The sequence below is a fragment of the Canis aureus genome, chromosome 30 (genome assembly GCF_053574225.1).
Source record: "Canis aureus isolate CA01 chromosome 30, VMU_Caureus_v.1.0, whole genome shotgun sequence".
NCBI lineage: Eukaryota > Metazoa > Chordata > Mammalia > Carnivora > Canidae > Canis > Canis aureus.
Genome location: NC_135640.1, coordinates 33,998,362 through 34,575,077, shown reverse-complemented (window position 1 = coordinate 34,575,077; position 576,716 = coordinate 33,998,362). Strand labels below are relative to the sequence as shown.

The 576,716-nt window shown below is 43.1% G+C and overlaps 1 protein-coding gene, 6 long non-coding RNA genes and 1 other non-coding gene across 17 annotated transcripts; 4 read left to right on the top strand and 4 right to left on the bottom strand.

Moving 5' to 3' along the window:
* The first annotated feature begins 18,413 nt into the window (after positions 1-18,413).
* On the top strand, positions 18,414-20,595 carry LOC144301901 (uncharacterized). Its single transcript, XR_013368804.1, has 3 exons — positions 18,414-18,492; positions 18,809-18,986; positions 20,394-20,595. It is a non-coding gene; the product is annotated as an uncharacterized LOC144301901 (long non-coding RNA).
* Positions 20,596-198,366: 177,771 nt separating this feature from the next.
* Positions 198,367-205,224, top strand: LOC144301900 (uncharacterized). The gene is made up of 2 exons (XR_013368803.1): positions 198,367-198,635; positions 199,682-205,224. It is a non-coding gene; the product is annotated as an uncharacterized LOC144301900 (long non-coding RNA).
* On the top strand, positions 202,509-202,611 carry LOC144302118 (U6 spliceosomal RNA). Its single transcript, XR_013368995.1, has one exon. It is a non-coding gene; the product is annotated as a U6 spliceosomal RNA (small nuclear RNA).
* A 58,015-nt stretch (positions 205,225-263,239) lies between the features above and the next one.
* Positions 263,240-517,438, top strand: RUNX1 (RUNX family transcription factor 1). 6 transcript variants are annotated; one of them, XM_077879125.1, is made up of 9 exons: positions 263,241-263,460; positions 263,581-263,697; positions 417,389-417,427; positions 423,389-423,642; positions 429,884-430,040; positions 450,443-450,547; positions 473,604-473,795; positions 505,679-505,840; positions 512,335-517,438. In XM_077879125.1, the coding sequence occupies exons 2-9, from the start codon at positions 263,640-263,642 to the stop codon at positions 512,805-512,807; spliced, it is 1,440 nt and encodes a 479-aa protein (XP_077735251.1). In that variant the 5' UTR covers positions 263,241-263,460; positions 263,581-263,639; the 3' UTR covers positions 512,808-517,438. The 6 variants fall into 6 exon arrangements, with proteins under 6 accessions (XP_077735253.1, XP_077735254.1, XP_077735251.1 ...); XM_077879123.1 differs by having other exon boundaries at positions 263,243-263,460; positions 512,332-517,438; XM_077879124.1 differs by having other exon boundaries at positions 263,247-263,376; positions 512,332-517,438.
* On the bottom strand, positions 305,217-325,861 carry LOC144301897 (uncharacterized). Of its 3 annotated transcripts, none has more exons than XR_013368796.1 (7): positions 325,454-325,861; positions 324,090-324,189; positions 311,731-311,798; positions 311,436-311,631; positions 307,275-307,419; positions 306,625-306,815; positions 305,217-306,163 (listed from the first exon to the last, which is right to left on the bottom strand). It is a non-coding gene; the product is annotated as an uncharacterized LOC144301897 (long non-coding RNA). The 3 variants fall into 3 exon arrangements; XR_013368798.1 differs by having other exon boundaries at positions 325,515-325,861; XR_013368797.1 differs by lacking the exon at positions 306,625-306,815.
* Positions 456,709-458,783, bottom strand: LOC144301896 (uncharacterized). Its single transcript, XR_013368795.1, has 2 exons — positions 458,553-458,783; positions 456,709-457,348 (listed from the first exon to the last, which is right to left on the bottom strand). It is a non-coding gene; the product is annotated as an uncharacterized LOC144301896 (long non-coding RNA).
* On the bottom strand, positions 484,617-489,794 carry LOC144301899 (uncharacterized). Of its 2 annotated transcripts, none has more exons than XR_013368801.1 (3): positions 487,648-489,794; positions 487,256-487,312; positions 484,617-486,999 (listed from the first exon to the last, which is right to left on the bottom strand). It is a non-coding gene; the product is annotated as an uncharacterized LOC144301899 (long non-coding RNA). The 2 variants fall into 2 exon arrangements; XR_013368802.1 differs by having other exon boundaries at positions 484,617-486,995.
* On the bottom strand, positions 501,755-512,182 carry LOC144301898 (uncharacterized). 2 transcript variants are annotated; one of them, XR_013368799.1, is made up of 3 exons: positions 511,898-512,182; positions 511,585-511,730; positions 501,755-505,487 (listed from the first exon to the last, which is right to left on the bottom strand). It is a non-coding gene; the product is annotated as an uncharacterized LOC144301898 (long non-coding RNA). The 2 variants fall into 2 exon arrangements; XR_013368800.1 differs by having other exon boundaries at positions 512,026-512,182.
* Positions 517,439-576,716: the final 59,278 nt, after the last annotated feature.

Sequence of the window (576,716 nt, the reverse complement as noted above, 5' to 3'; positions counted from 1 at the left end):
TTATGTTTTATGTATTTTCCCAAAATGAATACTTTGAGGATGGGATGATATCAGGACAGGGGTACAAGCATGAGCCAGGGTTTCTTCTTTGGTGTATGCATTTCCTGGGGTTGTTGTAACAGATCCCAATAGATAAACTTGGTGACTTAAAATAACAGATTTATTTGCTCATGGTTCTGGAAGCTGGAAGTCTGAAGTCAAGGTGCCAGCAAGATTGGTTCTCCACAGAGGCCCTGAAGGAGAGTCATTTCCTTTCCTCTTTCTGGCTGCTGATGGCTGCAGGCCATCCTTGTTGCTCTTTGGCTTGTAGGGGCACCAATTCGGCCTCTGCCTACCTCTTCACGTGTCCCTGTGTCTCTGGGTCCCAAATCTCCCTCTGCCTTTGTCTTATAAGGATACCTGTCATTAGATTTGTTTTATCCTAAATACAAGATGATCTTATCTTGGGATCCTTAACTTAATTAAATCTTCAAAGTTCCCGTTTTCTAAGGTCACATTCACAGATTCAATGAGGACGTATCTTTTTTTGGTGGTTTGGTGGTGGATGGTGAGGGGTACAGTTTGACTCAGTGCATTTGGAAGAGCTGGCTTTACTCAGAATTATGAAGCAAAGCAAACTTGTCATCAATGAGCTGAGCCCACCCTTCCAATAGGCTATGGAAACTTGCCTCCTGCCTCTCCCCTGAACCTCCTCTACTACTCTCCTTTATGGACGTACCTCACCTGACCTGATAGATGCCTGAGCTCAGAATCAGCACAGATGAATTTTAAATTCATCCGTTGGGTTCCTTGTTTCCATTTTACGTGAGAGAGCAAGCAGGCTGATGTCATAGGAGTGGGGGAAGGTTCTGTTTTATCTCCTGCAGTCATAGATTTTCATGCAATGGGGACTTCTTTAAGTAATACGTTGACCTTAGGGGCACTTATATGGTGGAGCTAGTATGTAAAAGTCCAGCTGAGCCTTTACACTGTCCTCAAAGTCATGCTGTATCAACACCCACCCCTCTGCCAAGCCTGCGTGTCTGCCTGCTACTCCCAGTCTATGCCTTTTCCTTGGCCAAACAAACTTCTTCCAGGACCCTTTGATCATTTTCTCTTTCCATGCCAAATATAAACCTTGTTATCCACTGTGTCTGGAACATCCTCCCACTTTCTAAACCATATTGTTTTTCATTTTTGCATTGATTTCAAAGTCTTCCCCCTTCAGGTGGGTTTAAGTGATGTCAAAACATCACAGTCGTTATTCCTCATTAAGATGGTGGTTTTTAAAAACAAATATTTCATTTTGAAAATATTTAAGAGCCAAGTGGTTGCCTATTTTACTGTAACCTGTGGAGTGGACCGGGGGATGGGGGGGGGGCATGTGGGTACATGAGACTACATTACAAAGCCCAATTCTGGGTAAATAAAAGATATATCTTGAAATTCCTGGGTCTTTCTTGTCAAATGGCTTTGAATAAGCCAACATATCTGGGTGAGGACAATTTACAGTGAAAGTATTTGAGAGACCTGTGCAAGATCTATCCCTGATGAACAAAGCAAGAAAAAATATCATAGGTCGATGGCCCCAGCATACATAAAGGTATGAAGTCCATTAACATTATTTTTTCTTTCTGCTTTGAGACTCTCATATTTCATTTGAATGATTTAAAAAAATGCTCAGTTCACTGGACAGTTTGATTACGTAAGTATTCTCTACTTAAATGGTAAAAATAAATATCAGGAGAATAATCGCACATGCCAAGTGTGTTCAGTGAAGCAATATGTGTAGGCAGCATTGAAAACAGTGACACAGTGATTATCTGTGCATAACTTGGTCATAATATCATCACTGTCTAGACTAGTAGACAATTAGCATCCAGACATACTATAGCTCAGATTGAAGAAGGTCATTAAAACATGAAAGAGAGAATATTTGGGAAAGAAAGACTCAGTCCATTCTTTTCTAGAAAGGTATACATTGGAATTTAACTTTGGATTGAGATATGCCTTCAGGGTTGGCTTTCTTTTTGAGTCTCTGCTTGGTCCTTAATTTCTATACATGTAGATAATGAAAGCTACTTCTTTCAATCATATAGTTTAATCATTTTATATATATATTGAGGGCAAGGTACATTTCTTTGATGTGACGTTTACTCTGGTTTCTACCACTTTGCACTTCTTATATTGCTTTAAGGGACAGACTTCAGCATTTAGGGAAATAGCATGTTATATGGAAGCCCCTATGCAGAAGATACTATGACCCCCCAAAAATCTTCAGTGATATGCTTCTTTTACAAAAGCTACACCACATTTCCCAGACTCCTTTGCAGTTGGGTGGGCTTATGTGACTGGGTTCTGGCCAATGAAATGTGGACAGAAGTAATGTCTCACATCTCTAAGTCTGGCCCCTAATCTCCCACTTAATTCTGTATGCTTTCTCTCTTCTCTTGTCCACTAGCTGATGTGGATAAGAGCTGCAAAGCCCTAGATGATGGTAGATTCAGGGAAAAGAGAAGCCCGGAGTGGCAAGTCACCACTGAAGGAAGCACAGCCCCACCCAGAAGTCCTAAGTTTACCTCTGGCATGAGTAATAAATATAATTTGGTTTCACTAAGTCACTGAAATTTTTGGATTGTTTGTTAGAAAAGATAGCCCACGCTGAACGACATACATGGCTGGCACTATAGTTATTTATTCATTGTGCTAAAATAAGGGAAACTTTCAGATGCACAAAGGTAGCTGAAATCTATTTTTCATATGAGTCTAAGGAGCTACATCCAGTATAGTTTACCAGGAGTCAGTCACTCTTTGCATGGTTATGTCCCATGCAAGGAACGCATTCCCTATCGAACATCTATTGGTTCTCAATATGCAAACTTCATAGAACATATGTATCTTTCAGTGCAGCATTTATACTTACATCCCTAAAGGTGAACCCAACACCCAGTCTAGTAATGAGAAAAAAGATGAGACAAAGTCAAATTGAGGAATATCCTATAAAATACCTGACCACTGCTTCCCAAAAAAGTCAAGGTCATTGAAAATGAGAAGAGTCTGAGAAACTGTCATGACCAAGAGGAAGCTAAGAAGACATGACGGCCACATGTGTTGTGGTATCCTGGATGAGATCCTGAAACATAAAAAGGACATTAGGAAAACACTGGAGAAGTCTGAATAAAGTAAGGACTTCAAATGATAATAAGGTGCCAGGGTTGGATCATTGGTTTGACAAGTACATAATAATGTAAGATGTTAACAATGAGGAAACTGGGTATGGGGTATACAGAAACTCTCCTTTCATTCCTTTTTTTTGTATATCTAAAACTATCTCAAAACAAAACAAAACAAAATACTGATTTTTTTAGAGTGTAAATACAACATTTTGACAGAATGACTTATAGGAAAAAATCTTGGATTACATTCCAAGTACAATTGGGTGACCACGAGTGGTGAAAAGCACACTTCAGGGCAAGGAGTGGTGTGTGTACCTTGGACATGGTCGACACCATGAGAAGCCAGGCTCTGAACACACAGTAGCTGTTGTTAACAACTGTAGCCATTTTTTCAGTGATCAGAAAGCAAAGATGCAAGCATTTATGATGTTGACCTGACATTGATGAACGAGAGTCAACAGAAGGTTGGAAGGGTCTGATGTTTGGATTGAGGACATGTGGGATTGCCTTGCATCATGAACAACCTCTTGAAATCTATTCAATTATAACTTCTTTGGATTGTGCGTTCACTTTTCATCTGTTCTGTCTAATTTCAGCATTGGAAATAAAAACCCCTTAAAGGATTGGCTGAGTTATATTTCTCTTGCCCCCTCCCCATCTCCTGTAGCACACATGCACGTGTCCACATGTGTATGTACTCCCACATAGATGCACAGCCCCTAGCTCACAGGAGACCCTCAAAAACTCTGGGAGCATGGGGAAGAAACACCACTGCAGGGTAGATGGAGTAAGGCAGGCATTACAGGCAAAGGGCCTTGAATCCTCTGCAAAGGACAGATTTCTTCTTTTGATAGGCATTTGGGCAGGACGTTTTATAGAAATGCTGATACGGAACCAAGAGAGCTAGGGATGATGCATTTTCACTTGACTTAATTCTTTTCTTAAACATAGGTCAGCTCTCAAACTGTTGAAAGAGTTAATGTTTTATTTTTGTCCACTCTGCGCTGCCCTCACCACCCCCCCCCCCCAGCACGCTGGCAATGGAAACACAACACCAGAGATACAGAAAGCCAGCTTTCAAAGACAGATGCTGAAATAACAAACTTGCTTTTTAAATGAGTACTTAAGAAAATGGCCATTTTCCGTGGCATGGCACCAACATGGTCACACCAGTATTTACTTTTCAGCAGAACGTGTGTGTATGTTGTGGGTTGCAAGTAGAACTTTGGCCAACCCCGGCCAGGCATAAAGGAATCATTTATGGCCCTTCAAAATCATTAGGGCTATTAGTCCTGACTTGAAATGAGTGAAGTGCACAAACTCCTGCCAAAGGGGGAACGGGTTCTGCTGCTTTCAAAGTCTTCAAAGGGAGCTTCTTGAGGATGAACTGGTTCCAAGCAGAACAGCTTCCCATGCAACTGTCATTGACATGAAACACGCATGCCAGGCTGGGGCTTTTGGTGGCTTCACAGCCCTCCACAGGAGCGCACGAGGAAGCTGTCATTGGCCACCCTCCTGGTGTCTAGCAAGTGTCCTGCACGAGGCAGCATGGACACCTTGCTTTATCTAGGGGTGGAGGATGTGCCCATGCTAACCGACTTCCCTCCTAAAGAAGTCAGTGTGGGATCTCAAGTAGCTCCCCCTTATGAGAGGTCATGGCCTCCACTCTCCACCTCCCTGAAGTTCCTCCCATCATAGCACAAGGAAGACTTTGTTTATTTTACTGATCGTTAAATTGAAGTGTCACCTGACACCTGCACTGCTGAAAACCTTTCAAAATATGCTGATATGCATGTGGTTTGGAAGAGAACATTTGGGTAGATGAAATAAGCTGAGTGTTTTTCTTTTCAATAAGTGTACAAACGTACACACCCACATCATTCCAATCACATATATTATAAATTTGGAAAAGCCCCTTCACCTCACAAGAGCCTAGAGATTTTACTTTTTAAATGGAGGGACCGGTCTTGACCAGCAACTTTCAAACTGTGGGTTGCAAAATCAATTTAATGGGTTGCAAGCAGCATTGAAATATAAAGAATAGAACAAAACAGAATATAATAAAATGAGGTTTTGCTTGTTTTTTCAGGTGGTAAGTGTAAGTACTCGTTTTAAGAAATCTGTACTATTAAAAGAATATGTATCTAGGCATATGGCCACTATGTTATGAAGTAAAATGTTTTCTGAATTCTGAAATCCCCTGGTAGAGTTGATATTCTAATCTCTTTACTAGGGATCAAGGCTTTTTTCCGTGTGCTGGTTACTTTCCTTTGCCTCTTGATCCTTGATCCTTCACAATGTCCCATGCTCTTGGAGAATGAATTCTGACAGTTGCCTCAGTAGACCTTTCTGCTCTCTGATTCCAATGGGGTTCAGCTAACAGGGAGCCCCGCAGGGCAGGAGGGAGAGTGGAGTGGTGATATCAGGCTCTCTGCTCCCATTCTGTGGGATCTCATTGGTGAAACACACCCTGCCCATCCTACTATATCCTCAGCTCATCTTTTTTTTTTTTTTTTTAGAAAGAGAGAGAGTGTGCATGTACATATGTGTGAGCTCATGCATGCAAATGGGGGGTGGGGGGCAAGGGGAGAGGAGGCTGAGGGAAAGAAAGAGAGAATCTTATGCAGGCTTCATACCCACTGTAGAGCCTGACTCATGGTTCCATGTCATGACCCTGAGATCATGACCTAAGCTGACATCAAGAGTCAGATGCTTTACTGACTGAGCCACCCAGGTGCCTCCTTATCCTCAGCTCATCTTAATTTTAGTGCGCTTTCTATTTCTTCTGGAATTGAGACAAATACAATGGGGTAGCCTTAAATCACAGTAGTGTATGTAGGCTTTTTCCAAAATAGTTTTATATATCAAGTTTAAAGGGAAGAGGTAGGGGATCATTGTGTTCTATAAAATGAGTGTTCACTTGGTGGTGGGGAGGCTACTCTATTAAAAAAAATATAGAAGATAGCAAGTGAGTTTCTTGGATATAATCAGTACAAATATATTTTATAGATATATTAGAATCTCGTTTTGTTGAGTGCATTCCCAGATAAATCACCAGACAGATCAGAAAAAGGATCATAGAAAACACTAAATGAACATATTACAGGTTAGCACATTTGATTATGATTTATTGTTCAATTTGATTTTCAACTCACGTGAGAGATTAAATTTCTTTTGAATGCTCTTATTTGCTGGACACTATTCTAGAGTTGGGGATACATCACGAAACGCAGCAAAGACTCCTGCCCTCATGGAGCTTACATTTTAGCAGAAGGAAATAGGAATTAAACAACATTTATTAAATACATGCTTTATATTAAAGGTGCTAAATGCTATGGAAAAAAAACAGGTCAAGGTAAGGAGGGTGAGGATAGGTGGAAGGTTGGAGACAAGTAGCATGGTTGCATAGAAAGACCAGGTTAAGCCTCACTGAGGAAATCTGAAGGGGAAGAGCTAATTGGCTAAGATGATGTCTGAGAGAGCACTCTGGTAGAGGAAACACCCTTACCTCGGGGAGGTTGACTGGAGGGCACAGGGTTAACACAGGACTAATTGTGGCTGGTGCTGATGGGTGAAGGGGGAGAGCAGCAGATGGGTGAAGATAGGAAATTGTGGAGGCGGTGAGGGACCCTTTATGCACTTCAGCTCAACCTCTTTTATGAAATGAGGAACCATCGAAGAGTCTAGGCAGAAGAAGGACATGAACTGCCTGGGGTAATAAGTGCTCTAGCTGACGTGTTGGGAATAGGCCATGGGGAGCAAAGTTGGAAGGTGGGAGGTCTGTAGGAGGGCTTAAAGGGTCATGAGGGAGAGACACTGTTGGCTCAGAATACGGAAATACTAGAAGGTGGTGAGAGGTGGTTGGATTCTGGATATCTCCGACAGGGAGAGCCAAGAAGACTGCAGTGAGCTGAAGAAAATAGTCTAAGATAACTCCCAAGATTTTTGGCCTGATTAAACTGAAAAAATAAATGCCAGTCATTAAGCTCAGATCACAGAAAACTGTGGCTCTGTGAATCATTACGCTCTTCTCAAATGACAGGGTGCATCTCTTTGCAAATACTTGTTTACCAAGGAATTCACAATTAACTGATCCATTGGACCCCTCAAACAGAATACAGTTTATAACCCTGACTTTTGGTCTTCTCGTGTTATTCCGTGAACTTTTTGGGGAGGTTTTCGTTTACATGGGTCAAATTGCGCAAGGTGATTGTGGAAGATTTCTGAATGAGCCAGATTGCAAGTTTGGTGCCAGATTTCAAATCAAGTGTGTTTGGGTGAATAGCATCCTATTAAAATAACATTTTGTAGCTTGCTTCCATGCGCACATAGCTGTTGCTCCACATGCAGGCAATTAACCACTGACGTATAGACATTTGTTCCAACTGGTGCTAAAAAAAGACACATTCAGTGAATTATTTTTTAAGATTTGAATGCTTTATAGTGCTGATTGGGCAGTAACTGTATAAAAGGGAAGGGATATGAAAAGGCTGCCATGTATTGTTATTAATCCCAGAGAGAAGTGCTTTAATATGGTCCAGATAACCAACCGAAAGTCTTCATAAGACACAGACACAGAATTTGTAGCCAGAGGGATTATGTAAATCACCGAACTCAACCACCAGCATGACACGTTGAGGAAAATCAGGCACATCATGTTAAGTGGCTGAGCCAAGAGCACGTAGCTGGTTAGCAGCAGAGACACCCAGACAGGAACCTGGATGAATGGGCTGCTGGCTGGTGTTCTTTCTCCATCCGATCTATTTTCCTTCTCTCTATCCTATTACAATTGAGATAAAGTGGGCTTATCTTCTAGGGAGCAACAGCATGCCTAGGAAGCATGAAGACAGTTTTACTGGGGCAATGAGATCTCTCCAAAAAGCCCTGGTCAATTTTGTAAAGACTCTTCTCATCATCTCTCAATTTCTTCTTTATTTCTCTCCTAAAGCTACAGATGACCCACCTCTAAGTTCTACTGGCCCTGTTTTTTGAAGAATCCCAGCAAGGCAGTGTCCCCAGCCCCAACCTGCTCATGGGTTCTCTCATGGGTTCCACACTCTCCTGTCTCTCTCCTTCATATTGTGGCCATATAAGCAAAGAGTTTGAGATCAATCCTAAAGAACCTGTCATTCTTTTTGGTGAAAGAAGCACTGGACCACGAGTTAGGAGAACACAGCTCCTGGGAAGAGGAAAAATATGCCTTGCCCTGTGGGCTTGACTTACAGAGTTGCTATTAGCAGCAAACAAATAATTAATGTGAGTGTAGGCTCTTTGTAAACAGTGAGACACTAAGCAGCTATGGGATGAGATTATGAAAAAGCTATACTGCCTTTCACTGATGGATAATTCCTTTGAAGTGCCAGATTTTTTTTTCATTGGTTTTCTCATTCATTCAACATTCAATAAATATTTTTCAGATACTTGTGGTGGGTGGAATCTAAGATGACCCCAGAGATCCTGCTGCTGTATAGTCAAGCACTAATGTAGGTGAGCTATGAAGGGATTTAGCAGATGCAATTAAGGTCCAAAAATCAGTTGGCTTTAAGAAGGGGAAATTTTTCTTGGTGGGCCTGACCTAGTCAGGTGAGCCTTGAAGCAAGACTAGTCTCTTCCTCGTGACAGAGATCCAAGAGGGAGAAACATTCCATGTGAGGGAGATTTCTCACCACTGTCTTTGAAAATGGAAGGGCTCACATATTGGGAATGGGAGTGGCCTTTAGATGTTATTAACTGTCGCCCCCAGCTAATGGCCAGAAAGGAAGTGGGGATCTTGGTCTTACAACTTCAAAGGAATGAACTCTGTCACAAAAAAAAACTGAGTAAGTGTGGAATCAGAAATTTCCTCTAGAGTCTCCAGATGAGAACATAGCCAGCCAACACCTTAATTTCCATCTGAAGACCCAGAGCAGAGAACCCAGGCATAGACCACCCTATAGAACTGTAAGCTAATAATTGGGTATGGTTCAAGGCTGCTAAGTGTGTGGAAAGTTGTTATGTAACAATAGAAAACTAGTATGAAGGTCCTAAAGGCAAGATTATGATATCTATAGTCATACCTTTCCAGAGTCAATACAATGGCTTCTAGGTACTCAAATAATAAACGTGTCTTGAATGAGGTGGGTGAAGGCATGGTTCTTCTAAAGCAGGATGGATATAGATTTCTCTGCTATATCACCAGCCCTCAATCAGGACTAATAGGAGACTGGTAAAGGGCCAGTGTTTTCAAGCAGCACCTTTGGTCATAGGCTGCAAAACCAGTTGGAGGACTTGGTGGACCAGGCCGTTGACCTTGGATTCTTTGTGAACTGCACTGGTCAGCTGGTGTCAGTGAAGACGGTCAATCAGATTTCTAATCTGATGAGCTTTCTGCCAGTCTATGTTTTCTTGCTAATGACTTTTCAGTTCCATGCAGTTCAGCAATTAGAAGAGTGAGTGTGTTTGTATGTGTGTGTGTTTTCTTTAAACAAACACATTTTTTTCTCTTTTGGGGCTATTGGATTGTGTTTTTCAAAGTTTAAACAGAAAAAGAAACTATAGCTTGGCCTGGTATTATACTGCTGTTCTATTTTTATACAACTTTATATATATATTTTTTTTTTCTCTTTTTATGAGTATAGTACACGAAAGTACCAGAATGGACATTCTCTAATTTCCTCCGATCATTACAATCCTCTTGAGTTTTGTTTCTTGCTGTTCCTCACCTGCTCTATTTGCCTTATTGATTTCTTGAAATGTTCCTTGAATGGTTTTCAACTTGAGAGGAAAAGAAACCAGTTAAGGAATGGCAGAGCCATCTAATTCTTCTAAAAAATGAAGCAAATGAGGGCACTTGATTTAGAAGCTTTTCAGCCTATCATATTGGAATTGCCCAAGCATGGGGAGAAGGAAGGAAGGAAGGAAGGAAGGAAGGAAGGAAGGAAGGAAGGAAGGAAGGAAGGAAGGAAGGAAAGAAAGAAAAAGAAGGAAGGAAGGAAGGAAGGAAGGAAGGAAGGAAGGAAGGAAGGAAGGAAGAAAGAAAGAAAGAAAGAAAGAAAGAAAGAAAGAAAGAAAGAGAAGGAAGGAAGGAAGGAAGGAAGGAAGGAAGGAAGGAAGGAAGGAAAGAAAGAAAAAGAAAGAAAGAAAGAAAGAAAGAAAGAGAAAGAAAAAGAAGGAAGGAAGGAAAGAAGGAAAGAAAGAAAGAAAGAAAGAAAGAAAGAAAGAAAGAAAGAAAGAAAGGAAGGAAGGAAGGAAGGAAGGAAGGAAGGAAGAAAGAAGAAAGAAAGAAAGAAGAAAGAAAGAAAGAAAGAAAGAAAGAAAGAAAGAAAGAAAGAAATTGCCCAAGTGATACCTACACCACTTGCTGTACCCTTCAGTCAAAATGAATCCCTACCTTTTTCTCAGACATGCCTGTTAGAACATCATCTCCCTGTTCCTCAATTTACCCACCTATAAAGAGGCAACAATGATGTAGATCGTGTCTACATAATAGTGGTATCAAGATCACACAAATTTATTGTGAAGGATCACACAAATTTATTGGCATTCAGGATATGCCAACCAAATTTTTGCCACTTTGGCATAAGGATTATTTGGAGCCAAAGGCAATTGAGAACCAACTGATGTAGAAAGAGTTCTCTGCCCTGCCTTCATCTGTCTAAAATCAGGGTATAAATTTCTCTTTGAGAAAGGTGCCCCCTGTCACCTCTTGTAGGAAGAAAAAGCAACTCTTATCACTGAACACAAGGAGTCGACACTAAGATGAGTTTGCATAAACAGACCTTATGAAAATAACCCTTATCTTCAATTGGTTCCCCCATATATTTCCTAGCCACTTCCCCACAATTTATCAACCCTTCCAACCCAAGCCCTCTTTCTTTTGTTGAAAGAGTGTGTAAACCCCCAAGTCTAACCACTTACTTGACTTTTACTCCTTTTTTTTTTTTTTTTTTTTTTTTTGGTGAGATCCCACACACATGAGTATTAGTAAAAATTGCGTGCCCTTTCTCTTGTTCATCCATCTTTTATTAGCTTAATTCACACACCCCTAGATGCTGAACCTAAGAGGATAGACAAAAAGATTTTTCTCCCCAACAATTAATTTTAAAAAATTAGCCCTGTGTCTGGCATTGAATTACATAATGTTAGCTATCACCATTATCATTTTTCTATCTCTATTCCTTCCAAATTTTCAAACACCTGTCATTCACATTTCATCTTCTCCACACAGCCTCCTCTGCCTTGCATGTTCTATCCCTCATGGTCAGGTTCTCCCGCCTCTAATTCTGGAGGCATTGATTTGCCTCTCCTAACATTGATTACACAATGATTTTCGTTCAATACTGTTTATTCATTACTCTTACTGAGGACCAGAAGCCTATTTAAATTGTGTGTGTGTATCTTCTCTTAGATTTAACTCAGAAACTGACACAAAAATATGGCAGCAGGTGAGTTCTGTTACCTTTCACTGTTCTTGTACCTTCTCTTCTTTGGAAATGTAACCAGATTTCTCATCCGAAAGGAATCATTGAATTGCCAATATCACTGCTCATTTTTCAGAATGGAGAATAACGCTAACTCTTGTTCTTGTTTGTAATGGTATGTTTCAGTGTGGGGACCAAACCTTTTCCCTAGTAGTAAAGGTCTTTCAGAATTTGGGCCCACATTCCACCTATCAAATAGTTATTTTTTCTCTCTCTTTATATAGACATATATTTTTTCAACTCCTTCTTTTCAAGTTAGAACTATCTGCTGGACATCCTTCTAAATCATGACAGCCCTGCCTTTGTTTATGCTATTCTGATAAATCCAAATCTCTATTAATATTTAATGCCTATGTTGAATCACATTTCCCAAGGAGCTCATCCTAATTACTTAAGTCCATCCCCTCCTCCTTGAATTTTTCCAAATTTCATTATTTTCTGTAATACCTACACTGTATATACTTTTTATACCATCTAATCTTATATTTAATAAAATAAAAATATAGTATCCTCCTATTTTAACCTATACCTTAAGTCTTAAATATTGAACAAAGTTTCTAACACTCTGAAGGACAAAAGACGGGTTTTGTGTTGGTATTTATTTTCTTTTGTCTCTCTCTCTCTCTTTTTTTTTTTGCTCCTTGGCAAAAATACTCACAAGGTCATATATGAAGTCATAATTCATGAACATTCCGCTTATTTGAATATAGTTGAAATAAGTTGCCCTTGTTGACATGATCAGACACTGACTCTAAGAAAAAGTGGAAAAGACATGAAGAAAGAAAACACCTTTTAATATTTGGGAGGATGGTGGATGAAACAATGCCATTCCCCATCCTGATATCAAGCCCTACTTCCTGGACAGGGTAAATGTTACCTTACAAGGAAAGGGGGACTTTATAGATGCAGGTAATGATTTCAAACAAGAGAGATTATCCTGGTTTATCTGGATGGGCCCTAAATCCAATCACAGGAGTCCTAATGAGAGAGAGGTTGAAGGAGATCAGATAGAAAAGATGTTGGGACACTGTGGCAGAAGTTGGAGTCGTGGCCACCGCCAAAGAAGCCAGAAGCCATTGGAAGCCAGAAGAGGCGAGGAAAAATTTTTTCTGGAGCCTCTGGAGGGAGCTCAGCTCTACCCACATCTTGATTTTAGCCCTTGATTTAGCCACCGTGTTGGACTTCTGGCCTCCAGAACTGTAAGAGAATAAATTTCTGTTGTTTTAAGCCACTCTGTGTGCAGTAATTTGTTACAGCAGCCATAGCAAAATATAATGTATAAACTTGAATGTATTCCCATCGTCTGTTTATATTTTTAATAAAAATGGTATTATACTATTACACCATGCAGATTATTTTTGTAACATGCATTTAAATATCCTAAATAACTTCTTGTAGAGAATTTTAATGGTTACAGGGAATTTATTGTTCATTATAATTTATTGATGATTCAATTTATTTTCCTATGTTCACTGTTGCAGATTTTTAAAATTGTTGCCAATTCTTTGTCACTATAAGTTATATTAAATAACAATCATTTTAATGAAATCTTTGTACACATTCATGTATTGTTTTAGGATAAAATCCAAAAAAATTGAACTAGTTTAAAGACATTTATGGTTTAGAATGCTTTTAATAGTCATGTGGTTTGTTCAGGCATCCTCTTTATTTTAATATTTAAATGTCAGCAACTAAAAAATTAAAAATTAAAAAAAAATAAATGTCAGTAACTCCAGGTTCCTGCCTATATGGTAGTTGTCAAATTCACGCTATTCCCAATACACATGCAGTATTTTCTGTCCTCCTCACATGAACCATCTTCCCTGCTCTTCTCTCCATCTGGCTACCAAGTGGCTGCAAGTACTCCCATGACACCACTTTGAGAGGGTCAGTCTGCCTCCATTACATGCATGTATTATAAGTTGGAGATCCTTATTTCTGAAGTACTGCTTCCAGAAGCTTCCAAAGCGACAATGCTCAGGACACTTAATCCATGCTGGTTTCCATGCTGGAGTCCATTCTGGTTAGGGAAAATGGTCTCCTTCCCAAGAACATTCCACATGTGGACATGGAGGCCATCCCAAGTCTTACCCTCACACAGAGACTATCTCTCTAAGACATGGGTCCCAAAGCCAAATGTGAACCATACTCAGGCCTGGAGGTGGCAGGGAGGTGAGATGGAGGGCAGCTGAAGAGGTCATCTTTTCTCCTTCACACTTGTGATTATTGACTGATCGGAATGAGGGTCTGGTGTTGCCAGACCTTCAGATTTGTCAAAAGGAGCCTAAAGTCTCTAGCTTTATGGGAAATATCTTATGTGTTGAAAAATTATTTAGTATATTTTAATACTGGACAGCAAAACAAAACACCCCAGCAGCTGAATCTAGCTCAGGGGTCCAGGGTAGGAGTGCTGCACCAGCTAAGGACTCAGGTCCTGCTTTCCATGTATTTCTCCTCCTGCATCCCCAAGTTATCTCCATAAAGACCTATTTTTTCAGTTCTTTGAAACTAAATCTTCAAATACCTGTATATTATTAGGGCTTTTTCTTTACCTTTGCATAACCTAAAACCACTTTTTATTAGTTTCAAGGGCTTTTCCCCCAAATCAGCAACCACCTGCCTTGAAACCCAAATTCAAGGCATTACATGTTAAATACAGAAATGTTTAAAACTTTGAAAACACTGAGATTTGTTCTAACTTTTATGCCCTAAGACTCTGGAAACATTGGCAGCAACTTTTATGCAGAAGGCAAGTTCTATGGGTTCTATGCTGATTTTTCTTCTAAACTCTTCTTAGGAAGGAAGCAGACATGTCCCCGTTTCCCTCACTGTCATCTCCGCATTTCACACATTACAGTGTGTGCACAGTAAAATGAGGCTCCTTGTCCAGTCATTTCACTAGCGCATAGTATTCCTGCTCATCCTGCTTTCTGTCATCCCTTCTCTGTGAATTATCCACATCTGCATTGTGGAGCATTGTGCCTTTTGTGGTTTTGCTCAGTTTGGGCTTCCAGGAGGCACGGTTGTAATGTTGGTGAAGCCTCTCAGCTGCCTGAAGTCTTCACATGTCTTATGTAGATTCTTTTTTCAACTTCTGCCTTAGAAAAAAACACTGAGATTTTTTTACATAATTTCTTTTAAAAGTTTGCTTCTTGAGGGAATGGATATGATAGAACAGAAAACTTCCAGAATGTACTCCTTCTTAGCTACCTCGTATCCTAACTTATTTGATTGTTGGAGCCTGTAAATTCCTGAATTGCTTAATCCCCTTCATTGCCTGGGATATAAGTTGTGTTCCTTAAACACACCCAAAATGTAGAAAGAAAACCTCTCAAAAGCATCAAAGGAATTTGACTCTGTTCCAACTCAAATGATCTTGAAAATCCAATTTAGTGAGGTGTCCTTAACTTCTCCCCTTTTGTTCTCTACATCCAATTGGACTTCATGTCTTCAGTGCTAACTTTTTATTTTCCTTTAAATTTTGTCTCTTCTTTTGGTTCCTGTGCCGCTGCCTTGTTCTGTCCTCAGTCAGTTCTCTAAGTTCCCCTCAACTGCCTCTCACTCCCTGACAGACAGGTCTTATCAACTTCAATCCCATCTTTGTGTGGCCACATAAACTTGGTTGTGTCACCCTTGAGGAGCCCTTGAGGAGCATTTTTCTCTGGGTCTCCATGGCCACCCATGTAAGGAGCAGCCTATAGAAGGGTGTGTCACAAGCACTCTGTGAGTGGGCTGTTGGTTATGCTTTACCCTCACTTCTTTTCTCCTCCCAAGAGAATTAGGTATCTTTGAGGAATTAGAAGCAAGGTCACTCTCTGGAAGTTAAGCTGTAAAACAAAACACAAGGATGAATCAGGAATCTTCCAAGTCACCCTAAGACAATGGACTGGGTCACCAGCTAGTGAGTTTTACCTGTGAAATGACTGAATGTAGCAACACACTAAGAACCAATATGGCCATTTTTAATTAAAACATACAGATAAAAAGCTTATAGAGGTAAACTAGCTCATAGCCAATGGACTTCCAAATGTTCTAGTCTTGCCTTCAAGGAGAGTATTTCTACTAACATCATGAATGAATCAGGCCATCCTAACTTAGAGATAAGAACTCTGAAGCTCATCTGTCAGTGCTCTCAGCCAGGGGCAATTCAGCTCCCTCTAGGGAACATTTGGGAATATGTTGGGTGAGTTTTGGTTTGTCACAATGATGGGGAAGAGGGAATGGCATTTACTGATGTTTTAGCAGCAGGACCAGGGGTGCTAATGGCCCTCATCATAAGGAATTGGAGATCTAAAGGGCTAATAGTACTCTCACTGAGCACATACAGTTTTGGTTCTGATCTCAGCTTCCCATTATTTATCTACCTGCAGGAAGAATATGGTGGTGAGATCGAGATTCAGACATCAAGTCTAATTCAGAGGTTGGAAAAGAACTCCACCTCTTTAATTAAAAAGCTTTAAGGATGGGCAGTCCAGGTGGCTCAGCAGTTTAGTGCCGCCTTCAGTCCAAGACGTGATCCTGGAGACCTGGGATTGAGTCCCTTGTGGGGCTTGCTGCATAGAGCCTGCTTCTCTCTCTGCCTGTGTCTCTGCCTGTCTCTCTCTCTCTCTCTGTCTTTCATGAGTAAATACATAAAATCTTTTAAAAAAAAAAAAAGAAAGAAAGAAAGAAAGAAGCTAAAAGTAAGGATTAAAAAAAAAAAAAAAAAAACCTCCAAGGAAGAACTCCAATTGGGCCAATTATCCCTGCTCCTTCCCTTTTGCCAAAGAGTAAGGCTGCAGGGATGGACACTTGGACACTATGATCAGCTCAGTTTGAGTTTGCCCACCTCTGAGACTGTGATCATGGCCTCCCATGGGTTGAGGGGCGGGTATAAAGCAGATGGGTATCAAGTAGACACAAACAGTAGCCACCACAATATTTTTGGCTCCTGGTAAAGTCTATGTAAAACCTATGTTCTGACCTGAACACTGGGGCATGTCTTCCTTTGTTCCAAGGAACTCAATGACTCAACAATTAATCTTCATCCAATGTCACAGATTGACACTAAGTATGTGAGATTCCTAGGGCTTCCTTAATAAACACTACAAGCTTATTGGCTGGAAACAACAGAATTGTATAATCTCATGGTTTTGGAAGTCAGAAGTCAAGATGTTAGCAAGTTAGCCCCTTCTGGAGGCTCTGAGGGGGAATCTGTTCCATACCTCTCTCTTGCTTTTTCTTGGTGGCTGGCACTCTTGGCATTCCTTGGCTTGAGACTGAAAGTCTCAACCTCTGTCTCTGTTTTCACATGACCTTTCCCTCTGTGTCCTTGTCTCTTAAACAGCCCTCTTCTCTGTCTCAGAAAGACACTTGTTATTGGGTTTAGGGCTCATCTTAATCCAGAATGATCTGTTCTTGAGATCCTTAGTGACATCTGCAAAGACCATATTTCCAAATAAGGTCACATTCACGGGTAGAGTTAGAATATGTACACATCTTCTTGGGGATAGAATTCAACTCACTCCCCTGAATGATATGGTTATATTCGCAGAAAGCCAAGGTAGCTTTTTCTTCTCTGAGTGACTTGGTTCCCCAAATTCATAATCTATACCCATGGAGCATGAATCATTCATAACAAACACACTTTCTAAAAGTAAAGCTTTTGAACAAATGTGTGGATGGAGAAAATGAGCCCCAATTAAGCTTCCCTTTGTGACAAACCTCTCAGAAAAGCATTAACTCTAATCTTCAGTGAAAAGCATTGTAAAATCAAGGTCGAATGGGAAGATGGTGTTTGAAATGGCCTGGGTTTCCTTTAATGGAATGAAGAGAGGTAGATTTTACTGTGATTATGATATGCTTTTAGCCACACAGAAGTCAGGGTCAGAGAATTAAGTAAAACCAACAAAACTGTGGCCAACTGTGGTTTTGTCTTTGGGAGACTTTGAATTATCAACAGGCGAGATGGAAATGCTCTCTCCATTCATGATACCATCAGGGATTGTGTGAACTGGGCTTTCTCTGGTCTTCAGAATAGTTTTTGCTTTTCCTTCCGCATTTTCAATTTTATTATTTTGTTGTTAGAGGATTGCAAAATGGGTGAGAAGTTGTGCTTTGGTACTGGTGACAAGAACTCGCTTTGGTTAAGCTAAGACATTAGCACATAATTTTATTAAGAAAGCAATAATGTTCCCCAGGTCTTCATGGCTTCTGCTACCTTCAAGTCAAGGCTTGGCTCAAAGGTGACTTCCTCACAGAGCCCTTTCCTCTAACTGGAGCATCCTCCCCACCACGCTCCACCCATGCCTTCCCATCTCCTAGTATCTATATCACTCTCAGTTTCCTGCTCAACTTTTCTTCAAGGCACTAATGATATATTATTGAAAACATACTGATTTGGCTGAGGTATGTTTCCTTTCTAGACTATAAACTCCAGGAAGAAAGGTACTCTTATCATCTTGTACACTGAAGACCTAGAACATTGTCTGACACATAAGAAGACTTCAGTCAATATTGCTTGAATGGATGAATGAGTACATGTGTGGATTCCTTGGCTGTGTGCTGTGTGTACTGATTGGTTTCCTCCTCAGAGCAATATTGTGATTCAAATGGCTGAAGTGAGTCAGACTAGTTCTCTGGTGAGAAGCCTAGTGGTCTGGAAATTAGAGAGGCAGTATAAGGCATGTGTGAGAACACCAACACTTGCTCTACCTGGGTATTCCTGGGCACTGGGCCTTTGTTTTCTTATTTGTAGAATGGTGTGACAGTGGTACCTGCCTTGTGGGGTTGCTATTATGACAATTAGATGACATTGCATTTGGTTGGAACAGAACTTAGAACATTGTAGGCGCTCAATAGATATAAGCTACTTTGATGCCCTTTTCCAGATGAATGAGGTAATGTGAGCAAGAATACAGGTGGCAGAGGCAGACTCAGAACCCAGATCTAACTTCTTCTAGAGGCTGAGTTAGGTCTTGGCCACAATGTTAATTTTCTTGATATATTTGAGGTAGGCTTCAAAGAAATTAGGCAGATAACATGGGAGCACTCTAGCAGTGGAAGGATGGAGTGTTCAATACTACAGATGGCGTGGCTACCAGTGGGTCACCACAAGGACACTGGTCAATATAGAGAAACAATATTAACCAACACAGGAAACTACTTCATGGCTGTATGAATCAGAATCTCATGGCTTTCATTTTGATTTCTCAGAGATGGAGATACAAAAGGAGCAGGCCAACCTATGCCAATTTACCAACAAGCAAGTTTCATGAGAACCACTTCACCAGATGAGAGAATAGTTTAGTTCATACTGCGGTATTGTATGACAAAAGGCAGAGGTCAAGTGGATGACTCATAGCATGGCCAACATCACTCAGCTACAGCTGCGGTAACCCCAAATTCCTACCTTGCCTTTACCAGTGTATCTGCTAAAGCCCTTTGTGTAATTACTTCTTGATTTTCTGCTTTTCAGTCCATTGATCAGCTGATTCCATGGTTAATTCCAAATATAGGCACACTGTTCTGTCTTTTCAACCTTACCTTAACTTCCTGGCTATGTTTTGTTTCACCAGCAATTATTTTATTTTATTTTTAATTGGAACACAAACCAGTCACAGAGTTTTGAGATCTCACTAGGTATATGTTGGATAAAAGAGATGAGGTTTTGAATTTTTTCCACGGACAATGCGCAATGCAATTGTGATTCAGAACTAAGAGTTCTGAGCCTCATAGTGGTACTGCACTATTAATAGTCCTGGTCATCAGGCTTAAGGATGCTTGGAATAGTGCCACCACGGTCTTGAAATCCAAGCCAAGAGACTGGGTCCTTTTCATCTGTTGACCTTCTTTTCTTATATGTGGCTTTTAGAAATAAAATCTATTGAAGATAATTGACCAGCTACTTAGCTCTACCAGGAAGAGATAAAAATAATTTTCTTACATATTTATTTGTTTAACTGATCACCAACAGCCCTGAAAATACTAAACTGAAAAATATACTACTTTCCTCTCACTGGTGACACAATTAAATAACTATTTTACTACAAAGTAGTAATAATAATTGAATGTGTTTCCTGATATTCTGCACAAATATTAATGAATTTCCTAGCTGGTTTAGCTGGTTTATTTTTATTTGATTTCTGTCTATCTTTGAAGTGTCCAAAGAGCACTCACATAGGTTTTGTTTTGTTTTGTTTATGAAGTTTGTTCAGTATTAGAAGAATCACTCATTCCTTTTTATGCTGGTTGTTGGGGATTAGTATCACACTCTAAAACACAGTGAAATTCAATGTTAATAAAACGTCATTTTTCATTTTCTCCTAGCTTATACTTCTTTTCCACACATATTGCATGTACTAATAGGTTATGAAAGTTTTAAGTTACTACAGCTTACACTGTATTTAGAAAAACTTGTTTCAGAACAATCCAGTAAATTATCTATTACCCTGTACTGTGTTAGAATGTGCTGTGCCCTAAGAATATAGCAGACAGAAGTTCTCACACAAATTCTTACACCTTCGAGAGATACAGAGCTCTCTTCCAGAAAGCACATAATCAGGGCCTCCTACACTAAGTGTTAAGTGCTTAACATCTTTACAGAGACCTCCTGGGCTTCTGACCAAACCAATGGTGAACACTGAGCTAGGAGAAACTTCTCTGTAAGAAAGCCTTGTGGTTGCCAGGAATGAGAAAATCTATTGACTATTGCATTCTGCTCTTTTGATATGTTTTGTTATTGTTGAAAGCAAAGTGCAGGAAGCTGCCATTTATTAATTTCCTTCAATCTCCTTCCCAGGATCTGTAGCATGTTCTCACTGGCCAAGAGACTGCTGATTCAGGCAAATCTTCTGTGGGCTGGATTATGTGAGAAAGAAAGTGTCCATTTTTGGGTCTCTGGAAGGAAAAGGAGACTCAGTTTTTAAGGGAATTAAGAGGAAACAAGGCAAAAAATAATTTCTCTCACAAAAAATAAATAAATAAAAGGGTGTGCTATATTACACTTTACTTCAGAATTTTAAGATAAATTTTGAGATTGTTTATTAAGAATTAACTCTTGGGGTGCCTGGGTGGCTCAGTTGGGTAAGCATACAACTCTGATTTTAGCTCTGATTGTGATCTCAGGGTCATGAGATCAAGCCCCAAGTGGGGCTCAGCACTCAGTGCAGAGTCTGCTAGAGATTCTTTTTCTCCTTCTGCCCCTTCCCCTTGTGCTCTCTCTCTCTCTCTCTCTCAATAAATACATAAATAAAATCTTAAAAAAAATTAACTCTCTCCAACCCATATAAAATTGCTGCTTTATAGAACTAAGGCATTTCTTATCTAAGATGTTTACCTTTTAATAGCTGAATCAGGGTGATGTCAAGACTTTCAAGAGATGATGTCTCTCGAGTACAGTGTTTCTCAGTGTTGATATAATTGGCATTTGGGGCTGTCCTGTGCATTGTAGGATGTTTGGGAGCCTGTCTTGTGCATTGTAGGATATTTAACGGCATCCCTGGTTTCTACCATTAGATGCCAATAGCGTTCCTCCCTCCCTGTTTGTGATGACAAAATGCCACTAAGTATTTCCAAATGTCTCCTGGGTGGGGGTGGGGTAGGCATAATCGTCCCAATTGAGAACCATTGCTCTAAGTGCAAGAAAGCAAGACTTCTAATCTACAACTTGCAATTAATTCTCATTGGCTGGCTATGGCTATCTGGAAGACTAAGTTGAGGAAGATTTGGAGGGTCTATCTGTAGAGAATGTCTTATTTTGGTCACTTAGAAAGGTCTTTCATGGGTTTGGGAGTAGTAGAGAGAGGTGCTACATTAGGGTTCTCTGAAGAAATAGAACCAGTAGCATGTGTGTACGTATCTATAATAATATCTACTTCTATCTTTATCTATCATGTAGATAAATAGAGAAAGAGAGAGAGAGGGATAAATTTTAAGGAATTGACTCACATGATTATGAGAGCTAGCAAGTCCAAAATCTGCAGGGTGGGCCAGGAGGCTGGGGATCCAGGGAAGAGTTGGAGTTCAAGTCCAGATGCCATTTGTTGTTGGGAGGATTTGTCTTGCTCAGGGAAGTGTATTTTTGTTCCATTAAGGCCTTCAACTGATTGGATGAATAATGTTTAACCAAATATTTGGGTACTATGGCCTAGCCCAGTTAATGAATAAAATTTACCATCACAGATGCTCACTACTCTTTCTAATGAAAGCACTTTAGATTACACATTTTATTGTATCATACTTGACCTGCCTGCATGGTCAACACCAGCTATATCCACTGGGTGGGTCCAGGAGAGGAGATATCAGCCTGCACATCCCAGGGGTAGCCTGCAGTGCCTTTGCTGCTGTAGTCAGATCAGCATGTCTGACCTGACAAAGGGAAGAAGTCAGAAGATGACAATGAACTATAACATGCACATTAGAAGAGAAGAAAATATTCCTACCAACTATAAAGATGGAAATAAATGTATCCCAGGCTGGGCATTAGGGATAGATTTTTTCAATGGAAAGATTTGGGGCATCCAACTCTTGATTTTGGCTCAGGTCATGATCTCAGGGTCATGAATTGATCCCCACATTGGGCTCTGAATTCAGTGGGGAGTCCGCTTGAGAGTCTCAATTTCTCTCTCTCTCTCCCCCTACTCACACACACTCTCTCTCTAAAGTAAATAAATCTTTAAAAAACAAATAAAATAAATAAAATGGAAAGAATAAATATGCTGCAACAGATAAATCTCATTGACAGGAGCACAAGTGAAAGAAGCTGGAAACAAAAACCATGTACTAGAAGATTCCATTTCTATCAAATAAAAAAAAAATAGGTAGAATTTATCTATGATGTTAGAATTCATGATGGTGACTTCCCAGATGGATTTTTGGGGTGTCAGTGCACTCTTCTTTGGAGCTCAGTGCTGGATACAAAAGTGGGTTAAGTTTGGAAAATTCATCAAGGTATATTTATTTTGTATATACTTATCTGTAGGTATATTATGAATAAAAATGTAAATTTAAAAGGCACAAGTGGCAAGGAAATGCGAGTGGAAATGGGAAGGGGAGAGATGAGGGAGGTGGAAACAATGATGTTGTCAAATCCCAGGCACCACCCGCTGCTTTATCTGCTCTGCAATATTTTAATACTGGTTATGCTAATGTTACAGACTTACTATTTTTTTTAGACTTACTATTTTTAATTAAGGAAATGAAGAGACCTTTAAAAAGACTGACAATGTCCATTTTTGACAAGTGATTAGGTAACAGGATCACAGGAACCAGGAGGTCCTGAACTCCAAAAGCTGAGTCTTTTGAAGCCATTAGCACCCCACAGGCCTATTCTATGACAGATAAATAAGTGTCCCACAGAATTCCAGAAGAACTCAGCTAAGCTAGATAGATTTTCTTTTAGGTAGAAAAGTGGAATACGTCAACACAAGCAGACTCACTATGCTAGCAAAGAGTGCTGGGCTCTTCAACAACACTCTACAGAATGACCATGTTGGCTCACCCCTGGGGTTGACCAGATGACCTCAAAGCCTTTTCGGCTATCCATGTTCTTTATTTTCTGTATTTGTCACACTGTGTGAAATATCCACTCAAATCGTTACTATAATACACTGTTATGATTTAGTATTTTTCTTCCATTCTTAGCTTCTCCTTTAACAAGGAAAACAGAGACCTCAATGCTCATAAGCAAATCACTGTTTTGTTTGGTCTGAAGTCAGATGGGAGGCCTCCAAGGACTACTCCCTTTTAGCATTTTCCAATTAGAAAGTGCTGCACACTGCACTAAGAAACCATGTTCTTTCCCACTTTCCATTTACTTTTATTGCCATTATTTATCTGAGAGGATCATATTTCAAGAAAGACTTTTTCCCTAACCAGAGGGAAAAAATACATTTCTTTATAAAGAAAAAAAAAAAAAGTACAGCAAATGCAGATCCTGTAGAATGTCTATCATTTTCAAGGCATGACATTTTTAAAGGAGTTTTGAATAAGAGGATATTAAGAACAGTGGTAGCTTATGAAAGCTTGCTGGATAAGGACCTATTTGGAAAGGCTTTTAAAAAGTGCATCATTTACCCAGTGGAGCTGTCAGGTTACTGTGTTTACTCAAGGGAAGACAGATTTTCTTTTTTTTAATCTGGCCTATGCTTTTCTTAAAACAGGCTATTGACTGAAATCAATGCAGAGTGGCCTGAAAGACACAGAATGGCTGGGCCTCTCTGGTACCTAAATAAATTGTCAGCCCAAGGTTATCCCTTCCATCGGTATTAGAAGCTATTTTTGAGTGGCTTATATGGAATGTGAATTACTAGAGGCCCAAAATATAGATAAGAAACATTTTGGGATGAGAAGCCACTCCAAAAAGCCCCCTGAATTCATCAGGTTTGCCTCCAACGCTTAAAGAAACAAAAGCACATTTTGCATGTGACAATGTCCATTTTTGACAAGTGATTAGGTAACAGGATCACAGGAACCAGGAACCATTTTGCATGTCCAGTGTGATACACTTTTATTAGTAAAACTATTTGTAATTGTGATTTTGTTTCTTTGACTGATCACATAATTTAACCAAAATTAAATGTGAAATATCATTGATTTGTCTTCTTTCTTAGTTGGGCAGACTCATGCTATAATCTGTGATTTGCTCCTTTGTCAGAAGTGTCCATAAAAGGTTCCAGAGGACTCAGAAACAAATTCAGACCCTATTCCTCAGGGGATGCACCACTGAGTTACCCGTACATGATAAACAACAAGCTTGGTTAGGCTGCTATAACTAATATGCCCCCAATCTCAGTGGCTCCACAGAGATTTATCCACCACATACCAACCTGGCAGTCCAGACTCTTTCCATCTTTGACCGTGTCAACTCAAGGCTTTTTTTCACAGCAACCACAGCAAGGCCTGCAGAGAGAACTAGTACTCTGCTGGTAACACATTGAGCAGAACTAGCCACATGAGTCCAACCTAATGGAAGCATAAGGAAAGTAGAATTGCCATATGCCTGGAAAGACAGGGTGGCTGGATACAAAGAAGCCCCAGAAATTCTACCACAGTGGGAAAAAGGAAGCAATCTAATGGTTCATCTTTTGGATAAGAAATTGCATATGCATGTGTTTGCATATGTTTGTGTGTGTGAAAGAGAGAGAGAAAGACAGAAAAAAAGAGAGAGGGCAGAGAGAGAGAGAGAGAGAGACAGAGAGAGAGACAGAGAGAGAGAGAGCTGTGTGACAGTGGTAGTTATTCTTCTGACCTGAAAATGAATTTTTAATTAAAAATTTTCAATTGGTCTTTTGCCTAGATAATGTGTATGCGGTTGACCATGAGGAAGTGTGGGTTGTGCTACTAGAACATAGAAAGTAGCCACTTTAGATGATTATATTCTTATTATTTGAGATGATTGATTGAATAGGAGCTTTGCAAACTTAAAAACTTTTTAAATGAAAAAAAATTATATAGGTAGAGAAAAACAACATCTGAGAAGGCTCTTCTCTATCATTCTACAACTGGTTCTCAACCAAGGACAACTTGCTCCCCAGAAAACTTTTGTCAATGTCTGAAGGCAATTTTTGCTTTCACAGCTGATAGGGGGAGGTGTCATTGGCATCTAGCGGATGCAGGCCAAGGATTTTACTAACCACCCTACAATTCACAGGAGAACCCCTACAACAGAGAATAATCTGACCCAATACATCAATCGTGTTAAGATTGAGGACACTCAACCTTGAGTTCCAGATTGTGAACTTAGTGGTCTCCTTCTAAGCAGGTTCTACCTGATTTAAGTTTTTCATTTAAAGCAGGTAACTTGGGATCCCTGGGTGGCTTAGGGGTTCAGTGCCTGCCTTTGGCCCAGGGCGTGATCCTGGAGTCCTGGGATTGAGTCCCACATTGGGCTCCCTACATGGGGCCTGCTTCTCCCCCTGCCTATGTCTTTGCCTCTCTCTCTCTCTCTCTCTCTCTCTCTCTCTCTCTCTCTCCCTGTCTTTCATGAATAAATAAATAAAATCTTAAAAAAAATAAAGCAGGTAACTTTTTTCATCTCTTGTATATTTAAAGATTGGTAAATAAGAAATTATAGACATTGGAGTGCTTGGGTGGCTCTGCTTCACCTTCTCTCTCTGCCCCTCTCCCCTACTCATGCTCTCTTTCCCCTTTCCCTCTCTTGAATAAATATATAAAATCTCTACAAAAAAAGAAATTACAGACCTTGAATGACGATGGATCCCACAGAAGCAGAATTCTTCACCTAAAACATCGTCAACATGGAGAGATACCTGGTGATGTCACTTATTCATTCAACAGACTTGTAGACATTCCCTGAGCACCTGTCATGCTCCAGGCACCATGTTAAGCACCAGTTGGGTGGAGATGAGCAAGGCACAGAAACCATACCCAGAGACCAAGTCTGAAGCAAATGCATAAACAGAGTCCAGTCATGTTTGGCGGATGTTGCTGGGTAGGTTTATACCACAAGCCATGATCACTTCACTTAGGCATATGAACACACACACACACATACATGAAAGGATGTGGGAACAGATAGATCTCAGTCTGATGAGGTAGGGAGCAGCTTTTCAGGCACAGAGATGTGCACAGGCAGGGAAGAGAGGCAGATCATAAGGAATGACTACACTTGCAGGTGGAGTGGGCTCTGACTGTTGCCTCATGTAAGAGGGGGCAAAGTAAGGAAGAAGGGAATGACTTTCAAAAGTCCAAGGTTCAAAGAGGTTGGAAGAGGACAGAGAAAGCCAAGAGGATCTCACAGGCTCTGACAAACGGGGTGACCTGCCTGGAGTCAGATCATAGGTCCCAGGAGCTTAAGTAAATTGTGACTGGCTTCAGATTGGGGGCTCTGATGTCCGCCTACCCTCCCCAACTCCACTAAGTGAAGAGCAGGAATTTGAACCTAGCTTTGTAACACCCAAGGATGTGACTCGTGCTCAGGAAAAGGTATTCATTTAAATCTACTTTAATTCAAGAGGTAAATCTATCATTAAAATATTAGGAAGCAGGCAGCCTGGGTGGCTCAGTGGTTTAGCCCTGCCTTCAGCCCAGGATCTGATCCTGGACACCCGGGATTGCCACGTCAGGCTCCCTGCATGGAGCCTGCTTCTCCCTCTGCCTGTGTCTCTGCCTCTCTCTCTGTGTCTCTCATGAATAAATAAATAAAATCTTTAAAAATAAATAAAATATTAGGAAGTTTTTTGTGAAGCTTACTAGATACAGTATTTTGCTGTGACAGCCCGCCAAACTGGCAAAGCAAAACCATCGCATTTTGTTTTGATTTACTGAGATATAATTCACATAGCATAAGTTCACTCAATTAAAGTATCCAGTTCAGTGGCTTTTAGGATATATTCAAAGTTGTGCAACCATCACAACTGTAATTCCAAAATATTTTTATTGCCGAAAGAAACCCTATACCTGTTAGTAGTCATGCCCCATTTCTCCGCTCTCCTCGGCCCCTGAAAACTGTTTAAAATCTATTTTCTGTCTCTATAGATTGGACATTTTCATGTAAATGGACTCTTACAATGTGTGGTCCTTTGTGACTGGCCTCTTTTACTTGGCATAATGTTTTCAAGTTCATCCAAGTCGTAGCGTATGTCAATGTTCCATTTCCTTTTATTGTCAAAAATATTCCTGTGCATAGGAATATTACTGTTATGACTGATTATTTTCCCCAAATTCATATGCTGAAGTTCTAACTTCCCAGTACCTTAGAAAATAATTGTATTTGGAGATAAGATCTTTAGGGAGATAATTGAGTTAAAAGGAGGTCTTTATGTTAAGTCTTAATCCAATATGAATGGTGTCCTGGTAAGAAGAGGAAATTTGGACACAGACATATGCACGCACAGTAGAGAGACCACATGGGGACACAGGGAGAAGGTGGCCATCTACAAGCCAAGGAGAAAGGCCTCAGAAAAAAATCAAATCTGCCAACTCCTTGGTCTTGGATTCCTGGCCTCCAGAACTGTGAGAAAATAAATTTCTGCTGTAAGCCATTGAGCTTGTGGAATTTTGTTATGACAGCTCTAGCAAACTTGGATGGTCACATTTTGTTAATCCATTCATCAACTGATGGACATTTAGGGATCAAATGCTTTTTATAGGCACATTCCATCTGGCTCTGAAATGCCAGATCCATTTCTGTGTGTCTTCAGGGCTCCAGAAGCTCCCTCCATTGAGCCAGTCCGTGGGAGCTTGTAGGTTGTAAGTCAGCATAGTGGACTGGTTTCCAATCTTGCTTTCTCCAGGATAGAGATTCACGGGCATACATATTGTATGCCGTGAGGATGGATACTGTGATTTCAGGGCCCTGGAAATGCCCATTTGCACAAAAGTATTTCTCTCACTGCTTTGGCAAGGTGCTACCTACATTCTGGTCTAGTTGTATTGATTCCAAAGAAAGGTTCTGGTAGAGAGTAACACCTGAGGGGTGCATGGGTTTATAGAAAGCCTCCATGAAAATATATGTTCTCACCTGGTCTCTCCCCAGCCAGACAGATGACAGTCAAGTCCAGTACCATGTGGGAAAATTTGCCAATCTGAGCCAAGTGGGATAAGACAGAGGATTCATCGATCTTGGGGGAGGTTATGATTCACAGAGGCATTGACTTAGACTCCCAGCAATTGAAAGGTCACAGAAGGCCCTGTGTAGATTAAGGCAGCCAGGTCAGCCCAGCCCAGCCAGGAATGCAGAGCAAGAAATTGCAAACACTGTATAATTACCTATAGCTTTACAGCCTGCTTTTGTGCGTTTGCTCACTGCACCTCTTATGCATGCAAGAATATAGTTATATATGAACATAAATAGTGAAGTGCATTATGCTCAATTTAGAGAGATTGAGGATGAAAAGGCATCATTCCAGACTGTAAAGGAATGTTCTCCTGTTCCGTTGGCCTGAGGCAAAAACCAAGTTCCTGTGGCTTCACCATGGATGGTGACGGCTGCGTACTTTTCTTATGTTGTTCAGTTCCTCCTATTAGGAAGCTCCCCAGGGCAACTGAGTGATGGAAAAAGGGGAAAGGTTTCTATCTGGAGGTGAAGCTTTTTGCTTATTGACACACTAGTCTAGGCTTAGTGCCATAAGGACAGTGAAAGGTGGGGAGCAACAGGTAAAGTGACCTATCACATCATTGACGCTTTCTGTGTGAGGGTGGAAATCATGCATGTATAACAGATATTGTGCTTCTACCCCAGCCATCCTTTTATGGGATCTTGGATACTCAGGGCTGTTTGTGTAATTGCTTCTTGTAAATGAGCTCCTACTCTGCAACACTTTACAGTAAACCACTTTCCTTTGCCATCTGGTATCCAGTTGTTTTAACCGGGTTTCCAGGATTTGCATCAGTCATTTCCAAGAACCTTTTTAACCTTCACGAAATGAAATAATTGAAGTCTATCCTTTCAACTTCACATTTGCTTGAGAAAGGCTTTGAAATCAAGGAATGGAGAGGCTGAAGGACGGGATGAGATATGAAAACAAAAGGGCTCAGCTCTTCTGCCTTAGAGATGGTCAGAAATGCTGCCTTTGGGATGAGGGGGTCCCAAGACTTGAACAGGTTAGCACCTCTGCTGTGGGCTCATCTGGACAAAAAAGCTCTCTTACGATGGTGAAACAGAGTGGTTGGTGAGCTGGGAAAAGGAGTGCCCTTCCCTTGACCCGATCTAGAAATCCTCTCTTGATCTAAATCGGTGTCTCTCTGCCCCTGCTTCTCCATTATTCATCCTCCTTCCCCTCCTGCTTAAACTGAATTACCTGCTTGGCTCAGAGGGAGAGGGAAACGAAGAGAAATCTGAATGTGTGCGTTATGTTACTTCTCTTGAGCAATTCCTGTTCCACTGAATGTGCAGGTGGAAGGGGCCTGGAGCACTGGGTGAGATGGGTGAATGTTACTTAAGTTCTCCAAGCAGTTAGAATATAAAACACTTCAGTTGCAGGTAAGTGGATAGTTCAAAGCGTTTCTCTCTTCCACTACCTGGCCACCTCCTGTCTTCCCTATTTCTAGTCCTAATCACAGTAGATGCAGAGAAGCCTCCAGAGGCCTAAGTAAAGGGAAGATTTAATTAAAAATAAACTTTCCACCTTTCCCGAGAAAGACTTTTCCAACATGCCTGTTACTTACATCTTTTTTTTTTTTTTTTTTTTATAACTTTTAGGATATGCTCTCTTAGCAACTTTTTTTTTTAATTTTTATTTATTTATGATAGTCACAGAGAGAGAGAGAGAGAGGCAGAGACACAGAGGGAGAAGCAGGCTCCATGCACCAGGAGCCTGACGTGGGATTCGATCCCAGGTCTCCAGGATCGCGCCCTGGGTCAAAGGCAGGCGCCAAACCGCTGTGCCACCCAGGGATCCCTGTTACTTACATCTTAATCGCATAATGACCTGCTAGCCCTTTGAACAGCAGCAAAAATTCATTTCTGACTCAAATAAGCCACAATTTGCTTTGGTTATTCTGATTATTTTCTGATGAATAATTCTAATAGCCCCCAGATCTTCTTCATCTGAGAGCTACTTTTTTTTTTTTTTTTTAAAGTATCAAAAGGTCTTGAAGTTTTGAATGCTTTCTAAGGAAAAGTTCCCATTCTCATTTATCTTCCTGTCTTTCACATTCTGGCTTCTGATTGTTGAGAACTCAGAGAGTTAGGAGGAAAGCATGGAAAGTGTTCATGAGAAAGAGCTCAATCTATGGAATTGGAATAAAATGGGATCCTTAAAGCCCATCTCAAGCAGGATACGCATCCAAAAGAAACAAATATCCAACCGCAGGAGAAGTGACCAGTAATGCAGTTACTCGCTGTGTCTTGGTTTGGGGAAATAGGGTATCATCGTATTGTCCAGGAAATCTTCCTGAACATGCGCACACCCTTCTCTCTAAATCCTCACTCTCTGTAACATTGGCTTCCCTTACTACCCACTCCCCATACACGTCCACTGACCACTACCCTCTCTACCTCCTTAGTGTTTCTCCCTCCTCCTCATCCCCCATCCTAGACAACTTGGTGAGCTCTGTAGCGGCTCCTCCCCACTTCCCAAAACAGAGGTCTGGTGGCTGGTCCAGGAGATCCAGGATCCTATCCCCTTAGAAGGCTAAGGTAGGGTTAGGGATGTGGATACTTGTACTTGAATATCCTCCAATTCAGTGGAGGCAAGAAGCACCACTCAGCGGGGGATGCAGTCCAGTGAGCTGCTTTCAGGGCAGTTTACAGGTTCGTTATAGTCATGTCCTTACATTCAAGACTTCAGTTCAGAGCTGCCTTGTATGTAGGTTGTTCAGTGCCTTGATGGGCCCCTGGTTACTTGCATTGTATTAGGTGAGAGAGGAGGACAGGCATCCTAGAAAACCTGCATTTTCCATTTCCTTCTTTATTGTATTCATTTTCCTGGTTTCTTTAAAATGCAGGAAATAAAAATAAAAATTAGAAATTAAAAATAAAAAAATAAAACCCAGGAAAAAATATATTCTTGCACCCAAAGAGAAATCTCAGAATGCAAAATGTTGATAGGTTTGAGTAAGAGTTTTTACTGTGTTGTTTTCTGTTACTGTGATCAAGCAAGGCTTCACTTGCAGTGTGTCTTAGTGTCTCCTAAACCCATAAAGAGAGACTGCTTCTTCAGTTTGAACCCATGGCCATCCAAGGGTGGGGCCCTCCTGAGAGCTAAACCCTACAGGATTTTATCCTAAGGAAACCATGGGGTTCATGGAGGAAGTGGGTCCTATCACCAAAGCTAACATGGTGAAGATCCACCCGGGAGAACCAGGTCCCCTTAGGGAGTCTGCGGTTCAAGCCAACATTCTCTGCTATGAGTGTTGAATTTCACCCAGATGAGCTTCTGAATGCTCAGACTTGTCTGTGATGTTGGCAGTGGAGTTCTGGAGGAAGGGGATGCGGCCGTCATCTGCGCACCAAAGAGGCCTATAAGGACTACTGCACCCAAGAGCTTCATTCATTCTCAGTTTGATGTACATCCTCTGAAGGTGGCATCCGAGACAACCAGTATCAGAAGCGCTGATGGCCAAGGCTGGTTTAGAACAACTGTTCTGTTTAAGGAGTCTCGAAGACTCAATAGCAGATTCATCTGGTGCTTTTAAGTGGGTGTGATGTGTTTCTTTAGTCAGGCACCAAGCGTGCCCTTGCCACTGGCTTATTGGAGGAAACTAACTACCTTCTGTGGGGGAGCTTGGCGGCTCGCCTGCTGGGCACCTTCCTGTGTTTGCCTGGGTGTGATTCCCCTTTAAGGAGGGAATAGATCCATCATGAATCGGAGCCTGTGCTGAAGCCGATGTCCAGTGTAAGCAGAGCAGGCCTGGATTTTTACTGCGTGGTGTTCCAAGTCAACGTTTTGCTGAGAAATATTAAGTGTAACCAAATATTACAGGGAACACACTGTTCCTGCTGTATTTCCAGGGCATCTGATCAATGGGAAAAATGAGAAGTAGAAATAAACAGAAAGGACAGGGAACGGAGCAGGCGACTGGGCTCAAAGGAAAACTGAGTAAAGCAGAGGAAATGATTTTCAGAGTAAATACAGATAACTAGGGGGCCGGGGGGGTGGATGCTATACAGAGAAGAAATGTCTGACTGTCTTGCTCTGGGTCCAGGTTAAGCCAGGGAGTGTGGTGGGGCCATGCGGAGCATTTTCCTCAATAAGTCCAGCTGTCAGAGGTAATGCCAGCAGCCGGCAAGATGCAATGCAGTTGGGCAAGGAGGTCGAACGTCCAGGAGAAAACAACCCAGCAAAATGGGAGCGGAGGAACTGCTGCCAGCAGGCCAGGCAGCCACAAGGCCCTGCAGGAAACTCTGCAAGAAAACAGGGGGCTCCTGGGGGAAGTGGATCCTACCATTGAGGCAAATGTGGAGAAGATCCACTGAAGAGAATTGGGAGCCCCTGGGGACTCTGACCTTGAAGGCAATGGTGTCCACCTCGAGATTTTCCCCTACATCAGCTCCTGGCACATCAGAATAGTATGTGATGTAGGCTGCTGGTGCCTGCTCTGGAGAACTTTTTCATTCTCCTTTGTTGTGAGGCCATCTTTGCATTGTGGGGTGTTGAGCAGCACCCCGGCCTCTAATCAGGAGATGCCAGGAGTGCCTCCCTGCAAACTGTGACAACCCAAACATATCTTCAGATGTTGCCAGATACCTTCTGAGGGACACAATCCTTCCATGATTGAGCACCATGCAGCTGTCAGAGTTGAAGAATAAGGACCCCAAAGTCTTTGTAGCATGTCTGGGATTACACAAGAAAATTGATGCAACCTGTAAACTCAGACCTTTATAGGTATCCCAGGCTTTTCCATGAGTGCAACCCCAACCCAAGCAGAACAGCGCACAGAACTCAGTCCTGGGTTCAAGGTTGGGATCTGCACTTGATTTATTGTCTATATGAGTATGGCTACCCTCCCCTATTTTGTTGTCTCAGCATATTTATCTGTAGAACAGCTTTTCCACCTTACAGGGTGTCGATGAGTCCAACAAGATCATCCAAGCCAAGTGTGTAGCACAGGCTTGCTGCATAGCAGGTTCTCACAACAGATGGTCTGCACCTTCTCACCGTCCACAGTTCTATTAAACTGCTTTGAGTTTCCTTTGCTCCGGTGGTCCCCTCTCCTTGGAATCCCCTTCTACCAACTTCTTCACGTGACCAACTCCTTCCTTTCCATTGAGACACAGATTAAATTACATCCTTGCAAAGCAGGTTATTGGTCCCCATGCTATGTCCCCAGAGCTGCCCCCAATGCCCTGCGTTTACTGTATTAAATGTGTTGAAATGTCTGTGTTTGTGTCTGTCCTTCTAACCAGACCTTCTATGAACAAGTAGGTCAGGGAGCCTGTGTAATTAATGTGTACACCCCGTGGCACTCAAGGTAAGGATAGCATTTTACTAGGTAGGAATGGGAATGGCAGGGAGCCTGCTGGCTGCAGACAGGCTTATGAGAAGAAATGATTGAGATGTCAGAGAGCAAGGAGGATGCTGAGAGTAGAAGTCAGCTGGAAGGCCTTAGTGCCATGCTGCGCCCCCTACAGAGGCCTCCCATGAAGCTTTTGTACTCAGTTTACCAGTCAACTGGGAAGCTCTCCTATGCCTTTGGGAGTATGCGGTTGAGGTGGCTTGATCAAAACAATGCCACGAGCAGATTAAACTGGCAGTGGTGTGCAGTATAAATTGGACTAGACAAGGTCTGGAGGCAAGGAAAGATTAGTTAACAACTTAAGTAACTGCAGGAGAGAGGTATTAAACACAGCTGTAAAGTATCTTCAAGTTAGTAAGTGTTACTTTCAAGAGAAGGCTAACAAATGATGGACCATTGATTGTTTCCGGAGATGAAAGAGAGGAAGAGCCCTCAGAAGCTGTGTATTTTGGGTGTGTGGGAAGGTTGTTCTGACAGTGAGGATTATTGCACGGAGGGGGTGGGTAATGTCCAAGAATGTTCTAGAGTCTTCTCTGGAGATCTTTAAATGATAGATATGGCCCTTCCCAGTGAGGGGTGGTTAAGTGCCCCGACTGCAGTCAGGGAATGAAGGCAGTGGGGAGGGGGGACGGGAAGGCTGGTAGGGATTGAGTGGAAGGTCCTGTGTATTCTGGGCATTGGAATCATTTCTCACAATTTTAATGAGAAATCTCAAATAATGTCTTTGACCAGTTAGATCTTTTTTTTGCGGGGTGGGTGAGGAGAAATATTGAACATAGCAACCTTATAAGGGGGGAATATTTGAGGACTAGGTGGAGAACAAACAATACCAGAGGTAAAGCATATTGACGATTTTAGAGAGAAGAAGGTATTAACACCTGCCTGTGTAGGTCCCTGCAGCTCTGAGACTTATACCCAACCTGGAGGTAAAGGCCCATTTCGCCTCCTTCTGGACCTCATGTAGAAAGTCTATCCAGCTCAGGCTGTAAGTAGGGTCTCTTCAGCCCCAGCCACATTTTCATCTTTGAGTCTCATATGAATATTTGTAAAATCAAATAATGAATTCAAAGTCCCCTTACCTGGTCTGGTGTAGGAAGCTTGGGTCCGAACCTGGGATCAGAGACTTCTGCGGGTAGCTCACTGCTGCTCAGAAGGGACAGAGAGGCCTCCACCCTAGCCATGGCCTCTGATATTCTCATAGAACAAGGAGAGCTGGTAAGTAGTTAAGAGAGAACACAAAAGCAGATCTCAACTCCAAAGTCAACGCTTACCGTGCTTTCCTCTCCAAGTGCAGCTGTGGTCTGGCCAGTTAGGAGCCTTGTGTGATCTCCACAGAGTCTGGCAGGAGAAAGCAAATGAGCTGCTGGCCTGGGCTAGGCCCTTTGCCCTCACCTGGGCTTTCAGAAAGGGAGCCAGTGTCCTGAATTATTCATGCCCGCCTAAGTAAAGGGCTGCAGAAAATAGGAGGAACCCCCTCCCCTTCCATCAGCATAAGGAACAGAGGAGGAGGGAAGTATTTCTTCCAGGGATAGTAACAAATTTAAACAGAATACTCCTAGAAGAGTTGGGTCAAGGGCAGCCCTCACGTGGAGCCTCCTTTCCAGCTTCCCTGCATAGAGATCTCTCATTTTCTTTCTGAAATTAAGACTATGATAATGAACTGGAAGATGCCACAAATTAAGACACTCTGAGCTAACACAAAAAGAGACATCATGCTAATGTTTGCACTGAAGTACACACACACAAAAAGCCCTTTAAGACAGGAAAGAGAGAAGGAAAGGAACGACCAATGTTTTCCTTACCTGGCCTGATTAAATGAGCCAAGGAAAGAGGCTCTTTGCCAGAATCCCTGCCAGATAGAATGAAGGGTGTAGGACATGGGAAGGGTGAACGAAATGGTAGAGAAAATGATATAACTCCCAGTGATGGCAGGCAACAGGTCAGATGGGAAATAGTTGATCGTACTTGCCCTTGCATTTTTATCTAATGACTGCCAGGTGGCCATTGGGCCAGCGTAGGCAGGGAAAATGTAGTGGGCCTGCCTCTCAGTGGGCTCCCTAACTACAGAGTGAGCTGCCACCAAGGGGCTTCTCCTTCCACGTGGGCTCCTCAGGAGGCTCCATGCTCATATGGGCCATTGTGCATTGGACCAATGTGTCCAGAGAGCCTACTGGGCACCAGGCTCATGTTGTCCTGCCTGTGCTAGACGAATAAACCGTGTTTAAGGAGTTCACAGTTGAGTCATAGGAGCAATTGAGAATATACGACTGTTGGCTTAAGCACCTCCATTTACTTTGAGTAACGGGAGTTAATTGAACACATTTCGTGCTTCCCCACAGCCCTTACCAAGCCTTTGGAGATTTCAGACCATTGTTGCTGCCAAATGCAGCCCACCAGGGACAGATACTATGTGTAAAAGAATAGTTTTGCATCCTCTCCATTGAGCTGCTTCGGAAATGACATTGAAAGGAGCTTATGAAATAAAAATAAGATGTTAAATGCAGAGAAAGATCTACATCAGCAAGGACACAATCATTTATTCCTTCAACAAATACTACTGCACACTCACGTCTAAGATACTGGACAGAGGTGCTAACTCTGAAATAAGGTACAGGAAGACATTGAAGAGGCACCCAGCTCATCCAGTACTTTCTCACACAGAATGGAAAAGCTAAAAAATAATCAGGATATGATGTAGTGTGCTGAACACTGCATATATGAGTGATAATTTGCGCTGGAAACTTTTCAAGCAATAAAGGGTAAAATTCACAGAGGAGGAAGATAAATCTGAGGTCTTGAAAGGTCGTTGAAATCTCCAATGGAAGGGAAGTACATCCCGGGCTGAGGAGTGAAGGTGAGGGTAGGGGTGGGAAGTAGAGCAGGGAGGAGTCTGAGCAGCCTTGGGAGTATTTAGTCCCATCTGGCTGTCACCCAGCAGGTGTGTTCTCATCTCTCTGTGCCCCAGCTCCCAGGATCGTCCAACCACCACCTGCATATCCTCTTGCTAGATGCCACTGAAGGTTCTTTACTGAACTCCTGCTTCTACTCTTGATGCCCACATTCCACCTGAACCCAGTCTCCATAGACTGGCCAGAGTGGTCTTATTTAGACATGACTTAGATCATGTCATGCACCCTTAAAAAAGAGGCCTATGTACAACTCAAAATCCTAACCTCCTCCTCTCTCCTGCCTGCTGATTCTGGCCTTGTCTCAATGGGTTTCTTTCTGCTCTTTGCACGACCATGCTCGTGCCCCCATTACAGGTTGCAGATTCAATTTGTCAAGAATGGCCTACCCCGACCCTGTGAATACTGAGTCTCTTCTCATTTATCCATCCATCAGCGACTTATTGAGTGCTCTTCTGTACCACCACTGTAGCAGATTCTGGGGATACAGATTCAGGGAGTTTCTGGAGTGCCACCTCCCCAGAGGAAGATTCAGCTACTGGCCATGGAGTGTGCTTCCTTGCCCTTCCCACCATGACTGTTTCATCCGTGATATTTCTCACTAGCTGTAATGATTGGGTATGTTTATTTGCTTGTTTGTTGTCTTCTCTGGTAGAAAGTGGGCTCTGTAAAGACAGACATTGTCTTATTTTTTGTCCTTAGTATCTAAAATAACACTGGGCACATCGAAGGCCTTTAATAAAAATATGTTTAATGAATGGATGAGTAATGAGACATGAAGCCTGAAGAGGTTGATGAAGACCATGTTTTAGAGGGCAATACCTTAGGGAAAATCTTATCTATAGTCATGTATGCTCTCAACTCTCTCTACATGGAGAGATGGACACAGATAGGAGTAAGACAGAGAAGACACCTGGTATCCTGGGGCTTACATTTTAGACCATTGTTATCAAGTAGAACTTTCTGTGATGACAGAAATACTCTATCTGCTCTGTCCAATATAGTAGCCATTAGCTACATATGGCCATTAAACACTTGAACTGTGTGTGACAGGTGAGACTAAGGACCTGAATCTTTGGTTCCATTTCATTTAATTTAAATTTATTTATTTATTTTTTTTGTTTTGTTTTTTTATTTTTATTTTTTATTTATTTTTTATTTTTTTTTCATTTAATTTAAATTTAAATTGCCATCTGCAGCTAGCTAGTGGTTGCCCTATCACACAGTAGAATTCAAAGTGACCGCACAGCTGCTTGATTAGATGTACTTCTGTGTCTTTCATTTAAAAAACTTAATTTAAACTTGAAAAAATAGCATAAGTCTTAGTTTTACCAAGTCTTACTCTGTCTTATTACTAACTCTTAATTAGTCTTATTAATAGTGTAAGTGATAGGACCATGTAAGTAATTAATTCCAAGTCTTTTGGACAAATGGTAACTCTTCCGAGGCTTTGCTTCTGACACTTGCCCTCTCCCTCAACCCCTTAGCCAGCCAAATCCTGCTCTCTCAGGTGGCATCTGGGCACAGAAGGCAGCCTCTGTGTACTCATGGCAGCAGTGAGGGGAGGGCCTCACACCTACATATGGATTATTTTTTTTTTCTCTGGTTTCTTCTGACTTTTCAGACATGTCCTTATCCTACCTGGTCACAAGATGTCCCACTGACACTGATCACTGAGGTCTACAGCTGACAAAGTCCAAACATAGACAAGACACATGACCTTTCTTGGAATGTCCTAGAAGTCACTGGTACTGCTTCAGTACCTGCTGCTCTTCAGCCCCACCACCCTGCCATGCCTTGGGCTGTCCACCTTGCAGACTCACCCACAGGGTGTCATTGCCTTAACATGGTAGTCTCTCCTGAAACTCTCCCGGGAACATAAGGTACATAATGCAAGAGCCAAGGAACATGGGTGCTCTGTCTACCCCAGGCCTTAAACTTAAATGTCCATGCCTCTTCTGCCTACTATCCTACATTTAATCTTGCACAGGGTGATGGCACAGGCCTCTAGCTGAAACAGGTTGGTTTAGGCCCTGAGAAAGTGCTCACATACAGTACGGTGAGTTTGAAGCGCCATATATTCCTGCAAAAGTCTGAACACTTGGGCTACTGTCTCAGAGCATCATCTCTTTCCTTATCTCTTTTCAGGAAGCTCATGAGTGAACTGCTTGGCCAAAGGTAGGATATCTGCAGGGACCAATTTACACAGGGCTCAGCAACTCTCATGTCATAGGTAGGCCTCATTTCTGCTGGAAGACACAGAGAGGCCATATAGTCCATTCCCAGTGGATGGGTCTGTGCTGGTGTGCTGGTGTAGCCTTCCTGTTCTGTGCTGCCCCATGACTGCTCTGCAGGCACTGACTGGCCTCCCTGTGGGTTTTGGTTGTGTAGGGCAACTAACACTCTAAAAACACAATTTTCTAATAAGATTTGTTAATTGGTTTGCTTATGACCATCCATAAATTACCATTGCAGGCTCTTGACCCTGCTAGAATTTGCTTCCTAAAGCTCATGAACTCCAAGGAAAGCAGAAATGGGGGCAGCCCAGGTGGCTCAGCGGTTTAGCGCCACCTTCGGCCCAGGGCTTGATCCTGCAGACCCATGTCGGGCTCCCTGCTTGGAGCCTGCTTCTCCTTCTGCCTGTGTCTCTGCCTCTCTCTCTCTGTTTCTCATGAATAAATAAAAGTAAATAAAATCTTAAAAAAAAAAAAAAAAGCAGGAATGGGTTTTCTGTAAGACGTTTCAGAAACTCCGGTAAATGAAGGAAGAACGGATCAAGAGTGGTCCACACAGCCAAAGACACACAGGGCTATCTTCTCCAGGGTCTCAAGTCACTAAATGACCAGAGGCCAAGAGCACTGCACAGGTGGGGCTCACAGTGACAATCCCAGGAGGACGGGGAATTAGGTGCATTTGGGGGTGGGGTCTCCATAATAAAGCAGAGCAGGGGGCCACATCAACACATGGCCTGTCATCATAGAATCATAGTCTCAGACTGGGAAGCGTCCCAGACCCTGCCTGTCACCCCTCTTAGACACTTGCTTCTCTGAGACATCTGAGTAGATAAGATAACAAAATACCTTCTGAAGGAGTCAGCAGCAGACGCTGCCAGTATTTTTGCTTCTGCTGAATTTCAAAATGGTGTGTGTGTGTTGGGGGGTGGGGGGAGAACACAGGAGAATCAGCGCTGCAAAGGCACTCCAATGGCACTCCAGTGCTCTTCCTGATGTCTTTGCCTCTTCAGGTCCGTAACTCCTTCACACTGGGCAGTGAGTGTTTGCCCCTAACTGTATCCCAGGCATAGGGCCATTGGCAGGGCCTTCAGTCTGAAACCGAAGACCCCGGTCACGCTTTGTGTTGCCAAATCTGCACCCTCCCTGGACCGCTCTTACCGCTGCGATGCAGCCAGACCTCTAGGCTCCAAGAGAGAGTGTAGAAGTGAGCTGCACCAGCTCTGATTTTCTTCTTACATTCCTGCTTACTGATGCACTGCCACTACGCCTTACCAGGCCTCCATCCATGCTTCTCTGAAAAGCTGGAAGCAGAAGAACTGGGGCTCTGCTTGGCCCAGAAATAACGCCTCTGACCCAACTTTTAGCAGTGCGAGCTAATGCAAAGGCCACGAACAAATGAACTGCTATGCATTCTTGTACCATGCTATAACCTTTTGTGTAATAAGAGTGGAGACTAAGTTCCTTAATTCTCTGGAACACATTGGAATGAGGAGATTTCTGTACTCCTAGTCAGGTTCTCACATCACAGAAATCAGGGAACCATAGCCAGCTTTCTCCACTCCCACAGAGTCTAGCCTCAAGTCTCTCACCTGTAGAGGAGCAACGATACTATCTCCATCCTGGGGCTCTGGTGAGGACATGCACCCCTTGGTAGAGTGCTAACAGGTGGGCCTTGTGACTAGTTTTCCTGGTAAGCTTGCCTCTCTTGCCACCCTGGCCCTCTCTGAAGAAAGTCATGACCCAAGAATCCCCTTCTTTAGCATGCTTTATCACGAGGTTTTCAGAAAAGAAGCTGAAAACAGTAAACACACAACGGACAACCCATAAAGGGAGATCTGGTCACTGCCATTTCCTAAACAACTAGACTCCCACTCCTGTGGCTGTATTCCATTCCTGGTTGCTGCTGTGATGGAGCCATCTGGGTGCAGCCTTCTTACTGGTTTCCATGACATGTGACTCATGTCCATGGCTCTGACTTTCCCCCAACCTCAGTCATGGTCAATACCTTTAGTCCTTATGAAAGCCCTACTCCTTCTGATCATGTCCTAATTTCCTGATTTTATTTACATCTGCCTCTTGTACTCCCAGTCTCAGTCTGAGAAAAGGCAGAAACCCTCAATCACGTTTGGGAGAGGAGATGCTATTCTCCTGTGTTCTTTCACTCAGCCTCCTTCCTCCTTGTCTCTTTCTACATTTCAGAGAAGTGGTTCTGGAGAAATGCCCTCAGAATCACTCTCCCTCATCAGTTTCCACTCTTCCCTTTCTCTGGTTTCCTTCTATCATCCCTGTTTGTGATAAGCTAAGGATACCCTTTTGGATTTTATATCTCATGGTAGCCATCTTATCCTCGTTATCATCCTCAGTCACCAGGCCCCAGAAATTCAAGGGAAATTACTTAATGAAAATGATTGTTAGATTATGTCCCTGAAAAGGGAGTGCTGAGTGTGTTGGGAATCAACAGTTCATACCCTTCTGAGAGATAAACAGCTTTTGCTGATTGGCCCCGGATGTGGCAAAGCAATTCAGCTGGAGAGCTGGAGAGGATTCCAACTGAGAGCTACGGTATAAAAGAATTCAAACAGGGAGTTCCAGAGTAAACCCAGGGGATGTCCAAGTGCTGAGGCTTAAACCATGGCATAGTGGAGTATAAAGACCAAGCCAGGGCATTGCAAACACTCTGCATGACTCCTGTTACCTAGAAGGAATGACATGAGTGTCTAACAAATTGTTCTTGCCTGAGTATCAAGATCAGCAAAAGATTGCCAACTGCCAACCAGTCTGCCTTGTGCCTGAGTAAGCTCAACAGCACAAAACTAAAATTTAATGAGATGATATAGTGATAAATTTTGCTTCATCGACTTAGAATTATTATGTCTTAATAATGAAGGCCAAATTCCAAGGGACAAAAATTTCAAGCATAGTCTTAATTATTATAGATAACTAAGAAGAAGACTCTTTTGTTAAACATACATTTTTTTTTTTTTTAATGGAGGGGCAAGTGGTAAAAAGTGGACTTATCACAAAATAAAGTGAGAAGCATCGGTCTTACCAACATGCATCCCAGTGAGTGATGTAAGAGTTCTATCCAACCCCACTACTGTTCTTAGGGGCACCATTAGGTATCCCCTCCCTTCTATGAGAATTGACCAGTGCTATGCAAAGCACCCTTCTCCTTAGCCACAGCTGATTGGACAAGGGAGTAAATTAGTTTCAACCTGGGCCAATCAACCTGCCTGAGAGGGTCTCTAGGGCTGCTCCAGGCGGCTGGCTCTGGACCAGGAGGAGAAGAGACAGCCAGTCTGTAGACAAAAAGAAATGAAGAGTATACAGAAATGTGATTCTACACACTGCCAGAGAGATGGAAGGAATAACTTGTATTGATAGCTTTACGGTTCATGGTTTCTGTCTTTTACAAAACCTGACTCTATCTCCTTCCTGGGATTTTTGAGATACTTCCACGTGCTTCCAATTCTATTGCCTGAATCTTTGGTAATTCAGGTGAGTTTTTGTTCCTTCAGAGTAAAATTGAGCAGGAAATGTTCCTTTAAGATTCCCCACTAATGTCTCTATTAGTTAGGGTATCACTTGCCATGCTAAGAAACAATCCTCAACATCTCAGGGATTTCACATAATAAAAATATATTCCTTGCGCATAACAACAGATGTGGATGCTCAGTGAGTGCCTTCCACCTGGTCACACAGGGACTCAGACCCTCAGATGGTTCGCCATCTTTTAGGGTCTCCTGATCTTCTCTAGGATGTTTGCTTCCAGCTGACAGACTAAGAAGGAGAGTTGTAGAGTATTGTGGAGAAGTTGTTATGATCAGGCCTACAAATAGCTTGTATCATTTTTGCCTGGAAGCCAGTCACATGGTCACATCAAGCCACATAGGGTGAAGAAAAAGGAATATTTTAGATATAATTAAAAGAATAATAACTCAACAATAACAGTAATAATAATAGTTATAATAGCTATTGGTTTTTGAGAATTTCCATTTGCTGGGCACTGTGTTTAGTAATTTCTATCCTACTTTTATCATTGTAATAAAGGTTCAGAGAAGTTAAGCTACTGGCCCAAAGCATACACTTTTATATGACTAGTAGTTGGAATCCAGAGCCTAAGGTCATCGCTGCTGAATAGGACCAAACTCAAGAGTTAACTGTATATGAGAGGCAAGAAGGCCAGGCTAGCTTCCTCGAGCGTAAGAGACCACCTGGAGAAGGAGACCTTGCTGACGGCCAAAGCCAACCATCAGGCATGTGGATGAGGTAATATTGGGCTACCAGTGACTGTTGCCACTGGCTGAGCCCAAGGAAGACAGGCAGAAGAACTTCCCAGCTGAGTCCTGCTCAGATCGCCAACATACAGAGTTGCTAGCCAGTGAATGATTGCTTTTTTTCAGTCTTTAAAAAATGTATATAGGCCTGCCTGGGTAGCTCATCTGCCTTTGGCTCAGGGCGTGGTCCCAGGTCCGGAGATCGGGCTCCCTGCAGGGAGCCTGCTTCTCCCTCTGTCTATGTCTCTGCCTCTCTCTCTGTGTCTTTCATGAATAAATAACTAAAATCTTAAAAAATAAAAAATGTATATATAAGTCATATAGATGTGTTCATTATTTATTATGATAGTTATTTTACTTTATAATATATATGTTTTTACATATATTTATAATATATAACTTATTACATGTTTATAATATATAATCTATTACATATATGAATTATATATAATTATAACATTAACTATAGTAATTATATTTATAATATATAACTTATTGCATATTATATAACTTATTACATAATAAATATTATATATTTATACTATATAACTTATTACATATTACATAATGTATGACTCATTACATAATAATTTATCACATATTACATATAGTATATATACTATACTTAGTAATATAAGTAATATATAAATATATAATAAATTGGGGCACCTGGGTGGCTCAGTCGGTTAAGCGTTCACCTTCAGCTCAGGTCATGATCTCAGGTCCTGGGATCGAGCCCCCACATCAGGCTCCCCAATGAGTGGGGTACCTGCTTCTCTCTCTGCCTGCTGCTCCTCCTGCTGTACTCTCTCTCTCTGTCAAATAAGTAAATAAAATCTTTAATATATATATAAAATAAATTATTATATATATTATGCATCATATATCTCATACTTCCTACATTTTACAAACATTTATTGATTCTTCACCTTCTTAAAGCATTTAGTCTAAATGTTTTGACTGGGCATATAAAATCCTTTTCACTCAAGCCCCAAGGTGTATTTCTCTCTGGGGGCAGCTGTCCAGATTGAGACCTCTTCTTCAGTCAGACAACAGGGTATCTAACCCCATCCACAAATAAATGCAGATGCTTTGGCTAGAATTTTGTCACTAAAAGATCCAAAGCCTCAAAAATGAGTCATTTGGCCAGCTCCTAAATTTTAACAACTCTGTACTCTGTAGTGGAGCTAAAGCCTCTTCAAAATAAATAAATAAATAAATAAATAAATAAATAAATAAATAAATAAATGCAATTCAAATAAATCTGTTGTGGATCTCTAACTTAAAAACTGCGAATGTAGGTGATGTTTTGAGACATATGTGCATCTGTTTATTTCAAGTGAAAGGTAATAATTTTCTTTAATGTTTAAAAACAGATGAAAGGATGGGACGCCTGGGTGGCTCAGTGATTGAGCATTTGCCTTTGACTCAGGTCATGATCCCAGGGTCCTGGGGTCGAGTCCCACATCAGGCTCCCTGCAGGGAGTCTGCTTCTCCCTCTGCCTGTGTCTCTCCATGTCTCTCATGAATAAATAAATAAACTCTTTAAAACAAAAAAATATATAGAGAGTTCAGTTCATGGTAATATACCAATGTTGGGTTCTTAATTGTACCTAATATATGATAGTTTGTAAGATGTTCGCTGTAGGGGAAACTTGGGTGAAGGGTATATGCAATTGTCTGTGCTATCTTTGCAACTTTTCTGTAAATCTAAAGCTATTCTAAAATAAAAAAGTTTATTTTTTAAAAAGCTGGCTCTCATGGTCATTAACAAGCAGAGTGGGCCATTTGAATGCTGTGGGATAATCTAAATTGACATAGTTTAATGGTTTTCTTCTGTCTGATTCTGTTACTCTCTGCCTGTCATTGCGTATGGTGAATGGTGAATTATTCTCTGTTATTGGGCCATTTGTGCAATTGCATAACTTGAAATTATTTGCAATATCACTTTGAAAGCACTTATATTTGAGTGATCTGTGCTTGAAATTAATATTTATAGCTTCTGCAAATCTTCATGTTGCATATAAAAGGATTCTGCTGGAATTTTTTTTAGATGATTCGAAAGCAACAAATATTTCCAGCTTTCACCTAGAATGACCTAAGAATTTGTACAGAAAAAAACAATGTAATTTAGAAGATAAATGAAACCTAATTTTATGCTCACTGATTATTTATTAATTTTTTAACATTATAAATTTTTAACATTTAACATTAAAATGTTAAGAAAGTATATGGTATGTGATCTATATGTTTTTTGATATTGATAAATACTTAGTTGTAATGATTTATAAAGCCATTTATTGATAATCCATAATCACATGATCATGAAAACAGCAAGTTGAACCTCTCTTTTCTGGTTACCCATATTTTAAAAAACTTGATCCCATATATTGAAAGCTTATTGATCTTCAGCTTTACAAATAATTTTATTTTTTTAAAAGATTATTTATTTATTTATTCATGAGAGACACAGAGAGAGGCAGAGACACAGGAAGAGGGAGAAGGAGGCTCCATGTAGGGAGCCCGATGTGGGACTTGGTCCCGGACTCCAGGATCATGCCCTGGGCCAAAGGCAGGCGCTAAACCACTGAGCCACCCAGAGACCTCCTACAGATAATTTTAATATACTTATTAAGCAATTGCATTTAAGTGATGACAATGGTTTTTTTATCTTTAAACAGGGCTTTGAAACAAAACATAAAGCTTCTATAAGGTTTTTTCATGAATCTTGGGATTCTTCAGGGTATGACTGGATTGATAAGGTGAAGTCATAATCAGTACTATCTGACTACAATCATCTCCCAGATTTTCAGATCTAGAGAAAGCTTTACCAATTTACCAGGATAGAATGTCAAACTAAGCTTATTTGTGCTCTACACTCAGTGTATTAGTCAGGATTCTCAAGAGAAACAGAACTAATGGCTGTTTATATAAAGGGATTTATTGTAAGGAATTGGCCCATGTGATTATGAATGCTGGAGAGTCCAAAATCAGGATAGGCTAGCAGGCTAGAGACCCAGGAGACCCAATGTTCCAGATTGAATCCAAAGGCAGTTTGCTGTACAAACAGGAATAAACATCATTGCAGATCAGCTCTGAAGGCCATATGCTGGAGAATTCACTCTTGTTTAGGGGAATCTGGTCTCGGCCTTCTCAGGCCTTCACCTGATTTGTTGAAGCCCACCCACATTAAGGAGGACAATCTGCTTACTCAAAATCTATCAATTTAAATGTTAAAGTCTCCAAAATGCCCTCAAAAAAACCCCCCAAAATAATGTTTGATCAAATATCTGGCCATTCTGTGGCCCATACAAATAGACACAAAAAATGAACCATCTCACTCAGGATCCCTTTATAAATTTGGAGTAATAAAACAAAGGACTACTATATATCTAGACCTGTCCTAGATCAGCTCTGTTCCATGAAATCTTCACTTCAATATCCCAAGATAGGTTTATTATCTTATTTCATAGATGAGTAAACAGAAGCTCAGAGTTACTAGCCCATAACAACACACCTTAGAATTGGTTGAGCTCTGATGTGGACCCAGATTTATCTGTTTCCAAAGTCCACTCTATTTCTTGTTGGGTGAATTGCTCTCACTGTGCTTCTCAGTGAGTGGCCCATGTGTCTTAGATCCCAACACTTGCCGAGAGTCTCAACCGGGATCCTTGGTTTCTTTTATCTCCTATGAGTTGCCCAACTTGGGAGTGAATGGGAAGGTGGGACAGGATGCCAGAGAAATCTTGACCCTTGCCCAGCCTAGAAGAGAACAATAGTCTTAGGTCAAGATCATTCTCTTCACATAAATAATTACTTTAAAATCATCTCAGTATCTCAGTTGTCAAGGCTTTTCATTGTTGCTATTTATTTTTATTTATGTTTCATTCAGTTCTATTGAACATTTATTGTTATAGGCTCTCTATTAAATGTTGGGGATCCAAATTATCTTCAAATAATTTCTTTTCTGCAAATACACATGAGTTTTATTTGTTAGAATGGAAAATCCAGCCTTCATAACTAAAAAAAAAAAAAAAAAAAAGAAAGAAAGAACAAATTTATACCCACTCCCATGTCAGTTAGGATGATCACTGCTAGTATCCACACAGAAAACCCCCCAAATCCTACTGGCTTAATGAAAAAAGTTCATGTCCTGTCATTCAAAGTTCAACATGGATCATTGATAGCTTCTGTCCATCTGGTGACTTAGGGATCCAGGGTCCCTTCAGCTTATATACTGGCATCTCCCCACTGTGGCTTCATGGTGGCAGAAAAAGTTCCCAAAAGATATCTGCACCCTAATCTCAGAACCTGTACATGTTCTTATATACCTTATACAGCAAAATGGACTTCGTAGATGTGATTGAAGTTGCAGGTACTGAGATGGGACTACCCTGGATTATCTGATTATGTGGGTGGACCCAATCTAATCCCATAAATCCTTAAGAGGATTCATCTCCCAAATGAATCAGGAGAAATGTGACTACAGAAGAGTCAGAGACAGGTGTGAAAATCACTTGACCTGCCATGGCTAGCTTTAAAGATGGAAGAGGGGGCCACAAACCAAAGAATGCAGAGTCCTCTGGAGGCTGAAAAACTCAAGGAAACCAATTCTCCTCTGGAACTTCCCAAAGGAACTCAGCCCTATCAGCATCTTGATTTTAGCTCAGTGAAGTCTACATTGCACTTCTGAGCTCCGAACTGAAAAACAATAAGTTTATATTAAGACATCAAATTTGTGATCATTTATTAGAGCAGGAGTAGAAAAGTAATACAGCTTCTGAGCCTCTTTGGCAGGGAAATTAGGAATGGAGGTGGCACATAGAATTTTCCATTCCTCAGAACACAAGGGGGAGTTGCCAAACCTTGAAGAACTCAGCCACTTCAAGGGAAGGTAGCCTCCTGGGAAATCTGAAGGAACCGTGTATATGTGGGGAGCACCAATATGGAGGAACTTTGGATATTTGGTCTTTGTCAAAAGACCCTGACACTGTTTTTGGCACATGACAGAAATACATAACACTAAGTAGAAAGTCAACAGCTATACAAGAACTGATCTCAATTGCCTAAATGTGCTCAGAGGAGCTTATCTGGTTTAGAAATAGCTTCCACATAGCAGGTGGATGACCCCTTTATGGGTTTGCAATTCTTTCTTCCATTCCAGGTCTGAAGTAACTATGGAAGATATACATAATTCAGTTTACAACCACTTTCATATTTCTCAAACATACTCTTTTCTGGCCCCAAATAATTCCCATCCTCTTTAGCCAAATGTAAACTATCTACTATTCAAACACTATAATTTAGATAAATGATGATTCCAGAGTGTGATTATTTGAAGCCTCTATGTATCTGTGCTGCTAGTTTAGACCTGGTCCTACAGAGAGCTGATAATTGGTTATACAATTGAATTTCCTTGAAATTGACTTTGCATTCAGTAAAATGGGAAAATGAAAATGTAATTGCTTTAATGGATTGGATTAAAGAAGTCCATTTGAAAGTTTTAGGGGAAGGTATAAGAATCCACTTTGAAAAAAATATCTTCCGGCATCTAGGAGGTACTTGGTTAATACACAGAACTCCTGTAGTCTTTCATCTGCTGTAACTAAAGGTTCTAGATCATATAGTTATGCCAGCATCTAAGGTTGCTATTTGCTGTTATTCATTTCTTCCTTTTTAAAAAAGTTTTAGTTAAATTTTTATTATTTATTTATTCATGTATGTACTTATTATTTTCAGACATAGAAATTAGTGATTCATCAGTTAATAACACTCAGTGCTCATTACATCAAGTGCCCTCCTCAATGCCCATCACCCAGTTACCCTATCCCTCCACCCACCTTCCCTCCAGCCACCCTCAGTTTGTTTCCTAGAGTTCAGCATCTCTTAAGGTTTGCTGTTTTTCATTTCAAAAAACATTGAGTAACAAAAGAGCACTTAAGTTGAAATTAGTTTTTCTCTTATGTTTTAAATTGGTAAGCTTCACATTCTTCAGCTTTCTATCTCAAAAGCTTTATTAGATCATTTAATATTTCCCTTCCCTTAACTCTCTCAACTTTTTGTGTCTCTGTTGGAAGTTGGCCAAGGCAATATCTGATTTGTGTTCATTTCATAGAATCTGTTCCTGTTATACTTTGAAATATTGATTTGCTCATCATTCCAAATTTAAAATCTGTAATGTACCAGTTTGTCTCTGGTGCTTAAACATGTCCCGGGACATTTGCTAAAGATAAAAATAAGATCCTGTCATTAAGTGAAATTTAGTAACAGATCAGGTTTTTTGGAACTCGAAGCTTAAATTGCTAAAGGGCATCATTATTATTTCATAGTCTGGGCAGGAGAAGCGTCTTGCCAACAACAGAATGAGCCTAAGAATGGAGGATTCCATCCTTTGAGCCACATTTAAAACTCTGTGTTCAAGTTCATTTATTCTTGGCAAGAGCCAACTTCCTGTTTTTAACAAAAATGGAATTGAGAGACTCAGAACTCTGATGAATATCAACCACCTTGCTCACAAAACAATTTTTGTGAAGTGAAGAAGAGTAATAAATTTATGGATTTTTGTTAAGGATGAATGAAAATAAGAATCTAAGGGAAGAAAAGATTTGTGAAAAGCTTTAGAGATTTAATCAAATACTTGGAGGTTTGTTTGATGGGGACAACTATTCACCCATCCTTTAATTTTATTCTGATTTTACTTGTAATCAGATTTGGGTTGGCTTGGTTCAAGTTAATGACATCCTCCAGCTTCAAAGTGATAAAAACCATACTACAGGGTAGATGCTTAAACAAAACCAGGCTCCATTACAAGTTACCACTGTTCACATGTGCACCATAAACTCCATGTGTATAGTATGAAAAGTTTTGGTTACAGTTAAATATATTCCCATTGCTGCATTTTTCCACCCAGAAGGGGAATTGCATTAAGTATACAGGGCTTAACATTTGTATTGGCATGATTAAATCTATTTAACTATTTAAAAATACTGTTAAAAATAAAATAAAATGCTGTTAATAACAGACATGCTGCCATACTAAAAACATTATTGCTACTTCCTTCCTTCATTAATTCATCTGTTCAATCAATCCACAAAAACATATGAACCATTTGCTGTATCCTCAACCCTGGTCCTGAAACATGCTCACATGGTTCTAAAGAGAGAGTTTTTCCCATGTCTTCCTTATGGGGAAGACGTTCTCTAACCCATTTCCTTCTTATGTTCCCAAGCCTCAAGTCTAGGTGGTCTCCTGTGACTTGCTTGGCCAAGAGAGGATGGGAAGGTGTCATGGTGCACTTCTCATGAAAGATCACAAAAGCCTTGTAGCTGCTCCCTTTGTCTTTCAAAAACCCTCCTCCCTCAGAATCCTAAGTCAACATATAAAAAGTCCCAGTATACACAGATTGAGGCTATCACGTGTGCTATGAGGAAGCCAAGCCACAAAGAGAGGCTCTGGAAATGTCACATTTTAAGAAATCAAGGAGTACCAAGGAACCAGATGTGTAAGTAAAGATGCCATCCTGGGCGTGGTTCTTTCTGCTACAGTCAACCTATAGTTGATGCCATGTAGAGCAGAGATGGATCACCCAATCTAGACCTTCCAGAATTCTTGACTCCCAAAATTTTGAAGAAAATAAAATGAAAAAAAAAAAAAAAAGAAAAGAAAATGGTTGTTTTAAGCTGCCAAATTATGGGATAATTTGTCGTACAGCAATAGATAAGGGAAACAAGCCTTTGCAAGTAGATCACTAAAGTATTAAGGACTCACAAGCAAGAAGAAAATAATTTTCCTTGGAAATTTTTTAAAAATTCAGAAAAAGCTATAGTACTTTTATTTTCTGAATGCAGGCAGTTGAAAAGTTTATACCATGACACCACCCTTAAAAACTCTGGATCTTATATAAAGTCAGTTTTTCATTATTATAAGGATCTTATATAAAGTCAGTTTTTCATTATTATAAGGATCTTATATAAAGTCAGTTTTTCATTATTATTGACAAATCTACAATCAGTCCCTTGTTTTTCTTCTTTCTTTCTTTCTTTTTGTTTTTTTTTTTTGTTTGTTTGTTGTTGTTGTTGTTGTTATTGTTTTTTCTAAACACTTGATCCATACTTATTAGATTCCAGGTACTATGTCAGTGCCTGGGGACTCAACAGTGAAAAAAACAAATCCCAGTTCCTGCCTTGAAGGAATATAATGAGCAGTTGAAGAAAGAAGACAAATAACCAAAAAGGGAGTTGTGGCTCAACATAGTGAGAGCAAGCGTGATGGTGTACAGAGGATGCCAGGGGCCCCAGACGTGAGAACCAGAGGATGTGTAGATGGAGATGCAGACAAAGGTGCAGTTGTAAATGTGGATACAGATATATCCAGTGCTCTTTTAAAATAAAACAATATATGTACATATTGTATGTTATTTATGCTATTTATGTTATTTATGTTATATACACTCAATTATGTGAGTGTATATATGGATGTTTTGGCAGTTATTCCCTGGAAACCATTTCTTTGACATTATATGTTATCATATAAATATATCAGCCATCTAATGCTAAGTTCTTTGTTATTCTTTTATGTTTTTAGAATGTAATACAATAGTTAATGCTGAATAATGAGGATGCCAAATATGTGCTTTTAAAAAAAATATCTCAACTCAATACCTACATTTTCTGATAAAATTATGCACAGTTTTTTTTTTCTGTAAGAAACTCTACCATATACCTTATTCCCAACCCATTGCATTTGTTCATAGTTCTTCTTTTTAGATTTAGAAAGGAATGGTGAATTTGTCAAGAAGGGAGAAATAATCACCTCCCACACTTGAGAACAAACCTGTATTCTTCCGCATCTTAGCCTTCAACTTGGAAAAGTTGAAAAGCATGACCCAGGAAAGCTACACATAGCTGCAGAATATTCATAGAAACATAATAAAGACTAACTCCTCTGCCCTGCCCGCCTCAACTCTAGTATTTCCATATGTCAATTGTTCAATGGGTTGACCTCATTTCAGACTTTATTGCAGATTGATTTAAGAAATATGTCTGATGAAATTGCCCTTTCTAACAGTATGTAGGAAGATTTCTAAATGATGCGAATGTTAAATTTCATTTGTAAATAGTGTGTATTTTATTATGCCAAAGACTGGAGATGTGTTAAAACTGGGATTCTTAAGTGCTTTTCCAGCTGGCAAAATTGTAAGTTTCCAGAATCTTCTTCTAGTTCTTTCCCCACAACATTGTTCTTATGAATAGCCACACACACACATACACACACACACACATATATGCACACACACACGCTAATGTACAATTTTTCATATGTGTAGGGTAATTAAATCAAGCAAGAGCAAAGTGTTCAGAAATAGACAACAGGCAACCCAGAAAGAATTTGAGTTTTGGGTGAGGAAAGGAATTAAGGAAGAGAAGTAGCAGGGCTTGTCCCATTATCTGACCAAGTGCCTGAGCTTATTCTAGGGACTGACTCACAATGGGTCACATGGAAGGGATGGACTAAAAACTGGAGGAGACTATGTTGTGTTCATCTTCATAGGGAATTTTTATGGTTCTTTAGGAATTCCTTCTGTGGCTACACTGGTAGATCTTCTGGACTCATTCCTAAGTAATGGCAGTTAGCCATTCATTCTACAAGCATATTTTGAGGACCACGTACTCAATGGGCAAAGTGGTGGAAGGTGAAAACCCCATCTCTCTCCACACTCTGATGAGATACCAGCTAGGAACAGTGACTAGCCATGGCCACATTCTCAAAGTCTGGGCTTTTGAAAACAGGCAATCAGTGGACAAGTCAATTTGTCCCCGGTCCCCTTCTGAGGCTATTTCACTGCCCCAGATGGTATTGAAAAGAGGGCATATTGTATGGGTCAAGAAGATGAGTAGGTTATCAGGGACAGATATGAAAAATAAATCTCTAATAAAAAATAAGGCACATTTTGGCTGATGGGTTAATATTTACAAGTGATTATTATCACTAACTTGTCCACAGGGCTGCTTCCTTTCCCTCTTCTTAACCACGTGGTTGTTGACATTCCTATTCTTTCTTCCACTGAACTTGGCCCCCACTTGGTTGAGAGTCTTGGCTTTTCAGTCTAGTTTTGTTTTCCAAGGTCAGCCAGGAGGTAGAGACATTATTTACTCTTTCTTTTTCTCTCTTTGGTGAAGGCAAAAAGGCAACTCTTCTTTTCTTTTTGCCTGTCAATTAAATGTAATGATATGGTGGGAATAGTTATGGGAAATATTTTCCTGCAGATATTTTTTTCTTCTATCCCAATCCTGTTCTCTGGGGGTTAAGAAGACAAACACCACAAGTTCTGAGAAAACTGGGGGAGGATGTGCTCTCAGAACCTGCCTAAATGACTGTTACCAGAAGATCATGGCAAAAGGACACTTGTTCTAAGAGTCCAACGTGACAGTAACAACTAAATCAGCAAGATTTTGTTTTTTGTATAATATCATCTGGACACTTTAAAAGTTAACTGGAACACTTGGACTACAGATCTGCTTTCTACTTATTTAGATTACCTGATGAGTAAGTAGTTAGCAATTTTGCCTCTTCTGACAACACATAGATATGGTTCCTGCATGATTTAAATATGACAATGAATTGAACTAAATGTGTTTTTTTTTTTTACTGTTTTTAATTCAATCAAATTAAACTCATTGGAATTTGTTATAACATGACCATCTTTTTCAAAATTGCTTATAATTCTTTTTAAGAGTAAAATATTTGACAATTAGGACAATAGCTCTTTCACAACCACACTGTTTCTTTTTTCCCTTCCAGTTGCGGACATTGGAAGATGTGAGTTTAAAAATATCAGTGGGCTTTGGCATGTATGCTTTGGTTGGCAAAGCAATTCCCCAGCTGCTACTTTCCAGTAGTTTGCTGTCATTTTCCATGCATCTCTTGATACTGGGCTTAAAAGTTTGGTCATTCAGCACCACAAGCCTTCTTAACATATATCCATAACCTAAGGATGTGGCCTCCTACGCACCTGTAGATGCCACCATGGTGGGCAATACACATGCAACACCGCTGTGGTGGAAAGGGCAGTTTTGGAGAGAACTTTCAAGGGGACATGGATTCTAAGAGGGGTGAGTTGAAGACCAGTGTGGGATATTTATTGGGGAGAAGAAAACATCATCCCCCTATTAGCACAGCATCTGGAGCATCTGGCTAGTCCTCATAGACATAGAAGTAAGGGGAAACTCAGAAGAGAATAACAAACTTTTATTTGAAAGTGTATATGTGTGTGTGTGTGTGTGTGTGTGTAACAAAGAGGAGTATACTTGTTGGTCATGGCCACCTGGAAGGGTAAATACATACCAAATTACTCTTAAACTGTGTCTTAAAACAATAATGTTTATTATCTCAGAGTTTCTTTAACTTAGCCACTTGGGAGTGGCTCAGTGGGATGCCTTTGGCTCAAGGTGTCCTACAAGGCTATGATCAAGGCATCAACTGGGTCTGTGGTCACCTGAAAGCTCAGTTAGGGGAGGATGTATTTGCAAGTTCAGTCACATGGTTGATGGCAGGCCACCTTTAGTTCCTTCTCCATCTGGCAGCTCACAGATGGCAGCTGGCTTCCATCAGAATGAGCTAGAGAGGAAGCACAGGATGCAAGCCACAGTCTTTTTGTAACCTAATCTCAGAGTGAACCTCTATCACTTTGGCCAGATTCATTCAGTAGAAGAAAGTCCCTAGATCCAGCCCCGATTCAAGCAGAGAGAATTACAGATTGTGAAAGCCAGAAGGCAGAGCCTTTGGGGAGCCAAATTAGAAGCTGTCTTCCACATGATTCAATTTTCAAAAATTCATATATCATTACCTCCAAGATTGGTACCATGTTTTCTCTTGCATTTATGGCCATTTATCAAAAGGTTATGAGAGATATAAAAGAAGAAAAAGAAACATGTTGGAAACTTACATTGTGATAAATCCCTGCAATAGATACTTATATGATATCAAATCTCCACAAGAGGATTGAGAGGTGGGTCCTTATTACCATCATTTTCAAATAAGGAAACTGAGGCTCAAAAAACAAGGCTTTAGACATAGGGTTTTGTGGCACAATCTTACATTTCCACAAATATACATTAGAAACAAAATTATTATTTTCCCATTATATTTTCCTTTCTATAAGTTTGTATTCAACTTAATACTAGAATTAAGCATTTAAAAACTTATTTCATTTATTTTTTCAATTACTAAAATAATGCATGTTTATTTTATAAAGTTAAGAAACCGTAAAGAGTTAGATATATGAGGAAGAGCACACCATGTCGTGTCAAGTATATGTGAGTGAATACTGTAGTGTTGTTAGAGCAAGTTTTAGCCAGTAGCAGCAAGGCAAAAGCTGATCTCCATGGTTACAGAATCCAAAGAAACAGGAATGCAGCGAATCTTGCAAAGCTCAAGGGACCAGCCAGGTCTTGCTGATTGAGAAAGATTCCATTTAATAAATTTCTAGGTAGCATGGATCAGTAGTGCTAGTGAAGAGGATGTCAAAGTGATGCCAATGACTAAGGGTTAATGGCTTATTTTTTATAATTAATCTGTTCCTACAACTTTTTATGGAAAGTTTTATATTAAAGATTTGTGGCCTTAAACTGACAAGTTCATAATTGTATCAGTTGTATAGGTATAAGTCTTATGGTAGATATGTTCTAGAAATGATTGCCATACCCAGATTGATGAATCAGAGACCTAAAATGGGGCACCTGAAGAGTAGGAACCATAGTAGTTTATGTCTGATAATGGTTGACATTTGTTAGGAAAACCAACATCTATTAAGCATCTTATGTGCCAGATGCAATGCAAAGAACCTGACATATATCTGTGCATCAAATCATCAATAAAGGAGCCTCGGTGTCTATCAGAAGATGAATGGAATGGATAAAGATGTGGTCTATGTATACAATGGGATATTACTCAACCATTAGAAACGACAAATATCCACCATTTTCTTCAATGTGGATGGAACTGGAGGATATTATGCTGAGTGAAGTAAGTCAATCGGAGAAGGATAAACATTATGTGGTCTCATTCAGTCGGGGAATATAGAAAATAGTGAAAGGGAATAAAGGGGAAAGAAGAGAAAATGAGTGGGAAATATCAGTGAGGATGACAGAACATGAGAGACTCTTAACTCTGGGAAACAAACAAGGGGTAGTGGAAGGGGAGGGGTGACAGGGTGATGGGCACTGAGGGGGACACTTGAAGGGATGAGCACTGGGTGTTATGCTATATGTTGGCAAATCGAACTCCAATAAAAAATATACAAAAATTAAAAAAAAATAAAATAAAATTACAAATGTAAAAAGAATCCTCAATAAACTCAAGAGGGAATTTATTATTAGTATCAGTATTCCCATTTTACAGAGATGGGGATCTGGGGGTAGAGAGATCAGAAACCTGGTTAAGGGTTTCCCGTCATGCATAACTTAGGGCTGCTGCTCTGGGACACAAGCTGGGTATCATGGTACCATGAAGTACCACCAACTGGATGACTGAAAACACCAGGAATTTACTGGAGTTCAGATGTCTGAAACCAAGGTATCAACAGGGCCATGCTTTCTCTAAGATTCTTAGTAGATCACTTCTTTGCCTCCTCCAAGCTTCTGGGAGTGGTCATCAGTTCATGAAGTTCCTTGATTTGCTGCTCCATACTCCATGTCTGCCTTGGTGGTCACATAGACCTCTCTGCATGTCTTGGTGTTCATATGGCATTCTCCTGTGTGTGTGTGTGTGTGTGTGTGTGTGTGTGTCCCCAGATTTCTCTCTTCTTATGAGGACATCCATTATATTGGATTAGGGGCCATTCTAATGATTTCATCTTAAGTTGATCGCATCTACAAAGGTTCCATCTTCAAATAAGGACAAATTCACACACATTGGGGGTTGGGACTTTGACATATCTGGGATGGTTAATTTTATGTGTCAAGTTGAGTGGACCACAGGGTACCTAGATCAAATGTTTCCCGTTGTGTCTGTGAGGGTTTTTATGGAAGAGATTAGCATCTGAATTGATGGACTCCAAAAAGTAGACCGCCCTCCTCAATGTGAGTGGGCATGATCCAATCTATTGAGGGTCTGAATAAATAATAAGGTGGAGGAAGGAGGGATTTGCCCCTTTTTTTCTCCTGCCTCTTTATTTGAGCTGGACACCTCATCTCATCTTCACCTGCCCACAGATTGGGATTTACAACATCAGCTTCTCTAGTTCGCAAGCCTTCAGATTCATACTAAATTACACTACTGTATTTCCTGTGTCTTTAGCTTGTGGATGGGATATTGTGGGACTACTTAGCTCCCATAATTTGTTAGCCAAGTCTTAAAATAAATCTCCATGGGGAATCTATCTATCTATCTATCTATCTATCTATCTATCTATCTATCTATCATCTATCTAATATCTATCATCTATCTCTGTTTCTTTGGAAAACCCTGATTGATATAATATCTTTAGAAGGGACATAATCCAAGTCATAACAGTAATAAGTGACCAAGCCAGGATGAACATTTACCATTGCTTGTGTTGACAGCCCAACCCATGTTCTAATGAGCATGTTCTATCTTCTTAAGTAGTCCTAGATGGCACTTGCCAGGATGATTCACAATTCTGACACATCCTCTTCAGTATCGATGGTCTCAGCTGAAATTGAAAGGAAACTCACTTGCATTAACTATCAGATGATGAGGGACACCAGGGTGGCTCAGTGGTTGAATGTCTGCCTTTGGCTCAGGGCATGATCCCCGGGATCCTGGATGGAGTCCCACATCAGGCTCCCTACAGGGAGCCTGCTTCTCTCTCTGCCTGTCTCTCTGCCTCTCTCTGTGTGTCTCTCATGAACAAATAAATAATATCTTAAAATAAAAAGCTATCAGATGATCAAAAGTGACTAAAAGTATTATCAAAGAATTTATAATATTTTGTAAATTACTGTCAAACCAATAGTCTTCTAATTTATTTAGGACTAATACTAGAGCTGAGAATACAGATTGGCCTGCAGTTTAGGTCAGGCTGTGAGACTATCCAAGATTTTTTGATATGGTAAAGAACTACTTCTTATTTCTAAAATACTTGACAAATTTGAATTCATAATTAATGAGAATTATCAAGATTGAGGGAGAATCATTTGATACTGCAGTACTAAAGTAAATAAGTATATAAATAAAACTGTCTAATCTGAAAGCTACCATGAATAGCAGTGGAGATCCCAGATAAAAGACAAAGGAACAAAGGGAGAGCTAATCTGTCTTTTCCTGGATCAATGGGAACAGGGATTTAAGGTTGTGGAGGTTGGAGAAGAAAGGACAAGGAAAGAGGAAGAACATAGTGAAGAACATCCCCAAATACCTGAAGGACTTTTATGAATGAGAACCTAATATCTAATTTAAGTGTTTAGAGTTTGACATCTTTGACATCTCCTAAAGCAATATCTGTTGTATACAAGGATGTTATATAAAGGTTTTGCATGTGTGAGTGTTTGAGAAGTGGGTATGTGCTTGTGAAGGAAAGAGCCTGAATCTGTGTCTGAAAGAAGTGTGACCATGTGTGTCTGTATGTGTGTGTGTGTGAGAGAGAGAGAGGGGGGGGAGAGGGAGAGAGAGAGAGAGAGAGAAAGAATGAATATTTGTTAGAAAGGGAAATGTAGGGGCACCTGGGTTGCTCAGTGGTTGAGCGTCTGCCTTTGGCTCTGGTCATGATCCCAGGGTTCTGGGATCCCTCACCACAGGGAGCCTGCTTCTCCCTCTGCCTGTGTCCCTGCCTGTCACTGTGTGTCTCTCATGAATAAATAAATACAATCTTTAAAAAAAGGGAAAGGTGGTGAGCATGTGTGTCCACCTATGTGTGTGTATGAATGCATGTGAGAAAGAGAATATGTGTCAGAGGTGTGCATGTGTGTGTGAGAGAGAGACAGATGGAGAGAGAGAGACAGAGAGAAAAGGGTCTAAGGGATAATAACCGCTAAGTTCTCTGTCTGGGTTCAGGGGTCATAGAAGGAACAACATGCATGGAATGGCAGGCAGACACATAACCCCTAACTATTTCAGCTGAAACAGGAGATGAGAAGGAGCCAGAGCAGATCTCGTGCCCTCATCACCTGTTCATGGGTCCACATTCTCACCTCAACCCTTCTTCTCTCAAACACCAGAGTTTGAAGAACCTGGGTATGGGTCTCTTCTCCTTTCCACAAATAGAAGAAAAGGCAGTTGAGCTAAACTCTGGATCTTCAATAATTTGGGTACTCCAGCTGTTGCCAGAGTTGATCATAAAAATGAATCTAGACACTTAGCTTTTAGCAAAACAAAATGATCATCTATACCTGGAGAAGATCCTATATGATAAGCACAGGCAGTGTTTGAATGTGATAACAGCACCCTCACATGTTCATATGGTTTGGGGCTTGTCAACAGTGATGGCCAAGCAATCCTAAACACTAGATCCCAGAGATTAACTAAAAAACCAGGTCAACTAGTGACCATGTCTAGCACCTGCAAGATAATACTATAGTAAATTTCTTTCATTGCTTGAAACACCTTCTAAAAATGATAGGGACCCGAAAACTCAGATTGTTCTTGCTCAACCAGACAAGTAAAGTAATCAAGTCCTGACAGGATAGACTTGTGAGAGTACCTGGACTATAATTGACCGCATTCTGTTCTGAAGTGCTTTTGTTTCCGTCAGGGCCACAGGTTCCCCTTAAGCAGCCCAGAGGAGGTGAGAGCTTCCCATTTTAGCAGAGTGGTTGAGAGGTTGAGCTTTGCTATAAAGCAGGCCTATCTGCTGACACTCCTAAGCTTTGGAACATTGTGCTGTTAATCTCACCAAGTTCTAGATCTTCTTCTCTAAAATGATTAAACAGTATTGCCTTGTTAAGGTTGTAGAGAAGAACTCATGAAATATTGTATGTAACATGGTTAAGACAATATATGGCGTACAGAAAGTATTTTTTCAAATATGGGTTAAAATTGTTAGCATCAATGACAAAAGCATTTGAGGGATATTGTAATTATTTCATAGCAGACACCTGTTCTCCAGGCAAGAAATAATACTCAGTAGCCAGAACTTTCTGCCATTCACTTGTGAGTTGTTTGTTTTTCCCTGATAAGCCTTGGTTGAGCTAATGGAGAAAGGCCAGTGGGGGCTTTTCAGATGTGTCACTCAAAGGTAAAAGTCACATCACTAGCCTCATTTTCTTGTTTTGATAATCACCTTTACTTCATCCAACCCAATTGGTGATAAAAAGCAATTTGAGCTTGGTTGGTGAAATGGAAACTTTGGGGGTTGCAGTTCACTTTTTTACTATAGCTGATTTGCCCTTGCTTTTTAGCATTGATAAGGAGATACAAATATAACCAGACCCTAGGTTGAGAGAGAGTGAGAGACAATGTAATCCAAATTCAAAACAAAACTAGATGCCCCATGCTGATATGAGGGCTCAGGGCCTGTGTCTGGCAGCATGACAGGAAAGGCTTAAAAAAAAAAAAAAAAAAAAAAAAGGAAAGAAAGAAAGAAAGGGGAACAGAGCCTGAGCCCTTCACCACGTAGTAATTGGACACAAGGAAACTTAGCACTGGCACCTGGCCTTTGAGGTAATTATCCTTCTTCTAGGAGCATAATAGCCTCATTGTTTGACTAGCAAGTAGCCCAGGAGTCCTATCAGAATGGGAGACAAGTCAGAGGAAGAGCTTGAAAAGAGGGAAGGTGTGGCCTTTGATGTGTTTCCAGGCCAGGGTTGGGGACCTGCACTGTGAGAAATAAGCATGTCAGTGATCTTTGTCTTCTCACCTGGGAAGACACTTCTAACATTGCAAATCCCCGCCTTTATCTGCACAGAGCCCATTAAATCAACTTGGCCCAGCTGTCATCAGCTGGGGCTTGAAACCAAAGCACACACTTGGATTTGACTTTATTGACACGCCTCACTAGCAAAAGCAAGATCGGATAACTTTAGGCTGAGATAATTCAGGTAGATCTAGCGGGAGTGTGATGTTTCTTAGCATGGCTTATCAGATATTTCCCAGACAAGTTCTTTTGGTACAAGTGAAACAATACTGAAGTTCAAGAACTTCACTACACTTTTCGGTGTAGAGGATGCCAAGGGTGCTTCACTCAAAGGCCCGTGTTCTACTAAGCAGTTGCATTCACTCACTCATTGGTCCCTGGAGTATTCGGGGAAGCCTCTCAGGCACAGCGGTGCTAAGATACTTCCAAGTGGACTTGAATGTCAAGGAATGTCTAGTCCAGAGGTGGAATCACATACATACAACTATATGACTGTGATAGAAATAGTACCTGCTATAAAATAAATAATAGCTAAGTGTGAGAAAACTCTAAAGAAGATTTTATTTTATTTTTTCTTGCATGGAGATGGGAAAAGATCTGACAAGCCATAATGAAGGAAATATCATTAGAAAGGGACTTTGAAGGATTCCCCGGGTGGCTCAGTAGTTGAGTGTCTGCCTTTGGCTCAGGGTGTGATCCTGGAGTCCTGGGATCGAGTCCTACTTTGGGCTCCTTGCAGGGACCCTGTTTCTCCCTCTGCCTGTGTCTCTGCATCTCTCTCTGTGTCTCTCATGAGTAAATAAATAAAATCTTAAAAAAGAAAAAGAAAAAAGAAAGGAAACTTGAACAATGGGATGGGGTTTGAAATTCTAAGAGGTAAATATCTCTAATGATAAACATATACAACTTGTATTTGTTTTCCCTTACATTACAATTCAAGATTTTATTTGTGTTATAATTCCAATGTGTACATTCCAAGTTTTGAGTGTAGAACAGAGAGTATGGAAATATTTAGAGAACAGGGAAAAATTCCTTTTCATTTACCCACTTGGCATTAGGGCTCCTAGTCACAGGAAACAACATTTAAAATTACTTTTAAATTTTAAAATGATTCCATATTTATTATGCTGTCAATTGCTCAGGTACCAAGCACTGCATCAGCTATTGTGAGAGAGAATAATATGCAAATATGACAGAAAGCATTAGGGGATCAGCAGGTATCTAAAAAAAAAATAGGCATTAATTTTGGTGCTCTTCAAAATTAGGTGAAAGGAAGAAAATAAATTTGCAGTCATAATTTTCAAGGCCATAAGTGTTCTTCTTTTCCAAGTTGCTTTTGGGTTTTTTGTTGTATCCTCCATTCTCTGTTTGACACATTATTCTCAATTCATTTTCTCCCTGAAAAGAGTCTACTTCTCAGGCAGGTTTACTTGTACACCAATTAAATGTAAAAATTAGAGTATCCTGTCCAGGCTACAGAAATCCACTTTTTTTTTTTTTTTTTGTCTTCATTGTTTTGTATTCACATACAATTAAGTTCAATAGACATCAGTGCACCTATTAAAGCTCTCTTTAAAGTCATTATAATATAGCTTTACAATTGATTCTGTAATTTGAATGCAAGCTTTTATGCTCAATCATGTATTAAATACACCCCTCTGGTTTCTTTGCTTTCAACTACTTTGGCTGAACAGGTGGCGAGGAGCACAGCCCGAATGCTGCCATTTTGGTGACCAATTGGTTACACAAAGAAATGAACTGAGTACTCTCTTGGTGAATATGATGCTACAATACATTTGGAAGTTGAATGAGTCTGTTTAACAGATCCTTTTCTAAAATAAATTAAATTTGAAATAATTTTAATTTTGCAAAATTTTCAAAGCCACTTTAGAGAATTCACAAGAATATCTTTCACCTAGTTTCTGCAATTGTTAACATCTTATGCTACTATGGTATATTCATCACAACAAAGAAGTCAACATTGGTTTATTATTGTCAACTAAACTCCAGATCTCATCAGTTTTATTTTTTTTTATTTTTGTCTTTTTTTCTGTTCCAAGATCCAATCCAGGGCACCACAGGCATGTAGTTGTGTCTCTCCAATCTCGTCTGGCCTGTGACACTTTCTTAGTCATTCCTTGTTTATCATGACCTTGAAAATCTCAAACAGTATGCAGGTATACTAGAGAAGGACCCCTGATCTTGGTTTGTCTCTCATTTTCTTAATGTGATTATGTGACTTTGGAAAGAATGGCTGAAGTGCTCTGCTCATCACATTCTCTTAGGAGGTACATGGTACCCACATGATATTATAGGCTTCCTAACCTTCATCACTTGGTTAAAGCAGTGTTTCTTATGTTTCTTCGTTGTAAAGGCAATATTTTCCTTATCTGTCTACCTTACCCTCAAGGTTGAAGGGAGAGGAGGGCAACTGAGCCTCACCTTGTGGAAGAGGAGGTATCCACATATATTACTTAATTTTTCCTGAAAATATTTGGTCCTTCTTATTTATTTATTCATTCATTTCTTCAATCACTTATTTATATCAGTATGGACTAATGGATAACTTTGGGTTATAATTCAATGATATTTATTTTGTTGCTCAACCTACATTAGATATAGTTAGTAAGAGCTCTTTTAGGTTTGCTCTAGTCCCTTTGATGTGCCCCTATCCTATATGTATGTATGTAACTATGTATGTACGTAGTGTGTGTGTGTTTTACCTTTCAGTACCCCTAGGTACTCCAGGCATACTTTGCACATTCCCTTCTTCAGCCCCCAAATTGACAATTTCCCTGAGGAGCTCTGACTAACAGATTCCTTTAATGTACTAATGAAAAAAAAATTATCTTTTCAAAATGTGGTATCACCATTTGATCAGCATATTATTTTTAGAATTTCTGGAAGTTAACGGACTTTCAGACATTTGTAAAGGTTGGGCACCTGGGTAGCTCAGTTGGTTAAACATCTGCCTTTTGCTCAGGTCATGATCCCAGGGTCCTGGGATCAAGTCTCAGGGAGCCTGCTTCTCCCTCTCCCTCTGCCTGCAGATCCCCCTGCTTGTACTCTCTCTCTCTCTGTCAACAAATAAATAAGATCTTAAAAAAAAATTTATAAAGGTTAATTTTCATTTGCTGAGATACTATCAAATTTTATTAATTTCTATTTTTCTTAGCCCATAATGTTTCAAAAAATAAAATATTTCTTAACCTTTAAATAATTTTTAGCAATAAATACTTCTAAAGAAGTTCTAAAGGAGTGCAAATGAAATATTTGATCACATTTCAGTTTTTAAACTATTTCCCTTTAAAACATTTACCTCAAAATTTAATCCATCAGTCAGAAGGTTCCAGGTTACACCACAGTGACAGGAAACACCAAATTCTAGTGGTTTAAGACAGCAGTAGTTTATTCACATTCAGGCTCCATTTCCACCTTGGGTGGGTAAGAGGCTCTGCTTCATGGTGTCCCCCTAAGACTCCAGGCTGAACAAATTTCTACTGTCTTAATTGAAATTTGTCATGTCAAGAGGAGGAGAAGACCATGCTTATGACCATGAGTGAAACAAGTTACCTCTCAAGTATCATTAGCCAAAGCAAGGCACCTGGCCATGCCCATCCTGCCATGTATCCTGAAGGAAAAGAACTAGAAATATGAACAGACAGCTCTAATGATTACTTCACCTGAGCACATATCTACTGCCAGGTGACCTAGCACTCCCTAAATTTTCCATACAAATAAGATTCATAAGACCCGCCCTTCTAGAAGATGGAAGGAGGTCCTATAGCTTTCCCTAGTATTTGTGAAGCCCTCCTAAGGGGACTATATTTTCTTGGTTGTCGCTTGTGACCTCTCATTATAAGCTGGTTCTTCAACTCCAAAACCACTCTGTGCTTTTGAAATTATCCTACCACCAGCACAATGGTCTTTGAGAAGAGTACAGCTCAGAGAAGACTGCATTTCCCTCATTAATTTATCCCAGGTACAGACACTATCCACTATCCTAATTATGAACAATAAATCTAGAACTGGATGAAGGTGACTATTAAGTTTTACTGAAACACTGTGGCACAAACTTGACAAAAGGTAAAATTAGATATCCTTCATCTGTAATTACCTATGATCTTTCCAAAGACAAACATAATTACCATGCTACTGCATTTTTTTGCTCTATTACCTTATTTCTTCCATAGGTACCTATATTAATAATATAGTTTTGGATTCTACTTTATCCCCTAACACTACTGTGTTTTATGTCATTATACAATTTTTTTAAATCTTGCTTTAACAATTCCATAATACTTTATCATAAGGAGATTCCACAATTTAAGTAATTTCTATGGTGGACATATCCTTATACTGTGAACCTCAATTGTTACACTGAAATAAACTACTATATATATATATATATATATATATATATATATATATATATTCTATATTTTGTAAATATATATTTATGATTATCTCTGGTTAATATCATACCATACATCCCTCAAAAAAGAGCTACTGAGTCATAGGATTAACCATTTTATGCTCTTACTACTGACTGTTAAATTGTTGATCAAAGGGATTGATTTCAGTTTATGTTCTCACTAGCAGAGTGTGTGACTAGATCCTCATCAACATTGAATCACCTTGGGAGGATAATTTTTAGTTCTCATTTGAATAAACAAACCCTACCAGGAGAAATGAAAAAAATACAGAAATGTCATAGATAGATTTTGAGGTAACAGAGTATCATCTTATATTTTAATTGAAGAGCAGTAGGACATCTATTTGGCTGATAAATAGCTATGATAAACATTAAACAATACTTTGGTTATAATAGACCTAATGTGAAAATAGCAACCTTTCTAAAACCTTGTGATCATTAAAACCTGTCTCATTACTGACATGCCAGTTTTAATAACCTGCTTTCTCAAACATGAAAAGGTCTTATTTGTATGGTTTTATTTTTTTTAGAGGAAATTATACTTTTGTATAATTAAAAACTGGGAAACATACCACAAAAGAACATATGAACACCATAAGTCAGTAATTTAAAATCTGATAAAAAGTCTTGGAAAAATAATAAAATTCAAGATAATGGAACTGTATTTGTCAGTTCCCTCAAAAAAAAAATTAGTCCATGTGAATGAACTAAAAACATTAGAATTAACATAGAAGAGTTAAATTTTACACTTTGTGTAAAGGAGGAGATTTCTATTTTACAAAAACCACCATGGAAATCATCTCTGAAAATTAATAATGGTGATTTACTCTCTGTTTATAAGACTTGGAAACAATTTCAAGTTCCTGCTAAGGGTTATGATTCATAGGACAAGATTGAAACCAGAAGTAGGAGTGACTTATATGATTCCCACATACAGGCTAGTTTCGTAGACTTCTGTGGCTTAGTTACAATGCCCTATAACTTGTATGAAAATCACCTACAAATATGCAAAAACATATACATACACACATAGCTGTTAAAACAAAACTAGACAACATAATTTAACCACAAAATCCACAGTTCCTAAAAACCAAGACAGCTCCAATTATTTAACCACAGAAATACAGAATAATTTAACCACAGCATATAGTGCATATAACCAGAAATATTAATTTAATATTCATATCCAAGATAGTTCATATCATAAAAAGATGAAGTTTCTTTTTAAAAAAATATTTGTTTGTTTATTTGTTTGAGAGAGAGAGCGGGGGAGGGGTAGAGGGAGATGGAAAGGAAGAGAAAAACTTCAGTAGACCCCCCGCTGAGTAAAGAGCCCTAGTGGGGCTTAATCCCATGACCCTGAGATCATGACTTGAGCTGAAAACACGAGCTGGAAGCTTAACTAACTGAGCCACCCAGGTGCGTCAGATGATAATATTTCTTAGCTCCCCAGCCAAGCTATCTGAAAGATTGCCTACTACATTGACCCTAGATTTGACAAACAACATTATTTACTGTAGTGGTACATGTTTAGCCAGCTTGGTTTATCCCTGTGCCTGTAGTTCAGTAATTTGATGTATTTCAAGCTTCTTTCAAAAACTTTGAGAAGTCAACACTTCAATTAAAATATGATAATTCAGTTAAATGCAATACCAAAGCCAATTAAGTGTGTCTTACCATGAACAGTTTATCTTGCCTAAAGGGAAATAACTATTAATGGAGAAAACATTAAGTAAGATAAATGGAGCTGGTGCAGTGTTTTCTCAAATTATCTCTGTGTCATTGTTTTGGTGAATATAGAATGGGAGTTGACTTTCAAGCTATAGTGTTGAATGATAACTACATAATGTCCTATATCTAGTGCCTTATTTAGCAGTATGCTTTTTAAAAGTGCTAGTTAAGTGGATGGCAAAGTGCATTGTACCACAAACTCAATGGCTTTAAAACAACACACATTTATTGTCACAGTTTCTGTGGGTTAGGAAGAGTCTGGGCATAATTTTCCTAGTTCTCTGCTTCAGGGTCTTACAAGGTTTCCTTGGAGGTGTTGGTTGGGGCTGTGGTCTCATCTGAAGCTTGACTGGGGGAGGATCCACTTCCCAGCTCACATTGTTTTTTACAGAATTCGGTACCTTGGGGTTGTGGGACTCAGGAGCTTATTTCACTGAGGGTGTCTGCTGGAGGTCCTTGAAGGCTGGAGACTGCTTTCAGCTTCTAGAGACTGCCCCTAGTTCTTTGCCATGTGGTGTTCCCCAACTTGGTTATTTGCTTCTTCATTTTTTAATTAAGGATTTATCTATTTATTTGAGAGAGAGAGCGAGAGAGAGAGAGAGAGAATCTTCAAGGAGACTCCCTGTGAGCAAAAAGACTGAAACAGAGCTCAATCCCAGGACGCTGAGATCATGACATGAGCCGAAATCAAGTTGGCCACTTAACCAGCTGAGCTACCCAGACACCCCAGTTATTTGCTTCTTCAAGGAGAGCAAGGGAGAGAGAAACTCCAGCAAGATGGATGACATAGTTTCATGTAATGAAATCATATAATCACATACATGCAATTCCATCCCATATGTCCTATCATCCTTATTGTATTTTGTTGGTATTAGCAGCAAGTCACAGATCCGGCCCACATTCAAAAGGATGGGAATCAAACCAGGAAGTAAAAACCATAAGGGAGGAATCATGGGGTCACTTGAAGAGTCTTTCCATTATAGGTGGGTATTCAAGTATTAAATGATGACTTTCAACATGAATGACTGTATATTTTTTTGAAAGGAAATTAGAATACACACACACACACACATATACCTTTTTAATGGTGCACTTGTATTTGCTGTGTAAAGTGGCTGAAAGTGTCCTTTCATTATGAATTTTTTATTTTATAATCCACATATTCCACACAACATTGGCCATGTAGAAATTAGAGACTGATGTTCCCAGACTGTGGTTGCATCTTTAGAAAATATTTGATGGTATAATGTGGTGTCAATTATGTGCTATAATATCAATAGTAGGAGTAGTAGTAATAATGGTAACACATAATAGTAGTTTATTTGTTGAGCGTCAACTCTACGTCAGCCCATGTGTGTGTGGTTCCTTGTGCGACTGAGCTTCTATATAAGAACGAAGCTCAGTCGCACAAGGAACCACACACACATGGGCTTAGGTTGACCATATGACTCTAACCCTCAGCCACACTTAATTGGCTCAGGGGGTCAATGTTTGTCTTCTCACAATACTCTGGGGCTATCTGGAAGGAGTGGGTTGCCTCCTCACATTCTCCCTGGACTTTTCAGCACCACAAAGAGAATATGGCACTTAATGATGCTTAAAAGCTACTGTGAGAGAAATGACAAGTCAGGAAGCAGAACTTACAACTCAGGAAGAAACAGAAACTGAAGGAACAGAATGTAATACTTGTATGTTCAATAAATATTAACCAAGTACTTAAAAATATGCCAGGCACAGCACTGGATGTTAGGAGTTTAAAAGTAGACAAGATCGACAGGTCCTAGCCCTCACAGAGCTTAATTCTACTGGGGAAGACAAAAATCAAGATCAAAAATTAAAACAGAACTCTTGATATAAGCTGTGAAGGCAAAATATACACCTGCCCTATGATCCAGCAATTCCATATCTAGCTGTATATCCAACAGCAAAAATGAGTTCTTATGACCATCAAAAGATGTGTGCAGTTTTAATTGTAATAGCCATAAACTGGAAATAGCACAAATGGCCACCAAGGATAGAATGAATAAATAAGCTTTTTTATGGGACCCCTGGGTGGTTCAGCAGTTGAGTGTCTGCCTTTGGCTTCCAGGGTGATCCTGGAGTCCTGGGATTGAGTCCCACATTGGGCTTCTTGCATGGAGCCTGCTCTGCCTATGTCTCTGCCTCTCTCTGTGTGTCTCTCATGAATAAATACAGAAAATCTTTAAAAAAAATAAGCTTTTTAAAAATTATCACACAATGGAATATATATATATATATTCATAATAAAAAAGAACAAATTATTTTCTATACAACTACATGATGAATCTTAATGTATTCTATTGAGTGAAAGAAGCCACACACAACAGAGTCCATGCTATGTGATTATATTTCTATGCAGCTCAAGAACAGGGAAAACTAACCAATGATTGAGAGAAGGTTGAATCGTGGTTGCTTCTGGAAATGGGAAGAAGGCCTGTGAGGATTGACTTGGAAAGGATATAGGGAAATCTGGAACTGTAGTAATGTTCTATTTCGTGATCTGTGTTGTAACGACATAAGTAGGCTATACTTATCCATCAAGCTACACACTTAAAATCAGTGCACTTTACTATATGTTATAATGCAATAAAAATGAAGCAGATAAAAAAATAATCACAAACTGCTTTCTGAAGGAAAAAATAGCAGGGCTGAAATGGGGGAACACTGTAGAGTACGGCTTGCTTTTGTAGAGTGGTCTGCATGGGTCTCTGTGGAGGTAGCCATTTGAAGGAGCTTACCATGCAGAGATCAGATGGGAGAGTCAGGGCACTGCAAATGCAAAGACCCTGAGGTGAGAATGAGCTAAGTATGAAGGATAGAACTCAAAATTAATGTGTAAGAAATGACCTGATATGAGGTGGAGAAGTAGACAGGGACAAAATCTCTCAGGGCCATGGAGGCTGCCCTGAGAATGTAATTTTACTCTCAGTGCACTGAGAAACCCTTGTAGGATTTTTAGCAGGAAAGTGAAATGAGCTCATTTACAGTTCAAGAAGCAGTCAGCTGAAAAACTAAAGAGATCGGTGGTAAAAGGGTGAAAAGATAAAGAGATCAGCGGTTAAAAAAAAGGGACCAAGAGTCTTGGGTAGTGGCAGGGAAATGAGGATGGGACCCTGACACGGCATCAACAGAACTTGCCAGAGAATTGACTATAAGATGGCAGTTCTGGCTGGATTGGTTCTATGACCATGATACCATTTTCTGAAAGGTGGAACCAAGGAAGGGTGGGGGTGGGGTAGGCAGGAAGCTATAAAGCCACTTGGAACATTTTCATTTTGAGACATCTGTGCTCCAAGTGGGGGAGGAGTTGGTTGCATTAGCTGGGACTCAGCAGAGAGCCATCACCATTAAGGTGGTCCACTCATCCTTGGGGATAGAGGGGTTCACTCAGGGGCATGTATGGAGGGAGAAAGAGAGAAAAGGAGAACCACAGCAGGGGAGGATGAGCGTGATCATGAAAGTGTGGACTTATGTCATCTAAAAGAGGCCCCGGGGCCAACCTCACTGTGCCTAATCTGGGAAGGTCCTGGGATCTGCCTCTCAATCTGAGATGTCCCCTCATCGCTCTGGGTGTAGCCCCACCACCCTCATCCCTCTGAAAGTGCTGGTGTGAATGCATCTCCTGTTCTTATAATACAAGAGAATAACTTTTTAAAAATGCCTCATTCAAAGCTTGCACAGCTCTGAGATATTAACATGCCCATTTGACAGGTGAGAGAACTTAGTTTAGAAGCTAAGAAATGTATCCTGTGTCAGAGAGCTATTAAATATCATGGCCAGCACTCGACATTAGGTTATTTCCAAATGGGTGTGTGCTGAGCCACAGAATGAAGGGAGCATCTGGTTACAGTTTATGCTTGAAGTAAAGAAAGACTATCTCCCCAAAATGAGAAGACAAAAATCACCCTTGCACGGGCACAGCTGGCAAAGCAGAAAACCAACTTCTCAGGCTGGGGCAGGCCAAATTTGTTCCAGTTAGAAGGATCCAAAGCACAAGAAAGTCCTTGCGTTTGGGTGGAAACAAAGGCAAGACCTGGTAGAGGTTCCTGAGAAATGCAGAGCGACTGCCTGGCCTAAGGATGACAAGAAACGAACGGCAGAGTCCCCAGACCAGCTCTCCACCAAGGTGTCCTGAGGGTCACCCCTGAAAGGCGCCTCCCACTCCTTCCTGGGGACATAACAGTGACTCATCTCAGAATCGGCCCCATGCCCTATAGAGACGGCTTTATGTAAATCTGTAGGGTGAATAATACACACTTCCTCCTGTGTATCCGGTAACAATTATCCAAGTCTTCTGTGATCGTCATAAATTTCTGAGTTGAAGAGCTCTGAGGGCTGTTTTATCAATCCCTGAACTGAAAATGGTATCGTCGATGTGTGAAGCCAGACTGAGAGGAAAAAGCCAGTAAGATATTTCCTAAAACATGTTCTTTCTTGATGAGGCTTAATGCTGTTGAGTGTACTGCACCACACACACACACACACACACACGCACACACACGTGCATTATGTGACATGCTTTTTACACCTTATGATAAATGATGGGTTCTATTTTGTGAGCTATATTATCTGTTTTGGCTAAATGTACATCTGTACAACAGGATTCGGGGGGTGGTTTCCCCGGATTACGTCTGTGATGCCCAGTTCACATAAACTGTTTTTCTCCGTATTTTGAATTCTAAGAAAATCAAAACAAGAAAGTAGATGCATCTAACTTCCCCATTTTCCAGAATATGTCTCCTCTTTCCCATGTCATAATTATTTCTCTTCCCCTTTGCTACAGTGCAAGACCATCCTTTTCTCTCCATAGAGCCCTGCCTTTGCTGCCTGCAGCCTTCAGCCTGAGCCCCCAGGCATTGCTTTTCTGAAGCCATCATAACAAGACATCATAAACAACAGAGATTTATTCTCTCATAGTTCTAGACACCAGAAGTCCAAAATTAAGGTGACAGCAGGGCCATGCTTCCTGTGAGGCTCTGAGTTGAATCTCGAATCCCTTCTTGCCTCCTCCAGCTTCTGTCCTTTGATGGTGATGCCTAGCATGATTTGTCCTACAGCGACTTACTCTCATTTCTGCCCATGTGGTCACACAGAGTCCTCCTTGTGTGTCTGTATCCAGATCTTCCTCTTCTCATGAGACACAAGTCATACTTGGATTAGGGCCCACTTTAATGATGTCGTCTTAATTTGATTACATCTATGAAGACCCTATTTCCAAATAAGGTCACATTCAAAAGTACCAGGAGTTGAGACTTCAGCATATCTTTTGGGGGACACAATTCAACCCCTGACACCCTGTGCCATTTATGTTTACTTGTGGTATGAGTTCAAGTCCCAAATGAGTTCAAGTCCCAAAGGAAATGTGGCTTAAAATTTCCTTAGTAAGCCACATATTGAAGGCCTTATAAACAGAGTTCTCCCAAGGACAAGTCATCACAAAAATTACCTTTTTAAAATAAAATATCAGTATTTTGAAGACACCTTAGCATTACCATGCATGCTTACAGGTGCACATACACACAGTCTCTCTCTCTCTCTCTCTCTCTCTCTCTACCTCCCTCTCTTTCTCTCCTCCTCCCCCACCTTATTTATTTCTTTTTCAGGGGTTTAATAGTAAATTGTAATACACAGCTTGAATTATTATCCATCCAAGAATAAATTTTATTCTGGTTTTGCTCCTTTCCATTTAAAATAAAACAAGAAAGAAACTAAAATGTCAGGCCGATGAGCTCAGCCACCTGATGTGACCCCTCCTTATTTTCCATTCTGGCCTTTCTTTTAGCCCTCACAGTCTTAAAACCAGAAACCAGGTAGGATTCAGTATTTTGCTAGCAGAATGGTGTATTGATTAAGAGCATGAGCTTTGAAGATATTCAAGTTGGGTTCTCACTGACTCATGGTATGGCTTGGGTTCTGTGACTCAGCTGCCCTCAAGCGATGGTTGTAGAGATGACATGAGGTGATACATGGAAAGTGCTTAGCACTTAGTAGATGATCAGTTAACACTAGCTGGTTATCAGGCAACGTATATGTAATGCACCAATCAACCACTGGCTGTAACTTTAAAAATATTATCTATAAGTGTTATAGAAGGAATTCTGTAATTACGTTTAAAATCTTTTTAAAAAAAATATGCTTTAAATCTTTGAGTAAGAAAAGGGTTAGGAACTTGTATTTAGAATTTCTGGAAATGAGAACATTTTATTTTATTTTGTTTGATAAGTCCTCGAAAGCCATAGACCTTGATTTGTGTGAGATGTCTAGTATAGGACTCTTCCTAGTTAGAGTTTATGAAAAGCAGCCAGCTTTGATATTAATATTACTAGCATGAGATGGTCCTTGGCTCAGAACAAGTACAGGATTTGGAGGCAAACAGATGTGAATTTGCACATGACATTGGGCAATCACTGAACATTTCTAAGCCTCAGTTTCCTCATCTTGAAACTAGAATTGTTAAAAGCCAAGAAGACTGGAGCTTAAATGGTATGACTCATATTTTCAGAAAAATTGAATGTTCCTTATTTTCCATAACTGATCTCATTGTCTTTTGGAGCTTCCCTATTCCCCCCATGAAAGGGGAAGAAGAAAACTTAAACTGGTCAATATGAATTATCTAAGTCTCTTCTGGTTTAAAACATTCTCTTTCAGATGAACTCAGTTACTTCTAAATAAATTCAGTCAACTTGAGATTTCTTCCCAGGCCCATCAAAACCCTCGCTGGACTTATACATCATCCAGGTATCAAGGTGTAAGAGGTGGGTACTGGAACCAAATAAGAGTCCCTGGGGCTGACTCATGGGTCTTTTCTGGCTCACAGAAGTTTAGCACAAAAAGTCACACACTGTATGATTCCACTTATATGAAATTTCCAAAATAGATAAATCCATAGAAAAAAAGTAAATTAGTTATTGATAGGGGTTAGGAGAAAGAATATGTGGAGAGACTGCTGATGGACATGGGATCTCTTTGGGAGGTGATGGACAGGACATGTTTTGGAAATCGATAGTGATGATGTTTGCACAACTTCATGAGTGTCCTAACTAGCACTGAATTGCATACTTTTATAAAGTATGCAAATTTTTTGATATGTGGATTATAACTCAATTTTTAAAAATCACATGTGATCAGAGTTACAATTTCTGTCTTTTATTATTATTTCTTATATGCATAATTTATTACATTTGGAATTAACCTTCTATAGAAAAAAATCAGTTGGTCATATTGATGTGGGTTTATTTCTGGATTTTCTATCCTGTCACATTGATCTATATGTCTGTCTCTCACTGTCTTGATACCATACTGTCTTGATTATTGCAGCTATATAGTAAGCCTTACCATCAGGGACTGATTCTTCCCACTTTATCTTTTTCTGTCAAAATTATTTTAGCTATTATAGGGCTTGTGCCTTCCCATGTAAAATTTAGGATGAGCTTGTCCATATCTACAAAAACCTTGCTGAATTTTGATAGAATTACATTAAATCTCTAAATCAATTTGAGGAGAACTGACATCTTTACTTATGTTGCATTTTTTTAATCCATGGCCACCGTATGTCTCTCCATTAATTTGGGTATTATTTAATTTCTTTTATCAGCATTTTGCAACTTTCAGCTCAGATCCTATACATGTCTTGTCAGATTTATAGCTAAGTATTTCATTTTCTTTGACACAATTGTAAATGGCACTGTTTTTTACTTTTGATTTTCACCTGTTAATTTTTAATATATAAAATATGCAGTTGATTTTTGTATATTGATTCTGTATCCAGCAACCTTACTTAATCCATTTCTTAGTTCTGAGAGTTTTTCTTTTTTCTTTTCTTTCTTCCTTGAGATCTCTGTAGACATTCACATTATTTGCAAATGGGGACAGCTCTATTTTTCCCTTCCAATTTGTAAGCCTTTTCTTTATTTTCTTTGCCTTATTGCAATAGCAAGAACTTCCAGTACTATGTTGAATAAGAGTGATGAGAACAGACATCCTTGCCTTATTTCCAATATTGAGAAAAAAGCATTCAGTCTTTCACCATTAAGTATGATGTTATGCATGAGCCATTTTTAATCATGTCTTGGGCAGCACTTCTCTGCTCCTACACCATGCTGAGTATCAGGCTTTTCTTAGGAAGTTGATGTTTTTCTGGAATATGCCGTTGAACTAGAAAGAAGTCCCTTTTCCTTGGGGGAAATTCCCTCAAATCTTTCTGATTGTTTCCTACCTTATGTCTGAAAAGCAGGAGGACATGGTCCCACCTACCAGTAATTTTCTCTCTCCAATTTGTTCCACAAAGAAGAGACAAGAAGATCTTCCCTCCTTCCTGAAAACTACAGGGAATGGGGGCTTCTCTTCCATCATATTTCTGATTACTCTAGGGCAGCAGTCTTCGAAGTGTGATATGTAGACCCCTCAGGACTCTGAGACCCTTTCAGGGGGTGCATGAAGCATTAAACTATTTTAATATACTGAGATATTGTTTTTCTTTTTAAAGATATATTGATATTTTCACTAATGTTGCAAAAACAGTTGTGGATAAAATTGCTAACATTTCAACAAAAATTGAGTCAGTGGCACCAAACAGGGCTAGTATTCATTGTGTCCTTCACCACTATCCACTCCCAGTAAAAAAAGTAAAAATAGGGATCCCTGGGTGGCGCAGCGGTTTGGCGCCTGCCTTTGGCCCAGGGCGCCATCCTGGAGATCCGGGATCAAATCCTACGTCAGGCTCCCGGTACATGGAGCCTGCTTCTCCCTCTGCCTGTGTCTCTGCCTCTCTCTCTCTCTCTCTCTGTGACTATCATAAATAAATAAAAATGTAAAAGAAAAAAAAATTTTAAAAAAGTAAAAATAAAAAAGTCAACTTAGTTAAGCAATGTCTTTGATGATACAATAAAGATTATTAATGCTATTAAGTGTTAACCCTCAAGTACACATTTTTAATATTTCATGTAACAAGACTGAAAGTATATATAAAACAGTTCTACTTACAAAACTATGGTGGTTGAGGCTAATGTTCTAAGAGAGGACAGACAGAAACTACATACATAAACACATTAAAAAAACCACATTGGTGGTAAGAGTTCTGAAGAGAAACAGAGCAGGGGAAGGGAATAAAGAGAGTATGTAGGTGAGCTTTTAAAGATAGGACCATTCCGAAGTCCTCTCTGACAAAGTGGCCTGAAGACACTGAGAAAGCTGAAGGAAGCGAGGAAGAGCTCCATGCCAAGGAGGGCCGTGCAAGGCAGAAGAAGAGAAAGTTCTGAGCTCTGAGGTGGGGGATTGCTTGGTACAGTCCAGAAGTGAGAAGGAAGAATGGCTGGAACAGTGGCTGAGAGCAAAGCAGAGGAGCAAGGCCAAGAGGGTCCTTGGGTAAGGACATTGCGTTTCATTTCAAATGAAGCTCTAGGGCACTAGGAGTTTTAGGCAAAGCAGTGACACTTTCTTTTTCTTTTTTTAAATTTTGTTTAAATTCAATTTGACAGCATGAAGTATAATAGCCAGTGCTCATCTCATCACGTGCCTTCCTTACTGCCTGTTTGATAAACGTTTTGAAAGGTCACTTGCAGGGTGACGCCTGGGTGGCTCAGGGGTTGAGTGTCTGCCTTCAGCTCAGTGCGTGATCCTGGGATCCTGAGACTGAGTCCCACATGGGGTTCCCTCCAGGGAGCTTCCTTCTCCCTCTGCCTATGTCTCTGCCTCTCTCTGTGTGTGTCTCTCATGACCTCTCTCTCTCTGTGTCTCTTGTGAATAAATAAATTAAATCTTAAAAAGGGGTGGGGCAGGGGACGTTGTCAGAAGCAGCAGGTGATGGTGGAAGCAAGATGAGTTAGGAGGATATTGCAGCATTCCAGGTGAGATATGATGGAAATGTGAGCGAACGTGGGAGAGCTGGATGTAGTGGGAAGTGTGCAGTCCAAGATGCAAGCAGAGGGGAGCCAGCAGCATCAGATTTGGGAGTGAGGGATGGTGGAAAGTCGGGGATGACCAAAGGCTTTCTGCCAGAGCACACATCTGGTCCTTGCAACAATTCTGTAAGGTTGTTGGAAAAGCGCGTTCTGCAATTTATGAATGAGACACGGAGGCCAAAAGGAGGGTAAGTGAATAATACAAGAGTGATAGAACTGATAGTGCATAAGTACAACCACTCACCACCTGCCAGCTCTTCAGGCTGCAGGTCCAGTTACTCCTACTTTGTCCATCTGTGAGGCTGCAGTGATACATAAGAGCAAATCTCACTTGCCTGATGTTTATAATCTAATTGTGGAGTCAGGACCTAGAGATAAATACTGTATTAACTGACTTGATGCTAACTACCATCTCAAGATCTGAGATGATCCCAGGTGAGTGAGTTGGGATATCTGGGGGTAGAAGAATCTAGTAAAAGGAAGTTTCAATGAAAGGGTTTCAATGAAAACCATCATTACTCAAGGAGTAAAGGCAAGGAGCCTAATCCATGTACACATCACATCCAGACTTCAAAGTATAAAGCTATTTGATTGGACCAGAGGGTTTTGGATGTGTGTCAGGAGAGAAGAGGGTAGAAGAATCAAGGAGCTAAACATGAGGTTAAAAAGATAATTTGGGACCAGATTATAGGAAGCATTAAATGCCCACCTGATAGTGAGTGAGCCCATAGCCTCTTAATAGAGATAACAGAGATTAGAAAAATATGAATGTGATTTCAAGGTGATAATTAAGCTTATTAGGAAAGTAATAATAAAATCTTCAGGAAAACAGGTCCAGAATATAGTTCTAATTTAATAACAAGCTGGATTAATCAACTAGTCCTTAGAAGAAGTTTCATAATCCGGAGAGCCTTTGAACTTGATGGGTAATTATTGTCAATAAGAACAGACATCCTTTTGAAATTATAAGACATTAAAATAAGGTGTAAAAGCAGTTGAGTGGCTTTCATTTGTACAAAACAGCAAAACAGCTTTAGGCCAAATGTGTGTCTGACTGGGGAGAGGCTGGAAGCAGAGCTGTATTTGCCCACCCGGCTCTAGAACATTTTCATTTGTTTTGTGGGTGTAGCCAAGACGGAACAACTGGGAAAATATTTGAATGGCAAAACTCTTTCATTAAAGCCTGACTGGTTTGGGGAGTTTGGAGGGTGTGTTCTCAATATAAATCGGGGGTATTTAGTTAGGTCTTCAATCCATCATAACATTACATAAGGTATTGAGCAAAGAAAAATGAGCCAGGAAAATGATCTAGACATTTCAGGGTATTTTTGTCCTAAGAAAGAAAATTGGGACAAAAATTATTACCTAAGAAAACTATGTCTTAAATTGTGTTTTTAAAATCAAAATTGTGTACTACTTCGGAAAACTGTGGCCACACTGAATATGTTCAAAAGAGAAAAAAACATGAAACTGAGTTTCTTTAGCCTTTTAAAATATGAATCTACTGGATACCTTTTCTTCTGCTTTAGAGGAACAGTCAACACGAGTAATATGGTTTAGAATTGGAAGTATCTTTAGCAGTTTAGACATGTTCAGAAACAAAGAAGATGAGTTCAATGGGGTAAAGAAGTCAGTGTACAGTGAAAAAAGAACCGGTCCAGCAATTTTGACACCTCCTTTTCCCAAAACACTTGGGTAATACTATTGCATGTTAAATGTGTGTAAATCTTCAGCTATCCAAGGAGAAACTTAAATGTAAAAAAAAATAATAATCCTGAAATCATATAAGTAAGGTGTAGAAAAATCAGAAAAACCAAACAAAAACAGGAGAAAAAGAAAAACATTATCACTGAACTAAATAAACATAAGATGGTGCAGAAATATTTAGATGTTGGGTTATGAGATGAGGTGAGGGATTGGTTTCCAATTGCCAAAGTGGATTGGTTACATACTTCTGGTGAATCCAAACTCTAGATAAAAGGAAGATGGAGGAGTACTTTGGGCCCAAGTATGATGTGTGGGATGGGAATGGATTACTTTGCTCTTTGCTTCAGTATACGTGGCACAGCCCTTCCAGATGAGTTTGAGGGAGAGTGACCAATCCAACGATGTGTTTCTCCTCTACAAACACCTTCCATCTGGGGTGGTCAGAAGAAAACAGACTAAATTGCAGCTTTGGTGGAGCAGGAAGTGTAAGCAGGAAGAGGAGGGAGGTGCGGACCCATCCCTCTCATCTTGCGGCTGCTGTGGAATCTGGAAAGATTTTTAGATGTGGAAGAGGATCTTCAAATCCAACTCAGCCACTTACTTGTGATGTGACTGTGGATAAATAACTAAATTCCCCTCTCCCTTTAGCCACATTTCTAAATGGGAGTGATTAATGCCTCACATTTGTGTGTTTCGCTTTGTTTTATTTTATAGGCATAGAAGTGTGTGAGAGCTTTATGTAAGGGAGTGTGCATAAATGCTATTGGAAATCAAAGCACCACACATGTGGGAGGTACTGTGATTATTTTTACTGGTGGTGGTTCGGGAGGGTGGAAGTAAGGATTGACCATGGGATCCCTGGGACTGGTTTGCCTTTCCTCATGCCTGTACCCTGGCAGTGGTCGTGAGGAGGAAAATGATTTTTGTCCTCTGATTTTCATTGTGAAGTTTGGGTGAAGGATGCCAGGGAAATGGAAAGACGTGCAGAATATTTTTAGGTAAGCTGCACATCATCTGGCTTTGTGATCTGCTTTCCAGGACTTAAAAATTGTTTTTGTTTTTGTTTTTGTTTTTTTGTTTATGTTCAATGGAGAAAATGGTCTACTTCTAAGTCTCAACCACAAATTGCTGTTATATTTAATATTCTTAAAACTCATAGTGTTATAATAATATAAGAGAATTCATGTTGTTTCTTTGCAACAGAACAAAATGACGATTTTTCTTAAATCCCATGTAAGGGATTTTGCCTTAACACAAGGAATAATTTCTTGGTGCTTTGATTGAAGACTCTATGGTGGGTTCGTAACAAAGGTGGCTTATCTGTCCAGAAAATATTGAAAAATAGGGCAAATTTCTGCCTAACGTTATGAAGGCAGATTCTATTTCATTTACGCTAGTTTATTATGGTTGGTTTGTTAATCAGTATAATCAACACTTCTTTTCTTACAGAATGGTACATCATTAAATTGCATCCTCACTAGAAAATCACCAGGTGGTGATTTATGGTACGAGGGAATATACAGGCCTCACAAAATGGTTTTGAGTTCACGAGATCTCCATGTGCTACAGCCGAAGGATGAAATCCAGCCTGCTTCTCACTAGCCAACATTTGCCAAAAGAAAAATGCCGCAAACTCATCAAGTAGGCTAAGAGCTTCCCTAGAAGCTTCCTCAGATCATCACAAATATCTCAAATCTTGTATCAAAATTTCTATTCCTAATCATAACCCATTGTAGTTAAACATACAATAATCTTGGGCACAATATATACTTCTGTCTATAAAAGGGCATTACTTAATTTATATACTGAGGAAACATTTGGTCATGAAGTCAACAATTTTTTTAAGAAAATTGAAATTATCTTCTTGGCCTCATTTATCTCCAAGCATTTTATGATAGACACTGCGGTGGTTAACTTTATATGTTAATTTGAAGTGCGTTTTTGGGTGAGATTAGCATTTAAATTGGTGAACTTTGAGTAAAGCAGATTATTTTCCATGTGGGTGGGCCTCATCCAATCAGTGGAGGGCTTGAGTAGAACAAAACGTTCAGCCTACCTGAGCAGGAGGAAATTCTTCTGCCCAGTGCTTTCAGACTTCATCTGTATTATTGACTCTTCTAGATCTCCAGTCTGCTAGCCTTCAGACTAGTACATGGGGCACTGAGCACTTGCAGGAAATAGGAAAATCTCATTTTGGTCACAATGAGGACATCTGGACTTCCAATGTTTTGGCAACTCTGATACCCACAGTGTGTCCTGAGGTGCCTGTTCACCTTTCTTGGGGTTATCACCCATGAAATGGGGTGAATAGTATTACCTGTCATCTCAGTGATGAGTTGTAAGCATTTACCAGGCAAAGCTTGTAAAGTACTTTGAAGATGAGAGGTGTTGCACCCATCCTGTTTTATTGTTACGTCTTACATTTGATTATATTCCTCCTCAAAGATCTCCACAGATTGATCTCCAAAGATTGATGCACTCTTTGTGTTTTAGTGGCTGATTTCTGTGGTAGATTTTATATCTCAGTAAAAAGACTATATAATGTTTTAAATTGTTTGAGATGTTTTTCCTAGGCATCAAAGCCATGATTTCTAAAACCTCTAAACCAGCTTCTTTTGCTTTCTCGGCATGTTAATGTGGGTAGGCAGGGTCAAAGACAAAAGGAAGGGGCAATAGCAGGCCATTTATAATATCATTTACAGGAGCCAAGATACCATCCCTAGTTCACAGAAGCTATACAGTAACACACAGAACCTCCTGGACCAACTGAAGGTAAAGGATATCTGTCTCTTCACTCTGTTTCAGGAGATCATAATTGAAGGCAATAGGTCTTTTTCAGCTATCCTTGGCTCTTCAGTTTTTTCTAAATCATGAAGAATATTGTTCTTTTTAGAGCCTGAGGTATAGTTGAGAAGTATAAAAGGGCATAGATCCAAGACCTTTAAATATATATGCCAAAATTATTCATTCTTCCAAATATAGTCTAACAATCTGAATATGTATTTGGCAACCTTTGTTTCCTAGGTACATATGAATTCTTGTATTTTCTTTCAAAGGGTGCCAGTAAAAAGAAGAGGAGCTAAATAGGTGTTCCTCTTTTATGGTGATGAACATGGGAGGGGTATGAAAACATTTGCCAAATATTTCCCAGATTTCCCACATCCCCAGGGGGCAAGAATTAATGAAATTCTGAATCAGACAGTCCCATAGAGACTGCCTAATCTTGAGCATTAGCCAGAGCTCAGCTTGTACCTCAAAGTGCTCATGGTCTGTCTATTGTTCTTTATCTGACGCTGTAAATTCAAATTCTTTGTCTTCCCGACACTGAAAAATCTGTCAAAAGAAAGACTTACTGGGGTCAAGATGTTTCAATAAAAATATTGATCGTAAAATCATGCCTCTGGACATTGATTTGACTTCGGGTGAAGACAGAATATCATCTGAGAGGATTTGTTTCTAGGCTGAATTATATCAAAATGATGTTAATTGCACAGCATCTTATTTGACATCGAAGACTGATTCCATTTAAATAAAACATGTAGAAAGCATAATGTCATATTTTAAAATGACATAGATTCAAAAAGGAAAGTTACTCTGGTTAATGACAGAATCTGGATTTTGGAGTATCTCCATTGGCCATGATGTGGGCTAAAACCAACGAGAAGAAATCTACTGAGAACAACTAGGAAAGTCTGCACAAAGGTTACATTGCAAGGTTTATAGTTTTAGTATCAGTAGATGTAATGATATAATTCATTTACCTGTTTTTCCATTTAGTAATCAGTAGTGCATAGAGAGTGGAGGAAATTGGGGAATCAGTAATGCCCAGTCTTTATGTAGCTTAAGTGAATGGTGTTATCGTAGGAATTCAGGATCTCTGTTCCAATTTTTTACTCATTTTCTAGAGAACCTGGAAATTTGGGATTTCATTGAAAAATAATTTAATTGCACCAACACCTCGAACTTTTAAAAACAGGCTGTAGCTAACCAACAGGACTCCCATTTTTACTTCTGTGTTAGACATATTGTCTGAATCTTAGGAAAGAGATGTGGAGTGGAGACAGAGGTTAAGATTTTGTCATTTTATAGGTCATCTTACAGGTGCAGGTGAATCAATGAAAGTGAGTCACTGGGGTGTGTATATAGAAGAGGAAGTTAAAGTCTTATGTGTGCTTTATTTTGGGGTAACTATATATTTTTTAGAATTGATTTTAATTTATCTGCTGACTTTTTAGCTGCACTTCTTTGCATTACTTTTATAATTGTTGCTCTAAGTACTACTAGTCACATTCTTAAATTTCCAGTACGCTTAAAGTTCTTATCATACTACTTCATATAAATATACAAACTTTCCTCTATATAGGCTCATTCATCTATTTTCCCATCCTTTATGCTATAGTTGTTATGTATTTCATTACCTCCTTGTTTTACAAATCTCATAATACAAGGGTATAATTTTTTTGTTTTAAATAATATTCACCCACATCTTTATACTATTTGGAATGTTCTTCATTCCCTTATAAAGATTCAGTTTGCAGCTAGTATCAATTCCCATCAGTCTAAGAACTTCTCAAAGCACATTTTATAGTATAGATCTGCTGACAATAAATTATCTTAGTTTTCATCTATCTTAAAATGTATTTTGCCTTCATTCTTGAAGATTGTTTTCATTATATATAGAATGCTAACTTGAGAGTTTTTTCTTTTATCACTTCAATAGGTATTGATCCATTGTCACCTGGCTTTTATGGTTTTTGATGAGAAGATAGCAGTTACTTACATTGTTGTTCCCCTGTATATAGTGTGTTACTTCTCTCTGGCTATTTTAAGTATTTTTTGTTGTTATCTTTTGGTTTTTTATTTTTGTTTTTTGTTTTTTTAGATGAACTATAATGGGCCTCATTAAAGTTTTCTGTGGATCATGATTGTGTTTATGGAGTTTCTTGAATCTGTGAATGCCTTTTACCAAATTTAGGAAAATTTCAGGTATTACTAATTTGAATATTTTTTATGCCCTATTTTCCCTCCCTTCTCTTTGTAGAACTCAAATTATTTATATGTTAGGATTTTTCCTATTGCTCCACAGGCCAATCTGTTTCCTACCTGTTCTTCAGACTTTATAACTATATTCATTTACCTTCAATTTCACTGGCTTTTTCTTATGTTGTCTCCTAGTTGTGAAGCCCATCCAGTTAACTTTTCATTTCAGATTTTGTACTTTTCAGTTCTATGTACTCTATTTTGTTATTGTTTATAAATTTAGAACTTGTTCATTTATTACACGTATTTTCTTTGTATTTTGGATCATTTATTTTATAATCTGATAATTCCAATGTCTAGGTCATTTAGGGGTCAGATTTCATTAAGTCCTTTTTCTTGGGTTTGTGTTGTATTTTCATATTTCTTTGTACGCTTAGAAATTTTGTCTTGTATGTCTAATGATCCTGGACATCATGGATACTAATGTTCTAGAAGCACTGGATTCTGCTATTTCCTTTAAAGAGTATTGAGACTTTGGATTTAAGCAGGCAAAACATTTGATTAAAATTCTAGTTTTGTCATTCTTGTGGTGGGCAGCAACTGAAATTGATGTTCACTTCCCTTAAACTCAGCCTTATGGCTTGGACTCTGCCTTGTGCATAGGTATTTCAAGAGTTATTCAGAAATTTGGGAAGATGGGGATCCCTGGGTGGCTCAGCGGTTTGGCACCTGCCTTTGGCCCAGGGTGCGATCCTGGAGTCCCGGGATTGAGTCCTGTGTCGGGCTCCCTGCGTGGAGCCTGCTTCTCCCTCTGCTTGTGTCTCTGCCTCTCTCTCTCTCTTTCTCTCTGTCTATGTCTATCATGAATAAATAAATAAAATCTTTAAAAAAAAAGAAATTTGGGCAGAGTTTATATATAAAATTTTGTGTATTCTTCTCTGACTATAGTCTATTTTTTTCAGTCTCTCTAAGATGTGCCTTCTGGTTCTTCATGTATGTAAGACTGCTACTTCTTATTCAAATTTAGTTACCCAGTACAGCCAAACTAGTACCTGTTGTCTGGGAAAAAGAAAAAGAAAAAAACAAAAACAAAAAACTATGAAAAGCAGAAAACTTATCAGTGCTCTTTCCTCCTTCTACGTATACTTTGCCTCCCCATCTCTGCCTGCCTTTAGTATCTCTCCAGTGCTTTCAGTAATGGATTTTTGTATTTTGTGCAGAGTTTATAGTTGTTATCTGTGATACAGTTTGTCTGATAGGAGCTACTCTGCTGTTACCAGAAGCAGAAATTCCAGACTATTCAAGAAGAATGTGAAGTTTAGAGCAATTCCTCAATTCAGGACCAATAGGCAAGTTGACCGCAACTGGACTAACTACTCACAATGGTCTAGGATTCCTTCTCTCTGGAGCTCAGACTACCCTAGAAACACTGTGACCTGCATATAATCTTCTCAACTAAACTGGCAGCACATAAGCAATCAGCTTTCTAATTGAGCCCCTCTGTATCCTGAGTTTTTCACCCCAAATCCACTTCCTATACTGAAAAATTTTTATAAATGCAGAAATTGTGTAGAAGGGGCACCTGGGTGGCTCAACGGTTGAACATCTGCCTTTGACTCAGGTCGTGATCCTGGGGTCAGTGATCGAGTCCTGCATCAGGCTCCTCACAGGAAGTCTGCTTCTCCCTCTGCCTATGTCTCTGCTTCTCTCTCTGTATCTCTCATGAATAAATAAATAAAATCTAAAAAAAAAAAGAAATTGTGTTGAAAAACTGTAAGTCTATAGTTAAATTATTATCATCATCAAAGAAGGTAAGAACTAACCTATTTGTTGTCTCTTCTGAAATCTCCTTTAAACAAACAAAAATAGTGAGATGGGGGAAAACTTTCCAAATGAAAAAACTATATTTACCCTAGTCATCTATTTTTTTTAACTCTTGCTAAGTCCCCAAAACCTATATTGCTGTTTGTTTACTGCCCATAAGATGGTAGATAATCCCAAGAGAACAAGTACATGGTCACCTCCTCCATGACCCTGGTAATACAAGAGTTTTTTTTTTTTTAAATGTATACATGTGTTTATGCACACAACAATGTACATATAAATCATGGACTTCCCCTGAAATGAAACTGAAGTCATGTGAGCATATTTCAGCCTTTAACTTAGACACTTAGGCTACATGCCCAGCTATGACACATAGCCCATGTTTATAAAGTCAATTTAATTTCAGTTGTTAGTATCAGTTACCATCATTCCAGATTTAAAACCACCAGCCCAGAGCCTTTCTCTGAGTTCTTGCAGCCCCTAGTAGCTGTACCAGGCATTTGGCACTCATATGCACCCTCCTTCATATTGTTCCTGGATGATCTATTTAAACAGGCTTTTTCTCTTCATTTTATTACAAATTCTTGAATCCAAGGATCGTGTCTGATATTTCTCAGAATCCTCGTTAATGTCTAGTCCAGAAGCCTGTTCTAGCAAATGCTCCAAAAAAATTGTTGATCGATTCAAAATGGATTTTCAGTTTTATAAAAAATATTTTTAGAGTAAAGGAAATATTCAGTTTTGTGCTCGGAAAACAGGATGGATATGTTTAAAAACAAGTGGAGATGAGGTGACATCTTAGGAGCCACACATTTCCACATCAGCACATAATCTCAATATAAAATCCCAACCCAACTTCATGAGAAAAATAATAAAAGACAAAATAAAGAGAATATGACAAACCATGTTTAGTATTTCTTCTTCAAAATTTGTTTCCACCATAATCGATGGAAAAAAACAGAGTTGTCAGTCTTCTGTGAGAGGAGGCATATGTGTTTTCTCTCTTTCCCTCTTCTTCCCTTTCCCTCCCCCGTGTCCCCTTCTGAAACTGAGTCAGACCAGGCCATATTTCCAGTTAGAAGTAGACACTGGAGCCAAGCAGCTGTTCAGAAATGTCCAAGTGGACAGCAAATGGTGCTGATGGAGTTAACGGTGGTGACTCACTTAGGACATTCACAGCAGGTCAGCTGAAACCACCCCTTGCTGTAAAGAGAATTTAGTCCCTGTCGGGCAAGCACCCAAGAATACGAGCTGGGGTTGATAACAGGATAGTGCCTCTTAGTTGCCACTGGTTGCTCTGCTGCTCTCAGTTTTCACAATTTTTTTTAAAGGTGGATTTTTTTCTAACGCAATCATGAACAGTGATGGGAAGAACAGGCTGAGCAGCTGTTGACTGTTTGAAATAACAGAGGGAGGTTTGGTATCTGGAAATGCTCAACACAAGTTGTCTTGCAAGCTTTGATGATGACTTTCACATATAAAATTATGGGTCAGAAGCAGGAAGCTGAGTATGCTTCATGCCAGTAAGTCTAGCCTGGCAAATGTAAGATTTGGGAGATTTCAGAAAGATTTCATTCATCTAGGAATACTTTTCTACAAAATATTGTGATGGTTTAAAATTTACTCAACCTAACAACAATAAAAACAAAACAAAGCCACCTCAATAAAAAACATGGGAAGTAGAGTGTAGTCATGTTTTGTGAGCTTATACAACTTTCTCCTTAACACAGAAGGGGATGTATAAAAATATGATGAAAAACTGTTGTGTGATTTTGTATTATAAAATATGATATGAAAGACTAATAAAGATGTTTTTGGAGAAAAACTGTAACTGCTGGAAATAATGCAATCTTGACACAACACCTATTTTTATTTTTGTCTTTTCTTCAAATTATTTTTCTTAAACCCTTTTATGGCAAATATCTTAGATTTATTCTCTATTGGTTGACATTTTAACAAATAAGGAATAATAATTACTGATATTAATGGTCATTTGACTTAAACTCCATTTCCCTAAAATCCTGGCATGAGCTCATGATTTCCACATTTAGACAAGATCTTATTTCCTTTTGCACTTATTTGGTTGAAAAATCTGATTTGGTGATCTGTGTTCACTAAAATCAAGTTCCTTTTTGTGACTGGATCGTAAGCTCATTCTGATAGTTTCAGACCAGGCCAAAGACAGAATGAAAAAAAATTAACTTCCTTTCCCAAGAACAAGTCTTTGCCTTACATGAGCTTGGTAAAATAAATGACTGTTTATCAATCAGTATAGTTTGCTAGGCACTTTAATGCCTTCAACAATTTTAAGGTACATAGTTTTAAATGCATTCAACAGTTTTTTCAGCTCTGCTCCCTTGAGAATATCTATTTTAAGCTCAAGGGAAAATAGTTGTGTGTCTATGGTTTTATAGACACTGGTGGAGGGGAAGTTTATAAGGGCAGGGATTGTGTTGGTGTTGCTTGCCTACCATTTACCTCATAGTAGAGGCTTAATACATATTGATTGAATTAATTAATTTTGGCCACAGGAACTGGGGGATGACAAGGAGTGTCTTCTTGGCAAAAGAACAGATTAGTCATTAGGATCAAGTCGAGGAGAAGATGGGATTTAGCATGATTTATTTTTGTGTACAGTGTAAGACAATGGGCTAGTTTCATTCTTCTGTATGTGGCTGTCCAGTGTTCCCAGTACTACTTATTGAAGAGACTCTTTTTTCCATTGGATATTCTTTCTTGCTTTGATGAAGATTAGTTGACCATAGAGTTGAGGGTCCATTTCTGGGTTCACTATTCTGTTCCGTTGATCTATGTGTCTATTTTTGTGCCAGTACCATGCTGTTTGATGATCATAGCTTTGTAATACAGCTTGAAGTCAGGCATTGTGATGCCCCCAGCTTTGATTTTCTTTTTCAACATTCTTCTGGCTATTCAGGGTCTTTTCTGGTTAGAATACTGTAGCAATTTGTAGTTGAGGCTGGGAGGCACACTGGGGAAGGGAAAGATGAATAAATCTGTAGTAGCTTGGGCCGAATTCATTTCTTCATGCGGCACCAAAGGCCAACCAAAAATTCCACACTTAGAAAAATGAAAATGAAACAGGTCATCAAGGTATCAATGGGGGCAAAGAGAGAGGAATGAGAAGACCATAGTGACACAAATACATGGGCTTTGAAAATTTATTGCTTTGTTTCTGTTGCTTCCGCTCTGTTCTTTTTCACCATCCTTGATGTCCTCTCTTATATGTTCTTGATTTCCATCTAAAATTGGACTCCCAGGGTGGCTCAGTAGTTTAGCACCTGCCTTCGGCCTAGGGCATGATCTTGGAGACCCGGGATCAAGTCCTGTGTCGGGCTCCCTGCATGGAGCCTGCTTCTCCCTATGCCTGTGTCTCTGCCTCTCTCTCTCTCTTTCTCTCTCTCATCAATCAATAAATAAAATCTTTAAAATAAAAAAGTAATAAAATTGGACTGCCAAAGAAAAATGACTGGTTAGATGTTAGAAACTTTGGCAACTCTTCTACATTCTTGTGAGTATACATGTTTTCTCTCCTTGATTCTGTTTGTCTTTCAGACACATTATTTCTGACAGTGAACCTAATCATCCTATGATTATGGTAGTGAAATGCAAAAGGGCATTGCTATTTTCAGGTGAGAAAGAACTGCTCCATATGTATGGAGATATATTTCCTATTTTTAAAAAAATCAGTTCTATTTCTCTATTGACGGAAATAGAATGGACTTTTTATAAAGATAAGAAAGTAAATTACTGAAGTTTTTACCTTCTTACTATTCTGTGTATAATTTCATTTTTTCTTCCAGCATATTTTAAATTGCTACCATTTGATATGTGCCTTTTAAGATATTCTAATTTGGGGTTAATAATTTAATATTAAATGATAGCTGTTTTAATTATACTAAGGACAAATCACACTATCCTAGTCATCATCGTGGAGTAGGCACTGACTGTCTTTTTGGTGATAGCAGATTGTTGAGAAATCCAAGTTCTACACAGATGTGTAGAAAGGCATCATCCGATAGGTGACAGGTAAATAGATACACATACACCTGCACAGGCACACACACAAATACCAAAGCATAAAAAAAATGACCCCACAGTAGGGGATATTTATTATAGCATACCAGTACATTTACATTGTTTAAAAAGCTGAAATGAGTCCTTCCACTCCCTTTGTTTTATTTCATTACTTTAGTTTCACGTAAAATGAGACTGAATCTCCTACATGAATATCAGGGTGCTATTTGTCAGGTCTGTATCAAGTGTCTGAGCTCATTTTTATTCGCAACCCATTTCCCCATCTACTTCCTGTGTTTGGTAATGCAAACAAGCAGGACATTGTGTCATTGTGCTGGTGACACTCCCTCTGAAAGCCCTCCCGGAGTAAAAAAAAAAAGCTGGAACTGGAGTTAATGGGACTTATTATTACAAGGAAAAGAAACTGTTTTGGTACCACTCTCTGATGCAGAAGACCTGCTAATCTTGAGATACGAGCGAGGTACCTCATGCTCCATGGCACACAGCTTCCTCTAGAGAATGTCCTGCACTTAGTGTCACATTTTGTCTAATTTGCAGGAAGAGTATTAAGCGATTTGTGAACTGATTCAGGAGATGTTTGCAATACGCTGGAAGAGTTCTCCTTTCAATGCGAGAAGCTAATGAAATTAGGCAATCTGTAAACTGAAAAGGGAGGGTAATCTATCTGGTTTCAAGTCATTATTTCTGAAAAATGTCCTTATTCCCAAAGTGTAGCCTGGCAGTTTGTAAGGTATATTTCGAAGACCTCAAAATGAGTTTGGAGGAAAGATCAAAGAGGTTAATCCAAGGTTTAAGGCAACTACAGAGCTTCATTTATGGGTCTATGCAGTACGTTTTCCATTTTTTTTGTCTGGACAAAGTCTTTCTGGCTATAGTGCTGAGCTTCAGAATCTAGGGTTGTCACTTTTCACCAAGTACTAGCTTTATCTTTCAACACTGTGCCTCAATGGTACCAGAAGATCATTTAAAATGAAGTTCTGGTTGCTTTTGTGAAATGTTCCTCCATTGTCCTGTAAGGAAAATTTTTTATAAAGATTATCTGATTTGTTCAATTTTGTTATTATTTTTAGCCAGCTGTATTTGGCATTAGAGTCTGCCTAAATGCCTGTCCTTAACACTAGTAAAAATGATCTAAGGTGAGATGGCTGAAATCTGAAAATGTTCAGGGTTTAGACCCCTACACTGAGAATGCCATGGTGTAGGACAAACCAATGGGGACCATTGGGTCCCAAAGTTTACTCCATCAATGAGAGTCATAAAATTAAGTCTCAATGGAGGTTAGGGCTTAAATAACTTAGTGATACTGTTCACATCAACACTGTTTAAATGAAAGAAGGTAAATCAGTCATTGCTGTGCTGGCTTGAGTATTAGCCTGTCTCTTGCCAGATGGGATTGGAGGCAATGCCATCTATATTTAAATCCTGGCTCTGGTTTCTAACTGGATGCTCTAGCGCTGTGTTTCTCAAACTAGATGGCTAGGTGCATCAAAATCATCTGAGGGTTTTATTAAAAATGATTATTGAATCCCATCCCCAGCATTTCTGATTCAGCAGGTCTAGAGTAGGGCCTTATGGTATGCATTTCTGGTAAGTTCCCAGGTAATGCTGATGCTGCCAGTCTAGTGACCACACTGAGATCACCAACCTAGGGCAATTAACTTAATCTTTTTGTTTTTGAGTTTTCTCCTCTGTAGCATAATAACACTTACCACAGAGCAGTTTTAAGGTTAAATAAAGTGCTATAGGGAAAGTCTTAGAATCCTATGCAGCAAATTCAAATTGTGTTAATTAAGCATTAGCCATTACCACTAGTGATAACAATGATAGAGCATTCTGTCCCTCAGATTGATTTTTGTTTAGACATAGGCTGGCTTTACATTGGGAAAACCCATATGAAACATATAAGCATTTATTTTAAAGATTTATTTATTTGTAGAGAGAAGAGAGAGAGACAGAGACAGAGAGAATGGGGGGAGGGGCAGAGGGGGAGAATCCCCAAGAAGATTCCCAGATGAATGAGGACCCTGACTTGAGGCTTGATCTCACAACCCCTGAGATCATGACCTGAGCCAAAACCAAGAGTGCTGGATGCTTAACTGGCTGAGCCACCCAGGTACCCCAAACATAAAAACATTTTAAATAAAACTTTTCAACAGCACTGAATATGTAAGCTTAGGAAAAACCATTGTGCCTTTGGGGTTTTTAATAAAAGCATTTTGCCATTGTAAAACCTCTTTGGGAATCAGAAACTGTTTGAAAGGTTGGAAATATACTTGCGCTTGCCATAGACCCCCTCCCCACAAAGTTGCTCACACACATGTACCTGAACATGTGTTTATGCAATGGTTGCTTTGGATCCCCAGGTGAAAGATACTGATGACAGAGTTGCCTTGGTCAGAGGGGCAGTGGGTCCAGCAAGATTGTGCTTTCTCTTCATTATCTCTTATCATTTAAATTATGCAAAATGATTCCATTCTCTCTGAAGACTTACCTGCGGGTAGGGAAACAAAAGGGTTACAGCAGATAAGGTCTAATCCATTTCCCGAATGGATGATGGCAATTATCTTAGAAGATAAACATGTTGAGTGGTCTTAACAACATGGTTTTCTTTCTCACCCACTTTCTGTAATAAGTTTCTTACATCACTGCTCAGTTATATGACTTTTCCTATTATTAAACTTGTAGGAATTCGAATTCTATAAACTCAGTGTCCTATAGATCCTCTAAAACATTAATTTTGATGCTCTGCCTTTTTTACCTGAGCCAGTTGGGGCCATCTTATATTTATTCTCACTTAGATCATGAGCATACTGTATTTTATCCTCAGGGCTTGCCACCTGGTATTTCCCCTGTGTGGATCCTTCTTTCCTTCCTACTTTACTGCCTTTTTAGCAGCTCTCTCCCTTCCTCAGTACTCATCTCTTGCCATCCCACTCTGGCTTCACAGTATCCTTCAGGTGGTAGCTTAGATTCATTTCCTCTGAGAAGCAAGGATTGGGCTTGTGCTCCCCACCCCATGCAAACCCACAGCACTCAACCCTTTTATTGCATTTCTATTGATGTTCTGACTTTGGAATCTGATACTCATGCACTCGCCCCTTTAGTTCTGTTAGTTATTGACAGTATGGCCTTGAGCAAGGTTCTTCACTGAATTCCAAATTCTTAATCTTCTTAATAGAAGATAGTAAATAGCTACCTCATTCAGCGGCTATGAGGATTAAATAAGAAAATGTGCAATGCCTGGTTCAGTGGGGGCTTCTTTCATGACCAATTCATCATCATTATAGTCTTTCTTAAATGTGCAATATCTAAAGTAAGCTTTTAGAAGGTCGTGGATCACAGTCAAATTATGGTTGAAGTCTCGGACATCATACTGATCAAAAAAGGGGCTCCATTTGCTTTATGTCAATAGTTTTCAACCCTCTCAGGCTTCACAATGACCTTGGCAGTTAAATCTTGCCCTGTCCCCCCAAATCCTGAGAGCCAGTCATCTGGCTTGGGGGAAGACACAGCCTTTGAGATCTGCACAAACTACCAGATTATTCCAATGAGCAGCAAGTTTGGGAGCCACTGTTTAAGGTGAGCCAGAAGCAGGAAGAGCAGAGGTTGACCTCTGATGGAAGTCTATTTGCATCTTCAAAAGTGTACCTTATACCTTTATTCAGAAGTGACCATGGCAGTACTTTAATAAGAGATATTGGGACATGGGAGCAAGAACAGAACAAAATCTTTACATATACTCTTATACATACACACAACTGGGAGCTCCACCTCATACAATGGGAAGATTAAACTGCTCCAAAATCCCATTCTAACATAAAATTTTAGTCCCCAGAGTTTCCCAGCGGTGATCTCAGCCATCAAAGTGTGGCCAATAGGAGTGCTTGAGTGGCTCAGTGGGTTAAGCATCTGCCTTCAGCTCAGGTCATAATCTCAGAGTCCTGGAATCTAGTTCTGCATCAGGCTCTCTGCTCAGCAGGGAGTCTATTTCTTCCTCTACACTTCCCCTCTGCTCATGTTCTCTCTCTCAAATAAATAAATAAAATCTTAAAAAAAAAGACACAGGTTTTAGAGCAACATCAGAAGCCTAGGATGGTTATCACATTTATATAAAATAACCATAGTGTGTCCAGAGCTAATAGAAAGTGATGAATGCTTGTAAAAAGTCAAACATCATTCTCTACTTTAGTTCATGGACTAACAGAAGTTATCACTCTCAACAGACAGTGGAATAAAATTCTCATTCTTTTTTTTTTAAAATATTTTATTTATTTATTCATGAGAGACACAGAGAGATAGAGATGCAGAGACACCGGCAGTGGGAGAAGCAGGCTCCACGCAGGGAGCCCGATGTGGGACTCAATCCTGGGATCCCGGGATCACGCCTCGAGGGAAGGCAGACACGCAACTGCCAAGCCACCCAGGTGTCCCTAAAATTCTCATTCTAACATAAAATTTTAGTCTCCTAAACTCACTATTCAAGTTGTGTATAACATCACAAACTAGGATTGTGTATGTGAAGACCAGCACTAGGAAAGGAATATAAGCAAAAATATAACTCTTAAGAAGACAAATATCAAATACTTCATAAAATATGTATTTTAATTGTGGCAAATAAGGAAGGCTTATTTTCACCTGCACAGTAATTCTGATCCCTTGATAATAATAAGTAGAATTTTACCTATTCTTCTCAAGGGTTGTCATATAGAATTATAGGTTGTCATAAAGTAGATTATGACAATAAGTGAATTTCAACCAGGCATTTGACTTTTTCTGTGCAGCTGCTCCTAGAGAATTGAAACACAGGGAAGCACCATTGCTCACCTGTTTCCTGTGATAGGATCATTATCAATCCAGCATCACCTCTGCACCCCCCCTCCCCTCTCCCACATACCCTGCCTTGCATTTCCTTTGTGTCATAGATTGGTAGGCTGAGTAATGCCCCCTGTAAAAAAAATAACAATGATAAAATAAAAATATCAGTGACCTAATCCCTGGAATCTCTAAATATGTTAGCTTCTATTGCAAAGACCTTGCAGATGTGATTAAATTACAATTTCTGAGATGGAGAGATTATCCTGGATTGTTTAGGCGGGCCCTTAACGTTATCACAAATATCCTTATGAGGGAAAAGCAGAGATTTCATGCAGACAGAAGATAAGGCAATATGACCCTGGAGGCAGAGATTGGAGGGATACAGCCAGAAGCCAAGGAATGCCAGCAGCTAGCAGAAGCTGAAAGAATTGTGTCCCAGAGACTCCAGAGGGAGCACAACCCTGTTGACACTTGGATTTGGGCCCAGTGATATGGATTTTGGACTCTGGCCTCCAGAATGGCATTAAAACACATTTCTGTTGTTTTCTGCCATTGGATTTGAGGTGATTTTTTGTTATAGCAGTCAGGGGTAACTAATAGAGACAGTAATTGTAACCTCCTATCACACTATAAAGATTGCTTCTTCATTATATTTATGGTTCATATTGTTGGTTTTCCATTACTAAAATGAAAGCTCCAGGATTTTTGTCTGTTTTTTTCCTCATGTATCTCAAGTGCCTAGAATAGTACCTGTACGTAATGTGCACTATTTACTGAGTAAATAGTGAATGAGTTGTTTCCACTTGCCCATATCCTCCCATCTTCCCAATCACTCCCCAACCTGTTTTCTCTTAGATTACTGACTTTGTGAATATTATCCTTTTCTCTTCATGTTCCTCAATTTTCTCTCTTCCTTGCCCCCTGCATCCAGCCAGTGACCACAGCCTATCTGCTCTACCTCTTAACTCTCTCTCAATTCTTTTCTCCTCTAGTCAAAATCCCCAGCCATGTCCCTGGTTCAGTCATTTATCATTTCTTCCTGGATTGCAATAGACTCTTGAGCCTTCATGGTTAATTATACTCTCTTTTCCTGCTACTAGGTGCCTCATTCTGACCTGCTTACCTCGCCAGCCTTTGCCCTTCCACAGCATGGAGCTATATTCTTGCTAAACTAGGCACCAGAGAATCCTTGAAACCCTGCCTTTATTACCCTGTGAGCTTTGGGTGCACAAACTGATTCCCCCCTTGTCCACCTGCAGGCTCTAGAGTCAGGTATCCCCTGGTACCAAAGCTGTGAGCACAGTTTACTCAGCTATCAAATGAGTGTAATGATATTACCTATATCAGAAGTTTGCTATAAGGCTTAAATGAATCAATGTGTGCTGTGTTTGATAACAAAAATGTTTCAAATTTTCCACCCTTCCTGTGTCCATATCCCTTTGCATTGTGCCTTGCAATTTCTCCTGTCAAAAGGTGGAGTCTATATTCCCTTGAATCTTTTTCTCTTGGTTCCCCTGAATTTTGTGTCCTACTACTCAGTTGAAAAGAGCAGTAATGCTATGCTATTTTCCTGCATCTCAAGGGACTGTGGCTTCTTTCTATGAACAAGCCTAGGACTAGCATACTGGAGGATACAGTCCATGTGAGGGAGACTGAGGCAGCCTAGTCTCTAGCCATCTGGCCTCCAATCTGCGAGAGAGCCCAGCCTGGATCATTGGAGCTGCCCACTTGAATCGCAGATAACCACAGATATATGAATGAGTCCAGCACATTCCAGGAAAACCATCTGGATGATTGACAGACTAGTGAGCATAAACATGTACTTATTATTTTAAGTCATTAAGTTTCAGAGTGTTATGTAGTAGCTGACTGATACATAGACAAAGAGCAGCTAGCTATCATTATTAATTCATATTAACATAGAATGTTACTATTCCAGAAAACATTTTTTGTATCTTTCTAAAAAGACTATCACTTTGACAGTCCATAGCACTTGGTGTATAACATGTTTTTTCTTACTATTTTACTTATCACATTGGCATTTATACTATTTGTATATTATTTGTATATGAAGCAGTGTGTTGTAATACTCAGTGTCCCAGGCTTTGGAGCCAGGCCGTGTGGGAATATATCCTGACTCCACCATTTATTAGCATATGACCTTGGCAGACTCTTCCTTATCTGTGTTTCAGTTTTCTCATCAGTAAGATGGGGATAATGATAATATCACTCCTTCTAGAATTGGTGAGAAATAAATCCAATTAATGCTATAAACTTCCAGGTGTGTACACTTTGTTCTGTGAATGGTGAAAGAAGATGAGGATGAGGATGAGGAATATTTTTCTTCCATATGGACAATTGACTTCTCAGGAGAAGGTTTTCTTTTCTCTTCATCACTGTGTCACTGTATGACACAGTATCTAGTACTCTGTATGTTCTGAAACACAGCAGACATCTTTCTAGAATGAATGACTATGGACAATGAAGACAGATCCAGCTTGACAAGAAGGACATGAGATGTTATATGTTTTACACCTGTGAAACCCGCTGAAGAATGGCTGATACTGCTAAAAATTCTATAGATCTTGTTATAGGTAAAGTACTAGTTTTCTGTTGCTGCTTAACGAGTTGCCATAGATTTAATGGCTTAAGCCAACTCAAGTTCATCTTATAGTTCAAGAGGTCTGACTCTAATCCTGGGTCTCCTGGGCTAAATTAAGGCATGGACAGGGCTGCATTCCTTCAAGGAGGTTCTGGGAGAGAATCTCCTTCTTAGCTTTTTCCAGTCTCTAGAGGCTGCCCATGTTCTTTAGCTCACAGCCCCTTCCTCTGTCTTCAAAACCAACATGTTGCCTCTCTCTGGCCATTCTTCAGTTCCAGTTATCAGGAAAAGTAATGTACTCTTAATGACTTACATGATTGGTATGCACACACCTGGATAATCCAGGATTATTTCCCCATCTCTTGGTCCAACATAACCATATCTATAAAGTCCTTTTTGCTATGTTTAATGTAACATGTTCACACATATTCATAGGTTCTAAAGATTAGGATGTGGGGTGAGGGTGACTGGCACTGAGGGGGGCACTTGATGGGATTAGCACTGGGTGTTATTCTATATGTTGGCAAATTGAACACCAATAAAAAATAAATTTATAAAAAAAAAATAAAGATTAGGATGTGGAAATCCTTGAGGGGTCATTATTCTGTCTAACACAAGGGATAATAACAGTGGCCAAATCTGTAAGGATGACCATGGAATCACCAGAGAAGCAGTGAATCACCAATGAAGACCATTTCATTCACCATCTTGGGGTACTTTGTGCAAGTATACAACATGAATGGAGCTCTTTGGAGGAATGTGAAGTTAACAGGACTACCAGAAATAGGGTGAGAACTCAGAGAGGGCTTGCCAGTCATCCATGTCATGATCTTTTTTTTTTTTAATTTTTTAAAATTTATTTATGATAGTCACACAGAGAGAGAGAGAGAGGCAGAGACATAGGCAGAGGGAGAAGCAGGCTCCATGCACCGGGAGCCCGACATGGGATTCGATCCCGGGTCTCCAGGATCGCGCCCTGGGCCAAAGGCAGGTGCCAAACTGCTGCACCACCCAGGGATCCCCCATGTCATGATCTTAAGTTTCAACTGTGAACCTGTAGTTTTTCTGTGTATATCTCTAATTAGAATTTTTAAAAATTCCATTCAAGAAATCCTAAGTCCTACCTTGCCAACAGGAAGGCTCAGTTTATCTACAGTCTAGGCTAGGTACAGTCCAGAGCACTGGTTCTCACACTGTGTTCCAAAAACTACTTCAGAGTTTTCATGTTTCATTTAATTTTCATGTTAAAAAATATTTCAAACATAAAACTGTATAATAAACCTGAGCACCCATATTAATCTACTGAATTTTGATGCACTTATTATTACTTTATTCTTTGACATTCACTGGTTTGGAGCTGACCTCAACTAAAGTGTCTCCAACCATCTTAGTTTAGTGGAAAAGGGTCCTGATGTCACCAAGCAGATGATTTTAAATAAATAAGTAATAAATAAATAAATAAATAAATAAATAAGGGAAAATGATCTTTCATGGCTGTTTCTGTGCATGAGTTAAAAGTTTTTTTCCCATATTGTGTCACAAAACATCAACCAGCAGGGCAAAGAAATAATAAACTCAAAAGAAATAAACTAAACTCATGAGGCGTTTATTGCATACCTAGCACTGTTGTAAACATTTTACACACACACAAATATCAATTTGTGTAAACTTTGCGATAATCTTATGAGGAAGGAACCATTTTTCAGATGAGGAAATCGCGATATGGGGAGATTAAGTGGTTTTCCTGAGGTCAAACAGCTGATAAATGGCAGATACCATGAGGCTCCATTCTGTGCTTTAAACCACAACATGGCCAATATTTAGTTATAATTCTGATTTATCAGGACCGCCTGTGTTCTTACAAATTGACCTGTGGTAAGTGAATATAATTGTTTAAGATTGGAAGAGAGTGAGAAAGTATTCTTGTTCTCCCTGCCTAATTAGGTGAGCGATAAGAACAGGCATCAGACCCATGGAGATAAAAGCACAGCATAGGTCATTACCTATGAACAAAAGCTAGATTGAAGGAGGACGTTGAAGTTTGTTGCTGTAATAAACAACTTAGTACCGCAGAATGGGATTTGCCCACCCACCAGACCAGGCATGGGGCAGGCAGTGTGGGGCAGGCTTTCCCTGCTGGAGTGCATTGATGACAAGGCAGAGAGCAGGTGTATCCCAGAGAGTGGAGGGAGAACAAGGCCCAGTCATGCCTGCTTGGCTTCATTTCTAACTTCCAGCCTCACCCCCTAAATCCGTGAGAGGCTGGAAGAGATACTTAGTGCGGAGGCTTAGGGACCTGAGTCCACATCAAGATAAGTGAGAGGAGACGATGAGTCCTCCAAGCAATTACAAACTAGAAAACTTATTAAATATGGTTTTAATTTAAAAAAAAACCACTTAGGTATAGTATGTATCAGAGTTCTAGAGACATTTTTGTTTGAAAGAAAAATAAGTTTCCATTGCTAAATGATTTTGTAAGCCATATGCAAATTCGTTATGTCCTATTTCAAAAGGCTCAATCTTACCTTTTTCAAAGGATCATTTAGAAATATTTTTTCAAGCTTTTATTTAAGTTCCAGTTAGGGATCAATCAGAAATTTTAAGAGAATTTTGTTCTTTCCAGAAAACATAACTGCGCTAATTCAAGGCACCATCCCTGAAGTCTGACTTTCCACTCGATACTGACTTTCCAGCCCATGATACTGTCTCCATTCTCAGGGCCAAGGAGTAATTGATACATATTTATGTTCTCCATAAATATTGGAATTACAAATGACTGATGAAGAAGGCTTGCCCAGTGCCAGAAAATTACATAAGTCTAAGACAAGATCTTCCCATTCCTTGAGATCAAGCTACTCAGTCAGTGGTTATGAAACACGGTTGCTTCTGAGAATCACTCTGGCTGCTTTTTAATTAGTAAGGAAGTCTGGGGCCCGGCCCAGACTCACCTAATCATCAGACTCTCTGGAGGTAGAGTCCGCGAATCTGTCCTTTTAAATGCTCCTAGAAACCAAACGAAGTAAAGTAAATTGGGATAAAAGATATTAAGACAAAATGAAATGCTTTTTGAAAAACGTTTCTAGATTTAAAAAAGAAAATCACTGAGATTAAAATAGCCTAGTTTATCAAAACCACTGTGCTCTGGAGGCAACAAACACTACAAAGGCAAACAGCCTTTAATCCCCAGGGGCTGTGCCAAAGAAAATCCCCTTTGGAGATCCAGATGCATGAATTTCTGCCGAGGTCCATCGGAGCTTGGGGTTCCTTGGCTGGGGGTAAGACCCTTTGTCACAGGCAAGTCAGAAAAGGGCTTCTGCAGCTGATTCTCCTGCCAGGCCATTCACTGTCAAAATCCTGGGCCAGAAAAAAAAAAAAAAAAAAAAAAAATCCTGGGCCAGGAAACTGTCTGTGTTCCTCTCTAGCCCTCTGGTCACCTGCAGGCATCCATTATCTGCTTTTGGATGCCCAGCCTTGGGCTGGAAACAGTGTGGATGTGTAGAATTTCGATTATTCCTTGTCATATCCTGAATAGAAGGTTCCAGGGTGCAGGGCATGAGCTAAGCATCAGGGACTCCAAGGTACAGTCCTAGTCTTTCTACAACTCAGGATATCGTGAATGCTTTTTATCTATCTGAAGAGGAAAAAGATAGGTATTTGAAAGGAAAATACTTACAAAGCCAACTTTAAACAAATCTATGACAACGTATGGTGAATTACTTGATATCAAGAGAGAAGGAGACGTATCGTATCATTCACCAAGGCTTCTATAACTACCACGTATGAGTTACCTATTAGCAGAGAATTAGAATACAATGCAATTATTTGATGACTGTAATTTAGTCTTTTGATGAATCACGAGGTACGCATGCTTCTAAGCCATCAGTAAGACAGTCATTAGTGTTACAGCAACGGAGCGCTCACAAGCTTATTATTCAGCAAATCAATCTAATTAATCTATTAATCTAATTAATAGACTGACAAAATATGCTTTATCAGCATGTGATGATCTATAGTTTGCATAGTCTCACCATGTGCTGTTGGGTATATGGTATAAAATATTTTAGACCAATGTATTTAATAATAAATTGAATCATACCTCCAATAAGGTATAATGGGGTAAGGAGTGAACTTCAAATGAACTCAGCAAATACTGAGAGGAGAAAGAGAAAGAAGGATATTTAGAGAATCACAGGGGAACAGTCCCCTTGATACTGATTTTATTTTCTCTCTCAAATGCCAGTCTTCCAATGTGAATGACTCACTTGTACTCTGAGCAAACCAGGAATTTGGGTTGGATGATTGGTAGATTGGACACACCAGGTGAGTGCTCTGACAACATGCAGAAAGAAAGTGTCCTCAGATTTTTAGTAAGTTATTCATAGTGCACATAAATCTAGAGTTTTGGCACATCTTCCTCAATCCATCTCAAAGTAAGACAGTCAAAATCTTGTGTGTCAATAGAGTGGAAATACACCCTGAGTCAGCTAATTATCACATGTTGCTGTAGCAAGTAGCACACCCAGACTAAATTTAAGGTAGGAGCTACCCACATGCTTTTGCCCAAACTGGGAACTAGAATCTATTTTTCTCAAAAAGAAAATATCTTCACTGTTTTTTTAGATTGCAAAAATAATAGTATGACTTACAAAATCCCAAATGATACATAGACTGGCTATATGGGAAGAAAAATCTCCAGAAACATCACAAGAGACAAGAGCCATTAAAAATTTGATAAATATCTGTCTAGACACATCTCTGTGTATATATAATTTTATATAAAGGGAATCAGATAGTTCATTAACTTGGTTTGTTACTTAATAATCTGCGGTCATCTTTCTATGTTAATATGTACACACTTAGACCATGGCTTTTGATAATTTCCCAGAATTTCATTTTATGGCTGTATTAAAATGTTATTAATTATTCCCCAACTAATGAATTTTAAAGTTGATGAGATGTAGGATTTAAGAAACAAAACAGATGAACATAGGGGAAGAGAAGGAAAAATAAAATAAGATAAAAACAGAGAAGGAGGCAAACCATAAGAGACTCTTAACTATAGGAAATGAACTGAGGGTTGTTGGAGGGGACATGGTCGGGGGATGGAGTAACTGAGTGATGGGCATTAAGGAGGGCACTTGATATAATAAGCCCTGAGTGTTATATGCAATTAATGAATCACTAAATGCTATCTCTGAAACTAATAATATAGTATATGTTAACTAAATTGAATTTAAATACAAAATTGTAAAAAATAAATAAAAGTTGATAAGCACTGTGTGTTATACGTAAGTGACGAATCACTAAATTCTACTCCAGAAACTAATATTACACTATATGTTAACTACTAGATTTTAAATAAAAATGGAAACAAACAGAAAGTTGTCTTCAATGTTATTAACAATGTTTTAATAACCATCCATATGTATATACATTTTTGTGAATATATCTGCTTTTATTCTTAGGATCAATTCTTAAAAGTGGATTTGCCAGGTCAAAGTGAATATACATTTTTAAGGCTTTGGTTTCTTTTTATTTTATTTTATTTTATTTTATTTATTTTATTTTTTTAAGGCTTTGGTTTCTGTTGTCCTATTGCCCACCTGCAGAAAAGTCATCTCAATTTACTCCTCCACTCACAGTGTTTGAAAAACCTGGTAACATTATTTCTAATAATCAGACATAGTCCACTCAACTTGAGTGTTACCATAACAAGTGGAGAATTGTTGGGTGCCGACCTTCATGAAACCAGTTAAATGTTCTGTTACAGATGACTGGATTTGAACTCTGGAATGAGATCTATGTGCCCTCCATCACCTATAAGGAGCACAGAGGACTGGGAATGGGTACCCAATTCATCCTCACGAAGAAAGTGACCCTCTCCTTACCTAGTATGGCCATGGAAAGAGGAGAAAACTCCCTCCTCTGGTCCTACCTGGGTCGTGCCTGCTTCACCCTGACATTCCTATTTCTTGATCCAGGCTCCTACTCTAGTCCCATGCAATTCCCCATCTTTGCATGTCAGCTGCAGGAAGCCCTTTCCTGGCCATGATCCCCCCACTAATCTGACCTTACTGCCTTTGTGGCCAGAACAATATGAGAATTTCTAAGACTACATAGCATGAAAATGATTTCTTCTTGTTTGAAGTTCCATACAGACAGAGATGTGCTGTGTGCATAGAACCATGGTTCACTTTCTGTAGTCCTTTATCATGTGTGTAAGATTGGGACTCTATCGGACACCTCTTACAACCAGATTTTACGCTAGCTATTTACTGCAGCAGACATCTGCATGTAGCTATGACCTGATAGGATCTTGCATTGGCTATCGTGATATCTCTCTTGTTTTCTGGGTTTAGCTCAATTACATGCCTTTGGTAGCAAATGTTTCCCTTTTAACCAACCCGTGATATAAGAGATGTCAAACATCTTCTTAAAGAAAAAAAAAATGATATTGACTTGCCGTAAAATTCTGTTCTAGAATTAAGAGCCCAAATTGGGGAATTGAATGGGAAAACTTAGGGCGACAAACCATGAGAGACTCTTCACTCTGGGAAACAAACAAAGGGTTGCGGAGGTGGGTGGGGGATGGGATAACTGAGTGACAGGCATTAAGGAGGGCACTTGGTGGGATGAGCACTGGGTGTTACACTGTATGTTGGCAAATTGAATTAAAAAAAATAATTAAAAAAAAGAAAGAAAGAAAAAAAAAACCCAATGGTGACATTAGAGGAACAGTAATAATTCAATTTTGAGAAAACAGGGGTGGAATGATGGGTCCAAAAATTATTTCAGTGACTCACACTAAACAAATTTGTGTCCTAGAATATATAATGGAGAGTTACATTATCTATACATATATAACTAATTTTCAATGAGCTGCCTTGGCTAAGTAAATCTGAATCTTTTATGCTTTTTAAGAAAATAAAATTTTATTATAAGTTTTCTGTTTATATTCTTTATAAGACACTTTCCAAGAAACAAATTTTTTTTTCTTTTTTACAAAGATATACAGTCTTGAATTAAAAGGCCCCAAAAAGGGTGGCACAGTTGGTTGAGCAACTGACTTTTGGTTCCAGCTCAGGTCCTGATCTCAGGGTCCTGGGATCCAGCTCCGCCTCAGGCTTCCTACTGGGTGGGAGTCTGCTTCTTTGTCTCCCTCTTCCTGCCCGCCCCCCACCTGTGCATGAGCTCACTCACTCTCTCTCAAATAAATAAAATCTTTAAAAATATAAGATAAATGTCAGTCTTTTAATACTCACCAACTCTAATTCATATTATTAGATACATAGAAATCTGTTAATCAAAAGCCTTTCTAGAACTGTCCAGAACAGGAAAATCCATAGGATCAGAAAGTAGATTAGTGGCTGACAGAGATTGAAGGCAGGGAGGAACTGGGAGTGACTGCTAATATGAAATGGGTTTCTTTCTGGGGTGATAAAAATGTTCTAGAATGGGCAGTGGTGATGGCTAAGTACCTGTGTGAATACGTTAAAATCACTCAATTGTATACTTTAAAAGGGTGAATTTCTTGTATGTGAATTATATCTCAAAAAAACCAACAACAACAAAAAAAACAAAACAGAAAAAAAACACCCAGAACCTAAAAACAAAACCCTTTCAAAAATAAAAAGCAAAAATAAAACCCTTTCTAGAAGTAGTTGATAGTTTTCCCTGGGAAATATTTTTGAGCACTTATGCTCACTCTTTTTCTTTTGCTCTTTTTGCTGAAAAAAAAAAGAAAAGAAAAGAAAAGAAAAGAAAAGAAAAGAAAAGAAAAAAGAAAAGAAAAGAAAAGAAAAGAAAAGAAGAAAAGAAAAGAAAAGAAAAGAAAAGAAAAGAAAAGAAAAGAAAAGAAAAGAAAAGAAAAGAAAAGAAAGGAAAAGAAAAGAAAAAAAGAAAAGAACAGCAGGAAGCTCCCACCTGACTTCTACCACAGTCATGGTCAATTCTGGCCATTTGCTGTGTTATAGGAGATCAAAGTGTCCTTTGCCCCCACCCCTGGAGTTTAGCCCCCATAATCTCCCCCAGTTGGATGCCTCTGCCTCTATCAACAGGACACTGTGATTTTATGTCTATGAGGAAGCTTGCCTACATTCTTCCCTAGATCAGGTCTGTTGACTTGGTGCTGTCATACATGGCAGGGCTGCAAAGAGGACAGTAGTCACAATCCTTGGGACCTAATCCCCATCACCACCATGAGCTGCCCTGTGCCAGAGCAAGTTAATAGTCAGCAGAGGAGATGTGAAGTCTTGGCTTTTTATTCACAAGAAAAAAAAAAAAAAACATTCCCTATTGGCAGCTGAGGAGACAGTCCCTCTAGGGACCAATTATTCTATTTTGTGCTGTACATACTAGAGCGGGCTGCTGCCAGCCCCCCTGGGAGCCGCTCTGCTGGGCTTCTCTAACGGAGGCCAGGCTGGTGCTCCAGACACAAGTTGCTCTTCATGTCAAAACTGCTGCTAATGACACAATTAAGTAACAGGGGACTACAGAGAAGCTCTTAATTAGGTAAACACGGCTCTCCGAGAAATGATTGCCCAGTTTTAGGCTAGCCATTACTGTCAGATTGCTAGAAGATGTACATTCTTGGATACACGAAGAAGCGTTTTAAGGACCCAATTGCGCACTGATTATTTCTTCTTATTTAATAGAAGATTCTTACTATTTTATGAGAAATAGTGAGGCTTCCTCCATTTTAAGAATTTATATCCCACGGACTTGCAACACAAAAGGAATCGTGTGGAGAGGAAAGAATTGCTGAACATTTTCCCAGGTGCCAAACAATTTGTGCCCAATCATCTTTTGGGATCTCCAAGCAACCGGTGTGCTCTTAACATTGGCCAAACTAGATTCACACACATTTAGGCTGATTTCCTGTTCAGAACTTCCCCACCCCCACTATGAATCATACACTTCCATAATTTTTTCCTAATCATCTTTATTTAGATTGTTTTTAATATCAGATTATATTTAAGGACTGTTGAAGATATGCAACATTTTTTCCATCATCCACCAACTCTATTTTCATGGGCTCCACTCAGCCCAGAAGCTGGAAGAGCTACATCCCACTGGCAGGTCCGAAGACGAAGACCACATACGATTTTGCAAAGCAGTACTCACATACACACTCTCTTTCTCTCACATTGTTCAGATTTTGGTGTTGCTTTATGTACATTTTGTAAATTTATATATTAAAAAAAACAACTGAGCCAATGCTTCTAATGGACTCCACTGGTTGTCAATGATATTTTGTTTTTTTGACCAACAAACCTAGAAGTTCAGTTAACTTATCTTTTCACATTACAAAATGGCAAACCAAGTCAGTGTTTTCTTCAAATTATTTATTGACCCAATTATTTAGCACTCCCGAGTATTTATTGTCATGTAATAATGTTTATAGGAACAATATGCACGTATGTCAATTTTTATCATTTTTTCCCGTCTTGGTTCGTTCTTCTATTGGGTTAGCTTAACCTATCCTAAAATCGATGGTCAGACATATCAAACATGTGGAAGAGTCAGCATAATTAGGATAGCTTGTGGATTGGAAGATTTGTTGTGAAGGACCATATTAAGTGGTATAGAGTCCGAGTGGCCATTTCACCATGGTTCTCGTTGTATCTTTCTTAACTGGATGCAATTGCTTATCCTTAGAACTAGTTCTTTGTGCTTTTATCAACCCAGTTTTGTGTCTATAAAATTCAGATCATTGGTGGATGAGAGAAAGAGCACTCTCCCTTCTCTTTGCGTCCCACTGCTCCGTGACCCTCACTCCACTTTTCGTCTAGGGCTTCTGCCATCTTCCTCATCATCACTGTCCTCAATGGCAACCTTAGTGGCTGAAGCTCAAGGTTCTTTGCTATAACCCAGCTGACTCAACTGATAGCACTCTTCATTCATAGTCGCCCAGAAGTTCAGCCGCCACTCCTGCTGTATCCACTCTTTGTCCCCAGTGGATCCTCCAACCTCTCCCCCTCCCTGCTTCACTTCATTTTTCCCACCGACCCTCTCAAGCTCTGTTCAGCTGACCTGCTGTAGTCAGATGCTTCAGTGTTGCTCTTGAGTTCAGCTGGGAGTCTCAGGGCCCCTTTGACTGGCTCATGGGCCTGCTGAGCCAAGTACAATTCCTGATCACTCCCACAATTAGCTCTTCAGTTCTTGATTTTACACTTCAGAGTCACTTAAGAAACTTGCAGACACTTGCACACCTGACCCTGGTGTGATGTGATCCTGGTTCAGTTCCATAACCTCTCATTCCTCTGGGCTGTAGGCTTAGGTATACTCCCCACAAGGAAGCTGAATAATGCCTTTCCTTGTTTAAAACCTGATCTTAATGTTACCTCCTGCCTTTTCCTTATTTAGCAAGCATGTTTTGACCATCTCCTACGTGCTGTGAATGAGTGTGTAGGTGCTGAAGATGCTAGGGTAAAGAAAGCAGGTACTACACGCCCCTTCAAAGAGTTTATGTTGTGGTGGTGGTGGGAGGGTTGTGGGGAGGACAGGTAAGCACTTAGGCCACTGTGAGACACCATGTGAGAGGGCTCAGAGACAGGGAAACAGTGTGAGCCTCTGGGCCAGAAAAGGGTCAGGTGGGGCATTTTGGCTTCTTTATTCACTGAAATCAACACCATCCGGCATGAGCTACTTTAGCATATCCTCCAAACATCAAAGAACTTCACCCTCTCTGGTTCCATCTTTAATTCCATTCTGACTTCAGAGGAAATGCTGTCCATTCTTATTACTAATCACCTCCTCCATCTGCTGTCTTAATGCTCTCTTCTCCTACTTATTCAGGGGTCCCACCATGTAAACCATCACTCTTCATGGAATATAACCAATACTTCATGGAAGTATCGCTCTCTTCCTACAGGCTGGCTTCTTTCCCTTTAAAATGGCACAGGTCACCTCAGTAATGAGCAAATTCTGCTGCTCACCTTTGCAACAGTCTGCTTTCTCTACCAAGTATCTAGAGAGAATCGGTCTCTAGTACTTCCTTCCCAAGTACTTACCCCTTTTGTCTAGATGTTTAAATATATAGTAAGTATTTTATAGGCACAAAAAGGAATAAAGGCTTGTATAATAAAATATACTTGATTAATCAATTAATAAAATTAATTAATTGATCAATCAATCAAAATGGTATAGTGATGACTCTTGTGTTTACTGCTCAATAAAATATTAGTATAAAATATTTCTCAGTCAATTATGTCCTCTGGTATTATTGACCTCCTAGTCTCATGGAAAATACCAGTCTCTGGAGTTGGTGTTTCTCATCCCCGAGCATTTCTTTATAACTTTACTACATGCTTATTATGAAACACACCAGAGGGTCACCTGAGTAGTTCAGTCAGTTAAGTATCTGACTCTTGATTTTAACTTAGGTCGTGCATGATCTCAGGGTTGTGAGATTGAGCCCAGCATCCAGCAGCGTGCTCAGCGGGGAGTCTGCTTGAGATTTGCTGTCTCCCTCTGCCCCTCTCCCCTCTCATGATCTCTCTCTTTCTCTCTCTCTTTCTTTTTTTCTCTCTCTCTAATAAATAAATCTTTTAAAAATAAAATAAAATGGGATGCCAGGGTGGCTCAATGGTTAAGCATCTGCCTTCAGCCCAGGTCATGTTCCCAGAGTCCCAGGACTGAGTCCCACATCGGGCTCCCTGCATAGAGCCTGCTTCTCTCTCTCTGCCTGTGTCTCTGCCAATCTCTCTGTTTCTCATGAATAAATGAATAAGATCTTAAAAAAATAAAAATAAATTAAAATTAAAATTAAATTAAATACAGCAGAGTATGAATTTCCATATAAAGTGCAAATAAATGGTACCGTACCAATATGTCCTACTTAAAATTGTTATTTTCATTCAATACTTTACATCTTGAGATATGTATATGTCAATACATACATTTCACTCCTGTATCCCATCAATTTTGTGTGCATATGTCCTCACACACACAAATATATGGACATGCGTGCATCCCACTTAGAATCTATTCTCCTGGTGTTAGAAATTTACATTTAAAAAATATGTACCATTTTTGGGGGTTGAATATTCTTATCTGTGTGTTTCTGTGCACATGTGCCAGAGTTACTCCAGAGTAGATACTTGGGAGTGGAATTTCTGGGCTGTTTGAATGAATGGACAGAAATAATGGTGTCCTTGCCGCCTTGATCACATATCTCCCTGGACGCAAGGAACCCCACTTTGTGGCTATAATAAAAATGAGGCAAAAGGAGATAATGTGGCATGATGGCATAATGATGGTGGGACACAAAACACAAAGTTAGATTCCAAACCTACATGCAATAGTCATTGAGCCTATAGGTAGGTTGAAAGACATGGAAACCCAAGAACTAGACTTCAAATTTTGGGCATCCAGTTAAGTTATTTTCCATTAGAAAGCATGACTCATGCATTAGATTTTTAAATGCCTTTTCTCATCTCTTTGTCTCTTTTTATTTTAAAATCCAGAGCAGTCTTTGCTTGTTGAGCTAACCAGGACTAGCTTGGCCAAATAATTCCAGAAGGCATGTGTGACTCTCCTGATTGGAGTCCAAGTTAGTCTAAATTAACCTGCTGTGGCAGTTTGCAAATTCCTTTCCCTACCCTGAGCAGTTTTTTCCTCTGCTCAAGTATGGTAACTAACAACTGTGCGATCGGTCTGAAACCAAAACCATAATTGCAGTGCTTAAATTTAGGCCTTTGCCTTATGTTGCCAATTTAGAGAAGATGTGGTTAAATCAACAGTCACTTCGACTGCTGACATTTCTGATGTTTTGAATTAAAAATAAAAGTCATTTTTTCTTCTATAACAAAATTAATTTGCCATTGACATGGGAGTTAGACGACACATTCATCAAGATATTTCTCACCCATATAATAAATTGAACATCTCAACCCGAAAGCCTCATGGGATAGTAATTTGCCAATATTTAATACTTACTCTATTTCAGTGCTTCCAGTAAATTAAAAAAAAAAAAAACTTTTCTTTTTTTTTAAATTTTCTGCTTGTGACATGATTTGTGTAACTGGCATTAAAATATTACAGTTTCTACCTGTACTGATGACATGCTTATCGAGGAGGAAAAATCAAAATACACTGAGATGATTGGGCAACGGGAAGATTCCCCATGGAATATGAACCCACTGATTTACATTCTCCTTCCTGACAACATACATTAATGGACACAGGAAGACATCAGTGGGAAGGCTAGCTCATCCGTAAGTGAAGATATTGTGCCTTTTCTATCTGAAGCACACTTGACAGCCATGTTGTCATTTCCACCAGGGGACATAGAAATGTAGGAAACAATACTTTTTCCTCAAAGTCATTTTTGATGAGATTTTCAGAAGACCCCAGTCTGTCTCTGGAGATATTCATCTCTTGCACAACCTCAGCCTAGTACGGCTATAATGTATTCTGGATTTGGGATTATAAAGGGACAATATACATATTAGATAGTTGGAGATGGAAAATAATGCAAATTGATTTGTGAAAAACAAGGGAGCTATTTTTAGAAGAAATCTTTGCTCTGCAATAAGGAATACAGCTGAAAAAATATTTTAATAAAGATCTGTAGAGTCACTTTACATGTAAGTGGACTCTGATTCTGGTTTGGTTATTAGGGCTAGAGTCATAATCCTTCTATCACTGGGAGCACTTGTGAAACCAAACCAAAGTTTGGTGCATCAACATCAGGTTCTGGTCCCAAGCTCCATTTCTTCTAATTGACACCTGAAAGTCAGCTATGGATTTCAAGTCCTCACTATTCCGCCTTTATTCTTTCCATGGTGGTAGATGGTACAATTATCTATTGCTCTTGAATAATTAGGAGAAGGTATAACAAAACCTATTGAAGATCTTCTCTCTCTCCCACATTATCAATAAAAAATGGTTAAATTGAACCTGTAAGTGCTAGCATAAATCCTCATATTACTTTGGCTTTCTGTTTGCTCATTTTTTTAAATAGTTGGGTGCCATAGAAGACAAATATTTATAAATACTCTCCACAGCAAATTTTCCTTAGAAGCTTTAGGCGATAGGAGTGTATTTTTAAAAGGCCTGGAATTAAATGACTGAAAATAAAAGAGATGAATTGAACAAAAACAAATGTGGGTAAATAAGGTTTCAGTTTGAGTAGAATACAGAAGCAATAAAGGATTAAATTAAAAGAATATAAACTAATTTGGAAAGGTTTTGCTTTTGGATTAAATTATTGAAAGAGACCTAGTTTCCTTTAATGAAAATCATCATCATTTTTTAAGAGCTGACAGATTACAGAAAGATTAACAAACTTTAAAAGAAAAGTATAAGCGTACATAAATGAGTATCTCTCTAACCATCACTGAGCCACTTTGGGCACCAAGATTTTATAAACCCATATTGAAAATAATTGTCTCAGTAAGAAGAGAAGTTGAGTAGGATGGGGTGCCTGGGTGGCTCAGTGGATTAATCATGGCTCAGGTCATGATCTCAGGGGTCCTGGGATCCAGCTCTGTGCCCTGCTCCCTGCTCAGTAGGGAGTCTGCTTCTCTCTCTCCTTCTGCACCTTGTTCCCCTTGTGCTTGCTCTCTCTCTCTCCAATAAATAAATAATTTTTTTTTTTTTTTAAAGAAGAGAAGTTGAGTAGGAGAATAATCAATGACTGGGTGTTAATGATTCAGTAGATGCCAATCCCTATGTCATTGCTGGCCACGATTCTTGGCTAAGTTTTAGGAAGCTTGGCCCTTTGAAGTGGTCTTTTTTTTCCCCTCCAGACTTAAAACCATTGCTTTGACCTGGCTGAGTCATTTGAGAAAATGCCCTGAAAACCTTAGATGTACAGGAGCCCTGACACCGATGTCTTGACCACTTCCTAACTCAGAAAATTACATTCTGATTATCAGCGTTCTCTTCTTGTGGCTCTATTTTTAAAAGATTAATGACTCTGGTTGGAATCTAATTTCCTCTTAGAATTAATGCTGCAAAATGAATGGGCCAGCTGGTCACATTTCGAAGGGCAAACAAATGGCTCTCCTTGCTATGGTCAGGGTCGCAGTTAGGGTTCCTCAGGTCAGGGGTGTACACGGATGATTGGACTCGGGGGCTGAGAAGTCACCAGCAATCAAGAGGGCACCCCACGAGAGGAGCTGGACAACATGCTCATCATCTTTCTCCTGACTTATTCAATACTCTGGTCTTTCCAGGAATTGATGATTGCTATGGGAAGGGAGCACAGCCAGGTCCACAGACTCCTTCACTTTCTGAGGACGTGTATGTGCACACGTGCATCCATAACCCACTATAAGTCCAATCAGGGCAGGAGATGTATCTCCCAAATCTGGCACAATGCCTAGCCCTCGTATGTGTTCAATACATGTCTATGGAAGAAAGAAAGGGAGCAAGGAGGGAAGGAGAGAAGGAGGGAAGGACAGAAGGGATGACAGAGGGAAAGAAGGAAGGAAGGAAAGAAGGAAGAAAGAAATTGAAAATAAATGGAGCTGGGTGATGGGCATTAAGGAGGGCACTTGAAGTAATGAGCACGGAGTTTGTATGCAATTGTGAATCCCTGAATTCGACCACTGAAAATAATAATATAGTATATGTTAATTAAATTTAATTTAAATTTAAAAAATTTTTAAAGTAAATACAACAGCATAAATTGGAAAACCTTCCTTTCCTTCTTTCATCTCGCTTTCCACCAGTGTGATCCTGAACACTGTCTTGAGTCTCATGTGCATCCTTGCAGTTGAATAACCCATCACCACGTTCTGCACATATTTGTTTGGGAGAGCAGTGAGGCTGCTCTTTGCACATGCTCGTGCTTGCTGGCGCACAGCTGAACATACACTCACTCCCATCCTCAGAGGCATGCTGATGGCTATTGGGAACATTTTCTCCAAACAGGACTAACACGGATTTTCTCCATTTGGAAGGATTGCCCCCATCTGAAAACTCCATGACATTCAATCATGACTCTCGGCCATTCCTCATTTTTTAGTCTTATTTTTTTAAAGATTTTATTTATTTATTCATGAGAGAGAGAGAGAGGCAGAGACACAGGCAGAGGGAGAAGCAGGCTCCACGCAAGGAGCCCGATGTGGGACTCGATCCAGGGATCCCAGGATCACGCCTTGGGCCAAAGGCAGGCGCTAAACGGCTGAGCCACCCAGGCATCCCCATCGTTTTTAGTTTTAAACCAAATAACATTTATAAGTAAATTAACTTCAATTTTAACGCTCGTATTTAAATTCTACAAAATAGCTCATGGAGGAACCAAAATTTGCACTTACCAAGCAAAATGACTGCATCTTGTTGTTTACACTCTGTTTCATTATTGTAAGTTTTAAACATGAACAGAAACACCTAAGTGGGCATCTAAAACATAAGAATTGGAGCTACTCAAGCTCTTTTTCTACTACTTTATAAGCAGAGTGCTCTCATCATGATTTGGAACCTACTCTTAAAAGGCAAGAACACTATAAAGGCTGGAAAGAAACAGAGCCCAACCTGTGACAAACTTGTTCTCAAAACAAATGTATGTAGCAGAGTCCTCAAACATTATATACCTAGGAGTTGTAGAATTCACTTCCCTTATAGAATACAATGTTTACAAAAGAAAAAGTGATAAAAATTTGCTGATTAAAGTTGATATATATATATATATATATGTATATATATATATATATATATATAAAATCAAAACTCATTATTAACAGAGGCAATTGTTTAAAACTGAGACCAGCGGTTGGCAATCTTTTCCTGTAGAGGCCAGATAGTAAATATTTTATCCATTGCATAAAGAAAGACCATCTGGTCTCTGTCGCAACTACTTAACTCTGCCGTTGTAGCACGGAAGGAACGCAGCCTTGGGTAATACATATATTAATGAACATGGTTGTGCTCTAATAAAACTTTATTTACAAAAACAGACGGTTGGCTGGATTTAGTCTATTCATGACCAAGCCCTGATTTATTTTTTTATTTTATTTATTTTTTAATTAATAATAAATTTATTTTTTATTGGTGTTCAATTTGCCAACATACAGAATAACACCCAGTGCTCACCCCGTCAAGTGTCTCCCTCAGTGCCCGCCACCCAGTCACCCCTACCCCCCGCCCTCCTCCCCTTCCACCACCCCTAGTTCGTTTCCCAGAGTTAGGAGTCTTCATGTTCTGTCTCCCTTTCTGATATTTCCCACCCATTTCTTCTCCCTTCCCTTCTATTCCCTTTCACTATTATTTATATTCCCCAAATGAATGAGACCATATAATGTTTGTCTTTCTCCAGTTGGACTTATTTCACTCAGCATAATTTAAATCAACAAAAAGACTTTCTTGTATTTTATCACTGACTTTATTTAGAATGACTGACTTTTAATCAGTTGTATTATCATTTTTAAAATTCCCTAAGAAAATGCATCCTTTATTGCCAAAGCTGGCTCGTACCCCACTGCCTTGTCTACTTCTAACTATGGTTTGGGCTCCTGAAGGCAGATTACATGTCCAGTTCTTCTTGGCAGCCCTGGGATCTACCCCAGGACCTTGTTCTTTGAGTGGGCTTAATAGTTGTTTTTGAAATATACTGATCCAGATATTACTTAGATTTAAATCAAGCCTCACCTACCATCTAATCTCATATAGTTAATTCACGGTACTCATCACAGACTTTTAAAAAAATTAATAATTTATGTATATTTATAGTTTATTTATATTTATAAATGTATTTATTTATATTTATAATTTTCTTTCCACACTAAGCAAGCTTCTCTTGCTATTCCTGAAAATCAGGTCTGTTTCTCTTACAAATAATATTTATATATATACTTATGAGGAGCTTTGGGGTTCAGCAGATGGATTTTACATTTCCACCCTCTTCCTTCTGTGGCATCCACTTCACCTCTTACCAGACCCACAGCCTCCTGATCCGTTGCCTTTTGGTTTCATTTACAAACCTCACAGCATCAGCTTCTCTGTTGCTGCCACATTGTTTCCTGCCCAGTCAGAATCCTTTGTTCTTTCTTATTTGTCTGCCCTTATTTATCGTCCTCTGAGGCCAGAACTGGCCCATCTTCCTGTCCTGTCCTCTTGGACAAATGCCTCGGAGCCTGTAGTCGTGGCCGATTAAGAGGACAGATGCTGCTGTGTCACTGCCTCCTCTCCCGCCGCGGCCTCTGCACAAGCAGGTGCTGCTTCTCCTAAAACAGACACCTGTTGGCTTTTGCCATCAGCTTGTTTTGAAAAATGCCGCAGGTGGCATCTCCCCGAATCTTCTATCTCTCATTTTCTGAAGATGCCTTTCTTTTCCTTGCAGATTTTCTTCTCTTCCACCAGTTTCTTTAGCAGTGTGTATGTGGATGGCCCTTTGCACTTGTTTTCCTGGGACTTAGAAGAGTGTCTGCTAGAAGCAGGCCCCCGAGGGCCAGCACAGTGGGACTGGATGCCAACCTCTCCTTGAAAGGACGGCCTTATGAAAACATCCTTTTTAAGCCTCAGTTTACCCAATCTTTAAAATGAGAAGAATGATATGGTATGGATATGAAAATTCAATGAGATAACGTACATAGCGTACCTAATCTGGTACCCCCGGCCCCAGCAGGAGCTCAGCGTGTGGAACTGTAATGTTATTTTTAGGGCTGCCATGTCTGGTTGTGCAGTTCGTGCACTGCACAGAGATGCCTAATCAGCATCGAGGGGAGTGATTCTCCTTGTTTGAATCTGTCTTCCTACATGTCTGTCTTCTGTTTTGTGAGTCTGCGGGGAGGGGTGTCCTTAGCCTGCCACTGATTGGAGGTCTTTCTGCTCTGACATCATTCACAAGCTGCTCCTTTCCATTCTCCTTAGGATGGCTTCTGAGGGCTTTCTCCTCTGCAGCAGGACAGAAATCCTATTCTAACCCCTGGCACGGTGGCTGACACTCATCCTTGGTTGGGCAGAGAGGAGCTCTCTGTGAAGCTGTGCACTGTGCCAGCCCTGAGCTGCGGAGGAGACACTGAGGCCTCTCCATGGCTTAGGGTTTCATGGAGGAATGAGCTGTGAAAAGAACCCACATCCCTGACATGGGGAGTGCTGTGGGGGAGGGACGTTACCCACAGGGTTCTCAGAGCAGCTGACGGGGCCCCCGCCTAACCTACCCATGGCTAAACCTCCCTGGAGGAGGCCATATCCCTGTTGAATCTTAAAAGACCAACAGTAATCACCCAGGTGTAGATAGGAGACAAAAGCTTTCAGGTGGAAAAAATTGTGGATAAAAATTAACCTTCATGTTGGACTGCTGTGCACCTTGCCAAGGGACAGCCCCAGAAGCGCTGTCACCAGGACTTTTGGATCCCGGCATGCTCAGTCTCTCAAGCTCCCTTGGTTTTCTGGGAAGTAGCAGGATGGTGTTGTCAGAGCCCCCTGAGGAGGTGAGGAAAGGGCCTGCCGAGGCTTGTCCCACTTGGCTGAGGCCCTTGGGGTGAATTAGTTCCCGGGCAGTTCTCAGGCCTTGCTTGACCCCAGGCCTGGCCTTTGCTCCAGCTCCGCAAGCCTGTAACCGGACCTCCGTGGCCACTTGCAGAGGAGCCAAAACCCTGTTCCCAGAGGAAGAGATGCCAGCACCCATCGGACAGCCTCCTGCCACCAGCACCTTTGACCCAGTTCACCCAAGAAAACAGTGCTCTGACATCGAGCTGCTCCCGGGCTTTCTCCAGGAGCTGGGTGGGAGCTGTTGTGTTTTAGCTGGAGAGCTGTTTTGTCCACAGAGAGCAAGCCCAGAGAAGGCCAGGGCGCATTTCCCACTCCCACAGCTCTCCCACAGCTGATCGCAGGCCCCTGCAGGGGATCAGATCCAGGGAAGCAGCTGGAGACAAAAACACAGCAAGGGGGATACTGTGTCGCTCTGAAGAAGCTCCAGCCCTCTCTAGCTGGGACAAATCAGATCTGCTGGTGCCCCATTCAGGTCCTTTAATGCCTCCCTCTCTGCCTCCCTGCCCCTGTAGACCTGCAGACAGACCCCCCTCCCCCGCCCCCAAGAGTGGGAGTCCCAGAGAGGGGTAGGCTCATGGATCTCCTGGGCTGGAGCCCACAGTCAGGCCCGCTGGGTTCTGCACTCACCAGCGATGTAACCTTGGGCAAGTAATTTCGTCTCCCTGCTTCTCACTTCTCTCATTTGTAAGATGATATGATGCCATTACCTACCCCATAGAGACCTTGTGAGTAGCCCGCGAGATTATGCACGGAAGATGTTCCGCATCCTGCCAGGTATAGAACAAGCTCCCCAGACATCCTGGCTATTCCTGCCTTGAGTCTCTATTGACATGTGCGCTTCTGATAGTAGTACTTAGGCAATGCAAAAACCTTCAAGATACTGGACCCTGTACAGAAGAGAAGGAAAGAGAAAGAAAGGACCCAGAGGAAACAGGAAAGGAGAAAAAAAGAAAGCAATCTCCTCATTCCCTCTCCCAAAAGTTGAAAACCATTGAAACTTGGGGTATCCCTTTCCAGTCTGCTATTCATGCACATACAATATTTCAACTGTGTATTATGCATTATGCCTTTTTCTTTTCCTTATTTACAAGAAATAGAAACCCAGTAGACAAACTACCCTGGAATTTGCCCTTCCTGCTTTATGTGGGTTGGAGATCACTTCACAGGAGCATCTGAAGACCTCTCTCTCTTTATTGACCGAGCAGGATCCCACTGCCTAACTAGACCACCAGTTATCCAACCCATAGCCCACGGACTGACATTTGTTGTTACTAGGTGTTTCATTTTATGAACAACGCCAAGCAAAGCATCACTGAGTGGATCTCCATGTGCTCCTCTGGCAGTAACTCTTTACGATGAAATCCTAGGGGAGGAATTGGTGGATCAAGAAATAAGCGTATGTAAGTTTTTAGAGAAATTGCTGAATTATGCTCTCCAAAATACTGAGTTGTTTTCACAAGGAACAGCAGTGTGTAAGAGGACATGTTCACCATACTTGCATGATACAGGGTGTCAACATTTTATATTTCTTTAGAAACATCACATAGATGGACCACATTTAAAGAGTCCTTACTGGCTCTAACCAAATAATTTTCAGTGTGCCGACGTCCACAGCCATAGCCCATCCTGGTGTGCATACCTTGTTTGCTCTCCCAGAGGACAAAGAGCTACTCCACTCAGTCAAACACTCATTTCTGTGGAGGGGAATAAACAAAGTGATTCCTTGGGCTTATAAATTAGGTGTGTGTGTGTGTGTGTGTGTGTGTGTGTTTGTGTAAGAAGGTCACATCCCACCCCTAGTGCCAAACATGCTCTTATAAATTAAGCATCGAGCTCCACAAAGGCCCAACCTGCGTCCCATTGGCGAGAAGGAGCAACAGGATCTAGGGTTCCTGGGTCTCAATTTTGCATGCACTTATTGGGTAGACTATTTCCCTACCTAAATCTGGACAATGTACCTACCTCTCCAGAACCTGATTTGCCTAACTGGTGGAGTGAGTCCATGGAAAACAGGGACTTGAACTGACTCCCCAAGAGACTATGACAAAACCAATTCCTTTGTACAACAGATCCTCATAGTCCAAAAATATTCGGGAGACATGTTTTCTTTACATGACAATCCAGAATTTATCATATTTTCCAGTTTCAGGAATGTTGACCCATCCAACGAACGACCAGTTTTATTGAGAAAGGGAAGGAGCACTTGGGGGAATGATGTCAGTTGGAAAAATACCTGTACCCTTGTAGCAGTACCATGGTCGAGTGGGTGGGACAGCAGGTGGGACAGAGGTGTACCAGGACCAAATTGCTAGTGTGAAAAGAAGCTCTGAATTCGAGTCCCGATTCCTCCACACAATAGCTGTGTGACCTAGAACTAATAACTTAGCCTCTCTGAACTTCAGCTTCCCCATATACAAGGTGGGCATGACTCCTTGCATAATTCATACAGTGGTGGCGAGGAGAAACGCAATAATGAGTGTAAAAAACATGCTGTCCAGTGGGAAACACTGACACATGAAAGGTATGGTTAATATTTGGTTTTAAAATCTAGCCTTGATTTTATGGTGTCTGATTTTCTTGGCATTCACAACATTTAGAAACCAACAATAAAGCCATGCTGTCAGGAGTACAATTAAGGGCAAGTTGGAAAACTGCCCAGTCCCCGTGCATTTGATCTCAGTGAAGCATAGCACCATCGAAGGGCTTTTGATGCAGGAGCCAGATTTCTGGGGAAGTCCCTCCGTGTGGTCCTGTCCTTCCCACCCATGCCACCTCCTTCCACCTCCGCACTCCTCAGCAGTTTGCCCTGCTCGATCCCCTCCAACCCTATGAGTCTATGATCCCATAGTCAAGGTTTGTCCCAGAGACTCTTGGGCCCAGGCCACCCCACCTTTCATTCCCTCCTTTCTCACCCACCTAACTTACTTGTGCTAATAAATGCTCAGAAAAACCTGGAAGGAGGTTTGAAGAGGATACAAGGATCTCTGGTTTCAGCAGGTGTGGAGAAGGAGGAGGGCTATTTATGAGAATGTCCGACTCTCTGGGCCATGAAGGGGGGTCTCCCTTGCCCTACTTACCATCTTTCCAGAAGCTGGTAGAGAAAGATCTCCTGGACATACCGCTCATCAACTACCTTGCTGCTGGACTTCCTGTGCAGGTTGTGTGGTCTTTTATGCTCTGATCAAATCTCAAGCAGCTCAGGAAACAAACCGGGTAGAGATGTAGTGTCACAGATAATTCAGTAGCTGAGTCCAGTTCTACCTACAGGGCCAACCCAAGCTCCAAAAGCCATGTACCCATCTCCACATCCTGTGTCACTCCCCCGGGGAAGGGGACTTGAGAAGGGGGCACCTGACAAGCTCTGTGAGTGAGAAGGCTGTCTCGTTTTGCTGAGGCCAGGTCACAGGCTTGGTATCCCCGAAAGTGGTGACAGCACGACTTCCTGTAGGGCTCTGAGGGCAGGAGTCTCAGATCCCACTCCCCACTTCCTACGTTCACACCATACCAGCTGCAGCAGGTGGTTCTGGTTGGTTCTGAGCAAAGGAACTTGGGTCAGAGTTCTTACCAGAAAAGGTGAACGTAGCCAGGGGAGCACAGAGCTGGACGGTGAGGCAGTTTTGGTGAACAGAAGGACCTTTTCAGAAATGCTCTCTGATGCTACCCAGCACTCTCTACCTTCCTTCCTAGAAGTCGGTGACAGCCATGCACGGGGGATCCCCAAACTGCCCAGCACAGCACCAGTGCCCTGCCATGCATTAATGTTGCTTCCCATTGGCGGCTATCTCTGCTCTCTGTGGCTATTTCAACTTCAGTGTCTTATTTTTTATGAACTCATACTCTTATGACCTGGTAACATGTGCAGAATAATCTAAAATATTTCATGTGATACTGACTTTAGAATTCTCAGACGATGGCATGAAAACATTGTGAAACGTTTGCTTGTAAGTGATGTATGTGTGGTAAATGTGGCTTGTGTATATGGCTTGTGTATGTGTGTGTGTGGTGTATGGGGTGTGTGTGTGGTGTACGGTCTTGCGTGTGTGTGCATGTCTATGTATGTGGTGTGTATGGTGTGTGTATACGTGGTGTGGCATGTATAGTGTGTGTGTGTGATGTGTACATGTGGTATGGTGTGTGTGTGGTATGATGGGTATGGTGTGGGGAGGGCATGTGGTGTGTGGTATGTATGTGTGATATATATGTGTGGTGTGCTATGTATGGCATATGTAGCATGGTGCGTGTGTGTATGTGTGTATGTGGTGTGTGTGGTATGTGTGTAAGGTATAGGTGCTGTGTATGGTGTGTGTGTGTATGTGTGTATATGGTGTGTGGTGCGGTGTGTATGGCATATGTAGCAAGGTATGTATGTGTCTATATGGTGTGTGGTGTGGTATGTGTGGTATGGAGAAGGCATGTGGTGTGTGGTATGTGTGGTATGGTGTGTGATATGTGCGTGCACGTGCATAGGTGCACACAGGTTCATGGGCATGCACACGCACATGGCCAGTGTCTGCTACACTGAGCAACAGCGCACAGAGCAAAGAAAATGTACACAACAACAGATGCATTTATAGATTAATTGATTAATCAGAAAACCATTTACAAAAGGTTCAAATACTCAAAATACATGTTGGCCTGGTGCATACATAGGAGGAAACCTATAAGGACAGCCTGTATTGCCCGGTCTGTGATCCACCTTTTTACCTCATGGACATGTTTTCAACCTCTGTTTAGTGTTTTCCCTCAGCTCAGCCCAACCCGCTGCTAGTCCCTGCCCTGAACTTCACATTTTATTTATTATAGATTTATTTCTGAAGCTATGCTTATTACTTTTTCAAATCAGAGTCATCAGTTTTATGTTCTTTTTCTCTTTTCATGTTTTCAAGACACTCCTTCCTTTTTAAAACACGTAAAATATATTTATTTTATATTTGTTTTCAATAGTTTCCAAATCTGATAGTCTCTGTCTTCATTCTGCGGTGTATTGCGTCTGCAGACTCTCACTCATGGTACCCTGTTTACTTATGTGTTCTATCATTTTTTTTAACTCATGAATTTTGGAAGTCTCTTTGAAGTCTGAGTTGAAGGCATTTTACCCTTTAAAGGCTTTCATCTACTCCTGCCAAGTGCCTGGGGCCACCACCGGTCTGGCACCGGGATGTCCCATTCTTAGCCTCATGTTTTGCAGACCATGTGTGTATGTGGAGATGGACCTCAAACCTTCATGAAAGATGGTCAGATATTCTCAAAGAACACGTCTCTCTGCCTTCCCAGAATCAAGGCTGTTACCAGATAAGTTCCCTGGCCATTTACACTCCTGGAAGAATGAATTTTGGTTCATCTTTTCACTGAAGGCACAGGTTTCCAAAGACCCTGGTTTTACATGGAGTCACCTAACCCAAGTTTACCATTAAGTTAAACCCACAGCCGAGTTACCCAAATAGCCAAGCAATCTAGGGCTCCGGACAGCGTTGGCACTCCCTTCTCTGGATTTGTACTCTTACTTAGTTTTTGGCCTCTGGTCTTTTCCCCAAGCCATGCACTTAAAAAACATATCAATGTTAAAAGAACAAAAACAGAAACAAAAAAACATTTAAGAGGCATCAGTTAGGCATTAAATCTTGATTTCAGTTCAGGCCATGATCTCAGGGTTGTTGATTTGATTTGAGCCCCCCATAGGCTCTGCATTGAGCATGGAGCCTGCTTAAGATTCTCTCTCCCTCTCCTTCTGCCCCTCCCCCTTTACCATTTCCCCAAGCACACGTTCTCTCTCTTTCTAAAAAAAAAAAAAAAAAAAAAAAAACACATCTAATATTTTCTCCAGTATTGTTACATGTTTGAAGAGGGAGAGGGAGGGTTTTAGGGTGCTACAGGTGCCTCATTTCCTGAGCAGAGAAGTTTAACTGCTCTGTCACAGACCTTCACAGCTGGGAGCCAGATCTTCAGCGTAAGAAAGCTCATTTTATCTAAACCTAGGGGAATGAAGTCTAGCAAAAGGGAAAAGATTTTAGGGGAAGAAGCTGACATTTACAGAATGTCTACCATGGGCAGTTGTTAGAGAATGTAATCCTCACCCAACCCTTTGGGGTAGGTCCTTTTGTCCTTAGAAATGGAGCCCCTGGGGTCACCTGGGTGGCTCAGTCTGTTAAGCATCTGCCTTCAGCTCAGGTGATGATGCCAGGGTCCTGAGTTCGAGCCCCGAGTCAGGCTCCCTGCTCAGCAGGGAGTCTGCTTCTCCCTCTCCTCCCTACTTGTGCTCTCTGTCATTATCTCTGTCTCTCTCTTTCAAATAAATAAAATCTTAAACAAAAAAAAAAAAAAAAAGAAACAAAGCTTCTGATAGTTCAGAACCCATTCACAGTTACACAGGGGTGGAGTTAGGAGTCAGCCTGATTTCGCAACTTTGTAGATTCAATTCTTTGTGGCCTTTCCTCATCTATGGAAGTTTTTCTCTGACACTTAGCGATATCTAGCGTCTCCTTAAATAGCAAAGGACTAAGACTTAGCTTTTATCAGCTGATGCCAGACAACCTCAAACAAATTCTAGAATTCTCGCCAATTCTTTGAAAACTTAATTACCAACATCTTTATAACCTAGGAAAGAGAATATACAAAAATAGGCATATACGTGTGTGTGCATGTATGTATGTACATATATATACATACGAGAGTGTATATGTGTGTGTGTGTATTTTTTTCTTTGAAAATAGTGAATAAGAAACTTCGGGACAGAGACAGACCTTGCACACCTTCATAGCCTTCACAAGTCCCAACGCATGCCCTCAAATGATAGACATTCAATAAATGCCTCTTAAGTGAACAATTGCTGTTACTCGTTGCAGAATCAGAATGTATACACAAGCATCAATGCTATGGGCAATTCGAAATGTGTCCAGGCGAAGCCTTGCAGCCCTACAAAGGCATATGTCTCCAAGATTAGGGTTTGGACATTCCAACCCACCCATGCCTTTCTCGACCACATTTCTTTTCCCTGAGTCAGTAAGCATCAGCTCCTCGTACTGTGTCATTGACTTTGGCCCCTTGCACCCTTCTCTAGGGTGCAAGAGAGTTTGAATCACAGATTTCAGTGACTCTCAAATCAGTCCACTCAGTTCTCGTTCTCAGCTGCCATCCCTGGTCTAGGTGCGTGCACCTGCCCCTGAGGGCATTGATCACTTGGACCCCTCCCGTGCTGGGCTAACCCGGGTGAATCACTGCCATCTTGCAGATCTGCTATGCTTCCTGCTGCATTATCATATTTCCTGTGAAGGGACACTTTGGGTTCTTTCCTAGCCCCCATTAATGTCTCACTTATGAAGGGCAACATCTCGCTTCTCTTGTTGGTGGAGTCGCCCAGTCTCATTCTGAGGATTACCTTCCATTAGTGGCTTTGAGAGAGCCAGTCTCTTTCCCTGGCTATTTCATCTTTGGAAAGAGGTTACTCTTGAAAAAAGTGGATCTGCAGAGGCTCCAGCCTTGCTTCTCCGCCCTGAAGGGACAAGAAAAGCAAATAACTCTTTCAATCTCACTTAAATATGAAGTGTACGACTTAGAACTGGAAAATGTTTATTCATGAATGCACAGCTCCTGGCAGGTTTGCATCAAAAGGCTCTATGTAGGGGGAAAGGAGGTGGAGGTAAGTTGATTGCCTTGAGAGAAACAACTTATAACATTAGCCTCTTTCCTCTATCAGCAAGTAGGAGGGGAAAGAAAGCTCAGCTTGTAACAGTGAGTCCTTGCCTGGATGCTTGAGAGCTCTCATTCCAAAGCACACCCATGTTCCAGGGAGACAATCTCTAAGTGTTTTGAATATCAAGAAACAGATTTTCATAGAGCCTGCCCTAGCTTATTGAAGGATTTTGTAAAATAAAAAAAAAAAGGCACTTTTATTTGGCCTCCTTCTCTAGAAGTTTGATATTAACCAGTGCCAAGAACCAACAAATATAGTTTTTCAGAACACTAAGCATTCTTCAAAACGTAGTTAGTTTCAGAAAACTGATTTTTTTAAAAAAGATATATTTATTTATTTGAGGAGGGGAGAGTAGAGGGAGAAAGATTCTTAAGCAGACTCTGTGCTGAGTATGAAGTCCAGTGTGGGGCTTGGTCTGACAACCCTGAGATCAGACTGGAGCTGAAGCCAACACACCAGTGCTCAACTGACTGTGCCACCCAGGCACCATTAAAGTGATTCTTAATTACAAGAAAAGTTAAGCTTGCATCAGCTGAACAACAGGCAATTTAAGTAAACTCACATTAGAAAAGGAAACTTTATTTTTCAAATTGGTAGCAGAGACCATTGAAAAATATCAGACTACATTAAAAATAGTGACTGCATACTATGTATCTTCAGTGAATGAGCCCTAAATAAATGTGGCTGTATTGTGATGAATAGAAATCTGCTTTTTATTTTGGGAGGAAGAAGACTTCAACTTTTTGAAATTGCTAAGCATGATTTTAGAAGGCTAGCTAAAAAATGCGATACATCAGGATAAAACAAGGGCCTCATTTATTTTCGTAGGATTTTTTTCTTGACAAAAAGGCACCCTATTTGCTCCCCATTCAGTAACCTTACCCTTTTCACTGTCATCCTGCTTGAAATTTTATTCTTGAAGTTCTTATAGGTGAGCACAAGTTCCATTCCCAGACATTCCTTCCCATCTGTCCCAGTCCTGGCTGGCTGACTTGTTTGTTTGTTTGTTTGTTTGTTTGTTTGTTTGTTTGACAGAGAGAGAGAGAGAGAGAGATCACAAGCAGGGGGACCGGCAAGGGGATAGGGAGAAGCAGACTCCTCACTGTGCAGGGAGTCCAATGGGACTCGATCCCAGGACCCTGAGATCATGACTTGAGCCAAAGGCAGATGCTTAAGTGACTGAGACCCTAGGCACCCCTCCCAGCCCCCGGCTGACTTCTCTTTGGCCTCTGAAGGCATGTGCTGCTCTTGTCACTCATGAAGCTCTAGTTCCTTCAACAAATCATTGTCCGACCCCCATGTTGTTCCCAGCTCTGTTCTGGGTCCTGGGGACACCATGGTGAGCATGACCCAGTCCTCGCTACCCAAGAGGAAGAGGTCAGTAAAATTCAGGGTGAGTATCACCAGAGGGGCAAGCGCAGAGGGTACTGGCAGCCCGAGGGCTGAGCATTCCAGACACAGTGAAGAATGCACCCAGAGGTGCAACTATAGGACCGCTCTGCTTAGCTGCTCTGGGCCCCTTTTCTTCATCTTAAAGAACAAGTGCGCCAAGAGTCTTATAGAGATTAAAGGGAGTAACCCGCCTCAGTGGCCAGCGCTTCTGCACACTCAGCACATCCCATCTGTGGGGGGCTCCCTTCTAAAGAGCTTCTGCCTCCAGAAAACAGAAGGAAAGTCAACTTTCAGCTCAAACCAGCAAGTTTCTCAAACCAAAAGTTTTATAATAACAACACAGTGTTGTTCATATTAAGGAACTTCTGTTCCAAATTATATTAAAAAGTCAGCATAACACCAAAAAAAAAAAAAAAAAAAAACCCACCCTAAATAGGTCTGTTCGTGAAATGAAGGTTGTCATTTCTATTTCCACCAATTCAAGAGCTAACATCTGCTGCATCTTCCCAGAGGTGCACATATTGCTTAAATTCTATCCATTCAGCTCATTTCTTAAAAATGTTTGAGACTGAACTGAAACATAAATAGATTCCTCTGTATACATCCCACCATTCCAGTGGGGGAAGTTATTTTTATAGAGAAATTTTTGGTTAAGTGCTAATGTGGCACCTGGCAGTGAACTCAACAGATATTTCTGTTAAACTGGGTATAAAATAGTGATTATTTGAGGACATTTATTTGCTACTTGGAAGCCATCAGCTTATGATTTGGGAACACTTAGTAGTTTTTACTTGATCCAAGTTTGTTGAGGGTGCCTTTCAAATTCAGTGGTGACAAACATCTAAGGGGCCAAAGCTAATCCTCTCTAGCCCCTGTAGTGCTGAGCAGTGGAGTTGCATTTGGTGGATGAAGGGCTGGTAGACAAATATTACTAATTGTCTGGGGCCTGACTGAATTGGAGTTTTGCCTCCTGGCACTGGTGCCATGGCTTACCCTCTTCTCCATACCTCTCTGTCCCTGGGGTCCTCCTGTGCTCACTCTATCTGTCTGGCCCAATGAATAGAGGGGCCAGGAAACTCAAGGTGTAGATATAAAAGAAACATAACTTAAAAATTGGCTTGGAGCAATTTTGAAAGATTTTATATATTCAATTGCGTGTGGGAACATTCTGATTATAATTATTTTTTAACAAAAACTGGTACTACACTTGATTTATCATTCATTTTTTTCACCAGCCCATTAGCCATTTACAGAGTTCCAATCTACCTTCTAAGGACACTGGATGATAGATATATTTTTAAAATCGTGGCCATCTCCAGAGCTAATCTAAGTATAAGCTTATTCTCATGCAAAGCAAAAAAAAGGACAAAAATGGGGGGAAAAAATCCATTGAAACCTAAAGCAATTTAAATTTGACTCACATTTGGATGTTTCCCTTCTCATAAAGTCAGGAAACCTTTTGCTAGCTAATTCCCTTATGGAGTGGCTGGAGGAACAGATCCATTGAATGAAGAGAACCAAACAAATACAGAAACATAAGCAATGCTTCAAAATGAGTGAAGCATTGAAATTCTAACTCATTCTCTGTATGGAGAGTGTCCCAAGGGAGTATCAGACAGTGCTCCCTGACAAAATAATCAATTTCAAAACTCTTGTGCTACTCTACACTCAACTTAAAGGGCCTCCCTGGACTTTGCACACACTGCTTCTTTGCCTGAAAAATTCTTCCATCCCTTGTCTGTCTGGATGTCTTATTCAAACAAGAGTTCATTCTTCAAAACCTAGAACTGTCACTCACTCTTTTGTAGAAACTTTCCTAGTCCCCTAAGAAGAATTGATCACTTCCTCTTTGCACTGCTGTGGAATCTCATGACAGCCTGTCTTGTGGCATGTGTCCCTCATGTGTTTTTTTTAAATTAATTCTTTTCATATACATACATATATATATAGCAGACTGAGGCCTCTTTATTTTTACAACATTGCACACAGTAACCAGGGTGGGGTAGGTGCCTTGCAGACGTTTCTTAAACTGAATTGTACTGACCTTGAACTTATATTACTATATAGTTCATTTTCCTTCCATCAACTCTTCCTTACATTGATCCCAGTTCTACCTCCCTATCACTCCTTATCACTCCCATTCGTTGACCCTATTTCACTTCTTTGAAGCAACACGAAATAAATCTACTTCTTATTACAAAATGGAAGGCACCATTCATGGCACCCATAATGAAACACCCTTCAATCTTTCCCCTCATGACACTTCTGAGACCGTATGATGCTACACTACTGACTCAATAAAGTTCACTTTACTTTAAATTTACTCTAAGTCAAAGATTATCTGGCATTTATGTTACTATAATTTCTCATATGCAGATGTTAACAATTGGAGTGGTGGCTGTTGTCTTAAAGGATTCTCCAGATATGGACAAAGACCATCTCGCAACTGGCAAACAGGGATGTCCCTCTGACCTTGAGAAATATCCAATTGTAGGTCATCATGTAAACAAGGTCGATAAATACCACAAGGATGGACAAACAAGATGATTATTAAGGTTGAGGCTGAGGATTCTCCAGTTCTTCCACATTCCACAAATATGGAAATACATCTCATACCAATTGGCAAATTGTTGTTTCTCTGAGCCCCTAGAGTCTTTGACAAAAAAGCCTCTAGGAGCCAGCTCAAGCTCTGTGGACAGCATCCATTCTGAATGGGTAATGCTGCAGCCTTAACAGTTGTTAAGTTTTACCAGTTGTTAAATATTTTGATCACTCATCCCCCCTCCCCCTCACTGAGCTGAAAGGGGATTTCACTAATGGCCTCCAAGTACACAAATGATTATTTCAGTGAATCATAGCCAGTTAGTCTGAATCCACCAGGAAGAAAGCAAAAGGAAATGAGTAGAACTCTAGCAAAAACTTAGTGTGGACTCCAGGGTGTGGGGGAGTGACACTGTATGTTCCCATTCTCCCATTTGGTCAGACTTTGTAAAGCAGATGGAGCCCCAAGGGTCTTGAGGATAAAAGCCCAGGCCTGCCAGAGAATGGCTCTGCATGGTTTTCTCAGGGTCTAGGATCCTCTAGGCTAAAAGCCAGAAGAAAAGGAGCATGTGTGGGAGGAACTATTATCTAATATTAGTCTCTTGATGCTTATAAGAACTGAAACAAATGATCGTTTACTGGTATCTTACACCAAACCCGCCTGGAGAAGAGAAACTATCAGATGTTTCAACTCAACAGCTGCACATCAAAAATAGTAGTCTTTTAGACACCAGGAGCTTTGTGACATGAATGCTAGAAACAGGTCCAGTATGTTGGAGGCTCTGATGTGTTTTCTTTCTGGAATGAAATGAGACAATACTGCTGCCACAGGTCCAATTCAGTGCATTCGTGGTTGGGATCACACTACCTTTGTACACGTGAATGCACATAAGCACTCACTCAAACATAGGCAAACAATGATTAAGGAGAGCGTATGCTGAATGGCTGGTTAAGGATCTATCCTTAGATACTTATCTAACCTTCCAAGGATCTATCCAAAAGTATCTATGGATATCTCTTTCTTCTGAACAAACCCATTAGGAAAGTCACAAAGAAAGAAGAGCAACCTCCATGGACGTGGGCATTTTGCACATGTTATAAGCATTTCTCCTGCGTGTTATAGCATGGATTAGTCAGAATGGGGTCATGGTTACTGCACAAAGGCTGCTATTGGTATCATCAGACTGATACCACGCCAGCACTCACCAGGATGGGTATACTAGCTGTTCCATAGCCAGCATCTGTTCGGATTGGTCAGGATCCAAACTGTACAGATTGATAAATATTTTGAATATTGTTCCCAGTCATCATTGGCTTGTGATTGAGAAATAGCACCACAAACATAAGAAGAAAGGCTGTTGTGTTCTATGCTTTGGAAAACACAGCTGCTTTGTGGAGTGACTGGCTGCTCAGTTGACATTATATTCTTTTGTTCCCAGTGGCATTTGTGAAATGTTCTGCTATGTGTTTTGAATCCAGAAATCCACGGATTTGGGGCTGATATCTATAATTTGCTTGGTTATTTTTTTTTAAAAAAAATTAAAAATAAATAAATAAATAAATAAATAAACCTCTTACATTAATACTTACAATAACTTAATCAAATTAACATCAATACCCCCCAAATTAACGCCAATAAAAGCATTATACTTTTAAGAGTCCATTATGAAAATTCTTCAATAAAAATAGCTTGGAATCCTTTTAAATCCTCTTTTTTTTTCCAACTGAAACAATTGCTTTTGTATGTGTTTCTTAATAGATGAGGTTTCCTTTAATCCAAACAGTTTGTACCAGAGCATAAAAGTAATAATTGCTTTAAGCAAATAAAACAATCAGAAGGTAAGAGGTCCAGGCTGGTATAGGGGTTACATTCTTGAAAATACTCAGAGACCCAGGCTCCTTCCAGCTGTGTACTTTACCAGCACTAAAGTAGAGCCTTGCTCCTCAGAGTCCAGAATGTCAGTCAGAGCTCCAGCCATCACATCTTATTTCCAGGCATCAGAATGGAGAAAGAGGAAAAAAAGAACACAACAAAGAATGCATCCCAACTGTCATTCAAGTAGGATTCCAGAATCTGCTACACAAAACGCAGTTAATGGGTGGCAGTGTCTGGTGGGCCTTGACTACATACTTTTAGCTTGGATTTTGCAGAGAATGAAGTGAAGATTAGCAACACTTGGCCTACATCTAACTGTAAAGGATATTGGTGAGTGTAGGGTTGTTAGTTAGTTTGTTTTTTTTTAATCAAGGGCCCCACTAAAAATCAAGACTCCTGTTGCTCTGGGAGAAGAGGGGAGTGCACATTAGGGGACAGTTAGTCTGTTTTTTTTTCAGCAAAAACCATTCCTTTAGAGAAGAACAGATTGTATCCTATTCATTTCTTCACTGAATAATCGACATCCTATTATTATCTCATTTAGAGATCTATTCACTTCTGAATTGAGCCACCCTGAATGAGCGGATTAAGAATTTTGAGTCCCTAGGTGCACCTGAGTGATTCAATCAGTTGAGCATCTGGCTTTTGGTTTTGGCTCATGTCATGATCTCATGGGTCATGGGACTGACTCCCCCCCCCCCCCAATTGGGCTCTGTGCTCAGCAGGGAGTCTCCCTCAAGACTGTCTCCTTCTATCCCTCTCTACCCCTCTCTCTAAAATAAGTAAATAAATCTTTAAAAACAAACACACAGACAAAAAATAATAATAATTTTGAGTCCCCTAAGCAGTTTCATAACTTTATTCGTTCCTTCAATAAATATCGATAGCACTCCTATTTGGGGATAGGAACTCTGCTAGAGCTTAGGGATAGCAAGATGAGCAAAACATAGCTGCTGATTTCATAGACCTTCTGGTCATATGGAGAAGATCTGTGCAGAATGAGGAACTATTATGGAGTGTCTGCTCTAGGAAACATAGGGCAGGGAGACCAAACTTAGAGCTGAAGTGAGAAAGGCATTTAAACTGATATGTGGGTGAGGAGGGGATGCTGATAAAGTGTTCCAAGGAAAGGAAACACAAATTCCAAGTCCTGGGAGTTAGAGAGAATGCAGGATTTTTTGAGGAACTGAATGATTTTCAACATTTCTAGAATATTGAATTCAGAAGGTAGAGTATTGAAAGATAAGGCTGTTGAGACACTGGACCCCAAATATGGAGGGTGTCCCAGCCATGTGAGACTTCATACATTTCCTATAAGCAATGGGAAGCTATTGAAAAGAAAGCCCATCGAGATTGCTATATAATAGCCATCGTCAGCATCTCCTGAGTTTTGAATATGTGCTTGACATTGTGATAAGTGTATTCCATGCATCATCTTATTGCAAGTTCACAACAAACTCTAATGGGCAGATAACATGCCATTGTCCTTGTTCCATAAATGAGAAAAAATGAAGCGTTTAAGAAACTCTCTCAAGGTCATTCAGTTGACAAGAGGTTGAGTCAAGATCAACCAAAACCGTCTGATGCCGTACTCATTCCATAGTCTGGACTCCGCTGAGATTGGATTAGATGGAGTCAGGGCTAAAGGTAAACAATCAGAAGTGACTAGGTGCCAACACATTTTCAGAACCATAACCTTCATTGCTACTGTGAATCAGTTAGAAAGTCCTGGCTCTGAACCCGCTCTTTAGTGCTGGTGCTGTGACAGTTTAACCTCTCCTCTAGACCCCTCTAGACTTCTTCACCTTAAAGTGGAGATTGCTTCCTAGATTCTAACAGTCAAACAGCCCTCCTATCATGCTCTGCCCACCTGAGTTGTCTGACTGGGGGTCACAGGCACCTCTGACTGATGCTAGGACCACGTGAACACTCTCAGCACCGACTCCACCTCTGTTACACTGAGCATGTATGATCCCCAGTAATTTACAAAAGAAAGGGGAACGGGGTATGCAAAGAGGCAGAAGACCCAACATTGGTACTTTTGCAAAATCTCTCTTGCTCTTGTTTTAGAACTTTTTTAGAGTCCATTTGCTTCCTTTGGCACAATTAATGTTACTAACTGCCATGGGTCAAACATGAGTGGCCTCTGAGTCAGGTGGATCCTCGGACCTATGTGCACTAGTTTTCTTTGCTGCACTGAAACTGCACAGCCTTGGGTCTTGGTGCACAGTTTGAGTCAAACCTCCAGGGGCTCCCACCCCTCTCTGTGCATGCAGGCAGCCTCATCTCTGTTGGCTACTGTGCAGATAGCTTAGCCAGCACCAGGCAGCATTGAGTCCAGATGCCAGATACTGTTGTTACTATTTTTGACAGCAGCGGTAACTTACCACCAAACCTTGGAACTGGAGGGCCAGGAAGGCCCATGTTCTCATCCACATCTGGTGCTGCTGCTAAAACCAGTCTGTTTTGTCTGCATTGACAGCATACTGAAAATATCCAAGCCTCCGCAAAACAGAAAATCTGACAAGTAAAAATACCTCAGTAATGTACAGGGAGTTGAGGTAATGGGTTTATTCATTGTAAAAGCAGCTGGTCTTCCTTGTTAATGTTTGTTTGGTTTAAAACAAGGGAAGATCCCAGTTGCAGAGGGAATGGATGGGATGCACTCTGATTTCTTCTCTTCTGGCTCTTGCACTTCTAATGGAGGCAAATTGCCCATGACTCTGCCAAAAGCCCTAATCTCCTTTGTCTGGATAGTTTATTAGGTGAAATTTAAAATTCGAGGCTATAACCTTTTCTTTATCACATGCTTCTCTTTGTGGGTGAATCATCATTCCACCTTCACAACATAAATTCTATGATGGAAAAGAAAAAAGAAGTTGAATTTATTCTGATGAAATAGTGTATCATGCTCAATGCTGTCTTCTTTCCAGACGGAATCAGAATATATTTTAAATTTGTTTGACATTCACCAAACCATAAAATATTCTCAGTGAGAGTGTTGTGTTGACACTTACCTACACTGTAGCATGAAACGAGAATTAGTCATGTGGTGGAGGGGAGAAAAGAGAGTATTAATTTGGTCTGTACCACAAAACTAGTGGGAAATGAGACGTTCGGTGACTTCTGTCTTTTATTTTGCAAGTGTTTGTGCATGCCACAAAACACAAATCTGTTACTGTGAAAATGTAGGTTGTGATTTGAGCTCTAAAGAAGGAATCAGATTTACTGGGCCTTCCAGTTGAGGTTGGTTGGAATATCATTGTTGGTGTTTGTGATTGACAATGGGTATTCTGAGAAAGAAGGTAAAGGTAGAGAGAGTGAGCACAGGAAGAGAAAACCCCAAGGGCCCTCAAAAGCAGCAGAGGTGGGTCCCGTGGGACTAAACTTCACCATCTGGGACAGCCTGTCCAAATACAGCACAATTTCATTTTTGATCTACATTTTCCATATTTCCCAGAACTGTGGGCTGTTTACAGAGTCAGGAGAATTTTTGCTTTGACATGAAGTAATCCTGTCCTTTGGGAGCCCCCAAAAGTTAGCCAAGGTTTAAGAGAGTTCCAGAAACCACATTTTCAGTCCACTGTGGGTTTGTTTGCTTTACTGTTGTGGGTGCTTATGTTGGAGGAACTAAACAACACCGCTAGCACTTTTAAAGCTCTACAATATGGGAATATTTTTTTTTTCTCCCTTTCTAAAACCGGTTGTGTCGTGAAAATTATGAAACTACTTCAAAACGTTCTTCACTGTCATCAAAATCAGCTTGACTCAAAATATTATGACACTTAAAATTAATTGTACATCAGCAATTTATTTCAAGATTATCTGGGGCTGAAGAAAACAAATAAAAAACAAAAAAAAATTGAAACGATTCTGCAAAGCAGATTGCTTTCATTAAATATATCCATTTGTATTCAATTCATTTGAGCCTACGTAGGGCAACAATTTCTAACGAGCACCCTTACAGTGAAGACTGCATGGATGGAGGACATTTATTACTGAGTTCTGTGCCAGGAGCTTAACACCCTGTACAAGGGACCAGAGTCTTCCAGAAGGTTCTAGCTCTCCAGGTGGAAACACTGCGTGTTCTGACACTTCATGTTGGTCGTGAATGTAGGTTGGCCCCATCAGGGTCTGATGGACTTCTCACCTTTTTTCTGGGATGGAAACTAGTGATGGATCTTCTCACATGTTAATAATACCAGGTCAGTTAACCAAATGAAAGCATTTGGAAGAGGGAACCTCAGGCTACCTCACAGATACCCTTACAGTTCCTGGAGACACTTGCTGACTACACATGCCAGTCAGGAAACCTCAGTTTCTTTCAGGAACACTTTGAATGGTGAAGCAGGTGGGAGGCTGCATATGTCCCTTTGGGGGTCAGCTCTGGGCTTCCAGGTGGTCTACGTGGTGAACCGAGGACAGGGGTGAGAAGGGCCTGGGCTGTGAGAGCCCACAGCAGAGTGTCCTTGCAGACCTCGCTGGGGGCCTGCAAGGCCACGTGCTAGCTGCAGTGCTCTGTGCTGGACATAAGGCAAACAGCAGGCATGTCCCCCAACCCCAGAGGCTCAGTCGGGCAGGAAGACAGACACACAGACAATGAATCACAAAATAGAGCCCAGGGTGGGGACCCAGGGTCCTGTCCTCTCAGGCTTTTAAATCCCAGTTGAGCACTGGGTGTTATACTATATGTTGGCAAATCGAATTTATTTTTTTTATTATTTTTTAAGATTTTATTTATTTATTCATGAGAGACATAGGCAGAGGGAGAAGCAGGCTCCCTGCAGGAAGCCTGATATGGGACTCGATCCTGGGTCTCCAGGATCACAACCTGAGCCGAAGGCAGACGCTCAACCACAGAGCCACCCAGGTGACCCGGCAAATTGAATTTAAATTAAAAAAAAAAAAAAAGTCCCAGTTTACACATTTGACTCTATATTGCAGAAGATGTTCTTTTCCTCTGGGTGCTTTGTTCACTTTTCTTGTTTTCAGTCACAGAACCACACCATGGCACGAATTATTTCACTCACAGAAGGAAGAGAAAGTATTTTTACAATTTGAAGTGCACCATGGTGTGAGTACCAACACCCATGACACAGGGACATCGGGGTCCCTCCGGAACACTTGGGTGTCCTGTAAGGTTTCCGAGGGCCAGGATGTGCTTACTTTTCTTTGCCTTTGCATCCTTGGGGTGGGAAGGACAAAATGAGGGAGGAAGAGAGAGAGAGAGAGAGAGGAGACAGAGAGAGACGTGACATGCACTACGAACAATGAATAGAGTCACTCTTGTCTGTCCGGTGGCTGGTCGGTCTGGACATTTACCCACCGCCTCCTGATTACCCACGCTCCCCTTTCCTTCCTGCACCAGGATCCCTTAGCCCAGGCAGATACTGTGGGAACATCACTCACGTTTCCCCAACACCCTGGAGTTAGATGTTAGATGTGGGAGATTTCCGCACCCTTCTCTCTTCTGACAAGTGCCAGGGTGGCTGGTCCTCAGCTGGCAGCAGAGGCCCCCCTCCATCCTCGGGGCCCCACCTCTTCTCTGTCCCCAAGGCAAATGGAAAGCCAGGTGTGTGTACGAATTCCAGCGAGGCAAGGAAAACAGAAAGCGAGCAACTGAGATGTTGAGATTAAAAATAGGATAAACAGGAACTGAAAAGTCTGGGTTTCTATTTCTTTTCTGGTTGACTTTGTTTTCACGTTCCCCCCAGTGAGCCACTGTACTTAAGAGTTTCTCCCCATTAAGCAGTCGTTTGTAGTCTGGGATGAGAAAGTGAGGCTTCTCGGACCCCTCGGTGTAGACTTCCCCACCCCTCAACCCCAGAACGTGTTAATTGCCAGCACATATGAGAACAATCGTCTAGAGGGGAGGGAAAAAAAAGAAAAATCCACTGCAGGCTTTGCCCAGAAATGCTAACACAGTTCCCTCCGTGGCCCTCAATGGCCTCAAATTGAAAATGTCATAAATGTAAGAATATCTACGCCACATAAACAGCCAGGCCAGGCACACGCTTCGAGTTTGCATTACTGGGGTTCAGCCCTGAGGCTTGCTGGCACCACTGCCTGGGATCAGGTTTAAATATCCAGGCACCCACATCCTCCATTCGGCTCGCCTGGAATCTTCCTTAAGACCAACCCAAGGGAAAAGGTTTGTAGGCCTCGTGTGTGTAGAGATCCATTAGTTGGACAGCCAGAGCTTCATTTATCATGGCTTTGCTTCCTAAAACTTTAACTACAGGCATGTAAAGCTCTTTATAAATCAAAAGGCCCCAGAGCCTCCGCTAGCCTGGGCCGGTAGAGACAGTGGGAGCCGCCTGTGTTGTCTGAGTGAGCCGCCCACTCGGCCAGCTGCGGGCTATCTAAAGCAAATATCCCCACGGTGGCCACTTGCCCAGAAACAGCAGCAGCGCCTGCCTCCCCAGGCAGGAAGGAAAGACAGCCCAGCCTAGAACAGAAAGCTGCCCGTGCGAGGGTGGCGGCGATGGGGAGCTTGCTCTTGGCCCCACTGCCCTGAATCACAGTAGAGTCTGGAAAATGATACCAAATATGGACCATCTAACTGCTACCCATGTTCATTAGATTCTTAGGGGCAGGGACTCTTCTCGACTTCCTGTGATCAAAAGTGCTTGTTAATCATTCTTATTAAAAACCAGAATCTCACAATATACAACTTTGTTGCACAGGGACCAAGTTAAGAGCAGGGGATTGATTGCGTCTCCAGAACACAACTGATGCCAAAACAAAATGTACACTAAAATGCTGGACCTTTTTTTTCTTCTTCTGCTTCTTCTTTTCTTTATTTCTTCCTGTATTTTCCCCTACAGGAGGCAGTGAAACATCGGAAAGAAAAATGAGTAAACTAGAACCTGAACCTCAGGATTACTGGCAGGGAGTTTGGATGGTGTCTGCGTAGAAGTGTCGGGTCACAACAAGATTCATTAAGTCGTCCCGTTATTTTTACTTTTCCCCTGCTGCTTTGCCTGGAGTTTGCTCTACGGTATGTGTCAATGGCTGGGAAAAGCCCCTCCAGAGTAGCTATTTTCTTGCTTTTATTAAATATTTTTATATGCTTCCTCTAGAGTCTTCAGTCCTTGCAAGAAAATATTCTGAATGTGTTTGTAATAAAATAGCAGCGAAGTAAAGGCCTCGCATCTCATAGCGTTGCCAGATGAAATCTAGGTTACTCGGTTAAGTTTAATTTTCAGATCAACAACGAATTTTTTTTTTTTTAAGGTTCAGGTGAACGACAAACAATGAAGTGTTGCTTGGGTCCAACGTCCACTGAAACGATACTCGTGTTTATCGGAAATTCAAGTTTGTGTGCCATGTATTTTTATTTGTTAAGTTTGGCATTCTAGAACAAGCTGGCAACGTCAGACTGAAAAGCACACTTGGACTTCCCGGTCACGTTTTCTCTTTAAGTTTTTCACGTGTTTCGTTCAAGCCCAAAAACAGCCACTTGCTGATAGTAACCTGTTCTCTGGATCTAAGAATTCTGCTATGATTTAGTTAATTCCTTCTTGGTTCCAGGGTAGCAACTGTTTGCTGTAACAAGTCTTTCTTTTCTATGCTGCGGCTTATACCAGGTACCCAAAAGCAGTTGAGTCAACTAATCTAATATTGCCAATTTGTTATCAGGTCATATGAGACCATCACTGGTAAGCCACAGCGAGAATCTGGAAAATATTCCAACCACAGTTTCTAACAAGCTTAAGCCCTTTCTACATGATTGGAAAAAAAAAAAAAAAAAGATTGAATTTTAGCATGAGTGGAACAGGTTCTCTAGTACTGAATAATTAGAAAGCCTGGGGATGGAGAAGGGTGGCCACATTTCTATGCGTGAGGCTGAGTGCCAAGGCCAGGGGTGCCTGTTATTTGCAGAAGAGTTTCAATAGAAGATTTTTCCCCCCAATCAGTTCCAAATACCCCATTTTCTGGAGTGTAAGGGACTGAAGAGTATGTATGACTATGATTTAGGACCTTTCTTTCAAAACTCAAGTGCCAAAGTCAGCGGATTTGACTCTGCATTTGCTCTGCATTTGAAAACATTCCCAGGTCCAGCACACAAGATCTAAAATTAAACTTAATTATCATCACTTCATGATGCTCTATTAGAGGAAAGTCTGTGAGTCAACACGAGGCGTCCCACTAAACCTCTGATCATCACCTGCAAAGTGGCCCAGCCAAGAACTGCTCGTGACGTCATCACCCACATGTGGTCTAGGACGTTGTATACATGATCGGATATTCTCGCTTTAGACATACATTTTCTTAAACAGCAAAAGCAGTAGAATGATTTTCTTGACATACTATTGGATGCACCTTTTTGCATTTAAAATATGTCCTTACCACACTAGCAGAGATCCTGCTGCTTGTTCACTCAAAACACCTCCTGGGAAACTCTGAGAAATGCTTTATTTAGAAGCAAATCAGCCTGTGAGTCATGCAACTTTTTGCTTGTGTTTTTCTTCTTCAGTTCTCCTGCTACCATAAACATTTATATGAAGACAGGATATTTTACTGCGTTTCAAAAGTCCATCTGCCACAGCTGCTTGTTCCCCACCTGAAGTCATCAACTTTCATGAAAAGAAAATATCTGGTTTTCTTTCAACTGCTGATAAAGCCAAAAGGAAAAAAAAAAGAAGAAGAAGAAGAACTTTGAGCAGAATTCCCTCTTTTCTTCACTGAGCATTTCTCACACTTCCCCGCAAAGCATTGGAACTTTTGGACATTGGAATTAGTCTTGTGGTCAGAGGTATAGTTTCATAGGAGGAACAGTATTCAAAGGCAAAGAACTCAACAAACACTTTGTCCCTTTTATGAGGCAGTGAAAATATTATTATTCCTTTTCTTTTGGTGGGGAGGAGGACCGGAAGGGGAGTGGGAGTGGTAGGCGGTGTAGAAGGCACACATTGACTTCCTGATCACATTTTCTTCCTAAGTTTCTCACATGTTTCATTCAGGCTCAAAAGCAGCCACTTATCTGACAGTGATGCATTCCCCAGATCTCAGAATTCTGATATGATTGAGTTTATTCCTTCTTAGTTCTGGGGTATAGGTTTATGGATTTTTAGACATTTGATTAAAAGGCAAATTTCATTTACAATCCAGAATATTTCTCCCTGGTGCCAATATCAATCCTCTTTCAGTTACAATTTCCCAATACTTCTTGGATTTATAAAAAACAACAGAAAAGAATTCTTTGTTTTTGTTTTCCCGCCAACATACAGCTACCCACTTTCTTTTTGGATATCCTTTCCTGTTCTGATTGTCCCTTGTCCCCAGTGCACTAATGATGCTGTCAAATGTCCCCAAGATGTTGCTTAGTCAGTGACAGAACTAGGTTTAAGAGGTTGCTTTCTCTCCCGTGTCGATACAAAGTAGATGTTAAGGAAGCAGAAAAAAGACAATGCACGTCATTGCACATCATCCACTGGACCTACAACCTGAATCAAGAGCCCCAAGGGAAGCAATGTGATGCAGTGATGGAGAACAGGGACTTCAGAGGCAGTCCACCTAGATTCAAATCTCAATTCCATCATTTGCTAGCTCCATGAGCTTTGAAAATAACCTAACTGCTGGGAATCTCATTTTTACCATCTGTAAAATGGGGATAAGAGTGGTATCTACTGCATTGGATTGTTTGTGAGTACTAAAGAAGTTGGTATTGATATTTAGCCTACTTGTCTAGGAAAGTAGGGGAGACACTCAGGGGGATGGTCATGGAAATTCTGCATATGATGAATGATACAAAAATAAATTGATATTAATATGCATTTGTTCAATAACTATTTATTGAGCACTTACGCTGTGCCAGCTACTGTGCTAGGTGCAAGGAGACAGAGATCCAAAGATACAAGGTGCGTCCTAAGGTAGCTTAATTTTGGGAGGAAGCTGTGGGTTCGGTTGTAGTGAAAAGTAACAGAATACAATGCATGCACAAATTGGACTCAATCAGGTTATACATTATGTATGTGCTTGTTTATGTCTGTCTCTGTGTATTTAGAGAGAAAAATCATGACACAAGATAATGCTCACTTTGGTAGGTTTGTTCCAGGTGAAGTTGAAGGACAGAGGAAGAGTCCTAAGCCTGCCTCGAGGGTCCCAGGAAGGAATGGGGTGGCCACAGTAGAGACCACAAGGACAACCCAGTGAGCCCTGCAGGAGAGCAGATGTCCTGGGCAAAGTCAATAGTATATGAAAAGGCACAGAGGCTGGAAGGATGGCGGATTTGGGAATGACCAAGGATGGGCACAGAAAAGTGTAGCAAATGGCCCTGCACCCAGAGAGCAAGTGGCTCACACCTTTGCCAAGATATCACCATCTCATGAGGCTTTCCTTTATCACCCTATTTAAACAGTCCCCTCCACCAGCAACCCCAGGACCCTGCCCTACTTTGTTTTTCTCCAAATCAACTTCTACAACTTTTCACCAAGTCACTTTTTAAAAAAATTTTTTTAATTAGTCAACATATAGTACATCATTAGCTTCAGATTAGTTTTCAATAATTCATCAGTCACATATACCAGCAAGTGCTCATTCCATCACGTGTCTTCTTTAATGCCCATTCCAGTTACCCCCTCGCCCACCCACCTTCCCTTCAGTTTATTTCCTATGATGAAGAGTCTCTTATGGTTTGTCTGCTTCTCTGATTTCCCATTCAGTTTCTAAATATAAATATACATGTGCATATGTGTGTGTGGCATATGAGAACATGAACTTTGATGGCTGCTGTACCCCCAGCACCTAGATCAACACCCCTGGTGCAAAGTACGTGCTCAATAAATACAGGTTGACTCAAATTAATATCTAACCTCCTCTGACAGGCAAAAAAGGTGATCAAGGACATTGTAGCAACTCAGTGGTTGACGAGTGATTAAAAATAGGAAAAAATGGGCTGGTTGGATTCTATTAATTATTAAACCTATAGCTTTTCTGAATTCCGTGTGGTCTGAGAAAGGTGATAAGACTTGAGAAAATGTCTTATTTAATAGGAATGGGAAGAATCCAGCAAAAATATATCTGTGAAGACCAAATGTCTTATTGACAGTATTTCACTTTATATTACCATTATTTGCTTTCAGAGTATTCTTTCTGCCCAGTTATGAGCACTGTAGGTCATCTCTATTGATCGACATCCACAAGACAGGCTGAAGAACCAGTGAAATACAGAAATAAAATGCAAGATTCTTCTCAAATGCCTTCAGGGGCAGATGTAGCATCCAGGAGTCACCAAACCTGCATGATGACCCACCTAACTTACATTTACAGAACATACATGTATCATATGAAGTTCCGGGCCAGGTTGTTGAGCTACTCCCACTTCCAAAGAGGGATAGAATCCCAGGAGGTCATGCATTTGGTGTGTCTGGGTGAAGTCCTTCAATAGCCTTCCAAACACTGGGACCCAGTGATTCTAGGCAATGGCAAGCCCAGCAGGGACCCTCTGTTGGCTGGCCTGGCAGACACCAATGGGATGGTCCAGGGTGTAGCATTGCCTACCACTGGCTAGGCCATCTTAGAGACCAACCTTTATTTACCTCATCCAGTAAATTAGGATAATCCTGCACTGTTTTGGGGGTATTAAATGGAAAAAGGCCATTGAGTGTCCAGCACAATGCTTCAATAGGAAGGTGCATGATCAATGGCTGTTAGCTGTGCGGTCCTGTTAGTGCTCAGCCCTATCTCTACCTTGGTGGTAACCTTGACCAAGTGCTAAAGGAAGATATGTAGATACAAGTTCTGAAATGAAGAAAATAGCAAAAATAAATCATTGCAATACTAAGCAAAAAGAAAATTTGAGTTTCATGAAACAATTTGATAATTTTTTCCAAATTGACACCTTTAGCTGAAATGGATTTACGGTTAAGCTAATTCAGCATCTTTATGACTTAATATGGACTATTATTGTTAATATTTTTAAAAGGGTATTCTGTGAGAAGAGTGTCTTTTTTTTCCTTCTCTAACATTGTGCTTCTGTGTGTTTTACTGTGTTCTTCCTCTGTTTTTGACTGAAATAGAAAAAAAAATTGTTCTCTAAAAATATACATCTCTGATTTTACGTTGGGAATCAATGAAAAACCTGGTTATATTTTTTCGAAATTCACTTTGTGGCAAAATTTGAGAAGCTCTAAATTTAGTGGGAAGTTTCATAAAATAAAATATATCAATATCTAGTGTTACTTCAATTTTTAGCTCAAGTCAGCTCTGCCAAGATTCAATATTTTGAAACAACTCATACATATGCATTCCCATTTATCATCTTAAAAGTCTTATGTTTAGCTTGCTAATTTACCACTTCTAAGGCCTATCTTTCCTCCCGTCATTTTCTCAAGGTTGTTTTCTTTTATATCACTTCTCTTTTCCTTTATATTGTAATTTGCCTTTTATAATAATTTAGTTCAAAATCAGGTATCAAATACTGGCTATGTACTGTGTATTGTCATATCAAGTAAATCTAGAATCTGCTGTGCCCAGAACAACATTTGATTACTCTCTTTTCCTCCTTTCTCCAATTCCCAAAATAATTTAGAAGAATCATGCTTGCCAGAAGTTTTTGATTGGAGATCAAGCTTTTGGAAAACACTCTTCTCCTCTTATTTCATTCCATTTGAATCTATGACTGTTGAAGTTTGCCACGTTCTTTTACTGACTCAACAAATGTCCCTTGGGGTAATTCCATCCTCTAACCATTAGTTCACTTTCTTTGCTTATTCATTTCCAGTTGCTTCACGGACTGAGCCAGGGTATCAGTGATTAATGATGCAGGGCTATTTCAGGAATCCCTAGCATTTTCCATATGCTGACTCACCTAATAGTTTTCTGTGTTCACCTGTTGGGAGCATGGCTGTGGTATAGCACATGTGGCTTTGAGTGACCAGAAAGCTCCTGAAACTTATAAGTAATTGTAAAGCTGTGATCTGAACAAAGTCCATTTGCCTGTTTTTTCCTTTGGCATTTTTCTTTTCTTGAGAACAAGGGATTTGTTGTAGTCATCTTTGAATCACCAGTGACTACCATAACACCACTATAAAACATTCATGCTCAGTAAATATTTACTGAATGATGGAATAATGTAAGGTATGTTAAAGAACTTGAGAAATGTTAAAGATTGTTCATTTGTTTTGTGAATTGTTGTCATTGGAAAAATGGAAAAACCATTTTAGGAAGAAAAAGGTCAGTATCTGGAGAGGTATTTAAGTGACTAAATGCCTGGAGTTACCTATAAGGAACGTGTATGACTAGAAAGTGACAAAAATAGTTAAAAGAGTTAAAGCAGTCGAATGAAAACCTGCCTGAGTTTTTATCACCACACAGCCTTTTGAGTAATCATTTTCTTAAGCCCATCTTTCCAGTACTCATCCCTCCTCTATTCCTGCTCTTAGCATTCAATCCAACTCTCTGGTTCATTCTAACCTCTTTCTTCAAATATGTGACATAAACTCATGAAATAAGTATACATGTTATATCAGGGGTCCCCAAAACCATCTCCAGATGTGATGATTCACCAGAAAATTCATTGGACTCAGCATGTAGTCATACTCAAGGCTACAATTTATTATAGTGAAAGCATATCAAGAAAAATCAGCAAAGGGAAGAGGCACATGAAGTGAAGTTCAGAAGAAACGAAGCATGAACTTCTAAGAGTCCTCTTCCAGAGAACAGGACATGCATAACTCCTCCAGCATCAAATTGTGACAAAACATGTAAACTGTTGTCTTCCAAGGAAGCTCATTAAAGATTCGGCACCCAAGGTTTTTATTCGGAGTTGGTCACGTAGGCACTCTCTCCCCAGAACACACCAATATTTCAGACTCCCAAAAGGAAAGGAGATATTCAGCATAAATCCCATCATGTGTACAAACAGTTTAGGTACAATAAGCTACCCTTATCAGTTGCAGAATGGTGACAATGCTACTGAAATTCAAGTTTCCAGATGTCAGCCAAGGACCAGCCTTGCAAGAGGGCCTTTATAAGGACAACAGTCTCAGGTCTGTTTGTATTTCTTCTTTTCTGGACACATTTGTGTACCAACCTCATCTTCTTTCCCTATTTTGGAACATTCCACCCTCCCAACACCAGTTCTCTGCATGGCTGATTTTATTAATCAAACCTTAACCAAAATGATATCTCCTGAGAGAATATTTCCCTGGCTGCTTTCATAGAAGTAGTTTCCCTCCAAGCTACCCTTTGCCATATTTTTTTAATCATGTCTGAATTAAGGCTTGCAAATTCCATGTTTCCAGGGATCTTTTATGGGTTTTTTTTTTTCACTACTCTATGTCCAGGACCTAGAAAAGTGGCTTGCCTGAATCTTAAGCAGGAGCTGAACAAATGTTTGTACAATTATGTGACTGATAGCACTCTATGAAATTTTCTTGTTCATTAATGTATTGACTTTTATATTATCAGAATACTCTGCACCCTCTGGAATGTAAGTTCCCTTAGATCAGACTTCTCCGGTCTCTAGCAGCTAGAACAGCACCAGGCATATGGCAAGTTCTCCGTAAATATTTCCTGAGTTAAAATGAGTGCACACACACATACACACACATATACACATCAGACTATGCTTTTTCCAAAATATAATTACTATTCTATATATTCTGGTCTGCTTAACTCTGAAAGAGATGGGACTATGTTTTTTCCTGAATGATTTCCTGAAGGACATATGGATGGAATACAGAATCTTCATTTAGTCCAGGTACCATGGTACTCACTGGAAGTTCATTACTGGATTTAAGTTGTTCACAGTGAATAGGGCTAGGCAAACTCACAAACAAATCATTGCAAGTGTAATAATATATAAAGTATATAGGTTTGTGTGTGAGAGTATGTATACATATATATCACACAAAAATATATACTATAAGGCAAATGAAATAATAAATGTGAGCTTAAGGTTTTGTTCACACAGAAAGGAGAAGAATTGACTTGGCCTAGAGTGTTATAAGAGGCATCCAGGAGGAGGTAATTTCTGAGCTTAAAGACCCTTCAAGGAGAATCTAGGTAAAGAGGGGTTGTTGAGAAGCATGGCATACTCAGAAACTTCTTATTGATGGAGCACAGGGGTCAGGAAAGGTGAGAGAATTTTCTAGGGAAGTAGGCAAAAGTCTTGCTAAGGAACTTTGGCTTGATTTCGTAGGTGGTGGCATCCACTAAAGGGTTCAGTCAAGGAACATGTCATGTTTGAGTTTGATTCAGGGCTAGGCAAATCTGGTAACTCCAGAGAATGGCTTTCAAAGGAATAATGTTAGTAACAAGAAGAGTGGTTTAGAGGCTCTTGCACTAATTCAGATAGAGTAGTAATGCATGGTGGCAGAGGAAAAAATAGTTGAGAAATGACCAGAAATTAAATAAAAAGAACTTGGAGTCTTACTTATTGAGGGTGAAGAAGGTGGCAGGCAAAATGATGTCTGCACGCTTTATTTCTTTAGGTTATATGAGTCAATTGATGAGAATGCATAAAAATAAAGAAGCTTAAAGGAAAGATCATGAGTTCAGTATCAGTCAAATAAAGTTGGAAGGACCTATGGATTACCTGGTGTACAATAAATAGCTGGATATGTAAATCTGAAGTCCACTGTAATGGACACCAGTGCTAACGGTGTGCACAGAGGAATCAACAACCTACCCCAGGCACTGGAACACATGCCAGCAGACGAGATCACATAGAGACAACTTCTGGGCAACAGTATTTCATTAGTGAGCAGAAGAAAATGTGGCTAAGAAAGAGATAGAAAGGGTGAAAAGAGAACCAGAAGCATGACAACTCATAGAACTAAAAAGTTTTAAAAGAGTGAAATTGCAGGACCTCTTCATAACTTCTTCATAACTTCCATGCTCCTCAGTTGAGCACATAAAACCTTCCATTGGCTTTGGGTGTATCTTTCCAGTATCTTCTTCTACTGCTCCGTGAACAGCAATGTTGAGAGCTTCAGAAGTCCTGGAAATTAAAGACTGAAAATTTTATTAGAATTTTCAATAAATTTTCAGTAAAAAGATAATTAGTTACTCACTAAGAGAACTATCACAGTAGAGCATGATGATAGATGCCAGATTGCAAAGGACCAAGAAGGAAGGAGAAAGGAGGAAAGTACATCTAGAAAATATATGTGGCTGTTGTGAAGAGGTGTGGACAAGATGGGACAACATAGAATAAGGTGATGGCTAAAAGGAAGCCCAATCCAGGGAGAAATGTTTAAATTGGAAAAATCTTGAACCTATTAATAGTTGAAGTTGTATTAGGAATAACTCGGTTCTCCTTCATTGTGTCTTCTTCATTCTCGTACTATTACCACACTCACAACACTTCAGACACCAGAAGTGTGGGGTTTTTCCCACACTGAGCAATTCTTTGCTTCCAGTTTGGAGCTGTACAATTTAATTCAACTCTGGTGCTATCTACCTGGACATAGCATCAGATCCCAGAGAATAAGGGCTCAATCCCATGAGACTGTCCCCCACTTCAGATGCTAGTCACAAGTAATAGGTTCCCAAGTTACCCACAACTTTTGTCTGACTTGGCTACAAATCAGAGACTCCCATGAACTCCTCCACCTTGGATTTGATTATTTGCTAGAACAACTCACAGAGCTCAGGGAAACACTTATTTACATTTATCAATTTATTAAAGGATATGGTAAAGAATATAGATAAATAGTCAGGTAAATTCATAAAGAGAGATCTGGGAAGATCCCAAGTACAGAAGCTTCTGTCCCTGTGGAGTTGGGATACATCACCCTCTTAGTACATGGATGTGTTCACCAAGTGGAAGCTTTCCAAACTCCAGACTTTGGGGATTTTTATATGGAGGCTTCATCACGTAGGCATGATCAAGCACTAACTATTTTCAGCCTTTCTCCAGAGAGGGAGATGGAGCTAAAAATTCCAAGCTTCTAATCTTAGCTTGTTCTTTCTGGTGACCAACCCCCACCCAGGAACCCATCAAGATTGCCTCGCTAGAGCAAAAGACACTGCTATCACCCAGGAAATTCCAAGAGATTTAGGAACTCTGTATCAGGAGCTGGGGTCAAAGACCCAATATTAGAGCAAAAGATGCTCCTAGTGCTTTTATCACCCAGGAAATGACAAGAATTTTTGGAGTTCTGTGGCAGGAACTGGGGTCAGACATATTATCTTTTATTATCTTATTATCTCACAGAAGTACATAATTCAACTAGGAAGAGGTTGAAAATATGAGAGAGAACAAGGATGATGAATAAAAAGAACCTGAAAGCAGAAAAAGATGCCATCAAAGAAACAGTTTGTGGATTCCAATAGGAGAGAGATACCTTGTGGTCTAAAATGGAAAGCATAGCATATGGGGTTGGTACACATAGATTTCCAACAAAACTATGGAATAAACTGTCTATTTGCCTTGATTTTTACATTAAAGTGGCAAGTTTGTCTACCATTGCTGAGAAGTTTGTACAAGGTAGGGTTCTTAAAAAGAGTGATAGAGGTTCTTAACAGACATTGAAGGGTATTTGAAAATTAGTCACCCAACAGTAAGTGAAAGAATTTGATAGGTGAGGGGCACCTGCGTGGTACAGTCTGTTAAGCATCTGACCCTTGGTTTTGGCTCAGATCATGATCTCAGTTGGGACTCTGCACTCAGAATGGAGTCTGCTGAGGACTGTCTCTTCCTCGCCTTCTGCCCCTCCCCACCCAAAGCTATCTCTCTCTCTCTCTTTCTCAAATAAATAAATATATAAATCTTTTTTTTAAATAAAAGAGTCTGACAGGTGATGTTAAGAATCTAGTTGAAACACGAAATTAATTTTCTCCAACAGTTCTCAACCACCTTGGTACAGGAGCCAACAAGGGGGTTTGAAGCATTGATAAGATATTATAGTTTTGTGGAGTGTTTTGGAAGGATAGAGGGTAAGGGAGCCAAGGGTCCTAGTGATATTTGTTATAGGGTCAGAGGAAAGAAAAACAAAACAAAACAAAACAAAACACCAGAAAAAGGCTAATTCTGAGAGAACAGGAGGTATCAAAACATGTGGTAAGTTTAAAGACCACTTAAAGATAGAATAGGAGTAGTTACAAAACCAAATGAATTGAAATTTTTGATCAAAGAGTAGAATATTTGCGTTTCAGAACGTAAGGATGAAGAAATCCCTGGATTTAACCTGGCGACAGCGCCTGAAGGAGAAGAGAGATGAAGGTAGTTGGAGATGAGGAGGATAAGAAGCAGAGGGGAAGGAAGTCAGGAGGGTCATCTATCTAAACTGCAAGGTCACTGAAGATAATGGTGGGTCAGTGGAATTTGGGTAAAGAGGCAAACCTTTTTTTTTTTTTTAATGGATATGTAGAATTGGCTTAGAAGATAGCAGGCAACTAAGATAAAAAGTGGAAAAGGATAATGTGAGAAGAAATTAACCTCAGTGGAGCAATGATATTTAAAGGGCCATTGGGGTAATGATTTGGAAGCCTCAATGGGAAATAAGGAGAGTATTTAATCCCACCCCTGACACATTTTCTCTAGGGGCTGCAGGGAAGGAGTATAATGTTCAAAGAGAAAATAAACCAAACTGAAGTTATACTCAACCCTTAAAGTCTTTATCATTGTCTTCATTATAATATGAGTTAACTATCTGGGGATATCTTGCCTTCTCTATAGTAGATTTAGTAATGACATCAGAAACTTTCAACAATGATCCGTGCCTATTTGTATTAAGCCAAATCAACATAGACAAGCCCACGTTCATGAAATCCATTCATTTCTAAAGAATGAAATATAAGAGTCCTTTTCCTAACTGACAATTAATTTCAAATAAATATTCAGGACTGGATTTTAGCGGAAATATGTATATCATAGGGTTTTTGCCAAGGTTGTGTCCAGTGGTCATGGTTTTAAGACAAGCAGTTTGGTGTGTAGGTAACTTTATTCTGGAAAAAAATGCAGATACTATAAATAGCATAAAGTGTGTTGTCAACAATGGGACACTAATAAATATTAAAATCTGGTTGTCACATAAGATTAATGAGTGATTACTTAAGATTGAACACATGTTAAAACAATTTGGCCACAGAGTAGCCCATTAAAATAGTGATGATATGAAACCAGATATAATCCAGAAGCAGTTAAAACATGGTAATATTTAATCTGTCCATCATTTTAAAAATTACTATTCGATATTCATAATTCAAAATTCTCATGTTTTATGCAGAAATCAGCAATTCGGCAGATCCTATGTGAGAGAGCTAAGCAGTTTCATATGCTGTCCAGGTGTCTTTCTCAAAATTATTCTCCGAAACATTTTTAAATATATTATTCTAGAAAAGCAATGATTGGTGTAAGAAATGTAGTAACTGACAGGTATTTTCCTCCTGCTAGCAATATTATTTCTATTGAACATATGGAGCTATTTAGGAGCTATTTCAGTTCCTCCAGAAGCATAGTGTCATAGAGTTGTAAGAGACAATCAAAATAATCATAGTAGCTAGAATTCTTTGCTTTTATTATGTCCTTGGCATGTTAAATAGCCTTATTTGCATTATTTTATTTAGTCATCACCGCCTCCCCAGCCAAAAAAAGGACCCAGAAGACAAATACTATTATTCTTTACATTTTCAAAATGAGGAAACTAAAAAGTGCAACCCATTTCACAAAGCTATTGCAGGTCAGGCTGGGATTTGAACCAAAGTCCGCCTCTCATGCTGTGCCTGTCCATTTACATGATCTCAGAAGTCTAACTTCCATGGACAGACCCTCAGCAAGGAATGCTGACAGATCTGCTGACCCTTCCTGTCTTTCAAATACATTAACTCAAGCTGTAGACCAACCTTCCTTAAAAGGCAGAGAACATGAGGAAATTTCTAATTCACTAATGGATTACTTTTGGCATTTCCTTAATGATTTGCCCATGTTTCTAAACATGAGACAATGTAAAAAGTAGAGGGAAACTTATAGTTCTGGAGCCCAGCCTCCCACTCTGGGCAGAAATCCCTTTCCTCTTCTTGGCCCTTCTTAAACTTTGAAAGCCTGGCTTTGGATTAAATATTACCTACTATTAAACTAGAGTATGCTGGTTCCTTTCTTCTCTATTCCACCTAGTGTTCTCATTACAATACTGACTCCTGACTTTGCCCCTCTTTGAATCTTTTGTACCTCGTAGCCAGATCCTAATACTCTTAGTTGGTAAGAGCCGGTGTGTTCAGTGAGCATTAAGACCGTTGTTGCTATGGATCTGCAGGCACAATGAGAATGTGAAAGGAATCAAATATTTCATTCAATCCTTTCTGTTTCAGTTAAGATAGCTTCAGGTACAAGCTAAATTCACATTATGAGACGTTCAGAGGTAGGCATGACCAGTCTCAGTTTGGTGGCACACTGATATCATCGAAAACCCGAGACTCTTTCTTTCTTTCTGTGTGCTGTCTTCGGGTCACAAAATGGATGCAGCTGTTCCAAAGATCACTTACAGACACAGCAACATCTGGGCAGAAAAAGACTGGCATGCCCTCCTTGGCATTGTTTTCTAACCAGGGAGTACAACTTTCTTAATAAGTCTCCCATATGAGTTTTCCCCCAGTCCTAGTCTATAGTCAATGCCCATGACCTAGCTATAAGGGGGGTTGATGAATCCAATACCTGGTATTTCTGGACACGCTATTTGAAAATAGCAAGGAGGGGGGTGGAGGGAAGAAAGAGCTGAGTGTAGACAACCAACTTACCCTCCTATTCTACTAGCTATGTCATGCTTACATAGCCTGGCTAACTGCAACGAGAACTTCATACGTACTTATATTTCATGAGCCACAATTTCTTAGGCAAATAGAGCAACCATTGGGCTCTAGTTTAAATGCATTAGACAGAGATGAACATATATATTTATCTGTCTCTAAATTAAAAGTCTCAAAGAATTTTAACCTAAGAGGTCGATTAAACTAAAAAGTATCCATAGTCAGAGCAAAGCCAAATACTTCTCATATTTGGCTAAACCAACTGGCATTGAGACTACCAATAAGGTTAATTTTCATTACTGTCTCTCTGGTGGTACTGTGTTCAGACTCCAGGAGTTACAACCTTACTTACCTTCCCAGAGGCCAGCAGTCCCATGGTTGTCTGGTAAAAGTTTACGCTAACGTAGTTGAATATGTCAGGAATGTTATTAGGCTCCCCAAAATCAGATGAAATAAAAGAGCCCCTGGTGATGCTGAAAACCCCGCACAGAACATCTTCATGTGAACTAGAACTTCATTTGACCTTGACCAGGTTGAGATAAGCAGCAGCAGCCAGGAGACAATGACTCATTTCTGAATAAGCAAGGATAATTTTCACACCTGTCTTTGAAAAACGTTGCTCCAGGAGTCTAGAGTTCCAGCAAGAAATCTATCTAATTCTGAAAGTCCTTCAAAGGACAGGGTCATACTTGCAGGCTGAGGGGTGTTAGTTCCATTGAAAAAAAAAAAAGGCGGGGGGCGGGGAGTTACAGCATTGTGCCAGAACTCCACAGTTACCAGTGCTGGCAAAAACGTTCGTCTGAACCCCAAAACCTCCTCCTGGTAGTCGATGAAGCTATCATGAAATGATCTTAAAAAATGAAATGTGACCTGAAATAAAAATTGAAACACTGACTCTCTCTCTCCCTCTCTCTCTCATCTATCTAACCATCCATCCAACTATATATTCTATCTATCTATCTGTAGATACTTATATACGTACGTCATAAGAGCTACTTAGGAAGGATATTGTATTTATAAAATATTTAATATCCAGAAGTTTAGGGCATGCGTAAATGTACAGACAAGGTTTTCAAATTACATGTGTAATGCCAATTTGTCTTAGAGAGTGCAAATAATGATTCCTTTTAAAGTTGTTTTGGTGTTTGGAGATAAACGACTTAGCTATCTTTGGTTAGCTGTTAGGCATCTGTCAAACTCAAGGATGAAACAGAATTTTGTTATGTGTTTATGAGCAATTTTCCTGAAGCCACCTGTTTTCTTTCTTTCCTTCTTTCTTTCTTTCTTTCTTTCTTTCTTTTTCTTTCTTTCTTTCTTTCTTTCTCTTTCTTTCTTTCTTTCTTTCTTTCTTTTTCTCTCTCTCTTTCTTTCTTTCTTTCTTTCTTTCTTTCTTTCTTTCTTTCTTTCTTTCTTTCTTTCTCTTCTCCTTCCTTCCTCCCTTCTTTTTCCTTCCTTTCTTTTTCTTTTCTTTTCTTTCTTTTCTTTTCTTTTCTTTCTTTTCTTTTCTTTTCTTTTCTTTTCTTTTCTTTTCTTTTCTTTTCCTTTTCTCTATTAGTAAACATTTAAATGTATTCTAACCTATGGAGCTTTCAACTGTGAAATTCACCTATCCCCAGCCTCATTTGAGTAAGACCAGGTGCTTCATACTTTCCCCCTCCTACCCACAGCAAGAATCCCTTAGGAAAAAAGGGAGGAAGTGGGACATTTGACATTGGTGCAGTTAAAAAGTGTCAATTGACAATCTGAAAATGACCAGAGGCATTCTATCAAAACCTAGTGAAAATGATCTAATAAGCCCCAACTTTTAAAATGTAATACAAGATTCATCTCCTTTTCTTGCTTAAAACAAAAAGCGCTCCTCCTTTCTCATATTTAAACAACAGCTATCAAAGATTTAACGATTGCACCATTGGACACAGTTCAAACAATACAGGCAGGAAAGAATGTACAGCTGTCAAGGAACCGGCCCAGTCAGAAGTGCCCCAGACAAATCGCTGTACATCATCGGCTGGTTTTAATTAACAGCAGACTCCAAGCTGCTTTTTCTTCCCCCTCTTTCTTTGGTAACTTTAAACAAAGTGATTTGTAGGGTTCTGTCTTATATAGTATCTACTCCAGTGGAAACGGAGGACGTCCATGGAAATCTCTTGAACCAAAGTTCAAAGCAGATTACAGCATCTGAAGGATACCTTACGATTTTTATCTTGGCCCTCGAAGAAGATTGAACGAAGTTCATTCATTTTCCCTCCTGAAGGGCTGAGTCTCTTGTGAAGGGAGTTTATGCAGTTATTATTATACTAGATTTCTATGAATGCTGATCTGATTTCAAGGACATTTTTATCCTGTAGTTAATGAAAACATATCTTATACTGCAAGCAGCCACAGTCAAGAGAGATGTTTAGAGCTTTGTTTAATGGAGGACTTTCATAGTAAATAAAGATGTTCTTCAGCAAAGAATGGCTCCCCTCCATGTGCAAATACTACTTGCTATTGCCATTAAGTAGTAACAATACGACTGATGGAAGATGTCCTAGAGGCCATACAGTCTGATCCTTTTATTGTACAGATGAGATGGCATGGTACTCTATATAAATATCTACAGAATAAATGAATGATATTGATCCCCAGAGACAGAACTTTCCCTGAGGTCACAGGGCCTGGTGCAGGCAATGCCTCAGGCTGCATGCCTCTGACCCCCCCCCCCCCCCACCATGAAGGAAGGGGGCTTAAGAATGATTAGGAACCATTTAACATATTGACATAAAAGATGATGTTAAAAGTAACAACAATCCTTTCTTATGATAACATTGTGAGCACAGAGGCTCAGTGCCATAGAGACTAATCAGATGATTAGGAAAAAATTGAATTAGAACCCAGCACCTCCCAATTGCCTTGAATAACTCAAACAACTTAATATAGTCCACTCCATCCCTGAATTGAACACTGTTCCTTACACAGCAGGTATTGCCCCCATAGGCCTAACCATTTTTCTGAGTCAATTCAAATGGATTATCTGGTTTTCTGTGCTTCTCCCATCTGAGAAGGGAGGAAGTGGAGCTTTGCAGAGATTGCCCTGAGGATTAAATAAGTTATAAGTAAGAGTTAGAATTGTGCTAGGCACACTGTAAGTTCTATAGAAATGCTGGCTATTGGGACACCTGAGTGGCTCAGTCTGTTAAGCATCTGACTCTTGGTTTCTGCTTAGGTCATGACTTCAGGGTCCTGGAATTGAGCCCCACATCAGGCTCCATGCTCAGCGAGAATCTTCTTCAGCCTCACCCCCTGCCATTTGTGCTCTCTCTCTCTCTCTTAAGTAAATAAAATCTTTTTTTTTAATACCCTGGTATTATACGTTATATTGAACTTCATCCTTCCTGATTTGATTTCCAACAGTATGACACCAAAGATCCAAGGCATTCTCCTTGGCCGTGTTATTGCTCTGTAAATTATGTGGCTCCAATACTTTCTGTTGTGATTTCTGATGTCTTTTGGGAAAAAAGAAGGTTTTGAATTTGTTTTCCAATTTCAATAAAAGTCACTGGTATTTTTAAATAAAACTGTCAGGAACAAGGACATCCATATCTATGAAATATCACCTGGTGCCATTTTCAGGAGCAGAATGAGGGCTGAGTAAGGCATAACCCCATTCCAGGGCAGCATGTGGAACCTCCTATAAGCCTGACCCCTACACAGAAGTTACTCAAGAAAATGAGTTCACGGAGTATAGATAGTATACACTCAAAACCACCTTCCAGTTTTAGTAGATTCCTAATTCTCAAAAAGAGATGTAAATGAAATATTCTTATTAATCCTGTAATTTGACAGAGAGATTACACAGATATCATACCCAGTATATCAAGCTTTGATGAATTACCAGGGGTTTGGAAACCACAGCCCATGGGCCAAAACAAACAAATCATGCCTTGTTTTGAGCTAATAATGTTTCTGCATTTTAAAGGATTGTAAATACAACAAACTATAACAAATATGCAATAGGGTCTGTTGGTATCCAAGAGTCAACATTTACTATTTGACTCTGTCTAGATAAAGTATTGGTTGTGGAATTAAGATGTAACAATATACATGTAACATAAAGGTCTCACAGAGCATGATTTAATTTTTTTCATGATTCAGAAATCACTTCTGACTCTTGTAATATCCTAGGCTCAAGAGTAAGAACATTAGTTATGAGTGAACTACATAATGGTTAAACGTGTAAATTCCAATATCAGATTTCCTTGGATCGTATCTAGGCTCGACCACTTAAGTGTGTGATCTTTTTCAAGTTACTTAATCTTTCTAAGCCTTGGTTTCCTCATCTGCAAAAAATGATCATTAGAGCAACCGCCTCATCCGGCTGATGTGAGGATCAAAGGCGATAATGCATGCAAAGCACTTTCACATGGCAGACGTTCATTAAACGTTAGTTGTTGCTGTTAAAACTCCCAGCTGAAAGAGTCTGGTTCTCTGAGCTTCCTAGTTATTTACATGTAACATGTCATGTGACTAGAGGCCGACAACACCGTCATCCTGCCAGAATGGTCTACCAAGTTTCCTGACTCTACTTGCTGGTACATCCATTATCATACATTGGAATTAGATGTGCCATGTGTGGCTGTCACATGTAACTGGAGTATGAGGAGAACACTCCCTGCCAAAGTTCCATACTCACACTTACACCCTCCTGTCATATCTACTCTAGCACTGGGAGTGATGCATGCCCTTGAAGGCTTCAAAACCACTGTCTTGTTCCTAAAAAAAAAAAACTAGCTTGATAATGGTGATTATTTCACAAGGCATAAATACATTAAAACATCAACTTCTACTCTTTAAACATAATTTTGTCAATTTACCTCAATAAAGCTGAAAAAAAAATACATGCCATGAAAAGGATACTTACACTTACAAAGAGGTTTTGAAATGATGCTTAAAAAAATAAATGAAATGATGCTTAAATAATAAATGTAATGTGGAACTAAACCAAGAAAATAAAATGAGAGTCCCAAGAAGGAGAAAGAGAATGTGTGTGAAAATAATTAGTTTATAGTCACAAAGGTAGGATGAGTCCAAATTTGCATTCGCTGCAATTCTTGGCTAAGGCCATCCGTGAAAGCCTGCTTCTTTAATTCAGATGCTGGAAAGGAAGAAGTACCTGACATATAACATGAGTGAAAAATGAACTTTCATTTTTAGAAGCCTCTCAGATTTGGGAGGTCATGTATTATTACAACATAACCTCGCAAAATCAGATTCATGCAATGACCTAACAGGAAAAATGTATTTCTGTAAGGTTTTCTGTAAGTCTAGATTCTTCAAATGAAGATCATCATTTGCCCCATTTCTAAATACAAAAAAAAAAAAAAAAAGAGGGAGAGAATAAAAGAAAAAAAAGTAAGCAATGTAAAGAAAGAAAATCCTTCAGATTTGTGATTGGAAAGGCACAAGATCAAAACGTAAGAAAACATTTACATAGGAAAACATAAAATCACAAGTTCTAAATTCTACTGGAAAGTGTTTCTTTATCCACATTTGAATACCCTTACATGCTCACTTCTCTGTTTCTTTAGCATCCAAAAAGCCTGAATTTTCCTTTAGGCTTACATGACAAGTATTTCCTTTTAACACTTCAATAAAAAATATATAGAAATTTTCCATAGATCTAAAAGGCTGACAAGCAAGACAAAATTTCCACCGAATATTGGAAGTCGGCCTCCCAGATGGAACACAGAGTGGAGCTAGGAAAGCAGTTTTCTTTTACAAGGTTTGGAAGCCCCATAAAATTTCTCCAACTCTCAAAACAGTCTTTGACCAAGGGTAAAAACAGCCCTGCTCTATAGAAAAAAAAAAAATGCCCGTGACTTAGAGGAATATTGAAATAAACAATTTGAGCCTCGTGCACCCTCAAATACAACATCAAAGGGCTTTTATATTTGGGGGAAGATAAAGCAACATTCCCTTCTACTTGGTTTATCAAAGATAGCATAAGTATGTTCTAGAATATTTCATACAACTTTAGGTAAGATGTAAAACCTTAGTGGGAAATTGCTTTTAAAGATTTTCTCATTAACCAAAAAACCTGTCATTTTAATAATTGATTTGAATCACTCAGATTATCACCTTTGATAGCTGAGAGCCTAGGATTGAATAATGAACGTAGGCTTTCTCAAGAGTTTGCTCTTCTGTTTCTTTCTTAGCAGGATTCCCCAGGAGCAGTGTTTTTCTTCATAAAGTCCTAGGAAGATGATAGAGGGGGATTTGGTTATACACTGCATGCTGTTTAGTACATGCCACAACTGCAATGAAATGCTTATTTTCCACTTCTTAAAGAAGTCACTTCAGCTTGCAACATTGCCTCATTACGGCCATTAAAAGACTTCATCTTTGTGTGTGGAATGAATTAGTAGAATGGGTCCAAATTTGTTCTGTTACTAGAAGCAACTCCCCATACTTAAAGTAGAAAGCATCGTTCTTGGAGACTCTATGCAATTTCCACTGGAATTCCAGCCTACTTGATGATCTCCTTAGACTTCATCAAATGCATGTATTGGCTCTGTTGTTGTTTTTCTGGAAATGTTCTTCTTGGCCCCAGCAGATACATGCGATCGTAACCCTCATGTCTGTTATTTTATTCTGCAGTCAAAATTATAAGTATGAGAAGCAACTCATGATGGAGATGATAACACTTCTTTAATAATCAGGGCTGGTGTCGTACAAATAATGGCTTCATTAGAAAGAGAATTTCTTCATGGAGGCTCCGAGGTCCCTGAGATTCCATCTGTCTCAAGGTGATTACTACTAACTCCCATTTTTGTTCCTTTCCATGCTTCCCAGGACCGAAGTATAGCCTCTTTGAATATCTCTCCCCAGCAAGGTTATTCCCAAAAAACTTCTAAACACAATGGCCAGTTCTCTCATCATCCCACTTCAAGGGCATCCTCCATGGCCTTCTGAAAGCTCAATAATGGTGACTTCCCATCCCAACAGGAATTGTGACATTCTTTTTCCTTTTCAGTTGTAAGTCCACCCAACAGGCTAGGCCAGCAGGTGAAGACTTTCTTATTTATTGTCTTTTGTTTCCTTTCGGTCTCATAAAACCTCCTGCCAGAAACTTCCATCTTTTTAAATATATGTAATCCTCACAATGATTTTAAGTGTTATTACTTTTATTGCTTGAACAGATAAGGAAACTAAGACTCAGAGAGTTTGAGCATTTGTCCAAATGTTGCAACCAGCAGGCAGAGAAGTTCCAAATCATTACCATGCATTGCTTCTCTTTCAGACCCTTTCTGGATTAATTCTTTTACCCATGTCAATGTCTACCTTTATGTTATTTATATCCCTATTGGATCTTCTGTTTCACCGAATCACATCTCTTCCCTCCCTTCAAAGGATCTCTGATAAATCTGAATCTCATTCCTGCCTCCATGCTTTTTCCTAACTGATGTTTATTAAACATCTACTTTGCCCAAGCTACTCTCAACAGTATCATCCTTTATTACCAAAGCCAGATATTGACAACAGACTCATCCTGTTGACAGCCATTCCAAGAATAGTTGGGATACCAAACTGGCAGAGTCAAACTGCAGATTTTATACAGACAGTAGAGCTGAAGGGTTCAAATTTGTAACCAGGTTCTTACGGAGCTGAAAGCATGAATCTGTCTTTTTCTCCTCACTTATCTTGTGGGCTTCCCAGCAACTGCCCATAGCCTGGGAATAGGTGATGCCACCAGACCATCTGTGACCCCTGTGAAGCTAGTGGTCTGGAGATGGGGCGGGGGAGTTTGGGTCTCCCTTGGAACTAGTCTTTATGACAAGATTTAGTTGGGGGGAATTTTACTTTGGATTACCTGTATTGTATTCTGTGGAGCATACTGGAATTCCAAATTATTTTGATAATTTGACAACCTAATGTCACCTGGGTTGAAATATCCTCAACTTTATGAGGAACCTTGGGATTTCTCCTTTCAGTTTCTTTTAATTTTTTCCCCAACATTTTTAAAAGAGATTTTTAAAAATTTATTCATTCACGAGAGACACAGAGAGAGAGGCAGAGAGACACAAGCAGAGGGAGAAGCAGGCTCCATGCAGGGAGCCCGACATGGGACTCAATCCCGGGTCTCCAGGATCAGGCCCTGGGCTGAAGGCGGCGCTAAACTGCTGAGCCACCCGGGCTGCCCCCAACATTTTTTAAATGAAATTTGCAATCATACAAAAAATTGGAAGGGTTGTAGAGAAAATGTCCACATCCACTACCTAGATTCTACAGCCAATGGTTTGCCATGTTTGCTCTGTTACATATCTATTCATCTCTCTATCAATCCATATTATTTCTGATGCATTTTGAAGCAAGTTTCAGACATCAGTACTCTTTATCTGTAAACATTACCACATGCATACCATTAACTAGAGTTCAATGTTGGTTAATATATTTTTTAAGGAAAAAAATGCCCACAGTGAGATGCATAAATCTTATTGTAGCTTTCTAAAAGTTTGAGTAATGTATACAGATATATAATGTAACCCTTATCAAGATATAGAAAAAGACCAGTGCCCACATAATTCTCTCACTCGCCTTTCTGACTCAATCCCAGTCAGTCTCAGAGGAAACCACTTGTTTCTTTTACTTTTCATTATATATGAAATAATATTTTTCCAAAAGGAAAGTAATTCAGAGTTTACATCCATACCACTGATGGAATTTGGAGACAAGTCATCTATTACTATCTCTAGTATAGAATTCTCCTAAATAGGAATCTCACACTTGCCTCATATCGCAACTAAGTCCATTTGTCTTTTCTCTAGCCAAGTGTTTTCTTCTACCATTGACCAATGGTTCATCCATCTTTCTGTGATTCCCAAAGCTGCTTGAACAATTTCAAGGAAGTGAAGACTGGCACTCTGTATTTTCCTTGTTTGGCTTTTACAGCTTCCGTTTTGCAATTGAAGCTTCCTGTTTGACTTTGGACATGGTCTTTTTATTGGGCACTGATTATGCACCATGCACAGAGATCACTTGTAGCAGGCTGACACTGAAGATTTCTCTGGACTCATTCATGAGGTTCCTTGGCACAACTGGGCATTGCTCATTTGACACAGGGTACTGTAGAGTGATAGGGGCACCTGCTAGGCTATACTGCACAATGTTCAATTCAGATCGTCATTAGTCATGTGGCACATGTTTCTGACTAAGCTGATTTTGTGCATGTGTCACAGGATGCCAGGCAGCAGAGTGACCTTTTACAGCATGAGCTGGTACATTCCATTGTAATCAGTGAGTTTTTGTTGGATTTTCTGCTCTAAGAATCTGCCAAAGAAAATTTGTAGGAGAAAGAAAAGTAAATCCATGCTATAGTGCTCCCAGTTCAGTGAAGGAGAGAGCTGGTAAGAAGCCACAAGCATGGGTACAAGTTGTACAGTTGCCACTGAGATGTCCTTGGGCAAAACTTTAAGAAAGGAGAGGGGTACTAATAACATCTCCGTGGCTTGTGTCAAAAGAAGGTGGAAATATTCCTTCAGCAGATATAGAAGAATTCTTTTAAAAATAAAAAGGCAATAAAATAAAATAAATAAAATAAAATAAAATAAAATAAAATAAAATAAAATAAAATAAAATAAAATAAAATAAAATAAAAAAGGCATAACACAAAGCAAAGTGCTCTCAGAATTCTCAGGCTCCTTTGGAGGTATGATTTCCATGTGGTGGTCAACAGACTAAACAGGTTAATCCTGTAGTTCTTTCCCAGGTAAAGACAGGCTCTAGATTCTCACTAGAGATACCAGAGCATAAGCCAAGGGTAGCATAATAGTAATAAAAGTAATTGGTAATATTTCTTGATCTTACTATAACCGTTAGATTCCTAGCGGGAAGCAGCTGGCCCACCACCAAAATGTGGAAGTTGGGGAGAATTTAATGAAACTATTAACAGATGTGTACAGTGGGGAAACTAGCAGGGAATGGTGAAGTGCCCAGGGACTAGCGATTTCTAGGTCTCTAAGAGCAAGAGGAACAGTGATGTCCTCCAGCTGGTTGAGAGCTGGAGCTACAGAAGAGGGACCATCCAATAGGAGCCGTGTCTGGAATTGGCACTGCCCCATAGAGGGTGACTCTGGGAGACACCACCTTTCCATGCTTGTCCTGATAGGAGCCCCACTGAGAACAGAGATTCTAGTGTCAGCCTCTTGGGGGTCCTGACAACTGGAGGAGCCTCAGGGCAGAAAGGCAGCTGAAGCTAGGGTGAGTGGGGTGAGGACCCTCTCTGCCTACATCTGCCCACACAGGCTCAGAATGAATTCCCATATGCCCAAGGCTACAGCATCCCATCATTTTGGTTGAGGGGGAGGCAAGTCCTCCCATGTGGGCTCAAGCTGCTGACTCTGGCCTAAGGCACTAGGGGCTTTCACACCTCTTTCTTCTAGTGCCCAGATACCTTCCACATGTTGTATACACGGGGGTGCTAAATCATTTCCTTCTTTTTTACTCTGCTGATTGGTTGCATATGCCCATTCTGTGGGGGTCTATCCTATCTGAGGCATCCGACACACCCGGAGACCATCTGAGCAAGCTTGGAAAGCTTGAGACCTGGAAGTCAGACATGGGCAGAAGCACATGCATTCAGGGAAACAGGAATGCCTCGCTGCTCCCTGGGCAGGAAACACTCTCAGTTGGTACCCCATTTTCATGGAGGGATGAGTAGTAAAATGAGTAGGAGTCTGAAAGATGTGCTTTTCAATCTTGATGTTACTTGATTCAGGGCAAGTTGCTTGTGGCCCCCCTCAAGCCTCACCTTCCTCCTCTGTAAAATGGAACCAGCTTTACCACAAAGGAGTTTGTGAAAGCCAAATGAGATGAAGAATATAACATGCTTTGTGTATTGTACTTCAATACTACTCAGTGATCAATTGTTCCATAACTAACGATAGGCTTATCATTTTGCTCTACACACCTGCCTGGTGATATGAGCACACCCAGCAAAACACTTTACTGAGCATCTGGGGAAGAAGAGAAGCAGGGAAAGAGGGGGACTCATGAGCCAGTTGTCCACCTTGCCCGAGGCCCATCTGCACAATCCCTATCTGATATACTACCTGTCAGAGTACTCCACATGCTGGAGTGGAGAGAAGGCGACGTCTGATCTTTAGGGCATGTCAAGTTCCTCCACCACCCAGGCAGCCCCATTCTGTGTTAACTTCAGGAATATCTTTACTGTGGCCTCCAGGATCTCTAAACACTTTATGGAGCAGATTTATCACTCCATTGCTTACAAGCCTCTTTTAACTCCAAGCCCAAGTTTTATTTCTTCCCCTGGACTTGCCAGCTGAGCTATGTGATGGGGAAGGAAGCACCTACTGAAGTGAGCCACAAATGATGTAAAAGGAGTATCTGCTGATTTACTTATTGATACATTTGGCCCCAAAGTCAGTGTTATGAGAACACAGAGCACAGCATTCATGTCATAGGTAATTATACTATTGCATCATTGTTGCCTATATTTTGTTATTAGACATTTCTAATTCATAAGAAAGCTTACACACTGAAAAAAAGGTAGACATTCTTATTTGTTTTTGATGGGTCAGGAAACTGATGCTTATGCAGTTTTACAGACATTGAATCAAGAAAAGGAGACCTTGAACAGAGCATTCACCTACCTACTCACTATACGATTTTAACAAGTTCATTATTTCATCAGAACTTCTATCTGTTGACCTGGTAATGACAATATATATTTTTTAAGGTCATTGCAAAGAAAAAATTAGGTCACATACACAAACCATAGTGCTTGGTACACAGCAGATGATCTTACATAAAACAGTGAGAAATGACATTCTGTAATAGGCATTCAGTAAAGCTTCCTGCCCTTCATAATCACAGGACTTGGACAGGAATAGACAATTTTTTTTTCTGAAAGCCAGATAGTAGGAATTTTCAACTTTTAGCCATATAGACTCAATTGCAACTATTCAACTCTGCTGTTATATCTCATAAGCAGCCATAGTTATTGTTAAATGAATGATTGTGATTGTGTTTCAATAAAACTTTATTTTAAAAAAAAGCAGAACTGATTTGGTCTATAGCCCAGAATCCAATGACCCCTGCCTTGGATAAAAAGTTGTGTATGATATTATAAATGATAACATCTAGAAGACAAAACCTCTTTTCATCCTTTAGCATTCTAGTTTCAACCCCCTCTCTTCTGTAGAAACCGTTCTTCCCCAGCAATGCTGGGCAGACTTAAGGATCCTATGACCTCTGTCTTTTGGACACATTACACAGCAGCCCACCTTTCCACTGTGAGGAAAATGCAAGCATGATTTCCCAAAGGTCCGTGAGGTCCTGGAAATTAGTGGCTATCTCTTCATCTTTCTCAAATAGTTAAAAAGTGAACAACAGTGCTTATTATCTTCCCAGAATTAAAAAAAAAAAAAAAAAAAAGACTGAGAGGGTTTAAAGCTGATGTTGGGAAACTTTAGACTAATCAGTTCTCAACTGTGGGTGATTTTTTTCCTTGGGGGACATTTGACCATGATTGGAGACATTTTGGGATGTTATGACTAGAGGAGGGTGCTATTGGCAACCACTGCGAAGAGATCAATGTTGCTGCTAAATATTCTCCGATGAACAAGAGGATGTACAAGAAAGAATGACCTGGTGCACATGTTAGCAGTGGTGATGTGGAGACACCTCAAACTAGTAAAAGTGAAGCATTTTGTAAGCTATTGGTGTAAATCATGCATACAGCACTTTACAGTTTATACAATGCTACCTACCCTGTTCCCCCAAACCTGAGAATCAAATGAGATTATGTATGTAAAGGAAGTCTGCATAAATCATTAAGTTTCTGCAAAAGCAAAGTCTTTTCTGTCAGTGCAAAGTCAGGTAGGTTAATTCTAGAACATTCTTCAGCTTATCCCGCCCAAATCTCTCCCTTCAGTTTAAGCCCTTTTTCCCATCACTCTCTTCTCAGCAGGAATGAGTGCCTCTGGCCACCTTTCAAATGCGGGGGACTGGGAAGCCACACCTCAGTCTGCTTTTCTGTAGGCCAAATTATCAAATTCCTTTTAGCTTTTTCTCTGGGTCCTATTTTTGAAGCCTTTAATTATTTTAGCTTTTACAAAGATCCCACTGTGGATTTTCTCCTAGTTTGCCACATACCTCCCACAGTAGTCAGTCTTAACCTAAAAGGGCTTCCAATTAATCTTCCCCTTGGACAGAATTACCCCACAGTTTTTGCAAGCCACACTGGCTTTCATCTTACACTCACATATGCATATAACTTTAGTGATAGTTTGTCTTCCTGCTTGAAAGAGTTTGGCACACTTTTCTCTTTAATGTGAGCGACTGAAGTGGGAAGTTGCAGCAGCTATTGTTTAGGGGAGCTGATCTAAAACATCTAGGTAGACAAGGGGCACATTTCCTTGTTAGGTGTTGCCCACTTGGGGATGCCAAGTGGGACATGGGGGTGGTTTCCTTCATTTGCTCATGTTATGGGTTGAATTATGTTCCCTTAAAAAAGATATGTGGAAGTCCTGGCTCCCACTCCCTCAAAATGTAACCTTATTTGGAGATAAATAAAGTCTTTACAGAGGTAATCAAATTAAAATGAGGCTGTTAGGGTGGGCCTGATACAAAGGGACCAGTGTCCTTATAAAAAGGGGAAAATTGGACACAGACAAACCTGGAGGAAAGATGATATGAAGATGCAGAGGGAGAAAATAAGCCAAGGAACAAATTGAGAGACCTAGAACAGATCCTTCTCTAGAGCATTCTGAGGGAGTGTGGCTATACCGTTCCCTAGATTTTGTACTTTCAGCCTCCAGAACTCTGAAAAAAATATATTACTTCCTTTCGGTACCTTGTTACAATAGCCCTAAGAAACTAGCTGCCATAGTTTCTGCCACTGGTGCCCTAGCTGAAGCTCATGAGCATCTTGGAGCACTTCTGCCAAGGACTGCTCACCACGACTCCTCTTTGTATCAGATGTTATCAGTGCTCTACCCATTTCTCCTCAGCGTGTCCCTGGGAGGCTTGCAGCCACGATGAGGGCATCCTGCTTCTCCTGGTGAATAACATTCTCTGACGATAGACACATGTACCCACATACAGAACAGGCTAGAAGGACTAACAAGGTTCTGGAGTGACTCTCAATGAAGGACAGGCAGCAGTTGTGAATAAATAGCTACGGTAGGGCTGACTGTTCTTCACCCCTGGTAGGATCACTTGGAGTCAGATTCAACACATTTCAGAAGCTCCCCAGCAGACAGACCCCAGTTTCTAAGTAACAGAACCTACAGATTCAGGCACCTCTTTATAGTTTTCCATCTTTTACTTTATTTCCCCACTTGCCCCAGTGCAAATAAAATACCTGGCCTAAATCATTGTCTGGGAACTGCATTAGAAGAACTGTACCTAAGTCACCCCACAACAAGCATATGGATGAAAAGCTGGGACCTGAGAGCCAAAACCATCTTTTTGGCTAAAATCCAAAGGAAAGGGAGCAGAATTCAGTACTTGTCGTCCCAGAAAAGACCATCACATATCAAGCGGGGGCAAAGTCAGAAGTCAAAGCCAAAACCTGAACAGACACTTGATAAGACTCAGAGGCCCCACGCGGAGTCACATCTGAGAATAAATGGTTCACGATTGTTGCCATCCAGCCACGTGGCCATTCTTAATGTTCACTTATGTACCATCCATATCCCAGACAGTGGGATATGAGTTAGAGGTACAGGAAGAGATAAAACTCATCCCCTGAACTCAAGGAGCTCACCTTCTTACGGGAAGAGACCAAGGTGCAAAAAAAGTATGATTAAAGAGCCATGCGACAAATGCTGATTGGAACCCTGGGAACCCCAGGGTGGAAGCTAGAGGGTCACATTCTGAAGGGCCTTGTACACTATGCTAAAAATTTGTAAGTAATAACCAGGGCTGGGTTCATGAACCTGTGACCTGGGCAGTCAAACAAGACCCTGTGCTTAGAAGAGCTCCACATTTGGGTTACTGTTCTTCCATCACTATCCTCAGAGTATTAATAATTTTTTTAAAAAAGGGCATTGATTTTGCACTGGGCCCCCAAAATTTATGTCTCCAGGCCTGACAATAAGGAACCAGGAAACGAATATCTTGAAGAGTGTTTTTAAGCCAGGCCTAAGGTATACTGAGTTAGAGATTACTATGGAAAGCAGAGTGCTAATGGGGCAGAGTTGGAAACCAATGGTGGTTGCTACATTTGGGGGATTTTGAGGAGCTAACTGGCCAATCAGAACCTCTGCTTCAAATTATATCGGATATAGAGGCACTCAGGCTTTTAATGCTTGCTCATTCATTCATTCATTCATTCACGCAATATTCATGACTTGTTCCAAACGCTTCAACATAGTAAAACATACTACACAACAATATTTATTATAAAGTGGGGTCCACATGTGAGTCATGTCCATCTGGCCTGACAGTCAAGGAAATTTAACCAATGTACTCCGTATCTACCATAAATTAGAAAGCATTTTTTTACCCTGGAGTATAATTCTTTCAAAGTCTTTCAACAGAAGATAAATCTGAAGCTCAAGGAGGCTTCAGTTTTCCCAGGATAAGTCCAGATTTGCTGAGGGTCACTTCCACAGTAGGACTGGTGAGCCGAGAGGAGTGTGCAGGGCCCCATTCTCCTGTCTATCACTGCCCCCCTAAGTCACCAGCTACTGTAAGGGCTCCCGTAAAGTTGTCTCCAGATGTGAGAGCTTCTTAAGGTGGTCCTTGTTTCTTATGGATTTATAAGACAATATTTTATAAGCAGTTTTTTCCCTCTCTTTCTCGATTATCCTTCAGATTTGTAAAGTATTTCTGAATCTCTGTGGGAAAGCATTTCCCACGGCACGTGTGTAGGTGCAGGTATGAGCTCATCCATATTGACTATGATGCCCGGTCTCAAAACAGGGACCACTGCTGAGGGCTGTCCAAGCCGTGACCTTGTGCCCCCGGTTCTCCTCCAACACTCACACAGGCATGGGCGCAAGGCCGTGATCGTAGTGGAGCCTGACCCACACCCAGCTCCCAGGAGCCTGATTGGCCCAAGGATATCCCCTCCTGCCATGATTGGTTTAAGAATGAGTATGTGAAAAAAAAACAAAAAAACAAACAAAAAAAAAGAATGAGTATGTGACCGAATACTGGCCAATGAGACACGAGGGGGAAATTAAGGGCATGGAATCCCTTCAAAGAAAAATTCTTTCCTCTCCTAAGAAAAAGTCACTAGAAATTTCAGACTTCCCCTGATGTCTGTGCATAGACTTTACCTACACTGCTTCAACCACCCCAGTAACCCTGGGGGAATCACTAAAATGTGTGTGTATTTTCATAGATTTTCATAATTGTCCCATGTTTGTTTGCTTGAACTGAGGTGGAATTCACAACATAAAACTTACCACTTTAGAAGTGAACATTTCAGTGGCATTTAGCACATGCGCCGTGTGTGCATCTACCACTTCTAACTTCAAAACGTTTTCATCACAACCCATCCCCTGCTCCCGAGCAAAATAAGCATTTCCCTCCATTTCTTCTCCTCGCAACCTCTGGCAACCACTAACCTGCTTTCTGTTTCCATGGAGTGAGCTATTCTGGATATTTATATAAATGGGATCATACAATATATGACCTTTTGTGTTTGGCTTCTTTCACTTAACATAATGTTTTTGCGGTACATCCATGTTGTTGCATGTATCAGTACTTTATCCTCCCCCCCTTTTTTTGGCTAGGTAATATTCCATTGTCTGCACCACAATCTGTTTATCCATCCAATAGTTGCTGAGTATTTGAGCTCTTTCCACCTTTTGGCTATTGTGAATGATGCAGCAATGAACATGCATTTACATGTATTTGTTTGAGTACCTGTTTTTAATTCTTTTGATATATACGTAGGAGTGGAACTGCTAAATCACGTGGTAATTTTAACTTTTTGAGGAACTGCCAAATTATTTTCCACCCTGGCTATACCATTTTACATTCCCACAAGTATAGCACATACACTATCTTATTTTGCCCATGATACTGACCTGCTAAGGTTAGGTTATTTTATAAAGGAGGATCCTGAGATTCAGATCTAAAATCATTTGCCCATCTAGTTTGTCAAGTGTCAGAATTTGATTCCGCGTCTTTGACTGAAAGTCCCATTCCTTCTTATTGCATAAACATCTCAGCTGTTTAGCTTCCTCCTTTGGAGGGAAAAACCCACAGATCTAGGATAACTATGCTTGTCCAGATATTAATTAAGAACTATGGATAAATCCCAGCTCAGAGGCCCAGGTGCTTAATACTATATTAACACAATTATGAATGTTTACTTTGCAAACCCAGCATCTAGAATAATATCCAGTCCATCATTGGATAATATTTGTTGAGTGAATGAGTCTTAGGCATTCAGCTATGGGGTGTCTGTCATCTAGGGAGGTAGCTAGAGATCTAGATCCTGCCGTTTCTTTCACACCCTTCTTTGCTAGTGAAGTACTGCTCGTAGAATAAAGAACTGGATCTACCTAATGTGATATACATCCAACAATGATAGAATGTCTCTCTAATCCTCTAAATTGAAAATACGCCATTTTCAGGTATGTCAGTATTTTTTAAATTGGGCAGCACTGCCTTTCTCAATCTGACTTTGTATTATTTAATCTATAAACAGATATATCACTGACGTATTTTAACCAGCATGTTCACTGTTTATTTATAAATCAGTTTTCATCCCTCAGTACTTTGATGTTTTCTTGCCAAGAAGTAACTAGTACCAACTCCAAATAACAAATACATTTTGTAGTTAATAAAAATCTTTTCAGATCAATAACGTTAATAAGTGATACTGTCACTTGGGTATGTTGATAAAGTTAAAAAAAATAAAAAAACAAAAGCAAGCCAACTGAAAAGCTGGAACTGAAAATAGATTATAGCATTTTGCCCCAAGGCTTTGGCAATGATTGAAACAAAGTGTTTTGAAACAGAGCAAATTGGCATTTCTCTGACTTCTAATGTTCGGTCTGTCCAAGCTCAACACCTGGTTCAACTACACAAAACAGCCATTCAGAATTATAGTCTGGGCTTTTGTTATGCAAAGGTAAATGAGGGCAGCATGAACTCTTCCAGGAAAAGCTGTTTTTACTTTTTCCCTAGGGAGAGCTCTCATGAAAAAAAGAAAGAAAGAGAAGAAAGAAAGAAAAGAAAAGAAAGAAAGAAAGAAAGAAAGAAAGAAAGAAAGAAAGAAAGAGAAAAGAAAGAAAAGAAGAAAGAAAGAAGAAAGAAAAAGAGAAAGAAAGAAGAAAGAAAGAAAAAGAAAGAAAGAAAGAAAGAAAGAAAGAAAAGAAGAAGAAGAAAAAGAAAGAAAGAAAGAAAGAAAGAGAGAGAGAGAGAGAAAGAAAGAAAGAAAGAAAGAAAGAAAGAAAGAAAGAAAGAAAGAAAGAGAAAAGGAAAGAAAAAGTAAATCGGTGTTGACAGGAAATTAAGAATCTTGAAGATAAGTGGGTTCTGAACCTATTTAATAGAAGAAAAGTTCATACAATGTTCTAAAATGTGTCTACTATAAATGGATTATTTATTTTAAGATTGTATTTATTTATTCGTGAGAGACACAGAGAGAGAGGCAGAGACACAGGCAGAGGGAGAAGCAGGTTCCCTGCAGGCAAACCTGATACAGGACTCGATCCCAGGACCCTGGGATCACGACCTGAGCCAAAGGTAGACACTCAAACACTGAACCACCCAGGTGCCCCCTCTACTATAAATGAATTAAAGTGAACCCTAACTCTCTCTGCTTGGGAACATTAAGCTACGGTAAAACATTTTGAACCGTTTCCCACTGGTCCTCCTTTGCCTAGCTCTCAATCTGCAGAGACTTTGTTTTCAGTTGCATTTATGTTCTAATCAAAATAATTTGACCAAAACAGTGATTGGCCCATTGTAAGAGGACCCACATCTCTATAGGATGATAAGCTTATGAACATCTGCACATACTCATAGGCATGGATGTGGTTTATGTAATACCTTGTGAACGATGTCAAAAACCACACTTGGATTGAGTGTTTGAGGTTGCCGGCCATGTGGCACAGCCTAATATTATAAAAGCTTAAAGTCCAGAATGAAAGTTGAGTGAAGAAAAAGCCATTTCACCAAAGCAGGTGCATCTAAAATGCCTGCCATTTGCCTCCATGACTTGTAATTCTCTGGATCCAGTGCCCCCCACCCCCACCCCCTTGGTGAGTCCCTCATTATGTTGAGTGAGTGTTAGATATACATGGAGCCAGACAACTTCAAAATCTAATTGAAGAGTTTTTACTAGATGAGTACTGAGAGAGTGAGGGGAATCACACACCACTGTTCCTCAGGAACCTTCTCTACCTCTCAGGGCAGGTTTCATTCCCTCCTCAGTTCATTTGGCAATTGGCTGTTGAGGTTCAACTGTGTGTTGGGCCTTTGAAGATGGGATCTACAGCAGTGAACAGGACCAAGCGTGTGCTATCATGGAGGTCACCTCATAGCAAGGAAGACAGATGAAAAGAGGCCATTAAGCATTATAATTGCATATGATCAGAAATGCTATGAAGAAAGGGGAGGGAGTGGTGGGAGAGAGGAGCTAGTTGGTAGGATCAGAGAAAACCTTAGGAAGGAGCACGCTGTACAAACATTTAGGAGAAACACCAGAAGGAGCAGTGAATGCATGTCCTTAGGAAACAGTGATGTGTCTGGGAAATCTAGACTAACCCAGGAGGAATACCAGAGACAGTGGGTAGGGTAGGCAGGGCCAGAGCTTGAGTACCCTATAGGGCAGGATCTTTGACCCATAGCACTAGTGACATTTAGGACTAGATGTCCTAAATGCATTGCAGAGGGAGATGGTCAGAGTCCTATGCAGAGTAGGACATATAATAGCATCTCAGGCCTTTATCCACCAGATGCCATTAGCACTTGCATAAGTTGTGACAACCCCAAAAGTTTCCAGACATCACCAAATGTCCCTTGATGGCAGAGGGAGGGGAGTAAAATTACTCCCATAGATCATGGCAAAAATATGTGGTGGCAATGACCCTGGGTTTTATTCTAAGTGTGATGGAGATCTGCTGGAAGGTTTTAGCAGAGGAGTGCCACGGTAGAATTTATATTTCAGAAAGAATACTCTGGCTGGTGGGCAACAAGGGTGACAGCAGGCACAGAAGCTTGGGCTTCTACAGAAGATCTAGCTTAGGCGGAGAGCCTCATCTTCATGTGTGTCCCTGTGTAACCATGGCAATAAAATGACTCTTCTCTGCTCTCCAGCACCAGCTCTAACATTGCTGAGGCCAAATGTAACCTCTGATGGGAAAGGCATCCAGAAACCAACTTTTCAGTGGCTGAAGTTTCAGTGGTCTGCAGCTAAGGCTGTGCATTGACCAAGTAGACCCAATCACACACTGTACCTTGGGCACATGTTCCCCCTCTGGCCCTGACTATCCCATAGCCTCGAGGGGCGCCACTGTCAGTACCCCTAGAAAACAGTAGCTAGCAAACCTTCATACTGGAAGGTCATTTTCTTCACATTGCCAATCCATTGTGGGGAAAATGCAGATATCATCTTACCCTGGTCTGCAAGCCTCCGAAAGTCAGTGATGGGTCTTCTTATCCATGTACTCCTCTCAAGGGGTGCATCGTTCCTTTTAGATATCTCCTTAGAGAAACAAACTCCCTCCCTACCTCTGAAGTACTGGGTCTTTGGAACTCCATTCCATGTCACTGTTTCCCATCACAGCTCCTGTCACTGACTGAATTGTGCTCCCCGCCCCGCTCCATTCCTATGTCGAAGCTCTAATCCCCAGTGTGACTGTGCTAAATGGTAAGGCCTTCAAGGAGGTAATTAAGGTAAAGTGAGGTCATAAGAATGGGGGCCTATTTCAATAGGGCTGATGCTTTTATAAGAGCATAAGGCGACCCCAAGAGTGTGCATGCACAGAGAAAGGCCCTGTGCTTATTAACACAGTGAGAAGGTGGTCATCCATAACCCATGAAGAGGCCTCGGGAACAAAAAGATCTAATGGCACCTTGATCTCAGACTTCCAGCCTCCAGAACAGTGAGGAAAGAAATTTCTGTTGTTGAAGCTCCCCTCTAACTCCAAGTCTTTGGTATTCTGCTATGAGCCCAGCAGACTAGTGCAGTCCCCTAAGTGTTATCCTCATATGGACAATTTCATTTCACCTTCAGGATATCATCTCAGACCTCAGGTTCTGTAGCTACTTTTGAAATTCTCATTGAAATTCTCACCACCCACCCCCTGCCCCAAGTTTTCCTCCCATGGTGCTTCTGGATTCTCCAAAGGATAGTCTGACTTGTCTCCTTAAGTTTCCCTCACTGACTCATCTTTCCTGGCTCCACCCTTACACGTTAGTGTTCCCTGGGGTTGTGTCCTCAAAGCTCCTCACATCTCAAGTCTAGACACTCTCCTAGAAAAACGCGTTTATTCCCATAGCTTTAACTATCACTTCCATGTGGATGACTCATGCATTCATTTTCCCAGACTCAGTATCTCTCATCTCTTTACTTTCTGCCTTTAAATTGACCTTCCCCAATTAAGGATGTCACCACCAAACCTCTCACCTAAGCAAGAAAGTTGAAAGGCACCTTTGATTCTTTCTTTTCTCTTTTTCTCCAAATTCAGATAGGTCACAGGAGCTTTTTGATTCCCTGTCTCCCTTCAATGTGTCATCTCCTGAATCATCTTTGTAATGCTTGTGTCTGATCATGCTGTTCCCCTGCTTAAAAGTTATTAGTGGCTTTCCATTACCTATTGAGAAATACCAAGTCCAGGCTCCATGGAATGCCACCTTTTTGGCATCACCTTCTCCCATTTTCCCACTCAGATAACTCTTGTTTCAGTTCCACAGACACCAGTTCTGGTCCCCAAAACATAGGTTCCTTTGCCTGTTTTGCTTCCTCTGATTGTAATAGCTTCATTATCGACCCCATTCCTTTGTAACCAATCCTTCTCCTGAGTCCCTTTTCTACTTTGACAGCCGTACTTATACTCATTCTTAAAGACCACATTTAAAGGTACCTTCACCCACAAAGCCATGTTCTCATTTGCCAGAGTCCCCTGCTCCATGTTCTGTGTCCTCAGAGCCTTTTGTGTGTCTATCTCTTCCGATTGATTAAGCTCTTTTAGTATTGTAATCATGTTGTATCCATCCTTGAAACCCTAAGTAATCTGGTACATTCCTGACATTCAATATGGTCTCTGAAAAACATTAATTGAATGAAGGAACAATGAATAAATAACTTCTGTGATTATCTCTGATGGAAAGCTCTTCCTTAGTCTGCCATTCCTAAAACTTTGAGATGATTATAAGGCTTGTAATTGGAATACAACAATAAAGGGTATAATTCTTTCACTAGAACTAAATTCAGAAGAATATTTGGGAGAATAAAAATAAAAAGGCATACATTTTTCATAGATATCTTATGCCTCAGGTCCAAAATAATTTGTGAAATAGCTGAGTGAGAGGAACAATAAAAATAAAATAGTATTCCCCAAATGAATGAGACCATATAATGTTTGTCCTTCTCCGACTGACTTACTTCACTCAGCATAATACCCTCCAGTTCCATCCACGTTGAAGCAAATGGTGGGTATTTGTCATTTCTAATAGCTGAGTAATATTCCATTGTATACATAAACCACATCTCATTCATTTGGGGAATATAAATAATAGTGAAAGGGAATATAAGGGAAGGGAGAAGAAATGTGTGGGAAATATCAGAAAGGGAGACAGAACATAAAGACTGCTAACTCTGGGAAACGAACTAGGGGTGGTAGAAGGGGAGGAGGGCGGGGGGTGGGAGTGAATGGGTGACGGGCACTGGGGGTTATTCTGTATGTTAGTAAATTGAACACCAATAAAAAATAAATTAAAAATAAATAAAAATAAATAAAATAAAATAGTATTATCAGTGTCATGAAGGTTTTTAGAGGTTGCCTAGCCAGGTAGAAAATACAGAAGATATTGCCCCATACCAAAATAAGCTGTGACAGTGATCAGAGATACAAAACATGCAGTTTTGTACCAGTATTGCTTTACTCTGTTAAATGCAATTATATTGAAATATAGTTATCAAAATAGTTTTTTAAATAGTGGTAACTAGTAACAATTATACTTCTTTATTAGTTCATTAAATAGTAGGACTTGTTGCAAAATGAATGGCAATAATTTTAGGATAATAATAAATATACATAACATTTTGATACATGTGCAACAACTATAATGTGGTTTGGAAATACCTGTGATTTCTATTGATAAGAAAGCTGTAAGTACTTATAATACTACTTACATGGGTTATCTATATTTATGATTGAAGAAAATACTATATTTGAATTAGTGGTTAGTAAAAATAAAGATGTATTTTGTCTTTACCCAGTTTATAAAATTCCTAACTGTGGAAGAACTCCTGCGATGCAGAAAAACTAGTTTACCTCTACTTCCTCCTGGATGAACTACCGTCTGAAAAACTTGTCGTTAGAAGAACACCAAGAAGTATCCAGTAGGCTCTTTGATTTTTCAGGGTAACCAATGCAGGATTTCTGGAAGGATTGCAGAGATTAATGCCACCTTGAAGGACTTGAAAGACACAGGGATGATGATTCCCATGACATCTCCATTCAACTCTACTATTTGTCCTGTGCGGAAGGCAGGTAGATCTTGGAGAATGACATTAAATCATGATAAGCTTAACCAGATCATGACTACAATTGCAGTTGCTGTACCAGATGTGATTTCACAGCTTAAGAAAATTAATACATTATCATGGTACCTGGTATGCAGCCCTTGATCTAGCAAATGTTTTTTTCTCAAAATATAGTAGTAAAGATCACCAGCACTTTGCTTTCAGTTGACAAGACCGGCAATACATGTTCATGGTCCTACTTCGGGAGTCTATCAACTCTCTCCACTATGTCATAATTTAGTTTGTGGGCATCTTGATTATTTTTCACTTCCATGAAAGATGATACTGGTCCATTACAGTGGACAGATGATATTGTGCTGATCAGAAGTAGTGAGCAAGAAGTAGCAGCTCCTTTAGACTTACTGGTAATACATTTGCATGTCAATGGGTGGGATAGAAATTCAATAAAAATTCCAGAGTCTTCTACCTCATTGAAATGATTACATGCCTACTATGCAAGAACTGTTGAGATACGCCTTCTAGGGTTAAGGATAAGTTGCTGCATCTGGCCCCTCCTACAAAAAAAGAGGTATAATGCTTAGTGGACCTCTTAGGATTTTAGAGGCAACATATTCCTTATCTGGATGTGCTCTCCAGCCTATTTACCAAGTGACTCAAAAAACTGCTAGTTTTGAGTGGGGCCCAGAATAAGAGAAAGCTCTACAAGAGATCCAAGCTGCTTTGCCACTTGGGCCATATAGTCCAGTAGATTCCAGTGGTGCTTGAAGTATCAGTAGCAGAGAAAAATGCTTGTTTGGAGGCTGGGGGTGAATTGCAGTGCAGTGCCTTAGGATTTTGATGCTGATTAATGTAGATAATATTCTTCTTTTGAAAAACAATGTGGCCTACTACTGGGTCTTACTGGAGATTAAATGCTTAACCAAGGGCCACCAAGTTATCATGTGACCTGAACTCCCATCAAGAATCAGATATTTCCTGACCCATCAAGCCATAAAGTTGGGCATGCACAGCAACACTCTGTCATCAAATGGAAGTGATACGTATGTAATTGCACTTGCCTGAGTAGCCCTGAAGGTACAAGTTACACAAAGTAGTGGCATAAATGCCTATGGTCCTCTCTCCTGCTACACTACCTTCTCTCTCCCAGCCTGTACCTATGTCTCATGAAGAATTCCCTACAATCAGTTGACAGAGAAAGAGAAGACCTATGCCTAGTTTTCAGATGTGTCTGCATGATACACAAGTACCACCTGAAAGTGGACAGCTACAGTACTTGGCCCCTCTAGGACATCTTTGAAGGATAATAGTGAAGGGAAATCCTTCCAGTGGACAGAACTTCAAGCAGTGCACCTGGTTGTGGACTTTGCTTGGAACAAGAAATGGCCAGATGTGTGATAATATATTGCCTTATGGGCAGTAGCCAATTAGTTGGCAGGATGGTCAAGAACTTAGAAAGAGGGGGATCCCTGGGTGGCGCAGTGGTTTGGCGCCTGCCTTTGGCCCAGGGCGCGATCCTGGAGACCCGGGATCGAATCCCACGTCGGGCTCCCGGTGTATGGAGCCTGCTTCTCCCTCTGCCTGTCTCTGCCTCTCTCTCTTTCTCTCTCTGTGACTATCATAAATAAATAAAAATTTAAAAAAAAAAAAAAAAAGAACTTAGAAAGAACATGATAGAAAAATTGGTGACAAGGAAATCTGGGGAAAAGGTATGTGGATAGATCCCTCTGGTGGGCAAGAAAAAGTGTGATGATATTTGGGCCCTGTATGAATGCTCATCAAAAGGGTATCTCAGCAGCGGGGTATTTTAATAATCAGGTGTAGAAGATGTTCTTTTCTGTGAATACCAGTCAGCCACCCCATCTCATCATTACCCAATATCCTCATGAATAAAGTGACCATGGTGCCAGGGATGGAGGTTATGCAAAGCCTCAGTAGCATGGACTTCCACTCCCCAAGCCGAAATGGCTATAGTCCTTGCTGAGTGACCAGTCTTCCAGCAACAAAGACCAACACAGAGCCCTTAATATGGGATCATTACCAGGGATCATCAGCCAGTCACCTGAGAGCAGGTTGATTACATTAGATCACTTCCATCATGGAGGGGACAACATTTTGTTCTTACTTGAGCAGACACTCTGGATATGGATTTGCCTATCCTTATGCAGTGCTTTCACCAAAACTACCATCTATGAACTTACAGATGCCTGAATCATCATAGTATTCCACACAGCATGTTTTCTAATTAAGGGTCTCAATTCACAGTCAATGAAGTACATCAATGGGCTCATGCTCATGGAATTGACTGGAATTCTAACCATGTTCCCAACCATCCTGAAGCTGCTGGCCTGATAGAACAGTGGAATGGCTTTTTGAAGACTCACAGTGCTAGCTGGGTGGAAATACCCCTAGAGCTGGGACAAGGTTCTCCAGAAGGCTGTCTACACCCTGAATCAGCTTTCACTATACAGTGCTGTTTCTTCCTTAGTCAGGCTTCACAGGTCCAGGAATCAAGGGTTGGAAATGGGAGTGGCACCACTCACTATTACCCCTAATGACCCTGTAGCAAAACTTTTGCTTCCTGTTCCCATGACCTTATGCTCTGCTGGCCTAGCAGTCTACTTCCAAAGGGCAGAGTACTTCCACCAGGAGACAAAACAATGATTCCATTGAGCTGGAAGTTAAGACTGCTGCTTTGCCACTTTGGGCTCCTCAAAATCCAAATGAACAGACAAAGAAGGGAGTTACTGTCCTGGCTGGTGTGCTAGATCCTGACCAGCAAGGAGAAATCAAATTTCACCTGGGTGACTACAGATCTCAGGACTTGTTGACCTCCATCGTTGCCTGTCAATTCCTTATGGTAAATCTCTTTATATAGAATAAGCCTTATATGTGAATCTTATTAGTTCTCTTTTTTCTCAAGAAACCTAATATCAAAATAGCTATCAAAATAGGGTTTTTATAAAAAAATTGTATGTAGAAACAGTTATACTTCTTCAAGTCATTAAATAACAGGAACTACTGCCAGGCAGAGTGATGAGCATACACAATATTTTGATACATTTGTAACAAATATAACATGATTTGATATCATCATCAAATATCTGTGATTTCTACTGGTGAGAAAGTTGTATGTCCTTTTAATATTATTGCCATTCGTTCTCTGTGTTCATGATTAAAGAAAATACCACGTCTGAATTAGAGGTTGGTAAAAATTAGTATATATTTTGTCCTAACCAAGTTAGGTTAAGAATCGTAATCATGGATCCTCAGCATTCATAGACTCTAGAAAAAGACTCAAGGGTAAACTACCCTTTGAGAAACTAACTTTAAAGGAACATAGTAAATAGACAGCAGGCTCTTTGATTCTCAGGATAACCAAGCATCTAAGCAATATCATATCAATAGCAGTAGAAAAGGAAATTGAAATTCACCTTGGTTTAAAAAAAAATTGATCATGAAGTCTCCTTGGCCATTATTGATTGGTCTTTTATTTTTTTATTTTTTTATTTTTTTTGATTGGTCTTTCAGACAAAAACTGGATCTCTTCCCAAACTACTTTAGCCCCTTGGCCCCTAGCATAGTACTTCCATATGACAGACATGAAATACATATTTGCTAAGAAATGATCATGGATGGATGGATGCATGCATGCATCTATAAAAATATCACTTAAGGTTGCAAAGAGAGCAGTGGACTCATTCAGGTTGTTCCCTTTTGTGTTTTTCTCCAATGTCCTCTTTCCTCTCTTCTCTTGACATTCATAAGGTGTTCCCAGACAGGTCTTCCCTTAGAGCAGCTGGCTTGGGCCATTGCTGGACATCATCTACCAGAAGCATTGGGGCCCTCCATGCTAAAGCAATGGGTGAAAGACAAGTGAGCCCAAACCACTTGGTATTCATTGTTGGGTTTTCCCTGGAAGAAAACAAGCCTATGTTCTATCAGGAACTTTGCCATCTTTGACTAACTGATCCTTTTCTAAATGCACTCAGGGAGAGCACAAATACCCTCTCCTCAGATAAGAGAAGATTTCACCATTTCAAACCACCATATTTGGTGTTAATGAATTTATGTATTAATTTTAATGCAGGCCCCAAGGAGAACTGGACAATAAAAGAGGAACAAATACATGTCTAATCCTACAGCCCAAATAAACATATTACTAATATCTTAGTGTATTCACTTCAAAACTATATCAGATTTTGCACAGTTCTCTTTTTCTTTGGGGATTTTTTGTCAAGGAGAAAGGGGGATTGTATATATCTATGATTATTCTAGCATATGCTATTTGGTTTCCTTCTCTGTCACTTAATATAATGGCTTTTTAATTATATACATATAAATGTTGTATGTATACATAATGCTTTTATTTATCAGTACCCTTTCAATGGCCAAATATTACCTCATTCACTGAACATCATCATTAATAACACATTTACACTGTTTCATTTTTTTCTCTGTCACAGACAAGGCTCCATGAACTCATCTCTGCTCATCCATTTCTTCCTGTACTTAATCTTTGGGACAATGTCCTAGAAGTGCCAGGGAATACTACACCCAAGAATAACACTTCCTGGGGCTCTTACTATTAATGGCCACCAGGCTGCTCTTGATGTGTTTTTTTTTTAGTTTAACTTTTAATATATTGGTAGCTTCAATTTTTAATTCTGGAGAGATTCCTAAAGTCTCACACTATATTTTCTTTAACACCAGACAATAAGTCTGGAATTCTCTCAATGATGCCACATGAGGGGCAGAATCATATAGCCCAACATGGTGATCAAAAACGCAGGCTTGGTAAGAGACTCTTTACTATAGGGGACAAACTGAGGGTTACTGGAGTGGGGTTGTGATGGGGTAACTGGGTGATGGGTATTAAGGAGGGCACTCATCGTGATGAGCTCTGGGGGTTATATACCAGTGATGAATCACTAAATTCTACTCCTGAAACCAATATTGCACTGTTTGTTACCTAACTGGAATTTAAATTAAAAAAAAAAAAGAAGAAGAAGAGACCAGGACATGAGTATGCACAGAGGAAAGATGGTGTAAACACACTTAAGCAGAAGGTATCTGCAAACCAAGATTTCACCAGAGCCCAACCATACTGATCTGGAATTTCCAGCTTCCAGTCTATGGCCACACTACCCGAAAGGTGCCCAATCTCATCTGAAATTTCCAGCTTCCAGAACTGTAAGAAAATAAATTTCTGTTGCTTAAGCCAAAATGCAAAAACAAAACCAAAACACAGGCTTGAATTTTTTTTTTTCAGGCTTGGATTTAATTGCACAGTTTCAACCCCAACTCTGCCCCTACCTGCTGGGTTATCCTGGGCCAGTTATTCAACCACTCTATGCCTGAATTCCTTAATTTTTGAAGTGGGAATAAATAATGGTTCTTTAGACAATTGAATGCCATGAGGAGTAAATGAGTCACTACTTGTTAGGTGGTTTAACATATGACTTCCATAAGTTAATATTGTTATTGTTAGTCACCAAAATCACAGTTTATAGTAACTAGGTGTTAGAAATACTAATATATTTGATGCTGAATTTACCATCCTATTATTTGCTTTCACCTTGTTCTACCTGTTTCTAGATTCCTTTTCTCTCCAACACAGCATTACTTTGGGTTTATGGAGTATTTAACATCTGTCCTATTTTCACACCTCTGTGAGTGTGAGAGGTCTTGCACAGCTTCCTTAGAGATGCTGCTGGCCCTGATGCACCCAAACCTAATCCTTTCCACCCTAGTCACACATACAGAGACTCCTTTTCCTCACTCCCAGTTTATTTCCTTTTGCATATATCTTTGCATATTCTATTCAAATATTATTGTGGATCCATGCAGTCAGAATTCACTTTAATATACAGACATAATCGCCTTTCCCTGCTCTTCAATCTTTCTTGCATCTTCAAAGCTCCACCTGGGACCACCTCCCTCCCTCCTGAAGAGTGCCTCCACAATTCCCCTCCGTTCAAGTTTTACCAGCCACAAATGTGCTGTTTCTGTTTGTCTGCAAATGCCTTTATTTTGTCTTCATTGCTGAAGGATATTTTTTACCCAATGTAGAACTCTAGGTTGAATATTGACTTTCTTTCAGCATTTTGAAAACTTTCATTTATTATCTTCTGGCTTTTATTTTATTTCATTATTTTTTTAATTTGTTTTACAATTTTTATTATCTATTTTTACTGTATTTACTTTTGAGGGAACAATTGTCTATCTAATGTCCCTCCTTTGATATTCATGTGTCTTTCTTCCTCTGGTAACTTCTCATATTTTCCCATTGTCTTTGGTTTTCAGTGGTTTTCTTGGATGGAGTTTTTCTCTGGATTTCTCCTGCTTCTTGAATCTCTACCAGTTTGGAGCATAGTGAATAATGTCTCTTTATAGACTATATCTGTACCATTCCTTTCCTTTTATTTTTCTGGCAGCAACCTCATTATATGTATAATAGAACTCATCACTTTATTTCCTCTTTTACTCATTCTTCTTTTTCCATCCTTTTTTACCCTGTGTAATTCCCTCTGGATATTTTCTCTGAATCTGTCTTTCAAGTTGCTGGTTGTCTCTTATTCTTTAATATGCTTTAGTTCTTTCATTATTTCTAATTCCAGCTATTGGGATTTTTCTAAGATTTCTCTTTGATTATCCTGACAGTTCCCAAATACTCATCAAAATTTTGCATCTTTTTCTTGTCTCTTTGACCACTTAAGCACTGTGATTTTAAGTTCTGTTGTTTGGTAACTTTTGGATCTGGAGCCCTTTGGGATCTGTTTCGATTGTTTCTCCTGATCACCTCCTATGCCTTGATATTTTTGATTGACTACCTGATATATGTGGCAAATTATAAATTTTATTTAAGACCTTATCTTCCTGGAGAGATGATTTACTTCTGTTTGCACCAGCATTCTGGGACCAATTTCAAGGATTGATGTGACCCTTAGGAAGGCTTCAGTTTCTGAAGGGCTGTTCTTTCCATCCATCCCAACTCCCAGGATGTAGGACTCATTTGTCTTAACCCAAAGCATGAGAGATATACCAGGACTCTTGGCAGGTCCTAAATTCCTGTTTTTCTCCCACTCACCTTATGAAATTGGCAAAAGCTCTGAATATCTTTTCAAGGTCTTAATATCCTCTTCAGGTTAAAATTTTTACATTATGGTGAAAATGACCCAAATGTAGGAAACTTTTCTGTGTCTCCTGGATCTTGGCCTCCCACTTTTTCACTATATTGACAACTCTCTAGAGCCTTCAATCAGAATGTGTGTGTGTGTATGTGTGTGTGTGTGTGTGATCCACTTTCTACTTGTCTTCAGCAGAGAGTTGAGCCAAATCATCTGGACCACCTAGTCCATTGTTTCAGGAAGTAGATGTCTGGAGTCTGTTTTTTCAAAGGTATGCTTTTTTTTAAATTACTATTATGAAACGAGATCCAGGATAAAATATGTTTAATTTCAGTATTTCCAAACTTATTTTACTACAGATTGCTTTGTTTTTGTGAAGCAGTTCATGAACAAATGTTCCATGGCATCTCAATTTACAAAAGGCTTAGATTTCAAAAGGCTGTCCCTAAGAACTTTGCTTCGAAGTTCAAAGTGGTGTTAAACAAGGCACCATTGTATTCACGTTTATGCAAAGTTAAGTTACAAGAGAAGAACTCTGTTTGATGGTTTTGTTATGAGTCATCCCACCCAAAGTAACAATTGACATTCTTTCACCACTGTCTTTTTTTAAAATTATTTGTACTTTTATTTTCATTGTAATTGTACACATAGGGAACACTGGCTTGGTGAAGAAGGCACCTGGAGACAGATATGCAATGACATTTTTAAACATGTTTTATTTTGAAATAAGAATAGATTTACAGGAAGCTATAAAAGTAATACAGAGTCCAAGTGTATCCTTCATCAGGCTTTCCCTAGTGATGACATCTTACATAACCAAAGTACAATGTCAAGACTCAGATGTTGATATTGGTATAATACTGTTAAATTACCTGAAAATCTGTTCAGTTTTTAGCATTTTTTAACATGCATTTGTGTGTGTTTGTTTGTGTGTATGTGTGTAATTCTATGCAATTTTATCTAGGGTATGGATTCATGTAACTACCAATACAATCGGACATAGAATTGTTCTGTCACCAAAGGAATATTCTCTTGCTGCTTTTCCTCCTCAATCTGTTCTCCAACTCTAAAATTGTGTTCTTTTAAGAATGTTCTATACATGGAATCAAACAGCATGTAACTTTTTGAGATTTACTTATTTCACTAAGCATAATGCCTTTGAAGGGCACCATTAAGCTATATATATCCTTTTTACTCAACCTAATATCTTTTCAACCTTATTCTTGGAAGATGACATTTTCTTCTTTCTTTCTTTTTTTTTTTTAACAAAATGAGAAACTAAGAGAGAAAACAAGAATTTGTCTAAAATCACGAATAGAATTAACGACACATTTCTTGACACTGTAGTTCAGGGTTCTTACAATAGACTTTGTTTCCTCTAAGACCCTTCCTTCTTTCTTCCTGTCTGGTTTGGAACAACAGGTCACCTGGAGGTCATGGTTGATAATCACAATCCACAGAGTATCTAATCAGAATTTTGTGATATGAAAATCAAACACTCAACTTTGCCTGCAGCAACTACTGCATTATTCTACTTAGTAAGAATTATAGAGTGGGAATCTTGGAAATCATTCACATAGTTACTTTTGAAAGAATGCCTAAATCTGAATAGAACTTCTAAACTCTTAGCTCAAGAGTTGATTACTTCAAAAACAAGAAATGAATGCATGGATTGTGTCAGCAAGTGACATTTCCTAGTTTTCTTCTTTATCATCTCTCATCTTTGGGGGTTTGCCTAAAGGTCACCAAGTTTTGAATGAACCTAATAAGGATTCAACAGCTTTTGTGTAGTGGCAGAGAATGTTTCTGGAGAGGGCAAGACTACTTAATGAAGTCCAAAAGCAGAAATTAACAATCTGGGGTTTGTACAATCCCATAAGTACTCCTGAAACATCTTTGGGAAAAAGTACTGGGTACAAAGAGGCCTAACTATGTTTTCTCAAGTGACCTCCAATGTAGATCAAGGAAGCTTTCCACCCTAGCCTTTGCCTGCTGTAGATTTTGTACGCATGAGGCTCAGGAGAATATCTGAGGAGAAAAAGGCCCTTATAGTCTCCATCTGAGTACTGATTACTTTGTACAAGTGTAGAAACACCTGGAAGAGGTAGAATTTAAGGATAAGGAAGGAAAAGGCCTCATTGCACAGGATCTTACATTGCACAGGATCCAACCAAACATCCCACTGGAGTTATATTGCTTGGGAGGGAATGAAACTCTCTTCTTGACATAGAAAATATAGCAAAGCAATTATAACCTAAGGAATCACAGGAGGATTTTAAAAATATTAATATCTCTGACACAGTCTCTCCCAAACCACCTTCATATCCATCTTCAAAGTTGTGTTGGATTCTTAGGCTGAGACTGTGGCTCAATGAGTGATCTCCCCTATAGATTCTTGAATACTAAAGATATTCTTATACTTAGACAATCAACTTATACAATTTATTCACCTCTGTAATAACAGATGAACTCTTCTCTATTTAGGGTTTTTAAAATTCACTTAGTCCTTTTTCTCTGATGTTTTTTCATTATAACTAGATTTTTAAATTTTTGGCTCACAGGAGATCTACCTTAAAGGCATTTCTCTCAGTTTTAAACAGAGTAAGCCTCATAGTGCCATAGAACAGATTTGGAAGTTGGAAGGTGCTTATCTAAACAGAGGCAGACTTTGAAGACCTCACCATTCTCTCATGTATGCTCCCATCAGTGATGGGTTTCTCCATCAAAGGGGAGAGACTGTGTTTAATTTCCTAAGCAAGGCAAGTCAGCCGCTAGGAATGGAAGGGCTTCTACCCCTACCAATTTGCTGTTTGGAGAACTGAGACAATTTAAGATGTGGAAAAATTTAAGTTGCAGAAAATAGACTGAAAATGCTGGATATTGAAGATAATGTGCCTTTGGCAAAGGCAACATCCTTTTTCTAGGAAAAGAGCTTAAACAAGCCTTATTTAAAAAAAAAAAAAAACACTGAGTATATTGGACGTTAAATACCTCTTAAACAAATAACATTTGGGTGAGTTAACTGTAAAGGTACCAATTATGTATTAGGTTTTTTTTTTTCTAAATAAAAAACTCATGGGTATAAAAAAAATAAGGAGGAAAATTCACAGCTTTTTCCTCACACTTATAAGGTAGAGGCCACCCACCCAGTTTGGGGGGGTCCTACACACTTCACATTGAAAGTAGATCAAAGGACCGGAAAGCCCAAAGCTGACAATCTAAGGATATTTTTATTACCCAAGGGAAGGGGGAGAAATCACTTTGCCGTTTCCATCACACATGGAAAAGTGATTAATTATATTGGGAGGGGAAAGCTTATAATATTCAAAGAAGCCATATTGAGTGCGTCTATGACTCCTCATTTTATACATGATATAAAGGCCAAAGAGCTTCATGGCAGTACGTGGGAAGGGAGTTGCATGGAAATGAATGTTTTCAAGAATCTACTATTGAAGTTTACAATTTGTAGACATTTACCGAATTCTCAATGGTGGCAAAGTCTCTAAAGATGAATTAACATTGTTGTTGTTTACATCGAATGAACATCCATGCATTTCAAGAAGGCTACAAGATAAAATATGAAGTGTTACCTTAAAAGACCATCAACAATGAGTCTATTTTGCAAAAACCCCACCCCATCTAACAATGCTATCATTTTATCGACTTTTCCCTTGGACTATGCCTTCCAAAGATGGGGCTGTCCTGACTTGTAGAAACAATAAACAATCTTGAGAGATTAAAATAAATGACTGCAGGCTTTTTTAAATTTTGTGCAAACCTTTTGTGAGAATAAAAGAATCACTATCCTTAAATAACTGTAGAATTACATCATTGATCAACTATGTCCCTAGTGGATAAGAACTCAAGGTGAGACATGGTGTATGCGAGGAATTACTTCTCTGGTAAAAACCCCTCAGCAATTAAAAATTCCCGACAAAGGGCTTTCTCTCTGCACCCCTGCACTATCCAACCGCCACTCCTCCCCAACCCCACTGGTGAAAAAGACCAGAAGTTTGGTTGTGGGAATGTGACATAGTTCTGGGTATATTTTTGCTCCCTCTAAGGTTAATCATAAAAATATTATGAGCTGTGGGTTGGAAGTGGTTTTGGAGAAAGTGTTTTTAGGCATCACAAATGTTGAATAGTTTGAGAAAAACTGACTGTATTGAACTGAAAATTCATTCAAGTGGCATTTTTTTCTCCTGCTATTCTAGAGTGAGTTTAGGTTCTTCTTGGAGATACTTCTGGGGTTGGTTCTGTGTTGAGTTTCCTGTAAACCACTGCAGAGACCCTCTTATAGGAAAGAAGGCGAGCTGCTAAGGGGTATATTCTGCTCAGTGAACAGTGATCTCCATGGGGACTCGAGTTGATGGTTGGGAGGTTAGACAGCTTTTCTCTGGATAGTGAACCATGTGCAACAACCAAAGAACAGGATTCTTTAACATTCACTTTGAACAGAAAGTATTTCAAATTGTGCTTCTGTACTAACAGGTTACATAGATCACTTCAGAGGATGAGATGACTATTTACAAGTCAAAATGCTTTGACCCTGCTGTTAACTAGCCTGGGAATGATAATGACAGTGGTGATTATTACAGTGATGATGATGACCATGATGTTAATAATGGCTAACAGTGAGCAGTTACTGTGGGCCAGGTCTTCCACCGAGCATTTTAGGTTAAACATGTCAGTTATTATCTGAGATAAATACAATTATTCTCAAAGAAAAACAGGTTACAAAACCTTATCATGTGCTCATGGCCACACAACCAGAAAAAGATACAGCTGAGAAGGGATTCTATATGTTACTGAGCCTTTACTCATCCTGTCATGGTTTTTCATATCAGCAATGCTTTGCAATTGTTACTTGAACTTCTTTGTACAAAACCTTTCTGTCTGAAAAACAAGTGACATTCAGATTCTGCTAGTTCCCCCAAACTAAACAGATGATTCCCATTTACTTAACCAGTTGTTGCTATGGACTGAATGCATCCTTCCAAAATCATATGTTGAGGCCCTAACCTCCAACATGATTGTAATTTGGGGATGGGACCTTAAGGAGGTAATTAAGGTTGTGAGGTCATAAAGGTGGGGTCTTGATCCAGTAGGAGTAGTGTCCTTATAGCAGACTGAGGGACACCAGAGCACTCTCTCTTTTTCTCTCTCATTCTTTCTCTCTCTCTCTCCCTCTCTCATTCTCTCTTTTCTTTCCCCCCTCCCTCCTGTTCTCCTCCTCCTCCCCCCTCTTCCTCCTCCTCCTATTTCTTCTTCTTCTTCTTCTTCTTCTTCTTCTTCTTCTTCTTCTCTCTCTCTCTCTCTCTCTGTCTCTCTCTCTCTCTCTCCCTCCCATGTGAGAACATATCAAGAAGATAGCCATCTACAAGCTAGGAAGAGGGCCTCACCAGGAACCAAATCAACTGGCTCCTTGATCTTCGACTTCAAGCCTCCAGAACTGTGAGAAATAAATTTCTATTGTTTACTGCCCCCTGCCCAGGTCTGTAGTATTTTGTTACGGCAGTCTGAATAGACTAATACAATTGTCTATAAAAAAGGAAGGAAGAAATAAAAGGAAATAATTAAAAAGAGCAAGAAAAAGAAATCAAGTGACTCATAAACAGATAAATTGTTAGAAAAGTGACCCTGAAATCCATTATCCAGTGTTAGCCACTTAGTGGCAGACCTAAGACGGCGATTGAGGTCAGGGTTTAATCAATTTTGATATTTAAAAGAATTGGTTGAGAAAAGAATTGGTTGGTTCATTTTCATAATTTTTTGTGACATAGCTAGATTTTGACAAACTAAGTTGGTAATACAGTAAAATTAGTTCAAAGCTTTTACTATATACACAAACATTCTATTTGGTTCTCTTTTTCCCAAATCATTATAATCCCATAGCTGTGTTTAAGGGAGTGACATTTGGATTAGTATGTTATTTTCCGGAGTATCCAGAGAAAATACACACAATGCTTTTAATGGTCCATATTCGGAAATGCAATTTGTATTTTCATCTTTCTGGGTTAAAAATGTATTTTAGACAGGAAGAGTCTGGAGCTGTGCATTAACCAGGGACAGTTGCATTTCCAGCAAGCCAGCCTGGGATCTGATGCGCCTGCAGTCTAGGCACCCTGACAGTAAGGAGGAGATTGTAAATATGCCGAGGAAAACTTTGCAAACCTTTTCTGATTAATTAAAATAAATTTGGGGAAATACACTTCAATAAGGAGAAATGTACTACAAGAGTACTATTAATTTATCATCGTTCCCACCAAACAATTTGTAAAACTGCAGTAGGAATGTTCATGTGAAAACCTGTCAGGAATCCTGGCATGTGAATCAAACCACTCACGCTCATGAAGGAAGTCATCAGACTGCCTCATCAAAAGCAACGAAGAATGTTTTGGAATCCAGGTGTAATTTCCAGACACAGAAGGAAGTAAAGGGGTTCCCAAAGGCAGAACTGTCAGTGATTTTGAAACTACCTTTGTTTTTTCCCAATATAGAGAACAGAGCACAAAGAATAAGGAGTTAGGAAAAAATTTCAAAAGTTACGGTGTTAACAATTGTATCCAGTATTCAGGTGTTGGGTTTAGGCACATGGCCTGGGGGTCTGTTGGGAAGATGGTAGCGGGTCTTTGCAGGGCACAGCCTCTAATTTCTCTTGCTTTTTCCAGACTTTTCCAATGTCTGCAGCTGTTAACAAGACAGGTGAGAAATTGGTGGGGGCACTTCTTCTAGAGGAAGTCAGGACCTTAGATATGTGAGAGGTACCAGAATTAGCTTTCCATCTCATGCATGTCAGAATGTGCAATTTGGACATTTCAAGGAACAGTCTGTTTGATCTCTACCCACCTTCCAGGCCACGGCTCATGCCAGGAGACGTGTGCCAACTTTTCCTTCCCTATCACCATCTCTAATCAAACTAAGAGAATCTGTGCTTGACCCAAATCTAAGCCTTTTTTGAGACATTTCCTCCTGTTTCCCCAAACTCAGGACTGCAAAACTTAGGACGGACTGCTTCACTTGTCAGTTGGACCCTTCTGTTAATAAACTAATATCATCAATACAGGATTTTTCCAAAAGCATCACTATTGAGCCTTATCAATCAAATGAATATTGCAGGGCTCTGGGTAACTCAGTCGATAAAGCATTGGACTCTTCATTTTGGCTCAGGTCCTGATCTCAGGGTTGTGAGACTGAGCCCTGCATCAGGCTCTACACCCAGCTCAGAGCGTATTTGCGCTTCTTCTCTACCTCTCCTTCTGCTCCTTCCTACCCCCACCCCACTCTAAAAAAATAAAAAAAAATAGAAACTTCCAAGGTGAACGTTTTTAAGCAACCCATACTCACTTGGAAAATTGTTCGTAAGCTGCACCCTTCTTATTTTGGGAACAAAGTAATTAAGTCTTTTCAGAGCCAAATCGAAAGTACACTGAATCCATATAGGGAGGTTATTGCTATTTCCATAAAAGAAGGAGTAATTTTGGTTTATTCCTTTATCATTTCTGGTCTAACATATTGTGGTCATAGAGGGGGAAATTATCCATTCTTCTCTGTTCTTAAATCTCTGGTTCCAACTTCTGTTTTGTAGTAAATGTCTGTGATTGACATTCTGTGGAGACACTTCTTTACTATCATTTTGCCATTCTCTTGGTACCGAAAATAGACCCTAACTGACCCTGGGGTTATTTTTAATATAAACCACTTTTTGGGGGATGCCGGGGTTGCTCAGTGGTTGAGGATTTGCCTTCAGCTCAGGTCGTGATCCCGGGGTCCTAGGATCGAGTCCCATATTGGGTTTCCCACAGGGAGCCTGCTTCTCCCTCTGCCTGTCTCTGCCTCTCTCTGTGTGTCTCTCATGAATAAATAAATAAAAATATTTTTTAAAAAAACACTGTTTTTTGTTTTTATATTATGAAGATGGTGGATATGAACTCTAAAGAAATATTGAAGAAGAAGTTTTAAAATGCCTATAATTCACCCTCCAAATAGAAACATTGTTAATATGGGAGTGAGTACAAATTTTCCAACCACTGCTATTTCAAATAATTTGTTTTAAGAAAGGAATATTCTCCACAAGCATGAAGAAAACCATGTTCAAAGTCACACAGCTAGTGTCATCCTTGTTTGGTGATATTGTCCTTGGGTTAAAATGGAAAGTCTCACTTTCTGGAAAACCTCTCAGTCCCTGAGAATCCTGGACTTTGGCAATACCAAGACTGGGACCGCAGGTTTTGTGGTCCATATGTAGTGCATATGTGGTGCATACATACTCATTCATACATGTTAAAAAGTGAGCTCCTGCGATATATAGTTTGGTAACTTTATTCACTTTATATACATGGAAGATATTTCTATGCCAACACATGTAATTCTACAATATGATTTTTAATATTTCCACATTATTCCATTGTGGGGATCAACCAAAATATATCTTGTCAATTGTATATTCCTGGCTGATTTGTATTTTTTCCGATGTTTGATATAATAAACAACCCTGTGATAAAACAAAGATACTTACATATTCATCCTAATATCCTTACCTCTTAGGAAAATTTGTTTCCAGTAGAATTTCCAAGTTAAAGAGTACGCACATGTTAAGGCTTTTGGTACATATTGCCAAATTGCTCCGCAGAAAGATGATGCCAATTTAATCTATCACCAGCAGCCATAGGCTACCCAATAGCAGAGATGATCAATCATGTAGTCATTCATAATTTGATGAGCAGATATTAATAATTCACTGATAACCTAATTTCTGTCTTTATTAAGGAAGTAAAATACATTTTTATATTTTTATTGGTCACTTGAATTTCTTTTTGTCAATTTTCTATTCATTTCGGTCACTCTTCCCTGGATTATTCATCTTTTTATTGGTTTCTAGAGATTTTTCATAGAAACTTTTGTCATTTATGTTACAAGTGTTTCCCCAAATCTATGCTTGTCTTTGAACTACCTTAGAGTTGATGGTGGTAGTGATGGGAATCATACAGAAAATTTTGACTTCTATGTAGTCGAATGTTTTACTAAATTCCAAATTTAAAATTTTTTAATGTTTTATTTATTCATGAAAGACATACACAGAGAGAGAGAGAGAGAGGCAGAGATATAGGCAGAGAGAGGAGAAGCAGGGTCCATTCAAGGAGCCAGATGTAAGACTTGATCCCAGGACTCCAGGATTATGCCCTGAGCCAAGGCAGAAGCTCAACCACTGAGCCACCCAAGCATCCTCTAAATTTTAAATTTTTGAATGATGGTTTTTTTTTCTTTTCTTAAGCTAATGTAATCAAGACCTTTTCCTTCACATTTAAAAGAAAACTTATATCAAGGTATTATGGGCATCAGTCTAATGTGGTGGACAGAGTGAGAAGCAGAGTCAGAGGCTGGGGGTGTAGCCCTACATTGCCACCAGCCATTGGACAGCTTTGGACACAATTTTTTACATCTTTGGAAGATTAGCTTCATCAAACCCATTCATACTAGTTCATTGGTACAATGACAGGGCTTGCTCTAGATCTTGGCTGCCCATAGTAATCACCAGGGAAGATATTTAAAACTATGGACATTCAGACACTTCCCAACACATGTAAATAAAATCTATAGGGTTGGATCTAGCCATTCTCATTCTTCTAAGGTCCCTGGTAACTTGAGACCACTGACCTAGATGGATGCTGTGCTTTCCAAATTTGCCTGATGATTTCTGTAATTCCTTGCCAGGCCTCTGCCAAGAGTTCGAATATACTAAGTCTAGGTTGGGTCCTGAGAATCTGTGTCATTAGCCAGCATTTTAGTCATTCTTATTCTTGGGCATCTGGGGACACACTGAGATAGGATTATTCCTGATAATCTTTTTAGGTGGCCTTCTTTCAGAAATCTTATTCTGAGGCTGAAGTTATCCATGAAGGCTTGAATTACATCTTGGGAGTTAGCATTCTGACATCTGACCAGTCTCCCTGCTACCATCACAGATTATTCAAACCACATGGGACACTGGGGACTGTCCATCCCAAACCCCTAAAAGAAAGTAAAGGAAAGCACCCAAAGTCACACTGCTAGCTACTGAGTTCAGAGCCAGAGAGAAAGGATTCAGACACCTGGCCTCTAATCCAAGACCCCCCTCACGTCCTCCTAACTCAGTGGCTTCACCTGAGAAATGGGGCAAGAGTCTTTCCTTCAACCTTCCTTTGAGAAGAGTTCCAAAAATGAGTCTGGTTATGTCTGCAAGGCTCATGAGCAACTTAAACGAAAGACACTGTAGTAAATATAAAGAATTATTTTTCATATTATACTTCCAAGCTCTGCAAACATCGAAAGGCCCTTTTAATATAAATATGCAGAAACAATGGTTGGAAGGAAGTAGCCCCTGTATCCCACTGTATCCCACTTACCATTCATTTTGTCAGTGTTGCATCAATAGTGCATTGGCCTGGCTGGGAGCAGGAGAAAAGAACGCAGATGACAAAGCACTGTTCCCACTCTGCTGTACTACCCTGCACTTTGCTGTTCACAGCACCAATCCCAGCTTACACTAAAATATGTATCTACTTAGTGCCTGACTACGCCCCCAGGCATGACACGTGCTTTGTGTTCCCAGAGCCTAGTACAGGGCCCACTCCAGGTGTTTTTTTAATAAATGAATACATGAGTCCATGAATGAATGATCCTGGTCAACTGCAAGGTTAATTGCGGAGTATGGCCAAGAGGGTCACTTTTACAAGCAAAAGGGTCAGTTTGTACTTGAGATTTGCACCTTTCATTCAAGGAACTTCATGTGTTCCTGGGCACATTATCCCCTTCCCTCTCTACCTCTATAAAATGTGTGTATGATGCTGGCTTCAGTATTGAAGTAATTGGGGTGTATGGGACTTACAGGGAATATGAGGAGTGAGGGTTGGGGTCTGGAGTACTCAGCATTTTTAGTTATTTTGACTGAGTTATAAATGTAGATGAGGGATCCCTCCCTTTTTAGTTGAGGGCTTGCTAGGGGATAATATGCATTGTCTCATCATCATCACTAAATCTCTGGGAAGTAGGTATTACCAGCCCCATTTGGAAGATCAATAAACCAAGGCTCAGAGTGGTTAAGCAACTAGCACAAGGACACACAGCTAAGACTTTAATCAAGTCACCAGGTTCCCAAATTCCTGTTCTTTCTGCCAATGTTGTACTGTCTCCCTGACACATGAACTCAAGTTTATTTTTTCTAGACTGTTTCTCGTGGTCATTCATAAGTAGGCTTTATTTTTAAAGTTTAATCATGACCAAAGAATTCCACAATCTACAGAGAGATCAGAAAGACAGAGAATGAGGGGCAATAAGGTTAAAAATGAATCTTCCTCATGAGGAGCAGTTAGTTACATTCATGGAAAAATGTGCAGTTAAACTCAGAGTGAAAATACCAACGATGGCTCACTGTAGAGTGGAAATGATCAGTCAACCAACCCAGTGTTTTGTCTACATGACATAAATAACTGTTTGGGGTATTTTTTTTTTCCACTCCATTGGCCAATTTAAGTGTACTGTGAACAGAATACTTGATTCATTCAAACCGTTTCCAAAACTCAATTTAGTGCAATGTATGGCTTAGAATTTACCGTTAATATTCTTGAACCCCCATCTGTAAGAGTACCCACAGGAGCACACACACCACCTTCATTACTGTGCCTTCTAAGTGCATTCTGCACTCACAGAGCTGACTTAATAAGTAAAACATGGGTGTGTTTACTCTCTCATAGCAACGTCACATCACAAGGGTGTGTTGTCTCCCCCTTGAGAACATTTGTTTATAAAGGGGTAAGAGTTTTTAATATATATGCAAAGAATGATAATGAAATGTGTCTGGCCAGAACATAATCAAGCGAGATTCCATCTAGTTTCAACAATGCAGAGCGCCAGAGCTGAGGCCATTTTTACCGTAACTCACATTTTCAGCCCTGTGAAGTTGCCGCCCACACAGGAAATGACTTGGAACAGGTGGTCCACGGAGCTTGCTGGTCTTGTCTGGCTCCACGGGTAATGCTTGTGGGCTACTGAGTCACTGAATAATTATGAGCCTGAACAAAAGGCTCTCAGATAAGCCCTAAGTCAAGACAGAGAGAAAGGCAAGGTGTAGCAAGTGACTGTCTCAGCGTGCTAACTGCTCAAAAGGAGTTGATGAATGAGCATCCCTTGGGAAACAATGCCCCTTTGGTTGACACCCCTCTTTGCTCCCCAAGCACCTGGGAACAGCAGGATGAGAAAGAATAGGTGAAGGAGGAGCAATTGCACACCTCAGATGTTGATGAATGGAAATGCAGTGGAAAACATCCTACTTGGGATCACTGCTCACACAGACAATGAGCTATCGTATCTCATGTGTATGAGCTATCCTGCACATCTATGTATGTGTGTTCTGAGCACATATGTATTTTTATCTCTTTGGGTCCCTCCTTAGACTGGGAGGCAGTGATGTAATTCTTCCCACTGAACAGATGAAGGAACTGAGGTTTAGGAGCTCATATACGCCACTTTAGCTTTCAAAAAGGTGGAAATGGGTTGAACTGTGTCCACTCTGAAAAGATATTTTCGTGTTCTAACCACCAGTACCTTAGAATATAACTTCTTTGGAAATATTTTTGCAGATGTAATTAACCAAGGTGAAGTCATACTGGAGTAGGATGGGTCCCTAATCCAAGGTGGCTGGTATCCTTATAAAAGAACTTCAAGTGAACAGGCAAAGAGGAAAGGCCATGAAGACTGGGTAAAGGCATCTACAGGTCAAGTAACATCCAAGATTTCCAGCAACCCACCCGAAGCTAGGAAGCAGCAAGGAGGGATTCCCCTACAGTTTTCAGAGTGGGGATGGCCCCGCTGACTCTTTGATTTCAAGCTTCTGACCCCTAGAGCTAAAAGACCATGAATTACTATTGTTTTGAGCCAGCCAGTTTGTGAGGTTTTCTTATAGGAGCCCCAGCACACCGATATGGGTGGGAATGAACATTTATTGAGACCCTACCATGTGTTCTTTGGTTGACCTTTCGCCATTCCCAGAGAACCTGTACATTGTGTCAAGGTCAGGAAATGGAGGCTTTCTAAATCGTCAAAGAGTAGAAAATTTTCCTTTCACCTGCATATGTAAGTCTTAATAGGATCATTTAAAAAATTTTAGCAGCTGATCATAGGAAGCAATTGCTAGTTTGAATGTAAGTATTCAGATGAAAATAATATAAGTGGATCATGTGCAGCTGAGAGGTCAGAAATGCAAGTGGCTCTGCCAGGAAGTGGAGAAATGAGACAGAAAAGATCATTAGCACAAATCCTGGAATATTCCTCAAGTCAGAGCGTCAGGCCTCACCAGGAAAAATACCCTGGGTGAGACCCCCCTCTACCTCCTGCAAATTTTATAGTCAGTGTCTATAAGACCTCCTTCACTTCTAACTCCAATGACAAGATAAGGGGTTCTGAAAGCACCCTCAGTGTCCATAATTCCCTGGAACAGAACTCACTGAAAACTATTACATTCATAGTTGTGGTTTATTATAGGGAAAGAATACAGAGTAAATTTAGCCACGGGAAGAGGAGCATAGGACATGGTTCCAGGAGAGGTGTACCAGACACAGAGCTTCCAGCTGTCCTATATCCGTGCAATCAGTACAGCATTATCCTCCCAGCACTAGTTGCGGCAGTATGCAGAGATCATGGCAACCAAGAAATCTCATCAGAGCCCTGGGGTCCAGAGTCTTTCCTGGGGTTTAATCACATGGACATAGCTGAGTGGTTGATTGCAGTTTCCATCACCTCAAGAGGCAGAACTGATCATGGAACTCAAAGCCCCCATCCTGAAGCATGTTGGTGTGGCTCACAGTCCCCACCCTAAATCACACCGTTATTATCTGGCTGGTGCAAAGCCCCAAGACGAACAAAGACACTCTCATTAGGCAGGATATCCCAAGGGCTTAGTGATTACCTCCCAGAAACCAAGGGCAAAGACCAGACCCCTCTCTGGGCAAGCTCAAATTCTTTACTAGATCCTAAATTAGACACAGACTTCCATTTTTTTCCCATAAAAACTCACCCCAGGGAAACATCTTTGCATCCCTAACTCTGGGAGGAAGCTTTCCTCCAAGTAGACCCCCAGGATGGGAAGAGATAGGGTCACTCCACCTTCCTGCAGGCTCCATAGTGTTTTTGGAACAAATCCTCCCCCTAGCCTTCTCGCTGGAGGGTGTCTTTGTGCAGCTGGATGCTTACAATGACTACTCTGCTGTGTTTGCTGCGGCTACTGAGTTTCAGAACAAGATGGACCTGGACCTAGGAGGAGTAAGGAAACCCAGGTCAAAGGGAGTAGACAAAAGATAGTGGGACTGGGGCATTGGAGAGGCCGAGGAGCCAGCAACCCAGAGGTGAGGTGGGGTGGGGTGGGGTGCAGCGAGCAGAACCAAGGTCAGAGTCTGCCGTTCTCTTCAGCAATACTCTAGCTGGAGGACAGGTTGATGATGGGGGTGATGGGGATATTCAGCTCTTTTTATGTGACCTTCCTCAGAAGCTGCCTGCATAAGCCAGTTAATCAGAAGGAGTAGCAGGGGCTGCTCCTTCAGAAAAAAAAAAAAAAAAAGGACATTCTTCCTTCTGCTTCTAGCATCACCCTCCTTCCTTTCTGGAGGAAAAGTCCAGGGTCTTTATAAAGCAGTCGCCTCTCTTCTTCCCATAAGGGCATTCATGCATCTGTCTAATTTCTTAGATTTTATGACCAAAATGTAGACATTAGACATTATTTCTATGTTTTCATTTAGCACGCAAACATTCATTGAGCTCTCAAAGTATTTTTACAATGTAGACAAACATTACAGAGTGAAGGGGGGAAGTTTCCTGAGTGACACCCGTATCCCAGCTGCTGCCTTAATATGGATCTTTTGTCCCACGCACATTTTTTATGCAAAATGTGCCACAGGCAAAAGGAACAATTATAAAAGAGAAAAGAAATGGGGCGGGGGGGTGGGTGGGAAATGAGGATAATCATTTGCAGCCAATCTGAACTTTTTCCCCACGACTTTGCAGAATTCAAAAAGATTCATTGCATGGTAAATGACTGAAAAGAAAATGTTTCTTTGAATAGAACTCCAGGAACCCCATACCTGCCACTGGAAGCGGAGTTAAAGTTACTGAAACCACGTCCACGGATGCGTGAGACCTACAGGATAGAAGAAATGTGTTTCAAATCTTGAGTTTTGACCCATCATTTGAAATTCATTTTCTTTGACTTTTCCATAAGCCATGCCAAAGAAAATAAAGGAGCCAGCCTTTGCCCCTTCACGAAGCTCCCCCCTCGCCCGCCAGGCCCACGAGCTCTCTCAGATCGCCATGTGGCAACTCAGAGTCCTGAGGATTCAGACGAATATTGAGCAAGTTGTCCTGACGTCTGTTTTTCATTGACAAGAGCAGAAATTAGCATCACCTTCGGCCAGATTCTGCGCTGTATTCCATAATGCATTAGGGGCCCCTTTCTGATTTTATTTCATATTCTGGCTTGATAGCACAGTTTCTCTTCACTTCAAAGGTTGTTCTCTGCCTGAATAACTCCTCCAAACTTGGGGGATAGAAAATGAGGGGGAGCTTTATCCTAAGTGGAAATTTACTACCTCCTCAAAACCTATATGGGATGCAAAATGCAAAAAAAAATCCTTGATAATCGAGTAAAAGAAAATAAAACCTTAATAAGAATGTGGATGAGAAATGTTTCCTTTAATTTAGAACAATCTAGACTCAGCCACATCCTCAGATGGTGACTAGTTATGTCATAAGCCTCCTGACCCAATCCACTGCAAGCCCTGATACTCAGAGCTAGCTGTGAATCTTTGCTGCTAATCCATTAGGGGCCTTAGCATGACTCTGGCTTTTCATGGTGTGTTTGTGCTTTTCCAGTTTTACACGGATCCTTTATAGTATATTAATATCATGCGTAATGTCAACATTTGGAAAAGGTTTGTGACTGACGGGGCTGAAAAGACGTATTTCTCCAACAGCCTGTTTCTATAACTGAAGTCATTCTTCTTTAAGACACAGACCACCATATGCTTCCACTTTTTTTTTTCTCTCTGTTTTTATCAGGGGACCTCAGCACATTGGATTTCAGGATAAATTTCAAATATATTAAGGCAGTTCCAAAAACTCAAGCCAGCACACTCTCGGCTCCTTGTGGTCCCCTCTCCTGAGGATTTATTGTGCCTTAGAAGACTCTCATCTGTAGTCGGGGTCAAGCCTATAATGTAATAGCTGATGTTTATTGAGTATTTACTATATGCCAGGCACTGTGCTAAGTGTTTTATGTGTGTTGGGATATCTAGGGTTTCCGAGAACTCTATAAAGGACAGATGAGAGAAAATGGTAGCATGAGACAGTCAAGAACAGCTTGCCTCAGGGCTAGTGTGACATTGCAGGCACCCAAGACCCAAATCCATGCTCTTCATTTTTACCACATTGACCCTGTATGACCAAGATTGGCACCTGCTCACAGCAACACACTCACAGAAGCACAACCACACATCCCTACACAAACATCCCTTCTGGAATGCCTCCCTCTACCAGAATTCACTTCCCTTTGTTAAGGGAGCAGGGCCTTTTTTCCATTCCCTAGGTCACTGTGAGCCTCAAGGGGGGCAGGGGGTCCTTTCCTGGGCCAGGGGCCATTATTGTAAGAAAGCATCAGACCCACAACTAATTCCTTCCCAGAGCCACCCATCCACACGATTGAGAAATAATCGAGTGCAATAAATATTTAGCAGGATCCCTGGGTGGCGCAGCGGTTTGGCACCTGCCTTTGGCCCAGGGCTCAATCCTGGAGACCCAGGATCGAATCCCACATCGGGCTCCCGGTACATGGAGCCTGCTTCTTCTCTCTCTCTCTATGACTATCATAAATAAATAAAAAAAAAATTAAAAAAAAAATCAGTTTAAAAAAAAATAAATATTTAGCAAGCATCTATTACTTATAATACTTGTTTTATGATGATGAAGGCAAATATGTTCACAGATCCCTACCCTTAAGCCACTCTGCATACTCTACCTCCCAAAATACAATACATATGCATAGAATTTAGAAGTTTGGCCTTCTGGACTCTGGAGCCTTTGTGAAGTATTCCAGAGTTGTGATGTAGAAGAGGATTAGAAAAAAAACAAAGCTTGGCTGGGAAAGGCTCTGAGTCATTCACAAGAGAAAAGAGCAAGTCTGGAAATGGACAGGAGAGACTGAGAAGGGAGAAGGTGGATAGAGGCTGGAGAGCTAAGTGGCTGTTGACAGGGTTTCACTCTGTCTTCCTGTGGACGGTGAAGCCTTCACCTTTTCAGGAGACGGGAGACTTCCTTCTCCAGACCATCTCACATGGAAACTGCACCCCTTCTAGACATGTAACTTTGAAGGTGGAAGTTGTCTGTTGGGAGGGAGGCAGCCTAAGTATATGAGGCACATAAGGATGGCCTCTGACTTCAGAGAGCTTATAATACGCTATTTCAAGCAAATGCCGGGCAACTACAATTCAGAATAAACGAATTGTCCATGCAAGGTTAAAACATTAATGGAAAGAAATTAACTCACTGGTAGAAGAAAATGAAAACATGGAGATGGGCTTCAGGGTGTTTCCTGGAGAGACAGGGGTGGGGTGTGAATGGAGTTTGGTTGGGTGCTGCCCAGGTGTGAGTGGGGAAGGCCTGACTCCCCATCCTGTGGCAGTCCTACCTGGGAGGACCCTGTGCCTGGGAAACCCACCAGTCTAGGACAAACTGGCAGAGCTGGTCAACTGACTCCTATTGGTACCTAGGAGCTACAGGTCCTATCTCTGCGAACCCCTCCTATCTGTCCTCATTTCCTCACTGCCACCACCACCACCCAGGAAGGTTTCCAAAGCTCCCCTTCCTAAATGATAGAGTGGAAGATATAACACAAATAATAGGAGTTCCAGAAGGAGAAAACCTTACCTGTTGAGGGAAAATTTTAAAGCAATGAAAAAAAAAAAAAAAGAGAGAGAGAGAGAATCAAGACATCTCTCTGCCGCTAAGATAATGGGTCAGCCTTATCTGTCTGGTACATATGGCTTGTCTGGGTTTGCAGGTGGTTGTACAGAATTATGATTTTCTCCTTGATGCTTACAAAGGTAAGCTTGCTTCCCTGTGAGTAAGAAGCAGAGCTTCCCCCAGGCCATCTCTCTTTCTTGGGATGGCAACTCGTCTGGGGTGAATCCCTCTCCTGGGTTGCAGTAAAGATGTAGTAGGTGGACCATGAGCCTGGGGGAGAAATGCCAGGCAATCTGCAGTCCTGCTGGATCCCATGCAAAGGGACTGGGCCTGCCACTTGCCCAGTCTTGGCATTCACATTTCCTTCATTTGTGATGTTCCCTGCCTCAGAGCCTTTAGTAAGACAATTTTGAATATTACAAACTTATCTCGTCTATTTCCAGATATTTCATGGGTGCCAGAAGCCCCTTGGATCCATGCAGACATGGTAGAAACAATCAAGAACATTCCCATAACCAACCACAAGCCAAACAGATGAGGAATCATAGGAGCTAACGTTTTCTAAAAGATTTTTTTTTTTTTTTTTTGGTCTAGAGTCAAACTGGGTGGTTCCTGGCTACTGTTTTTTACTAGGGCAACTGTTATTTCTGCATACCTTACTCACTTCTGTCCAGTTTGGGGATAATATGTCTTTGAATATGTATTTCCTCTGTGGCAGGTGTGTGGGAAATTAGCTTACCTTAAGCCACTGCATTTGGAAAAAGATCTGTGAAGATTACTGTCTAAAGCAGATGTGGGTGACCTATGCATGGCTCATCTACCTCCCCTAGGAGAAAGGCCAATATCTCTTTGTACCCTGATCTACTGCTGCCCCCAACTCTTCTTGGCATCAGGCTTCTAAAGTTGGCCAGAGCCACAAATAACTGTACCCCCTTGGATGAGAGGAGCTTGAAAAAGGATAATACAAATGTTCACCCAGGAAATTAGACTCCGGGAACTGTCTGGTTGGCATGGGCTCTTCCCACATTGAAGCCTGTCCCCCATGTTGTTGCCAGTCAGGCACTCAGTCTCATGCTTAGTTTCCAGTGCAAGGGAATAAAAAATACAAAACTCAGATAATCATTTGGATTTTATCAAGCAGACTGCTCAGTGCTTGATATCATGAGGATGAAAACATTGGTACCCATAAAGCATAAATCGCTTCTGAGTTTTTTCACATGAAAGCATCTTCAAAGAAGAGGGTGAGATAGTTGTACAGTTCACATCTTGTATGTATGCAGCCACAAAATGTTCCAGAACAATCTGACTCAACTCCTGGTAGAACCACAAGCCACTGCCGTATGCAACAGGACCTAAAAAGCATCAGCTTCTTCCAAGTCTCTCTTTTCATCCTTGTTAAGGAACCTTGATGTCTTGACCCACAGTTTTAAGAGGAGTTTGGAAATCCTCAGCCAATACACATATAGACGCGGCTTCACTTCAGTGTACTGGTCTGTTGTCTCTGGAAGTCTGAAGGTCTGAATTCCTCACTCTTGCTGGTGTGCATAGGCCAAGGAGACATTTTTTTGCCTGGATCAATATGGATCAGAGAGATGGACTGAGCAGCTTCCAGGATTTGGAATTGTCTTGATGGCTCTGTCCTAAATTCAGGGCACCCATTTTGTCCTCTAGGGAATCTTGGAGAATGCCAAGTCATGTGTAAATAGCACTCCTGACTTGTACGGTCAGGATTCCCATAGAGATGTCATGGCTGAACACAAGCCACACCAGGAGGATTTGGGTTGAATATTAAGCCAGGGGCCAAATTACCCCTTGAAGACCCCATCAACTCTAGGACTAAAAGTTTGATAAGTCTAAAAAAATCAAACAAGCAAACAAAAACCAAAACATAAGATAACCATCAATAGAAATAAATCTTCCTGAAATTTTAGAAATCAGCCTTCCGCATCTGCAGCTGGTCGGTTTTCACAGTCCTCCGAAGATTTATGCCCACGGTTTTATTGTAATCATTAATCTCGATGATCTAAGATTATGTTATTGCATTCAAGCCTCATGTGTTGAAAAGATCAAGGTGCTTAATGAAGTGCAAAATTCATCCCACTTAAGAAAAGCAACATCTTGCTCCCAAGAGAAAACCACATAGAAAACAAGATTTTTTTTTTTTTTTGCATGAAAGTTATTTGTTTCTGTTTAAAATCCTGGATAGCAGGACAAATTTGTGTCATTTTCACACATAAATAGCAGCAAGTGGCAAGGAAGCAATTGAATTCCTTGGCACGGACTGCATCCTTTTTCTGCTGGATACCTCCTCAGTTCCGTGAGATGCATCAGCAGAAGGCTCCTTCAACAACTGAGGGGCAGAGATTAGGAAAGACCTCCCAGGGTTGGTTTAGGAAGTAAAACACCCAGTGAGGGCTTAGAAATTTGCACCTGCCACAGTTCTGTCTCCACTGCCTTTCATCGTATAGCTTATTGCTTAGCTGCGGCTAAAATTCTAGTTGTTGTTCTAAAAAATATCATTTATTTCTTTTGTATTGTGGAAAAATATACATCGCATAAAATTTACCATTTTGACTGCATTTAAGCATACAGCTAAATGGCAGTAAGTACATTCACACCTTCCTTTCTTCATAGTAAAGATCTGGGTGAGTGTTAAGAAAGGAAATTAAGGATAAGAATACACATAGTGTGGGCGCCACAGAGGATCTGGCCACAGCCATCCCACAGGGTCACTCTTTAGGCACCCCCTGGGGAGGAATTGTGACAAGAATCATTGATTGTTGGCTGTCTTCGGCCATTGGAAGAGTTCAAAGAAGAAGCAAAACCAAAAGAACAGCCGCGTGAAGAAACTATAGACCCCACACTTATGAGTAATTCTAAATGGAGAAGTTGATGAATATTGGGGTGGGTTCAGAACCTTTCCACAGTAGAAATCTTGACATGTTTATTCACTTTTTTCTTACTCATATAAACTAAAGCACCACAGACCCAACTGTGTTAATGTCTGGCTCACAGAGGTCGCTCTTGGATGACAAGCACTGATGTGGTGACAGGCAACTAATGGGAAGACAGTCAACAGCGCAGAACGTGTTTAAGAAAGAGTCTCAGATCCATCTCCTGTGGAAGTCTAGGACCTTGTGACCTTATGACCTTGTGTATAATCTAACTTTTCCCCTAAACTTAATCTTATTTTTTTTACTTCTTATCTTATGGTAGGGAAGCTAATTTTTTTTTTTAAAGAAAGAGCAAGACATAAAAATAAACAAATAATTGTTTCCAAAAAAAAAAAGAAACAGTCGTTCAGATACAGAGAAGATTAGCATGGCCCCTGAGCAAGGATGACACGCAAATTCGTGAAGCGCTCCATAGTTTTCTGTAAAAAAAAGAAAAAGAAAAGAAAAGAAAAAGAAAAAAGAAAGAAAGAAAGAGTCATTCATTTACGCAAAAGCCAGTCAGAATATTGGACCAACTCTTCCTCAGGACCTGAAATTCTCTATTTCCTGTGAATTAGCCCCTGAGAGTCCTGGAGCACACAGTACTTTTAAAACTCTCTGCCAGCATCAGAGAGCATCATCTTCTTCATTCTTACTCCTTTTCAGCTATGCCAGTGTCTTTTTGTCTTTCTTGCCTGCTAGCCCGCTGAAGGCACTCCCTCAAGAAATAAGTGACTAATCCCTAAAACTTTGGGGACTTGTAAAAACCACCATGGCATGTTTCTTGCAACTAATTGTATCAACCGTTGACAGCAAAGCTGAGAGGAGGGAAGATGGTCACAAAAGTGTATTGTCCAGATTCTGCTTGCATCTCCAGCTATAAACATGGACCAGGAGAAGAGGAACCTGAGAATTCATTTTTGTCCTTCTCCCCAAGAGCAGCTGGGAAGTGAAATATCCCCCCTTTGGGGTTGGCGGTCTTGAAGGTCAGCATGGATTGAGACAGGCATTTGGAAACGTTACATGAGGTTTGAGTTAAAGCGAAGTAGGAAATGAAGACTTGCTGGAACGAAGTGAAGGATGACAGTGGGCTCCAGTTTGTAGTGTAATAGATGCTGAAAAATGTCATGTCACTCTTTAGGCACGAATGCTTCTGAGCAGATGTCTCTGCAGGAAGGGACCCACCCAGCGTGGGGGAAGGAGCCCAGAAGTAAGAACCAGCAGTTACATGATCAAGGCTTGCCTCTGACACTAATTGGTTGTGGAGGCTCGAACAAGGACATAAATTCAGTGGCTCTCAACTCCCCTGTAAAACGAGGCCATGTGGGCCTCGAAGGTTGACTTCAGCTCCTACAGAGAATTGCAATGTAAATCACAAAGAGAAAACCAGCCTGTGACTTTAATGGTCCCTATTAGTGGCAGCCTAAAAACCTTTCAATTCCAAACTTCCTTCCCAAGGCCACAGGGATGAGAGATGTACCTGGGGTCATCTGTTCCTTCACTGCCAGAGCTATCATTTGTCAACATAGCCCTTGATGTTTCAGAGTGGTCCTGAAGGCTAGTTGAATCTCAGAGGGAAATAAGAAGTAAAAAAAAAAAAAAAAGAAAGAAAGAAAGAAAAAGAAAAAGAAAGAAAGAAAGAAAAGAAATAAGAAGTTACCTGCACCTCCCTTAAATTACCTCTTTATGCCATGCCTGTCCCCTAATGTCATATCCACTTTCTAGGTGACCAATTGAACCAAGCCAGGATCAGCTGGAAAGTCACCACACATCGCTGGCTGTCTAGCGTATACCTGGTCAACCAAATTTGCCTCATCTCTTTGTAAGGAGCAGTAGAAGAATCCCAGTAGAAAAGCTTGCGAGGAAAAACAAAAGAAAACAAAGAGTTTTTCTTATTCTGGCGTGCATTAGTCAGGCAGTTGGTGAAATGTGTAAATACCTCTCTGCATACTAAAGACCGTTTAATAGAAACCTTCCTGTATGCACATTCATTCTTTAGCAGACCTTTAAAAAATAAATCTCAGCTGTTTTATTTTCCCTTTATTTTTTTCATATGCTCGATAGAGGCTTCAGTGGCATTCCCATATTTTGGGTATAGAGATGTACTCTGAACATTTTGATAAGACCCCCCGTACTGTATACCCTTATACTGTGTTGACACAGTTTATGCTGTTGTAAATGCCTACTCTGGCCCGCACTTTTTAGACTGTTTTGGGAGCGAAATGTTTTATGACAAGTGTCCAAAGGTGGTATGGGAAGGCAGACTGGACGTGGGAAACCCGACCTACATAATTTCAGGGTGTTTTTATATCCCTCGGAGGGGGACAACTATGCCCCAGAAGGCAGTTTGCCCACAAAACACTCAGCCACAGCCCTCTTTTTGCAGTGCCCTCTGAGAAGAACACGTATAATTGACCCCTACACTCAGTCCCTGGAATCTGGAAGTGGTAAGAAAAGAACAGCAGAGGAGAGGCTCTCACTTCTCTCTCTTGCTCTTTTCCAGTTTCACTTGCCTGAGAAGCTTAATTTTGGAAGATGGAAACAAAAGAGTCTCTATTTGGGGAAGCCGAGAAAGATAATTATCACAGAGAACCCTCAGCTTTATAAATAGCGGCTCATTTCATCCTTACTATCTCTATAGGGTAACTGCCCATTTTACAGATGAGGAAACAGAAGTGCAGAGAGGTTAAATAGATTGCCTGAAGTCACACAGCCAGCAAGGGGCAGAGATGGGATGATAGCCCAGACAGGCTAGCTGGAGAGTGCATGCTCTTTCCCATCACTGTTCCTCTCCATGATAGCCTGTATGAGGGGCAGAAAGGAAAGTACAAAGCCCCTAAAATGTGCCTTTTGGGGAATTCTCATACGTTTACTCTCCAGGCTTTTAGAGATTACTGCCCTTGCCTCATTACCTTAGCCCCTACCTCCCATAAATGAGTCCCCTGAGGATGACCCACCCTGAGTCATTCTTGCCTGATGCTGGAGATATAGTCTTAGGTTCTCTCTCCTTGGAGTCTAGGAGAGATAAAACAAAACAAAACAAAACAAAACAACAAAGCAATCCACCCCAGACCCATCCTCTGATTACCACCTTGTCATCACCGTGGCCTTCTGCCAAGCAATGCTCTTCCTTGCAAATCAGGCAAGCCTGTTGCCCTCAGTGCTGGGTGCTTCCAGGCTGCTGAGCCACCCCAAGTCACAGCTCTTCCCCAATCTGCCCTCCCCCACTCCTTGCTATCCTAATCTGTAAGACTAAGTACACTTCATTTGTGTGTACACATGTGTGTGTGTGCATGTGTACACATGTATACATACGCACCGCTGATGTGGGGGGCTGGATCATTCTGTCTTGTGCATTGTAGGATGTAAGCATCCCTGGTCTCTACCCAGTAGATGCCAGTAGTGCCCTTCCTCCCTTGTGACACCCTAAAATGCGTCAGACATTGTGAAATAGTCCACAGTGGAAAAACCCCCAAGCTGAATTTAGACTTTAATCCCTGTCATACTGTTCCCGAGCCCTTCCCCAGCCCATTGCTTTACCTACCACCCTGGACCTCACTGTCCATGAGCACATGTCCCTGGTGGCCACATCCTCACATACCAGTCCTGAACCCCATTTGTTTCTCCACATCAGTGACTTACCCTCAGATTGGAAAAGGCTGAGCAGTTCTAGAGTTGACGAGACTATCAGACATGGTCTGTCATGGCAATTGGCATCTCTGAAGTCTTACTCCAGGGCTGACTCACCTCTCCCAGCCCCTGTGTGCAGATGTCATCCCTGGTCTCGATTTTGCCTTGAAGAGATTTCACCGTCCTTCAAACCTGAGTATTGAACTAGGATAGAATCCTGAATTTAGGAACAACCAACCAACTATGTATCATGGCCTTCTTTTTTTTTTTTTTTTTTTTTCCCTTGGCGCCAAAATTGCCAGGGTGGAGCACTCAGGGGAGAAACAGGTAAATAACTCTTCCCCTTGCCTTTGAGAACATGAATGGAATATCTATATGGGTGGCCAGTCTGATGGTGGCAACAGCTTATTTTTGTGTGCCAACTCCACAAAACCAGCTGGTGGCAAAAGAGTGAGAAAACACTTCATACGGGTCAGGGAAAAATTTAAATAGCAAAGTTTATAATTTAAATAATTTCCCTCTGATAGAGACCCTCTGCTACTCAGTTTAATTCAGAGCAAACATACTCATGTATGCTCTGATAACTAAGTCAAGGTCTTCTATATCATCAAGATCTCTTGTGGCTCCCCATTTTGAGGTGACTCCAGGAAAATAAGTCATCCCATAGGGTCTGCCAGACTCAGCAAGATGGGAGGGGAAAGGGTCTCAGGAGGTTTTGGCTCAATAGTCTATACTCACTGAGAGACATTTGTGTGTTGGACAATATGATGGTTAGCTTCATGTCAACTTGATTGAGCCATAGGGTGCCCAGATGTTTGGCCATTATTCTGGGTGTATCTCTGAGAGCGTATCTACATAGGACGAGTATTCGAAATGGTAGACTGAAGAAAGCAGATAGCCTCCCCTAATATGGGTGGTCCTCAACCAATTTGCCATAGATCAAATGCTTGCATCACTACCACTCCCTCAAATTTGTATGTTGAAATTCTAGCCCCAGTGTGATGGTATTAGGAGATAGAGATTTTGAGAGGTGATTAGGTCATGAGAGTGGGACCCCATGAATGCAATCAGTCCCCTTATGAAAGAGACCCCAGAGACTCCTTCACCCCTTCCACCATGTGAAGACATTGAGAGAAGACAACTGTCTGGGAAAGTGGGTCTCAGCAGATCTACTAGTGCCTTGATTTTGGACTTCCGAGCCTCCAGAACTATGAGAAATAAATGTTTGTTGTTTAAGCAGCTCATCCATGGAATTCTGCTGTAGAAGCTTGAACCCGTTAAGACACAATCAGTTGAAGACCTGAGAAGAACAAAAAGGCTGAGTAAGAGAAAACTCCTACTGCCTTACTTCCGAGCTAGGTCTCTTAACTAAAAATGAAATAAATAATAATGACCATGATACAATTAGAGATCTCAGCCTATTCCATCTTTATTACAAATGCTTATTATTACTGAATTAATGAAGATGTATTGTAGAAATGTTAGAAATTACAAATAAGCAAAGCAAAGGAAGAAAAAAAAAACATCTTATCTTCCATGATCCATGACCCAGAGATAACCACAGTTAGAATCGGTAGACTGAGGTGTGTATCAATCAGGTCCTGCCACCTCATTTGCGTGCACGCACATGGTGTGGGTTGTATGCAAACACACATACGTGTACATGTATATCCATATGGAGTCATGCTGTGTACACTATCTTTATAACGTTTTCTATTTTTAGTTGGTATACATCATGGACACCTTTGCACGGTATTAGACATACCATGAACAACCCAGATTTCTCCATGCTTGCATGGTAAGCAGTGCCAGGTCCGGGGCCCTCAGTGGTGGCTTCCAGCCTCCTGTGTTGCCCCCAAGCCCCAGCTCTCCTCCCTGTTCCACACTCCATTCCGGTGGGCAGACACCTGAGCTGCTGAGAACATTCTTGCACTCACATTTCTCCACCTTTGACTGAAATATTTCACGGATGAACTCCCTGAAGTAGAATTATAGACTCAAAGACTGTAGAGTCTGTGAAGACATACTGCCAAATTGCGCTCCAGAAGGTTCTACCAACCTGCAACCCTTCCAACAGCCTGTGTGCCCTGCTCTCCCCCTGAGGGCAGTAACCGCTTGTCTTCATGCAGTAAAGGATGATCCCTGGAGCCGCACACTTAATAGTTTGGAACCAATTAGGGATATTTTATTCAGTTTTTTTCTTTTCTTTTTTCTTTCTTTCTTTTTTTTTTTTTTTTTTTTTTTTTGTCCTGAGAGATCTGTGTCTTCCCTCATCTTTTGCGGCTTTGGCAGCAATGATCATCTTTTCAGCCAAATTGAGCTAAAGAAGCCAGCGAATGAGATATACTGATAAGAAAAGTGTGCCTATTGTATTTTCTCCATGCACATATGGTGTCCAAGACTCAGCCCTAACTTTTTTTGTTCACACAGTGCTGATATACATTCCTAGGACAACTACCTTAATTTTTGCTCTCTCTCTCTTGTTTTAAAAGCAGGTATATAAGCTCTGACAAACCCTCACAAGGCAACAGCAGGAAGTAGAAGATAGACCAAGAAGCTGGGAAGTGGGCCACATAATTGTGACCTGGATCTGCCCTACAAAACTGGGGGACTGGTCAAGCCATGTGTGAGCCTGTCTCTCTTCATCTTTCAGTGGCAGTAGAGTATCTAACCCCTGAAAAATAGGAAAATGATTCCTACTTCACACTGATAATGTTAGGATTCAACAAGATCTTATATATGTAGGGGAACTTGGGTGGCTCAGTTTGGTTAAACATCTGCCTTTGGCTTATGTCATGACCCCGGGGTCCCTCTCCCTCTGCCCTTTCCCTCCTACTTGAGTTCACTCTCTCTCTCTCAAATAAATAAATCCTTTTTTTTTTTAAATCATGTATATGTAAACATTTACAAAAACATTTTCCATTAGTATTAAACTTGTAATGATGTGATTAAATAATCGAATGGTAGAGCTCTGTATTAGTCTGCTAGAGATGTTATAACAAAGTACCACGGATTGCTGCCTGAAACATGAGAAATGTAATGTTTCAGTCTGGGGACTGAGAAGTCTGCAACCAAGGTGGCAGCAGGATCAGTTCCTTCTGTAGCCTCTCTCCTTGGCTCATAGATGACCATTTTTTCCTTATGTCTTCACATGATCTTACCTTCATGCGTATCTCTGTGTCCAAATTTCCTTTTTATGAGGACATGAGTCATCCTGGATTAGGACCCACCCTAATGATCTCATTTTATCTTGATCACCTCTATAAAGACCTATCTCCAAAGAAGGTCACACTCTGAGCTGCTAGGGATTTAGGACTTCGACAGAGGAATTTTGAGAGAACACAATTCAGTCCACAACAATCTCTGTAGCTGAAAGGAAACTGAGAGCTCCTATTCCATAATAATCCTCAGCCACCTGGAAGACGGAGTCAGAGAGGTGGTGTGCTCTCCCAGGAACCCAGAGGAAAGCAGTAGCAAATGCAAGACTTGATCTTCCTAGGTAAGAACAAGACTTTTTCACTCGGCTTCTCACAGTGCAGTTCACTTTTATTTCCCCAGCCATTAGAGTATATGCAGACACAGATTCTCAATCTTCCCACTGAATCTAGACAAGAAGACTAAGCTTACATTTTCTCCATATGCAAATGTTCAGCCCTCAGACAAGGCAAAGGAAGGTTTCATGGCAGCTCAGCTGGAAGGAGAAAATAATTTCTGGCTCACATCAGAAAACGTCAGTGTCATGTTATTGTGTTTGAACTCAAGTTATATCAAAGTACCACATGTAAATGTTAATACAACAATCCCCAGTTAATACACTTGGGTCAAGACTGGGAAGGAAGGAAGTTAAATTTCATAGATCATGTTCTACATGGCAGATATGGTGCTCAGTGTTTTCATGTAATTTATCTCAATCCAATCTCCATGCATTTTAGATAAATTCACGTTTTGAATTATCTTCCTCCATGCTTGTGTCCACCTACAGGGAAATTGAATTCTGCCTTTGCATATCAGGGGGTGGAAGGGTCAATACTTTTCCCCCAGACTGGGCACCAGTGGGCAACGCTTAAATCTTTGGATTCCTTTGTCCCTTAGCCATTTTATCAGAAAAGTAGGGATAATTGGCTCTGTGTCCCTTTATCTTCCATTAAATAAGGAGACTACTAACTAAGGGCATTGAGTCAATGAGAGAAGTCCAGACATAAACAGGACCAGTTAAGTGGTTAGGGTTACTATACATTATTTCCTACAGGCTCAAACCCAATGAAAAATTTGTAGAAAGTTTAGTGTGGATAAAAATGTAGAATACGACTCAGAAGTCAAAAAATGTGAAGAAAATGGAGATAAATTATTTCTCTATGCTACTAGAAAAGCTACAGTATATTTTAAACAAGGAGACTTGGAAGTTCTTTCTTAAACTTCACATAAGCTGTTATGATGGGGATTTAAGAACAAAATAGATTAGGTTCTAATTTACCAAACTTGACTTTCTGGAAATGAACAAGCTGGATTCCAAGGGTACAGAATCTCCAACCGGGTTACCAGAATCAAAGGGATGACCTCAGCTTCCAACACTGTCCTTTACACTTTCCAGCTGGAGGCCTACCAAGGCAGTGACTAACAGAAAAATCCAGTGTGTGCATCTCCACCCCAGAGACTCAGGTAGATGGAGATGGGACCATAGGAATGGTTAAAACACTATGTCCAAATATAGGCAAGAAGAGAATGGAAGAGTTCCCACTATCATTTCTCAAGCACTCTTGATGTTCATCCTCCAAACAAGAGCAACTGTGTCATCCGGAAGCCTTCCAGTCTCCATGGCATGCGCTGGGTATTTTCCCAGAGTGCTGCTTTTGCCAGAGATTTGCTGAGGCTGGGACTATGCTTTCCACTTTGAGTTTGATGAGTAGATGAGCCAGTGTGTGGGGCTAGCGATGGGGGGTTACAAAGGAAAAATAAATAAACCTAGACCTCCATCTGTGCCTGTGTCTCTCTGTAACTTGGTTTTTGCTCACCTGCTCCAAATACTCTACTCACTCAAGGTCAAGTTCAGAGTCGCTCATTTCCCAGATCTAGGTTGCTCTCATCCTTGTTCATGGATCCACTTTAGTTCATAATTGTAGTTTCCAAGATATATTGGGTCTAACTCTGCAAATATTGCTCATATATTATATCTTGCTTTTTAGTTCAGTTCTTTATGTCATCTTTATGTGGCAGCTTCCCAATTTTTCTCCTTATGTGGCAGACGCTGGGGTCCATTTAGCAAGCATGCCCACTCATCTTCTCCCTTGTTATTTTATTTCCTTTTTAAAAAAGATGTTATTTATTTATCCATGAGAGATGCACAGAGAGAGGCAGAGACATGGGCAGAGGGAGAAGCAGGCTCCCTGTAGGGAGCCTGATGTGGGACTCGATCCAGGACTCTGGAATCATGACCTGAGCCAGAGGCAGATGCTCAACCACTGAGCCACCCAGGTGCTCCTCCTTTGCTATTTTTTTTTTTTTAAGATTTTATTTATTCATGAGAGGCAGAGAGAGAGAGAGAGGCAGAGACACAGGCAGAGGGAGAAGCAGGCTCCATGCACCGGGAGCCCGACGTGGGATTCGATCCCGGGGTCTCCAGGATCGCGCCCTGGGCCAAAGGCAGGCGCCAAACCGCTGCGCCACCCAGGGATCCCTCCTTTGCTATTTTAATTCTAATTTTTGTTAGATATGACCAGAGAACTCCTGATATCCATAGAGGATGTGTGTGCTCCAGGCCAGGGAATGAGTTTGTAGCTCAGAACCAGCCATGAGATGTGCTGGGAGCCATGAGATGCCTGTTGGGGAATTTCTGAGGGAATTTTTTGGTTCCTGACTGTAAAGGATTGAATTGTGACCCCCAAAAAGATATGTTCAAGCCCAGGTTCCCAGGACCTATGAATGTGACCTTATTTGGAGGTATCAAGTTGAGATAAAGGTCAAACTAGATCAGAGTATGTCCTCCAGTCCAAAGACTGGTATCTTTATAAGAGAAAGGAGAGGGGGATTTGCACCTACAGACACAGAAGCAACACACAGGGAAGAATGCCATGTAATGTCAGAGGCAGAAATTGGAGAGATGTAGTTTCAAGCCAAGGAATGCCAGAGATTGCCATAACCCTCAGAAGCTAGGAAGAGGTAAGGAAGGATCCTTATGCAGAGCTTCCTGAGGGAGTATAGTCTTAACAAACTTTGTTTTCAGACTTCTAGCCTTCAAAACTGTGAGACAACACACTTCTATGATTTTTAAGCACCAGTTTATGGTATTTTGTTAAGGCAGTCTGACAAATGAATACATTGACTAAAGGTAAGAACATCCCATATTTCTTCAGCTCTATATCCTAACTTACTATTCCTATATTCAGCTGCTCTATTAGGGAAGGAACCATGTCTTTCTTCTTTACTCTCTGCTATGCCCAGACTCAGGAGACTCAAAACTATCTCCTGATTGAATGAATTAGTTTCACGTTAGACAGGATACCAAGGCTTAGCAATACCACAGATTTGCCCAATAGCATACGTCAAGAACATAAGAGGATAGATTCAGCCCTTGCCTGTCTGATTCTAAAGCCTGTGAATGAGGGGTGCTGGGGTGGTTCAGTCTGTTGAGCATCCAACTGTTGGTTTCAGCTCAGGTCAAAATCTCAGGGTCGTGAGATTTAACCCCTCGTTGGGCTCTGCACTAAGCATAGAGTCTGCTTCAGATGCTCTCTGTCTCTCCCTCTGTGCCTCCTCCATGCATGCTCACTCTCTCTCTCTAAAATAAATAAATAAATAAATAAATAAATAAATAAATAAATAAGCCTGTGAATGAATGAATGAATGAATGAATGAACAGAAGTAAGAAAACTTGTCCAGAGACTGAAAACAAAAGTTAGAACACTTTCCCACAGAGAGTTTTTATCTTTCTCCATTCTCAAAGTTCATTTTAGTCCCTCAAAAGAACTGTATGCATGTCTGCAGGATACCTATGGGAATCCTTGTCAGATTACCCTCCAGCATAAATCAGTGGGCAACAGTAAGTGGTGGCATTTAGCACCTTCCATTCACTTTAACACTTAAATTCACTTTTAAGTTAAAAAAGATCTTAGTTTTGTTTTAATTTTTAACATTGACTACATAGGCATGTTGACCTAGAAAGTCACAGAGAAATTACAGTGGTACCTGTATTTACAGGGCTTAAACTACATATGGAATATTCAATGTGGATCAGATTAAGAAATTAACAGATTAGTGTTAGAATATGGCATAGAACTTTTAGGCCCTTTCTGGCTAATGGAGGGGCCGTTCATATATTGACACTTCAAAAAGGGTAGGCAGAGAATGGAGAAGCAGCAAACCACACATCCTATATCTTAGTTTCTCCCTGGTATTGTCCCATTAGATCTAATGTACCTCTGAATGGTTCACCATAGGTTTTTCCAAAAGCCTTGGCTGATGGCACTTAAGGCCTGACCTACTGGGCAGGGCTGGCCTGACTCCAGGCAGTGGCTATCTTGGCACAGGCTCCTTCCTGCTGTGCTGACAACAGCTGGAAACTGCTCTGGGAGCCACAACCCGCACCAACAACTGCTGGTCGATCTTGGGAAGAGTTTCTTCCCTGGCAGATAATTCAGGTTAAAAGAACAAACATGTTGACAACCAAATCCAAGGAAAGTTGTTAATAAGTGTGAACAATGCTGATGATAACAGTGCTTTTCTCAGAAGACCACTTAGAAGAGCATTGTTGTTCACATTTATTTAAGGCTTCTGGGGTCTTATCTTGCACATACCATGTGCTCCCACTTATCTTCCAGCAGTTACTCTGCTGAAGTCTGCAGTGAGGTCCAGTTCGGCACAGCTGACCACCACATGAAGATCAGGTGGTACCAAAGAAAGCATTTCTCCCCTATGTTTATTCTCAGCAGACATGTGTATGTGACTTCATAGTAAGAAAAACACCTTTCTAAAGCTATCACAGTCATGCTTCTACTTTGTGTCTAAAATAGCATTAGGCCCCTATTTCCAAGAGAAGATGAAGATAGGAGGTGAGTTACCAAATAGCCTTTGAACAGTAGGATCATGTATAATCTGAATAATACCTCCTCCCCATGGCCAAGATCAGTTTCCCCAGAGTCATCTATGCTTTTGAACAAATGGTGTCTATAGTCAATAAGTGTGGCTATCCATTGAGTTGACCCCACACAGTAAGGCAGGATTGGATTTGCAGTATTAAATCAAAGGATTGGTTATTTCTAAGTGAAATAATAGAATTCTGTGTACACACACATACACACACAGGCTTCCAGGTTTGTGCTCACACACATAGGTCATACTTACACACACATGGACAATATAGGAAGATACATCTGCAGAAAGCCCAGCGCCATAGTTAAGAGCATTGACTATGAAGCTGCACTGTCTGGATTGGTATCCCAACTCTTAAAAGATGTGTGACCTTGAACTAAATATTCAACCCCTCTATCCTGGGTTCCTCTCCTGTAGAAAGAGAATAATAATAGTATGTACCTCAAAGTGTTCTTGAGGAGATAAAAGGAACTGGTATGCACAAGGGACTCAGGAGACTAGCTGGCACTCAGGAAGTGCTGTGTAAGTCTTATTAACTAGGAGAATCCCTCTCTAAGGGAGGAGAATGTGGTCTCTGTGTCTCTGGCTGGACAGTCATGTGTCCAGCTGACTCACAAATTCTACCGCCAAGAGGTTTGTAGATGATGGTGAGTGACCATTGGTCTCTTCCATGCCTATTCACAGGGCTGATTTTTATTTTTATTTGTGTGAATATTTGATTAACATTTGTGTCCCTCACTAGAAAGCAGACTCTCTGGGGCCAGGAAAGTTTAAGAATGTATCACGGTTTTCTCCCCAGCATATAACATCTTGCTTGGCATATAGTAGGTGATTAATATTTGTTGAATGAATGGTAATATTCTTACTACTACTACTATTGTTACTAGAATACATACCACTGCTATTGACATTACTGTCAGGACTGAATTTGGTTTTCTCTGAAATATGTATCCTTGGCTAGAAATTATAGTTTACAAAGATTAACCAAAAACTTTCAAATAATAATAATAGTAAACTCTGTTTTCAAAAAAAAAGACTAGAAAATAAAAAGTTAAAATTAAAAACAAAACTCAAGAAGAAAAATAATCAAGGCTTTATTCTGCAAAGAAGTGTAAAATCAAATAAATACTGGGAAAATTTTGTGTGGAAAACAGAGAAAATAATACTGCTAGGTGATGCCATGTAATTCACAGTCAGGAATAACTTCCCAGAAGCCTAAAATTAGAGGTATGTCCAGGTACCAAATGGGGAAGCATAAAATATAGTTAACAAACAAAACAATAAAATGTTAGATTTTAACATGGGAATGTGAGTGCCACTACTTGCCATCACGAAGATTTAAAGAAGCAGGTACATGACTGGTCTAGGACAGCAAGGTCTCAGAAATATCTTGTTCAAGAGAACCAGATTCAAGTTAGGTCAGTGAGAGCCAGGCACACCTGAAGTAAAGTATGTGGCAGTGATGAGGGATTGTGCGGGACAGAGTTTGGTTGAAGATTAAAGAAAAAGCAGAGAGGGAATATGCTGGGACCACCCATCCAGATGGAGGAAGCGATGATGTTTTCCAGGCATGGATCAAACAGCAGGCACAGATGCAGCAAGAGGAGCTGGGAGATGGCAGGGGGTGGAGGTTCTGCCGGGAGAGGCCATGGGGACATCTGCTAGGAATTGACTTAGCCAAAAGAGGAAGTGATGCAGAACTGCTTCTCTGGATCTATTCTAACCAACAAGGAAGTGTCAGGGCTCTGGGAAAGAAAAAAAAAAAAAAAAATGAGTAGGTTACTCTAGAGTCTGTGATAAACAACAATGGGTGAGCTGGGTATTGTCAGATGGATAGTCTGGTTCCGAGAAGACAGGATTCCAAAAATTTAGAGCAAAGACCAGTGGGACTCTAAGACATGAGAATAAAATAGCAAGTTGCCTCAAAAGGAATAGAGTCCTTGTTAAGAGTATACTTCCGACTGGGAAGAAAATGAGGAAGTATCTAAAGAGGTGGCCAACAGGAAATTATCTGGTGAAGTCAGATGTAAAAACACTTGTACACACAAAAAAATTGAATGAAGATGAATGTAGATGTGAGTAAGAAATAGTGTCAGGAAGGCATGCTTTGAAGGGTTTTGAAAAACATGCTAAAGCTTAAAGTGGGAGTCCAGAAAAAGAATAAGGACAGGAGAGACCTTCTGTAAGGGCAGCTGGCATATACTATACACAGACAACGGAGAGAAAGGTTAACAACTCAACCCAGTTAAATTAAACAAGCATTTATGGACTGTCTTCTCCATAAACCACTATTAGGCATGGGGCCATGACCCTGCTCACTAGAAACTCACAGGCCAGATAAAGTATACAAACAAGTTAATTATACAGCAAGATACTAGGTTTCCACAGTGTTATATATTTTTAGGAGAAAGTTTAATGTGTTAGGGTCTTCAGTTAGGAAACACTTCACCATGGAAAATAATGCAGAGGTAGGTTTTGAAGGGTACTGATAGAGGCTGTTGATTGAGAGACAAATGATTTAGGGGAAAACAGAGGAAGAGCAAACAGCTGAAGAATGTGAAAAGAAATGCTCAGGGAAGGAGAATGTACAGACAATGATCATAGCAATCTGGGGAGGACAGAATTTCCAACAGCAAAGTCCTCGCAGAGGTCGAATGATATGAAATGGTTGTGTATGCGTAGAGGAAGATCCTAGTGATCTTCAAATAATTTTAGTGGAACTGGAGGCAGAAACAAAATCCCTAGAAAGTATACAAGACAAGGTGGATAACACCATTGTTTCCAAATTTTGCCTGTGATAGGAGCAAAAGAGAAGGTGGACACTTAAAGAAGATACAGGGTCAAGGATGAATTTTGTGCTTTTTTTTTATTTGTAATTTCTATGTGTTTAAGCATAGGAGGGATACTTAAACACAGCTAGATGGCTAGAGGAAAGGGAGAGTAGAACAAAAGTCACTGGAAATTAAAGATAATAAGGAGGTAATTGATAAGGAAAGACCCTGGAGGAAGCAGATAGCGGATAGGAGTTGAAAGCCATGTGAGGACATTAACTGTGAGAAGTGGATGTTGGCTTCTCCATGAAAATTTCAGGACTCTGAAAATAGATCCACCTATCATCAGTGCTTGAGGCAGAATATGAATGTTTATTTCATGTGATCTCCATTTCTTGGGGAATTAAGAAGAGATGGAATCCCCTATGAGGGAGAAGAGACTACCTCCCAAGAGGATTTGAGAACTATAGAGAAATTCTCTCCAGGGGACTGTAAGAAGGAAGAGTCATGGGGTTTGCAGAGGGACAGTTGGGTAGAGTTGAGATCCCAGTTCAGGATGGAGACCATAACTGCACGCGACACCAGTCTACATGGCATCTGAGTTTCACCAGTGGGCCAGGTGCAGACAAGATGGATGGTTGTATTGGCCCAAGGATGCAGTCTGCCAGGCAAGTAGTTGAAAGCTTGATTGAGAATGGAAGATGGGTCATGAGATGGAAGTTACTTAATGCTAGAAGTTAGAATAGCACAGGGTTGCAAACAAACAGATCTTTCCAGAGATAAAAGTGTGTGCATAGTAGGCTTACAGAAGCAAGAGAGCAAGAATACAGTATTGTGGCAGAGAGGGATACCCGGATGTAAGTTCCCATCGAAAGAAGAACTCCAGGTTGTATCAATGTCTAGGGTGTAGCTATGGGAGTCTGTGTCAGGGGATGGGCTAAATGGTGTTTGGTATATTAAGAAAAGAGCATTGAATGGAAAAATTTTTTAACATCATGGCTATATTTACTTGCTCTCACAAAGAGGAACTTAATCATGCTTCTGTGTTAAGGGACAAAACCTAGGAGAGAGAGAGAGAGAGACATGAGGATGGCAACAGAGTGTAGAGATGTTGGAGGAAAGTTCTTGAAATGTCAGAGAACATGCAATGCAGACCAGCTGGTGGGATCTGCCACAGAGAACAGAAATGAGGAATAGGAATTAAGATGGAGCTGGACATGATAAGTCCTTTGGGCACTTGAGGCAAGAACTTGAGGGGCTGGAGGTATTCCAAGGCCAGGCCATGTGCTGCCTGTGCTGTGAAGCAGCAGTGTGGAGGGGAGAGGTGGAAGCCGGGTCTGGAATAGCCACATGCATCTCCTGTGACTGGCTAAAGGATCCTGGTGACTGTCCCCAACTGTGCTCAGTTGGCTTTTCACTGGCTCTGGATGCTAAGAAGACACAGGGGATTACCAGTAAAAACAAACACATCCTATAGACCAAGGAGTTTGGGGTAGAGAAGGAAGGAAGTAAGGCCAAGCTGATACTGATGGGTTTGAAGCAAAATGGAGGAGCCAAAGAACGGAATGATATGAGCGTCAGACTTAACTAAGCATCTGAGTCAACTCCAAGATGAAATGGCCGTGATAGGAGGTGACCTCGTTACACTCAAACTGAGACATCACAAGCATGTTTGCAATCTTGTTTAGCAAAGCTCAAGGGCTGGGCTACCTCTTGGGTCTCTGGCCACTTGGAGAGTCTGTGTAACCCTCTGCCCAGCTCACACTCAAGCACACACCAGTCAATAAACATGTTTCCTGTAAAATCTTACATGAACAGTTAACCCCTCAGGGATCTGTGTTTAATTATTTATTATGCTCTTCATTCCATACATGTGTACGATGCTCTTTTAGAACAGGTTGCATTTTGAGCTAGTCTACATCATCATTGGGCTTACACTGTAAGGCTTATAGGGGAAGAAGGGCCTAAATAAATATTTTCCTTAGATGAGTCCTATGGGGATGAACGACTTGAATTCCTGGAATTAAGCTTTTTGACAGCCCTGGAAAAGAAGGCTGTACAAATTAGGTTGCATTTGTGACACTGGAGTATTTAATTTATAATAATACCACAAGAAAAATAGAAAAACTGTAATGAGCAGGCTTTTTCTTAATTTAACCCAAATGTATTGGCTACATGTTTTTCTTTATATCATGCTCTTAAATCCAATTTTTACACTCCTATATATAGGAGAAGTTTATTTGTAACCAGAACAATGTGTCCAATGGAAAAAAAAAAATACCCTGGTGGTACTCTGATTTCTCCCTGAACCTTTGTATATTATACTTTAACCTTCAACGAAGCCAAAAATGCAAATTATCTGGAAAAGAGCAACTTAAAAAGGACCTCAGTGAGCCCTGTGTCTAGCTGTGAGTAACAAGATGGAGAGTCATAAAGATGAAGAACATATAACCCCCCTCTCTCTTCCTTTCTCCATGGCCACGTGGTCACTGTTGGTGCCAGCATAAACCACAGTTCTCAAAGACCAAAAGTCACCCTGAAGCCTCCAGAGTTAAAACACACTAGAAGGTTTACTTTGCCTCAGTCACATCCATGTTAGAAGTTACCTTAAATGAGATAGATGATAGATGGACAGGTGATTGGTAGATGGGTAGATAGATGACAGGCAGATAGATAGACAAGTAGATAAACAGATGGACACAGGCTATACCCAGACAAATGGGGGTGGCCTTAACAATTCCCCAAGGACCAGTCCTTACCCCAAAAATGCAAAATTGTGTAAGAGTTACAGAAATGTTTCCATTTGCTGCCTACCTCCAGGTATAGCTAATACCTGTTCCATTTCTTCCTGTGCCTAAAAGCCCTCTGGCAATGACCGGTCACACCTGAGGCATTAAGTCTTTATAACTCTGGAGTTGGTAGTCTTAGGCCAGACCTAGGGTCAGGTTTGTAGGTGGCAGAAAAGGAAAATATTTCAGAGTCCTACTTATTATTTGACAATTTTCCTGCCTCCTCCACATCTAGGTATGTTACTATCCCAAGGTGTAGAACAACAGATTTTCTTAGGTATAGGGCTGAGTTTTAGGCCAGTGAGAAAATGGCTTTATGACCCATGATTGAAGCAATGAAGAAGGTGCTGTCATAGTTTACTCCACAGAAGAAAGCCTGTTATGTTAGAAGGGGTTCTATACAGACATACATAAATGAACAATAAATCAATACAGACTATTTAATTTCCTACTTCTTAAGAAAACTAGCTCATAAATACTATTCAAATAAAATTAAATCACATCTGCTCCAGGAAAAGAAAATCTTCTGGAAGAGTCTCAATAACAGGACAGATACCTTCCCTCCTATATCCTTGTTAAGGTCTCAGGAATGGGACTCATGCTACTTACTGAATTGTACAAAATATTTCAAGAGATCATTTAAAGTGTTTTTATTTTAATGTACCTGGTGGATATAAATGTGGTTAAAATATATGTTTTAAAATATCAAAGTTATAGAATAAAATGCCACATGTTTCTGTCCTTGATTGGAGACAGTTAGATAACCTCTTTAAGTGATGGATGCTATTATTCTTAGATCATGGCAAATGGAGCACAGATAAATATATATATAGGCTATTTCTATTAACATAATAATTTGTAAAGTCATAAACTCAATAACATAGATATTAACACTAGGAAAAATATATCCCTGGAAATCTGAGACTGAATCCTTTCTTGCTTCTTTGGGTTTGAAATCACTTACAAATATGCTTCCTAAGAATATCAAACTCTCATCGCAGTGACCTGAGTTGATGAAATGATGCTACAGGTCAAAAGTCAAAATGTTTCAGTGTATTATACAAATATTATAAAAATAACCACCATAGAGTACCCAATTAAGAGAATAAATGGCTTATTTTACTCACCTCTCAGTTGTCCCAGTGGATTATACACGGTAGAATCTAAAAATGATCTTGAAATTGCTCTACATGAACTCTAGGGTAGAGAGGCAACGTGAGCAGCCTAAGCTTGTCAACTTCTTCAGAAAATGAGAATAAGTATCCTCTTGGCCCTTAGCTTGTCTACTGGCATCTCTTAAAGTATAAAATGGTACAATAGAGGTATGAGTCAGGCTCTGTAACCAGCCTGCCTGGGTTTGCATCCCAGCCCCTCCTCTTGATAACTGTGTGAACATGGGCATGTCACTCAACCTCCTATACCCGAGTTTCCCCATCAGTTGGAGGGGGATAATAAGAGTGCCTTCTCCATAGGGCTTCAGCAAAGATTAACTGAAGAAATGATAACTGTAGCCATACATTAAGTGCTTCAGAAGTGCTCACAGTCATTATAAACCTTTATAAAGTTTTCTGGGAGTTCTATAATTGGAATCAATGCTATTTTATTGAATTCCTTAAAAATCTGGGGTGGGGGGGAGCACCTACAATATGCCTGCACTCTGCTAAGTCCAAGGACTCAAAGATGAAGAACTTCCTACGCTCTGGGGGCTGCCCATCTTGCTGAAGATGCAAGTGTAATTCACTGAAATTCAGGGTGACAGCATCTCTCTCTTTCTTTCTCCGTCCTAAATCTTGGTGTGAATAAAATGCTATATTGCAGAGATGAAAATGACTCAGTCTGCCTGGGAAGTCACATCAGGGAGACATTTAATAGAAGGGGTTGCATTTGGTCTTGAACTTCAGAAGGAAATATGAATTAGAAAATATAGAGGGTGGGCAGCCCGGGAGGCTCAGCAGTTTAACGCTGCCTTCAGCCCAGGGCATGATCCTAGAGTCCCAGGATCGAGTCCCACATCGGGCTCCCTGCATGGAGCCTGCTTCTCCCTCTGCCTGTGTTTCTGCCTCTCTCTCTCTCTCTCTCTCTCTCTCTCTGTGTGTGTGTCTCTCATGAATAAATAAATAAAATCTTTAAAAAAAGAAAAGAAAATATAGAGGGTAAAAATAGATTCAGGAGCAGCATTTGTAAGTGGAGAAACCTTTGGGGTGACAAGGTTAGACAATTTGAAAGTACAATGTGTTTCCAGAAAACAGTGAGACGTCAGATGTGACAAATACTTAAAATGAAGGGGAGGGTGAATAAACCTGAAAGGCCCCCACTGACAGCTGTGGATGCTTTTGAATGCTATGCTAAGGAACCTGGCCTTTATGTTATGTGGGTGTGGGCAAAGGGTGAATCAACCAAATCTTCTCACCTACTACATAAAAGTTTAACCTTTGATTAGCTCTCTTCTCTGGTAAGATTAAAATGCCAACTGTGTTCCTAGGCAACATTCATTATAGTAAAAATGACCCTGATGGGTAGCTCACATCTGGACGAGGAGAAACTATCAAAGAACTCAATTAGGATACCCTGTTTTGAGGGTCCCCCTGAGTGATAGCTCTTATAATGAGACCTTATGGGGACCCTGGAAGCTATACCTCTGGAGTTGCTATAAGATATATTGGTGCACTTTGGGGGTATGAGACTTTGAAGCCAGGGCAGAAGCCTGATAGGGATTCATCTTCTTGCTGTGCACACAACTGCCACAAGAGTCCTCACTGAGAGAAATGATGAGCACTGCTTGGCCAGCAAACCATGACTTATGTCCCATAGCCTCTGAGTGGATGGGTGTTAGGTGTATCCTATAAGCTGTGAATCTGGAGGGTTAGCTCAACCCAAAAAACTATTGCAAAGGGGGACGGGGAACCAACAAAGCAGTTAAGTGAAACTGTTACTTAAGTAAGAAAGATGAGTCTGATAACAGTATTCAGAATTATTGTTATCATACCTAATGGGAAGAGTTTTCTAGAACATCAAATTTCTAAATTAAAGCATTTTAGATGACTACATAAAGCTCTATAAAAATTTTTCTCAAAATAAAATTTGGAAGGCTGTGACTGTCACACATACATATTTCAGGGTAGAGAAGTTCAGCTGACTAATGGAAACAATAGAAGAAACTGGAAATGGCTGGGGAATTATTTTCCTGGTCCAAAAGATGAGTTGAAATGGACTACTGTGACCTGGTTCACCTCACATTTCTACAGAAATTAGATAATAATTACCACAGAACCGAGCTTGGGTTCTCAGCATATTTTTCTTTTTTCTTTTTCATCAAAACATCTCTCTGTGAAAAGTTTATCAGACTGAAAGGGATTGCATTCATTGACTCAACAAGTGTGTACTGATAGTCCTCCATGCCAGAGATCAGCTCTGCAAGAAGAAAAGGCATGTGATGTGATCCCACCCCTAACAAAACTGATCCTCTGTCTGGTGAGGGAGACAGACACACAACTAGCTAATTACAGTCAACCCATTAAGTGTGCATAAGGAATGTGCTCACATTCTTAGGGGGACCCAGAAGAAGGAACCATTAATTCTGCTTGATGAGTCTACAGAAAGTTTGTTAGAAGGAAAAAAAAAATGAAGAGCTGAATTTTTAAAAGTAAATCAATATTTTCCAGGCATAAAAGAGACAGAAAGTGTGTATGCGTGTGTGTGTGTGTTGTGTGTGTACAGTGTAGGAGTAAGTGGTGAAAATGAGGGATGATGGTAGATAAAGCAAGAATAACAAAGAAGTTTCACATTCCATTCACACTGCACACCAAACTGCTCTAAGCACTGCAGCTCTGGGTGATGTTCCTGCTGGCATCCGGATCCCCCCATGCTCTGGTGATGGAGGACCTTTCTAACCTCCTTGTCTTAGAAAAGCTATTGACTGACTAAAGCCTAGTCTAAAAATGACCTTTCTCAATTTGGAGATATCTTGACATTTCTCACATTGTCATCACCTACTATTCCCTCTGGTGAGCAATGGTCTTCTGCTGTGTCCAGAGATAAAAAACATGAGTAGCATATGGCCCCTGTTCACAGTCTAGAATAAAAGAGCAAGCATGTAGTCAAATAACATTGAGAAGTGCATTACACTAAAGGTAGGGTTATTTGTGGCAGTAGAAGGTGCAAAACAGCATGACATTGGTCTATCAATAGCCAAATTATTATGAGCCCTTGTTACCTACCAAAAGAATAAACAAGGGATCCCTGGGTGGCGCAGCAGTTTGGCGCCTCCCTTTGGCCCAGGGCACGATCCTGGAGACCCGGGATCGAATCCCACGTCGGGCTCCCTGTGCATGGAGCCTGCTTCTCCCTCTGCCTCTGTCTCTGCCTCTCTCTCTCTCTCTCTGTATGACTATCATAAATAAATAAAAAAATTTAAAAAAAATTAAAAAAAAACAAAGAATAAACAATATGAAAAAGGCAATACAAGAGTGGTTTTAATATGATGTGTAGAGCAGCAGTGTTATTTCAGTGAGGATACAAGAAAAACAGAGCCTACAGTCAGGTTATGGAGAATTAATTGCAAAACAGTTGGAAGTGGTGAACATCCAAGTTGATGATCAGGCTACCCAGCAATGAGCAAAAAGAAGCCACTCCTACCCCATGGGTTGGAGGGAAAAAGGAAGTAGTGGGATTTTCAGAGCCAGAGTCTGGAACCACAGCAGGAGATGCAGACCCTGCTAGAATTGCCACAGAAATGGAAAGAAGGAGAAATACCCTGCCTTCTCCAGCCACAACCCAATCAAAACTAAAGCTTTGGTGCTTAAAAAGTTTCCATGATAAAAGCAGAAAGACATGACACAGCAAATTGAAATATTCCCATATCCAAAACACTGATAAAAATTTGTAGGCAAGATATATAAGAAATCCTTGCATTCATAATAAGAAGACAAACAACTAAATCTAAAAATGGACAGGAGTTGGTGTGCCTGGGTGGCTCAGGGGGTTGAGCATCTGACCCTCGGTTTTGGCTTAGGTCATTATCTCACGACCATGAGATCAAGCCTTGCATTGGGCTCTACACTCAGCTCGGAGTCTCCTTCAGATTCAACCTCTCCTTTTCCCTCTGCCCCTCCCCCTGCTCACTCTCTCTCTCTTTCTCACATAAATAAATAAACAAAATCTTTAAAGAAAATAAAAATAGATAGGAGGTTTAAACATACATGTTACCAAAGAGGATGTATAAACAGCTAACAAGTACATAAAAAAGATGCTGAACATCATTAGAAAAATGCAAAATAAAACTACGGTGGAAAACCATGTTAAATCCAGTAGATAGTTATAATAAAAATGACAGACAAATACAAGTGTTGGCGAGGATGTGGAGAAACTCAGATCTTCATATTTATTGGAGGGAATATCAAATGGAATATCTAATTGGCAAACAGTATGCCATTTTCTTTAAAAAGGCAAACATAAACCTCTCGTATGACCCAGCAATCCCACTTCTAGTTATGTATCCAAGAGAAATCAAAACATATGTCAACACAGACTTGTTTATGAATGTTTATAACAGTATTATTTGTAATAGCCCCAAACTGGAACCTGCAAATGTCTATCATCTGGCGGATGGATGAACAAATGGTGATACCTCCATAAAATGGAATACTGCTCCAGCTATGAAAGCAAACAACTGCTAATAGACACAACACCGTGGATGGATCTCCAGCCATCAAGCTCGTTGAAAGAAGCTAGAATCAAGAGGCTACTTACTATATTATTTCATTCACAACATGTCAAGGAGAAGGCAAAACAATGGGAACAGAGATCAGATCAGTGGTTCCTAAGGCCTAAGGCCATCAAAAGAAGACTGACTACAAAGGAGCAAGAGGGGCAAAGGGAGACTTTTGAATCTAATAGAAACATTCTGTATCTAGTCTATGGGGGTGATTTCACAGTTGTTCAGCAAAACTCACTAAGAGGTACACCTAAAAATGGTGTTGTGTAGTATAATTAAAATATACCATAGTGAACTTGACTTTAAAAAATAAGAAACAGCAGGGACGCCTGGGTGGCTCAGCAGTTTAGCACCTGCCTTGGGCCCAGGGCGTGATCCTGGAGTCCCAGGATCGAGTCCCACATCAGGCTCCCAGCATGGAGCCTGCTTCTCCCTCTGCCTGTGTCTCTGCCTCTCTCTCTCTCTCTCTCTCTCTCTCTCTGTGTCTCTCATGAATAAATAAAATAAAATCTTTAAAAATATATAAATTAATAAATAAAAAATAAGAAACATTACATTGGTGGAGAAGCAAGAACAGTGCTGAGCCTAGAAGAACAGTGAAGAAAGAGAAAGGATTTGATGAGGGGAAGCCTGCTTAAGAAAAATGAACATAATAGAGACATGCTTCCTGGAAGATGAAGAGTTTAGATTATAAATAGGGGAGGCAGAATGATAAAAAAAACATGACAACAACAGAACTCAAAGTCATCTCTTCCTAAAGGCAAATACCCAGATAAAGAGGAAGGTTCTGGTAAGTCTGTCATGAATAAGAGAGAAAAGCATGTGCACCCTCACTCACTTCATTCATTTATTCCTCAATGTGTGCATTCTTTCATGCATGATGCATGCATGCATTCCATGTTCATTGTGTACTGACCAGGGGCAGTGGTCAGGGCAAGTGAGAAGACTAAAAGCTAAGCCCACTCTCTAGGTTCTAGAGTTCCTGGATACAAAGCCCAACGTCAAACTGGTTCTTCACGGTTCCATGTTTGTCCAATAGTTGTGCCCTCCCAGTTTTGTTTCAAAATGTTCAACAGAGGTGTTCTTATCTCCAGGAAGTGTATCCCATCATGAATTTAGGATGACTCTTGATTGGCCTGAACCAGCCATGGAAATCCCAATTCCCTTCATCAGTGATCAATTATAGTTAGGAATATGCCTTAATTTCCCACCATGAGACACAAAGGAAGTACACTGGAGGATGTTCACATTCTGAATTTAAAAAAAAAAGAAAGAAAGAAAACACCCCAGCTTCTCAAGGAAGATGCCTTTGTATCAGACCCTTCCTTCCTGCTTGGGTAGCTGGAATGAGAATGTGTCATCTGGAGCTACGTCAGCCATCTTATGACCGTGAGGTGACAAGTCTGAAGACAAAAAGGTAACTTGCCAAAATCCTAGAGAAGAAGGAATAAAAAGAATCTCTGTCCTTAAGGACACAAACCATCTGCTACACCAAGGATGAAACCATCTACCTTCAAACATGGTGCAAGATAATAATAAAATGACTGGATTGCTTGAGCCACCATTAATTTCTTCCCGTTCCTTGCCATCATAACTGATATAGACAGTGACTCTGGCAAAGAGAATTCCAATGTGAGTTCTCAGAGTGGGAATCTAACAATGACCAACCTGGTTGTGCATGTAACCCTCACCCCCTTTACTCATCAAAGAGGTAGAGAGGGTACAGGAACTTGCAAGAATATGGAGAAGTAAAGATCCTGCTGGGTTCCAGGAAAGGATTCCAGTCCCTGAGATGGGAACTGGTGGGGAAATGAGAAGTCTCAGAGACAGCATAAAAGGTCAGCCCTGGTTTCTGGAGCAAATGCATGACAATAAAAACAAGAGATTGGAGATAGGAAGGGCTCGTTGTGTTAGGAGGGAAGGTAAGAGACGTCCAACTGGTCAAAGTATTTTTTGCACTCATGGAAAATACAGAGTTCCTAAAATATAAACCCAAAGTATCCTAATCAGTTCATCTGTGGTCACTAAGTCAGTGGATGCAGGGGAAATATGTGATTTCCAGTAGTGTCAATTCCTATCCCATCTAAGGATAGACAGAGATGGAGGGATGAGGAATTAGGAGTTCACATCTGTGCAAGGACAGTGAGTCAAGGCCCTTTGAGAATAGCCACACAGCTAGACAGTTGAAAGTCTAAAAGGTCTTTCCTGGCTCTCTTGGATTTCCATGCAGAGTTGAATTTTTCTTCACATGATCCCTCTCTTGCTCCTACTCCCCAGGAAACACAAAATTTCCACAATGCATCTCTGCCAGTAATTTCCCAGAAAAGCAGAACTAGAAGGGAGGTAGGGAAATGTTAGAAGATTACAAGTTTTGGTTTCATGAAACAGTAAAACCTCTTAAGAAACAGATGCATTGTTTGGGACCGCCTTCTCAGTATCTTGTTCTACATATTTCTCGTATTCTGTTTTTTGTTAATCAATAAAAACTCTGGTCCAGTGACTGTCTTTTTTCTCTGTGTTGGCTTATGGTTTGGTCACGGAAGTTGGGGCCCAATTTTGCCTCAATCCAGCTCTTCAGCCACCTTAGTTCAACCTTGTTCAGTGATACAACTTCCCTTTTTGTCCATGGTCCATCTCTGCCAGGCCTGACCTGGAACTGGTGACACTAAGCCTTCTTAACCCAAATCAAGGCAGAGAGGAAGAAAAGATGAATTTAGTGGAAAAACACCAGTATCTGTCAATATTACAACATTTGCATCCGGGCCTTCCTCTGTACTTTGCTAGATGTGTGTGTGATCCTGGACAAGTAGGTTAACTTCTCCTGCATCGTGGTTTTCTCATCTCTAAAAGGAAGTAGAGTCATTATTTCCAGCCTACTTTACAGATATGGTGGGGATGATTCAACATTGAGTTGCCTCAATTTTTAAAAATAAAGTGGGTCAGAATTAAAGTTGAGACTGTGTGTTTTGAGCACTAATATGTTATAGAATTGTAAAGAATTATTGATCATTACATAATTTTATAAATCTTTGCATAATTATTGATCTTTACCAACAAAGCACAGAAATGCACGAGAAAACTTAATAAATTGATTCCATTGTTCAAATGAAAATTTTCCTTTAAAGCCCTCAAATTTATCTCTTTTTTTTTTAAGATTTTTTAAAATGTATTTACTCATGAGAGACACACAGAGAGAGGCAGAGACATAGGCAGAGAGAGAAGCAGGATCCCAGCAGGAAGCCTGATCTAGGACTCAATCTTTGGACCCCAGCACCATGCCTTGAGCCAAAGGCAGACGTTCAACCACTGAGCCACCCAGGCGTCCTCAAGTTTACCTTCTTTAGTTTCTGTTTTTACACCCAGCAAAGAGCCAAGTCAAAATAAAAATGTAAAAGGATCACAAGGGTTTTTTTTTTTTTTTTGTCTTATTTTACAGCTTACTTCATTACTTCTGACATGTTACTGGTTGCATCACAGAAGGCACTTAAATAAGCGTCCAGTACTTCTCTGCTTTGCAAAAGGTCTCAATGACAATAACATTAAAACTGAATCCACGTTCAGTATCCACCATTGTGGATTCTTTGACAAGAATGATGCTTTTCCGTAACTGGACATATTTGTCCTGTAGAGTTTTTAGTGTTTTTAACTGAACACTTTTACTAAAGTATAACATACATTCAAACTATAATGGTAAAGCTTGGGGATCCCTGGGTGGCTCAGCGGTTTAACCCCTGCCTTTGGCCCAGGGCATGATCTTGGAGACCCAGGATCAAGTCCCACATCAGGCTCCCTGCATGGAGCCTGCTTCTCCCTCTGCCTGTGTCTCTGCCTCTCTCATGAATGAATGAATAAATAAAATCTTTAAAAAATATATATATATATATAATGGTAAAGCTTGATACATTTTCACAAAATGAACAAACCCATTTAACTGCCATTCAAATCAGGAAATGGAATATTTTTCAGCATCCCAAAAGTCCCCTTGTATCTCTCCTAGCCAACTCCTTCTACACTCCAAATGTAGCAACCTAACTACTCTCAGTGTGAGTTCAATTTGTCTTTTTTTGGACTTGAAATAAATGGAATCATGGGGGAATCCCTGGGTGGCTCAGCGGTTTAGCGTCTGCCTTCAGCCCAGGGCGTGATCATAGAGTCCCGGTATCGAGTCCCACATCGGGCTCCTTGCATGGAGCCTGCTTCTCCCTCTGCCTGTGTCTCTACCTCTGTCTCTCTCTGTGTGTCTCTCATGAATGAATAAATAAAATCTTTTAAAAAAATATAAAAATAAATAAATAAATGGAATCATGGAATTTGTGCTTTTTTGTGGTATCTGCATCTTTCAATATTTGGTTTGTGAGACTCATTTGTGTGTGTGGGCATGTGTGTGTGTGTGTGTGTGTGTGTGTGTAGCAGTAATTAATGTATTTATTTTCATTGTTATATAGCATCCTATTGTATGAATACACAATTCATTCACTCTACTGTGGATTGGCATCATGCTGCGATGACTATTCTTCTACATGATGTTTACTGCCCAATCCAGTTATGTACTGAAGAAGTGCAATTTCTAGTCAAAGTATGCATGTACCTTCAACTCCCAAACATTTTTCTAAAGTGCTAATATTCATTTACACTTCCACTAGCTGTGCAGGAAAGTTAGAGTCCTGATAACCCCTCATTCTCAGTAACACTTGCTATTGTCAGTTTTATTTGTTTGCTTAGTTTTAGTGGGTGAGCACTGCTATTTCACTGTTATTTTAATTTGCATTAGTCCGACTCCACTGACATTCAGCATCTTGGCATGTCAGCCAAGTTGAGAACTTCTTTTTTTTTTTTTTTTTTTTTAACATCTATCTATTTATCTGACAGAGAGCACATGCAGGAGTGGTGGGGTGGGGCACGGAGAGTCTTAAACAGACTGTGCTGAGCCCAGAGCCCAACATGGGGCTTGATCTCATGACCCTGAGATTGTGACTTGAACCAAAACCAAGAATCAGATGCTCACCATACTACACCACCCAGCCACCAGAGAGCTCCTTTTCTGAAGCATTTGTCCAATCCTTTCTGTTTTTCTATTTGGTTTTCTGGATTTTTAAAAAATTGGTTTCTCAAAGGACCCATGTCAAAGTATGTATTAAAGATACCTTCTCCCACTGCGTGACATGGACTTTCACCCACTTTGTAATGTCATGGAAGGAACAGAAACTCTTAATTTTAATACCATTCAATTTGTCAATGGTTTTCATAATGGTTAATATTTTTTATGTCCTAATTAAAAAACATTTTCCTAAATCTCTAAGGTGATTAGCTTGTGTTATCTTCCAGAAGCTTTTTACTTCAACCTCTCACATTTAGTACTACAACTCATCTACAGTTAATTTTTATATATGGAATGAGGTAGGGGTTGAAATTTATTTTTTTCTTTTCCAATATGGATATCCTTACGGATATTTGAAAGACCATTCTTCTTCCCGTGGATGTTTTTGTTTACAGTTTATCTTTTTTCTTCTCATTTTTTCTTCTCTCTTTTTCTCTTTTTTTCTCTGCCATTCATCTATTGTTCCAGAAGAAGTTGTACTATCATAGACTATAAACCTTGGCAATGATAACCATGTTATTTCAAAAATTGTAGCTTTCTCATAAATGTTGAAATCTGGCCTATGAGTCTTCCAAATTTGTTTTTCTTAAAAATAAGCTTGACTCTTTTTGGTCTTTTGGATTTTTACATACATCTTGTTAACAGTTTGTAAATTTCCACACAAAAATAATACAAACTGTGATTTTTATTTGGTAGTATTGACTTGAAAGTTCAATTTAAAGAAATTGTCCTTTTTAAATAATATTGTCTTCTAATCCCCAAAATTACTGATTTTTTTGTGTTTATTTTCATTTCTTTATCTCCTTTTCAATTTATCGCAAAAAAATTTGTAGTTTATAATCTTTTCTCCCTGCTTTCATTTGGTTATTTTCTACTGACAAATATTCCAAATAACTAATCTGCCCTTCAGCTGTAATCTGCTAGTAATCACATCTACTGTATAATTAATTTCAGATATTATGTATTTTTTTAATTTCCTGATTTTCTATTTAATTCCATTTCCATTGAAGTTATACATTCCAGTTCTGTGGTAAAATTCTTTGTCTTGTCATCTGTTTTAACACATTAATCACAATTTTCTCTTTAAATATGCATCTGGAAGTTCCAATATTGTGTGGGGATTCTGTTTGTTTTTTCTCTCTCTCAGTCCTGTTTTTGGTATTCCTGGTAATATTTAGTGAATCCAAAATATTGTTTATAAAGAAAAAGAAAATTTCTGGATGATCTTATCTAACTTCAAAAGAACTCTCTTAGGTCCTTTGGAGATGGGTAACATGGAAGCAGATCCCTTAATCCAATAAGAGATTGAGCTGGTTTAAAATTGGATTTTAGTCCTTGCAAGGCTTTCTTTAATTTCTGGCCTGCCCTTACTCCTTAAATATAGTACTTCAGGGGGTCCCAACTGGGTTGCTAAGTAGGTATCTCTCCTGTGGAGGACCCTGTATTACAATTTCCTTTTACTCCAGTATCATGAGATACCCAATAGTTCCGTATGGAGTTTGTTTTCTCTTAACGACTAATTTCTATTTAAATAATTATCTCGACCTGAACAGTTTAAGAAACAACAAAATCCAATAGGAAAAAAGCAGCTCATGGTATGTGTCTTACATGTCCCAGGTTCCTGGGATTGAGCCCTGAGTCAGGCTACATGCTCAGCAGAGAGCCTACTTCTCCCTCTCCCACTCCTCTTGCTTGTGTGCATACTCTGCGTGTGTGTGTGTGTGTGTGTGTGTGTGTGTCAAATAAATAAAGTCCTTAAAAAAAAAGGACTCTTTTAAAAAATGTGTCTCACTTCTCTGAGCTTACATTTTCTCCAAAATTCTTGCCCCTCACATTCTGATTGCCTTAGTAGGACTGAGAATCAATTTTTATCTTCCCAGGCCTATAGGACAAGCAAAAGCTCTGCTCAGATTCTTTCTTTTTGCCCTTGAGTTATGCTTGCCTTGTTTCTCAGTATATTTGCCCAGGGTATAACTAGATGAGCACCTTAGGGAGAAATCAGCATAGAATATCAGGTTCCCCTCAATAAGTGCCCTTTCTCTTAAAGATATTGGAGACTCAAATCTAGTCAATTTTGGTAATTCTTTGTATGTATATGTGTATCTGTGTGCATGCAAGTGCATGTGTATGGCCATACTCTATGCAGCTTTTCGTTTTCTTGACAACAGGATTGGTCTATCTCAAACTAGTCCTTCAGAGTTATTAGCTGAAGCCCTATCCTAAAAATCGAAAACCAAAGAATACAAAACTTACAATAACTTTCCCATTAATTTTTCCCCCTGTAGGATAGTCTGGAGGAAGGGATTTGAAGAAAAGTCTTGAAATTACCAAATTTCTCAATAGAATTCCATGACACTGATAAAGCACTGACACATGTCAGGCATAAAATGTGTTCTGTTTTTAAGGTCCTTCAACATACAGAGCTATGAATTCTTAAATTACCATAAATGTGGTAGTCATTAATGCTGGTTTCCAAATATTCTAATTCCTCCCCCTTCTGGCTACTTCCCCCTTCTACAAGATTGCCTCTCCTGGCTCCCCAGTGGTAGAGAATGACTAGCTCTGGCCTATGCATTGTGACTATGAGTAACGTATGCCACTTTATGACTGAAGCATTTCTTTGCCCTCTGAGACCCTCTGAAGATCTCTTTGCTTTCTGCCACTGTAACCATACAAATCTTCCAGCTAGTGTTGTCTCCCAGAGTGAAAATAAGTACAACATAGAACAGAGCCCTCAACCAATCCTCAGAGGCTGAATATCATGGAAGAAATTAATGTTGGTTTAAGTCACTGAGATTGTGAGATTGTTTGTTACAGCAACATAACCCAGCCTGTGCTGATCAATACGTTAAGGAAGATGAGAAATACTTACAGTCCCACTTTACTGATGAAACTAAACAAGACTCATATCCTTGCCCAGAAAACTCCTGAGGCATATGAAGAATGCCCTATTTATTCCTACTGGCCTTTTACCAAGAGTGGTTTAACTAAACTATTCAGCACAGATGATATCTGAAGGATTTTTGAAACTGCTACATGAATGACCAAATTAATCCCTTTGTGTGAATTGCATTAGAAAACAGGAAACAAGGATAATATAATCTCATGGATTTGAAATAAGATAAATACGGTTTCAAGTCTTGGTTCTATCACTATCTGCGTGATCCTGAGAAAGTATCTGAGTTTCTTTCAATCTCTGCTTCTCAAAAAATAAAACCAACCTCTAGGGATTGTTATGACAATTAAATGAGATAATGTAAATAATTAGCATAGTTGCTGGCACATACTAATACTAAAAAATGGCAACTATTATTATTATCCCTCAAAAACTAGTGAGAAGAAAGCAAAATGTAAGAAGCAATGTAAGTGGGGGATGTCAATACTTCAGAAGTCATTCATGCATTCCTTCCAGCTTCACATCAAAGTCTAAGAAAATGAATGTAGAGAACAAAGCAAATCTAACTTCCAGAAAAATAGATCATCAAAAGCTAAAATAATTGAGCCCGTTAATCCATTCCAGGAACTATGAAATTAAAATATTAAAATATAAAATAAATGCACCTCACTTAATATTAAATGTATATTAAGTATATAAATGTATATTAAGTATAAAATGTATATTAGATATATATGAGATATATTTGACATTTGAGATTTCTGATGCATGGGTAGATGATAGATGATAGATTAGATAGATAGATAGATAGATAGATAACAGTTAGTAGCTAGATATTGAATATAAAGACCATACACAAAGATATTGGCAAAGTTCTTTTGAATAGGGTCACCTTGTAGAAAATGATTGCTACTGGGACATAGGGCCATTAAAAGGAAAAGATTCACAGCCCAGAAGAATGTACATCATTTATACTTGCCAACAATGGCATGAAATTTTTAAACACTCATCTTAAAGACACCATGGTATAAGCAACTTCTGGCCGCTGATGTTAACAAGACTTTTTCAGAAAAGCAACTTTTTTATTCTCAAAGAAAGGGGGTGATGAAATGCTAATGCAAGTTAGCATTTGAATGTCTGAAGTTTTGAATGAGCTGGATGTCCAAAATGGCTACTCATAAGACTGGCAGCTGATGCTGGCAGTCATCTGGGGCTACTCACTTGGTCCACACCTGGTCTCAGCATGGCAAGTAGGTTCTAGAGGCCAAGGCAGTAGATACTAGTCCTCTTAAAAGCTAAGTCCAGAGCTGGCATATTGTCATTCCTACCAAACTGCATTGGGCAAAGTAGCTCAATGCCACCTCCAAATCAAGTGAAGAAATGGGCCCTTCTAGTTGAGAAGGTACCAAAGAGTTTACAGCTATCTTTATTTCATAAGAGTCTGGTACATAGAAAGCACTATGCAAATATCTTTTTATCAAGTGGATGATTAAGTAGTTGGCTGCCTTAAGCTGTTCCTTAAGCCTGTTTTCCTTCACCTTCTGAATATATCAATTTCCCACGTGCTCCAGACTTTAATTTTTTTTACTTCTACCCTTCCCTTGTATATTCATTCCTTTTTTCCCTTCTTACCAATTTCTCTCTAAATTTTTCTCTCTTCATCCCTTTCCCCCAACTCACACACATTTTCCCATGACGAGAAACCTTGGTAGTAATGAGAGAGACATGGAGACTCAGGCGCAAGCAGTTGGCATAGATGCTTCTGGAAGTCATGTGTTTGCAAGTTGGCAATGCCTCCTTTGAAGCTTGGAAGAGAAAAGAAAAAAAAACAGCAGACGCACATTTTTCTTCATTGTACAAATTTGTGGTTTCAAGTCTACACTTTGCAAAATATGATTTTCCTTTTTCAAATTAAAAAAAAAGACTGAAGAGATCTGTAAATCACAGAGGCATCGTTGAGTAACATCTTGATGATTTAAGTGTAAATGGATAAGAAACATATGGATTTCATTCCACACAAAGCACACATATTGGAAATGAGTGGGGGAAGCATCTGGCGAAACGTGTTTTTGGTTTGGTAGAATTTGGACCGCTTGGGAGGTGTAGTTCGGGACATTAGCAACCCAAATGCCAAGTGCGAGCTGAGTTCATTTCATCCTGCTGCCAAGGCAAAGCTGGGGTTTCATTCACGTTCAAATGCACCTCACTTAAATTTTTTTTTCTTCACATTATAGACTTGGCAAATTTGAAGATTCCTTCCACTCTGGGTTCATATGAGCTCTATGTCCTGGCATGAGGAAAGTAATCTAATACAAAATGACATAAAGTTTGGAAAAACCGACAATTTGATCTCATGTTCACTTTAATATGGAAAGGTTGAATAACATTCAATTACAATTCACTCCAATTTTCATCTTCTCAATGAAAGGCAAGGAGCTGCGGAAGCGAGGTAAAGCTGGGAGGATTCCAGCATCCAGGAAGGAATGGGGAGGATGGGGAAGGGGCTCTCCCAGGGATGTGAGCAGCCCTGCAAAGATTGAAGGATACAGAACATTTCACATTGACATGATTATCTACCTGGTTTCCTTTCTGGTAGTAAGTTAATTCATAAGACAAGTTTAAAAAAAACCACAAAGAACCATTTTACTCTGAACTAGATGTGAAACATTTGAGAAAGGCAGATCACTAATTCTAATCACAAGAATAAAGAATGGAGAGAGGGGAAAGGCTGATAAAAAGATAGTCAGAGATGCTAAACTGTAGTGAGGCTGTCAAATCTCATCCCCACAGGAGATCACAAATTTAAAAGTGTTTCTGCCTGGGTGACACAGTGGGTTTAATGTCTCTTGATTTCAGCTTAGGTCATGATCTCAGGGTCCTGAGAGAGAGCTGTGTTGAGCCCTTCGTAAGGGCAGAGCCTGCTTCAGATTCCCTCTCCCTCTTCCTCTGCTCTTCCCTCTTATGCTTCTCTCTCTTCTCTCTCTCTCTCTCTCTCTCTCTCTCCCTCCCTCCCTCTCTCTCTCTCAAATAAATAAATACATATTTTTTTAAAAAAAGTGTTTCCACATGATGACCTGCCCAAGCCCCAACAGCCATCAGCATATGGAACAAATACCATCTTGCTGACTTGTACTTTTGTAAATACTTTGTGTGTTCACCTGCTGTCACTACCTTAATTCTGGCCATTCTCACACCTCACAGGGATCCTGAAAAAACTATGGGCCCAGGCCCGGACTCCCACCTCCAACCCACCTAGACAAAACAGCCAGAGCTCTTTCCTCAAAAGATAAGTCTGGCCATAATACTCCCCAGCTCAACAGCTGGGTAGCTCAATGAGCAGCCCCAGCTACTCGTCAGTGGCTCCCTGGTACTCTTAACATAAGGTGTGTCTTCTATAACATCTCAGTGCAAGCGTGGTCAGTCCATCCTCAAGCTTACCCCTCTGGCCTCATCTCTCCATGGTCATGAGCCTCACATTCTATATTCCAGCCATAATGACTTTGTTTCAGTTTCTCCAACTCCCCATGGTTTTCTTTTAATCTAAGCTTCCTCTCTGCCTGGGATGTTTGTCCTTCCCCTATCTTCCTCACTTCTGTTGGTTCACATCTATTTTCCTCCAACTCTGGAGGAAATACTCTGACTTCTGGGACATCAAGTGAGGCTCCTTGGGTGTTCTCTTAACTTCCTATCCACATTTCTGGATGCTATACCTGCCATCTTATTCTGGTCTAGAGTGATGGGTGAACTATTAAACTCCGTGACAGTAGGCGCCACAGCTGTCCCATCCACTCTCATATCTCCAGCAAGTGTCACAATACCATGCCCTTGCCACGTTCTCAGGAATATCTGAAGAACAAGTCTAAATTCCAAGTCTATTAAGTCTACACTCCAGCATTTAAATGGGCTGGTTCATTTTATGTGTTGACTTGGCTGGCTACAGTGCACAGTTGTTTGGCCCAATACCAGGCTAGATGTTGCTGTGAAGGCATTTTTGGGATGTGATTAGCATTTAAAACAGTAGACTTTGAGGGATCCCTGGATGGCTCAGTGGTTTAGTGCCTGCCTTTGGCCCAGGGCGCAATCCTGGAGTCCCGGGATCGAGTCCTGCATCAGGCTCCTGGCATGGAGCCTGCTTCTCCCTCTTCCTGTGTCTCTGCCTCTCTCTCTCTCTCTCTCTATGTCTATCATAAATAAATAGATAAATATTAAAAACATAACAAAAAAACAGCAGACTTTGAGTAAAACAGATTATTCTCCATAATGTGGGTGAGCCTCATCCAATCAGTTAAAGGCTTTAGGAGAGCAAAGATTGAAGTTTTCTAAAGAGAATGGATTTTCTCAAGACTGTAGCATAGACACCCTGCTTGTGTTTCCAGCCTGCTGGCTTGTGGAATTAGGACTCAAAACTGTGACTTCAGTTTTCATCTGACTCTCCAGCTTGCTGGCCTGCCCTACAGATTTCAGACATGCTGGGCCCACATTCACATGAGCCAATTCCTTGAAATTAATCTCTCTTTCTCTCTTTCTCTCCACACTAATGGTTCTATTTTTCTGTAGAACCCTGTCTAACACAGTAAAAAAAAAAAAAAAATACAATTTCAATTTTTCTTTTGACTCCCTGCTCATTCAGTAGGACAGGAAGCTTACCTTCTCCAGCAGCGCCCTCTTGCCAAGAGTCAAAGTTCAAGAGTGTGCCATCTATGCCAGACCAGGACACAGGATGGGAAAGTGGGACCTGGGTCTTTGGTAAGCTTCCATTTCCAGGTCTCAGTCTGCAGAGGTGGCCATTGCCCCACCTAGCCTTACCCTGTGCTTGCCACACAGGCCGTTCCCTCCAGGTATGGCTTCCCTTTCATCCATCTCAATGCCTCTGTGGGGCCCCCAGGCATCATTTTGCTGAATCTAGAGCTTGGGAATTCAGAGACTTCCAGAGACCTGTCTCCTTATGGAACCCCAACAGCTCTTTGTCTTTGAGCTCTTCTGTCCTTCCCAGCACTTCTCCAGGAAAGAAGGCCCTACCCAAAGTCAAAACGAAGGGGGACTCAGTGGCTCTTTCTCAGGGACACATGGACACCTAGGCTTCCCTCACTACAGAGGGTTGCATGGTGGCTGCCAAAAAGATATGTCTGTGAGCTAAACCCCAGAACCTGTGAATGTGGAACAGAGATCTTTGCAAGGGATCTCCAGATGAGATCACCCTGGATTATCCAGGTGGACCCTAAATCCAGTGACATTGTCTTTATAGGAGACAGAAGAGGAACAGACAAGGGGGCAGAAACTAGAGAGAAGCCTCCCCAAGCCAAGGGATACGGGAGCCCCCAGAAGCTGGCAGAGGCAAGAAAAGATTCTCCCCTACAAACTTCAGAGGGGATATGGCCCTGCTGACATCTTGATTTTGAACTTCTGGGCTCCAGAATTATGAGAAGAATAAATTAGTTATTCTAAGCCACCTACTTCATGGCAACTTGTTAGTGACACACTAGCTGATAGCCTTCCCTTTTGGGGGATCCTTTTGTGGTCAAGACACAGAGTAGTAGGCTATTCTTACTCATCCTGAAATTCTTCTGATCTAATAATGTATATTCCAGGAATCTTTTCCATTCCCCCTCTGGGACTCAGCTCCTGGAACTCAGAACATCAGTGAGAAACTAGCTGACTAAGCCAGAGAGGGTGAGTGAAAAGGGTAAGCAGTATTACGCCAGGGAAATTATTTTCAAGCAATCTCTCCTGAGAACTTTAAAGAACATCATTTTTTTTTTTCTGAAATTGTCCTAAATCCTCACTTAAAGAGTAATCACACAGTCCAATAGATACATGGCTTAGGAATTCATCCCAATTGCCGCTGTCTTAAAGATGGAAATCCACTCATCCCCCACTCTTGCATTTGCTCTTTATAAGATTCAATCATATCTGCTAAATTTAAATTTGACTCTCTGTGACCAGAGGGATTCCTGTGAGCGAGGAAATAATTTCTGAAGTGATATTTCTTTGACGCAGAGGTTGCTTCTGATCATTATTTGTCACCCCTACTTGTCTGTGTCATCAGATACTTCTCTTGGTTCTATGGATTTTCCTATATGCTGTTTCCTAAAGAAACCAACACACCTCAAAAACCTCTAAGGCTCTAAATGATGTGCTAACCCAAGGACCTTTCTTCAGAATACAACATTAAATTATGTACAGCTGTCACAATGATACACAATGATATAAGCTTTCCTGTATATGCCTTCCTAGAGACCTGGGTCCAACTCCAGCTTTGTTTTAATAAGTGTGGACTGTAGCTAATGATTAAAATTCTTGGACTCTCAGTTTCTTTATCTATGAAAGTGGACAGAGTAACAGCTGGTTTAAAGGCAGTTGTAAAGAATAAAAGGATTATAGTAGGAAAAGCAATTATCACTGATTGAGCCATCTTTTCTCTGCTTACCATGTCTCACTTATTCCTGAATGAGTTCTTTACCAATCACAATGGAATATTATATAGCCATGAAGAAAAACTCCTAGGAGCGTTTGATGATGTAGACAAAAACCTGTATCATATTACTGAGTGCAAAAGATTATGAAATAGTATGTATGATGAGATCCCAATGTAACTTAGAAGAAAAAAATACAAGAACCTATACAAATTTTTGCATATAGATTCATAGAAAACTAGACTTAGCTTTGCATACCAAAACTTTCATGGTGGTTATCTAATTGGTGGTGTTTTGGGAGTAATATTACAGTAATAATATTTTCTGTTCCCCCACATTTTTCAAGTTGTCTGTACAGTATACTTATAATCAGAAAAAATATGTGGTGTGGCCTTGGATGACTTTTCCTGTTTGCTTATTGGCAGATTGGAGATAATAACTTTTTGAGATCAAAGGAGAAAATCCATACCAAAGTGCTTGGTAAAAAAAGTAAAAAAATAAAATAAAATAAAATAAAAGTGCTTTGTAAGCTATAAAAAACTTACCTTCAGAAAGCAGTGTTTCCTTTGCTAACATATTATGACTGGGTTCCAGGGAACTGATGTTGAGCTGAAAGGGAAGTTGTAGCACAAAGTAGAAGTTCAGTTGTTCCATGCACATTCTTTGCTGTGTACTTGAGTTGTGCATTCTGTGTGTGGTTACTGATATCCAGGCTGACTTCATGGGCATGAGATTCATATTGTCCCAAAGGTTCTTGTTCTTAGAAGGGCCCCACACTTGGTTTAATGCTCTCTTGTCATCATCTTGAATTTTTATTTATTTTTTTTATTTTTGGAGAGAGGGAGAGAGAGAGATTGAGGCAGAGAGAGAGAGAGAGAGAGAGAGAATCACAGGGATTTATCTCACAACACTGAGATCATGACCTAAGTCAAAATCAAGAGTTGGACACTTAGCTGACTGAGACCCCCAGGCACCCTCCATCTTGAAATTTTTAATAAGTTTTGAACAAGAAACTTGCATTTTCATTTTGTACTAGGCTTCACAAATTATATAGCCTGTCATGAATGTAAATGATTGTGTGCTTGTATGAGTGTGTGAGGCTTTGCATAAATTTAAAGAAAGTAGATGTCCTACAGTAAGAATGATAGATAGTGGATGAGAGGAAGTATGTATCTTTGGCTGAGCCTGGAAAAAGCTACAGGCAGAAATAGAAGAATCGGAACTCACTCGGAACTAACCAAGTGGGAATGACAGCTGGTTGCCTTTGTGAAATATATAATCTGCTGGCAAGCAAAACCAGTTAATTGAACTCTGATTAAGGGGCTTTCTCTTCTCAGTTCATATTAAACATTTGAGAATTTGTTCACACTTTAGATAAGATTCTGAGTAAAATGGAAGAGACACCTATAAAAATAGAAAATGCTCATTCTAAAATAAATCATTTGGCTCTGTCTACGAAGGAAAAATATTAGCTAAAAGGACGCCAAAGTTATGCTGTCTATGGGATCCATTTCTGCCACAGAAATCCTTAACATGATCTATTTATCCGGAGATAAAGGCATCTCAGGGATTTGTATAAAACTTGGCTGGCTGCCCCTGGCTTTGCTCACCCCTACTCTGAAGGCTGGGGTTACAGGGCTGGACAATGAAGGATGGATAATAGTGATTGGCTGTGGCCACTCCATTCCAGCCAACGTGACTGGCTATTTTGAAATTGTATTTAGCATAGAGCCTTGGACATTTGGGGTGATGTCATCTTATCTCATTGGGAGGAAGTTGGTTGCTACCAGTTTCTGAATTAATCAGTTCCTCTCTTAGTGAAGTAACAGATTTCACACCAACTAATTGAAGAGCTCAACGTTTGAAACCAGGGTCACCACCTCAAACATCACTCAAGCCATCCTTTTTTGATCCAAAGAGTGCCCTTCTCACACCTTCTTTTTTAAGTACTACCAACATATTTTTTAATCATACTGGTTAATTTTTAATTATGGAAAGATAATATGAAACATGGAAAACCTCCCACACCTACAGTTGTCTTTTTCAAAATGCCCTAGCATCTCAGAAGTAATTGTAAATATCTTAAGTAATGCACTCTGTTATTTGAGATTTTCAACTTACTTACCTTTAGAAATTGGGTACTTCCAAAGTTCACAGGTAAAAATGGAAATTTGAGAAATAACAGGAAAGTCTATTGGTTACCTATTTCAGGCTGAGAAAGTATCAATGTTATGATTTTTAGTTAAAATTCTTACTTACGAGTGCCCATTTCATTCCCTGGCACAGTGCAAAGGTACAAATCTTTGCTCCCTTGTAGGGGAATTATATCAACCAATTATTCTCTCTAATATGAAGAGTTCAGAAACCCCAGTGTCAGAGTTTTGAGAGCCCTAGGATACTTCACTAATTTTCTATAGCTCACAACTGCAGAAAGAACGCAGTGTGTTTATAGGCAGAAGGATGGTTTCTATACTAGAACTACAATTATAATTTTCTCAAAACCGCATATAGGTATGTTCTGAAAGGCCTTTCTCCAAGCCGTTCTGCACCTTATTAACTCAGAGCCAGGAAGTGAAGCTCATTCCTTTCTGAGCCTGCTTTGAAAACATCAGTTAGGACTCTGCTTGCTTTAATAAGGAAACAACTATAAAGAAATCCTCTTAATTCACTAAAAAAAAAATTCTTACATCTCTTCAAGAAGTGAAAGTGCTTTCCCTGCTCCAGTTTTCCAATTAATTCCTCGCAAAGCGATGACCGGAGGTCAGGGAAATCGTTATTTAACCCCCATGCTTGGTGAGCAGGTCTGTATCACAAACCATAAAGCAAAGAGATAACCAGAAGTGAGCACAACCACCCTCTGGGTTAAGGCTGGATAAATTCACACCAGAACAGTGGTCTTTCCAAATTCACGTCGGATTTGTCAAACGAAGATCGGAGTTCTGTGGCCATCCAGAGAGCCCAGTCCAGGGAAGGGACCAGGTATGTGCTCTCTGGATTTACCCACAGACAGGTCAAGCCTGCTTCCCTACCTGATCTCCGTTCCTTGTCTTTGTACAGTCATTAGGAGCTTAGAATAGAAATGGTTTTGTCTGTATGTAGTGGAAAACACCAGTTCAAACAGGATGTTGGAGATCACAATGACTGACCCAGAACACGGGCCAGGGCAGACATGAAAGCAGGAGGAGCGTTTCATTCACAAAGGTTCTCTGGGACCAGCTCTTTCTCAGCCTAAACAGAGTCACGCACAGGCTGGCCCCGACGCTCCCACACTGCTTCCAGAGTGCTTTGAAAGCGCTGCAGAGCTGCAGCCTCCGTGGACAGCAGCCATGAGCAGGACTGGGAGTAATTACCAGCTGAAGAGCATGTTCCTTGAGAAGCAAGCCCTTTTGCCAGCTACTACCCTTGAGAAGCATGAGGGACGGAACACAGGCTGTCCCACGCCCACTTGTTTTCTTTCCCTTCAGTGGGACAGTTTCAACTGATTTTGATTACCCTGGCGCCAAATAAATGAAAACATTTCATAGACATATAATCATCCATCACTGTGAAGAAAGGAAAAATGTTTCATGTTCAGTATGTTTATAAATACACTTAATGAAAAAAGGACAGTGCTGTCTTTCCTCTACTACTTCGCTGCTGCTGTTGGCCAGATAGGCTTGCTCTCCAGTCACCCCCAGGGTCCCTCTCCCTTGCCCCCTGACATCTCAGCCTGGCAGCATCATGGCCGTCAAAGTAAGTCAAGATGGAAGACCCGTCCCTCCAAGGCTGCTTTCGAATTTCTAGCCCTTGTTCCAAGACCGGGGAAGGACAAGAAGCCAGGAAAAGGGAAGTGACTTGTGCCTAACTCTGGGAAACGAATAAGGGGTGGTGGAAAGGGAGGTGGGTGAGGGGTGGGGGTGACTGGGTGACAGGCACTGAGGAGGGCACTTGATGGGATGAGCACTGGGTGTTATGCTATATGTTGGCAAGTTGAACTCCATTAAAATATATAAATAAATAAAAATAAATTTAAAAAAGGAAGGCAAAAAAGCCAGTTGATTTTTCCATCTAGCTTAAGGCAGCCCAAATGAATGAAGCAGCACCATTTCAAAGGAACTAACAATTGTATGTGCAGAATTAGTGCAACCCTTGCCTTGGGTTTGCTTTTAAATAAATGGCAGGGATCCCTGGGTGGCGCAGCGGTTTAGCGCCTGCCTTTGGCCCAGGGCGTGATCCTGGAGACCCGGGATCGAATCCCACGTCGGGCTCCCGGTGCATGGAGCCTGCTTCTCCCTCTGCCTATGTCTCTGCCTCTCTCTCTCTCTCTCTCTCTCTCTCTCTGTGTGTGACTATCATAAATAAATAAAAACTAAAAAAAATAAATAAATAAAAATAAATAAATAAATAAATAAATGGCAGCTTGAGTTTCATACAGCATGTGAGTTCTATCAATGCCAAGAAGAAGGGGAAAAACGTCTCTGCTGGTTTCACATCCCATCAGTGTGCGTATGACGGATAACACCGTCCAAGGTAATTTGAGGTTTAGGATTTATACATGCAGTGATAAGTCCTTTGGAGAATGAAATCTAAAACAAGTTCTCTCTAACCTTTCCCTCTTCATAGCTAGGTCTTTTCATTTGGGATCCCACATGTTCTCAGGCACCATAAATGCCCACAGATTGTCCAGGGGCTTCAGTGACTGACTATGAGTTCTCAAAGTGTGGAAAAATAATGTGGGCTCTCTCCCACACGTATTAAATCAGTTTGGGTCCTCTTTTCCCTAAATGTCATTTCTTGCAATGTGCTAAATATTTGCATTAGCATTTGACTCCTAAACAGAGCCAGACCACTGAGATATAGAAGAAACTCCTTCCAAGTCACTTATGCAAAGCATATTTCCATTTTAATCACAAGGAGCACCACAAGATGGGGGAAATCCATCCATTCAAATACTCCAAAGTAGTCTGTTACCAATATCACGGAAGACCATGTCTCACTTCAATAAGCACGATGAAATCATCCCAGGAAGCAGAAGAGGGAAGGCCTCAATCACAGTGACATCACAAAATCTGGAAGAGGGGAAGTTGTGACTTTATTTTAAGAGGTTGTTAATCCCTCAAGCAGAAACAAATGCAGGAGGAAGGTGTTCTGCGTGTCACCCTCCTTTGGTGTGGGAGCCACCCAGAGCAGGAACAAACATCTGCTCTTCCAGAAAGTAAGGGGTACAGCTGCATGTTTAAAATGTTTCCGCCTTTCAAGTGAGCACCTATGATGCCTTGATACTCTGTTCTCAAAATGCATCAGATCCAGTCTTGGAGCAAAGTGAGAAAAATGTTGTTTATGAGGATTTACACTTTCTCTGAGGGGTGCTATTCAGAATCTGTCAATAACTGGAAGTTATTGCAGAAGTTTCTCACACTTCAAATGAAACGACAGCAGTGTTGGTTCACACATGCAATGAGATTTATAATTTACAAACCAATTCAGTGTGTTTATCCCATTGGATTCTCCCAAGAAACTTAGGAAGACCCGAAATGGTGATTAAGGATGTGACATGACATAACATGGCAAGTTTGTGGTCATGTAGCTGTAGAAAGGGTAAGGACCATGAGCCACTTGCTCCACCCTTTCCCTTCTTCCCACTTCATGACATCACCTCGGATTAGCCTTTCTTTTATTCTAATTGTGTCAGATTGGTCCCAATTCTTCACTGTGCCCCCTTGTACACTCATGCGTCATAACATGACTTTGCAATCCTTTCCATTAAAAGATCTAGCCCATTTTCCTCACCCTTTGAATCAGGGCTGGCTTCTTGACTTCCTCCAGTCAATAGAATACAGTAAAAATGATAATGCACCAATTCCAAGGTTAGATGTCCAATGCTGTAGACATTTCAGCTTCCTTTCTTCTCTGCCACCTCCACTTCCATAAGAAGCTGCCTGAGTGGGCACCCTGGAGGATGAGAGACCAGATGGAAGGGAACCTGGTTGCCCCAGCTGCACCTATCCTCGACTAGCCAACCCCAACACATGGGAGCCCAGCCAAGATCCACAGAGCTACCTAGCACACCTGCAGCTGACAGAAGATGTCTGAGTGAGCCCAACTGAGATCTGAAGAAGTGCCCATCTGACTTGTAGACTCAGGACCAACAATAAATGTTCATTGTTAAAAGCACACAAGGTTTTTGGATGTTTTCAATTCGGGATGGTTATTCCAATAAATAACTGATGTACCAGTCAACAAAAAAGTGATGGGCCCCTATCACATTCTTAAGGTACCATAGCTATGAATGAGATATACCCTAGTGCTCAGAATTCTACAGTCTGTCAGGGAAGATAAGGCTTCTGATAGCCATCATCTAAGGTGGTCCATAATATTTATTGCATGAGTTGTTAAAAAGTGCCTGGAATACTTGGAGGAAGGAAAAATGCAATGGTCATTTTGAATCACTTTGCAGACGATCTAGTTATCTGCTAAATCATCCCCTTCTCTCATTGAATGAGATCTAAAGTGACCCAAATGCATCCTGTCTTTCATAAAGACATGGATGAGTACAGGCCTGGTCATGGTCAATTTATGTTATCCCTCAAAGATGCTATTTAAATCTCCAAAGGGAACATATGACCCCTTTGTAGTATAATTGAACACCTTATAAATAATGTATATTGTAGAGATAAGAAAGGCAATAAAATTTGGGTACCACCTCCTACAGACCTTCTGAGCTTTAGTGAAAATATTTCTCTTAACCTTTAGCAAATGATTCCAGTGCTGGGCTACAAAGCATGTGAAATTTGAATTGCTATTGCAACAAATCTCCTCTTTCCTATTTTAGCTGATTCTTGGATTAAGAATAAATACAAAGAGTAAAGGTAAAGATGTGGAATATTCTGGATACTACTGTTTACTCATGACTTGCACAGAACTTGCAGCCAGCCTGCTTAGGCTTGATACCCTGGGTCTCCCATTTTCTATCTAGATAGCTTGGAAATTGCTTAGTCTCGTTACACCTCATTTTTCTCATCTGTAAAATGCAAAAAAAAAAAAAATACAGGTTTGTGAGAGTTAAATAAGGATAAGACACTTAGTGGGAAGGAGTAAACTAATGATATTTACTAGTATAATTAGTAAATTTTTAATGAATTTTATTATTGATGAAGTTAACATCCAGTGTTTTCCTACCATTTTTTAGTTTTCTATTTTAAAAAAGTACTTTTAAGTTATCAAAGATCATTAATTTGAATATTGAAATCAATAGAATTATTTTCTCTTTCTGTGTGTATAAAGAAACCATTTTTCCAAGTGCAGATATGGTCACCAAAGCAGGAAGAAATATTTTTTTCTTATTATTATTTTGTCTTTTTAGGCTAGTTACTTAGTTTGGTCAAGATGCAAACTCCATCTGTCCATGTCTACCTGAAATATCAGGTTAATTTGTTTTAGAGTGTAGACCTATTATAAGATTTTAGAATGCATTAAAAATGGAGTCATTTGGCAATTAATAAGTGATGTACCCAGGATCCTGGAAAAAGTGACCATGTGCTCAAGTTTAAGAGGTTTTACTCTGCTACTCCTAGACCTCAGTGCATACAAAATTCCAAGTGTGAATGTATAATAAGGGGACAAAAAAGTAGAATACTGAGTCCACTGCTTAGAAATTTCTGGTCAAATACTATGTGAACCAGAAATATGTTTGCAGCATTTATCAGCTAGATAGTTCTTGGGAGGAAAATACCCAAAAACCCATCATCTTCCTCTCCAACAAGATAATAGGAGTTAAAATCTGGAGAGATTTTGATTACTCTAGATATCTGCCCCAAGGAGAAAAGCTATGGAGGTGTAAGTAGCCATTTAAAGTAACTAATATTATTAAGGAAACAGAAGGGACATTTGATGAGAGGTGGATTTAATTAAGGGGACACAGCCTGGAAAGCTAAGGAGCAAGAGATACATATGAGTTTTAACCCTTATAAAGATTATAAATTAGAAAAAAAAAAGATTATGAATTAGAGCAACCCCTAAGTCAATACTAACTCATCAAATGCTATAACTACAGTCCAGCACTTGTAGTTGAAACCTGGTGATAGAAGTGGAGCACAATGTTACTTTGTACAGCATACTATGTGCCTTAAAACAAAATTTTCCACTCTTCTGATAAGTACCCCCAGGATAGGGACCCTGTCTTACACATGTGGGAACGTTGGCCTCCTTCTCCCAGCACCCCAGCCCAGAAAGTAACATAGATTGGGTATTTGTGAAACCTAAGTAATAAGTGAATAAGTAAAGAGTGAATAAGTAAAAGAATGGTGAATTTAGATAAATGCATGTGGGGTGGGTCCATAATAATTTAGTAAGGGAACAAGAGTTGTTTTGGATGTAACCCTTACTTTTTAGTACATGAAAAATAAACACTTCCTAAAAAAATCAACCAACTAACAAAGAAGTAATATTTGACATCAGAAAAAGAGCAAACAATAAATTAGGTTGTTTTGGTTGGAGTCAATGTATCAGTCAGTATGGCCTCAATTATGGCTCCAACTACCCAAATCTCATTCACTTACAACCACAGAGATTAGTATCTTCCTCACATGTTTGCCAGCTACTCTTTGGCCTTGGCTCTGCTCCTTACCATTGAACAAGTAGCCTGAGCCAAGACATTGACAGTCTCTCAGGAGAAGGAAAAGTGAAGGCATGGGATATGTGATGGGAGGCAGAAGGGAACCTAGAGAATGTTCTGGACAATAATTTACTCCAATCACCCAATAAGATACCTCTTTTTTTAAAAATGATTTATTTTTGTATTCATGAGAGACACACAGAGAGAGGCAGAGACAGAGGCAGAGGGAGAAGCAGGCTCCCTGCAGGGAGCCCGATGTGGTATTCCATCCCCTGATCCAAAGGTAGATGCTCAACCTCTGAGCCACCCAGGCATCCCCCAATAGATAATTCTGATTTCTAACTTGGTAATGATAAACATGGTTTCCACATGTCTATAACCATCATTGCTGTTCTGATCATTTTTATAGAATTGCTTAAAGGAAGAAATGCTTTTGATATTTTGGGACCAAAGTAGAATATGGCAAATAAGAACAATTTCTTAAGTCATTGGCTCTTTATGGGATGGAGCACGAACATAAAATCACATCTGCTCAGACTTCCCCTAAGAGATTTGAAAGGTAATCTTTTTTCCCATTCTTCATCATTTATGGAAAAGCTCCCAGAGATAACACAGATAGCATGTTAATTAGGAACTTTGTATTAAATAGCAACACAAAGTTCCCATCAATAAGAGCTAATGTATACTCATTGTGTGCCAAAACTTTTTCCAAGTACTTCATAGGTGCTTAACCAGTTTACTCTCTTCACAACAATTCTATGAGGTTATGTATTTGGCATTTCACAACAACCCTATGAAGGAAGTAATGGTATTATCCCCATTTTTCAGGTGAGATGGTGAGATCACCAAGTCACAGATACATTAGGTTGTTTGCCCAAGGACACAGAGTAAGTAAGTGGCTGAGCTGGCATTCAAACCCAGGCATTCGAACATAGCATGGGTTTATGTTCATGTTCAGAGTTCAAAGTTCATGTTCATAACCTCTATTCTAGGCGGCTTTGCCCCTAAAAGTAAGTGGGATAGGTGTTTTTTCTATCTTGCTCACTAAAATGCCACCTGATACACAGGACGTTCTCACTAAACACATAGAATGAGTGAAAAACTCAACCTCTAAGGTAGAAAATGGTGATAGTATTTCAACTGTCTCTCTCTACTCCTTGGGCTTCTCTTTCTAATATCCCTTTGGAATTTTTCTGCCAAAACCTTTCCTGGGGGAGGCGGAGGAGATACACTCTATCTTTTAACAATTTTGCCATTAAATACTTCATAGGTGATTATAAGAAAGTCAAAATTTTTCCCAAAGTTTGTACCATTTCATATTCCTCCAGCAATGTATCGGTAATGGTTGCTCTACATCCTCGAAAACGGTATTGTCAGTCTTTTTGATAATCACCCACCCCACCCTTTACCCTAAAAATTTCGCTCCTATATATTTATCCAAGAGAAATGAAAATAAATTCCACAAAACACTTTTGCAGATGTATTCATAGCAACGTTATTTATAATAGCCAAAAACTGGAAATGGCCCAAATGCCCATCAATAGGATGATTAAACAGATTGTGGTGTGTTCATAGAGAATACTACTCAGTAAATATAAAAAGGAAAAAACAGACCTACTCACTAAAGAAGCTAGTCACAAAAAAAGTGCATATGGTGTGATCCATTTACATAAAGTTCTACAAGAGTCAAAATTATGGTGAAGGAAAAATGAGAACAGTGGTTTCTTCTTGGGGATGGGGTAGGGTGGAGATTTTCTAAGGACTTCTGTGAAGTGGTGGAAACATACTCTATCTTGAGAGGGGTGTTGGTTACATAGGTGCAGCTATTTGTCAAAAACTGTAGAGTTTAGGGGTGGCTGGCTGACTCTGTCAGTAAAGTGTATGATTCTTGATCTTGGGGTCATAAGCTTGAGTCCTACATTGAGTGTAGAGATTATTAAATAAATAAATAAATAAATAAATAAATAAATAAACAAACAAACAAACAAGCTTTTAAAAAAGTTTCATAGTGACAAACTTAGATAACTCTGCCTCTTTCCCTTTATTAAATAGTGTTCCCAGCACCATGTGTGACCTGTGCCAGTTGTTTGTGCAAAATAAATTAGGAGAAAAACTTTCAAAGTTCTCCATCCTTGGCAGTAAGGAAATCAGCTGTCGCAAAACACAAGTGAGAGGGAATCCTAGACTCAGACCCAGAGCCTGGCCACTGACAGGAGTCCCACCGCCCCTCCCCACACCTGCCCCCCTCCCCCAGGCACCCTGGGGAAAGTCAGGGGCAGCAGTAGCCCATCCTTGGGTGTTTTGTTGTTGGAGCGTTTGCCGCCTGCCCATGGTGGTTGGTAATTGCTGGGTTCATTGTGTGTCTTTGGTTTCTCAGGTGTATTTCCTTAACCAACATGAAAAGAAAATGATAAGGGGCAAGCGCACGGAGGTGTTTATGTTTTCGGCTCTAGCCAATTGCTTGAGACCCAAAACAAAAGCCAGTGCAGATGGGAGGATGCAAGATTATACAATGGAAACCCCAAGCTCTCCTTGCAGAACACGCTCAGCTCCCAGCTGTCGTCCACTTCCAGTCACATCGCTGACACCCATCAATTAGCACGCTCCAAGTTCTCCTTTGGAAAAGTAGCTCGGGAGAACAATACCACCAACAATACCACACCATGAGTCCTCCTGGACCAGAAAGCAGGTGAATCCAGCTTGGAAGAAAAGCAAGGTAAATGATCCTTTCGGCCATTGCTTCTTACTTTTGGACAAACTGCTGGCATGATGAGCCTGGTATTAAAGACTCTTCCAGGGTCTTGAAAGGACTGCAAGAAAAAGGAAAAAAAGGAAAACAGCAACAATGAAAACCTCCACTCCAGCGTACGGTGATTGAAGTCCACTGTTGTTCTGTTATCTTCTCTCATATACTTAAATTCACCCTGAAGCTTCCTGTTTCTTGGGTGATACGTGAAATTGCATATCTCACAACTTGACTGTCAATGAGGACTGCCAGATAAAATACAGGACACCCAGTTAAGTTTGAATTTCAGTTAAACAGTGAAAAATTCCTTACTGTAAGTACCCTTCATGCATTCATTGGGACATACTGGGAACTTAATTCATTTTCTTTCTCTAAAACTCAACTCAAACTCTAATGGTGCTTTTTTGGTTTTGTTTTGCTAAATCTGGCATCCCTACTCTCATGGCATCATGCAGTCATATTTTTGGTAGAGATAAACTTGAGCTTGACAGGAAGTGATAGACTCAAAATATAGTACTCCATTCAGGTGATGGCTTGAAGTGCAATGAAATCGCCTAACCATTCGAAATGTTTCAAATTCACCTTAAAAGAGAGAAATGAGCTGAAGCCTAATTTACTCATTGGGTGAGTGATGGGTGAGTGATACGAATAAGGATGAAAATCGTGGAGTTGAAAAATGTAAGGTTTATTAGGTGAAGGGTTCTGAACCTAAAAGAATTCATCACCTATTTCTCAACACCTTAATAACCAGGTCCTAGGTGGTCCAGGGACAACACTATCCCCAAAACAGCACAAGGAGGTGTAATTACCAACACGGAGTCATTCCTCCACCTCTTATTTTGGATTTCCATCGGCATCTCTGTAAAGGGTGCCCTGGGAGGCATGCCATCCTAAAGGGATTAAACTCTTTAATCAGCATGACTCCATGGTTTCATCTGACTGCACAGGGGAGCAGGAAGCCTAGAAGGGTATCAGTGAATATTTGAGTAAATCCAAGGAAAAGACAGGTATTGGGTAGGAATCAACACAAAAGGTAGCATATTTCCAGTTTAGGCATCAAAGAAGTTAATCCCTGCATATAAGAGGCTGAGGGGCAAAGATTAATCATTTGACTTATTATTAAATCAGTTATCTCTTCTGGGTCTGCCCTTTGTGTGGCCCACTAACTAAGGAACAAGAAACACAGAAAGGTGATATGTTTGGACTTGCTTGCACATTGGTGCCAAATGAAGGCAGAGCACAAAGTGAAATCAATATTCTGGATTCAACTGTGTGTGTGTGTGTGTGTGTGTGTGTGTGTGTAGCCAAGTGTGTGGGTCTATATAGTTTTTGAAGTGAAATGTAATATAAGCCAGTTTGTATGTTGGAAAAAAATCTTATTAAGTTTCATTTTGCTTAATTTATTAAGATACAACTGTAGATTCTTCTAGAGCAAAATTTAGGTTAGCCTGTAAGATGTGACCAGAGTCAGAAACTTTCTGAAAGAGACTCCCTTTTCCTGAGCAATCTTCTGATTATTTCCAAGTATTGTACAAATAATAAAGATATGGTTAATGTCTATCAGGTAATCGCTACTATACCAACTGTATCACCCACTGAATTAAATTAGCTTTTTTGAGTCTCAAGCCAAAAGGTAGACTACCTTGACCCGCTTACTTAAAGGTAAGCTCCAGATGTTGGCTGTATCTATTTTAAACTGAGCAACAGAGTATTGCTAAGGGGAATAAGCATTACCAAATAAATAAACCCCACTAGCTACTCATCCTGGAGATGTGGGGACCAATATACAAAAGAATCCCATCATGGATGCAATCAATTATTTTGGTCACAGAGAATTCATGGATCTAATTATAGAAGTCACTCGATTTGTTTTATTATAGTAAAATACACCTATTTTATTTATCATTTTAACCATTTGTAAGTGTACAATTTTAATTTTATTCATTGCATTCGTAATGCACCATCCATCTCCAGAACTTTTTATCATCCCAAACTGAAACTTGGTATTGTTATACACCGACTTCCTCTTCATCTCTCCCTCTAATCCCCGGTAACCTCTATTTTACCTTCTTTTCTATGAATTCACCCATTCTAGGCACCTCATATAAGTAGAATCACACAATACTTGTTCTTCTGTGTCTGGCATAATGTGTTCAAGATTCATCCATGCTGTAATACATATTGAAATTTCTCTCCTTCTTATGGCAGGAAAGTATTCCATTTTAAGGGTAGGCCATATTTTGTTCATCCACTCATCCATTGATGGACACTTTGGGTTGTTTCCATCTTTCGGAAATCTATTTAGTACAAGTGATCCTTTCCCCATCCATCACTTAGATAAGAAAAAATTATATTCATTCTATATCATAAATAGAGTCTCAGATCATCTAAATTGCCAGCTTGATTGGATGCTCATCACTGCAGTTGGAGCCTGTTGGGCTGCCTACCTGGTTGATTCATGGGACTCCTTTCTGCCTATAGTACTACCCCATCCATCCCTAATCCTCACTAACTCAGTCTGCACGCTGCTATGCTGGAGAAGATGAAGGAAGACCATGGGAGGGATTAGGAGAGGGTCACTTTTCAGCCGTTATTTTTCTTTTTAGATTTTATTTATTTATTCACGAGAGGCAGAGAGAGAGAGAGAGAGAGAGGCAGAGACACAGGCAGAGTGAGAAACAGACTCCATGCAGGGAGCCTGATGTGGAACTCGATTCCAGGACTCCAAGATCACGCCCTGAGTCAAAGGCAGTCACTGAACCGCTGAACCACCCAGGGATCCCTGTCAGCCATTATTTTAAGTGGCCTGGTTCTCTCTGGACTCATGGATATTTAACATGGATTGTTTCTCTCCCGTGCACTTTCATTGGCTCTCTTACCTGGCTCCTTCTGATGCAACTCCCCATTCAGGGCAGTGCCCTTCTCTAGGACCTTAGCCCCTGATCCCATCTCAATGCCTGCTCCCAATGGTCTACACCACAAGCTCTTCAGGCTGAGATCTCCAGGCTTGGACATTCCATCCTTGTGGGCATAATCCCTTTTAAAACAGTACCAAGCCAACATCTTACTTGGGGATTCCATATTTGAGGCACCTTGGAGGGGGTGCTGGAGATTCCCAATGCAGCTCCTGTCCCGCCTTACAAGAGGCCACTCACTGTCACAGAGGTGAGTCAGGCCCCAGACTGAGGGACACATGTTCTCTACCCCTTTCTTCATATTTGACACAAGTGTCAGACTTGCCCCTACACCTTGGCCACTTGTGCAGGGAGAGAGGAATAGAGAATTCACACTTTAAAAGACTCTCCTAAGATCCTCTTCTTCATTGCCCACTCTTGAGCCTTCATGTCCTCACTGAGAATCGGTTGTCCAAGTGGCTCTTGAACACCTTTTTGGAAGTTTCCCCAGGGTCCTGTATCACCCCTCATTCTAATATGGAATATCCATTGGTAGCACAAGGGGCCATTTCAGCAACTCACTAAGTCTCAACATGTGTGGCTGCTGTGGAGGGTGACCAACCCTCTCTTTGAAGGTCATTTCCTTTTGTCCCATCAGCCCATCCTCTAAACATACCCTCAAGATCCAGCTGTTTTGTGGAATGCAATAACAAAGAATACTCAAAGCTTTCTTTTTGGGGTATAAGTTCTCTCCATTCTACCGCAGTAGGTGCTCTATTAATGTTTTTTGAATTGAATTGAAACAGAAAAAGTCACATAACCAACTTAGATTCGGACAAACATATACATGCACTAATTAATTTCATGTTAGGTTCCTTTTCAGCAGAGGAGGAGCTACTTGTCTGCATACCAGCGCAATTGGATGTTCACTCTTCTGTTTAGTCTGAGGAGGCGTCTTGAGGGAAGAGATCTCAAGTGGCTCTTTCTTGTCAAATCTGTTGACCTTCCCAGAGTAATTTTCTCATGTCTATTTTCAGCATCTAACTCTGTGTGTCTCTTTGAAATATCTTCCCTTGATTTGTACCATGCTCACTTTTGCTTTGTCCTTACCCCCTTATCCCTCTTCCCCTGGCTCTTGTCTCCTTCCACCCCTTTACAGGTATTCTTATCTTGAATTTCTGACTTCCTTTCACTTTGAAAATATCTGACTCCCTTATTACCTTAGTCTGTAGCTCAACACTGATGCTTTCTGTATCTTTATCTCTTCTTCAACAAAAACTATCGCCATGGTAATACAATGCAATGAGGCACTGCAAAACACTGTAGCTTAAAACAACCACCATTTCTTGCTACTCACACCTCATGGGAAGGCAAGGCAGTTCTGCTGGTGGTGGCTGTGTTTGGCTGGTTGGTACTCCTGGGTTAATCTGGAGCTCACCTAAGTGTCTGATGGTGAGCTGGCTACTGGATGGTCTAGGATGGCCTTGACTGTGACAACTGGCTCTCACCCATGTGTCTTACCTTCCAGCACACCAGCCCAGGCACATTTCAATGAGCAAGTACCTTTCCAGGCCTCTGCTTCTAGCAGGTTGGCAACTGCCTCATTGGTCAAAGCAAGTCCTGAGACTGAGCTCAGGGTCAGAGTGGTGGGGGACCACTGTTGTAGGGTATGGTTACAAGGGGAGTAAGAAGCTGAGACTGCTGATGTTGTCACTCTACCACAGTCCCATTGCCCTCCACTCTCACTGCCCATATCCTTGTCAGGGTGCTTGTTACCTCATAACTGAAGTAGAACAGCCATGCTGGACTCTTCCCTAGAGCCCAACCATACAGAGCTTATTTCTGATCTGCCTTTGGCCTCAGAGCTCTGCCCATCTTCACTGCTCTCCCTGTCCTTTTTATCTACCAAAAATACACATACCTGCTGCCAATAAAACAAAATGTGTATCTGCCAAGGCCTAACCCAGGACTCCACTATTTTATGTGCTACAGGTTTTTCAGCCACATACTTTCTTCCTGACTGAGAAACCACACTTTGCCCAGCCCATGGTCTCTGTTCAGTTTTATGAGCCGTACACAGGGTCAGGACCAGGGTGAGGCAAGTAAGATACATAAGGAACAAAATTTAAGTAAGCATTCACTGTTAGGGTCGCCCAAATTTAGGGTCAGCACTGACAGTCAGCGGTTCCATGAATTGTGTATCCTGGGAGCCTCACTCACCTCTCCCCAGTCCCAACCCTGGCCATACTGGTCATTTCGATATCAACTTTTCATTTTTCATGTGAAATGTTCATAAGATTGTGAACCTTCTTTTAAGCAGGACCAGGCTTGCCTAGCTCAAGATTAGGAAATAAATACTCAGTGAGGTAGGTAGTTTCAGAGAAAGTGAGGTATTCCTGATATATAGTAAAGCCTAGGGGAAAAACACTGGAAGAGATGAGAAATGTAGGGATAAAGAAGGGATTGACTAATTTTGCCAAAGATTAAGACATGTGAATTCATGCCGTGATAACAGGAGAATTCAAGGAAAGCATCATTGCTGTGATGTAGAGCATCCTTGAGAGGTATGTTGCACACCAGTTGTAGAGAAGATTCATGATCTCTACTGGGTCGGGTAGAAACCCAGATGTAGATTCATATGCCTAGGGAGATGGAAGAAAAGGGCTCTTAGGCCTGAATTTTGGAGTGAAGTTAAAGCTAAATGCATGCATACATACATAAATGGCTCTGACCATCACCAAGGAAAAGGGTAGGTAAAGGAGGCTTCTGATCATGGAAATGTTGTAATTTTAAAGGAGGATGAATTGACAAGTGACACCAGTTAAAAAGGAAGTGATGGATTTCTGTTTAAAGACAGGGCACTAAAAGAAGAGGTCACCTACAAAATTTGGCGAAGTATATGTTTCCTGAACATCTTTTCATTGACAGGGATACTCACGAAGACCTAAGGGACAATTTCAGGCTTGTCAACATTCATGAGATTGATTTCCTGAACCTTTCTAATGTCTGTTGAACAACCACTCTGAGTTTAAAGAAATTCCCAAGTCCCAGTTCACACAGTGTGGCCCACACGGGCAGAAGCATATCCTTGAGACACCATTTTCCATATAAATCTGAGAATTGTCAATGAGTGATGGTAAAATCTTGAAAAGCAGAGGAAGGGGATCCCTGGGTGGCTCAGTAGTTTGGCACCTGCCTTCGGCCCAGGGCGTGATCCTGGAGTCCTGGGATCAAGTCCCACATCAGGCTCCCTGCATGGAGCCTGCCTCTCCCTCTGCCTATGTCTCTGCACCCCTCCCCGCCGTGTTTCTCATAAATAAATAAAATATTTTAAAATAAAAGCAGAGAAAAACAAACTAAGACCAATATTTCCATAATAAGGCAAGTAAGGCAAGTAATATACATAAGGAACAAAATTTAAGTAAGCATTCACTGTTAGGGTCGCCCAAATTTAGGGTCAGCACTGACAGTCAGCGGTTCCCTGAACTGTGTATCCTGGGAGCCTCACTCACCTCTCCCCAGTCCCAACCCTGGCCATACTGGTCATTTCGATATCAACTTTTCATTTTTCATGTGAAATGTTCATAAGAATGTTCATCAAAGGCCACCAAACTCTCATGTGTCCTGTAAGCCAAGACCATTGTCCTCTGATGACGGAAACTCAGATGAACTCTCCTCATCTTACTCCCCTCCCCGGGAATCCTTTAGTTCCACTAAAGCTTGCCATTTCTCCAAATTTTTTATCCTGGAAGGAATATCATCTCAAATAGAAGTCCTGTGTGGGAAACAGTATCTTCAATTAAATATATGTGTATATTCATATCTCACTAATACATTCCAAACACCAGTGAGGATGTTACATGACTGGCCGCAGAGGCTGAGGGACTCTACTCTTATAGTTGTAGTGTAGTCACAGTGGTGTGGCACATGGTGATATCTCGGTTTCTTCTCTCCGCTTTGAATAACCTGAAAACTCGAGAAGAAGATGAAATCAGAACCAGAACATGGGCAAGTTCTTTCTTCCCACTCTCCACCCAGAAATCCAGCCAGCTGTTGAACTGGCAAAGGAGGGGAAAGGAGTTTAAAGAAGAGGAAATTAAAATACACACCCACAGTTCTAAGTGCAATATTTTGTTTTCTCAGGACAGTGGATGTTTTCTTTTAATTTTGACATTTTGAGGTTCTGTTAAGAATCTGCCGCTTGCGTCGATAGGGCTGAATAATATTCTTCCAAAGGAACATTTAATTAGAAAATTAAGTGATGCACACTGAAGATTTCTCCAGCAGCATAGGCTATCTTCAACTTGTTCTTATCCAGACCTCTCACGTAGGGTCCTGATGTCATGTGTTGGTGACAACACCCGACAAGTCCAAGTATTAAAATTCACATATTGCACGTTTCCATATTGAAGTATCAACCACAGGTGTCTTTTTTAATTCCATTCAAAACCACTTTGCATAGTCCAAAAATTACTGATCCTCATAGCCCCCCAGTGAAAAAGGTAGTATTATGCTTTAGTTGGTAAGGAGTCATGTGGAAGTTCGTTAATTTGCCTACTACCAGGAACATGAGTAGCAATTATAAGAAAAGTCCAAAGTCCCCAAAGCCAGGTGCTTTGATCATGCTGGGGACACTCATTATTTGCCACCTAAACTGAATTATTGAGTCTTACACTATCTATCCAATGTCAATTCTGGCTTCTCCAACTCAGAGTAATTTTAGTTGCTTCGTTTCCTTTAGCTTTCCCTGCCTGAATCTCATGCTAAAATTAGCCTCAAGGTTGGAGGAACTGGCTGGAAAGTTCAGTACCAACCCGGAATGTTTTCCATCATTTGACCAAACCTCGAATGCTGAACATTTCTAACATTCAAAGAGGGTTTGTTTAAGTTTTCCAGTTTTACCCTCCTGGTTTCAAATGGCACCAGAAGTCGAAGAGCCAAAACTCTGTAAGGAGAAACTGTTCCAAACAAGATTCCTGGCCCAGGGCAGGCCTGAAAGGATCCAGATGCATTTGAAAGAGGTAGCCAAACTCCTGGATGCCTGTGTAAGTGGGTCCTCTGGACTCTGGCTTGGACGATCCAAGTGGGGACAATGTAAGGCTGGGTCCCTCCTTCTGGAACAAAGCACAGGATATGACATGTGCAAGGCCACGGCTGGAGAGCAGAGGCAGCTATCCCACAGGGAGGACAACCCATGGTGGGACAACGGAGGCCACCTGCAATGCTGCCACATGGAACACGTGGTACGCTTCTGGAAAGACTCACAGGATTGATGTGTTTCCAAAATGCAAACTAGGTGAAAACTCAGAGTTTGAGGCCCCTGGAGGGGGAAAAAAAAAAACCCTTTCTGTTTATATCCATGTGGCCACCAGCTTGGTAGATGGAGCACACAGGAGCCTCCCTACATTGAGTGTCAAACCTCAAACTGTAAACTTGACCCAAACCCAGCACTTGAGATGAGAGGTCTGAGTGACAATCTGAGAAAGCTCTATCTTAGAGGATATGAGCCACACCTCGTGTGGGTTTCTGCTGTCTAGAAACAGCCAGGGTTTACAAAATTATGCCAAAGCAACAAGGTAGAAAAGTTAGACTTTTTAGAAAGTTCTAAGGAAAACAGAGATCTCAAAGACTAGAAAATTATCATAGCATGTTCTTTATCAAACCCTTCCCTATGCAAGCCTTCCTCAGAGCCACCATCTCCAGCTTTGATGTATAAAGGGATCATTTGGGGAGCTGGTAAAACTGTAGACTCTAGTTCAATAGGTCTGGGACGGAGCCGAAGATCCTGAACCCTCACAGGTTCCTGGGTGATGTCAATGTTGCTGACCCAGAGGTCACCCTTCAAGTAGTGAAGCAGTTTACACTCTTATATTGGAAACAGTGATCATTAAACAGCTTTTCATGTCATCAGACAGCTTTGAGTGGATGGGTTGACTGGTTTCATTGATGGGTTTCAATGCCTGCTTTCTTTTTTTAAGTTCTGTGTTTTTTTGTTTTGTTTTGTTTTGTTTTTTTATTCATGAAAGACACACAGAGAGAAGCAGAGATATAGGCAGAGGGAGAAGCAGGCTCCCTGTAGGAAGCCCTATGCGGGACTTAATCCCAGGGTCCCAAGATCATGACCAGAGCCAAAGGCAGATGTTCAACCACTGAGCTACCCAGGTGCCTCTAAAGTCCTATATCTCCACAGAGCAATACATCTTCATCTAGGGCAGGTTAAGAAATAAATCCTGAAATCCTTGTCTGGCCATACAATAGAGTCTTATGGGGACTTAAATTTGAATTGTACTTTTACCAGAGTGAGAGACTTGTGCATAAAATAGCCATGCTCCACTGTGGACACCATCATGAGAGGCCAGGAAAGAAGATCTGTAACACTTGGGCCTGCAGAACTCTCCAGTTATTTCAAACTACTGGATTTGCCAAGGGCCGATTGTATTCATTCCGTGAAGCTCTGACGTCCGTGTCTCAGTTTCAGATTCGTCACTGAGGTCATCGTCAGCATGGCATGGAAGTTTCTGGATAACACCTCTGTTGGAACAAAGATTGAGAAAAGAATGAAAATGTGTTCTACAGAGAGATAATTCAGCAGCATTGTGTGCTTGGAATTTTACACTACCTCGGTTCTCGAGGTCCTTCTTTGCTTCTCTTTCCTGGCCAGAGAATCTGCTTTACGATAAACACGCTCAGAGATAGGGTGCAGTGTCACGTAATACAAAAGCCTAACAGAGAATGCTTTAATTGGGTTGGACTGCACACAGAAGTTTATACATTAATTACAGGGTGATGCAACCATGCATCTTTCCACCTTTGGTGGTATTTTTATAGAACCATTAAAAATGACACCTGAGCATATTCCCCACCCCCACCCCAATAGTGGTATATGGGAGCTGTATCTGATTTGAGTGAAGTTGAAAACTGCCATCCAATGACTTGGCAAAGCCACAGTCGGTTGTAGCCGCTTGGGTCCAACTCCCAGGCCAGCAGCCCAGGGTCTGAGTCACTTGCAGGAAGTAGGTCACAGGGTGTGGGTCAATGCACAAACTTAAAGAATCCTCAACAGTTCTAGCTAAGATAGGATTGAGTATTCCTCTAGGCGGCTCATTGACGACATATGTGTCTTTTCATCTTGGGCTCCGAGGGAAGTGGTAAGGCCAAGTCCACCAGAGGCCGGTTGAGGCTTTGCTTATTGCCACGACTTAGAGGATGCCCAGAAAACCTCCAACTATTGCCTCACCGAGCTGTAAGGTTCTACTGTGGCTGTGATGGCAGATGACCCAGAGGAAGGCAGAGCAGCCCAGAGTGCAGGCCTTCAACTCTGCCCTCTGGTGCCCCCTCGAAACTCCGGCCCCGACGATTTCAGACCATGACAGCAGGAGGCGAGACTTCAGCTAACCCCAGTCTTAGAATCATCTTTAAACTTGACCTGTTCTACAAAGACTCTGCTGGGAAAGATATATATTCAGCTCTAGCGAGGCCCAGAGAGAGAAGCCAAGAATGTGGGCAGTTAGCTGACACATCCAGAGCCTCCTCTCAAGCATCTGGACACCTAAGGCTGAAAGCATCTGGGGAGTTTCTAAAATGAAATATCAGAATTTATCTGTGTCGCCACTTGAATTGCTAAGTCATTAATAAGTCTGAGCCAGCTCTCAAGTGGCAGCTGCATGTTACGGCATTCAGCTCTCAAGACCCTACTAGAGAATATTACACACAGAAGGAAAAGAGTCTGACGTGGGATCGAACCCAGACTTGAGTTTGTCAGGGAGCACAGGGACGTAGACGTCGTTATCTTCACCAGGAATTTGCACTGAAAAGCAACAGGAACCGTGCGTCATGTTCGGATATTAATAAGCATCATAGAGGAAATACATACATTATTTTTCTTTTAAACATTAATAAGGTATCAACACTTGGTAAGCTAACTTCACACAGGGCTGGGAGAAAGCCGTCTCTCGAGTTTCAATTCCTGCCTTAGTCAAAACAGGAGTAAGTAAAAATCATGTCCTTTCCTTTTAAAAGACCTGCGCCATTTGCCCTTGAGCACGTTGTCACCGTGGGTATGGGTGGAACTGAGTGGCTACGGGAAAAACCGAGGGGATCTTGTGATGGTTCAGACTCTCTGATACGTCTTTGCTGGCTCTGCCTGTGTCGCTAGGAACCCAGGGTGAGCATTTTAAGCTCATTGCCTCAATTGCTCTTGACCCTGTGGGTTGAAGCCTTGTGTGTACATGGTGCCTTGGAGGATGTGTGGGGAGCACAGCAAAGTGAATATAGAAACAACTTAGGGAAGGAGAGTCTCTCTTTATCTCGGAACTGCAAAAAAGCACGATATTTCATTTGTTAGCCCTTAAAAGCAACGAGCAGGAAAGAGCAATAAGTCTGTGCCACATCATCCTGTGTTTAGCACTTCCACACAGGCTTGTCTTCCTCCTAAGGTGGAGGATGAGCTGTGTGATCTTCCTGGGCCAGGCCCATGAGAAGGGGCTTGCTCCGGAGAAGCATCCCCCCTGGGTCCTGTCTCTGCGGTGAAGTCTTCTTGAACGCGCTCAAAGTGTAGTTAGGGTAGCGCTCGCCTGAGCTTTACCTGCAGGTCTGAATTAGCTTATCGATGCCTGTCGAAGTAGAGAAAGGCCACGCGTGGGACTTACACAGGTGAGAAGGTGAGAACAAAAAATAAACAGTCGCAGGTTAGCCCCTGCTTTGGCTCAAAATACAGATCCTCTCTTTTCTTTGTTTTCCTTTAGACTCTTAATTTCAGTGTGCGCGTAAGCGAGAACTCTGATTTGGCCTCTTTACTGAAAAGATGTTCATTTAGGAGGAATAAAACCACATAATTTTGCTTTTATGACAACAGCCTTTTCATCACAAAATTGCAACGCTTCCCCTTTCTCTCGGCTTCACAATATCAGCAAGTTGCTAGACCCCCCCATAGGGGTCAGACGCTCCGCAAAACATTTCCTTTTATTTTGTTTTTCCTTTTATAGTTTCACTTAGGCTGTTATAGTCTTTACCAAGGGCTGGATTCTCCTGAGCGGATGCCCGGCTCCGCTTAAGTGATGGGATCCACATCCTGTCTGAGCAGCAGCCTGATGCCAGGGTTGAATTACTATTGAATAAGCAGCAATGAAATTGTTATCAAAATAATCGGTCGTTCCAAAAACCACAAATAACAACAACAGGACCCAAGTTGTACTAAATCAGCAAAGACCATCGATATAATAAGAGACTGAGTCACTTTTCTCTACAACCCCTCTCTTGCAAACTCTACTCGGCTATTTTCTTGCACAGCCTGGAGGAGGGCAGGTGGGGGGAAGGAAGGGCATGGCTCAGAAAGTTAAAAAAAAAAAAATTGACATCACTTAAGTCACATGGTTGGCAAGAACCAATTAAGATGGGCTGTGGAAAGGGGAACAGTTAAATTTGTAATTTGGGTTGTGTGAAAACTTCTTTGGGCCTCATAAACAACCACAGAACCACAAGTTGGGTAGGCTGGCAGTGTCAGAAGTCTGCGCCCGGCATAGTGGTCAGCAAGCAGGACGAACCACACTGACTGCAAACCACAGGGTTTCGCAGAGTGGTGAGCATCACCAACCCACAGCCAAGGCGCCGCTTTTTTTTTTTTTTTAAATCTTGAACAATTTGAATATTTGTTTTCGCAAAGGTACCTTTTTTCATAGGGCTCGGGGAGCCCCAGAGGGATGGGGGGAGAAAAAAAAGGTGCAAGGAGCCATGGTTGGGCATGAGGTTGCAACAGTGACCTTTCTTGGTTTTCACTCCAAAGGTAAAAGAAATCATTGAATCCCCCGCCTTCAGAAGAGGGTGCATTTTCAGGAGGAAGCGATGGCTTCAGACAGCATATTTGAGTCATTTCCTTCATACCCACAGTGCTTCATGAGAGGTGAGTACGCTCTGGTCTTTTGATACCTACTTGGGCTCAGCTTTGCAGATAACGAAATGGCAGCCTGTTGGGACCCGGTGCTCGGAGCTGGGGCCGATTTCCCCGTCTGTTTTGTGGAAAGAATTCAAACGCGGGCGTATGATTACAAGGCTATTGGATTACTTATTCATCAGATGGCAGCTCTTCAGCAATGTTTTAATAAATACTTAGCTAAGCTGTTGAAGTGTTCGGTCGGTGTGTGAGAACTTTGTCAAGTGCAAGTAAGTTGGGCTGCTCCTGATTAAAGTCCTAGAGATTAGAGAGAGCTTGCAAAGGAGCTCTCCGGGTTTTGCTTCCTGCCCCTTTGCCTGCAAGGACTGTGGCTGAGTGTCCCCCACCTGGCCTGCCACCCGCCCCGCATCGCAGCCTGCCCCGGGCTCCAGGGGGCACATGTGCAGCTGGCCAGGGAGGGGTGGCCGGGGCCAGCGCGGGGCGGAGGCGGAGGGAGGCTGGCAGACACACGCTAGACCAGGCTGGGGACCTCAGGGGCCCAGTGGCAGCTCCGTTGTCCCCTAAAGGCAGAGAGAGCAGGAGACAGGCGCATCTGTCTGCGTTACAACCACCCAGATGGGGCCGCGCTCCTGTTCCCTGTGGCCTCCCGTTGCACAGAGGCAGCCAGCATCTTCTTTCAAGGGAAGAGGAAAAAAAAAAAAAATGCAAGCTGTCTTGTGCAGAGGTCTCTCTCGCAGAGAGCAATGAAGACGTTTCCTAAGTCAAGGGTTGTCGCAGCTCGGGTCATTAGATTGTGCGCTTCCTAATAGGAACAGCCAGTGCGGAAAACCCGTCTGCAGTTTTGCAAGCGGCCTCTCGAAATGTGCAAAGCTGCAGGGAGGCTACAGCCAGGAGTGTGTGGGTCCGTGTGTGCATGTGCCTTCTGCGTATCGCTGGTGGGAAAAGAGGGCCGTGTTTAAGCAAACAAAAATAATGACATAAAAATGTCATGAAGCCATCGCAGTGTGTCGGGGCACGCACTCTGACCAACGCCTGCGAAATGTGGCTTGATGGTTTGGCACAGCCGGCGTGGAGTGGGACGGGACGGGGGAATAATTAATTTTCTGGCTAGAAACTCGCGCGCGCACCCAAATAGTATCTGTGACTCATTATTTATTCATACAGCCAAATGAGCAGGGGAATGCAGAGGCCTGCCAGCCACTTTGTCACAACAAATGCTGTTGTGAATGCCACAGAGCCTCTGTGTTTCCGGGTCCCTGAAATGTAAAAACTTGACAAAGCTTGTGTGTGTGTGTGTGTGTGTGTGTGCGTGCGTGTGTGTGTGTGTGTGTGTGTGTGTGTGTTGAGGGTGGTGGGGGAGGATTTCAGGAGAAGGGGAAGAAAGCAAGTCATTAACCGATTCAAAGCTTCAAATTAGAGGGTTTGCAAGTGCTTCTTTACTGGCAGCTGAGGACATTTTAGTGAAGTTGAATCATGCGACGTGCGTGAGTCACACGTCCTTGCAGCCGCGCCGGGCTCCCGTGGCAGAGACGGCGGCCGCTGGTGAGAAGCTGTGAACTGCTCCCTGGCTGCATTTCCTCTGGGCCACGAACAAGAAAAGGAAGCAATATTTGTAGAATAACAGACAGAAAGATCTTCCTGCCTTTACTCTGCTTTCAATACCCTCCCGGCGATTATTGTTTCCTATTTTATCAACTCAGGAAGGCAGATGCAGGAAATTTGAAAACATTCCACCGGGCCCTAGATCGGACTGTGTGCGTGGAGCGGGGCTGCCTGTGAAGTTCGTTGTCCTTACTGGCCAGACAGCAGAGACGGGGAAGGGACCCAGGGACCTGCTCGAGCGCCAGGAAATAGAAAGCGCCCAGGCTCTGACGTGGCCCCTGTGCTGATGGAAGTCACCCAGCTGGCCCAGGTCAGGCAAAGGGGCAGTTTGCTTTCAAGGGAGCGGTGCGGAGAGAGCCCCGAGAGCCCAATCGGGTCTCAGAAGGCCTGATGGAAAAAGGCCTTTTTGATTGTGCACCCCTTCAGCTCAGGAAAAGGAACTTGGGGGCTTTTATGATCTCTTACTTAATAATATCATATCGAGATTTAACGTCAGAGAACCAAAGCGAAATCTTGGCAATTTCCCAGTTAACTTTTATCAAGGTGATCCACCACTGCCCGGGTTAGGCATGCACACTCAGGGGCGCCAGAGAGGAGACAGCATGTCACTGCTTTTTTTTTTTTTAATTTTTATTTTTTAATAATAAATTTATTTTTTATTGGTGTTCAATTTGCCAACATACAGAATAACACCCAGTGCTCATCCCGTCAAGTGCCCCCCTAAGTGGCACTGCTTTTGGTGCCATTTGGGCCCCGCCTGAGAGCGTGCTGCTAGGAGAATCGCATCTGGTCACCTCCAACAGATTGTTCTGAGTTCTTAAACTGCATTCCCATAGACTGGCCATCAGTGGTGCTCAGGCTCACACTCACTCCTGGCTACGTATAATTTATAGTGAGTGCCCCCCCCCCCACACACACACACACTGCAGCTAGGAGCTGGAGGGGGAAAACAACATCTTGTTTTCTTCCTGGGATGGTGTTTTATCAGTCCGTGCAATCCTCACAGAAGGAAACGCATAACTCATTTTGGGCGAGGTACCCATGTGAACCATGGGGGGTGGAGGGAGAGGCGTGAGACCAAGCACCCCATTGTTCCCTTGTGTGTGAGAGGCAAGCCAGGGTCTGAAAGAGGGCATGCAAAGCGAATGTGGTCAACCACAGAGAGCACCGCTCCTTTCCCACCACACCGCACCAGGCTCTCGCTTCGTTTGCTTGGGTGAGGAGGGAAGATGCGATGAAAATCGCCTGGGATGGAACACCTGTGGTTCGCGACGGGACGTTCTTGCAGAACCCCAGCTCGTGTCCTCTCACGGGGTGCAAGGTGTCGGCCCGAAGAGCGGCGGTACGTGTGGAAAGGGAAAGCGGTGGCACACGTATACTCTTGCAAAATCCCTCAGGTAGCCTTGCTCTTAGAAGTGGCTTAGTGGTCTATGCAAAGCCTGAATGCTAATATGCCTCGGAGTTCCTAGAACCACAGGTAGAAATCTCAGCAAGGCTGACTCACCACTGTCTTCTTGGAGGTGTCTTTCAAAGGGAATGCAGCCCTGAATGTATGAAGCGCGCTGCTCTGTTAGCATCCCCTCTGGCTCGACTGAAGAGTCGGGATCACAGAAAGCCATAGATTAAACCGGGTACCCGTAGTTAAAATGCATGAGGCCTGTGTGATTTTTCTGGGGCTGCCATAACAACGTACCCCAGACCGAGTGGCTTAAGCCTCCGAAGCACCTTGTCTCAGGATGCTGGGGGCCAGAAGTCTCACGCAGAATCACCGTGTAGCTTTAATTATTGAAGGTTTCAAGGTGTCAGGAGGATTGGTTTCTTCCAAGGCCTCTCTCCTTGGCTCCTCTCTGTGTCCTCATGTGGTCTTCCCCCATGGGTGTCTGTGTCCCAATCTCCCCTTCTTATAAGGACACCAGACCTCTGGCATCCGATCTCATTTAGTAGCCATCACCTCTGTAAAAACCCAATCTCCAAACACAGTCGCGTTCTGAAGTGCTGGGAGTCAGGACTTCAACACAGGAATTTTGGAGGGGACGCGGGGCAGCCCACGACGTGCCTCTTAGCAGGTCTGACTCCCTCGGGCCCACAAGGACACGGTGCCCTTCTGAGCTGCTCTCCCAGATGTTGAAGAATCAGACCCGAGCCCCCTCTGTACAAAACGGAGCCTCATGTCTTCAAACTGCCCACGCATTTTGAAACTAAGAAAAAAAAAAGGTGCTAAAAATCCATCTAAAGTCATAATCACACCCTTCGCCATTTCGTTTCTTTGCACGCTAACAAACCTTTGGAAATGATGAAGCAATTCTGAAATGTTTAAGCTTTAAAAGAGCAGAAAGCAGTCTCCCAAAGAAGCCATGCCTGGGTTCTGCTCCCTGAAGCGGGATTGTCCCCGTATTTCAGAACCCTAGGGACAGAGGGGTTGGAGGGGGGGGGGACGGAGGAGGCCCTGCACCTGCTCACACACCGAGTGCAGGCGCAGTCAACAACCTGTAGCAGGAGCATCTGCAGAAACGGCCGCTGATCCAGGAGCTAAACTAGGCAAGAAGCCTTTGGGAGCTTTTGGAAAGAAATTAGTAGCTGGGAGATTCCTTTGTTCCCTTGAAATAGGTCTGAAGTGTGTGCTGAGAGAAGACCTGGGCCTGCAGTGAGAAAGTGAGGTTGGGTCTGATGCGGAGGCCGCCACACACAGAGACTTTATTAGAACAACCAGGGTTTGGCTGGGCACAAGGTAGAGGACAGAGGCCTGGAGTTTATGGGAACAGGCGATGTTGGAAGAAGGGGGGTGGGGGGAGGCGGGTGGATGCGGAGCACACAGCCCAGTGATGATGGACTTCTCTTCTCCTGACTCCAACCAAGTAGTTTCCCTCTGCAGCCTCGGTTTCTCTTTTTTTTTAATATTATTTTTTAAAAAATATTTATTTGTTTATTTATGATAGACATAGAGAGAGAGAGAGAGAGAAGGAGAGAGGGGCAGAGACACAGGAGGAGGGAGAAGCAGGCTCCATGCCGGGAGTCTGACGTGGGACTCGATCCCGGGACTCCAGGATCGCACCCTGGGCCAAAGGCAGGCGCCAAACCACTGTGCCACCCGGGGATCCCCGAGCCTCGGTTTCCTAGTCCACAAAACGTAGTAGTAGTAGTTCCTCTTGGGAAAGTAGTTGTGTGGCCTGAATTAAGTAACCTGTGCAAAGAGCTCGGCACAATCCCACAAACGGGCAGTAAATGTTAGCCTTGGCTATCCATGTGGGGTGATCTCAGATGACACTGTGGGAATACAGAGGTCACAGGGTCCCAGAGGATGCCAGGGGAGGCTCCCTGGAGAAAGTGACACAGGGACTGGGGAAAGGAAAGGGTGGCCTTGGTGGAAGGGGTACAGCCGTACAGCATGGGCAAAGGTCAAGTGGCAGGAACCCCAGTGGTCTGGGGGGGTGCTCAGTAAGTCAGCCTGATGGCTTTTCTTATGGGCAGGTCACCCTTGCTTTACCGCAAGGACCCACACAGAGGACGCAAGACGAGCCTGGGCCCTGGATAGAGCTCGGCTGAACAAGGGTAGCTTCTGAGTGTGGAGGTTATTGGGAACGTGTTGTGACCTCAATCTTGGCAGCTGTGTCTCCTCCTTGAGAGTCCCGGTGTCACTTTCTTTTCCTCAAAGTCCTTCTTAGAGTAAAAGCCATGTGCCCTTGGAGCACACGCGAGTCCTCCAGGCCACCAAGAGGCTGCCTGCTTCCGTGCTTCTCACGACATTTCTGATCCTGTACTTTTACCAAAGCCCAGAAGGGCAGCCCCCACCCCCCACCTCCCCCCTCCCCACCCCAACCCCGCTCCTCTGGTTGAGGGAGGCAGCAGAAGCCAGCACAGGAAGCTCGAGCTCATTTTCAGTTTCTCAGGTAGCTTCCTAGTGACCTAGATGAGTCATTAAATGTCTGTCTCTCCTTCGGGTTCTACAAAAGGGGCTAGTGATGTTCTGGACACGCTTGCCTCCGAGTTAACAGAGTTCCTGTTCGAAATCTTTGAACGCGCCAGAGAGCGACTGAGGCACATCACAAATGTTCACAGCTTCACAACACGAAGTGACTTTTTTTTTTTTTACTTTTAATTATTATTCTACTTCCTGATAGGAAATGGTCATCCGACCATTTCACCCACGCGAAGCATTTTTCCCACATTGGCTCAAAAAATGTTCCAACTCCTACTCTTTAGAGAATTCTCCAGAAGCTGCCCTGCTACCTGAACAAATATCACGATCTGCAAAACACTTTCCCTGCAGCTCTGGTTCCTTGAGGTCCCCCCATCCCTTAGCTTTGGTGCCACCAATTCCCTGCGTTACCCTATTTTGCTGAGTAAAATAAGCCTTAAGAAATGTGTCTTTCATGTCCTGTCCCTTACCCTTTAGAAAAAAAAGAAAAAAAATGTCATAACTATGATGGCCCAGAGCTGTCAAAAGGAAGCTTTTCCTTTAAGAGCTTTACAGATCCTGAACATAACCAGGGAGAGCTTTAGGAGAACTAGGGGTGGTGGTTCCTGTACAGGAAACAGAACTCAAAAGCCTCAGGACACCTGCGTGGCTCAGTGGTTAAGCATCTGCCTTCGGCTCAGGTCGTGATCCTGGGGTCCTGGGATCGAGTCCTGCATCGAGCTCCCTGCAGGGAGCCTGCTTCTCCCTCTGCCTATGTCTCTACCTCTCTCTCTCTCCATGTCTGTCATGAATAAATAAATAAATAAAATCTTAAAAAAGAAAAAAAAATAATTCAAAACCCTCACTCAAAACCCTTTGGCATGCTGGAAAAGTCGGCTTGGTCACTCCTCTGGATCGCAGACTCCCCCCTTTGTCAGAGAGACACACCCTCATGCTCTCTCAGCTTTGTGAGTCTCTCGCTGTCCCTTCTTCCCCTCTCGTCTCCTGATAACACCGAACGAGGCCGAGAAGGGAGAGAGGAGTTGAGATAGAGGAATGAGCCCTGAATCCAAAAGATGATGGCAGTGATGCATTTTACCACAGTGACATAAAAACGTGTAAAGCTCTTGCTAGGGTTTATCAGTGAGAATTAAGTTTGGCTGAGCATTTAGGAAAATCTGACTCTCGTGGCTTGGGTGGCTGGGTATTGGCTTGCCTCCTGTGGCAGGCAGTTCAGGAGCACGGCCCCACGGCTAGTTCGGTGGGGCCTGGATGCTCCTGTGTTTTGGCCTCAGATCTGTCCAGGCAGGAAGGAGATGCAAGGCCTCAACCCCTTCTCTTTGTGAGGCTCTTTTTCTTCAGGAAAGGAAGCCCTTCTCTGCAAACTTCCCCTTATATATCTTGTAGGCCAGACCCATGTCACAAGGCCTGTAGCTGGCAGGTGCCTGGGACAGAGGAGTTGTCTCTTTCCCGCCCTAAGAGCAGAGGAGAGCAGAGGGGAAGGGAGCTGGACCTCCGTGCAGCATCTGCTATGACAGCCAAAGCTGCTTCTAGACCGACTGCCTCCCGATGACATCTCATCTCATTTGTCCCAACCCTTTCCGTGTCAGCAGTGCCTTGAAAATACACACAGAGAAACCCCGAATTCTCTAAGTTGTGGATGGAAGGTCAGGGTGGGGCAAGGCGATATTTATTCCTGCTTTATTGACAGCAAAACAAGCAAGAGATGGGATGGGGCAGGGCCGGGAGCTGCTGAATGGAGTCGAGGCCACACCTATGTTCTTTGCCAAAGACAGAATCACATTTGCCTCCCCTGCGAGAGAAGAAAGGCACACAGCGTCTTGTCCACAGGCGTGTTGCTCGTATAAGAGCCACCACACCTGGCCTTGGAGCTGGCGTATCTGCCAGTAACTGGAAATAGCTCACTTTTCCCTGGCCCTCACTCTTCTGCATCCTCAAACCCCATGGCCCAACACCCCACACCTTTATTTTTTTATTTATTTATTTTTATTTTTATTTTAAAGAGAAAATCCTTTTCTATGGAATTTCTTGAAAGGGCGTTTATTCCTTTTAAGTTGCCCTCCTTAAACTCTACTTCAAGATATTTTTATCTTTGATGGAACTATGAGAGCCAGATAATAACCCTCTATCTAGGAGATAGAGCACTTATTCCCACCTTGTATTTCTGCAAGTGATAGATTATTTCTACTTCGTAATGACTGGCCCTGTCTGCTTCCTCAGTTCCGATGCAGAGCTATCTCCCTGCAAGTCAATGCTTCATTAAGACCATATATATTTTTTTTCAGTTTCTCCGTGACATGTGAAATACCATAAATCTTTCATTTTGTTGTGCTGTAAGATCGGTGCGCGCTTAGAGAGTCATTGATTTTGTGTATGCCAATGTCCTCGCGGTCCATGGTCCACATGTGTCTATTTTCACATGGACTCCTTTCTCAATAGCGTGCTCTCCCAGGCATTTTAGGAGCCCAAATGTAAAAGGTCACCCAAAATAGAAATCTTAGTTGGCTAGTTAGGTTTACCCAACGGCTCTCCTGATTTTAAAACTGATGCTTCTTTGTATAAACTCACAGTCCATGCTAAATTGATTCTAAATCAAGGACTCGACTTGCCAAATCTTGAAACCCTTTCAATTGAAAGAAAGAACTACATGATGGCTCTGACATTTTGCAAAGCTTCTACTTTACCTTCCTTGCTAGCTATCCTGGTATTTGAGATGTCCTCTGCAAAGACTACGACCCCTAAAAAGAATCTTTTCTGATCTCTGATGGAGAACGAAATCGTAAGACAAGCGATCAATCCAGTATAGCCTGGAAGCAGGACTTGCAAGACTTGCTTCCAAAGCAAGGCTCTGTCTCTCCCTTTCCTTGAGAGCTATATTAGTTCTGAACAATGCTTAGGTTCTTCTGGAGATGTATAGGATTTCAGACAGTATTTTTTCCATTATTAGATCTTAAAGAAATATCTAGAAAATATTACAGTCAGTTTGCCAGATAAGGGCATGTTTAAAAGAGCAAATGAATCACTTAGAATCCCATACGTACTGCATGGTACTCTGTGGTCATGGGCCACCCTGGAGCAAGCTTCCTAAGGGAGGCTAAACAGGTTGTCAGAGCTGCTCTCTCATTGCTCAAGGTAGAAGCAATCTCCTTTTGCAATGCAAAAAATTTTAGCACGCATATCCTTCAATGGTTATTTTTTATTTTAGCCTCAAAATGTGCAAAAGCGGGATGCCCGGGTGGCTCAGTGGTTGAGCTTTTGCCTTTGGCTTAGGGCATGATCCCTGGGGTCCTGGGATCGAGTCCTGCATAGGGCTCTCTTCGGGGAACCTGCTTCTCCCTCTACCTATGTTTCTACCTCTCTCTGTGTGTCTCATAAATAAAGAAAAATTTTTAAAAATCTTTGCTAAGGAGAAGGTTGATGAACTGAAATACATTGGCCTGGGGGCCATTATTTTTTTGGGGATCAGTTTTAACACCAACCGCAATTTGCTGCCCTTTATCACATAGTTTCTACTGACCTTTGAACTACGTGCACCAAGCCCCTCATTCCACACTGTGTGCCGGCAGCCTCTGTGCAGCCCCATCCACCTCCCCAGCAGTCATAGCTGGACTTGACACTGACCCACTTTGCAAGCGCATAATGTGTAAAAATCAGGAACTGCGTATATGTATAAAACCCATGCGAATGGGTTACAAGCAAACTGCTACGAGGAGGTCAAGGACCGCTGCTCCCTGGCAGAGAAATCGGGGACAGTGCCGTCATCTCTGGAGGGCAAGCCTTTGTGAGCCCCCTCCAGCCCCCTTCCTGGAGCATCTGGCAGCCCCAGACCTGCCCATGGGGGTTGCATGCTGCCCCCTTCCTGCCAGGCTGGAGGGGCTGGGGGGATCCCAGCAGGGTGAGGGCAATCCCTTCACCCTAGTTTCCAAACAGCCCCCTCTCCTCCTGGACCTTCCTCCTCCCTCTATCCCTGATGGTTCTGGCTTTCCCAAACCACTTTTGATCTTCTGATTCCTCTTGGATTGAAGCAGACCAAGTTCCCCCCAGGCACCCCATTTTGGGGGGGGGGGGCTGTATTTTTTTAACGACACCCAGTTCCCCACCTGTTCCTCCCTTTTCCCATGCTGCCAACTTCTAACCGCAATAGTGACTCTGTGCTTGTCTGTTTAGTTCTGTGTATAAATGGAATGTTGTGGGGGAAAAAAAATCTGGAGGATCTGTGAGGAAGGAAAAATAGTTCTATGCTTCAGGAGTCTTCTCTCCTGTCCCAGCTTTTACATAATACGGTGGGAATGGGATGGGCGGTGGCCGGGGGCGGGGGGGCGGGGGGGGGGGGGGGGGAATGAAATTACATAAGCTCCTGACAGGTGTGAACAGAAACTCAAGCTCCAACGTTACTATTATTGAACCTACTGTTTGTTTATAAAGATCAGAATCGGGACGCCTGGGTGGCTCAGGGGTTGAGAGTCTGCCTTCGGCCCAGGGCGTGATTCTGGAGTCCCGGGATCGAGTCCCAAATCGGGCTCCTTGTGGGGAGCCTGCTTCTCCCTCTGCCTGTGTCTCTGCCTCTCTCTCTGTGTCTCTGTGTCTCTCATGAATAAATAAATGAAATCTTTAAAAAAAATAAAATAAAGATCAGAATGGCTGTTACTCCCCAAGTTCTAGAGCAGAGGAACAATTATTAAACAAATATTAGGACTGTGCAGGGGGGGTGGGGTCATGTGAGGAGGTACAAATGCCAACAATGGAAATTGTATTCAGCTGTCAATCACCCAACCTCATTGCTTCATATTTTTTAAAAAAAGAAGTTATGCCTCCCATACATTTCCCACTTCCCACTGAGTTGTGTTCCAAAGAGCTCATTGTATCAGAAAGATGGGTGAATCTGTTTAAATAACAAATGAACGATGAAACATGATCCTGTATGAGGCTTTCTAAGTTACTCCTGCATATAGTTCTCTATTGCCCTATGCAGTGCCAGTTGGCATTTGAAACTATGTAACCATAGACGTCTCTAAATGCAATTGTATGTATCATAGATGATACATAGTATACTCTCTCTCTCTGCCTTAGGGCCCCAGAGACATTCACCTTTCCAAGGTGTCACAGCTGGTCAGGACCTGAGTTAGAACCAGCAGCTGGATCTGCTTGGCTCCTGTCCCCCCCGCCCGCCCCGAGTTTTGGAGACACTGGACATAGGAGGCAGAATCCACTTGGGGTTCTCTGATTAGCAGACACCTCTCTTAATCCTCCTTAATTACTCTTCTCATCGGTCAGACACCACAGCCCTTTACAGGCTAAATCCCTTTCATTGTGGGGAAACATGAAGTCGAGCAGTTTATAGGAGCCCGCGGCTTAGGGGCACATTAGGAATGAATCTCTCTGCAGAAGCGCCTCCTCTGCCCTGGTGTGATTTGGATGTTCTCGCTCACTCTGTGGTTTGAATGTTCTTTTTTTTTTTTTTTTTTTTTACCCAACACACCCAGCCATGCCTTAGGTAAGCTACCCACCACATACCCAGGGCCCCCTTAAGCAATTTTAGGGTTAACCAGGTTGGTTTTAATGAGAGTCTCTGGTGAAATCTGAATAACCAGAGGAACTACAAGTGTGCATGTTCACCCAGAGGGGTGAGAGATGGCTTTGGGCAACGCTGCCAACCCCCAGCTCTCGAAGGAACCCCCGGGAAGTGCGAGAATGCCATCTTCCCGCAAGATTTGAACCCAGGCTACACCTCCCATCAGGGATATATGTCCTCACAGCACTCCTGATTCAAAGCACCCATCCTCTCAAGCAGCTTCTCTCGAGAGAAATAAAGGCTTTTTCCTCTCTCGCTCTTTCTGTCTCTCTTGTGTGCACATCCACGTGCACACACACACACACGAACACTCCCAGAGACTCACGTTAAAAATCCGTGTGCCTTAGAGAACCCGCTGGGATTTCTTCCCCTGGTGTACTGAATTGGACAAAGCTTTTCATAGGTGGAACAGGAACTTCTGAAAGTCGAGTCATTTCCAAAGTCTTTTGATCATGTGACATACAAATAAAACTTAATTAACATGCCTCAGAATCTATGCATAGTTATTTACTTATAAATGACACGCCTATAGGACTATACTGATGTAATTACGGTGCATGCCTTATTAAACACATCCTAAAAATAAGATGCACCTAAAAGTGCAAGTTGTGATGCTTCTTCTTCCCCCTCCAAGAATACCTCAATTTGACACCGAAAGTGTCCAGATACTTGCTACCAGGGACTCAGCTTCTGCAAGCACACCTGTATTCTTTCATCTGGAGGCTTCGATTGATGTTTAAGCATAAACTTCACTCCAGAAGGAATCATGTGTGCTTGACCGACCACCAGGCCCTTTTTGGTGAGCTGTCTCTGATAGGGAGACCAGAAATACAGGCCTGGCCAGAGGGTGTGGGTCATGGGGCAGGGACCCCAGGGGATTGGGGTCAGGGGGTTGGTTTCTATCCTGTCACCAGCACTTACTACCCGTGTGAATCGAAGCCAACTACCCAGATCTGCAAATTCCAACTTTCTCGTCGGTAAAGTGGGTGCAGTGATCCCTACCTTGGATGGCTGTCAAGAGGATTTGAGATGAAATGTATGAAGCAGTGGACACGTAGAAGAAGGTGTACAGATCAGAGGCTACGGCAGGAAAGTAACCTCTGCTAAGCCCAGAACATGACCCTGTAGCTGTGCCAGGAGCCAGGTATGTGCTAGGATGCACAATTGGGTCGACTTCTCTCACCAAGTGGCAACGCATTAATGATCTTAGTGCTTCTTGGCAGAGGGCTGAGCTTACCAGCATTAAGCTGATCAGAGTAAAGCTGTTATTTATTGAGCATAAACTATGCACCACCACGGCATGGTGCCAAGCATTTTCTTCTGTTAGCTCATTAAATTCTTCTCACAAACCTATGAGTAGGAATTCTCATTACTAATCTGGTTTTATTGAGGGAAGTGTGGCGTGCAGAAGTTGGTTAACCTGCTTGAGGTGAGGCTGCTAGTCAGTGAGGGAGCCAGGTACAGATGGAGGTGTTCACGGCAGAGCCCACGGTCCCCCTGTAGGGAGGTCACCATTGTCTTGGTCTGAGTCCCTGGACAGCAGGTGACACTGTGTGTGTTGGGGATGGGAGGGGGGGCAGGTGGCTGACACTCAGGTGGCTTTAAGCTGCAGCACCCCCCGTGGTCCAGAATGGCTTACATGACATTGGACACACTCAGTGGCTGGAGGTCCCTCCCATCGATGTCAGAGCTGCTCTTACCCACTCCTTTTATCATCATGGCCCCACCCCCTCAGAGCTGCCCCCAAGGGAGATATTCATGTGACTCCATGGAAGTCCCCAAGAGACAGTGGTGGTGTTCAAACCAGAGTGTGAGCCAGAAAGACCTGTTCTCAAGATGGTAGTGAGATGCTGGTTTTGGGTGGGGAGAAACCATCACTAAGTCTTTCTTCCCAACCAGTTGTCTTAATCTATCAGTTTGGGAGTCCATCAGGGATAGCATTCTAGTGAGACAGGGGGGCACTTTCCAAAAACTCTTAAGAGACACTCACTCTTGAGATCAGGTAAGGCTGGTCCTGCATGCTGGCATGACCTTGAGAGATAGCACCCCCTTATATTTGTGTCCCAGCTGCCTCTCTTTCTCCACCCTGGTCCCTGTCCAGGGGCCCATATATAGAACCCAGAGAAGGATATGGACAGTCATCAGGGGCCTCACACCTGAGTTCATCCTTTAGGAAGCCCCCCAGAGCCTGCCCTGTCATGACCCCGACCTTGGCCAGGGTTTCCAGTGAAGGTCCCAGCAAAGACTCCTATCCAATTATTCCCATGGTTGACATAAAAATTCTCCCCAGAAGCAATCGACTCACCTCAGACAGCAAGCAATGGCTTCAATCCCTCCTGTAAATAGGACCCTCCACATCACCAGGGCCCAGTTGCACAGCAAGAGACCCACTCCCTGGTGAGCCTTTGAGAGCAGTCTCTCCATCCTTCGGCAGGAACATTTGTCATTTCAAAAGTCCGTGCCACCAGTCCTCTGACATCATTACAAATCCTGTTTTCAAGTAGGTGGGTTTGAGGTTTTCTTTTTCTCTTTAACCTTATTTGTATAAAAGGCATGTCTCATCTTATTATCCCACAACCAGTACCACAGAGTCACAGAAAGTTCCTTCCCTTTCTCCTTGGGCTCCACGTGGCAATGGCCGCAATAATTAATTACATTTCCCCCCAAAGCCAGCTCACAGCCGGTGAGAGGCCCCTGCTCACGTAGAATCGCGGGGAGCCCGCCAGGCTCTAATTGCTGCTGTGCAAACATCTTAATGAGAACAAATTAAAAGGCGCTCAAGCTAATTATTCTCCACAATAAAAAATAATAGTAAACTAATAAAGCTCCTTTGGAAAGGTGATTCTATATTACCTCAAAAGAGTTGCTTTGCTTGTGCGGAGTGTGCAATTGACAGGGAAATAAAAACTCCACGGAGTACACTAGAGATGATATTTTGGGAATTCTTGTGACTCAGAAAACACCCGTGAGTTCTTATTTAGGGCCATCTGCACACACTCCCGGGCCTGCCCCACTCCCTGGCCCCGCTTCCCTTCCTCCCTCTTCACTCCTCTGTCTTTCTTCCATGATCTCAACTTGACCTTCAGCCAGGCTCTGGATCTTGCTGGGGAATCCTGGCCCCCAGGCCCACAGTGACCCCCAGCTCTGAGGCACAAGCTGCCCCGGTCAACAAGTCAGGTTAGGCTCGAGCCCATCATTCACACAGAAGCAGCCAGCATTGTTTCAAACAGCATCATCTATCCATTCCATGTTTCAGTAAAGATCATGCAGCCGGAAGAAGTAGTAGGGTCCTTGGCGTCCATCTCCAGAGATGAGCCTGGGCAGCTCCAGCTGTTGGGCTTGATGGGGTCTGGACCAAGAGGATGAGAGGGAAGAGCCCCCACCACCCCCACCAGGCTCAGTCAGGTCACACACCCTCTGCACTATTGCTGGGAAGGGTTCCAGTTTGTGTGTCAGGTGACAATTAAGTTTCATCACTGCTTAGTAATGAGAAGGACAAGCAACATTCACCAGGTGCTTACAAGGCATCAGGCAAGTTGCCACCATCATCCCTTTTAACAGAAAGCCTTATAAGTACAGCTCTTAATCCCCATTTGATAACAATAAAAAAAGATACATGAAGCAAAGCTAGGTTAAGAAAACAGCCCAGGCCACAGGGCTGGTGGGAGACAGAGCCCAGCTGGAGTGTCTCTGGTTTGCTCCCTCCTACCCCATGAGGAGGCTGGCAATGGATGCAGCCTATGGGATCCGAGTGCCTCTTCCAAATACGAGCTCTGCCTTTTCCGCTGAGTCACCTTATGTAGACTGCTTACCCTCTCTGGGCCCCCTCTCCTCATCTAAACAGTGTGATGATGCTCATGCTCACCTGACAGGTTACTGTGAGGACTAAGTTAGGAATACCAGAATGCTGCCTGACAAGTGCTAAACTCTAGTTGAATTTACCTGTGGTAATGGCTTTCCCTGCCCACGTGACTTGCCTTTTTTTTTTTTTTTAAGTAAGATACAATTCTGCTTGATTTTCCTATTTTCCTCTCTACACACCATGGCAAGCCAAATATACAATGTGAACCCAAATTCTGGCATTCATGTGAACACAGATGAGCGTCTAATGCATCCTTGGGGATCGGATTTTACTCCCCACAGCAAGTGGCTGAAGTATGGGACGTAACATGGAGCATGGGAGAGGAGCCTTTGGCTGACTTGGAGTCTGGGCTCCGGGCTGTGTGCACCTTGCACTGTGATCCTCTGCTCCCCGTCCCACATGTATAATGAGAGGGCAGGTGTTTGAGACCCTTTGGTTCTGATGTTCTAAGTGAAAGGCATCATGCAGCTGAGAATTTGCCTTCCATTAACTGTGTGCACAGCTTCTCAACCTCATCACTGTTGACTCTGGAGATCAGACCATTCTTTGTTAAGGAAAAATGTCTTGTGTATTATAGGATGTACAGCAGCATCCCTGGCTTGTACCCACTCGATGCCAGTAGCACAACCAAAAATGTCTCCAGACATTGCCAAATGTCTTCTGAGAGATTAAATCACCCCTGTTTGAGAACTACTGCTCCAGAGAAACCTTAGGAACCGATGCACTATTGTTGCTTCCCATTTATTTATGAGTCATCCAAGAAAACAAAAAGATGTGCTAATTCTGATCCTTTCCATCATGTTTGTATCCACCATACCTGGTTTGACCCCTGCTGCACCCATCTTCCAAGATTGAGTTAAGCCATCCAGAAAAACTGACAGCCCATGGTCAGGGGCCTTGAAATTAGAATAGTCAGCCATCATGTCCCCATAATTAAGAGGAGAAAATAAAATGCACCCATGATTCCAGTCTGCTGAGAACAAACAAGAAAGAATTGGTAAACTGGGATTGCTTTCTAGAAGAAGCCAGGCCTGTTAACCTGATCTTCAATAGTTTTTCTAGGGCAAGGGAGAGAAAAAGAGGTCCTCCTGGAACAAGACCTCCAGGTTGCTCTGGTTGGCATATACAATGATTAAAATTCAGAAGAAAGAAGTCATCCCATAGGAAGTGAAGAGAGAGCACTGAAGAGAGAGCATTGTTGGAACATCAAGTTCTATTGAGCAAGCACTATTATACAGCATTTTCTAAAGACTAGGCCCTGACTTAAGTGCCTACCGATAGGAACTCACATCACTGTTGTCACCTATACAGTGAGGACAATTAGTCCCTTCCTTTACATAGAGAGGACTAGGGCACAGAGTTACCATGAAACTCATCCAAGTTCTCACAGCTGGGAAGTGGCATGATTGGACTCCCCCCTTCATTTGGTTTGGGGTCCTGAGTGCTTAACCGCTAAACTATGCATACTTAAGAGATAGTCTTCTAGAGAGGGTGTGACCTGGACCACTCATGTCCTTTGGAATAAATTAAAATTGAGTAATCTTGGCCTCTGATTACAAATGTCAAGAGAAATAGAATGGTGAATTGATGACAAAAGAGCTCCTCACTGTTTCAAAACTATTTGAAGTGCTTGGGTTGCACTTCTGAATCATGATTTTGAACAACTCATTTATTTCCTCTTTCATATTGGGTTTATCAGTATGTCTTTGATGAAGACTCTTGATATCTAGAAGAAAGGTAATCAAAAAGACCAGGTAAGGATAATTTCAAGGACCTGGAGATCACTGAAGATTTAGTCAAAAGTTTCAGGAATGCAAAAGCATCTTCAATTTCAATTTCACTTTTCTATTATGACTTTCGAATTCTCTTTGGGACAATACTTCTTCTGTACAAATACCATTTCTTCCATAATTTCTGGTAGCAAGGTTATTAAAGCCAGCCACTGGGCTTATTGTTTAGTGCAGAGAAGTCATTATGCATTTGTAAGTCCTGGGATGTGTCTGTGGAGAATGCTGAAGAACAGAGAGCAAGACGTCCCCACATTCCCATCACAGACATAAATGGACACAGTCTATGTTTGCTTCCTGAAGCCATGGGGCTACCAGAATGATGTGGTGATGGCCAAGACTTTTAGGGTGTCCATCAGGATCTCATGCAACAGGGCACATCCCAAGTTCTAACCATTATGTATTCAGTTCATATACATAGGGAAGTACTTACCAAAATGTGATTCAAGGTTTTCTGTTTGTAAATGTATTCTCCCAGAGACTCAAACTCTTTGAGAAATAATCTCATGTCTCTCTTTTCTCTTTTTTCACAGCACCTGGCAAAGGTGTGGGCATTAAACAAATGTTGGATAGATGGATGCATGCATGCACGCATGCATGCGTACCTAGATGTTCAGATGAATGGATGGATGCATGGGTGGATGGATGTTTGGATAGATGGATGTATAGATGTTTGGATGAATGGATGGATATTTGGATAGATGGATGCATGGATGTTTGGGTGCATGGATGGATGGATGGATATTTGGATGCATGCATGCATGCATATTGAAGGATGGATGAGTATTTGGGGGGGTGGATGCATAGGTGTTTGGATGGTTGCATGGATGTTTGGATGGATGGATGGTTGGATGAATGGATGGATGCATGGATGGATGGATTAATGGGTAGATGAATGCATGGATAGATGTATGTTTGGATAAGTGGGTGGATGCATGGATGATGGATGCATGCATGGATGAATTGATGGGTAGATGAATGCATGGATGGATGGATATTTGGATAGGCAGGTAGATAGATAGATGGATAAATCCATCAGCTTCATGCTTACTGCTGAGTTGTAGAAGCCACAATGGTATGAACAGAAGAGGCCTCAGTAGTCTCTCCAGCCACACAACCACAGCAGGGAGCAAGAAATTAGGACCTCTATTCAGAGTTGGTTCACCTCTAAACTCCTATGATTAACTAAGGATAGGAAAGAGTATGTGGGGATATTAGGGTAAAGAGAAGCAGGCAGCATGGGGCTGGTTCCACTTCTGTCCAAAAGGTGTTGGGTTGGAAAGTCTTGTGGATGTCCATTGTGGGAAGCTGAACAGGTATGCAAGGAGAAGCATGTAAGAAAGTGCTTTATTTTTTAAAAAAATACTTATTTATTTTAGAGAGAGAGTCAGGGGGGAGGGGCAGAAGGAGAGGAAGAGAGAATCTTAAGCAGACTCCACGCTGAGCATGGAGCCCACCTTGGGCAGGGCTTGATCCCATGACCCTGAAAATCACAACCTGAGATTGTGACCTGAGCCAAAACCCAGAGTTGGAAGCTTAACAGACCACACCACTCAGATGCCCCAACTAGTTTGTGCTTTAAATTGAATACCTATGCGGAGAAATAAATGTTTATGACCAAGAGAGGTTTTTTTTAAAGATTTTATTTATTTGTCATGAGACACACACAGAGAGAGAGAGAGGAACAGACACAGGCAGAGGGAGAAGCAGGCTCCATGCAGGGAACCTGACGTGGGACTCGATCCTGGGTCTCCAGGATCAGGCCCTAGGCTGAAGACGGCGCTAAACCACTGAGCCACCTGGGCTGCCCCAAGAGAGTTTCTAATCACAGGATGCATAATGAGATCCACCCCATTTCCCATTGGGTTACCTCTAAGACATCAAGCAAAAAGCAACAGGAAGAATGCCCTCTATTCTTCCATTGCCAATTCAAAAAGACCTTTTTTATGGGAAAGCTGAACCATATTTATCCTGTCCAAAAAAGAGAACTAGTGGAAAACCAGAAGAGGTTCAGTAAATAAAATGCAGCAGATTTGTCATTAGGGTCTCTGTTTTGCCTTTCTCAGCAAAGTCCCAAGAAGCCGAGAAGGCACACAGACTGTCCCATGGGTGTCTAGCCCAGGGCACCTGGCGTGCTTTCTGCATACCTCTCAATTTAGGAGAAAATGTTCTTCATTGAAGTGTTGGCCAGGTGATGTTGCATGTATGTTCCATTTCATTGCATATATGTCCCTGATCCATTCAAAGACCATCAGCATCTGCTGAACAACTGTCATATCCTGTGCTCCTGACCATACTGACCATTCCCCCAAAGCCCTTCTGCACCTAAATGCCCCTCAGCCAGGTCTGGGCCCAGGTCACGTGGATGCACTCAGCTTTGCCCACAGGAACATTTCCAGTTAGAAGGGATCCTATCAAGATTGAGCTTCATTTTTTGTTCCATTCTGGAACATTCCTTAATGGATCATCTGTCCAGATAAATGCCTTCTTATATTTGTAATTTCTTTCTTTTCCTTAAGGTGTGTTCCCATGCTTCCTTCCCCATGGATCTGCTTGTTCAGTCCTTTTTCATTTATTTAGTCCATACATTGGGAACTTCTTCCCATACTAGCCTTTCTTGTTATTTTTCTCATTTTCTTCACCATGCTTTTCACTTTCAGATATCTTAAATCAGTGGTTCATAACTAGAGGGAGAAGGTGAGAGACAAGGGGTAATGTTGTCCTTGGGGCACATTCAGCAATGTCTAGAGACATTTTTAGTTGCCACAATGGGGGTAGTGGTGGTGGTGGTAGGGAACAGGAGAAGTGCACCTGCATCTAGCCGGTTGAGGCAAAAGGCGCTACCACATACCTTACAATGCACAGGACAGTCGCCCACAGCAGAGAATGATCAGGCCCTAGTAAATAATGACAAGCTTGAGAAATCCAACTTTGTATTATCACCAGGGTTATGGTTGCAGAGATATGTTTCTGCCCTTTATTCCCTCTCAGTGTTCTACTTTCTGGAAAGTGGGACCCCTCCCCTGAAATTGGGGAGGCAATTGTGCATGTCTTCAGAGGGCAAGAACCTGTCAAAAGGTAAATGGAAAGCCTGCAAGGTCTTAGGAATTATGATCACAGAGGTCATTTGGGGATCCCAGGGACATTCACAGTCCAGTATCTACTGTAAGCACCTTAATAGAAAAGAGGATCCTAATCTCTTTGCTATGTGGAGCAGGAAGCTATCACCTTAAACAGATGGTCTGAAGACTATTGTAAGGACTTTGAGTATCAGAGGAAAAGAAGAAGACAGATAAAAGACAAGAAAACCCAGCATAAAGAGGCAAGGCCAGAGACAGCATGTAGAGACACCAGATCACAGGCTGGAGAAAGAAGATAAGGAGAAGGCAGGAGTCCTAGGAACAGAGTTAGGGGGGACCACCACATTGGTCAGGAGAGTGACCAGAAGGTCAAAGGGATGTGCCTAAATGCAAGAAGGAAGGGATTCCTAGTGAGGCCAAAAGATTCCCTTAAGAGAGAAGTTAAGGATTGGAGGGCAATGGCGGGCATGTGATTGAGAGGCAGTGAAGGTGCATGAAGCAAGGAATAGCCTGGAACACCAGAAAACATTCCTCCAGGAAGTATACTTGAACTAAGCAGCAGGGCATTATGGGTCACTAGTACCTACTGTGTGCCAGGCTGTCAGGTGGTCTCCATACATTATCCTATCTGCCACCCAATGCCTTATAAACTGATATTATGCTGAGTTTGAAAGCAAAAACAGGGAAGCTCAGAGATAACAAAAATAAGAATATTAGAATCTAGAAAGGCTAGGAAAGGACAGCCCGGGTGGCTCAGCAGTTTAGCACCTCCTTCAGCCCAGGGCCTGATCCTGGAGACTCGGGATTGAGTCCCACATCGGGCTCCCTGCATGGAGCCTGCTTCTCCCTCTGCCTGTGTCTCTGCCTCTCTCTCTCTCTCTCTTTCATTCTCTCTCTCTCTGTCATAAATAAATAAATAAAATCTTAAAAAAAAAACATATAGAAAGGCTAGGAAAGTAAACCAAGGTTGCACGAGTGGTAATGCTAGCTATGTCAGGAGTAAAGCTGAGGTGTATTTATTGCTTTCTACTAAATTATTAATGTACTACAATACTTTTATTCTGTTTGGTTAAATGTAACACATGAAATTTCCTCTAACTCAAGTTTGCTGTTGAGTTGACCAACAGCTGCAAAAAAAGGAAGGAGAGAGGTCAACTGGAGCAGGGGAGACAGTGAGGAGAGGCCACACAAGGGTGTGAAAAACAAAATCCATCCTTTGGTTCACAGACTTGATAATCTGGGTTTCAAGTAGAATGGAAACTCTATTTAACAAAAAGAAATTCTTTCCCCACTTTATACTGCAAGCAGATGGGCTGGGGTCCACACTCCCTTTTCTTCACTCCCTCTGTGTCTTTCATGACTATATAACCAGGTTCTCAACCCTATCATCACCACTCCCATTTCCCTTCCCAGCCTCTTCTGATCCCAGAGCCACAGTGTGCCTGTGTACAGGCACGTTAGCAGTGACCCGTTGGCAGATGTACTGAATGGTTGATACGTATTTAGAAGATGGCCTGAAATACAAAGATTATGTGGCATGGAATAGCCCTCAAGGAGCTTACTGCCCAAGCAGGAGAAATAGTCCGTGAATAGCGTGGTACTGGAATAGCACAGCACAGATGTAAGAAGCATCACAAACAGGGAGGATGACTGGTTGTTAAGTAAGAAACAGTGATCTGAAGAGGGCCCAGAGGAGCAGAGGTCATTTTATCCAGGGTTGGGGAAGATGAAAGAAATGACATGAATGAGGTGGCCGGTCGAGTTTGTTCAAGAGATGCTCATGGGCAATGAAGAGCCCACTCCGGTTCACTAGTCAGCAGCAAAACTGAAGCCAGATCTTTGAATGCTGCAGCAGCAGGTTGGACTTGAACTTGCAGCCAGAGGGGTCCTAAAATTTGGCAGTACAGATGAATCCCTTGCAGGGCCTGTTAAAATGCAGATTCCTGGGACCGCCTGACAGACCATGAGAGGCCCAAGAATCTGCATTTTAACAACCCCGTAACTTTGGCAGGACTTTGAGAAACACTTGGTAACAGGAAGCCTTTGACTGCTTTTGATGAAGTCAAAATAGAATCTTCATGCAATTACAAGGTTTGGCAAAATGTAGCAGAGTGTATTTCTACATCCCACAGCCAGCACCACCTCTGGAGGGACTTATTCATTCTATCTAGATGGCGAGTCTTCTTGTGATTTTTCTCACAAGCAATGGGTTTTTCTAGTCTGGTCTCTCAGATCCAAGATCATACTTTCGGCTTATTACATGTGAACTCAAAAACATATATTTTAAAATGTGTGCAATAGGATTCTAAAGTTAATGTGAGATTAAGTTGGGTCTAGAATACTTAAATATGGTCTCCAAATTCCATACGACAGCCTCAAACTATACAGCTTCTGGAAATGTTGTGAACACGTGGGAATTCCAACTGTGAGACGCACATGTTTGCATGAATAGGAAGACCCTGACTGACTGGGGGGTTTTGCGTGTGAATTTTTATTTATCTGTCACATCCTACCCTTCCCCACCGTCTGTGGGCTCAGAATCAAACCTAGACTCTCCTGAATTCCTGAAGGCGTTCCCAATTGAGATGTTAAAATCCCCTTAACTCTTTCAAATTTTCCTTCCTTCTAGAGCAGCAATTAATTTCCTTTTCCACCAGCAAGGTGGTTGATGTTAAACCAGGAATGCATTCAGCTTGCAGGGCATCCATTAGGATTCACTGTAAGATGGTACCCCCTGCTAGGGGCTCTACCCTATGCAGAGGAATTTATGGAGAATCTTATGGACAGGAATCTTCCAAAGCCTTGCTATGATTCCAAATGTGGGTGTTGGACCAGCAGCATCACCATGACCCGGGAACTTGGTAGGAGTGCAGAATTTCAGGCCCCAGCTCAGACCTGCAGCATCCGTCTGCATTTTCATAAAAGCCTGCCCCCACCTCCCCCATCAGGGGCGGGGGTGGTATCTGTGTGCACAGTAAAGTTTGAGGAGCATTGAACTAAATCTCCAACCTGGCCCCCAGGATTCGGCCTCTCTGTCTCCGGATTCTTACAAAGACGTAGCCTTGTAATCAGTTACAGGGTGGAGGGTGGGGGACCAGGTTTCGCTCCCTCCTGCCTCGTCACCCCATCTTGACTTTCCCAGCGGCTGCACCTGCAAGGTTGTCGCTTCTCTGGGAAGCCTCCTGAAACAGACACCCCCCCCCACCACCACCCCTCCCGCCCCCCACCCCCCCACCGCCGCTGCCGCCGAGCCTCTAGGGTGGGGCTGCACTACCTCTTTTCTCTCTATGAGCCTGGGATGCTGACAGCCTCAGATGGAGGCATCCTGTTTGTCGAAAAATAAACCGGCAGTTAAAGCAGGGTTGCGAGAGCGAGAAAACCACAGGCCTGCGCGCCGCTGATAACGCGGGCAGGCAGCTTTTGCAGAAGTTCCGTCTCTGCAGCGCGCAGCGCACCAGGACCCGCGCCACCGCCTCCCTTCCTGTGTCGCCCGCTCGCGTCCCCGCCGTTTCTGGCTGTTGCTTTCTACGCTGCTCTTTCAGTTACTTCACCCATTGCTTTTTCTCAAGGATCTCCTCGCTGCTGCTCGGTGCGGAGGGATGGGCCGACGACGCCCCGGGGCGGAGACCCGCAGATCCCGGGGCGGGTGCTGGACTGAAATTTATGAGCTGTCAGGAAAATAGCAGAGTGGAGGAGGAGATGAAGTTGCTTTCTCTTTTGTATAGTGATGGCTTTAAAAAAAGAAAAAAAGAAAGAAAGAAAGAAAGAAAGAAAGAAAGAAAGAGAAAAAAGAAAAGAGAAAAGAAAAGAGATAGAAGAGCAAAAAGCAATCCAGATGAGACCAGCAATACCAAACGTGTAAAAGGAACCCCAAAGTCCAATATCCAGATTGTTTTCTTTCTTGGAGTAAATTGACCTGGCCTGATTCCATGCGGTGAATAACTAATTACCAATCTTCCCCTTTTGGGGGATATTAAAAGCTCTTTCCCCATTTGCCTGTTATCAGATAAGCAAAGCAGATGAGAAGTCAGTGGGTAACCACAGGTACAACCACAATATTCGCTGGAAACCAAACGACTTGACCCTCCAAGGCAAAGGGTGTAATTGAGAATTAACCTGAAAATAGTTTCACACAAGCTATAAAACTCTGTGTTCTCAAATAAGTAACACAAACTTCTCTGTGTATAAAAGAACACCCCCTACACACACACACACACACACACACACACACACACAAATCTTTCCAATCACGGAAAGTGGCTCCTATTGGGGTTGATTCAGAGCATAGCAGGACCAGGCCACGGTGCATCAGACAGGTCCTGATCATTGCTGGGGCCTCTCTAGCTAGCCATACTAAGGTTCTCTTCCTGATGTGTCAAACTTGTTTCTGTTCTTCTTTATCCAAAAACACAGGGAATAAAACAGACCATATGCATCTCTTAATTTTCCTGTGTTCATAATGAATAACTACCTAGGGGAATAAAAATTGGACTTATTTTTTAAGGATATCCAGAGAGTCTATCGCTCCCATTTCCTCCCTTAGAAGCTTCTTCAAATTTGTCAGTTCTCCTGTCAAGCAGTTCTTCAGGGCAAATCACTCCTCACGCTCTGCTTGTGAGCCTATCTTCCCATTTCTTCAACCATTTATTCTTTATCTCATGCATGCCTCCTGCCATGTTCTCCTAATTAAAGCTGCTTTGCTGGAGCCAAGTAAATAAAAGGCCCCATACATTTGGGCTAATCCAGGTATAGACTCTAAACATAAATAACTCAATTTTATGATGAAATAAAGGAGTAAAAACTCAAGTCAAAGGATGATTCATTCTTAGGGGAGGAGAGAATGAGCCAAGACTAGCATGAGCCAGGTATGAGTGGTGAAGCTGACGGTCTATTGGGACCTTAGGCTTCCTTGTAAGACTGATGTAGAGCATGAGAAGAGCTGTGGAGGGATAAGCTGCTCAGCCCCTGGAGGGCCAGGCCCTGGAGAGCTTTGAATACATTCAAGAAAGAACTTTCTGTAGTGGACAGTTGCTTAAATTGATGCATGATTATTTTCATAACCTTGCAGAACTCATTGAAGTGTCCTCTATGAACTTCTTTCTCATTTAAATACGATCATAAACAAATGAATAAAAAGACTGTGAATAGAAAATAACAAATCTGATTTGCACTGTATATTCCAGAATTTGCACACCTCTAATTGCAATGTCCTTCAAAGTAGTTCTCCCGGCAAATCTGCCAGCATTTCAACAGCTCCATAATTACTTTAAGCATTTTTGGAGTTGTTCTTTTGGAATGACTTTAGGGGTCAGTTTATGGGCTAAACAAGTAAAACAGCCCCTGACTTGGAGACAGCACTTTGTTTTTGACCAAGATAAGCCTTACCAGGCTTCATTATCCTTATTTATCACTAGTCTTGGTCTTTAATGGCTCTAGTTGTTTCTAAAAATCAAATCTATTGCTAATGTTCCAGACATTGTGACTATTTCAGAGACTATGTTCCATCCCATAGTGCTCTATTGGAAAAGGAATTGCAACTGGATGCTGAGAATTTCAGCACTACTAGAAAATAATGCAAAGTTGCAAATACACCCAGGCTTAAAGATGCAACATTATCAACCTACAACATCTTACACAGGGTTTAAAAAGTCAACTTCAAGTTATAGCAACACCTGGTTAAAAAGAAAAAACAAAAAAACAAAAACAAAAACAAAAACCCAACCAGCCTGATGTCATGATGTAGCATCTTTACCTTTAGGTCAGGTGCACTGTGCTGGAACCTAACTAGATAACTGATTCTCACCTTTGAAAAGTTAAAAGAAAAAAGATGCAGAAAGTGATTTAAAATTCTGCAAAGTCAAAAAAAAAAATCTGCAAAGTCTTTTGGGAAATGCTAAGAAATCTACTTTTACCTCAGACATGCTCTAATTGTTAATAGCAGGCAGATAAATACATTGTGTTATATCCGGATATTGGTTTGACTGCTGTAATAGATTTCCAAATTACTGGGGCTTAAACAAGATAGAAGTGTGCTCCTTTCTCTTATAGAGTATGAGTAGGTTGGTGTGGCATTGTCATAAATACAAGGAACCAAGCATCTTCCACCCTGATGGTCTACCCTCTGCAATGCCTGGTTCTTACCTCATGGCTCAAAATGGCTGCTCCAGACCCCAATACCATGTTCACCTTCCAGCCAGCCAGAAAGGACAATTCAAAATGGGAAGATCTAAAAAAAAAAAAACAAAAAAACAAAATGGGAAGATCTACTCTTTCCCTTTAATGGCAGGCTCTGAAATTTGCTCATAGCACTCGTGCTGGAAGGCCATTGACCAGAACCTAAAGAGATAGAATGCCTAGGTGTAAAGGAAGCTGGGAAATGTAGTCTTTTGCTGTGCAGCCATGTACCAAACTAAAAAATATATATTGATATTTTTATGTCTCTTTATATTTAATTTATATTTAATATATTTAATTTATATTTAAATTATATTTAAACTAAAGTGTATATAATATACAATATATGCATGTAATATAAATATATTTGATATAATGTATTTAATACAGTCTATAATAAAGCATTTGATCTAGTATATAATTATATTAATATATCACATATATCAATTAATATTTTATATTAATATATCTCATTGAGGGATCCCTGGGTGGCTCAGTGATTTAGCACCTGCCTTTGGCCCAGGGCGTGATCCTGGAATCCCGCGTCAGGCTCCCAACATGGAGCCTGCTTCTCCCTCTGCCTACATCTCTGCCTCTCTCTTTCTCTCTGTGTCTATCATGAAAAAATAAATAAAATCTTTAAAAAATATAGGGGATCCCTGGATGGCTCAGTGGTTAAGCATCTGCCTTTGGCCCAGGGTGTAGTCCTGGAGTCCCAGGATTGAGTCTCACATCAGGCTCCCTGAATGGAGCTTGCTTCTCTCTCTGCCTATGTCTCTGCCTCTCTCTCTCTGTGTCTTTCATGAATAAATAAAATCTTTAAAAAAATATTTTAAAAATATATCTCATATATTAATATTTTATATTAATATATAAATATATTAAAATATTAGTTCATGTATTAATTTTATTAATATTGATTATAATGTGATAGAAATAGATTGATATATGAATTATAAATATATTAACATATTATAATTATAGTAATGCTAATTATTAATATAATATATAGTAATATAATGTATCACCTAATGTAGAAATAGGTGATTGATTTATTAATCATATATAATATATATTTAATAAAATATTAATTTTATATATGTTATCTCTGTACAAAAGAAGCAGTGGACACCCGGGACCCTCTGGCTCCCACAGACATCATCTGGTTCCCTCCCCATCCATCCATACCTAGGCATATGCATTCCTCAGCAGTCCCCTCTAGACCAAGCAGTGCTGACCTGGCTTCTGAGCACCATCTTTTCCTCGTACTCAGGCTCCCGTCCCATCTGTATCCAGATGCATTTGCACATGGGGAATGGCCAGGAGGGAAAGCAGGGCTACTGTCTGGGACACAGAGTGAAGGGAGGCCCTGCTCTGGCCCCAGACCCCTCAGGTCAACTGGAAACATGGGAGCCCCGTGGCCTCTCTGTGGGAAGAGGAGCTGGTCACTTGCAGCCCAGTCTGCTTGCCGAGCAGCCACTGCTCACCAGCCTGATCTGCCCTGAGAGGGAGAGAGATTTACAGAAGAAAGGGGACCTTTTTGGGGTGAAGGCCTGCCTCCTCTTCCTGCAGCAAGGACACATGAGTTTCAAGCATTTCTCGTTTGTGTCATCTCAAAAAAGCTGATGGTTAACTTTCAGGACTTTTGTAAGCTGGTCATTCTACACAACCATCATTCAAAATGAGATGATATAAACTTAGAGCTCAACAGATGATTTTACAACGAAAGTAATAAATACTGGAAACCCATCACTGCCTAATTATTCTACTGTGGTTGACAATGATCCATGTGCTTGGGGTTATTTACGCCTATTGTCTCTACTGAAGGAAACAGCGTATCACAGACAGCTGCTATGGTTGGAACTGTATGGGTCACCAGCTATTGCTGGAATCTGCAAATGTGATCTCGAGGCCTTTTATGCAGGAGAGCTGGCTTCTAGACTTCCTCAAGCCCCCCCACCCTCCCCTGGGTTAAGGCTAGGACTAAGAGCCAACTGGTATCCTCTGACATCAATTACATTTCAGGCCATGCTAGGTGGGCCCAGTTGGAAAACCAGCAGGTTCCATCCAAAGCAACACCAAGAAGGAGCCCCTCCTGCACCCCGACTCTATCCCTTGTCACCCCCTCTTGACTGTACAGACCCTTCAACTCTGTTTATCCTGTTCAAAGGCAAGCCACATCTCTTTCCATAATGCCCCAAGTAAACCACAGAGCCACCAAGCACTCCCTCAAGGAAAGTTACTATCATCTACATTCCCTGTCAGCTACCCTTTAACCTGTGCCCAGTTTGGAGTAGACAACGATCCCCCTGGAAGCTGCTTATGATCCAGAGGTGGACAGTGTTACAGAATAATCACAAGTCTCTCTCTATGATATGTGCGTTGGGGGGCATTGTTGCCTGCCCCTGGAGCTCTTGCCAGCCTCCCACTTATGGGAAACTGAGAAAATGGCACTGAGCTGCTTCTTACCTCTGCCCTATAGGAGGAGGAGGACCCACAATGGGAGAGACTGGGAGGAACGTGTTTTCTTCTCCTCCTCTCTCCTTGGATGATGCTCCAAGCAGGGCCTGCCTTCCGGAGCTCCTGCTCCCACCTAAGCCCCGTCTCAGGGCTCAGCAGGGGTGAGGCAGTACAGGCCTCTGTGTTTGGCTACAGGGTGTCTAGGGTCCTTTCCATGGTCCACACACAGGTGGAAAGTGGAGGAAACTCCACTTGTAATTTTCTGGCCTCAGAGTGTTCTCCAACCTGTCTTTACAAGCACAATGCCTTCTGCTTCCATTTGATTCTAGGGCATATTTCTTAGTTGCTTTGGAGGAGTGGAGAGGAGAGTACTCTTTGGGTCGGTGTATTTCTATGTTGCTTACGCACACAAACATACCTAATACCCACAGTGCCCTGTTTTGAGTTGCTATATTTAGAGTTTCTGTGATTGTTGCTTATTCCACAAGTAGCAAACAAAAATCTGCCCAATAGAGAAAAAAAAGGCATCCAGCCCTGGAAAGTTAAGACCACCTCATGTATTTAGTTACTTAGTTCACAAACACTTATATGGCACTTGCTACATGCCCGACATTATTCTGAGTACTTTGCAAAGAATAACTCATGTAATCCCCAAAACAATCCTTCCATGCTAGATACTATTACTAGCCTCACTTTACAGATGGGGAAACTGAGGCACAGATGGTGCCCCAAATCTCAAGTTCCAACTCAGACCATCTGGCTCCAGGTTCAAGTCCACTTTGCCTAAGCATAGCCCCAGACCAAAGGACCAAGTGCCCGGTGGGCTCAGCCATGCATGAGGTTTTCTCTTGAGCAAAGACTATGGCTGCAGGCATCCCAAACTCCCCTGCAGGGGCTTCCCGGGTGCCACCACCACAAACCTGGAGGGAAAGTGGATGGCCTCACCCTCCCTGGTAGACTGGTGGACTCGTTCCCCACACCCATCCAGATCTCGGGAAGCTTTCTGATGAGTCAGAGACCAAACAGATCCCCATTTTGTGGAGCGGAGTAGCAGGAGGAGGAATGAGTGGCCTCCATCAGCCTTTTCAAAGGCGGCCAACAGAGGCTTGAGTCAGAACCTTCTGTGAGCTTCGTGGAAACAAAGTGCTCTTTTAAAAGTGGTAGATAAATTGTATGTCCAAAAAAGAGTCACTCTTTTAAGGGCATGATTTAAGGCATCCACAGGCTCAATTAATTGGGTTACTTATTTTTTTTAAATCATGATTTCCACCCACACATCAGTCTAGCCCGCGGTCCCAGCTGCATTCTGAGACAGAGATGGATCGTGAGGTGAGAGGAAGAAGTTGGGTGCTGGTAGGTGACATTCGCAGCTTCCTCTTCTCCATCCTCAAGAGGCAGTGAGACTAAGCAAGCCACCAAGGCCAAGGGCCTGCCTATTCTCTGCAAGCCTTTTGGTTTTTAACTTTCCCCCTCCAGTTCTGGCCTCTGCAAAGAGCCCCACAGTCCATGCTTGCTTTGCCCTCTCGATAGAGCACTTCAGGAACATCCCTCAGAAATTAGGGCTCATTCAATCTTCAGATGCCACTTTCCCAATGAGGGCAAACCAAACCCAAACACCAACCCACTGTGTTTTCTACCCGGTGCCCTATCAACCCAAGATCCATCCCTGTGCTGTTAAACGCCAGACCTGGGATGACACATGCCCAAGAGATCCTTCTGTGTTTCCAAGCTCCTGGAGGGTACGTCTGGGAGGAAATGACAAAAACTCTTTATAGAAAAAGACAAATTTATGCCAGTTCTTTTTAAAAACCATGGGCCACTCTTAAGGTTTTAGAGAGTAATACTTTTTTCAGTTATTTGCTGTATGTATAGTATTGAATCATTTGAGGGGAGGGCCTTGACTTGCTTTAAAGTTTTCCATGTTTGAAAACTCTGCAAGTAGGAAATCCTTGTGTCCTGGACAAGTCCTGGTATGCCTGAGACTGTGCAAACAGCCCATCATCTGCTCACAGTTCCCTATTTTGTCATGAAAATGACATCTTCCTGGATAGCAGTCTTCTCCTAGAATTCTGGATGCATGTAGGAGGAAGCTGGTGCTGTTGGCCAGCAAATGAGCAAATGAGCTTCCCAGTGAGTCGTGTATGCAAAAAGCAGCATTGACTGTCCCTTTGTTCTGGTGATGCCCTTGGCTTCCACAGGTTTGGGTTTATGATTAACCAGGCAAGAGACTGGCAGGCAGTGGTCAAGCCTCCTGCCCTGGATGATTGCTGAGAATAGGATCTTACTCATTTTTCTAGGGTGTGGGGGTGTGTCATATGATTGCATATGACTTGCAAAGGCCCAGGGACTCAAGAAACTATATTGTATTTACTAACTGCAATCCCAGGACATTTTTCCCAACTGTGAATAACCTCAATATTTTCCCCAAATCTTTAAGGCTTTTGAAAACACACACTGAGTGCATCTGACTTCCTTAATGTCAGTGTTCTACATCGGTTTGCTGCTAGCTTGCTCTGTACATGACAATCTTTTTTTTTTTAATATATTTTTTGAAGATTTATTTAAGAGAGATAAAGCAGGGGAGAAGGGCAAAGGGAGAGGGAAAGAGAATCTCAAGCAAGCTCTGCCCTGAGCTCAATTTGGGGCTCTCACAACCCTGAGACCATGACCTGAGCTGAAATCAAGAGTCAGACGCTTCACCGACCACACCATCCATGCACCCCTGTGCATTGACAATCTTATACTGGGCCTCTGGTAGACACAAAAGAGGACTATGTAGCTTTTGCCCCCATTAGTTACAGGACCACTAGGAACCAAAGACATGCACATGGAATAGCTGAGTAGCATCCTAAAACTACATGGTAATACTGTGGCATTTCAGAAGACTGGCAGGTCACAGTGTAGCTGGAGGCATTACAGAGGCCTCAGGTAGAGTCAAGATTTAAGCAGTAAGAAGAGAGCAAAGGAAAGTCATCCCGGAAAGGGGAATAGCGTCTGTGAGGCAGGAGGTGCTGAGTGCGTGGTTGAGTTGATCACTTTGACCAAAGAGGAATATGGTGTTGGAAGGTAATGATGGACTGGTTGAGCCAGTCTAGGTTAGTCCAGGCCAGTCTAAGCCAGGTAGTAGGATTTCATCCCCAAGGCAGTGGAGACCCATGGAGATTTTGAGCTAGAGGTGTCCTGGTGAAATTATTCCTTGCTTCCCTTCAAATGCTAAAGCAAATCAAGCTGCAAAAATTGGCTAAGAGTCCTTGGAAAGCTGGCCCTGGGCTGAATCCTAGGGCCCCCAAATACTGAGATAAGCCTTTGTCCCTTAGTTACCCTTGGTCTCATGCAGATTCACTTTAGACAGTTGAGCAGGTTGGGCACTGTGTGAAAACACTGATTGAGGCTGAAATCCAATCTGCGCTCCACTTGCCAAATCAAGAGTCACAGCGTGGGGTAAGACCACCCAGAGGATGAGGTGCCTTCTCTAAAGAAAGGGATCATCCATTTACCACGCTATACACCCATGGACTTACATATGTCTAGAGTGCCTTTATCTGGCCCCCACATTGAGTAATAATGAGGACAGTATCAGATCACCCTAAAAATCAAATTACTCAACAATCCTGCCAGGGAGAACTTCTTTCATGACTTGTGTTAGTTTGCTAGGGCTGTCACAGCAAAGTGCTACAGGCTGGGAGACTCAAACAATGGAAACGTGTTCTCTCCCAGTTCTAGAAGCCAGGAGTCCAGAGTATAGTGTCACCAGGGCTGGTTCCTTCCCAGGGCTGTGAGGGAAGCATCTGTTCCAGATTTCTGTCCTTGGCTAACAGATGTCTGTCTTTTCCCTGCATCTGCACACCACCTTCCCTAGGAAATTATGTCATACCAGATTAGGACTCACCCTAATGACTTCATTTTAACTTGATTACCTCTGCAAAGACCCTATGGAGACCATATTCTGGGAACTGGGGGTTGACACACCAACGTATGAATTTAGGAAGGGACACAATGCGCTATGCTATCCATATGATTCATTTGACTGAACATAGCTGTTTCATATCTGAGCCTTGTGGGTCACCCCCAAACCCTGGTCTGGGCCTACAGCTTCCTTTAGAAGGGAAGCAGCATCCTAGGTGAGCAAAGATAAAGGGTCTGGGCCTCTCACCTGTTTAAGCTCTTAAGGACTGGGTCTGTATCTTAATCTTTACGTGAGTGTAAACTGGTTGCCAGCATGTAAATCCCGGGTCTTGGTGTGTCCATGCTGCCCCCAAAGTTACCAGCCCTCCCAGATCCAGTGGACAGTTTCACTGTGTGTGTGTGTGTGTGTGTGTGTGTGTGCGCGCATATGTGTGTCTTCCATTCTTTAGCCAAAAACTTTAATTCTCTGGAAGGATTGATGGTCATTGGTACCCAGTGTGAAGAGCTCAAAGATCCTTTCCTGAGAGCTGGTTGTGATTAAATTAAATTGGAGAACACGGAATTCTGAGAAAGATTGAGAACACAGACCCCACTGTGCTTGTGTGGTCCCCCCAGTATAGACCCAGAGTGAGTCACAGTCAGACAGCCTTCAGGGACCCACTCATTCCCTGCCTCTTTCAAAGATGAGCACCTTCTGGGCCACAGGGGTGAAGTAACTTGCCCCAAACCACACCGGATGGCATGACTATTAGACATGGGCATCTTCATTCCCAATCCTGTCTTCTTGCACCTTTGTAGGCTGGCTTGTGCCTTCTTAGATTTTCTGGCCAGATCTTCTGCTTTGGACCCTGATGGAAGTAAGCCAGATCCCTCAGCAAGGGGTCACCTTCTGCAAATGGATGACTTCTAGGTCTTACTCCTCCTCATGCAGGCCCCTTTGCTCACTCAGGGTTCAGGACTCCCCTACCGGCTAAAGGCTCCCCCACTGGCTCAATGATCTGTCCTTCATTCCTGTCCTCTGCCTCAGTACACCCAAGCTTTTGCATATTGAAGGCTCAGATTTCACTGAGGAATGAATGTCTTCACCCCGACCAAAGGTATTTCTCATCCTAAGCAACTGAGGAAAGTCTGGGTCCAGGGAAAGGGTGGCTGGTACCCTGTCTCTTCAGGCCTCCTACATCACAGCAAATCTAGCTTAGTTAGGGGGAGACCATCTCTGTTACTGCTTCCCACTGCTCTTCTCTTTCCATTTATATCTCGGTCCCCTCCCATCACCTGTCCTCCTGACCATTACTCAGCACTCCCTGAGCTTCACTGTGTCCCTCTCCATCTCAAGGCCACAGGGATACACACATACAGGGAAAATATGCACAGGCTTCAAGGCCCAGAGATTGGGATATGGCTGCTAACTTAGATCCCTTCTGTGGGATGCCATGAAGGAGAATGTGTGGGTGCCTGGGGCAAACACTGGGAGGTCCCCCAGGGCTCCTGTCTTGGCCCCTTTATGCCTGGACCCTCTTGGCCCCAGAAAATGGGTTCTGGGGTGACCACACTGGAAAGATTAGGACTGCTTTATTGAGATGGTCCATGTCCCCTTCTTAGAAAAACTTGCCCGTGTTACCTTAGTGAGGTCGATCTCCAAGCCCTGGGTGAGAAGAGTGCTTGCATCACAGCCCATTAACCTCAGGAGAACCCCATAGGGCAGGTGCTATTTCCATTTTAGAGATGGCAAAACTGAGGTTCAGAGAGGTGAATAGATCAGCCAAGGTTGAGACCTGTTTAATAACGCAGCACAGAGTTAGGCCTTGGTCTTTCTGGCTCCAGTGCATGGGCTGTTTCACGCCACCCTGCACAGCCCGATAGCAATTACAGAAATCATCACGTGCATATTAGGTTAATTTTGTTGTAGGTTTTATTTGATTACGATAGTATACTTGGTGCATGGTGATTTGGACTTCAAAACTGCTCACATGGCCCCGGTCACCTGATCACAGCTCTGGAAACCTGCAAAGAGCCCCTCAGTGGGATGGAGACACAGCTGGATTTTTGGGCTCACTGGCTTCTGTTTGGTGACTTTGTCTGGCACAAGCCTTGGGTGTGCTTAACTATATTCCCATCACTCTCCATCTGCAGCGAGATATGGCCCTGTCTTCTACGGCCTCTCTACCTACTTCTACCACCTGAAGTGGTCAATCTGGAGCAAACGTTGCAGGATGGACGCAGCTCCTTATAAACAGCTTCTCTCCAGAAGAGCACCGATGAGTCAGTTGTTTGGAGCTTAAATAAAGTTTTCTATTAAAATAAGGTTATATGTGGGAATTAGGTTTATGAGACAGCCCCCATCCTATGCCAACTGCAGAAGTAATTGAAGATCTGCGTCCTAAGGTAAAGGAGCCGTGCGCTAGAGGAGGAAGGAGTGGCAACCACTCCCTTTCTTGAACACGGGCAAATCGTAAAATGCATATAGTTTGGTTTTCTTCGCTTCTTTCTTCTTCTGTGCTTCTCTTGCTGGCTGTGCTCCCTTCCCTAGGGCGTTCTGAGTTTCTGATCCCCACCCTAGCCACCCCAAGGAAGCCACATCCCAAAATGCCCTATTGCCTTCACCACATCCAGTCAAGAGGTTGCTCGTAGCTTAAATCAATGGGCACATTGGAACGAGCAGCCTGTACACACGGGTATTTCTTCTTCAAAGTGGTCCCTTTGAAAATGTGCACATTCCTTCCAGGGAGGAAATCTTGATGGCAAAAGGAAGCACACCTTACTGTCATTCTGCGTTTCATCTCGGTTCTGCAGCTAGTTAGCTTTGGGGATCCAGCTAAGTCCCCTTACCTTCCTGGGATCATGCCTCATCTCTTCACTCATTCGCTTCACTAAAGCGAATTTTTCCCAAGAATGATCCCAGAACATTGGTTCTAGAGATGTTTATGGCAGACATATTTCTGCTGCTCATAAAGATCCCCTCTCCTGGAAGTGTCACAGAGCCCATTAGCACCCTAAAGGCTCTGAGAAGTTCTGCAGCAATGAAAACTTCCTACTTGTGTTTAACTCCATTCCTCAAACCTATTTAACAACAGACCCTCCATTGCTCTTTCTCAGTAATCCCTGTGACTACCTCATGACCCATCCACACTGCGATTTGCTGAACAGATACTATGGAAGGGTTTTGTGATCTGTTTTGTGATCTTCTCATTTGGAAATAAACCTCTAGTGAACATCCTCAGAGAGGTGGGGAAGAAAAGCTTCTTTCAAAACGTGATTGACTCTGAAAAGGCATCACAATTCATTTGAATCTCAAAATGGATAATAAAATGAGTTAAAATGAGAAACGTGGTTTACACTGTTGACATCATGTGTGACACCCAAGCAAGCTACCTCTTGAGGTTTGGATGGCAGTGATGAGGCTGGCGGCACCATGGAGGCTCCCCCAGGACTCCCACGAAGGGTTAGCCTCTCAGCGCCCATCTCTCCAAGTGCACACCAGCCCATCAGTCAACCGGTTGCAGGATTCACCGCAGAAGGTAGCAGGAGAGATAGGGAGGCCATGACTCTGGCCTAATGTGGACAACAGCTCAGAATGAAATAGAGAACTGGACCAAAGGTCACTCAGGAGGGACAAGTCAGGCTAAACATCCTTACTTGACTAAGGTTTGGTTTCTGAGGTCTGTGTTCTTACCGCAGGTGGAAGGCAGAGTAGAGACGGATGTCGGAAGATTCAGACACTTGTCTGTTGTGCTTCCCGTGGCACAGACCAGAACTTGGGATGCTGTGTCTGTCTGTTACCTGCAGACCTTGGCCTTCCTGCATTCCACCTACCCATCCTTTCCACCCCCCTTGCTCCTGGTCACCTGCCTCTGGGAGGCTGCTCTTCGCCCCACTTTGGTTCTAGTCTAGGAGCTTGTCCCCTCTGCCCCAATCACCCTGTGGGTCACTTAGCTATGCTCTTGCCCCTCTAGCATCTCCCTCCATTCTATGAGTATCTGCACTTCTGGCCAGGGACCTCACTACCACCGTCCTTCACCACTTTGAACTTAGAAGCCTGAAGTGTGCTAGGAGAGTTGCCTAACTGGGCAGTCATGGATTGCAGGTTCTTTTTACTTGGCCTGGAGGCAGCCTGTCCATCCTGCACCACAGCTCTTCCAGATGCTCCTTGTCCTTCTTGGACACCTGCCCCCCTTGCTGGGGAGCCAGATCTGTCCTCCTCACCTGCAGACCTGCTTCCTCCACACCCAACTCACAGAGCCTCCTGCCTACCCCAAGCCCTCCCTCCCGCCTGCCTGTGAGAACTGTCCACCTGTCTGTCAGGCATTCCCCACCCACCCCCCAGCTCATAAATATGCTCAAGGGCCTCTCATGCAAATAAATAAATAAATAAAATATAAACAAACAAACAAACAAAAAAACCAGGGGCACCTGGGTGGCTCAGCAGTTGAGCATCTGCCTTTGGCTCAGGTCATGATCCCAGGGTCCTGGCATCAAGTCCATCATCGGGCTTCCCACAGGGAGCCTGCGTCTCCCTCTGCCTGTGTCTCTGCCTCTCTCTGTGTGTCTCTTGTGAATAAGTAAATGAAATCCTTAAGAACCAAAAAACAAAAAAACAAAAACCATGCCTAACTATCCTTCCTGGACTTCCCTCTAACAAAAGCAAGGATAATAGCACACACTTACATGGTGTTTGTCCCCAACACTTTGCATTTATTAACTCATTTAGTGCCCACAGCAACCTCACAGTTGTGTAGAATCATGTGATTCCCCACCTGAAAGGTGAGAAACCGAAAAGCAAAGGGGCTCAGGATCCTGGGGTCTCCTCTCTGAGAGAAGGCAGCGCTGGTGACCATCTCAGTCAGGTTGGCTTCAGAGTCCTGCTCTTACTTTAACTCCATGAGCTGTTTTCTCTCCTTCTTCCCCAAACATGTCAAGAGTTGGGTACAGCCTCTTCTTTCCTCAGCTGCCACAGGATGACTGTGTCTCCCAGACCCTGGGGGAAGCACTCAGCAAACCCAGGGTGGGTAGACCTTGCTCTGAGCAGAAGGTTTCCCTGTATAGTTGAGGACAGAGAGAGACACACACAAGCCATGGCAATGCAGCATCTCAAGGGCAGTGAGGGGCCCCGCAGCATACAGAAGAATTCGAGTTAGCTAACATACAGTGTATCATTAGTTTCAAAAGTAGAAATTAATGATTGATTCATAAGTTGCATATAGCACCCAGTGCTCATTCCATCACGTGCCCTCCTTAATGCCCATCACCCAATTATAATTATCACTTCCCCAAATGCTCAGCATCACTCAGCATCAAGGTATTGATTTTTAAATGTTTACTTTTTTCTTTCTTATTTCAAAAGCTTATTGGAGACATTTTTTTTTAAATCAGGAAAGTATAAAGAAGTTTGCATCATTCATAATCTCTATCTCAGTCTCCTGTTAACATTTTGGTGTCTTTTTTTCATACTTCTAAAACATATTTGTAGTTGACATCATTTTTGGAGTATTGTCTTATAAACTGCCTTTTGTTTCTTAAAAAAATATTATGGGTATTTCCATGCCATTAAAAATTCTTCTAAAATGCTATTTTAGTTGTTGCATAGATTTTCATAACACCATCATTTATTTAGTAGTCTCAGATCTTTGGCAATTTAGATTGTTTCTGTTGTTTGCCTGTAATGATGAACGCTGCAGTGAACATCCCTAAACATAATCTTTGGGTGCATTTCTGATTGTTTCCTTAGAACACTTTTGTAGGAATGGAAATGTTGGTTCAGAGGCTTCAAATATTTTTAAGAGTTTTGATAGTGACACATTGTACTCCAGAACAGCCACCCCCAATTTACATTTCAACCCATCATGCATGAAGCTGGCTCTTTTTTCCCAATCTTTACCATCACTGGATACTAGCTTCACTTTGCTTATTCTTTTTGTGATTATAACCTATCTCCAATTTGAGGGCTGAAGGTCTTTAATAAATTCACGTCTGATAGCCTTCACCTCTCATTTTAGCTTTTCAGAGCTGTTCCTTTATTGTGGTCCCCATTCTTTACCGTTTGTAGATTTGTGAAAAAAGTATAGAATGAACAAAACAGTTGACTTCCAATTAGAAACTATATTCATACACATATTTAAAGGTGCCAATGTATTAGTCTTACCTAGATAAGACTTTATAATGAGCAAGTGCCAACTCTCAAATGTGCTGCCTTAGCCTGGCTCTCTGCTCTGCAACAAAAGTGTGAAAATTCATCTCTACCTGTAGAGCTCCAAAGCAATCTCATTTTCTTACAACCCTCAGTGGCGTGAAGAAAGGTAGATGTTTCTAATGCAGATAAATGATGTAGACGTGTATATCAGCACACACTGGGATAATATGTTTGCAAACAAGCTATAGTATGGACATATCTATTGTGCAGTTGTGATAAAAACTATCATTCACGTCAGGGGTCAGCAATTGATAGCCCATGGACCAATTCTGGCCTACTACCGATTTTGTAAATGAAATTTAAATGGAACAGATGCCCATTTATTTATATGTACTGTCAATAACCTCTTTCTGTCTATAATAGAGTTGGGTAGTTTTGATGGAGCCTATCCACAAAACCTAAAATATTTATAGTCTGCTCTGTACAGAAAAGGCTCACTGACCCCTGATTTATATTTTACAGTAGAGTTTGTCAAGGGTTTTCACAGGAACTACCCCCTTTACCCTTACTGTCCTGTGAGGGAGAGCAAGCATTATTACTCATCTCCCTGTATAGGTGTGCCAGTGGATCTGCCCAAGGTCATGCTTAGTTTGCATGAGGCGGGGGCCAAAGCTTGGATTTAGGTCTTTAGATTTGAAATCTAGGGTTTTATAATTTTTAGATACCAAGAGGTACTTTATTTTCACCTTCTTTAATCTCTCGTTAATAGCAAGCGCCTGTCATTTCCTTCCCAAATTCTCCTTATGGGTTCTTTCCCTTTGATATCAAGTGCTGTGATGGTGGTAATGACATACACAAGTAGATTCCAGCCTATATCTTGTATGCATGTAACACGTGGATTACCAGCTCCTAATAATTTGAGTACTAGGTGTATTAAGAGAGAGTTGACACCCCTGAAAGTAGCTGCCATGTAAGTTCGCTTTCTTCAAAGCATCTTCAGAAATACCTGAGAGTTATCATGTGAAAAGTGATTAATTTATTATGTCCCAAAATCACAGGTGTTGAAATCTGTTCTGAATCTCCCTAGACCTTATAATATCCTTTAAAGCTGAATTTTAAAAAATTAATTTCCCCTTGTAAGTTCCTTAATGTTCCACTTGATTTTCTCTCAAAATTGCAAAAAGGAAAAATAATGTAGATATTTGAGCTTTTGGAATGCTTATATTATGATAAATAGGAATGTACTGGAAATTTCATCATTAACACTAAAATATAACTCTTGGGGCAAAGCGCGGAGACCTATGGACACACATGCCGACCAGTTTTTTTAACCTCACTATTAAATTTGAACCTCCTGTTAGATATGGGGATTAAGCTAACGATCGTATTTACTTTAGCGAACTATTTTAAAAAACCCTAATTCAAAGTTTGTTTCTGACCAGCTACCTCCTTAATCCCATAGCACCTGCCAGAAGACATCCAATAACCCGCTCTTTAGGTCAGATGAAAACATACAAAAGAGAAAGCTTGACTGGAATGACTCATGTTACAAGCCAGCTGCTTTCCAGAATCCGTTAAGCTTTAGGGTCCAGATCTCCTTTTGTGGCTTTCTACAGACTTTATTTGAACAGAGAAATTACAACAACCTTGCCCACATAAAAGCTGAGGAAAGAAACTAGTTAGGGTAGAGAGGGTGCCCAAAATTTCACCATATTTTAAAACAAAATGGCAAGGATGTCAGCAAAAATTATTTTCTGTTTCGTGGTAATGAATGTTTCTCTGCTTCCATTCACTATTGAAATGATGACACTTGTACATGATAGATTTCCATCTGATAAGCAGCAGAGAATTTTTCTCCAGACAATGACTATCAAGGTCACTGAAAGTTCATCTAACATCTTTGGCTAGTGCAGCTATATCACCTATATTCCTCTGTTTTCTTTGACCAATCCCAACTTGTAATGGGTTCTTCTTTTCTACTTCAACCCATCGAGATATGTATTAATCTCAGTATGTGAACATAGTCTTTGCCCATAAGAAGTAAAGTCTAGTCCAGACATTGATTCTTATCACAAGCGACAATTCATGAGTCAGTAGTGGCTGTCTCAGTGACTCAGAGCTGGGGAGGTAGAGAAGAATTCTCAGAAGAAAAGTTGTCAGGGATGGGGGAGGGTCTGAGAAGGTGAAGTCACCCATTCCTTCACCCATTGATTCATTTAACAATTTCATTGAACATCATTCTCTACGAAGAAGTATTCCAGAAGCTGGGAAGAGAGAGAAATTCAGATACCACCAAATAAAGACCTTCTCATAAACAAAGGCTGTGCCTTTATTGACATGTATAGCAGGAATGTTCTAAGTGCATGAGTTGTTGGTGCTTTGGGACTCTGCTTATTGCAAACATTATGATGGAAATGATAATGAAAAGGAAATTAATTAATAGATTAAATTTCCAGGACGTGTTATCATTACCCCCAAATCCACAGTATTGGGTATTTTTTTAAAGGTTGCTGAGTAGTTTATGGAATAATAATGCCTTGCTAGTCTGGTCTAACTGGGGGAAGAAAACTTGAAGTCAAAACATGCATTTCAGAGATGAAACAGAATCCAACTTAATATCACCAAACAATATTCGACTATCATGGACTGAAATGCTTTCCCTGAATAATTCTAACGTAGAACCTCATTCTTCACATTATCCCTTGATGCGTTTCCTTTTTTTTTTTTCCTTGATGCATTTCCATGTGAACTCTCAGAATAGACTCTCAGTGAGAATATCGAGATAAAGGTGGTTTACCTAACATCGCCTCAACATAAACTACTAAAACTTTTAAGTTTGGAGGCAATATATACTCACCTGCTCATGATTTGCAGGTGAGGAATTGAACCACAGCCATGTTAAGCTATTTGCTCCATTCCACATTTTAGTTAATGTCAACATGTTAATCCAACCTGGAAAATAAGAACCTAAAAAAGAGTCATCCCTGAAGCATTTGGATTTTTTTTTTCTCTGTAAGCTTTATTTCATCTAAGTTACAAGCGTACTGTATCCCTGCTATGGGATCCTGGCTGGGGACAGGGATAAGCAGAGCCAACTCCTATCAGCCCAAGATATGCTGCATTGAATACATGAATGTCTACTGTTTTCCAGCTGATCTGGCCCATTGGAGCGTCTGAACTGTCTTGGTCCCCCTTATTTCTTATTGGTGAGTGTTTAGGTAACTGGTATGCTCATATGGAATACATCATACCTCAGGAATATAATGATGTATAATTAACACTAAAGATGCATTGACCAAAGTGTCATTTTCTCTCTGAAGAATCAGGCCAGACTTCATAGTCTTGTACCTCAAGATCATTTGGGTGAACAATATACATTTGATTTGTGCACAAATGTTGCTTCCTCCCTTACAGATAGACTGCTAGATAGCAGAGAAGACAATGAGTGGGGTTTAATTCAGTCTTCAAAATCACTCAGCATTTTTCGAGCCCCAGTCTAGCCCCTTCAAAGCATATGACCTGGGAGAGAAAGTTATCCTCACATTGACTTTCATCAACAACTATTTGTAAGATCTCAAGAATAAACTGCATCACAGAGAGGTTCCACCCAGCAGAGTTGACACAGGGTTAAAAGATGCAGCAGGATTTCCCTTCTGATAGATCATATTTCCTTTTGACACAGTTCTAAATTCTTCAGGGCCAACAGGGAGACCACCGATAATTGCCTGTAATTCAACACACACACGACCAGCTCTCCTGAAAGCCCAGTGTCAGCCTCTCCATTACAGTTAGGGGCCTCAAGGTCCTTTTCTTCCTTTATTGTCTTTCCCTTTGGATCAGTAGCTCTTTTCATGCAAGGTCCTGTTTGATGTCCTAATGAAAGTGTAATTTTATCTTTCTCCAGAAGCCTTCTTATTCATGGTTCTAATGATCATTCCATAATCAGTGTGGTCAGAGGAGCTGAGTCCACCTCTAGGCATCTGTCACATCTGTAACAAAGGGAAAGAAGGGAGAAGTGCCAGGATAAGCCAAGTTTGAAGCACAATCTGGGCTCACCAAGACTAAAGTTTGATCTTGATATTAAATTTTCTTGAAATGCACATTCAACAAATATTTTGACATGGCATGATTAGAGAACCTCCTTACAAAGATGTGCACAACCTAATTGTTCCCTTTCTCTTTTCAAATGCTACCTTGGTCTGACCCCTCCTCATCAATCCCCAAAGAATTGTCCTAGTGTAAAGCCAAGACAAGCCTGGGCAGCCATCCTTCCAGGGTACATGCTAAGCTCACATTCATCATCGACTTAACTTGCCCTCATGTATTAGCACCTTCCAAATGATCGTTGGAAATCAGAGCTACTTATTACGAGGAGGGGGTGTCAGAAGATGAATAAGTAGGCACCAAATACTAAAGAAGTCCACTTCTAGGTGGAGAAGAAAGTGCTCACCTGCATGATGCTAACACAGAACCAACTGGAATGTGCTATCATGGTGTCATGATCAAAATGCTCTTCGATATGGGAAGATGGATCAATTCCAGCTAGGAGAGGGCCAGGAAAACTTCCAGAGAATGTGGATTTTGACTTCACCCTTGAGTTACATAGAACTCCCAAAGCAGATAAAAACAGTGAAGGAAACACTGGTGGTAAAAGGCAATATCAATTGAAGACTCAGAGGGAAAAGCATGCTGGACATGTTCATGTTAAATAGTGTGATCTGATGGTGGTGAGGAAAGGGGAGGTGGGAGAGGCAGTGAGGTTAACACAGGATAAAGCTGGATTCATAAAGCAGGGCTGGATCATAAAGGGTTTTGAATGCCGGGATAAAGAGCTTGGATGCATAGAAGTTCAAGAATATTTTTTAAGCTAGGACATAAAATAATAGTTCTGGATTGTATTAAGACCTCGCCAATATTTCTGAGAATGTTTGAGGGTTGGCGTTTAGGCTCACTGAGTTCAGGTCCCTTTTGAACATCCATGCAATGGCATGCAACCATGGTGCAAAGGAGAGTCTGCAGTATGGAGGAAATCCAAGGTCAAAGGCTAGGACTTAGGAGTAGAGATCTAATGAGCCAATGGTATTACCAGGCAGGTATTACCTCTAAAGCCAGAGAGAAAATTCACTGGCAGGCCACCAGCATCCGGCCAATGCAGGTATGTGTGCAGTATCCACAGCACTCAAAGTCTACAATAGTGCTGTTTAATGGAATATAGTGCAAGCTCACGTATTTAATTGTTGATTCTCTATAATCAAAGAAGTAAAAAAGAAATATGTAAGGTTAATTTGTCTTATATTTTTATTTAGCCATTGTAGTCAAATATTAACATCTCAACATGTATCCTATATAAACATTACTAATGTGATCATTTATATTTTTTCATAAGTCTTTGAGATCTGGTCTATATTTTATACTTAGAACACATCTCAATTCAGGCCAGCCACATTTCAAAAGCTTATTAGTCACATGTTGGTGGCTACAGTATTGGACAGTGCTGCTCTGGAAGCTACTTAAGGAAACTCTTAGAGAGAGTGAGCATATAATTTGTCTTCTTGACTGGGGCACTTCCAAAAGCAAAATGCAGCAAGAGCAGGACTGTCCTGGCAGACGAGGAAGGGTGATCTCCTGCACGAGGTTCCTTCGTAAGGCCTCTTGCTTCTCTCTTCTGTTATTTCAACACCTTTAGTCTGGTGGATAAAGGCCGTGGGCCACTTACAAGCCCTGGCCACAGCCTTTCTAAAGCACCAGGCTGGGACCTGCAGTCAAAGGATTTTCTGGCACTGCTCCATCTCCATGCTCCTGTGCTCATCCCAAAAAAGAAAAGGTTAATAATACAGTGTCACTGGGTGCATACATATATGACACCCATGACATTGGTCTTACTGTTATCCTCATGAGGCTCAGAAAGTTCACCTCATTTGCCCAACATTGCTCAACAGAATAGAGAGTCAAATCTGTATCTGTAATTGCCAGGGCCTTAGCATCTGAGCCATTCAAATAATCCTGCTCCATGGTTCCTAGAGGGAGGTGGTTGCACGGAATGCTTTGGAAGGCTTGAAAGAGAGAGTGACGTGGCTTACCAGATGGCATATCCTTCTAGTTGTGCTTCCTGTAAAGGATATTGAATTCAGTTTACCTACTTGAGGCTTTTATGGAAGCAAAGCAGATTTTCCATGAAAACATTAGGGGCATTTAATTTTTAAATCTCCAATCTTTTGAGATTCAGATTTTTAAATCTCCAATCTCACGTGTGTGTATGTGTGTGTGTGTGTGTGTGTGTGTGTAAATCCATCTCTTTCTGTGTCTCCTCTCTCTCAAACACAATACAGCCAACTACGAAGCGCAGCACCTGTCTGCTAAGGGACATGTTAACTTCTCAACATTTCAAGAACTTGTGGCCATAGCTGGTGAGATATCTTGTCAATCTCGTCCTAGAGGATGACTTCAGATTGGGGTCAGTCTGCCAAGGATGATGTGAAAAACTTAGTCAGTGTTGGAGACCCTGGGGAAAGTCTTCCCAGCTATGAAGATACTGAGCCAGTAAAACACAATCCCAGTCATTCCAGCAGGGGAGTGGGGATGCTGGCTGCCACGCATTCCGGTTGAACAGGGAGTAACTAAACATGTCAAGGCCATGGAGCAATCCTGCCGGTACAGCAGGAAAATCACATAATAGTTACACCCCTCCACTTGAGGTGTTGGCATGAAATTCAAAGGAAGCTTAAAAGATATGAGGTGGGTAGCAGGTCCCTGGTACAGCCAATGCCTGGCTCTTCCTCTGTGTACAGCACCCACAGCAGTGAGGAAAAGTGTCCAACTGGCAAGGGTTCATGGTATCTTTTAGGGCCCCACTCTCCTGAGGCTGAGCTTCAAGAAAGAAGCTAAGGGGCAGCTAGAATAGTGTCTCTTAAGGGGAAAACAATTCAGGGTCAAGGACCAGGCTGGGATTGTGAAGACTGTCTCTTAAGCAGTATGTATATTTGGAAAACTGTCAGTTCCTAAGCTTAAAAATAGAGACTAAATAATGTGGAGTTTCTCAGTGCAGATTAATTAAGTAATTAGTAGGGGTGGGCATCAGTATAATCTGACTCCGATTTGACTCCGTTCTGGAATTTAAAAAGTGGTGCTTTGGAAAAGAGAAGAGACTATTTTCTGGGATTTAAAATGAGTCACGCAGAATCCTAATGGTGTTTATAGAACTGTAGATAAGCTGGGGGAGGGGGATCTTTAGAAAGTAATATGCAGTCTGTCTGTCTCTGTCTCTGCCTCTGTCTGTCTCTCCTTTCCTCCTGTGTGTGCATTAGTGGAGGGTAGGATTCTGTGTCTTTCTCTATTTCTGTGTCTCTGTGTGTGTCTCTTTTTCCATATCTCTCTCCATCTGTCTCTCCCTATCTCTCTCTCTCCCCCCTCTTCTGTCTCTGTCTCTTTTATCTCTATCTTTCCTATTTTCCCATCACTCTATCACATGCAGAGAACACATTGACATAAGGAAGAAATCCTACCTTAATAAGGAACATGATTTCTACTTCTGTATAGATCAATAAAATCTATCTGTGACTTCTCTTTGAGTAACTGGGCAGTGACGGCACATTTAGAGGTCAATGTTACAGGTGGAGAAAGGCAGGGATGAGATTGTCTTAAGACACGGAGATACAGATGTTTAAACCAAAATATAAATTTCCCGATCCCATCTTAGAAAGGACCAAATCAAATTCCCTCAGTGATGGGAAACCGATACGAATACGAAATATGGGCATCATGTCCAAGATGTGCTTTTGGAGGCCTGGCTCTTGGTCTAAGTGATAGCCTGGCCTGGGATCACAAGACAGTCACCTCTCCAGAAAGCAGGCAATGAGCAGGGACCTGAACTGTGTGCTGCCTCCTTTGTGAGCTGAAAAATTTAATGTTTCTGTTTTCTCTGAATATGATCCCATCATGTGGTGATGTCTGCAGGTGCAGAAGCAATGGGATGAACTAGAAGTGAAGTGGAACCAGATAAGGCCCCATTTCAAATGATCCCATGTCTTGAAAAAAAAAAAGATTAATTCTATCATGGATAGGATGATTAAGAAAACTGAGATCTATCTGAGCTTTGCTGACTTTTCTCATGACACCTCCTCATCTTGGCCCTGAAATCGCCATGCTGTTCTCCATGGAGCATGAGTGAGGAACAGACTTCATTCAGGGTCCTTTGAGATTTGCCATGATGCTGAGGTCTGCAATTCAAAATGCTGACAGAAGATACTACTGCAGAGCAATGAAGCTCTTTGGGGTGTCCCAGTTTGAGCTTCTGGGCCTCCTGTTTTCTAGAACTACTTGATGCAACAGAATTCTGACGCAACCAAAGACACTCTGCCATCCTGTGGGGTGTCACCATCACAAATGTGACTGGCATCAAATTAGTCCCTTGCCCCAAGTTTATACAAGTGGCCATGGTGGCTCAGCTAAGATGAGCAGCCTCTGTATTAGCTCTGTTGTGCCAAGTTCTTCCTGCTTTGACTGTACCACTTCCGGAGGGTAGCTACCAGAGTCTTCTCATTCTTTCATTTTCTCAACAGCAAGGTGGTAGTGAAAAAAGTTACCCACTTCAAAGAAATCTTATATGGGTGGGATTAATGAGTATATATGGTTATTTTGAAAATAGGTTGAATAAATGGGTAAACAGAAAGTTGGAAGATACTTATCTATACTCCACCAAAATGATACATTTGAAAGAAAACCCCTGAAACATATGTGTTTTGATTTTCATTGATCTTACTCCATGGGTATTCTAAAGATATTGTTCCAATGAGTGGGATCACAGTGCTCACTGCAGGGCATTCGCCTTGTCAGTCTCTGGGTAGGAAGTGCTCATTTCTGATCTCAGGGAGCAGTGGACTCCTTCTCCGAGGGGCAGCAGCTGCCCCCTGAGAGTAGAAATGCAAGAATTGAGCCTGAATGAGGGGCCATGAGGATGTTTGACCCTCCACATGAAGTGTGGCTTTGTGTTGTTCTTCTGGAGATTTCATGGATTCAGGAGGTCAGTGATGTAATTTAGGGGAACGCTCCCAAGAACCATTTAAAATAAGACATAGATGAGTCATCTTTTAACAGACAGCTTTTCTCCTTCTTGTTCACTCATCATCATCAAAGTGAAAATCACAAGTTAAGTATGTGAAATTGTAAATTTGTTTGGCATGTAGTTGTGTCTACACGTACTAAAGTTTCCCACTTATGGGAGTCTCCCATTACTGTTCATCCCCTTCGCTCTTGCATACATACCCATTATTTTCCTACCAGCTGTCTGCTTGCTCCCTTGATATCAAGATTTGCTCTCACCCAGCCAAAGTCAAGCTCTTGGCGTCCTGCTGATAGTCATAACTGCATCTGCATGCGCTCAGGTCTTTTGCCATTGAAGATTAGGATGGATTAAGATATCCTGATGACTTTTTCAGGCCGGGAAATGATTTCAAATATACTGGAATTCAGGGAGTAGGATATTGGAAAGAGAGCTGATCATTTGAAAACAGCCCAAAGTGAACATGATTTTCAAATAGGAAGAAATATGTGAACTTACCACTTCTTTGAGTGTGCAGTGAAGCTGTATTGTTCTTGCACCACCGTGTTTCACAGTAAGATTGAGTTCTGTTAAGGAAGGCAAGAGGCAAAAATCCCAATAGTAGACCCTTGCTGGTCTTGTTTCATTACAAAAACAATAGAGCAAATGTATTCACTTTTCTTATATGTCTTACATTCCTTCTTGGACTCAATAAATATATGTCTTGAATGGCTACTCTGTGCCTAATATATTTTAAATGTTGGGAATATAGCAGAGAACAGATAAAAATCCCCGAACTCATGAAACTTATGTTCAAAAAGAAGATGTGGTATATATGATGGAATATTACTCAGCCATCAAAAAGGATGAAATCGCACTACTTACATTGACATGGATGGAACTGGAGGGTATTATACTAAGTGAAATAAGTCAATCAGAGAAAGACAATTATCATATGGTTTCATTCATATGCAGAAAATAAGAAATAGTGCAGACGACCATAAGGGAAGGAGGGGAAACCGAATGAAAAAAAATCAGAGAAGGAAACAAACCATGAGAGACTCTTAACTCTGGAAAACAAAATGAGGGTTGCTGGAGGGGAGGTGGGTGGGGAGATGGGGTAACTGGGTGACAGGCATTAAGGAGGGCACTTGATGTGATGAGCACTGGGCACTATACACAACTGATGAATTATTGAACACTACATCCGAAACTAATGATGTACTACATATTAGCTAATTGATTTTAAAATTTTTTTAAAGAAGTCACAAAATAAATAAATAAAATATACACTGTGGGCAGATGATATTAAGAGCCACGGATAAAAATAAGGCACATAAGAGGGGACCAGACATGCCAGGGTGGTGAGGGAAGGCCACAATGAGAAGATGACAGGTGACTGAGGTGGTAACAACCTCACCTGGAGGAGGTGAGACAGGGAGTCCTGCAGATATGTGGGGCCAGAGCATGCCTTGCATGAGGAATAGCAAGTGCAAAAGCCAATCAGAAACTTAAGATGACTTTTTTGATTTCTGTAAAAAAACACCCTTGGGATGCTGGTTGTGGTTGCTTTGAATCTATAGATTGCTTTGTGTAGGATCATAATCTTACTGATAGTTAAGCCTCCCAATCCATACACGTGGCCTGTCTTTCCACTAGTTCTAAGGCTCCTTTTATTTCCTCAAGTAACGTTCTGTAATTTTCAGTGTTCAAATCTTTTGCCCCCTTGGTTAAATTGACTCCTAAGTATATTGTTCCTTTTGATGTGATTGTAAATGGATTGATTTTTCATTTCCTTTTCAGATTGTTCATTGCAGGTGTACAGAGATACAATTGATTTTTGTGTGTTGGCTTTATACCCTACAACTTGGCTAAATCAGTATATTAGATTTCTCATGTTTTATGTGGAAACTTTAAGTGTCTACAGATAAGATTGTGTCAGGGCACCTAGGTGGCTCTGTCGGTTAAGCGTCTGCCTTCGACTCAAATCATGATCTCAGGGTCCTGGGATGGAGCCCCAGAGCCTGCTTTTCCTTCTCCCTCTGCCTCTCTCCCCACTCATGCTCTCTCTCTCTCATACACACACACTCACCCTTTCTCTCAAATGAACAAATAAAATCTTTTTAAAAAAAGATCATGTCATCTATGAGCAGAAATGTCCATCTTCCTTGCCAGTTGGGGTGTCCTGAATTCTTTTCCTTGCTTAACTGCTCTGGCTAGAGCTTCCTGCTCAGTGTTACATAGAAGTGGCAAAAGTGGGCTTTCTTGTCGTGCTCCTGATATTAGAAGCAAAGCTTTCAGTTTTTCGGCTTTGAGTATATTAGTTGAGGGTTTTTCATAGATATCCCTTATTATATTTCCTTCTATTCCTAGTTTATTATTTATTTGGAGTAATAAACCAGTTTTAGTGATAGGAAATGGTAATGATTGCCCAATAACAGCTGTGAACGTAATTAATGCCACTGAACTATATGCTGCAAAATGGGAAAGATGAGAAATTGAATGTTGTGTATATGTTACTGCTACTCACAAAATTAATATTGTAATGTTTTTTAGAAACCATTGATTTTTACACTTTAAATAGGTGAAATATATGATACATGAATTTTATCTCAATAAGGCTGTTTAAAAAAAAAAAAAAAACTGTCCCCTATATGTATGTGCAAGGCTATCATCAAGAGTGGCCTCCAATTCCAACTCCCTTCAAGTTAGGAAGCAAAGATGTGACAGTTGAGAGAGATAACAAAGAATTTCCAAATATTGAGAGTAGCTGTTGCCATGTGTACAAGTGCAAACACCAAGGACCAAGTTGGGTTATGCCACCAACGTGGCCAACTTTCAGAGCCACTTGTAAAATAACCATCTCTGTATACTCACAGGACTTTACACATGGTAGGTATGTGATAGATGTTCACTACTTGTCTGTTAAACAGTAGTTTCAGTGAAATTTGTGGGATCGTCTTTCTTATAGATTTGAAAAAAAAATCAGTATAGACTTGAGTTTCCCTTTAAGCAGTTGCTTCAGGCTCCATCCTAAAAATCTCTTAGATATCTTTCAGTCTCGCATGTGGCTTCTATTGGTCTTATATTGCTAATTCTAACTCTGGAAATCATTTGTCCTCATTTGGATTATAATTAAAGACTCATTTGTGGGGACACCTGTGTGATTCAGTAGGTTAAACATCTGCCTCTTGATCTCAGCTCAGATCTTGATCTCAGGGTGGTGAGTTCAAACCCCGAGTTGGGCCCCATGCTGGGGGTGGAGCCTACTTAAAATAAAATAATTAATTAATTAATTGACAAGCATCATTTGTGTTAGAGTCAGATGTTACAAGTATGGCTTGTAACTGACTTTTTTCTTGGTGAGAAGCTTTTTTTTGCTCTGCCCAATGAAGATGCAGCTCAACCTGGGTAGATCCAGCTGAAATAATTTGGAAAATGTCACTTAACATCAGTCCAAACAAGTTCATCTTTCTATTTAGTCTGATGGGATGGTCACATTTTTAAAGGAAGAAAGAGCAGGATCTGCATGGTCTTGTGCTTGATGGGAGAGAAGATCCAACAGAGAAGAAGGAGCCGGGTTTTCCCTTCATTTTCATGCACTTCCTAAGGGGGAAGGCCTAACCACGTGTGGTCACAAAACCCAGCACTGAAACAGCCGTCCCCTTTCATCTATGTCCGCACATGTTGAACACTATGAACACTAGATCGTGTGTGTGTTTTTAATACTACTCTCTCTTCCAGGGAGTTCAGAACACACGTGTGCCTTTTAACTCTCACCAGGCCCTGAGATCTGCAAACCAGAAAGATCATTCTGGAAGGAGCTTAGAGAGGTCAGGGAAGGCTGTTGTGCACCAGCCTGAGACTCAGGAAGCGAGGTCTCCCAGGACAGCCCGTAACCACTCATACTCACATGGCACAGCTCAAAGGCCTTGCTGTATCTTGCTTTTGCTGCCCATAAAACACAGATAGTAACACTTGCAAAACAGACACTAAATGGAATGCATTTTGTGATCTCTGGGGAAAAGGCGGCCTGTTAACATATGCTGACAGTGTGTTATTCTGGGGCAGGCCTGGAACCACAGCCTCTCGTTGCCACCAGGATCATTTCTGGAACCTCTGCCAAGAGCAGCCCGAGCACTCCAGCCTCTGAGCCCCATCTCTGGGTCCAGCTGGCATGAGATTAAGGGCCATCTCTGCCCAGCTGTTTATGCCCTGCTCACCCACAGGCCTGAATTCAAGGCCCCCGATGCTTCACAGCCACCGCAAGTCACCAATTCCACCTCGTAACAGACCTACTTAGTACCATATGCCTGCCTCAGGTCAGGTCTATTAAATCTCCTGTTTGTGGGGCCGAGCAGTAAAGACTGGATCCTTCAAAGAGAAGGGTTTTGCTTTGGAACACAGATTTCTTGATTGTACTCCACGGGTGGATATTCAGTGGGATGGGGGGCGGGTGTTGTGGGTTGTTTCGTCTTGAGAAAAAAAGAAGCAGGCGAAATGAGGACCGGGCCCCTGGGGCTCTGGCTCCCTCCTCACCCTGCAAAGCTGAGGCTCCGGGCGCCCAGAGCTAGAGAGAGATCCTCTGAGGAGGAGGACAGATGATGCAGGGGGAGGGGAGCGGATGTCACAGGAACTGTCCCTGTTATCTCCGAAAGTCACGCAGTGGTCTCTGGACACTGTGTGGTCCTCCTGAGGAAGCCACAGGGGACATTCTCCGGGAAATGGGGTTGATCTCGGTGGCCCCACTCAGGTCCCCTTTCCTAAACGCCTTGCTTCTCCTCCCCATCCCCTCTTTCTAGCCAGTCTCGCTTCCCTAAATATTTCTGGAGAGGAAATCGGGGTAGCAAAGATATTAATTTTAAGGGACTCAACCCCTTCCTGGAGGACTCAGAGTTTGAAAGAGAAGCATAGAAGGGGGGGCAATGCTCACCCCAAAGCATAAATCTCCAGTGGCAGCTGTTCGGATGCTTGTGTCATGGTAAGGCAGGTGGAGAGGGAGGTAAAGGGGGAAGCATCGCAGGTGACCACATGCTCAGCCCCAGTGTGAGGCTGGCCCTGACCCTTCCTACCCTGCCTCGCAGAGCCCACCTCCCACATGCATCCCACATACACAGAGAAGGACAAAAATGAAGCCCGTACGACAGCACCCCAGATGAACAAGGACAGGGAGAGCCAACGATGGGCTCAGATTATTAAAAACCACCTTAGAAAGCCCGGAGGGAAAGAGCCATGCCTGGCTGCTCCCCATCTGCGCTGAGCCCCAAAGCAAGAGGAAATTGATTGAAATATCGGCAGCAGGAGCTCAGGACAGAGAAGGATCTCGAAAAGAAAGGCATCCCGCCTGTTGCACAAGCCCTGCTCTTTGCAGGGTCTCTAAAGAAATAAGGGTTCCGTCATCGATTAAAGCAGCGGATCAGCAAGATCCCCACCAGGGCTGAGACAACCTCACCCTCTAATTTTAGCAACTCGCCTTGGCAAGGGAAGGGTCCCCCCTTCCTCGGGCTATCTGCTGCTCCACACACCATCTCCTACAGCTTCCTTTGAAGTTGGCGGGCGCCCTGTGGACTCAAGGCCAGAAACGCTGCAGGAAGAGACATGCTCCCAGCCATTAGGCAGCCCTATCTCGCTGCAGCAATAGAGGCTGTCTATTTTTAATTTCTTTTTTTTTTTTTTTTTTAATTGTCAAACTGTGGCGCTTAGTTTGAAATTACATACGAGAGGTCAGGTTTGGGGTTGACACTCAGAAACGATCATGAGGTCATTGCCCCCTCCAATGCTCTCTTTCTGCGCAGGGGAGGATGTTTAAACCATGACTTTATTTTAACACATTTATAGATTTCATTCATATTTTTAACTCATTATACATGAATGCAATTGTAGCCTGTCGCACGGTGACGAAAAGTGGCCGAAAGCCATGGGAATGTGTTTCTCATTGTGGAAAGTACGAGTTTAGGCATTTTCTTCTCTCAAGCAAATTTCTGTAGTTTGGTTAAGGAGATTTTTAATTTTGAAAAAAGAAAAAAAAAATCCTAAATTCCAAAGTACTTTTTCATCTCCAAAGTTAACCCTATAAAAAATAAGGCAACGTTTCTAATTTCGCAAAAATGTTTTGATAGTATCTATGTCCTATTGCTCAAGATCTAAAACCTTTTTTTTTTGTTTTCATGTTTTGGTTTGAGTTTTTTGTTGTTTTGTTTTTAGCCTCTTGGTCCCACAGTGTAAAGCAAAGCGATAAGGCCAGGGGAAAGTCTCACTGCAGGAATGCTCAAGTTTCTAGGGAACGTACCGCACACCTTCTGTGAGGAGGATCTTGGCGATTCTAACTTTTTTCCACTTCCCGTTTTACTAGAGAGGAGATAGGTTAGGAAGTGAAGCAGGGAGGACCCATAGAGGGAAGAGTTTGGTGTTTCCTTTCAAGCTAACTATTATTTAAGAAGTGTCAGGGATCCCTGGGTGGCGCAGCGGTTTGGCGCCTGCCTTTGGCCCAGGGCGCGATCCTGGAGACCCGGAATCGAATCCCACATCGGGCTCCCGGTGCATGGAGCCTGCTTCTCCCTCTGCCTATGTCTCTGCCTCTCTCTCTCTCTCTCTGTGACTATCATAAATAAATAAAATAAATAAATAAATAAAAATAAGAAGTGTCGACGTTGAGGAGTGTCTGGGTGGTTCAGCAGTTGAGCGTCAGCCTTTGGCTCAGTGTGTGATCCTGGGTCCTGGGTCCAGGGTTAGAGTCCCACGTTGAACTCTCTGCAGTGATCCTGATTCTCCCTCTGCCTACATCTCTGCCTCTGTCTCTCTTTGTCTCTCTCTGTATGTCTCATGAATAAATAAATAAAATCTTTAAAAAAAAGGAAAAAAAAAAAAGAAGATTGACGTTGTTCCAGAAACTCTGCTTTTAGGCCATAGTTTCCATCTTCCCAGTCCCAACAGCATGCAGCACCCTCAACAGTGTGTGATGGGCTGACCTCATAGACCGGCCCTGCGGCTGGAGGAAGAGTGGCCACAGGCCAGAGGCGGGAACTAGGGGAGAGCATCCCTATGGCCTTCCCTCTTCAGGCACTCACACCAGCAGCCCCATCTACTGGGGCTAACCTCTCCTGGTCACCCTTTTATTTCCTCTCATGCACTTCTCTCATTTCCCCACAGCTGAATTCCCTCCTCCTCTCTTCCTCAGCACAGAGCCACATCTTAGCACAGCTGAGCTAAGTGGTGGGAGGGAATATGGGGCCTGGTCCTGATCCCGGGGGAGGGGGGTCCTCTGAGGTGATGATGCTCTAGAGGGAATTCCTGTCTCATAGGTGGGGATCCCCAGTCCACAAATGCACAGCCCGACCAAGTCTGGGGTTCCTTTATTCTACACACCTAGGAACGGGCTGCGGACATAGCAGGTTCAAGGTCTAGGTGTTGGGAAAACAGACCCACAACTTCAAAGAATTCTTCATGTTCAAAATCCTGTAAAGCAAGTCTACACTGAGGGCGGGGGCAGGGGGATTCTAAAAGGTAGGAAAGGCAGAGAGAGGAAACCTAAGGTAGAAAGCCATACCTACACGAGCGTTTTGAGAACGTAGGAGAACGTTGCTCCCTAAATGGCCTTGACTATAAACCACGTCCTGTGACAACACAGGACAGCACATAAATTATAGCCTTGGTAACGTTTGCATCTCCAATTCCCTCCCAGAAAGTTACAAGCCTGATTCCAAAGGAGTTAAGTCGCAAACAGAATTGTGATACTTATTTTTCAATTAGGAAAAAAGATGATTTTAACATATTACTCATTTCTATCATTTTTGAGTTTACCAAAACCAACGAGAAATGAGTTCTCAGGCCATTAAATTCCACCCTTTGCGGTCAGAGCTGAAAAGGCTGGAAAGTCTCTGCTGGGAAGGGTGGAGTTTGGTGCGGAGGGCCCACGGGGACACGCTGGCGGGGTGCTCCGGAGCCAGGCCCCCACCTCTCCTCTCACCCAGGCCGCCTTCCGAGCATCGCCCGCCCTGCTCTGGGCCCCTGGTTGACTTCGGCTACTGGTCAAGTTTCCTTCCCAGCCCCAGTGAGTGGCCCGGTTGCCAGTGCTGAGCTGACTCATGCCTTCTCGGACTTCCTGACACCCTGTTCACGGGCCTGTCTGGAGCTCGAAGACTCTCTGTGGCAGAGGTGTCGCAATTCCAGTCAGGAAACCAAACTAACCGCCCCAGAGTTTGGCTGAGGCATCTGAGGGTGTGCGAGAGCAGAGGCTCCCGGGGCACGATGGACGTTGGAAGTTCATGCCAATGTTTTTTGTTGCTTTCTCTTCCATTCTTTTTATTTTTTCCTGTCTAGTTTTATTGAGATACAGCTGATGTGCAGTGCTGGTTTGGTCCGAGGCAGACAGCCAATGACACGACTTACATATATTGTGAAATGTTGGCCATAGTTGGTTTAGTTGACACCCATCCTCTTAAATAGATACAAAAAGAAAAAGAAAAAAACTCGTGCCACTGTTGATTTTCTCTCAGGTCAACCTACACCCATTGACCAGTTTGTCTACAAGCATAAAAATGTCAATACACGTGTGCAAAGGCTTCAGATGCAAAACCCTTTCTTGTGTCCTTACCAAAGGAAAAAGACAACTGATCATTTGATTCAGATCATTTACATCTTGGGTAAATGTCTTATCCTTCCTCCAAGGTGGTGACATTTCTTCAAAGAATATTTCTAACTTTTTTTTTTTTCATCTGAATGGCAAAGCAAAGAAATTTTGTTCCTCCTGGTTGCTCTGGAACGAGTCAGTGATCTGATGATTGTCGAAATGACAATTTCCCATGTTTCCTACAATCACAGCCTTCATTTTATTCTTCCCCATTCACTGAGGGGAGAGGAGCTTTCTCTTGGTGCACAATGGGCTCTTGAGACCGTTGGGCGTATCACTCGCCATCTCAGAGGGATCATGATTTCCGCAAAAGCCACGTGCCTGACTTCAAAGGGTAGGAGACAAATCAGCATTTAGGGAGATTAGGAAGTAGGGAATCTCAGTGATTGGTATGGAAGCAGTTAGTGCATTGCATTTATTCCAGTTCTTACCCTGAAGCCCTCCCCCCTCCCCAGTTCCTCAGCCACTGTGTATGTCTAGGGTCAAGCAAATAGACCAATCTCCTCCAACCCCGCCCTGGACCAGCGTAGGGGTGTTGAACCAGAGAAGTCATATCAAGTGGAAAGTCACTAATTCACAGTTTTTGTTTGATCCCAATAAAATGGTTCTATTTTAAAATAGTGATTTCTAGGGGCGTCTGCGTGGCTCAGTCGGTTAAGCATCTGCCTTCAGTCCAGGTTATGATCCTGGAGTCCTGGGATTGAGTTTTGCATCAGGCTCCCTTGCTCAGTGGGGACTCTGCTTCTCCCTCTCCCTTTGCTCCCTCCCCCCTCCTCATGTGCTCTCTCTCTCTCTCTCTCTCGCTTTCTCTCTCACACTGTTCTCTCTCAAATAAATAAAGAAAAATATTTTTTAAGAAAAATATTTCTAAAAAATAGTGATTTCTATGATCTTATGATTAATAGTCCCTATATTTTATATTACCTTGTTCTACAGCTAAGTCACTTTGCTTGCATTTAAAAGTATCCATGTTTATGGGGGAGTATGTCTAAGGCTTACATACTAGGTTTGAAAAGTTTGTCTTGGGGCACCTGGGTGGCTCAGTCGGTTGAGTGTCTGCCTTTGGCTCCTGGGATCGAGCCCTGTATCGGGCTCCCTGCTCATGTGGGGAACCTGCTTCTCCCTCTCCCTCCACGGCCCCTCTTGCTTGTACTCCCTATCTCTGTCTGTCTGTCAAAGAAAGAAAAGAAAGTAAGAAAAGAAAAAAAAGAAAAGAAGAAAAGAAAAGAAAAGAAAAGAAAAGAAAAGAAAAGAAAGAAAAGAAAAGAAAAGAAAAAGAAAAGAAAAAGAAAAGAAAAGAAAGAAAGAAAGAAGGAAGGAAGGAAGGAAGGAAGGAAGGAAGGAAGGAAGGAAGGAAGGAAGGAAGGGAGAAAGAAAGATCTTAAAAAAAAAAAAAAGAAGGAAGGAAAGTTTGCCTTTTTTCTTCCTGGACACTTTGAAAGCTCTTGAAATTGGCTCCATGCGTCTTTCTCAAAGCAGCTACCAGAGGAGCACCCTCAAGGGTGATGGCATCTGCCAAACCAGAGGCACATCCAGTGCCCGGCACCTCACACGGGTGCTCCCCATAGCGCCTCCCCCCACCCCCCTCCCAGGCTCTCTTCCTGGCAGGGCAGGAGAGTGGCCCTTTCGGGGAACTGCTGGCCTTGTTGCCAGCTCAGCCTGGAGAAGCGGCCCAGGGGAGCCTTGCTCTTCCTGAGGTCTGGGCAGACTGCCTGTCCAGTCATCTTTTTCATTGCTGGCCCCATGATGGAGAAAGTAGACTTGGACGGCCAGTCTGGCCACAAGGTACGCTGTCCTATAAAGCCCAGCCACCGGGCCAAGGACCGCCAGAGTCTGAGCTCTGCCTAGACCACCATGCAAACCTTGGTGTGAATGTGCGATCCTTGACACAGACAAAGGACATCACCCTTCAATTTGCTTTTTTGTTTTGTTTTGTTTTTATTTGTAATGTTTCATTTCATGAAACCTCTTTATCTTTCGAGAAGGAGATTTTTCTTCATATCCGTGACGGCTCTTAGAAATCATCACTTGTTTGTTTAGTGACTGATTCATGACCTTGTCCCCCAGAAGGCTAATTTCCTGGAGACAGAGACTGTGGTCAACCTCTTTGCCTATTGTACCCTCAGGACCTAGAACAGTGCCTGGCTCATGTTCCCCTAGAGGCCCCATTTGTTAAAAAGGAAAATAGAGGCAGTGAGTGGGTGCTTTGGGTCTTCCCAAAGTCCAGCTGCCTGGAAGGTGCCCCAGTCTCCTGTCTGGTGCTCAGCACCATGTCGCTCCCAAAATGCCATCTTGTGAAGGAACTGGCAGGCCTGTGCAGTGTGTGAGCAGCCTGGGAATCTCCCACCACGCCCATCACTGGGCAGAGCTTCCAGGGAAAGCAGGCCTCCTGGCCGTCTCCCCCATCCTGGGAAAGGGTGGGGATGCCACAGCCCCTAGAGAAACCACTCCCTTCACTCTCTGCGAAGTACTTTATTACTTTCCTGTGGCTGCCGTAACAAATGACCACAAACCGGGTGGCTAAAAACAACAGAGATTTTTTTTTTTTCTCTCACGGTACCAGATGCCAGAAGTCTGAAATCAAACAGGGCCACCCCACCTCTGAAGGCTTGAGGGGAGAATCCTTCTGTGCCTCTTCGTAACCTCTGCTGGTACCGCTGGCTCCTAGCTACATCACTGCAATCTCTACCCATGATCAGGGCCATCCTTCTTCCCTCTGTGCGTCTCTGTTTTCTCTCCTCATAAGGACACCAGTCCCTGGATTTAGAGCTAACATGACCTCACTGTATGAAGTTATTTCTGCAAAGACCCTCTATCCAAAGAGGATCATGCTCTGAGTTTCTGCATGGGTGTGAATTTGGGGAGACGCTACTCAACCCAGTTCAAGCCATAGGACACAGGAGCTACTCTCCCGTTGACCACTTATTGGCTGTGTGACCTCAGGCAAGTCAGCCAAGTAAGTGCCCATAGATGTTTCATGTAAGTCAGTGGATAGCTCTGTCATCAAGGATCCCACTGGGGGTGACAGACAAGGGAATTGACCCACAAAGTCAGCCAGCAAGTATAGGAAGGGACACCCAACCTGTCTAAGGAGGTGATGGCAGATGGGGCTATACTTTATCTAGGAGAATTTAGCCAAAGGGAAAAAGCGGGGGAAAGGAGTGTCAGGTGGAGGTAAGGTATGTTCAAGGACCTGGGGCCAGGGAGGGACCTGGCATATCCAGAAAATGCCCAGTCAGTCTGAGACGACTAAAGCCCAAGGCAAGAACTGCAGCTGGGATATAAGCAGAGAGGCAGATGAAGTGCCGTCACAGAAGCTGAGCCCCTGGGTTGCACCAGCCCCACAGCCAGGGAGGTCTCCAACTCCAAGGTCACCTCTAGCTCTCAACCGTCTTCGTCCATTTGCCTGCTATAGCAGAAATGCAATAGACGGGGTGGCATATAAACACCAGGTGTTTATTTCTCACCCTTCTGGAAGCTGGGAAGTGCAAGATCCAGGTGTTGACAGAGTCAGCGTCTAGTGAGAATTCTCTTCCTGGTTCAGAGTTAGCTGTCTTCTCATTGTAACCTCACATGGTGGAATGGGTAAGGGAGATCTCTGGGGTTTCTTTTATAAGGGCACTAATCCCATTTATGAGGGGTCCACCTTCATGACCTGATCACCTCCTAAAAAGGCCCCACCTCCAAATACCATCCCACTGGACATCAGGAACTAACATGACTTTGGGGACAAAAGACAGATATTCAGTCTATGGCATCCAAGTCCCTAAACTCCTGGCTGGTCAGAATGTCTCAGTGCTCTCTTGAACTGTCCAGCCCTCAGAGCAGATATGGGCTACCCAAGACATTCTGATCCCAAATGAAGCATGGTGCTGATACATCCTGTGACAAAGTTGCTGAGCTTTTGTCCATTTCTGTGGAAAAGAATGGATGGATCAACAAAATCCCATTCCCTGTCTCTCAGCGTGGAATCTATTAACAGAGACATACCAGATGTGTGTGTGCATAGGTCACCCTGGTTCGTGATAGGATAGCCACAGGAAACTGAGGCTCACCATCTCAAAAGCTTTTGACTAAAACCCATCCTTCCGATCTACCCTGATGACTAGAACTATTGTATTTGCTGATTTTTCCCCAGTACAGCAAATACCCATTCCTTGTTCTCTTTGATAAGAGGCCTTATCAAAGTGATAGTGGTGACCCACTATCACACATGCAGCTCTACCATTCCAAGGATTCCTGCTCTTACCTGGGGAAGCTTCTGGAAAGAATCACCTTGTCTGCAAGCCTTCCATGGTTAGTAGGGTCTAGGTCTTACTTGCATCACAAGCAAAGTCATTGTAGAGGCTCTGATTAAAAAAAAAAGGATCCTCTTTTCCCCCCGATCTACCAATGCTTCACCCTGATGCATTTTCCCATCTGGTCCTTCCAGATGGTCAGGGGTTCTCCAAATGAAAGTGACATAAAGAGCAACCTCTCAGGAGGGGAGCTGTTCAGTAAAACAGCAAAGGGATAGAATCTCAGAAACCCAAGTTCGTCCTTAAACAGATAAATAAATCCTAGGGTCATCGCTCAGGACAGGAAATGAGCCTAGCAATTGAAAAAAAAATAGTTCATTCACTGGGCTTCCACCCCTGAGCTGGATGTTCTGTGCATGTCATTTCATTTCCTCCTGCTGCCACCCTCTGAGCAGGACCCCCTGACGGATGAGGAGATCGAAGTAGAGAAAGGTTAAGGAATCTGGTGCCTGAAAGCATATCCCCTGCTCTCTCCCCATTCTGCAGATCTGACTGGTAGGGCCCACGGGTCAACAAGAAGGAATGCGGCCTTGTTACAATCTACACCCTGGGATTTCTTTTGCATCACTGCCTACAGCAAGCCAAAGAGCTCAGTAAAAACTCTCATTAGATACCTCAATTTTTACAGCACAAAGGCATTTATTTATATTATGCCAGAACAGACATGCCTGCAGCCCACAGACTTCCATACTTTACCCTGAAGCTACTTTGGGTGGATTTGATGTCTTTCAAGTTAGGCTGGGTGGAGAGAGTCCAGAGAGAAAGGGATCGTCTTCAGAGTGGCCTGAGCAGCCTAGACTGAGAAAAACTACATTAACCGAGGGGCACATTACGCCAGGCAGCTGCCCAAGGGGGTGATTTCAGAAGCCTGGGAAGGCCCTCATCCTAGAAAAATACTTTCCTCTCCCTCACTGACCTTCTAGCACAACCTTAGGCCTTCATCTTCAAGTTTAAGTTAGCTCTGAGAAGGCAGCTCTCCCAGGCAAGGGTAAATTATTAGTCATTTACACTTTAGTACAAAATAAATAATAGGCTGCCCTAAATAAGATAGAGTGACAAAGGTCAGTATGAGGAGAGTTTAGGGCACCAAAGATACAAAATGGATCTCTCCATTTACTTGAACCTATACTTGTTGGTACCACTCCCTTTGAGGATGTGGGAGCCCCCAGGGGCTCAAAGCTGCCCTGCCCACTAGTAGCTACTGTATCAGAATCTACCAACTGTTAACCATCACATGCAGGGTGTTGCATCTGGGACAAGACTAAGGCATGAGAGACGGCACCCAAATAATAATCATAATAGGTTGAGTCACCACCTAGCTTTAGAGTTAACGGATGCACCGGGGAGGACGGAGGCAAGCAGTGAGCAGAACTAACAAGGTATGGTGGCCCAGAGGACATGCAGTGCGCTAGGGCAGGCTCAGGCCAGGCTTCGTGGCGGAGGAAGCATCTAGGAAATTGTGCCGGATGGAAATGAAAAGACAGGCCCTTGCAGCCAAAGGAAGAAACGTGGGTGCTCACAACACAGTTTGGGACGGTACTCAGTGATGCCGTAGCTCAGAGGAAAGCAGGGGCCAGGGCTGCGCACTGGGCGTCTGGGCTCCAGCCATTCCCTTCCCTGGGGTCTGCAGGGCGCTGGCCCATCTGGAGCCCCTGGGAAGGCCCTGCTGATGCTCTGGAAAGGACACGCAGTCTCTGTCTCTCTGCCTGCCTGTTTCCTCCTGGCTGTGTCACAAACGCATCACAAATGCTGATGCATGTCACAAATGCTGATGCAAGGAAAGAAACAACAGTCCCAACCCACCAGGGGTCCCGGAGCTGGGCTTTTGTGGGGACCCTTAGCCGCCCACTCAGCCGGTGCCCGACTCGGTGCGGATAAACGAGATCACGTAAGGCATCCTGGAACCAGCGTCAGTGGGTACCTGACCTTACTTGTGTATATTTATAAGATGCTTGGGAAGGTACAGAGAGATTTCCCTGGAAGGGAAACTGTCTCCCTGGAAGCCCACACGACCCTGCAAGGGAAGAGAGGGCCAGCAGCCCCATTCTCAGAAAAAGAGACTGAGGTTTCTAGAGGCTCTCTGACTTGCCCCTGGCCACTGGGGCATCAGAGGGGGAGCTGGCCCTCTTTCTGGGGCTCCAGGCCTCACACCAGATTCTTCCCCTCAACAGCAAGCCTGCCACAGAGGTAGCACTTCCCAGACCCTGGAAGAAATCTTGGTTTTTCTTTAGCTTTTCTCTTCCTGAGTGACTTCAGGTTCTGTCCATTCCTGTCTCTGCAGAGAGCTGTAACCATTTCTCATTTCCATATTCTTGGGTGCGCTCCTAGCCAGGATGAGATACTCTTTTTTTCCTTTTTGGTTTTATGAGAATTTTTTCAGTGATGTCAGACTTCAAAGGAAGCCTCCCACCATAAAGATCACGACCAGACTCACACTGTGATTCTTTCCCATCCCTGCGGCAGAAGGACGGTGGTGCGAACACATGTCTCATCTCCCCTTGACATGCACACTCTGCGGAGTGATCTCCAAAGCCCCCCACTTTCTCTTTCAGGTCCTGAAATAGTGTGTCAGGAATCAGCCGCGCCTCTCCAAGCCAGGAAGCTGAGTTCCTGGTGCCTCCATTTGTCATTTGCCATCTTGAGCTCCCTAATCCGTGTTCCCTGCCCTGTGTCAGCACTGGGTCCCCCCCCCACTGCTCCCCCCCCCCCAATGTCTGGCTTTCCTCAGGAACTCACTAAATGCCCCTGTTCTCGCTAAGTCACTGAAGCCAGGCCGCAAGGCAGCCCAGTGAGATTTAATGGACTCTTTGGGCAGTGATTCACTGAACAAAGCCTGACTGTCTGACCTGGAAACCACACAGTGGGGAGTTTAGAAAACGTAGGGGTAGTCAAAACAACGTCCCTGGGGCGGCCATTGATTGAAGTTCAAAGGAGCAAAGATGTAAGTCAGAACCTTGTAATGACAAGGGCGGGCCAAAGAAATACATTGACCTGGGCATGAAGCCTTCTGGGACGAGGCTTCCTGAGACTTTAAATCACGCCGGTTACATCGGGACAGGCTCCAGGGGCAACGTGGCCTCCTGAGAGAAGCTTCCAGCTGGGCAGTGAAAAGCTTAGTCATCAGAGTCAGAAGACTGTATTGGTTTCCTAGGGTCGCTGTAACAAATTCTCGCAAAACAGGATGGTTTAAGACAACAGAAATGTGTTGTCTCAATTTTCTAGAGGCTAGAAATCCAAAATCAAAGTGTTGGCAGGACTACACCCCCTCCTGAAACTCTAGGCAAGACTCCTTCCTTGCTTCTAGTGGCCCCTGGCAATCCTTGACACCCCTTGGACTGTAGCTGCAATACCCCAAGCTCTGTCCCTGTCTTCCCATGACACCCTTCCTGTGTGTTTTGTGTGTCTCCTCTTCTTACCAAGACACAGTCATTAGATTTAGAGCCCACCGTAATCCGGTACAACTCAGACTAATCACATCCACAGAGATCTTCTTTCTAAATAGGTCACATTCTGATTCCAGGCAGACATGAATATTTGGGGGACACTCTAGGGACCATGGCTCATGTTCCTCCCACATCACCTTTTGCCCCATTTGTAGAATTAGTAATTCCTGGCCTTGACTTTGGAACCTCCTCCACATACCAAAATCTTCTTGTGTGATGTTGAATCTTGACCTTTCAACTTTCACGTTTGAGAAAACAAATGGTGCCCATCTGTGACACATGGCTTGGCATGGTCTGATGAAAAGAGCATTGGAAGTTAATACGCAGCAGGCTGGAAGGTGAAACAATGGGCAGCATCCAAGGACGTAAATTATCAGTGTATAGAGTCTGGTCAAACAGTTGTATCTCAGATAGACTGCCAAACACAGTAGGGAAGTAGGGAATCGGGATGGGGGTGAAGCACAGTTGGCCTTGAAGTGTTTTAATGCTGCCATAGGCTGCTAGCTTTTTAAGTGAAAATGGTACCATTGCCACGAGCTCACATTCTGGAATGTTCCTCCCTTCACAGCCTCTAGTCCTTTCAGTCTACCATCCTCACCCCGATTGATTATACCTGCCACCTTCATGGTGACCCCAAATGCCTCTGGCCACCTCTCAAGCCAGCACCCTTAATCATCATCCCACCATAATGGGCCTGACCCCAGGCTCCATCACCAGTAGCCTGTACCTCCCCACCCCGATCAACCCTATTGCAAGGCCCTGTGATGGGCCCTGGGGAAATAAAGGGCTGTTGACCTAATATTCACATGAAATACCCTCTGCCTTTCAGTTCCTAGTTCCTTACTGTCACTACTTGGTCACATAGAATGACTGCTGCAAGTCACCTCCCTTGTACACATCCTACAACTTACTCTCTCTGCTTTTATTGTTAGTATTCTAAGTATTATTGGAATCACAAACTATTTTGACACAAATTATTTTCTTCTAACCCCTGCATTCAATGCCCAATTTATCCATGCAAAACACCCGACCAAGCTGTATCTTTAAGAGCTGTTCAGCCCGACCCTAGGTTGCAGAAAGCCTTTCCTCTGGGAAGATCTTCTCCCCCCTTATATTCTTGAGAAGAGTAGTGAGTACTGAGGAAAGCACCTGTTCACCCCCTCCTTCCTGAGATGCCATCTAGCTGTTCATTTACGTGCCTTCTTTCTGAGGAATATCATATTTGCTCCACCTCTTTCCACAGAGGTGGGAAGTAATGTGTTCCCCCACTCAAACCCCTCTGCTTCCTCTGGAACCTGCTATGTCAGCTCTTCATCCGCCCCTCTCCCTTCTCTACTCTCCTCCACTCTTGGTCCCACTCCACACGCTGTGTCTCTTGTCTTAAAATGCCTTTCTCATTTACTCAGACGTTCCTTCTCCTCTCCCTGCTGCCCCCACTTCCTTTGGAATGGTGGGTTACAAACCATTTCTCCTCCACGGCACACCAGAGAGTTGTAGCCACTGTGACGATCTCCTCCACAGAGAAGTGATGGGCAGACTGTGCCCAGCTCTGGGATTCTTTGCACTTCCCTCCTTTCTTTCTGCCTTCACGTGGGACCCTCTGGTGCACAACGATATACTGAGATCGAGCTAACTTATTTGCTCCTCTGAGGCCAACAATCTAGGCCATCTCATTCTTTGAAAGAATATGAACTTACCCCTTGGCCCTGTTATTTCACACTGTGGTGATTACTTGTCTCTTACTATTACTACTTTTTCCACAATTCCTTCTCTGCCACTCTTCCCTCTCTCTTGCCCCAGATGTGTCCTAGACCTTGTTCTAGACTCTCTTCTCTATCTGGTCCACCTTTTCCCCTTTGGGGATCTCCTCACTTCTGCCTTGAATGCTGTAGTCTTGTGATGCGCAGTGCTGGCCCTCCAGGCAAGCCCACCTCGAAGCTGTGGCTGAGTCTTCAAGTGATCCCTGAACACATCATCAGGACATCACCCCAAGAAACCTCAAGGCAAATGTGTCCCATATTTAATTCACCATCTTTTCTCAGACTTTCCAACTCTCCTCTTTCTGGCAATGGTAACACCAGTCCCTTAGTCACCGGGGCTAAACCTTGAGAACTGACTTTGATACCCCTACTTCCCACCCCCACATCCAACGACTGGCTAGGTTCTATGTTTCACCTCTATCCAGTTTCTAAAACCTACTAGCTGTCTAAGAATTATGTGTGCTGTAGACACAGAACACAAGAAAAATTATGTGAGTGAGATCAGACAGTTAAGATTGTATATCGCTATAGTTATTCCGATTAGCTTTTATTTTACACCCTGAAGGTACGTGGCATGCTATTAACTGTTTTGATAAGCAAATAGTTCAACATGTTTATAACAACTTGTCAAAAAGTGGAAGCTATTTGTTATTAATAGTAGTAAATTTATCTTAGTATTTATAGTAGGAGCAGCATCTTTTAAGTAGCTTTTCATTCTATCCTATCTGTTAAAGTCTATCAAGAGTTTTAGAGAAATAAATGCCAATGTTTCTGGAAAGAATGACTCATTCAGTACTTTAGCTTAGCACTTCCTATGATTCACACCATCACTAAAGCTTCTAATACTTCACCTTTCTAAGGGCCATATTGAGAGAAAAGACTTAAGGATAGGGTGTGATTTGGATGTCCAATAAGGCCTTAATCCTCCAAAAATTCTACCTCATTCACTCTACATTTAGCACCTTTACAGCCTGACATCTGTGAGCTGGGAGAAAAAAATACAGAGGACATAGAACAAGGTGCTTAGAATGTTCCTGAAGGGAATGTTCCTTGGGAAACAGCATAAAGTATACTCAAGTAGTAAGTAGACTTTAGCAACAGGTCAACCTGGCTTCAAATCTTGGTTCTATCATCTCTTGACTGTGAGATCTTGGGAGATGACTTAACTTCTCTGAATTCATGTAATATTTTTAAAAATGGAGATATTATCCATTTTTTCCCATAAGTTAGATTTTTTTTTTGTCAGAAAGAATAAAAACTTGACAATGAGGCTAAAAGTCTAGTGGATGGTAGCTTTTGCAACCCAGTCTCGTTCTCTCTCTCTCCCTCACATACACATGCATGCGCACACACGCAAACGTATCTTCTGATCTTATAACTGAGTCTTGGGATAACCCTGGACTCTCATTAAGAGTAGTATTTCATCAATCATACACCTTCTTCATTCTAACATCTGATATCAATGGTAGTTTCTTATGAACTCTTGATTTCTTTTTTTAAATATTTTATTTCTTTATTCATAAGAGACACAGAGAGAGAGGCAGAGACATAGGCAGAGAGAGAAGCAGACTCCCCACCAGGAACTCGATGCAGAACTCAATCCAGGACCCTGGGATCACAACCTGAGCCAAAGTCAGATGCTCAACCACTGAGCATCCAGGTGTCCCGGAACACTGGATTTAAAAGACTGTCCCAAGAAGACTCTATAGCTAACATATGGCAAAAGATAGTTTTGAATCCTTGATAGGAAAAGGGACAGTATTTTATAGTTCTAACGATTCAAGAAGATAAACACTAATATGCATATGGTAAAGGAAATGGAACAAGGCACTGGGTGGTTGCTGGATAAAACGAAGCACCTTCTGTCTGTATGGCTGTCTTCAGCATGGGCACTTACTAATGAATGCACCGAGCTAACTGTTGGCATTGAACACTTCAGCCTTGTGTTACAGCTATGTGTTCAGCAGCTGTTCTAACACCCATCCTTTCAGGATTTTGTTCAAGCAACAGAAAAGTTTGATGGGAGGTGACTCCCACTGTGCTGATGGCAATGACCTACAGATACCAAAAAAAAAACAAGTCTCAGAACCATTTGGTTGCTAAGGAAATAGACACAGCCATTATGAAACTTAAGGCCACATTTGGTGTCTTGAAATACCTAAATGATCAAACCAAATGGATCAAATGAGTTACCAAGTAAAATCCATAACAAAAAATCAGTTATTAATATAGCAGGAAGTAATATTCTTCCAAATTCCATGGCTCATATGGATCCAAAGATCTGTCAAATCTATTCATTATTAAACCCATAAATAATGCAATGGTAGACACTGAATTAACAAATCTTTTCAGGCTCTCAAATACACTTCTAGGAAAAAATAATCCATTCCCAGGTGAGCTAAGATGGTCCACACAGACCAATCCATTGGTGCCAGGTCCAAGGGCTCCAGATTTTTATTTATTTGTTTAATGAGAAGTTTGTATAGTACTGTTGGAGATTTTCATATCCAACTTTCAGTGGGAAATCAGAAGAGTATTACCACAGCTCCATTATCCTAAACAACCACAGATTTATAATTCTGTTGCCACCAGATTAACTGTGTTCTGTGTTTGTGTAGCCAGAGCAAGGACTTCAAGGGGAGGCAACTTCCTATTTTGTTTCAACTCAGATTGAGGTAGAAGTCAAGGAACTCAAAATCTGCTCCCCCAGGAGTGTGCAACTTTCTCATATTGAGACCCTCAGCTGCTCCTGATCTTAGCAGAGGACTTTCCCCAAACTCTTCATCTTCCTCTTTGATATTTTACCCTCTTAATCACTTTAAGTCAACAATCCATGACTGACGGTTTTGCTGATAAAGTACCTTTATAATGATAGACTTGGTACTTAAACTTCCGCCTACATCTTCTCTAAGTTGGTGACCTAATTGTAGCTGATTCTTCCAGTAGAAATACTCACTTGTTAACCTCAAGTGATTTCTGGGCATGGCTGAAATAAAACAAATTGCTTTTTGAGGTTATGATTCCAGATTCTGTGTCTTATTTTCCATTGCTTCTTGTCCATTTTTCCATGTAGGTTTTATCTGCTACTTATAAACCATGAAAAACAAATTATTCCATTCAAATCTTTGGAAAGGGCCGCTCACTGGCACAAAATTGCATTGTCTGATACTTTTTCTCGGTTTGAATTTCTGGAAGGGAAATCCTTCTTATGAGGAAACTTAACTTTCCATCGGTAATGGGGAAAACTGCTTCTCTCAGGGTAGTATAGGTAGCTTTATAGCAGAAAATTGGGCAGAAATAAAAGCCCACATAACTTACGTCTATCCAGGTCTGTTTCTTCAGTGATATTTATCCCTCTTCTGCCTGTGACACAGGAAAAAATGGAGACCTATGTTGCAAAAAGTGTGAGACTGTGAAGTACAGCACACTTCAGAAATTATTGTTTCAGTTGTGTGCAATTTGAATGCCATCCTTATACTTTGAAGCAATATACCTGTCCCCTCAAATCTCCAAAGATAGAATCTCCCATCTCCAGTCTATGAATGGCCCACGGCATTACCTACTGTATATGGATCAACAACCCTGGCCTGGCTGATGCCTGGTATCCCAGAGATCTTAATTACTAATAGTATCTCCATTCAAGCTGAAAAGTTTTCGGTTTTGATGATAAATAATATGATCCTTTACTCTGAGTGTCTTTTCCTAGGTGTTTGCAAAGTCTTATTTAAAAAGAAAACAATAAAGCTTCATGGTTTCAGAGAGTTTAGTCTGTTGTTCATATGAGAATGGGACTCAGAGAGGTTCCCCCACCTGTACCTTGGTGACAAAGCCAGGATCAAAACCATATAACAGATCTTCATAAAGCACTTGCTGTCAACCCAGGAGCTCTTCTAAGTTCTTTGTGTAAATTGACTCATTGGACCTGTGGGGTAGGTGCTACCTTTATCCCATCTTACAGCAAGTAGCTTGCCCAGGCCACGCACTAACAAAAGGCAGAGCCATGCTTGGTGCCAGCAATCCATTCTAGAGTCTGGGGAGTTCAACATGCCCCAGTGCTTTGCACAACCAGCACTTCTGACAATTGGTCCTGCTCATTATTCTATTATGTTGCTTTTGGACGAAGGAGAGAAGAGCTTATTAGTGAAAAGTTAGCTTTTCAAAGCTGATATTTTTTATAGTACTAGGAACATCATCCAAGTGCTACTTAATACACTTAAAAACTGGGTGTTACACACAACTGATGAATTATTGAACTCTACATCTGAATCTAAGGACTACTATATGTCGGCTAATTGAATTTAAATTTAAAAAAAAATTTTAAATTTAAAAATAAAAACAGAAAGGATGTAGACTTACCAGACAACGTATATGTTCCAGGGAAGATAATCAAAATATCGAGCAACAGATACAGCACAGATAACAACCATTCAGGAATGAAAGCAGCAATAAAGTGACCAATATGGCCACCCCTAGATGGACTGGCTAAATATCAGTCTGATTACTTTTTTTAAGATTTTATTTATTTATTCATGAGAGACAGAGAGAGAGAGGCAGAGACATAGGCAGAGAGAGAGGCAGGCTCCATGCAGGGAACCTGATATGGGACTCGATCCAGGGACTCCAGGATCACGCCCTGGGCCAAAGGCAGGCGCTAAACCTCTGAGCCATCCAGGGATTCCCTAATTATTTTTATACTAACATTCGTTTGTCAAGGCCTGTCTGAATGATTCCATAGACCCCCTCTAAATTATGTATGTGCCTATGTAATTCTCTTCATAGACCACCTGGCAAAGCACCCATGGAAATATTTTTCTTAATAATTATTGTTTGATGGTGATTATAGAGAGTGCTTGCAATGACGTCTAAGTTGTAAACCTATGCAAACAAACAAGCAAACAAAACCAGAAAACAAATGCATTGTCCATAAAGACCATGACTTATAGGAAAAACTGTAGAGAATTTACAGCATATAAAGTTTGGAGCCAATCTTTCTCTCATTCCATGGGCTGTGTGGGTCACAGGTGCTATCCTAGAACATGGTCATGGGAATATATACAGCATCCTTGAGACTTCACAGTTCTCAATCAGGCCATGCATGGCTGAAGTCTTTAGTGCTCAGAGCCTACTACAGAAAGTGGAAATCACCATGGAGCTTTATTTTCTCCAATTCAAGAGAGAACAGTCTGTCTCCTAAAAGACACAAGGAGCCTATCTATCCCAGGATGAATAAAGGCACTATTTTTTGAATAAGAACTCTGGCAAAGGGGATCCCTGGGTGGCACAGCAGTTTGGCACCTGCCTTTGGCCCAGGGCGCGATCCTGGAGACCCGGGATCGAATCCCACATCGGGCTCCCGGTGCATAGAGCCTGCTTCTCCCTCTGCCTGTGTCTCTGCCTCTCTCTCTCTCTTTCTCACTGTGTGCCTATCATAAATAAATTTAAAAAAAAAAAAAAAAAAAAAAAAAGAACTCTGGCAAGGGAGACCTGACAGTCACCTAAAAAAATCTTTTTTATATTCAGGTGGCTTAGAAAGACTTGCGTCAGTATCAAAAAAAAAAAAAAAAAAAAAAAAAAGCCTTCAAGCATACAGAGGTTTAAATAATAAAGCAGCCCACAGGTTATCAGCAAAACTGGCAGAAACATCACACAATCCGTTAATGACCCTCTACAGCTGTTCTTAAATATTGCAATTTCCTTACCCTGATCAGGCTCACAAAGTGAGCAGCAAATGTCGAAGTTGTGGTAGACAAGTCAAAAGAAGAAGGAGGAGGAGGAGGAGGAGGAGGAAGAGGAGAAGGAGGAGGAGGAGGAGGAGGAGGAGGAGGAGGAGGAGGAGAAGGAGGAGGAGGAGGAAGAGGAGAAGAAGGAGGAGGAGGAGGAGGAGGAGAAGAAGGAGGAGGAGGAGGAGGAGGAGGAGGAGGAGGAGGGGGAAAAAAACTTTCCAATACAGTAACGTTCATCCAGAGACATCTTGTTATTCCAGTAAAAAAATAGAATCCTCAAGTTAAATATTACTTTTTTGCTCCTGGGAAACTACAAATAACAATACAATAAAACTAGGCACTTTTTCCCCCATATATCCAAGGGTGGTTAAAGGGGAAGAAAGGTGTCCATTTCTTTTTTTCTTTGTAAAACAGCGTCCCCATTCATTTCCCCCACAAGAACATTTTGAGCTCTGTAAGAAACCAGCTTAGAAATGACACTCTCACACTTATTTTTTTATTTTTATAAATTTATTTTTTATTGGTGTTCAATTTGCCAACATATAGAATAACACCCAGGGCTCACTCTCACACTTATCAATGGAAAGTAAGGCATTGTGGTAGAATTTCTGGAAGATTGTTCATTGGCCATAAAGAACTCTTTATTCAGTGAAGTCACAGGACATTCTTCAAGTAATAGACATAGCCAACAAAAAATTTTTTAAAAACCCATGTGCTCAACCACTCTAATCTTTTAAAGTGTCAATGATTATATTTATAAATCCTTGTAATTGAGGTTTCTCCAAACAATATCTATCTAATTGGTTAAAATGAATATTTTCACAGCTATCACATAAAGGAATATCACAGTTAGGAGTGAGAGAGGTTGGAAAAACTAATCCCAAGCCTTCAGAAGCATGTTATATTGATGATCCCCTACATGTTTTGTTTTGTGTGCTCTACATAGAGCATTCTCTTGACTTTCCTACTGCTACCACCTAGCAGAATGCATAGTAAAAATAATAATAATTAGCTAGAGGGAAATGTGATCAACCAACATGTTACTCACCGTTATGCTCTGACAAGATTGTCCTTCCTGAAAGTTCCTAAGTTTTCAGTATATCTCTCCATCTAACCTTCCAGGTGGCATCTCTGTCAACCATCAGCCTATTGGGTTTGGAGGTTGTATCTGTCCTCCCTTTCTGTGACACAGACTTCACCTGACATTAGAGCTTCCATTGTGTCTATTAAAGCAGTGTGCCAAAGCAAGCTTGGGTCCATATCATGCATTCCCAATAGGGGCATTATTGTGCCCCAAAGAACAAAAAGTGGTTCTCAGGAGTGAGAAAAATTTTTGATATCACGATGGCTTGTGGCCCTCCAAAACTCAATCCTACTTGACAAAACCTTATCCCTTAGTATTTCATTTTTGTTATGAAGAAGAATTTAAATTAAATTTGCTTTTTCTCCTGGGTTGGGGGGAGTGGAGAGTAGGGAATAATAATGAAAAAAGAGCCCATATATTTGGGGAAATTTTTCAATTTGGGAAAGTAGGCAGTTGAGAGTATATTCATGTAAGATGTGTGCTAATAAATTTTAACTTCAAAATTCAAGCAAGAACTTGATATTATTCTGTAATTTCAAGTATATATCATTGTTGAGCTCAAACAGAGTAAGGATGATTAGTTTTTATTCACTGAGTTTTTTAAAGGCCAATTACTGCATATTTTAAATCCTCATTTGAATTTCCAATGAGACACAACTTTCAGAGTTAAATCTTAGGCTTTTGCCTGCATTTTGCCCTGATTTTGCCAGTTCTCAACTCAAGAATACTCAGTGGCTTCCCTCTGCAGGTAGAACACAACTCATTGGTCATAAAATGAAGACTCCAAGATTTAGCCCCAACCTCTCCTTCTGAAGTTATTTTCCTCAACATTCCTTTATAACCTTCACTCCAACAAACGAAATTCTCATTTTTGTGCTTTTACCTGCCCTGTTCCACCACCATGGCTTTTTTCCCTTTCCCCTACCAACTCTACATTCAACGGCTCTTAAGTATCCCTATTGCTAGTTTTCACAAAGATTTTTTCTGAACTTTATTGATACATAACTGACATATAACATTGTGTAAGTTTAAAGTGTGCAATCCCCTGGTTACAAGGGAACTGGAGGGTATTTTGCTGAGTAAAATAAGTCAATCAGAGAAGGACAAACATTATATGGTCTCATTCATTTGGGGAATATAAAAATTAGTGAAAGGGAATAAAGGGGAAAGGAGAGAAAATGAGTGAAAATATCAGTGAGGGTGACAAAACATGAGAGACACCTAACTAACTCTGGGAAACGAACAAGGGGTAGTGGAAAGGGAGGTGGGCGGAGATGGGCACTGAGGGGGGCACTTGGTGGGATGAGCACTGGGTGTTATGCTGTATGTTGGCAAATTGAACTCCATAAAAAAATAATAAAATAAATAATAAATAAATAATAAATAAATAAATAAATAAATAAATAAATAAATATAAAAAAATAAAGTAGTGGTCTCCCTTCTCCTCTGAACTCATACAACTTGCCATCTGGACAAGTCTTATGGCACTTCATGCTTTCCACTACATACTATGATTTTCCTTAAATGCTATGTTTTGGTTCCTTTTTCCAAATTAAAAGCTCTTGAAGGGAAGGACTTTGGTCTGATTTCTAGGCAACAGGTATACTAGAAAAAGCTAGAGAAAGACCTAGAACAACCTTTTCATCTACCACTCACCGGTTAAGTCTCCCTCATATTGCTCTTGCTTGCCTTACCTTTTATTATATGGAGAGGTTATAAAATCACTCTGAGCCTAGTTTATTCATCTGTAAAATATTATGGTAATGAACTCAAGTTGAAAGAGGCAAGCCTGGGTCTCAAAACAGAGTGCCATTATCCAAAGGAACCAGAGCAGTTGAGAAAACTGTTTATTGGTGGTTGAACTTTGAAACTACAGATGATAGTTTAAGAGAATATTTTGAAAAATGAGGCATATTTACAGATTGTGTGATGATGAGAGAATTCAAACAAATGTCCCAAGAGTTTGGGTTTTGTGACTTACCCTTGTGTTGAAGAGGTAAATGCAGCAATGTGTGTTCAAACACACACGTTTGATAGCAGTGTAATGGAACCAAAGAGAGATGTTTCCAGAGAGGATTCTGTAAAAGCTGGTGCCCATCTAACAGTAAAGAAAATTTTCATCAATGGTTGTAAAGAAAATACAGAAGGATATAATTTGAAAGACTACTTTAAAAAGTATGGCAAGGATGCCTGGATGACTCAGACAGTTAAGCATCTACCTTCAGCTCAGGTCATGATCCCAGGGTCCTGGAATTGAGTCCTGCATCAGCTGCGTGCTAAGGGGGAGCCTGATTCTACCTCTGCCTGCCTCTCTCGTGTGCTTTCTCTTTCTCTCTCTGACAAATAAATAAAATCTTTTTAAAAAATAAAAAGTTAGAAGTACAGCAAGATTGAAACCATAGAAGTAATGGAAGACAGCCAGAATGGGAAAAAGAGAGGATTTGTTTTTGTAACTTGATGATCATGGTATGGTTGATCAAATTGTTGTTTGAGGGCACCTGGGTGCCTCAGTTGGTTTAGCGTCCAATTCTTGATTTTGGCTCAGGTCATGATCTTATGGTTGTGAGATCAAACCCAACATTGGGAGTGGAGCCTACTTAAGATTTTCTCTTTCCCTCCGTCCTTCTACCCCTGCTCCTTATCCTCTTTAAAACAAAACAAAGCTGTGGTTCAGAAATACCACATTATTATTGGATATAACTGTAAGTGAAAAAGGCCTTTTCTAAACAAGAAATGCAGTCTTCTGGATCACAAAGAGGTCATGGAGGTGGATCTGGCAACTTTATGGGTTGTAGAGCAACTTTGATAGAAGAAGACGCTCTGGTGATAGGGGTGGTGGCAGCAGAGATAGTTACGAGAGAGATGATAGTGGGTATAATGGATTTGGAGGTGATGATGGCAACCATGATAGTGGTCCTGGTTATAGTAGTAGAGGAGGCTATGGTAGTGGTGGACCAGGATATGGAAACCAAGGAGGTAGATATAGTGGTGGTGGAGGGTATGATGATTAGATCAAAGGAGGACATTTTGGATGTAACTATGGTGGGGTGGGAACTATAATGATTTCGGAAACCAAAGTGGAAAACAGCAATCAAACTATGGACCCATGAAGGGGAACAGCTTTGGTGGAAGAGATTCGGGCAGTTCCCATGGTGGCAGTTATGGATCTGTTGGTAGAAATGGTGGATAAGGTAGCAGAAGGTTCAAAAAAAAGATCAGAAAAAAAAGGCTACAGTTCTTAGCAGGAGAGAAAGTGAGGAGTTGTCAGGAAAGCTGCAGGTTACTTTGAGGACAGTTGTCCCAAATGCATTAGAGGAGCTGTAAAAATCTGCCACAGAAGGAACGACAATCCATAGTCAGAAAAGTCACTGCAGCTTAAACAGGAAACCCTTCTAGTTTAGGATGTCATAGCTGTAGTTTGCAAAATTTGGTACTGATTAATGCAATGTAGTGTCAATTAGACGTACATTCCTGAAATCTTTTATCTGTTGTAGCTTTGTCTTTGTCTTTTTATTTTCATTACAGGTATGTTGCCCTGTAAACTATGGCAGTGGTACCAGGAATAAAAAACTAAAGAATTTTTAACTTCCAAAACAATATTATGATATATTGAGAGAATTTAATAAGTTAAAGTATCCAACACAGAGTAGATACTTATATCGTGCTAAAGAAATCCATACTACATAATGTCACAGTTTATTGCTTAAAATGTTTTCTCCAAAAGTTTTGATGACTGACCTGAAGACATGGATTAGATAATGGATCTATTAGAAAAAAAAATAAGATCAAAATTGGCTTTGCTATTTTTGTTCAGTGTTAATAATTCTGCCTCTTTAAAGAAATCCCAAGGAACTATTTAGTGTGCAGACGATCCTTTCCAGAAGAAATATTGAAAGAAAACAGGAACAGATAGCAACCCGAGAATGATATGGCCCTTATAAAGTGAATGCTATCTTCATCTGCACCAGATTTCATGCCACCTTCACTTTGTTCATTTTGCACCCTTCATCTGAACCCCAGATTTCAAGTTTGGGAAAGAGAACCAAATGGGACATGAAACATAAAACAAGATCCAGTCAAGCACAGTGAGCTCTCTCTGGCTCCAAGTCAAACCTTGGCTGAACCACAAAGCTTCACCTGGTTTTATGTAAAAACCACACTGAACCACCATTTTTTTTTCATGGTTTCGGTTTGAAAATGGGGTTTCATGCAAAGCTTGCCCTAGTTTCAGATGATCTTCTTGGCAAAACATGGGCAAGTCTTTAGCTCATGTGGACTCTACCTTAACAGTGCCTCTGGCATTGATGCAATGACTTCTTGTTCTACCCTCAGAAGGTCCAGGTTTTGAATAATCTTTTAAATAATAATCTTGCTCATGTGATCATTAAGAGGACTGAAAACCATCAGGCATACCAATAAAAATATAGTTAATTAGTTCATCTCTTTGCACTTGGCTTTTACAAAAACAGAACATTTTTGAAAAGCAATGAATCAAAAAAAGGGGCGGGATGGTAAACATAGTCTAAAGCTCTATCTACATGTAGAGAGAGGCAAAAGGAGGTTTGAAGCAATTCTTAGAATAATCCAGGGGCACCTGGATGGATCAATCAGTTAATCATCTGATTCTTGATTTCAGCTCAAGTCGTGATCTCAGGGTTGTGAGATCGAGTCTTGCTGAGTGTGGACTTTGCTTAAGATTCCCTCTCTCTCTCTCTCTCACTGAGCCCCTCCCCTTGCATGTACAAATGTTCTCTTTCTCTCTCTAAAAAAAAAAAAAAAAAAAAAGGGTTAAAAAATCCTGGCCAAAATTCCACAGTTATTGGAAATACTGAGATAATAAAAGCAAACTGGGTTACATATAGTATACAGAAGGATGAAACCAATCTTCTCTTCCTTAGAAAGGGATTAAAAGCCTCCTTAAAAGCCAACAGTGTCAAATGAGCCATTTGCCCTGGGTGGGAACAAGATTTGAACTAGGTTCTAATATGAAGGAACTCCATCAAGCTGAGTTTTCCGTGACATTAAAGGAAGCCACCATGGTTACCTTAATAAATTATACAAGTGTTTGACATTTCTAAGAGGATTATAATAATGGATCCGTGACGAATGGATTGGATCTGTAGTAAAACACTTATTACATCAATAAACGCAAAATTTTAAAGATTGGCAATAAATGAAAGAAAGAAAATAAATGGTTTGTTAAAAAGAGCTTCTATCTATGCTATACTGTAAGATTCACATGCAAAAATATCCCACATATGACCACACTGAATCCCACAAAGTCCCACCATGAGGTCATCCTTGTAGGTCCTGTAGAAATGATGTGACTTGTCCAATCCAGGCCCAGAAGCCAATATACTGCAAGAATTTGACCTCCCTCATTCATCTCCTTTCACAGAAAAAAGAAAAAAATGCAGGCATGGTTACTGCACATCCAGGGAGATGATCAAAGACACCAACCTGTGCAATCTAATGTCGGGAGCCAGGCTGGAATATCTTCTGAGGAGTTAGAAGGCAGGAATGAAAATCCCCTCTGCCTCTTCCCTCTATGACCTCTATGATAGAACGCAGGACTAAATACTAAGAGATACTCTAGGATACGGATCCTAGAAGAGGAAAGATATTTAAAATGTGGTGCTTTTTAATGCACTAGGGAATCCATCCAAGTGAGGGGCTCAGTTTGAAGTATATTGGTTTTGAGGGTCCCCTAAAATATACATGTAGAACTCTCAAGATCCTCCAGAAATCTGGTCTAGAAGTTCAAGGAAAGAGTTCTGGGCTGGAGGCATGGATTAGGGGGTGACTAATTTAAAAGTAGTAGGTCAATGATATCACCCAGAGCAAGATGTCGAAGAAGAAGCGCGTCAAAGTGAGCATCAGGGTTTTTGACCCCCATGTCCTATACATGCAACTGGATAATATGGGACAGCATAAGAGAACAGGCCTACCAAATGATGACTAGCAAAGACCACACACCACTCAACTGAAAGAGATCATCATCACCTCGCAGAGCTGATCAATGGAAAAATCCCAAATCATCTTTTAAGTAGAAAGTCACATCTCACTTTTCCACCCAGGGATGGTCTATAATAAACAAACCTTACATGTAAGCAGCACCTCATTTACACAAAAGAGCAATCGAAGGTGATCATTTATGTTATGATGGGTTTTACAATGGAATTCTATCAAATAATAAATGTCTTTGGTGATAGTAACCATGACTCACTGCACCAATCACAAAACAAAAATTGCACTTGCTCACACTTTTTTGGAACATGGGTTTGCTTTTAATTATTTTTGTTTGTTTATTAGGGCAATGCATACTATAAATCTCTTTAAACAGATCATAAGCAAGTGGTTAAATGGGATCAGCAATTATAATCAATTTTTGCTTCCGAAGGTTCTTTGGCACAGAGCCTAGTGAAAACTTCTATTTATTTAATTACCATGAAATTAGAAGATGTTTTGCTATAGAATATTGATGTGGAGGCAGAAACCAAATGGACATTTCCCTGTATGAAAAGTATTAATTCCAGGCCTCGGAGGTCACTGTTGGGCTCTCCAGTTCAATATTTTATGAATCGCTTGGTAGTTGGAGCAGTGGGCAATGAAATTTCCAGTTTTTCTAGAGAAAATCCAGCTGCCATATGAATGGAATAAACTACACAGAGGTCTCGGTACTGGATATAAAAATGCCACATAAACTTAAATGTTGGCCTGCTCTTATGTTTGGGAGAAATTCTTCCAAACTGTATTTAGAAAAATTATGGCCTCTAAGTGATCAGTTACAACCCTACAAGGGTTATTAAAATTGTCCCAGAGATTGTTCTTCCAGTGGAGACATCAGGGCAATGCACTGCTCCATCCAGGCAAGCCACGGAAATCTTTTATAAGGAGCTGGCAAGCCACACATGTCCTTATCCTTGTTCTGTGAAATATGTGGTGTTTGAGGTTTGATTGTTACAATTCATGCGTCTGTTAGAAGAATCATTTCTCCCTCCTCTGACTGCTGGAGCTTGCCTCTCTATCATTCTTTCACCGGCCTGACTTCTTCCTACCTTCTAGTGTGGTTATACATGAATCTCTTTCTTCAACTCAGTGGAGAAAATATATGTACCTTCCCTTTTTGACAAAAGCTTTGTTAATATACATACACCATACATAATGGAGGATGGATGGATGGATGGATGGATGGATGGATGGTTGAGTAGGTAGATGGGTTGTGGATAGAAGGAAGAAAGTGTAAAAAAAAAAAAAGAAGAAAGAAAGTGTAACAAAAATTTTAAATGTGTCTGGAAGGTTGGGAAGCCTGGGTGTCTTAGCTAGTCAAGCAGCCAACTCTTGATTTTGGCTCAGGTCATAATCTCAGGGTCCTAGGATCCAGCCCCTCATCAGATTCTGGGTTCTGTGCTCAGCGGAGTCTGCTTGAGGATGCTCTCTCTCCCTCTCTCTATGTCCCTCCCCCGCTCACACATGCATGCATCCATGCGTGCATGCACACATGCTCCCTCTCTGTCTAAATAAGTAAATAAATCTTTTTAAAAAAATATACCTGGAAGGTGATTAAAGTGATCAAAATAATAAGACATTTTCTCGTAAGATAAAAAGAATAATCATTCTTTAATCTGTAATGATTATAAGGAAAGGATAAAATTAATGAAGTTCCAAAATTTTAGCCTTTCCTCGGTTCCCCTTATTGATCTATTATCTAGAAATTAATTAAGAGAAGCTAAGGAATTTCAAGTTACATGCTACATCTTTTAAGGTCAGAGTCTTGATTGGAACCTGCTATATATTCCATAAAAATTCCTTCAGTGAAAAGAATTGACCCAACATTGTATTCCTTCAGAGTTCTAGTAAGTGTAACACTATTGATAGGTCAATTCAAGCTATGTGGATGAGCACAGGTTTTTTTGTTTTGTTTTGTTTGTTTGTTTGTTTTTGACATATTCTTGGACCTCTCTGAGGTTTGAGTACAGCTGAGATAAATATTTAATAGCCATCTCACCGTATAGGATTATGAAGATCAAATGGTCTAAAATATGAAAGCCCTTAGTTCACAAACAACTAGTAAGTGACCAAGCCAGTATTGAAATCCAGAATTACTTAATTCCTGAGATTTTTTTAAAAAAAATTTTTTATTTTGAAATGAGTTGAATGTACAGGAAAGTTGCAAGACTATACAAAGAACTGCTGTATACTCTTCACCCAGATTTCCAGTTGTTCCCTTCTTGCTACATGAGCCTATGGTTTTCATCAGTATGCTATGGAGTTTATAATAGTCTGTAAAATGGGAACAATACTGATGTCTACCTCACAGGGCCATGGTGGAGATTGAACGAGCTCACAGATGTGAAATATAAGACACAAATGAATAGCTGTAGCAAAGCCTAACAGGCCCTCTGATCACCTTTGGAGCCCAGCATTTTGGGACAGAGTAAGAAGTTATCCTGTCCTCCAGGATGAAGGGAAGTGGCAGCTGAAAAGGCCTGCAAGGGAAATGACTTCGGAGGCCAGTATTTAAGCATCCAGCCACCCAGGATTGGAGCAAAACCACGATTTCCATGTGCCACTACCTTGTCTTCTCCCAGAGAAAGGGCTGGATTTGAAAAATCTCTGAAGGATATTAGCTAATTTAATTTGGCAAAGTGAGTGCCACTGAGCCCAACCTAATTCCACTGTCATCAGTGGAGTGGAGGTCATCCACAGGGCTTCCAAAACTTGTTACTGCAAAGAGTGGAACATCCTTCTCCTCCATGTCCTTGCAAATCCCAGCCCTGGAGTGGAAGTCATGGTTTCCCAGTGCTTATCTCGATTCTCGGAAGTGAGAAGTAAACTTTCCAAAGCATCTATCTCATGTGGCTACACAAAGCCAAAGCCCTGTCCAAGGGCATGAAAACCGCTTAAATGTCGTGCATATAGCCCACATAAACTATCTCCATACATAATAAAGTGTGTGCTCACGGGGGACGAGCCCTAACGGCTCGAAGAACTTCACGTCTGCCACCCAGGCCTTCCCGTTCATGGGGAACGCTCACAGCCACAGCAAGCAACATCAAAATACCCAGAACATATCTGATCCGTACCTTGTAAAAAGTTCTGTATCACATAAAAACAACCCTGAAGATGATCAGTTTTGCAAAGTAAGCGTGACACAAGCCTTTTGTCCTTTCAGTTCTCATTCTACTTTTGACTTATTTGTGGAAAGTTATAATTAGGTTGTGCTTTGCCTTTTCCCCTGTAACTGATAAAGTGCTGTAAATCCTGCACATCATCCATGAGTGCAGGCACTTATGAATTTTGCTATTTTTTGCACATTGCGCCATATGCAGGCCCGGCAGAGAGGCATGGTTCTGTATTCCTGGCATGCAGGAGAGCCACTGAGAGATATCATATGGTCTCCTGGCAGAAGTACAAAGTGCCTCTTGCTGTTTGATCTACTGTCTTAAACTTAAATGCAAAATCTGATAATTGGGTCAGGCAGGAGAAGAAACTGAGCAGTAAAGTTCTTTTCATTTCCTTTTGCTATTTCTCCACGTTTCATCTTTTCTTCCTTTTTTTCCCCCCTCTCTTTCTCCCATCTCCCTCCCTCTCTTTCCCTAGTTCCTGGAAGGAGACAGACTGCCTTGTGAGTACGGGAGATTCCAAGGGGAGGTGGGTTTGTGGCTGGAAAACCTGTCAGAAGGTCTCCTGTCACCTCCATTTGATTTTTTGTTCCATTAGCAACGGTCCTGGATAACCATGTTGAGCTTTGCAAAAGCCCAAATCATGGCTGGGTTTACTTGTTTAGAAATATTACTGCCTTTCCAGACTTGGATTTGTTTAATGTGAAAGGAATTCATCGTAGTCTCTCTGGTTTAGGGCAGTAAGCAGACAGAGGCTTGTACTTCAAAGGGCACGAGAGATAAATGAAAACTGAACCTTCTTCTCAGACAGGAGACTGTGGTATGAAATGTCTGACTGAGACCTCTCTGCCCAGCAGTTCCTAAAGAGGGAGACAGAAAGTTCTGTGCATGGTTTCACCACCCCACGGCCAGTTGCACAATTGCCTGCTCGGTGACCGAATTGTTTGGGTCAGATGTAAAGCCCAGTATGGCTTCCTGATGTCTGTGAGTTTAGCACTCGCCAGGGAGGGTATAGACTTTCAGAAATGACAAAGCTTTCTATCAGTGTCACGTTTTCAAATCTCAAAGGGCAAGTACTCACCCTCAGGTGAGTCACTGAAGTTTTCCAGAGGTCAGGTTACCTGCTCACAGTCCTAGTCTTGAGTTGAAAAAGGAGTCACAGGGAGGCCACCTGAAGGGAGGGTGAGACCAAGAAAGATATGGCTGCTATGAGGATGTAGAGAGTGAAGTCTCACCAATGGTAGCAGAGCCACCTCCCTCCACTGGGGGCCTGCCACTAATGGCTTCCCATGTCACTGCTCTCTGAGGGTCCCGTCCCAAATTTGGAATCTTTGGAGGGCCATACCAAAGCATCCTTTTACCTAGCACCTCCATGTTCAAAGTTTCCCAGCATCCCTTCCAAATATCCCACACTTGCTGGCAAGTCTGAGGGCCTCTGTTGAGGGATGCCTTGCTTTGGACGAATCACCAGGCCAAAACAGCAAGCCAGCACCAGAGCCCACAGAGAGCTTAGAACCAACTCGCTTATTCAGACACAGACGGCCAAACCAGGACAGTCCTAGATCTAAGTGGCTCCGCAACCTGCCTCCTGTGGACCTTCTGGCCCCAGGGAAGGCTGCAGAGAGCTAGATTCAGGGTCTGGGGCTGGAGAGAAATCCAGCAGCCCAGAAATTCCAATCAGTAGTTTTTCAGACCTCAAGGCACAGGCGAAAGGAGGTATGAGGGGAAAAGAGATGTCCACTTAATCTCTAGCTTGCTCAGCCTAAGCATCGACATTTAGGAGGCCTCAAACCTGGATTTGACCTGAAATGGAAAAGAGGCTGTTTCTCTGAAAGGCAATTATGTGACACAGAAGATCGCAACTCTCTATGATGGAAGCTCCTTGGAAACCAGTGGCTACAGCCCTGGGATAATGCAACACGAAGTTCTGTATTCACATGGCAACTCTTCAAGTATTTAGGGCTCTGCTGAGGGTCTCAGAGGATCCGGGTGCTGACATCAGGTAGCCACCCTAGCTGGCATGGTCACCTCAGGCCTTGTCATTCTACTTAATGCAACTGTGCATCACTCCTCCCCACCACTGGAGAATCCTTTGGTCTAAAACACTAGATTCAATCTTTTCAGTGTAATGCCGGAAATGACTCTTATACATCTTGTGCACACCTACAAAAGGTCTGATTTGCAACAGCACCTGGCCCGGGTGTTCAGGGCTTCTCGAATAAAAGGTCAGCCCCCGCTCCCGCCCCCACCACTGGTGCTGACGCTGACACCTTTAGGAGAGCAGCTGATGGGTTGCAAAGTGTGTACAGTCTAAGGGTCCCAGTGAGAGGGTCGTCCAATTATGCCTTCAATCCAATCTAAAGCTCAGTGGAAGGACACAACACTATTTTTAAAAACATGTTTGTGAAGTTGTTTTAATTATACCCCTAAGATTTTGCCCCATTCCTGAAGAAATGAGATAAGTGTCTGAATAATTCTTTCGTAAATGCCCCCTTTACCCTTCAGCTCCTGTCCCATCGTTGCTCCGCCTCATCTGGCACGTTTGTGTGACGAGAACGATTGACCCCAATTACCTTGTTTGTAGGATCCATCACCATGAAAAGGGAAAATCGAAAACTCTTAGGTGGAAATTAATTTAGAAACAACATCACCACAATTCTTGTATGGCATACGTAACCATAATAGCAATTTCAGTGGGGAGAGCAAAAATAAATAGAAGGGTAAATGACATTAATTTCCATTTGCAGCGAACTCATAATTGGATCAATAATCTGATCCTTGGGGAGAAAGTGGGTGGCCATCAATTGGTAGGGTGAAGCCCTCTATAGATGTCAGGAAGCAAGGAGGTGCATGTGATGTTGCTCATTGAAAGTCTTTGGGGAGGGGTGGTGACCTCAGGCCTTGCTCTGGATTAGTCCGAGGCATTCACTTTTCCATCCATTGGCATGTGGCTTCAGGCAAGTTGCTTGACCCTTTGGCACTCAACTTCTGCATCTGCTCACTGAGGATGATGAAAGTGTCCACTTCATAGGGATGTAAGGATAAAAGGCTGACCCATATAATGCCTTTAAAATGGCAACAGATACTCGGTTAACCCTTCAAAAATATCAGATGATGATGATGATGGTTAATTTTTATTATCACTGATTACCCATGATACAGTAGAAAAAGGACTAACTCGGGCAGCTTGGGTGGCTCAGTGGTCTAGCGCCGCCTTCAGCCCAGGACCTGATCCTGGAGACCCGGGGTTGAGTCCCACGTCGGGCTCCCTGCGTGGAGCCTGCTTCTCCCTCTGCCTGTGTCTCTGCCTCTCTTTCTCTCTGTGTCTCTCATGAATAAATAAACAAAATCTTTAAAAAAGGGAAAAAAAAAGAAAAAAAGGACTAACTCTGGGCTTAGAAGATGCAAATCCAACTGTGAGCTCTCCTACTTTCTTGCTGTATCATCTTGGACAGATTAGCCACCAGTAAGCCTTAGTTTCTTTATTGATAGAAAATAGCTCTGTCTAATTTGCATAAGTATGCCAGTGAAATTGAGTAAGCAATGGGAAAGCATTTTGTAATTCAACATAAGACCTCAAACTTGCCCTTCTCCAGAAGATGTTGGAAGTGCAGTAGAGGGGATAGTTCCAATATGGCACCCTGTGTTTTGATTGGCCAATCCCTTTCCTGGTATGCACAGGTAGGGATGCTCACCTTCTACATGACTTTCCTGAACTGTAACCCTCAGGACGCCCAGGTGTTCCCAGAAATGCCATCCTCAGCATTTCTCTGTAGCTATGGGGCCATGTCAGAGAGTGGTGAGGGGCAAGGTAAATACTTGATCCGGAAATGCCCTAGATCTCAGAGAGGAGACCCAGAGCCTCAGGATCCTCCGGCCCTAGTGCGTGTGTATGCTTTCTGTGTCTCAGATTTTCATCTGAAGAGCCCCATAGCTGGTGAGTATGACCACCAGGAATTTGAGGGAGGAAATGGGGCTCCACAGAAAGTAAACAAAGACATGTAGTTCTTTATACAAATATTCTGAAAGAACACTCCAAACATCCTTCCACTCCCCTGCCCTCCCCATGTGAGGGTGGAAGGGCTTTTCTCCTTTTTCTTCTTTTGCGCATTTCTTTGTTCTAGCTCTTTTCTCTTAATGCCTTGTTTCCCTGAAAGAGATATCTACATAAAAACCAAAGTATCTGGCCCTATGCAGTGGAAAAAGGAACTCAACCAGAGGCAACAAGATCATCAGAAGCCCATAAAAAAACCCTCCAGATGATTTTTATTTTCGTTTCCTGACCAGTCTGTTACTGTTTTCTGAAAATTTGGAGATGAAGTGTGGAATATGGATGAAAAGTGGAATATATACTCAAGATCTTTATGCATGACAGAGTGTGTGAGCATGTGTGGGAGTACATGTAAAGAAGTGTGTGGGTGTGTGTGCTGCATGTGCCATGGAAGTGTGTGAGTAGGATATGTATGTGAGCGTGTGTGTAAGCATGTGACAGTGTGCATGTGCTAAAAGCACTCTGGGTGTTGGTGCTGTTCTATCTATCCATCATGCCCTTGGAGGAAGCCAGAAGACATTTTGCATTCAGTTCATAGATGAGGAACCTGAAGCCCGGAGGGGGACATAACTCACCGGTCACAAAGCTTTTAATGGCAGATGCTGGATCAGAAAGCTGAATATCCGCATCTACTTCCCTTCCTTTCATGCTTCTTTTCCTTACTCTTGAATGGTCTCTGAGACACTACCACCTGTACGGCTGGTTCTCCTTCCTCAACTGCTTGTTTCTTCACCCCTTGCTGTGAAGGACATGCATATAGGTGTAGAAGGGTATCAGTAATTCTGGGTTAGTATTAAAATGCCCTTGTATGCCTTAAAGCACACAACTTCCTACACAGGTCTTCACTTCTTGAGGAAGACAGCTTCCATGGTACTCATGTTGGAATCACAGGTCCTGATCACCTGGTTGAGTTAGTTGGTTGTTTCCTATGTTACCTCAGTGGTCACCATCAATCCAAGAATTCCAGAGTCTCTCTAGTCTGCTCTATGAGAACAAGGTTAGGGCCTGGAATAAATGTATGAGTGAATGATAGAATGATAGAATGATAGAATGAGTGAATGGTCCCAGTCTTCCATCTACGTATGTAAGTTCTATTTACTGGAATTTGAAAAAAGCAGGCTCCAAGATCATTCTGATCCCAAGAGCCCTGCTCATATGTGCCAGGTTCAGTGCTCCTCATGCTGAGAGTAAGGCCCGCCAAGCCCTTCAAAAGCCCCCCTTACTGAGGAATCTGCTGTGTCTGCTGTGTGCCAAGCCTCCCTGTTCTAGCATCATGACAGAAACAGCTGTGCTGAATAACGTCCCATTGATCCACTGTCAAAATCCACGTCTTGTCTAGCCTTCAGATCTTTCTCGCTGTAATATGTCTTAGGGGTGGTCTGGACCTTGAATGGCATATCATATGGGAAGAAAATCAAGAACTATATCAAAATTCCCCTATTCAGGTCTTTCCTTCCACCCCTCCCTCTGGTTGATGGGCCTGGCATTGTAACAAATGTAATGATGGGTTTTTAATAGTGCAAAGGGCCTCAGAGACCATCTCACTGCAACCAGATCAGGTCTTTGAGGATGTAGAGGCCCAGGGAAGTACTGATACTGAGCCAGTTGGGGGCCGAATATGGCAAGAGAACAGCTCCATTCTAGGCTTTTCTGTCCTCACCTACCAGCTCCCTAAGCCTTACACCAATGCCTCCTCTCAACTAGAGTTTGAAAACCACTGCTGTTGTGGAAAGCCATGGAGTGGAGCAGGGGGATTGTGTGTCTTCCATGCGGGTGCTTAGAGAGTGCTCCTTCCATGCTGCCTACAAGCCAAATGCAGAGATATGAACACCCTTGCGGCAGGGCCCTGGCCTCAAAGGGATCACACCCTAACCTACAGACACTAAATGCTCTGTAACCAAGGCTCTTGACCTTGACTGCACATTGGCATTGCCATGGGAGCTTTTAAAAAATATGGAGAGCAAAGTGCTGGTGTTGACATGGCTTTTATTCCTTTCCTCTGTTTGCTGTGGGCTCCCTTAGAGATACAATAGGACAGACCCATGGTTTTTGACTGGCAAAGTACAAGAATCTATATTCAAATTCTTTCCTCAGAGCCAGGCTCTCCAAGGTTGTCGGGAAAGTGGCAACTGTGGATCAGTTACACATTTGCTTCACAAAAGAATGACCATGTTCCCTCTATTCATCACACTTTGCAAAATGGTGGCAATGAGACTAGGCATGTTTGTGGCTGAGGAAGTGAAAAATTACGTGGTTCTTAAATCTAGATTTGGGTCATTTGGTCAAGATCCTTTGCTTAACTGTTTGTACCCAAACATAGCCTCGAAACACCGTGGAGGGGGAAAAAAACAAGCATACAAACAACACCAACACTAGTATCAATGGTTGAGAAATCTCAAGTATTATTAAAGGAATGGGGGGGACTACCTCATTATTGCAAATTTCTTTAAGTCATTTCTCCACTGGCAGTCTGCTGATATTTCTCTCAAATCCCATCAAAGGGGAAGAGTTAACAGGAGCATTAAAATCAGAGAAAGAAATTTCTTTCGGTCAAACAGAACATCCTGTTTTGAGTCCTAAGCAAACTCTCAAGTCACAGAGGGTGTTCAGCCCTTTGCCTTTGGCAAAACACAGCCTCTTCTTTCTAAATGTTTTTAAATGTTTGGTGGGAGTGAAAAGTGCAATGAACTTCTCAGACATCAAAAATCTATAAATTAATAAAACACATAAATAGAGCTTCCATTAAACTGGAAAAGAGCTTGGAGACTCAGAAGAATGCATTCTTGGAGAAGTACACTCACTCAGAAATATAATTCACTAAGGAAAGAGCTAATCCTGCATCACCCAATGTGCCTATTCTCCTTTTCTCACGGAAGTTTTACTTGGGAAAGAATATTGTCTGTGCAACATGACCAAATCATTGCTCACTCTAGGAACTATATGATAGCAGGCTGATTAGGGTCACATATCATTATTAGTAAAGCATAGGAGACACCACTGCTTGCCTTGAAGTCATTCTCCTCTGTCCTGTCATCAAGGAAAGTTCAGGGTCAGAGTATCAGGGTTATCAGGAGCACTAAATTTCAAAGTCTATCACTGAAACATTCCCTGATTTTTCTCTATATATCACAATTTTAGGAAACAAATGAATATCCTGTTTCTTCAAACATATTAGGCTTGGTAAAAATCCTGTCACTAACAAATGACTTCTCCTGGGTGCAGTGGCTTCTCATGCCATAAGAGTGTTTTTTCTCCATCGTTGTCTATCAGTCCAGAAAGGAATTAGCTGATGATATGATTCCTGAATCATACAGGACCTTCACAGGACAGCCCCCCACCTTTCCCTCATCTCCCCATCATCCTTCCTCTGGAGACATTTATGATGCCCCTTTGTTCATACTTCACTCAGTATTGCTTCTCCCCTCTTCTACAATGGGCCCATAGACATGTCTGTTCATCTGACAATGGTCAACAACATGCGGGACACTTGTTGGTAAAAAATTATATAGTCAAGGGAAAATAAACTCTCATAGAATTAAGCCACCTTCCAGGGTAATGACTGAGGACAGAAGGGCCTTCCATTGCTCCCCAAGGCAGGGCAGGTCTTAGGATGTCCTGGACCTTGACCTTAGATTTACTCTCTTCATGGGAATCTCAATTTAATGGATAACACCAGCTGATAGAACAACTCACAAATCCATTATCATAATAAAATCCAAAATAGGGGCTCCTGACCTGATTCTGTGACCCAGTTTTCTCCCACCCTGTGGCTCTACCATCTTGTAAGGGTGCAGTGCTGATCTGCACCTAGCTGGCAGGAAGGAAAGGGTATGGAGGATTGTGCATGAGAGGCTTTGGGGCCAGGCCTGGCATGAGGCCTGGCACTTCTGCTCACATTCCACTTCCTGGACTGACTCATAAGCAAGTTTCCAACCACCAGGGAGGCTGGGACACTCCTCTGGTCATACCCACGAAGAGCAGAAAGTGGATTTGTTGAGCACTTGGTTTAATGTCTCACACATAGAACAGTTCTTCCCCTGGAGACCACAGATTTTGGCCCAAGTTTCTCCCTTTAGCCTGCTGCCCCTAGTCTATCACTGACCCCTGCCTTCTGTATCTTTGCTTGAGGCATGGGGCCTGTGTCCTGGTGTGCTTTGCTTTGTATTCCCATGCTTGCTGACCTCCCTTGCATGTGCTGATCCCCTCACCAGGTTTTCCAACTGGTCCAGCTCTACACCCACTAGATTGAACCTCCTAGTTCAATCCCTTGCACTGCTTAGTAAATTGCCCACCTACATGAGTGTGTCCTCTGCAGTCACTGATCTTCTGCTCACAACCAATGGGCACCTGGCTGGAAGCAGCCATGCTCCTGGGAGCATTGGCATATCAGCGCTAGCTGAAACCTTGAGTCACTCACTCTGCCCTTGACATTTCTCCTCTGCTTCTGCCTCCAGCTCTAAGCTGAGTTTACTCTCTCTCTGGCCCTCATGTTTATGAAGAAGTTAACTCTCCCATTCCACCACTCATCCAAAATTGGACATTTCACTTCCTCAACTTTTCTAAACACTTGTCTTCCCAGGAAGTTTTTATCTCCTCTCTTCTGGTTTTATTTTAATGTATTTGTGGCTAGTTAACGAGCCTTCAGCTCACTCTGTCTCTCTTGAATTACCTAAGGAATTCATAGTTTAGTTTCTTTATATTTATTGATAAAAAACCACATAGCATTTATTATGTACTATTCATGGTTCTAAGCGCTTTACACATATGAATTTATGTAATCCTCTGAATTCCAGGAGGTAATTACGGTGTTGTCCCCATTTTGAGGCTGAGGAAATTGAAGTGCAGGATGGTTAAGTAATTTGTTCAGGGTCACAGCTAGAAGTTTCTCCCAAGCGAGTCATAATAGTCCTTTCTTCCTTCCTCTGGTGATACCATTCCGGAGTTTAAAGGACATTGAGCCTTTAAAGCTAGAAAAGAACTTAATGTCACTGGTCCAGCTACACTTCATCTTACAGGTGTTGATGCTGAGTGTCAGAAAGATGAAAGGGTTTGCCCACAACCATGCAGTTGGTTGCAGGCAATTTTCAGACACGGAACCCAATGTCAACCATTCCCTCAATAAGAAGGGGCCTTCTATTACAGCCACATACCAGCTTGTTAGAAAACCCTTTACCTAAAATGAGGTAACTACATTGTCATTCTTAGGAGTGCCCCAAATTATTCTCTATCTTTCAAAAAAGATGTATTGGGAGGATTTTTATTTCACCATTATCCTTCCCAAGGATGCATTTGATGAGAAACTTGAGCAGATAAACCAACAGAGAGACTGGAATTTCCACTGGCGCCATGACAGAGGGTTGAACATGGCACAGACATCTTGCTCCGGCATCCTTCGTATGAAGCCATATAGTCACTAGTCCATACGATATGTGCCCTCCGTTAGACATACCATCAGTCTAATGGCTCCAGATGACCCATAAAAGGTTAATGTTTTCTGAGATGAGAAAGCTCAAATTTGTAAACATGATCAAATGGCCAAAGGAAGCATTCCTCATTCTGAGAGCTATGAATAGGGTGGCTATTCTAGAGTGTATGAATATCTGAACAACTCAAGGGTCTATTACCCTATTACTTCCAGATAATAGAGAAAGGATGAAGAGAAAGCCCAGCCCAAACCCCAAATGAGGTGTTCCTTCCATAGGACCCATGTGGTGGCGTCATGCTCCAAATGCACTTCCTCTCAGGAAGGAAGAGGAGCACAGGTACACCAGCCCAGGATCCCATGGATGCTTGAGAAGACAGATGTCTAAGGAAGCTTTCTTCTCACCTGCCCCCAACATTACTGCTTTAATTCAAGGAAGCACTGACTCTCCAAAGACAAGTGAGTTCTTTGCTTGCCCGAGGTGAGGACACTCTTCATATTTCACAAGCCACCCTGGCTCCTGGATTCCTGTCAGAAACATTAATATTTCCTTCCCATTTGTCACTAATTTTCTAGGTAGTTTTGTGAGGTTTTATAATTGATAATTATTGCTCTTAGTTCCCCATAATACTTTTCATCTTCAAAGCAGTCGGCAAATAGTAGCAACACCCACGTTGGCCAAGTCAGCATTTTCCTCCTTATTTGGCACCTGGATGCTATGAGACAATGAGGAGGTGACCTGAGCCAGAGGTCAGGGCGAGCAGAATGTCACAAAGCTCAGATTCATGATGCATGTATATGCTTCTTTCCGGTGCTACCCTCCCTAGCATCCTTTTATAGACACCATTATTTCAAACAAGAACAATCTGGTTGCTTTTCCTGGGGGCACCTGCTGTTCTCTGGAATCTGCTGCCCTGCCTCATGGAAGGCATTACTTTATTTTTGAGCCCATCTTCACAGCAAGGCTAATGGGAAAATTCAAAGCTGAAGGAAAAGAGCAAGTTTACCTCACAAATAGAATTTTGTAAACTTGGAGGATTGATACAAAAGGTAGTAATATACAACCTGCATATGACTGTGTAGATGGGAGTCGATAAGGAGGAGGAATATGGGGAAAATGAGGCTAAAGTTCTAACAACTCAGACTCTCCTTGCTCAGTGTCCAGGGCCTTGGGGCCACAGCCCATCAGAGAGGCAGTCACCCATTGTGGTGTAAGAACACACAAGCTCATCAAGTCATTTCTAGTGTGTAGTGTAAAAACAACACTCCTTGTCAACACTTTGGTGACAAACAGGACTGACCAAGAATTTGACATCATATGGACAAAATGGCTGAGTAACTGTGTTTCCCCTTAGTGGCTGTATCTTTATGAATGTGTAGACATAAGAGTGGCCTTTAGAAAACCCAACGGCTTGAGATCACATAATGACAACTTCAACAAAAACTGACAATTTTTCTATTTATATTATTGTTTCTAATCTTCATAATTTTTCCCCATCGCATCTTTCAAATGAGAAACTCTTCAGACTTCATGTTCTCAGGAAAATGCTGCCAATGGGAAGCACTTTAACCAGGACACATCTCTCTCTGGTTGGGTTGTAGCAGAGTGTACAATGACCCTCCTAGTCAAGTCTGGGTGCAGAGCTGCCTGTTGTTGTAAGTCACTGGAGATCCTTCTCATCCCAGCTGTGCTGCTACTCATTTCAGACCTTCGTACTATGTCCAAACCCACACACTTCCCCCTCTAAAAATGAAAAACAAAAATACCTCTTTTGCTAAATTCTATTTCAGAAACACAGGGCTCATTGTAAAGGTACTATTTTATCTTGACTAGTAGTTGACTTTATTTTTAAATGTGTGCTTGCAGATGTACAAGGGGAAAAAATATATGTTATTTGAACTAAAAGAAATTTGAGCCAAACTCCTCTTGACAGTTAACCTGGTTGGAGTACAGTCGACTTCTTGCCCGTTCTAGAAAAGCAACCAAAGCTTCCCAGTAGCTCCTTAATGCAATTACTTGATTAGATGAAGGCATTTCATTTCCTGACCACTACAGGAATAAGCAATATAGCTGTCAATAATTTTTCAACAGAGCTTCAGGCATGATAGTCACCATCCAACCACTTTTTTGTATACTCATTAACGCATTTCCATCAATGCTTCAAAATTCACCTTCGTAAAGCCTGGGAATCTTCAGGGATTTTGCTGATGAGAAAATGACCTACTCCTTCATCTGGTTTCAGGTTGTTATTTTGTTGCTGAATATGCACCACATCACAGCCATTTGCCTTGATCTCCCATTTAAGTCAAATCCGGTTACGTTCGGTATACCTACCCTCCTGGCTTCCTCGGAGGCCAGACTGATGAGTCTAACAAAGAGCAAAGCCTTCTCCCTTTTGACCCTTCATGTACTTGACCAGCTTCCCTGGGCAAATTAGAATCTGACACCATAGTATTCTCCATTAAGAAACATAACTGCTCCCATTTATTGAGTACTTACAGTGTACCACATATGACGCTGTACATTTGTTCCTACTGTCTCATCTAATCCCCACAACCTCCAAGAACGATCATTGTCAAACTTCAGTAAGTATAAGAACTACCTGGGGAGCTTGTTTAAAATGCAGGTTTCTTAGGGCACTTTGGTGGCTCAGTGGTTGAGCATCTGCCTTCAGCTCACAACATGTTCCTGGGGTCCTGGGATCAAGTCCCGCATCAGGTTCCCCATGGGGAGCCTGCTTCTCCTTCTGCCCGTGTCTCTGCCTCTCTCTGTGTGTCTCTCATGAATAAATAAGTAAAATCTTTAAAGAAAAAAAAAAACAGGTTTCTTGGGGCACTTCAGTCAGTTAAATGTCCGACTCTTGGTTTTGGCCCAGGTCATGACCTCAGGGACCTGGGATCAAGCCGTGCATGGGACCTGACACAGCAGGGAGTCTGCTTGTCTCCTTCCCTCTCTGCCCCTCTCCCTGCTCACTCATACATGAGCTCTCTCTAAAATAAATAAATTTTTAAATAAAAAATTAATAAAATACAGGCTTCTAAACCTCCCCTTACCCTGTAAATATTTGGGTTTACTAGAGTCTGGGTGGGCACCCGATCATTGGCAATTTAACAGTCCTGAAGTTCCCCAGGTTTAATTAACCACTGAGACTTAAACCTCATTTCTTCACCCTTCTGTGTCCTGCAACTTTTGTCTCCTGCCCTCCAATATGACTCCTGGGATGCGATTGTCAGGGAATCCTCCCTGTCATAAGTAATAAGGTATAAAAGGCATCTGTCTTGGTCAGCTTAGGCTGCTACAAAAATATATATATGCCATAGTTTGGGGAGGTTGGGAGGGGACTAAAGAGTTTCTCACAGTTCTAGAGGCTAGAAGTCTGAGACCGGGCTGCCTATATGATCAGATTCTGATGAGAACTCTCTTCTGATTTGCAGACAGTCTTCTTACTATACCTTCACATGGGAGACAGAGAGAGTCAGCTTTCTGGTCTTTTATTATAAGGGCACTAATCCTTTCATGAGAACCCCACCCTCTTGAGCTCATCTAAACCTAATTACTTTGCAAATGACTCATCTCCTTATACTTTCACATTGGGCATTAGAGTTTCAGCATATGAATTTGGGGGAACACAAACCTCTAGTCCATAACAGCATCCCAGGAGGGATGCCATATAAATGATATCTCTCCTCTTGTTTTCTCCTCCCACCTCAGACACCTTTTTAAACCTTGACCAAAAATGTGAACTGAATCTTCTAAAAACCATCTCTGCTCAAATATAGCCGAATATATAAAGGCAAACTACTCCTTCTATAGCTTACAATATTGCCACTCAAAGTGGTATGTCTGAAGAAAAGAACTTGAATGAGCCAGTAGACAATATCCCAAATGACACATGAGAACTTGCTATTTAGTTTAGATTTGTCCCTAAGAGCAAGATTTGTAGCTGGTGGCCAGTGCTTTGCTGAAAATTGCAGTCAAATCATTTCTGAAATACCAAAGCCATTTGTGGCAATGAATTCGCCATCACCTAAATTTGTCTTCTCAGTCTCCAGGTTTTTGCTTACTGAATTTTCTCTTCTGCCTCCTATCTCCCTTCATCCAAGAGGTAAGAAGCTTTTCTGGACACCCTCCTCTTAGCAGAATTAGTTTTTGTTTTTTTGTTTTTTGGTTTTTTGGTTTTTTGTGTGGTTTTTTTTTTTTTTTTTTTTTTTGGCTGAGATGCTTCCCCACTAGGCTTCTGTTTCTATTAGATTAAATCATATTCAAACCATACTCTACTGAGCTTTGCATTTTTCTTTCCTAGAGGCCAATAAATGCAGTTTATTCAGCTCCCCTGTACCCTACCAGCTATAAATTGTATTTAGAGATGAGAAGAAAATAGTCATTTTAACAAGATAAAAGTTTATTTCTTTCCCATTGTAATTTCAGGTGTAAGTAGCTGTGGCTGACCTGGCAGCCCTATCCCTCTTCCCCATGATCCTTAAACCTGGCTTTCATTCTCAAAGATGCCTCATGATTCAGGTTGGCTTCCTGAATCAAAGCATGCCCACTTTCCAGTCAGGTATAAGAACAGAAGAATCCTTCAAAGATCTTTCCTAGAGCCCCATCCAGAATGTGAGAATGTATTTACATGACTGCCTAGCTGAAAAAAAAAAAAAAAGACAGGAAATATCATCTTTTACCTAAACACACTGTTGTCCTGAACAAAATTGGGATTCAGTTTCCAAGGAGGATGGACAGCGGATCCTACACAGAACTTGCACAAAATAGGCGCTCATCAAAGCTTGTTGAACTTAGTTCAATTCGACTACATAGTAATTCTCCAAAGTATACATTTTTTAAACTGCCAAAAAACAGACTCCTCACCTGAGCTATGATAGCTTTAACCCTGCCTTGAGTCAATGCTTTGTGCCTTTCAGATTTTTAAAAATGAAAATAACAATAATCCCATACTCTAGTTGGAAGGGTGGCTGGGTTACAGCAAGAAGGTTGCATGCTCTTGAGCAGAGAGACCTGGGATCAAAGGCCAGTGTGACTAGTGCCAGCCTGTGTGACTTGATCAAATTACATAACTTTATTGAGACTGGCATCTGAACAATGGAGATATAAAGACTATATCCGGCTGTGAAGATATAATTAATGAGGAACAAATGAAGTGATAGAAAGTATGAAAAATACCTGCTGATACCAGTAGGTAGGATGTTCAGTTAATAGAATCTCTGATTAGAAATGACAATGTGGCCCTTTGGGCAAATTAAACTTCCCAAACTTCAGTTTCCTTTTCTATAAAATGAGGACCTTATATTTTAACCTTCCAGAGTGGTGAGGACTATGAACAAGAGAGCTTAGAAGCCATAAAGCAGTTAGAAACGTATAAGACATTCATTTCTTTGGATGCTATATATTGACTCCGGTCCCTGCCAGACATTAGGACATATGAACCAGAGGGGCTGAAGTGACCCAAAGCTGTAGTCTCAGGCAGCCAACATGATGACAGGCCGATTCCACCCCCCCCCCCTTTTTTTTAAATAAGAATTCTTTTGTTCAAAAGAATTACAATCCACTAGAAAGATACAAAAGAAATTCCATGCAACTTCTAGAGTTTAAGTGACAGGGACACCGTCCTTGGTGGGATTGCTGTCACTCTCCTCACCCACTTGTAGAATTGACTATGGCTTGTTTCCAAAACATCTGAGCCGCCTGTGTGAACTGTCCCTTTGGTAAATGAGTTAATGAAGAATCCCCACCTGTGAGGAGGTACCTAACATTTGGCAACACTGTGAAATGTAAATAACTTGTCACTTGATTTCCAGAGGCCATTGACAAATTGCTAATGTCCTTCCTAATGAACATCATAATGAGCTATTAGAGAGTGAAGCAGCACGTAGTACTGTAATCATTTACTAAATGTCAATAAAGGATTTATAAACAGAACTTTTAATTACATTCTCTGGGATTCTACAGGATGTTAGTGCTTCCTGAACCATGCTGGAAGTTAAAACAAAGATAGACACCTGCAGTGATTAGGGTGGGAAATCGTGGGGGGAGGGAAGTATCTTAGGATCCTGCCTACCACAGATACTCTATAAAATACAAATAAACCATCACATAATTAATTATTACCTAAGCATACTTACAAGTGCTTGAATTTATTTATTTATTTATTTATTTATTTATTTATTTCTTACTTACTTATTTACTTACTTACTTTTAGGCTATTATTATTTATACTTCAGGTGTGCAGAACAAAATTGCATTTCTATATTTCCTGGTCCAGTTTTTTCCCATCACTTCTATGTATGTTATTTATAATATAGTCTTAAAAATAAGATGCGAGTTTTGAATACTAAGCAAAACATAAAGTGTGAGTTCTAACTATTACCCAACATGTATAGTGACGGGGCTATTAGACCGTGGACAGCCACTCAGCTTTGTGTCAGATTTCTCCTTCATAAACTGAGACCCTTACACCATGTAATAATGTTTGTTCAGCTCTAGGCAGTTTATAAGGGACTATAACAATGGTTTAGTTTTATCCCAATGCTAAAAGATGTCTAAGGTCTCTTAGAGTCATAAAATTCTAGGATCCTATGATGTCAATTAAGCAGATTTTATCACTTTGAGCATGAAATGCCCACATGCCAGTGTCATTCACTGGTGTCCAGTTAGTTCAGAGGGAAAGCTAACTTGGTTCACCTGAAGGAACTTTAAGTTCCCTGAAGTAGTTCCTCATACATTAATTATCTTTGTGCCCCCAGGACCTAGCTCAATACTTGCCAGGAGGGATATGACCAATAAACATTAGCTATTGGTTGGATAAACAAAGCTGGATAATGGCATTGAGATGCTCCCCACTCCACACCGTTTTGTGTGGCAGGTTAAAAATCTGAAGACAGGTCCTATTGGCCATTTCTCATTGGTGTGGTCATCTCTGGGCTTGGGGCTGCCTTCGTGGTTTTTTGCTGAATTAATGAGCACACCAGCCTGGTGGGCAAAATTTTCTTTTCCTCGTCCCATGGAGAGGTTACATTTTCAAAAGTTCCCCTTAACCATTCCCTGGCCAAACATTCAGTCCAGTCTCATTTGCACAAAGGTCACATCTCTATTTTTATTACAGAAAATTATGCTTAAAAAAAAACCACAATAGACTTTATGGAAATTCACTTAACAGTTCAGCTGGAAGGCATGTATTCAAGGAGACAGAGGTTACTGTTCTTAAATCCTGCCATTAGCAAAAGCTTCCAGTGACCCTCAAAAGTGGGCTAATGCACATATTCAAATGAATCACTGGACTGACATTGGTTATTTCACTATATGTGTGTGTGTGTGTGTGTGTGCATGTCATTTAGTTATTTGTTCTTTTTATGTCAATTAACTAAAACATCACAAATATCTCTTCATTCCTATCTTCCAAATCTCCAGACAAGCCCAGGGTGGTTGTTTTGGAGGTATGGGGCAGGGAAGTGGTGTATAAATAGATGAGCATCACCAGTCAGGAAATTCTGCACCATTGAGTCAGACTGGAAGAGGCCTGCTCTGTACATTCCAGCTGCCCAGGTAGCCCCAATCTTGTCACTGATCATTCCCCAGTTAGGGAAGTGCTAACCAGTGAATCCATGATGCTACCTGGGTTCTCTTCACGTTCCCACACCCAAAATGAAAGTCTGTGCACTGTGGCTCCATCAGTTTGAATCTGGGCCTTGGGTAAGTTAAACAGAATCCTTGGGACTTCCTCAGAGAAATGTTCCTATGAGAGCCTACTGTTATCTAGAACAGAGACTTTTCTTACTATTTGTGGCAGGACACACTGAGAGTTCTCATGAATGAAATGAAAGTCTGGGTTAAGATGGAGTCCAGGTGTACTTGGCCTCTGGCTGCCCTCACAAAGTCAAGCAAGGGCCTCATCAGCATTGTCTGAGGACATGATTGAAGAAGTCTGATTTTCTTGTGGTGCCTTTTTCCATTTATATAAAGAAGTGCATTTTTACAATAGGTAACCATTCTCAATTTCAAGACAAAACACCAGCTTTCATTTCAAAAGTGAAACAAAAGAGGATTTCTTTTTAGTTCATGTTTGGGTAGGAGTAGAGATGATGGGGCTACTGATCAACCTTTAAATGAAAACTCTTATGAGAAGATCCGACTGGATGTTGGAGCTAAGGCCTTTGGTATTAGCAGGGAGGTGAAATGTTTGCAGAGCCCCCAGCTCTGAGGTCTGCAGTGCTCCCTGTCACAGGCACTCCAGTGTGACAATTACCTCCCAAACATGAGCAAAGAGCCACAGTCTCCGCAAGAACTTTTTTTTTAAGATTTTATTTATTTATTCATAAGAGACACACAGAGAGAGAGACTGAGACATAGACAGAGGGAGAAGCAGGCTCTTCTCAGTTGCAGGACTCTATCCCAGGACCCCGGGATCATGCCCTGAACCGAAGGCAGGTGCTCAATCGCTGAGCCACCCAGGCGTCCCTCCACTAGAACTTTTATGAAGAGCTCAGAGGAAACACCTCTGAGAAAGGTTTAGGTGTGAGTGTGTTTATGAGCAGCACAACTTAAAGTCCCTTCAGAACATGGCCAGGCCTCTGATAGGAATGCAGGGAGAAATATAAAGATCTCTGTGGGGAAACTGAAGGAGTTGAATTTAATTTACCACAATATAGGGCTTCTGTGGAAAGTGTTCATACTGCCAGAGAAATAGCTGTGGGTTCCTGTATTTATGAAAACGGTAGGGGGGAAAATGACAAAAAATAAGACACAGAGTGCCCCATAATGGCTAGGCTTTCCACTTTCCAGAAATAACTGATGCTTCAGCATATTTCCTTGGATTTATATAAATAATAAAGCTTGAGATTATTTAGTCATTTATGTGAGAACACACATGTGCATGTGTGTCTTTATTTGAAAAGCTGCCCTACCTAGAAGCCCTTTGAAAACTCATCAATATGAGCAGTAGGTTGAGAAATAGACACATGCTTGTATAGGACATATATCAACACATCTGAGAATGATGGTGGTCCAAAAAATCTGAGACTTTTTCCTTCAACATTTTTTCAACTAACATTGATTAAATCCTAGCTATGGGCACAAGACTATGTTAGGTACTATCATAATGAATAAAATTCAGTCTCCCACTCAAAAATCTCCCAATCCATTTGGTGAGATGACACACCTAAAATACAGGAGTGTTAATCAGGTCAATTGAGAAACAGATACATCACCATGTGTGGTCAGAAGAGGGAGAGAGCATGAATTCAGGGAGGATCATGGAGGAGGTGCCCTCGAGCTGGTCTCTAAAGGATGCATTGGCTTGGCCAACGTGAAGAAAAGTGTTCAATTACAGAGGGGAATATTGAGTGTAGTGCATATGGGTGAATCTGAAGGTAAAAGCTGGCCTCTTCTCGTCTATGCATGTGATGCCCACATTGTAGTTCCCTGGAGGGCTCACTGGTCCCTTTAAGATGACTGGGATAGTCTGGAGACAGCTGCATGTCATAACCCAAACTCATTTATTACCGCCACCCTGGGTCTGCACATCACCAGATGACCCTAGCCAGCGAGGCTCTTGTACGCTCAGCTTGCAGAGCTGGACCATTTTATAAATACACTTCTGCTCTCAGCAGCCACTTTCTATGATGATTTGTCAACCACGTGTTGCTGTATGATATAAGGCCCCCTACAACCTTTGTTATCTGTAGTGTATTAATCAAGCCGAGCTATGGGAAAGGGCAAAACTGTTCTAATATTCAGAGCATCACCAGAAGGGGAAGACTTTGTGGAGAAGGGGACAACACAGCTGGGCCTGGAGACATGACAAGGGCAGAGATGTGTAAAGGAGGGTATTCTAAGTGGCTAGATGAAGAGACAGTAGGAAGAGAGGGGAATGTCATATGTTATTTGGCCCTATCGCTAAGTTCATTGGGCTTGAAGGACATGGTTACATGTTTGAGGAAGAGCAGAGAAAAGACTAAGAACATGAGTTTAGGAGTCAGAATACAGTAGAGCATTTCTGAAGAAAGCAATGGCACAATGATGTCATTTCTCTGGAAATATTAGCCTAGGGAGCTTGCAAGACATGACGACATTGGAAAGTGAGAAGAGACTGGAGTTAGCAAGACCAGTTCATAGAAGGAATTCATGAGAAGCTTAATGGAGGTGGTGGCAGGATGAGCCAAGAGGTGGGATATGTCACTAAATATGGCGAGGGTAGGACTGAGAGAATTAGCAACCAACTAAGAAAGAGAATCCACATCTATGATCACATGGGCAGCTGGGAGAATAGGGTGCCAAGTCCCAAGCCAGAAAACCTGGAAGAGAAGCTTATTGGGGAGAAGGAGTCAATGAGTTTATTTGAGAATATGTCGAGTTCCAAAGCTCACCAAGAAATGAGGCATCCTGCTAACAAATGGGGAATTGAAAGTGAAGTCAAGTCCAAAGGAAGAGTTTTGAGAGTCACGTTTATAGATATATAATCATTGAAGTCTGGGAAAATAACTAAGTTCTGCAAGAAAGGGTACACACAGAGAAAAGAAAGTCCTTAGGAATGCTTCTATCTGCAGGTGAGAGCACAGAAGTTGGAAGGAATTGTCAGAGAGGTGAAGTCGTGGGCTGCTGCAAAGTCAACGTGACACTAAGGGTACAGAATGTTTCAATGAGGGTGCTATCGAGGGCATTGCAGAGAAGTCTAGAAGGGAAGAATTGAATCAGCAACTGTTGACACCAGTGACATTTGAGAAAGCAATTTCAGGAGAGCAGTGGGAGTAAAAAGTAGGTTTCTGGCCTGGGAAGTGAGGAGATGGTAAGAATGTGGAGGTGGAAGGTGGGGGTGCTCTTGTGGGGGACCTGGCAGAGACGTGGAGCAAGGAAAATCCGCTGTCAAGGAGGTAGGCAGTGAAGTCTAGGGAAGATGGCTTACATAGCCTTTAGGCAAGCCTGAGCGTGTATTTAATCACAGAGAAATGGACTTGCATATATCTGTGAGGTTGTGAAATTGGTTTTTCATTTTTGTTTTTTGTTTTTGTTTTTTTAAAAGGGGATAATTTTTAAAGGTCTTTAAAGAAGAGGAAACAGAGAGAGATAGCACAAGTAGGGATGAGGAGCAGAGGGAGAGGGAGAAGCAGACTCCCTGCTGAGCAAGAAGCCAGATATGGGACTCCATCCCGGGGCCCTGAAACCATGACCTGAGACAAAGGCAGACGCTTAATTGACTGAGCCACCCAGGTGTCCCTGGAAGTAGTTTTGAAAAAGAAAAATTGAAGAATGCTTTTCTGTGTGTATTTTATGTAATTATGTTTTAGTCCACCTGAAAATATAGATTATGCATATATTATAACTAGAGTCCATGAAAGATTAACAGATGTTGGCCAATGTGTAGCTGGCACAGAGTGGATGCCCAACAAACCTGTTTCTGGCAAATTATGTGTCTTGATAATATCTATACCAGCATGCCTGTTCTCAATGAAATGATTTATTTAACTATAAATAACTACTCATTATTAATATTAGGTATCAAAAAGTAATTTAGAAAGTAACATTGGGGAAAAAAAGTAACATTGGAAACAATAGATTACACTCAAATATAACACATCATTTGCGAAGCTTCATAAGCCATGCTCTGATGTGTAACAGTTCCCAAATACGTCGGAAGACATCTGTTAATTCATTTGAGAGTGGAAGTGTTAACACTGAAATTATCTATTACATTGTTAATATAGTCAGTTATTAGCTGATTAATGAACATTAGCCAAAAAGGTTTCGAGTTTTAGATTTATTCTCAAACTGCTCCCTTAGCTACTGGCATCACTGAAAATAAAATAACTCCTTATGGCCATAACATGGTTGTGATAGCATATTCTCTAGTCACAGAAATACAGACCCATCTCTTTCCAATTCTAACATTCCCAGTGCAGCATTTACCTTCTGATCTTAGAAGAGATGCCATGTCATTCACCTGAGCTGTGAGGATCAACTTTGCCAGATGACGTTCATGCTAGTGGAAGAACTTGTATTAGGCCCAACACACAAAGCAGTGTGATATTTATCCACATATTTCACGTGCTGGCATGCTTGTGCATCTACATAGTAACCAACTCAGAACAATTGTTCAAGGGAAAAGTGTTACACCATGTGAGTCTGCCCAATTTTACCCCAATTACTATGTAATTTGGAAAAACTTTCTTTGTTCACCAAGGCTGAGAATCTCGAAGAGTAAGAAAATTGTTGGGGGCTGTAGGAAGCACATGATATGATTCCCTAAATCTCCTTTCTTCCTATTTTATTTAAAAAAGGAAAGAAAAGAGATTTGGGGAAAAGAGAAAGGATATTACATAAGCAAAAGTTTTATTTAGGCAAATATCCCATAGCATCTATGACCACCATCCCCATCAAGTGACTATAAGTGAAAATGTGTGGCTCAATCACATGTGTATACACTGGACTTGAAAGGCTTGGACATCTATCCCTCCCTCCCCCCAGTTTTACCAGACCCAATTGTCAATGTACAGGTAAATTAATGTGTAATTTTTACTTGAGTGCATTAGAAGAAGCCCAAAGGCACAACCTTATAAATCTCTGAGCCTGTTTTGAGAGGTGAGAACATGCCAACATAAATAACGTGTGGAGGACCATGTGGTCTGATAATTGAACCAACACTGAGACTCAGTTCTATGTTCTCTCCTCATAACCACATTGACTTTCTGTAATCATCTCTCTCTTTTGCAGAAAGTAAAATATATTTTGATTAGTTGGTCCTTTTGTCTCTCTTTGGTGTACAACTGGAAAATTGGTGATTCATGTGCAGTACTTTGCCAGGAAGATATTAAAGATGCTTTTTATGCTTTAAGAATGCACATTTGAGGTGTTGTGTGCTGGAATGGGCCTAAAGTCCATTGTGTGGTTCTTGTTGGAGCCTGCATGGGGTACATCTGGTAAATACAGCAGAGAAGTCAAGGGGGAAAATGTTCCTCAAAACAGATTCTTTTCTGTTTTTAGTTCCAGGGCAGTTCTTTTGTATTTTTCCACCCAATGTGAAAAACATGGTCATAAAACCAAGAACAGTAGAACAGTCAGACTGAAATTAGTCTATTTTCACTCTAACATTTGTGGTTGTTTTCTTCAGAAACTGATCTTGATGACATGATTGATTGTTCCCTGTAGACGTTTTCCATGTATGCTTCCCATATATCCCAATTACTTGGAGATATACAATGTGCCAATACAAGCGAAAGGAAAGTGGATTAAAAGCTGACAGGGTTACTTGGGTCTCTGAATCCGGTTTGGGGGGAGGCAGTTGATAGAACTTTATGAAATTTCAGAGTTCACACTTGACATGGCTGTCTGGCCAGGGGAAGAGGCGGGAAATGTTCCTCCAATCTGACCCGAGTCTTCCAGCCTACTTGCTGTCTCACTCAGCAGTACAAAGTTGTACCACTGCTGAACTGAGCCTTTGGGGTTCAAAATCAGTTGATTTGCCAATCTTCCTTGAGAATAAGCACAGACTTAAGCATGCACTGAGTGCAAGCAACAGAGGGGCATCTGGTGTCATCTCACCACTGGAAAAGGTCCATTAACCCTGCTAATTGTCCTCACCACTCTGCCTTAAAAACCCTGCTCACTCTCCCATGTGGATGCGAAAGATGCCTCATATTCAATTTGTGGCCAGTCCTGGCATTTAATACCATTTATATTCATCAGACTAATGGAGATACCAATTAAACACAATCAAGAGTAGTTCTCAGAGCAATAATGGACACTTACCTGAGCTTAGAGCAGAGTGAAGAAAACCATGCACTCCTTGAGGCATCTGGTTAGTGATTGTCAAGTGACTATGGAACCTGCACAGCACTCCAATACAGTGAAATTATCTGCACATTTGTACACATTCTTGCCTAACACAGTTATCAATGTATAAGCAAATGAATTTAACATTTTTCTTTGAGTGCATTAGAGCAAATTCAAAGATACGGTCTTGTAAATCTTGGAAAACTGCAATGTAAATAATCTATGGAAGGTGACTTAGCCTATTAATTTAACTGGCACTGGGACCTGGTTCCATATTCTACCACCAAGAATACAGTGGCCTACCCCAACAAAGGTGGGCCCCTCAAGGGAATGTTCTAAACAGTCCACCACCATAACATCTTTGTTGTTTGAATCTCATTCATTTAGTCTTGGATTAGGTTGCTGAGATTGAGGGTAGGGGGAGGAATGAAGAGGTCATAAAATATAAAGGTACTTTTTCTTCCTTGACTTCTAATTTTCTTTGAGGAGCCAGACCATATTTTGCATGGTTCAGAATGCCCTCTGAAAGAAAATCCACATTTTAAGGAGTTTTCTGTGTTACCAAGATGAAGTAAGCTAGCAAGCTTTAACTTGCTGCGTATGTCTCTCATTAAACAATCCTCTAAACTTCAAAAAAAAAAAAAAGAAAGAAAAAGAAATCATCATCTATAGCTAAACATCAAACAATAAAACTGTTATTAGCCTTTCATACCATTAAGAAATTAAATCCCATACATTCATCTTTCAGATATCTGGCTTTAGTACAATGACCCTCAAGAAGAATGTGGATAAATAGAGCTGAAACATTTTCTGCAGACTATCTGGGCTGACATTTAAGAGAGTTCTTTAGTAAAAGTCTTAACATGTCATACATGAAAAGACGAGAGTTTTGAAAGACTGATTGGTAGATTATGTTAAGAATCACAAAGTAAAGCATGTTTCTTTGGACTTAAGTGTGGGTAGGTCTTTGTAAGTCTCATATTCAGACTCTTATGTATAGTAATGTCAGATACCTTGCTCAGGATATATTGAACTGGACACGAGTCTGACTCCATATGGAAAAGTAGACAGCTATTCCTGTAGAATATTTAGAAAAAGCCTCAGGAATAGCTATAAGAAGAAAGAAGCTGAAATTCTGGGATGAAAGGAGAAAGGAGACTTGGTCCTGGTATTTTGGAGTATGGTCAGCATCAGCAGGAACACAGCAGCTCTCTCTTCTTCTACCAAATACTCCCTGTAAACTCAACCTCAGCTTTCTCCCTCAGAGAGTGCCAATTGTGCTCAGTTTACTTATTTCCCATATTCTGAAATGGGTGGGGGTACAAAATAACCTATGCATAGGACTATCCCAAGAGAGAAAAGGGTAGGGGGTGATGGTGCACTATCCCAGTTCACAAATATCATTGAATAGCCTTCATTTTAAAGGTGTGGAAATGGAGTCCCGAGGAGGAAAACACTCTATGTCTCACTCCTAGTTAGTGGCAAAGCCAGGAGGAGAGAGTAGGTCTTTTTTATTTTTTATTCTTTTTTTTTTTATTCATGAGAGACACAGAGACAGAGAGAGAGAGACAGAGACACAGGCAGAGGGAGAAGCAGGCTCCATTCAGGGAGCCCGACGTGGGACTCGATCCCAGGTCTCCAGGATCACACCCTGGGCTGAAGGCGATGCTAAACCACTGAGCCACCGGGGCTGCCCAAGAGTAGGTCTCAACTCCCAACTCAGTGATCTTTCTCTCCCACCTGATTTATTTAAACCAGTGTTCCATGAGCAGACCTGCTCCCCCAGAGGCAGAGAAGTATATCCTTGAGCAACCTGTCACTCTTGCCTTGGACCCCTGGCGGCAGAAAGAGAGCCAGACTGACATCTAGACACTAGAGTGAACATAGAAATCGTCACACTTCTGTATTAAGGCTTGTCAAAAGGAAACTTTGGTTGTTCATACATTTATCAGATGATTAAAGAAAAGGACAGAAGAACTCTCAGCCAAGACTTTTAGAATATAGGGGAGGAAGAACCATTTCATACTCGTGACATCTGGGAGCCATAGTCATCCTTCCATGGCTGTGACAGGATCAGACATTTCCAGCTCTCTGTATTGCTGTTTGAACAGCGTTGGGTCATTGCTCTCATCAAGAAGGCAAACTAGGTTTGCATTTCTTTTTATTTCAAGTTGAAAAGCTCAAATATATTTTAGAGGTGCCAGGAGCACAAATCAAAGGTTTCCAAGCTCAGTGAAAGAGATGCCTACTAATTATCACTCTTTAAAGCACCAGAAAATTCCTACACTTCCTCATGAAAGTTGCAGGAAAAGCATCATCTCACCGCACTTGAAAAGGAGAGCAGCTCAAGGCTAAGTGAGTTTGACTAAAGATGAGGCTTCTGAAGATCTCACAGGCTCTCTTGCTCCCTAGAACAAAATTAAATGCAGTTGATCTCATTTCTTCCCTCAACTTTGATTCAGGACTTAGAAACAGATTGGAGGCAATCTGTTCTTTTTAATCAATCTCTGAGTTAGAGTGTGTGTGTGTGTGTACACATATATGAACATGGTCATTGTGCTATCAAAGAACTGATTTTTAAAATCATGAGGATAATTATTCCTTCTAGTGCCATTTATTATTGTCTATGTGTTTAGAACTTACATTGAGCAATTCTAGAATTTGATGACTGATATAAAACCCACAACAAATACTTACCTCTTGATAGACCATAAGCATAAGTCCTAAGCAATCCCTTTCCTTACAATCCGTGAATTCTGGACTGTGGCTTGTGTGGAAGCTTCCATTATTAAATGCCTTTAAGTCACTAATTTCTTCCATCCCATTCCTTCCATTCTACAAAGTTCTCAGCCACTTTCTGACATTATTTCTCAACTCATGCTACCACCAAATGTATGAAACAAGTAGCAAAAGTTGATTGTGACCTGGAAGAAGCTAACACCTTTTTTTGACACTGAAAAGAATCCAGAAAAGTTGAAATATTCCTGTCTCTTCATTGAAGATTATAAATGGGTTATGGCTATGGATTTCTCTTTAAATTAAAAACAAAATAAAATGCAAAGGGAAGAGGCATATTTAGTTATATATTGCACAATTTGGGGCAAACCTGAAAGGTCTTGTCTGAGAGGAAGAAAAGAAACGTAGAAACAAAGTGATGCGAAGATCACAGAATTTGAAATGTTCCAGGGTTTTCCTAACCATTCGTGCTGAAGTTGGTTGGGGTTTAGCATCTCCATTAATATGTGCTTTCAATGGCTATTATTTCTATGGTTAAGTATAGACTCCCTGGGTAGACAGTTTTAGGCAGTCTCTAGTTAGCCCCTATCTTGAGGAAAGTGCTCTTAATGTTTATGTTCCATACCTTCCTGGGAGGCTGGACCCTAAGGCCCAAGTGCTGATGTTTGTTTAAAATGCTCCAGACTGAGACTACAGAACCCCTGTTTCTTCTTTCATTCTGACAAGGCAGATGAACTTTGGCTTGCCAGGGCCAATTCTCTCTTATGTGTTTTCTGCCAGAATGGGTACCCCTGCTATATATCACACGTGACAATTATGTCCTTCCCCAACGGAAGAATTCAGTCTATTTTAGCAGTTGAAAAAGTCATCAATAAGCAAGATGGAAGACAAGACAAGATAGAAGCAAGTTGATTCCATCAACAATCAGTGATACAGAGAAGTGGCCATTTCTATTTTTAAATGATATTTGTTTATTTTTTGTTGACTATAGAAGCAGCTTTGGAATAAGAAAGTATATCTGTTGAGCCTATAGAATATTAAATGTTCTTTCTTGAACTTTTTTGTTCCCAGAGAAGTGGCCATTTCTATTTTTAATGATATTTGTTTATTTTTTGTTGACTATAGAAGCAGCTTTGGAATAAGAAAGTATATCTGTTGAGCCTATAGAATATTAAATGTTCTTTCTTGAACTTTTTTGTTCCCTTGATACATTTGTTTTATAAGTATTTTTTACAGAAAACCCATCATACAATCCATTAGGATTCTCTGCTATAGACAGTTATATTAACCATTTACTTGTTTTTAAAAAGTAGCAGATACACAGTATGCTCAATGATTAATCATCCAATTTGTTTATAAATTTCACCTATAAAAATTTTGTGAAGACTTTTAAAATATGAAATACACCATTTATAAACTGAGTCTAGAAAAATAGTGATAAATATGAGTTTCCCTTAGAATGGTAGTTGCCAGTAGAAGATTGAAGTTCCTTTGGTACCAACACTTACCGGATAGTCAATAAAACCAAGATTATACTTCACTGTTAGAATATTCTCAGGGGACCATATCTGACTAAAAGTTGTCATCATGAAGTTATTCCTTTTTGCTACCCTATGTGTAGGCAAAGACATAATGGAGGATTATTACAAATGTTAATATCAAGCAGAAAAAGATGTTGCGAAGAAAGAGAAGGGCATTTGTTGTAAAGATTTTAATAAAGAGCCAACTTTCCAAACTTTTTTTTATTATTGTTAGTTTTATAATTACTTTTTAAATTAAGACTTCACTTTCTGAGGGAAGTTTTAGGTTCACAGGAAAACTGAGGGTAAGGTAGAGAGATTTCCCACATATTTCTTGTCAGCACACATGCATGACCTCGTACATTTTCAATATCCTCCATCAGAGTGGCATATTTGTTACAATTGATGAGCCTACACTGACACATCATAATCACCCAAAGGCTACAGTTTATATTAGGGCTCACTCTTGGTGTTGTGCATTCTGTGGGTGTGTACAAAGGTATATGACATGACATCATAAAGAGTATTTTCACTACCTTAACGATGTTCCATACTCCACCCATCCATCCCTCCTTTCTGCCCTCAAACTCTGGCAACTACTAATCTTTATACTGTCTCCATTGCCTTTTCCAGAATGTCACATAATTGAAATAATGAAGTATGTAGCCTTTTCAGATTCATATCACTTAGTAAAATATATTTGTTTTCTCACATCTTTTCATTGCTTGATAGCTCACTTCTTTTTAGCACTAAATAATATTCCATTGTCTGGACATACCATAGTTTATTTATCCATTCACCTACTGAAGGGTATCTTGATTGCTTTTAAGTTTTGGCAATTATGAATAAAGCTGTTAAAAATATCCATGTGCAGGTTTTTGTATAGATGTAAAATTTTAACTTTTTTTGGTAAATACTGAGGAGTGTAATGGTTGGATCATATGTTAAGAGTATGTTTAGCTCCATAAGAAACTGCCAAATTGTCTTCTAAAGTGGCTGTACCATCTTCAACTGCCACCAGTAATGAATGAAAGTTCCTGTTGCTTCACATCCTTGTCAGCATTTGGCATTGTCAGTGTTAAGGAATTTAGCTATTCTAATAGGCACATAGTGATATCTTGTTGTTTTTTAATTTACATTTCCCTGATGATATATAATATGGAACATCTTTTCATATGTTTATCTGCCATCTGTATATTTTCTTTGATGGGGTGTCAGTTAAGGTCTTTGACCTACAGTGTAATCAGGTTATCTTTGGCTTGTCATTGAGTTTTAAAAGTTCTTTGCATGTTTTGGATCATAGTACTTTATCAAATGTATCTTTTGCAAATATTTTCTCCTGGTCTGTAGCTTGTCTTTTCACTTGCTTGACATTGTCTTTACATTTTCATTGTAATTAAGCTTAACGTATCAGTTATTTCTTTCACGAATCATGCCTTTGCTGTTGTAATCTAAAAAAAGTCATGTCATGCCCAAGATGATCTAGGCTTTTTCCTATGTTGTATTCTAGGAGTTTTACAGTTTCTCATTTTACATTTAGCTCTGTGATCCATTTTGAGGTAATTGTTGTAAAGAGTAGAAGATCTGTGTCTAGATGCATTTTTTTTTTTTTTTTTGGCATGTGGATGTCCGGTTCTTCCAGTACCATTTGTTGAATCCACGCTTATTTTTAAACAATGTGTGTTCAGCATTTTGGCAGATGTGGCATTTGGCAGGTCAGAAAGAACCCCACGTATAGGAAAAAAAGAAGAAGAGCAAATGCAGAGCAGGAAGAAAATGGAGAGGAACTAGAAAAATAAACAAAATTTGTCTGCATTGGACCTTAAACGAGGTCCAACTGAGAATTCATCCAAGCTTAAGGGAGAAGAAAACCACTCTAATTTTTCATATTAATGAGAAATAACTTAGTTGTAAATCAGAAACTGGAATAGTGTAGTCAAATATTAAGTTCTGAGAGAGGATCCACTTACTTTTGATCTTGAACACTCTTCAGTGGAAGAAGAAAGATATACCTTTCATTCTCCCAGGGACATAATTGGCGTGAAACTACTTAGAAAAAAAAAATCACATATATTATGTACAGGCATTTCACGCCTCAGTCTCTTAGTAACATTGGGTCTTTTTCTGGTTAATATTATGTGATACATGGTTTATTGATTACTCCTATTAATCGAAATGTAAATCCTAGAAACCATTAAGTAGCACTTGGTACATATGAAATGCCAAGTTGCCTCCCTAACGAAAGCCCTCAAAAGCTGTGTCTGAAGGTTTGGCATCTTTGGGGAGAACTTCATAGAAAATAGAGATGGTAAAGTTAATTTCATTTCTTTGGAGCCTGGAGACCTACTATGAAATCCATACATCAAAGAAAAAGTAATTTTAGAGAAAGGTACTGAACCTCACCCGGTGTTTTCTGTTGAAAAACCTGGAATATGTGGGTGCATAGCAGGCCTCCTGACACATTAGGGGGTTTTCCTTTCCGTTCTCATATCCAGGAAACAAGAATTTTCCTTTTTGTTTTTTCACTATGAAACTGTCTCACTTTGTGGAAGTGTGACATAGAAGATGAACCCCAGAACCCCACATTGCGCTTCAAAATGTTTTTTGATCCAATGCTTTAAGATTTTTTTTCAACTGAAGGAAACCATTCTTAGAATATTTAGAGTGACTTCGAATAAAACGTGGCCATTAATGAGGTCATCTTACAAGGTGTTGGTTGGCTATTTAACTTATTCTGAATTTACCTAGTGTGTTGTTAATTTATACGATTAATTTATTCTGAGTTTTATTTGTTAATTTCAAAGGAGATGAGATGTGGAGACAGAGGAATTAAAGCAGAACTAGTCGATTAAGTTATTGGGATGATTTCAGGCATGTTACCCCAGAGCCTCTGTGAATCACCCAAGGCGCTCTAGCTCTCAACAATGGATTATTGTCGTTTTTTGGCTGGCGGCCACAATGCTACAATGGTGTCCTACCAGGTCCATCTGTGTTTTAAAATATTACAGCAACAACAACAATAATAATAACAATAACTGTTTGAGTAGTAAGAAAAGACTGCATTAAAGAGAGAATGTTGCATTAGTCAGTCCAGCAGAATAAATGATAATCTGGCCTTTGATTCAATGAGTCTTTATTAGGTGACAAAGATTGGACCCATCTGTGCACAATCTTGCATGCTTTGGGCCAGGCCCTCTGTCTGCACACGGAGGAAAGAGACATGGCATGCCTAGGTCAGTGGTACAATAGAATCCTTTGTCTCTCTCTGTTCTAGGCAGGTTTTTTTAATGCTTTTTTTTTTTTTTTTTTGAAACCAAACAGAGAATCATTTTTAGTTTTTAAATCAAATTAACCCCTTTACCCACGAAAGAGCCATAAATAGTAGTCTGAATGGGGAGAAAAAAAATCGTTCTTCTCAACTCCCAAGTATTTATATAGAAATGACAAAAGAGAATGTATGTCCTGCTGAAACCAGAAACGAATGCTTCAAGAGCCTGAAAACAGAGTGCTTGCTTTTCCACCCGGGCTGGCAGTTATTAGCAAGCAGACTAGACTAACGTGGCAGCCTGTGGGCCTGGGCCCTGCCGATCATCTATCTGTCAAGATTTCTTGCCACGCTGAGAGTTTTTTCCCCTGTCCACTTGGCGTTCTTGCAGTCCCATCTCTGGGCAGTGGGAGAGAGGCGATGCCGCACCTGTGCCGGACCCATGCGTGCACACAGTTACCAGCTTTTTATCACCAATGTCTTCTCCACGGATGGCCATCCTGTTTCCATTTAAATTCGTGAACATCTGTTACACAGGAGATGGGGTAGCTACCAAACACTACTGTTAGATTTCTCGCCAGCAAGTCTCATTCCTTCATGTGGTTTCTGTTTTCTTCTTTAAACAGTTAATTATGTTTTATTCTTTCTTCTATAAAAGCTAAATTTAGCCAAGTTTTATACTAATTTAAAACATTTTCTGGAAATGACAGAGTGCTATATCGTTAAAAAAGAAAAAGAAAAAGAAAAAAAAAACCCAAGCTGAATTCTAAAACGGTTATCACAAAAGAATTTAGGGGGAAAATGCACACAGCAGCTTGTGTCTTCAAGTCTCAGGTTTTATGTGATGTGTGTGGACAAATAGGGTTTGGGTTGTAAATCAGTTCACAGGCAGTACTCACATATGAATTCTGACCCAGAAGGGAGCTTCTGGGAGGGGAATCTCCTAGCTTCTCGTCCCCTCATATACATCACTTCTTAGTGTGGGCAGAAAGTAAACCCTGAATTATGGGCCGCTGTGGCTGTGGGGAAGTACTGCTATGTATTCAGTATAAATTAAACATTGGCAAACGCGCTGTTGTATACACGAGCTGCATCAGCACACATGTTGCTGTTTCTGGGGGTACGTATCATGTTTGCTTTCTAACTCTTAATCAAAATGTTAATATAAGGGAGGCTAAACTGTTGCTGTCCTGAGCATGCTTGTATTTTCGTGGTTCTCAACTGGGAGTGATTTTGCCTGGCAAGAGAACATTTGAGAACGTCTGGTGACATTTTTGTTTGTTATACCATGGGTGGAGGGTGCTACTGGAATCTAATAGAGAGAAGCCAGGGATGCTGCTATTTGTCCTGCAATTCACGGTAAAGCTCTCCGCAAAGAACCATCCAGCCCAAAATGTCAATAGTTTTGAGGTTGAGAAACCTTACTTTATCCAGTTTACAAAAAAACTCAAGCTTATTTACTGAGGGTCTAAGTCATTGATTATCAGGAGTATCAATCACATTATTACCACCAATACTAAAGTCCCTGAACCCAGTGAGTATTGATAAGCTTCCCTACCCTTTCATGGCATGTACGTTCCTGAATGTATTATCTCCATTTCTCCAACCCATTCTAGTTAAAAATCACCAATGACATGGGTCCATGAAGGAGAATCATGGCAGCAGAAGGAGGGCCTGCAGTCCCAAGGATCCCTTGTTTGGTTCTCTTTATGTTCCTCAAGACACATCAACTAGAAGCAGCTAAAACATGAGTAACACATTATTTTAATTATGGAAGCACACTTTGGTTTCCTCTCTAATTCTTTTTATTAATTTTACTCTTTAAAAAATATTGGTTGAAAAATTCATTAAGTGTTAAGAGATCATACTTTGAGTCATCACTTGTCAAATGAAAACACAATCAAAAGTGTAAAAAAAGAAAGGCAATAATGGAGAGAGAAAAAGTAAATGAAGGAAAGTCCAAAGAAAAAAGGAAGAGTAGAAAAATGAAAGGAATGCCTGCTATTTCCATTTGGATGGCTTAAAGTCTGACTTATGAGACCTCCATGAAATCCCTGGGTCAGCTGCCCGTTCTTCATGCCAGCTCCCACCCTGCCTTCATCCTCCTTCCCTGATTCCCACACAGCCTCTTTGCAGGAGAGTCAAGGTCCACACAGCTTTGACCTCATGAGTCCATCATGCCCCACTGTGTCACTGCTAGACCTGCAGGGTCAGTGGTCACATAGATGGCCCTACACCTTCCACTTCTGCTGGTATAGCTTTCATGGCCTCTAAATCATCAACACATGGGCCATCCTGTGAGTTCCTATCTTGGAGTCCTCTTAGTTCTTTAGTACCTCCAAGGCCAAGCTTTCCAACAACTGGTAAGATGCAACAAGCAAGACCAATAATAACGGTGGAGAGTTGAGCATGACATGAAGGTCAAAGCCAAGCTGAACTGAGAATTTCTGGTGTCCTTGGTTAAGCTCCTTTCAGCTAGCCTGCCAGACATTTTCATTCAGCAAACATGGGTGAAATATCTAGATACCATCAATAGAAAGATGAACTTGACTTATGCCTTCCAGGAACTCAAGTCTAATAGAAAGGACAAACAGTGTCTTAGCCTAACATTCCTAGAAAATAGAAAGTGAGTCAGAAGCTTACATGATAAAACTTCACTGGGATGGTGCAACAGGCTGTACATTCCCAAGGAAATGAAAATGAAAGAAAAATAGTCATGGGAGAAAGAAGCAAAGTCAAGAGGGTGCATTACTGACCTGGCCCAGAGCTTACAAGAAACCTAGCTAGGTGGTTGATCTGTCACAACCAACATCCAGAAAGGCTGAATGAAGCTGCTGTGTCTGGGAACAAAGATGGACAACTTACTGCTGGATTCTTCCCATTTACTATCCCCCACTGATCAAAAATTCACCCAATAGGGCATTAATCCTCCTGCACTTGCAGGCTATTACCTGCACCTCCTACAGATGCCGGGGAAGCAGAACATCTATAAGTCTGGTCCCAGGAGTGCACAGATGTGGCCAACTTCCCTTGTCAGTTGGCATCACATGTGGAAATTCTTTGGTCTGTGGTGGCAATAGCAGCAGCCATGGCTTTATGATAGTGGCCATCGCCAAAGCCATCTAGACCCAGAGGCATGACAAGCTCTCTGGCCAAGAGCTAAGAAGGTCTGGTGTGGCTCATGAGCTGGGTGCATCACACACACACACACACACGCACCAGTAAGCACAGTGCAGTGTATCACAAGTCCAGCCAAACCAAAGACAAAGGCAATTCATAGATACTTTTTATTTAAACGGAACATAGATCTTGGCCGTTTTCTACTTTCACCTCCAGTACACAGAACATAATGAAATAACGGTATTTGTCCCATTGTCTGGTACTAAATTTTAATGACTCTAACTTGCCAAAAATCATAAGAAAAAAATGCATTAAAACTTGGTGAAGGACTGATAATCCACCACTCATAAAATGTCAGATGTCAAGGTCATTTTTAGTAAAATGTCAGATTCAATGAAAAGCAGATACAAAGACCATCAGAGCATCACAGCCTAGCTCTGGATATAATTTGACCTAGCTACATAGATATTTGAAAACACTGATTCCTACCTACAGGGTTATTTGTAGCAAGTAACAAACACACACCTCCCAAGACCCATGCACTGAGCTCTGTAGATGGCTGATGAGTATTCAGGCTGAAGAAGAGGTGCTTAGTTCCAAACAATTTCACCGTTATGGTGGTCCCCATCACTAATTTCCCAAGACAAATAGTTATGCCCTGTGCATTTGTCCTTACAATCTCTAGTTAAATCCAGCAGCTTTGCTTGAACATATACCACAATATAGCCATAGTTGTCCCACAGTTTCTTGCACAAGTTTTCCTAAACCACCCCAAATGCACATGATCTTTATGCATATGTACAAACATGTACCCATGAGAGAAATAGGCATATAAAGTGAGAACAGATGCTTTGGGAACACAGGTGGGTATAGTGAATGGGAAAGAGGGGCTAATTTGTCAGAGAAGCAGGGATGAGGGAAATTGATAAATAAGCGAGAAAAAATAGAAAATGTAATGGGGATGTGGGGTCCACTAAGCATGATTATTTAACATGAAATCAACAGGCTGGGATGGGCATTTTCTAGAATGTATCACCTAATAGTGAGAGATAGTGTGCAGAAATGGAACAGTCATAGAATTTGGAAGGAGTGAGACTGGGTCTACATCCCAGCTATACTTAGTTGAGTTAGTAACCATCTGTGTGGACTTTGGCAAGTTTTTTTAACCTCTCCATGGCTCATTTTCTGCTTCTGTAGAATGGGGAAATGATACTGTCTTCAATATTAAAAAAGTTGTAAAGGTCAACTGACTCATTGTATCGCCAGTAATATCATACAATGGAGTCCTCAGTTAATGGTTATTGTTTTATATAGAAATCCCTGGTATGATTTCGTGAAGGAGCATCTTGGAATAGCCATAGGGAAAGTGCTGTATAGGAAGTAGTTGTTGAGGAGGAAAGAATCTACAGTCTATCAATAGTAGAATGGTTGGTTTAGAGAGGCCCAGGGACTTCTCTTCTAAAGAGATTCTACCAACATCCCAAACTCAATGTCTAAAATAAAAATTGTCCTCTTTTCCTCAAAACTACCTCCTTCCCCCTAACTTTTATTCACTCACTCATTCCTTCTTTCACATATATATTACTCATTGGCAAATTTAATATTGTCCATGGTATACTAAACATTCTATAGATTTAAAAAAATGAAGAATAGATTTTAAAAATTACCTTCTTTATTTAAAAAAAAAAGGAAGCTCTCTATAAAGCAATCAGCCTCATGGTCATCATTGGCTCCTTGGCAGTTCCAATGTTTCTCTCATCCACCCTGTCTTTGTCCCTTATTTATTTATTTATTTATTTTTCTAAATTTTTATTTATTTATGATAGTCACAGAGAGAGAGAGAGAGAGGCAGAGACACAGGCAGAGGGAGAAGTAGGCTCCATGCCGGGAGCCCAACGTGGGATTCGATCCCGGGTCTCCAGGATCACGCCCTGGGCCAAAGGCAGGCGCCAAACCGCTGCGCCACCCAGGGATCCCTGTCCCTTATTTAGATTGGACTCCTAGCTCATTGGTTACCCTGCCCCACTTCACTTCATTCTACACATATGGCCAGGCTGGTTTCCGAAAAGTTCAGATCTGACCATAACTTCTATCATGCTCAAGAATTCCGTGACTCTCCACTGCCTAAGGAATGAAGTACAAATTTCAACATGAACCCAATCTTCCTTTGCTGCCTTATCTCTCACTGCCCCCTCCAAATGCTTAATCCTCTAGTCCAGAGATTAGAAATGTCTGGTATGTATATAGCCACAGCTTTCCCCTTTGCCTGTTACAAACATCCATAACTGATCACAGGATTCCTTCCTGCTTTGTCCTGTCATGGCCTCAGAACCCTCCCTTCACCCACTACCAACCAATCAGAGGTGGGACTCCAGATGAACCTTATTTGGCTATCCTTCCTCTTGTCCCCTTGCCAGAAAAACAAAACAAAACAACAACACCAGAATCTAACTCAAGTTTAAACTATTCAATTGCTGTTGTTGTTAGTTGTAAAAAAAAAAAAAAAAAAAAAAAAGTTGATTAACTAGTTTTCAAATGTAAACAATCCCTAGCAAACAAAGATGCTACTTTCCAGACACTTAGAAAAATAATAATATTATTGGAGGAATTTTAAAACAGTGAGTCACCTGTCACCTGTAGGCACAGGTGTGTAAGGACAACTACCACAAACTACTTCAGATTCCTTTTATACATTCATCGGGATGCTCGTCTCCAAGAATCACATTAGAAACCCAGAGATAAATTAGATAATCCTTTTGCTAGACAACAAAACCCATCTGATTCCAACCTAAACAACAACTGGATGACAAAGATGGGACTTCTCTCACTAATTCCCTGCCAGCTTTGTTCACTGCCACTGAGAATGCATGGCAAACTCTTAGGATAGTAAACATGAATTGCCTGGGACATTCAGTTACCATAGTTCCCAAAAGAAAAACTATCATCTTATTTCTAAAAATCAAGAAAGAAACGGATATGACTTTTGAACCGAATTAACTACGTCAATATACAAGGCATCACTTATTCTTAAAGACCAAAGAATTGTATCTGATGCCTTTTTGTATCTATTACAGTGATTAGTACTTAAAGGTGGACCTATGAATACTTAAATATTAGAAGAGTTTCAGACTTTTCCAGGATGATAACAGTTTAAAGAATTCCTGGGAAGCACCATCAAGAGCTCTAAAGAACCCACTGTAAGGAGTCTTCCACATACATTTGTGTGTGTGTGTGTGTGTGTGTGTGTGTGTTTATTTAGTGAAAGGCATAGAAAAACACAAAAGGAGGATGACTTGGGTAAAGATTATTAAGATCAATCCTTGAGTTAGTTCTTAGCGTCATCTCTTAAAGAACCAGTTTGTGTTCATGTCACTTGTTTTTCTCTGATGAATAATACAAACACTGTTTCTTTATTGGTTTTTTGTCAAACCCAGCAGCAGTCCCTCCATTGGTGGTCATACAATTCAGCCAAATGTCTTTCCATGAAAAGACTGATTTGGGTGCTCTGGGAAACGTGAAGCTTGGGGTAGCTCCATAAATATATATATAGAGAGAGAGAGTTCAGCATCCCATGCAAATGGCCTCTTTCTCTGTTGGCCCCCAAGCCCCCTCCACCAAAAAAACAATTTTTTCCTGAATTAAATCTATTTCTATGAGTTCAAATTGAGTCAAATTATCAAAACTGTGCTATTTCCAAGTAAACCACTGAACTCCACTTTGTGTTTTCTCCTGAGATGGTCATCATATAGTTGCTATAGGAGCGTTTTATGATCAAACCCCTAAATAAATAATTATGATGAAATCAGGCAGCTTATTGAGACCCCTAAATTATATATCTGACTTTTCTAAATAAAGGCTACACTTAATAATTTCCATTCCTAAGTTTGAGAGGAAATCTGCTTCTCAACTATTTTTTTCGGTGGCAAGTTGCTTCAAGCTGATGCACAGAGTGGGGATTAAGAAATATACCTAGATGCTTCCTCACAAATTCAAGGACTCAAGGCAGAGAACCCTCTTTACTTTCTAAAGAGGATTTGTTCTCAAAATGAAATCCTAAAATGATCTAGAGAAGTAAACTTGCAAGGCTGTTGGAGCCCTAGAACCCGTCGGTGCATACTGAGGGGACTGTCTGTTCTAATGAGCTTAGAGCTCCCATGGGTGCCAATCATAGCCATGGGCTCCAGAAAGCACAGTACTGTTTGGGCCAGTACATCAAATTTTTTTTCTCCCTAGAAAGATGTAGCTTTGGCCAGAAAAGTTTAAATGATTTTAATTAGCCTTCTGGTTATAACATGACCCCTTCAGAGATGGGTGGCAAGATAAAAAAACAATGGCGATACCCAAGAACAATTTCCTTAAAATCTTACTGGCAGTGTGGACATTCAATATTCATTCAGATGAAAGAACTAGACATAAATCTAAGGCTTCAGATTGTACAGTAATACTGACCAATGGGAACTTCTGCAATGCCAGGAATGTTCTATAATTCTATACTGTTCAATATAGTAGCAATTAGCTCCATGTGCCTGTTGAGTGCTTGAAATTTGACTATTGCAAGTGAAGGACTTTATTTAAATTACATTAAATTTCATTTAAATTACCACATCAGACTAGTGGCTACTTATGGAGATTATAGCTCCAAGGTAGTAAATGGTTCTTAAACTTGGCTACTTATTGTAATTACCTGGGGAGTTTTTATGAACTACCAGGAACTGGGTCCTACTTCCAAAGGTTCTGACTTAATTCGGTAGGAGAAGTAGTCTGGGCATCATGATTCTTAAAAACTCTCCAAGTAATCATAATTTACAGTAAAATTTGAGAATCACTGTTCTAGAAGAGACATTACTAGAGCTAGCTGGCAAGTCTATCCATTAACTATGGATGGAGTCAATCCCTGAATATCTTCAATGCCATATACAGTTTGATTGTGTCTCCAAAGCAAGCTCTTTTCAGAAAACATGTTTCAGGTACCCACTACATGGCAGGTACTATGTGGTTTTTTTTTTTTTTTTTTTTTTTTTTTAGGTACTATGTTTAACCTATTCTAGTAACACCCTTAATATCCATGGTACAGTACTGCACTCTTACAAACTACCATTGGTGTCAAAAAATAAATGCTCAAGTCAAGATAAGAGAACCTTACTGAATTCAGAGTCCAAATAGACAAGCAAGTCATCTATAGTCAAAGGAAAAGCCTCAGGAGAAATGAAATGCCCCATCTTCCCAAGGCACAAAAAACAAGGAATGTCATCTTTGGCACAGGGCATTTCCACGCCACCTGCCATCTTTTATCCCAAACAAAGAATCATCTCTGGAAAATTAACTGCCTCATGGGAAAGAGTCACCAAACGAGAGACTAATTAATGAATGAGTGTCCAGTTACCCTACACTTGCATGCCCAGAACAAGAAACCACACATATGGCTTGGTGTTTATGCCTTCTACGTAGCATGGACTGTGGCAAGAGAAAACAAAGCTGAAGCCCTGCCTCTTGTCATGAATTCTTGAGTGGTGTATCCCAAGACAGTTCTTTTCCTGTGTTGGCATCTTGTAAATTCTGGGTTTTAATGGGCTCACTTTCTTCATGGACTTTCTCCCTGCTCTGATAAAGTAGGAGTCAAGCTTTCTGAAATGCTTGGATGACACTTTTTCACCCATTCCCAGCTGAGCAACTCAATGTTCATTCCAGCAGCTGACTGGGTGACAGTACTTTTGCCAAAGGGAAAGCCCAGGACCTCTGGGGGGAAAGAGATGCAATGGGAGAAACATTTCCAGCGCTGCTGAATCACCCTTCCCGGACAGTGTTTGCATCTCTCACTATCCTTGTGTTTTTCTTTTGAGTAGCTTTGATTTTTATGTAAGGTGCTGATGTCTTCAGGGAAAATCTGTTTTATCTGTCTGGCTGATAGTAAAAGCTAAATGCTCTAATACAAAGTATGATAAACAACCACCTGATTCTTCCCTCGCTTAGGAAAGAAATCCTCTATTAAACCTTCACTTCTTATTGCATTACATTAAATCCCACTTGGAGAGACTGTTTCACATACTTTAACCTGATATGTTCAAAACATTGGTTAAAAAAGCCTGCTTTATAAGAAACCCCAAAGAGCTTTAGAAAAACCTGAGTTTGTTTTTGCTGTAGATCAAAATGCTGACAGATTTAATCAATCAAGGATAAATATGGGCTGTCTCTTAATATTGGGCACACAAAACATGCACCTTTTCAAAAAATATATCTTTTTTTAAAAACTAAAAATATATGTATCTCTTATTATTAAAATAATACATGTGCAATTTATTAAAATTAGAAAATGCAACCAAGCAAAATGTTGATCAAAATTAGTCAGTGTCACCCTATAGAGATAACTTCTGTTAACAATTATGTACATGTTCTGCTCTAATTTTTGCTTTTAATAACCATAAAAGAGGATAGCTAAGTGGGAGAGAAGTGCAGCTTTTCCACAGCATATGAGATACACAAGTAAAGCCCATTATAGCACTGACATTTGGGGAAGACAGATGACTCTGTGCCCTTCTGACTATTCAAAATTCCCATCGCCACTCCACGTACCTATTTTGCAACCAGTAAATATTTCTTGAACATTTTTCTGAGCTATTCTGTAATAATACTAAAATATCTCATCTATTTTTGGTCTCTAAAGAACTTAAAATTGAGTAGGATTTATTAGTTTCCTAGAGATGTCATAACAAATACCACAAACTGTGTGATTTTAAGCAACAGAAATTTTCTGTCTCACATTCTCTAGGGGCTGGAAGTCCAAAATCAAGGTGTCAGCAGGGCTATGTTCCCTGTCTTCCTTGCCTCTATCCTTCCTTGCCTCTTCCTACTTTCTGATGATTGCTGGAAATCCTTAGCATCCCTTGGCTTGCAGCTGAATTACTCTGATCCCTGCCTTTGACATCATGTTGTTTCTTACCATGCCTGTGTCTTCCTATAGCATTCCCTGCTTCTCATAAGGACTCCATTCATATTGGATTAAGACCCACACTAATGACCTCATCTTAATTTCATTGGAACTAAATTTACGCCATATCCAAATAAGGTCACAATCACAGAGATGAGGGGTTAAGACTTCAACATATCTTTTTAGAAGGCAGAATTAAACCCATAAAATTGGGGAAGCAAAACTCATATTATCCAGTTAGATAACAATAAAAGATCTGTATAAGTAAGTTTTCAGATATATAACCCAAGTATCAGTGCTATAAAAATTTAAAGAATCATTCTAGTAGCATGAGGTAATTTGGGAAGAGTTTCTCGATTTCGTTGTACTTGGGATTAATCTTGGTAGGAAAGGTAGATGGGGGAAGAAGTGGACATTCTAGGAAAAGGAACAAAATGTAAACTCTTGAGCGTAATAAACAAGGTACTTCTCCATCTGGCTCCTACCTACCTCTCTGAGTTTATGTCACAGGAGACTCTGATGCTAAACCACACAAAAGTCCCCAGACACCTTCTTCTTTCACACCGCACCTGTGGACATATTGATTGTTCTAACTGAACTGTCTCCTCTTCAGTTCATACACTACCACTGTCACCAATCAATTTCCTATTTATCCTTCCTGAAGCCCAATCTTGACATCATAACTTGCAGGATAGCAGGATTCTGGGTTCCCCTAGGGAATTAGCCCCCACCCACCCAGTGCCCCCACTATATCTGGTAGATATTGACTATTAGCCTGGTTTGTCTTGAGGACAAGAACTGCACCGCACTCCTTTACATATTCTCAATGCATAGAGAGACCCTAGCACTGAAAATGGTCACCAAACATATACTGAAAAGTAATTTAGCTGATTTGAAAGGGAATGAAGAGATAAGCCAAATTGGAGTGATGCAAAGGGCCAGGATCTGAAGATGAGCTGATGACTAAAGATGATGTTGTGAAGAAAAGTGAGAAATCACAGGGGAAGGGACAAGACACATCATGGAGAGTCACCTTGAGTGAAGGCCCTTCTTGTGAAAGGGCCTGACATGTTGAGGAAACACAAAAGAGTCAATACAACAAGAGCATCAGATTCAAGAAAAGGAAGGCAAGAGGCATGGATGGAGGCCCCAGTGAGCAGGGCCTCCAGGCAGTGAAGACTACAAAGATTTAAAGCAGGGAAATAAGTTAAGATTTGAATTTTAGAGACATGGTATAGTGGCAGCATGGAAAAAGGAAAGATGGTGTCAAGTCCAGATGCAGGGAATATCCTAAGTCAAGTCTAAAGATGATATGAGCAGGCAAAAGAAATACTAGTGATAGGAAGAGGGTAATGGACATAAACTAACCATGAAGTAAAGATTTTTTTTCCTCTTTGACAAGGTTACAATGTTGGGAAAGGACGAGTTGAGATTTCTCCCTTGAGTGATGGGTGGCAGCTTGGCTATTCATAGAAATAAGGAAATGCTGTAGGGATGAGGCTGGCCACAAGTTCAGCCTTGCACATGAGTACTTTGAATTCTCATGGGACATCTAGGTTTACAAACTTAACAACTAGGTTGTAGGGGTTGGGTTTGGTTTTGTTTTGTTTTTAGTAGCAACTATAATTAGAATTTCATTTTGTGATCAAATTCTTTAAAATTTGTCACAGGTTTTCATGACATCACAATTTAAAAATGTATGTAAGACACTCAGGGTGAGCAGAACTCAGCTTCTTGCCAGTCAGCTTCTTCAGAAGTCCAGTTGTGAACTGGAAAGAAATGGAAACCACAAAGCTAACGGACAGTGACAACCCACCTCTTAAAGAACACAATTTAAATATAGATATTTCATCTTTACTGTTGCACAAGATGAAAGGAAATTAGCAGCTCCTGGGTGCTTGATAGTCTTTACTTTTCTTTGTGAGGACACTGAACTATACAGCTACCTGTCATAACAGCTAAGGGTAAGAGGTGTCACAGAGGGTGAAACAAGAACCTCACCACATCACACTGCGACAAAGGTGACATTTAGGGTCTGACTCATAATAAAACACTGATAATAACTATCTACAATTTTTCAGACCTCCATATACTTCAACTCATGGCCCTGACAATTCCCAGCTATGATACCATAAACAAATTCTTATCTTCCCTGGGATTCATTTTCCTCCTGTATAAAATAGAATGATCCTGGAGCACCTGGTTGGCTCAGCTGGGAGAGCATGTGATTCTTGATCTCAGGGTTGTGAGTTCAAGCCCCATGTTGGGTATAGAGCTTACTTAAAAATTAATTAATTATTTGATTAATTAACTAGAATGATCGTGAAACCCACATCTAAGAGTTGTTGTGAAAAGATAGAATGTTAATCCATGTGAAGTACTTAGACTAGGGCCTAGCTTACAGTAAGCATTAAATCAATGGTAAATAACATATGTATTCAGCAAAACAGACTGTGATGTTTTCCATCTGTTTATGCCAAAATCTTCTGAGCAACAAGGGAGCCAAACTGGGCAGAAAATATCCTGTGGTTTCAGAGTGCCCAGTGTCTCTGGATGTCCCCCTGGTGCCATCTTACTCAGAAGGACAATGAGGAACAGATGGGAAACAGGGGATTCATCTCCAGGCCTAATCATTGGGGATGTCTAGCAGACAACTGCAGTAACCCTCTTTTTAAGCCACATGCAGAGGATGACTTGCATGAAATTCCTTCATGCTTCTTCATCAGTCTTTGTATCCAGCTCACCCTGTTACCCTACCTTGTCGGTTCCTTATTCCAAACACCAGTATAATGGAGGAGTTAAGAGCTACAAAGTGGTGTGTTGCTTACTAGGTGTGTGACTTTAGACAAATTACTTAATGTCCCCAAGCCTTGATTCCCTATCTATAATTTAGGGACAGTAAAGTACCTACCTCATAAAACTATGGAGAGGATTACACAAAACAGCATATATTAAGTACCTACCCCAGGGATGGCACATCTCATGGGTTCCATCCTCAGCTCCAGTATCACGACTATTCAAAACCTCCCCTGACCACTGAGGGATGATAAAAAAAAAACAGCTGCACTCCCTCCCTTTCTAACCAGTACACACATTGCAGAAGGCACACACAGCACAAGCCTAGAACCCCTCACTTACAGATCTGTCTTCTTGAAAAGCAAGAACCAATGCTGGTGCATACTGGAATCCCCAAGACCTAGTATAGTGTTTAGCACACAAGCAGGCACTCACTAAATCTCCATTGAACAAATGAATGCATCTACTGAAAGGGTAAAAAGTATTCAAGGAAAATTAATTGAGAACATCTTATCCTGCTACAGATTTTGAAAAGAGCTTGGTCATAGCTGAGTCTGTCACACTTTTAAAAATCAGCTTAAAAAAAAACAGCTTATATCAAGATAGTGAATAAAAATGTTTTCATTTGTGCACTCAGGTTCACCGCAGCATTATTCACAATAGCCAGAAGGTAGAAGCAACCCAAGTGTCCATGGGCAGATGACTGGTAAACAAAGTGTGATACATAAATGCAACTGGATATTATTCAGCCTTAAAAAAGAATGGAATCCTAACACACACCACAACATGTGTGAACCTTGATGCCATGCTCAGAGAAATAAGCCCACTACAAAAGGACAAATATCATATGATTTCACGTTTGCAAGTTTCCTCGAGTAGTCGGATCCATACACAGAACATAAAATAGTGGCTGGGAAAGGGAATGAGGAGTTTCTGTTTAACGGGACAGAGTTTTGATTTGGGAAGGTGAAAATTTTCTGGAAATGCATGGTGGTGATGGTTGCACAATGATATAAAGGTACTAAGTTCCACAGAGATCTGTATACTTAAAAATGGTTAAAGTGGTAAATTTTAGGTTATGCATATTTTGTCACGTTAAGAAATAGGTGCGAAAGGAACGTTTAACAGCTCCTGGCATTTATTTATACAAAAGGGCTTTTTTAACAAATGTGTGACTTGCCCATGTGAACATTACAAAGCGACCCCCCACCAGCAGCAGCATCAGGGGAATTAGGGAGAGCACCAGATCCCAGGATTTTTATTCTAGGTTTTAGGTGACAAACTGAATAGTGCCTTCACTCTGCAAAGAGTTAAGGCTTCTCCAGAGAGTCATACCAAAAGATGTTTTCACGTGTGCCCAGGAGTGTAATTATGTACAGCTTAAATAATAGGAAAGTAAGAAATGCTCAGGTAGGCTTTTTACTGGCTATTCAATTTGGTCTAAAATTAGCAAATTTCTTCATGTGTTTCTGGTTGAAAGTTTTCCCTTAGCAGGTGGTACAGGAGCCTCAAGTGCTTTCATTCTTTTTTTTTTTTTTTTTTTTTTTTTTTTTAAGATCTTTCGACTTTGTTTATCTTGTGGTTGAAAGTTTGTACCATTTCGCAAACTCTCCCTATTTCCTCCCACCCCTCAACCCCTGGAAACCATGTTTCCACTCTCTGTTGCTATGACTTTGGCCTTTAAAAAAAATTTTTTTTTAAGATTTTATTTACTTTTTCATGAGAGACACAGAGAGAGGCAGAGACATAGACAGAGGGAGAAGCAGGCTCCCTGTGGGGATCCTGGTGAAGGACGTGATCCCCTGACTGGGATCACATCTGAGCTGAAGGCAGACGCTCAACCACTGAGCCACCCAAGCATCCCTTAAAGTTTACATATGAATTATACATACAGGATTTGCCTTTTTGTTTGTCTTCTTTCATTTAGTATAATGCCCTCAAGATCCATCCACGTTGTTGCAAATGGCAAGATTTCCTTCTTCATGGCTGAATGATATTCCATTATATATATCATATACCTGATATATATACCACATCTTCTTTATCATTCATCCATTGATAGTCACTTAGATTGTTTCCTTATCTTAGCTATTATAAATGATGCTGCAATGAACATAGAAGTGCAAATATCTATTTAATATCTTGTTTTTATTTCCTTTGGGTCACGGCCCATTTTTAATATTTATTTATTTATTTTAGAGAGAGAGTGGGAGGAGGGGCAGAGGGAAAGAATCTTCGAGCAGATCCCCGACCTGAGCACAGAGCCCAATGTGGGGCTCAGTCTCACAGCCCTGAGATCATGACCTGAGCTGAAATCAAGAGTCAGACACTTGACCCACTGAGCCACACAGGCGCCCCAAGACCATGGCTCTTTCTTAATCATATGATTAAAACAGACAAATTTTGGACTAGTAACATAATTTAGGTACAAGTGCTTTCATTCTTGCTTCATCTCTTTAGCCAGAACCTGGGGAAACTGACCATCCATGATGACTTGGTCATAATTTACATTAGAAGAAGGAAAGCCTGGAGCCTTGGGGAAAGCTTTTGCTGAGGACTAAGAAAACACCAAAAGTAGACATTTATTTAAAAAAAAAAAAAAAAAGGCTGAGGATGAGGTCATAGAATGTGCGAAGATACTAAAATATATCCATGGAAGAAAAGAGTTGAGAGTCCTCAAAATTGGTACAATGGTGTGAAGACAAGTTTCCAAAGGCAAAGAACATGTTTGTCTTCGACAGTGGTCATTTCACTTTGTCCACACATGAAACACAGAACTTGAATTCACTTAGATTTTTCCATCTGAACCCAAACCCGAGTCAGCTTCCCCCAAGAAGAGGTTTTTGCTGTTTTGGTCACTATTCTCTGTCACTGTTCCTAAAGCAGTGCCTGGCCAGATGCACCAGCTTGAAATGATGTGTTGAATGAAGGAATGCTTAAATCTATTTATCAAGTATGCTCCAAAAATATAACAGTAATACAGAATGCACACATTCTCTTTACAACTCCATTCACATCTAAAAAGGTTCATCTGAAATAGTCTTTCCTAAAGGTCAACAGAGCTTGTTTAGGGCCAAAGCACTGAGTCTAATAATACTCAACTATCAAGCATCAGTTTCCAAAATACCTGCCACTTCCTGGATCTAATTTCGTTTCAGCTCTATAGGGAGACCACCCAATGGAAGAAGGAAGTATTTTTATCTCCATGCTAATTTGGTAAATCATCCCCCTCCCCAAGAGTCAGGCTGCTCTGGCTGCAAGCCAGGTATGTGGTAAGGAACAAGCCCCTAAGGAGTGAAGGCAGCCCACCAGACCCACTGAAGAAAAGGTCAGGCCAGTGGTGCAATGGGGGCTTTCATGCAAAACTGGTAAAATAGTAGAGTAGCTCAGAGGCTCAAGGAGTCAAAAACACTGGGTAGATCCCTTATCTGGTTTCCAGCAAAAGGGCATAGATGACAAATGCAATCTTTAATGAGTTTACTTCTCTGGGTCCTCATTGATCACTAGAGCAGAGGTCCCTTTGCTCCATGGTCATCACTTTTCAAAGACTGAACTTGCAAATTTGCATAAAGAGTGGGCACTTCAGGAGATTGATTAAGAGTATGTGCTCTGTTGCCTCAGTCGGTTAAGTGTCTGACTTCAGCTCAGATCATGATCTCAGGGTCCTGGGATCAAGCCCCGCATTGGGCTCCATGCTCAGCAGGGAGTCTGTTTGTCCATCTCCCTCCGCCTACCCCCCCCCTCTCTCATGCTGTCTCCGTCTTTCTGTCTTTCTCCCAAATAAATAAATATTTTAAAAATCCTTTTTAGAAAAAGAAAAGAGTATGTGCTCTGGAGTCAAACTGTCTAGGTTCAAATCCCAGCTCTACTAGCTGCGTGACTATAAGCAAGTTAATCAATAGCTCTGTGCCTCAGTTTCCTCGTCTATAAAACTTGAATGGTAATAATGACACCAAACTCATTGTCTGGACGGGAAAGGAACCGATATATTAATTTATAATGAATTGACATATTGCAACAGTCTCTGGCATATCCTAAGCATTATAGCATGACTCTAAGTACTCAAAAATCAATATTGTAATTCTATGTATATATCTAATGTATCTTATCTCATGTAATTTATTAAACGAGTGAAAGATTTACAGTCTAGCCCTCGTGATTATAAAGCCATGACACTTATTCAACAAAGAATAAAAGGACATCCGTAAGAGAGCACATACTTAAAATAAGCACATTTTAAAAAATAATCCAAAAACATAAATGCTTCCCCGGGCGCCCTCCAGCTGGATAAGCGCTTCACTGAGCGCTCATGCTAATCTGGCAATGCTGGTGACAGCCAGATTGTTTTCAACTCCTAGGCCAGAGAGGATGGTTGTCATAAACCTGTGTTGAGAAATCTCCCCAAGAGTTTTCCAAGGTGAAAGTTGTCGTCATCCCCTATATTTCCCATCTCATGAGCACCCTCAAGGGAAAAACTCAGATTATTTGCACATCAACCTGACCTTGACATAGCATCATAACTTGGGTAAAAGCCAAGGCCTTTAAAATCAGCCCTTATTCTTCTGGTTATACGTCAGGAGTCCAGTTGAGCCATCTTACAAGTTGATCCCAAGTTCCAGTGATGATCATTGGCTTCCCTTCCATGCCCACCGGGCTCCACATTCACTCCAGCACTTACATGAGGGCTTAACACTCCAGGCTTTCCCTCTCATTGCCCCTCTGTGTCTGCCCACCGTTACATTGCTCTGTCTTCTTTGAGATATTTCTGCCAAGAAAGAGAGCTATATCAAGGGATGCTACCATTTCACTACACGTCTCACCGGTAGAGGTGTCCTTGGTTTGACTTAGTGCTACAACTCTGTCCAATGTGTTTTACTGCCGAAGAACCAGAGGCTCATGCCCTCAGAATTAGAATGCAGGATGCTAACATGGAATTCTAATTCTTTTAATTAAACTGAAGGCCCCTCGGGAACCCTGGGTGGCGCAGCGGTTTAGCACCTGCCTTTGGCCCAGGGCGCGATCCTGGAGACCCGGGATCGAATCCCACATCGGGCTCCCAGTGCATGGAGCCTGCTTCTCCCTCTGCCTGTGTCTCTGCCTCTCTCTCTCTCTCTGTGACTATCATAAATAAATAAATAAACTGAGGGCCACTTAAGGATTCATAACATGGGTTTTGTCCATCTGCCAGTCATGCAGACTAAAATCCCAGGCATTCATCCCGGTGCCTCACACCAAGGGTCCAGTTCCAAAGTTCTGAGTCTTCTCTCCCACCTCGTCTTCTCCATCTGCCTCCTCTGCCTCCTCTTTCCTGGAGGCCACAGCCTCCTCACCAAGGTAATTGCTGGATCTCCTAATGGGTTTATAGGCTTCCATCCTCAACCCACTCAAGCTCGTCCTTCTCCTTGATCCCTGACACAGTCCCTGAAGAATGGCTTTGCTTAGGACTGTGATGCCTCCAGTGATGCCCACCTGCCTTTAAGAAAGAGGCCTCCAAACCCCTTAGTGATAGGACAGTATTGTACAGGAAACAGCCTGCTTTCAGAGAGCGGCTTGGCTGTCCACAGCCTTGAATCTGGGTCCCAGCTCTGCCACTGACTATCTGGGCAGCATCGGGTATGTTACTGACCTTATATAAGCCTGTTATTTCATTTCTAAAATTAGAAAAATCATGATGTGTTTTTCAAAGAACTGTTGTTGCTGTTTTAAGACTTTATTTATTTATTCATGAGAGACATACAGAGAGAGGCAGAGACACAGGCAGAGGGAGAAGCAGGCTCCTCTCTCGGGGAGCCCGACGTGGGGCTCTATCTCAGGACCCCAGGATCACAACCTGAGCCAAAGGCAGATGTTCAACCATTGAGCCACCCAAGCGTCCCTAAGAACTCTTGTATTAAATTAGATAACACATGTCCAGGTCTGACTCAGGGCCTGGCACACTGCAATAAGGGCTCTGTAAATACTGCCCCTTACTGAGGCTGGCCTCCCTGCAGCCCTGTGTCCCTCCCAGCCTTCCCCTCCCCCTGCCAGTGTGTGCTGTGCTACATCCTGCATGCATCATTCCATGACATCCTCTGTCCTCCGTGCTTCCCTTCTTCCCTTGCTCAGGTCAGAGAACTACCCCAAATTCTCTTCCCAAACCCTCCACTCCCTCCAGTTTCATCTCCTCCTCGGAGCTCCCCAACCTTTCCAGATAAAACTCATCCCTCCCCTTTCTTGTGCTCCCCTAGATGTGCTTTGTATCTCCAGGATTACATTCACTGCATTCTACGTCAAATTGGTGATCAACCTCCCACCCCTATGAAACCATGCATTCGTTAAGCATTTGGGGCCACGCCTTCATCCGTTCTTACTCTCCAGGAATGTCTGAGATGGGTCTTTGCACAAGGGAAGTGCTTGCATTTCATTAATTGAATCTGGAATTCATATGTTGTTGATTACTTCGAGAACTTTATAGGATGTATCAACTACAAAGAAGCAAAAATCACCACTTCCCCCCCACCCCACCCCACCCCCCCCCGCAACCCCAGAGACACAAACTTCTAGGCCCTGTGATGCATCTCTGCATTTCACAGGGGGCCAGGTGTCTGATGTGCAATGCCAACGGGCCGCTTGAGTTTCCTTTCACTTGTGTCAGAAAATCAATCAGTGACTTCTGCAAAATCCTGAGATTTTCCTCCATCTCTAGAGCCAAGGTAAATAATTCATGTCGCTTTCCCCACTCCCTTTGCAAAAACTCGTCTGTGTTTTACCTAAACAACTTTCAGAATATGCATTATTGAATCTGCCTTGGATCTCTTGTTACCGTACTTTTAAAAAGTAAAGAAGACAACCTGCATCTCTGGGTAAAAGCTTTCTACTTCTCAAGATTAAGAATGTGAAGAGGCTTTTGGTATTCAACACCTCAGGCCCCTGAGGACACTTTTCTTCCTATTTTTATAATGTTAACGTGTGTTCTCCATGTCAGCAAAGTAACACTGACCTAGAAAAATGGAATTTGCAAGTGTTAAAATTTGAAGACGATTCTTAAGTGAGTTACCCAAACAATACTGATCACTTGTATTTATTTCTCTAGTCTGACACCTTCCACTTTGCCAAGAAACAACAAACAGGTAATAGGCACAATAAAAAGTCATGTGCATATTAATTAGAACATGTTTTATTTGCATATAATGCTTCTAGATGATTTTTTATTTCTTTATTTATTCATGAGAGACACACAGAGAGAGGCAGAGACATGGGCAGAGGGAGAAGCAGGCTCCCTGCAGGGAGCCCAGTGGGAGACTCAATCCCAGGACCCCGGGATCATGCCCTGAGCCAAAGGCAGACGTTCAACCATTGAGCCACCCAGGTGCCCCTCCTAGATGATCTTAAAATGCTGATCCCCTTTACTGCCCACGCTGACAACCATTCTGTGCCTTCAAATCAGGTGCTATGAACAGGAGCCTTTATGCCCACTTGGGTTGAGCTAGGCAAGGAAGAAGGAATGGTAACTGAAATAATTACCAAAAGAATGTCAGGTAGGGCTCCCAGTAGGACTAGATCAGCGATGAACTGGGACTTTACCTATTTCTTTGTCTCTTCCTCTTGAAGGGTCCACTCCCTCCTCTCCAGGGGGTCTTTCACTTCTTCACTACATTTTCCTCCTCAGAAGTGTTAGAACGGAAGATGTTCTCAAATTAGTAAAAAGTATCATAGCAAAAATACAGAAATGTGTTAAGGTATTTAAATACTTTTCGATGTCTTTCTCCTGGTGCTTTGCAATAGAAAATGGTTCGAGTCCTATTAATTGGCAACAAATAGGCTAAACATAGTCTAAGAATTGCCTCAGAGGATATCTCATCTAATCCTCATACCATAGCTGGAAAGGAGGAATTATCCCCACCCCTTCTATTACTCAGGAAACAGCCTAACTGAGCCGCCAAAGGGACCTAACACAGCCAGAAGCCAGGCTGAGCTCCCTGTGTATCAAGTTCAAGTGGTCTTGCTCTCCTGACGCCGCCTGTCCCAGATCTCTTTGTGGATGCTGAAGACTGAAGCAGGTTCAATAAATGGCAGCCTTTCTGGATTCCGAATCAATTAAGGGATAGACAAAAGGAGCGGGACATCTGCAGGTCAAGAGGCCAGCTCTACGGCCGTTAAAGCCAGACTGTGGGATGGGGCTCAGACACACAGCAACAGCAAGCTTCCCAAAAGTAGCCAGGCACCACGGAACCAGTGCTGGACCTCACACCTATCACACGAAGACACAGGCCAGAATGTGTGCCTCCCGTAGCCACTCACCCTTGGGAGCGGGGAGAGGGGGCCAGGTTCCCAGACTCACCGATGCACCAAGCGAGGGGGAGAGAGGCAGGGAGCCACATCTCCCCGAGGTCCCCTCCGTGTGGCAGGTGGCATCGGGATCAGGGAAGAAACCCTGCTCCCCTGAACGTTTACTCTAAGGAAGCCCACACAGTGGGCACTCTAGGTGTTCAGGTGAACATGACGATTCCCTGGCAGATAAATGCATTTAATATCAGACCATAGTCGCTGCGGAAGCTTGTCAACATGAATCCGTCCAGAGGCCAAGATGTCAGGAAGTCCTTGTTTCCAGCACTTCACTGACTCACTGCGTGACCCAGGGCAAGCCACTTAACTAGTCTGTGTCTTAATGTCCCCATTAATAAAGTCTGCCTCGTTGATGGGAACCCTCCCTGTGGAGAAGTCTCCCATCATAGGCAGCAGTGAATGGATCTTGCAAACTCAGCTACAGAAGAGCCAGCCTGCCAGCAGAGGACCACTCTACGCACAGTCGGCTGCTTCACCCGAGAGCCCCGAGCAAACCGTGTTCCGATGGAGTTCCTCCTGGAGTTCCAGCAACTGAGAGAAGTCTCTCCCCAAAGCCACGGTGACTTTTCATCCAGAGTGTCGAGCCGATTGAGTAACTGTTAGGTTATTTCATGCCTCTCGAATCTTCAATGTCTGAGCAGCTCCGCACACCCGAGCCTATATTTTACCCCATTGACAGGCCCGGAAAGGACATATGGTTTAGATTTTTAGACAACACTCCATGTAAAAAGCTCTTCCTTTTCAGAGGCATATTTTTAGAGTCTCTGAAGCTAAACTCTGGGGCGAATTTAATCCATCCAGTCCTTGGGTCCAGTCTAAAGCCTAAACACAACTTTGTGTCAGGATAATACATTGTTAACTGATATGTCAGAAAATCAATTAATTACTTTTAAGAAGCAGTTAAGAGGATCCCTACAATGCCGCCATGTGAATTATTAAAGAATACAACATAAGGGCTCCCACCCCCAGCCCAAACCGAAGCCCTGTGTCATAGGATGGTGCAAAATAAGCATTCTGAGCCGAAGCCTCGGTAGAAATACTGCAAAGTTTTGAGAGAGAGAGAGAGAGAGAGAGAGAGAGAACATGATGAGGCTTAAGAGATGTGCTGCTTCTGAATGCTGCCCCAGCAGGGATGTTCTCTGTCCCGGGTCTCCACCATGCACACCTATCTCTTCGGATTTTGGCTGCAGGCCATCTGCCCGCATCTGCACAGCACTGTTTGTTTGCAGAAGGGCAGCCCCGAGTCAGAGCCCTATAGCTTTCTTCCTTTCCTGGAGCCTTGCTCATCCCAGGAAAAGCGCATGCAAAGCCCACTGCTCCCTCCTGCACCTGCCAATTCTATGCCTGTCTGCAGCCTAGACTGGGACAGCCAGGTGTGGCCTCATGGGTGGGAGGCCAGGGGCTTCTCACATCTCCTACTGCGGCGGAGTAGGAAGATTTAGCTCAGACCCAGCCACACTCATCCATTTATGTCCTACATTTCTGGCAACGATTTAAGACTGACTTGAAGTTTCAGATACGCAGCAGATGTGGGTTCCCCAAATGCAGAGAGAATCCCTTCCCCTTCTGCTTAGCCTGCACCCCCAAAGACTAGGCAAGACGCTGGAAACGGTAGTCTGTAGTTGCCAAATGAGGGAGCAGGCCGGGGGCCCTGGGACCGGGGACTCTACACATGAGTCTTCCTTGCTGTGTTTCTTTGGTTTTGATTTGTCCCGGAATGTTTACCATCTGAGCGAGAAAAACCATACGTTTGCATAACCGAAGCATCAGAAACTCCGCGTTAGGAAGCAGACTCCTGCTACCGCTGCCCAGCTGCGGTCATCACTGTGCCCCAAACTCGGAGGTGCCTTCGGAGGCTGCTGACCCTGGTCAACTTCCAAAGCCCTCAAGGCACCAAGAGTCGCAAAACAGATGGGAGGTTCCCCAGGCTTCTAGACTTATTGGAACCCAGTGATTTTAAAAAGCAAGTTGCAAAAGGGAAGTTTATTTTCGGTGGATTTTTTTTTTTCATTATTCAACACCTGGAAGCAGTTATCTCCTCACTCTGAGATATCTGGGCGGACTCGGGGTACAACAGACTGGAGATGAGGTGGTGGCTACGGTTCATGCATGCATTCATTCATTCATTCATTTGTAGAAAGTGTTTATTGAGAATCTACACAGTTGCAAGCACTTTTCTTGATACCGGGCGCTCTCCAGCAATGAACAGGAAGATGTTCTCCCTTCCTGGACCCACTCCCCTAAAGGATGGAAGCAGACAAGAAACAAGTAAACACAGAAACCAAATAGGACAAATGCAATGACGAGAATAAACCTGATTTATTCTCCTTCTTGATTTAACCTTCCTGATTTAACTCATGAAGCTTCTCCCGGGATGGTACAGGACCCAGGGAGATAAACAGTAGGTGCTCCATAGATGCTTGCTGAACAAAAGTTGGTAGAAATCAGGATCAAGGGGATCCCTGGGTGGCTCAGCGGTTTGGTGCCTGCCTTTGGCCCAGGGTGTGATCCTGAAGACCCGGGATCAAGTCCCACATTAGGCTCCCGGCATGGAGCCTGCTTCTCTATCTGCCTCTCTCTCTCTCTCTGTGTCTTTCATGAATAAATAAAGGTTTTTCTCTGTGTCTTTCATGAATGAAAAAAGAAAAAAGAAATCAGGATCAAAAAACAAAAAGATTTATGGGGAAACAGAGTGTGTGTGGGTTGATATGAGGGGGTGCGGGGGCAGGGAGTGGGGTCGCCTTAGCTGTTGCTCTAACAGATGACATTTGGGCAGCCGTGGGGAAAACTGGGGGCCCCATGTGATCCAGGCAGAGGGAAGGCATGTGAAAAGGTCCTGAGGCAGGAAGAGCGTGTCTGAAGGGCAGGAGGGAGCCTGTGGCAGAGCAGGCTGAGGAAGCCTGGAGTTCTGAGGACCCTGGAAAGCCCTCAGGGTTTGGTTAGAGGAGAGACAGGATCTGATTCACGCTGGTCTCTGCCTACCGGACTGCAGTGGGGCTGGCCAGAGGGGCTCCTCCCCTTTCTCCCCGCTGAAAAGTCCCGACACCAACCAGACTGCAGCCCCTCCTCTATCAGGGCACGGGTCCCAACGTGACTGTCAGGTGCATGACCTTGGCGGACCTCCCTGCCTCCCTGTTCCTTACTGACAGGACCAAGAATAAGGTCCCCCTCCAAGGTTGCTGTATGTGAACTGTCTTCATAGACACTGGTTGCTGTCATTATCAACGTCATCTTCATTCCCTATATTATCACCAAAATCTTTTTTTGTTTGTTTGTTTGATCCTGATTTCTACCAACTTTTGTTTAGCAAGCATCTATGAAGCACCTACTGTTTATCGCCCTGGGTCCTGTACTATCACAGGAGAAGCTTCATGAGTTAAATCAGGAAGCTTCTCCTTCCCCCCTCCCCGTCCCAGTCTGAGGGCTCCCCCAGCCCCCAGAAAGTCCAAGAAGGTTTCCTGTGCCCTCCTCATAGGCCCTGTATTGATGTTTTATGCAATATGAAATAAGGTGCTAACGTGAGCAGTAAAGAGTCCTGACCCATGTGTGATTCGTGAGCAACCTGACCCCACCCCCACCCCCGTAGTGCCCAGGGCTGGCCAGGGTGCAGATGGCACCCAGTCTGGCCAGTGTGCAGAGGGCTCTGTCCGGTGCAATCAGAACAACTGCCAGGGTCCAGTGGGGAAGAGAGGGACTTCACTCTCGCGTCCAGGGTTAGAGAGAGAGAGACAGGGAGAGAGGACAAAGAGTAAGAGAGACTTTTGCCTTTGCATTTTGCTTTCATTATGCAGTTGTTGACTTCAGAAAGACAGTTCATTTGTCCTCAGTTCCCAGAAGCCTAAATGAATTCCCCACAAAAAAAAAAAAAAAAAAAAAAAAAGTTTTGAAAGTGATCTCCATCATTGATGATTCGATCAGGAAATTACAAAAAGAAGAAAAATAAGACCTGGGAGAGCCTTGAGCACTCTGGCCAGTGGGGAGGGTGGGGGTGGCGGGGAAGCAAGAGAAGCACAGCCCTTTGCTTGTTTGCCAGACACCGGGGAGCCACAAGCCATGACTCAAGCTCTGGTTCCCAGGATGGTAGGAGGAGAGCGAGTGGGAAGTCCAAGCGCCCATGGGGAAGAGAGAGCTAGGCCATGAGTAAGGCAGGCATTGGTGCCGGTTAGTGGGAGCTGAGCGCAGCCAATTCATGTAAATCTTGATTTGTTTAAAATTCGTTGTCCTGTTTCAATGTCCATGCTGGCCTGTGGGTGTCCCTCACACCACAAAACACCACGTGGTGGCCCATTCATGGTGGCCCATACCCTGGCGCGGGATATGGTTTCAGAAAAGGGGAAGAGTAGGATGAGGACAAAGAGAACCATGTGGTGTGAGCCAACGGAGTTTGGTGAGGGGACCCACCATCCTGAAGATCGAGTTTTAATCTTGCAAAGATTCATCTGCTCCTTTATACTTTCCACCTATGAAATAAGCTCATCTCCTCTCATGGAGAATGGCCGGGCTGGAGCCAGAGAGTCCTGGGACCCCACCCAGGGCGAGCCCTCCCGACCTCCACCTGGAGATGTGCAAACAGAACATCACCTGGTTTTCTTCTTTTCGTTTTTTAAAAACATGTGACGTGGTCCTTATATGAGCTTGCTTGCTACAGCACATGAGCGGCATTAGGAGGCTGCCTCTCTGCCCGGAGGGAGGAGTGCCAGCCTCTTCATCTGTCCCGCTCTGTCCTCCTCCCTAGTTGGATTTTCACAGTTGCAGGCAGGGGTTTGACATGAGACGTGCAAAAAATGAAAGGGGAGGGGCAAAGTTATAAACCTATCTGATGTGATCCAAAACGATTCCATCTGTTTTCCACATAAAGGAGGTATAAATAACACGAGCGAGCATTAATTCGTCCTGCGAGGGTTGCTGCTCGGTTCCAGAGAGCACCCTACCAAATGAAGGCAAAGCAGGAGTCTTGTGGAGACCCTGGCTGCCCTGGGTCTACCCACAAGCTACGCAAGGAAGGGAACACAGAGTTGGCTGGGGGTGATGTCAGTCTTGCCCTCAGGGGGCCTTTCTACAATCCGAGACAAGCTGGCCCTTAGCATTTGGGGGTTTTATTAGTGCAAAAACAAAAGGCATAAAGTTTTGGCTTGGGATAATCTGTTGCATAATCCCTTAAAAATACATAAGATGATACCTCGGGTCCCCCATTGCACACACATGCAAGTGCACACACAGACACACACACACACAAGCCCTAAGAAGATCTATTACAGCAGAAAGATCAATGACCCTATTCCTCTTTCTTAGGAATTATAGATAAGCTTTTTACAAACCCTGAATCATTGGTCACATTCAATGTATATGCAAAAGAAGTTCAAAGGCCGACCTTGACAAAGGACGTTTGGAGAAAGATGATAAAGTGTCTCTGATAAAACACACACAAAAGACTTTAGCAATAAAGACCTACCAATTAGGAAAGCAGGGCTTGGGCAGCGGGTGTGAAACCGTGTTATCTACAGCTTCAGCACTCAAAGATAGTGGCCCTGGGCAGAAGGCTTTATCTGGCCTCCACAAGAAGAGAGATTGCACCTCCCCCGAACCATCCTGTCTGCAAAGCCCAGGAAACACCTTGCAGAGGAGTTGGTGCAACATTTGCCATCCCAGCCCTCAGTGACAGTTAAAATAGTGTCACAACATAGCATTGAGCAACGGCCTTGCCAGATCAGCGAAGCCTGTGTTCCAGCCTGCTTTTCCCCCCTGGAGAGACAAATAGGACATTCTGGTGACATTTTTTGGTTCCTCCCTTTACTTTCAGTTTAGACTATTAAAGAGAGGAAAGAGACATTCTTCCTTCCACCTTTCTTTTCCAATAGAGTTTGAAAATCCTTTCCCGATTGACAGTTTAGGCAGGAGATTGGTAATATTTACCGTTGGCATTTTACTGCGTTATTCTCGAGATGTTCAAAGGATTCCCCGTATCTCTTCTTGGAGATTTATTACTCGGTCCCCACAACTTCTTCGGGGCTCCGGTTTAATTTATGTGATTGCAATCAGGAAACCGCTTTGAAAGGGAAGAAATCAATTTCGCTCTTCTTGAGTTGTAAATTTTCTGTAAATAAAATTTCACAAGATCCTGCTTTTTTTTTTTTTCCAACAAGTAATAATATGGCTGTTGGCACAGCAGCAAGTTTTGGGGAAGGGTTCTAATGACCAGGTCGGGGGGTGAGGGGAGTCCCAGGTCCATCACTGTTGTGGAATCTTGGAGAAACCACTCATTTTCCAGAGCTTCCTTTCTCTCTTTTATCACGAATGGAGTGTACGTAGTGTTTGTGAAGGCTGCCTTCACCTCTCAAAGGGATTTGATGCTATTCCATGAAAGGGTGGCTGTCAAAACCTCTTCCCCCTGGTTTGTTTTGTAATGACACTTTGCCTTTGATGACTGTGTTTGGCTCTTCAGAGCACTTCAGCACTTATGATTTCATTTGGGCTTTTTGAGACTTGGACAACGGCTAGACTCTAGAGCCAATGAGGATACTGAGGCACGAGGAAGCTAGGGGCCCTCCCTGCAGACAGTCACACACTGAGTCACAAAGCAAAATGAGGATGGTGGGGGGGTGGGGGGAGGGAGATCTTGTAGGGCAGAAACTTTCAAACTTTTTTGAATAGCAGGCGACACTGAGAAGACAACTCTGTGCATGACTCAGGAGTTGGAACAACCAGTCAAAAGATGGCCTTCAGGTTGCAATACTTTCTCTCACTACTTGCAAAATTCCCTGTTTCCCAGTTATTCACTTCTATTTCTTTCCCTTCCCTTTCTTTAATTTGTGTCGTGAAAGTAATAATTAGTATTATGTGTAGCTTACAACGAATCCGTGGGTCACAATCTATGGTTTGGAAGTCACTGTTCAGAAGCTTTTTACATGGCAGCGTCCTGCTTTTTTTCTAAATCAGAAATCAAGATGCATATCTCTGAATTCCCAACCCACAGGCGAGGGCCGAGCGGGGTTCTCCTGCCATGGGTTTCTTGCTCTGTAGCGAGCCCCCGAATCTGTACACTAAGGAAGCATGGTCTTGAGAGTCAAGCCGTCCACTTGTGGGAAGCTCATGACCCTCCTGGCTTTGAATATACCATCAAGTCCTAATAAATAATGAATACTAATGACAATATCGAGACACCTATTTGCATTGTAGTCCCAATAAAGTCAGAAGGAGAAGTGGGGCTGCTCCCTAAAAATGGCATATGGCTCTCTAAATAAAGGGCTTTAATGCATTTTATATTTAAACTATAAGGTCATGGGCTCAAACCCAAATTGAGATGGACTCTGCTCCTTAAGTACATTCTGGAAAAGTCGTTGAAATATTTATCCATCTATCTGGGTTTCAGTGTCTCTAAAGCAGCTCATTTCCTTGTACCACACATCTAGAGTGGACCTGTTTGCAAACCCCCTGGAACTGGGCAGGGGCTGCCTGTCAGAAGCAAAGGCAGCCCTTTTGGAAAGTCATTGTCTAGGAAACTTCTAGAATGAGAACTAGAACAACATTGTTTCTAATACACACACACACACACACACACACACACACACACACAATCCAGAGACTGATTTCTGTATGCACCTGGTCAAATTCTTCCTTTCTGTGCTTCGTCTCAATGAGGCCACATTGTTTAACCCATTAAGCCTAAGAGGATAAGAGTTCCAAACTTAATAGGATTATTTAAGAGGATTATATGTGATAATGCATGAGAAGCCCTTGCCACAAGGCCTCTAACTCAGGAGTAGCTCACTCATTGTCAGAGCCCATTATTATTTGCCCACTAACATTTGCTAAGTCATCAGAACCCTATTAGCATTAATAAGGCTTTCCCCTCGGATGAGTCAATTCCACAGCTTTCTCTGTTCTCAGAGACTAGGATCACTCAATGGGTCCCCCAGAGGTCAAACCACCTAGTGTCTTGATGGCAGGTAGAAGAAACCCCACACCCGTTAAAACCTAGCACACCCAGAATCTAGCGCATCCTCCTGTGACGCTGTCCAGGCTGTTCTGATGTGACCGGTTATTTCCTTGGCCTATTAAGTCAACCGTATCTATACTTTATATTCGTGATCTTTTAAAAACTAGAAAAGGCTCACATTTTCTTTTAAAGATCCAAAATTTTGTGCCCAATGGGGAACTTAGCTTTTCTCGGGAACGCTGACTTACAACACAAGTCAAAAGTGCCTTTCCTCCTTCTGTTTCAAGCAAAATAAACAGACTTCCAGCAGGGAGATGGTTCTTGTTCACAGGTTGCTGCTGAAGCATTATTATTTGGGGCATCGTACTTTGGAATTCAGCATGCCAAAATTTTAAAGACCATTAAGAAGATATATCTTATAGAAGGTTTTTTGTTTTTTTTGTTTTTGTTTTTGTTTTTTAACCCAGGATTAGCGGGGAGGGCAGAGCTACTTGATAAACTTCAGGTGATCTAGCAGTTTCTAGATAATGTAGCCACTTTTCTTTTTTAGTTCCAGTTATTTGAGGCTTAGTAAAAACCAAGAAAATATTCCGCCACGTGTGCCATAGCCTCTCTCTCCTGCACAGTTGCTGCTTCAGTACAACTTCCTAGGTTGTATCTGAATTTGTATCTAACTTGACTCAGAAGAATTCTAGAACACTCTTAAATATAAAGATGACTAGTAACAGGGTAACATTCTCATGAAGGAAATTTTTCTTCTGCTGCTTTGCCTTTAAGGTACTATCATGTTTTCCCTGAAGAACCGTCCTTTGGGGGAGAGTATGATTAATCAAATCTTCGTTTTTTCATGATCGAGAAAAAAGAAAGAAAGAAAGAGAGACAAAAGTGAAATTAAGTTTTTGTGTAACTTAAAAAAAAAAGTTTTCGTGTAACTTTATTTCCTTCTCATTCCTAGTATCCAAGGGGTTAATCAGAGATCTTCATCCATTTCTACTCTAATTGGGAAGTAGGGGGTGGTGGTGGAAATCATTTCAGGAATGAAATGAAAATTGCTAGCCTCTACATGCCTAAGGCAAAAAGAGAAGAAATGAAATCTCCTGTGGGCTTGCTTAGTGAGGGGGAAGAAATCTACATCTTGCACTTCGCTTCATGTCATTGTTCCATTTGCCACTCTTAAATCATGATCTCCGGGACAGTGTGGGACTCAGGAGAACGGGTGTGCCCAGGTCGCTTAGACGGGGCCCACCAGGCAGCTTCTGGCCAGTGCTTGTCCTTCATTCAGCTCACTCTGGAGTTTGACAACTCAACCTGGTGTGTGCAGACAAAACTGGAGCCCCTACTGGCATGTTTGGTCAAGTTGTCATCTTTCCTCCTTAGAAGCCCATTTCATCATGTAGTGTCTCCAGCAAAAGAGTTCTTGGCTAAACAAATAGTGTCTACTTTAGAAGTGGTAAGGGATGTTAGATCTGGAATATTTTTCTCTAACAAGTAAGATGCACCCTAAATCAAGAACTTGACAATCACAGAGTGTCTTCTAATTCAATGCTCTTCAAAGATTCTTAAAGTCAGCATTTATTTAAATACTTTCTGCATGCCCTTTTCCAAAACTTACCCTAGAATGCTGTGTTAACCCCTAATGCTTTGAAGTTCTCCTCAAGAGGTGTATCCTTATAGGAGTTTGACTTGTTTAAGATAGCTAGAGAAGCAAGAAAAATGGAAGCACTTTATAGTCATTAAACACCAGCACACTCATTGGTCAGTAGTTCAACTAGAACTTCATCTGGGGGCTCACTTGTCATCACGATAGAACAGCCATCTGTTCCTTTGCTCTTAGTATTTAGGAAAAAAGAGCTACCTTCTCTGCAAAAATGTGTAATAAAAAGTCTTCAAGTGTTGGGGCACCTGGGTGGCTCAGTTGGTTAAGCATCTGACTTGATTTCAGCTCAGGTCATAATCTCAAGGTTATGAGATCGAGCCCCTTGTTGGGGCTTGGTGCTGGGTGAAGAGCCTGCATAGGATTTTCTCTCCCTTTACCTCTGCCTCTGCTCCCCCCTCCTTAAAAATTAAGTTGTTTATACGCTTAATCATTTTTAATGATTTTTTGGATGGTGATTTAATGATTTCTGCATATTGCTTTCATTGTACATACAAGTGTAAGTTGGAAACTAGCTAATAGATGTTCAGTTTTTAGATTTTTTTAAATTTAATTTTGTTAAAAATTTTTGCCCTTCCTATCTTTCAAGAATAGGTGACCCCTATAGCATTAGTATCATTTATTCATTCCAAAAAAAAGGTAGCAAATTTGCTTTGATTTTTTTGAAAAATACATTTTTTAAAAGATTTTATCTATTTACTCATGAGAATCACGGAAAGAGAGGCAGAGACATAGGCAGAGGAGGAAGCAGGCTCTGTGCGGGTAGCCCAATGCAGGACTCGATCCCAAGACTCCAGGATCACAACCTGAGCCAAAAGGCAGATGCTCATCCACTGAGCCACTCAAGTGCCCTTTGAAAAATAGATTTAAATCATAGCACTTTTCCAAGCAAGCACAAAACAAGCATATCAAAAAGCTTAAATCTTAACCACTTTTTGATCGAGAAATAAGCAACGATATATCATAAGAAGTTTCCACAAAAGTTTTTAATATCCCCTTTCATCATGTGTATGGTACACTATTCATAAAAATATGATTATTACCAGAACATAGTATTATTATATTAATGTAATCTGAGAATATGTAATCATTACAATGCAGATCTTAGGATTTTTAAAAGGCAGAAAATATAATTATGTAATTAGAGAATGGAATGAGCACTTCTATTGTTGCTTTTTTAAAAACTATTTTTTATTTCATACTACAAGGTGAAATTTTAGGGCTTTTGTGGAGTGTGATAATTCCATGGCCCCACAGCAAAGCAGACCAGTTAGCCCACTGTTGCATATGAAATTCCGTTTTCCACATCTACAGATAGCGGGATTAACATGAGAGGATCTGCCTTCTTACTGGAGTGCCTAGAGAACACTCTAAGACCAACATTTGGCAATTTATTATTTAATTGATCATTATAGATTTCCCAGCAATTCCTCACAGATACCTCCATTGCTTATTCCCTCTTGATTCTTGAACAGAATCCCAGGTCTAGGGCAGATGGTTGATTCAGCACCCAAGATTTATCTCAAACTTCTATGGTCCCTCTCTAATCATTTCTGCTACAATTGTGGCAAATTTCTCTACAGTCTGTGGGGGACCAGTGGTAGGACAATTGTGACTCTGTGTTTCTCTTTTTCCTTCTTTCTCTCCCCACTCAAAATCCAAGTTCACACCAGCCGTATGCTCACCTAGGTCAACACCAGACCAGGTCAATTTCTCACAGTTCCAAGTGGCATTTATGTGTAAATGTTCATGGTGCTGAAGACTCTCATTTTTGTAGGCAAGGAAACTGAGGCTAGGTCGAGGCATGTATCTACGTGGCCCTGAGCCATCTGGCTAGTAGCACACTGAGGCTTCCTTCTAGATATGTGTCTACCACTGAGAGATAAGTTGGGTGCCCCTATATCAGATATACCAGGGATTATGTTGGTTGCATGAACCATGCTGTCTTTCATCCAATCATGTCGCCAACAAATTCAAAATTTAACTTCAAAAGTTCACTCCTGCTGTTGGGCAGGGGCCAACATCACAGGGGGCCACTCACTGCTCTATCAGCTCACAAGGGGTCATTGGGCTTATTTTATCAAACTGACCTACACTTCATCCCCAGCCCTCCTTCCTATGTCTAGCAGTTCAGGGACTGAGTAAGAGGACTCACCTAGTTATTTTTAAACACAAATATTGCCTTGCAGAGAAAAATCATATCTTCCTATTTCATAATTCCCCCAGTGAGAGAGAACAGGTAAATCATACATACAAAGAATACAATAAACTGCTTCCCTGGGGGGAGGAGAGTTCACTGCAGAATGATGTGCGGAATGACTTGGGGAATGAGGCACGAGACTCCTGTGAATTCATTCTGACATTTGTTCATTGATTTTTTTTATTCAACTTAGTAATATGGTGTGTTGTTTCTCATTCATTGCAGTGGGAATGGTTTTAAATATATTAACAGAATTTTAGCCTAAAGGAAAACAGACTTAGAAGTTACAGCTGCTTTACAGACTCTACTTCTATCACCCACCGGAAAAGTTTGCTGCTGTAATATTCTCCAGCTAAGAGGCTCAGAATCAGGGGAAAGCACATAAACTCACCTCCCTGTTCAGCAGATTTAGAGACACTTCTTGATACTTGGATGCTTACCCCTAGCACTGGAATAGGGATATCACTCAAAGAAGAGACCAGTTTCATGCACAGAGTGGTTTCTCAGCCTTTCATTGAAAACCACCTTCTGTTCATGGCTAATGGAGCCAAAGAAAATGTGGAGAAGATCCACAACCCTTCTAAATCTCCACATATCAGCCTCTTGATTCTGTACTCAACCCACAAGGCCAAGGGGTGGAAAGCAGGTACATTTGCCCTATAGAGATGTTTGAACGTTCAGAGGTTCCCAGCAACCTCTGAGGATCAACGCAGTGAGATAGAGCCAGTGGCTTCTGTCACAGATCTGGCCTCATGTATTCTCCTTTGTTATTTTTTTCTGAGCACTGGAAGAAAGAGACGTGGATCCACTCCATAACTTAGACCAGGAGGCCAAACTGCCTCACCAGTTTGAACTACTCATGTATTTTAACTGGATGATTGTCAGCAAATTGATGCATTGAGTGATTTTTTGGGAGGAAAAAAATGCTGTATTTCAAAATAAACCTGTTTATGGGAACTGTTATTAGAGAATGAGTATCATTTAGCCACTTTGCCATCCTATTTTAGAATCACGGTCTATTAAAAATAGAACTTCTTGTTCTAATCCATGTTGCTTACATGAAATTCATAGGAAACTAATCTAGTTGTAAAAGAAAGAGATAAGAGGTGCTTCAGTCATATCCTTTCAGAGCTTATAGAAACCCAAGCTCTGTTGTATAGGCTGAGCCCTCCATGGCTGGTGGACGTTACTTAGGAGTGAACAATTCATGGGGTTAACTTGTGGCTCTCCTGTGGCTATGAAGCTGCAGTAGTGGTGTTGACAGTGGTCAGTAGGCTTTTGCAGTTCAGTTGCTGTCACTGTGTGTGTGTCCTTCTGCCTTTTAATCAATCAAGTGTATATCGTGATACAAATGCTGAACTTTGCTTCAGGACAGCCCAGAGGGAAAATATGAGTCAAGAGAGATGCATTACCTAATGGGCTTCACCTTCGATGGTTCAAAACAGGGCTCACTTGAGCACTGGCAGGATAGTAGCAAAATTGCTTTGGGAAGGGAACTGCGTCTTGAGTGGTCACTCTAGAACTGCCCTGTCCAAAATAGGAGCCACTTGCCGCAGGTGACTCTGGAGGGCTTGAGACATGGCCGGACTGAATGGAGATGTGCTATAAATGTAGAATGCACACAGGACTTTGAAGACTTAGGGCAAAACAAACAAAGGAAAGAAAGAATGTAAACTACATCAATGATTTTCATATTGATTATATGTTGAAATGAAAATGCTCGAGATACACTGAGAGAAAGAAAATGTTATTAAAATTAATTTCACTCATTTATCTTTACTTTTTTAATGTGGCTCCTAGAAAATTTTAAGTTTGCTTTTGGCAATGTTAACAAAATCTTTTAGACACTGCAGGCTCGATTGTTGCCAGACACTGAGCAGGCGCTCTTGCCATCTCTGAGTGTGGTTGCAGTTCCAACACTTGTTGGAAATATGGGATCTCAGGTGCCACCCAAACCTGTTGCATCAGAATCTGCACTTAACCAGATCCCCAGGGGCTTCCAAAAACACGTTAGGTTTGTGCAGTGCCATCTAGAGATTCACAAAGGAGTAAGCAGCCTCACCAGCAAGGTCTTCAAAATCTAGTAGTTATGTGTTTGCATGAAGGTGAGGGTGAATCAGAAGACAGTAAGACAATGATAGAGTTGACATTAAGCCCAATAAAAGATATCCCTGCTCCCCAGTGATCCAGCACCAACTGTGAGGCAGACAAAGTAGTCAAGCAGACAGGAATTAAAATATCAGCTTTATCATCAAGGATTTGGGAAGAACTCAGAATGAGGCTCTTTGCCACTGAACCCCAGAAATAGAGACTTACTCATTAACACACAGGCAGTGCTTCCCCAAAACAAAAAGGGGAGGGGAAAGGTATGCTCAGAGTACTAATTTTCTATTGCTGCCACACTACCAAAGTGCCCCAAATTTAGCAACTTACACCACACCCGCATATTAGCTCATAGTTCTGTAGGTCAGAAGTCCAGTTGGACTCAAACGAGTTCCCAGCTCAGACACTCACAAGGCCAAAAACCAAGGTGTTGGCCAAACTGAGCTCTTATCTGGAGGCTCTGGGGGGGAAATGCACTTCTGGGCTTCAGTAGGTTTTTGGCAAAAAGCAGTTCCTTAGGACTGCAGGATGGGGTCCTATTTCCATGCTGGTTGTCCGCCAGGGGTCACCTATAGTGACTGCTCTCCATTCTTGCACATGGCTCCCTCCATCATCCAGCCAACAGGGCACGCACATCAGATCTTCTCTACCTCATTTCTGCCCTAGCCTAGGAAGATTCTGCTTTTAAAGGTCTCCTGCAATTAGATCAGCTCAACAGGATAATTGTCCTTTTGGTTGACTCGAAGCCACCTGATTAGTAACATTAATGATGTTAGAAAAATTCCTTTTGCCGTGTAACATGGCCAGGTGTGACAACCCAACCTATTCAAGGCCCTACAGGTGAGGGTGAGAAGTCTTGGGGGTCCATTTTAGGATTCTGACCACTATGCCTGGTTTCTATCCCCAAAGCAACTCACCAAGCAATTTAATCTTTTATGGTGGAGGATGAATGAGCCCTTTTGGCAAGAGGCCAAGAGTTTTACACCAAAGAATGTCACTCCACATAGAAGCCAGGAATGTCACATATAGAAACCTGAAGTCAGAGAAGAGTTGGTTCCATTGCTTCCCTCCTACCCACTCTACTCCTCAATATATTCAAATAGTTCTAAAACAACCTAAGATATAGTTCAAGGGTTACTCAGAGGACATGGAGAACACAAGGAAGCATATATTTGGTCCTTGAGAGAAAATTTCACTCTAAGAACAGGGATCTGAGCCCCCTCCAACATGGGGATGGAAGGTAGCCCTTAATCCTGCAGGACCATAAGAAGAGCTTTCTCTGAAGTTGGGGTGCATAGGGGATGCATTCTGCTACAGAATCAGCAGACCAGTGGTATGGGAGAGTAATCTGGAAGTACTATAAGAAATTAATAGAAACTCCTTTATAGGAGACCTTTCCAGGAGATCTGGCAAAAGTCCCTAAGAACTCGAAACAGAATGATGGCAATAGGGCTGGAAAGTGTGTGTGTTGGGGGGGGGGGTGCGGGGGGCGCGGATTAACACAAAGAAACCAAAAAGAGGACCTGGCAGCAGGTTGGATGAGATCAAAGTAAATCCATGGATCCAACCCTGGAAACCAGGAGATGAATGTGCAATGGGCAAAGCAAGAAGAACTAGGTTGGGGTGGGAGCTGATGAGTGTGACCTTCAGAAAAATGCACACGGCAAGTGTTGATTTTCTCACAGGTCTTCTTCCATCTTCAGCACACACACATGCACACACACAGCTCAACTTTGGGTTTTCCGTCTCATTGCCACCCCATCTTTTCCCACCCTCCTCCACTAAGCACCTACCCCCCCCCCCACACACACACACTACATCCATTTGCTGCCCCTCCCATCATCTGCTCCACTGAAACGTCTTCTAGCAAAGGATACCATGGCTCCCCCAGACAAATCCAAAGTAACTGTTTCAGTCCTCACCCCCATGGCCCTTCCTTGGCCTTGGCCTTTGAGACACCCTTTCCCCTTGAAACTCCCATCTTCTTTTGTTTTGAAGACTCTACTCTCTCCTCTTTCTCTTTGTAGCTCAATCTCTTTGGTGGTTCCACCTTTTTCTAACCAACCCCTTAGATGCCAATGATCTCTGACTGTCAATGCTCCTTTCTTCCTGGACACAGTCTCTGTACAATGTGAAACCAGTGCAGATCTATGAGGACGTCTGCCCTCAATTCCTGGCTATTTTCCCCACCATTACCCACAGCTCTGTTCTGTTCATCGAAAGCCAGATCCTCATGTCTACCTCCAAACCCTTCCTCTTCTGGTCTTCTCTACTGCTGGTAATGGTGCCTGGGCCAGAAGCAGGGGAGACTCTTCTCTCCTCCCCCATAGCTGCCTCTTCCATCTCCATTGTTCCCACTTTAATGCAGATGTTCATAATTCCTCATGTGACAATTGCAGTAGCTCCCCACTCATTTCTACCCCCTCCTACTCATCTATCCACCTCTGACAAATTTACTTCCCTCAAACATGTATTAATCAGGGATCCCCGGGTGGCGCAGCGGTTGGGCGCCTGCCTTTGGCCCAGGGTGCGATCCTGGAGACCCGGGATCGAATCCCACGTCGGGCTCCCGGTGCATGGAGCCTGCTTCTCCCTCTGCCTGTGTCTCTGCCCCTCTCTCTTTCTCTCTCTGTGACTATCATAAATAAATAAAAATTAAAAAAAAAAACATGTATTAATCAGATTGTTCCCCAGATCTCAAGGCTTTGATCTCATGCGCAAATTGCTTCAGGTCTATAAGCTGCCTACGACCCATGTTCATGTCTGCCAGCACTGCATTATTTGTGAGCACCCCGATCCCAAACTTACACTCCAATTATACTAGAACTGACATGTTTCTGTGATCCATTTCACATATTCACGTTTTTTCACACTGATCCTTCTGCCAGGAGTGCCTTCTCCCCTGTCCCGTTCTACCTCCCTAAACCCTTCCTCCAGCCCTGCCAACCACCTGGTAAAAAACCTACCTAGCCTCTAAGAGTCACATCAAGTATCACCTCTACTACAAAGGAAGGTCTTCCCAAACCCACCAGGTGGTATGCTCTTTTCTTTTTCCAGGTGGGATGATGTCTCCTCCCACCATCTTCCTGGAACCATGACACTCTGTGGTCACTCAGTAGCAGCCATGACACTCCATTGCTCTTCTGTATTTGTCCTTTGTCACCAACTAGCCTAGCACTCTGCCTGGCACACAGAAAGCTTTAGAGAAATGCTAAAGGAAGAAGATCAAATACTTCATATCTGGAAAAGTCCCAAAGATGTCACTTTGGTTTATTTTTAAGATTGTATTTATTTATTTATTTGAGAGAGATTGAGAGCCCAAGTAGCAGATGGGACAAAAGAAGAGGGAGAAGCAGACTCCCCCCTGAGCAGGGAGCCCAACTGGGGGCTCCATCCCAGGACCCTGGTATCTGAGCCGAAGGCAGACAGTTAACCAACTGAGCCATCTAGGCACCCCCCAAAGATGTCATTTTGAACATGTGGAGGCAGAAAAGGACTAGAAAGCCATTTAATATTTAGTAAGACTTTAAAAGCTAAACAGACCTTGACCTACTCCTCAAAATCTGTGGATGGCCAGAAATAACTTCATACTGTGACTCCTAAATATTTGAGATTTGCAATGTGCAGAATTTCAAGGATAGTGTCTAATGGAGATGATGAGACAGGGAAGCATCAAATTGACAGATGAGTTCAGAGCTTAATTTTTCAGAGCTCTACCGAGGATACCTATAAAAATACACAGCTGTAGCCAAAAAGAAACATGGCTCATCATTCATTCAGACCCATATGTGGACGTGTGTGTGTGTGTGTGTGCACTCACACAGAGTGGAGTGATTTTGTCAAGTTTCCTAAACCCTCTGAGGGTGAGGTTCCCCATCTGTAAAATGGGGGTGGTAATGGCATTGTGGCAAGGATCCACGGTACTGTTGCCGCATGGTAGAGAAAAGCATTTTGCGCATTACCTGAATGCACTTAGCAGCATTCAGTGAGAGGAAAGGAGCGAGAAAGATCGGGATGGAGGGAGACAGCTGGGGGATGAGTTAGGCAAATTGAGCTCTTGCTGTCATGAACACCCTAGACATGTCGTCTCTTACACTTTAGGTTCAAGCACCTTTAACAACTCTTTGGGCACTTGATGGGATGAGCACTGGGTGTTATACTATATGTTGGCAAATTGAATTTAAATTTTAAAAAGACTGAAATTAAAGGGAAAAAAAAAAAAAAGAACAACTCTGGGCAAACAACTGCAAACCTCCACAGGTGCTACCTCACCTGGAGACTACCCCTTCCCCCAGCTTAATGTGTGGGCTATGTCCTTAAGGCTACTGACACAGGGGGCACCTGGGTGGCTCAGTGGTTGGGCAGCTGCCTTTGGCTCAGGTAGTGATCCCGGAGAATACCCGGACTGAGTCCCAAATAGGGCTCCCCGCAGGGAGCCTGCTTCTCCCTCTGCCTATGTCTCTGCCTCTCTCTCTCTCTCTCTCTGTGTCTCTCACGAGCGAATAGATAAAATCTTGAAAGAAAAAAAAGGCTACTGACACAGGACAAACCAAGGACACTTCCAACAGGCACACCTTTCAAAATTCACTCACTTTTGCCCTTACTTTTAGGTTAAAAAAAAAACAAAACAACAACTTGGGTTTTCTCTGAGAACCACTGAAACGTTAGGTGTATAAACAAACCATTTGCTTTTCTACTTTGCTCCTTCTGTTTCTCAGCCTCTGACATGGAAAGGCTTCTCGGGGTCTCAGGAGAGAATTTCCAGGGAGGTCGGTTCTGCTGGGTCTCTTTAGCATGAATTTGGCTGTCAATATTACTGTTGTGGATTCCTCCCATGTCTATGAAAAGTGAACTTCCTAACTTCAGGGTACATTTGATATTTCTTACCTTATCGTTCACAAGTAGTGCAAATGATCTTTTTCCCTGCTCTATTTTTTAAAAATCTTCATGGAGTCATTTTTTTTTTGTATGTACATGCACACCACAATCTTGGCGGGGTTTTTCTGTTTGTTTTTTCTGTGTGTGTGTGTTTAAGGATGCTCCTTGGACACCGTACCTATTTAATTGCTTTACTCTTTCATTATAGAGCAGTCCTTCAGAACCCCTTATTATTTTAGTTGCTCTTTTTGCTTTGGCAAAAAAAACCATAAGACTAAGGAGCTGTAAATCTTGTTCTCCTGCCTATTTAAACAGCGTCTGGAAATCTGAAATAATTACCTCCTTTTTTTGTTTAAAAATTTTTTAAGATATATTAATATTGTGGAGTAAAGTTGAAAGCTTTAGGTCCGCAGTATTTGAAATGCTCAGATCCTAAGGCTTTGAAAAATGGTTTATTTTTCATGTTAATCATTCAGTGTCGAACGTTATCAATATACAAGGCTGATGCAGTAGTTTCAAAATCAGAACATTGCATGTACGTATTCAAAGGAAAGAAAAGTAGCTTCAGATGACTTTGCTTAATGGGTTAACTGCTAACTGTACCTGCAGCAGTATATAGGAAGTGATTCATATATGGATATGTGGATATATTATCACACGATGGTCATTTTCAATAAAAATTGATATCATCTGTTATTTCAAGAATGAGAAGTTTCAGTACAAATAATCTGCACCCCTAGCAGAGGGAAGGAGAGTAAAGCGTGCAAGGAGGAAATATTTCTAAACTGTCCTCTTGGAAGTAAATCACGGTAATGTTTACCTATCAGTCTGCTTCTTTCAAAAGATGTCTTCAAAATTGCTTATCTTCATTGCTTTAAAAAACTGTTTTTACATCTTGCATTTCACCTCTGCTGTAATGCCAATTTTCAAGTGTTTTGGCAGTAAGTTAGGGTTTGGTTTTAATTTCACCTTGAATTCTGATTCACTTTCACATTCTCCAAATGAATTTCTAATGTTCATAAATAAATCACACTGGCATCACATACAGAGCTTTAAAAAGGTGATCCTATGAAAGATATTCAGTACTAGCTAGCAATGGAAAACATTGGTCAAAGTCCCATAAAACCATGTGCAAATGTAACAGTTCATTTGTTATTTGCTGGTTTACTGTTTTAAGCTATTTTTGTGCCAAAGCAGGACAACATGCTGTAAAAATCCCCAGTGCTAAAAAGTCTGAGGGGCAATCAGCCAACAAAAAATTAAATCAAATTAAACAAGTGGGGGAAATTTAATTTTTATACTTGCATGGATTACAATTAGAATGGAATTCATCAACTATCAGTAAATTTGGTGCTTGCCATCAGTATATTTATACAACTTTTATTTTCCTACTTTCTGTTCTTTCAGAATGCATACATGGAATGAATCCATCTAGAGATGTTCACGGTATGTTGGATTCCAAATCACATTTTTAATAAAATATGTACGTTCATATGTGCATATACATGATTTTTTAATCTATGTAAATCTATAAGTAACTTATGACATAAAATAGCCAAATAATTAAGGCTTTTTTTTTTGCTGATTCAAAAATACTTAAAAGCTGTTCTTCATATTGCAAATATCAAACCATATAAAACATTCCAATGAAACTTTAAATGATACCTTCGGTTCTACAGAGTAGTTTACCACAGATGTATTCTGCTCTTATTAAATGACTCTATACAACTCTCTGGAAAAATGGAGCTTGGCTTCTATCTGTTATAACCTAGTTTATTACCTTTGTTACAACAGTGGCAATGCAAAATTTTTATGACGGTAAAATGTTTAGTAAGCATCCTAAATTTGAATTGTACACTTGGGAGCTGCACAATTATGATGTCAGAGTGAACAACTCACACATCGACGACCACATCCTATGGAAACACTCACATGGAGGAAGGATGTAGCGACGGAACGAAAGAATCCTGTCCCCAAAGTAATTAGGTTTCAAAATTAAAATAATCTCAAAGAGGGGAGAGGGAAATGTTTAATTAAATTCCAGTGTCGAAAACTGGATGGGGTGTAGAGCAGGTTATTTGCACAGACACTCACATGTTACTCTTCACAAAAATGTTCTCCATCCTTGTGACATTACATCAACTGCACCAATTTGGTCCAGAACCACCAGCAAAACACATCCTCTGGTTTTTATTTCATTGAAATGGTCCACCGAAATAGAAATAATTTTTTTCTAGAAATATTACATTTTTAGAAATGTAATTTTAGAAAGATGTTACTTAGAGGAGAATTTTAAGAGAATGGTTGAGATTTCAATCCTATCTTTAGGCACATTTTATTTTTTGAGAGGGTTTTAAAACAGCACAAAAAAAGTAAAAATATTTAGATATTTCCTGAGACCACTTGCGGATTTACCTGAAGTTGAAGAAAGGCATCAACGAGCTGTTATTTTCCCCCATGAAATTATCTTGCTTCCAAATTTTGCTAACCAAATACTACTTTAAAAAATGCCCTGTGAAAACTTCCATCTCATTCCTGTTATGAGCATTATTGGAGTTTCCCCCCACGCAGCAAATTTGGAAAGATCCGTCATATAGCATCCGCCCAACACCTCGCTTCGTTGTATTTTTTTTTTTTTTTGTATTATGACAAGAGGGAGTTTTAGTATTATTCCAGGAGTGAATGTGGTCATGTTTCCTTTCTTAGAGAGGCAGAGGAAGGGAAATTCTATATTGCCGCTACAAGGAGCGCCTTTGGTGGAAAAAGAGTTCTTCGTTTCGTATGCGATGTTCAGGAACTTTGTGAGCTCTGTAAAAAGCCCTCCAGACTAAGGGCTTCCAGGTACATCTCAGCTGAGCCTCCTGCAGCCCGATTTGCAATGCATTTTAGCTCCTCTGCAAGGAGGGCTGCAGTGCTTTTTGTTAGTTTGTTTCTGGTTTTCCAGGGTGCACCGCTCTAAGTAAGCAGTTACAGCCAGCGCAGGTCCCGGGAACCTCAAATGCGCGGCGGCCGGATTTAGAATAAATCAGCAAAAGCTTTCCTTGCTCTTATCATCCTTGTCAACGTTCAAACTCGAGATTTATTGGTTGAAACTCGTAGCTGAGCAGCGCCCAGGGGGCTGCCGCTGAAGGGCTTGCTGCACTCGGTGCATCTAACCCTGTACCTCTCCCCTAAGTTAGGGAACTTGACCCCGCCCGGGGGACGGCCGCAGAGTCCGGCCCGCAGCCCCTCGCAGGGTTTAGGGTTTCAAACCGCCCCGGCCCCCGGAGGAGCCTCCTTCTCGGACCTTTCCGCCGGGCGAATCACCCCGGTCCGCTCTATCCCGGAGTCAGAGCCCATTTTCGCCGCCGCCGCCGCCGCCGCCCCGAGCCCTGCCCTGCGTCCGCGGGGGGCCCTGGGGATGCACTTGCGGGCTGTCCCCGGGAGCGCTCGGCCGGCTCGGAGCCGCGGCCCAGGGGTTCGGAGCCCGGGCAGGGGGCGGCGCACAGGGAGGTCTGGCAACTGCGCACTCTTTGGAATCGCTGGGCCAAGGTGGAGGGAGGCCTTTTTTTTTGGGGGGGGGGGGGGTCTTGACTGCTGAAATGCGGCTTCCTGAAAATCGCTTTTAAGGAAGAATACGAAGGAGTCTTCTGAGACCCCAGACCCATTAAAACAAAACGCAGCTGGTTGCTGGTGGTTCTCGGGAGTGTCTCGGGTGCCCCGGAGACGAGCGAGGGGGCGGCCCACCTGGGGACAAGCTCGCAAAGGCCGCGGGCCCGGCGCGGTACCCGGGACGCCTGGCGCCCCGCGGGTGGAGAGCCGGCCGGTCGCGGGGTGCGTGCAGAGGGGTTTCGGGGAGAGACCGTGATGCGGGCGGGTCAGGATGCCGGAGGCCCCCGCCCGAGGGTTCCCGCGCCACCAGCTCCGCCGCCGGGGTGGCAGGGGCAGGACGCGCCCGTTTCCAGCCTTTTCTACCCAAACTGGAGTTGTTACCGGAGCGGCCCAAAGGCCGGGAGGAGGGCCGGCGGAGTCGCGCGCCATCGGGGGCGTTCCCGGGCGCCCGGGGCGGCAGCGAGGACGGCTGCTGCCCCCTGGCGTCCGCCCCGAGCCCGCGGCCCGCAGCGCCTCCCGCGGGGCCGGCGCCAGCCTCCCGGCGGCTCGGAGCGGCCCGTGCGGCCTCTCCGGTCCTGGGGCCAGGGAAGCAGCCCGCGCGCCCGGGAAGGGCCCCCCCCACCCCCGGCTGGCCCGCCCTGGCCGACGCCTCCGTTAGGCCCCAGAGGCAGCGCCGAGGGAGAATCCGGCGCTTCGGCGCCCCCAGCACCCTAGCCGCGCGTCCGCAGCCGGGAAGGAGGCGGCGGCCGGAGGGGCCCCGCGGGGGGCGGGTGACGGACCCCTGCTCCGGGGAGCTGCAGCGGAGGGTCCCCTGTTGGGGGTGGGGATGAGCGCCCTCCCCCGGGAGACGGGCGGCCCCGCCGCTGGGAGTGGGGCACCGGGTGGGTTCCGGGTGGGTTCCCCGGGGAGCCAGGGAGCCGCGGGGCGCGGGGGGTGGGGGTGGGGGTGGGGAACGGGCCCTGCGCGCCGGGGCGGGGCCCTCTAAGCTCCGCGAAAATGCCCGCGGCGCCGCGGGGACGGACGCAGGGGAAGTTCCCGCCCGCGCGCAAAGCCAGGCTGGGTGCAGCACCCCGGGCCGCTCCGGCGCGCGGGGGCGGGGAGACGAGCCAGCGCCGTTTCCGGGGAGCCGGAGGTGGGTGCGGGGCTCGGGCGACCTGGGCCCGGCGGTGGGCGCTCGCGCGGCCTGCGCGGGGGCCGCCCCAGCGGATGCTTTCAACTTTCTTCCCCGTCGCTGGCTGTTCGGGGTCGCCTTTCGGATCAGGACCCTCCTCTGCTCCCCGCGAAGCACAGCCCGGCGGAGCGCGGCCGCGGTGCGTAAGGAAGCCGCAGCCCAGACGCGGTGAAAAACACCGATGAAAGCAAACCGACCCGAGAGAGAAAACTAAAAACACAAAACCATGTTGTGGAGACCGAGAACCTTCTGGCCTCGTTAAATGAATCAGCGCCACTTCTCTGCAGCTGCCCCCCCCACCCCCCCCCACCCCCATGGCTACGGTGGCGCGCGGAGCCGCTCTCCGGCCCCCTCGCGGCCGAATCCCACCCACGCTGGGGAAGCAGAAGCTCGGCCGTGGGTGGCCGCGCAGGACCCGGGGCCGCCCCGGGTGGGGGGGCGGGGGTGAGCTCCGGCGCCGGGCCCGGGAGCCTCGCGGCGGCCGCTGCATCTCCAGGGCGCTAGGGGCGCCTCCCCTCCGGCTGGGCTCCGGGCACCGCGCGCGGCCCGAGCCCTCGCTGCGCCGGCCGGCGTCCTCTCTCTCCGCGTCCTCGCGGGGCCGCGTGCGCCCCGGGGCGGGGCCTCGGGCGGGGGTGCGTGCGTGGATGCGGGCGCGCGGGGCGAGCGGGGAGGCCGGGCAGCCTGGGGCGCTCCGCGCGGGCGGCGTACAGTAGCGCGCGGCGGCGGCGGCGGCGGCGGCGGCGGCGGCGGGGGCGCGCGGGCCAATTCCAGGAGCCCGCGGCCGCGAGCCGCGCCCTGGCTGATACCGGAAAGGCCCGTGATTGGCCGGCGGCCGCCCCTATGCAAACGAGCTGAGGGAATGGAATTCCTCGGGCCGGGCTTACAGTAAAAGCACGTTCATTTCCAGGCACTCTCATTCATAGAGCCAGCGGGCGCAGGGGCACGGGCGCCCCGAGCCGGACCAGCAGGGCACACGCCGCCCGGCCTCGCGCCCACAGGCACCGCGTCCCGGGGCTCCCGGGGACGCCACCCTTGCTGCTTCTCCTGGACCGCCGTTGGAGCTACGATTTTTTATTTTTTTCATTTTTTATTATTTTTTTCCTTTTTAACCTTTCTCTCTTACTTTTGAATGAACTGGCCTCTTGGCTGGATGTTTCAACTTCTTTCCCGCCGGTGAACTTTTTCCCCCGGTCGTTTCCTTTGCCAACTGCGGGAGAACGTGTGCCGCGCGTCGAGGCGAGCCCGTGAAGTTGCGTGTGCGTGGCGCGTGTGCGTGGGAGTGTGACTGCGTGTGTAACTCGAGCCACCCCGTCTGTTCCGACCTGCGCTGCGGAGCCCACGCTCCAGGCCCGCTCCACCTGCTGCGGTTTCGCGGTGATCGTAGGTATAGGCGCGTCCCGGCGTCTAAGCCGAGGGCGCTGGGGCGACGTTGGAGGAAGATCAGCTCGCTACGGCCCAAGTCGGGCTGACTCACCGAGCCGGTGTAGACAGTGGCTGGCTTCGGAAGAGTGCGTGTCTGCGTGCGTGCGACCCGGCTGCGGCTCAGCTCCCACCAACCACAGGATCAGCCACAAACTTAACCAACATCCCCAAACCCGAGTTCTCAGATGTGGAGAGCTGTACTCTGAGTGTCATCGACTTGGACTTTTATTATTATTATTATTATTATTATCATCATCATTTTTTTTTTAAAGATTAGCTTTTCTTTGAAAAGCTGAGTTTTCTGAACTGAGCGTTTTGCCAGAATTTATTAAGAGAACATGACAAGTATTTCTAGCCCAGCCCTTCTTCAACTACTGAAGCTTATTTTCAAGGCTACTTAAAAAAAAAAAAAAAAATCAGCAGCGAACATTAATGGATTTCTGTTGTGTTTAAATTCTCTACAGATTGAATTGTAAATATTTTATGAAGTAGAGCATATGTATATATTTATATATACGTGCACATACATTAGTAGCATGACCTTTGGAAGTCGCAGCTCTTGCTTTTGAGGACCGAAGCCGGTTTTGCATGATCAAAGTGGCTCTGTATATGGAAGACACTCGTATATTTTGTGTTGTCTTGGGACTTTAGGCAAAACTCACCTGAAAACAAAAACAAAACAAAACAAACAAAAAAACCCTGACAGGCGTTTAACTACTGGAACTTCCAAATTATGTATTGGCTGGCCCGTTTGCTCTGCGTATAAATATTTTAGAAACTGTATGGGAATTTTGCCTCCGGGAACTTTTTTTTTTTTTTTTTTTAAACAGCCAAAGACTGAAAGTTAAACTCTCAAAGCAAGACTCAGAAGATAGCCTCCCTTGGCATTTGACTTTGGATTCCAGTCGCCCGATTTTTTTTTTTTTTTTTTTTTTTAAAAGCATTAGGCGATCGGTTGCTAGGAGCCCTGCCTGGGTCGGACGGAGGCTGCCCTGCAAAATAGAACTTTCCCCCTCCGGGACTGTTAGTGACTTCGTCTCCCGCCCGCCTCCCCCCAGCCCCCCGCCCACCCCCGCCCCCCCTGCAGCAATAAAGGGCCCCTGAACTTATATGTTGGTCTCCCTGGAGCTGCTCGCCGAGGATCCGCGCCCTCGTCGCCGGCTGGTAGGAGCTGTTTGCAGGGTCCTAACTCAATCGGCTTGTTGTGATGCGTATCCCCGTAGATGCCAGCACGAGCCGCCGCTTCACGCCGCCTTCCACCGCGCTGAGCCCGGGCAAGATGAGCGAGGCGCTGCCGCTGGGCGCCCCGGACGCCGGCGCCGCCCTGGCCGGCAAGCTGAGGACCGGCGACCGCAGCATGGTGGAGGTGCTGGCCGACCACCCCGGCGAGCTGGTGCGCACCGACAGCCCCAACTTCCTCTGCTCCGTGCTGCCCACGCACTGGCGCTGCAACAAGACCCTGCCCATCGCTTTCAAGGTACTCGGCCCGGAGCGGGTGGCGGGAGGACCGCGGAGGCCGGGGGGCGATCCGGGAGGCCCGCGGCCAGGCGGGCGGGGCCGGGTCCTCGGAAGGGGCCGGCGCTGCCCCCCGCGGCCCCTGGTCCATCCTCCTGCCCTCGGGACTCGGGGGATGCTCGGTTGCCCTGGCGATCCTGGCGGGGGGTGTGTGTGTGTGTGTGTGTGCACGGGGACGGGGGATGAAAAACATCCGATTGCCCCCCAAAGACGTGCACTGAGGGCCGGTCGCGACCTCCCGGACCTCCCGGACCGAGGTCCTGAGTTTGCACAAAGTAGGCAAAGTTATACCCCAGCTCCCCCCCACCCCCCCACCCCACCCCGGCCTGCCTGCCTGCTGCCCTGCTTCTCCCCTCCCCACCCCTGGCTTGACACCCAAGCCATTCCGCTTCCCTCCCGGGGAGGCATCAGGAAATAAAGATACTTTTAGACTTTGGGGTCAGTGACGATAAACTGACAAGGAAAACCTGTCCGGGCTTCCTCCCCACCCGCACCTCCTCGGTAACAGCCCCGTCGGAATTAGCATGTCCGAAGTCCACGGAGGGCGTAGTTAACTTTGCAGAAGTTTTCTTCGGGAGACTTTTTGCAGCCTCTAGGCTGCTCCTGCCAGAAGCCGCGAGCAGCGAGCCCCGTCTCTTTTCCCGGAACCCTCCTGAGCCTTATCTCCCTCCGGCTCAGCTAGATTGAGCCCCGGGGCCTCGAAAGGTGGCCGGGCTGGCTCCTGCGGGTCGCGGTGGGACCCCGCTCGCAGCGTGCGGGTCTGGGGAGGCGGGTGGCGGGGACTCAGATGCACGCAGCCCCGGAGGTTCACTTCCACCCCTGATCTTGCCCCAGCTTCCAGCTGCCTTTAGAAACCTCGGCCTTCATCTCGGGTGTATAAACAACACCCTGCGTTTTTAAACAACCACTGCCCCCCCCACCCCCCCCCACACACACACACACCCCAGCTGCAAACAGTAGAATTTTAATTCTGGCGGTGGGGATTCTATTCTTCTGTCTTGAGTGAGTGGGTTTAAGAAGGGGCAACTTTTTAGTACAATCTGTAGTCATTTCCTGTTCATTTAAAGGGCTAAGAAAAGCAGGTGGAGGGGGAGGCTGTAAAGATCAACCACTCTTTTTTTTTTTTTTTTAAGATAACTGTGCCCTTTAAGGGGAGATGAATTTAATATAAGTTTTTTTTTAATGGCTCCAGGCCTCTAGTGGATCTTGATCTAGTTACGATGGACAGTGTTCACCTTTCTATAAAGTACCGTCGGAGTTCTTATATTTTAAGCCTTAGGCACCTTCCGAAGTTACATTAGGATCCCTACAGCAAAACAAAATGTGTAGTTGGCTTTGTCTGTAGAAGTGCCCCAGTTTTCTGAAAGCAGAAGTTTTTGAGGAGGAGGTTGAGCAGCCCCTGGACTCTTTCCCTGTAGATTTGGATTGAGAGCCCGATTCAATTTTAAATCATTCTAAGCTCTTTGCATAAACAGACTCCTCTAGCTAGAGGACAGGACCGAGTCCCCTCAGTGACAGAGGGCTTGACAGGGCTCTGCCCCGGGGCCACTTTCAGATAGAGAGCAGAGGGAGACAGACGGGCTGATGATCAGCCCCAGGGTCATTTAAACCTGGTACCCCTGACACGCCAAGGGAGTGGGTTCCAAGAGATCTGTGGCTTCCTTTAGGGGTAAATCAGGATCTCTTGTGGATGTCCCCTCCTCTGCCAGGGAACCAACGCCCAACCATATCAAAACACTCAGCGATTCATAATCTTCAGGAGGAGGTGAAATGATGTCGTTTCTCAAGCCACCCCAAGAAAAGTATTATTTTTTTTCTTCTGAAAGACTGAAAAAAAAAATCATATAACTTGCTTGTATGAGCAAGCCATCAGGGAATTCTTTTTCAGTAGAAATCTTAGTAACCAAAGAGATTTCTTTTTTCAAAATGACTTTTTGACAATTCACTTAAAAAGAAGATCTGATTTGTTTGGCTGAGTGATAGTTTGTAGTCTCCTAAATGGCCGAGGCATAGTTCTCTTGAAAAAAAAAAAAAATGTTCGAGGGAGTCTTGAGAACATATGGGAGAAAGGGAAGGACAGCGGGGGAAATGAGGCCACTTGGGTAATATCTGTCACCACTGCGTCCCCATCAAGAAAGGCCTCTTCCTGAAGGAAGCCTGCTCACTCGCTGCACAACTGAAGTAGCTGATAGAATTTTCAGGGAGGGAATAAACCCAAAGGTTAGGGAGACAAACAAGCTAACCCTCAAAACGGGACTGTGTCTGGGTTGATTCCTCCTGTATCCTTGGCCCCACTCTGCCCTTAGCCACCTACCCGCCTCCCAAACAGTTTCCAGAGAAATTAGGACTTTAAAATGTGGATTTCACATAAGCCCCAGACAATCTTTTTAAGAAGTTAATCAGTAAAGAATGGTTGTGTTCCCTGTAATAAGGAGGAGAGAATGTGAAACAGTGATAGAGTCTGATATTGATGAAAAGAGCATTTAAGTGATTCTTTACCAGTCTTTTGAAATCCTACGTGTAAATCCCCTGCTTTCATCTTCGAAACTAAAGGGAGATTTAAAATTCTGAATTTTCCTTAAAATAGATTAAACTCTTCCTATTTGCTTATCCTGGGCCCCAAAATATGCCCCCCCCCCTTCATTTTTCCCATGGAGCACCTTCATTTTTTAGCGTAGAAAAGAGATATATTTTACCACTGGGAAAATCTTAAATTTGCTTACATGTTACCTACGATTTACAGAAGCAGCCTAAAAAGCTATATATATATATATATTTTTTTTTAATACTGCAATATTACAGTTTGTTTCAGCCCTGGTACACACCAGAGTCCAAAGGCATAAACATGCCGTCAGCAAGTTCAGGGGTTTTGGATGCTAATAGTCATATTCTTTCCATAAGAAAGAAGTAAGCAGGGTTTCTATCGGCAAGATTGCAGTCCCTAGGTATGCATTAAATGTCATCTTGGCTGAATTCTGGGTTCCACTCCACAGCTTTCTTTGAAACCCTGGAAAATTAAGGGATTTGAAATAAATGAATTGTAACTGTAATTTCAACCTAATTAGAGTTGTTTGAAATGCCAGTTTGAACCGTGAACAGACTAGCCAAGAGCAGTGTGGGGAGATCCATGCAGTACATAGCAGGGCTGATATTTTGCCCAACTTCCTGATACTTTAAAAACAGAGAAGTAAAACAAAATATGAGATATCCTTTGGCCAGCAAGTCCCTTCTTGTCTGTTTGGTCTGTGTTAAAATGTAAATGTTTGTGTTTCCTTACCTATTGTTTATAGCTTTTCATTCCAGTTCCTTCTTTTTTGTGTTTGCAGTTAGATTTTTTTTTATTCTCTTCTTATTGACTATCAGTGGCACAATCTGTATCAAATTAGCAGACATGTTAGTTTTAATTTTTTTAATTTTTTAATCCGGTCTAAGTGTGCTTGTTAACAATTAGATGATATATACGTTATTAGCGTAAATTAATATTCTCCCCTTTCCTCCTGCCGAAAAAAAAAAAATCCCTCTGAGATCAATAAAAAAACAAACAGAAAAACAGTCATCGAGCACCCGAATATCTTGGACTTTTGCTTCATTTTTTAGAAAGACAGAGGAAGGAAGGGTTAAACTCCTAATTTTGTTAGTCTTAAATTCCAACATCAACAACCTTTTCATATTTAGCCACCACGATCATTTTACTCTATATTTGTTTCTAGTTGGTGAAGGTCTCGTGAGTTTGCCAAATTACTGACAAGGATAGTTTTGGAAAGATGAGAGAGGCGCAGGCATGGAGCCCCGTGAGAGGAGCCAGTGGGAGGAAGGTGATTTAGTGTTCATTTTGGAAGATATACAACTAGATTTACTTACTTTAACCTCTTACAGATCCTGCCCCAACAACGAGTTATTCAGTTTGAAAACCACATAGTTAAGTATACAGCCCCTGTATACTTACTAAATGTTGGATTAAAATAGAGAAGCCAGGTCATCACAGGGAGATGGGGATGAGGAAGTAAAAATATGTGCTCAAGGAGGGCATTTCAACACTGTGAGCTAATTTTACAGAGGGAAGTGAAAATAGTGAGAAAAAAAAAAGGAAAAATTTTTAAGAGGCAGAAAAAAGCAGAATAAAGCAAGCACATTTTGTGGGAATAGAAACGAAATGGTAAAATAAGTAAATAACCGATCAAGGAGATTTATTTCAATGATGTTTTCGAAACAAAAGGGAATTGTCATATTACTGCTCTTAATTAAAAGGCAACAAACACATTTATAATGGGAACTAAATATCTAATTAGAGAGCGCTTGGGGAGTAAATAGCTGTGTTTTTAAATCTCCTTCATAGAAAACATGCCCAGCATTGGGATGGAAAGGATTAGAAAGAAAGATAAAAGGCCCAGGCCGTGCTCGACAGAGCAGGTGGGATAAGGCATATGAAGAACATGCCTCCCTCTTGCGGGCTGGTTCTCCTGGTCCTCTAGTCACTTGTGGTGAGATGGCTCATCCTTCCTGTCATACTCTTCAGAATCTGAGCTGATGCATCACAAGGATTAAAAGCAATAGATGGTCACCTGGATGACACCGGGAAGGGGTAGTGGCCAAGCAGGCAATGAAGATGGGCATTTCAAGAAACAATGGCCTTGCTATTGTACCAGGGAGCCTAGGGCAGCCTCATTTACAGACAGAAAAAGAGGATTGAAAATATAAGTATTACCCCAAAATTACGTAGTGATGATTAGGTAAAAAGGAAGAGGACTCACTGGAGAATTCATTGCTATTACAACTCAAATACAGAATGGAGAAAGGGCTTATAGAATTCAAACGATTAAAACAAATTCCCTACTGACTGAGAAAGTACCATGAAGAATATCAGAAGTGATAGGAATAGATACAAGTTGGGGCATTTTGATTTGAAACCCTATGACTGCTTTAAAAAATAAAAATAATGAAAATAGAGCTAATAATAATGGTCTAGCTCCCCTACACACACACACACACACACATCATTTCCAGAAGAATCAAATGATGGCCAAGAAATAGAATTAACTGCACAAAGCAGCTTTAGGCCATGCTCTTCAGAGCATTTTACCTTGAAATTACTGCTTTTTAATCATGTGAGTATAAAAAATATTTATCCACCAGTTTCTTCAGTACCCCTGTTAGGAAATCCACCCCTATTCAATTAAATTAAAGGCATTTTTCTTGAAAATAAGCTGGGTTTGGAGAAAACCTCAGTCATCTATCAGGACATAGTTGATGCATCCAGGGGACCCACAGATAGAAAAATGCTACGTAGTTCCACTCCTGAATTCAGAGCAGCACCTAAAAGCCCTCTTCCCTGAGGTCTGTTGATTTTGCAATTAGTAATAAGCAAAGGGCAGGTTTCTGATTTTGTTTCCTTGTATGCCAGATTTCCCTGCTACTGATAATCAAAATAAGAGAAGCCAGTAGGGGGTTTCAAAGATGAACCGCAAACAGAGTCATTCAAGGATCATCTGCAATTCAGTTTAAAGATCATTTTTTTTTTAATTTCAGCAAAAATAAGTTTAAACACCTAACAGCAAAGTGGGCCCTGTCAGTAGACATCTAGACAAGAGAGAGATGGGTCAGATTCTAATCTTACCAAAACGAGACATTGCATTTCTCAAGTATGAAGGATTAAGATCTTTGCATTCATGAGAAGGCATAGCTTCCGAAGTCCTGGCCATAGTCAGTCTTGTCCCAACTATGTCATGGGACCTTAATGACTTTATTAAGTGAATGTTTCAGGACTCAAAAATTTATATTTAGTTCTACATAATGGAATTCAAAGAGATCCTTCCCATTAATAGCTTTCCCATTGCTTTGCTATTCCTTTGCACACTTAAAAAGGATCACTGGGGCACCTGAGTGGCACAGTTGGTTGAGCGTCTGACTCTTGATTTGGGTTCAGGTCAAGATCTCAGGGTCGTGAGACGGAGCCCCATCCTGTTCTCTGCAGTCAGATCACAGTCTGTTTGAGAATCTCTCCCTCTCCCGCTGCCCCTCCCCTTGCTCGCTTGTACACATTATCTCTCTCTCACTCGCTCGCTCTCTTTCTCTCTCTCTCTCTCAAATAAGTCTTTTAAAAAAGGATCAGTTAATATACATTTAATTTTAAAGCAATTAATACACCAATGGCATAAACGTTTACAGCATTTCTGATGTCTGCATCTGTCCCTTGGTTGGCTTAGGTGGTGGCTCTGGGGGATGTCCCCGACGGCACTCTGGTCACTGTAATGGCGGGCAATGATGAAAACTACTCAGCTGAATTGAGAAATGCCACCGCAGCCATGAAAAACCAAGTTGCAAGATTCAATGACCTCAGGTTTGTCGGTCGGAGTGGAAGAGGTATGTATCTATCAAAACTGATATGGGAGTACGAGTCGTTACATGGCAACAAATCTAAATTTCAAAACTTCTAGAAGTTTCTCTGATGTTCTAGAAGTTTTCTGTGATGGGATCCCTGAAAGCACAATCTTTCTTGATATTGCTGCTTCAAGCTTTTAAAAAATACTGATTCAAAGTGTAGTATCTTTTCAAGAATCTACCTTTACATTGTTGCTTTATAATATTGGATTAAAGACTGATTTGCAACATGCAAAGTGCGAATTATGAATTTCAAGGAAATCCCTCTGATTTTTGCTAAAACGTAAAAATATAGAACTCATCATCATGGAAACTAAGATTATACAGCTGGTAGTGTCTACTTGATAATTATCAAAAATCTGTATCATGGAAGCCTTTAACTTAGAATCCATGTGCTGCCTATGACAAGGGACAGAGTTTCAAATGATCACTTCTGATCATTTTAAGGGATGTACAGTATATGGTTATTGAAATGTGGTTTCAAGTAAGTTTACCATTTTATGATAAAATATGAAGAGACAGCGATAGTACCACTCTGGTTTGGCAAATTTGATAGCATTTATGACCTTCCTGTCACATATAATTTGGATGCCTTCTTATTATCTGAGGGAGGGGCCAGACCCAGTTAACATTTTAGCACTGATCTTTTAAAGACTGGGTTACCCAAAGGAACTGTTGTCTCAGGGCAGTTCGGTGTGGTTTTATTTTTCTGTGCCTGTTACTGAAGTATTAGAGCGGAAAGAGGAATTTTTGGACAGTAATCTCCTCTGGTTTCCAATTATTTTCAAATATTGTGCTTTCTCTGTTTTGTAAGAACTGAAGTCGTATTTTATAAATAGCAATAAATACGAAAAGTTTAATTGAAGGAGGAAGGGGAGCTTGTTTTGAAAATTTCATTTTCATAATACAGTATTGAATAAGCTAACGAATAAAAGTTATTTTGAGGATAATAAAAAATGATGTGATAAATGCATAAACAGCAGTAGATGACTCTTGTATTAAAAAAATTAAAGTATAACCAGTGGACATTTAAACATAAGAGTATCGTTACTCTTTATAAAGGCATTCAAAGATACAAGATAATCTGTGTTTGGTTAGTCAAAGAGGGGAAGGGGTAAAAGTGTGTTGTTTTGGGGGGCCTTCATCTTTGCTATCTTAGCTGCCCACGGCATTTTAAAATAGAATCCTATGTGGAGAAAATTAAAAAAAAAAAAAAGAAAAGAAAGAAAAAACAAACTTACAACATGATTGAAAATATATGTCGATAATACAATGTTAATAATAGAGTAATACAAAGAAAATTATGTCCACTTATTGAAAGCATGAGAGATGCTATAACATATGAAAGCATAAAGTCATTAAATGGGTTCACTTGTTATATTACAAGTCCCCGCCTTCCAGTAAATGGAATTCACATTATGATTCAGAGATGTGTGTTTGGAAAACATCTTGGAGGCTTCAGATCAGTAGCTGGCAGAGTAGGTGAGAAGCCAATAAAACACAAAGGCCCTCTTGCCTGGTCCTTGCCTACCAGCCTAGCTAATAATCTTAATTCAATTCTTGGGTATTTATACTACTTGGGACGCTGGCTGAGTCTCATTGGGTTGCCTTTCCAGAGAAAGTCCTATTATCGTAGTGTGCATCTATGTGGGTCCATGTGTCAGGTGTTGGTTATAAAAGTTTGGAAAACTTGAGTGGATCGTGCCTGTGATATTTTCCCGTGAGAAGTGCTGTAGTGGCTTTGTGGCAGTGTGCAGTTCAGTCGGTGATAATAAAGAATGAGATTTTGAAAGCAGCATGGTTCCTTTTCTGGCATCGAGGGCTGGTCTCTTGTCTCTCATTGGCCATTTCTGTTTTGAGTGGGTGACTAATAGGTGCTTGTGTTTACTTGGGTAGCAGTGAACTGTTTCCCCAAGGTGTGGATTGTTTGCAGTTGGCTGCCTGATTCGTGCTAGTATGCCCGAGAGTTTGCATAAAACCCAAAGAGTAAAATAGCTACAACCAAGGCCGGGCTGTCTTCTGATAACCTGGAACAAGAAAACCGATTTACATGCCATAAACGGTCAGTATCTGTTTTGAACGGGCTCGGCTTCCCATGTGTGATAATAAGGCGTCCAAAATACAGGAACCCTAATTGCACGTTTGACCCAATTACGGTTACCCTGTGTATTGTTGGTCTTGAGTGGGTTTGTTTGTTTGTTTGTTTGTTTGTGTTTTTCCGGGGTCAGTACTACACAGCAGAATGAGCTGTCAGAAGGCCCCGTTTGACTTTGTCTCATGGTCTCTCCCCAGTCATAAAATACAACTCGATTTTACTCTCTCGAGTCCAAGTGTCAGCATCAAAGCCTGCCAGATTTTTTTTTTTTTTTTTTGCAATTTGCTTCCCATTACGAAGAGAACAGATGATTCTCACTAATTTTGACAATTAGTCTTAATCTTCCTCACTGAATCTTGTCCTTTAAAAGTTTCATTACGTCTTATTAAGCGATCTCAAGACTATTTGCTGTTTCATTTTCTGTTTTTGAAAATGTGCCTGAAAACACGTCATTGGCATCAACACATCACAGTGGCGGAGAAGGTCCTGGCTATTGGCTCATCCAAACATTTCAATGCCAGTTTTGCATTCTGTCAAACAGCACTGATCCGATGGTTTCTCCAAAGGCCTTGGTTCTCAGTTCTAAACGAAGGGCAGAGAAAGAAACTCCTTTCTCTTTGACCAGCTGCCGGCCCGTGGGATTGGAAAACCTCACAGAAATTGCCAGAGGTTGGACATGGAAGGGTTTTTCTCTGTTCGACAAAACTGATTTGTCTGGGCGCTGGCTCATATCCAGGATCACAACTTATAACCTCAAGTTCAGCCTGCAACTGGGAAAACCTGCCCGTCCGGCTTTTACGGGCTTGCTGACAACATCGGGCCCCTAAAAAATACTCGTGAAGGCTTCACCCTCTTCTTTTTTCCCCCTTTCCTCCTTTTCCTCCTTGCCGATTTAAATCTCATTCAGGGGACGCTTCACTCTTGGGCTTTGCTCCCTTAGATTCAGTGTCTGCATAGACACGGACCCTTCCTTCACAGTGGAAGTAGAGGTAGCAGTCCCCAGGGCATGAGAGGTGATGCAGAGCACACAGGCTGTGGTTCAGAACCTTTCACACTTAACCACAAGTTCTGAAACCGTCCCTCACCTCCGGAAAATCGAAAAGTCAGGATCAAGAGTTAGTTCTTGGCACGCTTCATTAGCAGGGGCCAACCAACCTGTTGTTGACATCAACAGTCAAGGCAGGTCATCCCTGGGTATTTTCAGTTACAAGAAAGCACATCGTGGCTGCAGGGGAGAGACCTTGAAGCAATTTTAGCCGTGAGATCTGTGAGTGCTTCTGTCGCTGTCCTACCACATAATCGGTTGGAAAGGAATCGATCAATCAGGGAATACGACTTTCGTTAATTCATTTTAGAACCAAAGAGGAAATCTACTAGACCGTATCATCAACCACATCATAAATGGGGGGAAGAGAACCCAGGGCGGATTTCCTTTTAATTTCTAAGAATCTGATTTTTTTAATCTTTTGGGAATGTCGTAGATAAGTTTGAAAAATCCTTGGGGAAGCCTTCTCCCAAGGGGGGGGGGGAATATATATATATATACATGTGCTCTTGCATCCAGAGTTTCACGTACGGTTTCAGTTTCCAGGACTGCTGAGGCTCATTTGTGAAACTTTCTGGGGATCCATGGACCCCTGACTTGATACTTGACCCAGCCAAGTATCTGAATTTGAACTTTGCCTTGACTGTGGAGGGCCAGCCTCGCACGGGGCTGCACACGGCAGATAATTGGAATATGAATTAAATGAACAGACAAGGTGGACACTCTTCTTGGACCTCGTGTGTTTTGGTAACACCTGGTCTTATTATAGCCAGGACCTGGTTTGTGTGATTAGGGAAGTAGATCCTGTTCAAACTACCGATCTACACCTCCCAAAGGCCATCAGGTCTGCACATTTGTGGTCACCTGAAAGGGGGAGAGGCCTTTGTTTTTTGTCACAGCCTCTTCTCTAGTGAATGCCTGTGCCCCCCTTTTCCCCCTCACCCACCCGCCTGCCCTCTCCACCCCTGCAGAGCTGCAATGTGAATTCCACACTCAGCTCCATGAGGTCTGGGAGTTCTCTGGGCCGTTAGAATGGGGGGTTTAATTCCTTGGAGGCATTTCTGTTCATGGTGACCTCCCTGGCAATTTAAATCCCTCCCTCTTTCAAAATAGTACCCCTTCCCAATGCTTTTATAAAATGAAATTCCTTCATTACGTTCTTGCTATGGATGTCTTCCCAGACATAATATTTACCCCGTCACAATGTGGGTTATTGCAGATTTGTGTAATGTTTGTCACTGAAGGCACTTTCATTCTTAAGTTATTTTATGTTATTTGGGGAACAGCGTGGGGAGGTTGCTTTCAGATGAGGGAAAGACCACGGTTGAGACGGAGGGAAGGTCCATTTAAACTGTCCCGGTAGTCTACACGAAAAGAGACGTGTCTTTGTGGAGTGGTGGTTACTAAGAAATGCTCAGAATGACTCACAATATTATCATGGGATCCAAGTCATTCTCCCTTCCATACCGGAGTCCTATAAAGCGAGGTAGGAAAAATTTAACTGAAAACCCCAGAGATGTGCCATGGGCAACAATCAAGATACTAAACTGGCAATCCGATCTCCTGGAGAAAATACGAGAAAAAAAAAAAAAAACAAAACCATGAATAAAATAAAATAAGGTAAAATATAAAATAAAAGACCTGGCTTCTGCTACAGCAAGCCCCAGGCAGCCCTAGCAAATAATTCCTTCAGATGGCAGGTTGAAAGCCTGTGTCCCCGATCTGATGGAGAATTCATCTTTAGAGATCAGGTTTCTCATCCTGTTTCCCATTTGCCAATAAAAGGGTAGACACTCGCTCAAAGCAACTTGCTCCCTACCCCCAGCCACTACCACTGCCTGTCCTCCTCGTCCGGCTACCACCATGGCAAGGACCAAGGAGAAAAGTTCTCTTGGAAACTGCTTATGCCTGGAACATCGAGTTTTCCAATTTATCTCTTCATGGTTTTCTTGCTGATTTTATGAAGTGCCAGACATTGCCGATAGTGTCCGACAGCTTTTTTTAAATTGAAGTTAATGGTATGGACCGTGTTGCAGAATTGGTGGGCAGATGCTAGACTTCACCCACCCTCCACCCCTCCCCTGCCCGCCTGGCTTGCGTTTTGGTCAAGGCAGTTCCTTTTGGTGGGGACAGAGGACTATCAATCAGAAAGAGCCTCCGCGAGAAATAATGGTTGAATGATTTTTAGAGCTTCCTGTTTCAGCAGCAAAGCATTATAGACATAAACAGTGATCCGGCCAACGGCCGCAATGCTGCTCTGGTTCTAATAAATCAGTTTTGTGTTTTCTTCTTGTGCTGGTTGGCGAGGGGCAAGAGAGGGTGGAGAAGATTGGTTATGGAAGAGCATATTCTGTTTTTTTTTTTTTTTTAAGAAAAATTACTTGTTGGACGAGAGAGAGGGTGTACTGTCTTGGTGACTGTTCTCGTTCTGTTGATGACTGTAAAATGAGTTCACATCAGTAAGGGGTTGTTTATAAATAGTCATGTCCTGTCAGGATGTAGAGGTTATGTGGTTTTGAAGGATCTGTTGGACTTTCAATTAGTGGGGTCTGTGTGTGCGTGTGTGCGTGCGTGTGTGTGCACGTGCACGCCTCTGTACTCCCATTGAGAAGTCTTCTTGGACCAAATTATCTTTGGGACTAAATGCATGCTAATCGCATCTTCTCATCGAAGCCTAAATGATGCAATTAACAAAAATTAATAAGTGAGCAGCGTGGATTGAATGAGTATTCGTAGGAACACTTCCCAATGCGCCAGTTTTATCTGCTCACTCTCGGGGCATCGGGGGCGAATTGCTGCTCCTTAAGATTTGTACTCATGCACACGCATTAGTGGACACCAGGCGACGTCCGCCCCCTTCATCGGTTGTGTTGTGAGTCCCGCACTCCACAGAGGCATGTTTTGATCCGTGTTCAGAACGGATCTCTCTGGGGCATACCCTGCACTGATATGGGACTCAAGCACATTGCCCGGCCTCTGGTGGCCTATATGGGGCTTGGATCCACGTAGGAACCCCATTTGTTGTCACTGAACTTTCTCCAGTGAGGGTTTCAGGTAGTTGAGGACACCCACACCGCAAAGTGATCCTTTGAGAGGCTCGTGGCCTTTCAGCTGCTGGATTCAGAATGTGTTTCTTGTGATTTCTTGGTGACGCAGCGTACACTTAGAAGCTTTTCAAAAAAGCTGGAAGTAAATTTCCTGTTTATTTTCCAGTTTTCCAACTTAGATTCATCTCTGCTTTTACTTGGAGATTTCAGACCGTCGTTACTAATGTGTGGGTGGCACAAAGTGCGGGTCTGTACCACCCTCCCCAGCCTCCCGACCCAAGGAGGCTCCTGCGTCTGGTGAATGGGAGGGCTGGCAGGTATTCTCATGGGTGCTGTGTGGCCCTAACTGAGTCACCTTATGCAAACAAAGGAGACTTTCCTTGGCTCAGGCGAAGGCAACGCATAGGAATATGGGTGGTTTGAGCACAGTTGGTGATCTGTGTGCTTATCAGATCTGGGCAGACAAGGCGAGGAGGGATGGGCCCATTCTGAGGTGGAAACATTCCAGTTTGCTCAAGGCAGTGGTTTTGGGTCTCTACAGATGTTTTTCCTTCATTCTTATTTGAAACCATTGTATGGAGTACAGTCAGTATCTATTTATCTATTTATAAATAACGAGGAGCTGACCTAAACTCATGTCATAATAAGGCTTTGTCTGCCCCGTTAAATGGTGTGTCTCCAGCACGTGCACGGCTGCGTCCTTCCAGATGCTCTGCCTTCATCATCCCATTTGAAACATCCCGGCAGTCACTGTTGGTATTTTATCTGTCTATCTGCTTATCAATTCTGATGACGGTCTCACTCAGTGGTTCCCACTTTGGGTGATTTTGACCCCCGCGGTGGGGGGGACACTTGGCAATATCTAGAGATGTGTTTGGCTGTCACAATGGGGATGCAGGAGTGCTGTGAGCGTCTAGTGGGTGGAGGCCAGGGGTGCTGCTCTCCACCCCACGGAGCATAGGACAGCCCCCTGACAACAGGGTTACCTGTCTGAAATATACGTCATGCCGAGATTGAAAACGCTCATCTAACCTCACACTCCTTCATGAGACATTGTGAAATGTCTCCCTTCCCCCTCTACCCTAACACTTTCTGCCTGTCTACAAAATACACGAAAAACTTACATTAAACAGTTCACAGAGAATAAAATAAAATTAGAGAGCATCACTGAATATTGAAGCCTTCCTCTGAATATGAAAACATACCAGTGTTCTGTATGCATAGAATTGCCCCGTCTCCGAAGAACATGAACATCCCCCATTGGGGGGTGGGGTGGGAGGAGTCAGGAGAGGCTGCAGGTGGGGTGGGCCACAAAGCAGGAGAGCTCTTCCTGGAGGACCCCCCCACACACACTCCCTTAGGAATGTCCCACAGCTGCAGGTCTCTGGGCAGGACTGTCAGAAATAATGATAGTAGCCTACTGGCTTCTCAGTGCTCAGCATCACCCCCCACAGTGCTCCAGTCCTCCAGTCCGGGACCCCAGATCCAGCAATCCAAGAACACGAGTTGGTGAGTGCTCAAAGCGAAGTCCTGGAATGCATCACTGACAGACACCAGAAAGGGCTTGGTCTGCACACCTGAAAGAAAAAAAATGGGGAGAAACGCATAGAAGGGACCTGAGTTGTTGGCCATCTCTGAGATGGCCTGGGCTTGCAGGTACCACAGACAGACGGGTGGGTTCTTCCAGAGATTTCTTCCATCGGCCCCAACACAGTAGTTCTGCTATCACCTGTTTCCATACTGAGATTCAGGGAAAGGTGGTTTGAAAAAAAAATCTCAGGAGTCCTCTAGGGGTTCTTCTTGCATCAAGGTAACATCTGCTGCAGGTTGAGTTTCTTGAATAAGTGCTGCTGTGAGGGCTTTCTCTGGTTTTTGTTTGTCTGCTTGCTTTTCCCGTGCATGGAAAGCCCCACCCCTAACTTTCTTGCCCCATGGATACATCTGCTTCCCTTAAGCTCCCCTCCGTAAAGCAACCGTCTCCCAGATTCGGCATGGAGATCCATTGCGTGTCAAATAATTTGAGATAGCTAGCTATCCGAATGGGAGTTTATGGGCGTCATCTGCGCTGGGGACTGCACAGAGCCCACGTGCTGTCCCTAGATGTGCTTGGGAGTGAAGGTCGCCAGGGAAAGAGCTCCAGAACAGCTGTGGCATGCATGGGGACACTGCAGTGGTAACTGACACCCAAGCACCATGAGAGACGTGCCTGGAACTCCCAAGAGGTGGACACCCAAGAATTGTCAAAACCTAAAAGATCCAGTCCTTAACTAGAAAAGCACCTTGTGGCACAGAGCAGAAACTCATTAAATACCTTCAAACGAGTGACTCCTCCGGGACTCTTTCACTCTGGGCAGCGTAGCATGGTTAGAACGTGGGCTTGAAAAAAAAAAAAGAATGTGGACTTGACTGCATTCTCTGCTGAGCACGGGGTCTGATTTAGCACTTAGGGCTGATTTTTCTTTGTTGTGGGGCTGTCCTGTGTGTTGCTGGATGGCTAGCAGGATCCCTGGCCTTAGCCCAGTAACCAGTAGCATCTCCCTTCCCAGTTGCGACAACCACAAGTGTCTGCAGGGATTGCCAAATGTCCCTGGGGGCGGGGGGTGGAGGGATGGCCCCCGGTTGAGAACACTGGCACAGAACCGCGCATCTGTGGCAAGTTACTCAACCTCTCTGAGCCTGATTCTGTTTTGTCCCTTTTGTCCTTGGGGAAGAGGTTGGGGTGTGCAGGAAGGACTGCCTGACATTAAGACTTACTTTCCAGGGTAGATCTGCTTCGGTGACACTCACTCTGTAGAGTAGGCGAAGGAAAGTCCGTGAGCTCTTAACCAGCAGTGGCAACGGGGACCTGCTTTTCTGTTTATCTGAAGGGCTGGGTTTTCCAGGAGGGGACATCAGCCCTTGTCCTTACTCTTCAGCCGCGTGGAGTTCCCAGGTCGTGAAAGAGTTATACGCGGCGGGCCCTGAGATTGCAGATTAGCAATGGCAGAGGCGAAATTAAATATGTCCTGTAATATGAAGCAGTGTTTTTCATGGGAAAAGAAGTTCTCCCAACTTAGCCATTCCAAGTCTTTTGTCCAAACATTAATGGCATGCAAATATTTATGATTCATACATGCCCCTTTAATTCCCAACCGTATTTTAACAATAAACACTGCATTTTCACAATGAAGCAGAATAATCCCTTTGTCCTGTCGCTGGGCTCCACAGGCTGGCACCCAGCAGCATCACATTCTTCCTGCACGGTGATTGCTGACTCCACCCAAGTTTAGGGAGTTTTATGGTAGTGCCACGGCAGCTTGCCTTGGACCGCGTGTAAGGACACCCTGGCTGTTCCACTAGAAGCCATTTTAAGGTTGGATCTCAGCATTTTCGGAAATTGCAAGTGAACATTCATGCACTTTTATTTTCTCTTTTCTTTTCTTTTCTTTTTTGGCGCCATGTACAAATGGAAAATTCACTCTTCTGGCGACAGCTTGGAAAGGTGTCTTACTATACTACCGTCTTGCCTTCTGTCCAAATGCATGGGTTCTAGATGATACTAATGCTACCGTTTCCCATTCGGTGTCCCTCGGATTCATAACAACGACATAGAACACACATGTCTAGTAGCGATGATTCTATGGGTCTTGCGCGGTTGGGGGGGGCAGCCTGACATGGTACGAGAAGTGGGTACACTCGCAGGGCTCGCTAAGACGTGCTGGACTCCGTCCCCCCGTCTATGCAGTAGGTGTGATGGTGCCTTTCATACACACTTCAGAGGTTGTCGCGATGATTGAAAGGAGTGATGTCTGTGTGGCAGGGCTCAGGAAAGAGAGCTCCCCCTCACCTCAACGTAGTCCTTCCCTCTGCGGTGAGAAGGGCTGAGGGAGGTGGGGAAAGAGGAGCCAGAGTCAGCACAGGAGTCCCTGAATCAGAAAGTCAGGAAAGAGGCTGTCTTCCAGTGTCCACTCCTGGGTATAAGAAATTCCTTTGTCCTGCAAAGAACCTCGTAAAATGAGAGTGCCTGAGACCCAGCAGGAGTTTCATAAATATTCATAAATAAAAACAATAATAATAATACGATCCTTGCAGACATCTGCTGAACCTTTTGACCCAGGCTGGACCTTGGGTTTATTTGGTGAGTCTCGCACAGGCTTTGGACCCTTCCAGTTCAGGGAAGTATAGTGTCCATTGCTTTTTTTCTGAGAACTCACCCCCACCCCCAGAGGTCATTGGATGGGGGTATTTCATTCATTCTTTACTCAATAATCGTTCATCAGATATGCATTGCGCGCCTCCTGTGTTCCGGGTACTGGACTCCCTTTGGAAATACAAAGGTCAGCCAAAGAGAAGCCACAGCCGTGGGCAGGCGCGACACAGCAAATGAGCAGCCGTGCAGGACCTAGTGAAGAGGGGAAGGGTCTTCCTGGACAAATTGTCATCTCAGTTGAGACATTTCAGGATGTGGAAGAGGGAATCCAAGTGAAGGCATGGAGAAGTGTCCAAGTGGGGGAAACAGGGTGAGGAGGAATGCTTGGCCTGTCGAAGAGCTTGGGTGGCCAGCTCAGGAAGGTCTTGAAGCAAGGTGAGGCCCAGAGGGCTGCTCAGGACCTTGACATCCATCCACACTGGGAATTTGATCTGGCCCCAGGGAAGTAAAGAATCACTGACTTGCTTTAAGCAGAGACTTGACATACGCAGATACAAACTGTAGAAAGATGGTCAGATTGCAGATTGAAGAAGGGAAAGGGTGCTTGGGGGTGCAGAGACCAAGAGCTCCCCTTTCTCCCTGCAGGCAGCCTAGGACATGTGCATACCCAGTTTGCAGATAGCTCATTTGGTTAACTCGTTGTGCCTAGAGTCCACTCCTGCCAGGCCCTGCTGCCACACTCCCAGCCTTGCCTGGAGCATCCCTCTTCTTCCCTTGGAGCCTCCACACCCCCCTGCACTCACGCTTCCTGGAAGCGGCCACAGTGTAGTCTAAAAGGCTGGCAGCAGGAACGGGGGTGGGGGACCCAACACTGCCTTCCCTTCTGGGTGTCCACCCTTGTACCTCTGGGCTGCTCCATATGGTGTTGGGCTGCATATTTGAGGCTGTGGGCCATGACACAAGCAGAGTCAAGGCTAGGATGAGGCCCCTTTGGTCACCTGTCCTATGTCAGCTTCTAGCTCAACTTCCACCGAGGAACTTAGGCCACCAACGAGAGGGCTCTCCTGGCAGCAGGCATGGCCTCGTGCTCCAGAGACTTGTGAATTCAGGGTCTTAGAAGTGTTTGGGCTAAGAAGATCAAAACTTGATTCTTCCACCAAGACACTCAGGAGCTGTGATATCAAAAGAAAAGGGAAGATCAGCGAGGGATCATGAAATCTCAGGAAAAGAGTGCGAAGTCACGGGAGCATCGTGGAGCCTTGGGGATTAGTAAATACGCTCCATGAAGAGGAAGGCTCGCCCTCCATCCCTTTGGTAAAGCCAAACTCACCCCCGAGCTGCAGAAAAGGAAAATGATGCTTTCAAAGTGAAATCAGACAGCATAAAAAACTAGCTGTCAAAACTGAAAGTTTATAGAATAATTCATTGATCTAATTATCAAACATTATTTATTGCCTCGGAACAGAAGACTCCAAGATTAGGAAAATGCTGTCCCTCTCCTCAACTTATTTTTATGGAACATCTCCAGATGATGCTTTGCATGTTTTTTGGTTTTCTGTAAGCAAAACCACTGCTTTTCAAACAATCCACCATTCGCCCAAAAAATGCTGTTTTTTATGGAAAACTGAGTTCTGTGTTTTGAGCACCTGTCAGTAGACTTGGGTGGGGGGAGAATGCCAACAGCACCGGTCTCTCGTCTGCATTTTACCTGTGTGGATGCAGGTACAATTAGATAAACACGCCTGCAAACATATGAGCCCTCTTCCTGCAAGTGGATACACAGCTACATCTTAATTTTGGTTCAGTTTAGAGAAAGCAGGAAATTCTGTGCAACTCGAAGGATTTCTGTCCTATTCAGAGATCCCCAAATAAACAATGATACAGTTCGACTGTCAAAAGTCGTGGTGTCTGGATGACGAAATGGACCAGGAGCAAAAGCGTGAATTTTGGCTGTTTGTTCCAGTGGAAAAATGAGAAATGTAAAGCAAACATATCTTGTGAAAAATATCCCCAACTCAGGTTTCCCTCCGAATCGGAATCAGAATCTGAGGGTGTGCGTTAATTTTCACACTGAGTTAAGTCCTCGGGGAAAAGTCGGCCCAGCACAATCTACACAGTAAAAGGAGAAATCTTCCTGCCACATTTCAGAATCTGTTAAAATTTCCAGAATTTGCAAAGAGCAAAACTTGAGCCTTCATGGGCTTGCTTGCTTTTCAAAAGCTGCATTTTTTTTCTTTGATTTTCCCTCACTTGCTGCCTTAAGGGTTCAAAGTGTGTGAGCACAACGGGCTTTCCTGCAGAGATGCACACCTGAGTGACAGATGTGATGGTGTGTCGTGCACCGTGTGACCGCCCCCCGCCCTCCGCCACGGCAGACAGGCCTCTGTGTACAGCCTTCCCTTGCGTGACAAAGGGCAAGTTTCACATCCCCCTGAAAGTGCCCAAAAAGGAGAAGATGACTCACAGGTCTAAACCGACCCCAAGAACCACAGGCCTGGGGCTGAGGAACCGAGGCAAGGGGGTTGGCCACCGTGGAACCAGACCCAAGGAGGGACAGTCACCACAGGACTGTTCTTTAGAAAGTCACCCCTGGCACCATTGGGCGGAGTGGGGACATTACTGCGATGCGACAGGGCCCCCACTTCTTTTTTTTTTTTTTAAAGATTTTATTTATTTATTCATGAGAGACACACAGAGAGAGCCAGGGACACAGGCAGAGGGAGGAGCAGGCTCCCTGCGGGGATCCCGACGTGGGACTAGATCCCGGGACTCCAGGATCATGACCTGAGTTGAAGGCAGACGCTCAACCGCTGAGCCACCCAGGTGCCCCCCCCCCGAGCCCCCACTTCTGAATCCGTTTCTCCACTCCTGAGCATGCAGTGATTTGGGTGGCCGTCCTGCCTCGTCTTCCCCTGCCAGCCTCGGCCCTTTGGGGAGCCGTCCTGAGGTTTAGCCACTTCCCAGATGTGGTGAGGAAGTGGAGTGTGCGCCGGGGCCATGCGGAACTGCCGTGTCCAGCCACGGCTTTATGAGACCACAGTTGGCTGTCAGAGTTCCCCAGTTCCCGGGCCTGTGAACCCCGAGAGCGAAGGTGCAGACCTGGGGCCTCCTTGGGGCCCGGCGCATGGGACCAGCGCCCGGGAGGACTGGCCCGTGACCTTCTTCCCGACTAAATAAAGCAGTTAGGATTTCGCCCTGGCACTGGGATGAACAGGCTGGCATCGAGGGGGACGACACATGCTCCGCTGGGGAGCATTTGGCCCGGCTTGTTTATAAGGCCGATCAGCCCAGCCGCATTTGTGCCTGACGCAGGTGGCCAGCTGGCGGGGCAGGGGTGAACTGGACGTTGGGTTCAGCAGGCGGCTCCCCGATGTGTCTGTGGGCTCATTCTGCTGCCCTGCCTGCCGCCCTGGGCCTCGGCCTCGCTTTGCTGAAATTCCTGGGGAGGAGAGGGTGGGCCCGGTGGAGCACCGTGGGCCCCCACAGCCACCTCCGCCGTCGGGCCACCAGCTCCTCCCCGTGGGATCGCCCACAGCTCAGTCTTTTTGGAATCGTGCTTCTCACGTCCCTGGTGGTAATTCAACTGTTGGTTGCTGGCTCATGATTTCATTTAACTGGCACCATGACACTCTAAGATAGAAGGACAGGTGTCCCCCTCCCCCCCCGTTTTGCAGAGGACAAAGCGGAGGCCCCAGACGGGTTCAGTGACGCGCCCAAGGTCCCACAGGCTAGCAGGTGGCAGAGATTTAGACACAGGCATTCCGGTTTGGGGGTCCGTACGGCAACTAGCACTCTGTAGGTTCCGGGGTCCGCCAGATTGCATAATCAGTGCCTTATCTTTTGCTGCTTTGGGGCGTCAGGCCCTTCTGTCCCTTGCCGTGTCCTCCCGCCTTCGTATCGGGCCCTACTGTTTGGGCTTCTAAGAGAGTTTCCTCCTGGAAGGCAACCCCCGGGTAGAGCTGAGGCTGCTGTTTCGGTGAGGGGTCAGGTCTCCATGAGGGGGAGGAGGAGGACCTCAGGTGCCCCCCTTCATTAGCCCCCTCTGCTGCGACTCCCCACGCAGGGCACCTGTTACCCTGCAGCCTGCCCCCTGGGGAACCCAGAGCCATGGCCTTGCCTTTCAGCAGCACGCCCAGGGTCACCTGCACGGCGGCCAAGGCCTCTGCTTGTCTCATGGGGCCCAAGCCCGGGCTGTGGGGAGCCTCGAAGGCTCTCCTGGCAAGGACTCCCCCAGGCTGCAAGAGTGACCATCAGCTGTCTCCATGGCAGCACCATCGTCCCACCCTTGCCTGTGGTCCCCCAGAGCCACTTTTGGGGTGGCTGCTGTTTAGCCAGCCCTACTCCTTTGCTCTTCTCTGACTTACTGTTCTGGCTACAGCTTGCTGAGAAAAACACTTGACAGTCTCTCACCCTCCACACCCACGCACTTAAAATACCAGGCCCGTAGGTCATTTTAATGAGGGAATTTGGCTAATAACGCGTGCGTGCTGGGGGGCAGCCACCACTTCCGCAGGTGCTGGCCAAGAAGGGCTGTGTCTCAGCAGGGATGGGCCGGCACGGGGCGGAGGGCAGAGCGTGGTGGGTCCCGAAGCTCAGAAGGTCAGTCGCCTGTGCCCCGTTATCAAGGACAGGGCCAGCTCCGGTCGCCCAAACACAAGGTAGTGGAAGGCAGAGTCTTCCCGGAGTGGAAAAATATCACACACACCTGTGAACAAGATGTCATCACTTCTTACCTCCGTCTATGAGGTAAGAAGCAGATGTCCTGGTGCTCAAAGCTATAAACGAGAGCCCATTGTGAGGGAAGTGACCGGACTATCTCCACCTTCGTGAGCCACCATCCCGGGGCCAAGACGCTCCAGCTAGTAGCTTTTGCTGGACAGACTTATGTCTGCAACATAAAATGATGGGCATAAACTGGTAGAATTATAATTATGAGCAACAATTTCACAAATATTCACTTTGGTTGAATTTCATTCCTGATTAAGTAGGCCGCTCTGTGGTTAACCAGGGGGCGGCATTAAACGCTCAACTGCCAGGCGTCCAAACTCAAGCTCAGTGAGAAGCTGCTTTGGAGTTATAACCCAGGCTTCCCGTTGACTGTCAAGCACATCCTAGCTGCAGTCAAGTCACTGGGGCTTGATTCATTTTTGGGGGGCAGTGCTAGAGCAGGGGAGAGTACCAAGAGTCTGGATTCCTGGTGCTGGTGTCCATGAGATTGCAAGTAGAGATTTGCGATCTCTTGACAATAATGTGAAGGTCAGTGGGTGTAAAGCTGAGAGATCTGGGTTCCGCAGTGTATAAAAGCTGTGTGACTTTGGGCAAATTGCTTAAAGCCTGAGCCTTAGTTTGCTACCTATTAACCAAGAACCATAAAGGCTCTCTTGTCTTTTTTTTTTTTTAAGATTTTATTTATTTATTCATGAGAGAGGCAGAGACATAGACAGAGGGAGAAGCAGGCTCCTTGCAGGGAGCCCTATGAGGAACTCGATCCCAGGACCCCGGGATCACCTCCTGAGTCAAAGGCTCAACCCCTGAACCCCCCAGGCTCCCCGCTATCTTATTTATTGCATGAGAACGTTATGAGGAGCAAGTGCATTCGTATAGGGGCAAGTGTTTGAAAGGTTAAGTTCTACACAGATCTAGAGACGCCAGTATTATAAAGACGATAATTCTGTGCTGTCATTTAGGAAAGCAAGAATAGGGTGGTCGTAGCAGGGCTGCCACCGGACTGGGACCATTTCAGGGGGTAAAATGCACAGGGTGCCTATGGAGCCGTTGTCACTCCCTGTGCCAAGGCTGGGATGGGATTCTTAAGACATTTGGTGTCTGAATTCTAACTAGATTAAATAGCGTTCCCCCAAAATTCACGTTTGCCAGGAATCTCAAAACGGGTGACCTTATTTAGGTATAGGAGCTTTGGGATCCCTGGGTGGCTCAGCGGTTGAGCATCTGCCTTTGGCTCAGGTCATGCTCCCAGAGTCCTGGGATCGAGTCCCACATCGGGCACCTTGCAGGGAGCCTGCTTCTCCCTCTGCCTGTGTCCCTGACTCTGTCTGCATCTCTCAGGAATAAATAAATAAAATCTTTTAAAAAATAAAATAAAATAATAAAATAAAATAAAATAAAATAAAATAAAATAAAATAAAATAAAATAAAATAAAATAGATATAGGAGCTTTGCAGGTGTAATCAAGTAAGGCGAGGACATGCATCCTGGGCTAGGGTGGACCCTAACTCCAATGACTGGTGTCCTTATAAGGAAAAGTGGGTTAGGAGACTGAAGACATCCAGGGGAAGGAAAGCCATGTGACCAGGGAGGCAGACAGTGCGTGATGCGGCTGCAAGCCACGGACAGCCAAGGATTGCCAGCAAGCAGCAGCAGCAGCAGCCTGGGCAAGGCCAGGAAGGATTCTCCCCTGGAGCCCTCAGAGGAAGCGTGGCTCTGGTGACACCTTGATTTTGGACTCCTGCCCTCCAAGTGTGAGAGAGAGCGTTTCTGTTGTTTTAAGCCTCGGGTCTGTGGTGGTGTGCTGCAGCAGCCCGAGGACGCTGGTGCAGCGTTTCCCGGGGAGTCCGCAACGTGGAAGCCGCAGGCAACCGAGGAAGCACCCGCATGCACAGGGACGTGGGTGCCTGGAGGGTTGCGAGCCCAGAAGATACAGCCAGAGTTGGAAGCCACCTTGCGGGTATCCCACAAACACTGAACCCCCAGTTAGTGGACCAGGAGACTGAGATCCGGGGAGGTCAAATCAGTTGTTACAGGAACTCAAATCCAGGGTGGCTCAGGGCGTGACCCCGGGGTCCTGGGATCGAGTCCCGCATCGGGCTCCCCACAGAGAGCCTGCTTTTCCCTCTGCCTGTGTCTCTGCCTCTCTCTGTGTGTCTCTCACGAATAAATAAATAAATAAAGTCTTAAATTAAAAAAAAAAAAACCTCAAATCTAACCCTCTTGCGGGAAGAGCCACCTGCCCCCTCACACAGCCAGACCTGCTGGGTCCCTGGGACAACGTCATTGCATGTGTCCTCTAGGCGCTTGATTTTCTTTTCAGTCCCCCCCTACCCTGAAGCCGCCCTCCCACTGTCATCCTTTCCCACTTTCCTCTGAGGGATGCACAGAGGTCTACACCGCTGTCCCTGCCCCCGGGCCTTCACAGCCACAAACCCATTTGGTCCCCATGGGTCAGTGGTGAGGACGGCTGTAGGAGGCAGATGTTGGGGAGGGAAAGGTGGAGGCCGCCTGAGACATGAGCCCCACTCCGAAGCCAGGAACACCGAGGCAGGGGCCAGAGCAAGGAAGCCTTGATGGGCTGGCCCGGGGGCTGGAGGAAGACAGTCCCAATGTGGAAATGTGTACCCCTGAGTGGGGTTCCAAGGAGAGGAGTCCAGCTGGGGGAGAGAGGGAGTGAGCGAGAAATAACTCATGGGGGGCACCTGGGTGGCTCAGTGGTTGAGCATCTGCCTTTGGCTCAGGTCGTGATCCCGGATACCTGGGATCGAGCCCCGCATTGGGCTCCCCACATGGAGCCTGCTTCTCCCTCTGAGTCTCTGCTTCTCTCTGTGTCTCTCATGAATAAATAAATAAAATCTTTAAAAAAAAATTTAAAAAGAAAGAAAGAACTCATGGGGGAGTATGGGTGAGAAGGTCCTGACAGCTGGCTGGTGGACTCCGTCTTGATACAGGTCAGACCCTTGTAGGTTCTTGACCGAGAAGGCAGACGGGCCACAGTGCTTGGAGGACTGCGCGGATGGGCCACCACCAGGGCTGCAGCTACCTTTGCTCCCTTGGCCAGCTCCTAGATGGGCAGTTGACCTGGGTGTGCCCACCTGGCTGGGGCCTGATCTGAGGCCCCTCCTGCCCATTCCCCTACTTTAGCAAGATGCCACGAGAGAAGTGATCTGGTCAGGTGGTGGGGGGGGGGCAGTCATGTGGCCACATAAGAATGATGTCCTAAAGATGGCAAAAGGAATCTTCCTAAAGCCCAGAAGGAATCTTCTCTGGGTTCCAGGAGAGAAGAGCAGTTGATGGGAAGATAAATTTGGGGACCAGGTCTCCTGGGCTTCTCGGACGGAGCACCCCTCCCCAGAAAAGCAGCCTCACCTCGCCTGTCGGACAGGTCAGCCGTGACTTTGGTTGTAAAGCCAGGCGGGGGCGAAGCCAGTTTCGGCATCCAATCGTGGCTTGTCATTGTTCTTATCATAGGCTTCCCTGTAGACACAATGCAGATCCTTGGAGATTGTTCGCTGGGGCTTTTTCATGATTAGGAATCACCGGCTTGTTGTGGCCAAGGATGACACAGTTGACCCTTGAGCAAGGGTTGACCCATGCAGGTCCCCTTACGTGCAGATTTTTTTCAATAAATACAGTACAGGACTGTAAACGCACTTTCTCCTCCTTACAATTTCCGTAGTAATATTTTCTTTTCTCTAACTCACTTTATTGTAAGAACACAGCATGTGATACGTATGAAACAAAAAATATGTGTTCATTGACTGCTCGTGTTACGAGTAAGTCTTCCGGTCAGCAGTAGGAGGATGGTAGTTTTGGGGGAGTCAAAGGTTGTAGCAGATTCTCAACAGTATGGGGGGCCGACGCCCCCACCCCCTGTGCCGTTCAAGGGTCAACTGTATTTTTACTGAGCTTCTTGGTGGCTTTTTTTTTTGTATTACAACATGCATGATAGTTGAAGGTGTTCAGCTCTTTCAAACTTGGGGAAGGAAGACAATTTGATTTTTAAATGATCCTTTCATTTCTTCTTGGTTTTTACATGATTTTACATTGATGATTTTACATTTTACATGATTAAGAGGAGAAACCGTTAAATAGAAACTCGGTGCCCTGACGTGGGTGGTCCAAACACCGTGTTTAGTCAAACCTTCGAATTCTGTTGCAGAGCGCTGAGAAACAGAGAAAAAAGTAATAAAAGTGAGCACAACACACACACACACGCACACACACTCTCTCGCATGCACCCCTTTGAATATCATACCCCAGATACGGGTTTAATGGTTTTACTCCTATTAACTCATTTAACCATCCCCCTCAAATTCTATAAGGTACGAACTGCTATGTGTACCCATCCTCCAGGTAAGGGCACTGAGGCCCGGAGGGGCCTAGGACCCTGCCAAATGTCAGCTAGCCAGAGTTCAAACCCAGACTTCATCGTCCGAACCACTTGGCGGCCAAGAAGAAATGTTTAAATTGTTAATAGATGTGCATTATTTTTTTTAGATGTGCATTATTAATACTTATTGTTATTATTATTTGTTGGTATATATATTAATTATTTGCTTTATGTCAGTAATTGCATTCTAAGTTACAAATATATTTTTAAATAGTCTTTAAAAGTTACTAGAAGCAGCGCGATAATGAAAACACGCTCACGTCCCACGCGTGTATGGAAAGGGTTTAGGTGGGGATCCACGTGCCTATATATGTTTATAGTCTTTATTGAATCTCAGTCTGTCAATTACGTATCGTTAAGTCAGTTTATTGACTATAAATTTTGTCTGGCCAATCCCATGGGTGCCTCTGATACCGTCTAGCATTTAAAAATAATATTTAAGATCAATTAACCAGCAATTAGTCTTTTTGAAATACGGAGGGAATAATTTTAACTTTGCCCATCCACGAACTCAAGGCTTCTGTCCCTGCTAACCCTTGGGGGGGGGGGCGGGGGGAAGCAAGCGGTATTAGAAGGGAGAGACGGGATACGGTTTCCCTTACTCCTTGGGGACTGTAGGGGGGCAGTGGATAGCTGCCAATCCGATCCCACGTTCCCGGGAGTCTTGACTTGAAAGAAAACAAAGCCCAATCTCTCTTGATCCTGTGTTGTTTATTGATGATTTAGCGAAAGCCATATAACCGTGAGAAGTGTTAACATCTAGACAAACCCCAGAGAGGTGTGCATTCCAGATTTTAAGCAAAGCCAAGCCTAAGGGAGTGCTGGGAAAACCACTAACTTGTGCTGCAGCTTGAGGGCCGGGAAGCATAAATTAATGGTCAACTAACCCAGCAGATCCGTTCGGACCGTCGCCTCATTTTTTGGTGTTCTCCTTTGTGTTCCAACAGGGAAAAGCTTCACTCTGACCATCACCGTCTTCACGAATCCACCGCAAGTTGCCACTTACCACAGAGCCATCAAAATCACCGTGGACGGACCCCGAGAACCTCGAAGTAAGTGGGCTCCTCATCGGGGCTGCCTCACCTTCCGGGCTGGTACCCGGAGGCACCAGGGGCGATCCCACAGGAGCCTTGGGTTTGACTGGCATTGCTCAAATGTGGCCCAGACCTCTGTCAGAGAGGAAAATGAGGCTCCTTCCTGCAGGGAGAAAGAATTGTATTGTTGACACCCATTCAAAGTTTGTGTCTGAGCACTGGGCTCCTTTTGAAGCTTTCTCTTAGGGGGGCAGAGGAGCAAATTGGGCTGAGTCATGTGCGTGTGTGAAGCATTTGGGGGCTGCAGGAGACCAAGGGCGAGTCCCTCAGATACACGGTGAAGTTCACCAGGATCAGAAACAAACAGTAAATGGAAGATTGGCCAGCCACAGGGGCGGCCAGAAAAATGCCAGAGGGTCAGAGTGGACCACAAGTGGTTGATTACTGTCCATGCTGGCCTTGTCTTCATCTGTGAGGGCCAGAGATGAAAGCTATGAAAGTGACCTTTTTTTTTTTCCTCTCTGTGGCACAGATCAGAATCTTATTGCAAGGACCGGTTAAAATAGAGAATGGGAGGGCAGAAGAATTCCTGGGGGAAAACCAGTAAATATAGAAAGACGGTCCCAAAAAAAGAGCTCCTGTGAGGAAAGCTTTTTTAAAAAGCAGTGGGGTTGTTTAGTCTGCAGAAAGATGTCTTCACGGTGACTTAATGACTATCTTTGAGTAAACACAAGAGTAACACTCTTCTCCAGGGCCACACCCTGCCCCGGGTGGAGGCTGGGCTCTGGCCAGCATCTGCGTGCCTCCAAACCCTATCAGGTCCCCGGTGGAAAAGGAGTCCTCTCTCTTCTGCTGGGAGACGGAGTCAAAAACGGGGCTGCCCACTGTGCCTGGAGGTTGAGACGCAGAGAGGTCAGGGCGTAAAACGGAGTGGTTAAGAATCTGGGCTCCGGGGACACCTGGGTGGCTCAGTGGTTGAGCATCTGGTTTCAGCTCAGGTCATGATCCCCGGGTCCCGGGATCGAGTCCCACGTCGGGCTCCCTGCATGGAGCCTGCTTCTCCCTCTGCCTGTCTCTGCCTCTCTCTCTCTCTCTCTCTCTCTCTGTGTCTCTCATGAATAAATAAAATCTTAAAAAAAAAAAAAAAAAAAAAAGAATCTGGGCTCCAGGGGCAGAACAAGTGGAGTTCTGGTTGAGGCATGTCAGGCTCCGGCAAGTTACGGGGCCTCCCTGGACCTCGGTCTCCTCCTCTGCGAGATGGAGACACAAGGGAGAGCTCCCTTCTCAGGCAGGATGAGACGGTGCTTTGTGCCCAGCACAGAGGACGAGGACTGCAAATGTTCTCCATCCGCAGTAGGGGCCCCCCCGCCTGCACCTGACGCTGCTGCTCAGCGGGGTGGCCCCCGGGGGGGCTCCGCGGGTCACCCTGTGCTCAGCCCGGCTCCCGCAGTGCTTCCTGCGGTGTTGGCCGCGGCCTCAGGGTCCCGAGCACCTGCTCACACCGTCCCCTGTGGTGCCTCCGCTTTCCTGACACCCCAGAGTGGGGTCCCCCGCAAGGAAGCCCCTTAGCCAGCAGGGACAGCCCTCGGGGACACGGCATTCCGGTCTCGATCCCCCTACTGCCGTGGGCCTGGGCCGTGTCATCCCTTGTTTCTGAGCTCGTTTACCCCCTCTCGGCCTTTTCTCTCGGGGTCCTGGAGATGATCTGGTCACGCCCGGACTCAGGAAACCCCGGGAGTCAGTAGCATCCCTGGATTCCAGCTGACACTTACAAAGCAGATCACGGGCACGGGGACCACACAGTGACAACCAAACCCGCCTTCGTTGGGTTCCCCAAAGTAGGAGCGGCAGACTGATGACCCGTGGTGACCCCGTTATGTTAACGATGCATCAGAAACCACGCAGGTGCCTTGGCTGTCCGCGGAGGACCAGAGGGGAAGCAGGCTTGCGTTCTAGCAAGGCTCGGGGCTGGGCCAGGCAGTGGCGAGGGGCACGGAAATTGTCTTTGAGGGTAATTAAACTTTGAGAAAGGCCCACTCCGGTGGCTATGGAATCTCTCTCTAGAGAACTCGAAGCGGTTCAAATGCCAACCTGCCTGGAGGAAGAAGCTTAAACCGGTGACCCTTTGGTACGCCTCTGCCTCTGTTACTCTCTCGTGCATAAAAAGAGGGGGCGATGGCTTTTGCCCCACTGCCAGTATGTCCTGAAACATTTAAAAACCCACCCAGGCAGCTGAGCTTCAGAAGACAAATGGTGGGTGCTCTGACTTTTAAGAATTGGCAGTCAGAGGAGAAAAATACGGATTGTAATGGCCTGCCCGTATATACAGTTTACTGCTGTTTTATAACTTCAGAAAACAGTCATTATTGAGAGGGGCTCTTTGAACAGACAGGCGGGATTTGCTCCAAGGAGGCACCCGTTTTTATGGAGTCTTTCCTGCCAAATGGAATTTAGGGTCTTAGGAAAAATTAAATGGAAGGTAGTAAGCATGGTGCAGAGAGGTGTTAGAGCCCCAGGTAGATAGTCTCACCTGGCACAAAGGACTTCTAGAAAAACAACTGAAAGCGCACAGAGCCTCCCAGGGTGGCTTGAGTAATGCTGACTTTTCTGTTCATCCCAGGAAAAGAAGGGTGGGCCCTCGGTGCTGATTTTCGTAGGTTGTCTTCCTCGTTATGTGAACATCTAGGTTCAAGGTGGGAACTATTTTTTGATGAAGCTCGGCTCGCAGCCACTTTCTTCCTTTTTTTTTTTTTTCCCCCAAAGAGAAAGTGAACAGGGTTCTTTTCAGCTTTATTGAGATATAATTGACGCATAACATTGTGTAAGTTTTGGGTTTACAACATGATGATTTGATATATGTGTGTATTGCAAAATGATTACCACAATAAGGTGAGTTAACACATCCATCACCTCAGAGTTCCAGTTTGTGTATGTGTGTGTGTGTGTGTGCATGTGTGTGTGATGAGAACTTTTAAGATCTGTTCGCCGAGCAACCTTCAAATATACAATACGGTATTGTTAACTTTCGTCATCACGCTATACGTTACATCCCTGGGACTCGTTGATCTTGTACCTGGAAGTTTGTAGTCTCTGACCACCTTCACCCACTTCCCTGCGCTCCCCCTCGGCCCCCATCCCCTGGCCTTGGCATTCACCAATCTACTGCTCTCTGTTTTTTTGAAATTTTTTTGTCTTTTTGTTTTTTTCAGATTTTACATGTGAGATTATACATTATTTGTTTTTCTCTGACTTATTTCGTGTGGCACACCGCCCTCAGAGTTCGTTCACGTTGCTGCAAATGGCAGCATTTCCTTCCTTATAAGGCTGAATAGTATTCCATGGTGTGTGTGTGTGTACGTGTGTGTATACTTTTTATCCTTTCATTCATTGATGGACACTTAGGTTGTCTCGGTCTTGGCTACTGTGAAGAATTCAAAGCCACTTTCTTTTTTTTTTTTTTTTTAAGATTTTATTTATTTATCCATGAGAGACACACAGAGAGAGGCAGAGACACGGGCAGAGGGAGAAGCAGGCTCCCTGCAGGGAGCCCGATGTGGGACTCGATCCCAGGATCCTGGGATCATGCCCTGGGCCAGGGGCAGATGCTCAACCACTGAGCCACCCAGGTGTCCCTCAAAACCACTTCCTAATGTGATGTTAAGAGAGGTCATTGCATGTAATCAGAATGCCCAGTGTTACAACTGTGGATTAATAACACCTCCCAAGTAAGCCCCTTCTGTTATTAAGATGCTATGAGTTTTGGCCAATTCTGGCAAAGTGGCCCTGGCATTGGCAAGTCAAATAGTTTTGAAAAGTTCTATTGTTTTATGAAATCAAAGACTGGGGGAGCTGAGGAGAGAGCCTCCACGCCTAATGGCCTCAGAGGAAAAGGAGAAGCTCAGAGAAGTGAAATAATTTGCCTTAGTTGAAAGGAAATAGTTGGTGACGAGGGCAGAAAGAGAATGAGAAGCTCGTGGCATGTAATCCTGTACTCCCATCCGTCCGTCTATCCATCTGTCCATTCACCTCCTCATCCACCTGTGCCGTCTGTACATCACCTATTCCAAACTACCTGACCTGGCTTTGTAGCCTTACCCTCGTGTTGAAATGAAGTGTTGGCTTATAGGACTTCTCACAGTCATGCCAATTGTAAGATGGTCTAGAAAGGGCAAATGCTGATGCCTCATTGCAGGCAGGGGTGAGGCCTTCAACTTGAAGCCCTCGTACAAAACAGCAGAAGGAAAGCTTATCCCACCCATCCTGACACTCAGGGGAAAAGGAGTAAGAACTAGAGAACACGCCACACCTGACCATTGGCCAGCCCAGTGGGATAACCTGATGCTTCCCATTCCACTTTCCTGGGTTTGGGTTGGTGAAAGTCCAGGAAAAAGTGCCTTCTGAAGAGGATTGAAAATGCTTTTTGCTTCAGATGGTTACTTGCTCTTTTACAGTAACTGACCTGCTACCTAATGAGTCAAAACTCGTTCCCCCCCCCACCCCGCCCATTCCATAGGATTTTATTTACATCTCAGACTAATAGAGAAATCACTGATTGATGAAAAATTGAATTTATTATGGAGACAGAGCACATCAGAAGCTGTTCTGTGCTGGGATCAGTTCCTGCAAGCAGCAAGGGGGAGTCTGTTTTCATTTCGTAGATGGAGCACTTTGTGGCGTGTTAACATATTGAAAGATAGTCTTCTCAGTAAGCGTGAGAGAGGGACGGACAGGATTTTTTTCAGAAAAGGGTATTTGAGAGCTGTTTTTAATGTTTTTTTTTATATATTTGGGGAGATCTAGTGAAAACTCTAGCTCTAGCCCATGCATCTCTTACAGAATAACATTAAGATACTGAAGCATATTCTCTGCAGAGAAGCTGTAGTAGCTCCATGCCATGGGGGAAGATAGTTTGCCAAGGGGAGAGATTTTTTTTTATATAAATTTATTTTTTATTGGTGTTCAATTTGTCAACATATAGAATAACACCCAGTGCTCATCCCGTCAAATGCCCCCCTCAGTGCCCGTCACCCAGTCACCCCACCCCCCGCCCTCCTCCCCTTCCACCACCCCTAGTTCGTTTCCCAGAGTTACGAGTCTTTCATGTTCTGTCTCCCTTTTTGATATTTCCCACTCATTTTTTCTCCTTTCCAAGGGGAGAGATTGAGGAGAGTGAGCAGTTGGGACCCTGAGTCACCCCATAGCAGGGGGTGGGGATCCCAGTGATACGGATTGGGTAGTCATTCTGATGTCACAAGCCATCACCTGTCTGGCCAGGTATCTGTTACATTGGGAACACTGAGTAAACTAATTAAGAATTGCAAAGATTAATACAACGAACATTGGCCATTTCTGGGACAACTCCTGGCCTCAGGTTTAAGGAGTCCTTCACAGAAACTGTGTTGTGCTTGCTTAGTATTCACAGTAACAGGTAGGCAGGTGGAGCTGCTACTTTAAAACTTCAGAAAATGCTATATTCCTGGGGCACTAGCCCTCTTGCCGACTTTTTTTAAAAAAAAGGGAATCATAGTTAACATAGGTCCGCTGAAGGGCCTCACTCTTTATCACTCAATTGCTTTGCTAAGGACTTTGTTGAGATTACATCCCATAAATATAGTTCCGTCTGTGATTTTGAATGTGAGTAGCAAAATCTCTAGCAGAGAGACAGAAGAAACAAGGTCCTTAAACATGGAGAGCATGTTTGGAGGGAAAAAGAGCAATGCGTGGGAAATACCTATAAACTGGGGCACCTGGGTGGCTCAGTTGGTTAAGTGTCTGCCTTCGGCTCGGGTCATGATCCCAGAGTCCTGGGATCGAGTCCCACATCGGGGTCCCAGCTCCGCGGGGATCCTGCTTCTCCTTCCTTTGCTCCCCCTGTTCATGCTCTCTTCTCTCTCTCAAATAAAATCTTTAAGAATAATAATATTAAAAACACCTAATAATAATAATAACTGGCACTTAGTGCTGTCGTTTGCCCAACACGGTTCAAAGAGCTTCCCGTATATTAGTTGACACCACCTCTGCAAGAACAGGTAAGCAGGCTGAAGCAAAGAGAAGTGAGATCCCTTGCCCAAGGTTACAGGGTCAGAAGCCAGAACTGGAAAGAAGCAAGTCCAGACACCGCAACCCGCAGACGCCAGTGTCTGGTTTTAAGAATTGCACCAACTGCTCCTTGGGCTTCCTTGTATTGAAATTTCTGTTTCAGAACTTTTTTATTAGGAGGGTTTATCAATACAATGCTGGTTCGAATACAGTCTTCCAGAAAGCAGAGCCTCAGAGCCTTGGCAGACACTGGACAGGCAGGGCACCAGCATTGTCCTGTGGTTGGAGTTGCAGTGCACCCCGGGGCAGGGGGCAGGACCAAACATGCAGCCACATGGTCCCACGTACAGATGGCTCGCTCCGCGTGTGTCACCAGGGTCTGCTTGGGGGCCTGGCATCAACAGGGACCTGAAGCAGGGACTCCCAGTGTTGGCAGGCAGGAAAGATGAATAATGTGACAAAATGGTCACCAGGCAAACATTCCAAGTCCTGGTCCCCCCACCCCTCTTTGGCAAGGAGCTTCCCCGAGAATCCAGGTGGGGACCAGAGGGTCCAGCCCTCTGGAAGGATGAAAACCTGTGCCCTTTGCTCCTCACTGGTTAGTGGAATGCCAGGCAGTTTTGTAGATCTGTGATCTCAGGATTATAATTATCCATCTACAGTCACTTTGTTTGCTCAGAACTGCTTAAGCATTTCTTGCAGGTAATGAACAGTGATCTGCTTAATCCCTTGGATTCTTCAAATATCAGATTTAGACCTTAGTTCTTTCTAGATGAAATCCTGATTTGCAAAAAAAAAAAAAAAGAGGAAAGTAATGCCTTCTTCCCTCCCACTTGGATATAAAGTAGGAGACAGACAGAGGCTCAAAGAGGAGGAAAAGTACTACATATATTCCTCCTCCCCACTCTGAAAGGCATTTTGGTGCTAAGATGGACATTCTGGGTGACTTCCACTGGTACCATAATTTGCACTGGACTAAGCTCCCCGACCACCCCAAGACTTGGCAAAAGCAATTTTTATAGGATTAATAATAACCTGCCTAAATGTGTCTAATGCATTTTAGAATCTCATTCTGTTCATCATTTTTAGTAGTATCAAACTAGACTAAGAAGAATTGTATATATATAAAGATGTCTCTGACCCTTGAGCTTTTGATGGGCTTAATACAGGCCAAGTGAGAACCCCATGAAAGGATTTAGGTACATGCTCAGTCTAATAGGGAGAGAGGAGAGAAGAAGCACTTAATGAAACTTAGACCATTCCCTTGGATTTCTCCTTCCATTGGGACCATTGCAAACCGAAGCACTATTTTAAATGTCACTCCTATGAGGTCGGGATCTAAGCCAATGTATCACAGACCTTGTTAGAATTTAGTATATGAAGGGCTCAAAGGGGAAAAAAAAATCTGTCTCTATTTAGGCTTCCATTTCTTAATCTTAAAACATGTAGAAAGGTCTCTGGATCCTGAACGGAGGACCTGGGTTTCACACTGGCGCCACCAGGCCGGTGGGTGTGATCTTGGGCAATTATCTTAAGTACTTTAGTCCTGGTCCTCACTTTCCTCTTCTCTCCAACCAGGTGACAGGATGAGATAATCTCCAAATTAGCTTGCACTCGGAAGGGATAACAAAATATTGTCAGAAAAACAGAGCCATAGGTTCACCACAAACAAAGCTTCTTAGAGGCTGAGTCCCCCTGGTCCCCTGCCCTGGGAGAAGGGGACTCTGTCCTATGTGACACTGGACATATCCATGTGCACCCATGTGCGTAATATCTCCTCCTCCTCCTCCTCTTCTTCCTCCTCCTTCTTCTTCTTTTGCTGTAAATTTTTGAAAGGGCTTTTCTCATTTATTTTTGAAATTATCTGGCCATGAGTAACTTGTCTCATTACCTTCGGCCCCGATTTCACTGCCATGAAGAATGTGATTACAATCAGGGTTGAGATCCCCATCCTGTTACTTGCTAACCATGTGGATGACCATACCTGGTGGCAGGTGGCTGAGCCTCCGTAAAACAAGGACAGTGGCTGTGTTGACCTCACAGGGCTGGGAGGCTTGCGGAGACAGCCTCTGTAGAACATTTAGAACACACGATAAGTCTTCAGAAGGTAGAGCTATTATTTGCATTGAGTCTTGGAATCCTTTGGTGATGAGAAAACTCTAAACAAACAAACAAACAAAAATTGTGAATCCTACGTTTAAAAATTCATGAGGTTGCCATCATGCTGCATTTTTTAAGACATTTAATTAAACATTTATAAATTTTGATTTTTTTTTCAGTTTTCTTTTTGTATTTAGATCCAGTGAAATTTCTTTTCTGGCATTTTTATGGACCCTTGAAATGCTCTGGGCACTGTTCCTAAGTCCGTCTTTGGTAAAATGGACTTACTCTCAAATGGTGAACTTTGTGAGAAATTCCGGGGGAAAGAAAAATGCTGAGTAACAGCGAAATTCGGTAATGAGATCTAATGTGTGGGCTCTTTTCAATATATGCATGACAAGCTGTAGGAGAAGCTCTTCCACATTGTTCTAGAAGACTGACATGAAGTATGCCAAAGTCTCTTGGGGTCTGAATTCTTGCCCCAGAGTAAAGCATCTCACCTCCCGGGGTGCCTGGACCAGCTAGCCACAGGTGTAGGAAACAGGTGTAGGAAACACCCTGTCACCCTCTAAGTTCCCTAAACCAACATGTCTTTCTAGACTTGTTCTGGAGTTTTTTGGATATTTTGGTACCTCTTTGGTAGGGCTTTCCTTCATTTCCTCCAAAAGACAGTGGCACATTTCAATGACAGGATGCCCTCACCATTGAGTTGGAGACCTTTCTGCACGTGTGCAGCTCCTTGATTTGTAACCTGCATGCCCCAACATCATCTGGGTGGTTAGGGTGCATCTCAGTCGATGCCCATGCGTGTCATCCAGTTGCACTGTGGGGGGACCTGAGCCAGGACACTGGTCACCTCTGGTGCTGCAGGAACAGGTGGGTCCCAGTGCTGGGAATGCCACTGTGACAGCCAGCATGGGGACCCACGCCTGCGGATAGATTGTTGTTGGCAGTGCCACACAGTATTATCCTGTTTAGCTTCTTGGCTTTGGGGTGGATTGAGAATTTTTCCGTACACTAGCCATCCTCCACTTCTCATTTTGAAGACAAACAGACAAAACTCTGCTTGAGTTTTCCCCCCAAAGGCTTGGGGTTTTTTCTGTAAGCCATGTAGCCAAGAAAGTCATCAAGTAAGAATTAGATCCAGGGATCCCTGGGTGGCGCAGCGGTTTAGCGCCTGTCTTTGGCCCAGGGCGCGATCCTGGAGACCCGGGATCGAATCCCACGTCGGGCTTCCGGTGCATGGAGCCTGCTTCTCCCTCTGCCTGTGTCTCTGCGCCTCTCTCTCTCTCTCTCTCTGTGTGTGACTATCATAAATAAATTTTTTTAAAAAATTAAAAAAAAAAGAATTAGATCCAATGGGTCTCATAGAACTCCACCACCACCAAAGAGCAACAAAACAACCCCAGAAGTTCAGCTTGAATAAGTTAAGGAAAAGCTACCGCCTTGCACTAGACCTGCGTTTAAGGTCATTTGAGTGAACTTGTCATTTTGGAGTTCTGTTCTTTCCATGTTCTCGTCTTTGATAAATAATTTGCTTTAAAGGTTTTTTTGCTAGGGAAAGTTGGGAACAAAGAAGGGATAAATTAGGTATAATCTATTACTGGGCCTCTCAGCCGTATTATCACACAGCACATGAGACACTGACATTTGGTTGAATGTGAAATGCCATTTTTGTAACAAGACCAGGGGAGTGCACCTGGCGTATTTGTATCAAGTCTTATGTGCAAGTAAGTTACGCAGCGTTGCCGGTAAAGTTTGCTACAGCCAACAGCTGACTATTGTGGGTACACATTAATAGATGAAAACTAAGGTCAAAAAAAATTTAAGTACCCAAAGCAAATTTCTTTTCTGTTTGCAGTTTTTTTTTTTTTTAAGAAACACCATTGAATTAACCTGCCAACTCCCTAGACCCCTATAAAGTAAGTTAATGGCAATACATTAGTTTAGTACTTCCATGATTTACATGTACTCAGGTTCCATTAAAGCCAGTATTGACTAAAACTCAGACCGTTATGGAAGTCTTTCAGGATTCTTTCATATACTGAAATGTCGAACATTTGATATGCTATGTGTTTGGTTGGTTTGTTTTTATTTGCTGCGGCCTCGAAGTCAGTCTTCTGGTCACCTGAGATGAAAAGGAAATATTTTGAACTAGGTCAATTCGTAAGGACTGTATGCATTCGTGCCCCCTTTTGGATTTGTTCCTGGTGTCACCTTATTTTTACTTAGCTTCAGAGTGCTTCTGTGATGCTTCCAATTCATTCGTTTTAAAGAGCTCAAGAGAAATGCACACGATCACGTCTTTCTTGTTCGTCTTCAGCATTGCCAACAGGGCATGGGCCCCTGGGTTTCAGAAATGAAGCAGAGAGCTCTGAGCCGGAGGGAGTGAGAGAGGCATTTGGAGCTGGACCGGCCTGGCTTCAAGTCTGATCCCTGCGATTTACTAGCTGTACCTCAGTTTCCCCACCTGTAGAATGGGGGCTGTAAAGAGAAAATGAACTAGGCTGAGAGGCAGACTAGAGTGGTGGTTGGCCACTGGAGAGCTGGCTGCCTCATTCAACGTCTCCTCTGAGACCAGATTAGGTGTAAAACCAGGAAGGTGATATACACCCCTGGTGGGGTGGGGAGGGGCGGGCCAAGGTCTTGTGCAGATTGATGGCAGCACGGCCTGGCACAGGGGAGCTTCTTAAATATTAGCACATGCCCTGGACACAGATCCCTTTCCCTCATCTCTTAGCCCTTACCCAGGGAACTACTGGAACTCTGCCCAAGTGGGGGCCAAGCATTTGCCATTGCCAAGTTATTAAAAAAAAAAATCCTGGCAAATCAGGCCCCCAGAATACAATACAATAAGGGCTTTTTTCTCTTTTTCCCTTTTACCCTATCTATTATTAATTCCAAGTACTGAACCAACTTCAACAACTTATTCCTCACTGAAGCAAAATCCCGTTAACTGAATTGCCTTGTAGAGAGAGGTGGTCCTTTTCCAAACAGAGATTTTATCAAAGTGTTCTTGTTTCTTAACTGGATGCTAGTTAGCACTTAGGGTGCTGTGTGCCTGCAGAGTCTCTCAACATCGAGAAGCTTCCGCTGGGCCATCTATAAGATGGGAAGAATCATAGGAACGGTCTACTGCGTAGGGTTGTTTTGGATGAATTGAGATAATAGATGTCAAGATGCTTCGCAAACAGTCTTAACAATTCGACAATAGAAATCTGATGGCTAGGTAGCAAAATAATAGAAAAATGTAATAGAAAAATTGTGCATATTACACAAAAAATCTGAAATAAAATAAAATAGGAGTCTGAAATAAAATCATTATTGGTTTTTTGGAGGTATATTTCATCTCATCAGGTCTTTTGCAACTGAGGAGAAGACAATTGTAGAGAAAAAACAGAGACATTCAAATCAGACCTGCTGTAAATCCATACTGCTAGGAATTTTACCTTTTGCCATCAGAATATCTTGATATTTTCTTTACCTACTGCTATGTGCGCTTGATGAAGATTGAAAACAAAAAGAAGCAACCCTGGTGGTTATGAGAGCTGAGTTTTCTTTTAAGATGTATTTCTTTTCCAAAGCCAAGTGCAGTTTTTCCTCCAGGACCCTAGAATTCCCTTTTCTCTCAGTGAAAGGCTTGGGAAGAGCGCTGGAACACCCAAGGTCCTAGAGCAGCTGGCGGAGTCCTTATTCTTTTTTTTTTTTTTTTTAGCTCTTTACATATGCTGCTTGCCTGAGATTTCTGGATTAGATTTCAGGGAGGTGAAATGTTACACCCTTGAGCCTCCATGCCAGTTTCCCAGGACAAGTCAAATCTGCAGCAGCTCAGAGGTGAGAATCTTTCAAGGCTCCAGAGAGAGGCTGGCTTTCTGTCCTGTTCATTTGCTGACTGGTTGCCAGGAACAGGTTGGGAGAAACTCGTTCTATTCCTTGGGTGATTCAGCCAGTCTCAAAATAAATAGGCAGCCGAGTGCAGGCAGAAAGGACTGGAAACTGCTGAAATTTGAGTCTCCAGGGCTGGGCTCTTCTCGGGAGCTGCTCTGTTGAACTGTAAAAAGAATCCTGAGCCCTGGGCAAGGGAGCGGCGGCCTGGTGGAAAGACCGCTGGCCTGGGAGACGCAGCTTCTGGCCCGGGCTGGCTCTGCGAAGCTCAGCGGCCCACGTCCACTCTCAGAGCCTCTGCTCCCCCGTCTGCAGAATGAGAGGGCATCCGACGATTTTAAGATCCTTATGGGCTTCTCAAAGGATGACTCGATCGATGTCTGTAGGAGCAGTTGCACTTCCAATGCATCATCTTCCAACCTGGAGGAGGAGAGCCCTGCAGTCAGCCCACCAACCTAGGGAGGCAGAGATCCTGGGAAGATGGGGGAGAGCCTGGGGTTGGGAGGGGGGAGAGGAGGGGTGCATCTATCACTCCCCCCGGCTGGAGAAAGAAATGAATAAAAAGGTCCACTCCAGAGTGACATGCCACAAGCAGGGGAAATCATCCTAACTAGATTTCCCATGGCTTTGGCATCATTTAAGAAAAAAGGAAAAAAAAAAAAAAAAAGACATCCTTATATCCACAAAGTACTCAATTGTGCAAGCCACGGAGTCCCAACATGGCCAACTTCCTGAAGCTGGCCGGTCAGAGACCTCGGTGTTAATTCCTCAGCCAACTAAAAAAGATGGTTTGAGTCCTGTTGACTTCATTGTTAGATGTTTCTGAGCGAGGCCTGCCTCCCTTCTTCGCCTCCTTGCAACATTATGGGCTGTTCTTCATTACCTGCCCTACCTATCTGCACAATCTAGCCGCAAACAGCTTTGGTTGACCACACCACTTCCCTATTGAAAGTTAATACTGTTTGACTCATTCTGTGTTACTAACCTGAAGCCAAAGAAAACAAGCCAGAGAATAACCGGCTTGTATGGAGTTTGGAAAGCTCTCAGAGGCCCTGCTTTCAAAATCCTATACAGTAGCTTTACTATATCTCTCTGCTGCAGCTGCAAAGAGATGAAGGAAGCAGAAGTGGTTAAAAAAAAAAAAAAAGAAAAGAAAAAAAAAAAAGCTGAGGGTGGAGAAGAGCCAGGGCAGGAGTGGGGCGGGTGCCCCGGAGGCTGCGGGAAGACTCAGCATCATCCGCAGCACTTTCTGAGTCTGCTCAGGGAGCCGAGATCCTGCTTTCACACACCACAGTATTCAGACAGAGGAGGGACTGTTTACGGAGTCAAAGGGAAGAAAGTTCAAAACATTCGTGGAAAAGGAGGGTCTCCTCTTGCATGTGGAGCGGAGGGGAGCTGGGAAGCTGGTCCCACCAAGCCGGGCTTCCAGAGGCAGAGTCCCAAGGTCACGACAGAGAAAGGGGCAAGTCTGTTCCTTTGAGATCTAGGAAGATCCCAGGGATCTAGGGGAGAAGGCTGCTTGCCTTCTCTAGGCAGGTATCCCCAGCCTCCTTGTCCTTCATTCCATAACTGGCTCAGATGCTGGTCACCAGGGTTTAATAGAGGGCATTTGGCTCAGATGCTGGTCACCAGGGTTGAATAGGGGGCATTTGTGTCTTGCAATAAATAGACTATTCCCTCCCAGTGTCACCTGTTTTCATCACCATGTCACAGCTCTTTGGGAAGCCCAGACAAATAGCCACTTGCCTATTGGGGGAGGAGGACTTCCTCCCCTATAGATGCATGCTGCTTCTCAGCTGTACATGGACAACAGGTTGGCTCAGTGAGGTCAGCATCCCCCACACAACCTGAAAGCTTTTCCTCTGGATGGTGTGAGGTATGGCTAATAGCCCATTAAAAACGACTTGATGCTTTTCTGACCAGCAGGTGCTCAGGAGCCAGGGTGCCATGGTCCTCTGTGCACCTGCAGGGCCCGCTCAGCCCCTTTCTAAAGGACTTTGACAGCCCCTCGGTCTCCTGCTTCCACGAGGACAGCCCCAAAGTCAGTTGCCATTTATGACATAGAGAGAGAGAGAGAGAGAGGGAGAGAGAGAGAGAGAGAGAAATCAGATGCTACCCCCTGTCCCAGCAGACAGGGCTGGAAAACCCAGCAGACAGGGCTTTTAGGAATGGGAGAGCATTTACTTACCCTTTTCAGAAATACAGGGGAGTAGAGAGCAGCTTGCACACTGCTGGGTGCACATTCCAGAATAAGTCCAGCCTATGAAAGGGGAGTTTAATCACCCCTTCCTTCATTTATTCATTCACCTAGCGTTTACTTGGGTACCAACCTGGCATGGGCTCTCATGTGGGGTGTGTGCTGATGCGGAGAGGAGAGCTGCAGGGAGGGTGGGTGGCCAGTGTGGAGAACAGGAATGCCCGGGGCCACACAGTGAAGCAGGTGGAATCTGTGGACCTCTGGGATCATGTTCTTGTCCTCGGGGCCTTGCCCTGGGGCTGGCTCTGCTGAAAACCAGGACTCCACAGCTGGTTCAGAAGCTCCAGGCAACATTTAGGTCCATACTGACCTCTCAGTATTGCCCCCCGACCCCGCCACCAAAACGTACCCCCTGAAGTCACCTTCTGTTCCCTTCCGTGGGAGCAGGAGCTCCTCCGTGAAATGAATCCATGTTACCAGCCGTTACTGCTCTTGGGTTGCCTGGGACTCGCTCGCTAACGGGGCTTTCTGGAGACCTGCCCTTAATCGAGGAGAGTGGCTAACGCTTGCAATTACAGGCTGATGGAGAAGAAAGGGTCTTGAACTTGTGAGCTGTCTGCACCCCGCCCTCTATGGGGTTGCCTCCACCGCCCCCACCACCGAGGGCTGCCTCTGGTCAAGAGCAAAAGAAACCAGGCGGGTTCTCCGCCCTAAGCTACAATTACCTCCTGAGTCACCAGACAGAAACAGGAGGTAACCAGTGGCGACCAGCGACTGCAGATTTGGACTCCTCTGCTTTCAGGGAGGTCCAGGTCTCAAAAAGCTCATGCAAGTGAGCTAAAAACGCCACTGCCTGTTACTTGGAGGCTCCAATGGCAGCAGCTCAGTCTGGTTTCTGTTTTTGTCCCGTGAATCTTGGGGGCCTGGCTTGGGAGGGAGGGGGGCAGGCCCCACGTGGGCCGTCCTTCCGCCTGAAGGCTGTGCTGGTTGTTCCCCTGGCTCTGGCCCAGCGGCCGTGGCCTCTCCGTCCGACTATTGCTTTGTATACACTTGTCTCTAGCAGTTGGTTAGGTCTTGGCCCACAGGACAGTGTGCGTGTGTGTCTGCGTGCGTGTGTGTGTGTGTGTGTGTGTGTCTGCGTGCGTGAGAGAATACTCACTACCAAAAACCCCAGGGGGAATTGCAGCAGCTCGTTGCTTCCATGAGGGTGTGAGGCTTAACTTAGCACGAGGGCCTTTTATCCATCCTGTTGTATTTTTTAGTCCAATGAAGAAAACACTAGAGAGCACAAGCTTTGCAGACTGTCTGACTGCTAATGAGACAGAAACCTGATGAGCTCAACTATGGCGTGTTTCCGCAACAGGTAGCTTTTCGGAGCCCTCCGCGGTTCCACTTCAGCTGAAAAACTTGAGTTCGAGCTTCCTTCGCCTCAGCCACATTCTGCTTTCCAACAGGTTGGTGGAGCACAGGCGGACGGCAGCCGTCATGCAGGGTCTGAACACCCGTTCAGTGTTTGGTGAGCCTGTCCTGTGCCAGATGCACCCATAGGGGAAGAAAAGAGGCAAAACCCCACACCCTCGTGGGGCCTACAGCCCAGTGGGCACGGACAGACCACAAGTAACATTAATAAGTACCATGGAGACAACCGAAGCAAAAGGGCTGAGGAGTGGCTGGGTCGGCAGTTTGTCATTTAAACTAGAGTGTTGGGGAATTCCTCAGGGAGAAGATGAAATTGAAGCAAAGACTCAAAGGTGAGGGTGGATATATGGTCCACAGATACCCGGGAGGAGGGTGTTCCGGGCAGAAGAAATAGCAGGTACAAAGGCCCTGAGGCAGACCTATAGGACTTATAGCAAGGTGGCCAGTGTGGCTGGAGCAAAGTGGGGGATTCAGACTGTCTGCCTTCTAGCTTCAAAATAGGGAGTATTCACCTGAGAGAGCAGGCTTAACAAAATGCCAGCCTGGCCTCTACAACATGTGCTTTATGCCACGTGAGGGGGCACGGCAGGACCATGGTTTGGGAAGCCCCAGGATAGGGAAGCCCCACGTACTACCAGACTTGTGGTCACTCGCTTACCTACTGCCACCTGCAAGAGAACCAAAACTCTTTCCAACCAAAGGCATGTCCCCGTTGGCGATTCTCCTGGGGTAGAGTATCGTGTCTGTGGATCCCTAGGTATGTTGAAACACATTACCTCGGAAGAAGCAGCCTCCTGATGGACTTTTCTCCACTGGCTCAGTGTGATTATCCATGTGTAGGAGGGAGGAGGGCACCTGCCCAAGGCGCGTGGGTGAGGGGGAGTGGACCACTGTACAGGCAGGGTGATGAGCATTAACCTCAGACTTGCGCTGCTCTTGCTGCTGATGAGAGGGGATGGGCAGGGGATCAAAAAGTATCATTCCTTTTTTTTTTTTAAGATTTCTATTTCCTTATTTATTTAAGAGAGAGAGAGAGAGAGAGAGAGTTCACACGCACACAAGCCAGGGCAGGCAGTGGGGCAGAGTGAGAAGGAGAATCTCAAGCAGACTCTGCACTGAGCACGGAGCACAGAGCCTGATGCAGGGCTTGGTCCCACGACCCTGAGATCATGACCTGAGCCTGAACCAAGAGTCAGAGGCTCAACTGACTGAGCCCCACCCACCCCAGGCTCCCCTTCTGTCATTATTTTCTATCCAATCAGAAAAGCAGGAAAAGTGAGACCCTAGAGTAAAGTTCAGCAGACTGGCTGCCACCCCTGACACTTGCTAGGAGGTCTTGAGGTGAATCTAATGGCCCACTCACTGCCTCTGGATGTAGCCTTTCGAGGATAATGAGGAAAGGGCCAAAACCCAGAATGTGATGCTCCAGTAAGTAGGATGGCTCAGTAAGAAAGGCTCAGTGAAGGCTTAAGGGGAGGGAGGAGAGGACCCAGGAAGACTTATGTCCTAGGTTGCCAGTAACTGTCCGAAAGGCCACTGACAAAACAGCAGGAGAATGAGGGAGACGCAAGTGTCAGGAGGTGTTGTGCAAAGCTGCTGACCACCAGCACACCGGAGGGTAGAACCCTAGATCCAAGCCCGAGCTCCAAAGGCCAGTTTGACAGTTGAGCCTGGGACTGGCTCCCACGGGCCAGGTGTCTGGCAGAAAAAAAAAAAAAAAAAAAAAAGACAGAAAGAAACCTTTGAAAGTCCTAACGTCATATGAAGTTGTTCAAGAAAGCCTGTGCTTGGAGGCATCCAACGAGAACCAGTTGAGTAGCTAATTGCTGCAGATATAATTGCTGTGAATGCTTTTAGAGCCCCTCGGAGTAATCCGTCTTAGTCCTTTAATTCCAGGCTTTCAGATAAGGAGGCTGGGTGATGAAGAGACTTGCTCTTGTCCGCAGGAAAGTTGGGTGGAAAAGGCAGATTTATAATGGAGGTTCTTAACATGCAGACTGGTAGCCACGTTTCCCTGGTGCCATGTTGTTTCTCTAGGGGAGGGAAGGATGAGAGCGCCTGCACTAGCACCCCCATCCCTGTGGGCACCCAGAAGTCTCAACTGGGATGGAACAGGCTCCTCATCAACCTTCCCTGCTCTTCCTCAAAGCCCTTCCTTACATGGCTGGGCAAGAGTTACTTTCCCACTTGAAAACTCTGGGCTCCCCTTACAGATCAGCCCAAGTACAGCCACAGTGACTCACTGACTCATCCCAGTGCTGGTGGGAGAGAGACAGTCAACGGTCACCCATCTGTCGGGCAGACCCTTGGCATTTTCAGCTGCTCTGCATACATTGAAGAGTTAAAAGATTAAGAAAAAGGCCACCTCATAGTTGTCACCAAAACAAGGCCAGCACTCGGTGCTCGTGGACACGTAGGCTAATCACGGTTCTGGTGTATTTGGGGTGTTCGTGTCTAGCTCAGGGCAAATGAGAAGCTCACTGAAGACACATGTACCATCGGGAAGACTCACTCAAATCCCCGGGGTATAGTCCCTGACCAGCAGCATCGGCATCACTTGGGCCTTATTAGAATCTAAATTCTCAGACCGCACCCCAGACCTACCGAGGCAGACCTGTAATTCGGATGCTCGTTCAGGTGTGTGAGAGTCACTCTCTACTATGGGTCACAATACGTCTCTAGCTCTAGGTGCAAGCTGGGAATAGAAGTGGGATCGTCAAATGCAAATCCTTATGGCGCTCTGGGGGCCCCGTGACCTCGAACTACCTAACAGTGCACACCTCTCCTCTCTACTCACTGGGGGCGCACCGAGATTGGTATTTATAGTTGCATTGAGCGAGATTGCAGGGGGCAGAGGGTGGGGTGAGGGAGTGGATGTATTTTAGGGCCTGCCTTCTTTTTCCTAATTGGCTGTGTGAGATTAGATAAATGACATAACCTCTCTGAACTTCACTTCTCACGCGTGGGTTAAAACACAAGGCTGATTTCCCCAGCTCGTCTCCAGTTCCGAAGTACTCTAACTTTGTACGGATCTCCTAGTTTAGTAATAAGGGAAGAGGCTGGAGGGAAAAGTTAGGCTACCGAAGTTTATATACCATTAGGCAATATATAAACATATATATGTGTGTGTGTATATATATAATATATATTCTAATTTATAAGAGAGTGACATAGATATCACATGCCGTATTTTATATTGTGATATACACGATGGGATAGTGCTGCCCAACGTTAAATTAGCCAGCAGACAGATAGGTTTGCAGTTAAGAAGATTTATTTCATTACCTAGGAGTTGCTTTAAGGAAGGATCACATTCACATTCAGTAGGATTACTTTCCTGTCCTCGGGACTTTAATGACCTGGAGTTGAGACTGTTGTACCAGGAAGAAATGAGCTGTTCTCCGCACACATCCGTTTCCCAAGGCAGTAGCAAATTAAGGGTCGGTGGTGGTGGTGGACAATCCACGTTTTTTTAATCCAGATCTGTGTTGTTAGTATCAGATTGATTGGCAAGCATCTTTTGGAATACATGTATGCTTTTAGAAGAATCACAATGTTAAGGTTGTTAAGCTACAAATGGAGATGGACACACACACACGCGCGCGCGCGCAGGTATCTTCTTGGTATTGTCGTTTTGCATACGTTTTCCTCAACTGCGCATCATGACCATGTTTTTAGTCTACACCTTCCTACGTTTTCTGCTGAGAATCTATCAAGACAAGTAGTAAGCCCGTACCAGAAACATGGACTAACAAACCGCCATAAAATTATTCTCTCTGGCCAGAATTTTCCAGGGAAAGGTGACAATTTAGCCATACCTCCTTTCTCTGATAGAGGAGCATACGGCATATTTCACAGTTCAGCAGTGAGTGGTTTTTTGAAAAAGACAGTTCAGTTATGGATGAGATATGCATACCTCCTCAGTCTAGTTTTTATAGCAGAAAATTGAAAGCTGGCCTCATTATCCATCACAGATATCATAACATTTAGGGATGCCTTGTGGGCAGCCAGCCCAGCAAACTACGGGACATATGTCTTTGGAATTGAAGAAGTAAAATTTAACAGATGGGATTAATTTCTTTTTCTTCTTTTTTTTTCTTTCGGTTTTTTTATGACTCTGCATTTATAATAAAATCCTAAGCGAAGACTTTTCTCAAAATGTGGGAGTGGTAGTAGAGAAACACAATTTAGCATCGTTTTCAACTCTGGTCAAGATTCATTAAGATGCCCTAGTATGAAGTCTCTTGGTAGCCACTATTTTAAGGACCACTGTGTCAACATTCTCAGTTGGCTTCCAGTGTGTTCAGAAAGCCAGGCTGCCGACATGCAAACGTTTAGGGCTGCCTTGTAAGTCTACTAGGTTTGATCCAGCGTTGAATTCCCTGCTGCCCTCTGAAGCCCAGTACTCAGCAAGAAGGAAGAAAAGTGAGTTTGATAGTGGACATTTCCCATACTCCTGTATTTAAAATCTAGGGGGCAAATTGACATTTTAATTGCACACAGATACAGGAAACCGGAGACATAAAGCATTCATTTTCCCCCAGCTTGAAAGTTTATATCGGAAGCTTCTGTATTTCGTACAAAATATTGCTCTTTGGCCCATGAAATCTGATGGCCTCGGAAAAGAAGAATGAGGTGTTCTTTTGATCTAGCTTATAAATGCATCCGAACCACACCTTTAATATGATAATGCTTTTTATTCCCCACCTCCAACCCCTTCCCCCCCCCCGCCCCACCGTGCCTGGGTGTTACAGCCGGGTTCCAGCACCTCGGTGAGGAAGGGGTTCAAGATTCCCTGCAGAGACAATAACACTCTTACTTACTGCCAGGATCACATGTGGGGAGGGTGTGGAGTGCATGCTTCCCCCGCTCCTCCAAGCATTCGACTCAGCCTCCCGACTCCCAGGGCTTAGGAAATAGCTCAGAGTGAAGAATTGTTTTCTCTGAAAGTTATGCCTGAACATTCCTGCTAAAGCAGGCAGTCATCAGCTAATCTCTGTAAATGACTACGATTTTGGCAGGTGTCAGCTGGTACAGAAATTGCTCACATGTTAAAACATTTTTTTTTTAAACATGTGAGCAACGAGAGGAGACTAATACAAATAAATAAATAAATAATAATAATCGCACGTTGTGCCCGGCCACGGTAGTGGCTTACCTAAAATGACTTAACTCTCGCTCCATTTTTTTGGTGGCACGGGGTCCCCGATCTTGGTGGCCGAGACAGACACAATTGACAGCCTTTCCTCAGAGCCCGACCATAGACCTGAAAATGCCGAGTGTTTGCATTTAGAGTGATCTCACACACATCATTCTCCTGGATCACCCACTGTCCTTGACACGGTGTTCTTTAAAAATGCCACTGGGTGCCCAAGGAATGTGAAGTTTTGAAATGGGTACAAAACCTGCTGGAAGCCTCTGCACCATTACTTCGCCAGCCGGCATTCTTTCTGGGGCAAGTAGAAGCCTCCAGAATCATTTTTCCTGCCTTCTTCTCCGCTCAACTCCTAATACCAGCCATTAGGTCGTGCGAGGCATTTAAAAGGCTGAATTGCCATGCCTTGCGTGGCTTTTGCGTTGGAATTGTTTTTGCTGCAAGAATACCAGATTTTTCAGCCTAAGTCATCAGAAAGCTAAGAATCTGCCACCAAGATAAGAGGAAGGAGGATTCCAGAGGCACCACGGTTACACCATGATCGACTGAAATAGAATGTTCTAGAAAAAGACAGTTTCCCACTTCTGAGGGAAAGGGGTGACAGGGGTTGTTCCAGGACCTGGCCCTATGGCCTTTCGCCCACGAGGCCGGTGCTTAAAATACTCAGTCGGTAAGAGGCCTCTCACTTGTGTGCTGGCCCTGTGTGACTCAGGCTGTTTGTGTTTACGTCGAGTGTTGTGGGCTGCAGGGCTGAATCAGAGTCTAGATTTGCCTTGGTGACACATGAAAAGAGGGAGCATTGCATTTGAACTACACAAATATTATGCTTAAGTCGTTCTCCTCATTTCGGAGCCGACCAGGTCTTGTTCATGATAAAAATCACTGCAATATAGTGGGTCCTTTTTTTTGGTGTGGAATTTGAGACGGTGTCAACTGTGCCAAGGGGCCTGGCAGCGGGAAGAAACGGCAAGCCACGGAGATTTGGAACCATAATATAAGTTATAAAATTTAATTTTGTAATTGTAGCGACTGGGAGCTGGGCTGCGATCTACTTCTCCCACCCCGGGCTGGCGGGGAGTGGAGTCCAGGGATCCTCTTTCTAACTGAGGTCTGGGGCAGGGCATGTGAAAGAGCCCTTGATGGTGGCAACAGGCAGGCTGCTCCTCCAATGTTGTTTGGAGGCCACCAGACGATGGGGGGTGGGGGGGGCGCGGGACGGGTGTGTGAAATTGGTCAATGAGCCTTTATTCGAACCACAGAGGTGAGGAAGGAGCAGGGGCCTATCCTCTGAGGATGGTGGCTCTATCCGTACATCCTGAGCCTGGGTTCTGCTTGGCAGGCCTTGAGTCTCCAGTTTAAAGCCATCTTGTTGGGGGGATAAAGGGAGCAAACTGGAGGCCCAGCCCTCCCGGCCTGTCCCATGGGACTGGCCTCTGCTCACTGCAGGGGGAACACGGCAACACATATACTTACTGTCTATACGGACAGCTGAGTGGCCCAACTGTCCACCCTGGATTGCTGAGCCCCTGGGGGAAGCTCATCCAGTCTGCGGGCACAACCTCTAGGTTCCAGATGAGGCCCTGTCAACCCCCTCCTAGAGGGTACACGGGGGGAAGCGGGCTTCGGGGAAGAATGCTGAAGGATGCTCGTGAAAAGCTTTCGAGGAGAGGGAGCAAAGAGGGGCTGAGGGGCTGCCCATGCCCTGCATCTAGCAGGAAATCCGACCTCCCCCAGGACTGTGGGTTTGCAGCCACACCTCATTTCCTGTTGGACGGGGCGTGCGCTAAGCTGGGCGGCCCACTTTGCTGCCCGTGGCCGGGGTTGCAGTGAGGAGCGGCTGTTCTGATGCCACAGGGAGGGCACCTTTCCTGGCTGCCCTAGCTCAGCCCGCAGTGCGTGGCCAAGTGCCAACAATTAATGCACCTTCCCTCACTCCCGACCTTACACCACCACGATCCCCGCACGCCCGCTGCATTCTTGCCCCGCGGGGACGGGCGCAGAGGCTTGGGGAGATGGGGCGCAGGCTGGGGCAGCACCCCGTGGCCTGTGATGAAAGGGAGCCCCGGCTGCTGTGGGGTCGGTGGCCCTGGATCTCCCCTGGGAGCCAGCCAGGTGCGCCAATCTCCAGCAAATCCACGTTGGGGGTGAGGGGGCAGGGAGGGGCAAGACAAGAGAACCCCGACTTTTAGCAAATCCACAATACATTTTCTGATCTTTTCCCTCCCTCCTTCCTTGCCTCCCTCTCCCCTTCCCACCCCCCACCCCCCTCCCCACAATAGGACATCGTCAGAAACTAGATGATCAGACCAAGCCCGGGAGCTTGTCCTTTTCTGAGCGGCTCAGTGAACTGGAGCAGCTGCGGCGAACAGCCATGAGGGTCAGCCCACACCACCCAGCCCCCACACCCAACCCTCGGGCCTCCTTGAACCACTCCACTGCCTTTAACCCTCAGCCTCAGAGTCAGATGCAGGGTAAGTACCTGGAGGGAGCCCGCTTCCCGCCTCGCCCTCGGGCCACACCCCCCAGACCCATCCTGGCTTCTGCTCCTTGCTCAACGGGTGGTCCTCGGCCCAGCAGCCTGGGAGCTGGTTAGACAGCAGAGTCTCTGGCCCGCCCCAGACCTACTGAGTCAGATCTGCACCGTAATGAGATCCCCAGATCGAGAGGCACTGGCACCTAGGATATGGAGAGATAGATATCTATGTGTAGATAATATCTTGAATTTTTTGAGTTAGCTTTGGCTCTGCTGTTTTCCTACCTACCCATGAGGCTTGAACACACACACACACCAAGCAAGGTGAAAGTCAGGACATTTCAAGTTCTTATTGCCTTCAATTATTTGTGGGGTTTGTATCTATATGTTATTGTTTTTTTTTAATATAAAGAAATACTTCGATAGCCTGGATGCCATCACATCAAAGGTATTATTGACAATAAATAAATTTGCAATCAATAAAGAATGCAGGTGGGCCCCCCCTCCCGATACCCACATACCCGGGTTTAGCCAGCAATTGCAAAAACAGGGTAAAATGCAATAATTGCATAAAACATGCTGTGCCAAATGAGAGAAGACGCACAGTTCATTTGCACCATAGAAGCCACTCTTGTCTATGATGATTTGCTCTGCGATACCATTTCGAATTTCTGAAATCCAGTTGTTTTCTCTGTGCTGGGCAGGACGCAGCTGCGTACGATACGGTCACAGTGAGATTCTCCAAGCAGCGGGCTTGTCTAACTCAAAGGGAGAGATAAGCAACACATCTGGGGGAGAGGGCAGGTGGCCAGCCAGGGACATGCTACTTGCCCTCTGGGACCGCAGAAATTAGCTTCCCCGGGGGGTTTCTCTGTGCGGGTCCTATCGTGGGACATGTCCCGGTCCTGAGTTCTCTAAGGTTTTGGGACCAGTCGCTCGCTTTGGGGGTTAGGATATGCTTTTGGGGGGCTCTGGAAAGGCAAGCAAGCACCCTTGCACAGAGTCTGATGGCTCATGCCTCGAGCTCTCCTAGTTCTGCGTCTGGGGGAGGTTCTGTTATTTGAATGGAAAGTTTCCAGACAAGACTTCCTGTCAGATAGCAGGCACACAGCTGCTAAGTGGTCCATCTGAAGGGTGGCCCCCTTGTCCCCAAACAGAAACGTAAAGCTTGATTTGGGCGGGTTAGCTCTCATCTGCAGATGCATCTTCGGCGTATTTAGGAAAAGGCCTCCTTGAGATCATCAGTTTTGTGGTGCTTATCATGAATACTTGTTCGAGATATGCATATTGATTTTTTTTTTAATGCCAGAATGCAAGCGTGTACGGTAAATCCGATCGAATGGCACGTTAAGTGAGAGGGATGAGTGAGGAGTGAAATGGTCCTTTCCTTCCGAACAGAACAAATTCTAGAAGGCGATCCCGTGATCCTGTGTGCGGGGCCGCTGAAATTAATTTATGCCATCCTCAGACCTCCATTCGTAACATCAGAGGGAAGACTCCTGTTTTCTTATGGTCTCAGCCCATAACTGACAATTTATCCTACTGGGCTGAGTAAGGGTTTTTCCTCACTCTGCTGGTATTGGAACCCAAACTATTAAGCATCTTTAAAAGCAAGGGAAGATGCAGGGCGGCAAGTTGCAATGGTCACCCTTTAGGCTGGCTTCGTGGCGGACAGTTTTGGTGAGGAATGAATCAGATCTGATTTGCCTCCTGGTCAGATAGGCTCTTTTTCCCCAAAAGAAGAGGGGGAGGGTGGTAAGTGAATTCTTGTCCTGGGCCGCCAGCAGCTCTCGGGTGGAGACATTACCAAGGCCGGACGGGCATTCTTCGGCTCTTTGGAATACTGTATGCTTAGCAGAGTATCAGGTTTAACACAGAGCCTCTCCCCTTTCTTGTTCCTTTTAAAAACTTTTTACTTCTGCAACATGTAAGTAATAATAACTTGCTTTTAGAGTGCCCTAGAGGTTTGGTTGCTACTCTAAAGAATGTGTTAACTATATTGCTGAAGCTCTTTCTTTCCAAAATATGATTTGCTCTTCAGTCCTTCACTTGTAAAATTGGAGGAACTTTTTAAAAATAACTACCCAGGATACATTCATGTAAAACTACTTTTCCTTTTTCTTTCTTTTTTTTATTTCCTATAAGAAAAAATGTTTTTTTTTTTTTTTTTTACCCTAGTCATGTTTTGAGTAGACCCGAGGGATTTTTTTTCCCCCTGAAATTAGAAAGTTAACAGGGATAAGAGTAAAGTCTCTTTCAGCCAGAACCTTCATTTTGTTCTTGACAAGTAGGAAAATGCTTATTTTCCTGGCTTAGCTCTAGAGACTCCATATTATACTTAAGAAGATGCTTTATATAAAAATCCAGCATGTGTTTATGGCTCTCTTTGAAATGGCAGTCATCGTTGTAAGAAAAATATCCCAGAGGTGGTCACGGCAATTCTTCAGCGGTGCCGTACGGGTGTGTGACTGTTTTCAGCACCGGGAAACGTCAGCAGCCGGGGCTTTGGAGGGATCGTGGGGTGACAGAGAGGCTGGGACCTCATCTGGAGAGCTATGTCTGCCCCTTGAACTCTGGCACTAGGAAATCACAGATCCAGAAAAACGCCTTTATTTATCTAGAATCAGATGTGCTCGAGAATCCCTCAGAATAGGCATCTCAAATTATCTGAAGCAAGGGAAGAGGGAGGGGGGGCAGGTTGCCATGCCACCAAACCACTGTTTATTTGTTGAGGTTTTAACTATTAAAAGGGCTGAGGTTAATATCAACTTCCTCCTTTACCAGCTCCTAAAATTGAATAGAAAGTCATTTTGTCATGGCTACGCGACTCGTTTGGGACGTCATCGCAAACTTCTCCAGGCGAGTCTTAGGGCTCTTGTTCAGTCGTGGGAGGGAAAATGGACACGTGTCCTTTTAAAAGATGCGACCAGCACAGATCCCAGCGAGATGAAGTCGCTGATGCTGGATCGGTCACACATGCTCCCTTAGAGATGGCTCCAGGCAACCCCAGCAAGTCATTTGAAGAATTTGCCTCTTGATTTACCAAAAATGATGAACTACATTTAAGGCTGCATGACCCCTTCCTTTCTGGGGAGGATACCCAATATTTGCTGATGCAGAAAACTGTCAAAACTGGACAAAGAGGCCAGTTTTGTTGTTCTCGCGTGCGTGGTCATAAACTTCCAGGCGTGAGGCTTAACTCTTTCACTGGACCGGTTATGGTGTATTTTGGCACAGGTCAGGCCTTTTGTATACATTATTCCGCTCTCACCACAATCCTGTGCTGTGGTTTATAGACAGAGCAACTGAACCTCAGAAGCTAACAACTGCCCAGAATCTCCAAGAGCATGAGTGACAGACTTGGACCCAAACCCAGACCTTTCTGGCTACAGAGCCAGGGCTGACGGGGTGGCAGGTTCTCTTGGATCGAGGATCGATTAGACACAGGGCTGACCAGTGTCAAGAAGAATCCCGATCGTCAAAGGGGAGATGGGAGCAGTGCTGGGCCGGACGTTCACTTGGCAGGACTGTGTTGGTTGTGTTCTGTAGATATCGCTAATAATGAGAACCTTAGGGCCAGAGTCTGTGGCGGGCACCTCGATAAGCTGTCTTTTTTTGACTGGTGTGTGTGGGGGGTGGGGTGGGGGGAGATGTACATTTGTTTTGCAACTTGAGGACAAAAGAAAACTCAGAATAATGCATCTCTAGCATGAGGGAATGAGGGATGAGGGGGAGGAGGAGGGCTTCCCAGCCACCCTCTGTCTGCTTTACCGGGGCAACAGCCTGGCCTGCCTGCATGGAGGAGTCTCTCTTGGGGTCCAGTGGGACCAGAGCCTTCTTAATGTCTAAATCCAGGCAACCTCTGATGAGCCTCGAGGAGTGTGGGTGCCTCGCTTTGAGAGTACGGTCAGGCAGTGGAGAGCCTGACATCTCCGATTCACCTCCTGAGTTTTAGTAATTCCAGTGATTTTTGTGTTGATAGTGTTTCCCCGAAGGTTGAAGTTACTTTGGAAAGACTATGTTCTCTGGTACTATTGTCTGTGAAGCTTTTTGGAGATATGAATTGACTTTGTTCTCAGCTATTAAACAGGGTCACTTATGTCAGTGTTTACCAGCTGCATTGACAAAAGGGGGAAAAAAAGCCTCTCCACTTCCCTGTAGGAGGAGAGACAAATCCCCTTTCCAGCCTTGGGGGTGAAATATCCAACTGCATAGCACTTTTCTCTACTTCTTCTTCTCTGTCTCTTTCTCTCTCCTTCGTTCTTCTTCTAGAAGTTCAAAATCAAAGTGGGGATGGGGCCTTACCGTCAAACACCAGAAATTTGGGGCACCTGGGTGGCTCAGTGGTTGAGCGACTGCCTTCGGCTCAGGGCATGATCCCAAGGTCCTGGGACCGAGTCCCACATAGGGTCCCCGCAGGAAGCCTGCTACTCTCTCTGCCCGTGTCTCTGCCTCTCTCTGTGTGTCTCTCATGAATCAATAAATAAAATCTTAAAAGGCAAAACCACCAGAACTTTGCACGTATAAACCTGTAAGTGGTCATTTAATGGTTACACAACAAAGTGAAATAGGGTGCTAGGAGTCAACTTAGAAGGCACGCTGTAAACGTGAAAAGTGAATGATTTAAAAATAACTCTTATCTAGGTATAGTAGAATTTGAGAGCCTTTCAAGGTTTACAACAAAATCTTCACACGATTGAAATCCAGCCGGAATCAGGTATCCCCATGAATAAAAAATAAATAAATAAGTGCAAGAAGGGCAGGAAGGAAGGAAGGGAAAAAGGAAAGGGTGGAATGGGCGCACGATGAAGAGCTAATGCGCGGGGCGGGAGCAAGCCGATGGGTGCCACCGCTGTGTCCTGTCCCTGCTTCTCCCAAGCAGGTGGACAGTCGAAGTTCATGGAGCTAGAAGCCCTCCCAAGGCAGGAATCGAGAACCCGGTTCAGGTTTTCTGTGTTCTTGGCTGGTGCAGTGTAAACTCTAGGTTTCAGGAAAGGTTGAAAAGCTCATACTAACGAATTGCGTCATAGACATTTGGAAAAGGAGAAAGTAGGATGGGAAGAAAGCTAACTCTTGGTTTTCTCCTTGAAAAAAAGGCCCCAGAGCCTCTGCACCCTTTGTGCCCTTGTGGCTTGAGCCTGCTACGGCTGCACTGTGTCTATCACCCCTGCCCTCCACTCACTCCTTGGAGGGGCAGCCAGCCTTACGCGAGCGGTCCGCACTCTGTTGGTGGAGAGGCATCGCTACCGACGCAGAACCCCCTTGAACAGCACTGCTCAAATGCCTGCCCTGTATTTATTTACAAGCACCGCACAGCTAAGTACTTAATAAACCAGCCCTTCAAAGGAGCCGCCAGCCTGGCCGGCTGTCAGCACCCTAGTCATCATAAACCACATTTTAGCGGGCCTGCATTTTCACACCAAACGTTTTCGTGGATGTCGTTCAAGGTGACCAGACCGTGTTTTCCAGAGCCTGTTGGTAATGCCTTGTGGACATCTTTTCTCATTACAAGAAAGAACAGTTCACTTTAGGGCTTTGATCTCAATGATAAAATATTCCTTCTGAGGATTGGATACGTTCTGAACTTTCCCCTCATTCTTGTCATCTGTGGGCCGGCGCGCACGTGTGGGAGCGCACACACGCCGACAAAGGTTTTGTTCAGAAGAGTGAGTTTTTAATAAAACTGCAGTTGGAGGCTTCACTTGATAGCGATGGGTTAATCGGCGGGAGAGCTAAGCTTGAAAACCGAATGTCCCGCAAAGCGCAGGGTGGCTAAGAGTGAAGGCTCCATAGGCAGGCCACCTTGGGCCCAACCTGGCCCCCACCACGTACTGCCATAGGACTTCTGGCAGGGGACGTAACCTCCTAAAGCCTAGGTGTCTCCATCTGCAAAATAGGAGTAACAATTAATTCTTGGATCCTCACACCACTGCGAAGCATGAAATGGTGAGCCGTAGAGCCAGCCCGAGGATACCACTAACAACTCTTAGCTGGTAAGCTCCGCATCCCCAAACCAAACGTCTCCATTTCCTGTGGCTGCTGCAACTTGGTGGCTTAAAACCACAGAAATTTCTGATCTCGTGTTCTGAAGGCCAGAGTCCAAAACCAAGGGGTGGGCAGGGCCGTGCTCCCTCTGAAGCCCTAGGGAACTGTCCTTCCAGCCTTCGGTGCCTCCAGGCATCCCTTGGCTTGTGGCTACATCGTTCCTATCTCTACTTCCATCTTGTCATGGCCTTTTCGTCTATGTCATCCCCTCTTCTGTATCTTATAAGGACACGTGCCATTGGATTTAGGCCCCACCCAGATAAACCAGAAGACTCTCATCTCTTCTCACTGAATGGCACCTGCAGGTTGTTTCTCCAGGGAAGGTCACATTTACACCTCCATGGGTCAGAACCTGGACACCCCTTTTGGAGGGGCCAACCTTCTACCCATTCTCCCAAGGTAGAAAGGATAGAAGGCAGCAGGGGAGTCTAGAAATAACTTCCCTCTGTCCCCCCTACCCCAGAACAGATATTATTATGGGCAGGTAGGTATGGGCTCGGTGTCTTGTGCTGAATGCCTCAGTCACCTGTTCTGGCTACCAACACTTCAGCCCATCCTTGCTGGAACTCGGTATCATGGTATTTTTATTTCCCAGGCAGGAAAATGTATGATTTTTTTTTTTTCCTAGAGGACATCAGGCATCTCTTAACATTTTCTAGAGCGTCTGTGCAGCAGGGCTAGATAGGGAAAGGGGGCCCTCTGCCCTATGTCATGGGAGCAAAGCAGCCCCGCAGCAGCTCATGACATGGTGGATGGTGGTAAGCATAGGCCCAGAAGGTGACAGGAAGTCAGCCAGTTGGGATGGACTCAAGAATTTGACCTCCCCGGGGCTCGGCATGTCACTGCCGTTGTGGACAAGCTGCCTTTTTAAAAATGGCTTTATGGCAAGGCATGGTTGACCAGACGCCCATTTTGAAAGGCTGGTGATTCGCTTTGCATACCTACCTCATAATCCCAAATTTACAAATCACCCCAAGATAGCCTTTCAAATTTGGATATTTAAAAAAGAAACTTTGACTACGGCCATAAAGTCGTGTCAAAGTTTACCAAAAGATCCTACCACGGGAGGAACAAACGGTACATGCCCGGAGGAAGGCAAGGCCCCCTCTAGAAAGCTACTGTGCTTTCTCGTAAGTAGTGGTTCCCCAAAATGAGTTGGTTTTACTCATTTGCATTATTTTTCCTCGCATCATGGAGCTGAAACGCAGGCCCGCTGTAATTCAGTTACATGTCTTAGGGCTCTGCAAAAAGTCAACATGTAGGAGTCAAATAATGCTGAGGAACCCTAGTGACATCTGTCTTTCCTCACGCTCCCTGGGCCTCACGCTGCCAGGCCTTTGGGGTAAAGTGTACAGAGGCAGGGGGCTTCTCCGAGAGCCACCTTTGTGCTTCCTTGTTTTTTATATCTTTGCATTTTATGTTCAAAGCCTTAGCCCCAGGGGCAGCCCGGGTGGCGCAGTGGTTTAGCGCCTGCCTTTGGCCCAGGGTGTGATCCTGGAGACCTGGGATCGAGTCCCACGTCAGGTTCCCTGCATGGAGCCTGCTTCTCCCTCTGCCTGTGTCTCTGCCTCTCTCTCTGTGTGTGTCTCTTATGAATAAATAAATAAAATCTTAAAAAAAAAAAAGCCTTAGCCCCACAGGAGCTTTCTTATTATTTAACAATCGCCTCCAAAGCAGTAGAACAGCCCAATTGTTACGGAGATTAAAGGTACGGATTGCAAAACGCCTGTAAATGAAATCTTCACTGACAAACCCAGTTTCTTTCCATAGGCCTTTCTTCCATAATCTCTTTTTGGCAGAACATTTTATGTTTTGATACCAGAGATTCAGTTACCAACCGCAGTAAATAAAATAATTTTTTTAAGGAATAGTATAGAACTCACCCTAAAAACAAACATTGGCCAATCGTGTTTATTTTCTGTTTCTTTGTGCACACCTGAGGGTTGACAAGGGGAGAAAAGGGGGAAGGTACTACTTCTTCTCCAGTCAATTTTTAATTATCAAGCTATGGGAAGTCTTCAGATTGAGTATTAGCCAGTTCCAGCTGCCCTATGAGGCACGGGATCATATATTTATGTTTGAAAGAAGTCAGCATTTTCAGGACAAAACTGTATCGGACACCCCAGTCCCCAAACGAGATATTGGGCGGAGAAGAGGGTCATTTCCTCCAGACACAGGCTCAAGTGCCACAGTGCTGGGCACCATCATTATTCACAACGTCTTAGGGTCATATGTAGAGTCTAGAACATTCCAAAGATAGTATCAAGATTTTGAAAGACATCTTCCAATTGTGATCAACAGCCAGAGTTTACTCCTTTTTTTGTAAAGGTGATTCTCTGTAAGACGGAGAGAATTTTTCCCAATCTTCTCCGTTTTTCCAACTGGAGGAAGTGTGAACGAGACGGGGGAGGGGTGCTAGAGGACCGTCCGGTGCAGCTCACGTCACCTGATGGCTACTGGGTAGCCCCAAAACCTGAGCTTTAAAACGCACACCGCAGACTGACCTGGTGCTCCTTGCGGCTCATCATCTTGGTCCTTCCACCCAAGGTTGCTGAGTCTCCACATGCATAGGTCAGGGTGATCCGTGCGGTTAACAGGGTTTGGGTCACTGCAGTGGTGAGCTCAGTCCTACTGGGAGGATTGGGGGAGGAGGCCCTGTGATCCTTCAGCTCTGGGGTTTGGGTGTGACCACCAGTGGTATCCTAAAGGCAGAGCATCCCTAGGGAAGGCCTGTGCGTCGGCACCACCCTGGGAGTGAGCAGCTCACCCATCTGACAGTTAAAGCTCCCAGGTCTATGACTTGCTGGTGGCCGCAGAGGACATTTCTTTACTGACAGCTTGATCTGTTCAATCTGACTCAGCCCGAGGCCAGATCCAAGGCCCAGATAGCTGAGGTTGTGCCAATCCCCCCTTCCATCTTTGGGACGGCTGCTTATATACACTTACTTGCAAGAGTATGGGGAGGGGGTGAAAGAACATCTCAAGGTAAAAAGGGAGGTGGGAATCATCTGGCTAGCGACTGCATTTTTGGGAGGCGCAGGTCATACATACAAGGGAAGCAAACCGGGTTGTTTTTATTAAGTCTCATGGGGTTATGGCGCTGTGTGGCCACTTGCACTCCATTAGCGCATCTCTCTGCAAGATCGGATGGCAAATTACATGATAAAGTTATTAAAATATCTGTAAAAGTCAGCACAAGCGCAAGGGCTCGACTTGGCATTTCTGCCAGTTAAGTGGTTTATTTAGATCGCTTCTCTGGGGGTCTGTTCATCGTCATCCGTACGATGTGGTAAATTGCCGGCTGTGTAGAACTGGCATTGCCTGCATTTTCAGCCATGCTTCTGTCGCTGGAACGAGAGGGCTGGTATCTTTGGGGTGAAAGCCCCAAGTGTTTGAAACGTGCACTTATTCACCGCCACCCACCCCGGTTTTGAACCTGCAGTGTATGTTTGTGATGGTGTCTACACTGGGGTGTTCTTGGAGCAGTTCACTGCAGCGAATCATGACAAGGACATCACCTGGTTCGCAGGTTTACCAAAGGCAGGAACAAAATAGTTAGAGCTCACAGTTACAGAAAGGACCGATGTGTGTTCATTTAATCCCCACCGCCTGCCACCCCTCGAGGTGCACGACACGGTCCTGAAGGTCCTGCCTGCTGCACCTGCGCGGGCCTAGAGCCACCGTGTGGCCAGGGCCGCTGTTCCCTTGACTGCCAGTCTGGGTCCCCCCATCTAAGCGGTTAGAGACGTCGTCTTAAATGCTAACATTCCGTAATTCTGGATACTGCAGCTCTTGGAGATTAACGGTCATGCCTAACATTCTCAGGGAAGCCAGTAGGGATGTCCGAGAACACCTCTACTCTATTGCCTGTGATTAAAAGGCCACCTTTTTTTTTTTTTTTTTTTTTTGGTAATATTTTTGCTGTGGGATCGGGCGTTCTGAGGCACCATATGTTGCTAAATGAGAGAAGTCATTGCCCAGACGTGGATCTGTTTAATTTAATATGATTTTCCACAAATTACAAAGCATGACTTTAAAATTGAATTTGTGCAAAATTACAGATGGCCAATTCAGGTGGAAGGGAGAGGAAATCTTGTTACTCTTATTCCAGAATCTCTTCCCGAATTCCTCATTTGATTCTTTCACGCCTTGGGGGAGGGGGCTCGTAGGGGGAGATACATTAGAAGGTCTGTAAGGAGTTTCTCGTATTTTTCAAACTTTCTCCCTGGTCATTCATGGCTCCCTCAGAGGGAGATACAGTGGCCTGGAGATGATGTCAAGACAATGCCCGTTCTTCTGTCCATCTATCCCATTAGGATATGGCTGCTTCTCCCACCTTATCATCAGAAGGGATTCAGAAAAACAGGAGAGCCCCCAGAATGCACTTTCTGAGGCAAGCAGAAGCTGGAGCTATCAATTGACAGTAATAGCTATGGGTATGGACTTTGGAATTCAAATCTCAGGTTGGGCTGCTTGGATAATTATAGGACCTTGGCAAAATGACTGAAGTCCTTTGCACCACTGCTCCCCATCTGTACGATGGGCACGGTGATGACGGTACCTGACTCACTGGAGAGCTGGGAGCATAAGTGAGTTAATAGGGATATGCCCTGGATGCCTGGCACGCAGTGAGCAGTTGCATGGATTTTCTCCCATTACCGCAGGAGCCTGCTGCGAGGCTTGAGATATATTTCTGTCAAGTATTTAGCATAGAGCCTGGTACACTGCACACAATAAATGGTTGCTGTTATTCGTTTTACTCTCATTGCTAGCATTGTTTTTTTTTTTTTTTTTTTTAGATTTTATTTATTTATTCATGAGAGAGAGAGAGAGGAGACAGAGACACAGGCAGAGGGAGAAGCAGGCTGCATGCAGGGAGCCTGATGTGGGACTCGATCCCGGGACCCTAAGATCACGCCCTGGGCTAAAGGCGGGCACCAAGCCGCTGAGCCACCTGGGCTGCCCTCACTGCTAGCATTGTACCCGCGTTGGTGGCGGTGGTGTCTCACCAGGGTGTTACAATCCGTCCGTCCTGCCAGATGAGCCACACAGCATCACCTCCAGGGTCTCCTTGTCCTGCAGGAGGACAGTAGCCCCGCAGTGGTTTTATGGCAGTGCCTTCAGTCAAGTGCCATTTCCTTGGGTGAACTCCCAGTGGGAGAGCCCACAACCACTGCTCCCCAAAGATCAGATGGGAATGGTGAAGTTAGAGTTGAAAGGGACCTTACGCATCTTTGCTCAAAGGCCCTCCTTTCCCTCATGAGCCACCGGAGGCCCGGGGCAGGACAGGGATTGGCCCGGTTGGAGGCAGGCCTGAAGTCCCCATCCTGGGACTCCTGGTCCAGGGCTCGTGCCACTGGTGCATCCCGTCCCTGCCTTGGAGGGGGCCTCAGGATACAGTTTCTGCCGTCGCTATGGAATGCTCGCGAGGACGTGTAATCGTGCGCTGCCTTCCACGGCCACTTCCTAGAAGTGGGCTGTCTCCTCGAGGGATCATGGGCCCCCATGGCTGGATTCTGTGTCACGTACTTCTTTACGCCTCCATTTCCAAAATGCTGAAAGTCCACGTGTAAGGAGTCGGGGCTTCCCTAAAAGGCAAGGACAGAGTACCCACGTCAAGGCCATCACCTCTGTCCTTCTCAGCCCTGCTCCCCGGGGGACAGCAGACAGCTGCAGAGGGGCTGACAGGACACTCCCCGACCACAGGGCCGACTTGGGCAGCAGCCACAGATGAACCCTGACCCGGCCCTTACTTGCATGAATCGGACACATTCAGAGAATGTGAATGGTCAGCCTCTTTGCTGTTTTTAATGAACCATCTACAAAAGGATTTCTTTGAACCGAGTTTCACCTTCCTGTGTGATTTTAAGTAAATACCTCCCTGGGCCGATTCCGCCCACAGGCCCGGGCCTTGAAAGCCTGCTGGCGGCTTGGGCTGGCGGGCCACGGGGAGGCCCGCAGACAGGTGTGCGAGCGCGGCGGGGCGGCCGGCAGCCACAGCTGGGGGAGCCGGGGCCAGGGGCCTGGTGCTCAGCGACAGTCCCGCTGCCAGCGTCTGCCAAAGAGCGACCCCGGGGGACGCCTGGGTGGCTCAGTGGTTGAGGGTCTGCTTTCAGCTCAGGGCGTGATCCTGGGGTCCCGGGATCGAGTCCCGCATCGGGCTCCCCGCAGGGAGCCTGCTTCTCCCTCTGCCTGTGTCTCTCTCATAAATAAATAACTAAAATCTTTAAAATTAAAAAACAAAAAGCAACCCAGGGACCTTGAGGCCCTGCGCTAACTAGCACATCTTCAGCTCCTGCACCCCACGGCTCTTGTCCTGTCTTGACCGCAGCCCCCCGGGGCTTCAGCTCCAGGAGGCCTCGCATGGTCTGAGGACCACAGGTTTCTAAAGAACAGGCCAGAGGAGGAGGCAGGGAAGGAAATGCTGTGACATGGCCTTTTCTTACTCAGAGGATCAGACCCGCTCGGAAACATGGCATTCAGCGGTGTCGCAAACTATCCCCCAAGGGTCGGGATTTCCCCTGATTTGGGCAGGTTTTACAGTGACCGTGAACTTCTGATCATGGAGACGAGGGAATCCTAGAAAGCTGGACCCGAACGAGATGACCAGCGCCCTCATTAGCTCGAGGAGGCCCCGGGAGCCCAGAGAGGTTAAGCGACTCGCCGATTATCACACAGCCAGCTCCTGTGCCCAGGGGCTTAGCTTTCCTGCCCGTCCTCTCCGGCTTGAACACATTCCTGGTATTTGGCTACAGCAAAGGGAACCTTCCCAAGGAGTCCCTGCAAAACAGCACTTATGTGAAAGAGGGGCTGTTGGAACAAGATAGGGCAAACACCAGTGTGCCTGCGCACTGCTCCACCCAGTTTCTCATCTTTATATTACCCCCACCTCAAAAAAAAAAAAAAAAAAAAAGGTCTCAAATAACCCAAACAGGCAGGGTCTGATCTGCAGACTGTCTGCAGGCATCCACCCAAGAAGCTGCCGGTCGGCTGGTCCATCCTCCGCTGATTTATGTTGTGTGTGTTAAGCCTTAAATTGTTGAGACTCTGGCTGGCTGCAGTGGTATTACTGGAGGGCTGGTGCATGTTTTCGGCTCACGGAGCTGGCTCCGGGACTGGAGGTGTTGGCCTCAGATCAAGTCCAATCTCACACCTGTCTGAGACAATGAGGGCCTTGTTAGACACATCTCCAGTCAAGGCGGCTCAGGCTGCTTATTTTTCACGTTCAGAACAGGGAGGGGCGGGGGGGCGGTGGGATCTGGGGGCCAGGGAGAAGCCAAGGCGAGACTGGGAAATGCTGGGGTCAGCTGCCTCTCTTGCCCTCTCCTTCCCCCTCTCCCCTGCCCACCCGCCCCCCCCCCAATTTTATAAACTTTTCCTTATTTTTGGAAATTCAAAACAAACAAACAATACCAACAGTAGCCCTCTTATGAAGGCGAATTTCCCACTGCAAAACAAGAAGCTCAGGGCCTGTTGGAGAAAAAAAACCCCACAGTCATCAAGGGGGGTTGAGCCACACAGTGGAACAGAAGGGGGGGTTTGGGTGGGGGGTGGCTATAGCCCCCACCCCAGGGCCGGAATCTGAGCTTTTTCCACACGAACAGGGTCTGTGCAGGAAAGGTTTTTCTCTTCTTGTGTTTTTCCCTTCCACTGCTGACATCTTAGTGACTGGGGCAGGCAGGAGAGGGCTTTCCCCAGCTCTGAGTGATTATTCACTGATGACCTAGCAAACTGTTCTGTCCCCGCTCTGGCCCTCCTGTCCCTTCTTATCGACACAGAGAACACAGCAGGCCGCCAGCACGTACGTCTTTGGACCCTCTGCAAATCCAGCTCTCCAGAGACCCTGACCCGAGGCAGCCAGCGGGCAGGGCCTTCTCTGGGTCCAGGTCAGGAGCCCTCAAGGCTGATGGCTGTGAGTGATCATCATTCAGTCAAAGCCACCCTGAAATGACTTGCTTTGCGTGGGACTGCACGGTGTGGTGGCCCTTGGGATAAAAATCAAGGAAAGAGTTTCCAGGCGTTGTGAAAGCTACCCTTTGCTGCCAGGCGCCCACAGGAGGCCCCACGCTAGCACCTAGTGACTCCCCCCGCGTGGAACTGTCATGTCTTGGGGGCTTGAGTAGCTCGGCGAACCCCTCCGCATCCCCCTCCGTAAGCAAGGCTCTTACCTGAGCGGGGACGCACTTAGGTGCCAGTGGTCACTCGGCCCCGCTTGTCCTCCTCCAGGAGAAACAGGCAGTCCCCACCCTTTCACCTCCGAAAAACGGCTCAAGGGCCAAGTCCCACTGCTGACTCACAGCGTCGGCCTCAGACACAGCCCGGAAAATGTGCACGCTGCTTATTTTATCTGAGACCCGGGACTTCAGAGCAAATCACTTTGAACTCAGCGGCCCTGGTCTCCCTCTGCGCCCATCAGCCGGCCTCCCCCAGGACCACTTTCCGGGAGGCAGCGGACAGAGGTGTGGGGAGCAGCAAGAAGGGACAGAAAATCTGGGGGCCTCCGGCCCCCTCCTGCCGGGGTCGAACCCCTTCCGTGTGACCCTGAGCGACAGCACGTGCCAAGACCCCGGGCCGTTGGGAGGTGGCATCACTGTTAAGACCGTGGCCTTCCGGGAGGCCAGGGTGGGCGCCGCAGAGTCTCCTCTTTGAGGCCACTCTGGAGGGTGGTGGCTGAGGAAGCCGACGTGGGCCCCTCAGGCCATCCGATGGCCAAGGAGGACCCGATACAGAAACCAAACCTGCTCCTGCTGAGACCACTTTAACCAGTGCTTTCCTGGCTCCTTCGCCAGCCAGGCCTCTGCCTTTCTCTGGGCCTCGAGGTTTCCATCTCTCCTGAGCCATCCGTGCTCTGAAACGGGGAGCAGACCCGGGGCGGGGTTGGGGAGGGTGGCTGGAGCACGGATGTCTCTGTGACACCTGCCTTATGGGACTCCTCCTCTGGCCTCTTAAACACCCACCCCGTTCTTCAGGGCACTTCTCTGCTCCCTCTCCTCCGGGACAGCTTCTCCCCTCCGATGATCATCAACTGGCCCATCTTCTCTGCTCCCGGGCCCATCGGTTGGGGGCTGGCCCTCCACCATCTCCCCACGTCTCGCCCCGTTCGTTACCCAACAGGGTGCACGTTGCTGCCACCCTACCGTGGGCTCCTGGCCATGAGGACCCAAGCTTTCCCTCTGTGCCTTGAGATCATCCAGACCTCGAAACCCACCGTCAAGATGCTCTCCAAGCATCCCTGAGCCCCCGAGCACCTGCACCCTCTCCTCCCCACCTCCACTCATGGTTCCAAGAGCCACAGGCTCGCCTCGAAGTTTCGGGCCGGCGGGAGCTGTGTCTCCACTTCTCCGGGCCCCCACGACCCTAGCCCAGAGCTCCAGGGTAAGGGATGAGGGGGGAGTCACTGAGGAAGATTTCTCTTGCTCTCAGGACAGCAGGTCACAACTGGTGATGGACACGTTTTAATCTCAATTCCAAACAGTTCTGCCCCCAGTGACTTCCTCCCTCCCAAAGCACCAGTGCTGGGGCAGAGCCTTGCTTCCTCTTGGTTCTGTGGCTTACCCTTCCTCCTCCTCCTGGAGCCCAGCCGGGAGCCTGGGGGAGGGAGCCCAGGTGGTCCCACCAGGCGACAACATAGTTGCCCCTTTCCCTTCACTTCTGTGACAAGGAAAAAGGTGGGAAGTTGCTGTGCTTCTTGACCTCCTGACCCCATTACCTTCTAGAGTCTTCTGTTAGCTAAAGCTGGTGAGCTACGCTTCCTTTGGCTGCCCCAGGCCGGACTCCCTTGTGTGTCACCGTCTTTCCTTCCATCTGCCTTGCTCCTCAGACAGCTCACCTGACGCTGTCTCCCAAACACCTGAACCTGGTTTTACACTTTTAATGAGAGATGTGGACCCCAAAGGAAGAATAGGCCGTTTATCCGCTGCTTCCTTGGCGCTCCCTCCCCCCACCTCACTGCTGCCTCCCCCACACACACCTGTGCTCCGCCCCTCCCCCCACACTCAGGTGTGTCCCTGTGTCGCCTCCTTCCCTAAAACCATTCCTGATTCCTCCTGGTCCTGGCAGTTTTCAGATCCATCTTTCGGAGTTCACCCTTGACCTTGGTGGCCCTCCTCCCCGCCCACCTGTAACCGAGCTTCTTTCCCCAACGGGCAGTTGCCCGGCCTCGGGGGCCTCCTGTCCCCCAGCACTGAGACATTTCACCTCTGCCACCTCGATGGCTTCGCTCCGAGCCTATGACAGACGACAAGTGTTGAGTCACCCCCATCCCGTCCCCCTGGGTGGTGTCGCCTTATGGTCTTCAGCTGGTGGACGAAGGACATTCCAACCCTCCTGTGCCGGCCCGCCCGTCTGTCTGAAAAATTAACAGACCCTGGGCCATCGGTGTGTTGGGGTGGGGGGGAGGCCACTTGTCACCCTCTTGGTCAACCCTCCCTTTCGCTTTCTTCGCCTCCTATCCCCTCAGCTCCTCAGAAGCCTCTTTTGTTCCCGTCAAGGGGAAAGTACTTCGGACGTGTTGTTGAGACTGGTTTGCTGGTTTTTCAATTTTTTTTTTTTTTTCAAAGACGGGAAGTTCCTGTTTATTAGAGAGGTTTTTCGTTTCCAAAGATGTTGTTGCAGCGCCAGGCCGGCTATAGGATGATTTCTCGCTGCCTTTTTTGGGGTGGTACACAATACAAAAAAATAAATAAATAAGTAAATAAACCAATGAGAGAGAGAGAGTCCGTGAGCACAAAAGGAGATGTTATAATAGGTTTTTGTTGGTACTTGCATTTTCTTGTTGAAAAAAAACAGCAGAGACCCTGAGGTACAGAGGTGTGGACAGAAGCCTGATGTTATCTGGCCCCGAGAAATCCTGCCCGGAGTCCAGTGGCAGGCGGGATCCAGAACTCAAAAAGACGGAGGCAACTGGTCCTGCTCAGTACAAACGGTGCTGTTCGTCTTTCGTAAACAGCCTGTGCCCCAGGGCTCAAATCCTTCAAAAGTTTGCCTAGGTAATTGCGTTTCATTGCCGTCTGGCATGTGCTCATCAGTCTAATCTGGAGATTCAGACAGCCAGGCCAAAGCCTGCGAGACTGCAGGAGAACGAGACCGTGAATTTAATCCACTTGAAAGACAGACTAATACAAGTGCGGCTAACTCATTATTTTAAGTGATGGGAGCAGAAAAGGGTATGGCACTTTCCATAAAAGGGTTTCAAATGCTCGCGTCACAGCCACTTGGCGGTTTGAGGCCATTAGAAGAAAAGGCGGAACCAGGGCGATGATAGGATCCTTGCTGCCACCTCCTTGTTTCTGGAAGCCTGCCTTCCCCCCACCCACCCCAAAACACAGGGGGCACGGCGGGAAATGCTATACCTTTCCTCCCTCCCTCCCTCCCTCCCTGGTTTTGACTTGGGTCTGTCGTGAATTCACATGGACACCAGGCTTTGTTGGAGATTTGGGGGTGTTGGGGCTCAGTTACAGGGTAGAAAAGGGATGTACATGGAGGAAGGACTCCCCGGTGAGCCCCACAGAGCTCAGAATTCCAGGCCTGTAAGCAGGAAAAAGGTTCCCTTCCGCTGTGTCCACTGGGCGCTATGCTTGGCAATGTCTGTCCTTCCTTCCTTCCTTCTTTCCTTCCTTTGTCTCTCTCTCTCTTTTTTTTTTTTTTTTTTTTTTTGAGGTTCAGACCAGTTTTTTAGTTTTGTCAGTCTGCGGTAACTAGGGTGGGGGTGGGGGTGGGGGGTAAAGGCTTCAAACATCACACGTTAAGAAACAGCCCTCTACAAAGAACCAGAAGGTCTGTCCCTGCCCCTTCACCAGCCTGCAGTGGGGAGCAGAGAGAGTCACCTCACCTGTCCGTGCCTCGGCTTTCTCCGAGGTGGGGCTGGCTCAGAAAGTCTCAGAGGTTGCTTTCTGCACTCTCATTCCATGAGACGTTGGAATGAAACCTTAGAAATGTTGACAGTGATTTGCATCATTATCTAGTTACATGTGACTCATGCCCGGGAAGCTGGGGAAAGGCAAGCATTGGCCTGTCCCTTCCCAGGTGGCAAAGCTGACGGTCAGCTCAGGAGTGATCTTGTTGGTCGTTTACACCTGCATCTCACTCAGGACTCGGCGTGCCAGCCCCAAGTCTGGGTGCCAGGCCATGGGGCTGTGAGAAAGAGTCATCCCAAATCCTGGCTTGGGGACGGAGTGCTCTCTGGGCACAGTGTGACAGCTGGTGCCACGCGGGCAGACAATGGCCTCCAGCGACCCTGGTGCCCACCAGGGCTCCAGAATGTTCCCAGCACACCCCTTATCTCCTCGCACCCCTGAGTTGCATCTGTTCTGTGCCTGGGCGGGACGGGGTGGGGCGTGCCTAGCCTGGGCTGGATCTTTCTAAGGCACCACTGACATTTGGTGCCAGATCATTCTCCACCATGGGGGGCCATTCTGTGTGTTGTAAGATATTTAGCAGCACCCCTGGCCTCCACCCTCTAGATGCCAGTAGCACTCCTCACCCTAGTGGTGACAACCAAAAATACCTCCAGACATTGTCCAGTGTCCCCTGGTGAAGAAACAGCCCCTGTTGAGAGCAGTCTGGGAAAGTCACAAGGATCTCCTCGTCCACACAGGAGCTCAATGCCTGCAACAAAGCGGAGTTGCTCGGGCATCTCTACTTGGTAGTCACTTCACTTCTGTTGTCCAGAGGTCATCCCTTTTGTTGAGCAAGAGTTTCCTAGTCTGCTATCTCAGACACTACTTTTATTTTTATTATTATCATCATCATCATCATTATTATATTATTTTAATTCTTCCATGTTAGTCCAAGTCACTGAAAACCTATTGCTTCTCGGAGAAAGCCTTCCTTGACCTTGTAAATCAAAGCAGTTCTCTGGAGGGAGGTTTCCCACCGCTGGGCTCGGTATCATCTTTCTCAGGGTGACCTCATCTATTAAAGTATGAAGGTTGTATTTGAAATGCCATTTACTTTCTCTAAGTCAATAAATGAAGCTGTGGATCTTTAGATCATCAGAGGTCTGCTTATTACCAAGAGTTTTTGTGTGTGTGTGTCATTTTTTAAATCGAGATCTGTGTTGGAGTTTAAAAGAATTCCGGCAGATTTCCATTTGCCTTTCTGAATCAGTTTGGGGTGATATTCCTCTGCGAGTGTAGATTGCCCCTAGATGAATCTGACTTTATTAGTTTATGTCCTTTGTTCAGAGCACCAGGGATGAGCTTGTGAAAGCACACACGGCTCTTATCTTCAAAGCTCTCCTTTATGCAGCAAAAGTGCACCTCAGCAACCTGTGTTATTAATCTATGGCAGTCCCAATTAGTTCACACCAAGGTCAGTCCTTTGGGGTGTGCAAACCGGCTGCAGACTTAAGTGAACTAGCTCCTCTTGAGCAGAGCTCCCGTGAAGGTGGGGGAGAAGGCGGCCAGGGAGGAATCAGACAAAAGGGGGTTGCCCGCTCCAGCAGGAGAAGTTGAGAGCGACTCCCCCTTGCTCACAAGCCAAAGAAATTCAGTTATTCTAAAGAACTCAAAACTCACATGGGAACCTGCCACCAAATGAGGAGACTGTTGGCCTTTCTTAGCCGTCTTGCTCTGATGGCAGATATCCTAGTGCTTTTGCAGTTGTTGGAGCATAAAGAGAAGCGCAAAGAGAGCCATTTCTTGGAGACTTTTGATGAAATGGAGAAGCCTTGAGCTTAAGAAGTAGAGTGAACGCTACTCCTCCAAAAAGGTGTCTGTGAAAAAAAAGCCAGAGCTGGTGGGTCGGTGGCATGTTGAGTTTCAGGAACGAAGGATGCTGCTGAGCTCACGGTGGCCCGTCCTGCTGTGTCTCGGAAGAAGACAGTACATCCGTGAATCCTGTGTCTCCAGTGGGCGGGGGGTGGGGGGGGGGTGATGAGGCCCCTCTTATATGAAAAGAAATAGGTGTCCTTGGCCTGCCATCATTTCCAGGCCAACTGAACTGGCAGTGCCCTTTAAGAGGAAGAAGTTCATTGTCTTGCCGCATAGTATTATGGAAGATCTGAGCAGTGGAGGTGAAGGGACGGCTGGGAACCACACCAGGCCTGCTGCTCCCTCCAGGCGCACATGGAGTTTTTGGGCCCAGCCAAAGGCAGGATGCTAGAGGAGGTGCAGAAGGGGCAGTTCTCCTGGGGTGCTGGCTTCCTGGCTCCTGCTGCTGGGAATTCCCGGAGCCAGGCCCCCACCAAGTGGAAAAGGAAAACAAGAAGCGGGTGCAGGTAGAGGAAGAAAAGGCACGGCGGGACAGCACAGCCGGCAGTGAGTGTGGGGGGACAGGAGAATGCTGAAGCGCGCACCGAGGCCAGGCGCTCCAGCTTGGCACACTCACCCCACTCCCCTTGGAGTTGGGAGCACGGGATGCAAGCTCTCAGAGGAGGCGCTGCTGCCACTCGGTGGGCGTCCCGCCTGGGAAGGTGAAGGACAGTGCATTTTTCTCAATTTGCAAAGCTCAGCTTCTGGAGTTCTGTGGTGTGGCCCGTGGGGTGAGATGTGGCATGTGGCCGCCACGCAGCCACCTCGGCAGAGCGGCTGTGGTGCTCCCCCTGAGGGAGGCTGGTGCTCGGGGGGAGGGAGGGCTGCTGTTTCCCCTAGCTAACCTGCTGGAACCTCACACATGCTCACTGTGAGACCACATTACCCCTGGGGAAGGGTTCGGGGGCATTGTGCACCTCACAGATGGGGAAACTGAGTCTCCAAGGGCTTAAGTCATTGCCCCAGCACACAATCACTGAAGGGTGGGTCAGGGCCTCTCTCTTAATCTCTCAAACTCCCAAACTATGCTCTTGCTCAGGCCCTTGTGACTCGCTGAGGGACAGTCCCAGGCCGTGGTTTCCAAATCCTGGAAATGTTTGGGGGTAACACAAACCCAAGGCTAGTTAAGCGCCCTTCCGGGTTCCCTGCAGTGCTCTCTAGATAGCGTATTGTGCTGTGTTCTTGCTTCCCCATTTGGATGGCTCCCGATTTTATTAGAATGCCGTGCTTCGGAGTTTGCTGCTTCAAACCAGAGGGTCTGGCCGAAAAATCCAGAAAGGATGCGTTAGAGCCCGTGCCACATGGGAGCCGGGGACACAGAGGCTGCTTGAAGGGCTTCAGCCACTGTTCAAATAGTTGTGACTTGATAAAACCACAAAATCTCGGGTGGCGGCTGGGAGAAAGCACAGCAGGAGAGCCATGGTCGGGCTGGTGGGGACGGTGGCCTCCTGGTACCTCTGCCCCGCGCGACCTCTGTGTCTCCCACCAGGGACCTGTCTGAGGCCAGGTGTTGGCCGGAGGGTGGCACGCTGACGCAGAGGGCTGGGCGCTCCAGAGCTGGATGGAGTGGCCTCAGAGGAAGCCAGGCTGTGCAAAATGACATGACGTTGTGTGCCGGGCCCCGTTCTGAGCTGGGCCCAAGAGCGTATCCTCCAATACTGACAGCTCACAGGGTAGGGGTCAGTCGTCCCGCCACCCTTGAGACCCCAAAGCTAGGCCACCCTGGGGCATTACAAGGATCCTAGGAAAGCTCGGCCACGTTACTTAATAGGAGCTGCCCGAGGGACGGCGCTTACTGAATCCGCTTAGTCAGAGAGATCGCTGATGCCGCTCTGGGAAGTCCTATGGGCACCCCCACCCCCATCACCACTGGGCCTCCCAGCCGCAGTCTGGACCGTGGCTTGGCTCTGACAGTCCCCCGCCCTGTGCCACGGGCCAGTGATGCTCAAACCTGCATGGTCCTCTTTATGACACGTGCTACCCCCTGGAATGTTCCACGGGAAGATTCCGCTTCTTTAGCCATGGGCAATCCCAGGTGATGCCGTGCCTCCCCTGCTTGGCTTGTAGCTTCCGTCTTTGAGGGGCCTGTCATTTGTTTCCTGCCAGTGAGGGTCCTCGTTCTGCGTCAGGACCCTGATCCCAAGCCAGAGGCTGCCCAACACTTCCCAGCTGTTGACGCCGTGTTTCCGGCTCTTCCCTCTCCAGGAGCTGCGAAGAGGGCAAGGGGGCTAGGGAATGAGGGGATGGGAACAGAGAGCCATCCTCGCCCTCCGCGTTTTGAGGTTTTCGTTGGGGGAGAATGGAAGGACGGAAGGAAACGAAGAGGGCAGCCGTGGAACCGTTTGAACACGGCCAGTGGGCTGGCCTGACGGGAGCTGCGCGGCCCACGTGTAGCATCAGCGCGGGAGCGTGCTCAGGGCAGAAAGATCCTTCCGGAAAAGGAGTCTGCAGTGGATGTTTGTTCAACGCAGCACAGGGCAACAAAGGAGGGCAGAGGAAGGCCAGGAGGTGCCTTCTGTTCCCTCAAAACCGTGATTCCCTCCAGCCCGTGGGAATCGAAGGCTCCTCTCCCTCTGCCTGGGCGCCCCAGGCCCGCAGAGGACAGGAGGTGTGCATCCACACGCCCGGCTTTTCTAGAAGCCAGTGACTTACCCCCAAGCCCTTCGTCAGAGACAACTGTCCGGAGTCCAGAACCTTTTTCCAGACGCGCCTCAGACGGATGGGGCTGAGGGGAGAGGCCTCATGGCAAGAGTTGAACTGTTTCCCCTGGGAAGTGTCTGGCAGCTCTAATGAGGCCCGGCACTTTGCGTTTATAGAGCGCCTTTCATCTGTGGCTCTCAAAGCTGCTCCACAAACATTAATTAAGTCTCACACCTGTGAGGCAGGTGAGGCTGGGTGCCCCCATTTCTAGAGATGAGGAAAGAGCTTTGGAGGGGAAGAGGGCTGTGGTGAGCCGCCGGCCTTCTGCATTCCCAGCGCCCTGAGCGCAAAGCCACGGGGCCTCCCCGGGCCCGGCTCCGGATGGGGGACCCGGACTGCGCGTGGTGGAGACGTGGCCACGCGGCCCCCTTCTTCCCTCCCGCAGGCAGCCTGCCACCTCCCAGGCCCCGCCATCCGGACAGGACCCCTCAAAACCCTGAAGGCCTTGAAAACGCAGCATCCCCAGGCGGGTCTCTGCCCGGGCTTGGTGCTGGATGCTTCCCTCCGGAGTAATTGCTGGAACAATGAATTCGTCTTAGCCGTACATGACTAACCAAGAGGTCTGTAGCCGGCAGAGACAACGGTTGGCAAATACCAGAGCTATTTCACAACCTCGCTTTTTCCAGGATCCAAAGCTGGTAGGAGCTGACTCACATCATCATGGGGTTTCACTGATAGCCCGTCCCGCGTCTGCTACCTGGGCGCGCTCCTAGGCGGCTGCTTGCCCTCCCTCTTGGGCTCTGTTGCCTTCGGACTCCCTGCCCTGGAGGTCGGAGGAAATGGCACCGAAGGACACTGCGACTTCCTGGGGAACGCCTCCGTCCCAGCTGGGAAGGACCCAGCGCCTGGGGCCGCAAAGGCCAACAGCACGGGGCTCTGACGGTAGCAGCAGAGCCTGGGGTGGGGAGGGGAGCAGCCCCTGGTGTGCAGGGGAGCCCAGATCCCCCCTCCCAAGGGTCCCAGACGGGGAGATGCAAGCCACCACCGGGCCCGCCCTGACACATCACCCTGGAAACTGACTCACATCTCTGAGCCCTGAGTCATATCCTGTTGTGCGTTTGGAGGCATCCAAGAGGGCATTATACCAGCTACCCAGGACTGAGGTGAATCTGAAGGGCACCCTGGGAACTACCCTGCCGTCTTCCAAACAGAAAGAGGGGGGAAAAAAATCCTCTGGGGAAAAAAACCCCAGGATGGCCCCAAGGGTTTATATGTTCACCAGGCAGGTTTGGCTCTTTTAAAAATAGACGCTGGGGCCCCGTGACATACATAACTGTCTGGTCTCTGTTTTTAAATGGCTCTGAAAGGTTACCAAAAGGTCGCATCTTTTAAAGATATCAGCTGAATAGCCAAAGAAAGGGCCTTCTAACTATAACAGCCACGCCACGGAGCCGCCAGCCTCCTCCTGGTCCCGGCCCGGGACAGGATGCCTCAGCTCAGGTGGTGCTGCTGGGAATCCAGGTTTGGGGGTGGGCGTTAAAGACCCCAGAGAGGCAGATGGCCAGAGGTAGAGGGGTCTCTGGCCAGGCTCTCCTGGGTGGCCTGGCTGGGGCCTGACGCCAAAGGAGGATGTTTTAAACTTTTCAAAGAACAGCTTTTTGGTTTTGTTGATTTACTTTGTCACTTTCTTGTGCGACACCTTCTCTGTTACTTTCTATTTCGTTGATTTCTTCTTTACTATTTATTATTTCCTTTCTTCTGCTTGCTTTTGGTTCATTTTGCTCTTTTTCCTCCACTTTCCTAAGCTAGAAGCTTTGACTATTGACTCTTGATCGTTCTTCTTTTCTAATATATGCATTCAATGCTATACATTTCCCTCTAAGCACTGCTTTTGCTACGTTCCAGAACTCCTGGTAAGTTGGATTTTCACTTAGCTCAAAATGCCTTTTAATTTCCCTTGAGACTTCTTATCTGACCCATGGGTTACTTAGAGGTGTGTTGTTGACGCTCCAAATATTTGTTCTAGCTAACTTTCTGTTTGTTTGGTTTTTGTTTTGTTTTTTTTATTAATCCATATGGTCTGAGAATATACTTTATATGATTTCTGGTCTTTCCAATTTGTTAAGGGGTATTTAATGGCCCAGAATGTGTACTGTCTGGATGGATGTTCCTTGTGAGCTTGAGAAGAAAGTGTATTCTGCTGTTGTTAAATGGAATCTTCTATAAATGTTAATTACATCAAGTTTGTTGGTAGTACTGTGTAGGTCAAAACACCCTAATTTTCAGCCTGCTTGATGTGTATCAATTACTGAAAGAGGGACATTGACGCCTTCAACTAAGTGTATTTTTCTATTTCTTCTTGTAGTTCTAAGTTAGTTTTTGCCACGTTTTTTGACATGTTGTTAAGTGCATACATGTTAAAGATTGTTACATCTTCTTAAGAGAACTCTCATCATCATGTACTTCCCCTCTTGATCTCTGAAATTTTTCCTTCTTCTGAATTGTTTTGTATTAGGTTTTTTTTTTTAGGATTTTATTTATTTATTCATGAGAGACACAGAGAGACAGGCATAGGCAGAGGGAGAAGCAGGCTCCTCAAGGGGAGCCCAATGAGGGACTCGATCCCAGGACCCCGGGATCACACCCTGAGCCGAAGGCAGATGCTCAACCACTGAGCCCCCCAGGCGTCCCAGTTTCGTATTAAATTAATATAGCTACTCTGCCTTTCTTTTGGTTAGTGTTAGCATGGTCTTTCTGCATCTCTACTTTCACCTGAAGTCTGTATATTTCAAGTAGGTTCCCTGTAGACAACATACAGATGGGCCTGGAGATTAATTCACTCTGACAATCCCTGTCTTTTAATGGGTGCTTTTAGAACATTCATACTTAAAGTGATTATTGGTATGGTTGCATTCATAGCTACCATGTTTGTAACTGTTTTATATTTGCTTACTTGTTCTTTTTTCTCCTCTTTTCTCCAGTTTAATGGAGCATTTTATATGATTCTGTTTTATCTCTTAGACTATCAATTATACCTCTTTAAAAAATGTTTTTAGTGTTTTCCCTAGAGTTTGCAAAATATATGTATAATGAATCTAAGTCACCATTAAGTAAGACTACACCACTTCTTCCTTCCCATTCTGTCATTACTCCCATTCATCTCATTTACCCATACACTGTGTTCACCCAATACATTATTCCCTCTATTATCTTTTTAAACACAGTTATATTTTGGATCAACTAAGAGTAGGAAAAATAAGACTTTATTTTACCTTTTCTTATTCTTTCTCTAAAGCTCCTCCTTTCTTTGTGTCAATTTAATTTCCTGTCTTATATTTTCCTTTCCCTTGAAGAACTCCTTTTAACATTTCTTGCATGTCAGCTCTACTGGATAAATTACTTCAGTTTTTGTTTGTCAGATGATGTCTTTATTTCTCCTTCACTGTTGAGGTATAATTTTGTAGAATATAGATTTATAAGCTGGTGGCTTTTTTTCTTTAAACACTTGAAATATTTACGACACTCTTTTTGCTTGGTTTGTGAAGAGAAGTTGGAAGTAATTCTTATCCTTGTTGCTCCCTAGATAAGGTGTTTCTGTAGATTATTTGTATTTACCTTCCTTGGTGTTCTCTGAGCTTCTTGGATCTGCGGTTTGGTGTTTTTCATTAATTTTGGAAAATTATTGGCCATTAATACTTCAAATATTTCTTCTACTCTGTTTTCTTTTCTTTTTCCTTCTGATATTTCTACTACGTATATGTTAATACCTTTTGAAATTGTCCCAGAGTTCATGGATGTTATGTTTGGGTTTTGCTTTTTGTTTGCTTTGTTTTCTCTTTCTTCTCTTTACCTTTTGGTTTGGGAAGTTCTATTAAAGCTCACTGATTCTTTCCTCAGCCATATCCAGTCTGTTGTTGTTTAGCCCATTGAAGGCATTTCTCATTTCTGTTATAGTGTTTTTCATTTCTAGAATTTCCTTTTGTTTCTGAGAGTTTCCATCTCCCTACTTACATCACCCATCTGTTCATGCATTGCTGTCTCCTTTTTCCATTAGAGCCCTTGACATATTAATCATAATTAAATTCCCTGTCTGGTAACTCCAAAATCTATGTCATATCTGAGTCTGGTTCTGCTGTTTGTTGTATCTCTTCAGACTGCTTTTCTTACTTTTTGGAATGCCTTTTCATTTCCAATTTGAAAGCTGGACCTGAGGGGTACCTGGGTAGTTCAGTTGGTTAAGCATCCAGTTCGTGGTTTTGACTCAGTTCAAGATCTCAGGGATTGAGCCCCAAGTTGGGCTCCATGCTGAGCACTGAGTCTGCTTAAGGATTCTCTCTCCCTTCCTCTCAGTCCCTCCCCCTGCTCTCATGCTCCCAATATCTCTATCTCACAAATAAATAAATAAATCTTAAAAAAAATAAAGCTGGATAGTATGTATCAGATGATGGGAATGAAAAGAAATAGGCCTTCAGTGTGATATTTTATGTTCATCTAGCTAGGAGTTGGGCTGTGTTTCATGTTTACTATAGCTATAGACGCCAGAGGCTTCAAATTCCTCTAATGCCCTTGTTTTTGTCTCTCTTGTTGTCTTTGGACTTCCCTAAGAACTCTTCCCTAAATAGTCTCTTTCGGCCATAACCCACTATTATTATACTGGATCTCATGAAAACTTGGAGGAGTTCCTGATGCCAATCTCATGAAAATGTCCCCACCCCAATCCCCGTACACACCCACAAGACTGCGGCCCCCTAGAAGTTTCTTATTCTCACAGTAGTCTAAACTCAGTCTCCAACAGTTTATCAAAATTACCAGTTAAGTGTTCTGACCAGTTTATGGCTCCAGCAGCTTCTGCTCCTGGTACATAGACCTCCATGTGATTTTCTGTATTTACCTGCCTCTCAAGACTTCAGGATGGCGGTTTGCCTACAGTCTCAATTCTCTAATAGATCTAAGAAGAGTCATGGATTATCAGTTTGCTCAGCTTTTTTCTTGTAAAGATGAGAGTGGTGACCCCCAAGCTTTTCGCATTTCAGAGCTGCAAATGGCAGGGCCATTTTTCACTCTGGAGACTTTTTGATAATGCTGCATCAAAAAGTGAAGGCATTCTACTTTCTCGTTTAGTGATGTATGCCATGGATGCCTCTAAGTTCACCACTAGCCTCCGCTCCACCTTATCCCCAACTTCCCCCTTCTCAGACCTTGTTTCAAATGGAAGGGAGAGGGATCTCTGTTTTACCTATTTTTTTGGATGATCAGAATGCTGAAAATAATCCATCACAAAATGACTTCAGTAAAGTGGCTGCATCAAAACATTATGGGGGATCCCTGGGTGGCTCAACGGTTTAGCGCCTGCCGTCAGCCCAGGGCGTGATCCTGGAGACCCAGGATCGACTCCCACATCAGGCTCCCTGCATGGAGCCTGCTTCTCCCTCTGCCTGTGTCTGCCTGTCTCTGTCTCTCTCTCTCATGAATAAATAAAATCTTTAAAAAAAAAACACACACACACACAAAAAAAACCCACACATGCAAAAAAAAAAAAAACAAAAAACCATTATGTACCCTGAAAAAAAAAACAGGACACAGAAAGGCTCAAATTTAAATTTTCTGATCCAGTCCTTTTCTTAATAGAAATGTGAACTGGTTGAGACTGGATCCTTGCCTCCTCTATCCTTACCTGAAATCTCCAGTTTTCTTGCCCTTTACCACTTAATCTCCTGAGCCCAGTTCCCCTCTAATGCTGAAGAACAGCCGTCAAGCCCTTTATCAGTGAACAGCGTGGTATTACCTGAGCCTCACCCTGGAGCAGGTGTGTGTGGCCTTACCAATAAATATCAGATAAATCCCTTGGCATGGATTTATTTTTCTTCTTACAATATAATCATAAAAATTAGTCAGACTTATTGAGCATTTATTATGGGCAAAAACTGTATTACTTGCTTTACATATAGCTTATCTCACTTACTCTTCACTACCACCATTTGAAGTAGGAAAACTATGAATCAGAGAAAATAAGTGACTTCCTCAGGGTAAAGGAAGAGTTCAGAATGAAGTGCTTTCCCTAAGTTTGCTCCTTGCAGAGGCAGAACAGAAGTATAATAAATGCCATTAGGATTATCTCTAATGTGGGAACAACTGTCTGCAAGTCCAGGTTAGGCGGATAATCCATCAGTTCACCTGAATACAGGTCCCCCACTCGCTGTACCCTAAAGGCAAAGACTATAATCCATTCACTACTGAGTCCCCAAAACAGGGACCCTAGTAAAACAAAAATGCTCTTTGGCAACAGGAATGAAGGAGGATGTGAATAACTTCGTGAGCCTATGAATGAATGGATGAACTTATTAATGTGAATAAATGAATAAAGGTAGGAACCCTCAGCATGATCAGTGCAATACGAAGAAACTTTTCCAAGCATCATCTACTCCCAGGATCTTCATTGATATCAGACTAGAAGCTCCAATGGGGCAGGGACTACATTGGTCTTATTCATAAGGCTATTCCTAGCTAAATTGGCACATGCGTGGCACATACTAAAATTTCAATAAACTTTTTGTTCTTTTTGATGGACTGACTTACCAGAGGCACTTCCATCAAGAACAAGTAGCCCTACTCTCTGGAGAATGACAGACAGTGGTTCTCTTCTCAGCCTATGGCTTCTTTTCTGGATAACTCCCATCTTATCCTTGCCTACTTCTTCTTCCCAGAAATCGGTATACTTATTGTTACAAGGACCATTCTTCACCCCATACTTCCACCTGAGGCTTTCTTAAATCTGATTAGCATACAAATTAAGCCGAGAAACACTGTATAGAACTGTTTCGAATTAGAATCCTGCACTGTATAGAACCGATTCGAATTAGAATCCTGCACTGTTACTGTTGGAAGGGGCTTGGAGATCATGTCTTTTCAGAGATGAGAATGAGGATGTATAAACAAGTGGTCCAGGCTCACCGCAAAGACAAGCATAGAGGCCACTTCTGCCTCTCAGTCCAGTGCTTGGGGTGGCCCACAGCACTGCCATTTCCATAGCTGCCTTCATGTGTTCGCGTTGGCCCCATCAGAGCAAGAATGGTAACTGAACAGTAAACTCAGCATACACCATATCATTGGCCCCAGTTTTTTGTTTTATTTTGTGCTTTGGTTTTTTATCAATAATATACGCAGAATTAGAAAACACCCAAACACCAGACATGAGAAGCTCGCCATCACCACCTTCTGGCCCACCACTGGCAATGAATCCAAAGGCAGCTCAACTACCATCACATGAATGAAAACTGATCACACAGGGGTCTTTGGGGTTTTTAGTGCTATCCCTCCCCTAACACTGGAAAGCTAAGTTGTGATGTGAAGCAAGAATGTTGAATATAAAACCCTGTGTTAAAAAAAAAAACAATCACAGAACTTGGACTTTAATCATAAAGATCATTTTACCAAAGCATATTTTTAAAAGGCTGTGAAACATTATGCAACGTTTGCATGGTTTAATTATGAGTTTAGAAAAGCCTAGCACAACTTTTTCACTACAGTAAAACATGACAGAGCATGAATCATGGCATAATACTTTATGCTTACTGTGGTTTTAGACACAGGGTTAGGGGTGCTGGGCTGTCTACACAGCGAGCCATGAATTACTGAACCGCAATTCACACCCCAGAGGGCTTTATGACAATTATAAAACCTCTTTTGTTTGCTTCTTAAATGATTAAAATATTTGACTACTATATATTCACCTAGCAAATGTGTATATCTAGGATATATGCATGTCTTACAAAAATATCTGAGCCTGTAGTTTATTTTTCACTTGGAGCAAAATTGAACAATCAGCTATTGCTCCTTGTTTTCGATTATTGCAAACATTATCACTGGTGAGGCTGTGTGGGATCTTTGACTGTAGTTGATCATTCATTTCCACTGAGTTTAGAATGGACCAGCTCTCTTATGCTTTGCCTTCTGTTCAAATTCTCCAATATAGAATGGAACAAGGACCTTTCTTTAATATTAGATTTCAGAGATTCTAAGTTAAAATATTTGTCCAGATTTTTCCAACTTAAAAACTGAGTTATTTTAAAGAAGAGAAAAGAAAGAAATCGATCCATATGAGGGAAAGTGGGGAGGGGCAGGCAGAAAAAGAGGGAAGGAAGACCTGGATCATCAAACCCAATTCGGTTATCCATTCACTCTGACGGCTTCAAACAGATAGAAACAGCAAACTTGAACTGCTGGAAATGAAAAGCCCCTGGAGGAACTAGAACTGAATATTTTATAACAAGAATAACTCACTTCTTTATGTCCTGGCACATACACAGCCTGCATCCAGTATTTTCCTGAGGAACATTGCTCTTTCTAGATTCACCCCCAGCTGCATGCAGCCCTGGCTGTGAAGAACTCTGGGAGCCAGCGTAGTTTGCTGTCACCTTAGTGGTCCACAGAGAAGGTGGGACCCAAAGAGAAAAATCAGTGTTTAGCCCTAAAGAAATGGAAGGCTACTTGTGGTGAGACTGTGTTCCATTTAACTTTTCTTACACATATTGCCTAGGATCAGAGGGTTTGTTTGGTTTCTTCTTCTCCTTTTCATCTGCAGTGTGATGCTTTTGAAAACAAAGACTCCTATGAATGCTGGAGTCAAATTCACAAAATCCTTTTTACCTAAATCTTCTGAAGTCAGAGTTTTGTCTCTTCTCTCTCCCAGTCCTCATTTAATGGCCATCTATAAAATACTTGCTCAACATTCTGCCCTTTAAACGTTGCAGACGTGAGGTCTTGAAAAGGTGCGGGACACCTGTCAGTCTGGGTTGGTAGAGCCAGCTCTCTACTGCTGCGCTTGTGAACTAGTCCTCAGACCTCATCACCAGCCTCTTAGTCAGATCTTCTTTTCTAAATTCCTTGGGAGGGGATTCACCTAAATAGATGATATTTAAAAGCCCTTGGGGTATTTTTGCCAAAGGTACCAAAACAAACAAACAAACAAACAAAACCAAAACTCTGTGTTCTTTCTTGCTTACTGAGTACAGATGGATAGATGATCCACCTGAGTTTATAAAATGTTTCTGAGGATGAGAATTGTCTCTTGGTAAAGCTGAAACTGTCTGGGCAGTTGATACGTGCTATAGTTCAATAGGTAACGTTAACACTTCTACCTGGAAAGCATATTCAACTTCACCCCATCACTATTAGCATGATTAAATCGGATCTTTGGAAGGAACAGTTATGAGAGGAAAATATTCAAGAATCCCACGTAGACTATATTTCAGTATCTGTGGAGAAGGGGATGGAAATCATCAAACAAAAGCAAATACTTAGACTGACTAAACACTGGTCAACAGGCCACAGGCACGTATAATATATTTAAACAAAGAGGATCAGCTTTTAATTAAAAGACTTTTTTTTTTTTTTTCTTAAATCCCACCCCACTCTACATATGACTGACCTGTCTGATTCTCTGCAGACACAAGGCAGATCCAGCCATCCCCACCATGGTCCTATGATCAATCCTACCAGTACCTGGGATCAATCGCCTCCCCTTCCGTACACCCAGCAACACCCATCTCACCTGGACGGGCCAGCGGCATGACAACCCTCTCTGCAGAGCTTTCCAGTCGACTCACAAGTAAGCTGCTTGAACCCACCCTTTGAAGTCAAGCTAGAGTGGAAGGTTCGAGAGACTGGAGATGCGTAAAGGGGTTGGTCATTTTGGGGGGTAAAAACCGGTTTAAAGACAAGGTTGTCTAAGGCCCGTGCCCATTCACTGATTTTTCCTGACACCTAGAGACAGGGATTATGAATGTGAAGGCAGACGTGGATTCTTTGGGCATCTGGGGGCTGCTCACATGTGGCAGACAAAGGCAACAGCTGGAGTGTTTATAACATAGCAGGCCAAAGTAATCAGCTTCTAACTCAGATGGGGCTGTCCCATCTGATGGTGGCGAGCATTCACAGGTCATGTGAACAAAACCCTGGCATACTTATGGAATGGGAAGCGGCTACACCCCAAAAAGAGACATTTCGAACTAAGAGCTGTTCATACCAGATTAGAGGAACAGAATGGAAAGCTCGGGTGTCGTGGTTAGCATAATTGTTGTTAATACGAGCTCATTAAATATTAGTCATTTAACCTATGAGACCTTTGGGCTTGGCACTCACCTATGCTCGTGGGCAGGGAATTGGAGTTAGAGAAAATTTTCTTTGTTGAAAGCAAAAGGAGAAACTCCCTGTTTGGAGCTTTGAAATTGGAGCTGGACCAAACTGTGAAAATACTTCAGAGAACTTCAGCATTATGAAGCCTGCAGACACACACTTCGTTATGTGTAGGGAGGAGGGTGGTTGTTTTTGCTTTTCAGCTCTTGAGATCAGATTATAGTAGATTAGGGGGCAGGCAAAAGGGCAGAGGTGTCACGTCTGCCATTCTAAATGTTGTATAATGTGGTGTTTTCCAAATAGTTGTGATTACTTGAGATTTCACTCAATGCTTTGGCCTCTTCCCAGAGCTTCTCACCAGCAGCACCACTGGCATCTGGGGCCAGAGAATTCTTTGTTTTGGGGGGCTGTCCTGTGCACTGTGGGGTATTCAGCAGCACCTCTGGCCTCTAGATGTGGCAAGAGGCCCCCTCCTCCACATCAAGACAACCAAAAAATGTCTCCAGACATTGCCAAATATCCAGAGGGCCAAACCTGCCCCCCAGTCGAGAACCACCACCTTTGAGTATTCTTAGGCACTGTATAGTAAAATGGGAAAGATAACTGAGTTGCCCACTTTTTGTATTAATGCCAACATTTCCAGGGCACCTGCTGGGCTGCAGAGTTGAGGAAGTTGCATAAGGATTATGACGTCTGTCCAGTGTGTTGTTTCAGAAATTCTGTTTCCTCAGGACCAAATTGATTCCAAAGGCACTTGTCAACTTTTATTGATTCTTCTCCGTGGCACTGCTTTGCTCGCTGCCTCTAAAACAATTACTGTTTTCCTTGGTTATGTGCCTACTGTGGGTCCCTTGGAATTTATTACGTAAGACTTTTAATTTGGTCAGCACCCAAGATACGCACCTTATACTTTCCAGAGCTCTAGGGGGGCAGCTGCTCCAACTGACCAGTGTTCAGATGTGAGGGCAACTCCTTTTTTTTTTTTAAAGGAATCAGTCACGTGCACTCCCAAGTCTCCCATGTTCTGTTACACTTATGAACAACCAGGACCTCAATTACCCAAGGAGTAAGGAAGGACATTTTGTGGCATTGAGGGTGTAAAGTACACAAAAGTCACGCCCCATTTCAGCACACAAAAATGATCCTCCCTTGTCTTGGAGGGAGGGCCAGAGAGAATTCCAGATGAGCTTTCCCCAGTGGCAGAGAAAGGCATGGGAGACTGCTCTTCCACTTGGCAGATCTCCCTCTGAGAAATCAAGCCCGGAGTGCGGGCCTGAGAAGCGTTGTCATATGCCTGGGGGCAGTAGGGGGTTGCGACACATAAAAGAGAAGTGGCTGCCCGGCTGCCAGCTTTGAGAACCTGACACTGCTCTGCGTCTGCTTTTCCTTTTAATCCCGCCCCAGAGCTCTGTGTTCTGGCCCACACCCCAGCCCCCAGCCCCACCTGGACTTCCTTCTGCACGGGGGACTTGCACTCTGTCTCTTTCTCTTTCCTTTGCAGACAGTCTCCACACCTTGTCTGAAAAGACATGTCATCTGGAGGTTTTCCTTTATTTTTTTTCTTTAAAAAAAAAAATTAATGTTTAGCTGCCAACCTGGGCGACAGACAGCATGCATTAATCTGAGTCATGCAAAAGATCCTTTTAAGGCAGCCATTATCTGCTCAGGCTGTTTAATCCTTTGGGGGCCAGTGGGAGGGGCTGAGGTAGGACAGCTTTCATCCATGTCAAGCTGCAGAACGAACACTTGAGCTGTCATGGCAAATATTTAGCCCCATCAGTGGGGAAACATTTCCAACTAAAATACCTGAACCTCCTAATCCCTAGATTTCCTACCCTTTAAAAGCTCCCTGAACATCGGGGGTCTCCACCCCCACACGCTATTGAGTAAGGGGGCCCCGGGCCCAGCCAAAGGGACAAATGGGCTATAGACAGGTGGGATGAATGGTGCATGACAGTGGGGCTTGGTAGGAAATGTCGGACTGGACATAAAAATGGAAACAAATATATGTGAATAGATCATTTGAATCGGAACATATCTAGAGGGCTGAAGCCCTTTTATTATCAAAACGTGTAGGAAAACTATTTTGACCAAACGGATGGTCTTGCGTCGACTGGCACTGGTACCATGTAGATAGGAGCATCACGAGCAGTATTGGAGATCTTTCAGATATCCTGCCCACAAGTGAAAGAACTATTTTCCCCTGACAGCTGAGACCATAACATCATTCCATTACTTATGTCCGTGACCAGCCGCGGACTCGCTCGGGATTACGGTAACTTGGTGCCATCACCACATTACCACGTAGTAGCTGGAACAGACTGGAGAGCATGTCCAGACATCACCATGAAACAGGGTGACCTTTCATTCATTTTCCAGTGGATTCACCTTTTTGTCTCAGGGCAAGTGAAGCAAGAGGAATCATGGGCGGAGTCATTAATTTGTGTGCAGAGTATTGCATCAGATGCCAACAAATTGATTGTATTTGCCTAATGCTCGTCCTCCTACCTCGGCTTTTCCCTTGACTATAGAAATCTAGCTGGAAAAATGGAGTCAAGCTTCCTGTCACAGCTCTCTGTGTGAGCAAAAACAAGTGACACAGAGCTTGCTCACAGACTGCCCCAGTAAGCGGGCAGGGACACACCGTGTGGAATGAGGTGCGGCCTGGCTTGAGGACGAGCTAGAGCGTGGCCGTGGAAGGGCAGCCCTAGAACCACTGTCAGTTTACAACGTTTTCCCTGCCCACATGTCTGCCTGGCTTTGAAACGATTAACAGGAATGTTTGTTTGAAAGTCAGACTCCTGGTTTCCTCATTAGCAGAGAGATTGGCTGCAGACTTTGGTTGTTTCTATAAACTTTAATTACCTCTCTGATGAGGAGTATATACCTTCTCATCACATTCACCCCAAATTTATAGAAGAGTTTGGAGAGGAAAGGGAAGAAGAGCGAGGGGGGGGGGGGAAGAGAGAGAGAGAATGGGAGGGAGGGAAGGAGGAAGGGAGGGGGAGAGAGAGAGAATGAGAGAGAGAGACAGGCAGCAAGAGAATGAGAACACTAGCTCTCCCTGCTGGAATAATAGGCTTGAAATATGAGGAAGTTGATCAACCCCCGATGCCTTCCAAAAACAGATTAATCCACCCTGGTAGCTTTCCTTTCAGAGCAAACTCTTGGCTCTGTCAAGCTTCTCTATGGGCCTGAACACAAAAGGACACAGACCACATGCCATCCTGAGCTTCGGAGTTATTTTGTATGTTGATTTGAGAGCTTACAAATTGTAAAACATTTAATTCTTGCCTCTGCTGTCTTTGGGGTTTGCTGTTGTAAAGACTATGGTCCTGGCCCAGTCATTTAATGAATAATTCTGAGGAACAGTTACTCCCCCCTCCCCCCCCAGGACAGCATCCTACATCTACAGTGGTGGTTCTCAGTGGGGCGCAGGGGGATTGGGCGCCCCCTCTCCCTACCCCCAGAACATTTGGCAGTGTCTGGAGATATTGTTAGCTGTCACAATGTGGGGTGTGGGGCCACTACTGACATTTGGTGGGCAGAGGCCGAGGATGTTGCCAAACAACCTACAACGCACAGGACAGCCCCCCACTGTTCCAACAAATTACTATCTGGCCCAAAATGTCAATAGTGTCACTGCTGAGAAACCAATCTACAGGACACAGGGAGCACTTCCTAGGTACCCAAACCCGCTAGTGGTTCCCAAGGGCAGCCTATGGGTAAGAAAAATGCAGAAGGATGCAATGAAGGCCAAAGCCAGTTTTGGAAACCATAAATGCACAATCCTAACAAAATGAGTTTTCTAGACAAAGCTCTGCCATTCCTGATGCAACTTCAACATGTGCAAAAATGGAGTAGATAAATCAAAGCCCTGAGGCCATTTGTGTTAACAAATCAGTGAACCACGTGTGAGAGAATACCAGGTGAAACTGGGGCTGTATTTTTCTAAAAATGTGGAAGCAGTCTAAAGGTACACATGGGGGAGGAAGAGTGGTGTTGATCGTCATTGACATTCACAGGGTCACTACTACAGCATGCATTAGGTGGAATCATAAGAAATTGCCAGGTTTTTTTTGTTTTTTGTTTTTTTTATAAATTTATTTTTTATTGGTGTTCAATGTGCCAACATATAGAATTACACCCAGTGCTCATCCTGTCAAGTGCCCCCGTCAGTGCCCGCCACCCAGTCACCCCCACCCCCCGCCCTCCTCCCCCCTTCCACCACCCCTAGTTCGTTTCCCAGAGTTAGAAGTCTTTCATGTTCTGTCTCCCTTTCTGATATTTCCCACTCATTTTTTTTTTGTTTTTTTAAGATTTTATTTATTTATTCACATCAGACACAGAGAGGCAGAGACACAGGCAGAGGGAAAAGCAGGCTCCCTGTGGGGAGCGCAATGTGGGACTCCATCCCAGGACCCCCGGGGTCATGCCCTGAGCTAAAGGCAGACACTCAACCACCGAGCCACCCAGGCATCCCCAGAAATTGCCAATTCTTAATTATCTGAGATCTACAGAAACAGCAGTTTCCTATGATTCAACCTAAATACTATGTATAATGTAGTACGGTGTTTTATACATTAACACTGTAACACAGGGGATCCCTGGGCGGCTCAGCGGTTTAAAACCTGCCTTCAGCCCAGGGCGTGATCCCAGAGTCCCAGGATCGAGTCCCGCATCGGGCTCCCTGCATGGAGCCCGCTTCTCCCTCTATGTCTCTCTCTCTCTCTCTCTCTTGCTTTCTCTGTCTCTCATGAATAAATAAAATCTTTAAAAAAAAAAAAACACTGTAACACAGAATCATGTTACATGTGATATATTCTATTAGTATTAATCTACTGATGCATCCATTACATTAATATCATATACTTTTATGATTTACACGTTATAACTATATTAATATCAGTTTACATTTCTATCCATATTGGCACATTACTATGTTGATCACAGAGGGCTGGCAAACACTTTCCTGTGAAGGGCCAGGCACTAAATCCCTCAGCCTTTCCGGGTCCTATAGGGTTGGCCTGTGGTCGCCCTGTGTCAGGTCTACTCCCCCCCCACTGCGGCGGTGGCTCCAGACCAGCGACCCTGGCACCTAACACAACGAGTGAGGCTCATTCCAACGAAACTCCACCAACAGCCACTGATAAGGAGAATCTCACCTTTTCCACGTCAGGAAAATGATTTTTGACATTTTATTTAAATTCACTTTACCTTGGGCAGCCCGGGCGGTTCAGCGGTTTAGCGCCTGCCTTCGGCCCAGGGCGTGATCCTGGAGACCCGGGGTCGAGTCCCGCGTCGGGCTCCCTGCATGGGGCCTGCTTCTCCCTCTGCCTGTGTCTCTCACGAATAAATAAAATCTTAAAAAAAAAAAAAAAAAAAATTCACCTTGCCAACATGGAGTAGAACACCCGGGGCTCGCCCCAGCACGTGCCCTCCTTCGGCGCCCGTCGCCCAGTTACCTCACGCCCTCACCCGCCAACCCTTCCACAGCCCTTTGTTCCCCAGACTCAGAGGGGCCTCTCACGGTCTGTCTAGGTCAGCAAATACTCTTCTTCTTTTCACTTTTCTCAACCACGTATTAAAGGAACTCATTCTCAGCTCGGGGGCGACCGGAAGCCGGGTGTGCCAACCCCGGCATCGCCTCGACCTTACCCGTGTCGTATCCACGGATCTATTATGCGTCACGGCGCCGTGCTCCGCATTCTAGAACCCTGTGTGCCCTGCGGCCTACTCCGCCTCACGCGACCGCAGGCCCCCACAGCCCCCCGGTGCCCCCTAGCATGCTGGGTAGGCGGCCTCCCTTCCGGGCCGGGCCAGCGGCACTCTGGGTAACCCGCCCGTGGGCGGGGCCGTGGGCGGGGCCGTGGGCGGGGCCACGAGCGGGAGGGGCGTGGCCTCCCTCGCTCCCGCCTCACGCTCTTTTCTCACCTGTCCCCCCTCCGCCCCCCACCCCTGCAGCAGCGCCCGACCTGACGGCCTTCGGCGACCCGCGCCAGTTCCCCGCGCTGCCCTCCATCTCAGACCCTCGCATGCACTACCCCGGCGCCTTCACCTACTCCCCGACGCCCGTCACGTCGGGCATCGGCATCGGCATGTCGGCCATGAGCTCGGCCACGCGCTACCACACGTACCTGCCGCCGCCCTACCCCGGCTCGTCGCAGGCGCAGGGCGGCCCGTTCCAGGCCAGCTCGCCGTCCTACCACCTGTACTACGGCGCCTCGGCGGGCTCCTACCAGTTCTCCATGGTGGGCGGCGAGCGCTCGCCGCCGCGCATCCTGCCGCCCTGCACCAACGCGTCCACGGGCTCGGCGCTGCTCAACCCCAGCCTCCCGAACCAGAGCGACGTGGTGGAGGCCGAGGGCAGCCACAGCAACTCGCCCACCAACATGGCGCCCGCCGCGCGCCTCGAGGAGGCGGTGTGGCGGCCCTACTGAGGGCCCGGCCCCGGAGCCCCGGAGCCCCGGAGCCCTGGAGCCCCGGAGCCCCCGCGGGCGCCACGGCCTCGGACGGCGGGGACTGCGCGCTGGGGTCTCGCCCCGCCCCCGGCCCACCTGCGCCCCCCCCGGGGCCCACCTGCGCCACCTGCGCCCCCCCCCCGGGGCCCACCTGCGCCCCCTGCGCCCCCCCCCCCCGGGGCCCACGGCTCACCTTCTCCGAACCTGACCCAACCTGAGGCTGGCTGCCCGCTTCGCCAGCGCGGACGCGTCCTAAGGCAAAACAGGAAGATTCCCAGAGGGAAACTGTGAATGCTTCTGATTTAGCGATGCTGTGAATAAAAGAAAGATTTTATACCCTTGACTTCACTTTTTAACCAAGTTGTTTATTCCAAAGAGTGGAATTTGGGGTGGGGTGGGGTGGGGTGGGGTGGGGGCGGGGAAATGCAACTCCTCCTGTTTGGTATCTAATTTCATATTTTTTAATTTTCTTTTCCAGCACCTTATAAATTGCAAAATGCGTATTTGCATTTGGGGTGATATATACATATATACATATATATGTGTATATATATATATATATATTTGAGCTTGCTTCCTTCTTGCTTTGACAATTGAAAGAAATATTCCTTTTTCTGTAAGTTTTATTTAACTTTTTCTTTTGGACTTTCGTGTGGTTGTTTTGTTGTTGTTTTTCTTTTCTTTTTTTTTTTTTTCTTTTTTTTTTTGAGAAACAACTACAGCTTTGGGTCATTTTCAACTACTGTATTCCCACAAGGAATCCCTAGATATTTATGTATCTTGATGTTTAGACACTTACTTATGTGTTGATACTTTTTTATTATTTAAATGTACTTATATTAAGAAGAAAAATATCAAGTACTACATTTTTTGGGGTTTTTTTGTTTTTTTGTAGTAGCCAAAGTTCAATGTATCACATTGAAGAAGGCTGGGGAAAAAAAGGGGGTGGGCAATGTGATGACTTGGTTATCTAAATATTGTTTACATTAAACTCCCTTTCATGTTAATCAAACGAGTTGGTAGCTAATGCAGCAATGTTTTTAATACGCTTTTTAGATACTGAGGGTCACTTGAAAGATCTGAAGTATGGAATTTTTTGCCAAGCTCAACCAAGGGTCTCCTATCTGACTCCCTCCCTTTAAACAGAGAAGGTCAAGTCTGGTTCCAAGGAGGTTCAGGAAGATGCCAATGATTGCACCTCTGGAGAGGATTTATTTTCTGCCTAGGGGTTTGCTCCCTCCACGGGCTCTTGATAATTTCAGACATGCTTTGTTACGAATGAATCCAAAGTAAGCTATGTGGAAGAGCAGAATCCACATGGAAACCAAATGAATGGATTTATGGGTTCCTTAACTGCCCCCTCCTGGAGTAGTAAGGAGATCGTCTGAATCCAGAGTTCAGATTTTTTAGCTCCAAGAAAATACTCCTATTTGATACAGTACCTGTTCATGGATGCAGAACAAAACTTGTGGCTGTCCCCCAAGGCTGGGAGTGGAAGAAACTAGACTGGATGCCTTTGATGCCTGAAGGTCTCCAGCTGAATTTTCGTAGGGTGGGCCCAGAAGCAGACCCGAACAGGATAGTTTTCCTCTGTGTGCCTCATGGAGTCACCTGGGAAAGCACTGTCCCACCTGTGCCGGACCCCATCCCTTGCTGCTCGTTCACCACCCATCTTTGCGTTGCTCTCACCAGGCTGAGACCCTACCTAATGGGGTATGTGCACTTTTATCCGTGCATCAGCATGACAGGAAAGATTCATGTCACTGCTGCCCATGGCTACAATTCAAAAGTATCCAATGTCACTGTAAATTTTATGGCACTATTTTTTTATTGGAGAATTTGGTCAGAATGCAGTTGTTGTACAACTCGTAAATACTAACTGCTGATTTTGACATATGCGTGCTCAAAATGATCTGGTTGTTATTTAATGTACCTCTTAAATTAGTTGAAATTATTTCAGGTCAACTCTGAAGAGTATTTGAAAGCAGGACTTCAGAACAGTGTTTGATTTTTATTTTATAAATTTAAGGATTCAAATTAGAAAGATCTTTGGCTGCAGGCAGCAAAACAGCTGGTCTTATTTAAAAACAACTTGTTTTTGAGTTTTCTTATATATATATATTGATTATTTGTTTTACACAGATGCAGTAGCACTTTGGTAAGAAAGAGTAAAGCAGTTTGTGTTGTCAGGTCATTCTTATCTAGAAAAGAGCTAAAACGAATCCTGGAGAAACTCCGTATATTCATTTCCATTTTAGACATGATTCTTTCTCCACGATTCAATTTGACGCTTTATTCTGTGTTACATTTTTGCAGCAAAATTACCCTTAAATGTCAGCAAATTTAAATTTTTTTTTTATTTCTGAGAAGGACCTTTAGCCCCTTGACCCCAAATCGAACTTAAGTGTTCTTTTCAGCACATGTTGCCATATCTGACCTGACAAAATGTTGGGGGAAAATGAAGGAAAAAAATTTTCTATTTTTCAGTTCATTTCTGGTACCTGAAGATACTCCAACTCAAAACCAGCCTAATGCCCTAGAAGGGGATCAGATAATACTTCACAGTGAATCTCCACTCTCAATGGCATGTGTATGAGGAGGGCGTGTCACTTTGTTGTAGACCTACTGGTTTGGCCATTCAGTTTCATAAACCCTCACCAGCATAGGTAGTACTTAATAGTTCCAGAAAAAGCTAAAGCAAACGTTAGCTGTTTTGGAGATAGGCCTCACGTCACACTTAATGCTTACCACCACCACCACCACCACCACCCCCCAAAAAATTGCATTCATTGCCTTCAGGTAAATTAAGGTGGTCCTTTAATCAAGGAGACCCTTAAGCCAATAATGTAACTGGATGTATCTGGGAGCATTGGTCCAAGAGAAGAACGATTAAATAAGCCATTTCTACTGCTTGTTCATGCCTTTATTTATAATTTTAACATGGACATGTATTTTAATTCTTTTTGGTTTACTCACTATATTTCTTCTATAACTTATATTTCTTATATGACATATTTCTTTCCTTCTCTGGACCCCTAATATCTCCCTCTGTTTCTCTTCCCCTCCCTCCGCCAAATCTCTTCTCACTCCTCCATCCTCTCACTTTATATAAGGAGACAGCACACACACTCCTAAGTTCACACCAAATGTCCAGAAGCGAGGAGCTACAACTGTTGTCCAGAACAACAGTTCCCCTCCCTTTACATAAAGGAACATGGTGAGTCAGCCTTTCTCCTGCTCGTCGTGGGTTTCTTCCAGCAGAACAGAGACATTGCCAACCATTTTGGATCTGCTTGCTGTCCAAGTGCAGCAACAGAAGCCTTCCTGGACAAATTACAATCAGTGAGTTAATAGACAGCCTTTCTGCTGCCTCGCATTTCTGTGCAGATAAACAGAAATGCTCTGATTGGAAAGGAAATGAATGGTTTCACTCAAAAGTCCTGCAATTTAGGATTGCAGGCTTCTGTCCTGAAAGACCTGCTTCCTTTAGGACATTCCGTCCTGGTGATTTTTTGGTTTTGGTGGGTTTTGTTTTCTGGGAGTACAACATGTTTGGGGTCTTTTATACACGAAAAATCAGTTATAAATAATCACAGAAAACATTTTTTACATCTGAACAAACCTTTTTGTTTACCTGCAGTATACAATCGTTTGGGGTTTTTGTCTTGTTTGTTTGGAGTTTTTTCCTTCCCTTTAGCCAGATCAGTATTTATGAGGCTGATCATTTGGCAGTTTTTTTTTTCCTTCCAGAAGAGTTGCATCAACAAAGTTAATTGTATTTATGTATGTAAATAGATTTTAAGCTTCATTATAAAATATTGTTAATACCTGTAATAACTTTTTTTCAATTTTTTGTGTGTGTTTCTAAGGACTTTTTCTTATGTTTGCTAAATACTGTAGACAAAAAAAATGCTTCTTTCTACTTTGTTTATTTTAGACTTAAAAATGAGCTACTTTTTATTCACTTTTGTAAAGAGCTAATAGCATGGTTCCAATTTTTTTTAAGTTCACTTTTTGTTCTAGGGGAAATGAATGTGCAAAAAAAAAAAAAAAAAAACCTGTTGGTTATTTGTGCTATTCTGGATGTATAAAAATCAATGGAAAAATAAACTTCCAAATTGAAATGACAGTAAAACACATCTATTGAAAAAGTAACAATGAGAACTGCTGTCCTCCTTGGACAGGCCCCACCTAGTGTCTATTTGTGCAGCAGTTACTGGATCTGTTCACAAAGCATCCTGGAAATTTGTGTGTGCTTTCTTTCTCCCTGGTACTGACATATTGAATACTTCCCGAAAGGGAACTGTCAATCTAGAGGTTTAAACCAGATACGGTATAAGAGAACAGCCCCAGAAGCCCCTCTGCAAGGTGTTTCTAGACAGCACAGGAGAGCAGGCTCTCGGCCGTGTGTGGTCTCCTGCTCGGAGTCAGAGCGGCTCCCCCGCCCCTGCTGGGAGCCTTCCCCTTGCCCAGCCTGTGCAGGGCAGCTGGACTGCTGCTGCCCAGGAACCACTGGAGCCTTACTTTCTTTGTACCACAATTTCTTCTGTAAATCCAATATTATCACTAGTGAATGGCAAATAAACAGTTTGGCAAGTACATACACCATATCACACTGGTGGTGTCTTTTTCTGAGATGGAAGGGCTGGGCAGCCCAAGAAGCCACTGCGACACACAGGAGGACACCGTGAGAGCTCTTCATGGGCTTGCCAGGCTTCAGGCTGACCTTTGTGCCTTCTCCCCTGGTGTACCTGGCATCCCCTGGCTTCTGAGGCCAGCCTGGCCTTGGTAAAACCCAGCCCACCCCCTAGCCCCTGGTGCTGCCTCTTTGGGTATGGAGATCAGTGAAGCATGCTTTAATGTCTGTATAAAAAAATAATAATGATAGTTCAAAAGAACGACGCGGGATTTGCAAACACAGAGCAGAAAGGGTGTCTGTTCAACAGGAGGTCGGTCACCATCCCCAGTCCCCATTTCTTTAAATAGTAGGAGTCAGCCTTGAGTTGTAGTGGGGAGTTCTTTTCAAGTTCCTCCCTCACCACCCCCACTGTGCAAAGCATTATTTGTATTTCAGTCTCAAGACTGTGTGAACCAAGTTGCCTCCTGGCCAAGAGCCACCAGATAACCCTCCCTTCCCAGTTCTTGTCACTGCCTTCTCATGGTCTTCCATGGTGGGCAGGGTGGCCCCAAAGAAGGTCAGGAACCAGCGCATGTGGGATCAAAAGAAATGACTGACTGGAGAAGTAATGGTTAATGAGCAGAGGCAGGAAATGCGCGGGAGGATCAGGTTATACGTGTTCAGAAAGGGAGTCTAGTGGGGCTGCTGAGTGTCCCCTCAGGAGCCAGACTGCCTGGCTTTGAGTTCCAGTCCTGTCTCACGCTGGGAAACAAACCAGTGGCCTAGCTCTTCTCACCTAATAGAAAGAGACACTCATGCTATCAGTTTGGGGATCTAAACAACTTCATACATGTGAAACATGGAAAAAATTGTTGGCACGTAATACATGCTCAATAAATGGAAGTACACAGAACAATACTGCTCATTATTAAGAACGTAAACAGCATCCAATAAAAAGTTAAAATGCTCTCCACTTCTCCCAATCCATGCCTTGCTGTAACTGTTAACTGGCTCGCGTTTGCCATTCCAGACATTCTTCTATACCCATAATATACAGCACATATTTTATCTCACCCATGCAAAGAAGCAGCGTACAATATATATCATTGCACAGCTTTTGCACTTGATATACAATGTGTGTCCTTCAGCCCACTTAGATCTACTTCATTCTTTTTAGTGACTACACTGCATAAATCTGTATGGTTGGACTCATTAGTTTACCCTTTCCTTTCCTGACAGCTGAGGTGACCCCCCGTGTCTTGCTACCACAACAGTTCTCTGTATATATCTTATGACCTCATGCTTGAATTTTTGTCCATTTAAAAGGAACCGCTAGTTCAAAAACGATTTTGCATTTTGACGGATACCTCCAGAATGCTCTTTCAGAAGGTTTTAACGAATTAGATTTCCAGGGTCAGGGCCATGTGCTAGAAAGCAGAAAAAAGAAAGTTGCCAGATAAATGCTTGATTACCACTGTCTGTAGCAGGGTTTCAAACCAGACCTTAGTGCCAGAGAGATTTTGTACCTTCTGAAGTGCATTCCAGAGGAGTGAATTGAAAATAACAACACACACGTAAGTGCTTACTACAAGCCGGGCTCTGGTTTAAGCGCTTCACATACACTAGCTTACTCAATTCTTATAGTGAACCCAAGAAGGTGGGGGGGGGATCACATTTTTATCCCCATTTTGCAGAGAAGGACTCTAAAGTATAGTGAGGTCAAGCAATCCACCCAAGTCCTGTAGCTGTTGGTGGAGAAGCCAGGATACGAGCCCCAGCAGCTTTGGTGCAGAACCCCTCACCCTTCATCACCTTCTAGACTGAAGCTCTGAGCAACATTGACATTCATCAATAACCAAGGACGTGAGTAAACCGTCATGGGTGGCCTTTGCCTTCAAAGAATGCCTACTTCTCACTAGTCTGAAGAGTGGAAGGGAGAAATGAGTGCATGAGAGTTTCCAGGAAAGGGGGAGCCCAAAGGGCTTCCAAAGAAATTGTTCACCCTTAGCTCAATGCTCAAGATCCTGGAGAGTTACAAGTGAAAAGTCTCGTCCCTCCAAGACTGAGTGTGTCAGACAGACCCTGGGAGGCCTGGGTGGAAGCCTCAGCCCTAGTCCTCCACTCCTTCTCAGTTCTGCCCTTCATCTATTTCTTTATTTTTAAGTAAGAAACTGTTTTTTAAAGTCCATCTTAGATTTACAGAGGAGTTGAGCAGATACCACTGAGAGTTTCCATCTCCCCCCGCCCATACCCTCTGACAGCCCCTCCACCAGCACACAATTTCCCCTATGACTAACATCTTAAACAGACTATGGTGCATTTGCAACAATTAATGAGCCAATATTGATACCTTATTATTAACCAAAGTCCACAGTTTATTCTGATTTCCTTAGTTTTCACCTAATGTCCCTGTTTTCCTGTTTCAAGATACTGCATTACGTTTAGTTGTCATGTCTCCACAGGCTCCTCTTGGCCGTGACATTTTCTTAGACTTCTCCTGTTTATGAGGATTTTTTTAAATATTTTATTTATTTATTCATGAGAGACAGAGAGAGAGAGAGCACAAGCAGAGGGAGAAGCAGGCTTCCTGCGGGGAGCCCCATGAGGGACTCAATCCCAGGACCCCGGGATCATGACCTGAGCAGAGATGCTCAACCACGAAGCTATCCAGGTTCCCCTATGAGGATTTTTTTTTTAATTTTTATTTATTTATGATAGTCACAGAGAGAGAGAGAGAGAGAGAGAGAGGCAGAGACACAGGCAGAGGGAGAAGCAGGCTCCATGCACCAGGAGCCCGACGTGGGATTCGATCCCGGGTCTCCAGGATCGCGCCCTGGGCCAAAGACAGGCGCTAAACTGCTGCGCCACCCAGGGATCCCCCCCATGAGGATTTTTAAAGAGTGCTACTCAGGTATCTTGTAGATCTCCCCTCTATGGGAATTTGCTGTTTTTTCTCATAATTAGACTGGGGTTATGGGTTTTGAGGAGGAAGATGATGGAGGTAACATGCTATTTTTATCATATTTTATCAAGGGTATGTACATTCAGCATGATTTATGACTATTGGCATTGGCCTTGATCAGTCAGTGAAGTTTTTGGGGTTCTCCTCTGTAGAGTTACCTCCAATCCCTGCCCCCCTTCCCATACTGTGCTCTTTGGAAGGAAGTCACTACACATAGGCCATGTTAAGAAACGAAGAATTATTCTCTCTCCCTTCAGGAGGCAGGAGTCCTTGCTGAAAGCACCAGGACAGCCCCAGCAGCAGCCAGGTGGCTCCTGGCATAGAGTATTCTCTCTGTTCCAGAGAGGACAGGCACCTCCCCTCCTGCTCAGTGCATGAGCTCCTGGTCTCTGCCCCCTTCAGCCTAGACAATCCAACGGCTCAGATTTCTAGAAGCAGGTCCATGTTGCCTAGTCATTTTGGGTCCATTGTCTTTGTTCAAAGCCAAGTTTTCCTTCACCCTTTACCTTCAGATGATGCTGATAAAGTCCTGACCAAAGTATCCAAATGTGGCTCAGGTTGCCAAAAAGATGCCACTATCTTTTTTTTTTAAGTAATTTATTTTTTTAAAGATTTTATTTATTTATTCATGAGAGACACAGAGAGAGGCAGAGACACAGGCAGAGGGAGAAGCAGGCTCCCTGCGAGGAACCCAATGCAGGACTGGATCCCAGGACCCTGGGATCACCCCCTGAGCAGAAGGCAGATGCTCAACCATTGAGCCACCCAGGTGCTCCTCATTTTTTTTTTTTTATATTTGTGGATCATTGGCTGAGGTCTATCTTATGACCTTACAGAATAAGGTCGTGTACACTGTGGTTCCCGAATCTTTGTTCAAAACCAGCCCACTCTATATCCTCCCTTTAAGCGGCCTCTCAGAATCCTAGATCCCAGAATCCTAAGGGAGCTTTGAAGTAAGCCAATGCTCCCCTCTCTCTGGGGCATAAATACCCTTCCCTACCCCTTACAGTATCTCGGGGATAAGCCTTGCCTCCTTCCTGACATGTTCTAGAATTAAGTGCCCTGCTCATGTTTTCAAAGGGAGAGGAGATGGCATGGAATGTGTTTACTGCCCCAGAAGGAGGAGTATTCTTTGTGTGCCAAATTTTAATATTGGTAATTAAGTTTTGCATACCTCAAATTCTCCCTCGTTTCCATTTCATTGATGCTGTTGTAAAGATTAATTAATGTTTTGAAAGTGTTTTGAAGATGAAAAGTCTTACATGCATACAAAGTATGATTATTTGTTATTACAAATAGATGTACCAGGCCACTTTCTTCCCTCACTTCAGTGATTATGGGAGGGTTTCTGCAGACAATTCAAAGCTGCAGTATCTTTTTACAAAATGGTTGCCTTTAGTCAAAAATTTATTCTGTGGCAATGAACAGTCCTTCCCTTCTACTGGGGGAGGCAGACCCCAAACAAATCAACAATATCATATTGTGCATCAGATGGTATATTAATTTCCAAGGATTTCTGTAACAAAATATCACAACTGGATGGCTTGCAACAACCGAAATTTATTGTCTGACTATCCTGGAAGCCGTAAGTCCAAGATCAAGATGTTGGTGAGGTTTATTCTATCAAACAGATGCAGCCTTGGAACAAAGCACACAGTTCAATGAGTAAAGCAGGGCTAGACTTCAGCTCCCATGCACTTATTCAGCTGGGTGCTCCAGGTAGGAGATTATTGCAGAATAGGTAAGGAGTAGTTGGATTCCGAATCTATTTTCAAAGTACAGCCATCAGGCTATGCTGATGGATTAAAGTTGGTGTGTGGGTGAGAAAGGAATTGAGGATACCTTCAAGGTTTTACGTCTGAGAAACTAGAAGAATGAAGTGGGCAGTCCTGGAAGCAGAAATCTGGGGAGGAGTGAGTTTGTCTAGAGACCTCTGTCTCATAGTGGGTCAGGGGAAGAGAAGGATGCGCTACATACTCTTCAAGATTTCTTCCAACAATGGAGAATCCATCCAGGTGGAAATAGAAGCTATGGTAGCTAAAAACGACGGACCTCCCTTGCTTGTTAGGAATTCTAGTTGAGAACCCCATACATGGCTTAGTAAGAACACAGTATTCCATTTTTCAATAAGTATCCTGTGATCTAGATCTGACTCTTTGCAAAACCAGGGAGAGGCCCTTGAACTCTCCGACCACCATGTTCCTATTCTTTACTTTGGTAGGGGAGGAATCTCCCCTTCATGTGGCCTTATTGCCCATGGGCAGGCAAACCCACAGCAAGACATAACTGTTGGCTTCATCTTCTCCCTGCACCAATCAGCTGGCACCCAAGGATGGAGGGAGGATCTCACTAAGTCTGTGTGTACCTTCATTTTGGTTGCCAAACAGAATGGCCGGCATGTTAATACTTGCAAAAACAATAGGGTTCATATAGCTGAAATACTTGTATCTTCCTTTCATTAATGAATTTTAGAGAAACAAAACTTGCGAGTTGCCTACCCCAATATCTGTTTTCCTCAGTAAAGTTTCCCTTGGGCACATGACTGCCTAGAAGAAAGATCATAGCTCCCAGCCTCCCCTATAGCTTGGCATCACATGTGACAAATTTCTGGCCAATGATACCTAAGTAGAGGCAGCTTCCAGATACCTAAGTAGAGGCAGCTTCCAAATTTACTTAGGGAAGAGTGAGTATGCATATGTTGCCCCTTCTTCTTCATCCCTTCCCCAGCTCTGCTGCCTAGAATGAAGAGGTGATAGTCATTGGAAGAAAGCTATACCCCAAGAGGTGGATGTCATTAGGAGCCTGGTCCAGTGTCCTCGTGGAGTCTCCACCCCACCTGAACGGCCTATGTCTGGATGCATCTACAAGAAAAAAAAAAAAAAACCCAAAACTAAATATTCATCTCTCACTTATGCCACCTGTATGTCGGGTTTTCTGTCACCACAGACAAGCTTAATCTTAAGTGGCACTCACACATAAATGGTCACTTTGAGCAGGAGCACTGGCTGGAGGAAGAAGTGCTTTTTCTTCTCCCAAACTCTGATTCTTTCCAATTTATTAGGGGCCTTTCTGAGTGTTCAGGCATTGCAAAGTAATGAGGAAGTGAGAGGAGGTAGTGGGGTCACTCCAGAATCTATCAGGATGAATGGCCTCATGTGTCCACTGCTAGCACATCCCTAACTCTGCCCCAACATTTATAACAACCCAAAAATGCCTAGGTCAGTTTGTCAAAAACTACTTTGCCTGTGATCCATTTGCCCGATAGTCAAATTGCCTTAAATGTAATCCAGCTACAGAGTTTTCACCTTCCTTTCATGTTCCATCCTCATCTGCCATCTTGTTTCTCTAACTGTTGAATATGGCTGAGGGCATTTCTGACTTTTTTTAAAAAGTCTTTTATAAGCAGTCATCAAATATGCAGTGTTTTACAGATAATGTTGGGTTTTATTTAAATTTGAGGATCCTTTTTTTTCCTTTGTAAGTAAATGGGGGACTTTTTAGTCAGTTTTCTTAAAGATCGTTTTCTCAAATTTTAACCAATGCTGGTTTTTATTTTTTACTTAATTTTATTTAGTTATATTGCTTTGTATTTAGTTTAACATTAAGAGCTCCCAAACAGATGCAAAATCTTCAAAAATGTGAATTTGAAGAGAACTGGCCACTAGATAACCAGCCATTAAGCTGGTTTTCTTTTTTTCTTTTTTTTTTTTAAAGAAGCTTTTTTTTTTTTAAGGTTTTATTTATTTAATCGAGAGAGAGACAGAGACAGAGGCAGAGGCAGAGACAGGCAGAGGGAGAAGCAGGCTCCATGCAGGGAGCCTGACGTGGGACTCGATCCCAGGTCTCCAGGATCACACCCTGGGCTGTAGGCGGCACTAAACCGCTGAGCCACCCGGGCTGCCCAAGCTGGTTTTCTATAAATTGGTTTTGAGTGATATGATCTCCTCCTTACACATATGACATTTCCAGAATCTATGCTCTTTAAACCTAATTGAATGACTTGAAATTCCCAAGCCTCAACTTCCACATGTGAGGTACAAATAAAAATGTCCATTTCCTCTAACAATTTTGAATAATAAATGTTTGGCAAAAAATAAAAAGGAAGACAATAGAAAATTTTGAAGAGAATGAATAGCAGCTACAAGTCTCCTACTTCACAGATTGGAGTATAAATTGGCATAACCACTCTGGAAAACAGCTTGACATTACCCTCAAAAAATGAATATATGCTTGCCCTTAATCCCAGTGTGTCCACCACTAGAAACATACTTGATAGGCTCTTCATACATACCAAAAGATGATCTCAAATGCTTACAGCAGCATAATTGTCATTTAACAAAAACTAGAAACAACCCAAATGTCCATAATAGAAGATGGATAAATAAGTTGTGTTATATTCTTACAATGGAATAATATTTTGAGATGAAAGTGAATGGACTACCATTGCATGTAGCAAAATAAATTATGGCGAGAAAAATCAGAAGAAAGTACAGGGTGTAATTCTACTTATGTGAAGTTCAAAAGCAAACAAAATATTTTAAGGGATGCATACAAGGTGTCATGAGAAAATGAGAGGAATGATTAACACAAAATTCAGGATACTTGGTTACATTTGGTGGGTGAAGGAGAAACAATTGGAGATTCTAGAATATTGTTACATTTTTTTCTTAGCTTAGGGGATGAATATATGCATATTTATTTAGTTATATACACAGAAATTGGTTCGAGTAGACTACTAATGAGATCAAAACTCAACTTTGGATCAGTGACTCTGATCTATGGTCCCCTGGAATCCCATGAATCAATCTGCCATGTAACAAATACATACCTGTGGTCATCATGGGAACCAGGTAAAAGAATAAAGTGGCTACTGTTGGAACCACAGCTCAGATCCCACATCCCAGTGCCTATGATTCTTATATATCCAGAACATTTAGTCGGAGGAGGAAAAAATGCCAACATGCTAATAAGACTAAAAGTATCCACGGGGGCAAGTGGCATACTTATTTGACTTCCTTTGAATGTCTCTTAACAACAAACCATCCTCAAAACTCTGATGATGTTCCTAAATTTATTTATGAACCCTTTCATAGTTTCTCCATGAAACAGAGGAAATAACCATGTTGTCCAAAGATTAACTCTCCACATGCGGTTAATGGTTTTAACACTAAGGAGGAGGTATGTACAAGTGGATGACACAGAGGTCAGCGATAGTAAAAGTAAAAGAAGACGGCAATAACCACAAAGTTTAATTCAGAAACAAAACAGCCTTTATTTTGGTTTCAATTGTCTTTTTCTTTCCTCACAAATACCTCATGTCTGTGTAATGATTGGTTCAAGCTCTACTTAAAAAACAAGACCTTAGCAAGATCCCAGCTCATTGGTTAGCCAGAAGGGAAGAAAGCTTGCTTTATGCTGTAAAAGGTTTGATGTAATTGCCTTTCTCCCTGGCCTCTTTGTCTAAACCACAAACTCCTGCAGTCCTGAGATTCCACTTGGATTTTCTCCCAATATTTGAATACATAAATATAGGTCTGCAGTACACTGCCCTTGTTTATGAGCCTTTTAAAGATCAAAGAGTGAGTTTCAGCTCTTGGGCTTGTCACTTTGAAACATACTGTACTTTACCATTTAACGGGTAGTTCTTTCAGAATAGCCCATTAGGCTCTTCCCATCTTGTCTTAACAATGAGTCCTACAGTTTGTGTAAAGAAATGCCTTTCGTGGAGGACTCGCCTCTATTCCCAACATGTTAAAAAGCTCAGTGCCTTCCTTTAATGGAGCTGAATTTTAAAGGGTGAAAGTCTGAGCTTCCATATGTGTCAATCTGAAGATGCCATAACTGTGATTCCAAATCAAATGGTCACATTGACAAAAGAGAATATCACAAAACAGAAAAAAAAAAAAATAAGAGCTCACAGGATACCACTTCTCTAGGTGTTGCCTGAACTTGAAGTGTAAAGAATGTCTCCAAAACATAATAATAATAATGACTCCAAAGTCATAGACAGCCCAGAGATCAGGTCACATTGCTTAATAGTCATTGTTCCTACATGTTTATCTTGTATTTTCTTGGCAACATTGGGTTCAAATCTAAACTTTGGAACAGCATATATGTTTCTTACATAGAACAAATAAGAGGGTAAAGAAATAAAAACTCAGAAACTGAGTTAAAATTGATACATTTCCTAAAATCATGGACTGCCTATCTTGAAGTTAAGAAGAATTATGCATTTGTATGTATGTGAAAAGTTGATTTTGAGAGATTTATGCCTCCAGTAATGTTTGGAGTTCTGTGTTGCAGATCAACACCCCCATAGGGAACAATTAATAAAACTTCAATGTGTGTGTGTGTGTGTGTGTGTGTGTGTGTGTGTGTTTGAAGACATCAAACCAAGGTAAGCAGGAACATTAAGAGGTCAATATCCTTGAAGCAAGGGAAGTAGAAAAGAAGTGAGAAGTGATATTATTTTGACATTTGGTATTGCTTTTCCCTTCCAGTCATTTTTTGTTTCTCAAGGATGCTAAAAAGCTAAACAATTTTTTTAAAAATTAAAAAAATCTTTTTTGATTAGTTTCAAGGTACAGGGACAAAAACCATGTTCACGGTCCTTTAAGAAAGAGACATGAGAGAGATGCTGATAAATTACCCAGGCTTCCCACTGAAATACTCAAAGAACCATATCTGGGAGCATAGCCTCACAAACACTGAAACACAGATTCTAATCATTGTAATATCTGCATTAAGTTACTCTAAACCGAACTGCTTTCCAAAGCATAACATCCTCAAGTTATCTCAACAATTATTTATACACAATGTTTGCTGTTCCATTGGCAATTTGTTGCCAGACCAAAAGGCATGAACAAATAACTGAAAACCAAGAGAAATGACAGACAAAAGAAACAGTCCCACAGGAGTTGTCAGATATAGACTTCATAATATATGTGACCAATAAGTGCAAGAAAATTAGATGGTCATATGTAGACCCTCAGCAGAGAACTTGAAACTTTAAAAAAAGTGGACATTCTACAACTGAAAATACATGAAATGAAATTAAGAACATAAGGGGCATCTGGGTGGCTCAGTTAGTTAAGCATCAGCCTTAGGCTCAGGCCATGATCCTAGGGTCCTGAGATTAAGACCCAAATGGGGTTCCCTGCTCAGCAGGAAGTCTGTTTGTCCTCCCTCTGCTTCTCCCTCACTTTGTGCATTCTCTCTCTCTCTCTCTCTCTCTCCTTGTCTCAAATAAATAAATAAAATCTTTAAAAAAAGAAATTAAGAACTTAACCAATGAATTTAATAGTAAATGAGAAAGGGCTGAAGAGAAGATTAGTGAACTAGAAGATAAGTCAAAAGAAATAGACTGAAATACAGAGTTAATTTTTTTTAAAGCAGTATATACAGACCAGAGCATAGGAGACATATCATACATATATACATGTTTTAATATACATGTAATCAAAATTCCAAGACAGGAATAAGAGAGTAGTTAGGAAAAATATTCAGAGATGACAGCCAACAATGTCCACAACCAATGATATCAAGTCACAGATTTAAAAGTGTTTTTCTGTAAAAGCAAACAGTTTAATTAAATACTAAGAAAACTACACCTAAGTACTCCATACTAAAATTCTTGAAAACCAAAAACAAAGGGAAAAAAAAAACCTCCTAAAATCAGCCCAAGAGAGAAAAAAAAATATTACTTTCAAAAAAAAAAAAATCAGCCATAAGATTGGCAAATAACTTTTAAACAAAAATAGTAGAAACCCGGGAATAATATGGTAGCATCTTCCAGCTGGTGAAAGAAAATAATTGCAAGCCTAGAACTTCTCACTCAGTGAAAATGTTTTTAAATGAAGACAGTTTCAAACAAATGAAAACAGATTTTTTTGTCAATAGGACTGCAATACAAAACGATTATAAACAGAGCCCTTTGGGTAGAAAGGAAAGAATTCCTTGTTAAAGCATAAAATGGAATTTAGAGGAATGGAAATGGTAAAACATGTATATGAGATATTAATAATGTCTTGTGAGGTTTAAATAATATAGAGAAATTTAAAATACATGATTTTTAAAAAAGATTTGTTTATTTATTTGAGAGAGAAAGAGCAAGGGGAAGAGATAGAGAGAGAAGGAGAGAGGAATCAGACTCCTTGTTGAGTGGGGAACCCTACACCGCTGGATCTTATAACCTTGAGATCATGAACTGAGCAGAACCAAGAGCTGGATGCTTACCCAACTGGGCTACTCAGCCACACCATTAAAATACATGTTAATAACAACACCAAAGGCAGGAAGAAATAATGTTAAAATGTCCTATGTTCCTTGCATTATCCATGAGTGATAAAAAAATAATAATACAGTAGATTTCAATGTCAAACATACATGCTATAATGTAGATTAATCATGTATTGTAAGCACTTGACAACTGGGTTTTTATTCCAAGTTTTTTTTTATATATAGCAAATAACTTTATTTTTTTCCCAGTCTTCTGCATTTCTTTTTTTTTTTTTGTAAATTTATTTTTTATTGGTGTTCAATATGCCAACATATAGACTAACACCCAGTGCTCATCCCATCAAATGCCCCCCTCAGTGCCCATCACCCAGTCGCCCCCACTCCCCGCCCACCTCCCCTTCCCCCACCCCTAGTTCATTTCCCAGAGTTAGGAGTCTCTCACGTTCTGTCTCCCTTTCTGATATTTCCCACTCATTTTGTCTCCTTTCCCTTTTATTCCCTGTTACTATTTTTTATATTCCCCAAATTTATTGTTTTTTTTTTTTATTGGAACACAAGTGCGCAACTTAATTTTTTGATTACCAAGACATCCACTTCAAAGATGGCTACCCTGAATAAACAAATTGGCAATCACAGGATGAGATTGAGAGCCATTCCTTTCCTCCCAGAAATTTCCCTCTGTTTTGGAGCTCTCTAATAGATTCAGACAACTGACCATTTGGTCACTTGTTTTCTCCTTCCTACACTTTAATTCCCACTTTTATGTTTTAACCACCAATAAAGAGTGAACCTGCAAAACCCTAGGCCCCTATCCTTGACCCCCCCCAAAAAAGAACCCCAGAGCTGCTTCCCTCACCCCCTCCCCTTTGCATGTCCTCAATGTGAGACCCCAAGAGTGCCAGATGCCCTCCAGGACCCGTGAGTAATAAATCTTGTCTATTTTCTCAAAGTTTCTAAAGGTTATTCCTGAGGTCATCTTGCAATCATAATAAGAAGTACAAGGGCCAGTCTATTCACAACATTGATTCAAAAAAAAAAAAAAAAAAAAGATGCCTTGGAGGAACTTACCACAGGCCCAGGTGAGTGCCCTCAGGCATTTCTAGCCAATAGCATCACTATTGACCCACTGAGGCCCACACAGAACAAACTAGAGTAAAAGAATATATAACGAACAAATGTCTAACAGAGTAAAGGAGTAATAAGAAATAATTACTCCAAATAAAGTAATAAATGTGGCATCTTAAAGAAAACTTAGCAGCTAAAGAAACTTAGCAGGTAAACAACAAAATAGTATTCCATAGTTTCTGTGGGTTTGGAATTTGGAGGCAGCTTGGCTGGTTGGCTTTAATTCAGAGCCTCTCATGAGGATTCCATCAAAATATCAGCCAGATCTACAGTCATAGGAAGGCTTGACTGGGAGTGAAGGACCTACTTTTAAGATAACTCAATCTATAAGGCTATTGGCAAGAAGCCTCAGTTCCTCACTACATGTGAGTGGATGTTTGAGAGTCCCAATCACATTCCTTTTGTGATCTAGTTTTTAAATAATTCATTGTAATTTCTGCCTATTCTAGTTGATAGAAATGAGGCCATAAGTCTTGGGCACATTCACAGAAAGATAAAGCTGTACCCCTTAAAAGATGAAATACCAAACAATCTGTGAACACATATAATGCCATGAAAAAAAAACATGATTAGGGGAATTGTAGAGGGATGCTTGGGTGGCTCAATGGTTGAGCATATGCTTTTTGGCTCAGGTTGTGATCCTGGAGTCTGGGATTGAGTCCCACATTGGGCTCCCCACAGGGAGCCTGCTTCTCCCTTTGCCTGTGTTCTCCCGGTGTGTCTCTCATGAATAAATAAATAAAATCTTAAAAAAAAAATAAAGAAATGGTAGAAGGTGAGACAAAGAAAGAACAAAAAACAAAAAGTAGATCTAAACTACATATATCAGAAACCATTCAATATAAAAACAAAATATTCCAATTAAATGACAAAGACTATCAGACTGGATGAAAAAATATGCTGCTTATATGAGGCACACCTTAAATGAGTATACAGAAAAAATTAAAATAAGAGAGGGGCACTTGACGGAATGAGCACTGGGTGATATACTATATGTTGGCAAGTCAAACTCCAATTAAAAATATACAAAAAATAAAAATAAAAAAACACAATAGAAATAGATATACCTTCATGAGAACACTAAGCAGAAGAAAGTATACATAGCTATATTAATATCAAACAAAGTAGCATTGAAGGCAAGGAGTATTACTAAATAAAGAGGAACATTTAATAATGATAATGACATTTTGTAATAAAAAGGTTAATCCACCAAGAAAATATAATACAGATATTAAATAGACAAAAGATATTAAGAACAAAATGCCAATTATGTGAAAATTTAAATGAATTAAAAAATGCTTAGGAAATACTTCCAAAACTGACACAAGAAGAAACAGAAACTCTAAATAGGTCTCATGTCTATTTAAGTAATTGGATCTATGATTTGAAACCTTCCCATGAACAAACCTCCAAGTCTATATATTCCATTGGTAAAAGTTTGTTTACAATTGGTGTTAGTAATTCCGTAAATTATTAAATCTATTAAATTTACTATTAAATTTACTTAAATTTAAATTAATTTCTTAAAATATATGTCAATTATAAACAAATTTCTTCAGATAATAAAAGAAAAGAAATTTCCTACCTCATTTTCTGAAGCCAGGCTAGTCTTAACCTTGATACCAAAGCCTAACAAGAACACTGCAAAAAAAAAAAAAAAAAGGAAAAGTATACCCCAATCTCATTCATAATACCATAGAAGTAAAATGATTGAACAAAATAGTATCAAACTGAATTCAGCAATATAAAAAAGGATAAGACATCATATCAAGTTGGGTTTGTTCCAAGAATTCAAACTGGCTTACTATTCAATAATCAATTAATCTACAATATGGGTATACATTATGGGTCTATTTATGCAATAGGATACTATGCAATAACGAAAATTAGTAAACTACTGATTCAGCAGCAAGAGCTTTCTTCCAGAGGCACCTGGGTGTCTCAGTGGTTGAGTGTATACCTTTGGCTCAGGGCATGATCCCGGGATCCTGGGATTGAGTCCCACATCGGGATCCCTGCAGGGAGCCTGCTTCTCCCTCTGCCTATGTCTCTGCCTCTCTCTGTGTGTCTCTCATGAATAAATAAATAAAATCTTAAAAGAAAAAAAAAAAGAACTTTCTCCTTAACATAAGATTTAGTAAAGAAGCTAAACAAGGAATGCATACTATATGATTCCATCTATATAAACTTCAAAATAGGCCACAGTAATGAAAGATTATAAAGGTCAGGATAGCAATTACTCCCTCTAGGAAGAATGAAGGACACAGTGATTGGGAGTAAGCGTAAGGGAGGCCTCTATGGTATTGATAATGTTCTATCTCTGATATGGGTTCCATAGAAGTATGTTCATTTTATAGTAATCAATCAAGCTAATCACTAGTCACCATTTGTGCATTTTTATGTATATAAATGGATTTGAATATCAGAACTAAAAACTAACATTTAAACACCCAAGACCCGGTAAACTAAATTACACCAAATAAAAATTGCCTACAGTTTAGAATTCCAAAAAGTGAATTTATACACTCTCTTACTTGCTCTTCACTCCAGCTGTCAGAGGCAGTGTGTAGGCAACTGAAATATTGACAAGTTCAGTGACTCACTCAAAATGGTATAGCTATTATCACAATGCCAAGTCATCTAATAATGACAGAACAATCCAAGATTATTGAACCACTGACCATATTTTCCCCTTGGAGTCCAATTTAACAAAACTCATTTAAACCACTGCAGTGAAATCCATGAATATGACTACTCTGACTCCATTTTTCCCATTGCTTTACAAAGCCAGATCATCCTGTGCAGAATGGTGGGTGCAGCACAGACTTTGAAGTAAGATCAAATCTGGGAGGAAAAAATCCAGACCTTGTCACAAATCAACTATGTAACTTTGGACATGGTACTTCATTGCTCTCAGCAATGCTTTCCTAGTCTACAAAGTGGAACGAATAGCATGCCTTTCAATAAGGTTGTGTGAAGAGTTAATTAAATGACATGGGAAAATTGCCTGGCATGGTGCCTGAAAGCAGTTGATGCTCAGTTATGTTGGTTTTACCCCACCCTCCTCGCAGCAAGCTTCATAAAGGAAGTGAGTTGTCTGTCCTATGGAGGTCCAACCCCAAAACTCTTCAAAAAATTGTGATAACAGCATAGACAGACACCTGAATTTATCCAATCCAGCAGAGGTGCTTGCAGATGAACGGACTCGTTTAGGGTCATTACTTAGACAAAAACTCAACTTAAAACCTAGACTTAAATTTAAATTAATTTCTTAAAATTGATAATGTCAATTATAAACAAACTTCTTCAGATGATAATGTCAATTATCCACCTAGATGCACCAAAATCCACCTAGATGCCACACATTTGGGTCAATCTGATGCCGCTACCACTACCAACCTTTCTTTCCTCTGGGGAGAGAGACTGTTTCTGCTTTCAACCTCTCCAAAGGCAAGAGTGAAACATCCAGCCTTTATCGATATCCCTCAAGATCAGGCTATGCGAGTAGAAGACTAACCCCAGACACAAGTAATCCCTCCTCCCCTTTTCTCCCATTACATTTTACATTTAATCTTTCTATGCACAAGTTCACATTTCATTGTGGTACTTTACTAGTTTACCCTGGTCTTCTCTTGGGAACTCAGAGAGGACAGAATCTGTGTATCATTCATTTTTATATGCCCAGTACAAAAAACAAATGTATTAAGCTTCAAAAAATCTGTATAGAGGGAAGGAAGGGAGAAAGGGAAGAAGGGAAGGAGAAAAAAGGAAACCAAACTAATTTGTGAGCAAAGGAAGCAAGGTTTGTCTTTAAATAGCCTGCCCAGCCTCTTTCTCTGTGCTCTTGTCCTCTCTCACTGCCTCTCTCACACCATTGAGCCTTCCAAATTAATCAGTATTTTTTCCACCTTTTCAATGTCCACCTTTTCAATTTCCACCTTATCTCAGCCTCTATTCTCAGAAACAAGACCCTTGACCAATTATTTACATTGCTAATGTGATTGGGAATCACTATGTTGCTTTTTTTTTTTTTTTCTAGACAGAAGATGCATTTCATGAATGCCCTGGAATTACAGAGGGCTTGGTATCTTGTTAAGAGAAAGCAGGTGAGGAATATGAGGCATAGAACAGGGAGCCTTCTCAGTAGCCATGAAGTTGACCCTTGCTTCACTCATGAAAACAAGTGGATTTGAGGCTGTTACTTAACCTCAATTTCCTTGGGCTTCATTCCCTCTTTGTCTTCACAGACCTTATACCTAATTTCCCACAGAGTCACCTATTCCTTGGAGACTGATCAGATGCCTCAGTCTTTTCCCACAGGTGTCAACATGTGTTGGGTTAGCAGCCACCGCACCTGGGTTCTACTGCTAAACATATCCATGTGGCCCAGCTATGTCAAATATCACAGTTGAGTAAGTTTGGATAGTATGATGTAATAATGCTGCTTTGTATCTTCTCCAGGTGGTTCATGTGGCATTGTCCTCTGCCATAGAGCCTGGGCTTGAATAATTTCCCATTTCCTGGATACACTGAATATGATAACCTCTTTGGTCCCTTTGTGCATGCCTACATCCTTTCCCATCAACACGAAGGGAATGTTTTTAGAGTGTGTCTAGGACCATCTTTTGGCATCCTACTGTTGGGAATGAGGGTTGCGGCACCCCAGCTTAGACACAAAAGCAGCTGAATTCAACCTAGCCAAGGATGAGGGCAGCCCACAGACACAGAAGTAGTTAAGGTAGGAGTCAAGGGTTCATTCGCTGGATTGGGAAGGATTCAGACAGATGCCCTCCAGACATAGGTCTGGGAGGGATAAGAGGGGATCACATTTTCTGTTTAAGACTCAACTTTATTTTGCCTGGTCCAAACATCCTTGCCACTAACAGCATGTGTGACCGTGAGAACATTATTCACAATTCTCCTCATTCACAATGAGGAGATTATAGCTCCTCACTTCCCAGGTTTATTGTGAAGCTCAACAAGTCAATAGACATGAAGCACGTGCCACAATGTATACTCTTCACAATGTTATTATAATTATTCTTAATAACTTTTGGTTTCTGTGCAGTTACTCAAATGTTCATATTTTTAGAATATTTAGAACATAGTTTGGTCAACCTACCTCAAAAACATATTGGTAAAATATATCTTGCCTTGACATATTTAATGTTAAAACACATGAGAAATCATTCTTTTTTTGTTGTTGTAGATATTTTTCCTTTATCATCACCTGAAATGACATAAAATACAATCAGTTTTTCTTAATTACTAATTACCATGGAAAAAAGTTCCAATTTCCAAAAATAATAGGTGGTTTATAGCTACCATGTATGTTCCTATGCTATTTCTTCTGAATCCCAATTACTAATGCTAAATGCTAATATCTAATGCTGATGCTAATACATAATCCTATGCCAATTCTTCATCAACCTAAAATTAAATTTCTTTCCTAAAAATAATTCTGAAAAAAAAAAGACTCAATTCTACCTGACAGACACTACCACCAATAGATGATTTAATTAAAGGGAATGCACACACATACAGAGACTCTTGGTAAGGGAGATGTGTACTCTCCAAAAAAGAGGCAATGAAATTTTTCTGCTAAGACTGCAAAGATAGGTTCATATTCATTCATCCTCCTACTAAATTATGAGACCAAACACAATGATGGAGCTAGTAAGGATCATAATAATAAATAGTAAACGTATTGAGTATTAACTCTGTGCTTAGCCCTTATGAAGTACTCTACCTGGATTATCTCATTTAATCTATATAATAACCATATGATAGGTACATTATTATTTTCATATTACAAGTAAAGCACCTGAGTCTTAGAGAATTTAAGCAACTTGCTCGTGGTCACACAGCTAGTAAGTGGCAGAGGCAAGTTTCCAACCCAAGTAATCTCTCTCAAGAGCCCATGCTCTTGATCTACACACTGTACTATTTCCCTACAGATCATGGTCTTGTTTACTGAATGAATTAATGAATGAATAAGTGAATAAGTGGGTGAAAAAATATATGGACTGAATGCTTACTACACTACACACAGCAAACTAAGAGTACTGCTGAATTTTCTAATTTTCACACCAGGTAGATGTTGCCACTGGGCCTGGAGATAAGAAACACACACACAAAAAAATGGAAATCTGTGAAAAGAAAGGGTAGTGGGTTGAGACTGAGCTCTGTGGAGTTAGGATATCTACTTGGGCCATCCTGGGAGGCTCTGAATAATGATCTCCCTTCATACCTCCCATCCCTAAGTTTCCAATCCATGCTGAGATGAACAACAAGAGAAATTGCATTTCCTGGCATTGCTCATATATCTATCAGTTGAGTATGTCAAGAGCTTCCTAATCATGCTGGTAGCTCTCAGAGGATAGAGAGCTTCCTCATACATTTGCAGGTCCTGTTTCACTACTCAGTTATTGATTCAATATGACCATTCTCAAATTTGGGCCATGGATTGCTTGGGGGAGCTAAAGTTTCAAGAGTGCATTGAACAAACCTGCTTCCTAGTGACATGGTACGTATGTCTTTTGGCCAAGCAGAAAGAATTCTGCTGGCTTTCTGTGAAGCACCACTGACAGGCTGTCAAAGTTTAATTATGTATTTTCAATTAGTTGGTAATGGGTTTATTTCAGAAACAGCAGCGTTCAAGACTCAGTACAAAGCCCATCCTTTCCATGAAGCACTCTCTGAGCATCTTGGCCCATGGCAATATCTCCATCCTCCATACAATCACCAAAACCTATTGTCTGGACCATAATTTGCCAATGCCATCTATCACTTTGTTCATTCCATGTCTTACACCAACTGTAAGTCCCATGAGGACAAAGACTATGTCTTCTACTCCTTTGAGTAGCAATAAGATTTTTAGATATGTATTAATTCCACAAATCCTTATTGCACATCAACAATATGTCAACCAGGAATTCAACAGAGACAAAACAGATCAAAACCCTTTCTGTAGTGGAGGAACTCTCCTCCATGCTGCCTTGTTCTTGCCACAATTCTCTTCTCCTATTCCTATTCCTGTTTCTACCTGTCTTTAAATAGCCTGCCCAGCCTCTAGTGTACTCTGTACAGATCAGAGCCACATTCTCTATGGTAATCTCCAAAGAATGGCAAGCCCAGGTCAACCATAATGAGTCACAAAAAAAGCACAAATGAAAATTAGATGACCCTTTCTCTAGAGTTTGGAGAAGGGCTGCCCAAACAAGGGGATGGGAACTGAAAGGAGAAAAAGTTGTGGGTGTCTAAAGAGGCCCCCTATGCCTTATCCCAGTAGTAAGCTTGGAACTCACTCATGTTAGCAGCCATTTGTTAAATTTGTTAGATTTTCAGAAATTTTATGAACTAGTTGAGGTTAGCAGCTTGAAATTGGCCATGGAGTTAGTTTTCACACTTTTGAAAAAAACAAAGCTACAAATTTTGGCCTTTCTGCACCTGTTCCCCTCCTCAACACCAGAGCCAGTTGTTAGACATTTACCAGCACTACTGAGCCTACAGTGCTCTCCTAGCCTCTACCTCAAAAGCAGTTGGGTAGAAAAGGCAGCAGGACTAGAAGGGAGGACATGAGATAGCATCAGAGAGACTCAGAAAGCATTAGAAGTTTCCTTGCTCCCTGAGAGGGGTGCACACAAGGCCTAACAGAACAAGAAATAAACAGAATCATGAGCTGACTGGAGACTTTAGTGGGACACAGGCATCTCACAATTATTTTAATCATTATTAGAAATAACTAACACAATAAAAGTGGGTGATGGTGAGAGTATGGCATGAAGCAAGGATTATGATTAATCCAAATCAGGACTCCCAAGATCCACAGAAGAGGAAAAAAAGGAGGAGAAGAAAGACATAACCATACACTTGTTGCCTGGAGACGACCATGATGGGACAACAGGCCTCTCAGCAGAAGCCAGAGATGAGATGCCATGATTGTAGGCAGATGCTGCCCTGGAAAGAAGGGGAAGGTAGAAACTCTTAAACTCACCAAACATGTTCCCAAAGCAACCCTAGTGCCAAAAAGAAAAAAAAAATAAAACACCAAAATGATTAAGTTATCCTGAAGTAAATATAAATTTTTTCTGTCCATATAATCTGTTTAGGCTGCCATAACTGAGTGTCTTACACAACAGACATTTGTTTCTTATACCTCTAGAGACTAGAAGTCCAAGATCAAGTTCCATCAGGATTCAGTTTCTGGTGAGGTCTCTCTTCCTGACTTGTGGATGGCCACTTTGTCCTCACATGACTTCTTCCTGGTGCACATGTGGGAAGAGAGAGCATGATCTCTCTCTTCCTCTTCTCATAAGACTACCGGTCCTACCGGATCAGAGCCCCAATCTTAGGCCCTCACTTAACCTTAATTACTTAAAAGTCTTATCTCCAAATGCAGTCACAGTGGGTCTTGAAACTTCAACATTTGAATTTGGGGTGATACAACTCAGTATGTGGCACTCTCACTAGGTAGAAAGGGAACTCCCAACAGGGACTGAGTTGATGCTCTGTTGTTGGGGTTGTGGCCAGCAGGCACTCTCTTCAGAGCTGGTGCAAGTCTAAATTGGCACAACCAATTTCAATATTCATAAAACTTACAAAACCATTTACTCTGTATTCCAGTGATTCGACTTTGGGAATTTTTCCTATTCACCTACCTTCCTCTGTACAAATTGACATATGCACAGTTATTCACAGTAGTCGAATCACTATATTGTACACCTGAAACTAACATTACGCTGTGTGTTAACTAGCTAGAATTTAAGTAAAAAAAATTTTGAAAAAATTGGAAGCAGCCAAATGTTCATCAATAGAAGACAGGTTAAGTCAACAATGGAATATTCTAAATTACTAAAAAATAATGATAAAACTTTCTACATAATGACATGCAAAAGATTACATATTCCATTTAATGTGCAAGGGAAAGAATAAGAATTTATGCTCACATTTTGTTCTATTTTAAAAGGATTCACAAGAAACTAATAAAAGGGGAACAAGACATCTTAAGGTATGGCTTTTTTTAAGAGAGTTTTTGTTTATTTATTTATGAGAGACACAGAAAGGCAGAGACATAGGCAGAGGGAGAAGCAGGTTCCCTGCAGGGAGCCCAATGCGGGACTCCATCCCAGGACCCAGGGATCACGACCTGAGCCAAAGGCAGATGCTCAGCCATGAGCCACCCAGGCATCCCAAGGTATAGCTTTTTAATACTATTATGCTTTTATGTAATGATTGCGTGATCTAATGAAAACAAAAGTAACATTGCATTTGCACAGTTTGTGCAATGTAATTTGTGACATGTAAAGAATTACTACCTGCTCCGCTTGTATCTACCACAATAAGAAGTTCAAGAAGAGTTTTCTGGAGATCCCTGGGTGGCTCAGCAGTTTAGCGCTTGCCTTCGGCCCAGGGTGTGATCCTGGAGTCCCGGGATCGAGTCCCACATCAGGCTCCCTGCATGGAGCCTGCTTCTCCCTCTGCCTATCTGTGTGTGTGTGTGTGTGTGTGTGTGTGTGTGTGTGTGTGTCTCATGAATAAATAAATGAACTCTTTTTTAAAAAATAATATTATAAAAGAAGAGTTTTCTGATTGACCATTTCTGATCCCATTGAGTCATGAGTATGACATTCTTCAATACAGTAAAACTTGTGATGAGAATCGATATTATGTCTGACCCTGCCAGAAGTGTGGGTTGAGTCTGTTGATTAACATGTGACTTTAGGCAGGTCACCATCCTTCTTGTAGCTTCAATTCTTGCCTTATAAGGAGAGAAATCAGCTCAGTTCGGTAAATATTTATTGGGAGGTGCTCCCCTCCTGGAGACTCAAAGCTCATAAGATCCAGCGCCTGCCCTCAAGCACTTCGTGGACTGGTTGAAGGAGGAAGTCAAGACAAGGTCAAGGGCAACAGACTGTGGCAGGGACCATGACAGAAGTGCTCCAGGGAGTGCTGGTGCCTGGAAGAGGGCTACCCCTAACCTGTGTGCTCAGGGAAGACTTTCTGCAGGAGAAGGGCTAGGGGGGAAGGTGTCCAAGGCAAGAGAAGAACAAGAGCAAAGGCATAACCAGGGCACAAGAGGGAAGCCCAAGCATCACAGATTATTGCAGCATCAGCATGGGCCAGGAAGGTGTAGTAGATGCAGCTGTAATGGGCCCTTCCTGAGGTCCAGCCCAGCCCGATTCTCCAGGAGGTATGTTCTCTCTGTGACACTCCATGGGAACATGTGGAAGGATCCTTGACCTCCATGACCAGAGTGTGGACCACCCCAAAGGCAGTGAAAGCACAAGGGAATCCCATAGGGACTAAGCCAAGAGAAGGTTCCCTTGCACCCACTGGAGGCCCAGGCTAGGTAGACAGGAATACCCCCTCCAGGCCCCAGTTCTGCCAAGCTCCATGGGAGCTGCCTACATCACTGCTGAGGGGGTAGGGTGGTGGTCCCCAGCACCGGCAACCCTCCACCCCCCACACCTTGGTGCCCCTGGGACCTACAGCTTGTTCTGCAATTAGAGAAATATGCCCACCCTAGATGTCTTCCCCTCTTCCCTCCCCAGGGTCAGTGCTGCTTCTAATTGCTGGCATGCCCAGCTGATCCGTGGCCTTGCAGGGCAGGCCCCAGGGCTTCTGTTACATGCCATCATCCTCCTCTTATTTGATTCTCACAACAATCCTGCAGGGTTGTAATCCTATACTCATTGCACATATGATACACTGAAGTTCGAAGGCATTAATTGGCCCAAGTTCTCAGGAACACTTAGTGTCAGAGCTAGGATTCGATTTCAGGTCCCACCTTTCCAAGCCAGGAACCTAAGCCTAGAAGGGAAGGCCTGTTTGTTTCCTTGACCAGCAGGCTGGCTGTTCCAAGCTTTGTCGCAACCATCTGGGTTGAGCTCCTCCCACGCCCCAGCCCGCCCCACTCATCCCCCAAATCCAAGGCCAGTGCTGCCCCCTCCCCTGAGCACGGCTGGATCAGATTAGCAAAAGCAGCCGCATTCACAAGATTGCCCTACTTGGCTCCAGCAATTAATTAAGAGCCGTCTGAGAGCCTCCAAAGGGCCTGCAAGCTCCAGCAAGATACAGCACACATAGTTTAATCCAAACTATTTGCTGTGTTTTTCCCTTCCCTGGAGAACCAGTCCTTACCTGTTACCTGAACCTGATTAAATTTTTAAGCTGCTCATTCTTGGTGCCAACCATGAGCCAACCTGCTGGTCATTGGAAGGTGGGGAGGTGGCTGGAAACTTGACAATGATAATAATTGATCAATACACACGTCGTTGTTTACTGGCTGTACTACGGAGCATCCAGGATCTACACCAGGCACTGCTTGTCCTGGTCAACAGTGCTGTTTGCACATATGGGGCCTGCACTTTCAGCCAGGATATGGCAGGACAGGAGCCCGAAAGATCCAGGCTAGAGTGATCTATGTACAGGGCTGATTTGTGGCCATGATGGAGGCCTCTTCCCAGAGGCTGTTGCCCATCGGCCCATCACAGTCTTAGGAGGGGTCTTAGGGATCAGATGTCTCACCACCCACCAGCCTCATGGTCTCTATCCTGCCAGCATTAAACATCAAAGTCCGATTTACTCTCCAACCAAAATGTATCAGAATCTACCCACTCTACCTACCTCGGTGCCAATAGCTAGCCCTGGGGTCACCAAACATTTTCCGTAAAGAGCCAGATAGTAAATATTTTAGGTATGGTGGGCAAAGGGGCAAAATTGAGGGTATTACGCCGGTACTTATATAACGAAAGAGAAAACATACTTCTACACATTTTTATTGATGAAATTTAAAATATAACAGTGTTAATAATTGACTACAATTTTTAGATACAGGTCAACTAAGGAGAATGGAATTCTTTTGTGGGGGAAGAATATTTCCCTTAATTGAGGTTCAGAGCTAGTGCCCTCTGTCATCGAATCAATTTAAAATGTTCGCCAGTCTTATTTCTACAGGCCACACAAAAATAGGTGTCCAGCCAGACTTGGCCCATGAGCTGTAGTTAGCAGAACCCCGCCTTTCTTGAAAATATGTTGCCAAGGTCCTGAAACAACTTCCCAACAGATCTCCTGCCTTGACTCTTGTTCCCAGAAAGTCTGTCCTCCACTTGGCACCAGGAAGACCTTGGTAAAGATTATATTCGGTCTTTATTCCTCTGCTCAGAACTTTCGGTTGCCTTCCCATTCCAATGGCCTGGAATGCTCCAGTCTGATTCAGACATAGAGTCTCCTCGGAAAGCTCACACACCCGGGAGAAAGACAGCCTCCCCCAGCACGACTCCCCTGCCTTCAGGAGGCTAGAGCAGGACTCAGGGGAGGCCAGGCAGGGAGCAGCTGAGGGGTGCACGCCAGGGGTCTCAGAACCCCTGTGCCTGGGCCCTCTGCAGGCAGTACTTGCTCTACTGGATATTCAAGTGCAGGTAGAGCAAGGTGGACTACCTGAGTGCAGAAATGGCCGAGGAAACTAGTCTGCTGAGCCAAATATACCCAAGACATGGCATCGTTAGAGCTCAGTAATGAGTCCAGTGACAGCGTGGTTTATTGTCATCTGCCCGGTGCCAGATCAGGAGATCAGCGTTCTGTTTTCAGCTTTGCCTCTAACCAGCTGTGTGACCTCAGCCAAGTCACCAGCTCTGGGGGCTTCTGTTTCTTCACGAGAAAAACGAGAGGGGTCATCCCCCAAACCGCTGGTAATCGGAATTAGTGTGCAATTTAAAAATAAAACAGATTCCTGGGCTCTACTCTAGAATTTACTGATTCGGAAGATGGGAGACTGTGTGTGTGTGTGTGTGTGTGTGTGTGTACACACATGCATATACATAGAAACATAATATGTACAAATATCATCCATGTGTATAGACACATGCATATGGACAGTATGCTATACATTTCCATATATTACATATGTACATTTTATATAGATGTGTATATGTGGGACGCCTGGGTGGCTCAGTGGTTGAACATCTCTGCCTTTGGCTCATGGTGTGATCCCAGAGCTCCTGGATCGAGTCCTGCATCAGGCTCCCCTCAAGAAGCCTGCTTCTCCCTCTGCCTATGTCTCTGCCTCTCTCATGAATAAATAAGTAAATAAAAATCTTTAAAAAAAAAAAGGAGAGAAGGTGGAAAGGGAGTAGTAGAAGGAAGGATAAGGAGCACCAACATGTTCTAAAAAAAATGTATGTATGTGCATGCATACATGTATATACAAACAGATATAGATGCATATACATATAAACCACATACTATATATTTCTATATATTGCACAGATTCATAAATATTTGTATATATTATATATCTACATGTATAAGTATGTACACATACGCACATTGGATATACATACACACATTTTTACATACATTTTTACATATGTGTATGCGTGTGTGTGTTCTCTTGGCGATTGCAATGATTAAATACCTGTTGTTTTTTAAAAATAAATGCGTGTATTGATCAATTATTATCATTGTCCAGTTTCCAGCCACCTCCCCACCTTCCAACAGGTTGGCTCATGGTTGGCACCAAGAATGAGCAGCTTAAAAATTTAGACACACCATCCCCAGATTTTAAATGTCTATGTGATAAAGAAAAGGGGTGCCTATAAATTCTATATTTCATACAATTTAATGATAAACATATTTATGAACAAATGCTAAAAGTCGGAACCTCATGAAAGAATCTCATGTCTTTTGAGTTTAAGAGAGCACTACTGAACAACTAGATTTTTTTTTAAAGATTTTATTTATTTATTCATGATAGACAGAGAGAGAGGCAGAGACACAGGCAGAGGGAGAAGCAGGCTCCATGCACCAGGAGCCCGACATGGGACTCGATCCTGGGACTCCAGGATAGCGCCTGGGCCAAAGGCAGGTGCCAAACCGCTGAGCCACCCAGGGATCCCTGAACAACTAGATTTAGACTTTAAGAAAGATTCTCAACAATTACAAAGCACTCTACAGTTTGCCGTATTATGTCATTTCCTCTATGACCACAACAAACTGAAGATTATTATTCCGGTTCTATAGAGGCCGACCTTTCCCAACATCATATAGCTAATAAATTGCCAATCGGGATTTGACCCTAAGCTTCCAAACTTTAGACTCAGTGTTTTTTTTTTCCATCAGGCAAAGAATTATTTTGAACATTTTTTTCAAGAAGAATGAGTTGGACAAGAATTAATTACTGCAAATTCCAAATTAGTAGAATCCAAATTAATGACATTATGGTTATGTCATTGACTGGCCCATGAGAGATTATAGTTCTTTAAAAGTTTCCTGTCCCTACAAATTTTTACCAAGAAGACTTTCCAACTCTCCACTTGCTCAGGGTTACAGAGTTCCTGTTTTTTAATACAAGGAAAGAAGAATTTTACAGTTAGATTTCTTTTCACATTTACATTCAAAAGAAGAACTGCCCCTGGACTGAACTGCTTTCCCTTTATCGCCTGAGGGCAATAACAACACAATTCCACATCCACATCCGTTTGTTTATTCAATAGACTTCTGAGGGTTCGAAACATCACTCTCTGACAGGGGACTTTCATCATCTTGTCTCCCATAACCCTATGAAGCAGAGAAGTGGGGAGACTGGGGGAGTCCTGTAACCAAGAAGGATACGGTGACAACCATGACAAGATGAGGTTGACCCACCTGGCAGTTGTCAATCCCCACCGTGAACTTCTCGGGGACTTCTACCTCTGTGAGTTTTGCCTGTCAACAGGCATTCGTCAACACCCAATCCCTGTGAAGGGTGTTGAGAACTGAAGACCGTCATGGTCTGATGCTCACGTGGATGAGACAATTGTTAGAAACGTTCCCAAGGCGTCTAGGTTTTATCACAAACAATATTACAGTCTTAATTAGCATTTGGTACACCACATGGGGCCTGAATTTGCATTCTTTTGTCACGTAGGCTTCCAGTCACCCCCATATCATTCGCTTCCCCCATGTCTGCTCCAATCCAGGCAACCAGTCCACAGAAGCCAAGCCTGCCTCAGTGTCCCCATAGGATCCTGGGGTCTGCTCCTTATAGCCTACTAAAGCATCAGTTCTCAACTCGGGGTGCATACCAGAACAACTCGAGGAGCTTCACAAAACACTGATACCTAGTGACATTATCAAAGATTCCAATTTACATGGTCTGGTCTGGCCACCAGGATTTCTAGAAGTTTCTGGGTAGTGCTTACAGGCAGCCAGGGTCAGAGACTTTGGTTCTAAATTTCTCTGAGCCAAAGATGTGTAAGTCTGGAGGTTCCAGCTCTACGTAAAGGGAAAGAGTAAGGCTTTCATTGATGTGGGAAGGCGGAAAGTAAGGTACATGACTGAGTCTCTGTACTTCCAGTTCTCCTGACGATGTCTGACTTCCCATGGCCTTCCATCGTTTAGACCACCTCTCAAGCTTCCTGTGTAATGTGGTTTTGAGATGACGCACACAAACGCACACCCAGCTAATTGAAAAATAATTAAAACTTATCAACTGAATTTAACGAGCAGCTATTTTAAAAGCATAATGGTTAGCTTGTTGGTCTATAGACAATCATCAGTGTTTTATTTTTCTGAAACGCACGTGTACCTCAGATACTGCCTGAAAGTGAAGTACTCACTGCGTATGTACTGAAGAGTTTTAAGCCTTTCAAGTAGACTTTCAAGGATTTACGTCTGTATTTGTTTCCTGCGGCTGCTGTAAGAAATTATCACAGACTAAGTGGTTTAAAACAACGCAAATTTATTCTGGTTGAAGCCTGAAATGGACCTAACTAAGCTAAAATTCAGGTATTGGCAGGGCTAGGAGAGGCTTTAGATTTAGATTCCTTTATATTAGGCTTAGATTTAGATTCTTAGATTCTTCCTTTCCAGAGGCTCTAGGAGATCATGCATCTTCTTGCCTTTTGCATCTTCTAGAGACCACACTGATCCCTTGGCTTGTGGCCTCTTCTCTCTCTCTTCAAATCTTGCACAGGCAGACTGAGTCTTCCTCACGATGACATCTTCCTGGTTCTGACTCTTCTGTTTTCTCACTGGAGGACCCCTGTGATTGCACCAGGATCACTGTGTAATCCAGGATAATCCCTTTATCTTCAGGTCAGCTGATTGGCAACTGTGGTTCCATTTACAACCTTAATTCCCCCTTGATGTGTAATACAACACAGTCACAGGAAGACTAGGGCCTGACATCTTTAAGGGCCCATTGTGCCCACCCAGTGCCCTAATGAACTGATGATGAATTAGTTTAAGGGCATAAATGGTGCTTTAAAACCTGTCTTAGCTGGGGAGGGAAATGAGGAACTTATCACCAAATGGGGACCCATGTGTCATCCAAGTAAATAAAGAGTAGGGACGGCCCTCCTGACATCTGACCCACTCATTCCTCACCCGCTCAGCTTGGGTCAGTAAATAGATGCTTACTCTCTTATTCAGTGTAGCTCCTCGTCCCACAGAAGCACCCACCTGAGCCTTCTGCTTGGTCTACTTTTGTTTCGAGGGAAATATTTATTTACAGGCTTTACTTTTGCTGTAAAATTTACCTGCAAGGAGGTGTACAGTCCCTTAAGTGTGTGTGTACAAATCTTCAGTGTGTGTGCATGCACCCATATAACCTAAACCCTTGTCAAGATACAGTCAATCCTTGGGGCGCCCGGGTGGCTCAGTCAATCAAGCGTCTGACTCTTGGTTTTGGCTCAGGTCATGATCTCAGGGTCGTGGTCTCTGGGTCCTGGAATCGAGTCCTGAGTGGGGCTCACACTCAGCACAGAGTCTGCTCATGATTCTTCTCCCTCCTCCCTCTTCCTCTGCCTCTCTCTGCTCCTCCCTGCTCTCTCTCGCTCTCTCTCTCTTTCTCTCTCTCTCTCTCTCAAATAAATAAATAAAATCTTTTAAAAAAAAGATATAGTCAATCCTTACCTCTGGCACATTTCTCTTATTTATTTCAAATCAATGTATCTGTTGGATATCTAGTATGAAGCTTGAAATTTATTTTATACTTTACAATGTATGGAATAAAATTTAGTACATATACCACATGCAAAGTTCTAGGGCTCTTTGTTCATTGGTTGGGAGGTTGGTCAAATGGAGTCTTTGCTGTTCTGTTGCCGTTATTGAGATAAAACACACATACCATAAAATTTGCCATCTCAACCATTTCTACGCGTGCAGATCAGAGGTGTTAAATGCACCCCCAATGCTGTGCAAGCATCTCCCCAATCCTTTCATGTTGCAAAATTGAAATTCTATCCTCCTCAGTCCCTTTCGGTCTAGGATGGACATCCCGACTCTGCGTTTCCTCTCCATGATCTCCACCAAGTAGACTTCTCCACTCTTCTTCTCCGGGAAACAGTTTCTGATCCAATTAGTGAAATTTTTTTTTCTTTTCCTTTTCTTTTATTTTTGTTTAACCTTCCCTTTTCTCTCCTTATTTTCCTGCCCTGGCTTTCTGTCTCCTCTTTCACTTTCCTCCTGTTTACTCCTCCACCTCCCCACCCCTTATCTGTCTTCCTTTCTTCATTTCTGTCCTTTGGGTCTCCTCCACAGGCCTCCCTCTCCCTGTCCATCACTGTTCTTTGTCTCATCCTCACTCCCTTCATCAGCTCTTTCTTTGTTCTCTTTTGCCTGTCAAGTATCCCTAAAAGCTTCCAAACAATGGGCAGGGATCTACTCCCCCTGGGACAAACTAGATGAGGACAGAGTTGAGGTCCCTGGGTGCCAGGAGCAGGCAAGAGTGGGGTGCAGGCAGGATATCCCCAACAAGTGATCATGAGGAGAGCTCACCTGGCACAAGGCACCATGCTCAGCTCTGCAGTAAATGAAGGAGGCTGGGGACACAGTACTTTGTGCCCCAAGGTTTGGCATCGAGTTGGGAAGATAAGACATGCCCACACGGAAAGGCAGTGAGACTGGGAAGTACAGGAGGTACCTGACCACAGGACAGGCAGGGTTCCAAAGTTGCTGGTATGTTGGTGGCTTAGAACTTGTACACAGTGTAATGTGTTTTCCGTAAAATTGATATTCTGGGAAGAGGTAGGTTGTTTGGCTAGCTCATAAACACCAGCGTAACCAGAGAGTCTGTAAGCATGGCACTCTAAGCACCTTTTCAGGTGTACCTGCCCACCTAGCATTGAAACCTCAGCAGGAAAGTGGCTTCTGGTTCAAAAACACTCCCGTTACTTCACCACCACCACCAATAGGCAGCAGGCAACCCAAGGGCAGGGATTGGCGGGAAGAGGCGTTGCGTATTCGAGGAACCAGTAGCTTACTGAAGTGCTAAGTATCCTTCTCCTGACCAAGCATCTCCCTGATGGTTTGAACTGGGAAAACCAACCTGGACGTGGTGGATTGTTCATAAATTAAGCTATGAAAACAGAGCTCACTGTCTTGATCTAGATGCCTCATGCGTGGGCAGGGGGCCCTTGGTCAGAGATGCTTCAGAAAGGGGACAGGGACTCTGGAAAACTGTGTGGAGGTTCCTCAAAGAGTTAAAAATAGACCTGCCCTACGACCCAGCAATTGCACTGCTGGGGATTTACCCCAAAGATACAGATGCAATGAAACGCCGGGACACCTGCACCCTGATGTTTCTAGCAGCAATGTCCACAATAGCCAACTGTGGAAGGAGCCTCGGTGTCCATCGAAAGATGAATGGATACAGAAGATGTGGTCTATGTATACAATGGAATATTCCTCAGCCATTAGAAACGACAAATACCCACCATTTGCTTCAACGTGGAGGGACCTGGAGGGTATTATGCTGAGTGAAATGAGCCAATCAGAGAAGGACAAACATTATATGGTCTCATTCATTTGGGGAATATAAAAAATAGTGAAAAGGAATAAAGGGGAAAGGAGAAAAAATGTGTGGGAAATATCAGAAAGGGAGACAGAACATGAAAGTCTCCTAACTATGGGAAACGAACTAGGGCGGGGGGGGGTGGAAGAGGAGGTGGGCGGGGGGTGGGGGTGACTGAGTGATGGGCACTGAGGTGGGCACTTGACGGGATGAGCACTGGGTGTTATTCTATATGTTGGCAAATTGAACACCAATAAAAAAATAAATTTATAAAAAAAAAAAAAAAGGAAGGGGCAGGGACTGAACTGGACCCACAGGATATGCAGGATGAGGGAGAGAAAGGCACAGAGTGGGACAGGCAGACATGAACATCGGACCTCAGGAACCATGCTGGCAGTGGGGCACTTTGGGGACATAAAAGCAAGAGTTCCTACAGGGAGTCCTGAGTAAAAGGCTGAAGGGACGGTAGAGGCAAGTGGCAGGGGCAGGAAGCCTGGAGGTGACAAGTTGGCAAGAACCATGAGAACAAGTCTGAGGATTTCAAATGTCCCTTCTGAGCCAGTGATAGTACAAGCCATTATGGGGCCCGAGCAGCATAGATCTTAATGAAGTGGGATTAAATCAAATGGAATGGGATAAAATAGGATGGAATGAAAAGAGCCAGTAAATGTCAGACAGGGCTCCATACAGGAAAAGTAAACATTATTTCATGAGTCTTGTCTTGTGGTTGTTTGGGGATGGGGGACATATACATATATATGCATACAAGTATGTCCATATGCAAATACTTACACATACAGTGAGTCACACTTTAGAACACTTTTCTTGACTGTGGGCTTTTGAGTAATGACTGTTGACATGGTGGTTTTCAGGTGAATCTAGAAGGGATTTGAGGGATTGGGTTCAGAGGAGAGGACCTGGCAGGGAGTGGCTGTTAGTGTGGAAGCCTCAGATCTGGGTGGAACCAGAGGGACAGGAGAAGCCAAGGCACAGAGTCTGGAGAATGGGAGATAAGGGTCTCCCCATGGATTCAGTGACATGGATTCAGTGACAGCGCCCAGGCAGGGCAGGTCCCCAACTCCTAGTCTCAGGCGTCACCTCCACGCTGCTCTAGTTCCCAGGATGGGCACGCGTGTGTATGTGCATGTTGCCAAAAACTTTATTTTTCCCAAGCTCCCACTGTTCTGTGTTCCATCTTGATTTTCTGTTTTGAATGTTTGAACCTCTAGTTCAAAAATGCTCAAATTTTAAATATCATACTTTAATAATTAATGTTGTGACTTCATATCACTGTGTACAGATAAGTATGACATCTGCAGTAGGTATACTACATATTGAAGATAACTGAGCCCCTAGAAGTCATTTTTAATCTGAGTTTCGAAGAACGGCAAAGAATAAACACAAACCCAAATTAAGACTGGATAAACGATGCCACATCTGTCACCTGTTCTAGCTCCTTTACTCATTCATGGGAGGCAGAAAGGAAGCACAGATTACTTTTTACAAACATGTGGTAACTTATTAGCAAACACCTAGAGATCTGGTTCTTATGTTTAATAGCTTAAAACTCACATCCATAAACATATTCCTTGCTGTCATCATGTCATTTTGCTAAATGCGGTCCCCAAAGTAAAGACACACATGTGCTCAAATATGCTCTTAAGCATCTTATGCTTATCATAAGATGCCCCTGGCAGGGGTAGCTGATCACATTTTATTAAGTTTACCAACAGCGTATTAAGTGTTCCAACAGCACATGCAAGAATCCGTGCCAGCTACGGACTGAGACATGTCACGGGGACAAGAAGATGGAGCGCTTCCCGCTTCCCACTTCCTGATGTCTAAGAGTATAAAACACAAAGATACCCTTTGTACTTTGAGGGAAGGTCAAATAGGCTGCTTACCTTCAGCAGGTAAGCTATTCCCGGGAAGCAAATCCGGTGAAGCTGAGTATACTGGGACGAGTCTTGGCCCCCCAAAATTTATTTCCAAGTCCTAACGCCCCCATACCTGTGAGTGTGGCCTTCTCTGGGCACAGACAGCCTTCTGGAGTCGTGGAAGTGTTCTAGATCTTGACCAAGGTGGTGGTCACATGGGCATCTCTATACATACAAATTCACTGAGTTGTACACTAAAGATCTGTGTGTTTTATATGTTATACCTCAATTAAAAAGTATTTTAAAAACCTAAAAAAAAAGTTGAGATAGCAATGAGATGTCACTGTAAAACAGGAAAACATTCTGTAAATGAATAATATTCAGGGGGACGCCTGAGTGGCTCAGTGGTTGAGCGTCTGCCTCTGGCTCAGGTTGTGATCCCAGGGTCCTGGGATCGAGTCCCACATCAGGCTCCCTGCAGGGAGCCTGCTTCTCCCTCTGCCTGTGTCTCTGCCTCTCTCTGTGTGTCTCATGTGAATAAATAAATAAAATCTTTAAAAAAATAATAATACTCAGTGTTGGTGTCATACTTAGTGTGGCAGTGGGGGAGGACAGTTGGGGGTCGCTTGGGACAGCATTTCAGAAGGGTTTTTGGTCCTGCTTATCCTAAAACCTTAAAAGTACCCACATTTAACCTAATATTTTCACTTGTAGAAATTTATCCCAAGGCGACACAGATGCACAGAAGTACTTATTCAAGGATGTTCATCACTTCATTGCCTAGGACAGTGAAAAACAATTTGAAGCATTTAACCACCCACTTGGTGGAGGACTGAGTATATTTTGCCATATGTGCCGGACAGAAGACATTAAGGACGCATAAAAATGATGGAATATTTGATGGAATACGAAATAACAAATGAAGATAAAGATCACAAAATAATGTGCTCATTATAATCATATTTTATTAAAAATAGGTGTATACTTAATGTATCCTATCTATCTATCATCTATCTCTATCTGATGGATATGACCCAAATGTAATGATTGTTCTCTCTGAATTGTGGGATTATGGACAATGTTAATTTTGTTCTTGGTACTTCTCTGTATTTTTAAACTTTCTATTAACAGAAAACCTGGTAACCCTCGAAGAAAGAATGCTGTTCTGGTAGGAAATATGTAGTTAGCTAAAGACATCCCCAAAAGCAGTGTTCTTTCCTGCTGCATTTAGCATTCATGTGAAGCAAGAGGTGGCCCCCTGGTAGGGCGATGGTCGGGTGCTATGGTCGGGTGGGTCAGATGATGTATAAAAATATATGACATGAAAGGGCCAGGATGCCGGGGTGGCTCAGAGATTGAGTGTCTGCTTTTGGTGCAGGGCATAATCCTGGAGACCTGGGATCGAGTCCCACGTCGGGTTCCCTGCATAGAGCCTGCTTCTCCCTCTGCCTGTGTCTCTGCTTCTCTCTGTGTGTGTCTCTCATGAATAAACAAATGAAATCTTAAAAAAAAAAAAAAAAGTCCGACTAGACAACTTGGAGAAGCCTGGTTCTCTAACCTCTCTCTCTCTCTCTCTCTCTCTCACACACACAGAGGCAAGCACACACTTGCACTTGCGCTCTGACCCCCTGGCTACCCCCCACTGACCTAATCAGATCTGGGCTCCTGGGGCTCTAAGGTTGGACCGCAAGGCCCAGACACCAGGAGTTGAGGACAGGCTACCTGAAGGGCAGCTTTCCTGTGCCACTGACAGCTCAGCCTGGAGGGGCCACCTTAGCCAGTAAAACTCCAGTCTCTTTCCAGTACATTCCAAGCTTCAATTACATTTCGACTTGACCAATAAACCAGAATCTATTTCTGTGGTTTGTAACCAAAAGGACCTCACCGCCTACACAGCTGTTTTGATGGACGGAAGCCTCCTTCCTCCTTCCTCCCATCCCTTCACCTGCACATCCACGCTCTGGGCAAGCGCATACGGGAGGCAGGCCTGAGGCAGACCACGGTGCTCAGAGCTTTTTGGACTTCCAGGTGGCCTGAGTCGAGGCCGTGCACTCGAGGTCATAATGATCCAGCTAAGAGAGTTGCGCAGGCTCTCCAAACATTCGGTGAAAGGGCTTCCCCAGGCGTGTCAGGCCCTGGGCTCCCAGTAAGAGGAAGGAAGGAAACAGGTCCCCAGCCCAGCAAAGGAAATGTCACCCTGGATTTGGGAGCTTCTGGTTCTTCCTTCCAGCCTTTTACGGTGAGTCCAGACTTTTTAGTTTCTTAACTGACTTCTCTTGCCCTTCGGCTCAGATGCAAAGGAAAATGACTTATCCGTCTACAAGAAATCACCTCAACTAAGAGCAGCAGAGTGTGTCCAAGACCCATCCAACCCCACACTTTCTAGGAATTCATTTTAAATTTTATTAACACAAAGGTTAATCTCTTAGGTTAGGTCATGGGGTGGGATTGTTGCTTTTGGGATTTTGCCTTCTACCCACTGCAGCAATCCCAACTAAGGGGAAGGAAAGAGGACAGGATGGGAGGGAGGGAGGGTCACAGCAGCTCTCAGAGAAGCTCTGCCCTCCTGGCCCCCTGGCAGCCCTGCATCTCCTCATCCTCCTCCTCCTGCTCTGGGCTCCTCCCACACACTCCTCCCAGGTTCTCAGCTTCTTCATGGGAGCCTTCTAGAGGCTCCTGCGAGATAATGTCCATGTGGAAACCCTTTGTCGACGATAGCATTAAAGTCACATCCCAAGGCTTCCATTATCACCTATGACTTTATCCCATTGGTACAGGAGACCTCCCCGTCTTCCCTCCTATTCCTCTGTTCCCATGGATGAAGACAGCCACAGCCACTGCTCACCCCGGAGCTGGCCTGGTATGTGCAGGCGCGGCTCACTTATGTGATCAATACCCTCTGGCCCGGGGCAGGGCCACAAAGCCACCCATGGGGCACCCATGTTAAGCTGTCTCAGCCAAGCAGAGTCCTTAATGGACCTGGACCCCCTGCAGATTCTCAGCCGCTGTAGGGGGCCTGTGACTAGATCAGGGTAAGAGGGACACGCGCTGAGTGTGACCAGACTCCTTGCGGAGACCCTGTGGGCAGCCTGGTGTGGCTTCAGGTGGAGGAAGTATGTGCAAGTGGGTTCCCCTCGGACACACTTCCTTGACCCCCAGGGGTGGCCTAGGTGGTCCTCGTCACCACGGAAGGTCACCAGAGCGGACCTGATAGCTTGGAGAGATGCTCAGAAGAGCCCCAGGAAAGAGCCTTCCCAGTCTGGAAACAACAGAACTCACCACACACACACACACACACACACACACACACACACACACACACACACGTTTCATCTTCAAAGCCCAGAACCTCAATTAAGTAATTAATAGGTCTGGTCATGTTTTGCAGTTCTCTAAAAATGAGACTGGGGAGGCTCTGGCTTTCGCTCCAGGAGAAGTGCTTTCGTGTCAAGCCCAGAGAAACTCCTGAGAAGAAGGCAAGCAGTAATCCAATAATCATCCCCCCTCTCCCCAACTCTGGGGGCAAGTTCCCAAGCACTTTGCCACCCTGGGGCGGCCCCAGGAGCGCTCCAGTCATTGTGGTTTGCTGCCCCCTAGAGGAGTGCTGGTGCTAGCATGCACCCGGGTGCGCAAACAATGCAGTCGGTTTTGTCTGAAAAGGAGTGTCTGGCGGGCCCAAGACTTCTTAAAGAGAGGAAAATATTAACCCGGGGCATAATAAATCTTCCCTCCTCTTAGTCAAAACCTAGACGGACTGTGTTGATATTCCATGGGCTAATACCTTCCGAATGAAATGAGAGGTTTCTTGAATTAATGGATGAAAACTCCCCTTCGCACATCAGAGGACTCAAGGAAGGTAATTGCCCTCAATATTTATTTTCGATTTGGAAAGTCCAAAGCAAGAAAGCTTTGAAGAAGTCAAGATCTGATTATAATTCTAGGCTCGGTGCCAACGGGATAAATTGTCTGGCAACTTTTTGCAGAGTTATCGACGCTGTTTGCATCTGACGCCAGCGGCCCAGCATGGTACAAAGCCTCATAAAGCGCTCTGAAGAGGGTGTCATTCCTCCATCCCTGACAAGGTGCAGAGGGCCGGGGCTTCGGGAGTGCCCCCCACTGACCATAACCCAGTCGCCCTCGGAGGCTGTGGCATCTCAGTGCACCAGAACACCGGTAAACCGGACTCTCCCATGAGGACTCTCTCAGCTCTTACCTTAACGCCTGTCTGGCCTCCACGTTATGATTTAGTGCCCTGGGTTGGCATATCTAGTGACTTCTTGCCCTAGACAACATTTTTTAAGTGAATAAACAAATAGGGGGCACCTGGGTGGCCTAATGGTTGAGCATCTGCCTTCGGCTCAGGCCGTGATCCCGGGGTCCTGGGATCAAATCCCGCATCGGGCTCCCTGCGTGGAGCCTGCTTCTCCCTCTGCCTGTGTCTCTCCCTCTCTCTGTGTGTCTCTCATGAATAAATAAATAAAATCTTTAAAAATAAATACATGAACAAAAAGCCCCCCCACACACACACACACACAAACACACATACACACATAAGCATATAGCATGTGGCCCAAGCTAAGCTGTCTCCACTCAAGCTTCCATCTGAGCAGGGCTGGTGTCACGGGACCTGGCCTGCAGGGGTTCCCCAGGGGGATGGAGAGATGGGTCGCAGTCAGCAGGCTCGAGGAGAGCAGGGGAGCAGCCAAGGATGGGCACAGCAGCCCAGCTAACTGAAGCCCAGCCAGGGAAGGAGATGTCATGGTTGGGGTCAGCGGGACACATGGCCAGGTAAGGCCGTGCCTGACAGGGCGCCCCACCTGCGCCTCCCCTGGAGCTTAGGTGGGTGAGGTGTGACAGGGGCGGAGAAGGGGCGATGGCCAGGGAAAGCCCAGAGATAATCACAAAGGAGCAGCCCAGGCCTGACATGGTGACAGCAATCCCAATTGCCTAGCAAGGAGCCATTGGACAGCCATTGGAGCTGGGTGTCACCCAGACTTTGATGGGCTCAGGAGCTTACAGGTCAGAAGGAGGCAGCTCCCAGGCCAGTGACCTCGTCCAAGAGCACCCCTTTCCAACTGACGCCTGGAGTGACCCAAATGCTCTCCCGGAAAGTCCAGTCTTAAGACGACGCAGCTGCCTGTTATGGAGAGGCTGCCCAAAACCGCAGGGGGGGAAAAATCCAATAACCGAATCCCGGTGACCCCACCCTGTCTGCAGTTACTCAGAACTCGCTGGCCGAGGCCCAGGGAGCAGACCTAGTCAGGCTGAAGTCTATCCAAATTTAATTTTCAATTGAAAATGGAAACAAGTCCAGCCAAGACAAACCCAGCGCCTGACTTAGCAGCGGCAATGGCCGCGGCAGACATTGTCATCTGGGGGCCAAAGGTCAGCTTCCACCGCCCCAGGGCCGTCGCGTCCAACTGCGTCCAGACACCGCTGAAGCATCCTTCCCCCAGAAGCTCATTTACCACGTAACCATCCGGTGACATAATCAGGGCCTCACGTTGTAGGTGGGGAAATGGAAGAGGTTGGCCGACTGGCCTCAGCCCTCTCGGTGGATGAGAGGAGGCCTGAACCACGGGTCTAGCTCCAGATCGGCCTCCTGGGATGGGGCTCCCTGCTCCAGGCCCTCACTCTCCCCAACTGCAGTCCTCACGGTGGTCAGGCGGGGATGCCCCTCCAGAAGGGGCTCCAGGTTCCCACATCCGCCTCAGATACCATTTGGTTGGAGCCAACATGCTCCTGGGAAGGAGGCTTCGTGTCCAAAGTCCAGTGTCCTGAAGACATGAGGTGACATCCTGAGGATCCTGAGGGCTGCTCTTGTCTCCCTGCCTCAGGTGTACTTCTAAAGGAGAGACTTGGACCCCCACTGCCTATGCCAGCCCCCCGATATGGGCCTCACACTTAGGGGCTCCTGGAGGCAGGTTGGCACACAACATGGGCCCGTGGACACCCCTCAGCTATAGAACCTGCACGAAGAGCTTTACTTCTCTGGGCATTATTTCCTCCTCTGGAAGATGACCATCATGAGGCTGGTTGCCTGTGTTGAGAGTAATTTCCAAAGACCAATTTAGAAAAATATAATAACAATAAATAATATTTATGTCCCATGGGAGTTCCCAGCCTTTGATGTCTAGAGAATATCTACCTACGTCTTATCTATCTATCTATCTATCTATCTATCTATCTATCCAACATTACCCGTCAGGTATGTACCTACCTAGATGCACACATCTCAGACATTCAGGCTGCTGTGTGGAATTTTGATTACACACTCCCAATACACCTGGGTTAGCGTCCAATTTCTGAAAATCATCAGCTAGGTGACCTTTGATACGTTACATAATATCTCTGTGCCTCCTTTTTGGTTGTTGTTGGGTTTTTTTTATCTGTAAAATGGGAAGCATCACAGTGCTTATCTAATTGTATGGTTACAAGGACTCGATTAGGAAATCTGTGTAAAAGGTTAATCTGACAGTCGGGAGCTTGTGAGCACTTGATAAATGGAAGGGAAGCCACTAGGGGCTGGGGCCTGGGCCTGACTTCACCATGGCCCCAAAAGAGAGAGCCAAGTGATCCTGAAAGCTTTCAGAGCAGTGCTTTTGGGAAGAGCCCTGGCCTGTGCTGGCTGACCTGAGCTAATTTTTATAGTTTTCCTGGAGATAAGGCATGGAGAAAAATCAGATTTGGCTACCAGACAACCAGCACTGAGCTCTGCTCTAGGCGCATAAATGGGGCACCAGGAAGCTGTCAAGGGCCTCCAGACAACCAGGGTCAGGGAGCTGTAAGTCATCCTCACAGCTGGTCAGCTGTGTGTGTGTGTATGTGTGTGTGTGTGTGTGTGTGTGTGTGTGAGTAAAACTTGACACATACGCTGAGGAGGAGTATTGCTAGACCCCAGGATCACTATGAGGAGTCCCTCCAATGTGACTCACAATCACTCCCCATGAGCATTTCTGGAAAAAAAAAAAAAAAAAAAAAACATACAGAAGTTCTAGAACTCCTTGAGGACAAGGGCAGGTTGGAACCATCTGGCTGCCCCGTCCCCGGAGCCCTGGACATGCCACCTTGCACTAAGCGCAGTAAGTGTCCGCTGATGGACATACAGGGTGCTGGGTCCGTGACCCTGAGCTTGGGCTGCTCTTCAGGCTGGCTCCGGGTTTGCAAGGAGAGACTGAAGTTTGGGGAATGTGTCACTTGAAGGGCTTTAGAAGGGCACACAGGCAGAGCTCAGCAGCCCTAAAGGGTCGGGAGGGTTCCCCTGAAGTCTGCACCAGGGTGAGAAGCAGGCAAAGGTGAGGGCGGCCTCTGCCTCCCGGGGACCCCTTCAGAAGCCAGAGCTCACGGTGTTCGCTGAACCACTTCCCGGAGGTTGTCCGGGTCAGACCCAGCAAGAACTGGGGAACGGTCACCAGGCCCCAGTAGGAGGCCCCGCCTGGTCACCTACCAGCCATGAACCTCTGACCAGTGCCCTCACTTCCCATCTGCAGAGTGGGGACAAGGTTACAAATCTTGGCCTCAGAAGACACAGGTGAGGAACAGATGAGAGAGTATATAAAAGGCCTGGCACACAGTTCATGCTTCCCACTCCCTGCCATTTGTTTTCCTCAGCTCTTCATCTTCCGGAGAGTGCGGGGATCAGGAACCCCAGAGGAAGGGGTCTCCCCATGTCCCACTCCGCCCACGCCAGAAAGGAGCAAGGGACTGGTGGTTCCTTCTGAGACCGTGTAGAATCCTTCCTGGCCTCTTGCTAGCTTCTGGGAGGGACTGCCCTTGGCCTTCCTTGGCTTGCAGCTGCACCTCTGCAATCTCTGCCTGTCGCCACATGGCCTCCCCAGGTGTCTCTGTGTCATCACACAGTCATCTTTCCTGGGGGAGTCTCCTCTCTTCTTATAGCGACACCAGTCTTATTGCACTGGGGGCCCACTCTGCTCCAGCATGACCTCAGCTTCACTAACTACGTCTGCAAATAGGCTCACATCCTGAAGTCCCAGGGGTTAGGACTTCAAAGTACCTTTTCAAGGGGCACAATTCAGCCCATGACACCTGCCAAGAAAAACAGATTCCTGGTTCTTTCTCCCAGAACCTGTGTTTTTAGCAAGGCTCTATCCCACTCCAAAAGTGGCTCTGATAAGTTCTGATGAGCCCAGGGACAACCCTGAGAAAGCCTCACTTGGCAGGTGGAGCTTCCCAGGTGACACGGGGCACATGTCTCCATTCCCCAACCCAGCACAGCCCCAGGGGAGACACTTCTGGATATTTGAGGCAAGAGGAAGCTTGTAACAACTCTATATATACACTGACCCAGTCCAAGGAAATTAAGATAAGCTGGAAGCTACTACCATTAGGCCAGTTTTAAGCAAAGGTGATGTTATTGGTTGAATTGTGGTTCCTCCCCCTCCCCCAAAAAAGATAAGTGGACATCCTAACCCCCAGTACCTCAATTGTGGCCCTATTTGGAAGTAGGGTTGTTGCTGATGTAACTAGTTAAGATGAGGTAATGCCGGAGTAGGGAGGGCCCCTAATCCAATCTGACAGATGTCCTTATAAAAAGAATGTCATGTGACATTCACATGACAAGACAGAGACACAGGGAGGCCACGAGAAGACAGAGGCAGAGACTGGAGCATCGCTGCCACAAGCCAAGAAACACCAAGGATTCCTAGGCATCAGCAGAAGTTAGGACGGGGGCCTGGAACAGATTCTCCCAGGACAGATCCTTCCCCAGGAGGAATCAACCCCGCTGACACCTTGATTTAGGACCTCTGGCTTCTGGAACTAGGAGACAACATGTCTCTGTTGTTCTGTTGTTTTAAGACATCCAGTTTGTAGTACTTTGCTACTGCAATCCTAGCAAGCTAAGATAGCTGGTGACTGATTTATCACAGATACCCAGAGCTGGAGGGACTCCCGAGGCCTCCCAGGTCATACACTTGGACATGGGGCCTTCTGGGAAATCCCATGGGTGGGGTGTGCATGCTGCCGTGCTGGGCGGGCAGGGAGCAGGGAGCCAGAGCCCTCGTGTGTTCCTTATGAAAGCCTCAGGGATGCAGTGGGTGGCAGCGTGACCGTGGAGATGAAGCCAGCACAGGCTGTTCTCTGGGGAATAAGCCAGCAGAGCAAGCTCCATGGGCTTTTCCCAGAGCTCCCCCCTGTATCCAAGAGATCCGACAGAGGCATGGTTCAGAGCTGGGCAAGAACCACACAGCCTGGGTTCAAATTCTGACCATGCCACCTCCTCTCTGTGCCACTGGGAGAAGTTCCTTTCTGGTTTCTTCCTTGGTAAGCCAAGGGTACCACAGGGTACCACTTCCGTGGGGGGAAAGGGGACCAGATGAGAGTAAGCACAAGACTGGCTTAAAATGATGCTGGGCTTGCAGAAGCGTCCAACACAGCGACCACTGTGTGTCGGTGCCAAGGGCTCTTTCAGGACTGGGACTGTCTCCTATGTATGTAGATCTGCAGGGAGGTGCTGGGTGCCCCCCTTCCAAGAGTGAAGCCCTGAAATCCGCTTACTCTTTGTCCCTACCCCTCTCAATCTGCCCTAAAAACAGCTCGTCTTCATAAAAAATAATGTGTGAGGAGCTGTTCATGAATCACCTTCACAAAAATGGCCTCGTGTCCTCATCATACCTACCCTCTGAAGTCCACATGATTATGACTCCACTTCTCAAATTTGAAAACTGAGACTCCTGGAGATAAGTGGCTTGCCAAGATTGCAAGATGAATGTCAACCAGAACTGCCATGTTTTTGGAAGGTGCGGGAAAGGATTGAGAAGGAAAATGGGTGGTGGGAGCAGGGAGCCTCTAGATGTCTCTGGCTCCTATGGGTAGGGCTCAGGGCTCCAGGCCTGCAGCCTGCTGCTCTACCTGGCTCCCGACCCAAACTCCAAGTGAGTGCAAACTCCAGCATCTCCCGGAGGTCCGTAGCACGCCGAGGCACACCCACCGCTGGAAAGAGACGGCTGGCACAAGGACACTGGTGAGAGCCAGGACCTTGCTTAGCACACATCCACTGCAGACACACCAGAGGGCACAGCATGTCTTCATTTAGAGGGGTTGTAGGTTCGGGAGCAGGGAGTACATCAAGGCCTATCTTGGTCACCACCCTTTACAGCCCTAGAGGAAACCCCAGATGCTCAGGCACTATAGGAGTGGTCTTCAAAGCATGTGATGAATATTATCTGATGATCAGCGGGTTTGCTCCCACCTGAAAGAGGAAGCGGTTTCCTGAGGTCATGAAGCAGGTCTAGGGCGAGGCTGCAGGGTAGGCCCAACCCACCCAAGGGACCCTTGGTTTCTTCCAGATGCTTCACTATTTATTCTCTTGCCTTTCTCTTAGGCCAGACACTGGTATCCATGATCTATTTGAAAGCTCCTTCCTTTGAATGGACATTCTGGGCACCCGGCCTTCTAAAAGGCAAACAGTACAAGTTTGGTAATGGCTCAAGAACCTGCCATAGACCCCCCCCCCATTCCTGAGCCCCCACCCCACACATCAGAGCCTCTTCTATACAAGCAGTGATAACGGAAGGTATTGAATTTGCTCAAAGAGAGAAGGAGTCTCTGATGTGAAGGGCAATGGAACAAGCAGGACCATAAAAGGGACCCATCTCTGGATGGCCCCAAAGCTAATGTGCATCCAGATGAAGAAAGGCGAGTTACCAGAGCAATGGGGTGAGGGTAAGAGAAAGGAGGGTAGAGAGAAGCAGAGCTTTAAAAGTGGGTTCTTTCTGCTGGGAGAGCCAGTCAAGCCTAGAAGCACCTGCTCCCCACTGCTTAGACCCAACATAAGAGTGCCTTCCTCTGGGAAGCAATGAACAGGCATGTATTGCTGATCTTACTCTTCATGACCTGCATACCCACAACCAAAGTGTTGCTGATGGAATTTGAAAGGCTTCCACTGCAAGAGGCTGAGTGATGGATGACACAATTGGGCTATTTCAGGGACAAGATTGAATTGAGCCTTTTTAAGGAATGGAATCTAGGCAGTGCTGGACTAGGAGAGCCTCAGTGGAGGCACATCAACATTTTATTTTCTTTGTATTCTCAGAGCCTAGCTCTGGTATGTGGATAGATGGATGGATAAATGGCTGGCTGGCTGGCTGGATGGATGGATGAATGAATGGATGGATGGACAGATGAATGGAATGGATGGATGGGATGGATGGACAGATGGATTGGTGGAAGGATGGATGGTTGGAAGTCAAGGGAAATACAAAGGAATTACAATTCTTGCTATACCCTAGGCCTCCTTGCTCACCTAGCAAATGAGGTGGGTCAATTTAATGATCTCTAAAACACCTCCGTCCTCTATCACCCCATGTTCTTATGGTGCCATTACTCTGAGCTGCCCAGGACCCCTAGGCTGGTTTGTGGGGGTGGAAGTAGTAAGAGTTTGAGGGTGTATAACCATTAGAAGAAACATGGCATGTGGTGGGAAGGAATGCAGGCTCTCACCTGCACTGTTTGCAAACCAGAGAACCTGCTCCCCAGCTCCACCCCCCCCACACATACACTCACTTTCTGCTTGGCCTTTGTCCTGCCTGAGGGCTGAATTTATTTCTCTGCATTTGAAATGATGGATGGAAGTTAACTGCCCATTCAGCTGTCCCTCCAGGATGATCAGATGCTGAACATGGCAGCTGACCAACATGCACGCTTCCAGCTCTGGCTGCCAGTACCCAGGAAGGCAGAGAAAGAGTCCTGTGCACTAAGGATGAGATGGGACACATAGTAGGGAGCAAACCCTGCTGCTGGGTCCCCACCAAGCTAAGAGAGAGCGAGCCACGCAGAGGCCATGACAGCAAACTGGAAGTATGAGTTTTCAATGGATTCTGTGACTCCTAATTAAGGAGAGAGAGAAGATTCTTCAAATACTAAAAAGCCACTTTTTCCAGATACCTTTAAAAAAAGTTTGTAGGAACAGTCAAAGGGCATAAGTGCCATTATTTCTGCCATTTGCCCCAAAGATTAAACCTGGAGGTGGCCGGTCACTCATTCCCCCACATATACACACTCTGCTGAGATGGGAAAGAGCCAAGAAGAGGCCCCTTTAACCTGAGCCCTGCTCTGTTCCCCACACGGCTTTCATCTCCATAATTAGAGTTTTCTTCATGCTTTCCAACACACTACTGGAGACCTGGCTTGGCTCTCTGAGGGCAGCTGACTGGCAGGGAGCAGAGCCAATAGCGAGGGAATGTTGATGGGTTGGACTTCACCGCCTCCGCCTGGGAATGTGGGAAGCATGCTCAGGTTGGAACTGGAAGAAATCTATTCTGAAAATAACAAATCTCTTTGTAATAAAGATGGTCTCAGATGACCCATGGCCCAGGGAAGCAGAGACCTCCCAGTGTGTGCCGACTTCTGTGGATTCACTGGAGATGACAAATGGGCAACATTCCTTTCCTTTAAGGAGACAAAAAGAGAATAATTTTCTTTAAATCCTATTTCTTGGGGCACCTGGGTGGCTCAGTCAGTTAAGCATCTGCCTTCAGCTCAGGTCATGATCCCTGCCTAACACGGGACTCTGCTCCCCAATCTCCCTCTGCCCCTGTTCATGTTCTCTCTCTCACTCATTCTCTCTCAAATAAATAAATAAAATTCTAAAGAAAAAAAAAGAAATCGTATTTCTTCAGCATATGAATAGATACTCAAATAAAAACTACACTGGGGCTGGAAAAATTATGGTGGAGCCCGCATGGCTCTCCTGCCTTGCCAGGGAAAGTATGAATCTGCACAACCCCTACGGAGGCCCATTAGGCAAGAGTTAACACAATTGCAATCCACATGCCCTCTGACCCAGCTACCGGGCTTCTGAGAATTTGTGCTGCAGGGACACTTTGGAGATGACATGTGTACAAGATGATTCATGGCAGCTTTGTTGATGATGGCAAACAACTGGAAACAAACCCAGATGTCCATCAGCTTCACTAAATAAAGCATGGAACCTCCAAACTACTGTGCAGCTGCACACAGTGTAAGAAGCTATCTGTATACCGATACACACAAAGTTCTAGGACATTCTATCAAGTGACTAAATAAGAAGGTAAAGAATATTGTGTATGAAATGTTACCTTCTGTGAGATGAAGGGGGCAGGTGATAATGTATGTCATACTGGCTTGTATTGGAATATACAGATTCTTCCAGAATACATAGGAATCAACAAAGGCGTAGAAGAGAGGAGAGGGGATGTGGACTGTTGGGGGCTGGGGATGGAAGAAAAGAAGCCATTTTAGACTCTTCTATATATTTTTCAAAACATCCCACTTCTAGAAAACTGGCGTGCAAATGTTTATTTCTGTTTCAGGCATAAAGCTTTTTTGTGAGGGACACAAGCTCATGGGAAGCCTTATTTCACAAATTTATCCAGAGCTACAGTGGGGCACCTGGGGGGCTCAGTTGGCTAAGTGTCTGACTCTTGATCTAAGCTCAGGTCTAAACGTCAGGATTGTGAGTTCAAGCCCTGTGCTGGCCTCCATTTTGGGTGTGGAGCCTACTTAAAAAAGAGAAAGCTAAAATTCAGCAAGTGAGGGTAGCAGTGAGTGGGATGAGAAGTCAGAGGGTTTACTCAGAGGATACCTGAAATACTGGGCATACAAGGCTTCACATCCATACCAGGGGGCCCTAAACCACCAGCTACAGGGGCTGCTGGGGAAAGCAGAGGAAGATATGACTTCCTCTGGGTGGAAGAGTACCCAGGCAACCAAACACATAGACCCAAAGACAAGACATCTTTATTTTTAGGGATGCTGGCATCCATCTGTCGGAGTGCTGAGTGGGTCCAAGTCTATGTCAGAATTCCTGGCTCTCCATAAAGGTCCATGTGAGACCTGCAGTTAATTGACTGCTTACAAAGCTCACCTTGGACAGACAGCTGATTATGACAGGTTAGAAAGGGACTCAGCGCATTGAGTTGGGAAGAGAGAGTTGGATCAGGGGATCCTGAGGTTGGATCTATATCCATGACCTTCTAGAGGAATCTGACTTTTGGATATGGTGGTAGAAAAAAGGGATGTGGGGAGGGGGGAGGATAGTCAGTAGACTAGAACTTTTCAACATATTATCTCATTTTTTTCCTTCACAACAAACCTGTGAGGAAGGGATTCCATGTCCATGAACAGGTAACCAGTACTCTAAGTGTTAAAAGTGGCTTTTCCAAGTTGCTCAGCCTGTCAAACTCAATCACCACATATTAGCTTGCATCTCTATCTCTCTTTAAGATGTGATACCATCTCCCACCAGGATTATGAGTATGGGGTGTGTGGTCTGTATGTGTGCGTGATGCCACTTACTAGAGAAATTTGAAGATATATCATCCTCTCTGTGACTCAGTCTGCTCCCTTGTAAGCTGGAGGCAGTAATCAGCCTTACTTCCTAGCATAAGTGTGAGTATGACACAAAATAATGAATTTAAAACAACTTAGGATGACTGAGCCTATACTAAATCAACATTAGCTAGTGTTATCTTCAAAAATAAGAGTAGTTGTAACTACAATAAATTTTCTGTTATCTAGCATGGTTGACAATGAAGCTTTCCGGTTAATAAAAAAGCCTGATAACTAGATTTATATATGCATATGCCACCAATGGATTACTATGTTTCCAAATTTAAAACACGATAAAATACCCTGAAGCTGGATATTCAACTGGACATTTTCCTTGGATAATCCAGGAAGCCTTTGAGGACCTCACAGCACCTAATTATGAATACCAATTTAATTTTCATGCAGATGTGAAGCCATACAGGTATATAGATTGATTCAGGCCATGGAAGTGGGTCACAGAGAATTTACTGCTGCAATTTGAAAACGCAGATGAATGAAGAACCCAGTCCAACTCTGTAGTCTGCTTAATGCTTGGAAGGGAAGACTGGCCTTGATGAGGCATGCACTCGTGACTCGACCTTCTGTGTCCACTTGCTGTTTGCTGGACTCTCTTCCAAGTTCAGCATCAGCCCAAAGCTCTTTCTTAAAAAGAACAGCTCAGGCAAAGGAGGCTGCTCAAGTGACATGTCAGGCTGCCCTGGGAGCACAGCTGTTTCCCAACCACCTGAGTCATGCCAAGTTGCTTGAGGCTTGTACTATAGAGAAGCCTGAAAATATCTCCCTACCAGATAGAAGGTTTCAGAGTCAATCATTGAGCAATGCACCTAAGGCCAACCACCCATCCCCCCCAGTTGTTGCAGACTTTGGGGGTCCTCGACTGAATGGAGAAATTCAATCATATAACTTTCAGCACAAGCTCTTTCCTCTAACCTGACCAGTCTCAAGTTACTGTTACTATTTCCAGAACTTATTAGGCCCATTTCCACCATATGACTGCTAATTCTCTCTCCCCATTGACATTTCCAACCTCATCTCTGCAGCTCAAGGAGTTCCCAAACTCATAGTACTGCCTTGATATCTGTATCGTTCAAGAATTCAATCCTACTCCCCCTTACATTTCAATAGACAAGTTTCCACTGTCTATGCCATGACTCCCCATCAGCTACCTGAGGGAAGGATGTATGCCCAATATGTCCTTCTGATCTATGTGGTGCCTGATATGGGAATGGGCACTCAAAAACAAATGTATGGATAAATAAAACAAAAAGTATGATAAAAATCACTGCTCAGCACTCAACCCTTCTACCTGTGATGAAAAACACTGAGTCCCCTTGCCCACCCCCAGATTTGCTTTGGCATACCACAGAAGGTAATTCTCAAACTACAGCAAGCATTAGAATTCCCTAGAAGACTCAGCAACATTCAGATCGCAGAGCTTCTGATTCAGTAAGCCCAGAGTGGGGCCCAAGAATGTGCATTTCTAACAAGTTCCCAAATGAAGCAGATGCTACTGATCTGAGATCACACTTTGAGTAACATTGGCTTGGATGCATGGTGCTCAGCTATGACTCTATAAGAGCTATAAGAGGTTTGTACACTAGTCCCAGCTCTACCATAGGTGGAAAAAAGACCTGAGGCAAGTAATTCAAACTCTCCAGGCTTCCTGAAATGAAACTCTCCTTGTATGATTGCTAATGTTACTTTTAGCTCTAAAATTACCTGAGTACAAAAGGTCTAAAATACCCTTCCTTGTGTCATTTACAATGCTATGACCTTCATGAAATTTAGGCAGCAATGAGACTAGTCAAAACAATGACCACTTTTCAAATCTTAGACTCACAAGAGTTCAGTCCTAAGTGACACTAGGTTTCACTGAAAGGCTGAAAGAGGAGGATATTGAGTCCAGCCAGCACAGGGACTTGGAGCCCAATGTAGCAAGGGTCAGTCATGAAGAAAACAAGACCAGATTCTCCTGTGGAATTAAAGCTTGATATGAGTTTGGTTGATCCCATAGGCTCTGGGCCTCAAAGGATGATGGATTTCCTTAGGAAGGAGGAATGACCTGTTCTACAGAGCCCAGTATTGGCTTATTGGCCAAGATCTTAAGAGAGAATGACCAGATATCATAGCCAAGTGATTCTTCCCTGCCTCTAAGATGGTGGTGCTTATTTTGTTCTTTGGCATCACCAAGTAGGGGGTCTCCTTCAATAATGAGATATTCCCCTATGAAAGTATGTGAAGAGATATCAGTCCTTGGGGGATCTTTAAGAGTAGAGAATGACCAAGACTGGTTTCATATCCTCAAAGAGAAGAGCAAATACGGAATACTGACCTACAGAGATATTGATGAAAAGTCATGCTCCCCATGGCTATCTTCAGGAGATGATAGTGTGAAAATTAGGACATTTACATGATTGTCATGGACACTCAATGCATTTCATGCAAGATCCATCTTTCACTTTTGTGTTGAGTCAGAATATCCAGGGTTTCAGCTACTCCCTGTTCTCTAGCCATGCCAGCCTCTGGGACCAAGCCTCAGCCATTCCCTGGACATTGGCCATTGAAAAGCCTGCCACTCTTGCTGCATAAGTAAAGTCAGCATCCTACAGGACTAGAGCTCCTAACACACTTGTAGAAGAGCTCATATTTTCAATGACCACCCTTGGGAGGTGCTATGGCTTAGCTCTTAACTATAAGTGAGCAAGTTAGAGGTGTCTGTATAGCTCAGTCAGTTGGGTGTCTGAATCTTGGTTTTGGCTCAGGTTGTGATCTCAAGGTCGTAAAGTCAAGCCCCACATCAGGCGCCATGTCAGACTCCACACTAAGCAAGAAACCTTCTTGGGATTTTCTCCCTCCCTCTCGTTCTGCCCCTCCCCCTCTCAACCCCACACATCCTCACTTACTCCCTTCTCTCTCTCTCTCTCTCTAAATAAATGAGTAATTTGAAGTAGGGTTGTTGTCATTTGTTGTCTACATTTTCTCTTAGATATTGCTCATCTCTGCTCTGTACTTTAAAAAGTTTAAAGTAAATTAGAAAGTAGCTGACCAAATAACTATCAATATAAAGAGCATTTGTGTCACACCTTGCAGTTTCAAAGTGCTTTCCTATGAGCTACCTCGTGTAATCCCGGCTGCTTTGTGATGACTGGGTTTCTCTAAAGATTTGTGGTCATGCCTAATGGTGGCTCACAGTCTAGATGACAAAATGGGAACAGCTAAAAGCAGGAAGCCTGAAACATGATTTATGCTTTTCAAGGCCCTTTGCGTGCTTTCTTTACCAGAGGAAGTGAATCAGACTGGATGTGGGTGCCCTGTGCTTGGTTATGGCTTCAGAAGTACCCTGGACCCAGAGATAACCTCCTCCCAGGATCGGTGCATGTCACAGAATCTTCTTGGAGGTTTCAATGACAAAGGGTACCTGGGACTGAGCTAGGTAGTCAACAAGAAATGTATTTTGGAGTAATACATCTCCCCTTACCACCATTTTTTTTTTTTAAGACAAAGACTGATTTCACTGCCATTTCCTCTTATAGCCTCAAAAAGGCAAGTGTGACTTTTTGGCCTTGAGAGAAAGGCACTTGTTCAAGGCCTCCCAACCAACAAGTGGCTTGACTCCTGGCCCAGCTACCTGGCCAACAGGCTGCTCTACCTTTGAAAGGCCAACCCAATAACCATGAAGAAAGAATAAGAATCTTTGATTTTACCCAGCTTTTCATATTTTCAGGAACTTTCCTACACTTTCTCATAACTGTCCAAAAGCTGGGAAAAGAAAATAGCCTTTCACAGATGAGCAACGTGGGACTCAGCAAAGTTAGAGGACTTCTCCAATGCCATACAACAGTTTACTTGGTTGTCCGAAGTCCTAGTCAAACAGGGTAGACGGGTTGGAATAGGAAGAAACTGCAGACCGAGGATAGCCCAAGAGGGAATGGTGTGAGATTGGTCTCACCAAAACATCTACAACTGTTTGGTCATCTCAGTAAACCCCCTCACATTTATGCTCCTCACCCAAGTACATGGAATCATTTCTGAAAGCATTTTAAAAAGGAGGAACGCTTTGTCCCTGAAAAACATTTTGTATCTTCTTAAAAGTTTATTGAAAACATGAATACTGGGGCCTATTGCCTGCAATAATTAATTGTCCAAATTAACCCAAAGTTTCCAGCATTGGCTCCTAGGCCAACCTAAGACAGTGCCAAGGGAGACTAACACAGACCCGGCACCGAAGCACATCTCTGCAGAGTTAAAACAGTCATTGTGACAAAGTCCTCTTGAAAGCACCCTATTGATTGCTCTGTTTATTAAATCTCCACTGGCTTCTGTTTTGCATTTTTATTTTCTGCCCAACAAAGGATATACTGTTCTTTACTAAGATCCCTTGATTAAAAACCCAAGTGTTGAGTAATCTTGCTGCTCCCACCCATTCTAAACCCTCTCCCTGTTCCTTCATTCCATCCACTTCAACTTCCTTCATATGCCTTTTATGAAGATGTGGAGCTGAAATCTGCATTTGCATGATCTGGCCGTACACACATGAATCTATACAAACAGTCGCCCAGAAGACCTCAGAATGGGGTGAGGGAAGGAGTGCTGGGGAGCTGGGAATTGCCTTTTTCCTGATATTGCTTAGAATATCCCACAGAAATGACCCTCGGGCATTAACCATTAATCAGGCTGTGGGTTCTAGATGCAAAATTCCTTTATTAGTTGGTGTACTGTGTGCCAGAGGGCCAGAACTGGCCAGCCTCCATGGAGCAAACTGGGAAGGCCTCTCTTGACTCCAGCGGATAAGGTCAGAATTTCCTAGGATGGCGAATCACTGCTGTGCTACCCAGCTCCTAACCACCAGGCAAACATCACAGGGCTTCTGTGGCCATCTTCCAGGTGCTAAATCTCCCCACAGTGGTATTTCAAATACCACTTCAAATTTCACCTGTGAATGTCATTGTCTTTCAGAAATTCCTCCTCCTTAAAAATGGAAATGGATCTTCAGACTTCTTAGAAATACCAAATAGAACCTCTTTCATGGAAAAATAGCATTGCTGAAATCTGGGGGTACTTTGATAGGTGATTTCCAGCTGCCAGACAGGTGTCCTACATGTCCTAAGACACCTAAGAGAAGTGGACTTTCCTTTGTCAGGATCACCTGGCGAGGAGATATCCTGCCTCCTCCAGTACAGCCACCTGCATTTCTAGTGATCATCACTCTCCAGAAAGTTCTAGAGAGCAAAGTCAGATCTCCTATGCTCATAGAGAGTATTTATGGGGTCTGGTCCTAAGGACAAGGTGGGCATATGCTCCTCCCTGAAGATCACATCCTCAGGGAAGCTCAGAACCCTCAGAAAATGTGCTTCTTAATAAAGATAGCAATCATTTCATCTGTGAAGAGGCATTGTGGTTGAAACTGTATATTCATTTCTTACCAGGGAAACTGCTTTTATCTCATTTAACATGAGTGGATAAGGTAGCTGCTGAGAACAAAAATCAGCATGCCCTGATCGTATTTGTTGTACTAAGAGAAAAAAAAGAAAAAGAAAAACTTCTATTCTTAGAACAGAAAAACATGAGACACAAAAAGTAAAAAAGACTTCTTAAATTTTAATTTAATTGAAAAAATACAGCAACCTTACGCTGTTTAGCATCTCTCACAAAGAGAACTAGGAAAACAAACAAGCCAATCCCAGCTTAAAAGCTAGTCGCATTGCAGCTCTTCCAGGTGTGAGAGATCCATGATTTATTTGGAGGTGGTCTCTTGTAAAAGCTGGGAAATCATGTCATAGCTGCCAGGCTACGTGAAGAGCTGCATGTTGAACAGAATCAGAGCGTTTTACTGCTGAAAACAATGTTGGAGATTACATAGACCGAATTCCACTCTTGGCAATAAGAACCCCGGGGCCTGAGGACCAACGTTCCAGCCACTTGACATTTGCTCTGGTGACCTACCATTGAGCCGGGAGGACTCCCTTGATCCTCATTTGTACACAAGCTCAGAGTTCCATTTTGCCTCCTCTCCCCCACTCAGCATTCCTCTTTAGGCAGAGAGCTCACCTTCCCGTAGGGCTCCCAAGGACCCCACAATACAAGCTAAAGAAAGCAAATCCATTCCCCTGGAAGCTCTTGTCCCTTGAAAGACTGCCTGGTTTGGACAGATAAACCAGGAGTACCCCTGAGCAAGATAGACAATACGCCTGCATCGCAATGTGCAACCGTCAAACAGACATCGACAAACAGCACGGGATGAAATTCAAAAAAGAAAATAGAAGAGAATTTGGTATTTTTTGTTTTGTTTTTCCAAACTCCATGCACCTTCTTTCAGATTATTTCATTTTTTTTTCTTTTTTACGAGGCTCCACCCTCAGTATGGTGCCCAATGCGGGGCTCGAACTCACGACCCTGAGATCAAACCCAAGCTGAGATCAAGAGTCAGACACTTAACCAACTGGGCCACCCAGGAACACCTATTTGTTTCTTTCTAAGAATAGCTTTTTCTACCACAGGAGAAACTGTAGTCTATTTCCTTCCTTCCTTCCTTCCTTCCTTCCTTCCTTCCTTCCTTCCTTCCTTCCTTCCTTCCTTTCTTTCTTTCTTTCTTTCTTTCTTTCTTTCTTTCTTTCTTTCTTTCTTATTAATCTTTACAGTTGGCTCTGGAGCTGAATGCAGGGAAGGCCAAGGAGGAGAAATCTGTCTGCCTTGTATGTGGGACACTTGGCCACCTGTGCAACACGGAGCGAAGCTATAACAAAGTACGGTATTGACCAACTGCAAAGAATCCTTCCCTCACCCACTCTCCCCACCCTTTGGCAAAAGCCTGAGTAAATAGGTACATTTGGTGCCAGGACTTGAAGGTCAACAAACTCCTGCTTTGTCAGAGGAACCTGGAAATCAAGTCAGTGGACTTCACAGAAATGTCATACCTTCTCTCTTCATGGGTGTTTGAGCTTAAGGATTAGGAACAGAAGTATCTCAGGGAAGCCTGCCAAAAATATATGCATCAGACATTTAATGCTCTGGTGTGGCTTGAGGCCATCTAAGACTTTTGGAAATATCATCTCAGCTGATCTCAATCCTTGGGTTTTGTACGGTGAGTCAGACTTCCTTTGGAATGGCCATTACAGATTCTCCAACTCATCAGTGACAGGAGAATCCTAAGATGGTCCTCAAGATCCCCAGACCCTAGTGTGCCTACCCTGCATCATTCCCCTATCCTCAATGGGGCCAGGACCTGTGAATACAGTGGAATATCCCTCCTCTGATTGGGTTATGGTATATGGCAAGGATGATGGCGGTTTGCATGTGTCATTAGAGGCCTTGATCAGTTGACTTTACTTAAGGACACTATCCTGTGTGGGCCTGACTTCATCAGTTAACTTGAATCCAAAAAGAGAGCATCCTGGGTGGGCCTGGCCTAATCAGATGGGCCCCTTTAGAGAGGGACTAGTAGTCAGAAAGATCTCAAGCAGCAGAGACGTTCTTCTCTTGGCCTGGCAGACACAAACAGCCACATAAAGGAGAGGGTCATGTAGTGAGCCACGATGGGGAGTCTCTCAAAGCAGATGGCCTCAGGCTTATGATTGCAAAGAACTGAATTCAGCCAACAACCAGCGAGTTTAGAAGTGGACCCTGGGCCTCTGATAAGAATCACAGCCCTGCCTGACACTTTGATTTCAGCCCGTAAGACCCTGAACAAAGAACCTTTCCATGCCATGCCTGGTCTCCTGACATCCAGAAACTGTGACATGGTAACCACGTGCTGCATTAAGCCGCCAAGTTTGGGGTAATTTCCTGGCAGCAGAGAAAATGAGTATGTTGCCCTAGAATGGCAGAGAGGAAATGTGCCCACATTTTATTCATTGTTTCCCCATCACCATGTTTTATGTGCCCACTTTTCCCTGGCAAGTTGAATATCCAAATTCGGGGCTTGCTTTACACATAGGCAAAGCCGGCTGTGGCATGAATCAGGGAAGGGTACTGAGAAAGGCTCCTGAGATCTCTTCTCCTGGAAATTTGGGTTATAGAAAGTCTGGTTGATGATATAGAATGTGTTCTGAGGAAACATAGTTCATTAGACCCATTGTGGGTGATTAATCCTTCCTTCATATTACATGATCAGATGTTTAGATATTGCTAGTTTAGTCTCAGACTGCAGAAAGGCTCCAAAATAGGGCAAATGTGTCTACCAGCATGTAAAACATCTAACAAAAATCCCCAAAGCAGGCGGCTGGTAGGGTCTGAACTTAGAACCAGACCTGGGTCAAGGGCTGCAGGAAATGTGATGCTCATCTATGCCCAGGGGCCTCTTCCCAAACACCACTGGTGTTTAACTGCCTCACTGGCTCAGGGTTTCCAACTCGGTAGTGGGAGTCTACATGGAATCACCTATCATCCAATCCCTGTATTGGACAGCCGAGGAAACTGAGGCCCAGGAAGGTTAGCTGTCTTTACCAAGACCCCAGCCAGAGGCAGCAGGAGGCAAGACCAACATGCATGGCTCTCAACTATTTCCTGTCTGGTCACCCATCCTCTAGCACAAAATGACGCGAGTGTTGCCTTTTGGTTAAATCACCAAGTCCCTCAAATAGATCCTGGCTCAGTCTGCACCAAGCTGTCCTTGCTCTGCTGGAAGCAGAGGCTGACTTGCGGCACCCTACGTGCACTATCGGCTCTGGAATCTCTGAGCGCTAAGTAAGGATGAAATGGCTCAGTCACTCCAAGACCCAAGCATCACTGGGTGAAGTTTCCTGGGGCTGCAGTAACACAGCACCCACAGAGTAGGGGGCTTAAAACAACAGACATTAATTCTTTTACTGTTCTGGAGGCAGAAGTCTGAAATCAAGGTGTCGGCAGAACCATGTTCCCTCTGAAGGCTCTAAGGGAGGACGCTTCCTTGCCTTTTCCAGCTTCTGCTGGCTGCAGACAAGCCTTGTCATCTCCTGGCTTGTAGCTGCACCGCTCCTGTCTCTGCCTTCATCCACCCACAGCCTCTCCTCTCTGTGTCTGTATGTCTCAGGGTGTGCTGTTCTTATAAAGGCACTAGTCATATTGGATTTGGGGGTCCACCCTAATCCAATAAGCCCTCATCTTAATTTAACTAATTACATCTATAAAGAAAGATTGTGTTTCCAAATAAGGTCACACTCTGAGACTCTGAGTGAGCATCAACTTGGGGGGACAGTCTTGAACCCAGTACGCTGATATTATATGTATGCCCATGGCTGGCTCAGCCAACGGCCTGAAGAGTAGAGATAGATTGTATGTGCAACCTTCTCCATCACTCCTCTCCCTCACCCAGCCCCACCGGGACTCATAACCCAGACCCAGAAATTAGTTTATGCTGGAAATAGTTCAGGGAGCATCTAGCCACTGGCTGCTAGTCCTGGCTGCACAAGAGAATTGCCTGGGAAGTTGTTTTTTGTTTGTTTGTTTGTTTTTAGAGAGAGAGGCAGGGAAGGGGGGAGGGAGAGGGAGAGAGAGAATCCCAAGCAGGCTCCATGTTCAACGTGGAACCCAATGCAGGGCTCTATCTCACGATCCTGAGATCATGACTTGAGCCAAAATCAAGAGTTAGACACTCAACCGAGCCACCCAGACACCTCATTTTGTAGGAATATTTTTAACATACCAGTGTCAAAGCCCAACCCCAAATATTCTGATTCACTGGGTCTGAGGTGTGGCTTGTGCATCAATAATTTTTAAAGCTACCCTGGTGATGCTAACATGCAGTCAAGATATCTAGCCCAACTACTTAGTTTTTGGGTGAAGAGTTGGAGCGAACAAACCCTTCCCTATCCCACTCCCCTCTATTTGTTGCTATCTCTAAATCTATAAGCTGCCAATTCTCCGACTGGAATGTCCCATTCCCTCTAAATGGCACAAGGCCCTGAAGTTGACAGAACAAGCTCTCTATGATGGCCCACACCTTCACTCATGAGAGAGACACAAGTAAGGCTCTCTAGGACCACAAAGCAAGATGGCAGCCACCTCCTGCTGTCACAGTACACATCCATGGCCCATGGGACCACATACACTGGTGTAGGCTTTGTAAACTGTAAAGTGCTATACAAATGTGCTTTAACAATTCTATTACTTCATTTGTGGTAGCATCCCCATGGCAACATTGTAAAAACCCTTAAGTATATGCCTTGCCCACTCCCCACTAGGTTTCCATTACATGTATTCTTGGGCATCTTTCTGGCCACCATTCCATTTTCTCACTGTAACTATACATTTTTATTTTTTTTAATTTTTATTTATTTACGATAGTTACAGAGAGAGAGAGAGGGAGGCAGAGACACAGGCAGAGGGAGAAGCAGGCTCCATGCACCAGGAGCCCGATGTGGGATTTGATCCGGGGTCTCCGGGATCACGCCCTGGGCCAAAGGCAGGCGCCAAACCGCTGTGCCACCCAGGGATCCCTGTAACTATACATTTTTAAAAGCAAGAACCTTTTTAACCTTTTTAATCTTTCTTTTTAATCTTTGTGTATTCCAGTACCATACTCAATACAACAAATTCTTCTTTCCCTTGAATGAGCTAGCAAAAAATACCAAAGTATGCACCAGAGGCCTCCCAACACCTGAACCACTGCCAAATGACCCTAAAATTTTCTTTCAAACAATATTCTCTTTCAGAATGAATGGATAAAGAAGATGTGGTCTACATATACAATGGAATATTCCTCAGCCATTAGAAACGACAAATACCCACCATTTGCTTCGATGTGGATGGAACTGAAGGGTATTATGCTGAGTGAAGAAGTCAATCGGAGAAGGACAAACATTATATGGTCTCATTCATTTGGGGAATATAAAAAATAGTGAAAGGGAATAAAGGGGAAAGGAGAGAAAATGAGTGGGAACTATCAGAAAGGGAGACAGGACATGAGAGACTCCTAACTCTGGGAAACGAAGAAGGGGTGGTAGAAAGGGAGGTGGGTGGGGAGTGGGGGTGACTGGGTGACGGGCACTGAGGGGGGCGCTTGGTGGGATGAGCGCTGGGTGTTATGCTATATGTTGGCAAATTGAACTCCAATAAAAAAAATTTTTAATTTAAATTAAAAAAAAAAAAGCTCTGGTACATGATGCGACTGGAGAGGCCCGGCGGCCGGCACTGCCCAGGGCTCCCAGGCCAAGCAGCACCTCTGGCATCCGCCACCCTCCATCTGCCAACCTCAACTGCAGACAATTTGTAGCTGTGGCTAAACTCAATTTTTGTGTCTTCTTCGTGGGCTTCCCGAAAGGCCCCTCAGGCACCAGCAAGTACTTGCACCTGTGGTGTAAGCCACAGTCACCTCCACCCCAGGGGGACTCCCCTACCCCTCCTGCCCCTCCCTTCTCTGCCCCTTCCTCCCCCCCTTCCTCGTCTTCCTGCCCCTCCCTCTCTCCCCATCCCCCTTTTTTCCTCTCCACCTCCCTCTCCTTTCTTTGAGACCTCTTCCAGGAAAATCTGAAGTCTATCTCTATTTGGGCTTTTTTTTTTTTTTTATCTTTTTCTGAGAAGAAAGATACAGAATCTTCCTGGCCCACTTTCTGTGGTGTTGTAAGGAAGCTGCCTTCTGGTTTGATGAAAGGCTGTCCTTCCTTTACTAAAGAAGTTGCACATTCGAAAAGTCAGCGCTCCAGGGTGCAAAAAAGAGCCAGCCATGAGGTGGGCTTTGGTCAGGTCGAAGGTGAGGATAGAAGGTGAGCAACGTACGGTAATAATACCAGCACCAGCCTTCTCAGGCAGCCCAGCAGCTGAGCCCCGAGTCGCATGGCAATCTGGGGACTGGGGACCAGTCAGCAAGACCCAGTGTCCAGAAATCTGGCTGCTTTTTTATCTCATTCTACACTGAAATCCATGGATGGAATTATTGATTGCTTGACCACTGATTGGGGAAGAATTAAGTAGGTTGTCCGACTCCGCCCCTGGCCTGGAGACGTCCAGCATCGACCTCACAGGAGCAGGACCCTCTTCCCCCATCCTCTGA

Bases quoted from the DNA above. Each gene is read 5' to 3' on its own strand.
- RUNX1 (XM_077879123.1), top strand. From the start codon at position 263,640: ATGGCTTCAGACAGCATATTTGAGTCATTTCCTTCATACCCACAGTGC. The intron at 430,041-450,442 runs GTATGTATCTAT...GTGTTCCAACAG, and splicing joins TGTCGGTCGGAGTGGAAGAG to GGAAAAGCTTCACTCTGACC. The intron at 505,841-512,331 runs GTAAGCTGCTTG...CCACCCCTGCAG, and splicing joins GCTTTCCAGTCGACTCACAA to CAGCGCCCGACCTGACGGCC.